This window comes from Mus musculus, chromosome 15, assembly GCF_000001635.26.
Source record: "Mus musculus strain C57BL/6J chromosome 15, GRCm38.p6 C57BL/6J".
Lineage (NCBI taxonomy): Eukaryota > Metazoa > Chordata > Mammalia > Rodentia > Muridae > Mus > Mus musculus.
In genome coordinates this window covers 26411709-26927278 of record NC_000081.6, presented here as the reverse complement: position 1 = coordinate 26927278, position 515570 = coordinate 26411709, and the positions used below count along the sequence as shown (strand labels likewise).

Here is a 515570-nt window from a genome sequence, read left to right as displayed (position 1 = left end):
CCATGGCACATCCTGCACATATCTGAGTGTATTTATCTGTCAGTGCATGCAACTAGTGCAAATGTTCCACTAAGTACATTTATCCAGTAGAATGTGGTTCTCAATATTTCACAGTTTGAAAAGCATAAAACTATGACTCAAGTCTTTAAAAAAAAACAAATCCCAATCTGGTAACATTTCCTAATATTGGCTGCATGTATCAATCATCAGTTTTGCAATTGACCATCCTGTAATCTGAGATGTGGGATAAATACTGACTGAATTAAAGGAAATGTCTGTGCTTTTGTACTCCATCATAAGTAAAAGATTCTGGGTGGTCATTTACCATTTTGTTGTCTATGAGCAGTTTGGCAATTTCCTCTTTTGTACAGTATGGATTTATTAAGTATTTTGATTTGGGGGTTATGTTTAATACAGAATTCAGAGTTGCAGCTCTACCATTTGACCTCTGTTCTCCTTTAAGACACTTGTAGGAGAAGCAGCAATGGCCAGAAAGCTAAAACAACAAACTTCAGGAAAGTCACTGCTAACCCAAGTGCAACATGATTCCAATGCTCCCATCAAATATTTTCTAAATTCAGAGATGTAAAAGTAACTTTTATTCACCAGATGTAACTGTAATCTCTGAGGATTACTGCTGAATAAACTCATCCTTTCTAGGCCAACTCTGAGTTCAACAAGCCATTCAGAGTTCAGAACGAACTGGCTCAAACTCCTCTCCAAACTGATCACTTTCACTCTGGCTTATCTTAACTTCTCGGTGAACTGCTCTGCTTGGCCTCAAACTAACTCTGGCATTATGTTCTAACCTTCTGTCTCCACCTTAATCTCTGGCTCCAACTACCTCTGCTGACCTGCACTGAACTGTACGACCTCATGCTCTCTTCTCTGTCTGTTCTAAAGAGAGAGAGGCTTATTCTAACTCTGACTCATTCTGTCAAATCTTCCTCTGACTCATCACTTTGTCTGCCTCTCAATTAGGAGTCACTTTCAAATATGGATGCTTCTTTGTACAAACTAACTTTACCTTCACTGTTATGGACTAGAGCTGTGTACTAAGGGTGGAAATGTATACCAGTCAGAGCAGTTAAAGGTGCATAGTGTTTCTGTACTCCAGCTATGTCACAGAAACCTCAAAGATCTTTGGATGTGATCCCTTGCCAGAGCAGCCATACTGCTGTATTACAATTCCTCTACACAGGGATTTGACATTTAAAATGGAGTACAGTTTTCATATCTATATTCTTTCTTTGCTTCTAAATCAAGATCAAGAAAGTGTGTGTGTGTGTGTGTGTGTGTGTGTGTGTGTGTGTGTGTGTGTGTCTGTGTGTCTGTCTGTCTGTCTAAATATCTATCTATCTATCTGGTAAGAAAAAGAAATCCATTCTAGTTTGGATCCATTACCTTAAATGCAATCATTATAGCCTCAGTGTATAAGCTTTTAGTTAAGGTGGAAGAGATATTAAATTTATATACATGTATATATGGAAATAAAACAGCATTTATGTAGTTTTGGGTGCAGTAGGAGACATAGAACTGATCCTCATAAACAGAAGGGTATGCCAGTTACTTTCTTACTGTTTTGATGTAAGGCCTTGACCCAGAGCAGTTTATAGGAGGAGCATCTTATTTTATAGTTCCCAAGGGCTAGAGTCTATGTGGGGAGAATGCACGGTATCAGGCAGCTGGATGAGGAAGCTGCATTATCGTATGTTGTTTATATGCAAGAAGCAAAACAAGCAAGCAGGAAATGGAGTGAGGTTTAAACACTCAAACCGTATCAGCAACATCCTTCCTGCATCAAGCCTGCACCGCCTAATGGTTCTATAGCCTCTTCAAACATAACCATGACCTGGTCACCAACAATAGGTTGCACAACTATACAAATGTATAGGTGTAAATTTTTAACTCTGAGCTACTGTTCGAATAATTTCTTTTTAAAGCATACTTTCACTAATTATTTGAAAAATGTATTCTTGCACAAAATATACTCTCTGTTTCTCTTGCATTTCCTTCCTCTCCAATTTATCCCATAGCACCTATCCCAACTTCAGGTGCTATTTTCTTTTAAATAAACAACTGAGTCAAATCTGTGCTGCTTATATACTCAGGAACTTGGAATCATCTGTTGGAGCATGATCTAGATGCCAAGAGCCATACCCTTAGAAAACCCCATCTCTTCCTCTCTCAACATTCCCCAATTGTCAATAGGTACTCAGATAGGAGTGGGAGTTTGTGAACTCATCATTCTTGATGCAGTGTAATCTGATGTGATCACGCAAAGGACTTCTGCAGGCAAACACAGCTTCTTTTGCATTCACAAATTCACAGTCTTCCTGTGTCCAGGAGACATTGTTTCCAAGCATATGGCTCTTATAATCTGCCTTCCTTCTCTTGTGTCATGAACCCTGAGTCTTGGAGAGGGTTGTGAGATATGATAGTTCACTGGTGGATAAGCCCTCCATTGATACTTATACTACACTCTATTTACTCTATGCTATACTATACTCTATACTATGATACTGATACTATACTCTTTTATCATTTGTGAGTTTCTATATTCACCACCATCCATTGCACAAAGAAACTTCTCTGATGAAGTCTGAGAGATGCACTAATCAACAGATACTGATTTTAGAGGATAGTTTGATACTATGCCATTTTACCTAAATAATAGTAGGTTTAGGGCTGATGTGTACCAGTTTCCCAGCCATGATTTCTTGGCCAGATTTACACAAGCAAGCATGCAATACTTCGTGGAATGGGCTTTAAACCAAATGAGAAAGAGAAAGATTACTCCCATGAAATCCATACTATCTCATCTATGAGCATATCTTGCTCCACCAGTTATTATTGTAGCTCACAGGATCAACAGTTGGGTAAGACTGGTGATTTTTTACACCCAGCAGCCTGTATAATACCTTCCAGAACTATGAAAGCTAGTCAGAAAGAGAAAACTTTATTTCCAGTACCAAATTGACTTTTCTGTGGCTTTTGACCAAAGTTTGTCATGTCTTCATCACTAAGTCTTAACATCAAGTTTTGGTAGGTACCCAAAAGCAATAGCAACAGACTATATCACTTGAGTCTTTGGGAGAGCCACTATACTAACAACTAGAGGGAAAGTACACCACATTTGGTAAAGGCAACTTATGGCTTCTGGGAGAGGGAAAAGCATTATTATTCTCCATGTAGGGTAAGTCATATCTCTGCATATATGTATTATGAGCCTCAACATACATATGATTATATATAGTTTCTATTTATAGTACACAAAACTCACTTATGTATGTGCCATATAATAATTATATATATATATATATATAACTATAATATGTATAATACACACACATATTTGACCATTTGACCTAGGAGATATTGTCAAAGTAAAGAATGAAGTGTATAAATGTTACCCAACTAGCAGATCAAGGTTGCTATTTATAAGAGAGTAATGAGATATTCTGAGAAGGATTCTTGAAATATATATCAAAAAAGCTGATGGGTACTGGGTACTGTAATCACCTCCTCTGTTCTGAAGACCTTTGACACTAGAGCAAATAAAGAATACAATTTTATGTTATTTCCACTGATAAAATATGAATTGCTATAGAGCATATCATGGATAACCCCTTTTCATTTTTTCTTCTGTTCACATATTTTCATATAATTTATAAAAAATTAGATGGAGAAGGTGATAACTCTCAGATGTAAGAAATAAGCTGCCAATTCTTTCATAAAAGAAGTCAGTACAAAAATTGTATATTACTCCTCATTAAGACTTCATTATTGTAAAAAAAAGTACAACAAATAAATACATGGTTTTTTCTGATGTCTAGGCAACTGTCTAGCTAAGAGGTGACAAGGTAGTGTGATTGACATCTTTAATTTTTTTGTGTTTTTTTTAATTAGGTATTTTCCTCATTTACATTTCCAATGCTATCACAAAAGTCCCCCATACCCTCCCTCCCACTCCCCTACCCACCCACTCCCACTTTTTGGCCCTGGCGTTCCCCTGTACTGGGGCATATAAAGTTTGCAAGTCCAATGGGCCTCTCTTTCCACTGATGGCCAACTAGGCCATCTTTTGATACATATGCAGCTAGAGTCAAGAGCTCCGGGGTACTGGTTAGTTCATAATGTTGTTGCATCTACAGGGTTGCAGATCCCTTTAGCTCCTTGGGTATTTTCTCTAGCTCCTCCATTGGGGGCCCTGTGATCCATCCAATAGCTGACTGTGAGCATCCACTTATGTGTTTGCTAGGCCCCGGAATAGTCTCACTAGAGACAGCTATATCAGGGTCCTATCAGCACAATCTTGCTAGTGTATGCAATGGTGTCAGTGTTTGTAAACTGATTATGGGATGGATCCCCGGATATGGCAATCTCTAGATGGTCCAACCTTTCGCCACAACTCCAAACTTTGTCTCTGTAACTGCTTCCATGGGTGTTTTGTTCCCAATTCTAAGAAGGGGCAAAGTGTCCACACTTTGGTCTTTGTTCTTCTTGAGTTTCATGTGTTTTGTAAATTGTAACTTATATCTTGGTGATGAATAGCCTTATCAACTTCACTCTGACTTTAGTTTCTTTCTCCTAGAGAACCCTAGAACTATGAGAATCATATACTCACTATAAACTATATTTCATACTATTGCTCCAATACTTTTGAAATTAATTCAAATAATGGATAGTAACATCTGAAACCTAGGCTGAGATTTTCAACTGAAAGTTTGTTTATTACACAAGCATCACTTAAGTTGTAATGTAGATCTTTAGTTTAGCACACACTTGAAGAAAGGCATCGTGCCTTCAGTCTTTCAAGGTGTAAGGATCCACACCTTTGGAGAAAAGCATCCACAGTATCAGATAAGAACAGACTTACATATCGTTGTCATTCAAGATCTTTCTCTGGTTCACACATGGGGTTGATTATTTTTCCAGAGACTTTAAACATCTGCTAATGCCTAAAAACTCTCATTGATTTCTGGATTGCCTGTTAGGTTATGTAATACTTAGACTAAAGACACCAGGCTGCTTTCCAGTTTACTCCCAGATATAATTTAAGGGCTGATGCTAATCTGTAAAAGCATATGGGATTTGGAGCTTTGGCAACCTTAAAGGCAGCCCTCCTCACGACACACTGTCTTGATGGCTGATGTAAGACAATGGGCACTGAATTTTACCTCCTGCAAACTGGCAATTCCTAACTGATTAGTGTCAACTCTGGAGTTGGCTCCTACCCTTGGCATGATGAAACCAATGTCTGCTCTCCTTAAGGTCATGCTCTTGAGCATCCTGACATCATTAAACGGGGTGCTGCGGGAGACGATTTTTGGATGCGACAGTGGAGTCTCCTTGCTACAAAAGCCTGCATTCACCATTATGAAGAAACTGATCTGTTTTTTTAAGGATAATCAAATTGGCAATATAAACTAAGACTTTAGTTAAAGGAAAAGAGTAATAGGTGTGTTCAGAATTTCTTTCATTATCAACGACTGATAAGTGTCTTTGAAACATACAATTGACTTCTTTTGGTGCTCCAAGTGTGGCAAAGGCATTTGATGAAATTTTGTTTGTGTTAAATAGTTTATGCAATTGAACAAACTTCTGGAAAATGTGAAATAATTTCATAATGGATTCAAAGTAATCAAAACACTTTTCTGCTTAAGGGTCATTTAAAATATTCAAAATATCCAAAATTAGTTTCAGTCCTGAACAGCTTTAATACAGATCAAGCATTTTAAAATATTTATGATATAGAAAATGATTCCATCTGGGCAGGGAATTTATTACTAGAACATCATATCAATTTGAATGGAAACCACTGTGAGATTAATTTCTCCTCTATTGTTGGAATATAAATGTGTTCTGACGGCTGATTTCTGTAGCTGAGGTGCCCTTATTTGCATGCAATATATTCTACTCAATGAAATTACGTCTATCAGAGGAAATTTGAATGGATTAAGCAACAAACAAAGATTGATAATCAACGTAAATGCCAGGCATGGATTTACTCTAAGTAACAAAATGTTGGCAAGCACTGTTTTGGAATCAACACTAGTTATTTAGAGCTTCCTGGGAGAGAATGGTGAATTTCAAAAGACCTCAATGATGTTCAAAAAATAAGTAATTATACGAAAGAGAAAGATCACCTCTATTAAATGTCTTTCAGCTTTGTAACTGATTAGCATATTGGTTGTTTGCTTGTGAATTGCATTCTCTTCAACCGTGGCTCAAAGCAGAGAGGAGAACTATTATCACAGTAACATGTCCCGAAGACTGTGTAGCAATGTAGATATTTCTGTGATATAAATATAGACACAGTTATCTGTAATTTAGGGGTTGATGATGAAAGGGAAAGAATTCACAGTTGGGAGCTAATTTGGTGCTTCTTCTTCTTCTTCTTCTTCTTCTTCTTCTTCTACTACTACTACTACTACTTCTTTTTCCTTGTCTTTTTTTTTTTTAAAGTAAATGCTATCTAATGGAGAGGCCCTAAACCAAACCTAACCAGAAAGTTGTAGAAATAAGTGTACCTCAAGGCCAAATTCTCTCAGAAGAGAATAAAGACAAACTCAGTTTAAATGAAAACCAATTCAGAAAATAAATGATTTGTAAGTAAAACGATGCTAAATCAAATACTTACTTTGAGTTTAAAGTTCATTTTATTTTTCTTTTTACTTAAAAATATGTATTTATCTTTATTTTATGTGTACATGTGTGTGCCTGCATGCATGCGGTAAGGGTAAGTGCTCTTAACTGCAGGACCTCCAATTTTCTCTTTTAAGAAGCATTTTACAGTTAGCTGGATTTCACATTAGCTTGCCTTCTATTGCTGATACTAGACACTGACAAAAGGTGTTGAAGGTAGCACAGAGAGTAGTTAATTAGAAACTCCGAGGTTTGCTAGGCCCAGGCATACTCTGACAAGAGACAGCTATATCAGGGTCCTTTCAGCATAATCTTGCTAGTGTATGCAATGGTGTCAGCATTTGGAAGCTGATTATGGGATGGATCCCCGGATATGCTAGTGTCTACATGGTCCATCCTTTTATCTCAGCTCCAAACTTGGGATGGATCACATGGCCCCCAATGAAGGAGCTAGAGAAAGTACCAAAGAAGCTAAAGGGATCTGCAACCCTATAGGTGGAACAACATTATGAACTAACCAGTACCCCGGAGCTCTTGACTCTAGCTGCATATGCATCAAAAGATGGCCTAGTCGGCCATCACTGGAAAGAGAGGCCCATTGGACACGCAAACTTTATATGCCCCAGTACAGGGGAACGCCAGGGCCATAAAAGGGGAGTGGGTGGGTAGGGGAGAGGGGGTGGGTGGCTATGGGGGACTTTTGGTATAGCATTGCAAATGTAAATGAGCGAAATACCTAATAAAAAATGGAAAAAAAAAAAACTATACCTAAAAAAAAAAAGAAACTCCGAGGTTTAGATGTTGTTATCTCTCTGTTAATAATGATCTTCTATGAGCCAAATAGAAAAATTCCTGAAGTGGAGATATCTTTGAAAATTGGAAGGGACCAAAGGAGATTCTTTCTCTCTGGGATCTATATTGTAAATTATTTCAAATCATTTAATTTTGAATGGAAGAAGTGAAACTACCAAGCCATTCTCGGGCAATAGGTGACAATTCCTCAGTGAAAACACTTCAGCAAGAGTTCCTAACTGCTGCCCTTCAAGAGGGACAGGAGTCATTTTATATGCAAGCAGAAAGTACTTTGAATTGCAAGTTAGACTGAGGTTTAGATGAAAAGAGAAAATTTTATTAAAAGATTTTGTTGTTCCACCTATAGGTTTGCAGACCCCTTAGCTCCTTTGGGATAGTATTTGAAATGTAAATGAAGAAAATACCTAATTAAAAAAAAGAAAGCAAAAAAAAATATTATGATAAAAAAAAGATTTTGTTGCTTGAAAGCTAGGATCTTCTCCTCTGGCAACCAGGCAAGACTTACAATGGAGGGATTGGGGTACCACCTGAGCCACAAAATCTTAGACCTACGAGATCTGTCCTTCCTACAAGTTGTGCACGAGTAAAGATGGAGCAGAAATTGAGGGAGTGTCCAACCAATGACTGACCCAGCTTGAGACCCATATCATGAGAAAGAGCCCACCCCTAAGGCTATGCATGATATTCTGCTGTACTTGCCGACAGAAGCCTAGTGTAACTGTCATCTGAGAGGCTTTGTCCAGCAACTGGTGGAAACAGATGCAGAGACCCACATCAGAGGATTAGGCAGAGCTTGAGAATCCTGTGGAAGATGGAGAGGAAGGATGGAAGGAGTGAGAGAGGCTCAGGTCACCACAGGTAAACCTACAGAATCAAGTAACCTGGACCCATAGGGGCTCGTAGAGACTGAGCTGCCAAACAGAGAGCATGCATGGGATGGATCTAGGCCCTCTGCACATATGTAACAGCTGTTCAGCTGTGTCTTTATGTGGGACTCCTAACAGCAGGAGCAGGAGGAGGAGCAGGAGGAGCAGGAGCAGGAGGAGGAGGAGGAGGAGGAGGAGCAGGATCAGGAGGAGCAGGAGCAGGAGCAGGGGCAGGGGCAGGGGCAGAGCAGGAGGAGCAGGAGCAGGAGGAGGAGGAGCAGGAGGAGCAGGAGCAGGAGGAGCAGGAGCAGGAGCAGGAGGAGGAGGAGGAGGAGCAGGAGCAGGAGGAGCAGGAGCAGGGGCAGGGGCAGGGGCAGGGGCAGGAGCAGGAGCAGAAGGAGCAGGAGCAGGAGGAGCAGGAGCAGGAGGAGGAGGAGGAGCAGGAGGAGGAGGAGGAGCAGGAGGAGCAGGAGGAGGAGGAGGAGCAGGAGGAGCAGGAGCAGGAGGAGCAGGAGCAGGAGCAGGAGGAGAAGCAGGAGGAGGAGGAGGAGGAGCAGGAGGAGGAGGAGGAGGAGCAGGAGGAGGAGGAGGAGCAGGAGGAGCAGGAGGAGCAGGAGGAGCAGGAGCAGGAGCATGAGGAGGAGCAGGAGCAGGAGGAGGAGGAGCAGGAGCAGGAGCAGGAGGAGGAGGAACAGGAGCAGGAGGAGGAGGAGGAGGAGCAGGAGGAGGAGCAGGAGGAGCAGGAGGAGCAGGAGCAGGAGCATGAGGAGGAGCAGGAGCAGGAGGAGGAGGAGCAGGAGCAGGAGCAGGAGGAGGAGGAGCAGGAGCAGGAGGAGGAGGAGGAGGAGCAGGAGGAGGAGCAGGAGGAGCAGGAGGAGCAGGAGCAGGAGTGGGAGCAGGAGGAGGAGCAGGAGCAGGAACAGGAGGAGGAGCAGGAGCAGGAGCAGGAGGAGGAGCAGGAGCAGGAGCAGGAGGAGGAGGAGCAGGAGCAGGAGCAGGAGGAGGAGCAGGAGGAGCAGGAGGAGCAGGAGGAGCAGGAGCAGGAGCAGGAGCAGGAGCAGGAGCAGGAGCAGGAGCAGGAGCAGGAGCAGGAGCAGGAGCAGGAGCTGTCTCCGACTACATCACCTGCCTTTGGATTCCCTTCCCTTAACTGTGCTGCCTTGTCTAGCCTCAATAACATAAGGTGTTCCTCCTCTTAGTGGAACAGGATATTCCAAGGCTTGTTGATATCCATGGGAGGCCTCCCTATTCTGAAGACAAAGGGAGGAGAAGAGGGTAGATGGGAGGGAGAAGGAGAGACTGGCAGGAGAGGAAGATGGTGATCAGGATGTAATGTAAATAAAGAAATAAATTTTCTAAGAGGCAGAATATTCTACCTTCACACAGAACTGCTCTGTTCTAAGGTGTATCTGCTATGCAAACATCATGCCTTCTTAATTTGATTCCTTAAGAGAAAAAAATTTAGAAATTATTTTGAAATATTCTATCACCTGGGAATGTGTAAATAATCAAGTGTTTTAAGGTCTGTGATGAAATACTAGAGAAGAAAAAATTAGTTTTTAGCAATGATCAATAGATACTTTTTGTGCTTCTCCTTAGCTTTAACAGATGATATTAAGTGAATAATAAATTGTCTTAAGTAATGTGCAATTTCCTCAAGCAAGAACACTGAGACTACTCCAGAATATTTTGCTGTGTCATGACTAGGATCTATCTGAAAGAGGTTTCCATGATAGCCTCTACAGTAAAGTGTGAGAGATTGTGCAGACTCTAACAAGTGGGGCCTGTAAAGAAGATTCTTGGCCATATATAATATATATAATTTATAAGTATACATATAATTTATTGAACCTTAACTCCAATACAGCTCTCATAAGAACCCTGAATTCTTTTGGCTGAGAGTTATTTTTTGAGTGAGTTCAACTTCCAACTCTGACTTGTTTCAACTTTTCTTCAGGTTACCGTCATTGTGACACCATGTCCAATAGTGACTGAGTCACAGAGTTGCTAGATCATGGCAATAAAATTGTAGGCTAATATACCTTCCTTTTATAAAACTAGCCTACCTCTAGTATTTTGTAATAGTAATGAAAAATGAGTTAATATGGGCACCAGAATCATGGGTAACACAGTTGTGTGAAGTTTGCATGTATCAGCTCTGTGTTCTTCCAGTGTTTCTTTAATTTCAGATTATATAAGAACAAAGAAAAGCGGGAATTTGGTAGGAAACTCAGAGTATGAATGCATAACTTACTGACAAATCAATGATAATGGAATAGGAAGGATAATCTCTGTGGACTCCTCTAACTAAAATGCCATGCTGGGCTACTGGAATGACAAGAGTTTGGGCTATATTCTGGCAGACTCACTGCCTCTTGTATGCCAGTCAGTTATGGGCTGTTTCCTGTCTCTAAACAAGCATTTGCTCTCCTCACTCATTACGTGTAAGGCATATCATGACCCTTCTCTGGACATATGGACCTGTTTGGAAGCTTTTAATGGCTACATCACATCTATCACATGGAAGAACTACCGAGTGAGGTCCTAACTTAACTATTCACTCTACTTGCTTTGAAAGATATCTACACATTTTCTTGTAAATGTCAATCATGGCTCTTAGCTCTGACCATCAATGAAGCAAGTAGAAAAATTGGATGTTTAAGAAATGGGGAGAACAGATTTGGGGGGGAAAAGTGAAGAGGAAAATGATTGAATCATAGATTTGGTGATTTCTTTCTACCCTTTGACTTTATGGGAAAAATTAAACAGAGAGATACCTTTAAATTTATGAGATACTATTTGGGAAGTTATAGGTCCCATTTCATATTGTACTTAAGCAGAGAAAATCAACATTCATTCAGACTAATGCCTATTGGTAGCTTTTCTCTGTCTCCTAAGAACTATGAACACCAGGTTTTGAATACTCCAGAATGAAAGTTCACCTTTATAAATACATTTTGACATTTTAGGGGTGTGGTTTTCTTTATTTTTAGACAAAGTCTCACTATATATCCTAAGCTAGTTTAAAGTCTGTTTCTCCTGCCTTAGTCTTCTGAGAGCTATATGGCATGTTTGTGCCACCCATCAAAGCTGGCTTAATTTTAACCTCTTCTATTAGTCAGCATCATAGTACAAACTTTCTATTTAGAATATCATTTTTAAGTAAAACACACTTAAATATAAATATGATTTACAAGATGAAGACAGTTTTTTTGGTGGAGTGCACATATTAACTCTTTCAAATATTATTAATATTAAATTTCTTTTCAGAAGAAAAGTTAAATCATAAAGTGCAATTAAATTAACATTTTCTCTCAAAAGTTTAGGTACTAAAATTGTTCCACTTCAAAATACATTATCTAGAATAGGGATTTTCAACACTGTTTATACCTAAGTGTCCTTGGAACTGTTCCTAACTTCTGTGGGCATCAGCCTTCCGATTTTGGGGGAAGAAAATGATTGCAAAGATAAACTATCAAATGACTTAGAAATCTGAAAAGTTTATGTTTCTAAGTTTGTCCTGAGAGTGGAGTCCTAAGAAGGAGTTGTTAATAAAGGATTTACAAACTGGTCCAAGTTCTTGAAGTGATTTATGAGGCATGGCAAGTGAAGACACAGAGGTGGTAGGAGAAAACTACTGTAGATCTTTTCTGACCCAAAAGCCAGATGGTCTATCTGCATAGCCTGACTGAGATGACATAAACAAGGGGTCCCTGGACAACTGAATTCTTAAGGTCAGTTTAAAAAGATGATAAAAGTTGGCAATCCTTTATGTGGTTTGTCGAGAAAATGGCCATGCTTCTTGAAGGAAGTCACAAAGTCCTGTTGCTGCTAGCCTACCAATGGGATCACAGTGATGGCAGGTAGCCTGACAAGTTTTCTAGTTTTAAAGTTAGCTACATTGAACTCATTTTCAGGGCTTGGTTGTTAAAGGCATGTGCTGCCAAGCCTGATGACACGAGTTCAAAAACAGGGTTCACAACTCACAAACTCATACAGAATATGAGTTTTGCAGAAAATATGGAAGCTTTTTTATAGAAAATAAAGAAGCTTTTAATTTCATGAAGTCCCACTCATCCTTAGACACCAGAAAAATGTAAATTAAATATATGTTGAGATTTCATCTTACACCTTGTCCATGCACTTTTGGTTAGAGCAATCACCATGGAAATTAGCTTAGTGGTTGCTCAATAAACTAGAAAAAGATCCAGCATATGTCTCAGCTACACCACCCTGAGCAACTATAAAAAGTACTCTATTTCTTAGTGCAGAGATATACATTCATATATGTTCAAAGTTACAGTATTCACATTATCTAGTACATATTACTAGAAAGGGCTCACTGACTGGGAGGGGATATGTGGTCCTAAGAGAGGGAGTGTATGAGAGCACAATGGAGAAGAAGAGAGACTGAGAATAATGAGGAGGGAGGGTGAGGTGGGGAGAGGGAGGCAGGAGTACAGAGGATGGGAGGGAGGAAAGGGACAGGTGAAACTAATATTAAGGAAATGCCAAAAGCCAAATAGAAACCTACCATCTTCTAAGCTTATAAAAGAGTTGAATTCATTCCCCTACATGAGGATAATCTACTCCTAAAAGCCATATATACATCCCAGCACTTGGTGTTGGTCAGTGGTGTCCCCAAACTAATAAAGGCTATTGTCACTGAGCTTAACTTCCTACCAGAACTTGGAGTAAGTACTCATTGCTGAAAATACCACATGCATTGGTCACATGATGAAAGAAATCAAGTTAGTAGTACCTGGGAGGCCTGTCCCCTGCTGGCTAATTTTCATAGTCCCACAAGGTGCTGTCTAGGCTGCTGAGGGGGAAACACCATCAATAGTCATATTTCTCTCCAAGTCCTGTGAACAATAATGACAAGTATGACAAGATGCAACAATGGGTCCAATAGTGGCACATGGAGCTCAGAGGACAAGTTGGGGTGGTCATTTCTCTCCTTCTACAAGCTCATGCTGTTCCTTGGGATTATTCTCAGGTCCTCAGGGTTGGCAGCAAGTGCCTCTACCCACAGTGCCATCTCACCGGCCCACTAAATCATATTAATAGAAGAAAACCAATGCAAAGCCTGTCCTAACAGGACAAGTCTGTCCTAAGATTTCTATGTAGTGATTTGCCTCTATTCTGCATCTTATAAACTCATGAAAGAGACAATAAAAGAAATCCTTTTACAACTTAGAAAAAATCATTTCACTAAAGAATGGGAACAGGCATTTCCCAAAGAGCATGCCAGCATTAACTCTGTGTGACAACTGGTTAGGTCACCAGTGTGGCTCCACTGTCATTGTACAGTCTTGCTGGTTTGGAAAGCTCACAGCTGTACTGGAGCCAAATGGCACTGGAACATTTATTGGAGCATTTGTTTTGTTTACAAAAAGCAAATATTTAGTGTATATTATATTTAAAAGAAGCAACAAATGTTGGTGGGATGGGTGGAACCAAAACTGATGTGGAGATAAAAATGTTTCTGCTGTTTAAAAGCTGGCTGCACTCACTTTTGAGTCCTGTGAATCCTTGAAACTATTAAGAGTTTTTCAGTCAAACTTGCCTTGTATAAGCTATCAGAAACAAGTAAAGAATTACTGTAGGCCAATTGCCAGTGCTTATGAACCTACCCTAGAAGAGCCAAATACAGTCACAGTTGAAATGTGACTTTCAGTGTCTTGCTTTGTACATTGCCATTGATAGGCTAAGTAAATGATTTAACAATGGATCAAAGAAGATTAAAGAAAGTCACTACTGGGCAGGACAATTAAGCTAAGTGCCTAGGTATACATTTTTGGAAACTTGATTTTTTTTTTAGACAGTAGTTTTAATACTTTGGAACCCCAAACTCATTACTCAGAAGAGTTTTCTGGGAAAGATGTCATCCCTTTCGTACTTGTTGATGAGGTAAGGATTCATGAAGTCCTCTACTCTGGAGTCTGCTGGTCTGTAGTAAGTAGGAAGGCTTACCATAAAAATAACTAAATAAAACTACCTTAAAATTTGGGGTTCAGATCTTCAGACGATCAGAGATGGTCAATCAGAGATGAAGTAAGAAGGAAACAGGTCGCAAGTGACAGGAGAACAGGATGATGTCAGGGCACAGTCACACGGAATGGGACTGTCACCTTCTGCATCCCTAGGCACTGGAACAATCTTGGTGATAGCTCATCAAGACCCAAAGAAGGAGGTGGTTCTAGACTAGTGTACTGGCTAGTTTTGTGTCAACTTGACACAGCTGGAGTTACCACAGAGAAAGGAGCTTCAGTTGAGAAAATGCCTCCATGCGATCCAACCGTAAGGCATTTTCTCAATTAGTGATCAAGGGGGAAAGGCCCCTTGTGGGTGGGACCATCTCTGGACTGGCAGTCTTAGTTCTATAAGAGAACAGGCTGAGCAAGGCAGGGGAGGCAAGCTAGTAAGGAACATCCTTCCATGGCCTCTGCATCAGCTCCTGCTTCCTGACCTGCTTGAGTTCCAGACCTGACTTCCTTGGTGATGAACAGCAGTATGGAAGTGTAAGCCAAATAAACCCTTTCCTCTTCAACTTGCTTCTTGGTCATGATGTTTGTGCAGGAATAGAGACCCTGACTAAGACAACTAGGAAGGGTCCAATACTTAGAAGCATTGTCTGTAATCAGGCAGGTATCATGGGGCAAGGGGAACAGGCTAGGCAGAGCACAGGCATCCTGATAAGAGTCTGGAATCAGGCTGAGATCCTGGGACAGAGGGAGGCAAGGAGAATGTATCAGAAGAAAGCAGGAAAGCAATGTCCTGTCAACCATGAGGACTCTAGTTGTTACTCTAAATGCAGCTGGAAGACAGTGAATGAAAAGAGCCCAACTGCCTAAAAAAGAACCACCTTGCAATATGCTGAAAAAAAAAAACAAATCCTGGTGTTAGAAACAGTGGGAAGTGTGGAACAAGTTATAGATTGAATGTACTTTGAAAGAGAAGCTAGCAGAGTTTTCTGACAGATAGCGAGAATAGGAAGGTTGAAGGTGACACCAAGAATTTTGGCCTGAGTGACTATGAAGTTGAAGTTTCTGTATATTAAGGCAAGGAGGGATGACATGAGTTTATTTTGAGATTTGCTAAACTTGGGATATTTATATTTATGATCCAAGTGAACATCCCAGGGCAGAGTGAGAGATATCGATCTACAATTTAAGGGAGAGAGAGTTGAGCTGAAGATGTAAACTTACCAAGGGCTACTTTGTAGGTGATGTAAGGCTGCAACCCTCTGTGTGAGGTTACTATGAGAATTTATTGTAGACAGAGAAGGAGAAAAGCCGTGGCCGAGAGGCCTTGGATTCTTGGACTCATTACTACAGAGCTGGGAAGCAGCGGAGAGATAAGAGAAACACCCAACGAAGGTACAGAATGTGCTCATGGGGGCTAGTGAGAAAGGAAAACGTAGAGCTCTGATCTGGAAAACGGAATCTCAGGAGGAAGGAGTGTATCTTAGTTAGGGTTTCCATTGCTGAGACACCACAACTGGACAACACCTATAAAGGAAAACATTTCATTGGAACTGACTTACATTTTTAGAGGTTTTGTCATGGTAGGAAATATAGTGCCAATCCCTACAGGCTAAGCATTCAAACCCACGAGTCTATGGGGGCCATTCCTGTTCAAGCCACCACAGGATAGATTCACTGAGCTGAATGCAGCTAGCAGAGTGGGTTAAGTGAAAAACTGAGTGAGCCCAGACATCATAGGGATGGAGGATGCTGGCGAGAGCTACTTGGTAGCACAGTGCACAGAACACCCGAGATAGGTCAAAAGGAAGTACGAAGGGAAAAAAAAGGAAAGTAGTCATGCATGCAACTTAACAAAAGAACTCTGGAGTCCTAGCATAGAGAAAAAATATGCAGAGAAAATAAATTTCAGAAAATTATCACAGTATAGAGGTAAGAGAGAGAGAGTAATATCAATGTGTGGTTCTGTAGAAGACCTCAGAACAAGGATTGGAGTTCCAAGTACTTCATGGGTAAGTGTATGAAATACCAAGGACAGTTGGAGTTGAAGAGGGAGCCTATGCCTATGGCCAACTTTGGAAAGCACACCTTACAATCACCCCATTGAACAATATGGGGATGGGGATTGAGACAACAAGTACCATTGGCTTTTGTTTGAGGGATGCTGGATGTGGGAGAGTGCCAACATCCACCTTTTCCAGCCTGGAGAAAGTGAGAGAAAAGTGGCTGGCTGGCTTGTTTTGAAGACAAAATCTTGGGCACAGATACCAGCTTTTGAGTTTTAGCTAGAATACAATAAGACAGTAACCAGGCAGGAAACAGACGGGAACTCATGGCATAGACCATATTTCTAGTGAAGAAGTAGGGGCTCACAATCAGAAAGGATGGTAACTTTTAACCTTGCGCAAAATTGCAAGGGATAACCTCAGATAGCACAGGAAGAATAAGAGGTCCAGACACACATGGCAGAGTGATGGTATAAGCCTGGAAAGATCTTTTATTGTTTCTGTTGTCTGAGTAAAATAAACAAGTTAAGTGGTCAGCTAAGCTGGAGGATAGAGCTTTTCTAGATAGAGGAATAACAGACTGGAGAAACAGAGCAGGCAACCAGGTGCCATTAAGGGTCTATATTGGATCAGTAGGCACACTTTCCCTTATCCCATTCACCTGAAGCCATTGAAATCTAAAGTACATATAGAGCTGGTATTTTTGGTTTAACTGACTCAGTACAATGACGTAAAAGGATTTCAGTGATGGATGGGAACTAAAGGTTTGCTTTTTATTATTAACTAATTAATGTACATCCCTATTGCACCTTCCCCCTCCCCCTCTTCTTCCAACCCTGCTCCTCCCTGTCTCCTCAGAAAATCCTCCAGTGGATATCAACCTCCATTGGCATTTCAAGTTGCAGTAATTCCAGGTGCAACTTCTCCTACAGAGGCTAGATGAGGCAGCCCGTCTAGGGGCAAGGGATCCGAACGCAGGCCAACAGAGTCAGAGATAGCCCATGTTCCTGCTGTTAGGGCTCCCACATGAAGACCAAGCTGCACAGCTGTTGCGTATGTGCAGAGGGCCTAGTGTTGGGAGCCGCGCCCACATTCGCCGTTACAAGATGGCGCTGACAGCTGTGTTCTAAGTGGTAAACAAATAATCTGCGCATATGCCGAGGGTGGTTCTCTACTCCATGTGCTCTGCCTTCCCCGTGACGTCAACTCGGCCGATGGGCTGCAGCCAATCAGGGAGTGACACGTCCTAGGCGAAGGAGAATTCTCCTTAATAGGGACGGGGTTTCGTTTTCGCTCTCTCTTGCTTCTTGCACTCTGGCTCCTGAAGATGTAAGCAATAAAGCTTTGCCGCAGAAGATTCTGGTCTGTGGTGTTCTTCCTGGCCGGGCGTGAGAACGCGTCTAATAACAATTGGTGCCGAATTCCGGGACGAGAAAAAACTCGGGACTGGTGCAAGGAAGATCCCTCATTCCAGAACCAGAACTGCGGGTCGCGGTAATAAAGGTTCCCGTAAAGCAGACTGTTAAGAAGGATTCAACTGTATGAATTCAGAACTTTTCAGCTGGGGAACGAGAGTACCAGTGAGTACAGCTTTACGAGGTAAGTCTGATCTTGAACTTTCTAAGGAAATTCAAGACAGTCTATCAGAAGTAAAGTGGAAAATGTTTGGCCTTGAATTTTTTCTAGTGTTAGAAGCCCTTTTGTTCCTTTTCACATGTTATCAAGTGGTTAAGGCAGGGCGGATTCTAGATGAAATTCAGGACAATCTATCAGAAGTAAAGCGGGGAGAGAGAGTAGGAGCAAAGAGAAAATATGGTACACAAAATAAGTATACAGGCCTTTCCAAGGGTCTTGAACCCGAGGAAAAGTTAAGGTTAGGTAGGAATACCTGGAGAGAGATTAGAAGAAAAAGAGGAAAAAGGGAAAAGAAAAAAGATCAATTAGCGGAGGTCTCTAGGAAAAGGAGCCTGTGCTCATCGCTGGATGGGCTCGGGGAGCCAGCTCTTAGTAGCTCTGAAGCAGATGAAGAATTCTCCTCTGAAGAAACAGACTGGGAGGAAGAAGCAGCTCATTATGAGAAAAAAGGGTACCAGCCAGGTAAAGTGCTAGCTAATCAGTTAAGGAAGCCAAAAGCGGCTGGCGAAGGCCAGTTTGCTGATTGGCCTCAGGGCAGTCGGCTTCAAGGTCCGCCCTATGCGGAGCCCCCGCCCTGCGTAGTGCGTCAGCAATGCGCAGAGAGATGCGCAGAGAGGCAGTGCGCAGAGAGGCAGTGCGCAGACTCATTCATTCCCAGAGAGGAACAAAGGAAAATACAACAGGCATTTCCGGTCTTTGAAGGAGCCGAGGGTGGGCGTGTCCACGCTCCGGTAGAATACTTACAGATTAAAGAGCTTGCCGAGTCGGTCCGTAAATATGGAACCAATGCTAATTTTACCTTGGTGCAGTTAGACAGGCTCGCCGGCATGGCACTAACTCCTGCTGACTGGCAAACGGTTGTAAAAGCCGCTCTCCCTAGTATGGGCAAATATATGGAATGGAGAGCGCTTTGGCACGAAGCTGCACAAGCGCAGGCCCGAGCAAACGCAGCTGCTTTGACTCCAGAGCAGAGAGATTGGACTTTTGACTTGTTAACGGGTCAGGGAGCTTATTCTGCTGATCAAACAAACTACCATTGGGGAGCTTATGCCCAAGTTTCTTCCACGGCTATTAGGGCCTAGAAGGCGCTCTCTCGAGCAGGTGAAACCACTGGGCAGTTAACAAAGATAATCCAGGGACCTCAGGAATCCTTCTCAGATTTTGTGGCCAGAATGACAGAGGCAGCAGAGCGTATTTTTGGAGAGTCAGAGCAAGCTGCGCCTCTGATAGAACAGCTAATCTATGAGCAAGCCACAAAGGAGTGCCGAGCGGCCATAGCCCCAAGAAAGAACAAAGGCTTACAAGACTGGCTCAGGGTCTGTCGAGAGCTTGGGGGACCTCTCACCAATGCAGGCTTAGCGGCCGCCATCCTCCAATCTCAGAACCGCTCCATGAGCAGAAATGATCAGAGGACATGTTTTAATTGCGGAAAGCCTGGGCATTTTAAGAAAGATTGCAGAGCTCCAGATAAACAGGGGGGGACTCTCACTCTTTGCTCTAAGTGTGGCAAGGGTTATCATAGAGCTGACCAGTGTCGCTCTGTGAGGGATATAAAGGGCAGAGTCCTTCCCCCACCTGATAGTCAATCAACTGATGTGCCAAAAAATGGGTCATCGGGCCCTCGGTCCCAGGGCCCTCAAAGATATGGGAACCGGTTTGTCAGGACCCAGGAAGCAGTCAGAGAGGCGACCCAGGAAGACCCACAAGGGTGGACCTGCGTGCCGCCTCCGACTTCCTATTAATGCCTCAAATGAGTATTCAGCCGGTGCCAGTGGAGCCTATACCATCCTTGCCCCTGGGAACCATGGGCCTTATTCTCGGCCGGGGTTCACTCACCTTGCAGGGCTTAGTAGTCCACCCTGGAGTTATGGATTGTCAACATTCCCCTGAAATACAGGTCCTGTGCTCAAGCCCTAAGGGCGTTTTTTCTATTAGTAAAGGAGATAGGATAGCTCAGCTGCTGCTCCTCCCTGATAATACCAGGGAGAAATCTGCAGGACCTGAGATAAAGAAAATGGGCTCCTCAGGAAATGATTCTGCCTATTTGGTTGTATCTTTAAATGATAGACCTAAGCTCCGCCTTAAGATTAACGGAAAAGAGTTTGAAGGCATCCTTGATACCGGAGCAGATAAAAGTATAATCTCTACACATTGGTGGCCCAAAGCATGGCCCACCACAGAGTCATCTCATTCATTACAGGGCCTAGGATATCAATCATGTCCCACTATAAGCTCCATTGCCTTGACGTGGGAATCCTCTGAAGGGCAGCAAGGGAAATTCATACCTTATGTGCTCCCACTCCCGGTTAACCTCTGGGGAAGGGATATTATGCAGCATTTGGGCCTTATTTTGTCCAATGAAAACGCCCCATCAGGAGGGTATTCAGCTAAAGCAAAAAATATCATGGCAAAGATGGGTTATAAAGAAGGAAAAGGGTTAGGACATCAAGAACAGGGAAGGATAGAGCCCATCTCACCTAATGGAAACCAAGACAGACAGGGTCTGGGTTTTCCTTAGCGGCCATTGGGGCAGCACGACCCATACCATGGAAAACAGGGGACCCAGTGTGGGTTCCTCAATGGCACCTATCCTCTGAAAAACTAGAAGCTGTGATTCAACTGGTAGAGGAACAATTAAAATTAGGCCATATTGAACCCTCTACCTCACCTTGGAATACTCCAATTTTTGTAATTAAGAAAAAGTCAGGAAAGTGGAGACTGCTCCATGACCTCAGAGCCATTAATGAGCAAATGAACTTATTTGGCCCAGTACAGAGGGGTCTCCCTGTACTTTCCGCCTTACCACGTGGCTGGAATTTAATTATTATAGATATTAAAGATTGTTTCTTTTCTATACCTTTGTGTCCAAGGGATAGGCCCAGATTTGCCTTTACCATCCCCTCTATTAATCACATGGAACCTGATAAGAGGTATCAATGGAAGGTCTTACCACAGGGAATGTCCAATAGTCCTACTATGTGTCAACTTTATGTACAAGAAGCTCTTTTGCCAGTGAGGGAACAATTCCCCTCTTTAATTTTGCTCCTTTACATAGATGAACAGGCCTCAGCTAATGTCAAGATACAGAGAGGTCTCATGCTGGTTAATCAACTCATAGATCTTGTCCAGATACAACTAGATGTATTATGACAAATAACTCAGCAGGGATGTGAACAAAAGTTTCCGAGATTGTGTGTTACTTCCATTCAGTATGTTAAATTTACTAGGGCAGCTAATTTGTCAAAAAGTCTTTTTCAGTATATGTTACAGAATTGGATGGCTGAATTTGAACAGATCCTTCGGGAATTGAGACTTCAGGTCAACTCCACGCGCTTGGACCTGTCGCTGACCAAAGGATTACCCAATTGGATCTCCTCAGCATTTTCCTTCTTTAAAAAATTGGGTGGGATTAATATTATTTGGAGATACACTTTGCTGTGGATTAGTGTTGCTTCTTTGATTGGTCTGTAAGCTTAAGGCCCAAACTAGGAGAGACAAGGTGGTTATTGCCCAGGCGCTTGCAGGACTAGAACATGGAGCTCCCCCTGATATATGGTTATCTATGCTTAGGCAATAGGTCGCTGGCCACTCAGCTCTTATATCCCATGAGGCTAGTCTCATTGCACGGGATAGAGTGAGTGTGCTTCAGCAGCCCGAGAGAGTTGCACGGCTAAGCACTGCAATGGAAAGGCTCTGCGGCATATATGAGCCTATTCTAGGGAGACATGTCATCTTTCATGAAGGTTCAGTGTCCTAGTTCCCTTCCCCCAGGCAAAACGACACGGGAGCAGGTCAGGGTTGCTCTGGGTAAAAGCCTGTGAGCCTAAGAGCTAATCCTGTACATGGCTCCTTTACCTACACACTGGGGATTTGACCTCTATCTCCACTCTCATTAATATGGGTGGCCTATTTGCTCTTATTAAAAGGAAAGGGGGAGATGTTGGGAGCCGCGCCCACATTCGCCGTTACAAGATGGCGCTGACAGCTGTGTTCTAAGTGGTAAACAAATAATCTGCGCATATGCCGAGGGTGGTTCTCTACTCCATGTGCTCTGCCTTCCCCGTGACGTCAACTTGGCCGATGGGCTGCAGCCAATCAGGGAGTGACACGTCCTAGGCGAAGGAGAATTCTCCTTAATAGGGACGGGGTTTCGTTTTCGCTCTCTCTTGCTTCTTGCACTCTGGCTCCTGAAGATGTAAGCAATAAAGCTTTGCCGCAGAAGATTCTGGTTTGTTGCGTCTTTCCTGGCCGGTCGTGAGAACGCGTCTAATAACAGCCTAGGTTTTTCCCCTGCATGCTCTCTGATTGATGCTTCAGACTCTGTGGGGCCTGAGGGGCCTAGGTTAGTTGATTCTGTGGGTTGTCTTGTGGTGTCCTTGACCCTTCTGGCCCTTCAGTCCTTCCTCCCCCTCTTCACAGGATTCTCCAAGCTCTGCCCAATATTTGGCTTTGGGTTGCTGCATCTGTGGGAACTAAAACCTTGAAGAAAGAAACTAAGCTTAAGAGTCATGTTTGGGACAATGAGATGTTGATTAAGATGACTCAATTACACGAAGCAGGGAGAATCTAATAGACTCATAATAGAAGTGAACCAGAAAGACAGAATGATGTTCCTGCAAATGTGATCTTCGTGTTTTTTATAGTGGGCTTAAGAGATTTGTCTGGGCGATGTAGATGAGTATAAACAGCTGAAATGGGGAAGATAAATCAATAAGGATATCAATATAGATGGAGAGGCTAGGGAATTTAAAGTATTATTGAAATGTGTTGAAATCACTGGTGTTACATACAATCATGAGTTTGGAAAGAGTATACCCACAATGAACTAAGCCCTTAAACTCTTCCATAGACTTTCAGGAGTAACTTCTAGTGCCTACAAGTAACTACCCTCCAGGAAGGGCAGGAGAACTTTCATCTGATGGTATAGAGGCCCTACTGGTACAGAAGAAATTCTCTAAAAGATTTTGCAGAACGGATAGTGTTGGTAATTTTGATATCTATTTCAGTGTAGTGGCTTAAACAGTGACAGTAGCAAAAAACAAGAATTGGGAGGATTAGGAAAAGACATGATTAGTAGAAACACACTCTCAAGGAATTTTTAATGAAAAAAAAAAAAAACCAAAACACCAGAGCAAGAAGCAGAAGAAAATATTTGGCCAAAGTATTTTTGCGAGGATTGACACAGAATACATTTTTCCTTTGAAATTAAAGTTGGACATTTGTTCATCAATGGCTTGTGGGACGACTATCTTGGTAACAAATTAGTAACAATCTACAGTGTGTGCATATTTGCTATAGGGAAGACTGAGAAGCAGGATTGGTGACAAGTTGAACATGATTTATCTCTACTAAGACCCTAAACAAGAGTCCTAAGCTGTGTGGCTGGAATAGTTAGTTCTCTAGGGAGATCTCCTATACTAGGGCAAGAGGATCAGACATTCTCATATACAACTGCATGTAGGCTGTTCCACTGCTCTTTCTGTCCTCCCATCCCACCCCAAGAAGGCAATACCCAGTGATTTCTCATTCTCAGTTTTCCATGGTCTTTCTCCATTGATCAAATAGCTCTACTACCAAATGATTTCATAGACCTCGTAATCGCTCTTCTTCCAACCTAGCAAACAATTGAGGTCTTGCCCAAACCAGGCAATTTCCTCCAACAGTATCCCAAGCCATATCATTGAAATGAATATTTTGTCTGTTTCACTGTTAGTATATGCCACCATCAACCAATGGCAGGATTCAGCCTGCCAATGGATAGATAATCCAACCTGACCAATTTTGTAGGGTCACTTTCAGGGCTGAGTTCTGAGTTGGGGAAACAAGAAGGACATTTCTTTATAGCTAGTTTGGGGGAATTTTCTCAGGAACACTTGCAAGAGATAGAGAACAGAAGGAGGATAGTGAAGAGGGTAGAGTCAACTAGGTCACTTTGACTTAACCCTATGTGACTTAACCCTATCTACAGATGAGAGAGGATGTATAACAGGGGAACTCAAGTATGCCCGTCAGGTGTGCAGGTAATAATTCCATACGAATCATTCTGAAAGGTTTGGAGACATAACTAGGGAGTGGTGCAGTTAGTAGCTAGTGGGGAAAGCCAGAAATGATCTAGAACATTCTCAGGGTTTAAAAAATGTCTCCCATCAAAGAATATTGTAATTGTGAGTGCCAGTGGCTTTGAGGTGAAGAAACTCTAAATTTATAGATGTCGCTAATCAAAGCAAAGGTTCAGAGTCTCTGCAAACCTTTAGATTTGGATTGCCCCAGAAGGTGGCAAAAAGACAAAATTAGCAACTGTTTGCCTGTACTGAAATTCCCATGCAATGTGCTTGTGAATGCACCAGTAACCTGTGCCTCTTGCAGATGGGGGAAGGGGGTGGGCAGCTTTGAAAAGGCAAGCCATGATTCTAATGCAGCAAGCAGTTGTTTATCCACATCTTTCAGCTGCTGAGAAAGCCAGAATGAAAATGAATTCAGGCCTGGGTTGTAGGGCACCAGTGAAGCTGAAGATCGCTAAGCAGCCAAGGAGGTTGCCACTATCCTGCCATTCCTATGATTTGCTCTCCCCCTGGCTGAGAAGTTGGCCAGGGATTCTATGGGAGTTTGCAGAGCTGCTCTGGAACTGCATCACCATGGAAGACAACTCCTGCTGGGATTCTTTTCACCAACCCTTTTTGCTGGACCAACAGCAGCAGCAGCCACTCTGGTTGAGTGGGACAGTGGCAGAGCCAGGCAGAGGTGATCAGTATTCCCTCCCATCCTTGTGCCTTTGGAGCTTGAGCATCTTGGTAGTTGCCCATTTGGGGAGGTAATTAAGGAAGCGCCAAGGGTCTTCTCTTCTCTGGTACTGTCAACTGCCTACATCTGCATCTCTGGATGGAGAGCCTCCTCCTAACTCTGATCCAAGCCATTTCCTTCTTTCTTTTTGCAACTCAGTGATTTTGTTGTTAACCATAATTCTTTCTGTTTTTTTTTCTTTTAATTCCTATCAACATATAAGCTTCACCTAGTAGAGTGAAAACCAAGAATCGCTGCCCCTCCTCCTTTTGACTCTTCCATGCTCCTCTGCCTAAGTGACTTGTTATAGTTTCCCAGACAGCTGACAGTGACCACCTCCTGCCAAACCCAGAGTCTACTGAATAGTCAGCAGCATTTGACACACTGAGCCACTTCCTGCTTCTGGAAGCATTTTTATTTTAGCTTTCCCCATACCCTTCTCCCTTGTATTTTCAATCTACATTATTATTTATTTCTCTGTCTCCTTTGCCAGTTATTTCTGCTCTGTGGGATGAAATGTGGACATATGTCAAATTCTAGCCTCACGCATCTACAATATTTATAGTTTCCTTCCTAATTTCCGCCATCTAGGTCTATGTCATGAATACACCTTGCAGGCTAAAAACTTCCAAGTCGATATGTCCAATGATGTTTTATTCCTTGAAACCAGAGTCATTAACACAAATGATGACGCATGTCTAATTGTTGCCTCAAGTTTAATGTGTATAATATAGATTTCTGCAGGGCAGAATCCCCCACCAGATAGCTATCCCCAAATGTCTCTCTTTCATCCTCCTAACCACCCTCTTGATTCTTGACCAGGCAAAATCCTGGGCACAATTCTCACTGTTTGCCCCTCATAAGCCATAGTCAGGTGATTTTCCCCAAACTACACACTGAGTCTGAGTGTTTTCATTCTTTGAACTCCTCATGTTGTATTGACCGAAGTCAACTTTGACTCATTGGTTTCAGTGCAGAAAGCTATGACTCTGTATTTGCTCTGCTAAGAATCTGTTGGTTTTAGATGCAATGGTATAGTGTAAACCAGCTTAAGTACCAATAATGTGTAATCATATCCCTACTTAAAAATCCCCTTATATCTTACTATAAAAATAATTCAGAGTGGTTATGCTTAGACACCTTATATAATCTGGTCTTTGACCCCTTTGCACTAACCTATGACCCGTATACTCACAAGACATGTACAGTAATTCACTTCTCTTAATGTATCCCTCCCCTTTTGTCATGTCACCATGTAAGGCCAAAGACCTTTGTTCTTAGTGATTGTAGAGGTGTCACGTGTGTTTGTAATGTTTTCTGTGGTTTCTATCAGTCACCCAGGCATCATGAATAATACATGATCTAGGGCAGGCCTCTTAGCCTGGACTGTAGAAAGACTTATAAAGGAAATCTAGACCAAAGCTGAATTCTGCTACTAAAACCTTACTTTTGCATGCTGTATGAATGTATAGTATTTGTATATGTAATAGTAGAAAACATTTATGTGTTCTATCTAGAAACTAAAGAGAGTAATATTATAAATGGCTATCGTTGTGGTAATTTTCTGATCTGTTTAAGTATAATTCCTCTATAACTTTAAATTCCCACTGAAGTGTCAATATATACTAAAATAACTAATAGCTAGTTATTATAGAGTATTATATTATAGAGTATACACATTATAGAGTAGTTAGAGAGATGGCTTAGCCTTTAAGACCACTTGCTGCTTTTGCAGAGCACCAGAGTTTGTTTCCAGTCTCATGTCAAGCAGCTCACAACTGGAGCTCCAGAGTACCTGACAACCTCTTCTGGTCTCCTCTTAAGCCTGCATACAAACTGGCAAACACACCTACACACACACACACACACACACACACACACACACACACACACACACACCCACCCCACACACACATACACATGCATGTCTAAATGCATACAAGTGCAAACACACAAATACAAATATGCACTCATAAACATGCTCTCATGCATACATGGACATACATAGCACACACCCATATACACATGCACCACAAACATATACACATAAACACATGCACAACCAAACATGTGCACATGCATGTACATATACACACATATACAGTACAAAATAAAACTATTTCTTTAGATAAAAGAATAATTTATTATCAGCAGAAAGCTATTATACCACACCTCTTCCTTCTTAAAAGAGCAAAATATTTGCCTTTTAGGTATTCCAGTTGGCTTTGAATAATGAAAATGCTAAGTGTCTAGGCTATACATCATTTTCATGATTCTGTTTTACGAAGCTTGTAGATGAGAGGCTGTAGGCGACTTCAGTAGGCTGTGTTTTGTCTTAGGAGTCTAGATTATGATCTATTCAACTCTTCTGTCCTTTCTCTTCGGGTCAAAAGATGCTCACATTCTTTTAAGCAGCATCAGAGGTAAAGGGCTGAAAACGGGGAGAAACTGGCAGAGCTTCCTCTGAACTTCATGTAAAACATTTTCCATGTACACTAATAAAATTCATTAGGCTATGGAGACCATGTCACTGAATGAGGCAGCCAAAATTGAACACCATGGAGTAGTTATATGCAGTAGCAGTCAGAATTTGACAATAGCAGAAGTAATAATTATTTATATTCTTGTTTTCTATCTGATATAAATATTAATTTAGTAAAGGCTCATTTTTTATAATGAATCAATACTGGTTAAAGTACTGTTTCTTCTTTTAGGTAATATGTACATTTAAACCCAAGCCTCTGAGTTTACTGTTTTCCACCATAGTCATAGTGACAGAATATGTAATATCCTGCTTTTAATTTAAGCAGGTGACTTAGACCCATGAAGGTAAATAAGTAAATTAAAGTGGAAAATATAAGTGGACAGAAGCACATATTATTCAATGGCTGAATTAATTTCTTCCTTTTAAAATAAATTATCATTTTTCAAGAATTTATTTCATTATATCTTATTTTATCCTACTTGAGTGCACAAGTCTCTTTGTAGGGTATGAGCCTGTGTGTAGGTATGGATGTGTGGTTAGAGGTCCATACTGGGATGTCTTTTCCCATAGCCTTCCACTTCATTCTTTATTTCATTTTATGCACTGGAGTGTTTTGCCTGCAAGTATGCATGTGTATCATGTGGGTCTCAGAGCATAACCTGGGTCTTCTGCAAGAGCATCAAATGCTAATGACCACTGAGCTGCCTCTCTAGCCCCTCTATGCTTTGAGACAGAGTCTCTCACTGAACCTGGAGTTCAACAATCCATATGGCTTGGGTATCTGTCTCAGCCCCCTTAGCACAGCACTGGATTTTAGAGGCACTTCTGGGCCAGCTCATGAGACTGTCCTGGAACTAACTCAGGTCCACACACTTGTGCCTCATATACTCTAAAAACTAAGCCATTTCCCCAGCCTCAAAGACTAGTATGTTCTGTGATGACTTCCAGTAGTTATTTATTTATTTTCAACAGAGGTTCTATCTTTGAGTGATTCCAAGTAGCATTTCCAAAGAGCCTCCACATCTGCTTTATTTATAGTGTCCTCAGAAGAACTGTGTTCCTTTGAAGACCTGGAAGCCAAGGACCAGAGGAAGAAAGGAGGCAAACTGTTGAGCACCCGAGAATAGCAGCTGCCTTAACATGGCTCTGACAGCCTATCACCAGTGTCAAGTTCATATTAACCTCAAGCTCTATGGCTTAGGGCATACAAGAACCAACTATGTTAACTATCAAGCTGGCGTCTAACTTCAATAAGACAAATAACACATACTCCTAGAAAAGAAGACATTTGTATTAATAAGAGATTTAATATGTTTATCAAAGTAGCCCAACAAACACTGAGTCTCCAAAAACAAACACTGAAAACAATAAAAAACAGAAATGAAAATAAAAATAGCAAATGATAGCCTGAATGTTTATCTTTTTTTGTATCAGGCTCACTCAGGACAATGTAAATAGGTGCTAGTTAATGCTGCCTATAAGTGTATGAGATAGGACCACTCACAAGAGCATGGGTTGTCTTCCTGGGTTCACATCACAAGAGAAAACTGTCTCTTCATCTCTCAGCAACTATCGGTTGCTAAAGGGTGCTCAGGTAGGGGTGGGAATTCATGAACCTCTTCGGTTGATGTTGGCTTGATCTTGTGAAGGTCTTATGCATGCAGTCACAGCAGCGGGGGTCATGTGTGCAGTGGCCCTATCATGTCTGGCAAACAGTGGTTTTTGCTGAAGATGTTTTGTTCTGCCACCATTGGCTCTTTCTGTCTTTCTGTCTGTATTGTGGCTACCCTGAACCCTGTGGGAAGGAGGTATGATTTAGATGTCCCATTTAGAGCTGAGCCCTCTACCATGTCTTATTCTCTGTATACTGACCACTTGTGGGTCTCTGTACTAGTTGCCATCTCATATACAAAGGAGCTTTTCTGACAAGAGTTGAGAGATGCACTACTATGGGTGTAAATGCTAAGAACTTAGGGGTGATTTAATACTATGTCTATTTAGCAGAAAAATAGTATTTGGTTCCCCTCTAGGGCCTATGACCTATGACCTAACCAGTCTGTTTTTGGTTCCATTGGCAGCAGGAGGTACTCATTCCATCCTGTGGAGCGAGCTTTCTCACTCCATTTCATGGTGACATAGACTGTTCCCTTAAACTCATGTTTCAGTGGGTTGGCACCTTAAAGGGGCATAGACAGAGAAGATGGAATACTGTATAGGCCACTGCTATTTCTTTCCTTGGCTTTCATCCATTCTGCAAGTGATGGATGAGCGATTCCTTGTGTTAGGAGCTAGGCTGGGAAGTCAAGTATGTTGGTGAAATACATATTAGTTCTCAAGAGGCTTGTAAATTGGTGATGAAAATTTGGGGGTTGGTAAGTATGCAAAAAACAAATTTTGGGCCTGCATAAAATCATTTATGCAACATTTTAATTTTGAAAAGTAGTGTGTATACTCAAATATGAATACACCTTGATGTTTAACAAGAATACTAATTTTCTTTCTTTTGATTACTGTTCTCAAACGTTCATGACGAGTAGGCCAACAAATATTTGTGTCAACTTCTATTTTTTTGAGTGATGTTAAGCATTTTTTTTTCCTATTTTGTTTTACAACATGCTTGTCCCAGGCAGCTTTACTTGAATAGTAAAGATCTTGGTAGATGGGCAGATCAAAAGACCAGGTCATTGACTCTGTGTTGAGTAATGGCCAAGTCAAGGCAACCCCTGGACTGGTAGGACGGAAGCTGGGTAGTCTGGAGCTCTCCTCTGAGGACTCTGGGTGGCTGAACTTTTTGAGCCTTGGTTTTGTTTTTCATCATTTCCATACTTTGTAAACCACAAAGAGGGACAGAGAGCATAAGCATAACAAACTGAAAATGCCACACCAAGCCTGAGATGAGCCTCACTTGCTTTCCTGAGTTAGTGCTGTCTATCCTCAGCTAAGCTGCCAAAAGGGTAAAATTCGCACAGTTTCTTAAATGGAGACATGAAACCTCCTGAACCAAGGGCTGTAGATTATCTCGGTGGGTAGACAGTGTTTGCCCTGCATGAATGAAGTCCTGGGTTTGTTCTTTTGCACCATATAAACCCAGGTAGGAGACAGATGCCTGCAACCCTAGCAATTTTGAGGGGGAGTGGAGGCAGATTGCTCAGATTTTCAAAGTCACCCCAAGGACCAGGCAGAATCCATCTTGTGCAGGAAGACAGCCCTGCTGTCTACTCATTTTTAGATTGATTTTGTGTTTTCTAGCAGAATCTTGTAGGGAGCCCATCATAAATTAATTTTAATTTTAATGTTTTTAATTTTATCTCATTAGACAAGTGTTTAGGAATTACACATTACTGTTTAGATATTTTAAAAGACATTAAAACATTCTTTTATGGCTTTGGAGTAGAAGACAAAAAAGGTTCCCAACACAATAATTATTCTGTTCTATCTTTGAACGTTTACACGTTTACTTAAGAATATGGTATCTGCATGGTTAAGGATAGATTTTAAACTTTGAAACATAATGTTTTATCTTTAATGAAGAGCATTGTAGGAACTCATCTAAGGAGAATTTACAAGAAGTCAAATCATCTCATAAGAAGCCATTGTTTACTAACTCCTGGGTTTCTATTCAAGAATTATGTATATATAAAGATAAACATATCACTAAGCTTTAATTTAATTTACAACATCTGTAAGGAGAAACTGCTGCGTGTTCGTTTCACCACCAAAAAAATCTGCGTGAACAACGTTCTGATCTTCAGTGAGACTTTCTAGGCACTTACATAGAAATGGAGTAGGACATTAAGATTCTCTATCTTTTTTTTTTCCCTATTTAATGGAAGGAACACCAAAGGGCGATTTAAAGGAGGAGGGGGCTTTGCAAACGCCACGTAAATCTCCAAACGAAGTAGTAAGTTACTAAATAAAAGATGGCATCAACTACAAGAAGAAAAATAAATAAATAAATGAGGAGGGAAAAAAAAGTCGTGTCTCGGAAGCTTTCAAAACTTCAGAGCCAGGAAACCTCCTTCTCAGGGCGGGGAATGTCTTTGCTCTCCAGAGACCACTCCCTTGCTAAGTTCCTCTCAAGTTTTCCTTACCCCTCCTCCATTCCTCGCGTTAGCCCCGAAACCCAAGGAGCCGCTGGAGATTGCCAGCACAGGTACCAGAAATGTGCCAGAACCGGACACTGACTGCATGTTTCTAGTAAACGTCACAAATGGGCCATTTTTTTTGTAGACAACTCCAGGGGAATTCGAAGAACGTCTTGAAGCCCACAGTCCACAGAAAACACAGCGCGCAGCACGGTCCTTCACGCCGGAGGGTTCGCGAGTGGCACGGAGAGCCAGAGCCCTGGCGGGGACCAGGAGCCGGAGCCCGGAAAAGGCGTGCTGCCCCTTTAAAAGGCCGCGCATCTCCGGGCCGGCCTTCCTCCCGGGGGCTCCAGCTGTGATTGACGCTGGGCGGCGAGAGGAGGCGCCTGGCGCTAACAAAAGTCCGGCCCGCAGGCGAGCAGCGCCGGGCCACAAGTCTCTGCTCACTCGGGGCACCGCAACAAGTGGCCGCCGCGCCCTCCCCGGGGAAGCCGCGGACGCACGGGGGCGCAGGGCGGAGGCGGAGGCCGAGGAGCCGGACAGCCTGGGGCAGGCGCGGCTCGGCTCGCACGGCTGGGGACCGCGGAGGCGCATGGGGACCCCACGGCGGTGGAGCGGCGAGTCTAGGGGCGGCACCCGGGCGCGGGCTGTGCTTCGCGCTGCTCCCACTCGCCCGGAGCGCGGAATCTGAGAGCTCCGGTGGTTGCTCTGGAGCTGGCTCGCCACCCTCGGGGGTGCCAGGAGCGGACCTAGTCCCACCCCTCCGGTCGCAGAGCACTGCGGACCCCCAAGCCCAAATCGGCCCTTGGAAGGGGCATGTGCAGCTAAGGGTCCGGTCCTGCCCGCTTTCCTCTGCCCCGCCGCCTGGGAGGTGCGCCCCAGCTATGCAGTGTCCAGGGAGGAGGCGGGCATGACGGCGACAGGATGGGCGCGAACAATGGCAAACAGTACGGCAGTGAGGGTGAGTGGGCCGAACGTACCCCCTCCCCCGACTCCCGGATCGCGCCCCCTCCCTTTCCTCTCGCACACAGCTCAGGCGCACCCTACTTTGGTGACGTCGGGGTAGCCGGCTTCCCTTTGGGCTCTGCTTGATCCAGTCTCTGGTACCTGGACGTGCCTTTCCACCACTGGGGTCTCTTAAGCAATTTTCCAGGTTGTCTTTAGGACTGCTCAAGTTGCATTTCTGCTGTGTTTCTGAACACGTGTGCCCCAGCTTTTCCTTCTCTGCGCACCTTGGTCTAGGTGATGGTTTGGCAGAGAATTGAAGCAGTCAAAACTTTCCCAGGCCTTTTTGTGCTTTAGTCCTCTGGACTTCCTCCTATCAGGAAAAAAACTTCGGGAAGAAGTTAAGCTTCCATTCTTTGCTAACTGCCCTGGTCTGACAGGTCTGTGAAACTAACCACCTATGGGTCCCGCGAGGCATGGAGTGGCTGGGAGCTTTGTCTGGGCTCTCTCGAGGCTCAAGACAGGCAGAGCACCATCTGTTACTCGGGGCTGGAAATTGCACAGAAATATTGCCTGTCAAGTGAGTACTTGGAAGTTGGGGGAAACTTTAAACTCCGCCTACTCCTAAAGGGATGATGGATGTGTGGGTTGCCTCCTCAGTCCCGCCTTCCCCGCTTTGCATAATACCAGTAGTGTTTTAACCCCTGTGATTAACAGCATGTCCCTGATATGCACAAAGCAAAGACATTTTCTACAGTTCAAGAGTTAAGGTCTGTATCGAGTGAACCTGGTTGAAAGGAGTGAGGAGACTGGGTTGGCTTTCCTGCCTTTCCCCAGAGCACAGGCGGTTACAAAGGAGGGAAGAGCCCTTTCAGACTGGCAGGAATGCAGAATAGCTATTCAGCATCTGGTGTTAAGGAACCGCTTATCAGCCTGTCCAAAACTTGGAGCCATAGTTACAGAATGTAGGGGCGTCTCTCCCTGTTTGTATCTGTGTTTACTTCTGAGCTACTTTGTAAAACTTATACTAAAAGCAAACCCTAGAAAAATCCACTCAATTAAAAAAATCATTCATTTCCAGACTATCATGTTTTGAATTCCATCCATATATTTTTTGTACATATGCAGACATACACATGCATATATAATAGTTTTGTCCTGGGCAAATACATGAGATAAATATTTGAAAGAAATGTTAATCTTTTTAGACAGCAAGTGTTGAAAGTGGGCCAAAAAAAGATTATTGGAGAGTCTTGGCCACTCATTCTCTGAAGGTATTGAAGTTAATGTTTTTAAAATGTGTGGGGAGACAAACAATGAAATGTCCTAAGTTGGAGTTATTCAAAGGGTGTTCGATAACTTTCAGCGTACTTGTCAATCCTGGATTTGATGATGCTGGAGGAGGGAGGAGGGCCTGAGAGGTACAAGATCATCACTGTGACTCACCAACCAAAGCAACTCAGGGATCTCCCAGTCCTCTGTAATGTGCGCTTACACCCCAGCATATTGTATCATACAGTGTGTGGTATATGACAACTTCCTGTCTGAACAGCAGAATTTTCAACCCTCGGGAGAGAAAGGGATAGACAGCAAACTAATACTCTCCAGCTGTTACCCATAAATGCTACCTCTGCATTTTCACTTCAGCTCAACTCAGATCTTACTGGGATCAGATTTAGATACACTGTGGACTTTTTATGGGGGAGGGGGTGAAAAAAATCCCTTGTGCTCAGCTGATCAGGGGAGGCCAATGGGAACGTTTGTGAGTTTTGGCTGGAGAGCCACACTGTGTTTAGTTTTCATCAAGTCCTTTCAGATGAGTCAAGATTCCTCTGTGATCGACGAGAAAGAAAATAGAGAAACCCAAGTAGCATGATCTCAGGTCTCCTTTCTCCTCTTCCTTCCTCTGTTGTACTGTGGTCCCTTTCAATAGGCTTTTATATATAATTGGGCATAGTAAATAAAGCTGTATTATGGTATGATAAAAATCCACACAGATGCCTGTTAGAATATGATGTGCCATCTTTCTTATTCAAAGTATCAAATTCAAAAGAAAGTGAACGCTATCCCTATCAGTTTTATCTATTATCAAAGGAGACTGAGAATCAGGATCATTTTCTAAATTCAGTGCAATTTAGGTGTAGTAGATTTCAAGCATAAAGGGGACCTTGTTAATGAGACATTAATGCACATAGTACATAATGTACATAGACTGTGTTGAACGTGTTCAATTATATGTCAGTGGTGTTTGTGTAGGCTTCAAAGCTACAAGTATCTATTTCTATAGTTCCTGGCAGTTGACAGTGTATGAACAGGCTTTGTATATTGCAAATATTGTTGAATTATTGGAAAGTTTAACTTTCAGTATTTTGTGGATGATATTTCTTTTCCCTGGGGGGAAAAACATTATATGACTTCAAAATGTCATTGTAAGAGGACCTTAGTATGTGCAGTGGGACAACACCTTATACCTTTCTGTCACCCCAGGATGGGGGGGGGTGGGGGAACAGGGTTAACATTGCTTGGAAGACTGTCAGAGTGGAGGTTTTGGATTCTTCCTGGGACTACATACTCATCATACATTGTGTGCATTATAGTCTTTTGATGTTCATGTGATAAAATAGAGCATGCACTTGGGAATTTGCTACTTAATTCAAACTTCACCTCCTAGGGTATTTCTTTTCCAAAGTAAAGAGAAACATCGTCACTAACGGGATTTGCCCTTATCTCTTCCCTAACTGTGTAGCCATTCATTTTGCTTTCTTGATGTCCTTTCATGGACCACTTAGAGAAGATTAGCCTCGTGGAGCCTTGTTATAATTAATAGGCAAGCAAAGACTTAACTGCTAGGAAACCAATAAATACCCCATGCTCTATCTCGTTCAATGTCATTCCCATTTGTCCTGGCAATTCTGGTCCCTAAATCTTTGCTCCTTTTTAGATCACACTTGATCTTAGCCAAAAGGCCTAGAAGCCATCCTTTTTAGATCAAAGATAGCTGTGAATCCATAACGAGTGATTTTTAAAGTGTTTTCTTTCCCTAAGCTCTTAGTGAATATTTAGATTAATACTCTGCCTTTAGGCTGGCCTTGGATTTTGCTCTGGGGGCGGGGGAAGGACTTCCATTCTTAATCTTTAGCTTTCTAGAAACATAAGCCAATGTCTAAATGATTAGTATGTTCTGGTAAATTCTTTCATGAGAGACCATTTTTTTCCTCTTTATCTGGTTTCAGAAAGTATACAGTGTAGTAGAGAAATATGAAGAATGAGTTGGTAGATTCAACGACATTAGAACTATTAGCTTTGACTTTAGTTAAGCCAAAGAAACAAATCTCAGTTCATGTAGGAAGAGGGGAGCTGCTTTCTCTGCCTTTTAAGGTTTCAGTGTTATGTTTATTTTACTTGCACAGGTCAGAGACAGTAGCACTCACCCTATTAACAGCTCCTTTGCAAAGCCCTAGGTCTTGTTGAACTGGAGGTAGAGAGGCCACAGCCATGGGAATTGACCCTTGGTAGCTTTTGGTTCACCATCTTGGAGCTGTGTCTTCAGAAGAGGAGAGCTGGTTGCTTGAGGGCGTAAATTCTCACAAATCCATCACCAACTGGGAAACGAATCTTGAAATAACATAAAGGCAATTAACACTTACCAAAAGTCTGCTGTATCTGTTCATGATTTTAAGCACTTGGCATGTATTGTCTCACTTTATCCATGAGATAATCCTAAGGGGAACAGTCGCCTATGTGCCTCACTTTACCAGCCAACAAAATCAGGACCAAGAGGGCTGGAGAGATGTGTTAGCAGTTAGGAGCACTGACTGCTCTTCTAGAGGTCCTGAGTTCAATTCCCAGCAACCACATTTTGGCTCACAGCCATTGGGAATGGGATCTGATGCCCTCTTCTGATGTGTCTGAAGAGAGCAATGGTGGTGTACTAATATGCATAAAATAATAAATAAATAAACAAATAAATAGTTTTTTAAAAAAATCAGGGCCTTTCTGTAAGATAGATAGTATCTATCTTACAGTAATACTGACCAATCCCAGAGTCACTGATTTTTGTCAGGTAATAGATGTTGGCATTTTCCTCGTTGCCGTGTACTAGAAACTCTTATGACTTCGTAAGTTGCAAAGGATGCAAAAGGGTGCAAAGAGGGACAGGTAGCAGAGAAGCCATGTGGTATGTGCTACGGGGCTAAAGTCTATGCATGAGAAATCTGGCAGGCTGAGATGAGGTGTAGCTTTAGTGAATTGTCATGTGACCTCATCGAAAAGTTGGACTTAATATCAAGACTTTCAGGAAGTTGGGCACTGAGCTTTGAGGAGCCGTGTAGGCTATTGCTCTTTAAAATTGCTGCCCTGTCTCCAGTGTCCCAAGCACCAAGTGTCATACATGTGTGGACTTTAAACTATAGAAAGTTATTTCTCCCAGTTTTTAGGGTCTGAAAGTAAGACAGCAACCAGCATGTCTGCATGCCCAGTTTCTGTTGAGAACCACCTATCCAGGCTACACATCCTAGCTTCTCCTTGTACCCTAGGGAGGTCATTGAGGAAAGAGGTCTTTCAAGGCTATCTCTGCTTTTAAATCTATCTACAGGGTTTTTCCTGCACAGATAGACATTGGCTTCATTTCCTAATACTAACACATTGTAATTAAATTTCAACATGTGTATTTTGGGGGTCTATGGTATCAGAGTCTTTTACTCTGCTGAGAGGGCTTATGTATCAGAATGGTAAATGTTGGCTTAGGAATACTCTAAATGTCACTATAACTCTGAGATAGAAGCCCGGTTTTCATCTTTTGCCTGCAGCAAAGAATTCCATCGTGATGCAAATCAGCAGAGAAGGGATAGTGTTGCAGGGCTTGGGTAAAGTAAAAGCATCTGTGCTGTGCTGCTGACAATACCATGTTTGGTCTACGGTGAGCAGTAGTTGGAGAGAATTGGAGATTTTTTTTTTTTTTTTGCACATTTAAAATACAGATGTAAAAAGAGAGGTGGCTTTCTTTCCACGTTGAGAATCAACTCTTTCGGCTCTGTTTTAACTCTTTGTACTACTGACGAGAACATACCGACAATTGATTTTGAGTACTTAAGATCCCGTATCTCCTGTTATCTCTGGGTTTTGGCTACCTGTTGGAGTAGTAGACACTTCTCAAGGTGGTATATATGTTATAGTACTAGAATAAAGTCTCTGGTCAATGTATTCTCCCAGTGAAAGGTAAGAGCTTCCTTCATGGAGCTTAGAATCCTCCTCACACATTAAATGTCATGCCCAAAGAGGTGCCTTGACGAAATTCAAGTTTCAGTGTACTCATGATGTATGGAAGCTATAGGAAGTTAGGTTTGGCTTCATTTATGGAAGAAGTTCTGTGTCATAGTTGAAGCAGGCCTGCCTGGGAAGCCAGGGATCCACTCTTTGCAAGGTGACCACAGTGAGGGGTGTGGTGTGGAGAGTTTTGAGTCAATCCCCTAGCAAGCCTTCTGCCACATGCTTTCATGTCTGATGGAGCTGGGACAGGGTGAGCTTCTCCCAGAGATGAACCCCTCTTCACACAAACAAAACAACACAGATGGACTTACCACCGTGTGTGTGTGTGTGTGTATGTGTGTGTGTGTGTGTGTGTGTGTGTGTGTGTGTGTGATTATGTATGCAACAATAATAACCAAAGAAGAAAAGACTATGAACCAGGAGGAGGTGTGAGAGAGCTAGCAGGGAGAGTCTGGAGGGAGGAAGGTAAGGGAAAAGCGATATAATTCTATTTCAATTAAGGACATATTTTTAAAAAGCACTCCTTTCACCTCTTCTGGGTTAATTTTATCACCCCCATTATAAAAACCCCATTATATAACACGAGGGTCTCCTAAACATGAGACAGGTCTTTTGATTGTATTCACAGTGAGACTTTAAAGTTATTATCAATTGCTAATATTTAATCAAAAGTTACCAACTAATTAGAAATACACAGAAGGCATGCTTTTCAGGAGGCTGGGAGAAACTTGGGCATCCCAGTGGCTTCTAGGAATCACTAGGGCCACCTTTCTTTCTTCTACGTGGTGGTAAACTCAGCCTCGGTCAAACTTGTTCTGAAGTGCAACATGGTTTCTCTTAGTTTAGTTTAGAAATTCAGACTTCTCCCTGATTGTACTGATCTCTCAGTGGGATGAGACTTGGTGCAAGGAAGTTTGTATTCTATGAGATATATACAAGGCTCATTTTTATTTTAATTTTTGGTTATATTTTGTTATTAAATGAAATACATGTGGCTTGGTGCTTATGAGAAGATGAAGTGTATTGGAGCTCACAGTTGTGGACTAAAGGCTTGTATTTACTGATGACCCTTCTGCAAACTGCCCCATACCAAGAGCTAAGTGGTGTGGTCTGAGAATATGTTCAGGCCTCTCTCATAAAGGCTCCAGGACTGAGGGCTAGAGGACCATCTGTACCAATCTGTTCCTTGTTGCTTTCCAAAGCCTTGACATTTAAGCTTTTCTCTTCTTGATATCCGGTAATGGGTATCAAATTTCAATACCTGAAATCTTCAGGGGACACAATGCATTTTAACTCTCTCTAAACTAGTAGCCAAACAGGACAGCAAGTGTAGATTCACAGAAGGGCCTTCTCTTTCAAATATACTAGATGCGAGTCACTGATAAGTCAGGGGTACACTCTAAATGACGACAGCCTTGGCCTATGTCGCAATGCCTGAAGTGCCTACAAGACATCTATGTCTTCTAAAAATAAATGGTTAAAACAAAGCTTCTTGCTTGGAGGAGTGATACCTTAAGATCTCTAAAGAGAGGTTTTAACAAAGCGCGCGCGCTCTCTCTCCCCCCCACCCCCCACCCCCGCCCCGCCCATGTGTACAGTGCCCCTAGAGGCAAAAGAGGGCATTGGATCTCCTGGAGCCAGAGGTACTGGCAATTTTGAGCCACCTGATATGGATGTTTGGAACTAAACTTGAGTTCTCTGAAAGAGCAATTTGCATTCAATCCTTGTCACTGTTCTAGTCTTCTAGTTCTATTTCTCCAATGGGTTAGTTCATTGTCACTGATTCCTGTGGGTTCCATATAAGAGAGAACCTTGACATGCTTCAGCGAAGGGGCAGAGATGCCTGGACAGGCTGGGAGTTTCTCAAACCCACGTGCAAAAGGGCAAAGGAAAGCCTTAGAGTGGAGACTTTCAGAGCATGCTAGCGAATACCCCAAAGAGGTATAGCTTTAAAACTCTTGACATGAATAATCACTAACCATCTCTGGATTTTCCGCGGTAATGAAATATAAACACATGGTCAACATTTTGTCTGTTCCACGGTTGAAGTATCTCGGACTGTTTCTGGAGCTGTAAATCTCTATTAGGTTGTGCATTTGACGGGCTCATTCTATCAATTCCTATTTAAATTCTTCAACCAGTAACAAATGAAAAACAGTTGCTCACACTGCATGAACTCATAATTGTAACTTTAGAAGCCTTGAGCAATGTGTAGAAATGTTATTAAAACTTTTTTTTTTTGTTTGCTACTCTTTCTGTGGTAAATTCCTGTGCTGCATTTTCCGAGCACACGTAAGAGTGGAAAGACAACCAGAATTTCTAGAAAAACAAAACAAAACTCAGGCATTTCTCTTAGACTTGTGGATTGGCCTTTTTGCTGCACGTAAGCCACATTTTGGCAAGATGGTAAAGTCAGGAAGAGGTAGCTTCCATATGTACTTGAACCTTCTGGGTCAGCTGGATTCTTGGGTCATATCTGGGGAACATCTTAGCCAAGTCCATAATGAAGGGAAAGCTTTGCCCATTCCAACTGTCAGGTGTGTTCACAGTTGATGTTCTGGGAAGAGAAGAAGGTGATGGAGAGAAAGAAAAACCATTTAAGAAGTAAATGAGGACGTCAATAAAACGAGGTTGGCAGAAAACAGAATCTAATGTTGAAAACAGAATTTCTGTTCTATTTACTTTTTTCTTTCTTAGGAAAACTTTGCTTGCGAACCAAAATGATTAACACACATTAGGAAGGTTTGGGGATTGGCAAATCGTTGTATTAAAAGTAGTGAAAGGAAAAACAGGGCATGGAGTTACCTACTTGTCATCCCAGTGCCTCATGAACTAAAACGGAAGGATTGACATGAGTTCAAGGCCAACCTGGGCTGCATGGTGAATTCCAGGCTAGCGATGACTATGGAATGAGCATGATCCTGTCTTAAAAATAAGTAAGCAAGTAAGTAGATAATTAAATAAACCCAATAACAGGTCCTGGGTGCTTACTAGTCACTGGGCATGTCGCACACCCATTCTACAGTTCTTAGGCAGCCAGTGAGGAGACACTTGTATTCCCATTTCATAAACATACAAGTTTGGAAGTTGTTAGGCCCTGGGCTTACAGCAGGTGAGGGACTGGTGGCACTATGCATGGAACCCATGGCTGTCCTGGAGCCCCTGCTTCCTGTCACTGTGCTCATGGTCTTGATACTTCGGTGGCAGCTAAAACCCTTTCGGCCTTTGTATTACTTATTGTTTCAAAGAACCTCGGTGACAGGAGTAGCTGAGTGGGGGGAAGAGTCGTGGTTTTATGGAGTAGCTGGACAAAACATGAAAGACCTATTCTGAAGGAAGCATTTATTCAACGTTGTGTGGCTCAGCAAAGGGCAGATTAACTGCTCATTAGGAGTCAATCTGCTGACAAATTGGCAGACTATCTGGTATCTAATAATGTTAGCATATAAAATAATTAGCACGTTCCTTGGAGTCTGCAGAGTGTAAAGCAGAGAGGTTGTCCCCTAGCTTCCCCAGAGCATGGTTAATTTTAATTGATCTTTGTCCTGAGATAGTCTTTTACTTGGGGTGACCTTTGTAGCCGCTCATAAAACAAGAGCCAATAGAAGGCTGTGAAATGTGCTTAATTTTCTTTCCTCTGTAAATACTGTGGAACTCATATCTTATGTTTCCCTCTGGCCTAAGAGCTACAGACCCTGAGCAGCATTTAATATGGGGATTTATCCTGACATGTATTTGGGAGCTTGCCCTTCTCTTTTGCCAGCCCTGGGAGGCTTCTTCATCATTATGCCTTCGAAATTTCTTTGTAAATAATAAAGGGTTTTAGAAGTTAATATCATTTTATATCAGAGGGACTGAGTCTACTGTGGTCTTTAGTCTAGAAACAAGGAAACTTGGGCCTTAGCAGATTCAATGTTTTCCCTTCACTCAACAATGAAACAATGAAGATGAGATGAGATCTTGCTGATGCTAAATTTAGTGTATTGTCCTTTATACTGTTGCTCTTTTTTAGTTGCTATAAGAACAGCGATGTAACCATACCAGATGGTTACTGCTAGGGACTCTTGGTGCCATTTTTAATTGCTGTCCCATAATTTTGGGAGTGGTGTACACCTCAGCATAGGAATCCTTTAGATTTACAGGTGTCTAGAAGTAGGAAAGTCGCTGCCCTCACAGTCATCTTGGACTGATTATCTTGAGGAGCGAATTGTTGGTAGACGAATGATTGCGACAAAGTGACATTATTCACTAGTGTTACAGAAGTGGATGCTCACAGCCATCAATTAGACTGAGTACAGGGTCCCCAGTGAAGGAGCTAGAGAAAGTATCCAAGAAGCTGAAGGGGTTTGCAGCCCCATAGGAGGAACAACAATATGAACTAGCCAGTAACCCCAGAGCTCCCAGGGACTAAATCACCAACCAAAGAAAACACATGGTGGGACTCATGGCTCCAGCTGCATATGTAGCAGAGGATGGCCTAGTCGGTCATCAATGGGAGGAGATGCCCTTGGTCCTATGAAGGTTCTATGCACCAGTATAGGGGAATGCCAGGGTCAGGAAGTGGGAGTGGGTGGGTTGGTAGTAGGGTGAGGAGGGAGGGATAGGGGATTTCAGAGAGGAAACTAGGAAAGGGGAGAACATTTGAAATGCAAATAAGGAAACTACCTAATAAAAAAATGAAAAAGTAAAGGAGGAAACTCGGTGAGGCTCCCTCTTTGCAAACTGTTAGAGGAAATCCAGAGACAGAGATTATATTGCTGGGAAGATCAGAGAATATGCTCAGGGCATGGGATCCTCAGGATCATTTGAGTTCTAACTCTCTGTGGTCTCCTCATAAGTGACCTCACATAGTCACATTATGTAGAGGCCTTTGAAGGCATTGAGGGTCTTGGTTAGCCTTACAGAGAGACTGTCGATCTCAGAGACATTACAGTTCTTCATTGCTAGGTAGAAATCCATCTCTGTCATTATTTTACTTTCCACTCAACTATCTTATAGCTTAATATGTTTTCATGCTTGTTTTTAGTTCTTTTTTTGTTTGTTTTGGTTTTATTTTTTATTTTTTGGTCTGTTGTGTTTCTCCATTGCTCATGCTACCATGCCTGTGACCACAGGGGAGTATAACCCTACTCACAATCTACGTTTTCTCTATAGTTTGTTCAGTGAATGAGTGAAGATAAATCTAGAGCAATAGTTGACCTGTGTCGGCTCCAAAAACACCAGCAACATACCCTTAAAAAGTAAATTGCACTGCCTATATAGTTCAGTAATATAATATTTGCCTAATATAAACATAGCTCTTAGTTCAATCCCTCTTAGTGCATGTACAAAAGGAGTTTTTTCAACATGGCATTTTCTTTGGTAATATCTTTGAAGATATAGTTTGTAACTGTACCTTTTAAAAATTGAAAATAGATTCTCTAATATAGTATAACCCAGCCATAGTTTCCCCTCCCTCCTTTCCCTTATAACCATCCCCCCTCCATTTCTGATTCATAAAAGAGCAGGCCTCCAAGAGGGGGCACTTGAACAGGACAAAAGAGGGTACCATAAGACAAGGCGAGAACCCTCTTGTGGAGGCTGGATAAGGCAACCCAACAGGAAGAATAGAGTCTCAAGAGCTAGCCAAAGAGTCAGAGATACACTCTCTCCCACCATTAGGAATCCCACAAAACCATTAACCCTGCTAAAACTGTTGCCCTACTAATTAAGGTGAAAGTCTACCATTGTCCAGTTAGCCTTCTGAGCTTGTCACTCTGTGATGATCTCCTTCTCTGCCCTTGTCTGGGCAGCCTGAAAACCCCATGCACCCCTACCAGTGGAATGTCACATAGCCTTGGTTATATTATAGGTTCAGCTTCCTTTTTCCCAATAAGAAACTATTCAGCAAACACTTGAGATTCCTAAAATGCCTCCTGGTGCTAAGGAGGCATCTCAACACCTTAGCCTTCAGCCAATGACTCTTGCCCACTCTGAATATTCCTACCTCTCCCTTCCTGAAAACTATAGAACCTGTGATTCTGTCTCCAAGAAACTATCCCCAAATGTGTCCTTATATCCCTTTGTATTCATGGGCTGTTCAAAACCCTGTTCATCGACTCTGCTCCCTTCCTCCTCATGGGCTGGTGGTCAACCGCCCCGGGGAGAAGGGAGACCCAGAGCCAGAACATATGTGCTGAGGACCTGGTGCAGACCCATGAAGGTTCTGGGTTTGCCATTTCAGTCTCTGTGAGTCTATGTGAGCCCTGCTTAATAGATTCAGTGGGCCATGTTCCCTTGATGCTAAAAAATATTTTAAAAACATATGTACACTACTGTTTCCCTCATCTAGTTCCCCCCAGATATCCTACTCATCAACCTAACACACACTCTCTCTCTCTCTCTCTCTCTTTCTCTCTCTCCCCCTCTCCCTCTCTCTCTTTCTCATTATAAAATGCCTACAAGCAAACACCAATAAATCAACCAACCAAAACAAACAAACAAACAAACACAAAATCTTGGTATTGGGGCCAACCACTCTTGGAAATGGGGCTGCCCTGGCATATGCTTGATACAACCTGTGACACTCCAGTGGAGATAACTGAGTTTTCCTTTTTTTCCAGGAGGTCTCAATTGCAAATAGTTTTCTTGGTTATGGTGGGACTTTGTGTCTTACTCCCCTTCTTCTTGCTTGAATTTTTTTCTGATATGAACTTGTGCAGGTCTTTTGTGCTGTCAGTCTCTGTGAGTTAATATATATTTTATATTATATTGTATTATATTATATACTACATATTACATCTTATATATTGCATATACATCATATAACATATATATATGTATATATATATGTATATGTGTGTATATATATATATATATATATATATATATATATATATATATATACATATACTTGGAGTCATCCACAGTCTTGAGCCTTGAAGGGAGTGGTTTGATGAATGCATCCCATTTAAGGCCTCTGAGTGCTCCTAAGTCTCTCAGTGTATACATTATCCAGTTGTGGCTCACTGTGTAAAGTACTATCTACTGCAAGAAGTTTCTCTGATGAAGTTTGAGCAGTTCTGTGATCTATGAGTATATATGCCTTTAGGCGACATTTTATTGTTATGTTTCTTTAGCAAAACAAGAGTAGAAAGGTTTTCTCTAGGCCCATGACCTAGTCTGGGGCTCTTTATCACTGTCAATTTTGGGTTCCATCTCATGGAGTGAGCCACAAATCTATTAAGAACTTGATGTTTTAATAATGCAATTATACCTTCTTCTGGGAAATATAACCTAAGTATGAGGTTTAAAGGGAAACGTGCTTAAATATGTAATTTAAGCAGCACCACTGAATGCAAATTGATGACTTCAGTCTCACCAATTTGTAGTATCAACAATTACTTTGTGAAGAATGGTATGTGTAAATATTTTTATTGAGTGTTATATAATTTTCTTATATTTGTTTCAGTTGACTTGGGAGTTGAGTTTATATAGTAATCTGAATAAATCATGGAATGTCTTCTGAACTTGATCTTTAATAAACAAGCTATTTCTTTTGAATATTGTCTCTATTTGGATTAAAGGGTCTAACCCCTCTTGGGGCTTTGCATTTTTTTATTTGCTTCTAATTTTTACAAAATATAAAAGATGTGTTTTGCTGCTGTGGCGATGTGAATGATTTCTGATTGCTGTTCACACTGTTAAGTGTCAATCGAGGAGAATTTGGAGATGGTAGTATCTGTGATACGTGTGGACATGCACATATTCGTTAAACCCCGTGTCCACGGTTCTTCTTTCCTATGCATTCTGCAAACATCATTCTTTTGTTTGGAGTGCTGGTATACACATCCATTTATGTTCATATGGGATATTTAATGCTGATTATTGTTCCCATTTAAATCTTTTTTACCTTTTGCAAATGTATGGATATGTATTTGTGTATGTTTGTTTATGTGTGTATAGATGCTCAAGTGTGTGTAGGTTTGTGTGTTTGCAAATGTATGCAGATTAGAAATTAACTTTGGCATTTCCTTCAGTAGCTAGTTCTCTTAAGGCAGGATCTCTTTAATACATGATCTTTGAGCTCAGAGATCATGCATTGGATGGTCTTCTAGCCGGTTGGTTTTCTCTGTGTTTCTGATTACTATGCTCTGTCTATAATTACAGATGGGACATCATGCTTCTCTGGCATTTACATGTGAGCTGGGGAATCAAACTCTGCCCTGTAGACTTCCATAGCAATTACTTTACTCACTAATCCATTGCCCTAGCCCCTCTCAAGTTTTGATTAATTACTTTTTTTTTTTTTTTTACATTTCTTTGCTCATGCGTGTATCCATGTTCATGTGCTGCTGCTGCTACTTTGTATGTGTGGAAGTGAACAACCTGCTAGAGGTGGCTTTCCCTACCTCCCACGTGGGTTCTGGGAATCCAACTCAGGTAGGTTTCAGGCTTGGCAGTGAACACCTTTACCCACTGAGCTTACTCACCCCTTGGGTTTCGATTTTAAAGATTAGCTGCTGTTAAGTTGATCAGAAAAAAAATGACATAGCCCCCTTGGGATAGTGTATATTCTGCATACTATTCTGAAAGGAAATTTCAAGCAATGCCATGTTTTTCTTGAACAGCTTCTATTTCAATTTTTATTTTTCATATACTTTGCTTATTTAATTATGTTTTAATATTTTTCTCTGTTTCCCTCCCTTTGCGAGACTTTTCCTGTTGATTACTCTGAAAGTGTGTTTTGAGAGACTGTATTTCCTTGGGGAGTCTTTTCTCGACTTCTAAAGCTCTAACAATGTGAACCGAGCAATAAAAAAACCAATTCCCTCCTGTTGGTTGTGCTTCAAATAGTCATTTCTTTGATACCAGCTAATAAAAACAGGAAAAGGATAATTTTTAAGTGCTTTGCTCGAGATTGCTTTACTTCCAATAAGGAAAATTACCTCACAAGGGGGAGCATGGGTAATAAAGATACAACTACGTGAATAATCGTACTCATTGTAAATGCCTAAGTCCCCCTGTTGCTGCTTGCAAATCTCATTTAATCATGGGCCTGCTGAGTGCCCTCTGCAGTATAGAGATGGGAATTTTCTGCGGAAATTTTTTTTTCTGTGGGGAAAAAAAAATGGGCCTGCATACTTAATCAGGGTAGATTTCAAATGCCACTGGAGATTTCCTATGTCCTTTGCCTTTATGGTTATATGAAGGCCATGAGATGATGGGAGATGATGGAAGACAATAGTCTCAGGCAATAGTCACCAATGAAATATGGGCAGGCTCCTGGGTGTCTCAGGAGTGACAGTAAGCCGGGAAAGGTTACATGAAGGAACTGCATCCCAAAGACACCGAACAGACATGCCACGCCATGGGCACACAGATGGTCAGACTTCAGCATGCTGAGATAAATGGTCCAAGCCCTGCTGTTTCCATCTCATCTACTTCTCTCTTTCTCACTGTGCTCCCATTTGTTTCTTCTTTTCATTGCTTTTGAGGTTAATGGTGCCTTCCCTAGTTCTTTGTCCATGTCCCTCGGAGCTGGTGTGATTACATGGCCTCATGGGGTGTAGATCTCTAGTAGCTCATAGTCGTATCCGTTTGACTGAGCTACATTTGCGAGGCAATCTTAGGTACATACTTCTCCATAGAAGTGGCCAAACCATACCTTGTGACCGTATCAAATGTTAGCTTCTTCCTTTGTCCCATCTGCATTTTCCTCGAGGCAATCTTAGGTACATACTTCTCCATAGAAGTGGCCAAACCATACCTTGTGACCGTATCAAATGTTAGCTTCTTCCTTTGTCCCATCTGCATTTTCCTCTTGCTTTTCGTAAGTGCCTTTGCCAAGGTACTTTCCAATAAACCATCTGTACTCCACTTACCTGGGAAATTGATTACTGAGAACGTAACACAAGATGTCAAAGACAGTCCCTTAAGCACTCATAAAAGTAGCATTTTACAGAATGAGTATAGAGTCTTTACATATTTAGGAACATATATTTATATACCTGTGCCTGTATCTACACATATACATGCGTAACAGTAATTTAAGAAAAGAGGCCATGGGAGTTTGTGTGTGTGACTTGGGAGGGATTGTAGGAAGGGACTCGAAGGAGGAAATGATGTTATTATTTTATAATCTCAAAAATATATAATTATGAAGAAAATAGAATGTAAAATAGGGTGTTTCTGGGGGCTGGTCTTAACCAGGTGCTAGCGTGGAGTAACTATTTCTGGAAATTCCAGCTTTCCTTAAAGAAGAGTCTTTAACTTATAGTTAAGAGGCATGTGTTGGCTTTTTGCTTGGGTCTGTGACTAATTCTTTCATTTTCTAGATCATCAAGTCAGACTCCATACATTAAGTTGGAACCAGTAGTAACCCTAGCTAACTGGCAAAGGAGCCAAACAAGCCAACACTCTTGCATTTTGAGGAACCTTTTTAGAATCTGTGTAGACTTTTTTGCTGCTGTGTCTCAGAACTTAGAGCAGACAGGACTAGAGGACAGCGTCCGTCTCATCCGTTTGTTCAACATGGGAGCTGAAATCCGACACGTCGGGAACTCCTGTGTGGATCTCTTTCAGTGGCCATGCACTACTACATAGAAGGTTGATCTATGGAGCCCACACCACACTTGGTAGTAGAATTGTCAGGGAAAGTTACTGAAGGAGCAGATGGCCAAGGTTGTTATTGCCTGAAATCAACATTTTACATTCCTGTTCATTGAGAGAATTGGGGATTTATTTATTACTTGTTATTTGAGGGACCAATGGCAAGAACAGATTCAGTAGACTTATGAAACATGCAGGGCTTAAATATTAAGCAAGATGAAATATATTTCTATTGTTTCTAAATTAATATGTATTATTTCTATTTTTTGAAATTAATATGTAAGTCTCATGATCATTCTAGTTCATTAGTCATTTTATTATGCTCAAATAATGCTCCACAGAGATTATCAAATTATTTTGTACCTAGAGTCACTGTGACACAGAGAAATTTAGAATTAATTGAAAAAAGAAATTATTAGCATCTTAGTATTGCTACTACAAAGATCCATTCTTTTTATCATTCCCAAAGCATTAGAGACATTCCTCAACTTCTACAATTTGTAACATAAATTAGTTTTTAACCTTACCCTCAGGGTGTTTGTGTTGTACTCTGTAGCCAGCTTGGTTCTCTGACCTCCTTTTGGGATGCCTTTCTCCCTTCCCTCTTGTTTCCTGGCCAAGCAAGGGAAGTAGTGATCGATAAACACTTGTATTTTTTCCTAGACCCTGCCTCTGTCATGCTGTATTTCCTATGTGATTACCCATTGTGACCTAGTCACATTGGGTTCAGCTAAATGTTTGTTTCTTATGAAATCCTTCTTAACATTCCTTAGCTTTCTGTTCATAAAACTTGATTCCTTACGTTGAAAAAACATTGAGACATGTTGGGTGCCAACCTCTGCATTTTCTGAGTCTGCCCTCTGAACCACCATGGCATTTCATTTGTACAAAATGGGCACAGGCCATGGAAGACTCAAGCCTGCCTGTGAGACCTCAGGCTGTGAATGTTCTCAACAACTTGTTATTTGATGTGGCTGCGAGTTGAGTGGGGGACAGGGTGGGGAGGCAGGAGAGCAATGAACAGTGGTTTTCCAGCATGGCTGAGAAGAGAGTAAGGGTCAGTGTGAGGCACTGTTTTGTTCCATACAATCCATGAGTTCCAACAAGGAGTTAAATGCTAACATGTCCTCTAGGAACCCGTAGCCTGCAGAGGAAGCTTGCAGAATGATGCTGCCACTTTGGCGGGTTAGGAGCCAATGGGCTTGAGTCTGAACTTGAACCCTGCTGACAGGTAACCTCCTCAGGGCTCTAGTTAGTTGGGAGGGAAGTTGAAATCATCATCAAATGCTCCCCTGTGCTTCCTTCACTTCTCTTGACTTGGTTTAGTAAGTCAGTAGGTGGGCTCTGAATACCTTATGCTAGATCCTTGTAAAAGGCAGAGAGGGAACCACAGAGTTGTAGGAATTTGTTCTGTTTGCAGCTTGAAGCTATCAGGAATTCTAGTTTACAGCTAGAAGCTATCGTGTGTGAGCCTTTCTTAGCTCCTGCCTAGGTCTGCCTCTTTGGGAGAACCCCTTCAGGTTCAACCTTTGGTTGAAGGGAAGGAAGAATGTAGTTTGGTTCTATGGGCTTTCCTTTGAAAGCATGAGAAGTCTGAGAAAAGTCCAACCTATCCTTGTGTGCTGGCAAATCTAGATATTCTAAGGAGGCAGAGGGGTGTAGAATCGGTGGGATTTGAACAATCAGTGCGGTGGGATTGCGGCCTCCCAGTAGCTTCCTATGCTCTTTGGAAGGTACATTAATGGAATGTTCACTGCTTTTCATGTTACTAAGGAAAACCCTGTTCTTTTGAGAGTCCTCATGTCAATGGAATATACTACTGTATTTTATCTGTGTGGCATATGTGTTTCTTATTCAGTAGTCATAGGATTGACTTACATGTCAAATGCCCATATTTGCTTAGAGTGACGTTGTTTGTTGAAGCAATAAATGTGTAAACCCCGATGCATAACAAACACTACCAGGTCATGCGTTTTCTCAAACTGAAGCTCCAGTATTGTTGTAGCTACTTATTTTATCATTTATTATTTTAATCTTGCTGTTTAAGGCATTTTTCTTTGTGGGGGAGATCCTCACTATATAGATCAGACTGTCATGATATAGGTCAGGTTGGCTTGAAATCATGGTCTCCTACCTCAGCCTCCTGAGAGTTAAGGATGTGGACATGTGCCTCCACACCCAGTTAATGCTGCTGGTTTCTGGACCTCAGAAGCACGAGCAGATTTGATACAATTATAATGTGTCCCAGTTACTTAAGGATTATACTGATCAGAGATGAAGGTGTTAAAGGGATAAACTCTGTTACATGGGATGCTAACCCCATCACATCCTCTCAGGACCTTAATACAGGGTAGGGAGGCCTGAGTTCAATAGGATACTATTCTCAGTACTGGTGTTGTATAGCTGACTTGTAGCACAATTGAAGGAGACGGTGCAGCTTGGGCTCCAGCCCTTGGTCCATGATGACATACCATGAACCTGAGTGTTGTTTATAAACTGCTGCTTCACTGCAGGAGTTGGCGACACTGTAGGGTGAGGACACCACTTGCTTCTCTCAGGATCGTTATGTTTTGACTCCAAACTTTTCAGACTTTTTTGTTTTTTTCTCTTAGTTCGAAACTTAGAGCCGCAGAACCTAAATGTTTGAAAAGTCTTGAACAGCTCTACGTTTCAAAACTCAGCAAGTTGTGCTGCTTCTCTTAAGTGAAGCATGAGGCTAAAGCAAGTCCAGGTTCTCAGGAAGGATGCATCTCTTCTCTCTGCTCTCTCTGGAAGCGCAGGAAGGCGATGGTGCTGTGCATCTGTCCCTGTCATTGCTGTTGCTTCCTACTGAATGTGAACCATGTCAAGAGTGGAACTTTTTCTATATAACTATCTAGATTCATCTGGAGCTTTGAACAAGACCTAGAAAATAGTGGTTTTATTGCATTAAACATCCTTTCTGGAATGGAGACCACATTGGATACGTTGAGATACTTAATAAACTCAGCTTGGGGTTAAAAACCATGTAAACTTCTTGAATGAGGGCACTTGTGGCCCTTTGTGATGCTGGGCATAGCTTTGTTTCTTCTCTCTCTGTGCTGATGATCTTCCCCCCCATTGTCCTCCTCCTCTGCCCTGCCCTTGTACCTGCCGCCCCACCCCCCACATTCCCATCTCACCTGCCCTCTCTCCCTTCTCATCTCAGCAAGCCTGCCCCTTTATTTTCTGTTTCTCAGTCTTGCTCTGCAGTCAGTCTTGCCCCGCAGTTTGTGGCTGACTATGATTTCTGGGCATTCTGCCAAGCTTGGATTGCTTGCTTCTTAGTTACATCGAGAGCCTCAGTTACATTGTTTCCAGCACTGTTTCAAATCGCATTGCTCTCCTTCCTAACATATGTGTTTTCCTGGAATGTTATAGTGTTTTCACAAATGTCCCCTCCAAAGTGGAATTGATGTGTGCCCACACTGTATGGAAAATACTCCAGATACCCCTGGATTGTGTGTAGAAAATGTTCCTGATACTCCCAATTGGCTCCACATATCCTGGCTCTCTGTCTGGTGGGGTAACTTTTTCTTCGTAAATCAATTGTTCTGCTCATATCATTTTTTATTCTTAACAAAAAAAATCAGCTGAGCTTTACTTTATGAAAGACTATATGTATATGATTATACAAAAGAACTTCAGGCATCCTTGTCAAACAGCAGCTTCTTTTAAAAATTAACTTTTTATTGATTCTTTGTGAATTTTAAGTCATATGCCCCAATCCCACTCATCTCCTCCTTCCCTTCGTATCTGCCCTCTGCTCTTGCAACCTCTCCCGACCCGAAGAAAATAAAAAGTAAAAATAGAAATAAAAGAAAAGAAAAAAAGAAGACAAACATAAAGAACCCAAATGACAATGAAAACATCTCATTGTGGAAGCTGCAGAGTGTGACAGTGTATCCACACGTCCTTACTTGCAGATGTTCGTTGCCCTGAGTTATTGGTCTGTTTCTAGGCCTCTGGCTTCTGCTACACTATCAATACTAGCTGCTCACCTGGACTCTCTGTGGATATGCAGGCCCTGTCTCTTCATATGCCCCGGCAGTTCATAGATCAGGTAGATGTTGAGGTGGGCCAAGTCAAAGCCATGGATCTAGGTCTGGGTCGTAGCTGAGCTGCTCGGCCTGCCAGCTCTCCTATGCCCTGCACCAGAGCAAGCTCTCCAGCGCTGCCACAGCTAGCTTATGTGATGCTACAGGCGGCAAGGGCTAGAGAGATGGTTCAGCCATTAAAGGTTAGCCTCACAATCAAATGGATACTGTTGTCTCCTTTTAAAATCGGCACCTTTGATGCTGGGTTCTGGCTCATCCTTTAAGAGTTCATGTTGCTTTTAAAGAGGGCACTAGCTCAGTTCCTGGAACACACATCATCCACAACTTTTGTTCCAAGTAGATCTAATGCTGTCTTCTGATCCCCCCACACCCCCCAGACAGAAGGCACCCAAGAGGTACACATACATATTGGCAAAACACTCAGACACATAAAATAAAATAACTTAATTAAAAATTAAATAGCATCACATGTCTAAATACTTCCTAGTTTGATCGTACCTTTGTTTTGAGAAAGTTCTAGATTGAGACCTTCAATTATCCTGGAACACGATGACAAAGACTTAAACTTTGAAACATGGGCCAGTCTGTGATGATAATGGGTCTTCCTAATAGTTGTATATTAATCATCTTAGATATCCTAGACACTAAAGTGTTTGATAAAAAAAAATCTAGAAACATGCTGCCTTAAGTTTAAATTAGCTCTAAGTAAATGAAATTAAAATTTGCTTCTCAGACATATTTACACCACAGGGCCTCATCTCCTTAAGTGACTATTCTACTAAGAAGCATATGTATATCACCAGGAAATTATTATTGAAGTTAGAATAAATGACATCAGCCAGAAGCTTTCACATTTATTAATTAGGATAAGACACTGAAAAGACAGAGTCTGGCCAGGAGCAGAGAAAGCACCCAGGTTTCTCAATGTAGGTCAAACAGGGGCTCTGGGTTCCTTCCTGCCTTTTTGGTCCATGTCCCTCATGATGTCACTACACATCTGTGTTCCAGTTTACAAGGACAAACATGATCCAGGCATAGACATAGCTCCCACGTAGATATCCTTTTGCCCCAGAGAGAGTCTTGTGCCCAGCCCCAGCTGTAAGTGGAACTGAGGAGTGTAACATTTTTCATGGTGGTCCTTGTAGTTCATAGTATTCCTGTGAGGGGAGAGACTGGATCTAGGGAAATGCCAGCGAGTTTTATTCCAGAGAAGCAGAAATCAGTGTAGAATAGGCCATTCCAGGTGACAGGTGAGAGGAACGCAGTTAATTTGCATATTTAAGCAGACAATGTGGGGTTAATTTAGATTTGCCTTACACAGCTTTTTTTTTTTAATGGTCATCTAAGCATGCATTCATTGGGCATGCAGCACCAATGAACACTTGGATAATGCTTTATACATCTGGCTTGCTCTTCAGATCACTAAGTAGCCCCTTTGTGTGGAGGGCTTGATCTGGCTCTCCCGTGGGGCCATGGGCTATGACTCCCAATTGCTTTCTGGCATTAGATAGATTTGAGGCTTGAAAGCATTGGCATTCTTGCTACCCTAAGAAGTCATCCTGACAAAGGGAGCCAAACCTACTTAAACAGAGAAGATTTTATGGTCCATTTGTGAGAGCAAATGACACTTTATTCTTGGAAGGCCGAAGGGCTCGTTTTTGTAATGAACGATAAATCTCTCCTTGAGAAACATAGGATGTTCTTTTCAAATTAGCACAATTATATTTAATGCTTCGTTTTCTCTTTCACATCAAGATGCTGTCTCTGGGTATCTACATGGGTGTAATTTCCTGGCTACATACTGCCCCTGCCTCTCTCTCTCTCTCTCTCTCTCTCTCTCTCTCTCTCTCTCTCTCTCTCTCTCAATACAAACCTAGTTGCTGTATTAAGTGTTGGTGTATGCTTGGTGGAGCTAATGATATTATCCCTTGGTGATAGCTTGGAGCAGTATGTCACACAGTTACATTAACTGCTTCGGTCAGTAATTTCCTTCTTTTTCTTATTGTTACTAATAGATTTCATCTCTTTTCAAATGGTTTGTTAGACTATATGCACTTACCATAGGAGATTGAACTATAGTATAGGTAACCAACAACTTGCCTCCGTTTATCTAGCTATCCAAAATATATTTTGCAATATATGTTCTGTCTTCGGCAGAGAAGGTATGAGCAGTCTCAGCCCCATGGAAGGGCCAGGGACTGTACCAGTTCCCAGAGCCTGTAACACATCTGCAAGACTGTGTTCATGTCCAGGGTGTTAAAGAAACTCCTCTCTATAAGTGTGCCCATAATTGCACAGTCTGAATTGTGACTCTAACTTTTATCAACTGGATGATCTGGAGCCAGAAGAACCCCTTTCTGCTTCAATTCCTCCTGTTTTCAAAGTGTTAAAGTATCTGTCGTATGGTCAGATTATAAAAATTTGACTTCTTGATAGTTTCATATGTGAATGTGTGCTTACCCCACCCCCATCCCCCCCATCCCTCCTTCCCTCCTGGGCCCTTTTCAAATTTGTAGTATTTTGCATTTTAATCACAATTGTCATGTATATGTATGTACAAACACTTACTCACACCACCTGGTGTGATCATTCAGGGTTGCTCTCTTGTCTTTAGGGCTGTTTTCATTTCCTAGCTATTGTGAATAGAATGGCAAAGAGCGTGACTGAGCAAGTGTATAGAGTAGGATGCTGAGTCTTTGGGGACTATGCCAAGTAATGGTATAGCTGGGTCAGACACTAGATCTACTAGATACATCCAGTAGACTTTGCAGCACTGATTTCCACAGTGTCTATACCAGCTTACAATCTTACTGACAAAGGGTGAGGGTTCCCCTTCCCTACATCCTCTCCAGAATATCTATCTATCTATCTATCTATCTATCTATCTATCTATCTATCTATCATTTATCATCCACCCACACATCCACCCCTCCGTCTGCCTCTCTGTCTTGATCTTAGCCATTCTAACTGGGAGAAAAAGAACTTACAAAACACTTTTAACTTGAATCGTCTTAGTTGCTAAGGATGTTGAACACGAATCCATTGATATTTATTATTTTGAGAACTCTGTTCAGATCCCTAGGTCATTGTTAATTGGATTTTTTGGTCTTTTGGACAATTTGTTTATGGAGTTTTTTTATATATATTATGGATATTAATCCTTTGTTAGCAATATAACTTGCAATGATCCTCTCCCACTCCCTGTACTTCTGGGCTTCCTCTTCCTTGACTTGTATGCTTCACTCAATTTACAGACTTTTAGTTCTGTGAAGTACTTTTGGTCAACTACTGGTCTTAATTCCTGGGCCATTAGCTTCTTATTCAAAAAGTCCTTTCCTGCGCCAGGCATGGTGGCGCATGCCTTTAATCCCAGTACCCGGGAGGCAGAGGCAGGCGGATTTCTGAGTTCGAGGCCAGCCTGGTCTACAAAGTGAGCTCCAGGACAGCCAGGGCTACACAGAGAAACTCTGTCTCAAAAAACAAAACAAAACAAAACAAAACAAAACAAAACAGTCCGTTCCTATAATCTGTATCTTTTAACATACTATCTATGTCCTGCTGAACGTTTCAGTGTTTTCTTTGTTTTTATTGTTTTTTGTTTGTTTGTTTGTTAGTTTGTTTGATTTTTTGTTTTAGTAGTGTAGAGATTCGTTAAGTGAATCGGAAGTTCTTGGTACTTTATAAGCACTGCGAGTGTGAGCTGTTACTCTGACTCATCTTCTTTGGGAACATTCAGAGAGTAGTAGTGCAGCATCTGTCCTACCTTCTTTTCCGTTTCTGTATGATCGTCCCCCTTTGTCTGCCAGTTCTCCTTAGGATGCTTCAGTTACAAATGTTAAAATATGAGGTGGAAGTACTAATTGAGCAATTCTGTAACTAAACAAGACATAATTTAATGTTTAAATGTGAGATTGGGTGCTGAACCACCAGGACCTAGTATATGCTGGGCAACCAACCTACTGGTGAGATAGATCTTTAGTCCTCATTGTCTGTCTGTCTGTCTGCCTGCCTGCCTGCCTGCCTGCCTGCCTGTCTGACTGTATTTTAGCTTCTGGCAGAAAGTCTCACTGAGTTGTACAGCTAGCTGGGGCTTACTGTGTAGGCTCTAGGTCTGGCCTCGAACTTGCAATCTCTGTCTCAGTTTCATGAGGAGCATTAGAGCAGGAGTCAACTTAGAGGCATCTGCTGTGAGATCTGACAGCTATTCATAGAATTTCAGCTGCGCTGTCTTCTCAGCAGTGCAATGATGGTTTGCACTGCCATGCTCTGCCCTGCTTGGGGTGTGAGTATCTGCTCGCCCGTTATGCCTACTGGTCTTATCCTTAGCAGTTTTCTGTTCATTATTCCTTCCTTCCTTCCTTCCTTCCTTCCTTCCTTCCTTCCTTCCTTCCTTCCTTCCTTCCTTCCTTTTAATGTCTATATTTATTATTTTCATGTGAATGTACTTGACCAAGTTTTTATATATGCATGTAGTTATCCTCAAAGGCTGGAAGAGGGCATCAGATCCCCTGCAGCTGATGTCATAGGCAGTTGTGAGGCTTCATGGAGGTGCTGGGAACCGAATCCTGGTTAACCACTCTTAACCACTGAGCCATCTCCTCAGGCCTGCCATCTCAGTCTTAAAATCACCTTTGGCAGGGGAGATCCCAAGGCCTGACACAGAGGCTATAGAGTGCTCACAAAAAGGGACCTATTATGACTACCCTCCAAAAGACTCAACAAACAGCTGAAAGAGTCAGATGCAGATATTTGTACCCAACCAACGGACAGAAGCAGCTGACCCCTGTGGTTGAATTAGGAAAGACTGAAAGAAGCTGAGGAGAAGGGCGATCCTGTAGGAGGACCAGCAGTCTTAATTAACCTGGACCCCCTAGATCTCTCAAACACTAGACCACCAAACAGGCAGCATACACCAGCTGATATGGGGCCCCCAACACACATACAGTAGAGGACTTCCAGGTCTGTGTTTGTTCAGAGATGATGCACCTAACCCTCAAGAGACTGGAGGCCCCAGGGAGTTTAGAGGTCAGGTGGGGTGGGGGGTGGGGGTATCCTCATTGAGATGGGATGGGGTGGGGGAAGAGGTGTGGGATGTGGAGCAGTCAGAGGGTGGATGGGGGGCAGGGAATAGAATATGGAGTGTAAAAAATAAATTAAAAATAAAAACAGTAAATAAACCACTAAAAAAACAATCACCTTTTGCAGTATTAGCCTGCTTGTATTTTAGTAGCTTTGTTTCACTTAATGATTACCCCAGTGTGTAAGAGTTGTGGTAGTAGCCATTATTACAATATATTGTTATAATTGTCTTTTCATTATGGTTGTCAATCTCTTTATGCTGTTTTGATCATATGTATGTATACATCTATAGGAAAAAATGAAGTATATATTGATCCTGGTTCTATCCTAGGTTTCTCACATCCTGTGGGGTGTGGCTATTGATTAATTTTTATTTTCAGCTTGACATAACATAGTGTCACCTTGGAAGAGGAGACCTCAGTTGAAGAATCGTCTTAATCAAATTGGCCTGTGGCTGTGTCTATAGGGCATTGTCTTCATTGCTAATTGGGGTGACTGTGGGCTGGCAGAGTCACTCCAAGTCAAGTCAGCCTGGGTGGTATAAGAAATCTAGGTAAGGGAGCCAGAGAGCAAGGCAGGGAGGAAGCCAGGGAGCCAGGAAGTGGCGTTCCGCTAGAGTTTCTGCTTTCTGCCTTGAGTTCTTGCTCAGAATTCTCTCATTGGTGGATTCTGGCCAAATAAAACCACAGCAACAGAGTAGAAACTAACTAGAACAGGGGGATCTTAAAAGAGCTAAGCAAAGACTGCTATAGGTACTAATGATGAGTCTTATCTTGTCTGTTTAAAACTCACCAGCAAATGCCTTTATTTCACCATGGTAATCTAGATGACCCTACCCTCTGCAAAGGACCCTAGTCCTGTGCTTGTGTCTCCACATTAGGATGTGACAATGGGAGAGATGCACCCACTTACACTCAGGGCCAGTGTTGCATCATTAAATTGTATGTTAGCCCAGTTCTCTAGCTTCATGGGATGGTGGGTTTCTTTTACATCACTCTGTGTGTGTGTACACCAATATACATGTGCACAGCCCTATACATGCACCAGAGGCCCAAAGCTCTATTGCATAATAGAAGGAAGAGGGAACAATAAAATCATGACACTCAGATGTCAGAGTACACAGAACACCATAGAAGGAAATGTTTGAACTGTGTTAGTTTTGGCAACCTGGATTCTATTTTGGAGGTTCCAGCTTTCTAGCACCCTTGATTTGGCTTGAGAATGAGCAGTCTCTTATTTGCAGAGATGACTCGAAATATCACAGCAGCCTGAGATTATATGTTTTCTGTTGGCTAAGAGCTCACTCTTTTGTGAAGAGGCATAAACATACATGGCGTAGACAAATATGTGACATTGGAACTGAGCTGTAAGATAGCATTCCATGTGCGTGTTGAACACTGTGGAGAAGAGAGTGGGGAGAGGGAATGAGGTCATCTTCAGTGCTGGGGTGAGAGAGAGACTTCTTCTCGGGCATCCTGGTCTTTAAGTTGTGCAGGGTCAAAGGGATTTGCTCAGTAGAGAAGATGGGCAGAGATCCTGGCCAATGGACAGCAGGTGTTGAGAAGGGCAGAACCGACTAAGTGTTTAGGGCAGTGGCAAGGTTGGTGAGCTGTCACTGTTCTCCTGGATGTGGGGTATAAGAGCAGCCCACACAGGGTACCCCATTTAACATGAAAAACTCGTCCTGAAGGTCCCACACTCTGCTCTGTTCACATTCACCTTGTCGGTGGAGAAAAGCAGACTCCTGCTTGTGGGAAAAAACAATTCCAGAGTCCTCTTTTGGTTGCCCCCAAAGTTGTGGTTAGCATCCAGTCATGGGAGGGCTGGACGAGAAGCTCTTCAATCAGTGTGAAACAGCGAGGAGGAACTCATGTCAGGATTTCAGACCAGTTAGAGCCTTTATTCAAAACAGACCTGGACCAGCAAAGGACTGGGCAGGCGCTTGCTTTTCACCAGAGAAAGCCTGTTTAAAAAGTAAAATCCACCAACAGAAGAGGCACATTCCTGAATAAATTCAAACTCCAACCAAATGAAGAGACTGTGAGCAAGCGTCTCATTCCCAGGAATGAGAAGCCTCAGAATCAAATCTAGATGAGAGAACAGGGCATAAAAGTTTACACTCTGTTGCAGATTGCTCACACTACAACCAGTTGCTCTCTGGTGCCTCAGAGGATCGCCCATGCCAAAGATGGATTTTAGCCTTCCTAGAAAGTCCTCTAGGCTATTGTAAACTTCCTGGAGGGCTTAAGCTGCTGAGCTTGCACGGCCTTTCCACCACGTATTTCACAAGGAATGCCCTTCTTTCAAGGTTGTGTGGAGCAAGGCTCAGTCTTGGCAACTCTTTCCATCGCAGTGATCCAGTTGGCGTCTTGACCTTGATCCCTCAGAATTTATACTTTCAGACAGGCCTTAGTTTGAGTAAAGAGGTTATAAAAAAGTTGTTTTTCTCCATTTTCAGTTTTTTTTTTCCTAAATGGCCATGAGCTTAAAGTAAGTGGAAAGCAAGATGAAATTCTTGGAAAATAAGCTATCATCAGTAATATAATATATATTAAGACTATTATGTGTCTTCATTGGTCTACATTTGATTATTATTTTCTAGTATTACAATGTCCAAATTAACTGAAAACTGCTCAATGAATCAAAACAAGGAGAAAATTGAATGTCCATGGTAGTTGGATTTTGTCCTATCATTAAAACAAATGGTAAAATGTTTCCTCTGAGTAAGCAGAAGCCAGAAATTATCATCCAAATGTTATAATGTTATAAAGATTTTAACATTCAATTTATTAGAAATTAAAGCCAATGTGCTTTTTAAAGACAAGAAAATTATCTACTCCCAACTTCTGGAGTATATGTAGAAGAAATTCCTACCTTTACTTTAAAGAGAGTTTGATTTTTGCTCAAGCATTCAAAAATATTCAGTGATGGGGCTGGAAAAAATGGCTTAGTGGCTAAGAGCACTTGCCACTCTTTTAGGGGCCCTGAGTTGGGTTCTGAGCACAACCACCTGTAACTTCAGATCCAGGAGACCCAGTACTCTTTTCTGGCCTCTGTGGGCACCTAGCAATCACACACTAACCTTATATAAAGAAATATAAGTATCACTTTAACAATTACTTTTTAAATGAACATAAACATTTTGGGGCAGGGGCATGGATATGTAAAATGCTAAAATTATAATCTGTATAGTTTCTTCATTCCATGATTGTCATGGTAAACACTTTAATCCACATTCTTCCTATCATATGGTTTATATACATCATGGTGAACACTTTAATCCACGTTCTTCCTATTATATGGTTTATATACATAGGCCCCTGGAGTATAATGTAAAGAAGCCTCCTGTAATTTAATATTGCAAGGAACCAGACCTTGTCATATACAACCTACTATCTCAGAGATCACCCATTCCATCCTAGCTGATACGCACCTATAATCATGGCTCTAGTGTTTCCTGATTCACGTGGGAACACAGATTCATGGCAGACATTGGTAGGAAGGATTAGAGACCAGCCTTTCTCCACATTGCTCACCTATGGGAGAAACTTCTTCTTAGACCCGAGTTTATTCTCTGCTCATTTCCTCAGGGCAGCTTTTCCGTAGACATTCTTCAGTCTCTTTTTAGAGGAATCTGGTAGAACTCTTCTGACCTATGCCTTGTTTTGTTTCTCCTCCTTGTAGATTCGTCCTCCAGTACAAGAGATTGATGTTTCAAGGCTGCAGATTTTTACTCTTTAAAGCTACTCGTTGTATTTAATTGGCCAGTTAAACTGCACATATCAATGGTCTATGCCATGATGTTTTAAACTATGTATATATAATAGAATAACAAAATTGAACTAATCAACATTATCTCAAAGTTTGGGAGCAAGCATTTGAAACTAATCCTCTCATAAAGTGTATAACTCATTGCTATTCACTCTCTAGCCACTGTGCCATACAATATATTTCTTAATATTACCAGTGTTCTATGATCATACGCCCAGGGCCAAGATCTTCATCTCCTCCCCACCTCCCCCTTCCGATGCTGCCCTTCCAGCTTGTTTCTGTGATGTTCACTTCCCTACAGATTCCATATGTAAGTGAGACTCTTGGTGCCCTGGCTGACTGCACCAGGCTCATTTCACTTAGCATACATCATCTGTGCCGACATATAGCAAAACTGACCTCTCAGGATTGAGCACTAGCTCGCTCTCTCTCTCTCTCTCTCTCTCTCTCTCTCTCTCTCTCTCTCCTCCCTTCCTCTCTTCATCCCTCTCCCCTCTCTCTTTCTCACCTCTCATACCCACTTACACCCTCCCCCCAACAAACACAGAGGAACACACACACCTTAGGAGACAAAGGTCTTTTAAAATTCACCATTAAAGAATCGAAGAATTAATTGGAGAACATTTCATTTGATTCTATATCTTGGCTCTTATGAGTAGTAAAAGTGTCTGATTGTTTTTACTTGATTATTTTTTAAATATATATTTTAGGGAATATTGCCTTTGTCCATGTTTCATGTTTCTTTTCTTTTCTAGCCTCAGTTTCCCTTCCTTGTTTGCGTCAGTGTTGAATTATATTCATTTCACAGATGGGATTACTGATGTTATCAGATGCCTGTGTCAGCCATCTCTCGATAGAAACTCTCGATGAGAAACTCAAACCAGTGCGGTGAGCTGCCAAGCAAAACAGTTTGCCAGACTCCTCTGTCTGCCCTGGTGGGGAAATTGCATATTGATATCTCTTGGGGTTCTGACAAAACTGACTTTCTGGACTTTGGATACTGGAGTCAAAGCTGACATCTTGCATTATATAATGTCCCTTTGATGAAAATCAACACACTGGAGAAGGTGAACTAAGACAAAATAACCTTGAATAGCTGAACAAATGTCAGCAAGTCCTAGCTTCACTCTTATGGCAGGAAATTAATATGTATCAGTTGAAGCCACTTTCACTGAAGCTTTTCTGTGTATTCCAGCAGATATAGGGGGCTTATGAAACCATCACCTCTCATTTACCTTCATCTACATAAACTATATTGTTAACATTTTTTCTTTGTATGTGAAGATAAATAAGACACTATGAAATTGTAGGATCTCTTCTTCCTTGGCATCCACTGAGAATAAATAGTTGCTGAAGAGATTAATAAGGAAATCTTACATGCCCATTAATGGATATAGGATTTCATTCACTGAACATTTTTTAAAATTTAGTCTTAGTTGATATTACATCTTCCTTGATTAGTGCTTCCAGATTTCCCAGGTAAATAGAGGTGTTGGACGTCTGTAAGACCATGCCCAGGTGTGGCGTTTCAGAAGAACTTGCAGGTCTTGGGAAAGGTATTGTCCTCATGGTCATGATTCTCTCTAAAGGAAGGTTGCAGACTGCAAATGAGGAAGTGTACAAAACAAGCTATGAGCTTTTGGTGTGGGTTCTTCCTGTAGTGTTGCAGGGGATGTTACAGTTTTCCCCAGTGCCATATGATGACATGGGTGGAATGCAGACAACCAGGGAAAGCCACCAAGGTTGGATAGGCCAACAGATCTCCCCTAAGCCTGCTGAAGGAGTCACTCATAAAGAAGCGTAACGTTCACGTCATTAATGTCAGGTATTAGATCTACCAAAATAAGTCAAACATGAATCCTAAATCTGATTATGACAGTGAACTTCCCTGGTGATATTGGCGCGGCAAAGTGGAAGCTCTCAAGCCTCCCTTGTACATGTTACAGGAATAGTCTCCCACAGTGGGTTTCCATGATGTGGAGTGATCTCTCAGTTGAAGCCAGAGCTCACCAGTGCTGCTAGTCAGGCTGGCCAAGTTTCAGTGGCAATCCTCTGTCCACTCCTATGTAGTTAGGGAATTATAGGTAAGATACTCTGGCCCCTGGGATTTATGTGGGCTCTGGGAATCTGAAGTCTTACCTTTACAGTTACTACTTGCATGGAAAGGATGTAACCACTGAGTCATCTTCCCAGTCCTGGATAATGCCTTGCTTATCAGGTAGACCATTCTGAATGCGTCGAGTTTCTTTTAGCAGCCAATCAGAAAGGCAGGCAAAGTTTATAATAAATACAATATGGTAAGTACCTAGAGAATAAGAATTAAAAAAATAAATTAAAAAAAAATCTATTGGGTGCGATCTCTAATTTTGGAGGAATGAAACAGATATTTTGCCAGTTTCATTTTCTTTAAATGAAAATTTTTATTTGACATTTGTAAGCATGTACACATCAAATTGTGGGTGTTCTCACCCTTCACCCCCTTTGCCTCCTTCCTGCTCCCATCAGCCCTTCTGCCTGCCCTCCCCATAAGTCTAATTTCCATATTCATCTATTTTTGTTTTGTTTTCAGTCTTAATGAGTTTAACCAGGGCCATCTGCATGATGAGTTTCAATTACAGTTTTTATAATTCATAAAAAAATCATGAAAGTAAACAATGATAAAAATATTCTTTTAGGGTAATAATGAGACTTTACATTGACATGAAATGCAACTCAAACATTTGTTGATGGAACCCTGATGGGGCAAGCTGGCTGTTTTGGGGGAGGACCTGTTTGGAGCTGTGGTATGGGATGATTAGCTGGGATGAGGAGGATTGTATAGGGCCAGATGAGGGATTGTGGGAAGCCTAAGTGGTCATGTCTGAATAAATCTTATTTATTCTGAGTGTTTTCTTGTAATTTTCATCTCAGTTTTGTAAATATTGCACTCAAGATTTTACCTCATTTAACACAATTTTCTTCGATTATACATTCAATTTCGTCATAGTTTAACTGAGCCTGCTGTGTACCTAGCACTAAATTAGCCATTATAAATGATCATTTCCCTCTCCCTCCCCTTCTGTGGTTTTCCAGAACATCAGCCATATCAGATTTAATTCACATGAATCTTTATGCAGTTACTCTACGGAGGTGTTACTTTGAAAGAAAGTACTGTGGACACAGGTTAAAACTTTGATCTCTGGTTACACTAAACTTTAATGCCTTTAAGTATAAAATGGAGATGAATTCAGCAAAAATAATATAGACATTCTTGATGATATGATATTCTGGGTATAAAACATTAACACAGTGCTTGGTCCATACTCAGTGCCGGATGAGCTATTTCTTGTTGCTACTGAGGTGAAACCATGTACAGCCGTGTTTACTTGCTTTACTTTCTATGTTCAGCATGATGTAGTTGGATACATCTTTGTAGTAATCGTTTTCTGTTACTATAATGAACTACCCAATGGATGGCCGTTTGTCAAGGAAAGAAGTTATTTTTTGTGTTATTAAGTGATTCAGGAGTATTGTACCTGTGGGACTTGGCTTGGGTAAGGGTCCTTACAATATGCTAGATAATATAGTATGAAATATTAGAGGGAAGACTCAAGTGGCAATCCCACAGGCAGAAGAGATTTAGGGGCTAGGCTTGTTCCTTTGATACTAGCTCACCTTCATGGGAACTAGTCAGAATCTTAAGAGAACTGCTCTGGTCTTTGTCAAGGGCAACAGCCACAATAACTTAACCACACTTCACTAGCACCCATATTTTTTTTAACTCTGCTACTGAGCTATATCTGATCCAGTCCTTTAAACTTTTTAGCATGTTTACACAACACAGTGCAGGCTAGGCTTCTAGCCTTCTAGGAGAAAGGAGATCATGTCAGATTCTCTCAGAGTGCTAGAGAAAGCACCTCATCACTGCAGGATGGCGGTTGCTCCAGGCTTTGGAAATCTTCCTTGATCTGATATTATAGCAACTAGGAGGAACCAGAGGTCAAGAGTTTCATTGTGCAGCATGGCGGAATTCACATGGAATTACTTCCTTGTGTGCATAATTGTGAGATGATAAAGAATGCAGAAAGAGTAGGGGGTTATTTCCAAACTTGGGCTACTTCTTGAGCTAGAAAATTCACTGTCTTGTAATTCATAGACAAAGAAGCAAGGAAGACTCTTCTCGGGAGTTAATCAAAATATGCCTCGCCACTTAAAGAAACAATAGCACGGTTTCTTTTGTTCCCCTTTTCCCCTTAAATATACTCTATTTTTATGCCAATTTTAAGCCTATAGCAAAAATGAACATAAAGTGCTTTCTACTTCCCAAACACTGTCTATCCACCTGCCTTTCCCAGCTGTTACCAGAGTGGAACATTTCTTAAAGCTAATGTGCACACACGGACACAGTGTCACCCTGGAGTCCATGGTTTAGACGAGGAGTCATTCCTGCTGTGGAACATTGTGTGAATTTGGAAATGGCACAATGATATATGTATATATATATATACATATATATATATATATATATATATCCACCTTTGTAGAATCACACAGAGACTTTCACTGTTGCACAAACCTGTGGACTGCACAGTCATTTCTTCCTCTTTTCTAGCCTTGACAGCTTCTGATTGTTTTACTGTCTCCACATCATTTTGCTTGTCCCAGATTAGCATCTGATTGGAATCAGCTCATTCAGATAGATTTCCTTCACTTAGTAATGGGTATTTGTTTCCTCCAAGTTTATCATTCTTGCTAGATTCTATTCTTCTAGCTTTCAATTGTGTAAAATTCTAGTATCTGGGTGTATATTTGTTTGTTTTCTAATCACCTGCTGAATGCTGAAGTGCATCTTGCTTGCCTCTACTTGTAAAATCACTTTAAAGTCCGTGTACATATTTTTAGTGCGTATAAGTCTGCAAGTCCAAGGAACACAATTGCTGCATTGCCTTGTAAGGGTGGTTAGCCTTGGCAGAAGCTCCACACTGTTTTTCAGGTACACATAATGTTACACATGCTCTGGCACACACACTCACATATGCCCACACAATTCACACATGCACACACTGATCATCACACTCTCACACACAGACTCACAGACACACAAGTTCACACATACCATGTCATGTTCTCTAATAATTTAAGTTTTTGTTTGTTTGTTTGTTTGTTTGTGGATCTATGTTCATGCCAGCATTTGTCAGTGTCAATTTTCTGACTTTTTTGATGATTCTAATGGGTTTGTATTGCCTGGTGGTGGCAAACTTTCCATGTAGATTCCATATAATCTTCCATTCAAATATCTTCTTCTTAGAAGCAACAGTTTTTTAATATTTTTTAACAAGATGTTAAGCTGCAAGTTTTGACTAATACACAAAAGTATGGCAGTGAGGACACCCCCAGTGACTACACACTAATTGCAAACCCAGAAATGGGTTTTAAAACTTTTAAGGCATTCATTGCATTGAAACCAAACACCCTTCAGGTCATTACAACTGAAAGCAGAAGATGTGGAGATGGATATCTGCAGCTGGTGGTGTGGGACGGACCATTTCTCAGTTCATAGACCTGGGAAAGTCTGCAGCATGACAAACCAATGCACTTCCTGAAGTAGAAGGGTGACAGGGATATAGTTTTTTTTTTTCCTACATTAAAGAGATCATGTGAAAAGGAGAGAGTTTTCAGAGAAAGGCATAGGCTTATATTTTTCAAAACCTATTGTAATAGGAGTTCTTAAATAAATGCTTCTACCTCCCTTCTAGCCCAACAACCAGAGGTAGGGGAAAAGGAAGGTTAGTAGGAAATAGGGTATGTAGACCTGTATAGAAGTAGTTCTTTGAGGCAATTTGATTCATTGACAAGGTATCAGCATTCCAGTACAAAACATCAGATATGAGTCAGTAGCAGCAGTCCAGCCCAATCAGCAAACACCAAACATGAATCTGTAACAGTAGCTCAATCCAGAGGAAACCTAAAGGCTCCGCCAAATCTGCATGAGTCCATGGAAACAGAAAGAAGCAGCTGGAATGCTACCAGAAGTTCTCTGGCATATTTCTCTCTATGAAGTTATGACAAGTGAAGATCAGCAAAGACCAGCAAAGCCTTGCAAGGAGAACCAATCCAAGAGCATCCTCTCATTGTCTGTCAGCTTTGTATTCTTTCTAAACATCACATGCCCTCTGATGCGTCTGCTCCAGCAAAATATCACATGCCCTTTTACAAGACAGTCCGTTAAAAATCACACAAACCAACAAAAACCTATGTGTCTGTCCCAGCAAAACGTTCATATGTCAACTTCAGCGAAGCCTCCTCACATAAGATAGCTTCTTGAAAAATATAACATGACACAGAGAAACACAAATTTTCCTCCTTTTAGAAAGGGATGTCTTGGAATTTTCCAAGGTCTGTGCGTGGCACTTCATGGAAAGGAGGCAGAGATAGATAGTTGGTCCTAGACATTGTCCAGCAGTGTCACTGGGATTAGACACCTCTCAACAGTAAAAACCGGAATGTATTACTGGGTGCTTGGATTGAGTATGTATGGTTGCTTGGGTTGTGGTAGTTACCAGGTAGACAGAGGCCTTCTTCTGAATTGAAGGAGCTGGTCCTTAATTGTAGCACATCCAGATATCCCATAGAACTCGGATAGGTGCATCAACCATTAGCCAGAGCTAGATTTTATCAGCAGCATCTACACAAGTGCTCCTTTGTTCATCCTCATAGCATGAACTGCTTGATTTGTGTCCAGGAGCAGGAACATTTCCCTTCTGTTGAATGCATTTGAAAATAGCTGAAGACTAGAATAACGTATTCCCTACAACTCCTCATTTATTGAATCTGCCAGCTACACATGGAGAGGGTGGATCCATAACAAAAGAGTTGGAAGGTTGAAACCACCCACAGGTAATATTCTTGATCCCATTTAATCCAAAAAGCATGATTTCTTATAAAACACAAGTCACTGCTTTCCTCCTCATAATATTGAACAGAATCAACCCAGACTGTACTTAGACAATAGAGTGAAGAATAGGGGGTTATTAGAAGATGCCAGTCAATCCTCTCGCCTTGTGCTTTGTACCATGTAATTGTTTTTGTAGGGTTGGAGAGACTAGGATCGTTTTCCCGTGCCCATTTTCTTTTCTGCTTTTTTTCTTTCCCCTTAAATTATTGGACAGAAATCAGCAGATTCAAGTTGACATTCAATGTCAAGTTCTCAAGAAATTACTGGCATTCATATGCTCGGAATATTAATGGCAAATGTGCCTTGGGAACCTGATACTCTCTCTTCATGCATCCTGGCAGAACCTTATATTTAAATTTATTTAAATGTATCTACTCTGATTCTAAAGGCCTCAAACAGACCAGTGCACTTTGAGAAACTGGTCAGGAACAGTGGGTCAGTGGGACTGACTTGATTTAGTTCCAGTGCAAATATAGGAGCACACTCAGTTAGTTTGCTCGTTCCAGGACATACACAAACTCGGAAATCATGCCTGGTGATTTGTGTGTACAGCTTTAGAGATGGTGTGTGTTAGAAAAAAGCCAGTGGGAAAACATTGGTTGAGGAGAAACATTTAAAAAAAAATGTATTCTTGTAAGTGGTAGACAGCAGAGAAACTTCTAGAGGATAAACAGGAGGAATAGGCACACACACACTTTTTATTAGCTTACAGAACTAAAATGATTTGCAGATGGTTGGCTGGCTGGAGGATTCACATAAAACATACTTATATACCTGGGCTTTTCCCCCTCACTTATTTTAATGGCCGAAGCATCCTTCTTTAGTGAACAATTTATTCTAAGGGCAGTAAAAAAATTAAAAAAAATAAAAAAAGGCAACAGAGCCACCTCATTAAGCCCAACAGCAAATGGCTTCTGTGACATCTCAGCCTGGTGTATAGAACTGAAGTCTGGTGGCTGATGGCAGCTGTGTTTGACTAGCTTCTGCCTTGGTAGGAACTAATGGAAACAGAATACATAAAAAACAAAAAACAAAAAACAAAAAAAAAACCAAGTATTTTGAAGAATTTCAAAGATTTTGAACTTTGGACTCCTCCTTTGCACACACGAGGTCTGCTGGCTGAGTAATCCCTGTTGGTTGCAGTAATTCCCATTGGTTGCAGTAATTCTCGTGGGTTCAAATAATTCCCGTTGGTTGGGAACAATCTATGAGTTATGTGGTGGCATTGTGTGGCTCCTCTAAAAAAGTGGTTTTGTGACAGGAGCCGTTTTCAACAGACATTCCTAGACTTCCTTTCATTAATTAAAGAATATGGTGAAAAGAATATTTGAATTATTTTGTAAAGCGGTGTCATTCTTCCTGTAACCATGGCCATTCTCTTTTAAAAACAAATTTATAAAAAAGATAATAAATCTTAGGCAGTTTTCTTACATTTGTGTTTACCAGCAATACCAAGCTGGGAGGGAACCCCATCTTCAGTTGTACTGATGATGTTTTAAAATCCCGAGGTAGCCTTTTCAGGATCTTGCCCTGGATCTGTCAAATGCCGACATGGAAATGATCAACTCTGCTTGATTCAGCAGGAATCCACCATAGAGGCTTCCAGGGTTTGGGGAGAGAAGGTTAGAGTAGAAATATTTACTTTAATTGACAAAAATTGACCAAATGACTCCTGAATCAGAGTCAATGCTAAATTTCATTTTTTGTTTTTTATTTTTTGAGACAGGGTTGCTCTGTAGCCCTGGCTGTCTTGGAACTCACTCTGTAGACCAGGCTGGCCTCGAACTCAGAAATCCACCTGCCTCTGCCTCCCAAGTGCTGGGATTAAAGGCATGCACCACCATGCTCAGCTGTTAAATTTCTCTTTTGCCTGCACATTCAAGTGTTTGTTTACACAGAAGAAAGAAAATATTTAAAAATAAAATGCCAAGGGAACATTTTACTCATCCAGTGTGTAATATTTGCTGCGAGACTACTTGGTGTTGTTGATCTTAATTTTATTTTTGCATACTTTTTAAAATTATTTTCTTTGTAAGATTTTTTTGTTTGAAAAATTTACATATCATATGTGTTGAATATATTCTTTTCTTTCCCCTGACTTTTCCTAAGCCATTTTAGTAGGTGTTAGATCTGCATTAAACCATGGCACTGGCCGCATATGTGGCAGAGGATGGCCTTATTGGACATCAGTGGGAGGAGAGACCCTTGGGCCTGAAGGTGTTCGATGCCCGAGTATAGGGGAATGCTAGGGCAGGAAGACAGGTTGGGGTGGGTGGTTGGGGGAGCACCCTCATAGAGGCAGGGGGAGGGGGATGGAGAGAGGGTTCCCTAAGGGGAGAGCTGGAAAGGGGATAACATTTGAAATGTAAAAAAAAAATCCAAATAAAAAATTCTTTTAAACTGATTTTTCAGCTTTATGTGACTAAGTTTTTATGCTTCTTTCTACTTGACGTTCCTACTATCCAGTTCTGTCACCCATTTACCTTAGGACCGTACACGTACATTCCCATTGCTGCCCAAATTGGCCAGCCAGTCCCTGGAGCTCTTCCAGGTTCAGGATTAAAGCAGAGGAAGACTAGGAACAAAGAAAGCTTTTCTGTAACCTTCACCTGCTACCTTAACACCCGCAGTTTGCTATAATGAAGCTCCTCTGACCAGTAACTGATGAACAAGGGAAACTTGTCTTGTCTTTCTGGAGACTGGAAATCTAAGATCAGCTGCCTGTGGCAGAAGCGTGGGTAGAGGATTGTCTTTGGAGCTGCAGATTGACATTGTCTCCTTGTTTCTTTGTATATGGGAAGAGGGCAGGGAGATTCTCTAGGGCCCCTTTTATATAAGACTTGTAATCTCATTCACAAGATTTCTGCACTTACTGCCAAACCTTCTCACACTTCCTGATATCAGCACTTGAAAGTCAACAGAATGTCAATGAATATATTTCAGGAAAGGGGTGGGGAGATGTTCAGTTCATCATACCTGACTCGATCAAAGTTGAAGATTTGCATTTCAATCACTTTGTCTCACCTTTCCCTTCTCTCCATATATGTGTACTAGTGTTGGTGTGTTGGGCATGCACAGGGAACACATACACACACACACATACACACACACACACTCACACAATTGTAAGTTGCTACTATAATCATTTCTAACTCATCACATCTGCCTTTTTTCACTTCTTTTTTATTAGATATTTTATTCATTTACATTTCAAATGTTATCCCCAAAGTCCCCTATACCTCCCCCCTCATCCTGCTTGTCAACGCACCCACTCCCACTTCCTGGCCCTGGCATTCCCTTCTATTGGGGCATATGATCTTCGCAAGACCAAGGGCCTCTCCTCCCATTGATGGCCAACTAGGCCATCCTCTGCTACATATGCAACTAGAGACACAGCTCTGGGGGGTACTGATTAGTTCATATTGTTGATCCTCCTATAGGGTTGCCAAACCCCTTCAGCTCCTTGAGTGCTTTTTCTAGCTCCTCCATTGGGGGCCCTGTGTTCCATCCAATAGATGACTGTGAGCATCCACTTCTGTATTTGCCAGGCACTGGCATAGCCTCACAAGAGAGAGCTATATCAGGGTCCTGTTAGCAAAATCTTACTGGCATATGCAATATTGTCTGGGTTTGGTGGTTGTATATAGGATGGATCACCAGGTGGGGCAGTCTCTGGATGGTCCTTTCTACTGTCTCAGCTCTGAACTTTGTCTCTGTAACTTCTTCCATGGGTATTTTGTTTCCCATTCTAAGAAGGAATGAAGTATCCACATTTTAGTCTTCCTTCTTCTTGAGTTTCATGTGTTTTGTAAATTGTATCTTGGGTAGTCTAAGTTTCTGGGCTACTACTTATCAGTGAGTGCATATCATGTTTGTTCTTTTGTGATTGGGTTACCTTACTCAGAATGATATCTCCAGAAAATTGGACATAGTACTACCAGAAGATCCAGCAATACTTCTCCTGGGCATATACCCAGAAGATGTTCCAACCTGTAATAAGGACACGTGCTCCACTATGTTCATAGCAGCCTTATTTATAATAGCCACATATGTCTTAAGAACCAAGACATTTTCGTACAAAATCAAACTCGTGTATGTACTCAGTACTACTTGAGACCCAGTACTGCTTGAGACCCAGTACTGCTTGAGACCCAGGACTGCTTGATACATTAAAGAAGACTTGTTTTCATCCCATATGTAGCCACTTTTATCAGTCTCTGAATTACTTTTTTTTCTTTGTTCCTTTTTCCCATTCTTTTCTTCATTGTTTTCTCTGCTTCCTAAATTGAAACCCGAGTGTGGTCTTTTCTTTCTTAAACAGAAGGCAGAATGTTACTGCCACCCTTTAAGAGCAGGGTTGCCCTCTGTCCTTTGTTTAACACTGTGTTCTAGAAGTCACCCTTAGCTTTTAGAGTTATCTTCCGAAATGAGGACTGCTCTGATAATGTTCTTTCAAGAAATCATATATTTGAATCAAACACTTAAATCGACACTCTACTATAGTTGTGCCAATAATCCAAAATCAGTGAAAAAGTTAGGAAGAAAATATATATCCATTGAAATACCTCTCTTCTGCTAATGATGTTTAGCAAAGTTCCAAATAACACTTAAGATTGTTTTACAGTTCAATTTTTAAAATTTATACAAATATTTAAATTAAACTATAGTAGCTATTTATAACCCAATCTGTTTTTTTTCTTTTAGATTCTTTTTTTCTTTTCATTTATTTATTTTAAACTCCAGATTTTATTCCCCTCCAGGTCCACCCCCATACCTCCTCCCCAAGCCCTGTCTCCATGAAGATGTCCCCACACCCGCCCCACCAGACCTCAAACCATGCTGGGGCCTCCAGTCTCTTAGGGGTTAGGTGCATCTTCTCTGACTAAACCCAGACCTGGCAGTCCTCTGCTGTATATGTGTTGGGGGCCTCATATCAGCTGGTATGTGCTGCCTGGTTGGTGGTCCAGTGTCTGAGAGATCTAGGAGGTCCAGGTTAAATGAGACTGCTGGTCCTCCTACAGGATCGCTCTCCTCCTCATTTTTTTCCAGAGTTTCCCTAATTCAACCACAGGGGTCAGCAACTTCTGTCCATTGATTTGGTGCAAATATCTGCCTTTGACTCTTTCAGCTGCTTGTTGGGTCTTTTGGAGGGTAGTCCTGCTAGGTCCCTTTTTGTGAGTACTCCATAGCCTCAGTAATAGTGTCAGGTCTTTTAGGAATGAATATATAAAACATAGGTACTGCAAATGAGAGAAGATATGATATTCGTCTTAATGAGCATGACTAGTTGGCTTGCAACTTTTTACTTTTTGTACAGCTCCATGTATGATGTATGTGAGCATATGCAAACCACCTTGGCACATAAGAAAAGTAGAGGAAATTTTCAGCCATTATCCATACAATCTTTCTATGCACATTCTTCTACGGTCCTGCAGTGATAGGTGAGTTTTGGTCACAGATGGTTACATACTCCATCATTTAATATTTTTCCAATATGACCAGTGTATGTCTTCTGTGGGGCATACGATCATATATCTTGCCCGCTTGAAACTGTGATGATCATTGTTTTCCACTGGCACGAGTTCAGCCGTGTAGAGTAACTTTTTACTTCCCAAATCACAATCAACCCTTTGTGAACACGGAAGAGAGTGATAAACTTCAGAGTCCACTGGGCACTTTGAATATTTTGGTTGAGACTAATATAAAACTTTCCAAGGTACCATTTTCCCTCCTGCTTTTTAAATCATAAGATGCACTAAAGCACACCAAGGTTATTCTGTTCTGTGTTAACATCCCTGTGATCTTTATGCGCCCTTTCCAAACAGGAGTTGTATTCTCTTTTCTGAGCAAATCAAGCTAGCTTTCTGAGCCAGAAACAGTGTAAGGATCGGGTAGGGTTGGGTACTCCACCAGCTTTGCCTCCTTACAGAAAGCAATTTTCTGTTTTCAGAGCACTGACATCTAGATGAAGGTTCGGAGGATGTCTGTTTGTGAATAATACAGAGGAGAGTTGCCCTTGAAAAAGAGTCATTTGCTTCTAGTCCTTCCAAAAGAAAATCAGCAGTCCTAATGTCATTCAGTATCATTTGCACTGTTTTTAATATATGACAGGCTTCTGTCTGAGCTCTGGGGATAGTGTAAATCACACTCCCTCCTGTTGTGAAGAAGTCAGAAGAGTTAAATCATCGGGAGTTGTATTTTAATGAAACCGGAAACACAGAGTAAGCTGGCTGGTGGATGACTAGAATTTGTCAACTCTGAGTCGTGTTCTCCAATCATATACACAGTAGAGACCAAGCAAAGAATCAAGCTGATTTCATTAGGAAGGTCATGTCAGGAGAAAGGTCATGGTGATCTTCATGGTTCTGCCTTGAACTGTAAATGCGCTAGGGATGTCTTTTAAAATCTTCTAATTGCTTCGAAATCATTCTTGTTGTTAGTAGGCCCAGGAAATGAATGACTGGCATTTTCAAGTTTGCATTTGCTCTGGGTGCTGCTCATAGCCAGTCTGTCCTCATGTGCCCATCCATCCATCTATCCATCTATCCATCCATCCATCCATCCATCCATCTATCCATCCATCCTTCAATCCATCCATCCATCCATCCATCCATCCATCCATCAATCCATCCATCCTTCAATCCATCCATCCATCCATCCATCCATCCATCCATCCTGTGTTGCAAGGTCAAGGGATCCTCAAGTCATCTCTTACTGACTATGCACTCACATTGTTTTAGGTGACTTACATTAGTAGAGGTCATAATGATAGGTGACTTCCAAACATATCCTTTAAATTACTAAAATAAATTACTAAAAGTAATTTACCATGGCCCCTCTAGGGATCCCATAAGGCTATCTTGACAAGTATTGGTTTTTATTCTCCAGTTGCTTCTGATGTCATTCAGAAATATGTAAATTCTAATTAAAAAATTTTCCATGCCTTACGTACAATGTATAAATGTACATCTTAAAAGGATTCACTGCATTCACACATTTCAAGCTTTCAACTCAAATACTTGATCATAATTCATCCATCAGTTGGATGTAGATACAATTTTCTCATGGGAATGGAGATTAAGGGGACCACGCACGAGAAGACACTCTAGCCTCGCAGTAGTCATTGTGTCTCTTCACTACTTAAGAGCATACTGTAATATTATATGATCAACAGACTTTGGTTTCCTCTGGAAATCATGTAACCCGTTTTCTTTAAACCTTTCTTATTTGTTGAGTTTTTTTTTTGGGGGGGGGGCATCATTGTATGTCTCCTTCAGTGTGCTAACCTAAGGTAGCCCAACATTTACTACAAAGGATTGTTGTAATTGTTTACTTACAGAGAAAGAAAAAGTCCTTCCTGGTGATGTAGGTGTTCTGCTCCGCACAGCCTTCAGAGTTCAAGGTGGTGTTCCCTGCTTCGTACTTCTGACATGTGGACAGACCTGAGCTTGCTTTGCTGATGGTGTTCACACTGGTTCTCATTCTGTGGGCTCACAGGCCAGCCATTCTGTTCTCAGTACTACAGTTCATGCGCCACTCTCTGACACTCCATTGGCCCTTCTTGGTCTGAGTTAACACAAGATTGTCTAATAACACGGTCTAACATTTCAATGTTTGATTTATTCATTCATAAGTTAAGATGCTATGGAGTAATACAGTTCAATATGCTGAAGATACCACAGTTTAGTGGAGTAACTTTATCAAGTCACCAAGGAACCATTAAACACTGGGATTCAGGCTTGATGAATGATTCCTATTTTGTTATAATAGTGAGTTTTCCACTAGAGGTTTCTTTTTTGTTTGTTTCTTTGTTTGTTTTTTGTTACAGATAGTTTTTAAAATATGCCAGCATTTATAACATATATATGTATATTAAATTGATTAGTAGTATCGACAGGGTAACAACTATTAACATATTTTTATATTTTAAAGTGTATTTTAATTTTAAGTTTGTTTTATATTTTCACTCATTTTTTTATATTTGTAACTTTTATATTTTGTCATTTCTTCACCTAAATGCCAATAAACTGCTTGAGTCAGTTATTAATGATTTCACCCTTACTCTCTGCTTCTTTTAGATATACTTTATTAGTCTGTAGAGATATTGATTGAATATTATGTCTGGGATCATACACATATACTGTATCGGCAGCCATATTTTTATTCTTGGTGCATGGTTATTGTACTGGCTAGTTTTGTGTCAACTTGACACAGCTGGAGTTATCACAGAGAAAGGAGCTTCAGTTGAGGAAATGCCTCCATGAGATCCAGCTGTAAAGCATTTTCTCAATTAGTGATCAAGGGGGAAAGGCCCCTTGTGGGTGGGACCATCTCTGGGCTGGTAGTCTTGGTTCTATGAGAGAGCTGGCTGAGCAAGCCAGGGGAAGCAAGCCAGTAAGAATATTCCTCCATGGCTTCTGCATCGGCTCCTGGTTTCTGACCTGCTTGAGTTCCAGTCCTGACTTCCTTCAGTGATGAACAGCAATGTGGAAGTGTAAGCTGAATAAACCCTTTTCTCTCCACCTTGCTTCTTGGTCATGATGTTTGTGCAGGAATAGAAACCCTGACTAAGCCAGTTATAAAGATAAATTTACAGCGGGGAAATGTTTGAAAGTTGGCTGGAGGTTCAAATGTATGGGAGGGCAATCAAAAAGAGGAAAATCTATGAGGGCTAAAGACACTGGAAGGGTCTTCCTTCACAGTGGAGGAGTTGAGCCTATCTCTGAGTGTCGGGTAGATTTCGGGTTACCCAGTTTGCCAGCTGCTATCCATGTGTGGCTATTGAACACTTGAAATACGGCCATTTATTCACTACTTAAAAATGGAACCCAGAGCTCCTTATGTGGTAAATGAGTGTACTACCTCTGAGCTCCTCAGCCAAACACTGTTCCTTTAAATCAAGATGGACTGAGTATCCAAACTGCATTTTTAAAAACTTAGCACCAAAAGGTAACCTAAGCTATTGCTGTGATAGGTTAGCTTGATTATATCTCTTGATTATGACATAAAAGCAATATTACATTCAATAAAATCTACCAAAATTTGTTTTGCTTTCTAAAGTCTTAAAATATGGTTTTTAGAAACCATTATTTGGAGTTACACATGATGCTTTTTTGGTTTGTGACAGTATTCCAGAATACACTATGAGCTGTTTCCCTAAAGTTCAGAAAGTTTTTCTGGGTTGGATAGTCTAATCCCATTGACCTTGTTGTTTAGGGAACCCAAAAAGCCAACTATCTTCGGTTTACATCATGTCATTGAACTAAAATATGGGCTATCATCCGATGTTTAAAAGACACTGAGACAGAAACAGGGACATCTGGCTTGCCCCTTCTTATTTCAGGATGCCATATCCCCACTACATCCTACAGCTGTTCACAGATAATAAAGGCAAGAACCTGGAAGAACACAGGGCAGTGCATGTCTTCTTGGAGAACTGTCTTGAACCTGGAGTCCTGAAGGGAAACTGTGAGCTGATCCCACCTGGAGTGCCAGTTGGCTCCCATCCAGCCATGGCTGCCCAGGGCTGCAAACTGATGGGAGAAGCTGCAGTTCTAGCTTAAGAGGCCAGGGGAGCAATTCTGGAGGACTGGGAAGTTTCTTTCACAAGTATTTTAGTTTCCTGTCTACCGTGAAAGGATGCAAGGGACTCTTTGTGTTTTAAGTCAAGAACAGACTGCTTTAGGAGATGACCTAATACTGAATTAACTGATGTATCAGTCATAACTTAGAGAGAAAACTAGGAGCAGCGGAGTAAGGAGAAAGCAAGCCTGTCATGGAGTTAGTAAATTCTGGTTTTCAAGGACCTTTAGCACAGTGTTGCAGTGCTTGGAGCATCCATGCCTCCTGAGGTGAAATTGTCTAAAGGACAAAACTCAATTTGTTGCCTGTGCTCTGAATCACATGGAAAATCCATCTTAATTGCTCCTGGGACATATCTTTTTAGGAACAGTAAAAGCAGAAACAGGCAGCATCTATTACATGCAATACATAGGTAAGGGATAGGAAGGGGCTGCTTCTGGCTGTGTACTTCTTTCTGTATCTTAACATGAAACCATGGGTGATTTCTTCTGCCTGTGTACTTGTCTCATGACACGAGTCAGGAAACGGCACCTATTCCGTGAGAATTCTTTGATCATCAAGTGAGAAAATATACGTGGTTCACAAACTGCAAAATCCCAGCATATAGCAGGGGGTTTATTTCCATTTGTGGATGAAACTGTCATAAAAAGGAGGGAAAATTCACACAAAAGCAAAACCAGAGGGTTGGTTGTAGAATTGGGCTTTAATCCATATCAGCAGAGTCTCAGCTCATGAGAATTTCGAATTATTCTATGTTAGTAAATATTTGCCTGCAGGCCAACTTCTTCCCCTGGTTTCCTTTTGTGAAACTTAATGTCTAAGAATATTTGGGAGAGATGCACATTGCTATATTCAAAATTAATGCCTGCAATCAGGAACTTTCAACTGCAGTTAAGGAAAAGTTACACACACACACACACACACACACACACACACACACATACCACAGAGGACACTCTGCATATCACTATATTTTGATTATAAACATTTATAGTCAGTTCTTATTATATTTTGGGGTTCATGAATGACAATTGTGAATCTTTCTCTTTCTTGTGGTTGTATCAACATGGCATAAGGATTCTGACTCTGTCAGAGGGACCCTGCATCCCAAGTCTCGAAGCCTTTTCTGGCCCTTTATAGATGATACATACTCCTCATATCCATTAGATGTTGGTGAGGTTCCACTGAGGGGAAAACCAGGAATGCTGCAGTCACTGTGCACTATGTGCAAAGGATGTAAACAGTCTACCTGGGCGATGCTTACAGAGGCAGGGTTGCAGGTAGCCTGGGGCCACTGCTGAAGAGGGAGTGCTTGACAAGAGCTGGGGCTCAGACATTTCTGTGCAAAAGGCCTCTGAGAGTAGGTTTGCTCTTTTAGACAAGATTGGCTAAATTTGTCAAAATAAGATCCTGTGAGATTGTACGTTTCTTTCCACCTCCTGGGTGGAAATAAAAATGTCCTCCAACATGTAAGCCTAGAAGCCTGGCTGGACTTCCCAAAGGCAGCTTAAAAAAGATTTTATTTCTCCTTCAAGGAAGCTTGGAAAACCCATTGACATCACTGTGCTATTGGAGGATGGTGTGAAGATCTTGTTAGTGCACGGCTTCTGGTGTTTAATGGATGCTGATAGCTGAGATGTTGGGGTTGGAGAATGGAGCCATGGTGATGATGAGTTTTTTTAAAAGGAAAATGGACCACATAAGGGATGTCTGCAAGGTGATGTCATGGCGCTTGGTGTTCTGGCCTAAGGGATCCAGAAGAACTTTAGGTTCTGACAATCACATTTGTCACTCACTCGATTCCAGCAAATCCAGCCAGTTGAGCACTCAGTGACAGGGTCTTTCCAAATGTGCTTATTTGTTTTGTCTTTGTTTAATTTTTGTTATACACACACACACACACACACTTGCATTTGCATGTGTGTGCATATGAGGGCCATAAGTCAATGCCAGTTAACCTTCGGTTGCTTGTCAGCTTAGTTTCGAGACAGGGTCTCCCACTGGAACTGATCTGGACAGAGTGTGTAGCAGGCAGTGAGCCCTAGAGACCTTCCTGCTTCAGCTTCCCTGGTGCTAGGGCTGCAGGCACAGGGCATGCAGAGCTTTCCCAGATGGCTCCAGGGAACCAAACCTGTCCTGATGCTTATTCAGCAAGCACTGTACTCACTGAGTCCCCTCCCTAATCCCTCCATGTACTGTGAAACAGGATTTCTCAGTAGCTTGGGAGTTACCAAAAAAATAAAAAACTCAGTATTATCCATTTGTTTGTTTATCTATGTAGTCGGGTTTTGTTTGTTTGTTTGTTTGTTTTTTGTTTTTTGTTTTTTGTTTTTGTTTGTTTATCCTCACATAGTCATTTAAAATATTTCATTTGAAATAGAATTATATCACTTTTTTCCTTCCCTTTCTCCTCTTCCGTTCCTCCCAGGTAGCCTCCCTCCATCCCTCTCATGTCCCCTTATTGTTTGTCTGATCTAAAACCTAGTACTTAACACAAGTTCAAATCTCTTCGGGGTGATGCGAATTCCCTTGAGATCGTTGTAGAAAACATCTGGCTGTTAGACAGAGCCCAGAGTTCACTGGGACCGCCTTTGTCTTGCCTCTTACCTTATCCTGAATCAGGACTCACCAATCTAGATATCACCTCCCACTCCACCCCTATTCAACTACTCATCCAAAATCTAGATTGCTCCTTTCGAGCAGCTGAAACAGTTCAAGTGATCCCTTAAACAGTAGCATATGAACAAATGTTATAATTTAAATCTGGGCTTTGGGCCACATAAAACAGGGTGGGACATATATATATATATATATATATATATATATATAATTTCAGATTTTAGGACTGAGAGCATCATAAAGGAAAGTCTTCCTGAGAAGATCCTCTGTCTTACCCCACAGTGTTTGTGTTATGCTGAGCACTGCTGTGACTTTACTGCCTTATCAAAGGATAAGGGCTTGATTACAGTAAACACTGTCAGCTTAGGCAATGGGACAGGCCGTTGTACTCATTTGCATGTGGCTTGCTTTTTTAGAGCATGTACTTGACCCAGAGCATCTATGTTGCCATGGAAGCCTTTAACTTGAGCTGTTATTGGGCACCAAATTTGAATAGTGTCCTTTGGAGGCAGGAAAGTCTTAGCTCCTTACAAAGCTTTCTGGGCAAAGGATGGAAACAACAGTATATTACCGTTGAATATCAGACTGGAGTTCATACTAGGAGTCCATTCATGCTGAATGTCATTGAAAGCAGAAATTATTCATTCGGACTTGGAAAGGAAATTTAGCCAGACTAAGAGGAGGCTAGTGCCTACAGTAGTTAAGCCAGTTCTGTGATCTCCTAGTACGTGTTTGTACCAGGATGGGAATTGAGGTTCCTAAATAGGTTACCATGCTTATTTACATATTTCTGATTTATTTTTGGCATGGGCAAGAATAGTAGCCATTAGTCAAAACGAAAGAAATTTCCCATTTCCATTTCTGTAAGGATCTCTGCTGAGGATTTTCAGCTGTGGATTGTTTAGCTTGGTGCCCACAACAATCTGTGTGCTTCTAATACTTCTTACCATTGTGTTCTCAGGGCGAGCTATGCTATGCCTTCTCTTGTCTCAGAGGCTTGTCTGATGTTTAGGTGAATCTCTTTAGCGACTGACTCTCTCAGTTGATGAATGTCATTGGTCCCTTTCCTCTGTTGCCACACTGCCCTCTTCTTGCCTCCTTCATCCTCCTGAGGCACCCACTCGCCTTGGGATTCCCTGCTGCCACTCTCCTTCTCATGGTCTTCTTGCTGTGGCCAAACACACCTGTAAGTGTGTCCTCTGTGAAGACGTCAACGTGGTCTCATCGGACCACAGATTTATATCCCTAGTCTGGATTTCTCTGGCAGCCTGTGAGCACCCTGTGAGGTGGCTTAGCAGTGCTGCCCTGCCTTTCCCTTCATCCTTGTCTGTGAGCTTTCAGTATGAGACTGTCCCTTTTGAGTCTCTGTTTTCATCCTTGCCAGCCCATTTGAGCGAAATGGCCATAGGGCATACACTGCTATCACTGATCAAGTAAATCACGGAGTGTAGTGTGGGGCAGATTTGTTTGAATTGCATTTCTGAGAGTTGGCTTGGTCTTAATCTGCAAATTGTTTCCGCCTATTAGGTGTCTCCAAAGACTCCCTCTGTGTTTGCTTGGCTTTAGGTGGGCCAGAGTCTCCTGGTTCCTATCCTGAACACTCTGGCAGAGAGAGAGATGTGCTGAATACTTAGCTCTATGGTCTCATGTAACTTAAAGTGGGAAAGTAATTTGATAATTTATTTTTATTTTATGTGTGTGTGTTTGCCTGCATGTATTTAGGTGTACTTCATACATGTCCTCCTCAATTCATGCTGGATTTACCTTGTCCAAGTTACATTCATTCAGTCACAGGTTCTGTGAGTTAGTTTGTACAAAGGTTCTGTCGTGTACAGCAAATGTTTTTATATAACAATATTTCTGCCCTCTCTTCTGTAATGATCCCTGAGACTTAAGGAGACGGGTATGATGTAGAGCTGAATACTCCACAGTGTTGTATTTTCTGCATATTGATGACTTGTGGGTCTCAGTATTAATTGTTACTGGAACAGGTAGTTCTGGAATTTTCATATGAAATCTATTTAAATTTACTTATTGTAAACTTTCTACCAGTTTTCTTGAAGACACACACACACACACACACACACACACTCTCTCTCTCTCTTCCTTTTACACACACAGACACACACACACAAAGAGAGAGAGAGACAGAGGCAGAGACAGAGAGACAGAGACAGACAGAGGGATAGAGACAGACAAAGAGAGAGAGACAGAGACAGAGAGAGTGCCAGAGAGAGAGCCTACAAAAATCCAGTTAATGTAGGAAAACAAAATGCTCACTTCTGGTACCAAAGACTCCTGTGTTTCTTAGAAATTAAAGACCCTTGTTGGTCTGGTTATACGCAAGGGGCAGTTGTCCAGTGATGTGAGCTGTATGGGAAGCAGTTGTTCTAACAACATCTGTGTGACAGCTGAAATCAGTTGATAACTTTGCACTGGGAAGCTTACCAGGCATGCCCAAGCCAGTGATTGTTGAAAATAGTAAGGAGCACAGGAATGGGCTCAGTGAAGAAAATTTTTCCAAAGACTTCTTAGGATTCCCCACTATAGATACAGTTGGATTCCCACAATTTCTTCACAAGGAAGATCCAAGAAAAGAAATTTGTTTCTGTGCATCTTCTTTTAGGAAGGAACTATTATTCTACTCCCTTCATTATAGTCCATCTCTCAGGATTAGCCATTGCTCTCAGTTCCCAGGATCTTTGAGTTGTGTGGAGAGCTGTGAGCAATTGCCATCACGAGCTCCGCTGTGCCTAACTGGTAAACAAGTAATGTGCGCAGGTGCAAGAGTAAATTCGTGCCAAGTCACTGCCCATCCCGGGGCGTAGTAGTGGGGTGATGAGTGAGCAGCTAATCAGGAGCTGACACGTCACATGGAGGGGTATATAAGCAGCATCATTTTCCTTGTTCGGGGTTCTTCTTTCGCCTATGCAATCAATGCTCTCCCAATAAACGTGTGCAGAAGGATCCTGTTGCAGCATCGTTACTGCTGGCCAGTCCGGTGCGGGCAAGAGAGTTGTTCAACAAATGAAGGCTTGGATAGCTGAGAAGAGTGGGTTGATGGGCAGCCAATGCACCTGATATGACATAAAATAAGTCACACTATCAAGATGCACTCATTGGGAGTCTCCTAAGAAACAGAGCCAACTAGTGCATAAGAATCTGATACATGATGAGGAATTGCCCATGTTACTCTGGAGGCTGAGGCTATTCCTACAGTCAACGTCTGCAAACTGGAGACCCTGAGAAGCTTGTGGTCTAAGGTTCAGAGTCTGAGCGCCACAAGGCCCGCTGATGTAGTTCTCATCCAGAGTCAGCGTTGCACATATTCAGGGAAAGAGCTAAGAAAACTCAGTCTTCTCCCAACTGCTTATTCTGTTCAGGTCCTCGGCAACTTGTTATAAAGATGCCCATTCACTTTTACTAAATGCTTCTGGAAACATCTTTAGAGATCACGCTGAAATAATTTTAACAAGCTGATCCGGGCAACTGTAACCCACTTATATTCACATATAAAATTTACCATCACTCAAGATTTGGGTTAACTCAGAAATAGAATAAATGACAATGCATGTTCCCCTTATTTTTATTATACACAGGAATACTGAGAACACTGTTATTTTATACATAATTTATACTTGTACTACCTTGGACTCGTCAGCTGGGGAGATTCTGTTTATGACAAAGAAGGTGAAGGTTTTAGAGGTAAGTGAAGAAAATTTCCCAGAGAACTTTGTCTTTCAGCCAGTGAATTAGGCTTGAGAGACTGATTTCTTGTTTGGTGAATTTAAATCCGGGACTCTTGGAAGTGAGATTACATCCTGGATAGCGCTGGGGACCCAGGGGAAGACCTAGCTCCTCTGCTCCATGGTCATCCACTGTGTATACAGTGTGTGAGGTTAGCTGTACCTCAAAGAGACCCACTTAAAACCTTACAACTGCAACACAAAGAACAAAGAAAGTGTATAGTATAAGCGTGTGTATGAGTCTAGAGAACAGACACACTCCTAGAGGCCCAGGCTAAAGGTTCCAGCAGGAGGACTGAAAGGGAGACTGACAGTTAATACTCTTCGAACACAGAGCTCTTAGGGGCTGATGGTGCACTGAGTATGGATACTGGTGTTGTTTGTGTGACATTGTAAAGATAATTAATGGCTTTAGATGGTTAAACTGGCAAAGTTTATTGGGCTGTGAATGCAACACAGTGGTAGAGTATGTGCCTAGCATGTGCAATGACCTTGGTTCACTTATTTATTTAAAAATAAAAGGAAATGAATACAATAAAAAGCCTCAGCAAACTATACACACATAAAGTTTTTATGTGTTCTGCATCTGTATATATATATATATATATATATATACACACACACACACACACACACACACATATATGTACAAAATATATCTGCATAAAACAAGAAAGCTACAGAGATAAATTCCTTGATGTAGTAATGTTATTATTCTCATCTCTCTGTCTCAAGGCTTCAGGTCTTCTCTGTTGAGGATGGAAGGAAGGATTTCAGTCTCTGTTTTCCAGGAGACTAAATCTCCACTGCCATTTCTGCAACACAGAGAGAATCATCGCTTAAGCCCAATTACTCTCTCAAATCTTAGAATGCAGAGCACGAATTCTGGCTTTTGCCCTGTTATTTATTGCTACCAGGCCAAGGGGAGCCAGCCAAGGGAATCACACAGGTGCCAGGCCGGATTTCACTCTAAGTGGCACGTGTGGTTATGAGTACTCTCAGCTTGCTGTTCCCCCGGGATTTAATGTGGAAATAGCCAGTTCTCTACCTCTGGTTTCCAAAAATAACCTCAAGGTTCCTGAATCAACAAGAGCGGGTGTGTCAAGATCCAGGAGATGCTATGCCCTTATGGGTAAGGCCACCTAAGTACTCATTTGGGTGTCTGGAATTAAACCCACATTAAATAGTGTCCAAACTTGGATTTCTTTTAGGAATCACATACCGAGATTGCTATTTATTTATTATTTATTTATTTACTTATTTATTTCTGGGCTGTAGATCCTCAGAGATAAATCAGTTTGGTGTATGTAGATGGAAGCATGTAGAGTTATGGCTATTGTGGAGTTGAGTGGAGAGCTTGGTCCCCAGTGGGTATGAAGAGGGACGTTTTGATAGTTCTGCATGGAAGTCATGCAGTGTTCACGAGGCCACTGAGTTCTCTGAGTTTGTCTGGGAGTTGGGTAAGTTCCTGAGGACTCCTGTCCGTCCTTGGCAGAGGACAAGTGCGCAGCGGATGGAGACGTTGTGCTCCTCACTGCTGGCCTTGTGTTGGCTTGGGTAGACGCTGCATAGGAAGCTCTGCTTATTTTGGAGAAGGAGGATACACAGGATGATTAAGTCTGGGAATTAGGAGGTGTAAGAAGATGAAACAGGTTTTCCAGAATCCCAAGAGAGGAGGCGCTTGTGGAACAACTGAAGTCCACCCACCAATTACTATGGAACTTAATTTAAAGAGGTGTTTGACAGGGCTGTAGTTTTATATAGACACCGTAACTATGTGAAGACAAAGGGGCCACACTATTAAGAATGCAAACCAGAGTGTGACTGAGGATACACGGATACATAGGTTTCATTTAATGGCTTCTCTGGGCATGTATTCTTTCTTAATTTGCTCAGACTTTATGAGACATTACTGTTTGCTTAAAGTCATACAAAATATCTTATTGAAGATCACTTTTATTATTATGTTTTCTCCTGTTTTTTTTGTTCTGTTACTCAAGCTTTCAAGTAAGTTTCTTCCTCCCTTCCTCCCTCCCTCCTGCTTTCTTCCCTTTTTCCTGTCTCTCCCTCCTTCTCTCATTATTTTATTCTATTCTTTCTTACCTTCACATTTATTGAATACTTTTTATACCCCCTACCCACCCAGGTCAAGATACTGGATAGCCAAATCAGTGAATAAAATATAATCTCGTGGAGCTGAAGTTCCATCTTTAGATGTTGAATAATGTAACGTGTTCTAATGTTCATAGGTTAGTTGTTACTAGTTGTTATATAGGAAAGCCAACATAGAAGGAGCTGGGGGCTTGGCTCACAGGGCTGCTTTCTATTTCTAATGAGGATGGTAAGAGAACTGAGGCCACTCACTTATTCTTCTACTGATGGACACTTTGTCTCAACCCCATGTACACTCATTTGCATCTTACATTGAGCTGCATAAGAACCACTGAGGGCTAGAAATACTTTGTTTCTGGAAAAAAATCCCTGAATTTCCCAATGATAATGACTTGCTTATCTTTGCATCTTCAGTACTTAGCCTAGTGCTTGCAACAGGGCTGGGCTGGAGCAAGTAGAACTTCACCACAGAAATAAAAACAGCAGGGGCCAGTGTTCCAGACCTACTCCATCCTTGGCTGTGCTTTGAGATTTATGCAGTGGCCATGTATGCCAATCCCAACCCAGGCTTCCATCTATTCTCTCTACTAAATTACTCTCAGGGATTACCAATGGACAGAAGCTGGTGACCCCTGTTGTTGAATAAGGGAAGGCTGAAAGAAGCTGAGGAGGAGGGCAACCCTGTAGGAGGACCAGCAGTCTCAATTAATATGGACCCTTGAGATCTCTCAAACACTGGACCACCAAACAGGCAGTACACACCCGCTGATATGAGGCTACCAACATGCATAACAGCAGAGGACTGTTGGGTCTGTGTTCATTCATAGATGACGTACCCAACCCTCAAGAGACTGGAGGCCCCAGGGTGTTTAGAGGTCAGGTAGGGTGGGGTGTGGGAACATCCACATGAAGACAGGGGCGCACGCCTTTAATCCCAGCCTGGTCTACAAATTGAGTTCCAGGACAGACAGGACTACACAGAGAAACCCTGTCTCAAAAAACCAAAAAAAAAAAAAAAAAAAAAAGAAAAAAAAAAAAAATTAAAAAAGAAAAAACAGTTCGTTCCTTCTGAAGCCCTGTGAAAAGCATTTCCTCAGTCCGGCCTCCTTCCTGTCCAGCACGTTCAGCAAATGCAAAGGCTTTTCTTCTGACCCCCAGTCTTTTGGGGCATATATTGGGCTATTTAGTTACCTCAGAAAAAACTCATGAGTAATACACTATTCTCCTTTCAAGGTTTTTGGATACAAGATTTCTGCCTCCTTCCTCCTCTCCTTCATCATAAAAACTCACAATATCCATTACAGTATTGTTAGTGCAGAAGCAATATGGTTTTTTTCTAAATATTTGTTTTCTAAATTTAGTATTAAACAATCATTCTTTTAAAATAACTTTTTCTTCTCCCATATATTATATCCAGACTGCAGTTACCCCTCACTTCACTCTTCTCAGCCCCACTCCCAACTCCTCTCAGATGCACTCTTCCTTCATTTCTCTTCAAAAAAAAGCAGGAGATGTCAACCAAACATGGCATAACAAGTTGTAATTAGACTAGGCATAAACCCTCATGTCCAGACTGGATGATGAGGCAACCCAGTAGGAGGAGAGGATCCCAAGAACAGGCAAAAGGGTCAGAGATACCACCACTCTCACTGTTAGGAGTCCACAAGAACACCAAGACAACTATAATGATATGCAGAGGACCCAGCTCAGATCCACACAGGGTCTGTGATTGTCACTTCGGTTTCTGTGAGCCCATATGAGCCCTGCTTAGATGATTCTGTGGACCAAGTTCTTATTCCTAACCCCTCTGGGTCCTACAGTCCTTCCCGCCCCTCAGATCCCGGGGAGGGGAAATAGAAAAGATTTCGTGAGCTGAATAGGGGCAAGTGGGAATGGGGACTGGAATGGGAACCTTGATACCATCAACTCTATGGCAAGGACATGTGTGTGTGTGTGTGTGTGTGTGTGTGTGTGTGTGTGTGTATGTGTATGTACATGTGTGTATAAATGTGTGTGAATGCCTGAGTATATGTGTGTATGTGTATATGTGTGTGTGTATGTGTGTGTATGTGTATATATATGTGTATGTACATGTGTGTATAAATATGTGTGAATGCATGAGTATATGTGTGTGTATGTATATATGTGTGTATGTGTATATGTGTATATGTGCATGCATGTGTGTGTATGTATGAGTGTATGTGTGAGTTTGCATGCATGTGTATATATGTGTATGTGTGTGTACATATGTGTATGTGTGTGTACATGTGTGTATATGTATAAGTGCATGTGTGTGTATATGTGTGTATGTGTATGTACATGTGTGCATGTGTGTATGTGTGTTTATGTATGTATGTGTGTGTGTATGTACATGTGCGTGTGTGTGTGTGTGATATTTGGTGAACCTCACTATGCATTTTCTAAGAGTGAGGAGAAAAGGAAATGCCAATGCGAATACGATTATTTAGTAAACACAAATCAAACCCATGCATACATCTACAATTAGCTAAAGAAATAAAAGAACAAATTAAAACCCTGAACTACATGTTAGCAAAGAAAACTAACCCTCTTTGTTATCATTTAAACTAGTTGCTCTGTGAGCTGTGCTCTCTTTCTCTTTCTGTAGTTTGACTGTGGTCCAGTATGCCAGATGCCAAATGGCTTTCAGAAGCATTTCCGACACTCAACCCACACAAATCTGTTTAGGTGGAGTTATATGGATGGATATGCCATTTGGTGAACAATATAACTGAAATGCATTTAAAACATTAGGAAGCATGATATTTCAGATTCTGTGATTCTGGGCTATTGTTCTATGGTACTGTTATGAAAAGGCTCAGTAATACCATACATACTTTAGAAATATATGAAAAAAATGAAGACCTCTCAACATACAAACTAGTCCTGTGTATTAGTATCCACCCCGTCTCTCTCTCTCAATGTATGGGTGTATGCATGTGTACAGGTGCATGCATGTGTACAGGCACACACAGCTATTTCTAGACATACCAAGGCCAGATATTGAAATGCAGAGTTACTGGGCTATCTCTGCTATTGCTGTTCACTGTAGTTGTTTATCTCACTCACCAAGCCTGGAACTTGCCATTTCCATTAGAGTGGCTGTTCATGAACTCTTAGGACTTGCCTGTCCCCTCCCCACAAGCTAGGGTTATGAGCACAGACAAGTCTGCCCAGCTTTATATATGGTGTTGGGAAATTGAACTCAGGTCCTCATGCTTGAAGACAACTAAAGCATTTCCCCCATCTTTCCCTGCAGTCCCCTCTCTTCTATTTAAAAATAAAGATAAAGCTTTGGAATGGTAAACAATTAAATGCTTATAGATGTTTGTAATATTGAGATTATTAATACTATTAAGATAAACACAGTAGAATATATTTTCCTATGTTATAGCAAAAAGACATGCGATATTTCTCATTAAATTGAATAATCGTTGGCTTTGGATTCCTGTTTTTCTGATATAATATTTCCATGCCATAAAAATGTGATTAACCTGTTTTTTTTTAAAGTTTTGTCATGTGTCCATAAAAAAATGTTCAGTGAAATTTAGACTGTTTCTAACACAGTCTTGTGTGAGGCTGAGAAAGGAAGTACTCAAAAGGAAGGAAGTCCATCCAGTCACACTAGCTCATGGTTTGGTTATAAGGATTTATAAATGGAGAGAAAGAAAAATATGGTCTTTGTTAGAGCCCCTCCGTGTCATGTTGTATTAGTCAGGGTTCTCCAGAGAAAGAGAACCAACAAGACTCTTTTTTTTTCTCTTTGTAGAGACACACAAAGAGATTTATTATAAGAAATTGGCTCACATAATTATGGAAGCTGACAAGTCTCTAGCTCTGTAGTTGGCAAACTGGAGACCCGGGAGAGCCAATGGTTTTGTTCCAGTATGAAGGCTGGCAGACTCAAGACCTCACAGTTCAGTTCAAGCTCAAGGGCATCAAAGAACTGATCTCCAACTCCAATCAGGCCGGCAGAAGGAAAGTCAGCTCATTAATTGGAGTCTCACTCTTTTGTTATACTAAACTCTAATGGCTTGGGTGTGGCTCAACCATCTCAGGAAAGACAATTAGCCTTACCATTCTATGTTCAAATATTAGCTTATCCAGATATAACCAGTCTCTGGGTCTTGAAGATTCATGTGCCCATTTATAAAGACTGGCCCTTAAAGTAAACATTAATCTAATTAATCAATAGTGTCCCTCCCTTCCCCAGCATATCTGACTTTCCTAGTCATGTTTCTGTGATCAGGTTACAAAACCCAACAGGAATGGGTTTTCTCCTGTGGAACAGGCTTGAGATCCGGTCAGGGGTTATTGGTCAGTCTCATAATGGGTGTGGCACTATTGTAGCACAGAGATTTTGTCCAGAAGATTGTATTGGATTTCATAGGGTTTAGAGTTGAATAAGATCCTTGATCCATTTTCCTTCTAGAAACCTCCACTGTACCTCCTGGTATTATGAAACTTTGCCAGCAGGGAGGAAGTTTCTAACACAGTTTCAGTTTAGTTTCTCTGTATCTTTTAACAAGGTGTAGACTACCTTCAATGACAGGTTTTCATCGTCCAGTTCTGGTGGGGAACCAAGGAAAAATAGCAAGAGCCTGTGGTTTTTTTGGGCTGGGCTGGGGGCTCTGAAACCTTTCTGTCTAACACTTATGGAAGTATGTCAGACCTGATACTGTGATTTTTGTTTAGTAGCCTAGTGGCTTCTAAGCAACATTACCCAGCCACTTAGGGTTCTTCTCTCTCTCTCTCTCTCTCTCTCTCTCTCTCTCTCTCTCTCTCTCTCTCTCTCTCTCTCCATTTTTATTTTTTGTAACAAGGTTTCTCTGTAGCCTTCACAGTCTTAAAACTCACTCTTTAGCCCTCAAACCCACAGAGATCCCCCTGCCTCTGTCTCCCTAGTGCACCACTACTTCCCCTTAGTTGTACTCTTAATCCAGTTGCAAGACTGGAGTAAGCTTTCATGTAGTGGTGGACTTTTCATGTCCTGTTAGTTCTGGGTCACCCTTACCCTTACCCCCTCATCTGTCCCCAACTCTACTTAAAACTTTCTACCCCCATCAGTTTCCCCCTGTATGTTCACTTTACCTACTATGTTCTGATATTCCCCCTCCCTTAGGACTCCTCCCAAATTCCCTTTTTAAAGGTATAAACACACACACACACACACACACACACACACACACACACATATATACACAAATACACAAATGCATACATGTACAAATGCACACATGCACACACACAAACACACACACACACACACACACACTCACACGTACACACGTACACATGCACAAATGCACACAAGCACACACAATCACATATACACATACCCCTAAACAGCTGAGTAACATGTGGAGAAACATATAGAAGAATAAAACCACGTCCTTCTTTCATTACCTTTTCTTTATTTTTTCCTTTGTTCTGTGAACTCTTTTTTTAAACACATTTTAACTAAAATATAATTATAACCCTCTATTCTTTTTCCTTCCTCCAGCCCTTCCCAGGTTGCCTTTTCTACCCTTTCCCACACATCCTCCATCCAAAACTTCCCATACTACCCACGGTTATAATGATAGCCTCTTTTTCCTTGACTCTCCTTTTCTCTGTGTCTGTGATTCTCTCTCTCTCTCTCTCTCTCTCTCTCTCTCTCTCTCTCTCTCTCACACACACACACACACACATGTAACACACACACATAACACAGAGAGAAATGTGCATATATGCACAAGTATATTACTAAAACTTGCTCAATGCATGTTTGTGGTTTGTGTGTATATGGTTTCAGGACGGACAATGTTGTGTTGCATAACCTACTAGGGGATTCATGCATGGTGGTAGGCTAAGTCCCTTCTCTCAGCAATCACTAGCTGCCATGGTTCTTTGCTTAGGAATGGAACCCTGAGAGACTGTTTCCCTTCTACATTAGCAGGTCTAATGTTATTGCCATTTCTTAGGCCTTGTTTATGCAGCCATTTCTATGAGAGACAGTCTGAGAACAGACTCCCTGGCATTCTGGCTTCTGTGGTGTTCCCTGAACCATACTTACCGGAACTGTGCCGTCGATATATTTTTGGGAGCTGGGCAAACCACAGTCCATTGATCTCTGTATTGTGTCCAGTTGTGTGGGTTTTTTTTTTTTTTGTAATATCCTCCATATGCTGAAAAGAGAATTTTATAGTTTTATAAGGTGTACTTATAAGGATAACCTTTAGATTTTAGATGGGAATGATACAAGTTTAGCAGAGAGATTGTATGAGATTCTCTTCTATGGACCTCAGTAGCCCCCAGTAGCTTGATAGGTTTCTAGTACAAGGCATGCGTTTCCTCTTTTTTAAATGGCCTTAGGTCCAAATAGACAGCTGTTGGTTGCCACCAACATGTGAGTGCCATTATTGTGCCTTTAAAGCTCTTATTCTGCTGGTCATTGTGGCTCATGAGTGTTACAGTTTGGTAGGCCCACTAATTGTTTCTCACCATTAGCTAGCATCTTGCACATAGCACTTTCTAGAATTACGGCAGCTAGATTGCAGCGATAAGTCTTTCAGCTTAGATCCAGCTTGAACCATCTGAGTCTGGTGACCGAATGTGTGCAGGAAGTCAGCAGGAGGAATTTATCTTCAGCCTCTTGAGAGGCAGCCAAGGGCAACAGAAATAGCCTCTGTTTTTTCTTTGAGTCACTTGTACTACCCTGACTGTTCACTTGAAGGGAGGTTGGTTGGAATATGAACTGGAACTGACCTCCTGGACATCAGTATGGAAAATAGTCAAAAAATGAAAAGTAAATATACCGTATGATCCAGCAATACCGCACTTTGGCATATGCCCACAGGCCTCAAAATCCTCCTCCATGGATTCTTGTTTCAGAAATGTTTATACAAACATATATACACATATATTGTTTTTCATACATTTGTATATGTGTATATGTATGCATATATGTTTATATCTCTCTATATATCTTATTGATTACTATTCAGCTCTAAAAAAAAGTGAAGTCATGAAATTTGAAGATAAATTGCTTCTCTTGGGAAAAAAGACACAAAGGAAACTGCCAACCTAGTGAAAGCTCATAGAATGTGAGAAAATCTTCATCAGCTCTACTTCTGAAAGAGAGTGTCTACAAATTGAAAAGTGAAAACCCTACCCTCAAACAAAACCAAACCCAAACATTAATAAACAGGCAACCCAACTACACGTGGTTCCATGGAACTGAACAGAGAACTCCCAAAGGAAGTCATAAGACTGACTAAGAACTACTTTTTATAAACAGAAATGTTAAGCATTCTTAGCTATCAGAGCACTAGAAGATTCCTTCTACATGAGACTGGCCAGTGCGAATTCAAATAACAATTACTGCTGGTGTGTATGTGGGGAAGGGAGACCCCTAAACACTCTTGGTGGAAATGTAAACTTTGAAAAGTAGTTTGCAGGGATTTTTCCTAAATCTAGTTATATAACTACCACATAACCAGGCTATACCATTCCTGAGCATATAACCAAAAGACTCGATACACTATTGTAAAGGTACTTGCATATCATATTCATTGCTATAATAGACACAATACCTCTGAAATGTCATTAACTGAGATGCCCATAAACTTATGAATAGGTAAAGAAAATGTGATTCATATACCATGCAACATTTTATTCTGCTGTCAATACGAATTTGCAGATAAATATAGAACTGGAATAATTATACCTAGTGAGGTAGCCCAGGCCTAAAAAGACAAGTGTCACATGTACTCTATAATATGTGGATGCTATCTTTATAGTTATTTTATGGTTTTAGAATGGTTGTATGAGTTGCATGCTCACTATTGACTCAACAGAAAATCTGCATGGGAAATTGACCTAATAGCGTAGAGCTTTCTGGCATCTATGTTCTAATTCCTTTTGTAGGAGCCTTTGCACTCAAAGTGACCACCACTTTAATGGTAAGTGAGCTGGATTCTCATTTTATGTAGATAAGTGACTTCGGAATACCAAGCACGCATTGACTAGCTTCTCCTAAGGATATCCATGGGAACTTAATTCTGTTTGGTTGACTTGACAAATTGTCATGTGTGCTACTCTGAGCTGGTAAGCTTACAAGGCTGGAGTGGGACCCAGAGCAAACATTTTGGGTTGGAAAGTCCTCCTTTTCTACAGGGAAGCATGTATTTTGGGAGCTAGACATTCCTTATTGTAAGTTTTATAGAATGGAGCAAGGGTTTAAGAAACATTACAGTGACTATGATAGTCATTAGAAAAGTAAGTGGCTACTTTCCTGTAGTCTTCAGAGGGGATTGTGTAGGCATCTTACCCTGGATCCGGTGAAATGCAAAGTCCTGTGTTCTATTTTCTCTCTTCTCTCTGGTGCCGTTTTTGTCCTGGAGCCTTGAGGCTCACTTTGGAGAACTACGTTTTTGTTATACGTGCAGAGAAGTTCTCACTGAGTTTATCACAAAATCATTTGTTTTCTTGAAGTTAGGTAGGGATTGCATGGGGTCTGTCCCATGTAGACTCTGATATAATAATGACTTTTATCAAAAAATAGCATCTACCCATGGCCTGCCTTCTAGGACATGGCTACACTCAAAGCCTTTGCCAGTAGCACTGGCAGGACACCAGCACACTTAATTTTGACTACTCTAGCAGTTCATCTGCTGCGTATGGGGGCATACTTTCCTACAGTCCGAGAGAGACATTTCTAGACGTATTTCATTTATATTTGGGCAAGCCACCTAATTTTCCTGGCTCCGGTTTCTTGGTTTGCTAAGATGAACGAGTTTAATTCAATACTCACCAGCTTCCCTTCCAATCCAATTTTATGATTTTTGTGGATTATTAATGACTGTCTTACTTCTACATTTCTTTTTATTAATAAGATTTAATAATATAAAGTAGATTTGTCCCTCCAAACTATATGGTGGGATATTGAGTGTTTTTGAAGATTTGTATGCTCCTGCCTTTATTCTCCTTTACAACAAGACTGTATGAGTTGGCCTGACTTAGTAATTAGAAGGCATTGATGTTTTGCAGGCCAGCATGCATTGCCTGTTACTTAGAGAACCCAGATGATTTCCTGAGAGCCTTTGCCCTTGCCTTAAGTCTCTCTGTTGTTGTCACTGAAATTACGCTCTTCTGCTGAGCGTGCAGTATGTAAATCCAGATGACAGAGGGAGCAGAAGTACAGCTGTACAGCTCTGCTGATGCTACCAACCTCAACTACAACCTTCTTAGCATCACTGGCTTGTGCTAACTCAAAAACATACCTCTATGCTCCAGTAATTCTATGGATAACACAAATAGGACTTGGTATTGTTTTTTTTTTTTTCTTTTGCTTTCTTCTTTTGGGGGCAGGGTGGACCTGGGAAGACTGGGAGTGAATGTGATCAGTTTGCACTATGAGAAACTCCCAAATAATCAATAGGAATATTACATTGGGGGGAAAATTCCTCCAGTGTCATTGCCTGCTGCCCACCAAACACCTTGGCCCATAATTGAGTCACTAGTTGCCCAAATCAACATCTGATTTTTTTATTTGGCTACTTGCACATACCTGACTAAAACTCCAACATCCAACTATCAAAATACCAAGGTCCAGCAATCAAAATTCATTATTTGGATACACTGGCTTACATGCTCAATCAGGGCTTAGCAACTCCTGCTAGCACAGACTTCCCCGTTTCTCCTTAAAAACCCACTTCTGCAGAGACACCTGCTCTTGTCTTTGTCTGACCCAGAGGCAGACCCCCCGCCACCCCCAGTTGTCCCTCTTGGGTAGTAAATCTCCTTTGTGGTGAGAATTTGGTGTCTGGGTGTGTTCTGTGCTGACTCCAAGGCCCTTTCACCACTTGTAGATTTGTGCTCACTTCTGTTGTAAATTGACAAATGGCATGGTGCCAGGGAAGATGCCCAGAAGAGAAGTTAAATGAGTAGATCCTTTGGGAGAGCCACGGTCAGACCATGGCAAATCAGCCTTCAAATGCTGCACTCTCTTGCCCCAGTTATAATTGTATGGATGAAACTTGAATTCTGTATAACATATGCAAGTTTTAAATATTTAACTTTTTATATGATCTTTGTAACGCGTTTGCATGTGTGCTCACATGCAGGTGGACACAAATGTTTGGAAGCACGTGGCTATGGATGCATATGGAGCTCCAAAGTTGACATTGTTTTTCTCAATTGCTGTCCACTTGAGCGAGACAGAGTCTCTTTCTGAGCCCAGAGCTCTCCTACTCAGATTGTCTGGCTGGGCAACTTGCTTCAGCCTCCTAAATCATTAATTATTTAAAATGACCCAGTGAGCTACTCTAACATAGTCTGCCCTGTTCCTTTTGTTTTTTTCTCTGAGATATCAGAGGTACTGGGGACACCTGGATGTTTTGAGGCATGCCTATTTCAGTAAATTTGGGCCTAATCCCTTAGTCTTGCTGAATGCATTTTTACCTGTTTGTTCTGTTGGTATTTATCTTTGAAAGCTTAAATGATCATGCTTATTTACCAGTGAGGAAGGCCACAGATGTAAAATGTAAATGCTTTATAGTTGGAAAGTCTCTTGGTGCCTTCAGATATGACACGCAAAGATGTCGAGTTGCAGCCTTGACAAGCTTCACCAGGTCTGCACACAGTGGCCCCTGTGGTGGCAGCTTGAAATTACTTCCTGAAACCCGAATCCCAGATGACAGCAAGTTAGTCTGTCTGTTGTAGTCGTCAGTGTTGCCTTTGACACTGGACAAGAAGATTTCTAAACTGTAGCTGTTCAAAGGGTGGGTGAGTCACAGGGATATAGGGACCTGGTGCTACTGCTCCAGTCTTGGCCCTTGGGAAGTCTCATTCTGGTTGTGTATTGCTACACATTGGCTCACAAAGCAGGTGGTTTAAAAGTGGCCTAAGTGCTTCGAAGACATGGGCTCTGACACCTGTAACAATACACACTCCCTTGATGCCGTTGATGCACATCACAAAATACTGAGAACTAACCTGTATCCTACTAACTTCAATACTCCTGTGTCCTTTCCCAGTGTTTTGTGATATTTCCCATCACTGACAGAGTACCTTTCCCTATTTTGTATTAACTCAAATTTACCCTTGCAAACACAGAATTCTTGTCTGTTTGTTTGTTTGGTAAGGATCAGGAAGTGATGTAGAGAATTTGTCTCCTTGGGTTTAGAGAAAGCCCCACAACCTAAATTCATGAAGAAAACTTAATTGTCGTCTCTTCCCCCAGCCTGTGTCCCTGTGCACACCTCTTGTCATTTCACTTTGGCATTTACAGCAGATGTTTGTCTTCTGGTAATTGATCGTGAAGTCTTTGAAGAGAAACAGCTCAATGTTATTTGTTTTTAATTCTAAGGCTCAGGGAGCAATCTAGCTAAGTGTTTGCTCAATTGCATTGAGCGTCCCTGAGCCCTTCATGTGCTGGAGTCTCTAGAGAATATGAAGCACTTATGGAAGGACCTGTATTCCCATTGACTCTTGAGCGGCAGAGGGAGTAGGCAGTGTGGAGCCTGGCAGCAGAAAGTTTCAAATAAGGGTCCTGATATCCACCAATCAGTTGGTTAAGTTAGCTCAGAGAAGGAAGCCTTACTTGTGTGTTTGTCTGTGAGTGACAATGTACGCATGAGTGAAGTGACGGCTTTGATTTTGTCAGTAGGAGGGAACAACTGTAAGAAGACTTTACGTAAGGTGATGTCGGCGGAGGACAGATTTCATAAAGATGTCTTATAAACGGGACCTGGAAATCATTGTGACTGTCGTATCCTGGAGCCTTTTGTTTTTACTTTTGTCCTTCTATTCTCACAAAACAAATTGTTTTGTGCAGGCAGTGACTTCTTCCCAATAAGAATAAGGCAGTGCTTTCGTTTGGTGACCTCTTGCTCACTTCCTCAGATAGCCTGCTTTATCTGCCAGTCCTTAGAGAGTAAGCCCTGGGTCTCTAAACCATGAGAGTACAGCCCACAGTGCAGATTAATAGTTGTGCCCATGTTCCTTGATGCACATTCTTATAAATGTAGATCAATATTAACAACTGCCCCTGCTACTCTCCTAATTTGTCCTTCCATGCCCACTGAAAGTTGCATAGTAGAAAATCATTGGGTAGTACAAACATACCACAACATTCATCTATAGACCTGGGCATTGATCCTACATTGCATGTCTTGGCCACCATTTCTTGACTTCTAGGAATATATTTAAGACTTCTAAAGTTTATGTTTTCCAGAAATCCTAAGGTAGCTTTTTATTGTCTATGTATGTTATTGTTTTATTTTATTTATAAATATTTGGCAACTCTTCTAGATATAGTAACTCTATAATAAATCTTTAAAAAATCAGAGACACTTTGTAAACATATAGGGTATGTAATCACTACAATGGGTCATACAAATTTTCTTCTTGATAACACTAAATGGTTCTATTCTATAAGTACACTGGGATTAAATAGACTTCCACAACAGCAGTACTTATTGGGTGAGATCTTACTCATAAAATAAATTCCATCAAATAATTCAGGTTCTATTCAATATTTACTGGTATTAGATAAAAATACCTTTTAGAGTTGAACAAAATTGAGTCTTAGCTTGCTTTGCATATATACATCATCATTTTATATAGAAATGTATTCTGTGGACCGCGGTTCCTGAGCTCCTGGTTTATATATCTTAGTCACATAGACTGATTGTCTTTCTAGTCCATTTGATTCTTTCCATTCCTTTTAAACTCAGCACATCTGTACCAGTCATCTTGTTAATCTATTTCTTATTTCTTTCTCAATGTTTCCTTTTATTATTTCTTGTTTCTTCTGACCCTGAGCTGAAAGAATGCAGTGGTAGGGCTAATAAAGGAAAGTTTTAAGTCTAAATACTTTGATCAATTTTAAGTCAATCAAATCTGCAATTATATCCAACTTAAAAGATTTAAAGGAAACGTGTTTGTACTGCAAGAGCCATAGAAGATAGAAGATCAGAGAAGGATCTTAAGGATGAGAACTCATCAGAGGAGGGAGTGGGTCAAGTTCCAGGCAGATGGGCCTGTGATGAGAACAGGGATGTGGTTGTTGGTGACTTTTTGAGATGATAGGCCTTGCTAATGAATTCTGTATCTGACATCAAAGGGAATCCTTAGATGAATTTCCAGTTAAGTGGATGCATTGAGAGTGGGGGAGGCTGGGGCAGTGACACTGAATGTTTTATAAGGGCCATGTGTTGAAATCTTAGTCCCCAAGGTGGTAAGGAGAGACATGGTAGGTAAGGCCTCATGAGATCTACCTAGGTCTTTGGTGGTATGCCTCAATATGGATTGTGGAATCTATATTCTTTAACTACCTGGTCATATAAGGAGTGGTTTTGCTCTACCACATTCATGCATCGTAACATGTTTCCTTGCCAAAGGCTCAAGGTAATGGTGCCCACCAAGGATAAACTGGGACCTGCAAAACTATGAGCCAGAACATTTTCACTCTAGAAGTCACATGTCTAATTTGCCTTGTCATTGTATGGGGAAAATAAGACAGATACTTGGTTTCGAAAAGTAAAACTATTGATTATGCCTATGTGGAGAAAGGTTTTAGATTTGAGTATTAAAAGTTTAAAAAGTTTAGAGGCACAAACTAGAGAGAGCCTAGGATTCTCTTAAGTGCCACAGCTTAGTGGGCGGTCTTGGTGGGTGCTTAGAAGTTCATAATCCTGAAAGCAATGTAGACAATAAAGCAATGTTGACTACATTTCTGATGGAAAGGAAGACTTGAAGGTACACTTTTGTTACAACATAACCTAGAATTTGGATGCATTTCCCCAAGTCTTGATAATTTGGAAATAGTCTATATTGTGTGGGTGAGTCTTTTGGATATCCTTGACCAGTAAGTCAAAGAATCTTTCCCATGCCTGGCACTGTGTAGTGTTTGTTTGTTTGTTTGTTTGTTTAGAGTTCTTGGAGTGAGCACTATTGTCCAGTCTCATGTAACTCCATTTAAACACCCTATCATCTATATCCTTATCCACATCACTAAGGATATCATGTTTATCTCTAAGGATTATTTATCTTTTCAAAGAATACCATCAGTGATATTAAAATCATGGTGGACTTGCAGGTACCTCAGGACATCGAATGGGAAGTTAGTCAGTTAGTAAAAGCGGTGTGAAGAAAAAGGTCTCAAATGATAGAGAATTGCCAGACCAGGCACAGACGCATGTATATGGAAATAGTCAATTCTGACGTCATGTGTGGCAAAAAACTGTACAAACTACTACTGGGTCTATGTCCTTATACTTGAGGTTATCCTGAAGTATCCATCAAGGGTGTGTCCATAGAGGTCAAAGGAAGCTGAGACAGCAGTGGGACTATATTAAAAGAAATGACACTAAATTGCATGCCTTCACCTCTTTTCCTAAACTCTTAATGGATTTGGGGCTGTTCTACCCTGACTCTTACATGGCTGTAAGCTCTCACTTCTCCAGCTCTCAAACCCAATCTTTGTGCTTCCCTGTCATGGAGATTCTAAAATCTCCTCCTTCCAGTCATTCCCAAGAAATCCAAAGTCCCACCTCTGTCTCTCTGCCCAGTCATTGGCTGCTGGCAACTTTTATTCACCAATCAAAGCCAACTGAGGGTAGGGACCCTCTGCATCTTACAGGTGTATGTGTGGGTTCCTGTGTAATTTGGGGAGCTTAATTAATACAAATAGCATAGAACCAACCCACAACAGGTCGTCTACTTATTCTCCTAGGTTTTGGTCTTGTATTGGTCCCATAGGTCTTCATTCTGCCCACATTCCTGCCCTTAGGAATGCAAAAGGACATTGTCCTTTTGAAGCACATACTTTGATATTTATTTTGCAAGGGTTCACAGAGTCAAGGCTTCTTTGAATCTGAGAAGTGACTTTGGACTGTTAAAGCCTATGGGATCTTTGGAAATGGAATGATTTGTATATTGCATTATGATCATCATGCTATGGCCATGAGCCTACAAAGGATGAGAACTCAATGCTGTGGGTCGAATGACAAACTTCCATTATAGGTTTGTGTATTTGAACACTTGGTTCCCAGGAGGTGGTGTTGTTTGGGAAGAGTTTGGAACCTTTGAGATATGGAACCTGGCTAAAGGAAGAGTGCTATTGGGGGTGGGCTTGTGGGTTACCTCATTTTAGTTTCCTCTCTGCTTGCTGTTTGTGGTTGAGATGTGACCTCTCACTTCCCTGCCTGCTGCCATGCTCCCCTTGCCCATCTAGCCCTCAGGAGCTTGAAGGGTTTAAACTCTTCTTTAAGTAGTTTCTGGTCATGGAATTTTATCAACAACAATAGAAAACTAATTCATACAGTAACCAACTTGCCTGAGCCCAGTGAAACTGAATTTACTCATATGCAGCAAGTTATGAAACAGTCAACATATGAATATTTATGACTTGTCATTAGGTGGCAAAGGATGAAGGAGGTATAGAACTTGTTACAAGCCTGTCCCTAAAGATGCAAGACAGCAGAGAGAGTCCCAACAAACTAGTTACCCTTGTGTCATGCTCAACTAAAGTATTGGTGGTCATTGTCTTTCTAGAGGACACTAGAATGGACCCAGAACCTTCTGTCCAGGCTCATAACATATCAGGATTTTTATATCCTTAGTATTTTTTATAGTTATTCTTGAGAACTACAAATGAAAAAGAGAGCATTGCTGAGTTGATCCAGGGGGTCTGGAAAGGTAATCTGTGTTTTGCTCTTGCACTGTGTGTTGCCTCTTCAGCAGGGAACACACTGGGTTGAGTTGAGCACTTCAGGGTTTTTGCAGTTATAAGCAGCCACCTGGCTTTGGTTTCCCAAGGGGAAGGACTCACTTTGTCATTGCATAGAATAGTAGATGCCAAGCAGAGCTAGTTTGTCCCAAAGGGGGTGCTTAGTTATCTACAATCATAGTTTTGAAAAGTAAGCATATGTTATCAATGTCTAGATGGGGGAATGTGGAGATTCTGCCAACCATTCAAGATAACCCTTCACAGTAGCAAATGATCTAGCTCCAAATGTAATCATGGTAAAATTGAGAAACATTGCTTTAGAAAGAGCTAGACTCTTGAAACTGTGCTTGCAGCATCTCTTAGTCTGAATTATGGAGTAGTTCAGCACTGCCTCAGACATGTTGACACAATATAAACATACCTCCCTTTACACATTCATTATCTTCATTATCTGCTTGCATTACCTTTTACTCAAAATAGGAAACAAATCTGGAATTTGATTGTTGGGTGACCCCAATAAAGCTTTAAAAATCACGAGAATATATGTACTTCTTGTGTCTTTTCTTCTATAATAGCTAACTGCTAGTATTGATTGATTACAAAAGACATATTAGTCTGGATCTTTGTGTCACAGGCATGTGTGGCTGGCTCTGTTTTTTAAGACTAGACTTATTTTTTTTTTGGTCTGGCAGCTTAGTATTTTAAGCCTATGGTAATAAAAGTGTAATTCTTTACTTGAAAAGTGTTTTTGTTTCTTTGTCCTTTGTTTCTAGACTGCTTAGCAGAACATTTCATTTCCTGTGAAGCATGGCTGGTAACTCTAGACTTTTCTTATATCTTACTTCAACTATTTTAATGTTGGCATGTAATATTATAAGTAGAATACAATGTATTAATGTTTGCTTATGTCCTTGGGGAAATACAGTGTAATCTGTAGCTACTTTTTACTTTTTTATTTTAATGTACCATTGTAAGGATTTTAGTTTACAGAGAACAACAAGAGACCTATAAATGCAGCTAAATTATAGGCAGTGGATGTTTTCGACCCTCAACGATGTGTTCTGTGTTCCCTAATTTGGTGTGTGTGTTCTGCATGTCTGTGTTTAATTTCTGATTTATAGTGAAGGCTACTGAATGATAAGTCATTATATGTCAGAAATACAATTATATTTCTTTTAAAGAGTCTTTTTTTAAATTTATATTTATGTGTGTATCTGCAAGTATGTGTGTGTGTATGTAGAGGCTCACTGAGGGCAGAATAGGGAGTCAGGTCTCCTGGAGGTGGAGTTAGAGGCAGTTGTAAGCTGCCTGATGTGCGTACTGGGAATCTAACTCCAGGCCTTTTCGAGAGCAGTGAGTGCTCATAACTTCTGGACCATCTCTGTAGTCCCAAGGCATACAACTGTTAATCTTATCTCCTTGTCTTATTGAATTATATTGGTCGATGCCTTTCACAGAATATGAGACTTGTTGATATATGAACATAACAGCTCACCTTTCAGAGTAGAATGATAACATTTAAATAGCTGGACTTCAATCTAGAATAAGCTGTGTCTTTGGAAGTCAGGATGCTTTGAATGGTGTAAGTACTCGCCTGTGGCAGCATTCACCAGCCAAACATAGAGTTGACTTGAGAATTCTATTTAACTCCATGGCTGGTTTGGGTCACTGATGTTTAAGATACCTTGGAAAGATTGACTTCTCCTTTATCTCTGATAACTTGATGCAACCATGAACTTCAGATGAAGTACTTGTCTGGTTAGAAGTCTGTCTCATCATTTTGAACTATGATTCCCAAGTGTTTTTCTGGCTCCTAACAGTAGTCAGCACAACAGGTCTGACATGCTGATGAGCTGTTTATCTGTCTGTCTTTCCAGATCCACCTTTGCAGTTCTTCGGTAGCTTCCCAAAGGGCAGAAGACATCTATTGCTTTTCTTTGTATTTGGGGAATTCTTGATCAAAGCAATATGAATATAGCAAACATTACAATAGGGTTTTGTTTTGTTTTTGTTTTTGTTTTTGTTTTTGTTTTTGAGTACAAACTGAGCTTAACTGAAAACAAACAGTCTCAGTGATTTTTTTCCTTTTTCTTTTTTTGCTATGAAGATTTTCTTAAACATAAGACTCTAAATCGTAAGACTATGAAAAATATTTTGAGCAACAACCTAGATGACAGTCTCCTGTGAGACTTGCTTCATTTTACTCCATCTACCATGAAACTCTGTATGACAGGCATGGCTCAAGGGCTCGTTTTCTAATCTAGTAACTCTCTTCTTCCCATCCCAGACCCCTTAGCTACATTTGGTCTTTGTTGATGTCATTCACTTGGCATTTATTATCTGCAGGGCAGTGTGTGGGTTCTTCAGAGACTGGCTTCCCTTGTCCCAGTCTTATGGGCTCTCGATGGGCTCTCTTGAGATCCCGTGTGCCTCACTTGTTGTATGGGGAAAGCCAGGAAATAGAGCAATGTCCTTGTGGCAAACCTTGCACAAGGACGTTGCTTCTGCGTGCAGCTGGTTCTCTTACATTTTCACTTCATGAAGACTTCTTGACGGTTCTGTGCCATGACCATTTTCAAATGAATCAAAGTGGCTAGTTCTTTTTTGTATGCCCTTATACTTATAAGGAAACTGCTATACTATTAGCCTAGTACTATACTATGCTAATACTATTATACTAGAACTTTCTCCACCCCATGTGTGTCTCTCTGTATGTGTATCTATGTCGGTGTCTGTGCCTATTTATTTTTATTTATAGACTCGAGGATATATTAGTTTAGGGCCCTTGAGTCTAAAGAGTCTTTTGGTAAAATTTTGTTCTGCAGTTGTTCAGAAAATAGAAACCAGAGTCTTGCTCAATGTGTTCCTCTGAACCTGTCAAGTGCTATCTGTCTTCTGAGAACTTTGTTTTCGAGCCTAGTTACAGCTCTGTACCTTATAAAATAGTTACATCTTATTAGGGTTGATTTTTATGTTTCTTAGCTATACTTACACATAGATAGTCTTGCTTGCTTTGAAAGATTGCTGCACATTGCAGATTTACAGGGAGGTATTTTCCATAGCACCTGTGTTTTTCCCCCATTGGATTCGAATTCCATGTTTATGGGATGTGTGGTCATGGATATAGTGGAGAAAAACAGAGCTATGCAGGTGTTTCCCTTGGCTGATAGTGCTGTAGTTCATCCAGAAAAACATAGATGTTAACTGGCCATCACCCATAACATAAGACACTTCTTTCTTATACTAAGAAAGTGCCTAGAAATATTCTTGTGGGAATAGAGACATTTCTGGAATGTCCTGCCTTTCCTCCAGTTCTATAGGAAGTAGTCAGGTAGAAAATAGTGCAAAGGGAATGTTTTGATAATTTCTTGACATGAAGGACAAAAATAGCCTGGGAGAAATTCCCCTTGAGTAATAACTAAGATGCGTTTCCCAGTAGGAAGAGACTTCATCTCAATGGAAAGCAGTTTTTCTCCTGGCCTGGAACCAAATAATAATGGACATCAGTGCATCTCACTGCTGGCCTTCTCAGTACTGTGTGTCAGCCCGATATATCCTTGGGCTAGTCCAAAGAAGTGAGCTCTTAGCTGCAGCTTCTGATGAAGTTCCAAAGGTCCAAAGAATACTGTCTCCCTTAGCCAGGGTTTTCAGTGATCCACTCTCATCAAAGAGTCACGATGTTGGTACAAGAGATCCAAAATATGTCCAATACTTAAGTTGGCAGCAACATGCTTGCTATATGTTTAAAAAGAAAAAAAATGACATAAGTTTAGCCCCATCTGAAATAAACACAGATATTCTCATTCTATAAAGCAAACTATTAACCTTTTCTTGTTTGTTTCTCATGTGAGAGAGGGGTATGGGGGTTACATTTATTAAAAAGAGAATGTTTTTAGATCATTTGTCCAGAAGTCTTCGTGAAATGATAATACAAGATAGCCAGCTGCACTGGGAACCTAGTCCCCTTTTCCGTACTGCCTGACTTTAAGACAAATTTTCGTATTGTCACCTAGGACAAGTGAGACATACACATATGATGTCAAGATCAGGATGGAGATAAGTGTTTGCACATGACTTTGTCATCACAACATGGAACATCTATCAGATTAGTTGGATGTTTTAGTCATTTATAGTTCCCCTGTTTATCCTGCATGCTTGTCATCAAGTAAATATGTATAGGTATATATGTTGTCAGAATTCATGGCTTTTGAGTGGGAATTGATGCCTCACTCTGGTGAGATTTAACAGTGTCCTGCCCTTTGGTATTTTCAGAGCTTCAGATCCTTTGGTTTCTATACCATTAGATTTACAGGTTCCTCGCTGCGCATGGGAAATTGATGGTATGAGAAAGGGCAGCAGCGATGGTTCTGTCATTTATAAGTACATGTGGGAGGAGGTCTTATGCCTTGTGTGGTGGCTTGAATGAGAATGATACCTATAGGCTCATATAACTGAACACTTGGTCCCCAATTGATGGAACTGTTTCGAAAGGATTAAGAGATGTGGCCTTATTGGAGTTGGACTTTAAAGTTTTAAACGACTCAGGCCCTCCTCAGTTTTCCCTCTCTGTCTTCTACCTGTGAATGTAGATATGAGCTGCCAGCTGTTCCTGCCACCATGCCTTTTCTTGGCCATTATAGACTCTGAAACAATAGGGCCAATTAAGCACTTGCTTCTATAAGTTGGCTTGGTCATGTTTCGTTACAACAGTAGGCAAGGAACTCATACGCAGTGTCTGTTTTCGCAGTAACTACATTTAAGTTCAGAGTTTGTTTATAGACAGAGTGGACAGTGGACTCGGGAGGGGGATTCGGGTATACTGCTGTTGGCTCTGTGAACAGTTGGCATGCAGAAAGGACACAGGATCCTAGGATCCTGCTTCTCTTACATGCCATAATTTGCCCAGTGGAATGTGGTTTTGGAACACACTCCATAATTCTTTATCCAGAAAACCAGCATGTCTGAAGGTAAATCATGAATGTTGTAAAACACAATTTCCTCTCCCAGCCAAACAAAATGGCTTTACAAAAGTGCACCTCCATATTTCATAATAAAGCAGTTCTGCTGCCTTATTATTGTGTGGCTGTAGGTTCTAGTTTCTGTGGCTGCATATAAAATGTCTTAAAACTTAATGCCATTAGGAAGACTTACTGTATATAGTCTTCTGTTGACTGTGAAGCAGAGCATTTGCAAAAGTCTTAGTTGGATGATCCTGGGTCTAGTTAGTGTCTGAAATGGAACTGATGCAAGAGAGCTGGGCACTTGGGACAGGTTAGACCAATATTCTCTCCCTCCCTTTCCATGGGGCCATAGGAACACATAGGGTCTTCCTGGTGGAATGGGAGACTCAGGACACTTTGCTACTCAGCAGGAGAACATCTCAGGAGCTGCTTATCCCATTGATTCAGCCAAAGCCTCATTGGTTTTTATGATGACCATAAAGCCATCTGTTGTCTTCTGGATGCTCTGTTCAATAACAGTGTAGACTCTTCTGATTTCCTCTGTTTCATTCATCAAAACAAAACTTGCTTGCCTTTTTTTTCCCCAAAATTTTAAATTTGGCATATTTATTATACATAGTGGCATTCCATATAAGCAGTTTCTTCCCAGCATGCACTGTGACTGAATTTTATTCACCTCCATACTGCATATATTCTCCTTCCCTCTTGTCACCTTACCATTGTCTCCTCTTGTTCCAGACAGTCTCACTTCTCCTTTCATGCTGTACAGAGTCATAATTCCTGTTATGATATTGGTGTATCACCTCTTTTAGGTGTGACTATGTTTGGAAGAGTTCGTGCCTGTTGTTGAAATCGCCCCGCCTGTGGAATTTTGTTATAGCCAAGTCTTTGGTCAAAAGTGAATCCAAAGATTATGTTAAGTCCAAAAGGAAGAGAATCAGATTCCATTTCTTGTTAAAACTATGACAAGGGTAGGTGCCTTGTGGAGTCACTTTTAAAAAATGCAATGTGTTTCCTGTAGATTTACAGTTACTTAAAGAGGTTTTATCTTGGTTCTTGGATAAGCTCACAGAGAAGGTATCTTTGCAAAGTGTTCAAATAGGTCTTTGGCTATTCCTTCCTTTTCCTTGGTAAGTGGTGGGTGTAAATGTATATTTTATTCACCTGACATAATTGTTGTCTTAGAGGCTTATGGTCTCTGTCTTCTAACCTAGGCCTACACCTGGAAGATTCTATCCTCTATACAATCTAATATAGGCCTAAAATGTTTTCAGCCTCTGAGGCTTACTGCTGAGTAAGCATACACCTTCCTCGTTCCTTCTGATCTCTGGTTGGCTGGTCTTATCAGCTGTTCTGATTCAAAACTCTCCTCCACACTGATTCAATTAGGCTTCTCTCTAGGCCTCTGACTTTATGCCCTGCTTGACCTCATTCTAACTTTGGCAGTTCTGATCTGCTGGCTCCTTCTCATTCTCTAGCTTGTTCTGTCTTCAACCTGTCTCTCTAAAATTTTCCTGTAAAAATGTCTCCTTTTGTTTTTTTCATTTTCTTTTTTTTCTCTCTACGCTACTCTCTTAGTCTCTCTTTCCTATCTCTTCTTGTGAGAGTTGGGCATACCCTGTTCTGTCAAGTCTTTCTGTGATTCATCACTTTGTCTGCCACACAATTGGATATCACTTTCTTTTTTTAAGATTTATTTATTTATTTTATGTATGTAAGTACACCATTGCTCTCTTCAGACAAAGCAGAAGAGGGCATCAGATCCCATTTATATTGTTGTGAGCCACCATGTGGTTGCTGGGAATTGAACTCAGGACCTCTAGAAGAGTAGTCAGTGCTCTTAACCACTGAGTCATCTCTCCAACCCCGTAGATATCACTTTCAAACATAAATGCTTCCTCTATAAACTAACTTTACCTTCATTGTTTGGGATTAAAGTTGTGTACTAAGGGCATTCCAGCGTAATTAAAGATGTGAGATAAGGCTGAGCCACACCACACCTAGAAACAGCTTTGTTTGTTTGTTTGTTTGTTTCTTTTCTCTCTCTCTCTCTCTCTCTCTCTCTCTCTCTCTCTCTCTTCTTTTTCAGTAAATAACACAATCTCAGAATTCACAGTGTGCTCAAATATCCTGCAACAGGTTCTCAGGCAATACTTTTTTAGGGAAAAGTACCAAAGGCTATGTGAAAAGGAGCCTCAAGGCCAGGGAGTGCTAGAGGCATTGGAACAGGAATGGGCTGTGATGGCCATGAAGAGTCTCATCTCCCATGTAAGCTGAGGTTTTCAGGGTGGATTATGATACGTTTCATTGTCCGAATGAGCAGTCTTTGATGTAGAGAATGCCACAGCTACCTTCATGGATGTAGCCATGTTTTTGGAAAGAGGACATCAAGGCAGATATGAAGCACAAGCACTGTGGCACTCCATTCAGAGTTGACAAGACCAAGACTGACAGAGGCGTCACTCAGATCCAGGCTTTCAAATCAAAACAACCATTAATCACAGTGAATAGTTCCAGTCCCAGGTTCAGCTCTGCCACTGGTTTTTGGGCAGAGCTCACTTACTCTCTTGTAGTATCATCAGAACTGTACTTGAATGATCATTTTATTTGCCACATGTGGAAAAGTCATGTTGGAGGTCCATTGAATGTGTGGATCCATTTTAGTTCCAAGTCTTCATTCCCATCTCTACCCCTCACTCCACAATACTGGGCCTGTCAACATTTCATCCTGGATAGCAGAGGCATCCATGAGGTCTAATTCCTCTTTGAGGGACTATTGATGATTGATGGTTGTTAAGAGGTGGGAGTCATGGTCTTTGGAGCTGTGGCCACTACTAACTTTCCCTTGCTCTAATAAATAGCCTCATGCTTATGTTCTGGCAAGACATGGGTGCGGTGGCTATGTTGTGTCCAGAAGACATCTGTCCGCTATATGCCTATCTGTCTTCTAGTTCTTAGAATTCTCACTGTTCTCCTTTCTGTGTTGTTCCTTGAGCCTTGGATGGGGTGACATTGTCTCATTTAGGGAAGCACATTCTACTTGCCGTTATTCTCAGCACTTTGACAAGTTGTGGTGTCAGCATTCCACTGACCAGTGCAATGAGAAACTTACTTGGTGAAGGTCGAGCACAGCACTACTCTATCTATATAAATTGGAGTGTTTACAAAGCCATTTGACCAGAATGACAGTCAGTATCCCCCAAAGCTCAGAGTGTTAGCTATTCCTGTAATGCTTATAAAACATTACTTCTAATGAGCCATTTATCGTCTTTGAAATTTTTATTCTATTTTATTTTATTATATGTATGAGTGTTTGGCCTGCATGAATGTCTGTTCCACATGTGTGCCTGATACCCATAGGGATCAGAAGAAGCCAGATCCCCTGCAAATGGAGTTACAGATGCTTGTAAGCCACCATGTAGGTTCTGGGAGTTGACCCTTGGTCCTTTGGATGAATTCCCAGTGTTCTTAAGTGCTGAGCCATCTCTCCATTAGCTTCCCTGCTGTCTTTGACAATGTTAGAGAGATGTAATTCAAACAAGTATTTGCTAATCCAACCCATTGCCCTCCAACTTTAGCTGCTACTCCAAGTCCTTACCAGGCTAGTTTTGCCCAGGTTCTGGGATATTAAAGAATAGTGGACTTAATATTGATATGGTTGAGGCCTTCAGGAATCTTCTCTGTTGGATCTAATATGCTTCATTTGGAACAGAAAACAATCACCAGGACTCTGCTCAAAGGCTGGGAATGGGCATAAAAATGTAGATATTTTGACAGCTTCCAGGCCCCTTCTGTTCTTGTGCAAATTTCTTGATGAAACACTTAAGGCTATTTACTCAACAGCTGGTCCTGCTGTGACCTAGACTTTCAGATCTAGTTTTGTTAGGTTAGAATCTCTTTTGCCTGGGTATCTGCCTGTCTTTCTCCTTCTCAAGTTCCCTCTGTTTGCTTATGGGCTTTGTGAGGTTTGTGAGAATTTCTGAGTCAGGGGACAGAAAAGCAAGCTCCCTCCTCCAGGCCCCTTCTCAAAGTCCAGGCAGAAGCCAGACTTGCTCTTCCCTCTTATTCTACACTGAAATATATTCCAGAAACAAAGGATTAACATTCACATGGCGAAAATCACAAGGGCATGAGCAGGATATTCTATTCTGCATTATGGAACTCCATGGAATACGAATAGAATATGCTGAGGCCACGCAGGAAGAAGTGAGTAGATTTGACCTTCTGTGTTCTCCTCTGTAGGCAAAGACCAGAGAGAAGTCTTCTGAATTTTCCTGCCAAGAGAAAAGTGTGTGTGGCAGTTTCCACTTGCAAGCCTTTCTGCATATCCTTCTCTAGCCTCCTTTCGTTCAACAGAGTCACAGAGACACTACCCTGCCAATAAATGTACCAATTGCTTGTTTCTATATTGTTTTTTTTTCCCCTCTCAAAACATCCTAATTTCTTCATGTAAAGTGACAGGGAAATGACCATAGCTTGCACACCATTAGAACGCGGATAGTTCTTGGGCTCAGTTCTTAGAATTCTTGTTGAGTTAAACTTCCAGTTTACTTAAATTGGATATAGGTTGCCAGATTGTCTTCCCCTCTGCAGACGAATTTCTGTGGATGGCTGCAAGGTGCCGTGATTCCTCACTCTGCCTCTAGAAGTTCCATCATATGAAATATTTAGGTTTTTCGTGGTCTCATGTTTTCATTGTTACCATGGAGATTTTCCCCTACTTGTTGACCACATTCGTGTTCTCTCCCATGGTTGATGTTGCGTTTTTCTAATTTATAAATTGGGGTTATTATTATTCTATAGAATCAAGTAATAACCAGTCTTTGCTCATAGGATGTGTCACTAATAATTAATATTCTATTTTTATGTATTTAGTGTTTTTTCTCCATGAGGTCATTTTGGGCGATTTTCTTTCCCTGTACCCCATCATTGCTATGCAGGTTTTATGCGATTCCTGCTATGGCTGAAAGATTTCTCTTGTTCAGATTATCAAACAAGTGCTTATAGCTTCTAATTATGTTTCATAACCACTTTATACTGTTTAATCATTCATTTATCTAAAGTATATTTAATGCAAAGTAATATGTAAGATCTATCCTTACTACCATTTTTGAAGTTCTTTACTAGCTGTCTCTACATACATTTTCTTTTATTGTATAGTTGCATCCTCTTAATAGATTATTAGAGTTAGCTTTTAAATACTTGGGTATTTGAAGAAAGACCTCTGTTCTTCATTAACTCTATGACTGCCGTGTCTTCCCCCTGCCTATGCTCTCTCACTGTCTTCTATGACCCAGCTCATGAACCTTCTTTAATATTATGATCCCTTTAGCTTGGGGCTTTTGCATGGACTGTTCCCGCTGCCTGTCTCTGTTTCCCAAAGTCCTTGCCACTCTGTCTACTACTTCACCAGCCGGGGCTGCCTTCCCTGATTTCTAATCTGTACATTACTCCCTCTCTTCCTGTCTTCTTACCACAAACCCTCTCTCCTTTTCCCCTTCACTTTCTTTCTTTTTCCTCCCCTCCCCCCCTCTCTTCCTCCTTCCTTCCCTCTCTTCCTATCCTTCCTTCCTTCTTTCCTTCCTTCCTTCCCTCTCTTCTTCATTCCTTCCTTCCATCCTTCCTTCCTTCCTTCCTTCCTTCCTTCCTTCCTTCCTTCCTTCCTTCTTTCCATTATCCTCACAGAAAGCAACATTTGCTTTTAAAAATCCTTACTGTATTTATACATTTATTAGTGTGATCATTTGGCTAATCCACCTATTTCTCAGTAAATTCGATATTATACTCTATCACAGACTCCAGTTTTGCTTATAGTGATCTTCCTGTCACTAACTTTGTGTCGGAATTTCAGTGGATATATTTAATTATCCACTGAATAAATGAATGGACGGATAGTCTTTCCACTGCACTTGTTTGATTAGTAGATACTGTTGCTTATGTATGTGTTGAGACATGCTGATGTGAGCTGGTGTGAGATAACTAGGATGTCTATGAAGAAGAAATCTGAGACAAATATTCCCTGGGTGTTTTTTGTCTCCAATTCTGGGTCAAGTTCAGCTTGTTCTGCATGTAGGAGCAGCCATTTTTCTAAAGTACCTGTGATACATGTGGCTGGGGTTGATTGGCTATGGAATATGAGGATCACCAGTGTCAGCTCAGCACAGCTCAGCTCATCTTACTTGATGCGCTGAGATCTACAGGCTCTGTCCTGTCTTATGCCACATGTGTTGGCATTAGTATTCGCTCGTCTGGATTTCACCCGACTTAGTGAGCTTCCTAGTCCTTTGGTTTTCTTGGGAAATTGTAGAGGGTGAGCGATCATTAGAGTATCTGGTTCTTATCCAGGAATGAAGCTGCAATGGACTGGAACCCTCCTACTGTAAAATATAGAATGAAAGCCATACGACTGGGAGCATATTTAATACCCACAGGAAGGATACGTTTTTTTGGAAAGATGCAAGATTTTTGTTTCTCAGGTACTTTAGACAAACAAAATCCTGTTGTGGTGTCTCTTAGAGAGGTGCAACAGAGCTTTCTTTGGAATCCTATTCAGGAATTCTGTGATGGAGTTCTGAAGATAATCAAGTATGTCTCCTAAAGGATTCCATGACTTTCGATTAGCTACTTTTGTCATTATTGCCTTCTCTCAAACTGACGGTGCATATGTCTGTGTTTAACAGTGTGTATAGAGAGAAGGAGGGCTACAATGTGTGATACTTGAGAACTTCTAGGGCATTCTGAAAGGAAGGACAGATATTATCATAATATGTGTATGATAACAAGAAATGTGGAAGATCATGTCAAAAGCAATCCATTTATTAATTCCCTATCTGTACTTATAGAGAGGCATGGAATCACTTAGGAGAGTCAAAGCAAGGCAAGTCATAGAAACAAAGAAAACATAGACACAGAGAAAAAAAAAAAAAAACAACAAACTCCGAGAAAAATAATAAAACACTAAACGTTAAAATTGTTAAAAAAAATACCAGTTGTTGTTGTTATCTAATTCACCATACTGTATATAAACTAGATTTCCAATCCTACTTCTCTTTGGAATGTTAGTAGTGGAGAAGAATGTGATTGTATGCCTAAGGTTAGTTGATAGGTGGAGAAAAATTTATAATCATTTTCTCCCATCAAAGGCTCAGATATAACTCCACCAAGTTTCTTATGGTTAATAAACCCTGATGAGTAGCTAAAGCTGATTTAGTTTTATATTAGAGTTGTATCATATTAAATATTTCTTTTCAGCCTCATTGGTATGCGCGGCACATGAGCATGTATCGTATTAAATTTAAATCACTTTCTCATTTCGTCCTCTTCCCAAAAATGTGATCTAGTTTTTAACTGTGAGAAGCCAATGAGTTGCTATTCCTGAAGGAAGCTTCCCTTTGGCTTATTTTAAGGCAGATGATTTAAAAATGATTAATTTAGGAATCAAGAAAACATGTGAAACTGCACGGCTTGGAGCCAGCCTCCTTAGTTAGATCCCAATAAGCCTTTAAAATATGTGCTGTCATTGTGAAGCTCAGTTTTCCAAGCTGGACTCCAGCATTTGGCTAAGAACTTTCTTCTCTTTCCATGGTTGCTCTACACAGAATCTGGGGGGCATTAAGATTGATGAGCGAGTCTGGGTTTGAGGTTTTGGAGCCAGCATTAGCACTTCTGGGTGATGACAAATTGTAACCCCCTCCCCTTCTCCCATTTTTTTTCTTTTTTGCTCTTTCTCTGCCCTTGCTTTCCACTATCTCTCTTCTTCTAAGTATTTTCAGTGAGATCTTTCTCAGTTTTATACATATTATTTTTATTATTCCCCCATTTCTTTAGCTTAGTCCTGTCAGACACTTTCTTTCCCACAAATCTTTTCCCCACATTCCTTTCCTTCTCTTGTTTTGTGACCCACTGTGCTGGAGACTTTTATGTGAACTTAGCACAAGCTCCCAAGTTAGGATCTTCCCAGAGGGGGAAACATCAGTTGAGAGAAGCCTCTATTAGATTGGGCTGTAGACAAAACAGATGGGCATTTTCTTAATTGGTGATGGATGTGGGAAGGCCCAGCCCCAGTTTAGGTAGTGACATGCCTCAGCTGGTGGTCCTAGGTTCTCTTAAAAGGTAGCCTCAGCAAGCCAAAGGGGAAAGCCAGGAAGCAACACCCTTCCATGGCTTCTGCATCATCTCCTGTCTGTTTGAGTTCCTGGCCTGACATCCTTCAATGGTGAACAGCAATGTGGAAGCATAAGCCCAGTAAACTCCTCCCCAAGTTCCTCTGGCCATGGTGTTTCATCCTAGCAATAATTTAACCAGGACACCCACTGAGTTTAACTAGGTCCATTTGTGTCACCTTAGGTTTGGCCTAACCTTTTTTTATTTTTTAGTTCTTTCAACATAATTATTTAGTTATTCATTCATTCATTCATTCATTCATTCACTTTACATTTCACACACTGCCCCACCCCACCCCTGCTGTACAGGTTACCCTTCTCCTACAACCCTTCTCCCATCCTGTTCCCCTTCTCCATGCCCCATTGGTATTCCCCAACCATGGCATATCAGGTCTCTGCTGGACTAGGTACATCCTCTCCAATGGAGGCCAGATGCAGTTGGCTAAACATTTTAGTCTGGTGAGCACACTTGTGGGGTCACAGCTGAAGATAATGACTCCCTGTCTGCCAGAATCTTCTAGCAGCCATTAATTCAGCAGGAAGAAATGAGGCCCCATGAGCCCTCCCTAACCTAACTCTGTCATTGTTGACAGTGCTGGTTACTGTAGCTGCCTACGATAGATGTGTCCTGCTAGAAGGTGGCAGGTAGCCACACTGACCACCTTCTTGTCTTGGTGCTCTTTCCCTCGACCTGCTTACTTCCTTTACTCTCCAATCCCTTACTTCTTCCTGCCATCTTGGGAGCCAGGAGTCACTGCCACTTGCTGCAGAGAAAGGCTTCTCTCATTAAGGGTGAGAGTAGCCTCTGTCTATCAGCACAAACAGTTATTTAGAATGCCATTTGATGCTGTGTCAATTTAGCTAAAGAACAATTTCCCTTTTTATGCCTGTGACCTCCCCAAGAATGGTTGTCGCCTGAGTTTACAATATCAGATATGATTCCATCCCATGGAAAGAGCCTACAGTTCAGAGTGCCTTTGGCCAATCCCATAACATGTCACTAATCCAGGTAGTCATATCTTACCTGGCAGGTTCATAGCTTCACAAGGTTCATGGCTGGGCAAGACCACTAATGGTTTTCCTTTCTCAGCAGCCTGCACAGTACCGTCTAGCACTTGGAAAACTAGCCATCACGGATCAAGTTCCTATCTCAGTTCCAGCTTGATTTCTTTATATCTCACAATCATGTGACAGATGTAAATGGAAGCAAATGAAATGTTCTTTTTTTTTTTTTTTAATTGTGGGTGAGCCTGCATGTATGTATGTGAACCACATGCTATCTAAGAGAGTGTCAGGTCTTCTGGAACTGTATAAACAGTGATGAGTTGCCACATGGCAGCTGGGGACCAATCCCAGGTCCTCTGCAAGAACAGCAACTGCTAGTAGCTCCTGAATCCTGTCCCTAGCCCCTAGTATCACCCATCCTAACATCTGTGTGTAAAGTGGAAAGTGGAATTATTCCTTCTGGATGCTTTAGCAGGGATCTGCAGAAGAGAATCATCTTAATAGTTCAGTGTTGAGCTTAGGTTCCAAAAACCTGTTCTTTATGTATAGCTTAGTTCATCTCACAGGCTTCAGCTCAGTGGTCTCCAGTGCTGCGCAGCCATTCCCGAATCCTTCCTCTAGGGATGCCCACTTTTATTGAGTAGGGCCCTCTACTTTCTCTCTAGTTCCTCTACAGATGATGAAGTGTATTTTCATTTTCTAGTTGTGTCCCGCTGAAAAACGCAAGATCTTGCTTGCTTTGCTCACTAAAGTAAACCTTCAAAGTCAGCATGCTGTGTGGTATTGAGTATGAACGGTGTATTAGTTAGGGTTTTACTGCTGTGAACAGACTCCATGACCAAGGCAAGTCTTATAAAAAACATTTAATTGGGGCTGGCTTACAGGTTCAAAGGTTCAGTCCATTATCATCAAGGTGGGAGCATGGCAGTATCCAGGCAGGCATGGTGCAGGCAGAGACCTGAGAGTTCTACATCTTCATCCAAAGGCTGCTAGTGAAAGACTGACTTCCAGGCAACTAGAGTGAGGGTCTTAAGCCCACACCCACATTTCAACCAGGTCACACCTATTCCAACAAGGCCACACTTCCAAATGGTGTCACTCTCTGGTCCAAGAATATACAAACCATCACAAATGGGTATGGTTATAGTGTCCTGTGGGTTATGTGCAAAGGCCATTCCGATCTCAATGATTCAGAAGTTGAGCTATAGCAAACTTAAATAATTTTCAGCGGCCCAGAGACAGTAAGAGATAAGTCATTCATTGATTTTTGTTAATTGGATAGATGAAAGAGTAAATGTATCATCTTTCACCCAATGAGTGTGTGTGTGTGTCTGTGTGTGTGTATGTATACCTTGAAGATAAGTTCAAAGAATAAAAACCAAGGCTTTAAAATGGATTAAGTCAAAGAAGTGGCCAAAGTGTTCTCCCAACCAAGGTGAAAGCTCTTCCCTTTAATTTCCCCATCCCCAGCTGTGTAGCATATGTTTTTGTTTTCAGGCTCTTTTTTTTCGTTGTTGTTCTTAAAAATTCTAAATTCTGGGATCCTTGACAAGGCCTCGGTGCAATGCCAGATTGAAACTCAGCCACCCATATTTGCTCATTTTTGCATCAGATTTACTGTCCAGCAGAGGCAAGACTGAGGTCACCAAGTTAAAACTAGACCTTCATTTTACAGCATTATGCCTGGTGTAGGGCTGAATTCAAAAGATTTATTGCTCAGTGTTAGTAGTTTGTGCAGAGACTGTTGCATGATTTATTTGCTGTCAGAAATGAATGGCTACGTTTTAAAACTGAATGTTGTTATTCCCCCAAATAAGTCATCACTTTAAAAAGTGCTTTAGGTTGATGTTACTAGACATTTAAGGTATTGATGTGTAAATCAGCGACTGGTCATTGCACAGAAGAACACTGGCGAGAGGCAGAAGTCATGTTGTTTTCTCAATAAGGGGCTGTGTGCACCTGGGACTTACTCTTCTTCCTATTTGGGATGTTGCCTCTCACCTTTGTCCACAACAAGCTTTAATACTAGTAATGGAATGATGACTAAAATATGAATATTTGAAGAACAGCTTTAGAACTTTGCTTTGTGTGGCAGTTTGAGTAAGGATGACACTCCTCCCGACCCCCGTAGGCTCATATATTGAGTGCTTAGTTACCAGGGAGTGGAACTCTTTGTAAGGATTAGAAGGTTATGAGGTGTGGCCTTGTTGGAGGAAGTGTGTCACTGGGGGTGGACTTGGAGGTTTCAAAAGGCCATGCCAAGCTCCCTCTCTCCCTTCTTCCCTCCCCTCTCGACTTTTGGACCATGATGTAGTATTCTCAGTTATTGCCACAATGCTGACCTGTGTGTCACCGTGCCCCCACCATGATACCAAACACGATCTCCCTCTGTTGAGTGGTTCTTAAGCCAAATTAGACAGCTGTTGGTTCCCACTACCATGTCCCACTCACTGCACTTTTACACATACCTTGCATTGCTGGTCATTGTTCGTTGTTCTTGCTGGAATTCTCTGAGTTTGTTGTCCTAAGTATATGGCACCCTCAGTAATAGGGGTCCTCAACCCCTGAGAGGGAACACAGGACATCATAAAGAATTCAGATTGTTTTGGCTATTCACTTGACCTACCCTGACTAACCATTAAAAAGGGTGTTTTCGTGACTGGCACTGGAGATTTTGTTAGTCTCTGGGTCTTGAGGGGTGTGTTATTAGCCTGTGATTCTTGTGGGGTGCATTATTAGCCCATGAGGCTTAATTATCTATCTATCTATCTATCTATCTATCTATCTATCTATCATCTACCTACCTATCTATCTACCTATCTCCCACTCATCCCTTGCAGCTAGCTTCTCCCATTAGTGAAATAGTTTGAATCATAAAAGCCCTTTTCTAATTTTATTATAATAATTAATAAAATTACCTGAACAGTATCTTCATTGACAAATAAGATAAAGATACAAGGACAAAGAGACTCCACAACTTTGATTAGAGCTAACTTGGAAATCAGTACGCATCTGAAGAGACATTAGTGTGCACAGTGAGGCATACACCATGACTTATATTTAGAAGTAATGGTCTGCTTAACATACATGAGACCCTGGGCTCAATCCCCATACTGCAACAAGCAAGTAAGCAAGCAAACAAACCAACAGTCTGAGTAAATGGTATTATTTGTTTTCCAGTTCTTTAAACAGGAAACTCTCCTTTGAGGGGACAGAAAGAGTTGACATTTAGTGAGGACAGTTAGACGACATGTGGCCTAAGAGGCTCCATTCATGCTCTTTTGGGGTTTCAGACCAGCTGTGGGCTCAGCCGGGAAGTCTGAAATGTCATCATCAGAGGTGATGATGTGCAAAGGAGAGGCAGACAGTGACAGCAGCTATGGACACTGTGGAGGCACCCGTGCCAATGGCCTCTCCCTCTGTTGTCTCTAGAGTCAACGAGTCTTCCTGTGATCTATGGTGTTTTAGAACATGCTGGAGATTGCTACTTTATACCAACCTCTTGTGCACATTGTGGATTTTCTTAGTAGAGTGAGCTCTTTAAAATTTTTAGCTATCATTGACATTGAAAGACAACTGTGATAAGTAGATAGGTGTTGAAACAGGACAATGATGGGAAGAGGGCTACCGAGTTATAGGGGTGCTTTGAACATATTTTTCATAGTCTTGCTGCTTCTAGTTTGACACTCTGGCCTCTAATCTTATCCCTCTGCAATCTGACATGAATGCCCTCCAGATTTTCCTTAGAGCTCTCTAGAGATAGCCTAGGAGGTTCTTTTTGCTATCTGTAAGCCTTCACTTGAAGTTCCATGAGTCACTCCTAGTGCCTTCCCTCCATTCATCTGCATTCTCTACTGAGTGTTCAGTGTTTCCTTAGTTGCTTTGCCCAACAACTTGTTGCGATATGCACTGAAATATGTCCCATATTCCAGGACACCTTATGGCTGCCTGTCACATCGAAGCTAGCTAGACCTGTTGGGAGCACATAACCTTCACTCATAGGACTTAAAAAGGTGATTGACATTACCAGATTAGTCCTGTCCTAGCTGCATATAACTTGGGGGAAGAAGTGATGCTACTGTTAGCTTTCTGGCTCTTCATCTCTCATCATGTTATCAGGAACCAGATCAATTCTCAATGATTAAATTAGAGTCATATATCTTTGGGAAAGTACTTCCAATGAGTTAACCTTATGTGGTTTTATTGTCCATTTTCATTTCTAACTTTGTAGAAATAAGGATTCTGCATTAAGAACCTTGATTTTTTTTCTGTATGTAACAGGCCTCAGACTCTTATTCCCTTAGTCCCTTAGTCTTTAAAGAACTCAGTTGTGCATTCCTTAGAGCTTGGGGTCTCCCTGGACATGGATAGTTGCAGCATCGTCTTTACCTGAGAGTAATGGCAGATAGTTGCAGCTCTCTATGAAGACAGGGATATTTCCAGGGGACAGAGCTGAGAGTATCCATGTAAGAAATCCCACCTTGTAAGATGAAAAAATAATTCTTATTATAGACTAGAACAAGGAGGAAGGCTGAGGGAAAGAATGCAGGGCTTACGCATAGACCAAAGCTTGATTCCACAGCGCTAGCTAATGTTTCTCTTTTAGTTCAGAGGGGCATGAGTTCAGTGAGTTCTGTAACATCAGCCCAGATATTATGTTGCATATCTGTTTTGACTCTTCTGAGGGATAGGGCTGGGCCTGTATGCCTATCCACTTAGTGTGGTAGGTGTGGTACTTTGAAGACTGTTTTCTTTCAGGCATATTACAGATAGATGGAAATCTTTGGTCTTCATAAGCGCTCACTGAACAGCTTGTGTTATGAGTACATTCATGCTCATATTATTTATGTTACTTAGCTTGAAAATCCTAGAGCTGAAGATTAGGTCTTCTTTCTGCTGATTTTCTGCTCCAATGTGGTACTCTCTATCCCCAAACTGGACAGCTGTCTGTCCACTTTGTAAAGGAGGAGACAGTTAGGTGAGCAATTCTGCTGTGGCCTACCTTCATCCAGTGACCGTAGAGAAGCAAAACCTCCATCCTAGCTCTCTCACCTTGAGCATTGAGGTAACAAGGCTTTACCCCATAGGTTGTTAGGCCCATTAGATGAGAGTGTGCATATCCAGTGTCATACACCCTGCTTTACACGGTCCCAGGCATGCTTTCCATCTATGTGTGAAAAGCTTAAAGCCCACATTCTTTCGTCCCGTAGGAGTGTGCCATGTAAAATGTAGATTTCCACAAAAGTTGAAGGGGGCATTACTAAATCTTCAGCCCCTTTGTGTTTGGTAGAAAATGAATACAAGACCTTTGTCATCAGAACGAGGAGGCATTTATCTGTGCATCTAGTCTAAGGTTTTATTTATTTATTTATTTATTTATTTATTTATTTATTTATTTATTTATTTATGATAACAAGAGAAAAAATTTACCCTTGAGATTTGTCTCAGCATATTTATGTGGAGAACAGAGGAGTTATTAGTAAGAGTGTCCTTTCACGATCAGGATCGTTTACAGATGATGTTAGGCCATCCTTAGGTTTCAGTATAGAGAGGAAATTTTGTTTGTGTTTGGAAATGCAAAACAGAGTGAACAAGGGATCTATTCCAGGAGAAGATGTGCCTATTCAAGCAGGAGGAAAGTGTGGTCCTATATGGCTCTATGCATTTGCTTGTACTAGTAAATATATTTAAGAGGAAGAAGTAAACTCATTCTCATGGTAGGGTGACCTCCCTTTGTAAACATTTGACCATTTAAAGCCTTGAAAATGAAGGCTTGCATCCGGAGAGTAGGGAGTCACATGAACACTGGCGGCAAGCATTTACTCTCCTTTCCTCTGCCTTTCTCTTGCTTCCTTGGGTCTGTTTTTTCCACTTGCCTCTTCTTTAGAAATGAGTAGCCCCTAGAGAAAGTACCCAAGGAGCTAAAGGTGTCTGCAACCCTACAGGAGGATCAACAATATTAACTAACCAGTACCCCTCAGAGCTGTGTCTCTAGTTGCATATGTAGCTGAGGATGGCCTAGTCGGCCATCAATGGGAGGAGAGGCCCTTGGTATTGCAAAAATCACATGCCCCAGTAGAGGGGAATGCCAGAACCAGGAAGTGGGAGTGGGTGGGTTGGGGAGCAGGGCGGGGGGAGGGTATAGGGGTCTTTTGGGATAATATTTGAAATATAAATGAAGAAAATATCTAATAAAAAAAAAGAAATGAGCAGTCCTTCATTTTCCCTGGCTCAGTGGGATTCTCAAGAAGTATTTGGAGGCAAAGATTTAAGTTGGAAATTAATAAACTGATTTTCCCATGGACTTTGTAAGAAGTTAAATAATGTAAGAGATAGACATAAAAACAAGCAGGTTTCATTTCCATTATTATTGTTTATTTGCTTAATTACTATGATGGATATTTTCCTGGAAGATGGCAAATTTTCTCTCAATATTGAAGGCATATCATTTCTCTAAATAGGTTCATTAGCAACTCATTCGGATACCATACATTGAGAAGAGTTTATGGCTCTATCTAATGAGTTGTCTTTATTTTCATGCTAATCAACAACTATAGAGTTTCACCCCCAAAAGAAATGTTTAAAATAGATTGGGCTTTGTAATGGTATGGATCCTGGCCCATTTTTTGCCCACAAAAAAGGGCAAATTCACATGGTTTTACATAATATTAAAGACTAATTTTATTTTTTTTCCTTTTTTCAGCAAATAACTCACTTTAATGCCAGGAATATGTTGTATAGATACTAGGCATTAAATATTTATTTGCCAGTGCACTGTGATTTGATGTGAATGATGCTAATTAGGGAGTTTTTTGAAGCGTTTGCCTTTGCTTTGGAACCCTACAATGAAAGTAAAATATTTTTCTTTCAAATGAGTCTGAGAAGGTAAACAGGAGCTTTAATGTCTTGGTTGTCTAGGAGTTTCATAGCATGTAGAGGGAGGACATATGTAGGGCCGGAGAGGTCAAGAATTTGGTAAGGTATTTGGAAAGTAAACAATTGAAAAGGTTAAAAGTGTATCTGCCCCGATCCTGGGTGGTCCAGGCCAATAAACTTCACTACTCTTTGTACTGGCATTTCTATTCCTTACTTGGTAGTGGAGGACTTGCATTTTGCAGGAGTGATGGGGACACTCCTTTGCCATGGACAGGCTAAACTCCTGATTCAGGAAGTGCAGGGGCAGGGACGGGGCCATGGGCTGAGTCATCAAGTTATACTGGAGACAGAAGTGAGCCACTTTGAGAGTCGATGAGCTTTGGCTTAGAGAACAGCGCTGACTATGTTTCCTAGGGATTTGATCTGGTGGATGCTAGAGAGGAGGTATAGGTCCAAAATTGAGACTTTAAAAATGTCTCAAAATTTCTGCTTACAAACCTTTGTGCTGATAACCCGGGTCTGTGACATGGCATCCCAGCTGCTGTTGACAAAGATGCCAGGATGGGTCTCTGTTACACACTCTCAATATTCTTGGTCACGGTAGAGCTGATGGTTCTTCCTCCTGCAGATGCTTCTCTGTCCAGGTGTGTACAATGCTGGACATTTGCCCAGTCTTTCCCATGTAAAACCCTACCTGTCGGGAGGATGACTAAGTCTCTCTTGTTTTTATCTCCAAATATTTAGAGACTGGTAATCATCAGCAATAATTTCTTTCCAAGAGCTCTATGCTACAGTGTTGTTAACAGCAGCAGTGCCTGTGATCCCAGGACATGTAAGAAGATAGGAATGCAGTGTAGTGAGAAAATATACATAACAACACACTGGTGTATCCCCAAGTGTTCTGTAAAAGGTCAGCTGTGGTGTTTTGATTTTTTTTTTTTTACAATAGTAAGTGCCAAAATGACTGTAAGTGGTACCAACATTCCAAGTGAGGAAGGGTTTCTAAAACCAAAGTGGGTTTATTTTGAGAGAGTTGAAGGTGAGATGGAGTTTTGTTTATAAAAACCACTATTATAGCATAACAAGATTTCAATCAGAAATGTGAGGCAGTGCTGTACATGTTGAGTTGTGGGAATTTCAAGAATTGACTGGCTGATACACAAGGTTGAAAGAACAGCCCAGAGATCAGGCCTGAATTCGTCAATCTAATTATTAAGATTACAAATCTTAAGGGTAAAGTCCTGTGTTTGAGTTAAACTACCTCCAATTGCCTGAATTCGTCAATCTAATTATTAAGATTACAAATCTTAAGGGTAAAGTCCTGTGTTTGAGTTAAACTACCTCCAATTTTAATTGTGCGGTAATATATGTCTGTGCTCCGCTGCAGTCTGAGGGCTGGGGGAAGAGATCACACAGGAAAGCACCTGCCTCTGAAGTGTGAGGACCAGAGTTTTGATTTACAGAACCCAACTGAAAAGCTGAGTGTGATGTATCTGCCAGCCCAGCATCTGGGACGCTGAGACAAAACCCAGCCAGCTACCATAGCCAAATCAAGTCTCTGATTCAAAGCATCAGGTATGGAGAGATTGAGCAAAACACCCAACTTCAACTCTAACGACCAGGAACATGTGCATATACATCCAAAGTAACACACACACACACACACACACACACACACACACACACACACACACATTCACAGACCCCCACACACACACATTCACAGACACACAGATACACACACACACACACTCACAGACACACACACATTCACAGACACACACACACATTCACAGACACACAGATAAACACACACACACACACACACACACACTCACCAATCAATCAACCAGTCAATCAACCAATAAGTAAATAAACAGAATTCAAGTTCTGGAAGAACATTGCCAGGTGACATTGGCTGTGGGCTAGCCATTAAAGTCATGCATTGCCTGAGGCAATTAAAGGAAAACCCAACCACTCTTGGACTGCATAATACTAGCTAAGTAGTAACCCTGAGTCGGAGAATTAAGCCTCCTCCAGTATAGCAGCTGGAGGACAAAGCTGTCACCTGAGCTCTGCTACAGGTACAATGGTAAGAATAAAGGGTGACAACAGGGGGAAGCCTTAAAAGCTGAAGGGAGGTGACACTGTCAATACTTTAGCTTCTCTAGGAAAGACAGCGAGGTAGAAACCCAGTCCCTGTCTGCTGAGGTTTGGCAAAGCTAAGAGGTTACAAAACCTGCTGAGTAGTAGCCATGGCCTGTTGTCAGAGTTGAAGGGAAACCTCAGCTCTAATTCTCTCATGTGGCAAAATGAGAATATGTTGGCCGGGAATCATCAGATGGATTGATTAATTAGAGTAGAGATTAAAATAAAGCCCTCTTGTCTGTAAGAATTTTTCTGTGTTTACAGGAGGCAGTAAGATAATTCATACCAGAATTGGCCTGAGGTTTGTTTTGGGAAAAACAATTTAAAAAATCATTTTAAGAAATGTCACTGGGCTGGAGGGATGGCTCGGCCATTAAAGGCTAGGCTCACAACCAAAAATATAAGAAATGTCATCAAAAAACTGCATGGTAGAATTCATTTTTGAATGATACAGAGTCTGGATATCTATCTTATCTTCAGCAGACAGGTAATGATTGAGAACTCAGCTACTACTGCCAGCTGTGCACCACTTTCTACTTCTGACTGTGATGTCATTGCCTTAACAATTCACTGATTGTTCTGACTTAGTTCATTACCTTCAGAATCCAGTACTTCCTATATGTCCATCAACGGGAACCAACCCTCTAACATATGAATCTGTAGGAGACATTCTTTAAAAAAGATGTCTTTCTTTATGTATGTGAGGCATAGCAGTACATTGTAGTGGGCATTGGATCCCATTACAAATGGTTGTGAGCCACGATGTGGTTGCTGGGAATTGAACTCAGGACTTTTGGAAGAGCAGTCAGTGCTCCTAACTGCTGAGCCATCATCCCAACTCCTACAGAAGACATTTCATATTCCAATGGTACAAGACAGAGACTATGTTTAATTGGTAACTATTACTCAATTCATTCACTGTTTTCCCACACTTGTAAGTACCTTGTACTGTGTCTGACATATTATCCAGATAGTAGGAGCCCACTTCTGGGGACATTCAAGTGAGATTTGGAATAGCTGCTTACTGGTCAATATAGAGGTTCAAGTTTAATCCAAAATCCAGCAGGAAAATTTTAGCAGTTTCATACACAGCTAGAGTCATGAAAAAGATACTGGGTTTATGGCATTTTAAAAACATAGGATGAAGGGAATGATGCTATGAAATAATCATTTACCCTGCATCTAGTTTTTTGATATATTTAGCTTCTAAAATCTGTCACTATTCAGAGCCATAAGCATGCCTTTTCCATGCTAATGAGATGAGTGATTTTGATAGCCCCAGAGTTGTGATAGGGAAGGGTTCAGTTGCCTGAGGAACCAGTCATAGGATGATGGAAGTTTCAGTTTTGCACATCCATCAACATACAGAGAGGAAAGGGCCTTAACCTTGAGCATCAATGTTTGCATCAATGCATCATTGCATCAGTGTTCATGGGTAGAAATATTTGCTATGAAATGAAGCTTTCATAAAGTCTGAAATGGACAGTGTTTGGAGAGATTCTCACTAAGTGAGCACGTGGAAGATTCCAGAAGGTACTGCCGAATCCATTGTCTAATAACCTTTACCCTATATTTCTTCAGCTCTATTGTTTCATTATACTTTTGAATATGCCAATTTGCAGGTCTTCCCTGAGTTGTAAGTAATGCCAGCAAATTCATCAAGCCCAAGAGGGGGATCATGAGGTCTGTAGACTGTAGATGGTTTCTCAGAAAAGTGAACGGGATCTAATTGTGTGTGAAATCAACCATATTGCGTAACCAGTGTTCCAATCATATAATTGTGTACTTGATTCCTCATGCAGCCGGACCCTTCCCTTCCTATTCAGAAGGAATGAGCCCTCTCCTTACCTTGTGGGAGGTTGAAACTAGGGATACCCAAGTGAATCTGCTGCACGATTGAGGGCTTGCTTTCTGGTTAGTTGGGAGAAAGCCTGTATTCCACACAGGTGGGTTACCAGGGGTCACAGGAATGCTGTCCTATATTTGGAGTAGAAAACTGGTTACAAAGAGTGAGAAGGGCAGGATGGAGATCCAGCCAAAGTATTTATTTTTATATTTGATTTCATCTCATATCTATGACATTATAAATCTTTATGACAGCAAGATTATTCTGCCTGTCTCACACTACATATTTAAAAACATCTCCCTAGATACTATCAGATAGAGGAAAAAAAATACCATCTCAGATGCCTGACATTCTTGCTTTATATTCAAATAAGTCAAAGGCCTATTCATTACATTCCACTCAAGCCTTTATGAACATATGTATAACATAAACATACTCTGAAATTTCTACCTCAATTCTTCAGCTTACTTATCAAATGCAACTTGCTTTTCAGTTTGAGAATATTCAATTTGACAAGGAGATGAAGAGGAAGGCCTAGAGTGGACGAACATTTTAACATATATTAAGCTTCAATCCCTGGTTTCTTCTTCCTGTTTGGATGTGAGGGTAGTCCACATGTCCCTGACCTTTCTGGATGAAGTGTTGCCTTTGTGCCGGAAGAGTGCGAGGCAAAAATGCATGGGGAATTCTATGATGCTTAATCAAGACTCAGTACATCATAGAAGGGAAACAACAGCTCTCTCTGGGGAATTTGGTCTATTCTGGCCAGAAGGAAAACTAGCATATTTTCAAGAGAGAACAGATTAGTTTCAAGTGCTATGTTCAAGAACAATTCCAGCTTTGGGCAAGATTTATTTCACTTGATGTAGCCCCTGTACAGAAGAGAACCCTTTCCCTCTAGTGGCCCTTAAAAACCCTCACTTAGGTTATGACCACAATTTATATGATAAAAGGGCTATAAATGCAAAATTTAAGGAGAATGATATTTTTTTAATGTATAAAGCTTTGAAAATACAACATAGGTTATAATGGAAGTTGAATTGAAGTTTTTAGGAGAAGAATGACCTATCAAGTCATGTAGTCCTTGCACAGAGAAAATTAGATGCTTTGTCAGGGTCTAGAAGTCATACTGGATTTATCATTTGGCTAAGCACACTGCTTTTTGTTTTTACTTGGTTGTGCTAAAGACATTAAAATTCATCATTATTCCCACTATTTATATTTTTTCTGCCTTTTGTAGTGCCAGCATCTGAAGTTAGAAATATATGAATATATATTTATGGTATACATTTTTCTTCCTCAATTCAAGCTACAGTTTTCTTTATCATAAAGAAATTTTACCTCCAATACCTACCACCTTGTAGAGCAAACAGGCTCCTGTCTCCATTGCTTCACCCCACTGAGAAGTCTAGGAGTAGCAGCTTCAACTGATAACGTGTCAGTGATACCTTTGCTCAACTGCACTCTGCCTTTCTGGTTTTGCCTCATGTATCTTCATTAGACTTGACGAGATTACCTGGGAGACAGTTGTAGAGACATACCTGTGGTAGGTTATTTTAATTAGGTTAATTGAGGTGGAAGACCTACTCTCACCCTATGGGTGAGCTTGATTCATAGTCTGGGCCCCAGGCTATATCAAAGGAAGAAATTGAGCTGAACTCAAGCATCCATTGCTTCCTACTTACTGACTGTAGATGCATATGGTCAGCTGCCACAGACTGAGTCAAAAAAACCAAACAAGCCCTTTCTCCCTTAAGTTTTTTTTTCCCCCCTGGGGGACATTTTATCATGGCAATGGAAAAGGAAATAAGATACCCCTCCTTTTCTCTTGCTCCATTTGCTGTTGCTACAAATCCCAGACTGAATAATTCATCTAAAAAGTTTCTTTTGCTGATGATGTTGGAGAGTCCAGCAGCATAGCCTTGCTACCATGTGGTCAAGGCCTCTGTGATGCACCATGGCGTGACAAAGCGTGAAAGGACCCAGGAGCCCATACTAAAGAAAAACAGGAGGGACAACCTTAGGCTTTTTTTTTTTTTAATTTGCTTATTTAAGTATTGCTTTCTTCAGACACACCAGAAAAGGGCATCAGATCCCATTTCAGATGGTTGTGAACCACCATGTGGTTGCTGGGAATTGAACTCAGGACCTCTGGAAGAGCAACCAGTGCTCTTTACTGCTAAGCCATCTCTCCAGCCCAAGCCTCAGTTTTTAACAACTACTCTCGTGATCACTAGCGGTGCCCATCTGATCCTGTCATCTCTCATTAGGCCTGTCTCCAATACCCATGCACTGGACGTCAAGGTTTCACCTTTGAGTCAATCAAGCTACAGTTCCTTTTGATATAGTATGGGTAATACTGAAGCTTGCTGCTGTTGCTATCTATCTATCTATCTATCTATCTATCTATCTATCTATCTATCTATCTATCTATGAAAGAGTGAAAGAAGAGGGAAATCTATCCTTTAGCAGTGAATGACTTTGGTCCTTTCTCTCTCTCTCTGCCCTTCCTTCTTGGGACAGGGAGGATGGGTCTGCATTGATCACTTATGACAGGGTTCCATTACCTGTTGATACTTGAGGTGAGATCAGACTCAGCCAATCAGGTGGCAGCTACGGTATTAGATGACAGAGCAGACTTCCAAGGGACAGCCATTCTTGACAGCTTGCTTCTGTTGCCCTTTCTCTTTTGAGCCTTCAGTAGTGGAAAGGCTCTGGTCATTTGGGGGTGTCCCCTTTTGCCATTCATAGGATGATTCTCAGAGATACCTCTACTCCAGTGGAATGGGATTACAGTTTCCCTGTCGTGATCTAAAGAGACTACCTCCCACTCCAAGGAAAGGGAAAGGATGAGAGATGAGTAAGAATGACCTTAAGAGGCAGTGAAATGTGGAGTCTTATTTGAGGACCAAAAAGATCCAATAGATTGACAGCTTCAAAAGTTAGAGGCTCAAAAACACACCATTGAAATATTCTACCTGTGCTTTTGAAAATTAATACACGTGTATGTTATTATTTGGATGTGAAGTTTCCCACTCTAGCTTGGTCCTTAGCTGATGGTATTATTTAGAGATGCTGATAGGAGGTGGAAACTAGCTGCAGAAGGTAGGTAATACTAATGAGTGCCTTTGAATCTTAGATCAGGCCTAGCTCCATTGTCCCTCTGAACTATCTATCTGCTATGAGATAGACAGCATCTTTCTCTACATGTTCCGGTTACCACATTGCTTTGCCCAAGTGTTTGTTGGTAAAACTCTTTAGACCGAACTCTTTGAAACAGTGTACCAGATCTAATTCTTTCCTCTTTCATTCTTTAATTGTTATAAAATCACGGGGAATAGCAATTAACATGTATGTGTACGGTTATCTGTGCAGGTATAATTATATATGTGTAAATATATATATATATATTTGTAGGTGTGTGTGCACACATGTGTATGTGCATGTGTGTACATGCATGCACATTGTTATCATAGGGAGCAGGGTATTCCCTTACCTTTTAGGAGTTCTGGAGCTTGTCTCCTACTGGCCAAATAGTTTATAATTTCGTTAAAGAGTGGATACAGTATAAAGAGGAGCCTTGTAAGGAAATGTAAGGAGAAATGTGAGAAGAGCTCAAAGCCATTTCCTTCAGCTTCACCCTCACCCTTTGGAGATGAGGGGTGAATGTCAGAAGCACTGAGCAGCTCTCTTAGGCTTCCTGATTGCCAGGGACAACGTGTGGGTGTAAGCTGGGGATTCCCATGTGTGTATTTAGTTCCCACATCTCTGTGGTAGGAAACTATGTCAGCTGTAAGCTTCTTATAACAAATCAAGACTGAGATTTGTTTTTTTGGATTCCCTATATAGAAGTTTGACAATTTTTTGCCTGTTTATATTATTATTATTATTATTATTATTATAATTATTATTATTAGTAGTAGTAGTAGTAGTATTTCTTGAAACCAGCCCGTGCATAGTCGGAAATGAGATGCTGTTTGCCTTGCATTTGATGTAAATATGAAGACTGTGGTCCCCCTTTTATTTTCCCTCTTCATTATTGCTATGTGTGAAGGAGGGTGCAACAAGGTAACTGGAAGTCACGTAAAGAATTTTCATGGTTTAGATTGATCTTCAAAGATTTTTAAGGAAAATTCACGGGAAGGTGCTTTGTGAAAACTCTGGAGTCAGCAAGCAGCCCTAATTTCCAACTGTCTGTGACTGCCTCCCTGTATGTAGTCCAGGACTAGTCTACAGAGAGCTGCAGACTCAGAGGTCCATACTCTTTGTCCTTTTACACTGATAGAAGGCCAGGGCAGCTTTTCTCTGCTGTTTCCCAGTTCTCAAAACCCTGCAGAAGAAAAGGTCAGGGCTATCATGATTCATGGAACTGTGTGCCACAGGATATTGAAGGGATAAAATGAACAAGCGTATCAGAAGGGCTCATCAAGGACTTATCCACCCTTAGGCTCAATGCCAGGAAGGAGCACGTGGCTTTGAAGGTGTTCTCAGGTCACACAGAAATGGAGGTGACCCCCAGGAACAGTGTACTATCCCCTTGTACACTGATTTTTTTTTTTAATGGTCCATGAGCACAGTAGCTGTTCGGAACTTGGATGTGTTTGAAGAAATTAATTACCAGTATAAATCGTAGTGATGCTATTGGCATAAAGGAGGACTTTGCAGTGACTTACATTACAATGCAAGTTCTGTGTTGGTGTGTGACGCCTTCAGCCTGTCCATGTTTCAGATCTGCTCATTACTTGGTTCAGAACACCGGCTGTGAGACACCATCTGTCAGTGGTGGAGGCAGCGGCAGCAGCAGCAGCAGCAGTAGCAGTGTCAGCAGCAGCATCTGTCTTTCTGTCAGCTGACATCTGTGTTAACTCTCACTGAATCGCCTGAAGGCCAGTAGGTGGTATGTGGCTCAGGGGCGTGGCCTCTGTCCTGAAGTCATTAGTAGGAAGGTGCCCACCTTTTCACCATGGAACAGTCCAGCCTGTGTGCTAAGTGCTGCCTTTCCTCAAGCTGGACAATCCAAACTTCTTCAATTCTATGATGCTCTAAATCTTAATGGTTCATCTTGATTTTCCTTCCTAATAATGCTGGCACACAGTGAGTGTTGAGTGAGTACCCATACAGCAGGTCAGGATGGGATTTTCTGTTTAGTGATGCTTAAGGTAACACTGGAGCGAACTGTGTTCTTTTTCTTCTCCAGTTTATGTCCTCTGCAGAACCTACCAATAGGACCGTTCTTTGAGAATGAGGTATTGCAGATGCAGTTTGCTGTATTGAAGGCTCCAAGAGTAGAGTGGCCTCTGATCCGTGTGACTGGTGTTCTTATAAAAGACACAGACCACAGAGAGAAGGAAGTTATGCACTGTCTAGACAGAGGAGAATTAGGCTTGCTGCAACCAAGGAACTTCAAGGATTACTGGCAACCTGCTGAAGCTAAGAAAGAAGCCTGCATCAGATTGCCCATGGAGTGCATCAGGGGGACATGGTCTTGTCAACACCTTGCTTTCAAACTCACAGCTTTCATAACTTTGAAATAATACATTTTTTTTGTTATTTTAAGTCATCTAGCTAGAAGTGATTTATTATGATGGCTCCAGGAAACTAATACAGACTACTCCATGTCCCCACTGGGAATCAGTACGTGTTTTGGAAGTTACGTTCGCAAGCTCTAAGCACAATGGCCATCTAGAGTTTGTTGAGCAAGCATGGGTTTGGATGTTGCTTCTTAGAAAATGTCATGGGGCCGGGGATAAAGGAATAGGATAAATCTCTATCCCAGTTGCCAGCCACTTATGTAAACTGTTTAACACATGTCCTGAGTGCTCATAGTGTAGCTCTAGCAAGCCCAGGGATACAGTAGTGAAAGAAACATATGCAGAGCCTGCCCACCTGCAGTTGGTAATCAAGGGAAAATGATAGTGTGAAGGGAGGCATGTGGTTGTACTGACATCCCTGAGTTGAGAGTGTGTCTGAATTGATCCACCCATTGGCTTATTTATGGTGAGGATTATAATTATCTGAGCACTTATTAATGTAGCTATAGATAACATTTATCAATTTCAATGGGATGGATCTTTCATCTTTGATATCATTTAATACCTAATTTTTTATTCTGTTCTCACCTATCCTGCCATCCCTGTCTTTCTCTTCTTGAATTCACTGGGAACTGGTTTTGATGAGAACACCATGGCAGTATCTATAACATGAACCCAAATATACTAAGAAATTTGGTTATTTCTGAGCTGCTTTTATCATCCCTACAAATATATCTCAGTTATTTTTTAATGATGACAGTAGCTGTGGAATGCAGTTATTGATCTTCATACGATGGGCAGGGTTCAGTTGTTTCCCCAAGCCTAGGAAGTGGCAATGACAGGGTCAACATAAGGCTTGTTCACTCTGGATCCTTCATGCCACCCATTCGCGTCATCACAGAATCTGGCTACAAGATGCAGAAACACATGTAAGACAGAACAGTGAATAGTCAGCTTTCACATTGACAGCTACTGTATTCTCAAATTTATCCCCTTGCAACTACCCAAATAAATACCTAAGTCACATTTGATCATCCACAGCTTTGCTCACAGACGTGACATCTTTGTCTTCCTCAGAAGCACTCATCCGAGTATGTTCTCATGAGTTTAGGAAGGGGGCACTCTGCCAATCTATCTCATGCTATTTGTCACAATTCTTTTCTTGTGTTGTTATTTGGCTTCATTGTTTTTTTTTTGTTTTTTGTTTTTTTTCAGTACTGGGGTCAAATACAGGGTTTTGTACAGGCTAGGGAAGTGAAGCATACCTTCAGCTATCACCAGTATTCCTTACTGGTCTGTCTATTGTAACATAATTTATTACTGCTGTCTCTTGGTAACTTTACCATTGAAAAGATCCCAGGTATCATTCTAAAAGGCTTTCTAAGTTTCCTAAAAGCAGATGTCCCATTCTGATGTCCCATAAATAGTGTTGCTGGCCTTGAGTTGAAGGTAAATAACCAAAAGCACACCAGATGTGATGACTCTGAAGAGAAACACATAAGACCAGGTTTGCAATGAACTGGTGATGAAAATACCGAGAAGGGTGTCACACGATGTTCTGGAGCAATGCTTTTGTGTTTGTAGTGACATTATAAAATAGAACCACTTTAGACAGTGAAACCAGCTGTAGTTGGGTTCCTAATGATCTTACATTTCTTAGTTAATGCATTAAATATTGGTGTGTTTTTAAAATGTTTATTTTTGGAAGGATGTACAACATCAGTAGAAGCAGTCTCACCTTCAAGGGGATTAAAAAGTGGTTCTCTAGGGGTAAGAAATCCATGCTGCTTTGTGCCTAAAGTAGATATATCCTCTTAGAATTTAATAGCAGTCCACCATAACCATGGTGTTGTGCTGGTACTGGTGGGGATAATTAGGAAATGGAGAAACCTAACCTTTTCCTTGAGAAGCAATAAAGAGATTTGGAAGCACGATTGAGAGCATGTTGAGCGTATGGAGGGAATATTTAATAAGGTGAAGCATCTAAAGTATGAGGGTGTACGACCATACCCAGGCGCCCATTGCCAGCTCCACACAGACCCAATCATAATATTGTTCTCTCACCTTTATTCCTTCTCCTCACTCACTAGCACAAGGATGGTATATGTTTCCAATTGTGATCGAGAATATCCGCGGGCACGTGTTATCCCTCGGTTTTCAATGTGTTGACAACTTATAAATGAATGCTACCATCACAAAGGAAGGGTCATTTAAGGTGATGGATTCTCTGGGTATCCTCCTCTAGTCATTAGTCCTAGTGTGCTAGTATTCAGGCAACTGGTCCATTGAATGATTACTGTATGTGGTGAAACTCTTAAAACACAGTATCTTGGTTTCACAGCATAAGAGCCCCACTGTACGACATCATTGTCTCCTAAGGGAGGGCTCTTCTACAATGATTTTGGACTAAGAGTGTAGAGAAAACAAAAGATCCAAAGATGAGAATGAAGAAATCAGACCAAATGGAGCTCTGCCCAGGGTCTACTTTGTTGTAAGAGGGGATTCCCTGCCTGGTGTGGTGACACACAATTTAATCTCAGCACATGGGAAGGAACGGCAGCTCTGTGAGTTCAAAGATAGCTTGATCTCCATAAAAAGTTCTAGGCCAGCTAGAGCTACATTGTAAGACACTGTCTCCTAAAACCAAAATTCCCTGTGTTTATCTCAAGGAGTGGTGGGCAGGTAGAGTTAATTCTCACACAACCCAGGGTAGCAGAGATGTCCTCAAAACAAGCATACATACATAGGCTTTAGATGCCAGTGTGTAATATTTTTAAGTTAAGAAATGCAAGTTAATTCCAGCAAAAACCATACCATCAGCTATCATGTTAAATTAATGTTATTACACTTGAATGATATGTATTTTATTATTTTGTGCTTAATTTGTTATTTTGTTTGGCTTTTCTTGTTGAATCAGAGGTAGAGCATATGGTGTTTATTTTATGTTTTTCATTTACATATCACCAAGCAATAACATAATTAAAATAATTTAAGTCTATGTATTAGGTGGTGTAGAATAACATTTTTGCCCTGCTAAAAGGAGTGTTTATATTATTTGGCTTTGAGGAATAATCTAATGGACTCAGAGTCATTAACAATTTTAGCCAGCAGAAATCTCAAAGTTTAGGAACCTCCCTGTCTGATACAGATGCTGAAGTTGCAGCGCAGAGGGAGGTAGGAGGTGTGAATGTTCAAGGTTACAAAGCAAAGGAGATGTGTTCTGAAGACAGGGAGCAAGTTCACGAACTTCTGAGTTGGTAAGAGACTCTCTATGCCAATCGATCTCTAAAGGCTCCATCCAGTCCGAAAAGTTAGTTAGACCCAAACAAATGGTGATGATACCATGTCACTTAATGTGCAGGGAGACCTTTGTAAAATGCAATCTAAGTAGCAGATTGGTTTGGAGCACCAACAGTGAGTTAGGGCTAATGGCAAGGAGAAGCAAATCTATTTGTCTTCCTAGCTCAGGTGATATTATTACTCATGAACTTGGATTTTTTCCATGACTTCCAACATAGGAGACAGAATCCTGAAGCTCCTTACATAAGAGACTTTGCACTGTTCTGTGCTGTGAAGTTAGATTATCAGCTTTACTCAACTAACCTTGGCTTAGTCTATATGATGAAATACTCAAGACTGGGTGGTTAATATCTATTAGAAACCTAATCCTTACACTTTGAAAGCTAATAGTTTAGGATTAGGATGCCTGTATAGTTGGTGTTTGCTAAAGACCTGCTCCGTGTTTCATATACTGCTGTTGACTTATACCCTTATGTGGCAGATGAGGGCTGAGACCTCTTTGTCAAGGGCACAGTCTTTATTCATGAGGATTGCATGCTCGTAATCTAATTGCCTTTCAAGTGCTTCATTCTTTAATGTTATGTCCTTGGGGCTTAAGATTTTAACAATTTGGTTGAAAGTAAATATCCAATTCATCGCATATCACCCCAGGAAGACTATTAGATGTCAGTGCTTCTCTGTTACTATAAACTTTTGATCATAACTTCTGTGGAATGAAACAGTTGTGTCTTTAGTTAACAGTTCGTGGAGTTTCTATTGCTGCACAATCACTGTGACATAAAAGAATATAACACAAGGAAGGTGTAGCTATTATTTCACAGTTGGATTAAGATTCTGGGCGTGAATTGAATGAGTCCTTTGGACAGGGAAATACAAAGCAGCAGCTAAAGTATTAGCCAGAATCAAGCTCTCCTTTAATATCTGTGGTCTTCTTCTCATCTCAAATGATGTTGACCAACCTCATACCACTGTAGTGAAAGATCAGCCTAACTCTAACCTTAGCATTTGCTGCTGGTAACTCAAGGACCACAAGGGGTCCTCTCTTTGATAACTCTTTCATAGTACTTACCTCATTCTGTCAGGTCTATACAGAGATAGTCTTCCTTTTGCTTAATTAAGTAATTATTAACTTATGATTTTCAGTCACATTGGCCAAACTTCCATTTTGCTCTATTGTGCTAATTAAAGTTATGGAGGAGGAGGTGATACAAGGACCTGGGTAACGTGAAACATTTTGAAATCTGCCATCATAGCTCTCAGGGACTCCCCTCTGTGGACTAGTGTGGTTTGCATTTATAGTCTTTATTCTTTCTTTTAGAGAGTGTTTATTCATGTGTTTGTATAAGGTGAGAGGTGTAGAAACTCAGCCCTGGATGTAGGTACAATCAGGAAGACCAGGACATCTCAACCTAAGAGTGCTTGGATTTTATGCTATAAAATTCTTTCTTGTGGGGGGCTGTCTTGTCCATTCTAAAACATTTAAGAGCAAGCCTGGCCACTGTTGTTGACATACCAGTGGTACTTCTGTCTTGCTTATGACAACCAAAGGTTATGCTAAGCATTCGCATGAATAGAAAACCCTTCCTCCATCGAGGACCACTGTATTGGGTATGCACTTGGTGTTCTGTTACTTCCTATGGATTTGTGTTCTTAATGTGATATAGCCTTGTGGAGCCTACAAGCCCTTGCTCCTCTGATAATTCTTGTTTCATTCTGAGAGTTCCTTATTTACGAGCTATGAGATGCGAAGTGTATAGTGGTGTTAATGCAGTGGGTGTGCTCCCAACACATTCTTACTTATTCATGTTTATGCCAAGACAAGATTATATTAGCTCATTGCCCATGCTTTATGTTCTTGTTTGAGTTCATATGTTCTAAGAGCGTTTTGGTTCTGCTGTGATGTGTGTCAAATATTTCCCTAAAGATATTGAATGCAAAAGTCAAAGCCCTTTAATAAACTCCACTTTTTGTGTTCTAGCCTCTTACTTGGAAATGAGTGGTTTAGTGTGTGACTGAATACAAGCCATGGTCCAATTCTGAAATTACACAACTCAGAAGCAACCTTTTTTCCCCTTGTTTTGCCCTAGGCAAAGGCAGCTCAAGCGTCTCATCCGACGTGAGTTCAAGCACAGATCATACACCAACCAAAGCCCAGAGGAATGTGGCCACCAGCGAAGGTAGGCAGCCCTGCTCTTCCTCTCTCCTCTTCCCTTCCCCAGAGCTGGCTGTTTGAAAGGCAGAGAATGTGGGAGATTTACTCCTAGTTTACTGCATGGGAGTCTATCAGATTGTTTAAAAGGAGAAGGCAACGATGTCCCAAGGTTTGCTTTCTTCACTGTTGGTATTGCCATTGAATTTGGCTTGGTGGGATTTAAGTGTCTTAACATGAAGGCACATGGCATTATTTTGCCAACACATGATAGGCTGACTCAAGCAAAGCCACTATGACATCATATACCCATATTCCAATATGGCAAAATGGTATGATCCAAGTTGTAAGTTTCTGCAAGAATGTGCAAGATAGTTGTTCCTTAAATTCAGACTGTGCCGATAGGAGGGTCACAATCCTGACATACGTAGGACTTGATTAATCATGGAAGCTTGGGATATGCAAAAAAAAAAAAAAAAAGCTTCATTTCATTATTTAAATAATATGTGGTAATACATCACTATTAAACATGACCATTTTTGCATACATGATTGATGGGGGGTTTTGCTGTTGTATCTGTGGAAGTACATGTTGGGATTCAATTGCTTCCCAGGAAACTCTGAGCTAATACTTGATTGAGGAATTTTTTCCTATGGTATTTAGTAGAAAGTTGACCCAATTTTTTTTTTTTTACCCTTACTGTAAAACACAATAGATAATTTCCTTTCTGAATAAGAGTTCCCTCTGAATTAATTATCCAACAAAGGTTGTTTTTGTGCCGTTGATGCTAGAAGGTGTTTTAAATAGGGTCAGCTTGCTTGCGTATTTTATGCATCCAGGTTTTCTCAGGTATACAGGGTGCTAAGGCAACTTGTGTGCAGTTTTGTTTTGGAGGCTGCTCCTAAGATCAGGAGTCGCACTCCCAGGCTGACATTGGCCCATTGCTTTCTTACGTTCCGTTTTTCTGTACTGGGATTCATGTATCTGATGCTGCTGCTTCTTCTCCACTGGTTTCTCTTCGCTTCTCATCTCATATTCTCTGTCTGGGGTCAGGGAGCACAGAATGCCCTTCTCGGGGCTCATTATTCTCAGACCAGTGTATAGGTGGCTTGGATGGCTGGATTATACTCATTTGTGTTTAGAGCTTTGCATTATTTCTTGTGTATCAGCAGCTTCTAAGGCAGATGGATTGGTGTGTTCTATGTAGCACAGCAAAGGGCCAGGTAGCAATCCAATTTTAATTTTCCGCTAGCTAAGGGGCATTTGATCATTCTTGAAATTCAGTGAAGGCAGTGAGCAATCCTCACTGTTTGCTTGTCACCACTTGCTTTTGGGATCTCTGTTACAAGGAAACAGACTGAAAATTGCTCCCGTTTATTCAGAGTGGTTCTCTTCAGCTAAGAGACCTTTTATGAGATTCTCAACGCTTCACACTAGTTCAACGCTTTACTCCTGCCACATCTGTGTGTCTATTATGAAAATGGTTAAATTTTTAAATAAGTTGTGTCTGCCAGTGTTGATGTTTTCTCATTATTCTCTTTTCATAGAACATGCTGGTGTTTTCTTGAAAGAATTGGGAAAAGATATTCTAGGATCCTTTGCACTTAAAAATGTTGTTCTCCATGTTTAAAAATAAAATAAAGGAAGCCTAGGGGCCTCATGTTTCCTTTGCTTTTCTCTCCCCACACACCAGGGAGAGGTACTGGTTTCCATAATAATGTTTTATACAGTTTGTCACGATTGTATTTTCTGGCATTATGAAAATAATACCAGTGTAAAAGACTACAAAAATTTGATATTCTTATGAAACCGGATTTTTACTAATGGGCTACATTAGTGTGGGGTCCCTTTCCAGATCTCAGATGGAAAAGCCCCATCTATGTGGAAGATGTTGTTTAGTTGGAGAGCTGAAAATAGTAAAAAAAAAAAATTAAAATAAAATAAAAAAAGAATGTGCTACCCTGTGCTATCTGAGTTGGGAGGGGTAAAGAATGAACATCCAGTTTTCTCTACATGTGTTTGATTGATGAAATTTTAAAATATTAAACTCTAAGTGCATCGTGGGCATTTACTTCAGGGAAGTGTGTTTGATGGCTGCCTAGCCTGGTGCACAGCTGCTTCCGTGAGAGGCTGGTGAGTAGCCAGGGCTCATTTTCTCCCCACGCAGATGACAGGGCCTCCGGCTGCCTCTCAGGATGAATGATTATGGTGGCACATTCGGCTGACCTCCACAAGTGGATTTACCTGGTGGTATGTGAGTTCCTTCCTTCTGGAAAATACCAGGCGATTCTTATTGGCAATGCTCTCATAGATTAACAGAAGGCCAGTGTCAGCTTCCTGCCAAGAGTATGGAGGGACTCCTTTAAAACTGATCTTTTAACTATTTACCTAGCATTGACAAGGATTATGTTTAACCTTATATTTAAAAAAAAGCTCTGCCGTGTGTGTGTGTGTGTGTGTGTGTGTGTACAAAATCACAAGCATGTGCAGTTGCCCTTGGTGGCCAAAGGACATTGGATTCCCTGGAGCTGGTGATAGAGCAGTCGTGAGCTACCAGATTTGGGTGTTGGGAACTGAACCCAAAAGAGCAGAGTGTACTTTTCATTGAGCTATCTCTCCATCCACAGTGTTTAACATTTGGTGATAAGAAAACTGGTAAAAGTAGACTTGGCTCTTTACAGTGATTATCTTCAGTTTGTTGGCTCTCTCCTGATGTCTTTCACCCCTGACTTCATCAGCGTGGCCTTCTAGGAGCATAGGCTGACTTTCAGTTTAAAGGTCTAGACTGATAAGCAACTAGGCAATAATAATCTAGAAAATAAACAAATAATGTATATTACTTAGTTCCCTGAGCTCTTGAGAACCATAGCAATGGGGTTGCAAACACCATTCAGTAGGTGTGGGTTATCTCTAGGTGGGATGGGGAGAAAAAAGAAGGTACTGTATTGGTCCCCATGTTTTGTTATTGTTTGTGGTATTGTGTGACTATATTAGTATGAACTGGAGTCTGACCAGTGTCATGTAGCTAGGGGTACAGGCTATGCCCCCCCCCATTAGAGAACATGGATTTCACTATACAATGTGCAGTGCTATAAATTGAGGACATCTTGTACAGTGAAGAGAAGGACATTCATATCAGCTTTAACTTGGATGGAGGATGCTAGTGGTGGTTTAACTGTCAGTAGACACATCAAGGTTGTCCTTGCTTTTTAACTGGACAGTGGTGAAGGCTGTAGAGTAAGCTGACACTTATGCAAACTCATGTGTAAACCATAGTAACAGCACCTTGAAACTGGTGCCTCTGAGGTTTGGAAGGGAAGCAGGACATAGCAAGACCAGCTCTGTGGCTATGGCCTGACATGTGTGTGGTCTTGGGTTCCTAGGCAATGTTCAGTGCCTGCTTCATGGAGGCTCATTTGGAGATGTGTTTCATGTTTTCATGAAATACGTTCATAACATTTATTAAACCCATGAGAAAAAAAGATACTTCTTAATCTGATATAGAGGTTTTCTATGTAGATTAGGCTACCCTTGAATTTGCTGTCTCTCTGCCTTGGCTTCCCAAGTGCTAGTATTACAGTGTACATTATAACACTTAGCTGAGAATGGTATTATAGTCCCACAAGGAATGTTCTCTTGCAAACATTGTGTGTATCTAAGGTATATGCTAGAGACATGGAGTTCTCCCTGACAACTGATACAGGCTCTCTTTATAGCCCATTATATTCCTTGTAATACTTTAAGCTCCTGGTTTCCTGACACTATAGGGGGGTTAGGTCGAAGTATAGAAAGCTGGGTATTTTCTAGTTTCCCAGCGTCATCTGCATGCCAATCTTGCAAGTCCCAACATAATTACTTCCAGTCATGTTGCTTGTCTTCCTCTAGTCTTTGAAGTCGTTCCTACCCATCATCCATTCAAGTATCCCATCCTAAAAATTATGTCCTCTGACCACAAACAGTGTAAATCACATCTTATGGAGATTGAATGGGGGCACACGCCAACCAGCCTTGAGTGGGGTCAATGAACTGGTCTGGGTTGTGATGTCTCCTAGAACGCAATCTGAATTTTGACTTTCATAGAGCACATAGCATGAGGATGTAGCTTTAAAGGTGCCATCTCAACAGAGCAGCCTTCATCTTCCTCTGGAGGAAAATGAAGTTATTAGTTCAGCTAGCCATTCTTTAAACATGGCCAGGTCAGCTGTTCCTCTCAGGGATTGCTCCAGTGAGATGGTTGTTTTGTAAATGTTGCTTATCAGGCTAGATACCTGCACAGTCTTAGGAGCTTGAAATTTAAGGAATGGCCAGTTTGTGTGTTTGTTCATTTTTGTTTATCCTTCCTTCCTCCCTTCCTTCTTTCCTCCCTTCCTTCTTTCCTCCCTTCCTTCCTCCCTCCCTCCCTCCCTTCCTTCCTTTCTTTCTTCCTTTCTCCCTTCTTCCATAGCACAGGAAGCTCTTTGATTTCCTGGTTAGCAATTTAGACTACCAGTCAGAGAGAGCTGAGCTCACAGAGAGCTGTGGAGTTGAGGAACAGCTTTGATATTTAGAAATATCAGCGTGTGCATGATATCCTGATTAGCCGTGCTCCATTAGTGGTATCTCTCTATTGGGGAGACTTCTGCCTCCTGGTACCTGGGTATGCACAAACGCTTCTTCTTGAAGTAAGCTTCAGTCAGGTCTTTGGGAATTTTAACCTCGTCAGTAGCAACTTTCAAAGAGGTGGCAATAACAAACTTTTGGTGTGGTCTACACAGAGGAGCTCAGTTGAGGTCAAGAGGTTCAGGGACAAGTAGCAGCCATAGCCCAGATGCTCGAGGAAAACCACTCTCTCACTGGGGTGGCGCCTGGTGAGGGTGGTCAGATGGTACTGGGGATGGTGCTGGCATATAGCTTATTCGTGTGCAGGCTGATGCACATCTCCCCATGACTCAGTGGCTTCCGTGGCTTGTCTCCAGCAGGATATTGCCTAGGCCTTTTGCAAAGTGGAACTACACTGGTCACCACCATTCTTGTTGCTGCGGGATGGTTTTATAACAGTAGCAGCGGTCGGCTTCTTTTTCTTCTTTTCACTTTGTAGCTGAGTATTTTCTTTTACACAAGGCCTTTCTGGAGTGCTTAGCAAATCAGGAGTACCTACGATTTCCTCTCCCCAGGACAGAGTTCTGCCCTTGCATTGGGATTTTAATCTTAGGCCTTCCTTTCTGGCCACACCAGCTGAGGCACCAGCTGAGACACCCACCAGCTGAGGCACCACTTCTTGGCTGCAGGTTGCTTTTCCTTTGTTTCAGGCTTCTCAGCTTTTTCACCTGCTGTCTTGCAAGACTGGAAAAGGGTATTTACAAAGAAATGCCTGGGGTGGTGGAGCACACCTTTAATCCCAGCACTTGGGAGGCAGAGGCAAGCGGATTTCTGAGTTCAAGGCCAGCCTGGTCTACAGAGTGAGTTCCAGGACAGTCAAGGCTACACAGAGAAACCCTGTCTCGAAAAACAAAACAAAACAAAAAAGAAATAACTGGGACAATGGGAATGAAAAATTTTTTAAAAAGATTATGCACCTCTAATAATTTGCCAAGCAGGAGTTGGATGCTGCACTGTTGGAATGAACAAACTAGGGGAAAAAAACCAACAGAACTAAAAACATAAAAAGAAAAAAAAAATTTCTGTACTAGCAAAAACCAGTCAAAGATGCTATTGTTTTCTACAGGTGGACGTGTTTGATTTTTGTTCCCTCCCCCTCTGTTTCTGTGTCTATTATGAGCTTGCTGCAAGACCAAGGGAAGCTGTGTGGAAATGTTGAAGACAGGTTGTTGGACCCAGGTGGGCCCTGATTTCTACTACAGTCTTATCTAGAAGGCCAGAGGACCTTAGCATAACTAATGATTCCATGAAGGAGGACCTTAAGCAATCTAGTTACTCACAGTGGAGGACCTTAACCCACCTAGTTAGTGACTTTTCTGTTCATCTTTGAGTTCCTTGATACTGCTCTGTAGAATTGCCTCTTTAGGTGACTCCTTTAAAGAAAGTTATTTTTTAAAAAATCTTTCATTTGAGGCATGTGGCATGAGCACAAGAAATTCATAGTGATATTCTCCTGGGCCTAAATGCACCCACTTATTTATATAGCCAGTGCTTTCTTACATTTTCAATGCCCAGATTAAGCCAGGATAGAGTAGAGTTGACTTGAGTGTGCTGAGGCATATGTCTCTGTTTATTTGCTCTGGTGGATGTTGGGTTCTGTCTGCTTCTTGTAGGATATATTCTTAAACCAAGTTAATGTGATTCACCGAGGAAGGGAAAGATCATGCTTTTAACTCAAGGTGGTGTCTCTCGCCCTCGAGGCTCTGTTTTACTATCCAGTGAATTTTGTGTTTGTGTGTGTGTGTGGTAGAGGTGTGTACCTGTATGTAGGTGTACATGTATGTAAACGTATGTGTGTGGAGGTCAGAAGTCAATGCTGCATGTCTTCCTTAGTTGCTTTGCACCATTTATTTTGGCACAGGCTCTCTTCCTGAGCCTGGAGCTCACTGATTCAGGAAGGCTGGCTGGCTAATAAGCTTTAGGTGTTGTGTCTTGGTCACCCCTTCAACATCTATGAGGTTACAGATGTAACTCTGCACCCGGCTTTTCCATCGGTACTGGGCATCTGAGCTCAGTTTCTTTTTTTTTTTTTAAATTTTATTTTTTTTAATTAGGTATTTTCCTCGTTTACATTTTCAATGCTATCCCAAAGGTCCCCCATACCCATCGCCCCAATCCCCTACCCACCCACTCCCCCTTTTTGGCCCTGGCGTTCCCCTGTACTGGGGCATATAAAGTTTGCAAGTCCAATGGGCCTCTCTTTGCAGTGATGGCCGACTAGGCCATATTTTGATACATATGCAGCTAAAGACAAGAGCTCCTGGGTACTGGTTAGTTCATATTGTTGTTCCACCTATAGGGTTGCAGATCCCTTTAGCTCCTTGGGTAATTTCTCTAGCTCCTCCATTGGGGGCCGTGTGACCCATCCAATAGCTGACTGTGATCATCCACTTTTGTGTTTGCTAGGCCCCGGCATAGTCTCACAAGAGAGAGCTATATCTGGGTCCTTTCAGCAAAATCTTGCTAGTGTAGGCAATGGTGTCAGCATTTGGATGCTGATTATGGGATGGATCCCTGCATATGGCAATCACTAGATGGTCCATCCTTTCGTCACAGCTGAGCTCAGTTTCTTAGACTTGGGTGGGAACACTTTACCAGCTGGCCCACTGGCCCAGCTTCGTGTAACAAACAGTATCTTTGCTGAGGGCCCCTCTCAGGTGTACACCAGTGCTTTCATGAGCATGGCTGGCTGCATTGATACTGGCTCTGTCATCATCCTTGTCTTGCCAAACATCACTGATGCGATTTGAAAAGGTGAGCAGGGGACCTCAAAAGGCAGTGCAGCTTGAAATCATAGAAACCAGTGAGTGATAAAGATATGCGTTTGTTTTGTAATTGTCGAAATTTTCTCTGTACTCGGTTTTTAACTTGTGATAATTGTACATAGCAGCTGATATCACTGTGACCCTTTCATAATTTGCATATTGTGCTTGGAGTACCTTCCCTACAGATCACTTTTTCTTACCGTCTCTCCACTTAACTTCTCTTGCAGGTCCCCTTACTCACTTCCACAGTAGTCTGTGAAAATTTTTGACAACCATTTATTCAGTTTTATCAAAACGTAATTTGAAATTTTTTGTGAGAAGTTATCTTATCTAATATGAATTCATAATTTGTTTCAGAGCCAAATATAATACACAGTAACTCTTTCATGAGCCATATGTCTGGAAGATAAGATTTGATATTCCAAGTTGTTTTTATACTAAGCACTTGAGAGTAAGTTTGCAGGTGACAATTACTACATCCTGAACAGATTGTACCAGAGCTTATAACACTATTACACCCTTAGCAGATTGTACCAGACAGTCTTAATATTGGGAATTGATATTGCAGTTATCTATGATATGCAATTGTAAACTATGTTGATAGTTTGATATATATACCCCACCGTGTGTTCACAGGTGGTGGTCAGAGGAAGACAGTGTCTTCTCTATTCCTCACTGCCTTATTGCCCTAAGACAAGGTGATGTGATATCCCTCTGAATCAGAAGATTGCTGACTGGGCTAGGCTCATGGCTAGTGAGCTCCGAGAATCCACAAGTCTACTTTCCCCATTGCTAGGGTTACAGGCAAACACCACTATGCCCAGTGTTTCACACATCGCTTCAGACACACCAAACGCTCCTGTTCTCCATGCCATCTGCCAGAGTTACTCATTTTCTACCTGGAAATTTTCTGAGTTTTCAAGAGTACAAACTCAGGGACTGTTCAGAATTGAATATAACTCAGCCTATAAAACAAGAGAAATTAGAGCAGAAGTCTGTAACACCAATTATACAACATAGAAAGATGAACCAAACATGGAGATCCAGAGGAAGAGAATGGCAGTTAATGTCCTTAAAGGATCAATAGTTCAAATGTGACATTGGTTCAAGTATGAAGGTTGGGGGCGGGAGGGCGGGGGCTTTGGAGGTTCTGAAATCTGGATTCAGTCTTTGGAAATTCCATTAGATGTAAAAGGAGGTGATGGCTGATTGTTACATAGATTTGTTTTGCCTTTAAAATTAAAATTTAAACTTAACCATCACTGAAAGTGTCACGACTGCATAGGAAATCTCTTTGCAAAGCTTAGCTGATGAGACTTAATGTGTTTCGCTAATTTAATTAGCAGTTCGCTGCCACATGACAGAGCTTCTCTGATAGCTTTAGCTGCTGTCTAATTATAACTTTAGGTAGAACTGAAACACTTCACAATTTACCTCTGGGGATTTGAGCTTGTAATAGAGTCAGTGTGTTCAATTTAATAAAGACAAGATGTCCAATTTGCATTTAAGGATTAGTCTAAGCTGGGTGAAACTCATCAATTTGTGATCTACAAAATTGGTATGTAAGTTTAGAAATAAAATCAAACTAGCTGTAATTTCATCAAGGAATTATCTTCAAAAATAGATAATCTGTAATGGCTACTGTAAACCACTCTCCAAGACAATTAGTTCTCCCTCACTCCTCCCCTTCTTTCCATTTTAAAGTAATATTTAATAGAGACATCTATCATCCCTCCAAATCATATATCTATGTAGTCTTCAGAGAGGGAATATTTTTAATCTTTGATATGCTAATACCACTTCTAAAATAATCTTATGTTTATTTCTTCTTAGTTTACCCTTTACTGTAAAAGAGAACACTTAATAAGCAGTGTGTTTCAGATATAAACATTTGGATTCATTTAAATACAATTAAACATGTTTGTAATGAAGGCTTTGCTCATTCTTAAGACATCTTAGTAGTTTCTGCTTAATTAAATGGGGATTTATTAAAGAGTGTGATGTAAATTTAAATACCTTTGATTGGCACTTGTGCTGGCAGAAGTAGATGGTAGCCATAGTTTACCACATGGTTGTAACACAGTGGGCAATCTTCCCTAAAATGCATCTCATTCTCCCTGAAGAATCTTTAAAAATCATTTTGGATTTGACGTACTCATTTAGACAGAGCATGTACCCTGTAGCATCTCAGAATTCCCTCCTTTTCCTTAAGTCTTAAGGAATGATCTGTCTTGATATGTTAATTTATTTCTCTCTCGGAGGAATCTAATCTTATGGGAAGACCACAAACTGGGAAACACTGATGGAACAGTTAAGTAGTAATTGCAGTAGAGCCCGAGTGTGTCTCATCAGGTGGTCTCAGTACGAGGTACACAGGAAAGGAGAGGGGAGACATCCTAGGAGACTGGGACTTAGATTTTGCTGGTTGGAAGAAGGTGCAATATTGAATGGAAGATTTTGCAAGCTGTATCAGGGTGTTTATAACTTAGAGAAATCCAACTGGGCCCATCAAGTTGGAAGAAGAAAACGTCAGGATAGAACCTTCTCCTGATAAGATCCAGTGGGCACACAGCAGCTACCTGCTCTTTGCACAAGGTTTTCAGTGGAATTCATGTAACTGGTGAGTTGAGTGACTGATAGCAGGAGCACTGCTTTAGTCTCCTCTCACCTTTCCATCTTTCTGTATGTTTCAACACTAAAGAGTCAACGTCGACAGAAAAGAGGAGACACAGAAAGGGTTGTTGGGGAGGGCGTCATTATCTCAGTATCAAGAACTGGCTTTTGAAAATACATGACCTTTACAGCTGTGCACTCTGTGACCTTAAGAATCAGATGAACAGGCCTGTTTACTTCCCGTGCCTGGAGATAGCTTCCCCAGGATATACTCACTTCCTTGGGAAGTTTGTAACATCCCATGCTGTCAGACAATCAAGTAAGCAATTAATAAGCACTTCAGTTGTAAAAGGTGTTCTTTTACATCCAAGACACTTATAGACTTAAAATGTGCAATGCATAGAGAGAATCACTTATGTATAGTTAAGGGGTTATTTGTAATTTGGCAGTTACTGAAGAGTCAGTTGTAAGGACTGTAGGCTGTGGCAAGTAGGCAATTGGAAGATCAATGATTAGAAACACAACCAAGATTGTTCTGCTGTGTGTACCTTATGTGGCCTCCCCAGATGGATTTTTCTGATGCGTTGAGGGACATTTGTTGTCTCAGTTACTGTGTTAAGTATGTGACTTGTTACAACTGGGCTGAAGCAATCTTCATTTGTCTACACAGAGGGATTTTTGTACTATAAATGACAGAGTTATTGAGTCAGGGAGAGAAGTAATTAATCTAGAAGAAGATACATTGATGGAGCCAAGGATTTTTTCCCTCAAAGTTATCACTATAGTGTTTGCTAGAGATGATTTCCTATATCTCTGAAAATCTTTAGTCAAGCCTATTAAATTCACAGAACCTCTGGAGTGGATTTCCTGTAGCAATCGGGGAGGGGCACATTTCGAGGCTGCTTGCTCTTCTTGGTCATCACTGAAGTTCCCGGATAAAGCTAAAGCTGTTCTAGATAATCCATCAGCCAGCACTCCAGTTCCAGCTCCTTTTACAGACAGCTAATCCTTCTGGTCGGATGATCCTCTCCTGTGCCCTTGTGTGGCAGCATCTCTGATCACGTATGATACTTTGTGAGATTTACATAAAGACTGTGAAGCTTATATTGACTTTTTTCTTTGAATATAATTTTGGACTAATGTTATTTGGATTATTAGCTACTGTTCTCATTATAATTCCGTTTTAGAACTGCAATGGGAAACCTTTAGCTCTTCTCTTCTGTCATTGTTTTTTCCTGCTTTAACACTGCCCTTATATTCTAGGCCCTCACTCACCTCTCCTTGAACTCTTCCTTCCTCTTCCTCGGTCTCCTCCTCCTCCCTACTACTCTCCCTCCTCAACCTTTCTCTTCCCTCCTCCTTCCCTTCCATCTCTCTCCTTCCCTTCTTCTTACCTCCTCCTCATTCCTCCTCCTCCAATCACCACTCTCCTCCCTCTTCCTCCTATCTAAGATGCAGTCATGTCCAGAGGTATTTGGTTCCTTATAGTAGAGAAATATATTTGCACCATAAGCCAAGAACCAAGTATGGGGTACTTACTGCTGTGAGCATATTTCTAACAGCATTATACCTGAAAATATATGTTTTACAAGGTATCCAGTACATACTTATTTTATCAGTTTATAATGTTTGATATTACAAAACCTTTGAGGCTCTTATATTCTTATAACAAGTGGTTTCATTGGACACAAAGCTGTACTGTTGATCCATTAAATATGTGATTTCTATGTGGGTGTGATCTCTCAGTTTAGTGTCCAGGAATGTCCAGATATGACCATGCATGGTTGTGACAGCAATAGGGTACTGCATAAAGCAGACATCCACTGCTAGGTGTCATGGAAGATTATAATTGGCTTCTTTACATTCTTTCTGTGGTTTGTTGATTTTTTTTTCTGTGAAAGAAGTAAGGCTTATTCAGATTTGTAGACCCAGCCCAGAAGCTCCCACGGAATATCAAAACTTTATTTGATGTGTTCTTATTTTTGACTTCAGTAGAAATGGCCTTGCTAAGTGACATTATAAAATATTATCATAAAAACTATAGCTCTGAAAGCTATGAAGAAATTAAGATAACATTTTACTTAGCAGAATTGATTCTCTGAAAAAGGATTGATGCTCCTGCTTAGCTAAGGTTGAGCTCTATTTTGGAGACAACTGCAAATGATTTTTTAGTTGACTTCATGTGAAGAAAAGAAGCATGCTCTTTAAGCAGAACAAACATGCTGTGAGGAAGACAGAGAGAAGATATTTCCAATTTCTGAATGTATTAATTTCACAAAGTGCAGTTAGGGCACTGGGCACACTATTTTCCCAATAGCTGGTTACTATCAGGTCACAAGAAGAGACTTAGACTCTTGGATTCTAAGTTGGTTCAGCCCTCTTCCCCTCCTACTTTTAAGGCCAGAGGAGATATGTTTTTCACCCTCACCACATTAAATTTACTAAATCTTTAAAAATATATTTTAATCTAAGAATATTGAATTTTTTATTTAGTCATATTTCAGAGTACCAGATAAAGCCTTGAAGCATCTTACTCATGAAATTAGGAAGATACAAAATGTGGGTAACTTGACTACTAAGCAAACAGACTTGGAGTATTTAAATTCACTATTGATTATGAATAAAATTTTCCCAAAAGAAAAACTGTGTGTGTGTGTCTTTGCTTGTGTTTTTTTCAAATTAAGAATTATCCTACAACTCAATATGAACTCAGATTATCTTTGCTAAACTATGTTCTATTTTCTAGAAAATGGGATAAAATCTGAAGTCTATATGTTAGATTTTATTTATTTGTTTTTGTTCTATTATTTATTTATTTATTTATTTATGCATTAAAATTGGACAGGACAGAGATTGCATAAAGGGATTCATTCAATCTTGAGATTTACAAAGCTCTAACTTCTCTTTAGTAGATGCATTTGGAAAACAAAAATAGTTTGGATCCTTTTGTTTAATAAAAAACAAAAAGAAAAAGAACTGTGAAACAAAAATGTTGTGGGTGCCTGCTTTCCTCCCACTTAAGTGTGATTCGCCTTTCTTTTCACAACAGGTCCATGCTGTACAGGTAGGACACAGGTCCTACCCGTCCAATGTTGGAGCTTTAGCATTCCAGTATATTTGAAACTAGGTTCAATTCCACAGCCACTGGTGCCACGACTCAATCTCCTACACCAGAATTCTCATCAACTGAATTGTTATTTATGATCTGGGATGGGCATTCTTTATTCCCTTGCTCTTTAGTGAAGAAGCCTTTGCAGTGCTAGTGTGTGACTGTTCCTGTCTCCCTGGGCCATGTAGGACTGTGATTGTCATGAACTAGGAATCAACATTCAAGGCCTAAGTCACCATCATAATTGAAGCATTCGAAGCATGCTGGAGCCAAATCTTCAGAATCTTGACTCTTAGGGTTTAGACCCTAGAAGTTCTTAGCAAAATAATTAAGAAAAGAATCTGCTTCAAAAGGGATTAGAGCCTCAGGGTGTGTGTGTGTGGGTTCTCCTGGCAACTCCACTTTTTTTGTGTGTTAGACTTTGTATGGAAAGGCTGTTGCATGCTCTGAGACCTGAATTACATCATAGTCCTGTTCCTTCTCCACCCTGTAAGTGAGCTATGCTTCCCTTCCAGCAGCAGCATCCTTGTAGCTGCTGGTCCAGTTGAGCTGCTGAGGACTATATTACTCATCATCTCTGGAAGGTCAGCTTCTTCATTGTCAAGGTCTTTAATGTCAAATAGTTAAAATTCCTTCCTCTGAGCTCCTACCAAGTGAACTTTCTGGATGATCCATCATGAGTTGGAAGCAGTTCTTTGTTGCTTCTGCTCTTTCCTTGTACTGAGCAGAACCTTCCATCAGTCTTCCAGCAATCATCCCTTTTCTGACTTTCATGAAGCTGCCCAAAGTGATGAAGTAGTAACAAAGGATTTCCTAGAATCAGAAAAATGTGGGCTACATTTGAAGCACAAATTATCTAGTCCATGAGCCAATTTCAAACCCAGGTTCATAGGGTTGGTCCTGGGCATATGATGGAGGTGGCAGCCCGTATCTACTCTGCTAGTCTGCCATATATCTTTCTAGTATAAGTTGCACACACAGACATTTAGTGAATGTGACAGATGCTATTATTCATGTTTCAGGGTAAAGAGCATCTTGAGAATGGGAGATACCTATAGATAGAAGACCTGGACTGCTGCATATGCCAGTCAAGGTCATTGTTTTAGAACAGCCTCAATTCCAACTGGGAGCAGTGTGCTTGATGAAGAGAAGCTGCCGTTGTTTTTGTTGGTTTGTTTATTTGTTTTGGTTTTTTTCTGGGTACACTCTGATATATCTGTTTGCAGCAGCATGTACAAATTCTGAAGCTACCAGTTCTGGGTGTGCTAATGTTGGACTCAAAGCTTGTTGAATTCTTGGGAGGTTAATGAGTGACCGGAACATTCTTTCATGTTTCCTTGCTATGAGAATAATGCACAAGTTCCCACATAAGTGTCTCTCTTAAATACCAGTAAAGAAGCCTGCTTTGCCAGTAGATATGGCTACTAATCCAGTGACCCACAACTGGTCAAAGTGCTGAGAAAAACAGATATCAGGTTGCTCAGCCATAGTGGTACATCTATATCACAGCACTCTACCCAAGGCTCAGAGGCCATTGTGAAAGAATAGGAAGAAGGACTGTCAGAGCCAGAGGTGGTGGGTGACTAAAACAAAGCTCTGTTTCTGTACACAACAGAGCAGTTGCTCATATGAATTCATAGTTCAAGTTAGACAAATCCCAGCCCAGAGACGGGAGGTGGTCACCAAATCCAAATCCTAGCTGCAGAACTATTGCAAATTGAGAGCTGCCAAAAGGAAAGTCAGGGTTTTGTTTTGTTTTGCTTTGCTTTGCATTGTTTTTTAATGTGTGACCTCTGTTAGGTTGATCTTATTCCCGTGGGTGGCCAGAGACTTAAGAATATATAGTCAGCTGATTATGGGATCGATTCCAGGGTGGGGTAGTCTCCTTTAGTCTTAGCTCCAAACTTTGTCTCTGTAACTCCTTCCATGGGTGTTTTGTTCTCTATTCTAAGGAGGAATGAAGTATCCACACTTTGGTCTTCCTTCTTCTTGATTTTCTTGTGTTTTGCAAATTGTATCTTGGGTATTCTAAGTTTCTGGGCTAATATCCACTTATCAGTGAGTGCATATCAAGTGAATTCTTTTGTGATTGGGTTACCTCACTCAGGATGATATCCTCCAGATACATCCATTTGCCCAAGAATTTAATAAATTCATTGTTTTTGATAGCTGCGTAGTACTCCATTGTATAAATGTACCACATTTTCTGTAACCATTCCTCTGTTGAGGGATATCTAGGTTCTTTCCAGCTTCTGGCTATTATAAATAGGGCTATCATTGGGAAAAGAGGCCCCTTGGTCTTGCAAACTTTATATGCCCCAGTACAGGGAAACGCCAGGGCCAAGAAGTAGGAGTGAGTGGGTAGGGGAGTAGGGTGGGGGGGGGTGGGTATAGGGAACTTTTGGGATAGCATTTGAAATGTAAATAAAGAAAATATCTAAAAAAAAAAAGAATATATAGTCAGAGTCACAGACCTAATCAAAGTGGAGAAGTGGAGGGGGTCGCCAACTCCATCGCTTCGTGATCAGTGGTTATCTATTTGGATCTGTCTCTAGTAGGTTTCGTGAGAGTGTGCTTCTGGTTGCCATGAAAGGGGACCTACATGAGAGTTGTTCTTGAGCTGCAAGCTTTTCTGAGAAATTCTCATGTTTGGACACAGAAACAGGAAAGAGAAGATAAACTTGAAGGTCAGGGAAGTCAACATAGGGCCTTCAGAGCACTGTAAAGGCTCAAGGATTTTTTTCTTATAAGAACAGTGAAGAGACACTGAGGACTTTGAAGTGGGAAGACCTTCTCCTTTTTAAGTTGGGTGTAAGTGGACAGTGAGAGGAGCTTCCATCTCATCCAGAGATATCTTTGAATCACGTCAGAGTTAACTGTGTGTTGTCCTCCTGTGATTCTGACCCATGGTTTGCTGGTTTGTTATTTAGTGGCTTTCCATAGAGTGATCTCAGTGTAGTCAGTGATAGCCTATGGTCTATGGTTTGTAGTAACACAAATACAGAGATTAAAAGGATTTTTAGGAAATGCTTATTTCGTCTGCTAGGTGGAGAAGCTTTCCTTCTAGAATGGTCTGTCATTTTTAGCAGATATCTCTCTCTTCTCCAGCATGTCCTGGTCTCTCTTGTAGAAGAGGCAAACTCATAACTCTATGTGCTGAGCACTTTATATTGAGCTGCAGAACTGATTCAATGTATTTTCTCATTTACTTTGTAGCAGTGAGGATGTGGATGTAATAATTGTCTTCAGTGGTCTGTTAATTCCCTTAAGATGACTACAATTTTACAAAATTATTCTTTTCCTTTTTGAGACAAGGGTTCATATGACCAGAATTGAGTTAACAGTGCAGAATCTTTTACACTGACAGGGACCAATTAATGATTGACTAATTTTGGAAAGCAATTGAGCAGGGCGTCATTGAAAAACTTGTAAGTGTAATACAAACATGTTCTTTAATTTGAAACATATCACTGTATCCACTCTGCTGTAATTTAAAGTCATGTTAAATCATTTTCGTTGATTATGTAACTAGTGACTGATGGGCGTTCTAAGTTGTTTATTTCTTGCATTAATCTTGCATTAGCCTCTCATTATAATTATCAGTACTGGTGTCTTTGAAATTGTATTTTCCTTTTTTTCAAAAGTGACATGTCTAGTGGAAAGGCTTTCAGGAATATAGAAAAAAAAACCCAAAAACAAAACAATGCAATACATAGTTAGTCTGAAGCCTACATGGTTGAAATCAAACATAGTATAACTTAACAGTTATATAAGACAGGGAGATTGAAATGTTCTTTGTTGAAGTGTTTAATCTGTGGATGAGAATGGCCCTGTGTCTTGCTTGAGAGAGGAGCTACAAATGGAATGGGTGGCTCAGCTCCTCCAGCTGAACCTCTCTTTCTGTTGAGAGAAAGAACCTGACATTTGGTGTGGATCATTTCACCTCTGAGAAGTCGGAAAAGGTAATGATGTGGAAGGCTACAAAATAAGTGAATAAAAATGGAATTACTATCCTGTAATAAAGACAGGTTGCAGTGGTCAGACATTGGAGTCAGTGTGAATGGTTTCCTTATGAGCCCTTATAAAGGGGAGGGGTGAGAGCACAGAGAAGGGAGGGAAATGGCCATTACATTTTTGGGCAGCATCACAGAAGGCACATCATGGATGAGTGAGACAGGGAAGAATGCAAAAGAAAACACATAGAAAAGCATACTGCTGTGTGCAGGATACTAAGGAAGTGTGGCCGTGGAGCACGAGAGCCTGATGAGAAGCAGAGAAGCTTGGTCAAGTGTCTGTAGTTCTTGTCTGGGAGGGAGCATGCCAGTAAATTCTACTCTACCATAGCCAACAGCCACAGGCAGCATCCAGTAATTCTTACCTTATGCCCAGCACGATCCCTACACTGTTTCTTATATTATCTTTCTTAACTCCAGAAGAAGTAGGAAGGTATTAGTGTAGCTCTTTTCAAAGCAAGAAGCCAAGAGAGTAGTGATTTGCTCAAAACACTACAGCTTCTAAGGACCTCCAAGTAAGGCATCCCTTTCTGGGTTCTCTTCTTCTCAGGAGAGGTCTGCAATTTCAAATGGCATCCATAAAAAAGTGAGGGTGTGTTGTAAGAGAAACTTGAGAGTGAGTAAGACTCAATATGCTGAACCAACCACAATATAACAGGCAGAAAGAATAAGAGATAAACCAGTTTATCTTCAAAGGATAAATTTAAATTCTGACACCCCAGCCCAAGTCTGGTTAATCCATTTAGCTAACCTTCACTGACATCTATTACCAATCAGCTGTCCTACTAGATGTCAAGGATAAAGGGAACATGAAACGTGCCAGTCCTGCCCACCAGGGATAAAAGCTGCCATGGAGACAAAATTAAGTCTATACCTAGAAGTAATATAATGCACAGAAGCCAAAAAAGACCTAAAGAAAGCAGTAGATGTGCCTAGGGAAGTGGAGATCTTGCAGAAGGTTCACAAAGGAGATAATGTGTGACTTAGGCTCAGTATATGAGGAGAATTGTTCAGTGGGAACCAGAAGACAGCATCATTCCTACATATATGGAAAGGTTTAGTGGAAATCCCAAGGGCTTTGCGACGCTGGTCATCTGACAACTGAGAGGTTCAAGTGACATCAAGGATAAGATGGATTTCATTTGGGGAACTGAATCACATACTCCATGTTAGACCTATGGAATCAGAAATGACATTTAAAATGCATCTCCAGGACATATATTCACATTAAAGTTTAAGAAGTCAGATTTAAATGAGTGAACCTGCAAAAACACTTGCAGGTAGTGGTGGTGACACAGGGAGACCATGAATCTGATGTACATGGCTAACTTCACCTTTAATTCTGAGGGCAACAATGCCTATCACAAAATCTGATTTTAGAGCAGAAAGCTAATTTGCCCTCTAGACCAACCTACTTACAGATTCTAGAAAAAAAGTGATATTTGCTTAAAATTTACAGTGCACTGAGTGAATATCAGTGATGCCAGCAAATGCTTATAGAAAACAGTCTTTTATAGTTTGTTGAGAGTAGAAAGTAGATGAAGAGAATGATCAGTCATCTGGGATTATCTTTATTTTATGGATAGCGCATTGTTCCCTGGCAGAAGCCAGAGATTGGACAGGTTTGCTTTTTCTCAGTAGGGAGGTTTGTTCTGTGTTAAGTTCATGAAGAAATTGTCACCTTAAGACATGGGACACTCTGAGGAATATTTCCGGGTAAGAGTTGGGATTCCTTTTGGGTCACTGGCATTGTAGTTTATTCATATCTTTCCAAATTGTGGATTCCATCTTTTCCTTTTGGTTTTAAAGTATCAAATCTAGGATTGCACTGCAGCATTGAGTTCATAGCATCGGGGTCTCCTAGTCAGAATGTACTCAACGGGTACATGCAGTGCTCAGCTGCCCATTCCATCATCCAATGAAGAGATTTTCTGTCTTCCATGATAGCTGAAGTGCCCCAATATCACACATACCAAGGTGACTTAAGGGTGGTGGGTGGAAGATGTTTGGTGAATGTTACCCTCACTGATTACAGAATCAGGTCTGTTAAAGTGTGCTATGTCAGAAGGACAGGGATCCAGAGGCTGGATGGAGATGGAACAAAATGAGTGCTTGCTAGGTGAGTTCTGATGTTTCTGTGGAGTCTGCCAGCTTCTGTTTCTATTTTTTTTTTAATCTATTCATGTGTTTACTATAGAGACACCATTTTCCTCTGTGAGGAAGGAACAGATAAACTGGAATGTTTAGAAACAATTCCTTGGATTAATGACTCTCCAACTGTGTTTATATGGAGGTATATAAATTGATGTCATGTTAGATACTGTTAGTGACATAGGACCTCTGTGATAGAGAACCACAGGCTAGATGGCTCATGTTTCTGGCACCTCGGCATCTGAAGTAGGCTGACAGTGGCCATTTCTCCTTGGGAAGCAGAAGAGTTCTTCCTCTTTTAGCGTGGTGCTGTTCTTCCCCTTGTAGATGTGTTTTTCAGGTCTCTGCCTTTCTCCATATGGGTCTTACATAGCTGGTCTTACTGGATTTCAGGCCCATCCAGTGGGACCTCATTTTAACTATGTTAATCAAAGCAGCCAGAATTCTGTCTCCAAATAACTCATATTCTGAGATATTGAGAAGTAGAATTTAGATTATAATTTGGATTGGCCTGACTTAACCCATAGCAGACTCTTAGGGGACCACTTTCTTCCTAATCTTTAGTGTTTCCTGTATTATCAGAGGAAATGGAGCCCATATAGCTTAAGAACCAACTACAGCCTCCTCATATACCCAGGGAGCAGTGCAGCCATGGTTACTAAGCCTCACAGAGCTGGCCTTGACTGAGCTCCCATGACTGAAGGTTAATGGTATATCTGGAGTTAGAATACCCAACATAAGCTTCCTTTAGAATCTCTGGTCTGTGGTTACCTACGCTTTCCAAATCTGTTTCTTTAGGATCTTAGTGGAACTGAGAAGTGAAGGTGAATCTTGACCACTCTATCAGCAGGCTTATCCTTGGGACCAAGACAGAATGGATCCCTGAATGTTTAGTTCTTCTTCCAAACTTTACTATCAATTAATTGGCTTCCTTCCTGGTTGGGTATAAGAGACATCACAGACCACTGAAGAATCTAGTTGCATGACAGTTGTTCCATTTAGAAGCAGGAACCATCAATGAGAAACAGTTGTATTTAAATGTTATTATTGTCATAGACTTTGAATGATTCATAAAATGCTCAGACAATTGGTTCACTGTCATTTCTAGGTAAATCTATGTGGTTGTTTACTGATGAAAGTAACATTTGAATTTGGTAGGCTGATCTAAAGTAATAATTTGCTTTAATGTGGGAAGGCATCAGCCTTTCTGTTGAAGGGCTATGTAGGATCAAAGGATGCAAAGACAGAGTTCTTCCTGTTTGCCTTTGAGCCTGAAATTTGTTTTCCTTCCTTTGGACTTGGACTGAAGATTTCTGACTGCAGAGATTGGGATACTCCATCTTTAAAATAATGAACCAGGTCCTTGTAATAATGATCCCATCATAAAGTGTAACCTCTCTCATGTATGTTGATGACATTTTGAAGGAATATTCTGACACATAACTTAAACAAGATTAGTAATAAAAAATTGACATTTTGTGGCTTAGAAGAGTGGATAGGGACATCCTTACACAGCTCTGATTTAGTGATATATTTACAGCCCTGGTTCTGTTTATATGACCTTCTGGAAAATATTAAATGAGAGAATGACATGTTATAGAATTTTATGGTGTTTTCTTCCTGATGTATAAATTTAAAGAAAAGAAAGAAATGGACTCAAATTTACTTAGGAAATGAACAGGGATTTGGGACATCCATAGATACACGTACTGTCAAATTTAACCAGATCCTTCAGCACTCACAGGTTTCAGGACTCCTGCATTCATCCATGCCATGCATAGTCTAAAACAGGTAATTGTGCCTAGTAATATCTGTGTGTGTGTGTGTGTGTGTGTGTGTGTGTGTGTGTGTGTGTGTGTGAATGACTGAGGCCAGAGAAGGGAAGTCACCATAGGAACAGATGGGGGGAGGGGAAAAAGAGAGAAGGGTGCACGCATGAGCAGAGAGAGTGAAGAGCCTGACAATTTTTAATAGTTCAGAGTATTCACCATGACAAACAATTTGGGGCTGCCTAGAAAATCAAAAGTTTATAATCCATGGAATCTGCCATTTACATCTAAGCCAGAGCTTGCTATGAAGCATGAGAACAAGTTTAGCCTTCTGGATCGTTTTGAATGAATGTAAAGAGATTTGGCATGTTCTAGAACCAGTTTGGTGGCATACAACAATGCAGGTTAGCCTTGCTCCCTTATGGAAGGGCAGATACCTCTGAGGCTCTTGGAAGAGGCTGGAGATGGATGCAGTAGGGAGCTGTGATCAGTGTCAGCATTCATGTCTACATGTCTAGCTTTCTCCTTTGTGCTTGTCTCCTTCATGTCTCACATCCTGTGACAAGTGACTCACTGAGCAACCGATTTTGTGATTTTATTTAAGAAAGAAAGTGCAGTTGCATTTTTCTTTCATCAATTGAGTACGAACCTTGTGCTGTTTTCGAACTTATTTATTTATTTATTTATTTATTTATTTATTTATTTATTTTTGAGTCCTGAGTATCGTCTGACTCATCCACATTATAATTTGTTTTGAGTTTCATTCACTTTTTACACATAATATACAGAACTTACGTGCTTAGCAGTTTATACCAGAGGGTCTACAATGAACACTTCTCATGAGCACTGTAAGAAGAAACATTTTTTCCCGTTATATTTTTTATGGTAAATAAAAATAGAAACATCTCAAGTTGCATAAATGTAAATGTTCTCTTTAGCAGCAAGAGTTCCACTCCCCGGGCTCCATCACAGAGCCATTTCTCCCCTAATGGGTTTGAATTATTAGTCTAGCCAAGTTCTTCTCCCTATGACAGTTTTAGGAAGAGGGAACTAGCTATTTTAACACAAGAGCTGCAATCATTTTGGGTCTTTTGGGGGTAAGGATGGTAAAGATAAATCTAAAATATTACATGTACCAGATTATCACTCTGCCATTGCGCTACATCCCCAGCCTAAAATTTGAATTTCTGAGAGCGAGCAAATTGTAGCCTACAATCACATTGGTCCCCATGGCATTGCTTCTGGTATGTGTGTGTGTGTGTGTAAATCTGTGTGTGTATGTCTGTGTGTACATGTCTGCCAGCATGCATGAGTGTTTTTGTGTGTGTCTGTGTATGATATGATTGCAGGCGCATGTGGAATCCAAAGTCATTAGATTACCTGGGGGTAAAGTGGTTGTGAACTGTACTCAAGTACATTCTAGAAACTGAATGGAAATTTTTTTTGTGGTAGGCAATATACTATTTTAAACACCAAGTCATATTCTCTCAAGAGACCAAGTTGTGTCTCTTTGTTTCGGGCTCTGCTTACTTGACTGCATTTTCTACCACGGTCAGGCTCTTCAGATTTCATCTGAGACTCTTGTCAAGGCCTAGGAAGTATGAGGAGGAAATGTGTCCACATTTGTGCTCTCCTGTACCGACTCAGTGTTTGCCTCTCCTGAAAGCCCAAATAATTGATTTCTGGATTAGAGCTTCTTTAGCTGGTTTCTAGATTTAGTCATTGAAAGAGACAATGCTGGGATTTTCTTTTCCCAGTATTACCTAGCTGAGGGTTTGCTGGTTGGGCTGATATTGGCTAGAGGAACTTGTTAAAATGCTAATGAGTCTCTCATTGCCACATCAAAGGAGTAGAGAGAAAAGAGAGAAAAGTTTCAAGACTGATTTATTCATTACTTTTTTGACTTGAGAATTGCTTCATGTCTGAGGAGTCTTTTTCTTTTTGTCTGATGATGGTTTCAATTTGATTTTGTTGCATTTAAGAATCTAAAATGTCCCTTTCTTTCTTTCCTTTGCCCCCATCCCTCCCTGGCTCCCTCCCTCCTTCTCTTCCTCCTTCTTTTCCTTCTTCCTTTCCTCTCTCTTCTCTTCTCTCCTCTCCTGTCCCTCCCTCCTCCCTTCGCTCCCTTTTGCTTTGATGGGGCTTCATGTAGCCTGGGATTGGCTCCCACTTCTGATTCTCTGCTTCTCCATCCTGATGTTGGGTTGCAGATATGAGCCACCAGGCCTGGCTCAGGTACCAGGGATGGCTTCCAAGTCTGAATGTATACTAGGCAAGTAGTCTAGCACCTGAAGTGCATCTCTAGCCCAGGAGATGAAACTTTATCAACTCAGAGGCTTACAGGAAGCTTGACGTCTCCAGGTGCCAGACAGTTTCTTTTGCACTTAGATGCTGTCCCTGAGGTAGTCCTTGGTACATAGTTTAAGATATAGAAGGCATCACATGCTCATGAGTTAGGAAACCCTGTGGACTGAGTTCATCTTGAATGAGGGAACACCAAGTCATGATCTCTCCTCTTTGGACCCATCCAGCACAGCAGCAAAGAAGATAGTGACCAGCAAAATGTTTTCTGGTCCTTATGTGGCACTCCCGAGGCTTATTTTATCTCTTCTTCCCTTGGTGACTCACCATAGTGCTAGGCGGTTTTCTTGGGCAAAGTTGTACTCAAGGCTAGTTTAGGTAAGGCAGTCCTCATGACCACCTAAACACATTTTTGGTTTTGGTTTTGTTCTTTTAAATGTGAATGTTTAATTTTGGAAAGTTTTTTTTTTCATTTTAATTAATCCAGAGAGTCTATCTGCAATTACACCCTTAATAGATGAATTCCTTTCATGATGGGAAAGCTATTTTGTATTTTCTTATATCGTCTTAAAAAATATCTTCTTCACCCTTTGTCTTCTTCACACTAGTCTTACTTGGTTGTATTCTATAAGAAGCTCTACAGAGAGAGCCTTCTGCCAATAATACAATGAATTAGTCATGCTGTTTCCTTGAAAATAACAAGGTAACTGCTGAACCTTTCTTTCCAGCATGGAATTTTGGCTTATTTAGAGCTTTCTCCCTCCTACCAACCATGGACCGGTAATTGCTTTATTGGTATTTCTGAGAAAATTTTGGAGGGAATGAGGCTTAATGGGGTTGGTAACTGTGAAAGGAAGGCACCACATCACAGATCATAATCTATCAGTATGGCTGGCTGACCCTAGCACTTCTATTTAAAGTGAGGATGATAGAGTCAGCTTTAAGTCTCAGATAAATTAAAGGTATGATGTTTGTCACAATATAAAGCAAACATACAGTTATTTAATTTTGAATATTCATATACCATTTGGTATCATGCTAAAAAGAGCCAATATGTAATTGGGGACTTGCTTGCCTGTGAAATTCTTTTGCTATTACCTCCAAGTTAACCTACCAGCTCCCCTAATGAGGGGTTGCTGTTATTTATTACATTCACAGGTGATGGAAGAGAGACAAAAGGGCCTTGCCTAAACATATACATCTAGTAATTGGTCACCTAAGAACCGAACTCAGACAGTATGGCTCCGAAATGAAGGACTTGAGGCAATGCCAGGGAACAATTTTCAGCACATTTAGCTGGACTCAGCCTTGAAGACTGTCTCAACTGCTGTCTGTGTGGCTATGGCAAGGCCTGGATAGACCTTCCTACATTAGTGGAAATTAGACATTCTCCTGGGCTGGGCCCAGCCCTCAAATTGTTTTCAGATGTTCAGAACCGTGGGGTTGCTGGAAATGTTTAACCACCATGTTGATGATTTCGGTTATTCTGTTGTCCTGTGATCTACAACTCTCAATTTAGTGTCAACAGTGCACTACCAGGTGATAATGACTGGGAGGCCTTAACTCCCACAGCTTAAAACATGTGGACTAGAACTCTCTAGATATCCTGATGTGTCACCTCAGATATGGCTAACTCGTACCCCAGAAAATGCAGATGTTAGCAGTTCTCTGGTCAATTCTAGGCTTTATGAGAGTTCAGATTGCTTTTGGAGGAGCAGACCTGGTGGGGATGTTGTTGAGTGTCCACTATGTTTGCTGGGTCACACCACAGGAAAGGATCCAGTTTAGTCTGGTCTTCAGGTGTGAAGTAGCCCTGCCTAACATTCCCTGATGCTATTTTTGAGCGTCTTGAATGTGTAGAAGTTTTATATTAAACATTATTGTTGCATCTTCATAACGATAACATGAGCCCAGGATGAAGTCCGTAACCACAGTGTATGTCTTTAGTTTAAAGTAGAAGGTCATTAAAAGTTATCTGGCATTTGTAAGAAAATTTATCCAACAGTCTCATTTGGTTTTTATAAATTCTGATGGCTTAGAGTATAAGCATTGTGTCTAGATTTTCAATGTGGGGAAATACATGCCAGTCCAAAGCTAGCAGTAAGCATCCTACAATGGACTTAAATACAGACCCCAGACAGCAAGACAATGGTTCTTAGTCTCTGTGCTGTTTATCTTATTTCTTATTCTCATCTCTCAGAGGTCATTAGAAATTGTCCATGCTGTCTCCTGTAGTATGTCACCTATTCAATCTGAATGACAATAGCTGAGTCTAAAGTCTAGCAAGCAAAAAAGGTTAAATGACTACCAAAATGGAGTGTTGAAAAAAGTATTCTGGAAGGATCCAGTTTGTGTTAATAGTATGGGATTCATATAGAGGTACATTAATATAGTAGTGTATTAATATAGTTTATCTTTCTATTCTCCTTCCTTTCCATGGCGCTTGGAAGATAACTATGAGTCCGGGGGGAGGGGGGGGTGGGGGGAAAGAACATTGTGAAGTCTTTACTTTGGGTTAATGACATGGGAAAAGAAGATGGTGGAACATTAATGCTTATAGCAATTTTTGGTATCTCATTGATGGTATGGAAAGGCTGCATTTTCCAATCACCACAATTAATATAACTAAAGGAGGTAATGGCATCTCTATTTCTATCCAGGAATAAACTTAAGAGAAGAGAGGGACACACTTTACCTAAGGTCATGCAACTGAGTTTCGAGCCAGAATTTTGAGGCCAGAATGCCTGCTGCTTCCTCTTTCTCAGGCTGACTCTCTCTGAAGCCTAGAGGTGAGAGCGAGGCTACAATGTTACCCTAGAATGGTAGCGTGCCAGTATACTACCTAATAAAAAGTTGCTATCCAAATGTGCTTTAATGCAGCAACAATCAAAGTGTTATTCAAACAAAGAGAGTGAACACTAAGGTAATTCCAAAAAGTGTGCTTTAATTTTTCTACTACCATCTGCTGCTAAAAAACATTTTTCCATTAACGTTGAAGTCATTTGTAAACAGAATGTCAGGTGTGGAACTGCTTAGTTTTATTGGATATTTATGGTGTCTTCTTTTTTAAAATTAACATATGAATGAGAAATAAATCCACCTGACAGTTGCTGATTTCCATGTATTTACAGTATAGGTAAAACAATCAATGTGTGTAAAACATACTTAGATGCAAAAAGCAGAAGTGATCCATAAGTTGTCAAATAGGATGTGACTCAGAACTCTAGCACAAGGCAGTCCATGAAAGAATTGCTTTTCTAATAATATGGCCACTTCTATATTTTAATATTTCTGGAACACTCTGGTGGTAATTTTGTGTGTGTGTGTGTGCATGTGTATCCTGTCTGAAATAGATTTGTCTAACTGCTGAGTATTCAATGAGCTAAGTGGGTCAGACCCCACTATGGCTTCAACTTGGCCAAAGTTGCTGCAAGATAGTCTCTGACCACTTCCCTATGCATTTGTATGGAACGTATTTTTCTATCCAGGCTGTCCTGGCCACAGTCATTTTCCATGCCTCCAATCCTCTCGTCTTATGCCCTGTTGAAGACATCCAATGAACATCCTCCAACTAAAATGAGCTTTCCCTCAAACTATGGAGAAATGACCACTTGAAGTCCCAGTCTATAACTTTTATTGCCTCCGACTGTGCTCATCAGAATCTTAGCCAAGTCAATTTCAGCACTTTGGAGCCAGAATTGTACTTATGCTTTTAGGAAAGTGGCCATATTTTCATTTCCTTTTGTGATGTATTCATTTTCTTCTTAACGTAGTAAGCATACATTTTAACATTGTAAATCTATGGAGCGCTCCTCATTGGCTGCTTTGATAGTACATTATTGGTTTGGTATTTTGACAAGGACAGGTCCTGCATTATAAAAGCTCCTGCCAATCTAGGGAACAGTCGAGCAGATGGGGGAAACTCGTGGAGATTGGCCTTGGTGATGATGAACCCCCGAGATGGAACGCGATGGGGAAAGGTATCATATTTTTGGCAGAATAATCCTGAGCTACCCAGTTACTCTGTCTCAGCCACCTTATTTGTGTATTTAGGCAAGTAGATTTGTTTCTGGCAGTATGTAGGTATCTAAAGGTGTTCTTGTGGTTTTAGTTTTTGGAACATGAATCATGCAAGTGTATAGCCACAGCTTCGTGCTCATAAGTCATCTCAGTGGGAGCATCAGGGAAAGATGCTGAGGTGATTGTCTCCATGCCGTTTCAGTCCCTGTCTGAGAGTCTGAGTTACACATTAACAGGTCTCTCTGTCTGTGCTTCTGCCTGTGGTTGGGGTTGTGCCAGCCGTCCTTTGTTGCATCAGCTTTCCAGAGGCATCAGGGACAAAGCCTGATTATAGCTGGACAGCTGCAAGGAGTTCCCGCAACATCCTCTGGGCATTTTCACCAAGTAACACCTGTTTTTATCTGATTCTGACCTCCAGTCCTTGGAAGAAGATTTCTGCCTGATTCCAAGATGTACTGTAATGTTTCAGGAAACCAGGCAGTGTGGGCTTGATGCCAAGGTAGGAAATAGATCAGTTGAAGAGAGCAACATCCAGAAATAAGCCTATACAATTGATTTCTTTTTTTTTTTTTTTTTTTTTTTTTTTTAGTCAGTATGAAAAAGTAATCCATTGGGAGAAAGGATAATCTTTAAAACAATCAGGGTAATAACAAGTGGGAAGCCACATTGCAGCAAAATTAACTGTAAGACCCAGATAACTCAAAATGGACTGCAAATGGAACAGAAGAGCTGACCATAAAACCAATAAAAACAAACACGATATTATTTCTAAGGCTGGAGAAGTGATTCGATAGGCAAAAGAAGTTGCCATGCTAATGTGAGGACATAAGCTTGGAAACCCACAACTCATATGAAAATCAGATATAGTAATGTATGCCTTGGTCCGAGCTCTATACAAAGAAGCTGGAGGTAGAGTTATGTGAGTTCCTAGAAGCCATGGGCCAGATATCCTGTCCTATGCTGCCAAAAAGCAAGAGGGATTCCCTCTCAAACAAGTGAGAACCAATGAACAACATCTGAGGTTGTCACTTGAGGTCTGACCCTGCACGGTAGCACACATAAGAAAAGGAATATATGTAGAAGGAAACTTTTTTCATAGCTAGTTTGCCAACGTTTCTAAAATATGACAAAAATGTGAAATCAAGAAAAATGAATCTCTCTTAATTTATAACATTTTAGTTCTGAAAAGCATTCTGAAAGGGACTTCAATATTTATGAAAATCCTACTCAGGAAAAAAAATCAAATGAATATGCTGTCTAGCATATATCTGACAGAGGATAAAGACCTGGAAGAAGTTAAGAATTCACAAATCTAAATATAAAAAAAATCCAAATGTCAAAAAAATGGACTAATCAAGTGATCACATCATTTCCAAAAGATGAATTTCAAATAGCAGATAAACAAGAAAACATGTTACACATCCTTAGCCATCAAAGAAATGCAAAGTAATGTTACATTGAGACCCTACCTCACATCAGTCAGATTGGCTATCTTTGAGAAATCAAATAAAAACTGCTGGAAAATATTTGTGTGGGGGAAGGAAGGCATTGTACACATTGCCAGTGAGATTGTAAATCAATCCAGCTATCAGGGAAATCAGTCTGGAGCTCACTCAAAATAATTAAAATAGAAATACTGCCTGACCCAGCTATGCCACTATTGGGTATACAAGCGAAGGATTTTACATTGGCATCCCTCATACACATAGCCATTCTTATTACTGGCTACAGTATTCAAGGTATAATGAGGCTGGATGTCTTTCAGTCCTTGAATGGATAAAGAATACATTCATATCCACACAATTGAGGGTTTTTAAAATATCCAACCATGAAAAACAAAATGATATCCTTTATTATAAATACATATGCAAATATAGATCATCATATTATGGAAGCTGCATGTTTATTACAATATATAGATTAGTGGATAGAAAGGAAAGGGTATGAGTGTGCATATGGTCAAAATGCACAAAATATTTAGTTAGGAATATCTATAGAAAACATAATTTTGTATATTAATATATGACAATGAGATTTTTATAATGGAAAGACATCACTTTTAAAAGGTCAAGAATGCTACGAGCTTGAAGACAACATCTGTAAAATGTTGAAGAACACCAGTGCAGAAAAAGATGAGCAATTATTTTTCTGGATCCTTCCTCAGAAAGGGAGATCAATGACAAATAGGTGCATAAAATAAATACCAATATCAGCAGTAACTAGGGAATTGTGGGTTACACATTACCCTGAGACATCACCTATTAGAATAGTTAAAGTTAATGAGATTTAAAAGGTGCACTGTGACCTGTCAGTCTGGATCTGGACCATTAGAACACTCAACCACCACATACAGAAGGCAAATAGCTCTGAAAAAAATTATTTTCTGAAAGCTAAAAATTCACACACCTTACAGTCTATCCTTATACTGTGAACTCTTCATCCAAGGCATAAAATCATATGTACATAGAAAGACTTCCGCTGAAATATGTATCATATGTATAATGATTAAAAGAAACCCCTTTCAAATCACATGCTCTCTGGAATAAAAGAGTTTATTGATCCTTTATAGAAGGTAGTAAGAAAAGAATCTTGGGATTTGTTGATAGGGCAGTGATGGTAATTAAGAGTTGCAGATGTGTCTACAGAGCCTAAGACACAAGTGCATATACAGTAAAAAAAATAAATGAGGAATAATGGCATAATGTTTCCACTTAATTTTCACTGCATATAGATAGGAAGGGCAGTCTATATAGAGTGATCAAGGTTTGGGATAGTACAGAAGTCTATAACAAGAAATACTGTTTTCCTGTATTATTCAGTTTTCATAGCCTAGAAAGACTCTATGTAAACAGGAGCATTGGTGAGCACACATTGGTGGCCAGTGGTTTTACATAAGGTCTACAGTTAATAAAACAAAGGCTTACCTATATGATTGCAATATATACCATTAAATATGTTTCAATGACAATAAGTAAGCCTGTATTCATCAATGATCCTGCTGCATTCTTTTCTTGATCTTTAGCTTAAGTAACTTGACTTTCCCCCTTTTCACCCCGTACCCCTTTATATTTGAATTCAAGAAAATTTGGAAGTTTTACTTTATTGACAGAAATGGATCTAAATGTAAATCAAAATTCGGGGAACAGATGTTTTGTGAAATCACACTGCCTGGACATCCTCCACAGCAATCCCAGCTAATAATCAATGAGGAAGAATTGATGTGCATGCTACCATGACGAGATCTCAACAAAATTATACTGAGAAGAACAGCCAAAGAGTGTGCACTGCGTGATTCCAAAGAAGGCAGACTGCTGGTTAGTGATGAACATTGGATCAGTGATTACTTGGAGACATGGGATAGGAGAGAAGCATTCTAGAAGGGCACAGTGAGCTTTCATGTGGTTACTTAGTAAGCTATCATAGTATATAGATATTAAACCTCATAGATCCTGTACATCTTTAATATGTTCATGTACTGTTGGGTGAATTGTACCACTATCAAGCCAACATTGATAGATATTATTAACACCTGTATAATATGTATGTGGTTAATATACACATTAACCACAGTGGATACTAATATACCCTACTAATGAATGTTGAAGTTGGCCATTACTGCCCTTGCTAGCTGGTGACTGTATTGTTAGGGTTTCTTTTAAGTGTGCTCTCATGTCTGATCCTTTGGTGTTTTGGTTTTTTAACATTGACAACTCCATGTTCTGGTTCAGGCTGACTCCTGTGTGAATCAGATGGTCTAGTTTTACACATCTGGCTTTCACATGTCCATCAGTTTGCCAAGTATATTTCCCTATTGGCCACTTGGAATTATGCTGCTATGTCCTGCTCTCCCCGGCTGTAGCAGGGCCCCTGGGTGGCAGCCCTCTGCCTTCATCCAAGTTTGTGGAGGTCAAGACTCCTGCTACTCATGTGACCTCATCCCCAAATTTGCTCTTCACTTTGCAGTCAGTTGCTAACTGTGTTCTACATTCTGGGCCGCCACTCCTAACTGATTGGTTCTTACCTATGCTGGTGGCTGTACTAAGAATTTAGAGCAGGGATAATGTTGTACCCTTTTGTTACTTTGTGATGGAATGGTATAGAACCAAAAATAGTCTTTAAATTGGGAAGATGAAAGTCACTACAATTTAAATTTATTTTGCAGTTTGATTGTTGAAATATGAAATAGACCTAGGAACTCCTTTTGTTATTTACTAGGAATGGGGATTTCTTTCCCTTAAAAAAATTGCCTCCTTTTTTCTTCATTTGCATATATTTTTCTTTGCTGTCTTAAATGAAACTCAACCAAAATGCCAAAGATTCTTTTTTTCTTTTCTGAGCCATGTGATCAACTTTCTGTTCTTTTTTCTACCTCGCTTTCTCTGTATGCACAGCCAAGTTTCTCCCTGTTTTTCTGTATTCATCTGTTTATTTCTTGGGTACCAGCCACTGTCCTCTTCACTCAAGACTGTCTCTTTGCAAAGGTAGAAATAGCTTCAGCTTTCCTCTAACACAGTGGTTTTCAACTTTAGGGTCATGACATCTTGGGTCCATATCAGATATCCTGTATATCAAATATTTACATTGCTTCATCACAGTTGCAAAATTACAACATGGGGAACTCTATTAAAGTGTCACAGTGTTAGGAAGGTTGGGAACCACTTCCCTTAATACTCACAGGTTGGTAATAGTGAAGTTATATAAGCTTGGCATATTTTTCCCTGTGCATTGGTAATATTGGAATACCTCTCTGCATGGATTACAGCCTGTGTCACTGTAGTCAGAAGTGAGTCAAGTACATATGGCCATGTTCTGAGGCATCTTCATCACATCTTTTCAAAGCTCATATTGCCCCATTTTCTATGTAATGTCCTGAAATATAAAATATTCCCTTCCTGTCACAGGCCATACCTCAGTCTGAGATCTTACACGCTTACTTAAGCCTGCGTTTAGAAGAGTGTACTGTAGCTTGGCTGTGTCTTGCCAAGTTCCGTGGTCTAAAAATATTTTGGAATCTATAATTTACTTCAGATTTGAGAATATTTACATGTACATAATGGGATACCTTGGCGATCCTTTAGGATCCTAAGTTTAAATACAAAATTCATTTGTTTGTGTTCACTTAAAACTAATAGCCTATGAGTAATTTCATGCACTGCTTTATTTCTGTATTTTGTCCTCACATTTCATGTGTGTGTGTGTGTGTGTGTGTGTGTGTGTGTGTGTGTGTGTGTGTGTGTGTGAAATGTACACTTTGGTGTCCCTTGTCTTGTGGGTGGTTTTGTGGGTGGTTTGAATTTTAACTTTTCCCACTGGAAATACTAGACCTGTATCACCAACAAGGAAACCAGGGTTTTATTTCAGAGCACCTGGGGATGCTTGTGACTGATGCTCAGGTCCCTATGCCAAAGAGCTTAATCACAACCTTGACTCACCTGGTAGAGCGTCACCTTCCTAGTGGAAAGGCCATTAAAACGCTCACTTAATTTTGCTTTTCAGTCATGTGGTATGACTATTAAGTATTATTAAGAGTGGTATCAAGTGTTATTAAGAGTGTTGATTGAAACATTAAACTTTTTTTTCAGAAATTAATTTTATCAACTCTTTGAGAATTTCATAGATGTATACAAAGCATTTTAATCAGCTCCAAAATCTAGACCTCAGTAAACTCCTTCAGTTCCCCTCGTGTCCCCTCCCATCTCCTCTTTCTTTATGATCTACTTATTACAGTTACTGCTATCTTTATTCACATACACGCACCTTTTAGGAGAAAGCTTGAGACATGTGAAAGTCATTAGTTAGCTAAAAGATAAAATGTAAAGCCTCTATAAGATCCTCAAGTGTGTGATAGTTAATGGAAAAAAAAAAAACCACAGGTCTGAGAACACTTCTTTTATCCACTGAGTCCTCATGCGGTTGTCTGCAATGGTACTGCTGTTTTCACTGTGTGGTTCTGTGCAGAAGAAGCCACCACCAATGACAGGCACCTCCAGCTTCTTTTAACTGTGCATGCCCAAACTGATTTCACTTTTCTTCAAAGTAGTATTCCTTTACTAAAAATGTTAATGACTTTGACTCAAACTTAGAGAACTAATAAACATCATTTAAAAGCAATGGACCTGTCACCACGAGGAAATCTGGTTTATGGTCATGCAAATGTCCATTTAATTTCAAGTGGAGCAAATAAAGCAAACAGTGAACTAATTAGATACAACTAAACTGACTTAACCTCCCATCGCCAGTGGAACCAATTATTTCTCAGAGGAAGGTTTGTTTCTTTTCAGTCTAGGGCAAGGGTGGGTAACTCCTTGGCCCACTCCTAAATGGGTCCCAAATCAGGCCAGAAGAAATTGGCAATTCCCAGTTACTTACCTTGACATGGAAGTAGTAGGGTCTTTAATGAGCTCATTTGCATCACTGGGGGAGCAGCTGGGTATCCACTTGTGTAGAAATCAATGTAAAAGAGAATGCCCTGCTTCTTAATGGTGTAAAGAAATGCGACTTAAAAAATAAAATGTAATACAAAACAGACTTCAAGCAAACTGTTCACTGTCAGCTGTAGACTCCTTACAATTTCAAGTATTAAGTGATAAGTATTCGGAAGCAATCTCTCTATTTTAATATTCTTGATGTCTATTGCTTATGGCTCTTTTTCATCCTGAATTTACTTTCTGAAGGATTCAAGGTTATTTGGAGTATTCAAAACCCCTAACTATTCCCCAAAGCTTACTCTCTGAACAGAGTCACTTCCTGATTAGGAAAACAGCCGCCTGGTCTGGCCCCTTGAAATACTGAACTATGAGAGATACTATCCAACATTTTTGGTGGTTTTCTCTGTGCGTGTTGGATAAACTTTGGATCGGTGAGGGTGAAATTTCATTTTAGAAGGAAAACATCATGTAATAGGATTCTTCCATCAGCCCTCCTCTATTCAGATATACACTGTGGGCTCTGTGTTTATAAATCTCTAGAATGTAAAACTACATGTTAAAAATTTTTATAACCATTTTTACCTTTCATACTATGCACATACTGGGAAATTTCAAATGGATGCTTGGATGGCCACTGATGCTAACTGGAATGTGTTGTCTGCAATGGTGTCTGTAGAATGCTGGTTTGGAGAAACTGGTGTAGCCCTATTACTGAAGCTTCCCACGTCAGAATATGTGCTGGTCCATGCACTGGACACTCTATATTGGCTAGTGAAGTGGGGACATAAACAAGGGCTATGCCTCTCTTAGTCACAAGACAGTTGACTTACAAATACAACTTTTAGCTAAATTAATCATCATTTCATGTGTGTGTTGTGTTGCAATGGGCCAAGACCCAGACAATAGTTGAATGTCTTAATCCACATGCCTGCAATTATGGTTTCAATGAACCTAAAATAGTTCTGTTTCTGTGAGTTCAGACATATTATCCACTTCCCATGGTCTTAGCTAACTCATTTACCCTTTTGAAATGTAGATTCTTGGTTCAGGAAAATGGAGAGCAACTAAAATGCTCATTAGATTAAGTCACTCACTTCAGGGAAATTGTGCACTGAGAAGGTAAGGGGCTCACAGAGCCTAGCATCTCACATTGTGTCATCTCAGAGTGGCAACACTGTTCTGACTGGTTGATGTCCTCAGCCTTTAGGACTGTGGCCTCAAGGACTCTTTTGTCCTCTGTTCTTCTTGTCATTACGTTTTCATCTTTCAAATGTAGCATCACATGATTTTTGTGTACAATTGTGCTTATCCTTATTATTTTGTTTAATATACTATTACAATTTTACATAAGTAGATTGTTTTCGTTGTGTGCTTTCTGGTGAGTTCATAATCAACCAACATTTTTAGTTTGTTGTTGTTGTTGTTGTTGTTGTTTGTTTTTTGTTTTTTTGAGACAGGGTTTCTCTATGTAGCCCTGGCTGTCCTGGAACTCACTCTGTAGACCAGGCTGGCTTCGAACTCAGAAATTCGCCTGCCTCTGCCCCCCCAAGTGCTGAGATTAAAGCGTTCGCCACCATGCCTGACTCTTGATGTACAACAGAAATTAAAACTATTTGTTCTTTGAAGAATAGGCTAATTTCACAGTGCTTGCTAAAGACAGGTTTTTAGGTCTACTTATAAATGAACTTTGGGAAGCTGTATGTGGTTTTCTGTTAGTCATTGTCATATTTTAAGCATGTCAGTTGTGAGTTGCTGGTGTTTATAGGTGGCAAAAATGTGTACATACATGTAGTTCCTATAGTACAGACAAAGAGGACCAAAACCTCTGGAGAGTGAATTTTTAATGGACATGTCACTCTGAAAACATGACATGTGTAATAAAAGGTAAACACTGTCACTTTGACAGTGCTTCTATCCTATATTATACTTGTCAAACTGTATTATATAAAACAATTAAATTATAAATAGCAATCACTCTACCAGTTGCTTACATGGTACATAGGTCATATAGTTGATGTATTGTAGAATCAAATACAAGTAGAAAAATAGACTGAAGTAGAAAATTGTAATGATTCTATTCATATTCATATGTGGGAAACACCCCATAGATTATCCAGGAATGAGCTTCATAAGAAGATTATAAATTTATGATAGATATAGACATATAGAAACAGACTATGTTCATAAGTGGGAAGAGCTAATGTCATCCCAATCTCACTATTTTTGATATTAACATATAATGTTAATGCAACCTCGATCACAGTTCAATGCCCCTTTTCTCTAGAATGTATAAAGTGATTATAAACTTTCTCTTTATTTTTTTTCAAGCATGTACACAATATCTGGTTACTCTATTTTTCAATATTCTAGTATCTTCCTGTCTTTCTGGATCCCTTATGAAGTATTTATTGAGGAATGAACGTGAAAATGTCTAAGAAAATATTGAGCTGAAATAATAAGATAGTTTGCCTTGCCTTGATATACACTAAAATTTGGATTTAAGTTTTCTTGAAACTGTACATACTGACCTGTAGTAAACAAGTATCTTATAGAAAAAAAAATTAGAGATCTTTTAACACATAATTGGGCATGGTGTTAAAGTTAGTAGCTAAGTAAAATATTATTTCTTTGATGCACATGAGGAATCTAACTGGACCTTTTAAAAATATTAAAATTTTGTTCCTATTTCATTATACAACATTTTAGAAATAAATGAGAATATTCTGAATGTTCAAACATTGGTCATTATCAGTCTTGAAATATAATAAAGGAGAATATTATATGGCTAGCATTTAGATTGGTGCTTTTAGCCTCATGACCCAATCCATAAAAATATAAAGAAAAATTGCGTTCTTGATTCCATGAAATTTAAAAATCCATATGAGGCAGTCTCCAGGTAGTAGGTGTTTCAGATGCTTGCTGGTTGGTGACTTTGAATGGATTCCTGTTCTTGGAGAACTTTGCCTCCTAAACATGATCACAGAGGTGAGCTGGCCCAGTCCCTCCTGCAGCTGGCCTTGAGGCTCTAATCTCTCATTTAGAGTACTCTTATTCTAAACCCTGATGCTAAGAAATTGTCACTTTCTGACATCTATTATGCTGAGTGACAGTCAGTCAGAGCACTGACCAGAGAGCTTGGGGTAAGCAGACAGGGTGTGTAGAGGAACGAGGAGCTGCCTAACATGGAGGCTGACCATCGTGCTACATCATGAAGCATCAACTCCTTGTTTCTCCTTGGACCTTTTGTGATCTCTCAGTGCTGCCCATGAGTGAATCTGATTCTGTTTAAACTGGTAGGAGCAAATTGTGTTTGCAACCAGGAATTCTGAGTCACCCCCTGAAAAGTCCAATGACAGATGATAGGCTTTGAGGAGATAATTACAGTCCAAATAACAAAGGGTCAAAACAACCAGAGGAAAGTATGTGAATGGTGTAATGAGTAGTGTACTGGAGGAAAAATGCAAACAAAGAGAGCACAGCCTCCTAGACAATTAGGAAAACAATAAAATGGAAAGGTTTATCTGTCACATTTGTTCAACCTAAAAATACCCTGACACTGGAGGCCTTCTGAGAATGGCAGAAAGGAACTGCTCTTCCACCCTTGCCAATGAGAATTCTTGGGAAGAAGCTGAGATGACAACTACAGAGGCTGATATGGAGACGTTTGAATGTTGCCAATTGTCTTGGGCCATCTTTAGCCTCCTGAACAACCATTGGCCTCCTCTGCATGCAACCAAAGGACCATTATAAGGATTCATGGAGTGTACAGACTCCCTGGTCCCACCAACTGAAAATCTGAGAATACTAACAACATCTGAGGCCTGTAGCTGAGGCTTGTTTGTTTGTTTGCACCAATGTCATTGGAAGTCTTGATTTATGGTTTTCTTTGTTCTGTTACTAAGACTTTCTGAAGCTGTTAACCACAGTGCTACATGGAATGTGGGATAATCTGACTCTGTGCTTCTGAGCCATAGGCAAATTTCTTTCCATAATAGACTTTCTCTTTTCCCCTAGGAAATAATAATTCTGGGTTTGTTTGTTTATTTGTGTTTTGTGGACACCATGTTGATGGGATGTGTAAAGCTTTGGGAAACTGTGACCTAGCAATGCTTTTTATTATTAAAATGTATTATTAAAATGTCCACACATCTTTATTTCACTCATAGGAATCTGTCCAAAGACAAAATCCATGGATTTAAAACAGGTGATCAGGGCTGGGAAATGTTGAGACGATGTTAAGTAGGAGTTCTTGTTCTTGCACAGGACCTGGGTTTGGTTCCCATCACTATGGTGACTCACAACTGTCTGTCACTCCAGCTACATTGGACCTAGTGCCTGCTTCTGATCTCTGCAGGCACCACACACATATGTGGTATATAAATATACATGCAGACAAACTCACACACATATATTTTTAATTGAAATATACATGGCATAAATAAATGTCTCTACCATGCTGTTTTATTTTGAGCTTTAACTAGAATGTGAAACATCTGGAAATGACTCAGATGGCTTGCAGAGGGAGAACCGAGGTGTAAGGATGGTTCCCAGAGGCCAGACTTCTATCACTGTTAAAGCAGGTTTGTTCTTAGACAAATGAAGACCACAAATGAGAATATTTTTCTTTTAAAAAAGACCATAGAACATATATCAGCTTACTTTTAGAAACAGATGTAATATTATAGAAGACACATACCAAATTTTTAATGGTGCTTACATTATAAAGAAGATATTAGATGTGGAGGGGAGAAAGAATAAACTTGACTTCAGATATTTCAGTATAGTTTACATTTGGCACAGTTACTCTTGTAGACCGAATGACTGTAGAAAAACACTCAGTAGTCAATTCAGTACCCCCCGTGCATCTTTGACTCAGGCAGCTGCCCTTGATGAAGTGGAACATTGCGTATCCCATTGTATTTTCTCTGGTCTGACTAGTTGAGGAATAGCCTCATATTTATTAACAAGAATATCCCTAGAGATCAAATTATGAAAGAAAGACGATGCCTGTCTTCTTCTCGTTCCCATGTACTCCTTAGAGAAAACCCCCTCCTCTTTACTCTTCCACTTTCTGATTTTATTTTCAAAGAAATTGGATAATTATCAATATTATTATTCCTTGAAGCAAATCCAGATTCTGCAGAAAGTGTCTGTATAAAAAATTTGCGAAGGACAAATTCTTTGAGTGGGCAAAATGCATCTGTCAAGTTTCTTTAAAGATTTTCCAAAGTAAAAATCTGTCTTACTTCTTCAGCCTACCAGAAAAATTATAAGAAAGAAACAAATCCATTGTTAATAGAATGATAATTACTACCCACTTATTAATATAACACTAACTACTGGCAAACAAATTTGGATATTAAGAAGTGTGAGGATCGGCGTTGTACATTAAGATCCTCCCTGTAAGCCAGGTGTGGTGGCGCACACCTTTAATCCCAGCACTTGGGAGGCAGAGGCAGGCAGATTTCTGAGTTTGAGGTCAGCCTGGTCTACAAAGTGAGTTCCAGGACAGCCAGGGCTATACAGAGAAACCCTGTCTAAAACAAACAAACAACAAAAAAAAGATCCTTCCTGTAATCTACATTAAGACTCTGCTTGGTAGAACCTGGGGTATAAGAAATAATTTCTAAATGACTGTAAGTAAATTCTCTCTTTCTTTTCTATTTTCTTCTCTGACATTTTCATTCTTTATATATTGAGATTTAGTAGTTTTTAATCCCTCATTACAGTCTCCCATCCTCCTTCCCTCAATTTCAAGCTCCTCCCACTGACATCTTTCTTCTCCACCAGGAACTTTGCTACACTTATGTTCCCTCCCTCTTTTAACTTGAGTTACTTACCTGAGCATAGAAGGTAAGTTATTCAGTGAAGTCAGGACAACTTATTCATGGCTATACCACTGATACCCACTCCACTGAATTCTCTCCTCTCCTTACCTCCCCTCTTCTCTCCTTCCCTCTCCTCTCCTTCCTTTTCCTCTCTCCCTCCCCACCATTGCCATCATTACCCTCCCTTACCCCCTCTTTTTTTCCTCTTTCCTTCTCTTATCCCCTCCTCTTTTCTTGCTGATGCAGCTGCTTCTCCTTCTCCTGCTGTTGTTTTCCCCCTCCTCCTCCCCTCCCACTCTCCTCCTCCTCCTTCTTTATTCTTTTTATTCTTATCTCTCCTTCTCCTCTCCTTCCACTTGTGACTCCTCTTACTCTTCACCTCCTCCTCCTCCTCCTTTCCCTCCTCCCCTGTCTCTCTCCTTGAGGCTAGATCTCATGTAGCAAAGTCAGATCTTGTACCATGCTCCCAGGAGTCCCCCAGAAGTCTCGATCCTTTGGTATCTGCTACATAAACCCGGTGACTACTGGCATGACACATGATGCCTATCTACATCGCTCCCTGTTTATTCTTGCAGCATTCCCTATGATGAAGTGTAACTTGATCCTCTATTGACAACCTTACTTCTCTCACTTCAAATCCAATGAAGTTGATACTGTTTCTAAGATGGAACAGCTATAATGTCCTCAAGTTGCTAGACAGTTCTTCCATATGTCAGTGTTAGGAAGTGATGTTTAAGCATGGTACTCCTTTCTGCCTTTAGTCTGCTATCCATTCAGTGATCCACATTCAAGTTTAAGTTACAAATGTTCTGGGAAAACGTTCATTCAAATAAGAAAGTAGCTCTCCTAAAAGAAACTTACATTGTTGAAAATTGTTCTACTGTTCACAAACTTTTTTTTTTTTTTTTTACCGTTCCTCGGGGACAGTTGTATACCTGTATTCCATTGAGGGACAGATGTATACCTGAATTCCATTGCAGTCAGGTTTGTCATGTCCCTTCTGCCAATGTGTAGTGATGGATGGAGGCTATGTGTCACTTCCTGAGGATGCCTGAAGTCACATTGGTCTAACTTAGCCTGGTCTCCCTCTGCCATGGGGGCCCAGTAGAACCCAACAGAAAATGCAAGCAATGTGGGCAGTACGGCATGGGTGAAGGAATAGCCTGGTGGTTTTTGAAGACTGCTGCTTGAGTAGGTTGAACATGCGATGCATTTTAATTATGCTGTAATTTTTGCTGTAGCAGAAAACCAGTCTACGTCAGAGCCATAAGTGAGACTTTCTATTTGAATCATGCTAAGGCATTTCAGGTGGAAATAAAAATAACTAACACAACTTCTGACTTAGTCATTGCCTGTATGAATGAGTCTTTATATTCTTCATTTCATTTCTCCTATTTACAGTCCAAAGTCTTGGGGCCAGAGAGGGTTCACAGTTAAAACTACTGCTGCTCTTCCCAAGGGTCTGATGTCATTCCCAGAATCCATGTCAGGTACCTGGCAACTGCCTATAACTCCAGCGTTAGAGGATCTTGTGGGTGCCTGCACTCATATACACGAACAGACACACATGCAGAACTAAAAGTAGAAAAATATGTTTAGAATCGAGGTCACAGCCTGGAGATGTTGCTCAATGGCAAAGTACTTCAACAGCATGTGTGAGTCCCTAGGTTTCAGCACTGCAAATGAATAGTAGACAGACAGATAGACATAAAGACAGACAGACATAACTGCAAGCTCCCTTCATGCGGTAACTGTTGCATCCCTGTTGGATGTTGTGTCATCATCCTGCTTCCTCCCACTTTTCCTTCAGCACAGCCAAGATTTTCTCCTCGTCAAAAGACATGACATATGACGCAGACCTCCAATTTGTTGCTTCCTCTAACAAAATCAGAATCAGTCCAGTGAATACACTGTTCCTGAACTGATCTTCAGTCCTCACTTCAAGATAGAGCTTCATGGGCTTTGGTTAGCTTTGCCTTCTCCTTGAGTAATACTCCTATGCCAATTGTTACATCTTGTTCCATTGTGGTCAAGGGCAAGTGTGGCCTGGAGTCCAGGGGCGAAGGTTCTGCTGCTCTCTGTGATGATTTACTACCAGGTCTTATGGGCTTCTATATTCACTCTTAAACTCCACAGTTAAGTTCCTTTACTCTCAGAAATCTCATTTGAAACTAATTAAATGATCATTCCCATTTTCAATATAATTTCATTCTTGACTTGTATTTTTGGAGCACTTCGCCAAAAACTGTTGCCAGGTTTCTTCATTTAATCCTCTCCTTTATTGGAAGCAGTAGGCATATTAAGAAGCTGGGTGTTCTCATTTAGAAAGTAGGCATCAGTGGGGATTAACCAATATTCTTCACTTCTGTGTCTTCTAATTAATGCTTTCTGACCTGACTTTGTGTTTTCCATGTTCTAGTTCCTCTTTGCCCCTGGAGGAATCCTTATTGTTTTTAAAACCCTCAATGTCAAGTAACACGATGGCCTCTGGTGTCAGAAAAGACCAGACCTTTGAGGATTATGGCAGCCATGGGGCAAATTAGAAGGCCAAAGATGAACAGAAACAGCAAGAAAAATACCTAAGGATTTGTTTGTTCCAAAACTAAGAAGATCCAGCTGTGATTCTAGGACCAGAATGAAAGCAGGTCTGATATATTCATGGAGGCATGGGCGGGAGGAAATGCATAGCCTTTTAAAAAATACTTGAGGTTCTTTGGGCTAAAGAAGCATCTTTCCAACAAGAGAATCTCAAATAATGAGGTGTCGAGAGCCGATCTGAAACTCTCCGATGTGGGATAGGGGGACAATGTTAAGTAAATAAATGTAAAAATCCTCTTTGTATTAGTGACCAAGCATTGCCACTTTATGCCATGACTGCACTCTGGATTATCTCAAAGAGAAATGTCTTCTGTAATCTGCCTCTCTTTTAGGGAAAGAGAAAACATTGGGAATCATTATGTCTTCATGTGTATTGGTTTGATCATATAAAAATGGAACTACCAGGGACTTTATTGAGACATGTTAATGTCTCTAAAAGGGTTCCTTCCAGAAACTTAAGCAATGACTGTCTTTAACGGACTTGGAAAAACTAGCAGTTTGAAGATCTTAACTCTTCAAAATGTCCACAGTGTTTGTTTTTATGTGGCTGAAACACTTTGCCCAGTATTGGCTCTCCTTTCCCTCCTGTTTAAAATTAGATATGCCAACACTGTTTCCATTTCATTTCTAAAGATAATTCTCTTATAGGAATTTTTTATGCTGGAAAGGACAACCTATTACATCTTTTAAAATATGAAGTTGTAAAGTTAATAACAAGCTTTAATTTATTTTTTCTAAATTTAGTTTTTGTTCCTTGTCCATGTCTCTTACTTTATATACTTTGTAAAAATATTCTCGATGGCCATTTTTAGTCCCATTTGATGGTGACTCTACATTTTCATGAAAATTAAAAGTATGATTTGAGGGAAATTTGAGTGTCCTTGAACCTTCAAAGGCATTTGAGTTTGGAATAACTGGTAAATAATCACACTGAAAGATGTCTTTCTTATCTCCATTGTGTAGTTTATTTATCACTGGGTCAAAATACCTGAGCAGACAACAGAAAGGTGAGAATTTTTTTTACTTTCATTTTGGAATGTTCAGCTCATGCTTGCGTGGACAGAGCTTGCACCATGGCAAGCAGAGCTTGGGGCAGATGAATTTTTCCCTCCTGACAGACAGAGTGGGAAGAACCAGGATTCAGGCATAACATTGCAAAGATGCTAACCAATGGCTTTTTTCTTCCAACAATGACCAACCTCTTTTTTTGTTTTTTTGTTTTTTTTGAGGCAGTGTTTCCCTGTGTATCCCTGGCTGTCCTGGAGCTCACTCTGTAGACTAGGCTGGCCTTGAACTCAGAAATCTGCCTGCCTCTGCCTCCCAAGTGCTGGGATTAAAGGCGTGCGCCACCACTACCTCGCTAATGCCCAACCTTAAGTTTCTACTTAAACTCCGAAAACAGTGCTACACTCTAGGGACCTAAACTTCAACACCTGAGCTGGAAGGGACATTTAATAATGGAATCATAACAGTACCATGTGGGATTCATTTCAGAACCCCAGAGTATACCAAAATCCAACAATAATTTCTCTATTGCAAAGCCTTTACAACTTCAAGGAATGTAAATTTTCTCTAATTTACTTATAATCTAAAATATTTGTGCCATGTAAAATGTATTACACTGTACTTTTGTAATATTTACAAAAAAAAAATCTGTGTACATTCAATATAGGGTCTTCCTTCCTTCCTTCCTTCCTTCCATACATCCTTTTTCTGTTCCTCCCTCTCCTTTTCATTAATCCTTTCCTTACTTGTTTTTATTTTTTTCAAATAATTATTTCATTTTGTAATAGTTTTCATTGAGATAGAATATTCACATGTCCCTCCTCTTTCCTTCTTCCAGTCCTTCCTCTCTATTAAATCACTCTCATGTACCCCACATCTCAAGTTGATAGCCTCTTTATCTTTGATTATTATTGTAAACTGTGTGTGTGTGTACGTGTGTGCACGTGTGTGTGTGTGTGTGTGTGTGTGTGTGTGTATGTGAATGTAAGTATGTATGTATATGGACAAACACACATACATATACATGCATACAGAGAGAGAGAGAGAGAGAGAGAGAGAGAGAGAGAGAGAGAGACATACATGCGTATGTGTGTATGTATGAATACACAACATGCTGAGTCCATATTTGGTGATGGTATGTATTTGGTTTCAATAGTGACCATTCTGCATATTCTTTCTTTTGAATTTTCAGTTAGGTTTGGGGCAGGATTACTCTGAATATAAGAGCTGGCCTTGAATTCACTATGGAGTCCAGACATACCTTGAATTTCAGATTCTCCTGTCTCTGCCTCCTGAATATCTGGGATTATATGTATAATATGATTATTTTTAATAAGAACTATTATTTTTTATCCATATTTGGTTGACTCTTGGTAAAGAACCTCTAAATGTGTAGCTGACTGTAGATCCATCTGTTCTGATGGCACATGGCACTTTGAGAATATCAAATCTATTGTAAATTTCACCAGAGCTCAAGATTAGACAGGAATTTTAATAGATTCACTGTTGTTTAACATAGGTGTATTAGTCAGGGTTCTCTAGAGTCACAGAACTTATGGAATGTCTCTTTATATTATGGGAATTTGTTGTGATGAGTTACAGTCTGTAGTCCAACTTACCCAACAATGGTCAGCTGTGAATAGGAAATCCAAGAATCTAGCAGTTGCTCAGTCCCATGAGGCTGGGTGTTTCAGCTGGTCTTCTGTAGAAGTAGGTTCCAACAAATGTGCTGGCAAGTAAGTGCAAGCAGGCAAAGAAAAGCAAATCTTCCTTCTTCAGATGTACTTACATAGGTCTCCAGCAGAGGGTGTGGCCCAGATTAAAGGTGTATACCACCACACCTGGATCTGGGGCTTGTTTTGTCCTAGACTGATCTTGAACTCAGAGATCTCCTTGCCTTAGCCACCTGGGATTAAAGGCATGTACTACCTTGCCTGGGCCTAAGCTTTTCATAGCCACCATTGCCTCAAGATCTGGATCACAGGTGAGCCTTCCAATTCTGGATTGTAGTTCATTCCAGATATAGTCAAGGTGACAACCAGGAATAGCCATTACAATTAGTCAGGTTGTAAAGCAGAGGAACACATCTAAAGCTGACGGTATTCTTTAAGTGGATTTTGTCCATTGGGATGGTCATAGGATAAGTCTATACTGATTCCAACAGCATCATTGGTGCTTAAATAATTATGGGTCTCTTAGGAAATGCTGACATGGTGCAGAGCCATAGAAGGTTAGTCTCATGCTCTTTGTTATACCAAAGTCTATCTCTAAGGTTTACTGCCCATCAACTTATATGTCTTCATTCTTATTTTTTTATATTTAACTGACACATTTTTGCTGTTTTAAACCTCAAAAGTTAATTCCTTAAAGAAAAAAAAATCCAACATCAACAACAAAACATGTGGCTCTTGATAGCACAGCAGAGCTGTGCAAAGCATGTGCTTCCCTTAGCAGATTTGTTTGCTATAGAAAATCCGTTTGGGTGTAAAACTGGGTCCAATTTCTGTCTTAGTAGTCTATAGGAGAAGAACTAAATCTAGACTTTAGTCTTTGTCAGTCTCTTCAAAAGGAACTCTATTGTTTACTATGTGTCATTGGGTTCTGAACTATCTACCTCTCAGCTTTGAAGTGATAATGTGGAAAGTGCCAGTCAGATGAGGGAAAGAGTGGTTGCAACTTATTGCCATTCTGAGCTCATTCAGATGATGTCATACATCATGCTACTGTTGTCAGGGTGACTTTACAGTTCCTGGTGACACAACTCAACTGTAGAACACCTTCCATGGAGACATAAAGTCCCCAGAGTCCAGTCATCAGCAACACATGTTTTGTGTGTGAATGTATGTGTACATATGTGTATACATAATTGGAACCTTATTTAGATCGTTGATATAACTAATACAGGGATATTAACTTTTATCAAATAGAAGCAAACAGGTATATAGTGACTTTTCCTGACATTTTAAAAAAATAAAGTGAACAGTCTTCACTGTTAGTGACTAGTCAAAAAGGGGTTTCAAGGTCAGGCAAAGTACATAAAGAAGAAATAAAGAAAAAAAGGAAGAAAAGAGAAAGAACAAAAGGAAAAAAGAAGAAAGAAGGAAAAGAAATGATTCAATAAGACTAAAAGTATCCATGCAAACCCCCCAAAACAAAAACAAAACAAAACAAACAAAGAAACAAATGCCCACAAATAAACAAGCAAACAAAAACATGGAGACCATTTTGTGTTGACCAGCAAACCTTGGCATGGTGCCTGCCCTAGAATGTGGTTTATATACCCAGTGATCTGTCATTGCAAAATGAAAAACAAAAGAAAACAAACAAACAAACAAACAAAACCAGGGTTTCCATTTGCCACAGGTATAAGTTGCAAATAGAGTCTTGGGTTGGGGTTGGACTTCACATTCTGAGAGAAGAGAGAAAGATCATGAAGTTGGGGTGGTGGGGATGTTGGGGAGGATCTGAAAGGAGTGGGAGGGAAAATATACTGTATGGGAGAAATTTAAATAATAAGTTTCAAAAAAGATGTTGCAAGAACATCAGGATCGTTAAACAAAGACACTGACAACAATCGCTGTTTGCAAAACAATTTTTATATGGTTCAGTTCTACATGGCTAATCTAATCCAGTTGGGTGTATGGTTTCCGTTCATAAATCATACTCACAATTCGAACTACCCTCTTACTTATGGGAAGAGTTCCAATCCACAAAGTTCATTATCATAACTCTCAAGGTTTGGAATTTCACTGTTTATGTTAGAAGTTTTGGGTTTTAACCATAGAGGGGGCCGATGGCTGATTGTTTCATTTCAATGCTATAACGCAACCCTCTTCCAAACTTACCATTGTGTTAGCATTCAGCCCAATATCTCCCAGCCACAAAAATGTAACTGATAATTATCTCAGGTGGTTCAGATGTGTTGTCGTTTGTTGGAGGTTTTACTGTTGCCTTTTGTTAACAAAAAACCTAAATTTCCTGAATTTTTTCCATACAGAGCTTTAAGATTCCAGGATTAACTTCCAGAGAGACCCTGAGTGTTACATATACACCAGTGGTCAGCCTGCTATCCCAGCAAACCTGAGAGTACAGAATTTCTCATTTGCCTTCTTCTATTGCAGTAAGCTGGTCTGTCACAACTCACTTGGAACACAAGGTAGATCAATAGTCAGGCGAATAATGCATCAACTGCAGAGCCTGCAATGAAATCATGCATTAAATCTCTAAGAAGGAAACTGAGTCAAAGTGGGATTTACCTTTGAAAGGTTCTTATATTTTACTTATGTAAATTTGGAGTACATTAGATATGGATGAGTTCCAAGAATCAGATTTTTTGTGTATTGGCTAAACAGTGCTTTCCCTAAACTGGGCACTATCTGAAATTAGTAGTGAGTTGAATATGGCTTACCATCTCAGAATCAACAACAATAACAAAATAATAAATGGTCTTGTGTCATCTCCATTATTCTTGATTTCTTTGTTTTTGTTTTTACTTTAAAAATCCATCTTCATAGAGGTCTGGGAAATCCATTTAATTGTTTCTGTTTGTCAAGTTCATATAACTTATCACATAATTTTATTGGCAGACTTGAAATATTCGATGTGGTTTTCTTCTGACTCTCCATTTTTAGGGTTTGGGCAACATGAAACTATAACTTCAGCTATGTGGTTGTGTACTAGTACATACTCCTCCCCTTGTTTAGGAAGGCTCCTCTCCTCACTATTGCTCATGCACTGTTGGATTAGAGAACTGCTACCATGCATCCTATAGTGTTTCTATTGGAACTCAGTAGATGTACAAAGGGTACCACCTCGACTATTCTAAGTGTTGTTCTGATTACTTTAAGTAGGGCCGTTATTTTCATCATATGAATACCCAGTGCTGGTTTGGATTGATTTCCTTTTGAACCAAGAAGAACGAACATGTGACTGTTTTATTCCTTGGTTATTTTTCATTCCTTCTGAGTGATAGAACTTGGCCGCACTGATGGAGTCTAGTGGTAGCTTCTCATGAGTGAGAACTCAAAAGCACATGAACTAAATCAGATTCTCCCTATTGTTAATCATCTCTAAATTGCACTCCCTGGTTCCTGGATCTTCTATCCCCATCTGGAGTTAAGCTGATCCACATGGGCCTTGTTTGTCTACTTGGTCGTCACTGCTGTGATGTTTTGAAGGCAAGTCAGACGGAATACTTCTCAGAAAACCTTGTGATGATTCTAATCTGTGTTCCTTTTCTGTTCTAATGCTCTAATACTCTGTTCTATTTCATATTTGTTTAGCATGTAGATATTGCTTAAATCATTCTTTGTCTAGTTTTCTAAGGTAAAAACAAAAGTTGTGTATCTTTGGCTTTTTTTACTGTATACCACAGGGTATCAATAAAATGGCAATAGTTGTAATTTTTGTGTTTTGATCACATGTAGCATTTCTTTTTTGTTTGTTTGTTTGTTTGTTTGCTTTTTTGTTTTTTGTTTTTGTTTTTCGAGACAGAGCTTCTCTGTATAGCTGTGGCTGTCCTGGAACTCATTTTGTAGACCAGGCTGGCCTTGAACTCAGAAATCTGCCTGCTTTTGCCTCCTGAGTGCTGGGATTAAAGGCATGTGCCACCACACCCGGCAGCATTTCTTAACAAATATGAATAAAGAAGTCTTCAAAAACAAACAAAAAAGAAGAAGGCAAACTGGAGTGCTTCTTTGTCCTTGTATTTCATGCCATACCTTTTCTGGGTTGTAAGATACAACTGTGATTCATTTGCCTACCATATAAAGTTACTCCGTACATACTGGAGTTCTCTTTCTACAGTTCCTTCTTTGCTACAATGCCTGGTAGTCATGCTGTTCCCCTAAGCACTTCTCCACACACCCGACAGCTAATTGACCATACTGTGTTCCCTTCTTCAAGGATTCTACGTCCTCTCTTTAAGCCCCAAATGAACTTCTACTCACCCATTGGCACCAAGTGTAAGAAGGCTGTGCCTCTGAGAAGTTTTATCTAGTGATCTTAGACAGCACACTACCCTTCTTCTCTGCTGTGTGGAGCATAGGCTCTTTTAAGAATTGTGAGTTTGGGCCGGGCGGTGGTGGTGCACGCCTTTAATCCCAGCACTTGGGAGGCAGAGACAGGCAGTTTTCTGAGTTCAAGGCCAGCCTGGTCTACAAAGTGAGTTCCAGGACAGCCAAGACTATACAGAGAAACCCTGTCTCGAAAAACTAAAAAAAAAAAAAAAAAAAAAAAAAAAATACACAGAAGTGGATGCTCACAGTCAGCTATTGGATGGGTCACATTGCCCCCAATGGAGGAGCTAGAGAAAGTACCCAAGGAGCTAAAGGGATCTGCATCCCTATAGGTGGAACAACATTATGAACTAACCAGTACCCCGGAGCTCTTGACTCTAGCTGCATATGTATCAAAAGATGGCCTAGTCGGCCATCACTGCAAAGAGAGGTCCATTGGACTTGCAAACTTTATATGCCCCAGTACAGGAGAACGCCAGGGCCAAAAAGGGGGAGTGGGTGGGTAGGGGATTGTGGGGGTGGGTATGGGGGACTTTTGGTATAGCATTGGAAATGTAAATGAGAAAATACCTAATTAAAAAAAAAGTAAAAAAAAAAGAATTATAAGTTTGGGCAACAGTTGATTCTATGGGTTGGTCATCTTTGATATGATATTTCCCTTTGTAACCATAACTCTTACCCCTTAATGTTTTTATTCCTGATGCTGATCTCATAGGTTCACTCACAGGAAGTCAGTCCGTGTTGCCAAAGTGTATCAACAGCATATCAATGATATCTTGTGTTTTACTCTCTAGTGCTTAGGTGGCGTTCCTCTTCTGAGCACTGTTTTGGCGTGGGAGAATACTGTAGTAGGATGTCTGAAGCTGTCCATTTCTCTGCTTAGTCTTGAACATGTCCTCCAACATGTGCACTGTGTGTCACTTTGTTTATCTACAAAATGGTAACTGAGTCATGTCAGAGGACATCTTTTTATATCTAAGATCCTATGTCTAAGGCACATTTTGTGGATTCATAAAGCAACAAGTTAGTCTGGAATTTATCTCCAGATGACATATGGGAGATTTTTCTTTTTTTGCTTTTCTGCTGTCCTATCTAATTGGTCTAAGTCCCCTATTGACCTCACTTTTGGTACTTCAACTGCAGTGGGTGTTGATGCCACAGCTGATGGACTGTAACGTAAGAGGCATGAAATATGGTTATTTCCTAAAACTCATTTTTCTGCTTTTATATTTTTAAAAAATCTTATAGCTGTCTCCTGAGAGCCTCTGTCAGTGCCTGGCAAATAGAGAAGTTGATGCTCATAATCATCCATTGGACAGAGTACAAGGTCCCCAATGAAGAATTTAGAGAAATACCCAGGGAGCTGAAGGGGTCTGAAGCCCCATAGGAGGAACATCAATATGAACCAACCAGTACCCCCAGAGCTCCTTGGAACTAAACCATCAATCAAAGAAAACACATGGTGGGACATGTGGCTCTAGCTGTATGTGTAGCTGAGGACTACCTAGTCAGTCATCAATGGGAGGAGAGGTCCTAGGTCCTGTGAAGATTTTATGCCCCAGTATAGGGAAATGCCAAGACTGGGAATGGGAGTGGGTGGGCTGGGGAGTAGGGGAAGGGGGGAGGCGATAGGGGATTTTCAGAGGGGAAACTAGGAAAGGGGATAACATTTGAAATGTAAATAAAGAAAATATCTAATAAAAAATCTTACTTGGATATCTCAAAACAAAATTTCTAGCATCATAGTTACGGTTTCATACAATATTTCTGAAAATATTTCTTTTAGGGACTGAAAAGACCCAGTTAAATATTAGATTTTTTTTGTGATTTAGCCTACACAGAGTTCATGTGTGCAAGACCTTAGGTCTCTTCATTCCATGATACTCTTGCTGGTAATGGATTGGCCAAGGAGACCAGTACCTCAAACTCTGTTAAATAGCTCATGATCCAAACCTAACAAATGGCCTCATGGTGAATTCTGGCTACAGTGACAGCAGGTCATCATTAAATAAACCCCATACATGCATTTTTTTAAATTATTACAAAGACCTATATTAGATATGGCTCCCAACTTTAAAAGCTCCCTTCTATAATATGCATATTAAATTGTTGTGGTAGAAATATAAATGCAAATTATCTTCCATTGTGGAAGGATTTATACCTCATCAATATCAGGCTGTTGTTGCTTTTAAAGTAGAGAGACAGGTAGAAATAGAATCACTGTCAGCTATTAAAAAGAATGAATTTATGAAATTCCTAGGCAAATGGATGGACCTGGAGGGCATCATCCTGAACGAGGTAACCCAATCACAAAGGAACTCACACAATATGTACTCACTGATAAGTGGATATTAGCCCAAAACCTAGGATACCCAAGATATAAGATACAATTTGCCAAATGCATGAAACTCTAGAAGAATGAAGACTAAAGTGTGGACACTGTGCCCCTTCTTAGAATTGGGAACAAAACACCCATGGAAGGAGTTACATGGACCTTCTAGAGACTGCCATATCTAGGGATCCACCCCATAATCAGCTTCCAAACGCTGACACCATTGCATACACTAGCAAGATTTTGCTGAAAGGACCCAGATATAGCTGTCTCCTGAGAGACTGACTATGCCAGGACCTAGCAAACACAGAAGTGGATACTCACAGTCAGCTATTGGATAGATCACAGGGCTCCCAATGGAGGAGCTAGAGAAAGTACCCAAGGAGCTAAAGGGATCTACAACCCTATAGATGGAACAACATAATGAACTAACCAGTACCCCGGAGCTCTTGACTCTAGCTACATATGTATCAAAAGATGGCCTAGTCGGCCATCACTGGAAAGAGAGGCCCATTGGACACACAAACTTTATATGCCCCAGTAAAGGGGAACGCCAGGGCCAAAAAAATGGGAATGGGTGGGTAGGGAAGTGGGGGGGAGGAGGGTATGGGGGACTTTTGGGATAGCATTGGAAATGTAATTGAGGAAAATACGTAAAGAAAAAAAAAAAAAAAGAAATGCCTCACGAGCTGCGATTAGGGTGCAGTCAGTAATGTTGCCCTGCATGCAGGAGGCTTCCATTTATTCCCCACACTACATACAAATACAGACAAGGGTATCACCTGCCTATAATTCTTCTAGCCCCTGGAGAACAAAGGCATGGCGATTAGGATTTACAGGAAATCCTTGACTACATAGCAATTTCAATGACAGCTGAGGCTACAAAGTACCCTATCTCAAAAATACACAAAGAAACAATCGAACAAACAAAACAAAAAAGAGCAGAAGGTTCTAATAGAGTAGGTCTTGAGTATTTCAGTTTAAGTTTCAATAACATTAGATTTCTTTTTCTTATTACACTGGCGATAACTTTAAGAAGCATTTGATTATATTTTGGCAATGGCATTCTTTGGAATATGTGTCTCAGGTGACTGGGTCATTATTTCTTAACTACTGTCACAACCAGTCATTTAAAAGAAAATAACTGCAGTAGTGGCAAAAGCAAAGAGGGGAGGCAAATCATCCCCAGTGGGCTGTGACCCGAGTGCTTGTTTTACTGTGCTTCGTCTAAGGAAGATGAGTATGGGAAGACCTCTTTCCATGCGGAGCACCAAGAGTGCAGCCCTCACTAGAACATGCTGACACTTCTCCTTACCTGGACCTGTGCCTCCTGTGTGATAGACGCAGCCGTGCTCAATGCTCCACCCAGCACCTAAGTCCCAGCTGGGCTAAGGAAAATGACGACCCATCACAGCACAATGAAATGACTTCTTCAAATGGCCTCTGTGAGTCCTGTAAAAAATAAAAATAAAAAAAGAGCTGCTGTGTCCCGAAAAAGGAGGATGCAGGTTCTTTAAATGGCACTGTTTTTAAAGGACATAGAGCTGGGGCATATATATTTCCATCTTGAGATCTATGTTCCTAATATTTCTGAATTAAAATTGAGGCAAATGGGTAACTCAGGTTTCATTCAGAATATTATTAATATCATATATCTAGTAATTCAGCCATTACTTTCACTTACCTTCTTATTTTGTAAACTTCTGCGTCTGTGTGCATCTATGTCAGGGTACCTACACATGAATGCTTTTTCTCACAGAGACCAAAAGGAGGCAGGGCCTTCCTGTGAACAGGAGTTACAGGTGGTTTGGAGCAGTCCAATGTGCTGGGAACTAAATAGAAGTTCCCCGGAAGTATAGTTCATACTTATAATAGCTGGTCCACTTCTCTGTGAGCATTTTCTTCAGTTGACATGACTTTTGATTACCTTCATGGCTCCAGTTTCCTCATGATATGTAACAGGGAGCTAGGAATCAACTAAGGCTCCCCACAGTCAGCTTGGAGAAGCTGCCGATTTTGACTAAGTTTACTTGAAGAGCATGGGTATTTGGGTAATTTCTCATATGAAGACCATGGGTATTTGGGTACTTTCTCATAACCCTGTGGATAAACAAGTCAAAATAAAGACCTGTTTTCTAAGCTCAATGATAATAAAATATTCTCATAGGGCTCACTGTACATGGAAAAGAACTCACAGTAGCTTTAAGCTCAAGCATAAGATGGAGACTGCTGGAAGACAATTTGTGGGCATTGTTCTGGGCATAAATGCAGTGAGGAGAATCCAAAAGCGTAAGTTAAAGATCACAAAAATAAACCAAGATGATTAGTTAAGACCGAAAGCTACAGCATGGTAATAGCATGACCTAACAAAGCAGAGAGAAAGGCCAGAAAAGGTACAGTATGTCAAGAAAGTATAAAAACTCAAAAATAGTAAGAAAGAGAGAAGGAAGGAGGAAGGAAGGAAGGAAGTAAGGAAGGAAGGAAGGACCAATAAACCCAAGCAGTGCAGTTTGGAACTAGGACAATAATCTGAATAGACATTTCTATAAAAGACATACACATTGTAAATAGGGATATAGAATGCTCACCATCACTGCTCATCATGAAAATACAGATCAAAATTTCAATAGCAAATTAGGTCACCTGGGTTAGGTTGGATACCATCAGAAAAAAAAAACAACTAGAAAACTGAAGTAAGCCTATGGAAAAGGGGGGGGGGGTGCATTCTATACACACCTGGAATATAAATTAGGACAGCCATATGCGAAGCAGTACAGCAATCCGTCCAAAATCTAAATAAAGAGATATTTGACCTAGAAGTCATGCTATTTGGTGTATGTCCAAAGGAAAGGAAATAAGTGTATTAAAGATCTCTGAGTTCTTCCACGCTCATTAAGTGCTGTTCCTAAAAGCCATGTGTATTGATGGGTGAATGGATAAAGAAATTGTGGTATGTATACAAAATGTAATGTTACTCAGCCATAAAAGCAGTGAAACTCCTGTCATTTGCAGTAATGCAGACATTCATAGAGAACATTATGCAGAAAGAAGTAGGCCTAGAAGAGAAAGATAAATACTAGTTGTTCTTCTTTATGCATTTATGCCAAGAGTGTGAGTCTCTTATAAGTGAAAGGAACATCATGATTACTTGATGTTTAGAAAAGTTGAGGAATAGAAAGATGTTTCTTAATGCGTGGAAACCCTAGGAAGACCTGAGGAATGAACCTAGGTGCTCTATAGTATGGGAGGGTGACTGGGTTCTAATGATTTACTGAATTCCAAAGACCTCCCAGAGAAGATTTCATAAACAGTAGATGTTTGAGATTGAGAGATGGGAATTACTGTCATCTAATCCTTACATGTTGAAGATTATTTTGAATTGTCACTTTATAACTAATCAAAAATTACACTCAATGTGTATCAATTAGAAATTACCCTTCCCCCAGTATAATGCACAGACAAATGCATAGCACTTGAGCTAGTTAGGATGGCGCTTCTTCTTTTTTGTGTGTGATGTTTGTTGGTATGTAAGTTGCTTTCCCTTCTGGTTACTTGGCTGGCAGAGAATGCCTCTATATCACTTTAAGCTTGGACAGTCTAACATCCAAAAGACATTTTGTTGACCTTGGAATCGTTTTCTCAGGATCTCTTTCATACTCAAACACAAATGACAACACGTTCTCATGAGTTAACTGTAGAAAACTGTATTTTCTGGAAAAAAAAATAAAACAAATAAAAACTGGCATACCTGAAGGACACATATTCAATTCCTGAAGCATCTAATGGCATCTATCTATCTATCTATCTATCTATCTATCTATCTATCTATCTATCTATCTGAGTGGGGACAATTTGATGCTGTCTGGCTGGGTAACCTCTGGAAATACTATGTGCTTTTTAGATAGATTAGCAATTGTGGATCTTCTCTAGCCATTAAGTCACAAAGGTCAAAGGGAGATGGTGATAACAGAATATAGGTACAAAGACATTTACAGCATCCCCGACTTTTTCAAGTAAAGGAGGTAGATTTGATTTTGTATAATAAATGCATAGATGAGTTGGACTCAATATACATTAGCTGAAGATGTATAGAGAGCTTTAGTATGAGCTAGCTTTAACTTAGAACAGTGATATTGATCAAACTTTATGGATTTCTGGAATTGATTAACAAGTATATCAGTGTAATTTTGCTAAATTTTACTAGTTAATAATGAGGTCTTGTGACTGTGTGCTGATGGCCTTTGTATTGTTTTGGCAAATGGACACAATAATTCCATGAGGGTGATTGTCTGAGTTACTTTCACTGTCTAAATGAGGATATTGAAACTTATATTTGAGTGAAAACTCTGTCTCAAAACTGACCCATGGGATACTTATTTGATTGGGATGTAAATTTTAAAATGACTGTAGCATATCCATTTTCATCAAGAACCATGTTGTGAGGTAGGGAGAGCTGGAGAGATGGTTCAGAGGTTAAGACTCAGTAGTGTTTTCACAGAGGACACAAGTTCAGTTCCTAGCACCAACAACAGGAAGCTCACAACCGTTTGGTATTCCATTTCTAGGAGGTCTAACATCTGTGGGCTACTGCACTCACATGCAAGTCCCCTACCCCAATCTGCATCAATGTTTATCAATGGACACATTGAAGGGAAAGCAGTGCAAATCCATATGTGGCCTTGAAAGTGACATCACAAAAGAAGCATTTGTAAATTTTGTATAATTAAATGTTGTTTATATATACTCACAGTGTGACTAGAATATTTTATATAAAACTATGAATCATAGTTAAAAAAAGAATTGTGAAAATGCCTATTTTTGATGTTTTATTCTTATTTTATGTTTTTTCTATTTTCTGTAATAAAACTATGAGCTTTATGATCAGTAAAGCTCACTATGATCACTGAAATCTGCACTAAATATAATTATTTATCTCATGATTAGAATTAAACTCTACAGAAAAGAGGGTTAATGTTGATTTTACATTTTCCTTCGTCTTAAAAAGACTGAACATTTAGAGAGAACATGAGCAAAAGGGATTTATTTATTTATCATTTGGATAATGGGTAGATTAATTTTCTTGGGTGATAAGAATTTCCTGGCTTGTTCTCTCTTAGACCACATCAACTAAACTATAGCATGTCAGTCAATCATCTGGGTGATACAGGTCTGTGCCCTAATCAGAGGATGCTGTTGAGACCACCACCACCTGAAACACACACAGGCACCCAGCAGGAAGCTTTGCTGATTGATGCTATCGTAAACTGGTATGCTCTGGAGGCAGATGAGGCCATGGGGCTACATAGTTCACTGTGACACTGATGCTTTTGGGAATCCAGCCTGTTTGTAATGAGCAACATACTGTCAGCAGAATTGCCAGATGTTAGAGTGATGTCGGAGGCCTTGCATGGGAATGATTGCCAGATGTGAGGTGGTATTTGCCACCTCTGCCCACATTCTATTGGCTAGGCTACAATAACATGGACTTACTTAAACTAAACATCAAGGAAAACTGGGAAATATATGAAAGCATACAGGTTGGGTGGTCATACAACATGGGTATTCATGCAACAGGGGTCATGCTACTTTCACCTCCTAGGCCATCTTTCTTTGACCTTTGCTTACTTATTTTTGCATGTATGTATTTGTGTGGCATGCACCTGCATGTATGCATACTTGTGTGCATTTGTAAATTGTCCTTTTTGTTTACTGACTCAGGGTCTCTCACCTGAGAGCTCCCATTCTGGTCTGTCAGAGCATAACCTTGTTCTGGGCCTCTTGTGTTTATACATCTTAAGTCCTCAGATGGCCTGCAGCTGATATGATCACCAGGTGTTGACTTGGGTGCTAGGGATCTGATCTTGGTTTTTCACATTTGCACAGTAAGCCCTCGATCCACTGAGCCATCTTCTCAACTCTGACCTTGCCATAAAAGGAATGATATGTCAGTATTCAGTATCATCATAGAAGCGATGTACTGCTTTAACATTATGTTTTCATGACTTACCAATGTCTTCTTTTTATAACACATTGATCTAAATGCTTATGTGCAGCTGCAAAAGTACAATCCTCTTCATCAGTAAGTAACTGATGACCCAAAACATATCTCTGAGAGCTCTGAAAGGGTACTGGGTCGGAGGAGAGCTACTGTTGCATGCTTTACCATGGTTAAAGCTCAGTTGGTAGACATTATCTCCTATTCCATGCTTTTAGACACTGGAGAAACATGTTTCTGTCCGAGGTTCCCTACGTGTTGAAAACACGTGTGAGCATAGAGGCTCACTTGGTTTCATTATGTGCATCTAGAGCTTCAGACACTGTTTAGTCATAACAAATAGACTGTAACGCTTATTATTGCTCCTGTAGTGCTTCCAAAAGCCAAGAAGCAGTGCTACTTAATTTATGATGGAGAGGAGGGCAAAAGGGGTGTTGCATATTCATGTAATGTTTGCTTCAAGTGCACAATTACTCAGTTACCCTAGTGGTGCAGGGGTGACTGGGCATAGTCTCTGGCAACCTGAAACTCAACTTTTCTTGTTTTTGAAACCCTCTACTCACTGAATCATTTACTGTTGTTTTTAACGAATCAGCTTAGTGTCTGCAGGATGCCATGATGTGACTGTACCGAGGCACTTCTAGGTTCTGTGACCTTGTTTTTGGAATGTCATGTAGGAGAGAGGCTGGGCTTTGTCAGCATAGAGCAGCAACCAAGGTCACCTTCAGGGAACTTCTCCACTCTGTGGAGGTCTGACTTGTGTTTCCTGTAGACAAGTCTCAAAAAGGATTGCTGAATGAGGCCTCCCAGTATACTCTAGTTGACTCAGCTCTTATCAGTTGTGCTTTAAAATGTAAACCATGTTTGAGGGCAGATTATAGCGAAGGGGGGAAGTCTTAGTGTGTAAGTGGGGTCAGGGGTGGGTGTTTGTTTCACATCTGAAATCCTCTTTAGAGGATATCTGAAAAGGCTGCCATATTGTCACACAGCCCCTTGGGGTACACCTGTTCCCGAGAAGGGGAGCAGATGGTAAGTGTAGGAGATTGAGGCTGGGCCTGATGACTCATCTCCTCTGTCCTCCAAATTTTACCATAAACTGTTCAGCAAACAATTTTTCTGAAATGCTCTAATTTACTGAATTTTTTTCCACTTCAAAGATCAGAAGTTATAATCTTTTTTTTTTCCTATCAACTTTCAAATATATTTGTCTCCCTTTAACCTTCTTAAGCTCTAGTCTTTGTATATGGAAAGGGAGAAATGGTAATGTCTGCCAAAGGCTCTTAGACAATGAAACTTCAGATTATAAAAGCCTGTTAAGTTTCGAGTGCGATTATTGTTTAGATAATGTTCAACATATTGTGAGATATAATGGCAAACATGCCCTGGCAGCCCACACCACCTGCCCACCCATTCACCACTTCTGTCAATCATGTGCTCACATCCAGCTTTCTTTTGCAGCGTCCTCATAAACCATTTTGCAAAATTATAGTGGTACATGCACAAATAAACCTAGGTGCCTGCTCTTAAGAAACATAGGAGCTGAGAAAAGCTGGAGAAACTTAACCTGATACACTGCGTTAGTATATTTCCTATTAGTGTAACAGAATGCCAAGAGATGGAGCGGTTGATAAAGAGAAGATTCTTCAGCTCAGTTCTGAGCATGGCATCGGCAAGAGATTAGTCTAGATCTTCTCACATATCATGGAGAGGCAGAGAGCTTCGTCTGGGAGAGGACACGCTTACATAATAAGCTAGAGTCAAGGGAAGATCCGAGGAGTGCTCCTTGCTATCTACCCTCTGCAGAAAACTAACCTGGATCTCGTAGGAGAAGGCCCTCAGTGCTACACCACTAACTAGGTAGATGTCCTTAAAGAGCCCCCAGCTAAGTGACATCACTGCCAACACAGAACATTGGAGAACATGTTCAAATAGTAGCAATCGAGAATGCTCCCTAGCTTTAGCCCCTTCCCAGGTCTCACATTCTGCCACGTGTTAGGTTCACAGCAATCCAATAGTGCCTGCATTTAAAACTGACTGTGCGAGCATACTTACTTCCTTTTGCTTTCAATGTGCTGCCTGGAACGTCACAGGAGCAGCCTGAGCAAATGCCTCTACCAGATTAGCCTGGAAGTAAGCCTGTAGTAAATTTTCTTGATCAGTGATTGATATTGGAGGGACCACCCTATAGGCAGTGGTACCACCCTGGACAGATAGTCATAGATGGTATAAGAAAGGAGGCCGATCCTGTGGCTGCTCTTCTGGAGCCAGATGAGGTGCTCAAGGAGTCTGTCCTGCCTTTCTTGATGTTGGACATGGAGGAGGTAGGCCTGAGTCTGAAGCTCTTCATCCAGACCCTCGAAGCCAATGCAGGCCTGGAAGAGTATTGGCTGCAGAGCTGCTCCCCATTCCCTCTGCTCTTCAGCTTGTGCCAGCTCCTGGACAGCTTCAGCAAGTTCTGGCAGCTCCCCCGGGAGAAGCGCTACCTCACGCTGGACAGCAAGGATCTTGTGACCCACATTCTGGAACTCCTCTGTGAGATCGTGCTAGCCAACACAGAAACCTTCTCCCCAGACACCTGGGCCAAGTCCCTGTCCTGGCTCCACCGCAAATTAGACCAGCTAGATTGGACTGTGGGCCTGAGACTGAAGAACTTCTTTGAAGGCCACTTCAAGTGTGAGGTGCCAGCTACCCTTTTTGAGATCTGTAAACTCTCTGAGGCCCAGTGGACCTCACAGGTCCACGAAGGGTATGGGCCTGGCACGGGCCTTCTCGCCTGGATGGAGTGCTGTTCAGTCTCCAGCAGTATCTCTGACCAGATGCTTTCCCTTCTGCTGATGGATGTGGGCAATCCCGAGGAGGTCAGACTGTTTAGCAAGGGCTTTCTGGTGGCCCTGGTACAAGTCATGCCTTGGTGTAGCCCCCAGGAATGGCAGTACCTTCAGCAGCTGACCAGGAAGCTATTGGAGAAAGAGCTTCTTCATGTCCCTTACAGTCTAGAGTATATTCAGTTTGTTCCCCTGCTCAACCTGAAGCCTTTTGCTTCAGCTCTCTGTTCTTTCTTTGAGAGTGTTCCAGTTTCTCTGCAGCCAGAGCTGTTGTAACTGGCTTCCTTTGGACAGTTGGAGCCATGTGGTCACACTCCTCTGTAACAGTCTGACCAGTGTCCTGGATGCAGTCAGGTTGATGCAGTCAGTGGGTCCCTGGGCCCAAGGACAAGAAGGGGATCTTACTCAGGAAACCCTGTTTGTCTATACCCAGATGTTCTTTCATGTTCTGCATATCATGGCCATGCTCCCTCAGGAGGTCTGTGAACCCCTCTATGTGCTGGCCTTGGAAATCCTTACTGCTACGAGACTCTAAGCAAAAGCAACCCTTCGGTCAGCTCCTTGCTCCAGAAGGTAGACGAGCAGCACTTCTTAAAGTCTATCACCAAGAACATTAGCCCTGAGGAGCGGCGCCAAACCCTGCTACATAAGATCAACAACTTCTGACCTGTCGAGGGCAGAACAAAGCTATGCCTCCATCCACCATGGTGTTTCTGCAGGGCCCAGAGCTAAGAACAAACAAAGTTATGAGAACGTACACAGTGAAAGGAGTACAAGAGCAGTGTAAAGAAATAGTTTTCTTAGTTATTTGTCACATACTACTTAAATAAAATTCTCTTGGGTTTAAAAAAAAAAAGAAAGAAAGGAGGCTGAGTAAGCCATAGAGAGCAAGCCAGTAAGCAGCACTACTTCATGGTCTCGACATCAAATCCTGTCCCCTGGTTCTTCCTTGAATTCCTCCTCTGAACTCAATGAAGAGCTGTGATGTGGACCTGTAAACTAAAATAAACCCTTTCCTTCCCAAGTTGCTCTTGGTAAACACGTTTTATTGCAGCAATCGAAGTATCCTAACCAAGACAGTATTGCGCATTGAGGGCATCTTACCCTGCTTCTCTGATTGTTTCAGTTCTTGTGTGTCTATCAGCCAGGAAGCTATCTTTGATTATGTTATTGCATGTGTAAACTGTAAGAAATGTATACAACGTATATAAATGAAGATAGTCTCTAGAGTATAGGAGGGAGAAAAAAAAATGGCCTGAAATCCAAAGTACACAGAGGAAAGCTCTTTCCCTGAAAGGCATTTTAAGACTAAATGAAAGGCACCTGTATAATGCAGATATCTGATTGGAATGGGAGGAGGAAGGGAGATATGTAAGAGAATATTCCAGCTATATCCTCAATTCAGCCACATTAAAAGCTGAATTAGAGGTTGTAGAGAAAACTTCAGGCAGATCTAGGTTTGAATTTGACCATAGCCTTTTAGTAAATGTACAGTATTGTCTGGTTACTTTGCATAACAGCTCTCTAACTTTGAGTCTTCATTGGTAACGTGTCTGACATTATTATTACTTGAATTTAATGAGAGACCCTGTTTGGGGGCTTAGCAATAAGCCTGAATCCTCAGCATACAGACTTTTATTAGTATGGATACACACCACATTGCACCTTGAAAGTCTGAGCATGATGCAATAATATCATAATGTAATAGTGTCAACTCTGCAGTTACCAATCTAAGCTTGGTCAGATGAAAACAGAGCAAACCCACATGCCTACAGCATAGGGACAAAGATGGTTTTAACAACAGCTCTGTTGCTGTAGCTCCCAGAACTTGGTGATTGACTGCTTCAGTTTCTGAGGAATATGTTTATGAAGAGCCTATGGACCTTGTGGACCCTAGCCTGTATTGAGTACTGGCTCCAGATGAAATGGATCCACTTAGCTCTCTGGGTGCATTAGCTTGCATCTGCCCCTCCTCCATCCCCTTACCTTCACTCCTTTAGAACTTTGTTGCTCTGCCCTTGGTGTCTAGGTGGGACCACCTCATCACAGTGACCTATCAAGACCTTAAAGAACAATGTTATTTATTTTTATGTTACCCATCCCAAACTTAGATTTCAACAGTCATATTTTGCTAAAAAAGAAACAACAATAAACCATGACTTTTCCCTGTTTTGGAGTTGAGGACTTTGTTTCTTCTCTGTTCTTTCTCCTCACTGAATTTGTCTGTACAGCAACGAACAAAATATATTGATCTCTGGGGATATTATTTTTACAACTGAATTTTATCCAAGACTTAAGCATTCAGAATTAGGGCAGAAAATCCTCAATTCATATAATTTTCAATGTAACTTAGAAGGTGAAATTGATGTTTTTGGACTGGGCCCCTTCTCCTGGCTCACTTTTAATAGCTTCAGAGTGTGGTGGTGCTTGACAGAGAACTTTGAAGGAGGAAGAAGCACTCAAAGTGGTGACCTACTTAAAAGTGTCAGTGGATTGGAGCACTAGGCAAAAATACATAGTGACCAATACTGAGGACACAAACATGTCACTGAGATTGTCAGACACTTGCCCTGAGAATGAAATGATGACAGTGTATTTGAGTCAACGTAATCCTAGAACCAGTCATATGGGATTCGCCTTTCCCCACTGTTCCAAGTTGACTTGTCCTCATGTCCTTGGTGAAAGGCCTCGCAGGTTCTCAGTCCTACGTGTTTGCGAAATTAATTAGGATACCAAACTGTCTTTGCCCATATAAAAAAATTATCCCTTTCCCATTGGAAACATTATAACTGAAAATGTTACAGGGAATTGCAGTCCAGAGTCACCCTGCATTAGAACTGGTGGTACAGTGGTAACAAAACCCCTTACAGGGAAAGCCTGTAGTAGGAGATTCTTTAGAAATCCACATGACTGGCCATAACTCAAAAGCTCTGGGTATAACTGCTGTGTTTTTCCTTTCAGACATTTGAACTTAACTCCTGGCATCCTGATGAGAGTTTTTGTGAATCTAAATTATAGTAGCAGGGGAAGACTTCTGGACTTAGGATCCTGGATATTAGGTCTCTTCTATTTGGTATGCCCCAATTTTCCTTCTCATAACACCCTATCTTTATTATACTCATTCTTGTTGGATTCTATTTTACCAACTAGTGCTAATTCTAAGTGCAGTTACCATAGTGCGGAAGGGGCTGGGTGATGGTCATTTCACAGAGCTTCAACTTGTGCTGGAGTCCTAGCAGCCATGTTGGGCATGACATGAACCACTCTCAGGGAGTACTTAGATCAAATTCATAAATCATGCCTTTAATTATCACACTGACTGGAATTCAGTGGATGGTGAATGGAGGTGCATACAAGACGATTGCACAGTGAAGACGTCCTTGCTGCTCCATGACAGTGGAGTTCACTAGATAGCAGTGATAATTAGAAAATAGGTCAGTGATACAGTTATTTGAGTTTATATTCTAATTCCCATTTCTGTATAAACATTGGGGATTTTCTTGGTGTGGTTGAATATATATTCAATTTCTACTTATCTTCATGCTCATCTACGTAAGGATGATGGTGCCCAGAATAAGAACTTCCCCAGGATTTTCTCACTCTCATGTCACAGTGGCTTTGATCCCCGTAGTTGTATCTACACCTGTGGCTGGTGTATCCAGCACAAACCTTGCAGCTTAGTGTCTGTGGCTTAGTAGGAGATTTACATCCACAGTATTTTACTGCTTTTCCTAAGTAAGTTTATTCTTAAATGTAGTTAAGAATTTTGTTTTCTTTTAAAAATCATGACAGTAGATTAAAATATGGCCACAGTTTTGCTATATAGGAGTGTTCTGTTCCATTAGGAGTGGGAATTAGAGATCAAAGATCAGAGTCTGCCGGGCTGTGATGTAGATGCAGTGACTCATCCTTAGCCCTGAAGGCTGGGCATTACAATCTCAATTTCTACTGTGAAAGACTGAAGCTTGCTTAGTGAGAGCCAGAAATGTTTTTGGGGTTGGGAAATGACCTCTCTCATTTATGTCTGAGACCACAAGTCATGCTCTAAGCATTTTATTCTGTCAGAGTTGTGAGCTCTGCTCCTACCTTGCCACCAGGAAAAGTAGGACCATATTTTTTTTCCATGCTCTATGCCTTCTTGGTAGCCAGTCACTCCCCAGATCAATTAGGCAGCATCTACTTATAAATGTTTTGCTTGAAGAAACGTGGCAATGGGTCTTGTGCCAAAGAACAATGTTTTTTGCCACTAGCTTGAGCACAACTTGCTTAGTTTTCTCTTCTGACATCATTCCTCCAGATAGGACTCAGGTGAACTCCCACTGAAGATGTGACTTCTGGTTGCATGAGTATTTTGCTGGGTAAAACAGTCATGGTCCTGGCAATGCTCTGGGAAACCACTCCAACAGAGGCTCTGAAAGGGATGTTCTGGAATTTTTAGTAGGAAATTTCTCAGAAAGGAAGAAGTTCTGTATCCCCTGCTTCCAAAAGGACAGTGCCAGTGGATCAGACTTCATCATCCATTTCCTAGCTCTAGAAAGGCTATGTAGAGAACGTGACCACGGCCCTCTCCCAACAGCAGTAGGTGGGAACTCTGATGGACCACATGGTACCAATAGCTGCTTGCTATACTGTCATATACAATAGGGATATCAGGGACTTTGCTTTCTCTTTGTTCCCACCCTTTTCTCCATTCTTCTTCAGTCTTTCCATGCCCATTTTCTGTTATTAGTATCACTTCTTTTCTTTACATCAATATTTTTAAATTATTTTTGCAATCAGCACTGATTATAAAAAATCCCCTACCCACCCACTCCCCCTTTTTGGCCCTGGCGTTCCCCTGTACTGGGGCATATAAAGTTTGCGTGTCCAATGGGCCTCTATTTCCAGTGATGGCCGACTAGGCCATCTTTTGATACATATGCAGCTAGAGTCAAGAGCTCCGGGGTACTGGTTAGTTCATAATGTTGTTCCACCTATAGGGTTGCAGATCCTTTTAGCTCCTTGGCTACTTTCTCTAGCTCCTCCATTGGGAGCCCTGTGATCCATCCATTAGCTGACTGTGAGCATCCACTTCTGTGTTTGCTAGGGCCCCGGCATAGTCTCACAAGAGACAGCTACATCTGGGTCCTTTCAATAAAATCTTGCTAGTAGCCAAAAGGGGGAGTGGGTGGGTAGGGGAGTGGGGGTGGGTGGGTATGGGGGACTTTTGGTATAGCATTGGAACTGTAAATGAGCTAAATACCTAATAAAAAATGGAAAAAAAATCCATAAGGCCATTTTTAACCTAACAGGAAAATGCAACATACACACATATATGTTTACATGGATGGATGAATGATTTCTGATTCTCTTGATCATACAACAAGATCTTGGTATAGATTCTGGAATTTCTTTCTTCACTGTATTTTTAGAAGTGTCTCAGAGCAATAGTAACAACAGGAACCCTGACAGTGGGCACTTCCTGTACTGTAGTATACTATAGCTTTCAGGCTCTGAATTCTTATTAGCTTGGGAAAAGAAAGAAATTCTGTGTCTCACTTTCCCATCATTGAAATATCTTTATACTATTTTATAAGCTAGTTGTAGTGTGATCATAGGTAAACAAACAAACAAACAAACAAACAAAAAACCGTAATGCCTAGCCCACTCTAAGTAAACACACATATGACACAGCTGTAAATTCATATGTATTGTGATTGTTCAGAACAATACTTTTTCCCTGTTTTGAAGAGAGGAGAACATGTCTAAGAGTACAAGTGCTTAACTAGTCTTAGACTTGGTGCTATATCTAAGTCAGTCTTTATCCACCCTGGAATAACTGACATTTTGTTCTGCTTGCTTCCTATGGAAGGCAGCTAACCTCTGCATTATAGGACTTTTGTGAATATCCACATCCTTCAATCTCAGATGTTACTCTCATCCCATGACAATCAACCCCACCCCCAGAGGCAGGAAAACTGTCAGTGGGTAAAGAAGTTGCCACCAAGCCTGCTGACTTGAGTTTGATCCATCAGATGCACATGGTGGAAGGAGAAAACCAGCACATGGTCTTCTGATATCCACATTGTACCAGGCACTATCATGTGCAGATACACATGCACAACATAAATAAGTCAATGTAAAATATTGCCTGCACATAATACCATATCTCCTTAGGAACTGGAGCTCTGTGCTCCCTGCTATGCATGAGCTCTCATGCTGAAATCTAGTCTTGTTTCTACTCTGTTCAGTGTTCTTGTGATGTAGGAAATTATTTTACACACACACACACACACACACACACACACACACACACACACACACACAGATGAGCTAAGTGGTGAGGTATTCTTTCACATTAAAAAAGAACCTTTTTCTTTCCAACTTTCAAAGCTATATAATTACTTTAAATAATCAGCTTTGTGGGTGTAACCAAAACTCAACTCAATTAAAATAAATAATGGTACATAGCTAGGGCACTGTCCCTTTGCTCAGTGATTAAAACAAATATACATTGCTCTTCAGAATTTGCTCCTGAGCTTCATGGAAGCAGAGGAGGTAGGGCAGGCTGAGGGACATGACCTGGGTTCTTTCAAAGGTGAGCAGTAGCGGCTTCTCACTGAAACTGCTACATGACTAGGGTTGGGACACAAAGGGGAAAGGGTAGAGGGTGCTGTGAATGGACTGTTACTGTCTGAGGCTGTGGTCCTCTCAGGATTAGTAGAGAACTCTCTTTTCTGTTAATATATATATATATATATATATATATATATATATATTTTGTCTATATTCATGGGACCCATAACTGAGCTCCAATCTAACCAATACTAAAATGTTTGCATATGCTCTGTGTGCACCGTACCTTTAATCCAAGCACTTGGGAGGCAAGACAGAAGAAAAGGCAGAGACAGAGGCAGAGGCAGAAGGCAGGTAGAGAGGCAGAGAGGCAGAAAGAGAGAGAATGAGAGGAGCCAAAGGAGGCAGAGGCAGAGGCAGGGGCAGGGGCAGGGGCAGGGGCAGGGGCAGGGGCAGGGGCAGGGGCAGGGGCAGGGGCACGGGCACTGGCACGGGCATGGGCATGGGCAGAGGCAGACAGGCAGATTCCTGAGTTCAGTGCCAACCTAGTCTACAAAGGCAGGAGAACTACACAGAGAAACCTTTTCTAGAAAAACAAAACAAAACAAAACAAAACAAAACCCCAACCAAACAAAGGAACAACAACAAAGTTTATAGAACAGTAGTGTAGGAGGTTATATGCAAATACTGTGGCATTTTATTACTACAGATTATTCATATTAAATTATTTCATTGGGAATTTGATAAATATATGTATTTATAAATGAAACTTTGATCGTATTTACTTCACATTTATACTAAGTAGTTTCATTATATATATGTTCACAAATATATGCTATAGGCTACTTATAGAGAGAATTTTGACAATATTTACTCCTACAATCCATACTATATCATTTTATATGAGCAACTTGAACAGCTACTGATTTGGCAATCAAGAGCTTCCAGAATGAAGCTCTTACACATACTGAGGATTTACAAGACTTAAGGCTTGTTTTCAAAAGTAGAACAATTCCCATGGGAGGCACGACCTCCATAACTTTCCTTCTTGAACTGGTAGCATCCCCTCATCCTGTCACTGTTGGTCACTCCTGCCATCAGTGTGGAGCCGCTGTATGTGCACCATCCTTCTTGGGCAGGTCTCCTGTTGCCCTTCCTTTAAGTCATGATACAGCAATTGTTTGCCCATGCAGGGATCATCATACCTAACTTGATGAAACTGCTCATGTAGGTAGAATATTTTCTACAGTGTGCCCTTTACCACCAAGACTCTAAATATCTCATCCTTGCTGCTTCTGCAAGGCCTTTCCTCAAGTGGTGGCTGTCTGCTCGTCTCCATTTGCCTCTTCTTCTGTGAGGTATGGCGATGGAGGAGAAGGCTTATCTGCAGCCTTTCCTACTCATGTGGAGGTTGCTTCAAACCGGGGTGACCCAAGGCTATGTTCTCTGTGATAGTTGCCTCCCCCACCTGCTTTCTTCTTTGAAGTATTCTTATGTTCTAAAGGCTGCTGCAAGCCAGGATGAGGTCTTGGAGACTCTGTTATTATTTATCCTTGACTCTGAAGATTATGGATGCATGTTTCTTTGGCCAGTTCTCCTAGAATCATATAGTAACATCTAAGGAATCCCTTAACATTATATTATCATCTGGGATGAAGTTCATAGACGAGGGAAGCCTGGGAAGTCAAGGCCAACCTAAGGAAAGATACAGATCAATGTCGCTTGTGTCCCCAAATGAAGTTGTAAACTGGAACTCCAGACACAATGTTCAGTTTAGGTTTCTGGTAAATGCTCATATAAGGTAGATGCTAGATTCGATTTGGCTTAGGTTCCTGGAGTTTTTCTTAGCTTGTTTTGTTGCCATTTCCCAGAAGTGCAGACTTTACAATTCATTAAGAGTAGATGTTTTTAATTATATGATAAGTGTTGAATCAACATACACCGAATGTCTGCACACTAGAATAAGTCTTCTGCATTATTTATACATACTGCAAGCATACAAGTTACATTATGAGAATTAATTCCTCCAACTGCTATACATAGTGAATTCTATCAGTCTTTTTTTTTAAAAGGAGAATTAACAAATATATAAAACTAAAACAAAAACAAACTGGGTTTTAATTCATCCTAAAATAACCACAATTTATTCAATATTCTTAAACATTTAAAAAATCTTATACAACTCTTAGTCTGTAAGAAATGAAATGATTTTACTATGAAAATCATTTTCTTTATATCGTGTGGAGAAAATCAGATGAAGTGACAGTAATCCATGTGCTGGATTGAATGGATATGCCCCCCATAGACTTGATGTGCCAGGGTGAGGGGATACCTAGGAGGTCTCCTCCCTCTCAGAAGAGAAGGGAAGGGGAGATGGGTAGGAACTCTGTGGGGGAAAGACTGGGAGTGGGAGTCAGTTACCAGGGGAGGTAAAGTGAATTAAAAAATAAATGAATTGGAAAAAAGAATGAATTATTAAGAATTTAAAAAATAGGATAGATATTTTTGACTCATTGTTTATAGACTGGGAATTAAATGTCATGGGGCGCTGGCATGTGGTAAACAGTTTACAGCAGTGTGCCCCAGCAGAGGAAATAGAGTGGCAGAGAAAGCATCAATAGCTCTGGCCTTTCTTCGTCTTCATATGAAGCCACTAATGCCATCCTGAGCAGAACTATCTTCCTAATCCCATCTTAACTTCCTCCCCCAAAGTGCCCTCTTCAAATACCATATAACTTCTTAACATATATGGGCCTCCGTTTTCTCCCGTGTGAAGCATGGATAATAGTGGATTCTCTTCCATTGAAGTGTACAATTATTGCATTTAAATTACTTTAGGTGGTGCTAATAACACTAGGTGTAAACTCTTGTTACTAGACTTTTTTGAGATGTAAGGACTGACCCTGTCTAAGCACATTGGGAATCCATTCTCTCTACTTTAGAGACATGCAAAGGCTGTAAGTCATCCTTGTAATACTCTCATTCCTTCTCAGTCTCTTTCTTCTAAATACCACAGGGCTCGTAAGCCTGCTCTTGCACAGAAGTAACAGTTAACTCTCTCATCCTTTTTTTCTAAAGACAGACTTGTACTCTCAGCCATGAAAATGGATACGTGGCCAAGACTTGACATACCTAACCATCTGCTTCAAAGTTAGATGTCCCGAGGGTCCTTATGTGATGTCAGCGATCATGGCTCTTCTTGCAGGTGCTACATGCAATCATGGTGAAACACTCTCCCTTTTTCTCCTTCCTCCTGGGGCTGAGAATTGAGCACAGAGCTTTAAATATGCTGAATACAGTCTTTACCATTGGTCTATATTCCAGCCTATCCTTTTGTCTTACTCTTAACATAGCTAGGAGAACATGGAACATTTTTTTAAAGCACTAGTATAAACTCTAGAAGTGTACCCTATGTCCAGATCCCTTCAGCCAGGAAAAGGGTGCAGGCCACAGACTCCCTTTGTTCTTTCCTGCCACAGACATGTGGTCATGGGGATGCCCAGACGAAAATAGTCTAAGAAGACACAGCTTCTTTAAGTGTCCTGTGTTCTTTATAAATATAGCTCACTAAAAAGGTGCACTAATATTTCAAATAGACTCTGGAGGTCAGTTTCCAGAAGCTGAGCAGATCATGTTTTTTTCAACCAACAGCAGTCTGCCCTCGAGGAATAGATCTGCGACAGAGGAATGCAGGCCAAGCGTCCTCTGTCTTGTTGACACCTTTATTAATGTTCCGTGGTAAGAAATGAAATAATCTATTCATACAGGTCTCAGCTCAGCCTGGAATATACATCTGAAGGCCAGAGGAAGGGAGGGGGCTGAGTGGGGAAAAACATTAAAAGAAACAAAAAGAAAAAAAAAAGAAAAGAAAAGAAAAAAAAAAAGTCTGGTTGGTCTTTACAACCATAAATGGTAAAATTCACCCTGTTCCCCTGCCAGCCAGAAGAACAGTCAGGCAAGGTTTTGATTTACAGGAAAAGCTCAGCAAGGGCCTTGTGGAGAGAGCTTCATGCCTGCTATAAAAATGTGATTAGCTATAAAACAGAGAGATTTAACAAGAACATTTAAGCATAGGCAACAGACCTGTACGAAAATAAACAAAAACAGAAATTGCTGTCTGAGCCTTTAACCCCTTACTTTAGAGGCTGGGATTAGAATTGCTGTTTAGACTTGTGACTAATAACAGTTTCGCGCTTAGAACCAAAAGCCAAAGGGGAGATGACCTTGAAGTTTGCACTATGCTCATTCTGCTCACCCTCAGCGACTTTTCCTTTGGGCCTTGCATGAAGAGGAATTATCCACACCCCCTGAAACTGCTTCCCATGGCAGATTCTCCCTGGACGCCTAGGTTGGAAAGCAAGGGAAGCCAGTGGTGGTGGATCCCTCGAGGGAAGAACATTTAAAGACAACAGTGTCAGAGTGCACTGCTTTTATCTGCACTCCCCAGCTTGCTCTGTGTCAAGGCTGAAACAGCCGCAGCTTGGGAAGGACCTTGGCTGAATATACTCTGACTGGGCAGCTCTTTCAGACAAAGTAGCCCTCCCGAGACAGGCTGCAAAGGCTGGCGGCCCATCGCTGACTGTAGAAGAGTAGGAGAATACCTGTCCATTTTTCACCCACCACAGACAGGGTGATTTCTCACCAGTCGTCCCCCTCCTCCTCAACAAGACCGTCTCCTACTTTCATGTCTTCTTCGTGTGTGACCTGCTGAGCTCACTTAGAGTTTCCTGCCAAAGTGTGGATGGATTATTTACTACAACATAGACCACATGTCAGTGGCTACACCACTCGACTACAAGGAAACCCTTTCCACCATTAAGTAGTAACTGTCCTTTAGGGAGGGGTGCACATTTCATGTGGTCCTCTCTCATCCATGATGCAATTTTTAGTGGCCAAATTGTATGCAGAACGAAGACAATTTCTTAACAACTAATGAGAAAGACATGTCTGTAGGATTTCTTCACTGTGTGTCCATCGCTATGTCGAGTACGGTCTCAGTCCCTGCCATCACCTTTAGGGAGATTATCCCACAGCACTTAAGAGGCAGAACTGGAATTCAACGCTGGCCTTTTAGGCTCTTTTGCTTTGTGGAAGGCAGTGGAAGTTCTCTCAGGGAACAGGATGTGCACATAACCACTGTGTCTGACAGCAGACGATTTCTTTAACTATTAGTATGCCAGGTTTGAGCCTGAGACTGATTTCCTTGCGATACAGACACCCTGCAAAGTTTTGTTTCCTGTGGAAGAGACATGCCTCCCTAGAGCTGGGGCCATCTTGCAGACTTTTCTGGCATCCCTGGGCTTATCTTGCTTCTCCTTGCCTTCCTGAATACATTCCACTCAAGGCTCCTTTCATCCTGGGATGGATGATGCTCTTCTGAGATGGAGACACAGCCACTCGGCTGCACTTTCCTTGCGCTCCACCACTTATGAGAGGCCTGGGATCCATCACTACTACCAACAATAGATAACTGCAATTAAATGTTTCTGAAACATCAAATGAGATTATCATGCTTTTAAGTTGCCCTTTGAATTACAATTCTTCCTCCCACCAAATCCTATGCATGCATCGATTTGAGAGGATACAAGGGGATTATTGTGAATTAGAAGGGTTTCCAGATACAACCTAGAATCTTAAATACTATGTTTACTTACTTTTACCTGGATATAAAACCTCGTTTATCCTGTGTATCTCTTTGTTTTATTGATATTTCCCATACTCAGTGGCATTTCTCGGGTGCTTTAACGCATTGCTTATGACATTTTTTTAAAAATCACTGTTAGATTTCTAATAGAAAATGTTCATTAAATGAGTGTTGATGCCCTTTTGTTTGTGGTATTTTATGAGCTCCAGTTTTTGAGAATGTTGGCAGTGATGACTTCTACCATGATAAGATCTTAGTTTATTCCGAGGTGCACATGAAAACCTGAGGGACAGATCCACCTTCCTGGAATCCCATGCTCCCTGCAAGTGAGTCTTGGAGAGACGCCCATCCATTCACTGTCTATAATTCTTTGGTGTAAGCCTCCCTTCACCTGTTTGGTGGCTGCAGTCCCCTTGCTAACTCTGTACTACAGTATCTGCATGCTGGTTATAACAACTTCATCCTCCACACTAAAGCTGTAGTGTCAGCAGCTTTATGTTAGCACAACAGTAGGTGACCAACAACGCCTTCTGTGGAAGGCATAAATGAACAGGCTGTTACAGAGCAATATGACAGGGAAGAGAAGCGCATGGATAATGCAGCAACACACAGATGATGGGAATTTCTGGGGATTCAGTAGCCAGATCTTTATGTTCACAAAATTGTGAGATCATATCCCTTTGGGGACAAGAGTCAGTTTCAAGAGAGTTTGGTTTATCTGTTCAGTTTCAAGATATGTATATGCACATGTGTGAGGAGAGAGAGAGAGAGAGAGAGAGAGGGAGAGAGAGAGAGAGAGAGAGAGAATATCTGTGTGTTTAAAAGAGACAGACACATTTTGGCGACATGTTTGGAAGGATTGTAAATGCATGACCAAGGAATTACATTTAATTTGAAGCCAATCAGAGGAAATCTATGGTTCTGAGCCAACGAATGGTAGGATTTAATAACTCCTATAAGACTAAAATGATCTTAGCCTGTAGAAAGCAGTAAGACAGGCAGAGGGGTTTCTGCACACACTATTTCCACATTCTAAGCTCCAGGTAGGGTGACAGACGTGGAGGGAAAGGAGTGAAGACAGAATGTTGGAGGTGAAACAGACATTTTTTTAAAAAGAGTTGACAGACCATCTAGGCACACAGGCTTAATTAAACTATCAAAGGAAAGAATTTGCCTCTCTTTTGCATATTTTAAAACTTGCCTGAAAAAAAGCAAGTAATGAGATTCTGTCGTTTTCCCTAGATGTGCTTAAACATACGTTAAAAAGAAAAAAAAAGAAAAGTGACTGAATTTTAACGCCAATGTTATTTTGGACTTTGCCCAAGTTAATCAGCATCCCAGAACAAAGAACTAAAAAAATATTCCGCCTTTTTAAAATTGCCAAATGCTTCAAATATGCTCTCAGGATAAGAATATTCATGGTACAACCAGTTTACTTACTGATAATTTAGAGGAAATTTGATGTTGATTTACAACTTTGTTAATAACATAAAAAGTTGCAACATTAAAACAAAGTATTATGGTTTTCATAATGCAAGTTTCAGAAGTTGGGGCCTAGGGAACAAATCAGGGGGAAAATTAGAGAATAGGGATCCTTTAAAAAACAGGCAGACACACAAGCACAAATACACAAAAATAGACACACAGAGAGACACACATATATAGACACACACAAAGATGCACAACACAGACACACACAGATGCATGTACATATAGATACACACACAAAGATACATAATACAGACACACACACTTACAGACACACAGATGCACACACATATAGACACATGCAGACACACACAAAGACACACAACACAAACACACACAGATGTACACACATACAGACATACATGAAAAAAGATACACAATAAAGACACACAGATTCATACAGACACACAGATACACACACATATAGACATACACGCAGATACACATTACAGACACACAGCTGTACAGATATATAGACACATACACAAAAATGATACACAATAAACATACACACAGATGCATACATATATAGACACACAAAGATACACAATACAGACACACACAGATGCACACACATATAGACACACACAGAGACCCACACACACAGATACACACATAGGCACACACATTATCTAAAAGACTCTTTGTAAAACTGGCTGATGTTCTCATGGAATGCTATGAAGACCTAACAGCTTGTAGAACGTGACCGAGCCAGTCACACAGTCTAACACAGCAAACATCTCATAAAAATAAATCATGAGCTTGTGGATTTCCACAGGAGCTCTGTGTGTGCATGGAGTAGCAGAGGGACATGTTAGTGAAGTATTCTGAAGCTTAAAGTGTGAAGAATTACCTGCATATTGTAGTTATGTTTTATTCCAAGTACTTGGGATATTGAGGCAGGCGAATTACTGTGAGTTCAAGTCCAGCCAGGCCTGCATATTACTGGTAAGACCCTATCTCAATATATTAATTAGATAAATATAAGTTTATGGACCATGAGGATTTTGATGTGACTTTATAAATAAATCTAGTAACCTTTACATTTTACAGTCAATAGTGAGTTGAACAAAATAAGGCTACTACAATAAACGTATTTCTTATAATATAGAAGGCTTTGTCCTATTAAAGCTCTCCTTGAAATATTGGTAAATATAGTTGACCATAGCCCCACCCCAGCCTCCTCAGGTAAAAGTAATTTTCTTTCTCTCTTCCTATCTCTATAGGACACACAAAAATCAGTTTTATTAACTCACAATTAGCATAATTGAATTCAGCTGTTCAAAGAATTCGGGGAAGGGTGGGTGGTGGAGGAGGGATGGATCAGTGGTTAAGAGCACTGACTGTTCTTCCAGAGGTCCTGAGTTCAATTCCCAGCAACCACATGGTGGCTTACAGCCATCTGTAATGGGATTTGATACCCTCTTCTGGTGTGTCTGAAGACAGCTATAGTGTACTCATATGTATAAAATCAATAAATAAATCTTAAAAAAAATTAATTTGGACTGTGAGTGTAGATAGTTTTTCTATAACAAAAACTAACATTAAATGGTTGCTTAAGCAATACTTAATTAACTTTAATCAAATTAATCAGCAATTTGTATTTCTTTAGACACTGTTTACAAAACTAATTAAAATGTTGTGATAGCATAGTCATCTCTTATTTTGTTATTTTTTTATACCTCTGTGTAGGTAAAGCAGTCATCCTAGGTCATAAATGAAACTAGTAATGTGCATTTTGCTTGTTTTAGTAAGCACTCCCTCCTGGTTTTGAAGAGGTTACCCTCAGAGTATATTTTGATCTGTCACTGGACAAGGAGGGCATTTAGTAGTCTAGGTGAGAAGATAGTAGTGACCCTGCTTTTTAATGTGTGGGAAGGAATCCTTTTATTAAGGTCCACAAGAAAGGTTCTGGCTGTATTGTCTGGTTGGCACAAATTCATACCAGGGAATAGGTAGACAGGATTAGAGCAATGGTTCAAAAACTGTGGGTCGTGACCCCCTTGGGAATCATCCTATGTTTTCCAGGGGTCACCTAAGACTACCAGAAAATACAGATTTATTACAATTCATAACAGTAGCAAAATTACTTATGAAGTATCAACAGAAATAATTTTATGGTTGGTCACCACAACATGAGGAACTGTATTAAAGGGTTACTGCATTAGGAAGGTTGAAAACCAATGGACTAGTGTATACAGATCAAGGGTTAGTAAATCTAAGTCAGCAACTGGTCATTAGATGAATAGTATCTTGAGAAACAGTATCTTTGAATCTGGGCTATAGATACCTTAGAACATGTGCTATGTTTCTGGGAAACTGCCCAAGACATCCTCTAACTGATATTTTGATGAATGTGCTAATTATATAAATTATTGTGACACAAAAACATAGGTAGTAGCCAGTTTAATCTGTGAATATTGTCTCCCCAACACAGTTTCCCTAAGACATGATCTGGACAGGGACGAGGAAGAAGTGCTCTTAGCTTTCACCCGCCCACCTGATTGCCCATACTTTTAAGGAAAATCAAAACCCATCTTCAGAGCTAAGTTTAAAATTAAACATATTATTGATATCTTTCCAGTATTCGTATTATCAAATGGATGATGGAAATAGAACTCTGTGCCCTGTAAGGTCTGTTTTCTTTCTCATTAGTAATGGCAAGAACCCTTCTTGAAGTGGAACTAAAACCTTTATAGTGAGTTCACCCAAGCCTCCAAAGGACTTGAAGAGGCCACACATTTGATCAAAATGACATGTTTAAAAATCCTCCTTTCAAGATACGGTACAGATAAAATGTAGATGGACTGAAGCCAAAAGTGCTCTTTGTGGAAGATACACTCAATAATGTGTTCATTGTTAATCTCTGCTGGTTTCCAAGCAATTTTAGGCTTCTGCATGGAACCAATTTTCTGATTTTGGAGACTAAGATAATTCGAATTGCATGTCCTAAACTATGATAATAAGGGGTGTCTGCCAGCGGTGGCTGCTACAAGCTGGTCACACTGCAAGGAAGAGCCAGGCCTTCGTGTGACTCACAAATGATCCTCTGGTAGTCAGTCTCTTTCTTTGCGAATGGAACTGCGCCAATTCAAGTATTATTAAGTGTGTCTGGGAATCACTGATTTGCATGCGGAATGGAAGTTAAGATTTTTATTATGTAGTTTGGTGTTTCAAATAACCTGTCTTGAAGAAGCAAGCTTAGTTGATACTTAAACAATTCATAGTAAGTTTATGGTTTTCTTAGAGCATCTTTCGTTATATTTCTATTCTAAGGAGATGTTTTTATACAGTACATTTGGTAGTGATTTGCACTGAGTTTGTACAATGCCCTCTGGTGTACTCAGCTTCCTGGCAGTGTAGCCTGTGCAGTGAGCTCTGGAGTTCTGACGACTCCTTTTGTATGTCTATTCCACAAAGTGCACTATCTCAAAAATTATATGGCAGAGGCTTTTAAAAATAGCCAAATTAGGCAACTGCTCATTCAGTTATTAGACTATGTGTCTGTTGGATTTTAGGAAGACCACAACTCAGTGCTGCTCATGTCTCTGAACTTGTCTCAGGTATAGGAGAACAAATTAGAGGAAAGATTTCCATTAGTAAGGCACTGGATTCATTTATCTAGTCTCCTCTGGGGGGCGGGCGGGGGGTGAGAATCCTAAATTCCAGATTATCAGGACTCACATAGCTCTAGACAAGTCTGCTACATTCTACATTTCTAGGCCAACGGGTATCAAAGAAAACCAGAAAAAGAATACATGCTGAAGTAGTCCAAAGAGCTGTGTGTTGATCATAAAATTACATTTTCTTTGGAAAATAATAGATTTATACAGAGGTTTATACTGAGGTGAATGGTGTGATGTGTGTGTGTGTGTGTGTGTGTGTGTGTGTGTGTGTGTGTAGCAGAGAGTGTATGTGTGTTTGTGTGTATATGTCGTACACATATGTGTGTCTACATGGGGGAGGTTTGTGTGTGTGTGTGTGTGTGTGTGTGTGTGTGTGTGTGTGTGTGTAAGAGAGAAAGTGTATGAGTCTCTGTGTAAAAAAGAGAGTTTATGTTTGTGTGTGTGTGTGTGTAAGAGAGAGAGTATATGTGTGTTTGTGATTGTATGTGTGTGGTGCATTTGTGTCTACATGAAGAGAGTTGTGTGTGTGTACGTGTGTGTATGTATGTGTAAGAGAGAGAGTGTATGTGTGTTTGTGTGTCTCTCTGTGTATATGTAAGAAAGAGTATATTTATGTGTGTGTGAGGGTGAGTCCCCTGTACACTTTGATAGACCTCCATTCTTTTCAGTTTTGCTCCATCTGTGTACTAATAAATGTTACGATGTTATTAAATATTTACTGATATAACCTTAAGAATTCCTCTCTGCTTAACTGAGAAGGTATATGAAGCAATTCTTTCAGCTCTGAATATGACACATAATATAATATAATAATGTAATACAAAAATTAAGTGCAGTAAAAATGAGGGAGGAATGTGACATTAAATTCATGGTAGTTACTCATCACAATAGGATAGTCATCTGAAATTTTACATGTAAAAGGATTAACATAGGTGGGAAATTATGCTCACAGCAGCTGGGGCACAGTATGAGCCTTGAGGCCTGAGGTTGAGAGGAAAGCAGCTATTCACGTGGAGAACCCCTGCACAGTGAGGGTGTGGTCTCCCAAGGGAGGAGCCCTAGGAAAAAGAGGCTTCGACAGAAGCAAAGTCTAGATGGTCTCCTTCTCAATAGAGCTGCTCATCAGACCCCACACTTCCTGTCTCACTGCGAGGCTAAACGAACACTCAATCTTCTGTATAGACTTTCTCCATGTGAAGTCTTTTATTTTTCTCTTATTTTCAATAGGTTTGTTTTTAATCATCATTTTAATCTCCACGATTGCACTTTGTTGCTAATAAATTAAAATTTTTTGACATTCAAAATGATCGATCAAAACATTTACAATTGAGAAAACATTCTCTGTAGATTTCTTAGACACATGCTAATTTGAGTCAATTCTATTAAATGAAGGTTAGGTTTAGTTTTAAATTTAGTATTAAATTATGTAACTATTTCCATGTGAATATTCCACCATTGCTTTTATGATTTTTTTTACTATTTTAAACCAAGTTTATAGTGAACATTTATTTACACCGAGGTTAAGGGTTTGGGGGTTTTTGGTTTTTTGTTTTGTTTTGTTTTGTTTTGTTTTGTTTTTGTTTTTGTTTTTTGTTTTGTTTTGTACCTTCAGAAAAATGAATTTGCAAAGTTTGGTTTGGGGTCTTAAGAAATATGTGGATAAAACCAAATTTTTATTGGTTTTGTTTTTTTCTAGGGCAAGTAGAATGGCTTAGTAGGTAAATGATATACTCCTCAAAACTGACAAGTGGACAAAGTGGGTTTTAAATACAGAGTGCATGGGGTTTGGGGAGGCAGTGTATGGGGTGGGTAGGAGAAGGATTGGGGGAGGAAATAGGGAAGGATTTGACCTAAGCACATTATATATATGTATGAAATTCTAAAAGAGTGGGATGTTTAGTACCTGTTTCTTGTTGAGTGGGATGTTTAGTACCTGTCTTTTATTGAGTGGGACGTTTAGTACCTGTCTCTTGTTGAGTGGGACGTTTAGTACCTGTGTCTTGTTGAGTGGGACGTTTAGTACCTGTCTCTTGTTGAGTGGGACGTTGAGTACCTGTCTCTTGGTGAGTGGGACGTTTAGTGCCTGTCTCTTGTTGAGTGGGACGTTTAGTACCTGTCTCTTGTTGAGTGGGACGTTTAGTACCTGTCTCTTGTTGAGTGGGACGTTGAGTACCTGTCTCTTGTTGAGTGGGACGTTTAGTGCCTGTCTCTTGTTGAGTGGGACGTTTAGTACCTGTCTCTTGTTGAGTGGGACGTTTAGTACCTGTCTCTTGTTGAGTGGGACGTTTAGTACCTGTCTCTTGTTGAGTGGGACGTTTAGTGCCTGTCTCTTGTTGAGTGGGACGTTTAGTACCTGTCTCTTGTTGAGTGGGACGTTTAGTACCTGTCTCTTGTTGAGTGGGACGTTGAGTACCTGTCTCTTGGTGAGTGGGACGTTTAGTACCTGTCTCTTGTTGAGTGGGATGTTTAGTACCTGTCTCTTGTTGAGTGGGATGTTTAGTACTTGTCTCTTGTTACCTCACTTCTTGCTTTCAATCCACCAATGCTTTTGTGATTCCTTAAAAGTATGTTATTGTCATATTATCTGGTAAAGATTTAGGAATGGCCATTATCAAAAGTTATATAATTTTATAAAGATTAACATAAATCTGACAAGGTAATATGACATTAGGAAAGGTGACTTTAACTAGTGAGCCATGAATTACGGTTTTGTTTTGCTCAGTGCTTTTTGAGATCAGCTTGCTTATTTTGAGTTTCTGGGTGTTTTACATTTGTCCTAAAACGAAGGGATAGCAGTCATTGTATTGGCCACATCAGCAAAATCTGTTCCCAAAGCTGCTTAATGTCAATTTTTTGCCAATATATCAGTCATTTTAAGTGGGAAATATTTTAAATACTTTTCATTATTGCATTCTTTATTTATTGTGGGATATGTGAATGTGTGGGCATATATGACTGAGGATCAGATGACAACTTGAAGGAGTCCGTTGACCATGTGGGTTCTGGGCACTAAACACAGGTTGTCACATTAGTCCTAATGGTTAAACACAACACAGTGACACAGCCACCAGTAGACCTTCTAAGATTCTGAGTTTCTGACGTGAGCAAAAGGCTGGCATCCCACGAAGGCTCTTACTCCCCACACCCTCTTCTCTTTGGTGGCCTCCACTTCTGATCCTTTCACTCTTACAGTTGATTAACAAGGTGTGAGGAAACCAGGAAGAGGCCGCAAGCAGGAGAGGGGGACTGTCTGTAAGAACAGAGAAGTCCCTCTGCAATTTGTCCACAAATCTTCTTTCTAATGCTTCTCACATGGTGGCCATGGAAAATCCTTCACTGAGGACCATGATTCCCCAATATAGGAGTAAAAAGGGGTAACCTAAAAGGTTCTGGGCACAATTAAATCAAGCGGAGTATCACTTCACTTTAAAGGAAACAACTTTTTTAAGTGTCAATTACTGAAACCATGGCCTACTTATATTTTTTCTAAGATAATTCAAGTGGAAACTGACCATTCAGTACCAGTGTCTAAAAGATTATTACAGAAACATAACACAGTGTGAACTCCAGGTGGTGACATCACAGCCAAGAATTAGATCCACATTTTGTGACATTTTCCATCTCCCAATGGCCATGACTAAAGCAGCACACACTGGATGTTTTCTGCTTTCTCACTACATGGATTTCAATCCTACGAGAGACAAGGGCACATGGCTTTATTTATTTATTTATTTACTTACTTATTTATTTATTTTACAATCTGGAATGTTTTAAGCCATGTGAGAGAGCACCATATTAAACTACTTAAAATGCTTTATGAGTGAACTCACAAAGTGTCTGAGAGGTAGTATAAGTTACTAGAGCTCGGGCAGGGCAGAGCTAGGGTTTAGTTGGTTTCTTCTCCTACCTCCTTTCTTCTCCAGGCGTCTATCTCTCTCATTCTTGAATCTCAATCATTATTTAAGCATAAATATGATTCCTCTGCATAGACAATACATTTGTGTTGGGCAGGTGGACATGGTTAGAAGTGATGTAGTTAACGTTTACCTGGTTTAAATGGGCCAAAAGGAATCTAGTCCTCAGAGCTCCAGGGGTGCCCTGGCTTTTGCCTTAGCATTCTCACAACTCTCTGTAATCTAAGAAGGCATTGAGATGAATTTTCATAAGCATACAACTTCCTACCTTTGCATGTTAATATGCTCCAAAACAAAATTTATAAATATGTAATAGCTTCGTTGTCAGGGGCTAAGTACTATTCTATATAAACTTAGATTTATGCAAGAATGTAGTCACAAGGACAAATGATTACTTATGTTATGTTTCTTTGCCAGCAATAGAACTTGCCACATAGTTTTAAAAATTATTTTTGTTTTATGTGTATGAGTCTTTTGCCTGCATGTGAGTATGTGTATCATATGCCTTGTGAGGTTAAAAAAGAAAAAACAAAAAACAAATAACAAATAACAAAAAACAACAACAACAAAAACCCAAAAAAGAACACTAGCTCCCTTTGAGTTGGAATATAGATTCTGGGAACTCCATTTGGATCCTCTGCAAGAGCTAGAACATCTATCCAGCCCACATCAGACATTGTCAAAAATAATTATAAAAATCAATACCCTATATGTTTAATATGAATTTATAATCCAATTCATCTCCCCAATAGATTTTGACATTTTGGGTATTGAGTGATGGATGAATGGATTGATTGCATTGATTCTGGAAAGGAAAGCCGGTTTCAGGGAATATATTAGATAAAGGGGTCTTAAAGGTAAGTAAGCTATGCATGTCTGTCCCTCAACCAGTCTTGCGATGAATGGCGTCAGTTAATTACAAAGAGAAGGAAGTGAGTGCATTCTAATGCTTTGGAGGGTTTAGAATACTCAGCTCAGTTAGTGGGTCACATAAGGCCAGGCATAGGAATCAGATATGGTATCACTAAAGGTGTAGGGTTAAGGTCTGTGATTTCAATAATGATGGATACTGAGGAATTTCACCAAGACAGAAAATGTGGTTTTTAAGGAACAGTGTGTGGTAGAGTAAAAATGAGAGTCCACTCATAAGCAGGTTAAACCTAAGACATCAGACAGATTTGATGGCCTTTACTATGTTAATAATAATACTCCAAGTTCCAAGTCTGACAAATAGGCTGAGGGAACTGCTTTTCTGTTAGTTCAGGAGAAATGTAGCATTCCTTAAAAGAAGCAAGACAGAGATAAAAAGAGGCCTGTCATGGATCCTAGAGATTTTTAGCATGATATTAATATTAACACGTGAATCATCCAATAAAATCGTGTTTTATGAGAAATTTCTCTCTCTTTTTTTTATTTTTTTATTTTTTTTACATTTTTGAACTAATACCATAAATTAGAAGTATCTTCCATTAGTAAGGTAAGGTGTCATAGAAATTATTTATTCTCTACCCAGGGTTTCTACCTTGCCTTTATCTTTCAGTTCCTGGAAAAGACATACATAATGTTTATATTGACAATAAGCCTTAATCAACACTAGAGATGGGCAGATATGTACCCTCTATGCTATTAGAATCTACTTTCCTATTGATAACCCCATGTTATTTTTTACTTACTCTGTTTCATATGGGCTGCTCTTAACTCCAATTGGCCAGCCCTCAGGGTCACGTTTTCATGTACCACCTAACCCATGGTGGCTTTTCCCTCCTCCTCCTCTCCCCACCTTCTTGACTCTGCTCTGAACCCCCTAAGCCTAGGAACCCTCAACCCTGCCTTGTCTTGTCTACCAAGCTATTGACTGTCTGTTGGCATCTTTGTTCACCAATCAAAAATAACTTGGGGACAAGGTCACATAACATCAGTCACTTGGGTCTATGTGTAGACTCTTTCACTTCTGGGACAACCCAATCTTGAAAAACCACTGTTAACATTAAAATACAAACAACGTCAGGCCAACCCACATTTCTCTTACTGCATGAACTCCTTACTCAGTACTTCAAACACTTGTAGTATTATAGTGTTATATGTGCTGTAAGGCTTCACCTGGAGGTCATTGAGTCAATGAAATTAGTTTTTTTTTTTTTTTTTTTTTTTTTAGGAGCTCTACCTCATATGCCATCAACTCCCCGCTCACTGTTTCTGGACACACACACCCATCCCCCATTTATTCACCATCCCTCCCATTCTCATTGGCTTCAAATGAGCAACTGTGCTATAGTCGGTTCATTTACAGAAACAGTTCGAGGCTTCTGTAGATATGGAAGCCTTCAGGTCATTAAAGATTCAGTGAGGAAAGTAAAATTAGCTCTAGCAATCTCATTCAGATATTTTTCCAACCTCGAATCAGTCAGCATGTGCACATTGTGCAAACATTCTCAGGGTCTGTCTAGTCTCAAGCATGGGCTCTCTGGAAGCACATATGTAGCGGTAGAAGAATTCTTCTCTTTAATATTATTACATTAAAATGATATCAAGATGGGTTTCCTGGACTACCTGGATACATAATTATCTCTGCACACATGTTACTGCACAGTTTAGCATGCCCTTATTTACATTATAGAAAGAATACAGTCATTTGAAAAGCCTAAGGAATAAATATCTTTTGTTTTTAAACTGGATGCATGTAGGACCCACACTATACAATCTTGGGATTCCTTGGTGTTTGCAGGAATGTGGATTTGGCTACATGCCTGCACAGATGCCTCCAAGTTCGAAGGGATGATGGACATGCTGCAGGCTGAGGCAGAGGACTTATAGGGAATGTGTCACCAGAAGGATCTTTAGAATCTAATGAATAGCAGAGCCCTTGAAAACTGAAATGTAGACTTTATAAATCGTGTTTCAAACACCAAACAACCAGGAGAAGTCAGGCTGACTCTGAATTGTCTATATCTCCATCCCTAAGCCTACTATTTAGATCTTTAGAAAGTGTTCTTCCTACAGGCTAGAGGCATCTCTCAGTGAGAGGCTATTTGCTGACCATGAGAAAGGCCCTTTCTGTCCTGCCCTCATAGATCTGGATTGTATTTCCTTCTGATACAGGATTCCCAAAGGTCAAATTAGAGTCTACCTTGCTTTAAAGTACTCCATTAAAATAGTAACTCTTACAGTCACCTTCATCGAGTACTGCAAAGAGCAGCCAAGAAGAATATAGTCCATTATGGGGGTATGATCTTATGACCTCATTTGGAATCACCCACCAAGATGGACTCTTCACCTTACACCCCCAAATCACCTCACAGCTTCTGAAGCACTGAGATGTGCTCCCTGCATTGTAAATCTTGATTTGGTCCTTTTAGGGAGCATGGGAGAGCCAAGCACAGAGTGGGACTTCATTCATGTGTGTCCCCAGCCTCTCCTTCCTTGCCATCATCTCCTCTCCCATTAGCCGTCACTTCTGTTCTATCTATCTATTGTCATCTACTTTCTTCCCTTCTTAGTGCTTCATCTTAGTGTCTTCATTAAGTGACTGACAGATAATTTTTTTTGTACTTCTATGCCCAAAAATTAAAATGGATTTCCTATGAGTCTTACAATGCGACTCTCCTCACCATTTCTCCCTGGGTTTTATTCTCATGCCAAGAGGGTAGGGTTGGTGCTGAATCACAGACCATGGGGTATGGCATCATGTTGTCCATTTGAAGGCATAGTAATTTGGCTACAGGAGATGAAACCCGGGACTGTCCATTCTTTCCCACAATTCTCTGATCCTTGCAGTAGCTATTGCAGGAGTCCCAGCTTTAGAGATCGAAAGGACTCATACCTCTCACTCGCTTCCCATTTCTCTGCAAATGGGGCAGAGGCATACAAATGTAACACATGGTCTGCATCTGAATGAAAACCAGATAGGCTGAGTCTTAGCAGGTGCAGAAGGGAACTCTGACCTAATGTTCCCAACTCAGTTACTCCCAAACTCTTTACCTGGAGAAGCTGGCAATCGCAGTGAGCTCTCAGTGACTTCAGGAAGAAATCACAGTATCTGCTGGGAAGGATCTGAATCTAAATGAGGATGCTTGTCTGCAAACCAAGGGACACATTGCTGGACACCAGCATGACACAGAATCTCTTTGCTGTTCTCTTTGAGGAATGAGCAATCAGTTATCACATCCCCCAAACATTTGAAAATCTCTGACCTATTATCATGAGAACAAAAGAATTGTAGACTCCTCCATTTTTTTTTTTTAAATGAAACCAGAGCCAAAATTCCAATGTGCTTTTACTCCCTCTTTTATTTTCATGATTCTCCAAGTTACGTCTTTGTCTTTGGGGTTTTGTTTATTTGCATCCAAACGAAAAGAGCATGTTAAGTAAAGTTTATGGAATAAAAAAATTACTCAGTGCTTAATAACACACTCTTGGAATATTTGAATACAGCTAATGTTACAGCAGTAAAACGATGTGCTAGAGGGCTTTTGGCAAGTGGTGGAGATTGGGACTTGTCCCAGAGCATGTTTTGTCACATAGTTGGTCATGGATACAAATGGAAAGAGTTCTGGATTCAGTCGCAAGGCTTCAGTTGGTCTCTGGATGCTGCTCAGTTGTTTTGTGTCCAGCGATCGAGAACTTGATCCAAAGAGAGTACTGGTTCTCTCTAAGGCCCAGGGTTCAACTAGAGCAAGTCCCCAGGGGCTCATAAGAGACAAACTCTCCTCACTTGGAAGCTTTACTTTAGTTGAGAAATGAAGACATTCTACTGTGGCCCTGAAGCCATCCTAAAGCTTACAAGCCCCGCAGGTCCTACCTTAAGTACGTATTTATCCTCAGGCCCCTTGTTTTCTCTGTTGCTAACACTGTGGAATCATCTCTCAGCTAGATTATTATCACAACTTCTTAGTCTATTTTTCTGTGAGAACAAAATTTTGAGATAAAAATATATGTACACATATTTTTATTCATGCACATTAATAAAAAGAGAAAGCATGGCAGGGAGGGTAAACAGAGCCTACAAAGTTTGAGCACTTAACCTAAGAGACAGAGACTGTCTCTCTTATTAGTCTCACTCAGATTATCAGGTCCCAGTATATGTATGGGAGATACTTTGAAGTATAGCCACTCCCAGGTGGAATACCTGAGGCTTCTGCGTTTTTCCATTTATGAAAATAGATTTATGAAAATCTCCAGGTTCTCCCCAACTCAAGAGGAAATCCTGGTCTTTGCCATACTAGGCCAGATTGTCAATGTGACTATTTCATGCACACACCCTCCTTGGACATAGCTCCCCTGCACACACCCTCCCTGCTCAAACCCTCCCTACTTATACCCTCCCTGCACACACCCCATCTGCACACATCCATGGACACTCCTTCCCTGCCCAGACCCTCCCTGCACACACATTCCCTGCACACACCCTTGGACACTCCCTCCCTGAACACAGCCTACCTGCACATACCCTCCCTGAACACACCTCCCTGCACACACACTCCCTGCACACATACTCCCTGGCACTCTGCTCTATTAAGTTCTCATTCTCAGCTTATCGCACCTCTCAGGGTACAGTGGAGATGTTACTTCCTCCAGACCTTTGCACCTGCAGATCTCTTTGCTTGGAACACAGCTCTTTCCTTGACTCATTTCCTCTTTGATTCAAGTCTTCACCCAGGAGGAGGCTGTCTTAAATCAGCAGGCACTTGTGTGTACACATGCGCTCTTGTTAGATGTTCCATATGGATATTACCATATGAAACCTTAGGACTTTCCTTTAATGTCGCTCTCTCCGCCTTTAGGAGACAAGGTCCAGCATGACCAGCTGCTTTGTTGGGTTTGTTTACTTTATTTTGTCGCAGTCATTGCCTGCCCTGGAGCTGTGAGGTCATGCATTGGTAGCTATAGAAAATAAAACTAGAAAACAAGAGCAAAAGAAGAGTGGGCTGTCTGAGATTGCTGTCCCTGTGTGCAGATAAGTGTAGAGAACAGATAACATGCCAGAGTAACATTCTCCCTGCAAAGTTTCACCTCAGCATCTCCTCAGATCAAAACCCCCCAGTGTGTGTAAATTGTCTAAATTCCCTGATCTAGAATTTGAGGGTTTTTGTCTCATCACTTTTGTCATGTAACAAAATGCATCTAACCTGTGTGTTCTCCCAACTGAATCTGTACACATAGTTCCCATCTTATGCTTTTCACAAAAACCCTTGACAAATGTAGCCACTTCATTAAGCTTCCCTGGAGCTTTCTTCATGGAACCACTAATATAACCATATTCTACCATATTGATTGCATTTCTTTTTTCTACCTATTTATAGGTACACATAAGGGAAACTCTTTCTCATATATACTAGAATGAGTAACATACCAACATACTATTATTTATTGACAGTGTTTTTCATGGTATCATACTCAAAGGTTTAAGGTTTTGAATGAAGAAACATGAAAGTCAAAGTCAAGGCTCTACTGTGTCTCTGTTGTCTTCTGAGATAGCAGCACACATTAGTGCAAAGGGGTTATTTACAGAGAAACACTAGAGAAGGAATAACTAAGAAACTGGAGAATGTCTGTTGAATGATAAGAGTATATTATCTTAGATTACACTTACTGATCATAGTGACACTGTTCTTAATCCTATTTCTTAGAAAATGTACTGTTTGATCTCTTGTGGCCTATCTAATGATCCCTTCTGAAGACACATCCATGCTTGTTTCTAGAACTAGTGATTATGTTAAGGTACATTGAAGGGCTTTGTTGATGGGACTAAGGAGATTCCTTAGACATGTGGAGATTATTCTCAATCATGGCAAAGATAAAAACCAAAAACATTGTAAAGGGTGGTTCTGAGGAGAGAGAAGGTGCCATAATGCAAGGTTCCCATGTGAACTCAACTCTATAGAGCTTTCTGGGGAGAAACACTCTCTCTCTCTCTCTCTCTCTCTCTCTCTCTCTCTCTCTAGGACTTCTAGCCTCCACATCTGTAAATTAATTCATGTTTGTTATTTTCAATCTTTCATCTTGTGGTAATTTGTTATAGTGGTAATAGTACACCAGTAAAATAAATGAAGGCTCTGACAATTAAAACAGACAAAGTTACCATCTTTGCTAAGTTTTGTGGAACAATGTAGTCTGACAGTTGCTCAACTCTGCTGTGGATCAGGAAACTATCCATATACAATGTTTAATTGAATAGTGTGTGTGTGTGTGTGTGTGTGTGTGTGTGTTTAGGTATGGTAACTTTGTGTCTATTAAACTATTTATAGAAATAGATAATAAAATGAGCATATCTATGGGATATTGTTGGTGATATACCATATAAGTTATATATTGCTTCACATCCGTATATTAAGTGTACCATGTCTACTACTGACCTTGACCTAGACATTGGATATTCGGCAATGGTCCTTGGTAGAATCTCCAGCAAAAACTATTTAAGGATTTTACTATAAACATCCACTCACTATTGATACACTGTAGGCATCTTCAAAGCATCAGATTTTGATGTGAGCAATGTGTGTGTGTCCAGAGTTGTCAACAGTAGTCCTTGATGATCGTGGCTTTGCCTCTTCTTCTGACAAGATCACACTGTGCTTTAAGAAGGTGACCCCTTTTTATTGCTATGATTATGTAACTTCACAAAAAAAGAAGTTTTCTCCTATCTGTCTCTACAAGGGCTTAAGTTTAGCTAGACAAACATGCCCCATGTTTTCAGGATTGCCAATTCTCTTTTGTTTATAATTGACTTCTGGTATGACTCTATGGAGCTGAGACTTCACTCCTCCCAGAAATCTCATGCCGACAGTGTAGCAGTTAACCAAAGAGATTGCTGAATACCAGGACTCTTACTTTGTGGCACATAAGCTCTGCTCTGTGCACATGAACGCAGCATTTGTCTGAAGGAAGGAAGTTGATGCAGTCTGTTAGAGCCTGGCTACCACACAATACCACCATGGTCATATTTCATATCAGGATGAAGGGACATGTCTGCCCATATGTCTGCTCTAGTAACAGTCCCCGCTGACTGCTTTGTTACTGGACTTGTTGGCCTGTCTACTTCCTTGCAGACTTAGCAGCTCAGACTCAATTTCCCTCACTCCACATCAAGCCTCTTTCACTATGTTGTTCTTTTCTGTTTCCCCTAATCCCTTGCACTATATTTGCAGTTTCACTAATGGTCCATAAAGTCTTGATATTTAGAAGACTTTACATATATCCTCAATCATAGTCCTCCATATTCACAAACTAAGATATAGTTTGTTTAGAGCTTATCATACTCATGTATGATATTTGATAACTATTTTCTAGCTTATCTCTCTCCTTCTCTCTCTCCTTCTCTCTCTCTCTCTCTCTCTCTCTCTCTCTCTCTCTCTCTCTCTCTCTGCCTCTCTCTCTCTCTCTCTCTGATGTGTGTGTGCACACACATCATCTACTTATCTCCCACTTGTCTGGAACTGACTAATTAGCTTTGGTTAGCCAGATAGTGAGATGAGTAAATATTTATTACTTTCAAAGTCTTACACAGAATATAGGTACAGAATCTTCTTACATGAAATAATTCAGTCTCAAAAAAAAAATCTGCTGCAGAGGACTGCATACATTTTAATACCCTGGTAAACATATAAGTGTTTCCCAAGAGTTGTGATTTTGTAGGTAATGTTTGCCTCTTGGGATGCTCCAGTTGCTTGCCTGGGTGATGTATGCCTTGACTCACCAAGCAGGTATGGAAGAGGAATTCCATGGACATACCATCACTGAGGGGCTTCATTTCAGTGCGCAGAGAATAAAGCCTAAGGCTCTTGTGTACTACATAGTCCCTCTGAGTCCACTTCACAGGAAAAGCTGTCATGATTTATCAATGAAGTTGGTTCTTCTCAGACCCAGAAGTATTTCAGAGCACTGATAGTGGAGTAAGAATAAGACGCTGACCATAAACTGGTCACCTGCTCTCTTGCACGTTGCACTGTTAGGATGAAAACCAGGCTACTCCAGTCATCAGGCTTAGCAGCCAGTACCTTGACCCTGTAAGCCATCACTCTGACACAAAGGAGTCTTTCACATCTGGGCATCCTAATTGTTGTCATTCTCTGATCGGTGTAGTGCAACAGTGACATAGAGCATTTGCATCATATTGGGAATTATAAATACTTGAGTGACAATTTAGAGTATATGGGAAATTGGGCCTGAGTCATATGCAAGAACACAGCAGTTTGTAAAAGGAAATTGGTCAACTGTACACATTTCGTGTTCCGCAGATTCAGGTTCTTGCCTTGAATTCCCCATAGATATCTAGGGATGACTTTATGTATGAATGGCATTTCTCTTTATAGACAGGATACAGAACAATGACACTAACTGTTGAATGTCGGTATGCATGTGTCCATGAACGCTTCTTGTAATTGCCTTGCAGGCTTCACACTTCAGAATAGAAGCTAGAGGGGGAATGGGTAACAAATGGAAAAGGGTCATGGGCCTTGTCTTTTGTTTTGATATATTTTTAGTCTTCTCACACACTGATATGGAAGATCTCCAAGCTACTAAATCACGTGATACATTTTAAATGTTGATAAGATTAGGACGTTTTGATATTGTAGTGAAGGCTGCTGAAGACTTGCTAAAATAGCCATGCCTTCAGTTATGTTGACCTTTGAAGGGATGCTGGGCCATATGGTATGAAAAAAAAAAAAAAAGAATAGGATAGTCAGGCATCCTGGCCACACAATCATCACAAGTTTTTGATTTGGAAATATTTCCCAGTTTGGAAGTTATGGCTTTCAGCTGTAACAATAGCAGGCTGTTCCACAGTGGGAAACACATGCAGTGTTCAAAATAAATATGGTCATAGCAGTCTTGTAGCATTGAGGAAATACAAATGACCCTTTTCTCCTACCAATATTAAGATGTTCTGAAGGTTTCAGGAATGGTAAGTTAGGAAGACAGGGTTTGAATTGGCAAAGAGTGCAAGGCTGTGAGGATCAGGGAAAGAGTGGCTACAGAAGCAGTAGCATTGTATGTGTTAAAACCCTTTTCATTTGTAGCCTTCACTCAATGATAAGATGTAGCTTCTAACCAAGCACACCTGTCACTTTCCCATGGTGGAGCAGATTTTATGCATGGAAATCTGTTCTGAGTGGAAGGGCGCAGCACCGCCTGTAGTTACTAATGTCCCATGCAGCATCTCCAGGGCTGTGCAATTTTCTCATGGCCCTAAGAAGCTCAGGATTAAAAGCACAGTTTGTCCAAAGGACTACAGAAGGTCAGCAGATGAATTTTAGGTGGCCTTTCACATGCTCATTTTTTTCTTTTTCATGGAAATAATAACCAGTTCAGTCTTCCTGTTAGAATCTCTTAGTCGTATATGACATTTTTTTTCCTCAGAAAAAGTAAATAATTATTCTCTTGCCATTTTACATTGTAATTCTATATTAATTTCCTTCTAACTGCAAAATTGATCAAGAGACATAATGAATATGATTTACTGAACACAGAAGATACTTCAGCTAACATGCTGTGATTATCTGATATGATGGATGATAAGGATGTTAAAGTGAGAACTAAATTATATTTTACAGACAAGTAAATGTTGAAAACCAAGTGGGCAGTCTGACAATAGAGAGTTGTCTCCACTCCTGAACTGCGCTGCATCCTGAAACTTATGAACCCTCCTGCACATAAATAAAAATAAAACTCATTAAAAAAAAAAGGAAGTGTGGCAGGTGGCACACAGAACACAACCAATGAGGTAGAAATGAATGTATTCCTTCCAAAATGGCAATTCTATTGCATTTTCTAAATAGCCAACCAGTTTCATCTTTATGATCAAATTTATATTCTAAAGTCTTGGGAAGATTGGCTAAGGGTCTTTAAAAGCCCTTAAAGGTTGTTTGTTTGTTTGTTTGTTTAGCTCTCTAAAATATTTTTAGAGTAATTTGTCAGGTGGAACCTGTACCATTCACAAGTGAAATAGTCTCTACATTCTGTAGGGCTGAGGAAGGGCAGCACAGCTTGCTTTCCTTCAGGCTTCAGATCAAGGAAGAATTCAGTAGACTTCTCAGAGATCTTCCATGGGAGGGCTATGGGGGAAGAAGCAGGTGGAGACTCTGAAGATCACAGATTCTAACAGGTTCACTCCGGCCTGCAGAGATCCTATTGCAAGTGTTTGTGGTCTACTCAGCTTCTTACCTGCTGCCTCATCTGTGTTCAAGCAAGATCACCAGTTCCTTCCAGGCTTTGGGCTGTTTTTTGAATTTGTTAATAGGAATAGGCAAAATTGCCTACAAGTTTGCATTTGCAATCTTGGTTGAATTACTGTGTCTAAAATGGGATATTTGCAAAGACCACAAGACAGACACCAAACCTGTCATTTATTAGCAGTCATGACTATTAACGTTATCTTTCAAGTGTATCCATGATGTGGAGCCCTAGGGACATTTTCCTGTGATACAACATCAGTCTTCTCTCTGAAAATATTATTCATAGACTTACATTGGAGATGGCAGTAAAAAAAAAAAAAAAAAAAAAAAAAAAAAAAACTGAAGGCAAATCAGATAACCTACTAGAAACTTCTACCTTTGGGTGATTATAGCTACCTTGAATGGCTGAATAAATTATTTTTCATTCTTTTATTTGTAAAACAACCTTACAAGTCATATCATGCCTGGTTAAATTGCTTATTTCTCAGGGTTAGATAATGACTTTCTTCCATTGTAGCTTCAGGTGCTGTATAAACACATGTCACTAATGTTTAGAGCAGTTCTTTATTTCTGTTTGTGAATTTTTTAAACTAGGGAATAATTCAGTAGTAGGAAGTAATTCAATATGGGAAAAAGCCCATATGGAGATTTCAAACTGAGACTCACTTATTAAGAGATAGCTCCTTTTCCTTTGTGTCATATTTAGCATTTTTTCCCCCTTGAGCTCCCTAAATGCAACTGCTACAACATGACAGGCCAGGTTTGAATTTAGAAATCTCTTTTTCTTGGCATCCCATTGTTTCCTCCCCTGCTCCTGGCCCTGTCTTATACCATCAGCAGACTCATACCCATCAAAGCCAGGGTTCCATTCTCCACACCCGCAAGCACTTGCCCTTACATTAGACTTAGAGAGGTCCACAAGTAGTATCATGGTTGGCCATGTGGAAGATAGACCTATGAGACGATATTCACTCTGGAGTTTAACCTAGCAACCATCAAATGGACAAGACATCCCATGATTGGAGATGTGAGGCCCAGTATAAAGTACAAGGCTCAGATGGACCTTCACTTCATGCTCATATGCACTAAAGGAAACATATGGAAATATTTATAACATTGTGTAAAAACAATCAATCTTAAAACAACAGAGTTGTTGATTGACAAAGGGAGTGACAAAATATGTTACATGATGGAAAACAATAAATAGAAGTAAAATGGATGATGATGTTATATATTTAATATTTTATGTTATGTATAATAAATGGCAACTATTTATTTTATGTAACTGATGATCACAGACTACTTTGTTTGGCTTTTGCTGAATCTTGGGATGGAAGCCAATGTCTGGTTGCAACTGATGAATGAACATATTAGTAATATTGGGTAGTAATTTTCCTTGTGAGCCCAGTGAAACAGAAGTCAGAGGACACCGACATGTTTTGGAAATGCATCATTTGTCAGCCTTCTTAGGGACGCCATTGTTGAGTCAGATAGTCAAATGTTTAATACAGGTAGACCACATTCTCGATTCTTCCATACGGTCCACCACAGAATGTTTATAGATGTGTAAGTATGAAATATTTTTAAGCTCTGTAGTGTTAACATCTTCTCAATGATTCTGTTATATTTACAAAGTCTGTAAAGCAATTGACAGAGCCCTCTGGTTTAGCCAGTCTCTGTGAAGTAAACACTGCCATAGCCGCCAGTTGGTGGTGGCTGATATGGTTGTGTGAACTCGGAGCTGAAGAGAGATGTGGAGTACCACACCCTATGCGCCATTCCACTGGAGTTCAAAGAGCATATGTAACATCAAGAACATGTGACCACAGTGACTGGGGTTCAATTCCAGGACCCACCGACTTTGGAGAATCATCTATGTACAGTTTATTAATTGAGGTAGTATTGACAAACAACTAGTTACCAGATGTCACTTCAGTCTTCTTCAGAAACACCCTGTTTTTCAGTGTTGAGGTGGGCAGTTCTTATGAACTTTGTAGCTATTTTGCAAATGCCACAATAGCTCCTCCTCGAATTTTAAATGGAATTTCATCTAATTCTTGGTTTGTGGTGTGGATTTTTCCCATGAATTTTATGTTTCTTTAACTAGGCTCTTTTGTGATTACAATAATGTTACACTATATAAAACATTTTAGATATTTAAAAATTATTTTTAGTTGCAAAAATAGAACCTTTTATATCTTGCTTTTATTCTATTTTAAAGTTAATTTAATCAAGGTATAATTGACAGGCAGTGGACTATGGATTTTTAACAAATGTATACATATCTATAACCACCACCACACTCAAAACAGAGGCTTTGTATCACCCCCCCAAATATGCCTTACTGTCCCTGTTTCAACATAATTCCATGTTTCAAGCTCCAAGAAACCACCAACTCACTGCCAGTCACCATACACTGATTTGCAGTCCTCAGATTCCATACAGTGAGTGATGGATGCAGTGTTTTGGGTTCTGGCTTATTTCAGTGAAGAAAAAAAAATTTAAACAAAAGATTTTAAGAATTATTAGTGTTTGGAAAGGGTATTTGTGTTGTTTTATGAAGTTTGGTCTTACTGTTATTCACCATGCTTCTATTCATCTCAGAGACATTTTTGCTTTTATTCTGGTCAGAATATCCAATATTTGTGTTAAAATAATAGATCCCATTATATTTGTAGCTTCTTTTTATGGGAATGCTTATGAATATGCATATACATGAATTCATAAGTGAGCATTATTCATAATCAGAGCAGGGATTGACATATTTTGCCTCAAAAGTGAGTTCAGAGATGTCTCAGTTGTAAAGATGCTGGACTTCAAGGCTGAGGACATGTGCAATCCCTGGAACCCACATAGTAGAAAGGAAAAAAAATCTACTCCTGAAAGTTGTCTTCTGACCTTTGTACATGCACCATGGCATGTTGATATATCCTCATGCATGCATGCATATATATGTACATACATACATACATATATGCACACAAACATACACACAAAATGAATAAATGCAAAAATCCTTTAAAAATTTATCTTCAAGAATCAATCAGTCCTCTGTCCTTCTTCCTTCCTTCTTTCCTTCTTTCCTTTCTTTCTTCCCTTCTTTCCTTGCTTCCTTCCTTTTAATTCCTTTTTAGTTATAGTTCCAAAGTACCTGTCTTCTTGTATCTAAATGAAGGTCAACCATGAAATGCAATTCTGCTTCTATTTGACATTTTCAATTCGAAGTCATCTATAAACATCACATGTTATCCTTAGAATGTGTTCCTAAACTAGGGATAATTTGTTTTTCTTTTTTACAATTAGGCAAATGCAGGATACATTATTTAAATCCTTGGGCCAAAATCCTACTCTCTGACTTTTCCTGCCAGTCCCTTTTCACTACAGCGTGGACCAGGCGTGCCTTGAATCCCTCCCTGATGGAGCTCAGTGCTTTGCCTCTTACATCATTGATTTGTTTTTAACTTTCCTAATTAGGGATGGGATGATGGATGACCTGCTAGTGTCTTGAAGGACTATACAGTGACATGTGCATGAATAGAATTTAAACCTCTGGAGTAACTCCAGAAAAATTCCCTGAAATGCTAATTAGAATATGCACAGTTAAAGGATCTTTTTGCTCCTGGGAAATAACAAGCAAGGGAGGATGGCAAACTCTTTCGAGTTTTCCTCTTTGTAGACTATTTCCACATGAAGTATGTCTGCTGTTGTGTTGGGTCAAATTTTGCGTGTTTATTTTTATGTTTCTGAAATTAATGTTACCAGGAAAGTAGCAACCCCCCTTTCTTTTAACAGCAGCAGAAAAATTGTGCTGTGGTAGCTGTGCCCAAGAGCCTTTTGTTCTTGCTACTTCCCAGAGACCCATCAACACAGTGACTTTTCCTTTTTATGACTAATGGTTAAAAATAACAGTGTAAAACTACTGCTACTAGCCTTTGTTCCAGACTCCACCTACCATATAAGGACAAAGAAAAAGTAATGTACTATAAAGCAGCATTAAATTTATTCTAAACACATAAATTTTAATGGGTAAAAGTGATGTTGTTTAGGTGACATTTCTGAGTATCTACATTTTAAGGCAGAGTTGGTGTTATGATCGTAGAATGTTGTGCTATATATGACATATACATTCTTAGTTAACTGGTAATAGTTATGTGTGATTATGGAATAATTATAGATAACAAATGATAATGATGGTTTTAATCACAAGAACCGTTCAGTAATTATTTGCTTTGGGCAGCATATTAGTTTATTTGATGCTTACAAGTTGTCCAGACAGTTGGGATGAGTGCTGGGCCCCTTTTACCCAAAGGAATGACAGTACACAATACAGGAAAGGACATTAGTCAGTTCACCCCACCACCCACATTTGTGTTATACATTCACTTTCTCTTTTTAAAAAGATTTTAAAAATTCCTTTCATTTCTATTTCTTGTGTGAGATTATGCGTATGATCATTTTTGTGGTTTTACATATATGAACACTGGTAGATGCCAGAAGAGGGCATCTGTCTCCCTGGAATTGTAATTACTGAGTTGTAGGCCACAGTGTGGGGACTGAGACCTGAACTAGGTTCACCTGGAATAGCAGTCAGTACTCTCTCCTAATTGCATCATCAAGCAACTGAAGCCCATCCAGATCTTGAGCTGGCAATACCTTGGATTCACATGCTCACAGGCCAGTGGAAGAGAAGCATACCAAGCTCTCCCGAACCACGGGTATTGGAACATAATCATTCTAAAAGACACTCGTCCTGTTTCACAGCTTCTACTTTATGAGTAGAGAGAAATGTCAATGTTTCATGGATCTTTCCTTTTGAAAGATTCTTTGGATCTCATACTTGGCTCCGTTGGCTTATTCTCTTTGGGATAGTTAGAAATTCTTACTCAGGTAATCTGTGTCATCATTCAGGGAACTTTGCTACCTTGATCTTGTGCAGATTTCCACAGCTTCTGGGAGTTTAAAGAGCAATAGCCAAGTCATGTCTAGAAGACAGTGTTTCAAAGCACTCCTTCCAAAACTCAAATCTCTCTCCCAAGAGTCTTGAGTTCCCTGAGCCCTGGCAGGGTGTAAAGGGATCTCCAGTCCCCTTAACCCCCAAGCATTGTCAAGGAGACATTTCCAACATTTTCTAGAATAGGGAGACTCATTCTTCTTTGAGAGTACTGTCATTGGTATGTTTCCCATGACCTAGTGGATGGCCCCACTGCCATCAATATATGGGCATAAAGTAGTATGGGCAATACTAATTTAACTTGGTAATTAAAAGAAAAGTTTTTGATGTCAGGGTGGTGGGGGATGGGTGCTTAAGATTGTATTTAATTGTATATATGTATGAAATTTGCAAGGAATTTTTAAAACTGAAACCCCCAAAAAAGGATACCTTTATGAAAACAATGGAATCCAACTGCCTTCATTAATAATAAACCAGACCTGAAAACATTGCCAACTAGGGGTACCACAGCTCAGAAGTTGAACAAACTAACACATCTTTTAGGAATCTGTCTTAAAACTACTCTGTAATGCCGAAATTGACTTCAGTTTTCTAGAGGCTTTCTGTGTTTAATAATTTCAGTATTCTTTATAATACTAATACAAACTAATTTTTTAACAATTTAACAGAAAAAGGAAACCATCTATGATAAATGCTAAAATTCCATGTATGTGTTATAAAATTGGCACCACACAACATGCCCCTTTCTTCATCATTTTTTATTGAAAATATTTTTTTACACAATACACTCTGGTCACACTTTTCCCACCCCAGTTACTCCCAGATATTCCCAAATCCTCCCAACCTCCACACCCTTCGAGCACCACACCCTCGTTCTCTCTCCTTAGGAAAAAAGCAGGCAAATAAAAAACAGACAGCAAACCTGAATTTAAAAATATAAAGAAAATGCATGAGAAACATATACACACAAAAAATCCATAGCATATATATGTGTGTGTGTATATATATATATATATATATATGTGTGTGTGTGTGTGTGTGTGTGTGTATATATATATATAAAATCTTTGAAAACACCATTGAGTTCATTTTTCACTGGCCTACTCTTAAGATTGGTTTGTATGCTCATTGAGACTCCATTGGAGAAAACTAACTTTTCTTTGCAAGTGGCTATCAATTAAAGATAGCCTCTTGCTTAGAAATGGGAACTCATGTGCACTTCTCTCCTCAACCCTGGACCTCTTCTAGCCAGACCTGTGCATGCGCTGTAGGTGCTGCCACCATTCCTGTGCACTCACATGTGTGTCATCCCTGTTGTGTGTGGAAGACACTGTTTCCTTGATGTCAGCCATCCGCTCTAGCACACTCTTTCTGCCTCCTCTTCCACAGCATTGTCTGAGCCCAGAGGGGAGGAATTTGAATACATTCCATTTAGGACTGAGTGTTCTGAGGGTTTCTCACTCTCTGCACATTGATCATTGTGAGTTTCTGTGTTAGATCCCATGTAGGGCAAGAGGAAGCTTTCCTGAGCAAGTCGCTGATCTATGCATGTATCAGAAAGTCTTTGGACTGAACAACATGGTTTGGTTGTCCCCAAGGCCCATAGCCCATCTAATCTCACCGTTTAGTCATCACATATGTGCCATCTCATAGAGTGGGCCTTAAATCCAATCAGATAGCAGGTGATTACTCAAAGCCATGTTTGCGCCATTAATGTACCAGTATGTCATTTAGGCTGGTGAACACTGTCGATCACAGCTTTTGTAACTAGGTTGATTAATAAAGAATTTCTTAATGAAAGTAATAACCTGAATCCAATAATTACATAGAAATGTAGTTTGTCTATATAAAAATCATATCTTGGCTTAACACTCATTTTTACCTAATTTCTACCTGTTTGTGTTTTATCATGTTTGAAAACAAAATCTCAAGGCACTCCATCATCTTACCTCAAAAGTGATACAGATAAGATAAAAGGGTTAATTATTACTTTATTTGGTAGTTGTGATCAATATGGATGGACTACTGGGATTCTTTTTCTATTTCCATTACGCATGAGGCTCATTTTGATATAGTTTTAGGACAAGAACGCATACATGATTTGCTATTACATAATTGTGGCCTCATACAGTCTAGTATGAAAATAAGCTTTGTTTTATTTTCCAAAAGCCATTTTTTACACCATATATTTTTCATGAAAAATTTGTTGTGTAACACAAAGGGGTAATTTTCTGCTGGCTGTTAACTGTATTAAAGGGAATTTTGCCCATTTATTCTCTGGAACATGTAAAATACTGTTACTGTGGATGGCCTGGCAGCAATCATAGTCTTGAGAACATTTGATGAGCTTGGAATTGATTATTTTATAACTCTGCTGCCTCTTAGTCAAAAGTCCCATGCTTGCTCTGAAGGAGAGTATGAAGGCTTACCTCGCTTACTTCATTAATAACCAGTGCCTGGCTGCAGTTTCCCAAATATAAACCCCTGGGCGTGACTTCTTCCTGGGTCAGCCTGAGAGGGGCCGGTCACCAAGTTCATTCTTATGTGCAAGAAGAAAAGTGACTTATAATAAAGAAGACATTCAATAGTGTTCTGAAGTGTCTGAGTGGTTAGCGATGAAAAAGGGTGAGGTGTGAGGTCAGGTGAGGGTGGGGATGAGTGGGGGCAGGGACGGGTGAGGGGCAGAATGGGTGAGGGGTGGAGTTTGGAGGCACATACTAGGGATGAAAAATATAGACACTTCATTATTGCTGTCGTTCAGAAAAACAAATATCTGTAGGACATATATGCCTTAAATAAGTCATTGTGTAGCGTGGTCTTCCTGACAGCCCCTATTTAATCATTCTTGCAGCGTGCGACTTGTGACAGCACACACAGATTACCTTTGGATGCTGAGAGTGAGGCTGTTAACAATCCATATGATTAATTTTCTTGATGAATTGGATTCCTGAGTGTGTTTAGCAGGGAGAAGCAGAGGAGAATGTGATTAGGGCTTCAATTCCCTCTCTGCAGCCAGCGTTCTTCCTGGGCCTGGCCAGCTTCTTACCTTTAGTGGAATCTCCACCATGCTGATGGTTGCCAGAAACAATAGCCACGTAGCATTGCACTTGAGGACGGAAGGACGTTATCTATGCTCAGCACGTTTCCAGGTGCACTGAGTAAGGGAGTATGAACAGATCAAAGCATTCACTTGTCCCGTTTCCTCAGTGACTCCAAGGAGCTCTTTTGCCTGTAATGTTTGTTTTACATACTTTTAATTTTCCCCCAGACATAAAATTCAGTATTTGAAAGTTGGTTCTGGCAAAGGTAACCAAATCGCTCTTACGTTAATTCCACAGATGTGTTTATTTGTTCGTGTCCGGTACACTTTCTTTCCTCAGCTTTCTGTAATGGGACATGGTGATAATTAGCTGTTCTTTCGGGGTTTAAAGTCAGCCTGTTTAGTTTGAAACAAAGAAGAGAAGTCCAAAACACAGTATGATTAAACAATAGTGGGATTAGTGTTTTGTAATTTTCACTAAATGATGTACCAAATAACCTCTTCCTTTGCGTATGTAGAGCTTTTTGTATGAAAGCACTCTGGCATGTCAGATGCTCCACCCCTGTATTCTTGCACATGTGTGAGACTGATTTGTGGAATTCTAATACCAAGGTTGGACTGCTTTCAGATGGGAATCACCACATTGTTCTCTGACTATGATCCTTAAAGAGCAAAGAAACTATGGACCTTCAAAATCATCCTCTCCTCTGGGACCAAGCAATGCTAGCCTGATTTTCCTATTAGTATTACAATATGCTCTAATAGAAAGCTATTATACTTAAGGAGGCACCGTTGCTCAGGCATCGCAGAGAAAGGTACATTCTGCCAAGCATGATCGCTCAGATTGAGCAAAAAGCAGTATTGCCTCGGGCCAAACATGTAAATTACGAGTCACGTTGAGGAGTACACTGATAAGAAAATCAAATTAGCATATTTTGCTCCAAACTGGCTGATGGAGGTAATAAAAAGTTGTGAATTCAATGAGTGTTTCACGAGTGCTTTCCAAGTCAAGAGCCCTGCCCTGGCAGGGCTGAGTGTGGAGAGAGGACTCAATCTAACTGTCCTTAAGCAACCTCGTGTCAGCAAGTAAGGCAGGCAGGTTCCAGAATCTGGTGTTTCAGATAAGACACAATATGCTAGAATGGGTGTGGCAAGTTTGGACGCCGTGGAATCATTGGAAGGTGTAGGCAATTAGTGAGTTAGTTAAAACATTTTGTTATATATATATATATATATATATATACACACACACACACACACACACACACACACACACACATATATGTATGTATATATATATATATATATATATACATATATGTATGTATATATATATATATATGTGTGTGTGTGTGTGTGTGTGTGTGTGTACACATATATAAATGATATGGTATATTAATTTAAATAATATTCCACATCTCATAAAGCAACACTGGCATTCCCTTGCTGCATCGCAGTCCCAGGTCTGCTACCCAAGCCCTGCTGAGCAGAGCATGTGTAACCTCTGTGATGGTGGCTGTCAACCATGGGTTAGCAGCCGTGGGTCATGACCCCTCTGGTGACCACATAGCAGATATCCTGTGTATCAGATATTTGCAGTTCATAAGAGCAGCAAAATTATAGTTATGAAGTAGCAGTGAAGTAATTTTATAATTGGGGGCCACCACACCATGAGGAACTGTATGAAAGCATCGCAGCACTAGGAAGGTTGAGAAGCCCTGGGCGAGAGGACCTCTTCCCAGCTCCCCCCCCCCCCAATGTCTTGCAGCCATTTCACAGTCACATCCAGATAATTCTTCATTCCTTTGCTCCATTTTTATTACATTTTTCCCGATATGGCACTTTTCTTCCCTTTGGATAAAATAACCATGAAGAAAGGACCTATAATTTGTTCTAAAGATAGATTTACTTGAATCAAAGGCATAGGGAACAGCAAGGCCTGGTAGCAGAATCCTCAGCCAGGAAGCTAATCTGGGCTGCAGAGAGTTCAAGATCATCCTAAGTTGGTAAAAACCATTTCTTTAAAAAAAAAATGTTTTTTATAGTAAGGGAGGGAAAACCGTAGCGTAGGGTAACACATTCTGAGTTTGATTACCCCCAAATAAGTAAAAGTATGGGGGGAGATTTAAGGAGATCACCTGGTGTAGGTTGGAAAGTGAATTTTTAAGTATACTTGAGAAGAATGAGAGTTGATTCAAAGTGATAGACGGACGTTTAGAAGCATGGTCCAGGCCTTTTCTCTCTGGGTAAAAATGTTTATATTCCACTATTCTATATAGGGATGCTTTGAATATCTTTTCAGAAATTTTGCCATAAATATGGGGGGTGTTAAAAGTAGTATTTTCACTTAGGTGAGTTAAGAAAATTTCGGAAAAATTTTAAATGAGCATTGATACAGGGAATGCAAAGGGTTGATGAGGAAGGGATCTGGAAGAGTTGAACCAGATGTGTGTGTATAGGAAGGGAGAAAGGCGAACTTTAAGTCAGGGCACTAGTGGCAGTCCAATTTTCATGACTTAAAGAGGAAGCAGAGGGGAGTTTGACTAGGAGGCTGATGAAGAAGGACACGTTTGAGGTGACAGAAACTCAGAAAGTCACATGGGGAGATGTCTTAAGGGAAAGAGCCATTTAGAAAATGTTAGGAAACACTGACTCTAAGTCCGCAGCCATGCAAGCCACATTCACAGGGATTTTAGAAATCCTTATGTTATGTGTAAGAGCTAGGACGCATATGAGAAGAATGCCTGTCTTAAGGGAAAGGACTATTTCTTTTGTGAATGGTGACTGGCATCTGAACTGTGTCTGAGACAGCATGCATAGAATATGTGAGTGCTGTGTTTGCACATCTCCTAGGCACTGAACTGCAGTAAAAGGCAGGCTAAAGGCTGCTGGACTGGGCATGTGAGGTCACTGCAGACTTTTGGGAAACAGTTCTGTAGAATGATAATTGGCAAGGGCAGACAGGAATGAGAAGAGCCTAGTGCACTGTGGAAGCTATGGCGTTGGATTGGCTGGCTTCAGTTGCAGGCTTGTGTAGTGCTCAATATCTTTAAGACGGGATTTGTTGTCTTGCTGAGAATTTCATGGAAGAAACAATCGTTTGCACATCCTTTTATCGCTATAACTAAAACGGATACACTCACAGCCATTTGCAGTGTATTCCAATACCCTGTTTTCCTCAAAGCTCACACATTTAAATACAATATATTCCATTTATAAATAAGATACAGCCAATAGGCCAGTTACAAGGGACCTTTAAACCTTGGAGAACTACCAAGGTTAAAGACACCACCCTAATAAAAAATAAATTTCTAAGTGTGGGACCATTCAGATCTCATAAAAAATGGCCTGTTTTGTTTGTTTGTTTGTTTGTTTGTTTGTTTGTTTTGGTTTTTCGAGACAGGGTTTCTCTGTGTAGCTTTGGCTGTCCTGGAACTCACTCTGTAGACCAGGCTGGCCTCGAACTCAGAAATATGCCTGCCTCTGCCTCGGCCTGTTGCTTTTTATACATGTAAGTCCCTCTTCTTATAAAATTAGAAGTCTTATAGGCAGTATCTTTATGTGACTTAGCCAGTGTTCTCTTGCTTTGACGAAACACTGTGACCATGGCAATTCATATAAAAGAGAAAGCATTTAATTGGGGCTTGCTTACAGTTTCAAAGATTGAGACAGTTTTCATCATGGCAGGGATCATGGTGATGTGCACGCAGAGTGGTTCTGGAGAAGTATCTGAGAGTTCTATATCCAGATCCACAGACAGCAGGAAGAGAGGGGGAGCCACTGGGGCTGGCTTTGAACTTCAAAGCTCACTCTCAAGTGGCACACTTCTTCCACTAAGGCCCTACTTCCTAATCTGTCCCAAATAGTGCTACTCCTGATGACTAAAGATTCAAGTATATGAGCCTATGGGATCTATTCTTAATGAACCAACTACACTATGCCTATCCCTGGTACCCTGAGATAGGCACCCATGATCTTGTCCAGAACATGACATAGAACACCTGACTTCAAAGAGTAGGTGCCCTGACATAGTGTGTACTCTATAAAGTCAGAGGACCTGAGTCAAGTCTTACTCTATTTAAGTTGTAGGGTTTTACTGATAGCCCAGACCTGCAAATTTCATTTTCTGGACATGTTAACTTGGGGTATTTGTAATAATAAATAAAATATTATAATAAAGTAGTTTTTGACCCCGCAGTACCATCAAAATGTGAATCACTATGTTCAGGAATGAGAATCAAGATCATACTGTATGTAATTCAGGCCCTGATAATTCAGAATATTTTCTCAAGATTGTAACTTTGTATTAGTTGTATTGGAAGCGTCTTGTGGAAGATCTTGGAACTTCCTTCATGTAAAACAAGTTTACTTGGAGGAAACCTTTGTAAACACCGCTCTTCTCCTGCTCCAGAAAACCCACACCTCCTAAGAGAAAATACCCCTTCCCTTTTATTTTCTATTCTGAAGAAATCAGGTTTTTGTTTGTTTGTTTGTATGTGTGTTTCATTTTGCATTATTATTATCCGTAGTGCCAAAGATCAATAAAATCTCAACACTGACCCCCAGTGACATATATCCTCCAGCAAGCCTCCACCTGCTAAAGGTTCCATATCTTTCCCAAATTGTACCACCACCTGGGGACCAAGACTTTAAACATATGAGCATATTGTGGATATTTCACATCTAAACTACACTCCTTGTTTTTATATATAATATGCATTTGACTGGTGAAGCAAGATCCATGACAGAATAAGACAAAACCAAGAGAAGTCTGGAAAAATGGAAAGTAAGTAAAGAAAAATAAAACCCAACAAAGGAAAAATAGCATTCATAAATGCATACTATTAGCATGGCTGTTTGGGTAGTTATAGAACTTCTCTGGGATCTTTAAACCTTCAAACAACAAGAAAAGGAATTCAGTTTCATATGACATAAGGACTATATTTGATACATAAAATAAATAATTTCCTCCAAACAGTATTAAATGTCTTCCATGCATTTCTGCAACGGGAATATTTTATGCAAATATAGAAGGAACATAGGACATTACAAATAAACAACTCTTAAAGAGGTGTTCTTTTCAAACATATTGAAATACAAAGAAGAAGCATTAAATGACATTTCACTAATAATCCTACTTAGGGAGTTGTTTTATAGACAAAAGCACAATATGAATTGATACTTTTGTTTCAGATTAGTCCAATATTGGGTCTTCACAGTGACACACTCAAACTACTGGTGTATATTTTTAATTCCAGGGATAATTTTGCTTGATAGTGAGTAAAAGGTTGCAGCTAGTGATTCACTGATGCTGTCGAAGAGTGGCTTTGTGTTTGTTTGCAGCTTCTTTCTCGTGGGAATTTTGAATTAAAAATGTTTTCTTTTAAATTTGTGGATTGATGGCTGACATGAAATTATATATGTGGGAAGCCACTTTTTAGAGTTTACTGTACATTGTGGTGGATCAGAAGTTTCTTCCTCTTTCTTTGTTTCGCTTCATTCATTTCTAGGAAATGAAAAAGTCGGATATAAAAATATTTGAAGGTTACAAATTGCTAGAGGACATCTGGTTTATGTGTGCCCAGAGGTGGCTTTCTGAACATAAAGTAAGATGGGAGGCCAAAAAGGGGAGGAAAATATCATGCAGTCTAGTTAACTCGGGTTTTATGAGGAGAATGAGAATATTCTTAGAAGCTCTAGCAACACTTAACCAAAGAGAAAGACATGAAGGAAAGAACACCGTTTTGCTGAAAACACCAACCACCCAGCTACAAGAGCGCCTCACATGTGGAAAGCCAATGCGCCGTGTGCTGAGCAGATCAGGAGTGATGGACAAGGGAAGGGAGGTCCCAAGCCTCTGGTTAGTTATGGGTAGGATTGAACCGAATTCACAGCTACTCTTCTTCCTGGACTGAATGGATTTCTGCTGCCACCCCAGCAGGGAGGAACAAATGCTGAATGTGCTCACAGATCACTTAAATCCATCGCTGCTTAATGGACACTCTCTACTGTTTCCAGAGATATTTTTTTGTCTACAATTACTTAGTGAGAAGGTATTTATGTATAAACATTCCGTGGCGAGAACTACAAATGACTTTGTCTTTAATAAATCAAAATCTGAGATGCACTCCCTAAATGTTTTCTCCTTGTGCTGGTGGCGGAGAATAACATATCTTAATTCTGGAGCTGTACAGATATTTTAAGACGTGGGTTCTGGGAAAATATGCAAGCTGACGTGTAACAAGGAGAAAAGAAGCGCTTGTCAGATCCTGTGAATCGTAGATGGTGCGTGGGGAAAACTTTCACTGTTGTCAGAACAGATGCTTGCCATGGTAGCCCAAGGAGGCAGTAATCTGTCTACATTGTTGATTCTTGCTTTGCTCAATTTCAACTTCCAAATGTAGTGCCCAGCACTTAATAGGTATGTAAGCGATGCCTGTAACATGAGTGAATGGGCAAGACTACATGTTACCTAAGGCAGCTTCCCATGCTAGACAATAGAGGGGTCTTTGTTGTAATTACCTCTGAAAAATCTGTATGGAATGTAACCTTCCTTTTCTTATTTTTTTAAAGTGACAGAATCTTTTTTTTTCCAAAGCATTTTTTTTTGTCAGTGTTATATACTTGATCTTGATGAATTTACCATGAAGTTTTCTCAACAGAGTTTACACAGTTGCATGAAATAAGAACCAAGTGAGCCAAAATTAGCACATTTCTCTTTAGTAAATATGTCTATTTAAATAGCTATAACTTCTTTAATGCTTTAGAAACCATGGCTATGAGAACACAGGGTGACAGTGATCATATCACTGAATGTATGATAAATGTAAATACCAGAGCAGCGGTCGCCATCTTGGTCCGAGACCCGCCGAACTTAGGAAATTAGTCTGAACAGGTGAGAGGGTGCGCCAGAGAACCTGACAGCTTCTGGAACAGGCGGAAGCACAGAGGCACTGAGGCAGCACCCTTTGTAGGCCGGGGACAGCCAGCCACCGTCTGGACCGGAGGACAGGTGCCCGCCCGGCTGGGGAGGCGGCCTAAGCCACAGCAGCAGCGGTCGCCATCTTGGTCCGGGACCTGCCGAACTCAGGAAATTAGTCTGAACAGGTGAGAGGGTGCGCCAGAGAACCTGACAGCCTCTGGAACAGGCAGAAGCACAGAGGGGCTGAGGCAGCACCCTGTGTGGGCTGGGGACAGCCGGCCACCTTCCGGACCAGAGGACAGGTGCCTACCCGGCTGGGGAGGCGGCCTAAGCCACAGCAGCAGCGGTCGCCATCTTGGTCCGGGACCCGCCGAACTTAGGAAATTAGTCTGAACAGGTGAGAGGGTGCGCCAGAGAACCTGACAGCTTCTGGAACAGGCAGAAGCACAGAGGCGCTGAGGCAGCACCCTGTGTGGGCCGGGGACAGCCGGCCACCTTCCGGACCAGAGGACAGGTGCCCGCCCGGCTGGGGAGGCGACCTAAGCCACAGCAGCAGCGGTCGCCATCTTGGTCCGGGACCCGCCGAACTTAGGGAATTAGTCTGAACAGGTGAGAGGGTGCGCCAGAGAACCTGACAGCCTCTGGAACAGGCAGAAGCACAGAGGGGCTGAGGCAGCACCCTTTGTGGGCCGGGGACAGCCAGCCACCGTCCGGACTGGAGGACAGGTGCCCGTCCGGCTGGGGAGGCGGCCTAAGCCACAGCAGCAGCGGTCGCCATCTTGGTCCGAGACCCGCCGAACTTAGGAAATTAGTCTGAACAGGTGAGAGGGTGCGCCAGAGAACCTGACAGCTTCTGGAACAGGCAGAAGCACAGAGGCGCTGAGGCAGCACCCTGTGTGGGCCGGGGACAGCCGGCCACCTTCCGGACCAGAGGACAGGTGCCTACCCGGCAGGGGAGGCGGCCTAAGCCACAGCAGCAGCGGTCGCCATCTTGGTCCCGGGACTCCAAGGAACTTAGGAATTTAGTCTGCTTAGGTGAGAGTCTGTACCACCTGGGAACTGCCAAAGCAACACAGTGTCTGAGAAAGGTCCTGTTTTGGGCCTTCTTCTTCGGCCAGGAGGAGGTCCAAATACAAGATATCTGCGCACCTTCCCTGTAAGAGAGCTTGCCAGCAGAGAGTGCTCTGAGCACTGAAACTCAGAGGAGAGAATCTGTCTCCCAGGTCTGCTGATAGACGGTAACAGAATCACCAGAAGAACAATCTCTAAACAGAGTCAACTATAACTACTAACTCCAGAGATTACCAGATGGCGAAAGGTAAACGGAGGAATCTTACTAACAGGAACCAAGACCACTCACCATCACCAGAACCCAGCACACCCACTTCGCCCAGTCCAGGGAACCCCAACACACCTGAGAACCTAGACCTAGATTTAAAAGCATATCTCATGATGATGGTAGAGGACATCAAGAAGGACTTTAATAAATCACTTAAAGAAATACAGGAGAACACTGCTAAAGAGTTACAAGTCCTTAAAGAAAAACAGGAAAACACAATCAAACAGGTAGAAGTCCTTACAGAAAAAGAGGAAAAAACATACAAACAGGTGATGGAAATGAACAAAACCATACTAGACCTAAAAAGGGAAGTAGACACAATAAAGAAAACTCAAAGCGAGGCAACACTAGAGATAGAAACCCTAGGAAAGAAATCTGGAACCATAGATTTGAGCATCAGCAACAGAATAAAAGAGATGGAAGAGAGAATCTCAGGTGCAGAAGATTCCATAGAGAACATCGGCACAACAATCAAAGAAAATGGAAAATGCAAAAAGATCCTAACTCAAAATATCCAGGAAATCCAGGACACAATAAGAAGACCAAACGTACGGATAATAGGAATGGATGAGAATGAAGATTTTCAACTCAAAGGTCCAGCAAACATCTTCAACAAAATTATTGAAGAAAACTTCCCAAATCTAAAGAATGAGATGCATATGAACATACAAGAAGCCTACAGAACTCCAAATAGACTGGACCAGAAAAGAAATTCCTCCCGACACATAATAATCAGAACATCAAATGCACTAAATAAAGATAGAATACTAAAAGCAGTAAGGGAAAAAGGTCAAGTAACATATAAAGGCAAGCCTATCAGAATCACACCAGATTTTTCACCAGAGACTATGAAAGCCAGAAGAGCCTGGACAGATGTTATACAGACACTAAGAGAACACAAACTGCAGCCCAGGCTACTATACCCAGCCAAACTCTCAATTATCATAGAGGGAGAAACCAAAGTATTCCACGACAAAACCAAATTCACGCATTATCTCTCCACGAATCCAGCCCTTCAAAGGATAATAACAGAAAAAAACCAATACAAGAACGGGAACAACGCCCTAGAAAAAACAAGAAGGTAATCCCTCAACAAACCTAAAAGAAGACAGCCACAAGAACAGAATGCCACCTTTAACAACTAAAATAACAGGAAGCAACAATTACTTTTCCTTAATATCTCTTAACATCAATGGTCTCAACTCGCCAATAAAAAGACATAGACTAACAAACTGGCTACACAAACAAGACCCAACATTTTGCTGCTTACAGGAAACTCATCTCAGAGAAAAAGATAGACACTACCTCAGAATGAAAGGCTGGAAAACAATTTTCCAAGCAAATGGTATGAAGAAACAAGCAGGAGTAGCCATCCTAATATCTGATAAGATTGACTTCCAACCCAAAGTCATCAAAAAAGACAAGGAGGGACACTTCATTCTCATCAAAGGTAAAATCCTCCAAGAGGAACTCTCAATTCTGAATATCTATGCTCCAAATACAAGAGCAGCCACATTCACTAAAGAAACTTTAGTAAAGCTCAAAGCACACATTGCGCCTCACACAATAATAGTGGGAGACTTCAACACACCACTTTCACCAATGGACAGATCATGGAAACAGAAACTAAACAGGGACACACTGAAACTAACAGAAGTGATGAAACAAATGGATCTGACAGATATCTACAGAACATTTTACCCTAAAACAAAAGGATATACCTTCTTCTCAGCACCTCATGGTACCTTCTCCAAAATTGACCACATAATAGGTCACAAATCAGGCCTCAACAGATTCAAAAATATTGAAATTGTCCCATGTATCCTATCAGATCACCATGCACTAAGGCTGATCTTCAATAACAAAATAAATAACAGAAAGCCAACATTCACATGGAAACTGAACAACACTCTTCTCAATGATACCTTGGTCAAGGAAGGAATAAAGAAAGAAATTAAAGACTTTTTAGAGTTTAATGAAAATGAAGCCACAACGTACCCAAACCTTTGGGACACAATGAAAGCATTTCTAAGAGGGAAACTCATAGCTATGAGTGCCTTCAAGAAAAAAAGGGAGAGAGCACATACTAGCAGCTTGACAACACATCTAAAAGCTCTAGAAAAAAAGGAAGCAAATTCACCCAAGAGGAGTAGACGGCAGGAAATAATCAAACTCAGGGGTGAAATCAACCAAGTGGAAACAAGAAGAACTATTCAAAGAATTAACCAAACGAGGAGTTGGTTCTTTGAGAAAATCAACAAGATAGATAAACCCTTAGCTAGACTCACTAAAGGGCACAGGGACAAAATCCTAATTAACAAAATCAGAAATGAAAAGGGAGACATAACAACAGATCCTGAAGAAATCCAAAACACCATCAGATCCTTCTACAAAAGGCTATACTCAACAAAACTGGAAAACCTGGACGAAATGGACAAATTTCTGGACAGATACCAGGTACCAAAGTTGAATCAGGATCAAGTTGACCTTCTAAACAGTCCCATATCCCCTAAAGAAATAGAAGCAGTTATTAATAGTCTCCCAGCCAAAAAAAGCCCAGGACCAGACGGGTTTAGTGCAGAGTTCTATCAGACCTTCAAAGAAGATCTAACTCCAGTTCTGCACAAACTTTTTCACAAGATAGAAGTAGAAGGTATTCTACCCAACTCATTTTATGAAGCCACTATTACTCTGATACCTAAACCACAGAAAGATCCAACAAAGATAGAGAACTTCAGACCAATTTCTCTTATGAACATCGATGCAAAAATCCTTAATAAAATTCTCGCTAACCGAATCCAAGAACACATTAAAACAATCATCCATCCTGACCAAGTAGGTTTTATTCCAGGGATGCAGGGATGGTTTAATATACGAAAATCCATCAATGTAATCCATTATATAAACAAACTCAAAGACAAAAACCACATGATCATCTCGTTAGATGCAGAAAAAGCATTTGACAAGATCCAACACCCATTCATGATAAAAGTTCTGGAAAGATCAGGAATTCAAGGCCAATACCTAAACATGATAAAAGCAATCTACAGCAAACCAGTAGCCAACATCAAAGTAAATGGAGAGAAGCTGGAAGCAATCCCACTAAAATCAGGGACTAGACAAGGCTGCCCACTTTCTCCCTACCTTTTCAACATAGTACTTGAAGTATTAGCCAGAGCAATTCGACAACAAAAGGAGATCAAGGGGATACAAATTGGAAAAGAGGAAGTCAAAATATCACTTTTTGCAGATGATATGATAGTATATATAAGTGACCCTAAAAATTCCAACAGAGAACTCCTAAACCTGATAAACAGCTTCGGTGAAGTAGCTGGATATAAAATTAACTCAAACAAGTCAATGGCCTTTCTCTACACAAAGAATAAACAGGCTGAGAAAGAAATTAGGGAAACAACACCCTTCTCAATAGCCACAAATAATATAAAATATCTCGGCGTGACTCTAACGAAGGAAGTGAAAGATCTGTATGATAAAAACTTCAAGTCCCTGAAGAAAGAAATTAAAGAAGATCTCAGAAGATGGAAAGATCTCCCATGCTCATGGATTGGCAGGACCAACATTGTAAAAATGGCTATCTTGCCAAAAGCAATCTACAGATTCAATGCAATCCCCATTAAAATTCCAACTCAATTCTTCAACGAATTAGAAGGAGCAATTTGCAAATTCATCTGGAATAACAAAAAACCGAGGATAGCAAAAACTCTTCTCAAGGATAAAAGAACCTCTGGTGGAATCACCATGCCTGACCTAAAGCTTTACTACAGAGCAATTGTGATAAAAACTGCATGGTACTGGTATAGAGACAGACAAGTGGACCAATGGAATAGAATTGAAGACCCAGAAATGAACCCACACACCTATGGTCACTTGATCTTCGACAAGGGAGCCAAAACCATCCAGTGGAAGAAAGACAGCATTTTCAACAATTGGTGCTGGCACAACTGGTTGTTATCATGTAGAAGAATGCGAATCGATCCATACTTATCTCCTTGTACTAAGGTCAAATCTAAGTGGATCAAGGAACTTCACATAAAACCAGAGACACTGAAACTTATAGAGGAGAAAGTGGGGAAAAGCCTTGAAGATATGGGCACAGGGGAAAAATTCCTGAACAGAACAGCAATGGCTTGTGCTGTAAGATCGAGAATTGACAAATGGGACCTAATGAAACTCCAAAGTTTCTGCAAGGCAAAAGACACTGTCTATAAGACAAAAAGACCACCAACAGACTGGGAAAGGATCTTTACCTATCCTAAATCAGATAGGGGACTAATATCCAACATATATAAAGAACTCAAGAAGGTGGACCTCAGAAAATCAAATAACCCCCTTAAAAAATGGGGCTCAGAACTGAACAAAGAATTCTCACCTGAGGAATACCGAATGGCAGAGAAGCACCTGAAAAAATGTTCAACATCCTTAATCATCAGGGAAATGCAAATCAAAACAACCCTGAGATTCCACCTCACACCAGTCAGAATGGCTAAGATCAAAAATTCAGGTGACAGCAGATGCTGGCGAGGATGTGGAGAAAGAGGAACACTCCTCCATTGTTGGTGGGATTGCAGGCTTGTACAACCACTCTTGAAATCAGTCTGGCGGTTCCTCAGAAAATTGGACATAGTACTACCGGAGGATCCAGCAATACCTCTCCTGGGCATATATCCAGAAGAAGCCCCAACTGGTAAGAAGGACACATGCTCCACTATGTTCATAGCAGCCTTATTTATAATAGCCAGAAACTGGAAAGAACCCAGATGCCCCTCAACAGAGGAATGGATACAGAAAATGTGGTACATCTACACAATGGAGTACTACTCAGCTATTAAAAAGAATGAATTTATGAAATTCCTAGCCAAATGGATGGACCTGGAGAGCATCATCCTGAGTGAGGTAACACAATCACAAAGGAACTCACACAATATGTACTCACTGATAAGTGGATACTAGCCCAAAACCTAGGATACCCACGATATAAGATACAATTTCCTAAACACATGAAACTCAAGAAAAATGAAGACTGAAGTGTGGACACTATGCCCCTCCTTAGAAGTGGGAACAAAACACCCATGGAAGGAGTTACAGAAACAAAGTTTGGAGCTGAGATGAAAGGATGGACCATGTAGAGACTGCCATATCCAGGGATCCACCCCATAATCAGCATCCAAACGCTGACACCATTGCATATACTAGCAAGATTTTATCGAAAGGACCCAGATGTAGCTGTCTCTTGTGAGACTATCCCGGGGCCTAGCAAACACAGAAGTGGATGCTCACAGTCAGCTAATGGATGGATCACAGGGCTCCCAATGGAGGAGCTAGAGAAAGTATCCAAGGAGCTAAAGGGATCTTCAACCCTATAGGTGGAAAAACATTATGAACTAACCAGTACCCCTGAGCTCTTGACTCTAGCTGCATATGTATCAAAAGATGGCCTAGTCGGCCATCACTGGAAAGAGAGGCCCATTGGACACGCAGACTTTGTGTGCCCCAGAACAGGGGAACGCCAGGGCCAAAGGGGGGGAGTGGGTGGGTAGGGGAGTGGGGGTGGGTGGGTAAGGGGGACTTTTGGTATAGCATTGGAAATGTAAATGAGCTAAATACCTAATAAAAAATGGAAAAAAAAAATGTAAATACCAAAACTTGTGTATGAGCCGATTCAATACTTTTATTTACTGTTTTATGTTTACATAAAAACCATAGAAATAAAGAAGTTTGTTGACATACATGCACACATATTTTAGTAGTCTGCTCTGGGCTAGATATTCTTTAGTTATAGGAGGGAAACTAGTAATGTATTAAGGATCTTGTCTTCGTGGTACTCATATACTAAGGACGCAATCAACTCAACAATATTATAATTGTATTAAACTGTTAGTCCCCAGAGTAGATAGGGTGATTAAGGAAGTGAGGCACTGGGGATGGTGACAGGTTCTCACAAAGGTTCTCCGGGAAGCTGGGAATAACCACAAAATCCAGGAACTATGCATTTCCAGTAGTACCAAGAAAGGAGGAATATGGTTTTAAAAAAAAAGTATTTGAGGCCGGAGTATGCTCAAACTGTTTTCCAAACAGGTTGTGGATGCTGTATTTGCTACGGAGTGAGCTGACAGAAATGTGGTCTCATGCAAAGACATAAGACAGAAATGACAGAGTTTGTAAAGTCTCAGAACATATCCCTCTGGTATCGTGTGGGGGTGGGGGAAAGAGGGGGAACCCTAGTTTCATCCCTGTGAAAGAAAATGAAGAGGGGAGTAGGAAATCACAGGTACAGTCTGTAGTACATAGATGCAATATGGATTTCAAGTAGATGGGCCCTTACATGGTGATATGCAGACAACGTTCCTCTGAGCACAGGCTCCCATTGATCAAATGCCAAGGCAATTGTTCTGTGATCCCACCAACCCCCAGGCTGCCAAGAGGACCCAGCTTTGTCAGTTCCAACCTTTACTTATGATTTATACTAAGGTGATTTGGGGACAAGCCTGAAACCATGAGCCCAGCAGAGAACAGTGGGATTGTGAAGATCAGTGTGAGGCCAGGCTTTTATGATGTTTCTACCTGAACCTAAAGGCAGGCAGAAGCCAAGTGGGTTGACTGGTAGATAAGAGCCTGCACTGGCGCAATTAAGCAATAAAAGCCATGAACAGATTGGCTGTTACTGTTTTCATTTTGTCCTTTATGATTGATAATGGATATTTTCTCAGCTGATACTTTATCAAAATATGGGTAACAGCCTGTGTTGTCTGTGACCTCCCAGTAGAGACTGTTCAGGCAAAGGAAATGGAGAGGCTCTAGTCAGCTGCGATGTAACTAAGGATGCAACACCAGATCAATTGATGTCTAGCCAAAAGTAAACAGTGTTATCTAGAGTTTTCATCTGTTACTTACTCTTCCATCCATAAATATTGTCCTACAGTTTTGTTTATCCATGTGCTTGTGTCTGCTTCTCACCCCATCTCCTCACCTCTTTCTGTTTCGCCAACTGGGGCAGCTGAACTTGGCCTCTTGCCCGGCTCATTGTAAGGAATTAAGCTGGCCTGTTCTAGTATTTGGCTGGTAATTCTTTTCATTAACCCTAAATGTTTAAACATCTTCTGGCTCCATCCCAATCTCAGTCTGGCAATGTTACCTCTTCCCGTGGTACTCAATCAGGAGTAATTTTGTACTCCAGGGAGTTTTTGGAAAAGCCTGGAGACCTTTAGCTTGGCATGCTGTAAGTTGAAATGAGCAGGGTTGCATAGCATTATACTTCGAGTAGGAGAGCCCTGGTAACAATGAACCACATGACCCCAGGTTCCTGAATTGACAGAGGTAAAGAACTGTGACCTATATTCCACAATTAATTCATGTAGATGTTTGATCCTACAGATGAGTTATAGATGGTTTCTGATGGGAAATATATTAGTATAATCTAGCAAAAGAAATGTAAACATGACAAGGAAGGGGACCAGGAAAAGAAAGAGGAAACAAATAGAGGAAGAAAGAGGAAAGAGAAGAGGGAAGAGAAGAGAAGAGAAGAGAAGAGAAGAGAAGAGAAGAGAAGAGAAGAGAAGAGAAGAGAAGGGAAAAGGGAAAAGGGAAAAGGGGGAAAAGGGGGAAAAGGGGGAAAAGGGGGAAAAAGAGGGAAAAAAAGAGGGAAAAAAAGAGGGAAAAAAAGAGGGAAAAAAGAGGGAAAAAAGAGGGAAAAAAAGAGGGAAAAAAAGAGGGAAAAGAGGGAAAAGAGGGAAAAGAGGGAAAAGAGGGAAAAGAGGGAAAAGAGGGAAAAGAGGGAAAAGAGGGAAAAGAGGGAAAAGGGGAAGGGGAAGGGAAAGGGAAAGGGAAAGGGAAAGGGAAAGGGAAAGGGAAAGGGAAAGGGAAGTTAAAGAATGAGCCTATACCCAGAACGTGTGTTATCCATTACTATGAAGAGTGGTGTGAGGTGCTCTTTAAAATTTTATAGCTACCAACTGAGCTTGTGGGCAATGGTGTTAAGAACTTTGGACCAAACCTGTTCAAGGTGCTCATCTCCAGTTATTCTAGTGTTGTTGATTCATGAAAACCTCATAATGAAGACAGCTGAATAGACATTCATACTAGTTATAGAATTATTTTGAAAGAATGTGTCCCTCCTAGGTCTGAATTCCTAATTATTTTTTGAATACAAAGTGGTGAGCCATGAAATCATATACAGACATGGAAGAATTACTGACTCAGGGGGTTATTTATGTGTTTGTATGTATGTGTGTGTGTGTAAAAATTTTAATCAACGAAAAAGATGCTATTAGTTTGCTAGGGTATGAGGGGCAAACATGGGAGTGGTTGGAGGGAATAAAGGGAATGGAAAAGTTAGATAGATAGATAGATAGATAGATAGATAGATAGATAGATAGATAGATATCACATACATTATATTTTAGATGAGAATTCTATTGGCTTTATTTACTGAATAGAAATATTTAAGAGCCGACCATGTGTCTATCTTCAAGGTTTTAGTACACCAGACAACAAAATAGATAGAAATTAGTGCCCTTAATGAATTAATATCATAGTGCATGTACTTTGTTTATTTGAAGCACAGATCATTAAAGGCAACAATGAATGTCAGACATCTGGAGTGAATTACCTTGAGCTTTCTTACTACCACAGGATGTTCTTCTAGCTACAGCCTGAGGTCCTGTGCACCACCCCCCCCTTTGCATGACTTTGTCAAACAGTCTGTCTACACTTCCTGGAATATCTCTGATGAATAATTTGATTTGATTGGTCCATTCTCAATCTATGAAATACTTTCCAGTTTTTGTGGGCTTTAGATTTTGCTGTTCTCAAAAGATTCTTTCCATTTCATTTTTAGTCTCAAGCTGTTGGCTTTTTTTCTGACCTACTAAGACCAGACCAATAATGAGAGTTATTAACTGATGTTAGTTTACAAAAAGAAGGAATGGGAGATGTAACATCTTGCCACATATCAAGGATTTGCCAACACACCAGAGAACTGTTAGTGACCTCTTATTATATATATTATAGCTTTATTTTATTTATTTTACATGACATGTTTTTATGCAGATGTGGGTATGTTCCTCCCTAAAATTAATCAACCACAAATTATTCTTCTAGAACATCCTCAGGAGCTTTGAGCAACTTCAAACAGAACACAGTTCTTAACTACAGTCTTAGAAAAATGCACCCAGGGATTTGTCCTTTCTTTGCAGCAAAATATTGGCTTAGGGAAAAATTATAATGCAGCTGTGTTAAGATTTTTCCTAATTTTGTCCCTGAAATTTCGCTCTTCAGCAGCAGCAGACTCTTGGACCAGAAGCAATAAGCTGGGGAGAGGCTGGACAGTCAGCTAGTCATGTGATGCTTCGATTAACTGCAATGAGAAAATCTATAGTCAATGATAAAGTCTCAGTGATGGATTTTCTTTTATTATATATCTTAGTTAAATTAATTGAAGGAGGAAGACATGACCACTGTGGGTGGCATCCTTCTTTGGAAAAGATTCTGAACTGTATAAAGGTAGGGAAAGGAAAACAAGTATTAGAATATATACATTCATTCAGACTGTGGACTTGATGTGGCCCATTGTTTCAAGGTCCCATTGTCTTGGCTTCCATGCTCTGATGGACAGTTACCTACAGTTGTGAATCAAATAAGTTGGTTCTCCTTTAAGTTGCATTGTCAGAGTGTTTTATCATAGTAATCAGAAAAAGAAACTAAAATACTCCTCTACTCTTTGCCTTTCTTTCTCCTCCAATACTATGCTTCTGACTGATGAATCCAATAAACATTTTAATGTCTGAGTTCCCTACATTGTTCTTTCAGCAGATCATTTATTTCCTTGAGAGCTGATTTTGGCAAGTGAATAATCAGGTTTCTGAATAAGCTTAAAAATGATCAGGGGCAATGTTTAACCTCACTGTCAAGTGATGCATAGCCTCAATGTGAGTTGTGTGATGCAGCAGAGCAGTTGATCACAATTGCCTTGTATTCGCCCTGATCTGTGGACAAATATGACAAGGTTGGGAGTTCACTTACAATGCAACATTAAAACTCTCAGTGATTGGGGAAATTCTGCATGATTTTTTTTTAATTGGCTACAAGAACAAACAGACACAAAGTTCTGGTGGCCTTCTGTTAGAAAGATTACGTTCATAGACCTATAATCTTACTCTTTCCTCAGAAATTCAGAATGGATTCATTAGTCATCTTGGTATTGAGCACTGTTACCCAGACCCAGTTAAGGACTGAGTTTTTCTAGTGGCTGTTTATTATTCCTAGAAGCAGTAGTTCTTTCCATAAAAATAATGGAAAGGAGTAGTTGGTCATGCCTTTACAATATATTTCAGTTTCCACTACCTCCAACCCTTGACCAAGATTGTATTTTTTTTTTTTTTGTATTCTTAATTTACAACAAGCACCTGGAAACTCTGTTAAGATGACTTAAAGAAGTCTGGACGGGGTGAGAGCTGGAGTTCCCAGCCTTGACTATACTGCCAGCTCAGTGTAGGGCCAGGGATTACCCACTATACCCACTAAATCCATGCATTTCTGAGTTCCCAGTGGCATAATAAGTAAAATAGGTGATACCTGGCTACTTTTCTTGATTGCTGTCCCATTTCCTTATATAGTACACACATGTGTACAAACACATGTGTGGGTCAGAGGAAAACATCGGTGAGCCCTTTTTCTGCTTCCGCCAAATGGGATGGAACTCAGGTCTTCAAGTTTGTTGCAAGTGCCTTTATTCACAGAGCCATCTCATGCCACAGGGCCCGTGCTTCTCAGTGAAAATGAAAGGAAGGAAGGGAAGAAGGGAGGGAGGGAGGGAGGGAGGGAAGGAAGGAAGGAAGGAAGGAAAAGAAAGCTTGTCACTAATGCTAATAATGCTAATAATAACTCTTAGAAGTCCCCTTTCTCACAAAGCCTCCGTGATATTAACACCAAGGATGCAGTCTCATACAAATAATCACTGGACTTCATGATATCTCTGACAACCGCCAATAATAAGTTAGGAAAATAGTTTCATAGTTACTGGACACAGTGGTCTTTGGAGGACTTTCAATCCATTCGCCATAAGAGGAAAATTGGGAAAAAATTCTACCAGTAGATTTTAATAAGAACGGGCATTTGGGTGAATAGAATCAGATGATCTAGATATTAGTGGTAGCTCTGAAATAGTAGAGAAAGACTACTCCCCTACACACACACACACACACACACACACACACACACACACACATTGGTGTTTGAATACAAGGGGCAAGGTTATAGCTGGAAAGAGTTTTTATTTGGACTGATGCACTCAAGGTAACTGATTTGTTATAATTTATCACACATACTAGTACCATGGAAACACAGAAATAAGGACTTGATTAACTTCACAAGGTAGGAGTTTAGAATATTAAATTATGCAGAAGAAATATGAAGGCCTAGATTTCTGTTTTTTTTTTTTAATTTCCTTTTCATGAAGTTGAGAAGAATTTTATTCATCAGGAATTGCCACAGAGTATGGAGTAAGCAGTATTACTATGAGCCCCACCCCCAGAGTATAGAGTGAATGGAATCACTATGAGCTCCACAGAGTAAGCCAGATTGCACACCACCACCTGTGACTTCAAGCTCTGTGTCTCTTGTGTCTCCTGTTTAGAACTCTTTCCTAAAAGAATATGCTCTTTTTTCTTCTTCCTTCAAAGAGAAGTTTTATGCCCCAGAAAAGCTATGGGAAACGATGACAGAATAGACAAAACCAGAGAGGCCAATGCCAATGCGCTGCCTCACAGAGGCCATGTGGCACACATTGGCTGATGCTGCATGCATTCAATGGACCAATAGCACTTTCACTTTTCTGAAAGAAAAACGCTTTGATATTTTGTTCCACTTCTAGGAAGCTCAGAGGGGCTTTACATACTGATCTCAAGGAGTCTCAACTTTCCAAAGACCTCAAGTCCTGGTGACACACAGAATGCTAAATGTTTGCCAAAGCTGATAACAAAAATGTACTCAAAAATATTCTATGACCAGACGTCTTGTGCTACTGTCACAGAGACATGGATGTCAGAAAAGTCGGCTAGCATTTTCCTTTTTATCTGCGAGAGAGCTAGTGACTACTGGTGCCAATGTCTTCTCATTCATAAATGAAAGTTATTTATGTTTCCATGTGTGTTTCTGTGAGATAGAGAGTACCTATGTGTGCAGGAAATCTTTGTGCACTCATGGGACTCCACAAGCCCCAAAGGCTGAAGGCTGGGGACAGAGGGAAGTGAGACTTGGTTAGTACCCACATCAACCATTCTTTCTCCACTCTATAATGTTTCACTTTCTCACCAAACTCAACGATTCCCGTTTCCAAGATAACAGATAAGTCAAAATGGCCTATTTCCCTCCTTTGTTCTCTGACACTGTTTGTCTTGGTTGGCATGTATTCCATAATTAAATTATGGCTATGATGAAAGAAGCAACCGGTGGAAACACTGAATCCAACAGCCAAGAGGAATAGGAAGAAAACCCATCAGAATGACAAAGTCAAAGTTGCCATGTGTGCCCAATGATGGAGCTCTTTTTGATACAACCTAAAATGCTGCAAAAGTTATCTCTCAAATTACCACCAAGTAAATGAGTGTTAAATGTTTATACCACATAACTTTAAAGAGCCATCATTCATTATTTTTGAGCCACAATCTTTTGTTTCTCTCAAATGAGTAAAGAAAAACCTAGAGAGATACAAATATACTTCAAGTAAAGCTGGGGGATATCCTGTTCTCTGAATTGTCTGGGATATATTCTATTATGCAAAGCACCCACATGCCACAGAAAATTATCCTGCTGTTCAATATCTCAGAGAAATCAAATTACTATCCCTTACATGTACATGGTCATGAAGACGTCTTTTAAACACACAGCTCAATGATGACATGTTAACCTCAGGCACACGTGCACTATATATTACACAAAACCCTTTGACATTAGCTCTGATGCAAAGAAGCATGAAACTAAGTCATCAATGAAATAGCACCAAGTAAGTAGTCAGGGCTGCTGTTTTCCTCCTGTATCTCTGCTGAGGTTTTCATGGTCTCTTCACTGGCCAGTAGGCTGGACCTTACAGAGATACAGATGGACCCCATATTTAGATTTTTGCAGCTTTATGAGAGTGCACAACTGACATACATATAACAGAAACAATACTTTGTGTGTGTGTGTTTAATGTAGACATCTTCCTAGAGTCTATGTAGAGTAATATGTAGTATGAACATGATCTTGTCTGGAGGCTCAGTGACAGCAGCCAGCTACAGCTTAGAGACAGCTCTCCATTCACAAGCATAATCACCAGGGTCGCCAGTGTGCTGAGATGCTAGCCTATGATGGTTAACAAGCCAGGTTCCAGGTTCCAGGTTCCACTATTTTCAGCTCACCTGAGACTTTATGGGAACAGAGTGCTGCTATAATCAATGAAATTTTGTGAGTCCTTTGAGACTTTTGTTGGAGTTTTACAGAATAACAAGGTGTATTAAAAAAAAAAAGAACAAGGCACCCTGGACCCCAAAATTTAATATGTTATAGTATATAGTGCAAATATCTCATCTTCAATAACTCTGCATTGAACCAAGAAGTCAGAGACCTTTGTCTAGGCACTTGCTATAGAACAGTGCAGAAGATGGTGAGACAGAAAGATAATGAGGATAATTTTAATTTTCAAGGTGTATGTTGTCTGGATCACTGAGTTTACTGAAGCAAATGATTGCCTCTCAGCAAAAAATAAAATAAAATAAAATAAAATAAAATAAAATAAAATAAGATAAAATAAAATAAAATAAAATAAAAACTGTAAACATTTGAACTCTGATGTAAGCCAGTGATGTCCAGATAGAGAATTAGAAAATTCTGAGTCATTTCCTTTTAAGTGATCATAAATACCAGACATTTAAAAGTATATATCATGAATGGGAAGGGAAAAGAGGAGAAAATGTGAGCTTATTTTCTTCCAGGACAGCCATTGCCTTTCAGTCCCCTGTGTGCATGTTAACAGAAGTGGCTTCTCTTTGAGTTGTACAACAGCCTGCTTTTCTCATTTTCTTTCAACCACTTCATGTTGCTGTTTTCTGAGTTAGTTAACTTTAAGTACATCATTTCCCTTTCCTTCTCTTCCTATCTAATGGATTATGTCTCTTTGGGTACTATAAATATCATAGTGTAGTGTGCAGGAAAGAGAATAGGCTGGCAAGGACTCTGAAATCTAAAGATGCCTTGGGTCTGAGCTTCCTGATTCTTTGCCACCTTGAAATGGATGACATATAGAACTAAAAAGATTTTTTTCTTCCAGTTCATGGGGTCTCTTTTCTCCTGGAACTGGAACTGCCACGTCACATGTTTAATTTTTTTTTCCATGTAAGTCATCATTCAAGTGAATGTTACATGGAAGTAAGGTGTTTGGATTATTTTATTGTGCAGCAATGTGCTTTGATATGTTCCCAGCACTGAAACAGAGCATATGGACTTATTAATTACTATATAACGAGTGACCCTGAAGCTTGATGGCATACATAATACATCACATGTTTTTTATCATATGAATTTTTCTATGGGGCAAGAATCCATAGAATCTGGATCTGGCTTGGGTGGAGCCTCAGCTGCTGATCCTGAAGGTGTCAGGTTTACTGAAAAACAATCTTTCTCTAACTGCATCGTTGGCAGTATTCACTCACCCACAGGCAGTTACAGGAAGAGTTGAAGTTCTCTGGCTGTTCGCCAAAGATGATCTTCAGTTCCTTGTGGTGGGATCTGTACAACATGGAAGCTTACTCCATCAAAAGCACCTTTGAGAAAGCCTTTTGTTAAAGTATAAAGGACATCATTTCACCTTTTGACAGATTTTGTTGCTGAGAAGCACAGCTGTAAGAGAATCCACAAGAGCATGCATAGTGTGGAGTGGGCATCAGGATGAGCGATCTTAAAATATTGCTATCACAATCACTTTAACTTTTAAAATGGTTCATTTTATTTTATGTGCATTGCTGTTTGCCTGAATGCAGAGAGATGGATTTGAGCCTGTTGAGCTTGTAGGTCAGAGCTGAGCATCAGATCCCTTAAAACTGGGATCAGGGATGATTGCGAGATACAATGTGATGCTGGGAACTCAACCCATATCTTCCTCTAGAGCAGCAATTATTCTTCACTGCCAAGGTATCTCTTTAATGCCACAAATACTTTCCTCCTCCTCCTGCTCCTCCTCCTCCTTCTCCTCCTCCTCCTCCTGCTCCTCCTCCTCTTCCTCCTCCTCCTCCTTCTCCTCCTCCTCCTCCTGCTCCTCCTCCTGCTCCTCCTCCTGCTCCTGCTCCTGCTCCTCCTCCTGCTCCTGCTCCTGCTCCTGCTCCTCCTCCTCCTGCTCCTCCTCCTCCTCCTGCTCCTCCTCCTCCTGCTGCTGCTCTTCCTCCTCCTCCTTCTCCTCCTCTTCCTCTTTCTCCTTACAGTAGGAGGAAAAGAGCCCCAAAAGCAAGCAACAAAGCCAGAGACAGCCCTACTCCCACTGTCTGGAGTCCCCCAGGAAGAGTAAGCTACACAACTCTAACATATTTTTGCAGAGTGCCTAGCACAGTCCCTGAGGTTGTTGGTTCAGTCTCTGTGGGCACAATCACTTTATTAAAGAACCGTCCCAGGCTGGGTATTGACTTTAATCTAAACAGGTTTCTGTTTTAAGGTTCATATTTCATCTAATATTTGGGAATTATTAGTTCTATTAGCCAGAGTGAATGATTTAAGCTACATCATTCTCATTATCTGTAAATATAAAGTTCTAAAATTAAGATTAAGATTAAAGGAATACTACCTTCTTATAATTGTTTGGAAAATTAATTGAAATAATTCCTGGAAAGCATTTATCAAGCTAATCAAAGAATGAAATACATGACTTGTGATTTTTTTTTTTAATGCGAAAAGGCTAATAAAATGTTTCTACCTAGCTTTAATTTAACATTCTGGTTGAGATATTTTTAAAATGCATTACAATTCTTTTTTTTTTTTTTCTGAACAGCTTATTCTGAATAGAATTGAGTCTGTAACCAATGGCCTTCACATGAAATCTAATTGTCACCCTGTGCTGACATACAGTTGGGCTCTAAGGAACTTTGGCCTTGTTCCAAGCTATGTTTTCTTCAGTGTTTGTCCCACACTGCTTTTGAGAGTCGGTGTCTGTTGTCTATATGCTGCTGCTGTTGTTACTGTTGTTTACTCTCTTACCAACACTGGAACGTTGTCACTTATCTTTGAACTATATGTATCAAACTTTCCATCTTTTAAATATTTTATTTCTGAACCTTTTTGCCTTGCTACTGTGAAAATTAATATGCATTCTGCTTAAGAAAAGAAGATAATGTCTAAATCCATTCTATTTGCCTCTCCCTGATAGTACTTACTTAGCTAAGTATTTGATTACAAATCTGTAATACTTTATAGTTTGGATATTATTGACATAGGGTATTAAATGTTTCATTAGCAGTAAATTCAATCATACATATATGCTGAACATCTGTTAAATAATTCATCTATTATGTAACAATTGATGTAAATAAGTATCTTAGAAATAATTTAAGTATGAGAACATACAAGCTGCAAATTTGAAAAAAATTCTTTTGAAATATAAAATGTGAAATCTTCTTTTGGAAAAAATATCTTATCATCTGTAAAAATTGAGATAAGCACTAGATCATTAAATGGTGTGGAGTTGTTTCTGTCATAAACTATGTCTAATTCAACAGGAATCACTAAGATGGAAGAAAATCGTGCTAATCCTTTCATATCAGCACAAGGGTGACCTGAGTTTTTTCCCTTATATCAAAGCATTTTTCCATCTTGGACTCATACTTTTTTGTATACCAAGAAAAAAGCTTGAACTCTTTGGAGTTGAAAATAAATTATGGGACACACAGTTTATTTCTCACTGATAACTGTAATCAACTAGATAGGAGAGGGTTTTCCAGAGAGGGGAAAAGCATATGTTTATACACGCATGTGTTTATGGAAGTACAGATGGATGGGTGGGTGGATGATGGATGGATGGATGGATGGATGGATGGATGGATGGATGGATGATGGATGGACGGATGGATGAATGAGTGGATAGATGGATGGGTGGATGGGTGATGGATGGATGGATTGGTGGAGAGATGGATGTTGATGGATGCATGGATGGATGCATGGATGCATGGATACATGGATGGAATAAGTTTGAGAATTGACTCAAATGTTATGAAGGCTAAATTCCATGACACACTATATGATAGCTAGAGCTACGAGGATGCCAGTAAGGAAGTATGCTCAATGTTGAAGGCCTCAGAATATGGGCTGGAGGGCCCAGTCTAAGTCCTGGAGTCTAAAGACAGTAGAAACTGGAATTAAAAAAAAATGCAATTGGTGATGTGTGGTCTATTCCTAGATGCATAGGTAGAAGATTGAATCTTTTTTATCCCTTCTGTCCTACCTGGACTCTCAGTGGCTTAAAAGGTGGTCAGCTACATTTCTTGATGGCAGAGCATACAGTCTCAGGCAACAGATCTAAATGCTGATCTTTTCCAGAATCACCATAAACAGACATGCACATGATCTACCTGCTATCTGGGCATGACTGTGACCCCAAAGTTAAATAACACATAGAAACACTAACAAACCAAAGAGTAAGTAATAGCTATTGAGTGACATCATGTCTCACACTATACAGGTAGAACCATGACAGCAGGGTACAGGGATAGGAACAACTCTCAACCATGATCACAGGACGCTATTATCATTTCATGTTTCAATCAGAGCTAGTGTAAATGTATGTACAGAGATGTATGTTCAGATTTCCTCATACCTGAAGCTGGGAGACACCTTTTGGTGTGAAGAAAATCATGGTGCAAATAATGGAGACATTCGTATAGAAAACATTAGGAAAGGAAGGGAAATTAGCAAAAGCACAGATCTACGTGAGCCACAATGACATAAGTATATCACACTGGTGAAGAGAGATAGGGGCAGCACCCCAGGCTCACAAAAGAGAGAGGTGTGAGCTTACCTATAAAAGCTCACACCTGTTAAATACCTGATGTCTTCCACTTTTATATAACTCTCCTTACCCTCAGCCAAAGGCAGAATCTGGCCATATGTCTCTGTTTTCTAAACAATATTCTAGGTGTGAATTACACATGTTCTGTTGAAATTTGAATGTCTCTGCACACATCTGTGACCCCTCTGCACAGTGAGGCACATGTTTAATTCTGTCCTCCTGCAGAGTGGTAATAAGGAAGTATTCAATAAATGGTTGTTAATTTAGTTAGTGCCACAAAACTGGCACACAGGCACTGTCTGTTCTGGTTTCACGGCTAAGGATGAAAGTGACGAATGAATATGTAAAGCCAGGGACCTAAAAACTGCACATCTTCTTCTGAGCTCTTGCTTTGCTGTCATGAATACATCTCTGAGTACTTTGAAATACAATTGCCTCCATTTTAACCATGAATTCCGTTATCCCTGGTGTATATTTTCTTAGAATATATTCACTCCTGGATAGAAAGAGGAATCACTTTGCAATATGCCTACTTTGTTTCAGGCTTGGCCTTGGTTTTACCTAGCCTCATTAAACCTGAAAAATAGCCGAGACAAGAGATAATCTAATTTTCTAACTCATAAACACCAGTGAAGAAATCAGTCTGCCTTCCACATGCCACATTTTATTCCGATGGACAGAACTCTCTGAGAAGGCAGCTATCTATCCCCTAAGTTAGTTAGATCTTTTCTTTTCACCGTGATATAAAATATTTCTGTTTTAAAAACTGATAGTCTTCCAAGGTATGCTGACATACACCTATTCTTCCAAGACTTGAGAGGCAGATGCTGTGAGCTAGAAACCAGTCTGCAGGTTCCATGGTGGATTCCATGGAGATTCTGATTCAAACAGTAGATACAGGATTACCGAATGAGATTCTGATAGAAACAGAGATAAAATTACATTTTTTAAAAAAATCTAGAATTCTTATTCAAAAGAGGGCATGCCTTAAATGACTGAATGAACATTCTTTCATTCCATGGTACATTAGTAAACAATTAAGAGTGGGCTTTGATCTGCTAGTTCAGGTTTGATCATCTGCCAGGAAGCTGTTTGAGAGATTCCTATACTGGGAAGGCACTGTCTCAGTGGATCAGCCTCCCCATTCCCAGAACACAAGTGGGCATCTAGTGTCTGTTTCTGTACACCATAGCCTCAAATGAACAACTCTGTTTTAGGAATATTGTACAACTAGCAAGCACATATGGAAACACAAGATGAAAATTTAGAGGTGCCTCATTAGAGTAGAAATAAATGTAAGCAATTTCCTGAAGAAGTTGCATTTCCATCCCAGGCTGCTCGCCTTGCTCGCTAAGTTGCTGTTGTTTTCAACACAATTCTATTAGTCATATCTGCACTAATGAGTGCCCAATGACATGCATCAGCCAATGATTTCAGATACTATGCATGCTAAAGTCAGCAACACATCTTAGTCTGCAGAGTAACATTGTGCAGTTTGTTAACTCTTAAGCACGTAAGGAGAGGTTTAATAAACAGCCAATAACATAAGACAAAGAAGACAGCCAGCATCAGAATTTTGAATGATGGGAGAGTGTGCTTTTCTGAGCTCAGTTGGCAAGCCACGGCAGTTACATCTGTGGTATGGCACAGAACTGTGTCAAATTCTCCATTGGTGTGAGGCCAGGCATGGTCCACCTAGGCCTGAATCTGGTGCAATGTAGTGCTGGTGGTGACTGGCACAAACTGGATATTGGTTGCACTGAGCAGTAGATGTGCATATATATATGTATGTATCAGAGGATGTGCATGGCTTCATTCATTTGACTCGCATCTCTGAGCATGCATGACTCAATTAGTCAAAAGAGTATCCACTGAAAGAGTATGAAGCATCATATAGGGAAACACTCCCAGATAGTGAGCGATGGTATGTAAATGCTATTTCAACCCATTTGCCAAAATCATAGATCATTCTCCTTCCCTGGAGAGACAAGCAGCAGAATATAGAGGAAAGGAGAGTGTTCAAGTAACACTTATTGTATCGTGTTCTGCCTTGCCACATGGCCTTTGGCATTTACTATTTGCACTGCCAGCTGCTTTCTCGTGGGGAAGGCACAAGGTCCCAATTAGGATTCCTGAGCACTCTCCATTGGAATTCTCTAATAAGTGATACTGACTCTATTTAACTAATTATCAGTGTGTATGTATATATCTTGAATGAATCAATGTGGAACCGTTAAAACTGACCCAATAGTATAGATAAATTCATATTGAGTAGGGAGAAAATTCTCTGAGGGAAAAATTAATCATTGTACAGAGTGAGATATAGAAATATTTGATAAATCCATATTCCATCCATCCATTTTTATCCTGGCATTAAATCGTTTTTTGTAAATGACCATTAAGCAAATTAACAATCTAATCCCTCAGACATCATAGCAATGTGATTTTAAAATTCAACATAGAACACGCAAAAGACTTTGAAACAAGTGACTAATGTAACTATATCAAGACAGTAAAAATGCTTAACTTCAAAATATGTCACACCCCAGTCCATAAGTCAGTCTTGTAAAAAATCCAAAAACAGTAGCCACTGAAGACAGAAGAGTAGTGGGAAAAAAAGAGGAAGAAGCCCAGAGTGAAGTGATATCTGTGTCTTTATTGATTATGTAAATGTAGTCCGTTATCTTTGGTGCCATTTCTAGTGGCCAGAAGAGTACAAAATCCCCACACATAACAAAGAGCAATGCTTGAAGATACAGGAAATACAGAACCCTCATCTCATTACCCTGAGAGTGGGCAAATTACGTCCCCAAGCATGTGCAGCTCTTACGGTTTTATTAGATAATTTCTTGTTTTGTGGCAAAAATAACGTCTACTCAGGATGGGTAGGGCAAATAAACATGAAATAGATACAGGGAAGTCCAGAAGTGGTTCTTGTCCAATAAAAAGCAATTAGAGACTGATAACATTTTTATAAATATTTAAAAGTTAATCAACTAAGCTAAGTCAATGTCATTTCCCTGGCTGTGACACTTTTGCTAACACCTTGCAATATTATATCATTTTGGGATAGCAGGGTGGGGGGATTTCAGGACACAGCATCAGTACCCTGAGATTTCTAATGATGTTTGGGAAATGGATATACTTCAAGGTGTTTTAAATGAAAGAAGCTCTGTATGTGAATGAGAAAATTTGATTTCAGGCCCGACCTGTTTCTAAGGAGATAGGGCTAAACAATGAGTTGCCACTGAAAAGACCTTTGAATGACAGGCACAATGTTGTTCAAAGAATCTGCTTGTCCATTCCAATCAGAGACCCCTAGTTCTAAGACAATAGTGATCTCTAGCTAAAGAAGCTAAAATGATAATCCAATGCTCACAAAATGCTATCAATAGTTGAATTAAGCAAATAATTGATAAGGAATACATAAAAATTGCTGAGGTTTGGGGCAATATCCCCTACACACACACATACACACATACACACACAATTGAAATTTGGGCTATGGAGGTGTATAGGATCCAGGATCAGTTCCCAGCACTCATGTGGCAGTTCAAAATTGTCTTTAGCTTCGGTCCCAAGAGATATGAAACCGTCTGCTCATCTCGATGGGCGACGGGCACCATATGGAACAACATTAACATGGGCAAAACATTCATACACATAAAATAATAAAATCTAAAACACATTTTATAAAAATTAAAAATATTCTTTTGAAAACTCCTGGACTAACACATGCACACATTTTTAGCTCCTTCTTTTAGTGCCATCTTCTACATCCTGTCATGTTTCAGAACTGTACAATCTCGACGAGACTAGAGGAGGCTAGCAAGATGGAACACCATTCTTTCTTCCAGGGGAGAACAGTGGTATACTTAACTTATCAATGAGACCGAGTCTGACAGCATGGGAGGCTTCTGAATCACTGTCTGATTTCATTAAAAAACTCCCGTTCCCATGGGGAGGAAATAGAATTCTGTCTGGAAGACAAAGAGTTAAAGAAAAGGTTTTGTGTACTCATCTCCAAGAAACATGATGAGAAAAGCAATGCTTTGGGGTCAGATACCTTTACACTACTGCTGCTGGCTCAGCCACAGACACTCCGTCAGTTTGGGCCACTTACAGAGGTCTGTAGGTCTATTAAAGTGAGGGGAATAATACCTTCTGCTTGTTGTGATTGTGGGGATTTAAGGGAAGCATGTTGGCACAGGTCACAGTGTAAACCTGGCCAAGTTTTATATGTTAGTGGAGGAAAGAGCTGGGTCACCGTAGTCTTCCATCCTCCTCCTACAAAGGAGCCCTTGTTATTCTCCTCATTCTCCTGTTGTTGCTTTATGTCTCTGCTTCCACAGTTCCTTAAGTCTGGGTGAGTTCTCCAAAGGCATCAACAGTTATCCGGATCTGTGAACATGCATGGTCATTCTTCTCCATGTATAAAATTCCAGTGTTTAACTATAAAGGAAGCAACAGTTCCACAAATAACAACCTGATATTTGCTTTATATCAACTCCCTTCTCCAAATCCGATTGAATTTGCCTTCCTGTTAAATATTATATTTAATAGTTCATCCCTAATCTTAAAGATATTTTAAGACTACAAATGTCTAGTGAACTGTATTGTATTTTACTGAGTTCTGTACTCGTTGCTGTTGATTTTTTAATATGTCAAAGTGAGAGAAGATAAAATTTTAAAATATGGCATTTTATATGTGTGTTGTGTATATATGTGTGTACATGTCTATATGTATGTGATTCTCTATGGTTTATTCTACCTTGACAAAAGAGATGAATAAAGAATGATGTATTCTCTGGATGCTTTAGTCAATTTATCAAAACAGAAGAAAGCAAATCGTGCAAAGCCCTGCTTTTCAAATATCTGCTGGGACCTTATTGTCCTTGACTCTTTCCTTCAGTGAACATGTGAACTCTGTGTACATGTTTTATCAATTCTTATTGCTGCTGTAGTAACTAACTACAACCAAATAACTGAAAATTTACAGGTAACTCTTAACAACTGTGAATCAGAAGTCTAATTTGTTTGTTTGCTATTTAACAATCATTTTATCTTTAATTAAGTGCCTGTATGTATGTGTGGATATGAACACCTGGGTACAGGTGCCTAAGGAGGACAGAAAGGGATTGGGAACCTGTGTAACTGGAGTTGTAGATGCCTGCCAAATATGGGTGCTGGGAACTAAATCCAGATATTCTGCACCAACAGCAAGCACTTTTAACAGATCTCTTCAGTTCCAGTGAAGTTAATTTAATCTACACATTTCATTATACCTTGGAAAGAAACAGTAAGAAACTTGAGGGATAGAACATAAATATCTTTGAAGGGATTATAATTTATCCTAATATATATGTTGTGCGTATATGTCATGTATATCTGGTTGTATATGCATGTGTGTGTTTGTATATGTATATGGTTCATATTTCATTTTCCTTATTCCTCTATGGATTACTTTTCCCCAGCTCATCTGGCTATGGCCCTGGGATTCCCATCATTGTCAATTACCTTCCAACCTTGGCATGTGCCTCTGGTAGTGCAGAATCTATATTTCTGATTTGGAAAGTAGTCAGTTCACTATTTTGCCAAGAGTTGGACAACTGAATAAATCACGCTCACCTGATTACAGGGAGCATGTAGGAAAACCTTACAAATAGAGAACAATAGGAACTTAACAAGAAACATGGCTGAAAGCAATAAAGGCAGTTTAGTTTAGTTTAGTTTAGTTTTTGATTCTTACTTTCGAACTTGGAGGTGGAGGCAGGTGAGGTTCTGGTTGTTGTCCATGGTCCTGAATCCTTCACAAGGCACTTGAATTCTGTGACTCCTTCACCCCTGGGAATACAGGGACTCCTCTCCAATTTTTCTAAGGCTTCCAAATATTGTGATCCTCATGAGTAAAGATCTATTTTAGCTGAGAATAGAGTTGACAAGAGTATACCACAGACATGTTGAGTCAGGCCAACCTTTTACAGATTGAAAAGCACAGAATAGGAATTCTCTTTTCATACATTTTAAAAGTTAACACCACCACACACACACACGCACGTACACACACACACACACACACACACACACACACACACACACACACGACTTTTGCTTACTCAGTAATACTGGGAGAGAGAGAGAATAAGTGTCATAAGTTGAATGGAACCCATTTTACAATTCATGATGTTTTGCTTATACTTTGATGGCATTTGTGTAATTGAGACATGTACATTCTAGAATGTTCAATCATGGAAATTACTTTCTATATCTACCTGCCCTCCCCCTACATACTCAGTAGAAAGTTACCTAGGAATGTGATAGCTCATGACCTTCTTCTCAACCCCAACTCTGGCGCCATCAAGTACAAACTACATCTTTATTTACTTGACATTTAGTTCGATATTCTCCACACCTCAGATTCCTTCCAGATTTAACACTCACCAGGAATGATAATGAATGGGAATCAGAAACTGATTTTGTGAGCTTGATATTGATTTTCATGGGATTTACAGGAAAAACTTGCAAGTTTCACAGAACTAGTGCCCTTTTGATTTGTTTCAGCTAATTCAGAATTTCAGCATGGCGTAAGACTTACCTAGTAAGTTAAGTCAATACAGTCCCCTGCCAATTCTACTGTCAGATGTATTCTCCAACTCCACCACCATTGCGGTCTTTGCTGGGACATACCAGACATTCAAGTGCTTATCCAAGTTTTCACTTGAATTTACTGAGATTTTAAAATCTAAGGCATGAAGAACAGCCAATCTTTCTTTTTTTTTTCTTTTTTCTTTTTCTTTTTTTTTTTTTGGTCAGGATTAAAGACAGAAAACTGCACCATGTCATGGGTTCTTCCACGCCAAATGGAAGCCCTTCGTAACAGGGTTCCCCAGGTGACAAGAATAAGGATGAACTTGTTCAAAAAGTAAGCACATCCGAGTCCGTAGATTCTGTTAGTGATCATTATGAAAATTAGTGAGCAATAGATGCTACTCTGTATGTGGATGAATATAATAAGCATGAGACTGCAAGTCACACTTGTGGAATAGCCAAGATATGTACAATAGTTTTGTTGTTATCCCCCACCCCTGCCCCAAATCCCATTCTGCTCAGGGAACACCTCCATTTTAAAGCTGGTTAATACAGAAGATGATGGATTTAGACCCATGTTCCCATGGAAACAACCAATTATAAATGCAATCTGAAGAGATGGAATGCAGCTGCCAAAACTCGCAGGGAAAAACTGATCCGGGTTGGCAACCTTCTAGAAACCTCTGCTAACGGCTTTTGCCAGTTTTCCTTAGCCCTGGCCGGCAAGCTTCTCTCCGAGCAAACATCTTGCACCCATTTACTAAGTGCTGCATCTGCAATACATTCGAAAGGGTAATTGTGTCTGGATCGCAGCATATATGATGTCGAGGCAAGAAAAAAATTCTCACATTTTTTTGGGTAATTTCTCTCAGATGTTTCTTGTAACTTCATGGCATCAGCATCAGCACAGGAGAGAGAAAGAAATCTCTCATAATCTATCTTTATATTCATAAGACTCGCTTTAAATATTCCTGTGTTCACATGTATAACAATGCATTTTGTTTAAATCATCATAAAACTGGAAGAAAATGCATGAACTACCAATCAATAGTTCTAGTATTTAACCCATGTACCACTCCATAGCTCTGCATATCTGCATTGCTCATGCCTTACTAATCTGCATATTCTTGTGTTTTATTTTCAGGGAAAAGCAGTATGACAATATAGCAATTTACAAAATAGATGAATTAAAATAGAAGATCATTTTTTCCATAAATCTGAGCCTGTAGAGCTTTCTTAAAATTTTATTACCAAAAGAAATCAGCATAGATGCAGCTTGGCATGTGGATGAATGTGCTTGCCCACCCCTCCTCTTACTTGCATCAGAAGAAGACATCGCTCCTTTGTATATCAAAAAAAAAAAAAAAAAAAAAAAAAAAAAAAAAAAAAAAAAAAAAAAAAAAAACCGAGGAAGGCAAATGTCAAAGGAAACAGATCAGAAGTCCCCTTTTACAGTTACTCGTGCAACTCGGGACAAATCCTCTCCTTATCCCTTGAGATGCTGGAGCATTTTTATACCATGCTCTTCTTCTAGCTTAAAATTAAATGCACCTGGATATCAACTCATATTATAGTGAATAATAAGGCTTTGGAATCTTAACTTTAAAATTTGCTTATGCTTAGAAATCTCCGATTTAAAATATGCGAATAGCATGTCCTCTCGCATCTACCTGTGCCTCTTGGAGGCTAAAGAATGTAACGGGTAATGCTGAAAAGCATATTTAATTAGCATGAAATGATAAACAGCTGCTGTGTTCAACTCTTGGTATAAGACTTTGAGACTGACACAATTACTGTACACATGGTACAGTTTTGAAAAGTGAAAGAAAAGTTGAATTAAAATGTAAACGTATGATACGTAGAACTTCTGAGTCCTAGGAGACATGCAGGGATTTTCCTTTTAAGGAAACTGGCCATATATAGTTTGAAAACCCCTACTACATTTTTTTTTTAAGTAAATTCCAATTCCAAGGTTGGAATGGTACTCATTTGTTCAAGGGGATTACAGTTAATCTAGGACAATGCTAATTTATCTTCTATTTGGCAAGGTTGGAAGAAAGGGAAGATAAATCACCTGGTCTCCCTCTTTGACACGAACAAAGAGCCCATCCAAACGAGCCCCTGGAGAGTGTTTGCATCCTACAACTGGGAGATTCCCCAATGTACGCAGTCTGAGAAAAGAAGTGTATTTTGTTTATACTATTATTTAAATTCAGCCAAGATTCAATAGGCAAACCAACAAGTAACTGAAATGTGTACTTCGTGAATGTGAGGACATTTGCAGTATAAAGTAAATACGTGGGAATCTAATATACTTAGAAACTTAGGTTATCTTTTCTCCACAATAGAGTCATCAAAGGGTATTGCAGATTAGTAGCTTGTTGCAGTTTCATCTTTCCCTTTAAAATATTCCCTCTACTTCCCAGGACTTCAGTTAGATATTGCTCTCTCTCTTTTTTTCTGACATGCATACTGCCCTTTTTTGGCCCTGACTCAAATTTTCTACTTCTCAAAATATCAGTTTTTAGGCATTATTTCTCTTTGTTTTGAACTTAGTACTTTTAAACCCTGGATAGATATTACGAACTAAGCCCCAAGAACTTTCACCATAATAACATTGCTTAGGCCCACTCTAGAAGTATTGGTGAAGAACTATCCTATAAACCAGAGATCTAAGACTCTTCTCCTCAGGGCGTGCTCCCTTCGCTTTCTAACCCAGGACCTTCTGTGGTCAGTCATGCATCCTCCTTCTCTAGAACACTGAGTCCTCAATGACTTCTTTCCCATTCCTACCCCTTTTGTTTTCTAAGTGCTTTCCTGCAGCCAATAAGCTGAATCTTTCCCATCTTTCAAAGGTGAGCTCAAGGAGAGTCTTTAATAAAAATGATGAATAACCCCCAACCACAGAGCAGAAAGGGACCAGCAGACACCATATTCAGCTTTCTAATGTAAATGAAATGGCTTGGGATGGCTGTTGTTCAAGCCAGAGGCAGACAGAAAATGATGCTTTATTGGAATTTATGGATATGACTACAGAAATCTCCTTTACATAAACAGCAAACTACTTCATACTAGATTAGTATGGTCCAAAATTCAGCTAACAGATACATTTAGTTGATTGGGTTTTGTCTTTTTTTTTTCCTTTGTTAGTGAGTAGAACCATTATTGTCTGAATATTATCAGTAGACTCAATGAGCCACATCCATGTGCTAGGTCTCATCGTGTGTCTTTAGCTGAATGCACACACGTCTTATTATAAAAGAATAGAATGATGCTGGAATTGCTAAGTTACTCTTCTATATTCTCTCTCTCAAGAGTCCCTCTGTAGCAGCACGGCTTCCCTTGGTGGGCTTGGTTTCTACTGTTGATTCTAAGGAATTCTCTTCTATAGCTCACACACACACACACACACACACACACACACACACACACACACAGAGAGAGAGAGAGAGAGAGAGAGAGAGAGAGAGATTGAGAGAGAGAATGCTTCTTATCTCTTAGATAAGACCTTTATATAAGATAAAATAATTTTGAGTCTATTTAGGAGCATTTTCAATTCCTTCTGACACAGAATTAAGTCTAATTAATAAGAATTAAGACTAATTTTGACAAATCAGTGATCCAGCTCAACCCTTTTGTCTGGTGATCGTATTTGCTTCTGCCCTTTGATACTCAGATATTCAGAAAAGCTATGCTCTTTGGTGTCAAAGCTTCCCATGATTGCAAAGATGCGAACACCTTGATTCTTGAAACTACTGCTATGCTTTTTTTTTTCCATTTTTTACTAGGTATTTAGCTCATTTACATTTCCAATGCTATACCAAAAGTCCCCCATACCCACCCCCCCACTCCCCTACTCACCCACTCCCCCTTTTTGGCCCTGGCGTTCCCCTGTACTGAGGCATATAAAGTTTGCAAGTCCAATGGGCCTCTCTTTGCAGTGATGGCCGACTAGGCCATCTTTTGATACATATGCATCTAGAGACAAGAGCTCCGGGGTACTGCTTAGTTCATATTGTTGTTCCACCTATAGGGTTGCAGTTCCCTTTAGTTCCTTGGGTGCTTTCTCTAGTTCCTCCATTGGGGGCCCTGTGGGCCATTCAATAGCTTACTGTGAGCATCCACTTCTGTGTTTGCTAGGCCCTGGCATAGTCTCACAAGAGACAGCTATATCTGGGTCCTTTCAGCAAAATCTTGCTAGTGTATGCAATGGTGTCAGCGTTTGGAAACTGATCATGGGATGGATCTCTGGATATGGCAATCACTAGATGGTCCATCCTTTCGTCACACTTCCAAATTTTGTCTCTGTAACTCCTTCCATGGGTGTTTTGTTGACTATTCTAAGAAGGGGCAAAGTGTCCACACTTTGGTCTTCGTTCTCTTGAGTTTAATGTGTTTAGCAAATTGTATCTTATATCTTCGGTATCCTAAGTTTCTGGGCTAATATCCATTTATCAGTGAGTATATATTGTGAGAGTTTCTTTGTGATTGGGTTACATCACTCAGGATGATGCCCTCCAGGTCCATCCATTTGCCTAGGAATTTCATAAATTCATTCTTTTTAATAGCTGAGTAGTACTCCATTGTGTAAATGTACCACATTTTCTGTATCCATTCCTCTGTTGAGGGGCATCTGGGTTCTTTCCAGCTTCTGGCTATTATAAATAAGGCTGCTATGAACATAGTGGAGCATGTGTCCTTCTTACCGGTTGGGGCATCTTCTGGATATATGCCCAGAAGAGGTATTGCTGGATCTTCCGGTAGTACTATGTCCAATTTTCTGAGGAACCGCCAGACTGATTTCCTTAAATAGCTCCTTGTTGCATTCCGCTTCGCAGCCAGGTATGGAGTTAACACAGGCAGCAAGTGCCTTCTGTCCTTACACTTTCCTCTCTTGCAATTAGAGATTAGTGTGAATAAGAAGAGAGAGTTTATATTAGAGAGTTTATATTTGAGTGCATCTAGAGGAATTTTAGTGGTCTATTAGATACAATATTTTGATAAATATTAAAATTATTAGAAGTTTTAAAGTTTATAGTCATAAAAAATAAAGTGTTCAGATGATTAAATGTGGCCATGAAATATGAAAATCTTATGGAAGAATAGAATTTTGAAAAAGTAACATATGATCTATATAAATATCTTGAAAATTATTTTCTGTAACATTACAAAAGCAATAATTCCATGATTGGAATTTATTTGCCTGAAGGAATATTGAAGAAAAGTGTGTGTGTGTGTGTGTGTGTGTGTGTGTGTGTGTGTGTGTGTGAAACTAAAAAGGTGTATTCAGTCATTTGAAACAGGTGTCAATATTCAGTATTAAGAATAAAGACAAACTTTTGTGAGTACTTTCTTTATGTTTTAATCACTTGTCATTTCCTTAAAACACTTTTAAATGATTGCCTCTAGAAGAAAGAGAATTGGGATTTAAAAATATGTAACTATCTTACCAGAGTAATAAAAACTTCTTTTTAATGTTATAAATGTACACAAGGAACCAGACATTGGAAGCAAGATGTGGCAGGCAAGGACATGAACATAGGGGAAAGTTTAAAGAGATTAAGTGAAGGGAAGATATTTTCCCTTAAGTGGAGAGATGGGTGAGAGCCTGTCCTCCTGTGCTGGGTTGTAAAGCTGAAAGGGAGCCTTTGGTGACACAGCATAAGCAGGAAGAACTTAAAGGTGGAACGTTCCTGAAAGAGTAGGAGTGAAATCTGCAGTTTAATAACAGCATCCCCCCACCCCCCATGAAACGAAAATCGGTGTTTTCTCTATTCAAAGAGCAGAAATTGGGAATGGAAAGGTGATTGAGAGTTTAGAAGAGAAAGATTACATAAGAGAGTAGGTTTATTCAGGAAAGGGTGGAGGGGCTCCTCTATCTCTGAGATGAAGGGAAGGGATCAATGGAGGAAGGAATTTGTTAGGGTGAGACTGGGAGGAGAAGAGGGAAGGGGGCTGTGATTGAGATGTAAAAAAAAAAAAATGAAATAAAAATAAATTATTGAAAAATGTGGGTTTACGAAAGACATATTGAGACGTCACTCTTGCAACAATAAATCTAAAACAAATACAAACATCTGCAGAGTGTTCTTCAGCAATCTAAATCAGCAGGCACTGGGACAGAAGGAGGGTAGGCAGGTATGGCAATAAGCCTGGATTTTGGCAGGGAAACCCACAGCAGAAGATCAAGCAAAGAAGGTTGAAGGTGTTTTGATGGGGGTGTTGCAGCTATTTGGGATTTAGGCTGGATAAAGGGGAAAAAAAGGGAAAAAAAAGGTGATTGACACATCTTGAGAATAACTGATAGCATTGCATGAGTGAATGATCATTGAAGATAAGAATTGGAGTCCTGAAACTGCCATCATTTTGGTAACTGAGTCATTGACATTGCTTAATGTCTGTGTAAATGGTGTGACAATGGGAGATGTCTTATGAGCACAGGGTCCCCAATGGAGGAGTTAGAGAAAGGACCCAAGGAGCTAAAGGTGTTTGCATTCCTATAGGAGGAACAACAATATGAACTAACCAAGTACACCCAGAGTTCCCAGGGACTAAAACACCAACCAAAAAGTTTACATGGAGGGACCCATGGCTCCAGCTACATATGTAGCAGAGGATGGCCTTGTCAGTCATCAATGGGAGGAGAGGCCCTTGATGCTGAGAAGGCTCGATGCCCCATTGTAGGGGAATGCAAGGACAGGGAAGAGGGAGTGGGTGGGTTGGTGAGCAGGGAGAGGGAGGATGGGATTTTAGGCTTTTTTGGGGGGGTACTGGGAAAGGGGATAACATTTGAAATGTAAATAAGGAAAATAATAATAATAATAATAATAATAATAATAATAATAAAAAGTATATCAAGGATATCAGGGGGTTCGTAGGACACAGGAAAAACTGAAGAAGAAATGTGTCGAGGCCAGGTCAGGTCTTATTTATACTGTATAGCATGAAGAGAGTGTTCAGCAAAGTAACAGAAAGTATGGTAAATTGATTGGAATTCCAAGAAGCATAATGAGAAGGCCTAGCAGTGAACAGAAGACAAGACTGGATGTGTAATATGGGAGGCAAGTATCCATTGGAATGGGGTGAGTGTTTTTAAAGCTTTTGGTGGAAATCTGAACTCTTTCCAATGTCCAACGTCAATAAGGGTGTGGAGAAATTAATGTTTATCATTACCCGATGGATGGTCAGTTCTAGCGTAGTGACCTCAAATATTTATCTTGGTAATAGGGACTGTTCCCTGAAATGTCTGTGTTGCTGTACCAATGCTGGTTGATTGTAGTCTTCGTCTCTTAATAGTCATTGTCATTACATTGGCAAAAGTTGCTGTAAAGAAAGGACAGTACAGTACTTAGTTGACACAAGACAAAGAGTAGAGTGTGCCAGGACTCTGTCACCAACCTTGCTGGGAATGTGAAACAACTCTGCCAGCTTCTCTGCAGTTTAAGTTTCACCTCAGAGGAAAATAAGATCCTTTGTGGCTTGAATCCTTGTTATTGTAATATACATGTATAAGATATATTTGTAGCATTTTCAAATATTATTTATTTATTTATTATACTTATATGACTGTTTAGAGTTATGTTATCTTGAGTGCAGGCACCCTCGGGAGGCAGAAGGGGATTTGGATCTTCTACAGCTGGGCTTTCAGGCAGTTGTATGCTACTAAACTCAGGTGCTGGGAAATGAACTCAGTCCTCTGCAAAAGCAGCAGGTGATCTTAAAGCTGTACTTTCTTCCCAGCTCTGTTTGTAGCATTTTGGGGGGTGAGGTACACACCACTCAAAAGGGCAGGCCCCACATGCAGCAGTAGATGGCCAACACTAAGCAAACTCAATGATATCTTTGTGGGTTCTTTGTCTAAGAATGTATCAGGACATACTTCCTTAAACCTTATAGGTTCCTTGCATATATATTATGGCTTCCTGTTTGGTGTTTTTATGGGATTCCTGAGTATAAAAGTATGTTTGTCCTTGCATATGTATGTGTTTCTCCTGCTCTCTATTTGGCTTTTTTCTTCTGTTTGTCTGTTTTACACTCATAAAGTTTGTTTGGTTTTATCTTATTACATTGTATTCCTTAGATATCTGTTTTGTTTTGTTTTATGAGAAATGGAAATGTTATGGATTTGGATGGGAGGGAAGATGGGAAGGATCCTGAAGGAGTTGGTGAATGAGAAACAATAATCAGAACAGAATCAAAAAGTCTATTCTTTGATAAAAAAAAATGAAGTATTTGTGGCTTCATAATCAGAGGGAAATGGTCAATGATAATGGGCAAACTCTGGGCTTCCTTTTCAGCCTAATGTATTATGCTGGTATTTGTGATTATGAGACAATATAAAAATATACATTTTTGTTTGTGTCTATCTGTGTGTGTCACTGCTGTTGTCTTAAGATACCCTTTCCCCTTTTCTCATCCACTCATTTGAGGGATGGCATATCTAGTCCCAGGAATCAATTTCGTGCCATATTCTTGGACATGTTGACCCAAATCTTTGTCTTTAGTAGCACAAGATTCTGTTAAATTATCATCACATAAACAAAACAAAAACAGCTGACAGGATCCAGGTATAGCTGTCCTCTGAGAGGCTCTGCCACTGCCTGACCAATACAGATGTGATGCTCACAGCCAACCATCAGACTAGACCCAGGGACCCCAATGGAGGAGTTGGGGGAAGGCCTGGAGGAACTGATAGGTTCGCAACCCCATAGGAAGAACAACAAAACAAACCAATCAGAACCCCCAGAGTTCCTAGGGACTAAACTACCAACCAAAGAGTATACATGGCTCCAGCTACATATGTAGCAGAGAATGGCCATATCTGGAATCAATGGGAGGGGAGGCTGAAGCCGTTGGTCCTGTGGAGGCTCTATGCCCCAGCTTAGGGGAATATTTGGATGGAGAGGTGGAGTGGATGAGTGGGTGATTGGAGGAGCATCCTCAAAGAAGCAGGGGGAAAGGAGGGAAACAGAATGATCTTCTTACATGCTTTCAGGAATGATACTCACATAGGTAAAAAGAGACATGAGGGATCTCAGTGTGGTAGACATTGCATGTACATACCTACAAATGTTCTTCCCATGCGCACACACATGCACAGGTACACACACTGAGAGACACACACAAGCACACACATGTAGCCATCTCAGTGTGAGACAGGCTTCCAGCATCGACTAGAGTGCCTTTTCATGTAACCACTATCACGTTCATCTCTAATGCCTTTTCTACAAGGAGTGGGAGCAAAGTGAGGAAAACTTGTCTCCATCCTTTAGGTGTTTGCACAGGTATAAGCCAACCACCATTCTTGTATTCCCAATGAAAGGAAAGAAGAAAGCACATACTTGGATGCTGGACCCCTCCATAGTAAGAAAGATGAAAAGCATCCTGGATTCACACATTGGAAATAGAGATGAACTAGCAGCTGGCTGAATTACCATATCAAAGGGCCTACTGTCTGAGTGATTATTCTTGGGCAGAGTAGGTTCAGGACATTTCACATCACAAGGCACATCACAGTTCCCCAGCATCTGGTACGCATTGCAGCCTATTGTCTGTTCTAGCTCCACCACTGCAGAATCATCCATCAGCTCTGGTTGGAGCACTTTGTTGCTCTGGGTGGCATCTGTAAAGCAATGACACGTCTTAATTTTCATATCAAGCAGAAAATGCTTTATAAAAACAGTATTCAATATTGGAATGACTCCATTCATCTGACTAATTGGTTGAGACTGTCATCATGAAATAAGTTGCCAAGCAAAAACAAAACAAAGCAAAATAAAGCAAAATGCAAAACTAGCTTCTACTAGTGACCTAATTTGGTGAAGTATGACATCTTTCTAGCAAACAGGTTTCTAGTTATATAGTCATCCCCTCTGAGCCCTCTGATCTCCACAGGTGAGTCTCCAGTGAGCACTGTGATGCAAGGGATTTTAAACGGAGATGGCATTTGTGTAAGCTAGCTTTCCATCACCATAATGAGATACCTGAGCAATGTGTGGAGAAGAAATGCTTGGCTTGATTTATAATTGTAGAGGTTTCTGTCTGTGATTGATTGGCCACAGTTCTTTGGACCATGATGGAAATGGGTGACTGTTCTGTGAATTGAGGGACTCTACTCAGTCCCACCTAGGAAAGGCTCCACCACCTCCCAATACTGAGCACCAGTAGTCATTGACACAAGAGTTTCATCCAAATAAAGCAATGATGGAGAATTTGTAGAAGACTGTTGATTCCTTCTTCCTCCCTATATTGAGGAAGGAAATATGTAGCTGGTACAAAACTGTGATATGTGGTGGTATGTAGATGCTGCATCCAGTGTGCAGATATTGTATTCAGTTCAGTTTAATGGAGAAATTAATCACAGCATAAGTGATATATATATATATATATATATATATATATATATATATATACATACACATATATATGGAATTTATAGCAATGGGTAAATACAAAAAAGAATGGTGAGCTAAATGATATATTCTACACACACACAAAGAGAAAGAGAGAAAGAGGAAACACATGCACACACATACACACACACACAGGAAAAACAGAAGAAAATCTGTGTAGAGGTCAGGTCTGGTCTTATTTATACTGTATAGCTGAAGAGAGTGTTCAGCAAAGTAACAGAAAATATGGTAAATTGATTGGAACTCCAAGAAGCATAATGAGAAGGCCTAGCAGTGAACAGAAGACAAGACTGGATGTGTAATATGGGAGGCAAGTATCCATTGGAATGGGGTGAGCGTTGTTAAAGCTTTTGCTGGAAATCTGAACTCTTTCCAATGTCCAATGTCAATAAAGATGTGGAGAAAATAATGTTTATCATTACCCGATGGATGGTCATTCTAGCGTAATGACCTCAAATAAAGTCTGTGTTGCTGTACCAATGCTGGTTGATTGCAGTCTTCTTCCTCAGTCACTTAGGAAGAGGTGCAGGTCTGTAGACAGCTGAATCTTTGGCTTGATGTCCACTGAAATTTAAGAGAGTAACCCTCCCTTACTTGGAACTTTGCTACAGTTTGTTATTGCAGCACTAGAAAACTAGTAGAATAAGTACAAATCTGTCTCACTGAGAGTGCTTCTAAGATGCAGTGCATAAAGACGTGTGAACAGTTAATATGGAGACACAAGGGGATTGTTTTCAAGTAAAGCTACCTGGAAAAGCTTTTGATGAAGTCAGTTTTGGTCAAAGTTTTAAAGAACATGGATTCGTACTAGGAGGAACAGGAACAAAAAGGGTGTAAGCATCACTAAGAATCAATGTACCAAAACAGATGGTATAGACAAGACAAAGTAATGCAAGCGTAGTTTAGTTGTGGTTTTGGGGAGGAGGAGGGGGAGGGGGAGGAGGAGGGGGGGAGGAGGAGGAGGAAGAGGAGGAGGAGGAGGAGGAGGAGGAGGAGGAGGAGGAGGAGGAGGAGGAGGGGAGAGTTTGCTTTATTGAAAGATACTTTCTTGGTAGGTTTAGATCATGAGAAAATATGCTCTTTCCATTTTCTTTCATCTAAAGCAAATGTACTTAAACAAATTACTGAGGAATAACTAGTGAGAAAATAAATTTAGGGAGGTAAGACACAATATTAGAGATGGTCTAATGCCTTTGAGGTCTTTAATGGATGTCTAACATTGTATCTAACATAGACTATAACCTGACTCTCTCTATTGGCCAATCTGGTCAAGATATTATAACCTCACTCGTTTTCCTGAGTGTGATACAATACACCACCACTAAATTGTCATTTATAAACATGAAATTGTCTTTTCCATACTCAAGAGACTTTCAGTATGATTGCTCTTTTCCTTACCATTAAATGGCAGTCCATTCTGCAGTCTTCTTTATGGCATGTTCTACAAACAATAGAGTGGCTTTGGACCTCCAATGCACCTGATTGTTGACTTTCTGAAATGTACTCACTGGTCCTGAGAGGAATGTTAGGCATATGACTCAGATCTGAACAATGAAAGGATGCAGAAACAAAGAAGTGAGTCTCTCACTTTACAAACTTTAAATTATGGACAAAGATGTTGATGCCCTGTATGAGCGTGGTTCTCTGGGGACATCTGTTTGGAAGATGATAATAAAGGAAGTTAAGTAATTATGTTGTGAGGTCTATGCTTTTAAAGTCCTCTTAAACATGGAAATCTGTGTATGCCCAGGGCTTCTCTGGACTGGATGCTTTGGTAAGTGTATAAGGCAAGAACTATGTATCCAGGTAAATTTGCTTTAAATGTCTTGACTAGGTCATAGCTCATTGAATAGCTCACAGCCATCCATTGGACAGAGCACAGGGTCCCGAATGAAGGAGCTAGAGAAAGGACCCAAGGAGCTAACAGGATTAGCAGCCCCATAGGAGGAACAACAATAGGAACTAACCAGTACCCCCAGAGCTGCCTGGGACTAAACCACCAACCAAAGAAAACACATAGTGGGACTCATGGCTCTAGCTACATAGGTAGCAGAGGATGGCCTAGTCAGTCATCAATGGGAGGAGAGGCTCTTGGTCCTGTGAAGGTTCTATGCCCCAGTATAGGGGAATGACAGGAAGCAGGAGTGGGTAGGTTGGTGAGCAGGGGGAGGGGGAAAGGGAAACCAGGAAAGGGTATAACATTTGAAATGTAAATAAAGAAAAAAAATCTAATGATAAAAAGTTAAAAAAAAACCAAGATGATAACATCCCCCCAAAAAAAGGGAAGGAAAAGTAAATTATCATATTTTCAGTTTGTTTCTTCAGTCTCCATTTGAAGCTTGTCAGATTCTCATATAGATTAAAGATGACTACTGCTTAAGTTTTGAGTGCAATGTGATCTTAATAGGAGTTTATTATGTGGTAGCCACACTCAAACTGCAATCAGGTTCTCAGATCAACTTTTGATTCTGTCTACAAAGTTCAGTTCTGCAGGTCTCTGGATCACATTTTCTGTTGTAATTATGGATCATTCTTCCTCTAAGAAGAATATGATTTTGATCACTCAGATACCAATTTCACTCCTGAGCTAAGACAGTAACACACGATGCATAACTTACCGTGCATCTAAACAGTAAGTACTGCATTTTCCCCCCAAGTGGTGCGTACTTTATGGTTCGAGTGCCACCTACAGCCCAGAAATCATGTGCTTACAGTGAGCATCCTAACAGGGTAACTGAAAAGTTTTCATTAGGATGAAGTTTACAGAGTTAAGGACATATTCAGATAGATCCTCAGACATGAAAAGTCAACTGTGTATTTCCTAAGTCTGGCAAAATGAGGGGTGCCATACTCCCAAGTCCTTTGTAGGAGTGTGGGTGGGCAACAATGGTGTCTACTTGGCAGGGAGGTATGGCTCACTCTTTGAAGGTAACTAGATGTTTAAAACCACTATCACTCCCTTCTTCAGTCTCCTTTTTGTTGTTGTTGTTGGCTTCTCTGTTTCTGAGAACAAAAGACACTCATATAAATGAATCACTTTATTCTGGCTCCTGCACATAGAACTGGTACTGAAGTTGATTTGATGGAGTAAATACAGAACAGAATGCCAAAGGGCTCCATGAAAAAATGTCCAGCCAGTACCTTACTCTTAAAGCACAGTATCTAAATTTTATTAACAATTACAAAGAGTATGCCATCTGCAGCATCCCTGAAACTAATCATTGTAGAATGGCAGTGATAAATTAAGATTCCACTTGTTTTTGTACAAGCATAAAGGGAACATAATGGAGAAATGAAATTACAGTGTGTATTCCTGATTAATTGTCAAATATCATTTTAAAGCCATGATGACCTTGACCCCATGACTAAATGATGCCAGATACCCTGAAGACTCTTCTCAGGGTCTTGGGAAGAAGCAATTAACCTAGGCATTTTCATTTTTTTTTTTGTTTTGGTTTGATGTAGACTTATTCACTGCTGCACACCAAGCCTGCCTTGTGCTGGTGACATGCAACCACAGTGGAGTCTTCCTTATCATAGTCCATAGTTGTAGCCCATTGTGTTCATAATGTATCCTAGGAAACAGTTGAAAGTGAAAAGTTTTGGTCAAGAAATAGGTTGGCTTATTTTATGTGATACATCAAGAGAAAGCATGATGCTTCCAAGACCCAAAGAAGTATAATACAGAAATCTGCCATCACTGTGATGTTGGACTCACCTTTCTGAAAGGGGAGCTTTGGCAGCATCCAGGTATGACTGGACGCAAGACCATTAACTTCTGGGGGATGAATAAGGTCTTCGCTTCTGTGCTTCTCTGTAGTAACTCCTTTAGAGTCCCTTTACAGTTACAGAAACTGGAGCACAGACTTCCACAGGACTGCATCCTTTTTTGCATAAAGAGACATAGGGGGATAAGGGGCATTTCCTGTCATTACCACACATAACTGGGAAATCGCTTGATTGAGGGCTACACTGTAGTTCATACCAGAGATACCTTCAAGTCTGGAAGCTTCTTCTACAACCTTAGAGTCAACTTGGTTAAAAGAGAGAACAAGAAAGGAAGGTGTGAAGGAAAGTCCCCTTGTGGTGAGAAATTCCTGTGCAGTTTTCATTTAATCATAAAGTCAATGACTATAAATGGCACTTGACAGTTAAGTCAGCATGCGCCTTATAATCCAGTTTCTCTGTTGTGCCTCCTCTGTGTATGTATAAAATCAAGTGGGCACTTACAATTTATTATTATGTTTCACAGTGATCACCTAGGTGCAGAACCAGAGCGGGATCCTTTCTCTGGGGCATTTTGAGTCCCTGCCACATTCTCCCACATGGGGCTCAGGGCCATCTGAGTATGGTGCAATTCCTGAAGGTTGTTGTGGTAGTTACCAACAATCTGGTGGTTTGAAACGTTGAGCCTTTAGTCTGTCATAGTCCTGGAAGGCAGACATCTGAAACTCAGTTACCAACACTGGTAACAGATAATACAAATTCAAGAGACACATGAGAATGAAATCGTTTTTAATATACAATTCTACAAACATGAACCCCAACATGAGTGTAAGGCAGCAATGAATGCCATTCCCTTTGGAGCAGTATAGTGGGTTTTAAAGTCCCTTGATGGTGAAAAGTTCCTGTCCTGTCTTTCCATAGGCCATGACTCTCCCCCTTCCCAAATTTCTTTTCCTGTTGGTTAAAGGCACAGAGTTATCTGATAACTAATTTGGGCACTGAGATGGCAGCTGTCCATGACCCCGGGCTCAGTGCTGCAGCAGACAACCTGTAACTCTGCAGCTCTCAGAGTTCCGAGATATGTGGTGCCAGCCCCCAGCTAGGGTATAAAGAGACCTCGTGCCTCCCACTTTTCTAACCCTATCCCCTTCCTAGGTTTTGTTCTCAGGTCAATCATGTTGTTCTGTACATGTGGTCATTTGTTCAACAAATATTTGAGTACCTCTCTTAAGCAAGATTATAAGGCATACTGGGTGGAGGACAGGTACTAGCATGAACTTGATCTTTGACTTGGGATATCAATTAGAGTTTAAAGCATTGTCCTAGATAAAACCCAGCAACAGCAACACGAGTCCATCATGAACACTGAGCAACCAGCTGTGTTGAGCATAGTCTGTTCCCTTATCCACCTGCATTGTGCTCACTGTGGCTCTCATTTCCACACGCATGTGCACACATTTTTATAATGCCCAGAGCCCTCAAAGGCTTTCTTTAAGCAGTTGAGTCACCCACTAAACCCATCACACTGCCCGTTCAAGGGAAGTTGATCTAAGGAGCCAATGGAAGGAGGGATAATCATCGGTGTCCTTTTCATCCAGGATGTAACAGAAATCGTGTCTCTATTTACTAAAAAGCAAAATTGGGCAGCCAGTTTGCTTGTGGTATAAAATCCTTTCCCATGTAGTTGTAACCGTTTCATGGAAAGTTCACCATGTTCTTAGAGAATAACCGATTCCTCTGTTAATCATTGAATCCCACTACAGTGACATCTCCTGGCCGATGTGAGAGATGACAGGTAGACCTCTGAGGGATTTGAAATTCTTGAGATCAAAAAGCAATGAGAGAAAATTTGGTTTATCGGATGCCTGCTTTCCAACCTCCAGCATTGTATAATATTCGATTCCTATTCTGATTATCCCTACCTTCAGAGCAAAGACGGTTTGAGAAACCTAAAATAATAGTAGCTCTGTTTACTAAGGAGAAATCAATAAAGTGAAGTCGAAGAAAAAGACACAACATGGTTCTAGTGAGAAGACCCCGTGGGAAATGACGGCAGGGACTTGTAACGTTAGATAGTCAGGCTTTCTGCTCAGAGACTCTCAACCCTCTCCTTATCTTTGCATACAAGTTGGAAGACAGGCTATAAAAAAACTATCTTTTTTTTTTTTTTTTTTTTTTTTTTTTTTTTTTTGCTTTGGGATTCAAGGCTGACCAGTGATCACACAATTGTGTGCTGACTTTCGGCTCCTTTATTCACGTTTTACAACAAAACAGCCATTGTTTACAGCCTAATAATAATATAATTGCAGACAGGCAGGAATAAAAACACAAAAGGTCTTTCCTCCACAGATAGAAAGTTGGCTTTGATACAGGCCAGGGAGAGCAAACTGGGTGCATTTCCTGTGAAAATGTTTTTTTCATGATGTCGTAATGCAAATTGCTCATGGAGCTTTTAAAGACTTAGAACTTCTAAGATGTACCCTGCATGCTACTCTGCTGTGCTTCCTTGATGGTCTGCCTCACATCCAGCCTGGTTTCCCCCCTCCACCCCCACCCACATCTCTGTCTTTCTGTCTCTGTTTCTTTCTCTCTCAGTGTCTGTCTTTTTCTCTGTCTCTATCTCTCTCTCTGTCTCTGTCTCTGTCTCTCTCTGTCTCTCTCTCTCTCTCTCTCTCTGTGTGTGTGTGTGTGTGTGTGTGTGTGTGTGTGTGTAGTGTCTCTGGAGCTGTCTATTCATCTCTGTTTTCTTCCATAGCAAATGAGGAAGGTAGAAACTCTGTGGTTGTCACAGAAATGTATCCAAGGCACCTTGGTAATGTGAGATAAAACTGGAGTAGCTCCTACAGTACTAGAAACCCCTTCTTCTAAGGGGACCTTGATGTTTTGTTGTTCTAAGTATGTAAGATTGCTGTCCAGATAGGATATAGCTTAACCTTGATTCACTTTTTCACATTTGAGCTATAAAATGCAATTTTAGAAGCTAACATGTTTGAGAGGTCTGTAGGTCTTAAAAAGTAAAGAGTTCTAATATCAATACTCATAAGTGACAAATAATGTAATTGTCCTCAATATACCATTGTATTATGTCAACCAAAAATATTTATGTCCTAAACACACTATTAATTTAGTCTTTTAAAAGTCTACAGTAGGGACACAGTTCCAGAATCATTTGTGAACAGTTGATGTGTTTGGTCACTAAAATCAGCCCAACATGTACATCGTGTTCATTTTTTAAGAGAAGTGTTTTGTTTTGTTATAGAAGAGAACAGTGGTCTTTAGGTGAAAGACGAAATAGAACATAGAGAATTTTCTTACAAGGAAATTCAAATGTTTCTTTAAAAATTCTGCCTAATTAGAGATGAAGGGGCACAGAGCATTCTGTTGGCTTCAAGGCATCCTCACAGAATACTCCACAGAAGAGTACAGAACCCAGAGGAATGGGAGACAAGTCTCAAAAACACAATAGCACCGAAGCAAAAACTACCATTTTGCTTACTGCTGAATGTTTTTATGGCAATCTGTCATCTATTTTCCAAGTTTGCGACCTACCAGGCATTTCTCCTAGGTAAGCTAAAGTGTGTATTTTCTCACTAAAGTGGCATGTCATTTGAAATCAAGGCTTTGTATTGATCCACACTGTCTCTGCTTGAGCTGATTGCCCAAAGAATCATTCGTTCAGTGATGAATAAATCTAGAAGCGTGACAGGACTCTCAAAATCAACCCCATCTAGGTGATTTTCTGACAGAGGAAAAAAATAGAGTGCTTTCTTATAAGAAAAGATCAATTGGGGACATAGCTATGAATCTCAATGACAATAAGGGCATATTTTTGGATAAGTGCAAGACCAGTGGGCAAGTCAGTGCTTTTTGTTTTAGATGATGCTAAACTGTAGCCTCCAGCCAACCTGGCTTGCAACTTGATGCTCTAGGTAGAGCCCCATTCATTCATCCATGTTTCATCCACAACTGTGTTCACCATGTGATGATGGACTTGAGTGGATGCAGAAGAGATGACATTGTCTGCAAAGCTTAAAAGGTTCACTGCCTGTTCCTTTACTGAAGAATGTGGACAACCTTTGCTTTCTGGTCTCATATATTTATAACATTTATTAGTTCCTGTACCCAAGTGGCCATAATGAAACCAAAGAGTTCTGGATAGAGACCCAAATCATTTCATGAAAGAGAAGCATCAAAACCAGGCAGGCTTTTAGCAAGACTGAAGCATGTACTCTGAACAAAATAATATTGTTACTAGATTATTTGCACTACCAAGTATACTTTTTCATAAGTGAATCATTTAAATGTGTGCATGTGTCTGTGCGTGCGTGCGTGTGTGTGTGTGTGTGTGTGTGTACCAAAGTATATATGTTAATGCCAAAATTTGGGGGATATTTTCTCCTTGTTCCTTTACACAGTGTGCTGGGTGTTTTTTGTCTCCTGGACTCAAGTCCTATTCTGGGACTAGAGAATTAACTAAGATACCACATCTATAAAATTGGCCTCAGGCAAGTTTTTAGGGTATTATCTTTTTAAAATAATGATTGATGTGGGAGGGCATACCTATAGGTGGTGTCCCTCTCATGTATCTGGTATTGGATGGTATATGTGAATGGGCTTATGCCATGAGGAGCGAGCCAGTAAGGACAAAGTAGTGTCCCTTCCACAATTAAAGTGGTCCAATGTAATGGGCCTGCTACCAGGTTGGTGGTTGATCACCTAGGAGTGATCAACTGCTATTCAGAGGCTCAGTGCTGGTCTCTCCTGCTGGCAGGTTTGTCATTGAACAGCAGCTGTAGCCTTAGTTAGGGGAGTGAGTGTTGTCAAGCCCACATATCATGTCCACTTCAGTCACTAGGACACGGATTCTGAGCGTGGAACACAGAACTTCATGCTTTCCTAAAAAGTACCATTATTTGTTGGCCTACAAAGTATATTTCAAAAAGAAATGCAGCATACCAAAGTAGTAATCCCAGATACTCCCAAGTGTGTAGCTTGAAAAGTGATTTCATTTTTTTATTTCCAGTAGCTCTTGAAAGGTAAACAGAGTTTGAATAGAGTATCGAAAAATAAAATGATAGTTTTAGCATGTGATAGCAGTAACCAATACAGGAAATCACATGTCCATACACACTGAAAGGAATGAACATGTTAAGAATAGGCCACCAGGCATAGTGTAAGGCTGTCTTGGATTAACCTGATATCTGTTCTTGCAAAATACACATGGCTCTTGAAAATACTTGATGTCCCAGTGGTTTTTGGTAGCCACCGAGGGTGTTGTAAGAAGATATTACTGGCTACAGAACAGCTTGCAGTAGGAGCCTCCTACTTGAATGTTGCTCTGTAGGGCATCACTGAGTGGCACACTGGGCCCTGCAGTTAGACCATGTCGTCCAAGCATCTCACCAGGCATAACCTCTGTGGATGGTGATCATGGCAGCAGGCAATGGTAATGGTAATGAGAATGGGTTTATGTGGATATATGTAGTTTCATATATTTAACATATCAACCCCATAGTTGGGTCCTTATATTTTAGATAGCTAAAAAAGAATAAGTTTGAATAAAGAGCAGTTAAAGTATCTCCCAATAATAGACCACAATTTAGAAGAGAAGCCTGTACTGCCTGTGCTCTTGAAAATGTAACTTTTATACTGCTGAAAGAAATTATATGTTCTGAAAACTTGAAATCATCTCAATCATAGGAAATACTGGCTTTTACATTTTCCCAGACCATTCAGGAGAAGGTAATTTGGGTGTTTTTTTTTTTTTTTTCACTTAATTTTCCAAATAATTGCGGTGGTTCCTCCCCATTTCTCCATTAATATAGGCCAGATGGCTGAAGAGAGGTAGCGAAGAAAAATGTGAACTTAGGGATGGAGACATAAAACAAGCTGGCCATGGAACTGAGAACACTGGTGTAATTTCATGTAATTTTTCTAACCGCAAGCTGTAACAAGCCGTCCAGGCTGCTATTGTTCTTCATGGTCCTGGCAGGCCCTGAAGGTTTTATTTGGAGAGATGGATGGCCAAACAGTGCCGCACTGAACCACACACTGTCCAAAGGCTTGCCAAGCTGCTGAGGGACAGGACTGCTCCTCTTCCCTTGGTACAAGGGTGGTGGGAAAGCAAATAAACTCCCCTTAATCTCTTCCTGCTTCTCTTTTCAGCCCTTTCTCTCTTTCGTTTGAATTCATTTAATGCCTCACTTGCATTAATCTGCCTATATTTTTCTCAAACCTATGGTGTTCCTTCTATATTTAGGATTTAATATTTGTATAATTAAGCATTTACAAAAGCAAGGATTAATTGGTTCCATTTTTTTTAAAGTATACTATGTACAGACTCTATTAGATTCAGCTCAGTGAAGTCTGATAAGAGTGGACAGAGATTTGGAATTAGAGTCATTGAACATCTGTGGTCTCAACTTATGATGTATATGAGTTAATAAAAAACCAAACAGGACTCACCTAAACCATTGCTCCATTAATACCCTCTACAGTAGTGGAACCTGGAAGGTTGGCACATCACCTCTTTGCTCAGAGAATGTGCTTGGCATTGTACTATGGGGTGCTCTTCTGCACTTCCAATTGTCTGTGTTGCCTTTGGAGAAGACGAAATGTTCTTCCTGCAAATTACTATTCTAAGTAAATGGAAGTTCTGTATGATAATATGCAGCAGACCTCATATAACTCGATGCATCCATGCAATCCCATTGGCCAGAGTTTGTGTCAGATAATCATACATTTCCCCATGCACTGACAAGCAAATATATTTAGGACTCATTTTTAAAGTCACCATGGAATAAGAAAGATTACCACTGGGCTAAATGAATGATGAATAAGACCTTCCCCTTGTCCAGCAAATTTCTCAGTGTATTTTGCGATATAGCAATTTAAATACATAGTCTATGCAGAAATATATAATGTACTACAAGAGACAGCTAGGTGTAGAATTCTATAGTAAAATGAGGGAAAGATGGGCAGCCTAACTGAGGCACATCAAGAAAGAATTTAAGTCCACATCTCATTCCCACAAGGACTGACTTCTACAAATATTTTCGGTTATTTCCCAACACTCTTACAAGAAATAAAAGGACAATTTTTATGTTGAATGTCCCTCAAACACAAATACTTGAGGAAAAGTTAATCACATAATTCATCACAAAGCTCTACACAGATAAACTTCATGTCCTCATTCGTCCTTCATTACCCTTGCCATAAACGCTTTTGGGGGTTCCATTGCTAGGTTACAAGAAGGATAGATGATCTATTCAACTAAGAGTATATATGCCCTCCAGTATCACTCTCAGCAAAAAGTGAGCACCCCTTTGACTCCGTTAAGAAACCAGGATTGTAGGAGTTCTGCCTAGCAACCAGAAAAGAAAGAAGAATTGTAACAATAATATTGTAACCATGTTGGTAGATTTATTGAAATGGAATGAACAACAACAAAAACAACAAAAACCCAAAACAAAGCAAAACAAAACAAATCAATAGCAACAACAAACAAACAAGCATGGCATGAAAGTCACAAGTCTATTTGCCTTAGCAGTAACTGCCTCTAAATCCAAGCACAATTTGGAGAAACAAGCCTTATTAGAATGCATTCATGAAGATAAAATCCTCAGTTACTGAAGTTTGTACCAAGGCTACACAGAGAAACCCTGTATCATAAAAACAAAAACAAAAAACAAAAAAGAAAAAAAAAAAGAAAAAATCAGGTTCTGTGTGTATCACATACAACAAAACATCACTCTATGAGAGTTGCAGGCTCCAATTCAGCAGGAGTTGATGCTGTTGATGCTCTGTCCTGTTAAACCTGGGCTTCTGTTTTGCTATGAAGACCTTTGACTGAGGCAGGCTTGTGTCCTTGAGAACGGCCTCCTGCCGCAGTTTAGCCGGCTATACATGTTAACTCTATTTACCTTCAGAGGAATGCCTAGAGAAGTATTTGGTAAGTAACTGGACCCTACCACCTAGCCCAGTTGACCCACAAAGCTAAACATCAATAAATGAAAAGAAATTTGAAACATCAGCACTTACAGAAAAAAAAAGCATAGTAATAAATTATAACAGAGAAGCTATAGATTAGCATTTTATAAGGAATTGTAAATGTAGATCATGTATAGATGCAGCTTTGAAGGATTTTGCTCTTTGAAAATGTCATGCCTATGCACAAGGAATTTCTGGCCATTTTTCTTGCATCAACTCTCCCTCCTGCTAAAGCCCTTTGCTGTCTTCTTAAGAAGGCCCCTGTTATTTTGACACCCGTTTTTCATTTTTTTTGACTCTGAGTTTAGTTATTATTGCTTGCATGAATGTGAGTGTGAGTTATAAATGGGACATATGTACTGTAGCAGTGAGTCCAACACTGAAACAAAGAACACCCTCTCCCCCAGAATCCTTTAGCTGTACACAGTCCCACATGAAAGGTTGGGGAGCCTCATTCTCCCATCCCACTTCATAATGAAGTAGTAGAGGACCCATCCTGTTCAGATCCTGTACAAAGGACAATATTTCCCACACTCCTTCCCAATCCATGCGTTCTCTCTCTCCTTCCTCATCTTATTTTATATACAAGCACTGCTGTCTCTCACCATTTCTAAGTCATGCTTTACCAAATCACCTTATATTGTGGTCTTCATTTTTTAACAGACTTCATGTCTGTCAATCACTGGGAAACAATGAAGCCAATGAACACAGGGCATCTGTCCGAGCCTCAGTGTTTACAGCTGTATGTAACCCACAGTAGACTTGAGATGACTATTTGTGCACCAGAAGATTGATTTCTAGCTGTTTTAGGCTTCAAGTTGGGGAATCTGCCACAAAGCCATTTGATCATTTTCTCCTGAAATAGACAAGTATAACCCTGACTTCCTACTCTCAGATCCTCACCTATGGAGAATCTGAGCGTTTGTTGGTATTGTCCTATATTCTCCACAAAAACTTTGTTTTCTTGAACACATCTTTTTTTCCACATATCTAAGAGAAACAATAGGAAAGAAAAGCAAATCTTCAGCAAGTGAGTGGCTGAGGTAAACAGAGTCAATTTGAATATATCAAAACATGAATTCTATATTGAATTTCACAATTGATATTATATTCATTACAAATAATTCATTCTTCTTGTCCTGTCTCAGTAATTTCTTTTAGCATCTCTCCCCTCTCCTCAGTTTTTAGATATTTCACAACCTCTGAGAGAAATGTGCTAGGCAATCTCTTCTTCAAAATTCTCATCAGTTTGCTTAGTAATAAAATATATGGCCTGGTGTAGTGCTGTCCACCTTTAATCCCAGTACTTGGGAGGCAGAGGCAGGCAGACGTCTATGAGTTCAAGGCTCCTCTATTCTACATAGTGTGTTCCATTTCAGCCAGAGCTACATAGTGAAACCCTGTCTTGATAGAGAGAAAGAAAGGAAGAAATGAAGGAAGGAAAGAAGGAAGAAATGGAGGAACAAACAAAGGAAGGAGTGAAGGAAGGAAAGAAGGAACAGAAAAAAACATATGTAATGATGTCAGGAGCCTGTGTTTGTTCCCTGCACTCACCTGTGCCTGTTATACACCTTGTACATGAGCAAGTCAGATTCTCCAGGACATGGAGAGGAAGCTCGCACATGGGTCAGCCACCATATTTGAAGACAGAGACCAGAATTCTCCCGAGCAACATGGCTACCTAGATCAGCTATATTGCCAAACTCTGGCTTTGACTGAGAGTCAAATGTTGCCTCAAAGAATAAGATAGAGAAGCAATTGGCTCTGATTTTTGTTATCAACTACCACCCACCTCATGCCTAGGTAGACAAGTGCATGCTCACACACATGTGTACACCTACACACAGGCAAAAAAAAAAAAAAAAAAATCTTGCACATCCATACCAAAAAAAAAAAAAAAGGACACAAACACACAAAGATGTTAGGAAAGGAAAACATGGTGTGTCTTTACTTCCAATGAATTTTTGATACAATTTAATTCTCTTTAGGCATTGATTTCCATTTTTCAGATTAAGAATGAAAAGGAGAAAATTAAAATCATCCTGCTCTTTGTTTTTCTCTGGTTAAATGGCTTAAACAGTCTCATAGTTGGAGCTGTGGGGATGACTCTATAGAATGGTTGAGAAGACATGCAATGCTGACCACTGATGTTGATATTCACAGACATGAGCATGCACGCTCACAACCTGACTTGGGAACATATATGCATGTGTGTTGTGATGCTATGCGCAGTTCAAAGAATAACTTAAAGGAGTCAGGTCTCTCCTATCTTGTCTGTCCCAGGAATTCACACCAGCTTGTCAGTTTAGGGGACAAGCACCTTTACCTGCTGAGCCATCTCCCCAGCCTCTAAAAGTTCACTCTAATGCATGTGTCTATGGACAATTCACTCTGAAACAAATGAAAAACCAAATGGGGTTTCCTATATTATCTGCTTCTATTAGCTTTGGTAGATATAAGACCAAAAACCAAATGAAAGTTCTAGGATGAACTTAAAACCCAGTATCAAACTTCAAAACATAAAGTACTTAAAATACTTTGCAAAACTATGGAGTTGGGAGAATGTGGAAGGCATTTGAATGTAGATATATCCTTCACAGTGGGATACATTTGAGAATGTTGATGTCCTGATAATCATTAGATCATATGTAAAATAGGACATGAACATATGTTTCCCCTGTTGTATGTGGGTTTAACACAGAGAGAGCTATATGGGCAGACTGGACCAGTCATGAATTGATTAATGCCCCAGCTCACTAGAGGTGGCTTCACTCACAGCTGGAAGCAGCTTTTGCTTGGTTAAGAAGCACCTTAGAGACAGATTGATAGCTAAACATTCATTCTCTTCTCCCTCCGGTTTATAATGTGCCTTAATAGGGTTACCTGCCTGGGCTACAGTTGACTTTTTGTCAAATTTGCTCTGTCTTCTGAAGTCTCTTGTATTTCTATATATCATTTCCTATTTCTACAGTTGTTAGGCGAAGCTTGAAGTTACAGCCACACTTAAGTTTCCCCCCTGAAGGAAGAACTGTGACCTAATGTAATGATAAACTGTAAACAATTCTTTTTTTTTTCCATTTTTTATTAGGTATTTAACTCATTTACATTTCCAATGCTATACCAAAGTAAACAATTCTTATAATCACAAATGGACAACAATTCAAATCACGCTCAAGTAGACAGGCATGAGCTGCATCCAGTCAGACTGTCCATTCTGAACTGTTTCCTATGCTCACTTCCTTTTCTCTGCTCTTTAAAGTAGTCTACTCATGTGGCAGGGTGGATATGGGGAACCAGTTCTCTTCCAGAGGTTTGTTCGTTCTAAAATGACCGAGCCACTCAAGATCTGCACATGTGAGATTATTGTATCTGTCTCTTTTTATTTTTAAACACATTTAAAATTGAATATTATATTGAGAAACAGGAAACTGAAGATTTGGGCATGAAGAGAGCTACCAAATGGGACAAGGACTTAGGCCACGTTGCCTCTTAGCAATCCCAACAAGTAAAGAGGATGTCCATACTAGTGATGAAGATCTATAGGTCAGGATTTTATCAACTGCAGTGTGTGTGCTGTTGATAGAGCTCTGAATCTGCTGCTCTTGAAGCCACCTTTAGATTTGTTCCATTGTCTTTATGTACATAGTCTTTGAAGATTTTGACTAGGCTCTATGTTCACAATATCCATCCATATATGTCCTCCAGCAGTTGTGAGTGTACCTTTATTCTTTGGGTGACAAGTGAAAATGAGTGTATAAAAATGTGAACATTAATTCAATTTTATAATTTTATAATTCTCATAATATATAATCCACTATTGGGAAGTCTCCACCACAGCACCCTTGCATATTTTATGGGATGCTCACTCTCACTTGTTTCAGTGATGGTGATTAAAAATACAGGGTCTAGAATTTTATGGATCTCGATTAGAATCCAGTGTGTACACTCTCAAAATCCATGTCCTCTTTTCAAAAATAAAAAGGCAAAAGGATGTGCCTAAAAATAGGAATGACTACCTAGGACTGTTAGGTCAATCAAATTCAATAGTGAATATAATTATTGCAGTGTACAGCCTAATAGAAAGTAACGACTCAATACTTCTCAGCCATCAGTATATCGCTGCAATTTCAAATAGATAATCATTGATTATACAAATCATTCATCCATACCAATGCTTTGTATTCTAGGAGGTATAAATCATTTTAAAGAAAAATAAGCTTTAGACATTTTTCTAGAAGAGTGGGATTATATGGGATGTGAAAATGGGTTTAAGGCAAACTGTATTGAGGGAGGTGTAGTGCTAAGACAGAGGGGGGAGATGAGGGAAAAGTGACCTGAAAAGAATTACATGTTTAATAACTGAGAAGTATGCTCCTGGAATTGGATGTGTAATGGAGTGTTCAGGTATTTTATCGGCTAGCAGTGGGTGACATACACATGTATAGCTAGAGTTTCAGAATTTCTTTGGGTTTGCAAAATATTTGGTTTAGCAACTTGAACAGCTTAGAAAATAGAACTCTAGATATTTTAATGTATTATCAGATATATAAGTGGGGTGTAGACATAGATGCAGACAAAGAACCCATGCACATTAACTAAGTACTACATTTTCTAAAAGAAGTAAAATAATAAACCAATGTCACTGAATAATTATCTACAAACCTTGTATGATGTCTAAAAGAATAAATATGGACAATTGGCATATTTATATGCACCCAACTATGAAAAACTTCGATTCTGTTATTTTATCTACCTTAACTTTGTTCACTGAAAGTATCTATATAGTAATAATATGGTTACATTAAGTTTATCTGTCTCTGTATTTTCTCAAATCTCACTTAGGAAACTTAAGTAAAAACAGATTATAACAGTTTGTTTAATATTTTTCTCTTCTTGTGCTTATTCTATATTTTCATTATTGAGCACATATTTTGGGACCTAGTAGTTTTAAGCATTCTTGAAATATACAATCAAATGTAATGGAGCTATTCCTATTTTTATATCTGCATTTTTACCCTTTGTGTGTTTCCTAATAAAAGAAAAAAAAAACAGAAGTTGGTGTGGAGGCAAAAAATAAAAGATATCATCTCCCAGCTCTGACATTCAAGTTACCACAGCTAAGGCCTTAAACTACAGAAGCAAGTTTTTTCACTTCTTTTAGAATCAATGTTCAAGCTCAAGGTAGGGCTGTCTTCTTGCAGGGCCTATTTCTTGGCTGCTAGATAGTTTTCCACCAACCTTTCCAGTCTGGGAGGTGCTGCCGTACTCCTGTTAGGAGACATTTGATCATGGTTTTTGCAACTAATTATTTCATTGAAGAGAATAAAGAGAAGGGGGAATGCAGCGAGATGCTGTTTGGATGCAGAGAAACATAAATGAACAACTTTTGAATAGAATTCCAGTGCAGAATAGTTATCCAGCCTCCATGGAAACAGAATTCTTTACTGGACCCATTGCAGAGGCAAACTTGCTAAGCTTTATAGAATGTTAGTGCTTTCATGATGATGTTAACCTCATTCTCTGAACTACTGCATATTTATAGTGGGTTTTTACCAGAGTGAGGCCTTGAGATTAATCCTCATTTTTATGAGACATATTGAGAGGTGATGAGACTCATGTACCAGTTTTGAGAAGCCTTGATTTAATAAATTATTTTGGAGCATTGGACATTTACCTCAGTCTACATACCTGACCACTTAGGACAGGAGGGTTCTGTGAGAAATTGAAGTAAAATATAGGATTTATGAGTAATAATTTTCAGCACCTATAAAGTGTTCTGTATTTGCTTTAAGGGGTTTAAAATTTCACACTTTTCTGCTTTCATCAAAACTCAGTAGGCTGCACTAAATCAAATGGCTAGATATTGAGTTTTAGCTGAAGGGTGTTTTTAGGAAGGTGACAGCCAATGGCTGTGTTTGAGAAAATGTAATTTCTTTTAGATTAAAGTGTAATATATGTTTCATTTTGAACTGTCTGGAGAATTCTATGAATACATATTTATGTGTGAAAAGTACTGTTGGATTCTCACTAGTGAGATGCAAATTTTCTGCATCTATGCCAAGGCTTTGATATAAAAGCACGATTAAAATAAGTTTGGGTACCAAGCAATGTTTGCATCTTCAAACGTGCTGTTGTAATAGAAAACGTGACCCACCCATTATATTTTATCTCATTGTTAGAAAGCATTCCAAATTTAATTGGTGGGAATAAATGACCAGAATAAGTTGCTTTGTAATTTGTCTAATCCTATAGTACGTTCTGACCTTGGGTGTAGGAGACATGACCATCCCCCACCCATAAGGACCTTGAGTTTTCAAATCCAGTGAACACACAGCTAATTTGATAGTTTTAGCTTTGTGTGGTAAGCACTAAATTAGGCTGAGCTAACAATAAACTGTTGCATATGATAGTACTTGGTGATGTTAGGCTGTGGTCCTTTCTTGGATTTAGTATCCTCATCTATAAAAGAAGCTGTTTTTCAATTTTTTTATTGCTATTGCATTGGCAAATACCCAAGTATTTCTAAAAATTCATTGGATTCTTTATAATATTGATGCACATTTTATATGCTGCCTTAATCTCAAAGTTGATTCAATTTTTTTGTAGTGCTATGATTCATGTTTTTTATGTAAAGACACTAAAGTTGACAATCTCTACAAAAGCTCCTATTTTGACAGTCATATTGAGAATTTCATCAGAAAGAAAAAGGCAGCTCTTAATCAAGTCTTTGTTTAAAAAAAAAATCTAAAAGAACAATCATATCCTAGTGTCTTCAAAAGGTGTAACTGCTTCTTAGAGACCATGAAATGTATGTGATCAAAAGGAAAGTGCCTATGGTTTTTGGATCTACAATGAGAAAGCACCACATCTCCTGTTAGGGAGGTTTAGGAAGGTAAACTCCACCCTTTGTGGCAAGACTGATGGGAGAAAGTACTGGAGACTTACTAATGGTAGATGGATGAGTCCCACGTAGCAGAAAGGTAAGTCTTCAAAGGCAAATAATACTATAGGGATCTTTCCTAATAAATCTGTTAAGGTTTTTTTAAACTATGTTTTCTCTTGTATCTGAATTCGTCATGCACAACAAGCTCAAACATTTTTTTTTCCAGCTCAGTAATAAGAATCTGGGCAAAAAAATGAAAAAGCTAATGCAACTTAAAATTACAAGATTAGAAATTTTAAACCTACATTTTAGATCTAAAATACTCCCCCAAAAATTACGTGCTAAAGGCCTGACCAGAATATAGAACACAGTGGGGAGAGCAGAGGCACTGGGAGCAGGCCTTGATTGACATCCAGAGGCCTTAGCCCTTCTTTTTTCTTCTCCTCATGGTATGGACATCCTATCCCTCACCACACTGTGCCACCTCAGATCAGTCCAAAGTATAGAGTCCAAGTGAACATGGGCAGAAGTCTGTGACGCCATAAGACCAACCATCTTGTCATAAACTCTTTTCATCTTTTCATGGATGTTAATAACTAACATTTTTAAAGACTGGATACCAGCCCAATTAACCCAATGAATAAATGCTACATATTGTATGTGTTTGTGCTCTCCACTTCCCAGTAGTCCTTTAGATTCCCATGTCGTATAGGACATAGGGTCTGCTGGCATTCAGAGAGGTAGGGCAGGGCGTGAGCATGTGAAGAGAGCTGGGCCACAGCTTTGCTGTCTATCACTCGTCATGTTTGTTCAATGCAAGATGCATCTCCATCTCTCTATAAATGACTAACATCGCATTAATCCAGGAAACGGTGAAGAATCCTGTCCATGACAGTGGGGACCAGCAGAGCTATTTACTCCTGATTTTCAAATCTGTAAAAAAGCAAGGATCTTTTTTGAACTCTTTTTCAGAGCTAAGTATTAAGGGGTAGAAAGTTTTCTCATCTAGCAAAGGAAGGTCATTTCTTTGTCTATGGGCAGAAGTGATTCAAATTTGCTGAGATGACATGAGCTAAATTAATCATTGCTTATGATGGGCTCTGGGCTCAAATGAGAGATGCTGCCTTAATATAAAAGGCAGAGAACCATGGAGAAAAATGCCCCCAAGATCAGCCTTAGGCCTCCATATGCATGCATATCTCACTAACATATACACAAAAAATGCTATGTTTCTAAAGGTAAATTTATTAAAACCTGAATTTTTTTAATGTTTCAGTTAAATAATAATTTGTAAAATATGTTACTTCCTCCTTAGCTAACTCTACTCAATGCTCATTTAAACATGTTCGTCACTCAAATGTATTAGGTATTGGAAAGTGGATTGGTGATTGGTAGTGCTTTGCACCATATCTGATGACCATGGTCCAATCCTGGAGACTTACATGGTGGAAGGAGAGAACTAGCTCCAGAAATGTGTCCCCTGGCTTCCATAGACATGCTATAACAGACAGACAGACAAACAAACACATAAATATAAAAAGCACAACGTTTTTATGTAAGCATATTAGCAATAATTGTTTCATAATAAAATGAAACAGGACTTAAGCCTTTACATTGGAAGAAATTTGAATGTTACCGTTTCTTATAGCTACGTGCATCTGTCTCATTAAAAAGTTTCCAGGACATTATTATAGCAATGAAAAACTCAAAGAGCAGGTAAATAGGCAATCTATGAATTGACCTGAAATTGCCTACTGGGTAAAAATTTACAAGGGAATAGATGGGAAAGAATGGTCTGCAAAGCCTGAAACTGCCCTCTGAGCCACAGCCACAGTCCTTGCTCCAATCTAGGACACTGTTTATTATTAATTCCTATGTACAACCCCAGAACGATAACCTCAGTGAAGCTGATCAGCCAAGGGGAGGAGACTAGCAACTAGATATTTGGGCTCAGGGGCAAATGACCACATTTTCAGCAGTGCAGGTCATGGGGCTTGGTCATAGTTACTAATGTCTGTCTGGAGGTATAAAAGCAGCCAGGAACTAGCTAGGGCTGGAAAAGGCCTGCAAGCCTTAGTTTGCTCCCCAGGGCCGTCTGTGATAGGAGACTAATTTTGTTTTCTAATTATACTGCTGCAAATGAAAGGCTTGAGGCTCCAGAAGGTCCCACAGCTGTATGAGAACTGCATAAATGCAATCGCTCATCGGGACACTCTCAGCAGAGTTCAAACATCTGGATGCTTGGAAATCTAAGCTCACAAGTGAAAAACACCTATTACGTTATCATTATGATTACTGCTAAACATCCGTGGACTTCACTCCAACAGTGATCTCAGCGTGTTTAAAAGACTGGAGACAGAAAAAAAAAAGCAAAACAGTACACTTTCCCCTTCTCTCTTTGAATCCAGTATTGTAAGACAGATCTGATAGGGGAGAGGCCTTTCTGCTACATTTTGTGTTTCTTAATATTGCATAGCCTTTTAAAATCACTACACAGGCCAGTAAAAGGGGGATGAACCCAGGGCTCGAATGGGGAAAAGTCAGCTTTCTTTCTTTATCCTGGCTCTACATAAGAAGACTTGAGAAAATGCTTGTCTCCTCACCCATCGCTCTACCAACATGATAGCCCAATGTCATTACTGTGTAGGGGTAAGTGAGTCGTTGTCCTGTTGGAATATCGTCTCCCAGATAAGAAGGGCGCCTCATCTTCAACTTCCCCACTTACTGAATGGGGCCTGACACATGGTAGGTCCTCAATAAATGCTTCCGTGATTCAAAAGCATCATTGTGAATAAATTTCCAAGAGAGAAACCATTTGTAACTTCATTAATGAAGTTAATAATTTTACTGACATCACTGACTAAAAACAGCTTTCCCTAAAATACCTCTGTGATTATTAGCTTTCATCTTTCTGTTGTGAAGATTTCTTCTTAACTTCCTAATTATGTGTGAATTACATCTTGTATAATCCTAAGAAACACTAATCTCAAATTGGTTTAACATGACAGCTCTTAAGAAAGTGAGGTGGCAGCCTGGAGAGCTGGTGTAGTCTCATAAGTGCTTGTCTTGCAAGGAGCAGACATGATATGGACCCCTAGAGCCCACGTGAAGAAAAATGCAAGGAGTGACGGGGTGTTCTTCCAATCCCATGTTGGGGAGACAGAGAGAAGTGGGTCTCTGGGGTTCACTAGCCTGCCAGCCTAGCCTACTCACTGAGCTCCAGGTATGGCTTTTAAAGTGTTTATAGCAGCTGATAATGACAACATTACAACGTTGTCCTCTGACCTCCAATGCATGCTCACACATGTGTAGCAACACACACACACACACATGCAGGCACATGCACGCGCAGGCACAGGCACACGCACACACACATACACACACACACACACACACACACACACACACACACACAGGCACATGCACACACACAGGCAGGCGCAGGCACAGGCACACACACGCAGGCACAGGCACACACACGCAGGCACAGGCACGCGCACGCCCACGCGAGTGTGCGCGCGCGCACACACACACATACACACAGGCACACACACACATGCAGGCACGCACACTTATGCACATAGAGAAAGCATGATGCAGGATGGAGCAGGATGGAGAGCATTCAGTGCAGTCAGGCATTTCAGGCTGTATCCTAACCTGCCATTCCTTGCTGTAGTACATGTAGTTTACTTGATCCATTGAGACATCATTTTTCTTAGCTAAAATAGTTAATACAGCAGCAGAGGCTGGAGAAATGGCTCATTGTTTAAGAGAAGATGCTGCTCTTCCAGAGGACCTGGGCTTGATTCCCCACATGCCAGTTCACAACTATTTCTAACTCCAGTCTCACTGGATCTGACACTATGTCTCAGTTAGAGTTTTACTGCGGTGAACATATACCAATACCAAGGCAACTCTTATAAGGACAACATTTAATTGGGGCTGGCTTACAGGTTCAGAGGTCCAGTCCACTATCATCAAGGCAGAAGCATGGCAGTGTTCCAGCACACATGGTGTAGGAGATGCTGAGAACATCTTGTTCTGAAGGCAAACAGGAGAAAACTGGCTTCCATTCCAGGCTAGGATGAGGGTCTTAAAGACTATGCCCATAGCAACACACTTTCTCTAACAAGGTCACAGCTCTTAATAGTGCCACGCCCTGGGCCGAGCATATTCAAACCATCACACAGCATCTTCTGGCCCTCTAGAGCACTGTGTGCATGTGGTGAACAGGACTACATGCCGGCAAGACAGACAGATCGGCAGGCAGGCAGACAGACAGACAGATAGATGTTACAAAAGCCAACAGCAATTAGGCATTGGCTAAGTGATGGCCATGTCTTTCTCTCCTCTGAGCCTCACGTCTTTGCATAACATGAAGCCTCATCATCACCACCTCTCCCATGCCTGTCTGACACATTTAGAAGACTAGTGTGGAAGACGTTCTGTGCTTGACGAGTGGAGCAAACATCTTCCACAGCCATTTTTATATCCATTTTATGTGTTCTGTTGCCTCTTCAAGGAGAAGGCAGGACTGACTTTCCAAAGCTGTCAGGAGGGAAGTTGATCACACTGCTGGCAAACACGTCTCTTCCCCTTACCTCAGTGTCTGAAGTCACTCCTTTCTGATCTCTCACTTTCAAAGTCCTGCAGAGACCCAGCTACTTCTACTCCGGAGGGTGAAGAGGGGGCTGCCTTTGGCTATCAAGTGCCTTAACTGCCAGCCTTTAACAAAGCAATAAATACCCTCTAGAAGGTAGAGCACTGGCCCAGGCAATGAGGATGGCATGTTTGCTTTGTGAAGGCAGCTTAACTGGGTTTTGCTCACTAGGAACTCCTGGAGGTCCTGGCTTCAGAATTCCAGTTATCTTTCCATTCCATTCTCCAGTGGGATCTGGCATGTTAGTTATTGCACATAGCAAAATCAGCATTTCATCTTTTTTATTACTAAATAACATCCTTACTCTGGTTAATAATGCTCTTATATATAACGCTCAGTACAGTGTTAATAGACACTGCATATATAGAAACATCAGACTAACATGTACACAGTGCATGCCAGGCACCACTGAGGCTCCATGTTCTGACCATTGTGCATGTGCGTGAACTCACGTGTCTGTCACAACAACCCTAATTTGCTCTAATTTTATAGATGAGGAAAGTAAACTCAGAGACAGAACATGGCTTCCCAAATGTACGTGTTTAGTAATTAATGCAGTGAATTTGTTAACATCAACTCTAGGTCCCACCATCCATTTCTGATACAGGAGAAAGGTGCCAAAAGCAAGTTTCCTGCTGATTTACTGCTGCAGAGACCACATAGGGTATCTGATGAAAAAGTTTCCCAGGGCTGCAAAGCTGATAAATGAGAGACTCTAATCAAACAGGAGATTCAGCCTCAGGACTTTCCCTTGCTTCGTGTAATCATAACTAGACAAGTCTCTGAAGAAATGCTAGTTCGCATCTAAGCCATTTTCCTACTTTTGGAGCATGCCAGTGGGTGTCTTTGTCCATGTCCAGATGAACGGACACGTGTAGGTTGTAGCTCCACACTCCACTGAGTCCAAGATGTGTCAACAGGAAAGAGTCATTAGTGAATTCTTTCATCATCCTTGTACTTACTTGTACAATTATGATCATTAGTTTCTCTCAATCACAGACCTCTGAGCTCATCATGGTCTCTGCAACCTTTCATTTGAAAATAATGGGCCTGTGTTTCAAGAGCGTATGTAATCTCGTACTTACTTCCTGGTAGGAGACTAGTACTCGCTGCAATTTGACATAACGGCAGGTGTAGTCAATGCGCTAGAATGGGAGGTTCTTCGTCATCATCTCCAGCCTTTCACTACATTCAGAAACCTAACTCTGGTGAAGCTCGGGTGCTGCTGCTTGAAGACTTCTCCAGGTATCTCACTCATGTGAGGAGTGTTCTATTGGCTTTCATAACTTTTCTCACAGTTGGCCCAGACTTTCCTTCCCTCTGTCGGAGCCCTGTGCTCTCGGGTAATGTACATGTCTCTTTGGAGAGCATCACAAGTGATCAAAGTCTACACACCCAGGCATCTGATGCCCTACCACTTATCATCAATGTTTCCTATTATATCAGAAAAATGTCTTCCTTCTCCCCGAAGCACCTATTCTGCATATGGTCCAGGCCAGCATTCTCCCCATCTCCTAGACTCTCCAAGTGAATGAAATGTTCTAATAAAAGCCAAAGGATGAGGATTCATTGCCTTGGTGTGAAAACAGCACTGAAAATAAGCATAAACCATTTTCATTCCCCCAAATGTATTTTGAAAATATGTAATTCTTACCCAGCTGCGGCTCCTTCTCCAGAATGCTTCCCGGGGACGGCCTGACCCTGAGTTGGATGCCAAGGTTTGCCTTTGTTTGTTTGCTTGGGATGTTGGTGCCCTCTGCTGTTCTGAGCAACTGTATGGCATGTGCGTTTCCACAGAAAACTCAGGATGGAAAACATAAGGCTTTGTCCTTTGTAAGAAGGTAAAATAGTTTCTGTGACTGAGATCCGCCATTTAAAAGCTAAGTAAATCTCAAAGAAGAACACTCTATGCAATGAAATAAACGTCCTCAGATTTCGGAAGCACCGCTCTGGGGCCTCAGTAACCAAGCCTCACCCACTGACTGGTGAAGGGGAAAAAAAAGATACTTTTTTTTCACAGGGAATAATATTGAATACTTTCGGGATTTTCTCAGTATTTTGTGGAGATTTCTTCCCTGAGTCATAAATATCCATAAACTTAAAGACAGTTTAAAAATTGCCAGAAGAGTCTTTTCACAAACATGACAGCAAAATTTTGAGACGCTAAAAGAGTTTCCAGCCCAGTCTGTGAAGTTCAGATTTGAACCTAATTCATTATTATATGTTTTTATGTGAGTAAATCAAATATATTAATTTGGGGAATATGAGATAGCATAAACTTTCTGTTTTTTTTTATTTTAAGCCAAAATAAATAATAAACAGTCAGATTTTAGAAGTAACTTAATTATCTTGGCATTTATTTAAGAAAACCTATAAGCTATGTTGGGTGACTTAAAAGTCCAGCTTTCAAAATTTATTTTCTTGTTATGCTTGTTAATGCGGCCTCTGAACAAGTAATTATATTCATAGAACTATTGTAGTTACTCTTATTTCTGTGTGATTACTAGACACCAAAAAAGCTTGGAATTCCTCCATAAATATATTTCTTGAGTTTAGCCCAGCAAAGTCATGTTTATTAGTTGAAAAAAAAAATAAGACTTTATAGGAGATATAAAGTCTCAATCCATTAAAAACCACCACCTATTTTGTTTTAAAATACCAAACAGACCCTACAGCTCATCACACGGGCAGCTTTGCAGTTTATTTATTTAGGACTGTCTGAGGCTTCCACTGGCTTCGCGCCAACAGACGGAGGCCATGTGCTTCTCGGGGAAGAAGACTGGCCAGTTAGCATAGAAATGCAAAGGCTTTTCAATTCCCCGTGTAGAACCTGGAGCTGTGAAATTTTACTGTGGATGGTGCCATTTCTGAATCTGAATGCATCCAGCTCCACAGGGGACGCTTTCACCCACACTCTCTCATTTTCTACTAAGGTGTCCTGGATCTTTTATCTAAACTATTAAAGATGTGAAGTGCAAATATACAAAAGCCATTCCGTCTAACAACGTACGCTATACAATTAGAATCTATGAGAGGTGCCTTTGCTGCTTATCATTGCCTCTTGCAATAGACCTGGGGGGGGGGGGGTAAAGGCTCAGCAGCTATCAACTATCATGTTGGAAGTGAGGTCAAATATATGCTTAGCTCCTGCATATTCCTGAGCCAGTGCTGACTGCACTCTGCCTGAAGTTCATTGTGGGGTTTCCTGCAAAAGCCACGGCTGGCAGGGTAACAATCTGCATGAGGCTAGAAGGAAATCCAGTTCAACGTGACATAGTTAGCTGGTGTTGGTTCCAACTTCTAGATTCAGAGCCAAGGCAGTATATTTTAGACATATTTAAACACATGCAACTTTGGAAAAAAGTTTCCTGGTGACAGTTATTATAATAAAGCTTAAGGCATGATGACACACAAAGTATATGTCTCCTGTGCAAAGTACATACATGTCTTTTTCAAAATGCATGCCACCTCTTCCATAAGGATGGGTTCTCCTGACTAAGAGACAGAGCTCATTATAAAGATGTAGGGAGGTGGGAAGGTTTGGTATCCGCATAATAGTAAACTCTTTGGCAAAGTACACGGGATCCTTTTTCTAAGAATGTGTTCTGTTGACTGAGTCTGGCAAGAGTCTGGAATAAAGATAATAGTTTTGGGGGTTGGAGTGAAGTCTGACCCTCCAGATAGCAAAGATCGCTAGGTTATTAACTACATCCACTCCCAAATTTCCAGGTGAAAACAGGTCTAAATTCCTTCTGTTGAAGAGACAATCCCAACCGTTTATGCTTCCTGATTTTTCTAGTGCTGTGTGAGCGTGAGGGCTGTGAGACCTCTATAGTTCATAATGTAAGCCTCCCTGGGGAGCATCTTGAAATTATACTACAAGTCAGCATCTTGAAGACATGAACTACATTCAGAGGCACGAGGCCTAAAGAAGGAGGCATCTCTGGAGGACAATACAGGATGATTTGTAATCAGTGTTCTTGCAGTCTCTAAGGGAACGTTTGGCCAGCATCAGCACCCAAACTTGGTAACATCTCTTAATCCTTTCTGTCCTTGCCACCTGCCTTAACATACTCAAGAATAGTGTAGAGACAGTTTTTATGTCTCAGTATTTGAATTCCTTCTTATCTACTACTGAATGTCTAAGGATAACATTCTCTTACAGGGAAAAACATTAGTTTTTTAAATTGTGACTATCAGGAAGTCTTCGGAGTGGGGGACTGTCATCTGTGAACTTCTCTTTGCTTAGGTCATCACAGACCCTGAGACCTTTAACATGTGCCCATGCTGCATGGGTACCAAGAATAATACTATTAAAGAGAGCTGAGACCTGAAATCACATTTTCTACCCATCCTCGGATCTGTGCCGACTGGTTCTTTTTCTTTCATAGGTATATGTTTGGAGGAAATCAGATCCAGCTGTCTCATAAGAACTAGAGGCTAGGTCTGCTCCATCATTGTCTGTCCATTTCACCCATAAGAGCAAGTCCTGCTTGATGAATACGTTTGCTCTCTCTATGGTTTAGCTCGCCTGTCATCTAAAAGAACACTCTTGGGCCTCCCTAATCCTGAAGTGGAGAGCCCAACTCTACTCTGCATTTTTAAATTACCTTGCCTATTTCCATCTCAATAATCAGTGTATTGCATTTGAATTACTTTCTTATTTAGATTTTCCTATTTATGTCTTATATAACTTCATATCATATATATCCTACATACACACATTAATTAAAATTGTGGTCAAATACAAATCTTTATTCTGGTAATTAGTTGGCTGTTATTTAAATAGCTGATGGCTATTGTCATGGAATATTTTTTACACTTCTATGACAGAGTCCTTGAGATGGAATAATGTATAATGAAAAGTGCTAGAGGCTAGGAAGCTCACAGCCAATGTGTCAGCATCTGGTGAGGTCCTTCTGTGGTGTCATTACATGGTGGCACACAGGAGGGTGACAGACATGGAGAAGTGCATAGGACAAGGGTGTGAGTTCCTGATTTCATAGCCATCCATCCTTATAAGAACTCTATTAATGTTTTCATGAGACTTGAGCTCACAAAGCCTAACTCATGTCATCAACCCCCCATCCCTCTAATACTGTTTCATTACCAATCAAATGTTACCATGTGGTCTGTAGGGATCAAACAACCAATTCATAGCACCTACTAATGGCATGCACTGTAGCCAATTTGTCTTGGAAGAATCACTCAGAATTTCATTTTAAAAAAGATCCAATATTCGTAGAGTAGAGTTGGTAACACCTGTAGTAATTATTTTCCATCCTAAAATTTTAAGACAATAACCCAATGCCAAAATGGTTAAGAACGTTGGTCAAGTGTTTATTTTAATGATGTAAGAGCTCAGAGTGAGAAATGTTATCCCTGCCCTTCTCTGAAGAAGAGGTGTCCATCTAAGCTTCAACACCCAGGATTAAAACACAACTTCTTAAGACACTGTCTTCAGAACATTTGCATTAATTTCTTTGTAGTTCCAATTTAGCACCCAAATAAAAGAATAATAACTGCCGGCCGTGGTGGCACACGCCTTTAATCCCAGCACTCGGGAGGCAGAGGCAGGCAGATTTCTGAGTTCGAGGCCAGCCTGGTCTACAAAGTGAGTTCCAGGACAACCAGAGCTAAAAGAGAAACCCTGTCTCGAAAAACCAAAAAAAAAAAAAAAAAAAAAAAAAGAATAATAACTTCTTCTAAACTCCCTGCAAGAGATAAAACACATACATTTTGTACCTGGAATTTTTGTGTAGCTTATGACATTTCTCTTTCTGAAGAGTATTCTTTTCTTTGAGTTCTGGACATTTTAAATTAAATAATGGGAGTATGAAAAAAAAAGATATCTTTATTAGTAATAAATCCCCTGGCTTAGATTACTAGGGCTGAGACACAGCTGGCTTTCTTAAGGTGCCCTATCAGCAAGGTGAAATCCATATCTATATTTAACAGTGATCTTAGCTCATCCTTCTATCATCAGCACTATCTTAAGACTTGCACCTCTCTTGTCACCTGGAGACATCATTGGAAGTTTAAAGGCAGCCCACTGTCGACAGCTAATTTTACCCTTATTTTCTGTTTGTTTCTTAAATTACCATTCCCTGGACACACATACGTGTTCATTTTACTGAGTTTTATAGAATGTTTTTTTAAAGGAATGTGTTATACAATATGGAACTGTTTGCTTGCATTTAAAGCTGTATTTCAACACCACCTCAGAAAATAAAGGATTGAAAATGAATCATGATATTTTCCATTCCCAACTTAATTCATAACTACATTCTTAACTACAAATTTGTCTCTCCATCCTTACCACCTTTTACTCTTTTACTACTTCATCCAAAGCGCTGCATCTCCAGAATCACAAGCAGCGAGGACTCAGTCCTAGAATCTGCTTCCTTCTCACCATCTTAGGACAAAGTGACAAACCCAACAACACCTCCTCTATCCTATATATGAAAATTATTGCACGTGTGTAGTGAACTGGAATCAGTCGTGCAATGCTGGCACTACCATTGTACCTCACAAGTATAGTCCCTTTGTTCACTCACTCCTTGAAAATGGTCAGTAACCTCCATGCTTGTCTGACGGAGTGGCAGATGGAATGCAATTGCTGCATCAACCACTGCCTCCTGCACATTGGAGGACAGATGCCCTTGCCTTTTCTTTCAGTTTTCCTCTTGAAGATCTAGAAAAATGAACACACACATGATGCCAGTGGCTCCTAATATTTTCGTCAAGGAGGACCTACCCTCACAGTTGGGTACCCTCGGTAGAGATCTGAGTCCAGGATCTTCCCAGCCAAACATAAAACTCTTAGCCACAAAATGACTCTGGATGGCATGGTACTGTCCACATAGGCCAGAGCTGTTTGTTTGTTTGTTTGTTTGTTTGTTTGTTTTGATCTGTTCTGACTTTGCTATGTTGTTGTTTTCTTGCTTATGTGAGACAGAGAGATAGAACATGGCATTGGGTCTATAGGGAAGTAGGAAGGATCTGGGAACTGTGGGAGGAGAAAAGATGTGATCAAAATAAATTATATGAAAAAACAAAAAGGTTTTCATAGGCAAATGTTCAGGCAGATGAGAGTCTAATTTCACAGACCATGGCATTCATTCTGAGAAACATTGTTTTGACACCACATTAGGGTACTCCCATTAAAGATAGAAAAAAAAATCCCCTTTGTAGAAGTGGGGTAGTGTGCAGAGTGAGGAGGCATGATGCAGAATAGTCAGAAAGGCATGAACAACACAACTTCTTTACATAAGATAGAAGTCAACAGACGACATCTGCGTGAATAGTATCCCAATGTTGTCAGTCTCCTGAGACCTGCAGCCTTTATTCTGCCAGGTCATGGGTCTCTTGACAGGATAGACAACCCTTTAGCACCTACCACTCTCCCTTGCACCTGAGCCTTAGGCCTTCAGAGGAAAGAGGCAGCTGCAATTCTGAAAGTACCCTCCTAGTCCAAGATTTATAGTAAAAATCTGTAAATACTCCAGGATCTGCTTAATGGAATGGACATATCTCTTTTTCTTCCTGGGAATGCTCAATCACTTCTTATGAATTTACATTAGTCTGTCTTTGAAGACTGTTGTCTCTGCTATGAATTTCAAAAGCCCATTTTGAAACTCTCCTTGTATCACTCTTTCCCTGAGGGCAGTACACAGAGGAAGCTGTCTATGCTACTTCAACAGTGGAGAAAAACCTAATAAAAAGTAGTAACCACTGAGAATAGCAGCCTTGTAACATCATGAAATATCATCATGTTACATCTGTTTAAAGCTCGCCTGAACAAACCTAGAAATCATTCTTACTAGGGAATAAACCAAGCAAGGAAGTTACTTGTTTCTTAATAAATACCAGTTTGCCATGCCCCAGATGAAGCTATATATTCAAAAATAAAAGAGTTCTGAATAATTTTCATAAGTATACCCAAAGAATTTCCACTATACTGAGTAGTCTATTTTCAGTTTCTGGTAATATAGTTGCTAGGAGTTAAGTTTACCAAAATTTGGAAATAAAGCAAAGCGAGAGAACACATCAGTCCACGTCACTGGTTAACAAGAGCACCCAAGAACTGCACACCTAGGCTGGAAGTGTAACTTGGACTTATCAAATACTATTGACTCAAAGCCTAGTTCTATGATGGTACATACTGACACGTAGACTTTGGTCTAAAAGGATTGTCTTCCTAGTGGGACATTAACTGGAGCTTTTGTAGCTGATCCAGAAACCTTGTTCTAAAAGTTTTTCTTCACTCTGTCCAACGCCATCTCGCTTGCTCTTGAACTTGTGCATCTGTATCACCACCCCCCTCAACACAGGTGATCTTTCCACTTGCCCCTTCTATATTTATGATGACTCATGCTCTTGAGTTTTTGAAGACTATACTTCATTTTGAATAGATTTTTCGCCTTTTAAAATTATATCACTGCCACCCGTGAGAAACAAAATATGCATAAAGCAAGTGGAAGCACTGGTACCTGGAGAAGGATGGAGAGCAAGCATCCAATATAATCTAAAATATGTCCTTAGAGCTGGACAGATGGCTCAGTGGTTAAGAGCATCTTCAACTCTTTCAAAGGACCTGAATGTTGTTCCCAATTCTCATTAGAACAGTTCAAAATGCCTGCGGCTCCAGTTTCCCCACTGCACACATGTGACAGACCTCTACATGAACATAATTTAAAATAAAAGAAATCATAAAACATAAATGCAAAAATGAATAACTGTCCTTAATCCACTCCTCTGTGGGAGTTCCAATGACAGCTAGGTCACAGAGAAGTGCTAAGGACCTGAGGATGCTCTCCATCCCTCACTGGGCCAATCCTCTCTCCTCAATGTGCAGGTCTTATAGGCTGAAACTAGTTCTGAGGGTGCAGAATACGTAACTTCTCGTTAACATTTATATCTTGCACATTGTACTTGTGAAGACCTAAATAGACAACAGAGGAGTCAGGGTGTGGGGGGAGATTTGTTTATTTAGCAAAGGATTTGTTTATTCTTTAAGTCCAGAAACCAAATTTTACTCCCTCATCAGTAAGAAATACTTTCATATAAGAGATCTTGGCTCCTCGCTGTAAACTGCAGATTTCATATTTTAATGGTCACTCCTGCTGTTTGATAATCAAGTCGTGATGGCTTACTAGGGATAAATATACACTACTATTATGTCCCTAATGTAAATGGTGAGTGATTTACGAATCCTTACTTTACCCCCTTTAGTAAATATTCTCATGCAAGTTATAACTTTTAAGGAACTCAGTATTAATAACCACTTATGGCTATCAGCAGCTAGATTAGCATTACAGAGAAAAGTTGAGTGGCCAGTCCTTTAAATCAACTTTTGTAGCATTTTCTACACACTGTATGAATGCAATATGCAAAAAGAAACTAAAGTTGGGAAATAGTTTAATACACCTTAAATCAGAAAACAAGGATTTCATTTAGAATTATAACATTCAATTACATATTTTATTTAATTTTAATATGCAGTAGAACTAATAGAATTGGTATTAGAGTAGATGTATTAGAAAATGCATACAGAGTATAAAGGGATTAGTGATATTTTATGTCTGTCTGCTAACCATTTTACAGGACACATCATTTTCAGCCTCACAGGTAATGGGGCTTAGGGCCTTGCAAAGGTTGTTTCTTGACTCACAAAGCCTGTGGTGTGGTTTAGGAGCATCTGCTCCAGTTAGGACCTGGGAAAATAGAAATGGACACAAACATGTCATAACATAGTGGAATCCTGTACATTTCCGCCATTCAATAAATCATTCTTATATCCTATATTCTGTGTGTAAAAAAGTATTGACACCTTTGATAGAATTTCTTTTATATTGTGGATCTTTGGAGATCACCAATCACTAAAATGAATTCTCTTTGTTGCAACACCAGAGATGATTTCATCAGGTAAAAGCAGCTGAAGTCCTGAGGGAATTGGGGACATTGACTTACCAATCCTGGTCAGAGTGACTTCCTGCTAACAGATACTGTAGTCCTTCTTATCCTTTGGGGGCACCATCTCAGGTCACTGAGTATATGAGTAAACACACAGATTTAACTATAGCCTCAATATGCTATGTTCTGCCAATAAATGTACTGTTATAGCAAAGTTTAATTATAAATTACACACAATTAAAAATAACTTATCAAGAAAGAACACTTTCAGCAGTATGCTGTATTCTAACCATAACATATAGTTTTGAATTTGTGCATTGTTTATTTATGGAATTTTCTATTTAAATCTTTTAGACAGTGGTTGACAGTGGGGCACAATGGGCAACAGAAATTTCATAGACTGGGGGAGATGAATGAATGACTTATGTAAATGATGAGTTCTCTCGTAAGAGTGTGAAGTATATTCTCTCTTATGAGGTATGCTCATTCACTTATTTTCCTTATTCCTCAAATTGGCTTTGTGAACATGGCTTAGATCCTGAAGACATCACAGTAAACAAAATCCAGATGGTCTTTTCCTTTTGTGGGCTTTGTTTCTTATGATTCTGTTGTATTCTGCAAAGGCCATTCATTCATGCACCCAATATTTGTCACACAATGACTCTCCTCCAGGAATTGTTTTCAGAACTTTGAGTTATACTAATAGAGAAAATAGAAGTTCCCATTCTCTTGAACCATATGCTGCAGAAGAAGAGTATAAATCAAGAGATTAATGTGGAAAAAATAATTTCAAAAAATATATTTTACCTTGGAAAGACAAAACATCTAGCCTACTCCTTTCTTAGTACAGGGATGTCCTCAGGGGAATGTTGCAGAATATGTTATATACTCAATATGTTTTTCTATCTAATTGGGAGGTTTTTTAATGAATCTTATAAGGCTAGGGAGATAGCTCAGTGGGCATAGCTCTTGCTGTGCAAGCATGATGACAAGAGTTAGGATCGCCAGATGCACACACACGTTGTGTCAACATGGTGGCCCTCTTGTTATCTATTGCATGAAAGGTATTGTCAAGATGTCCTTGGAGCAAACCTGCTAGCTAGACTGGCAGGGATATCAAGATTTGGGTTCAATGAGAGACCCTAACTCAATACACAAAGTGAAAAACAGTCAGGATATCAGCTGCCAACCTCAGTCTTCACATACGAATGTACTCATGTGCAAATAAATACACATGTGAACACATATATATAGATCACATTCACACATGAATACATTTTTCAAGTAAATAAATAAAATTAAAGTTCATTTCATGAACCAGTCCTTTGCATTAGGACTATTAACGCATTTAATTTGGGCCTTATTGTAGTACTGGAAATAAAAACACTTCTATTTTCCCTACAAAGACAAAGTCATATACAATACTGAACATATTTCTAATAAAGAAATATTTTGTATGAGCTTCATTTAGTATGATCTTTCTTGATCATCTCCTCTGTATACGTGTGTGTGTGTGTGTGTGTGTGTGTGTGTGTGTGTGTGTGTGTGTGTTATTTTATTTTAACTGTTTGGCAAAAAATAAGCTCCCACATTATTTGTTGCACTTTATATTCTTCATAACATTTTAATCACAGCAATCACACATGTTAGTTGGCTGGCTTATTCTCTTTTTCTTGTACAAATAGAAGTTCTATATATTAAAAGATGGCATCTTCTGTTTCCTGCTGTATGTCCCCACATAATATGAGCTCAGCAAATTCTTGAATCAATAAAAAGGCCATGAATATAGCCTACAATGTGTTTGATTTGTTAAATATTTGAGAATATGAAAAAACCCTTAATAATGAAAAGAAGGAGCTGGAGTGATGGCCACTTTTTCAGAGGTCCTGAGTTCAATTCACAGCAACCACATGGCAGTTCCCAACCACCTATAATGAGATTTGATGCCCTCTCTTGGCATGCAGGGATACATGCAGACAGAACACTGTATACATAATAAATAAGTAAATCTTTTAAAAATTCCACTCAACAACAACAAAGAATTAGAAGAAAGCAGTCTTCAGGAAGCAAATCAATTTCTATAATGTCATTGTTTCAAATCACTGCATGTAGTGAATAAATAAAAGTGGGATTGTCAAATTTCATAGTTTTCTGGAATTCTAAAGCATTATACATTTCTGAATGATTGGCATTATTTTATTTTTGGCTGAGTCTCAAAAAATCTTACAGTCAATAAACTAATTTATGAAATAAAAAATGTTCTAAAATCTCAAGAAGACATCAGTCAATTTATACACAGGATGAGCATACACATACACACACACACATACATGTAAATAATTTTCAAATATTAGGATCCAAACATTAGTAAACCCTGCCCTGGAGAAAGGCCATCGTATAGTTTAAAAATTAAAAACTAAAATGAAACACTGTATTCCTTTGATAGATCTAATTTTGCCAGTGGTTGCCCAAGACACTGTCCCCAGTGGTGGCAGTTTAACCCAGGAAGTGGGACACGCTTAGTAAGTGAGTAAATGATCCAGAAGCTTGGATCTCTGCTGTTTTAACAGAAGGAGAAAAGGCAATTACTGGAGAAGCTTTTAATTGCATGCAGATTGGCCTTTTGTTTTGCTTTGGGACTTCCTGTTCAAGTGCTAGGAAAAATGAAGTATTACCGTTATTATTCACTCTTCAGTCTGTTTCCACTTAACTTCCAGGGCATCCTGCCCTCTCTCCAGAGCCATCACCCTGCAGAACCCCTAGGAGAGGAAGTGGTATTAAATGGCTCTAAATGGGCAGCAGTACCATTCTGATGTGTGCCGTGTGCTGCCCTTTGTGACAGCACTTGGTACTGTGAGGGCAGCCTCCGGAGTTTCTTTCCACATCCACAGAGCAAGGAGAGAAAACCCACAGGGTGGTCCAGGTTTCTCTCAGTCTTGGTAAAGCAGAGCTTGGGAGAAATGATCAGAATCCAGGAAGGGAAGTGTCTACTCCCCAGCTCCATTGCATCTATCCCTCAAAACATCACTCGTCAGAATCCAAGGGAGACCGGCAAGCTGGGGTAAGAAAAGTCCCAGTGCTGTGAAAGGGGACTCTTCAATGGTTGTCTGAGAGCATCCACCTCTGCATTTGTCAGACCGTGGTAGAACCTCTCAGGAGACAGCCATATCCTGCTCCTGTCAGCAAGCACTTGTTGGCATCCACAATGGTGTCTGGGTTTTGTGGCAGTTTATGGGATGGATCCCCAGGTGGCGAAGTCTCTGGATGACCTTTCCTTTAGCCTCTGCTGCACACTCTGTTTCTGTATCTCCACCCATGGGTATTTTGTTCCCCCTAGAACAGGGAAGCGGGAGTGGGTGGGATGGTGAGCAGGGGCAGAGGGGATGAGATATGGGGATTTTGGAGGGGAAACCAAGAAAGGGGATATCATTTGAAATGTAAATAAAGAAAATATCTAATAAAAATATATTTTAAAAAAGAGAAAGAAAGGGGGCTTTCATTAGGATACACGAATCACTCCCTCGGGGAAAAGAATGCTTAGCAAATCTGACGAATGAAAATGCTTCTGTGCAGATAAAGCTCAGAATCCACCCTCTTTTCAAAAGACCAGAAATAACTCGATCATGACACGGAAAGCCCTTGTAGGAAGGCATTGTGCTTGAATCTACGTCAACATCAGAATCCATCTTCTTTATCCAGGACACCCAGAGCTTTTCACTTAGCCATCCGCCTTCTGTGCCACGTTCGCAGATGCACAGCCATCCTGCAGGTGGTGACTGTCCGGCTTTGTCTTATGCTCTACACAATTTGGTTCCTTATTGTGCTGATCCCTCTGATTTCCTGGTGTGTGAAAATTGTACCTTCCAAGAAATGGTTTCCGTCAACATAAGGAGAAACATATTCCAGTGATTTCCTTTTGGCTGCTAGCAACCTCTCCGTGGTCTTCTCTGATGCAGTTATCTGATCAAGTGCTTCTAATTAGTAGGTTTGCACTTACCAGCCCAAATCAACATAGACCCATAACATGTTACCACTTGTGGGTATAGTTTAACTATTCTACTGGGATTTTGACCATCTAGGTTACAGCACCCTTTCTCTTCTAATCATCCTCTTGACTGCAAGCCAAGTAGGGGAAAAGTGGGAACAGCATGAAGAATCAGAAGGAGCTCATGTTGCCAAAAGAATGTCCCTCCAGTATAAGACATGACAATTATATTCAGTTAACTGAGATGCAATGAAATACAGTGATTCCTGTTGAAATTGGACTGAACACCATTATGTCATGACTAATCTTCCTTTAAACTATAAAATAATAAAAAAAAATTACATCTTGCCAAATCCAGTGAAAGGACATGGGGATGATTAAAGTAAAAAACCAAAGCCCGCTGTCTATCCCTTTCTTCTTTAAAGTTTTTATTTTTTTATTTTACTTTACCAGTATGGGTGTATTGTCTGTGCATCATATACATTCCTAGAGCCCACGAAGGCCAGAAGAGGGTGTCAGATGATACATAACTGGAACTATAGATACTTAGGAGCTGCCATGCTGGTGCTGGAAATCAGACCTAGGCCCTTGGAAAGGTAGCCAGTGCTCTTAACTATTGATCCACCTTTTTGGCTCTGTGACCCAGTTCCTAATGTGATAAGATATAGTATGTGGACTACTTTACTTACATCATTTCAGCACCTTTCTATGAATATACATGAATAAGCATGTATAATCAATTAAATATACATAGTCTCTCTGTGTATATAGTATAAACTTACCTCACTTTTCTACTTCATGTAAATGTACTTTAATTTACTCAGTAAGCAAGTAAAACATTCATTTGTTTTAAATTTCCACTGTTATATATTTGGTTTTAAAATATCTCCCTCGTTCTGAAGATAAACAAAGATAAATCAATAGAATCTGTTAGAAAACAAGACTTGAGATAAAGTGAAAATTTTAAAGTTTATTTCAGAAAATAAACACTCATGAGACAGGTAGGTGCAAACCTGAAATGCCCAAGAGTGCCACTGAGAGAAACAGAAAAAAAGCAAAGATGTTTGATGGGTTGCAATGAGGAAGGGGCCTTATTTGATCTTTCCCCTTGTGAAGTCCCAGTTCCAAGATTATAAACTTATTGGCTCCTTCTCATTCATTGATCATAAGTTGTTTTTTTTTAAAATAAGCATTTTCAAAAAGAGCTCATTTTTTCCACATTTCCAAATCAAGTGAGGTCAAAGTCATGTGGCCCTAATTTCCTTACACACACACACACACACACACACACTGAAAGAAAGAAAGAAAGAAAGAAAGAAAGAAAGAAAGAAAGAAAGAAAGAAAGAGAAGAAAGAGAAAGAGAGAGGAAAGGAGAAAGAGAGAGTGAGGGATAGAGGGAAAGAGAGAGGGAGGGAGGAAGAAAGGGAGGGAGAAAGGAAGGAAAGAAGAGAAAAAACAGAAAATGTTTAATTGACAATTCTTCAAAAATCTATACAGGTAAATATGAAAAATAAACAATTTGTTTCTAGTGAGAAATGAATTTAGACAAAGGATATAAAAAGTCATGTAGAGAGCATCCATGAACACATGAGATGAGGGTCCATCCATATCCCAGAATAGGTGTAAGCTACAAGATGTTTGCCCTAGAAGATTGGAAGGCAACTGTGCCTATCAGTATACCAACTCAGTACCCTATTTGATCAGAAAGTAAAGGACAAACAATGACAAATTTTGATTAAAAAATGGCTTCTACATACATACTTATGTGGCCAATATTCACATTGTAAATGTTTTTATCCAATGAATGTGTTAGGTAGAATTCTGATACAGTCCCTCGAGTTATCATCTTCTGTAAGATTCGCTTCTTTTAGGATGAGCAAGACCTCTGAGTGATGGTGTGAATACTTTGGACTATCTTTCTCCCTCTCTTCCTCTCTTTCTTTCTTTCTTTCTTTCTTTCTTTCTTTCTTTCTTTCTCTCTTTCTCTCTTTCTCTCTTTCTCTCTTTCTCTCTTTCTCTCTTTCTCTCTTTCTCTCTTTCTCTCTCTCTCTCTCTCTCTCTCTCTCTCTCTCTCTCTTTCTCTCTTTCTCTCTTTCTCTCTCTCTTTCTTCCTTCCTTCCTTCCTTCATTTCTTTCTTTCCTTCTTTCTCTATCTCTGTCTCATGTATGTGTATATATGTGAAGAGAAAGATACACAGACATACAGAGACAGACACAGACAGACAGATAAGAGTTGAAGATCTGGAGCTGTACTCTTGTTGCCCTGGGCCCTGAGACTCGCCAGTTATTTCAGGTTGTCTTGCCAGTGATGCCCAAGAATCTTCCTGCATCTTTCCCTTTTTTGCACTAGCATTGCCAGTGTATGCCACTATGCATAGCTTTTTAGCTAGGTGGAGAACATGGAGAGCATTTTACAAACTGAGTCATCTCACCAGCCCCATATTCTACTCCCTGATTAGGCATCTCATAGCAAAGATGCACAGAGTTTGTGTTTGCACAGAAGCCCCACCTAGTTATTTAGAAAGTGAATTGTCCTCATGAATCAGAGGTGATGTCTAAGAATGAAGACAGAGAACTTATAGAGAGATCTCCCAGGTGTACTTAGAGAAATTGAACTGTGCATTATGGAGAAGCCCATAAAGGGGTGGACCATGGAAAAAGTATCCAGGGAACCCCTAGAAGCTGAGTCAATGGAGGTGCCTGTAAGAAAGTAGGGACCTTACTTCTACTGACAGAAAGTCAGAATCCTCCTGTCAATCACATGTGCTGAAAGGAGGACACAACCTCCAGAAAGAAAAACTCTCCTTAATATTTCCATTGAGACATTTTGTGACTCCCTGTTCTGAGATGAGAATAAAACACCTGCTGACAAAAACTGTGAGGGTTTTTTTTTTATTGGATATTTCCTTTATTTACATTTCGAATGTTATCCCTTTTCCTGGTTTCCCCTCCAAAAAAAACCCCAATGCCCACCCTGCTCACCAACCCATCCACCTACTCCCGCTTCCTGGCCCTGGCATTCCCCCAACACTGGGCCATAGAGCCTTCACAGGACCAAGGGTCTCTCCTCCCATTGATGATTGACCAGGCCATCCTCTGCTACATATGCAGCTGGAAGCATGAGTCCCACCATGTGTAGTCTTTGGTTGGTGGTTTAGTCCCTGGGAGCTCTGGGGGTACTGGTTAGTTCATAGGGCTGCAAACCCTTCAGCTCCTTGGGTCCTTTCTCTAGCTCCTTCATTGAGGACCCTGTGCTCAGTCCAATGGATGGCTGTGAGTGTCCATTCTGTATTTGTCAGGCACTAGCAGAGCCTCTCAGGAGGCAGCTATATCAGGCTCCTGTCAGCAAGCTCTTGTTGGCATCCTGAACAGTGTCTGATTCTGGTGATTGTATATGAGATGTATTTTAAAAAAAAACAGCAGTGATTAAATCATTGTTTGTAATTATGAGTCACAGAGTAATTAGTGATTAATCCACCCAGCAAATATGCTGGAGACATGTATTAGCCAGAAATCAAGTGACAGATGTAGTATGTCACATATGCAATTACTTCTTAAAGTCTCTTTATAGTGGTCTGATATTAGCTTTTCTCATTTTTAAATGTAATTCTTTAAATTTTACTGGATTTTTACTCAGTGTATAGAGAGAAAGGGGACAGCTTGTGGGAGTCAGTTTTCTCCTTACACCCTGAAGTTTCCAGAGATCAAATTCAGAGTGCCTGACTTGGCAATAGACACCTTTACCTGCTGAGCTATCTCTTTAGCCTTAATCTGATAATTCATTTGGAAACACAGATGGCTTGTCTGTCTTTGTATCTTAACAGTGTTTCCACAAAGACCACATCCCTCCTTCCTTAAAGGAAATCCAGTTTAGTATGCGTAACATTGGACGTAAAATGTCTCCGTGTTTGTCAGCATTCCTGCTTTGGTGGATACTAAAGGGAAGACAAACACCAACCTTTTCAAATGCTCTGCCACCATGGCCGAGAGCCTCCTGCTTGTTTCATGAATTAAAGGAGCCCAGTTCTCCTGAAAGAACTCATAGGGGCTTCACTGTTATTTCACAGAGACCTTTTTTTAGAGGAAAAGTGAACCCTTGAACTGTTCAAACGGAAACAAAGCCAAGGACTAATGTTTTCAAATGTGGTTCCTTGAAATTATTCTCTGTCTAGAAGACTAAATTCTAGATGGTAGCTGCTGAGTTAGAATGTGCTTTTTGAGGTTCCTTGTGGCTGAAAGTATAAGGTATTGCTCGCATGGTGTTCAGTGTATGAGCACTACTCATTTGTGGTTTGTGCGGGCCATTTTCTCATGCTCTAGAGAAACCCTTGATATCCTTCATCTACATCTCCTTTTCATCCTTTACTTTGTGCTTTGAATATCTTGCAAATGTAAAGCCTATTTTCACTGTACATACCACAAGATACCTCCCAGGATCTCAGTGGATACAGGAAACCAAAGAGCATAAGGATAGTGATGCTATAATAGACCCACTGGTAACTGAGGAAGCTTCTGAGTGATTGATACGTTAGGTAGCACACAATGTGTGACACGGCATGCAAGGGTGTGGTCTACATCTGGGCAGGGTGGAGCTCTGTGGCTAAGACTCCATGGCAGCTCTCAGAATTGTGTACTATTTGAGTCATGAATTGTTTTGTGGAAAGTTTCCTATTTGGGGGCTTTATTAAAATCCAGGGAGCTCAATCTGCAGAAAGAGAAATTAAGGATAAAGAGAATTACTGCGTAGCTAGCTATACAATGCTCTCTTGATCCGTCTACCATACTTTTAAATAAGCTCTTTTGTTGTACCTGAGAGAAACCTTGGATTGCAAGCTAATAAGTGCTTATTAATGAATTATTACAAGAAGCAATGAATTAGAAATGAATCGCTATTATTTCAAAATACAAACTTCCATATATTACTTTCTGTTTTAATCTCACAAAATGGAAGTAGGACACCATGACAACAGTTTATCTGAATCTAATTTACATAGTTGAGCTCGAAAAACATTACAGGCTTCCTGTGCCTGCTTCACTTGCTCTTGAAAAGTTGTGTATATTAAAACTCATTCGTTTTTCCATAGTCTATAATTGGTTCCTATGAGATAACTGGGATGCAACATCATCATCAATAAGCTTGCTGACTTCACAGTAGGGAGGAACTGGGATTTGAACTAGGCAGGCTAGTTCCAAGACCCACCTTTCTAAATTCCACCCGCTTCTTTGCTGCAACAAAACACAAGTTTCACCACAAATGGGATAAGAGATAGTTTAATCTAAATATGAGTGACCATGCCCTAGAAACAGATGTTTAAGCTACACCAAATTACATAATCCAGTGTGATAAGTACTTGGTGAGATTTTATTGTAACAGAACAGTGGTTATTAATGCAAGGTAATAAACTACTTTTCAAATGCACTGGTGGAAACATTAGATATGTGGGTTAAAGCAAAGTAGAGAAATCTCTGCTATAGCTCTCAGATGCTATCTAGGGATTTAGACTTTTGGTAGATGGAAGCTGGTGGTCTGTTAAGTTAAAACAATCTAAAGGAGCTGGAGAGATGGCTTAATCAGTATTGCTCTTTCAGAGGTCCTGAGTTCAATTCCCAGCAGCCATATGGTGGCTCACAGCCATCTGTAATAGGATCCAATGCCCTCTTCTGGTGTGTCTGAAGACAGCTACAGTTTATATGTATGCAATAAATAAATAAATAAATAAATAAATAAATAAATATTTTAAACAATCTAAAAGGTTTTAGCTGTTAGTCACAAATGGTGAAAAATCAGACTTAGAGGTTGGGAAGGAATGGGTGTTAAGGGGCTAAAGATAGCCTGTAATTAGACTCTGGACCTGCAACATTCCAGCTTCCCCACAATCACTAAAGTTATTCTTGAATCACCACCCTTCCAGGAGATACATTGAAAGGTACCTTTTCTTTCCAGGACCATTCGTATCCATACACCATCCATTCAAGGAAGCACACGGCCATTGATTAAGACAAAAAGGAGCTGAAACTTCCACACAATGATCTGTGCTTTTGTTTTTTGATTTTTTTCTCATATTTTCTTGTAAATACTCTGGGGCTTAAGAGTCAACTTGAACTTCCCTATGCCATGTGTGCTGTGTTCTCTGTTCATGTTCCTCTCCTCCCCCAGGACTCTCCTAAGCCACAAGGACTTCTAAATCCTCCTTTCCTGAGACCACTTTGCCTCTTTGCAGAGGAGCTCTGTTCGGGTGCACTTGCGTTTCCTTTTGGAAACACAGCCCTGAAACAGCTTTTCTTGACACAGCACTTCTTGTGAAGCTATTATGTGTGCAGTCAGCAAGGATACACATCCCTTGCCGTTTCCTGGAGAAATGCTGCCAGAGCGGTTCACAGTCCTTCCTTTTGTTTGGCTTCCATGTGTCCATTTGGAAAGTCTCACCACAGTTCAGAAAAGTCTTTGTCCATCAAGGTCTTTCTGGAAGTTTGATGCATAAATGGCCTCTCTTCAAGCTCTGACCTATTTGCAAAAATGGAGTCCAAGTTGAAAGTGTGCGTGCTTCAGTAGACATCCGTCACGCAGTAGCTTGTACTTTAGATACTAACAAAACGTGGATGCTGCCCATTCAAAGCTTTGTCGTTCTTTTCCTGTCCGGCAGTGGTTTGCAACTCACATTCTCAGTAACAGACCTGCTTGAATTAGTGAACTAAGCGAGACGATTATTCTGCTCATTTAAAATATGACCTGCTGCATAAGAAACTCCCCACCTCTTTTGCGTAAGTGAGAGCTGTCATGTGTGTCTAATACCCAGTAATTCTCAAAGTCAATCTGGCCTGAATAGTTTTCCATTCATCTTGCCTTATAGCTTCAGTTTCCTAATAATTCTTTCTGAAGGGCCACAGATATCAAAGAATAAATCTTAACCTATACACATCACAGAACGCCAAATTGCAATGGATTGTAAATAAACCTAAGAAGCTTTGTGCAAGTACCCAGCAGCCTCTCTTCAAAGTTCTTTATCCCTAAAAACTGACTTAACTAGTTGTCTTTTTTTATTTGGGGAAGAATTTTAGAATTTTAATATGGTAATATGTCTAGGATTGGACCCACAAATCAGGAAAAACTCACTCACCTTTACAAGTCCTGCCAACTTCGACAACATCAAAGCTGGCCAGACCTGTGGCCATGCAGGGAGATAAATGAGAGTGGGGAGCTAGCCAGTCCACGAGAGGTGGTAACTCACTTGGCACTATCCTTGTAGACTCTGGAATCTCTCTCTGGTACAGAATTGGTTGCAGCAGAAATGGCGAACATCTATGCACAGGAAATAAAGATTTTCGTCCCTGACCTTTCCCTATTGGACCTGTCATCTTTCATCACTGAGATGATCAAGGGAAATCACATACATTTTTTTATGTGAACCATCAAGAGAAGGAGTGTGGAGTGTGGGAAATTAATTTCTGACTTGCTCCCAGCCCCTCCCCACAGGGTATGTAAGTGATCAGCACAGGCAAATTAGTTTTTCCATCCTCTTTGACTCCAATCTACCCACATGAGTGAAGAGAGAGGGAGTTGTTTGATAAGGTTTGGGAATCAGCATCTGCTTTTCTTAGCACTTCTCGATGGATTTATCAGGCATCCTGTAACTTACACTTCCTGTTGGGAACAATAAGAGAACACCGTACACAGACACACGGCATCTGGATAGGAGTTGGGCCCACTGCTGCGGCTGGGCATTTGGAAGAGCCTGTGTATGCAGGAGAGTCATCTTCATGCTTAATCATTTCTTCCCTGGAAAAAAGTGGCCCTGTCTACAAACATTAATGCTTCCTTACAAGTTCCGTGAGCTTGGAGCTATGGAGTGGTATTTAGACACTTTGAGTTCTAGGCATTTTTTTTTATGCCTCCGAGGTTATTCTTATTGTACAACTTCATTTTGGCCTATGTTGTAAGTGAAACTGAGTGCATCTCAAGCCATGTCAAGATTGAAGGACCTGTAGCTATATAAGGCATCTTTATGGAGAAAATTAAATCTATTTCTGAAAAATTAAAAATGAATATAAGCAGTGACTAGCTTATACCAGGTTCATCCAAACTAACTTGGGAGAGTTAGTTTATTTGATCTTACTCTCTGTGAGCTAGGTCTGTCTCAATATTTGCTTTACAGTGAATGAAACAAAGGCAAGTTACTCACCTACTGTGAGCCTCTCTGAAAGTAAAGTCCTGTGGTTTGGTCCTAGGGACAATGATGCTGGGGTAGGTTTTTTAGAGCTTGTATGGCATGATATTACACTGGTGACAATGTACAGGGGTATGTACTGTGGTTTGGAGAATTCTTTTCGGTTTTTTTTTAATTTACTTTTTTGCATGTGAATATGTGTGTGTGTGCATTATGTGTATATGTGCTATGGTGTGTGCTTAATATTAATTTGCAGATACTGATTCTCTCATTCCATTATTTAGGTTCATGGGGTAGAACATGGGTCATCAGACTTGGCTGGGCAGCAGGCACTTTTGCCTAGTGACCCTGAATACTGTGTTCACCCCTATTGCCACTGTGTCCTGGGATGAAGCACAGGCATTTGGGGGCTGTGAGTGCTTTCTAGCTATGCTGCTGAGCTTGGGGAGGAGTTGAAAGAGGACATGAAGAACCTACCAAGGAGAGGATGCAGTTCAGCCAGGGCTTCTAGTTAAGAAATGGTGCCTGCAGAAGGCTGGAGAGGATTATGGGAAGCCTAAGAGAAGCATCTCTTCCTGGAACCAGAGTGAGGAGACAGCCCTGGCTAATGGTCATGAAAATGGACATGATTACTGTGAGGTAACTTGGACATAGGGACCTTGTGAGGATTGTGTCACACTACTTCTATAACTCAGGCCTAATCATTCAGGTTGCACTATCCACTGACTTGAAAACCTAGCCATTCATAGGGAAGGGTTCTTAAGTGAAAGATGGGAAGGAGGATGGGAAGTCAAGGTGATGGGTTTGATGCAATCAAAAGGGTCTCATTTTTTAAAGTCAATTTCCTGTAGAGACTGGCATTAGACAATCACTGCAACAGCACCGTGGAGCTTGCATTTGTTAGGCACAGCAATCTTCATTTCCCATGTATCCTTTTGGCTGTTTTCTTGAATGACAATGTGGATGTTCTATCTCTGCAAGTCTCCTGCCGAACAGACACGGAGACAGAGCAGATTGCTTTCATCAACATTTAGAAAGTTTCTTTCTGCCAAGTGATTGGACCAAATATTCAATAAAATAAAGTGGACCACTTGGGAGTTTCTTTACTCTGATTTCATCTCTTTCTCTGGAGAGATACTTCTGGAACCAGAATATGCAGCACATATAAGAAGCAAAAGAGCTGTGATATCCATACCGTAAATAAGCATCTGTTAATAATTCATGCAGCAAATATTTATCTAAGGCCTAGACTTGTGGGTTCATCTGGACATGCAACACTAACAAGTGTTTTTTAACCACAAAATTATGCATATAATAGTCGCTTATTGTTAGTAGGCTGCCTAAAGGTAAAACAAGTCAAATTCCACAAACCATATTATTTTACATTTTTGATGTCTGTCTGAACCTTGGCATGTGTGTCCATGACCTTACTTGACGATTGATTACATTAGCATGCCTTAGTGGACAGGAAAGAAGGCAGACATTGGAGGAAGCAGATCCTCTGGGTTCTAGGAGTGACTCCAGTTTAAATTAAATGCTTTTCTACAAAAAGGAAAAATTAAATGCTAAGATTTCTTAATCCGCTTCAAATCTGAACATGTGAAGAAAGTTAAACTCCATGTGTTTCTCCCATGTTTCCCACCTGTTACAAATTTGTGCTTCACCTTGGAATAAATCATTCTGCTTGAAAGCAGCCACAAACAGCCCTACATCGGACATCAACTTCTCATTATATTAACTTACCCACCTTTTTCACTTTTCCAATTAAGTCGTATTTGAAACAGGGCATTGTGAAGGCGTTTCCCTGCTCACAAATGACTAATAAAACTAAATGACTCCATCATGACAAACTCATACCAATTGCAGATAGCACACGCTATTCTCAAAATAATACCCATCGACGGTTTGACTAATGTCTCATTGAATTGTTTACAATGAAGCAAGGGTACTGAGTCCATTGATGTGATGATAAGACCAGTGTATTTCCTACTGCTAGGAATAAGACCACATCCATTGTTCTGCCTTTGCAAAGTTCATGTGACCCCATCCAATTAAGGAAAACACAAGGCTAATGCTGGTAATTTTGACAAAAGTAAAAAAAAGGGTCCTTCATCATTTAACTCTTTACATAAGTAAAAAATTTGCAACATCCACTGTGAATCTTATTTGACCAGCTCATAAACTATATACACGTTTGTGTAATTTTGTACATTAAAGGCAGTCATTATTGGTGCTGAAGGGAGCATGCCCTTCCTGATGCTTTCCTGCGCATGGATGTCTTTATCAAGAAGCAACTTTCCCTCTCAGTTATACAAAGCTCTGCTGACTGTAGATGGTGAGGACCCAAGAGTTTGTGCATATGCATGTGTCTTAGTCAGGGTTTCTATTCCTGCACAAAACATCACGACCAAGAAGCAAGTTGGGGAGGAAAGGGTTTATTCACCTTACACTTCCACACTGCTGTTCATCACCAAAGGAAGTCAGAACTGGAACTCACACAGGGTAGAAACTCGGAGGCAAGAGCTGATGCAGAAGCCATGGAGGGATGCTGCTTACTGGCTTGCTTCCCCTGGCTTGCTCAGGTTGCTTTCTTATAGAACCCAGGAGTTACAGCCCCGGGATGGCACCATCCAAATTGAACCCTCCCACCCTTGATCACTAGTTGAGAAAATGCCTTACAGCTGGATCTTGTGGAGGTCTTTCCTCAAGGGAGGCTCCTTTCTCTGTGATAACTCTAGCTTGTGACAAATTGACACACAAAACCAGCCAGTACAACGTGTATTCTCGAATCACTGTAATCCAGTCCTCATTCTTACCGTAGCCATTCATGCCTTCCTCGGGTGATGTTTTCCTGTATGCTCTAAAATATAATGATCCCAGGAAAGTTGATATCTTGAAGGAAGAGTATAGCTAAATTTGCGAAACATCTCATCCATAGAGCAAAATTAAAACTATTTGTCAAGAAATTTGCTTTTATTCTTAAAAAACAAAACAAAATAAAACTAGGCTTGCTATGCAAACACTTTATAATGAACAGGAAATCAGGGGAGATGGCTGTGGTTCCAGGAAATCTGCAGTATGCTAGGCTTTGTAACAGGAAGTTGTGATTAGCTTCGTAAGTCAATCCTTACTGTGAAAGAACTCAGGACTACCCATTGCAGAGTGAAGAAGGCTAAGATCAGAGACCCAATATTTTCCCTACAGTCACACTGAGAAAAGCTACAAAGAGAATTTGACCTTGTGCTTATTTCAGGTTGTTGCTTTAAAGGGATATTTTAAAATAAACTGTTTTCCTGACTACCAAAGTAAAGTTTACTCATGTTAATATACTGAGAGACTGAAAAAATGTCAGATATAAAAACTCTATCTGTAAAATAACTGTTAGGAACTGCCAAATATGATGTATTATATGTATTAAATGTATACATGCCTATATGTAGATATGTACATATACCTGTGTACAGGGCATGTTGGATGTGTGTATATATGTACATAAATCCATGTTAGGTTTTCATTCCTTCCTCATTTACATCTTTAATGGATCCTGATACAGAACCTGCCTTTAAGTTATGCCGTATTCAGCCCTATTGGCTGTCTTCTTCAGTGTGTTCCAAGCTCCTTGCAAACTGGTAGAGGTTAACATAGAGTTTATACAATCTTAATCCTAAAATGTATGTGATTCATGCCATCACAAAAATATCCGAATGCAGAGTTAGTGTGCTGTCTACTATATTTATCTTCATACATATACATTAGCATGTTGTAAAGCTAAAAACATCTGAAACTGAAAACATTAGCACAGTACATTCGAATGATATTTTAAGGCTGCCTTTTGGAGCAATATTTTAAGTCTGACCAACCTGTACACTGTAGAATTGTCTTCACCCTCTCCATTCAGAGAAATTAATAAACCCTAAACTCGCCAGAAGCAGAGCAGATCTTTCAGCTTTCTGCTTCGCCATCTACAACACCAAAATTAAACCTGTAATGCTTTGCTTAGCTCAGTCATATTATTAACTATGTAAGCAACAAGAATAATTGTCATTATTATTAACACTTCAAAACTCCAGCTACTGAGGTATGCAATTATAAACTCATTTAATCCTCAGTCAGTGGTTTACCTAACAATTTTATTATAAACCCAAACGAGAAACCAAGGCACTAAGGGAGTCCCGATGACTTTATCCATGCAGTAAGAAACCATGCAGCCATTACAATCTCGCAACATACCACATGAGTCCTAGCTCCCTCCACTCTAACTTCTTAGTTATCTTATGTCCCCAATAGCAAGCTGTCCCCAAGAAATTCACCAAAAACACTTCCAATCAGCATTCTCAGAAATGTCATATGTGTAAGAAATCCATATATACCATCGAAGGTGAAGAAAGAGCTGGGTTGAAGATTTTCACTGAGAAACATGCAGAGAATAAAGAAAGAGAAAATTTTGAAGACATTGTAGATTTGAAAGCAAGCAGAGGAGACTAAAACATCAAGTACCACTTGTTATGGAAGATAGGATATGCCCATCTCTTCATTAACCCACCTTGAACGGCGCTTGGATTAGCACACACTCAGACAAGGAAGTCACTTTCCCAACCTTCTTTGAACATCAGATGAATCGAGTACCGCTTCTGACTGATTAAATATAATTGACGTTTCTTGGGAGTCTGTAGACCATAGGCCACTGTTTTCTGCAAACAAGAAATCTAGGAGGTCAGAGAGGCTTTAAAGTCACTACGAGATAGAGACACCAACTGAGCCCAATATATTTCTCAATGAAAGTCACTGAAATGTGAGATATAGTGATTCATGAAAAGAGTAAAGTCGGTTACAGTTACTGAGGAAAACTGGTCTGTTTACACCTCCATGAGTTCAGATTCTCGATTCCAATGGGTTGCTCTCTCAATTTAGGCTCCATAGAAGAAACTATCTGTATATGGGACCTCATTCTTTCAGACTTTCTTGGGTACAGTAGGTCTTTGGTAATTTTGACACACATTATCTGCTTCAAGCCTCTTGCTTTCCTTGTTTCTGTCAGCAGAAAGTGTTCCCCTCTGGACCCCAGTTCTGTCTGTCTGCCATCATCTCCATTGTGGAGTCCAGATCATTGCTGTCATGCTCACCCTGTCCCTTTGCAACACTGAAAATTGTACCAGCTTCCTCCATTGCTTTGTTTCATGGGGACCATTTGTCTGGAATATTCCATGTCCTGTCACTTCTTCTGTCCTGGTGCTCTGAAAACTTCATCTGTGGGTTCTCCACCAGCCCTTATTTACCCCCTTTCTTTAAATACAGAACCCTGTGTAGAACTCCTTTCTTTCCTCCACCTAGGCTGTCCCCTCCAGTAAAAGCAGGCTAAGACTGACCCCAAACTGAAGATCTTAATTAGAGAGTGAACTCTGCTGAGGATAGAGAGATGACCCAGAGATTAAGGGCATTGTCTGCACTTCCAGAGGACCTAAATTCAGTTCCCAGCACCCACCTGGCAGCTCCCAGATGTCTTTCACTTGAGTCCCAGGAGGTCCAATTTGGTCTTCCAATCTATGTGGACACTGCATGCACGTGGTAGTGTTCAGACATACATGGAGGCAAGACATTCATACATACCAGATAAAATAGATAAAATATACTTTAAAAAATAGTCCCTCACTCCTTTTCCACTATACTTGGAAGGCTCACAATAGCTTTTGGCTTCCATTAATTATTGCCCTCTTTAAAGAATATCCATATTCCATATTTGGCACAGACTGAATTGAGTCTGTGCTTAAAAGGGTTGAGAGGAAAACAAAGCCCTTTCACCATTCCACACAACCACGAGTGTTAGAACTTACCTCCCTTCCACAGAACCATCCCATGTGTTAGAGACTGCTTCTTATATCGGTCTTGCAGAACTCTAGAGACTTTAAGAAAACAGCCTGAAAATACCCAGTGGTCTTTATACACAGAAATACACAGAAATATTTTTGAGTGCCTTGGTAAAGGGAGCAAATTATTTCTTATGTTCCAGGGCAAAGTGAGAAGTGAAATCTATTGGATTGAGATCAAGAATATTGTTAAGCTTAGCTTAATGATAGAGAAAGAGATGATGGTCTTACTATTGCATAAGGCTATGAATCTTATAACTGCTAACAGACATGTGCAAGCATATTTTGCAAGGAGTGGTTTTCATTGTTCAACATATAGCTTCTGATATACGTGTGTGTGTGTGTGCAAAATTATTTGGCACATCTGTATGAAATGCTTCTGGTTTGAGTACTAGCAACTATAAATAGAGGAAATAGAAACAGACAAGTCCAACAATTGTTACATGCTGGCACACTGGCTCAAGATAATGCAGTTCTCATCAATACGGCAATTTGGGATTCTTTCCAAGTTTGTTGTGTAGTATTCCACTCTGATTCCATTTCTTTTTTTCACATTAAAATTCTGCAGCACTCTAAGAGAACTAGATTACATTGCATTCTTTGCAGCTATTAAAGAACAGAGAAATGGAATAGGGAAATACACATACACAAATCTTGTATATATAAAGCATCTCAGATGTGTCAGGCATTCAAATATTTCATCTGTGTGACAAATAGCCATAAACGACATGTCATCATCTGTAGCAGTGATAAAGGATTGTTCTGCATTAAACCATTCTGCCAGCATTTTAGTCTGGGAAAAAAAATGCTTTTGCTAATCACTTGATGAAGGAAAGGTTCCAATAGCCAGCTAATGGTCATGCCAGGCCCATGGTTCAGTTTTCATCTACAGAGTTTGTTACTAAATATCTCTGTTCTGCTCTTATTTATAACAAAAAATAAGAATTAAAAATAGAAAGGAGAAAGAAAGGAAGGAAGGAAGGAAGGAAGGAAGGAAGGAAGGAAGGAAGGAAGAAAGAAAGAAAGAAAGAAAGAAAGAAAGAAAGAAAGAAAGAAAGAAAGAAAGAAAGAAAGAAAGAAAGAAAGAAGGGGAAGGAAAGAACGATGGCTGGTTTTGTGTGTCAACTTGACACAAGCTAGAGTTATCACAGAGAAGGGAGCCTTATTTGAGGAAATGCCTCCATGAGATCCAGCTGTAAGGCATTTTCTCAATTAGTGATCAAGGGTGGGAGGGCCCATTGTGGATGGTGCCATCCCTGGGCTGGTAGTCCTGGGTTCTATAAGAAAGCAAGCTGAGCAAGCCATTAAGCAGTAGTGAAAAAACAGAATGCAAAGTTATAAAAGGTCCAAAAACGTCCCTAAGAATTAGAGATTTCCAGTATCCATCGTTTTCACCTGCATTCACTTTCTGATAATCTTCTCATGAGCTCAGTTATCTTAAATAAGGAATTATGATTTTTTTTCTCACAGAATATAAGGTCTTGTTCATATAATTAAGGTAGAAGCTTTGCAAGTTGCAAGGCTAGCTTGAGCTATGTGAACTAAATTTTTAAAATATCTACATGAGCTCCTTGAAAATGGTGGGTGTGACCGCATGTTGATGGCCCAAAACCTTGCTGTGCTCTGTCTCTGTTTCAGTGCCGTTGTCTGGCAACTCTGTCATTGCTGTTCCAAGGTTAAAGCTACGGTAGAGGCCCTTCTATAGCTTGGATATGATTTTCTTGCTCTCTGTAGCTTCATATGTACAAGTATCACCCACCGTGAACTGATAAAAAGATGGAAATCACAGCTGGAGTTTAGCTGAGTGGTTAAAAGCACTTGCTGTTTGTCCAGATTTCCTAGTACCCATACCAGGGAGCTCAGAACTACCTGTAACTCTAGTTCCAGAAACACTTATGCCATTTCCTGGCGCCTCACAGATGTGCCCACACACAAACACAGACAGATATAGACACAAACGCACACACAGAGTCAGGTAGACTGACATGTACTAACAGAATTAAAATATAGATTTTTTTAGAGAACTTGGAAGCCCATTTGACTATGGTGTGTAGAAATGGGCCTTTGAGTTAGTTCAATGAGATAAATCCTCCATGATTGAATCCTAATACCCTCATAGAGATGTAGAAACCAGAAGAGACCACATGCATGCTCTGTTTCTTGTCCTATGACGGTCTTCCAGCAAGATGGACATTTGCCAGATAAGACCCCTAGACTGTGTATCTGCAGAGTCAAGACAAACTTTTCTTATTCTTTATAAAGTAGCCTGCCTCAGATATTTCATTATCAGAACAAGTAACGATGTAGTAAGTTCCCTCATACTGATAATCTGCTAGATGGTTGCTGAGGAATGAGAGGTGGAAAAAAGATCAAATGGGAGGATTTGTCTTCTGTTCTCCCAGAGAAAAGAATAGACCTTGGCAGAAATAATATAATGCAAGTGTCATACAGAAGAATGGAAAAACTTAATGGAAGAAGCCAGAAAAGCAGTCTAGATTTGTTAATGCTGAAACAGCTCAAACTCATGGTTGCCATTTCAGTACATTCTGATTTCTGTCAGCATAAGAAAAATATTAAAGAAATACTCTATTGTATTTAAAAATAGAGGGAGTAAAAAGCAAGCTTAAATTATCCTCAAGATAAAACCAGGACCTATTGTAGGTGGGAAAAAAAAAGTTGCAGTGTTTTCTGCTTCCAGCTGTCTAAGATGAGCTGATCTATGTAAGTCTGCGAGCACATTATTCTGCTAGGACTAACCTCTGCATTCTGCTACTGTCATTAAATGAAGATTTCTCTTCGTGTTGTTGGAAGTATTGCTTTTTAAACTTGAAATTCAAAATATTGCAAACCATCCCTGGTTTCAAGAATCTACACTAGCTGTGGGTAGGCCTGCTGTGGGAGAAGGTAATGTGTAGAGTTTACACAATGGCAGGGAGGCACTGATGTATACTTGCATCCACATCCTTGAAGACATATACCAGGTCCCTAAGGAAAGCCTCCAAGGGAGCCACATGGAAACCAGGGAAAAAGATCCCAGGAACTCATGGGAACCTGGTCCAATAGTGAAGGGGCGGCAGCTTCTTGAACAAACTAAAGCTAAGGTAGATGTAGGAAGACAGACCACATTTATTGGGGGTGTATGCTCCTCCATGAACCCAAAGATAAAATCTGAATTGAGAATATGTTTTTTTCTAAGAATCCCAAGCAGAGGAGCTCCTGTGACTTTGACTTTACCCTAGCACAGCATAAACTAATCCATCAGCACTTCACAAAGTCATCGAGGAATCCATGAGTCTATCTATGCCAGCCTCTACCTCCTTCTAAGCTCCTCTCTCCTCAGCCCTTCATGCCCTCATCCAGTATTTTGCTCCCTTTTCTCTCTTCTCTATCACTCTGCCTCTTTTCCTAATGTTCCACTCTTCAAGTCCTCTCCCTGTCCCTTCTCCTCATCACCTCTCTCTGTCTCCCTTTCTCCTTCTTCATCTCCTCTTTCCTATCCTTATTCCCTTCTCTCCTTTTAAAATAGCTCTTTGAGAACAGTATCCAATAGAAGCACTCGGTGAGGACAGTTACTTTCTATTTATGTGTCCCCAGAACTGTCTTCACCATAATTGCTGCTGAGATTAAGTGATAGCCTTTCTGCGTTGAGGAAATCAAAATTGTTTCAAAGGTCATAGAAAACAATCCCCTACATTCTAGCTGCAGGGAAAATACCCACATAAAGTCACTGCTCCCTTCCTGACACAGAATATACAATTGTCAAGTTTTTTTTTTTTTCCCAGAGAATAGGTCTCCTATCCTTTCTCATTATCTTCAAAGACGCAAACAGTGGGGCTGCCCAGCCCAGAAGGCCTACCACGGCCAAGCAATTCTTACAAACAAACAATGGTGTGAATTTCCCCTCGTAGGACAAAACCCACATGACTACATCAGACACTGGAGGAAATATCACCGTCCCCACAAAGGGTGTACAAATGTGACAGTCGTACGTTTGTCTTTTAATTAAGCAGAGCGTGGCTGTACAGGTCTGCTTTGCACAGGTTGGTTCAACTCTGAGCTGTGAAATGAGCAATCACTAAGTGAGTGGAGTTTTTCTGTAAAGTCTATGAATGAAAAACACCCTAAAGTCCATGGTTACTAGTAGAAGAGTAAACAGGTGTATGTATACCATGCAGGTAGTTATATGTAATCAAAGACTCTAGACATGACTTCTGAGGAATTGATCCAGTACTGTCTAGTTTTATATCAACTTGACATAAGCTAATGTCATCAGAGAGGAAGACTGAGAAAATGTCTCTATAAGATCAGGCTGAGCACAAGCATGAAGCATATTTTATTAATTAGCTATCGATGTGGGAGGGCCCATGCCTTGTGGGCCGAGCCATCCCTGGGTTGGTGGTCCTGGCTTCTATAGGAAAGCAGGCTGAGGAAGCCACGGGGAGCAAGCCAGTGAGTAGCACTCCTCCATTAGCCTCAGCTTCTGGCTTCACCTTCCTATTCTGCTTGATTCTCTCTGTTTACTGCCTTTAATTGATTGCCACATGGAACTGTGAGTTATAAACCCTTTCCTTCCCAAAGTGCTTTTGGTCATGGTGTTTCATTATAGCAATAGTAACCCTAACTAAGAGAGTTTCTATAGATTATACTTTGATTTTATCTGTGACTGTGTCCATTACACAGAATGGGGTTAAAATCATCAGATTTTCTCCATTCCTAACATAAAGCATAGAAATATTGGAGAACCACATTATAGTAGGCAATAAATTTTGCTTGTGTTAATCCATAAAGAAGCACATAGTTCCCATGTGTAAGAAAATCATGCTATTTAAGCTGTTGTTTGTTATAAGACCTTGTGAACATACGGCCATATGGATAGGATCCCATCCCTAAGCTAGCTGGCCTGCATTGACTCACACCCTCTGTTTCCCTAAACCATGTGCTATGCGCGAGTTAGCAGACCAGTTCTTTAAACCAGGCTTGATGTCGGTCAGCTCTGACTTTGCTGAGAGCCTTCTCTTCTGCAAATATTTTCTATAAACTCTGCATGTCTCCTACGAAGCCATGACTCACTTCAAGCCTATTTCCTGCAGAAGTCTTGATCGACAGTTGACAATCCTGAGAGGATATTTGATCACAAGGAAAGCATCTAGCACATGGATCAGTCACAGCAGTAATTAGCTTGCCTTTTAGTTGATCAGAGGATTACCTCTATCCAGTATTTTTGAAGCTCTTTCCTCAAAGTGCTATTCTATGGAATGTTGTGTAATAGTCCCCCAAATTCCTAAGATTTAGGCCTAGGTGTTGTATTGTGGCACAAGTGCGCCTGTGAGTGAAATGATAATTATAAAACAAATTTAAAGAGGTTAGCCTGGATTTTCGAATTAGCCAAAACCTAACATGGTGGAAGAAGGAAATCAAAAAGCATGACAAATAAGATACAAAAGAAACTGGAATCATAAATGTGTCTTAACCAGCTATGGGGTTTGAAGCGTAGAGGAAGAAGACAAGAGGCCATGGAATGTAAGTGTTCTCTAGAATATTTTAACATCCTTTTTGTAGTATCCAATGAGTGATAGGAATCTATGCCCTGCCAATCAAAGCCTACATATGCAAAAGATCTTATAGCTCATGAGTTAATAAGCACATATATTTGCCCAGAAGCTCAGAAGAACATTCCTTTAGAAATTTTTTTCTTGCAAATATTAACGTTTTCTTTGGCAAATTAAAATTGTATCATGTCTTCGTGCCACAGTTTCATTATCTCTTCATCTACTGGTTGCTCTGTATGCAGCCCACATTACCTGGCTGCTGTGAATAGAAAAAAACATTCAGCATCCTAACCTGGTGATGCGATTTGGAAGAACCGAAGTTGATTGCATTGGCCTTTGAGTCGATGTTGTCAGATAGCTGTCTTAGGCATGTGGGCTTGTATCTGAGAAAATGTAGGTAATCATCCAGAGAATAGTTTTCACAGGAAAACTGTTAATTGTGGGTATCACAAATCTATGCTGTTAGCCTAGAAATCGTCTCTTTAGAAGCATCTTCTGTTAGATTTCCAGTCAGTGGAGCTGTCTCTGTGAGGCCTTTAGAGACTTTTTATTTAAAATCACAAGTGTCCTTTACTCTCATCTCCAGCACTTTGGTTCTCTTTCCTGCTTTCCCCCCTCCCCTCTATAGAATTTTCCAATGTAATGATCATTATTTATTGGCTATCTATTGCTGGATAATAACTTATTCCAAAGCTTAGCAACTCAAACAATACGCATTCATCTTCTCTCTGCTTTTGTGGTCAGTAGTCCAAGCGCAGGATAGCTAGCTGGCTGTGGTCATATGTCTCAAAGCTCAGGCGAATTATAAGCTTCCCACTATACATGAGTGACTTTCATTCAGAGTTCACAGTGTGCTGTTAGACCTACGGGTTTACATTCAGGGTTAGCTGTCGGTTGAACTCACTTACAGAACACGTGAGCATCTCCAACGTTGACAAGCCCATAAATAGGAGAAAGTGCTAACCAGACAAGAGTTACAGGCCTTTGCAGTCCAGGGTTAGAAGTATTATGTCATCACTCTCCCTGGCTTCTCTTTGATGCAGGGAAGTCACTTAGTCTAGCCTGTTATTACAGGGACATGATATGTAAGCATGTGAGTAACAGTAGCAAGCATCCGGGATGATCTCTGAAAACGTTTCTACTACAGCACATGATTCAGACTATGAGGGGAATTATTAAAGACTTCACTTTGGCAGGCATACTAATTTTGGTATTAATGTAGTCTAAGGTATAAGAATGCAAAGTTCTAATGCACTACTGTAACTATTAGTTAAACTTTCTGTTTACAGCTTTTTCCTTGGCATACACACATGCGCATGTATACACACAAGCACACAGACATGTATATATACATGCATGTGCACTTGTGTGTGTGTGTGTGTGTGTGTGTGTGTGTGTGAATTACATACATATGATTCTTGTCTGGTTATCACTTTCTCACAACAAAACTCTGATTCTCTGGTTCTTAAAATCGTCCTGTTTCTTCTTCCTTAATGTCTTGTGAGCTCTAGATGATGGTGTTGGTTTTATAGATGTATGGATTGGGACTGGGCTCCACAACTCTGCATTCTTTTATTTTAGACTACATTTACACTATATTATATTTTAATTAGTATGCCTGCAACTGTGAGGTTGGTGACAGGTTTCTTTCTAGGAATATATAGCCCTTTTCATAAGTATTTAAATATTTCCCTACTTATTTATGATTATAGTATTTGGTTATAGGATGAAATTGAAAAGCATGGTTGATAATTTGAGTGGAAGACTTTTTTTACTCAATCATGTTGCATATTCCCTGTTGATTTGTAATGCAATACCTGAACAAAAGTTAGACTAATATAAACAGTGACAGAGATAGTAATCCCATTTATGTTGCTGGTTAATTTATGTGGAAGTTCCATTTAATCATATTTCTACTCTATGGAGATAAAAGAGATGCAATTAGGAAAATGCAAGCAATCTATCCATGTCATGGTAATGCTTTGCTGTTCAGAGCTGTGCAATAGCAAAGTAAATAACTCTGAATAATGAATTTAAAACTAATATTTGGAGCCATCTCTCAGTATGTAGGGAAGACCTATTCTGTAAAACAGGAAATTAACAACCCGAACAAAGGAAATTAGTAATAACATTAATTCCTCCCATCCTCTCTTATGTCTGCACCGATGAGCCTCTCCCTGGTGCTGATTCCCTTTAAAATGATTTGCCATACTTTCTAATCATCTACTGCTATGGTCATTGAGTTGCTAAAGGGTTTGCTACTGTTCATTTCTATTTCCACAAAGGGTATGATGCTTGTGAGTGGGTTTCCTCTGGGAAAATGTCAGTCCTCCACTCCTGTCTGTGTCTGTATTTCAAGGTTCATCCTCCTGCATGGAACAACATCTAGTTTTGGGGGTGATCTCTAGTCCTCCTTGACTTTCTGATCTCGTCTAAAGAGCTCATGGTTGTAGACCTCATGTGCATGTTACTTAGGTCCATAGCTACTGTGTCAGTAAGAGATTTATAGCCATAAAGGAACATCTGACATGGGTTAAAAGAAGCATGTTAGTTCACAATTCCGGGGACTTAGGGCTGTGGCACTTGCATCAGTTTAATTCCTGTTAAGCCAATGGACAGTATGGATGGCAGTGGTAGCAACACATGTGGTGGTGACATCTTGAGCCATGAAGCAGATAGAGTTGGGTGAGGCCAAACTTGTGCTGTTATACCTGTCTCCTGAAAATTTCCATGTAACCACAGAACTCCCCTCATACTATCCACTATGAAGGACTTCCTACAAGGCTCCACGAAACCTTTCAATCTTTCCACACTAGAGATCAAATCTTTTATCTAATGAACCTTTGGGGGTTATAGTTAGGCTATAGCCAAACTACAGCAGCTGCAGACCAACTCACAGGCTAATGTTCTCCCAAAAGTATCTGACCTAGAATGTCAATAGTGTGAAAGAAAACCCTGCAGTTGTCTGGCAGACCATTCACAGAATTTCCTACCCTCAAGAGCAACTCCATGTTTGGATAAAGAGTAATACAGAAGCTCTATGGTATTTGTATTATGTTTAAAGGAAGAGGAAATGATTCACTTGTAGTTGAAGTTGGATGGACGCTAGGTGCATAGGTAGATAGAAGATAGATAGATAGATAGATAGATAGATAGATAGATAGATGATAGATAGATAGATAGATAGATAGATAGATGATACATAGATATATAGATAGGTAGATAGATACATAGATACATAAATAGACACATAAGTACATAGATGAAAAGAACCCACTAATATTCTTTTTCAAAATTCCACCAGCTACTCTGCCCTTGGGTTAGATCAGCTCCAAGAATACATAGCATAGGAAAATCAATTGGAAGAAGAAGAAAATGGGTCTGGACTGTATCCTCACATTCAAATCACCTGGGTAGCCTCTTAAAATATTGATGTCCTCACTTCACCTACAGCAGTTCTTTCACCTTCTTTGGAAGTAGGACTATGCGTAAGTCATTTTGATATACTTGGCTGACAGTTTCACTTGCTACCTCTTGCAACAATTGTCTTCATCCATGCTGAAAACTATACATCCAACAAACCTGATTCAGTACTTGTTATTTCTAGTAGTTCATTACATTCTTACCTGTTCCTCCCTGCAGAATTTATGCAAATGTGTCAGCATATCAAACAGGACACTCATAGCTTATAATAGCCAGAAGTGGATTCTCAAGACAGGAACCTGTTTCTAGAGAATTTGGAGAGGAAAAGAATCCTTAGTCTTGCCATCCCTTTGCTAGATCTGAAGCCGCCTTAAAAGATGGTCCTGTACTACTGATAGTAGTTGCCCAGCCCTGGAATGTGTGTATCAGGCCCCGCTAATACCACCCTTATCCTCTATGGAGGTTAGAGATACCATTAGCAATTGAGCAGAAAATTACCACTGTCACCCATTAAATGACAGGAGACTACAGCTTGAGCAGCCTCCTACATGGGTAATCAGCCGTGGAGAATGAAATCTTTACTTAATATCACAAAAGAATGACTTTCCCTTGTAAATCTACCTAGTACAAAAGTATAACCTGGGAAACCAATTTCCTTCATAATTGTGACAGATGGCTTCCCTCTTAGCCCATGTCACCTAAGCTTTTAGGCAGAAATAAAGTATAATCTCCAGCTTGAATTTTTGAGCTAAAGTTAATCATGTCTTTGGGTATATCGTAGAGAAGGAGACTAGAAAGCAGTTCAGATGTAGAGCTATTAAACAAGTGTATGTATAGGTATGTAAAATGGCCAGGTGTGATGAAATGCCTCATAGTAATTTAGGATGTCTCTATGAGTTTGATTTCAAGTCCATGCAAATATCAATCATGCCTCTTAGTTTCAAGAAATACAAACTAGTGGATAAATTAATCAAAACCAATTTTATAATATCTGCCATGAAAGATGTCTAATGTTAACTCCCCAGAATTATATGAAACCAGAAAGACGCTGTCTCAGCAACAGCAGACCCTAAATTCACAGGACACTGAAGGGACATACACCCAGGGTACTTCTAGGGACCCCTCGATTCTTGCCTGTGATCATAGAAAGCACTGCTCTGGCTATTGCCACTTCTTCTCATGCTTTCTAAACCTTACAAATCTCTAGGTATCTGAGTGGTCTGAGGAGTCTAGGGGCTGGCGCTACCTATTCAAGTAGCTGAGGATGAAAGCATTTTCAGCACTCATACTCAGAGGTATGCTCCATTTTCAGAAAGCTGGAAGTTTGCCTTGTAGGAAAAGGCATAATAGGAGTGCCACAGTCTGAAGACAGTTGCCAAGTGTGTAGCCTCAAGTGGTGTGTGTGTTTCTTTTATTTCAATTTTTCATAATTAATTTTGGTTACTATTCATAAAGAGTGAAGTCATTTGACACTCTGCAGTAGTAGAACCACGTTAAGCTTATCCCTGACTTGTTTACACATAAATGAGACTCGAACTGTTATTTTATTTGGCTTTGACAATTACTGGGGGTGGGGGCTAAGTCTTATTCTACATTTCTAACTTCTGGCCTGGCTACCTCCCCAGCACTGTACCCCAAATACTTGCTGTTTTTCCTGCCCATGTGCTATAGGTTCACCTCCCCTCATGACAGCTTCCTCTCTTCCCACTCTTCTTCCTGGTGGAGAAGGAGGAAGAACCAGAAGACAGGAGGAAGCCACCAGGAGGGGAAATGAATGATGAGCTAAACCAGGTATTTTCATTGGAAAAGCCTTATAGAGCAGGTCAACAATGTAGTCCTACTGCTTAATAAATTAGGGATTCATTTTTATAATAAAATAATCTTTCCCTTTATGTAATGAAGGACTCTTTTCTTCAACTACATACATTTATTCATGGCAATCTGTCCTTTGGTATAAAAAGAATAAAAATACTATTATGTAGCATTTATGTAAATAATATTATGTAGCAGAAGTGCAAATTGATCTTCATGCAGGCCCCCCAACAAGTGAAGCAGGGGCTGTCCCTGAATCTGTGGCCTGCTTGTAGACCCCATTTCCCTAGCTGGGCCACTTTGTCTGGCCTCAGTGTGAGAGAATTTACCTAGACCTGTAATGACCTGCAGGGGAGGGGACCCGGAAGGGCTTCCCCTTCTCAGAGAAGACCAGGATGGGAAAGGGAGAGGATCTGTTTGAAGGGGTGCTGGCATGAGTTGGGGGGCTAGTATTGGGAGTTAACATGAATAAATAAATTAAATAATAAAAATAAAAATTAACTATAATATGAGCAAATATTAGTCAGCTTTATCACTTATAATAAAATGCTGACTGGGTGGTTTAAATGAAATATATTGGTCAGAGTTGCTGAGGCTGAGGAGTCCAGTATCAGGTTTCCACTGAGGTAGCCTTTGTTCATAGCCTCATCTTCTGGCTTTCATGAAGTACCATCTCTGTGCACTGGCATTGCTTAACCATGTACCCTCAGGGATACAGAGTTCTCTGATGTCTCTTCCTCTAAGGGCACTAGTCCAGTTGGATCATAGCCCCATCCTATGACCTAATTCAATCTAAATTGTGTCCTTAAGACATAATCTGCAAATGTAACCTTACTGGGGTTTATAAAATTTTGCATATACACACAAAGAACCTTCAGTAAACAGTAGATAACAATGCAGTTTATGTACAGTGTAGCTCCAGAGACCACCTTGACCATGGCCTTTCCAGAAGAGAAAAACCAGAGAGCTGGTGCTGAAGCTGTGGTAATTGCTAGGTTTCACAGACTGTAGATTGACAGTGCTTTAGTCAAGAATATTTTAAAATGGAAGCCCCTTACTGTAAAAGCTTTCTAAAATATTCTCATATAGGAATATAAAAGGAGGTTTCATGTAGTTAGCTCATAATAGGAGGACAACATCTCTCCCAGATACCAAAGGCTATCAAATAAAAATCCCAGTGCCATCTCCAGCTTATCTCTTTTTCAAGTTGTTGTTCAGTGGGGTCCCATAGCCTCCTCTCAGAACATCATAGGCTATTATCATTGTTCTTTCTGTAATTATAATTATCATTATATATTCTAGAACTTGATGTTAACACACTACTGCTGCAAACATCACATACTTTAATAATAGGACACGGGAAAAATCATGCTGGTACCAGTTTGTATGCTTCATTCCTACTGGCCAGCTTTCATGCAGGAGGAAGGTTCTATGCATGCCACTAGGGAGAAGAGTCATCATAGTCTTAGCCATCAGTAAACCTTGGAAGCTACAAGAACACCTGCCTGGCAAGGTATGCCCATGGGCTCAATGATGGCAAAGATTTGACAGAAATAGGCAACCACTTTCAGATTGTTTTTAAATCTTGATCCATAAGACAGAACTCAATACCCAAAAAGTAGGAGGCAAAATGGGAGCTAAGTTAATGTTCAAGTTGCAAGCCTCAGAATCTACAAAATGATATTAGTTTAATATAGATGCATATAAATATATGTATCTATATGACATTGTTGTTCTGATACCTGGCTTCATTTCTGTGCTAACATATAATATACAAAATCACATGGCACAAATTAAAACTTCTAGTATCACCATATTTTTCAAAAGGGCATTTTCCCATTTGATGTTTGTATGAGAGTAAATTACCAAAGAAGCACAAGAAGAAAGAAAGGCTATCAGCTTGAACTATTGGAATGTTCTGTGCTAAATATAGCCTGGATATATTATGTACTAGTTTCAATTCCTAAAATTGTGCTGAAATAATTCCCAAGGCATAACTATTTGTACACACACACTTGTGTGTAAGTTTGTGTGGGGGGGTGTGTGTGTGCGTGTGCCTATGTGTGTGTGGCCATGTGTATTTTTACAGTGAGAACACACACAGGGCAATGGATCTATGCCCCAGTGGGTGGCCTTGTGTATTTACCTTGCTCCTTTCTCACTGTGACTATAAACCAGGGCATGGGGACTTTTAAAGCTGGAGAGGCCTATGTTAGTCCTGTCTCCATAAGGCATTTCCTTTCTCACAAATACATTATTTCCTTTTGTATAAGCAGCAACCCCAGTCCATGTTTGCTACATCTTCAAAGTTATATTTTATATTCAATTAGGGTCTAATTTTAGTGATCCCTACGATGCCCTTTCATTACTCTGGTTTATAGATGACCATCCTGCCAACAGGAGCTTTTCACCCCATAAACCAAGGGTATTCCACTTTGTTTAATTAGCCTTGCTACAGACAGTGGATACAGAGCCAAGGGGGAAAATCCTTTTCTAATAAAGTCTGACGAGACCTTGGGAATTTCATATGGGTTTGCATGAGTGTCTGCCTCACCTCCAGAGTATTTATTTTCTGTGCACAGCAGCTCACAAAGCAACACCACTGATCTCACAACTACAGGACCCTAAAAGATGATTCAAGGTGCGGTGAAGACTTCTTGATATTCAGCAATTTCATCATGAGTCACATGCAATTCAAGGACTAAATGTCACTTGGCTTTGCTTTGGGCTGTAAGGGCAGAGAGGAAAAGCTTTACCAATTCAAGAGATGGTTAAGTCGTCTTTTCTAAACAAAGACTCACTGCACTTTTAAATGTGGGGCTCCCATAATTTTTTAAAAGATAGTTTATGTATGGGGATGAGCCTTATAAACAATGGAGTGTAGACAAGGCTATGGTTTTGTCCAATGAAAGGACTGGACTTGACAAGACCACCAATTGTTCTGTTGTGTTTTGGAAGCTTGATCCAAGTTTACATTTCCAGCCAATGTTTCACTCCTGTGTTTATGATAGCACAAAAGAGCTCTGGGAACTTCTCTAGGGAGAATCGTAGCTGTGTGGACTGTCACTAAAAAGGCGAGCAGGGAAGAGACTGGAAAGAGAGAGAGAGAGAGAGAGAGGGAGAGAGAGAGAGAGAGAGAGAGACCATGGATAATACATGATCTCTCTTGGGTTAACTTCTAAATCCCAAATTGGATTCTGCCACATATCAAAAATGAACATATTTTCAGTGTTTGCACATAACTAGGAATTGCCAAATGGATATTTAAGTCTGGAAAGTACCACAACATGAACCGTTTGCACAGCTGTCGTTAGACATGGCTCCACACCATCTCAATGTGTCTCATAAGCATAAATATTGACGGTATTCATTTCCAGACTTTGTTAAGGGATGTCTCTCGTGACTGAGAATCAATAAGTGCCTTAGTAAACACACTTCTTCCAGTACTTGTTCCACCACCCATGATGGCTGTCTGTCTGTAATCTTTGAGTAGTCACAGATGAACTCTAGTCGGGGATCTCACAAGTATCCCATGTGGCTATTTTGGAAAATTCAAGGTTTGCATTGTGTGAATATCCATGAAGCCATTTTAAATAGATTACTTTGCCAACAGAAAGGAAGAATTGCGATGTTTTAATATGTCTATGTGTATGCAATTTGCAAAGAATAAATTTTAAAATACATATTTAAAAATGGTTAACCTTGTCTGGGAATTTTTGCTCTTCCATTTCTTCCTTGTGTACACACGTTCTCGCTCTCACTATGCTGAGCCTCCAGAACATGACATCTCATAGTGTCATAAACTCCTTGTCAGTTTTTTCTCAACACTTCTTCCTCAGCCAAGAAGTCTGAGAAATCATGTGAAAATGTAGGGCAGTGTTTCTCAACCTTCCTAATGTTATGACCCCTTAATACAGTTCCTCCTATTGTGGTAACCCCCAACCATAAAGTTACTTTCATTGCTACTTCATAACTGTAATTTTGCTACTGTTATGAATAGTAAAATACATACCTGTGTTTTTTTTCAAATTTCACACAAGTTCTTTTTTTATTAGATATTTTCCTTATTTAAATTTCAAATATTATCTCCTTTCCTGGTTTTCCCTCCCCAAATTCCCATCCTCTCCCCCTGCTCACCAACCCACCCACTCCCAATTCCTGGTCCTGGCATTCCTGTACACTGGAGCATTGAGCCTTCACAGGACCAAGGGTCTCTCCTCCCATTGATGTCCAACAAGGCCATCTTCCGCTAAATATGCAACTGGAGACATGGGTACAAAGGACCATCCGGAGACTACCCCTCCTGGGATCCATCCCATAAACAAGACACTATTGCATATGCCAACAGATTTTGCTGACCCCTGATATAGCTGTCTCAAGTATCTGTGTTTACTAATGGTCTTAGATGACCCGTATGAAAGTGTTGCTCAACCTCCAAAGGAGTCTTGACTCACAGGTTGAGAATGACCGTGGTGGGGCATCCCTAAAGTGCTTAACCAAAACAAAAGGCAATTTATTTTAGGAAAGTGTCAGTGATAATATTCATAAATTATCCAGTTCTGCTGATCTGGGTACTTTATTCTTCTACAAGCCACTTAAGTCTATGCTCCTTTATTTAATCTTCATTCAAAGCATTAGTCAGCTTTCTCCTTGCTGTGACTAAGTACTCGATAGCAACCTAAGGCAGGTAGATTTGTTTGACATGGAGTTTCAGAGGATCCCATTCATGGTTGTCTGTGACCTTGTGCAAGAAAGAAGGCCTGTTATTTGGAAGGATTGCCTAATTGCTCCTTCCTCTTTCTATTGGGCCCCAGCCTGTGGGACATTGCTACACACATTAGGGTGAACCATCTCTCATTACTGAATCTTCTCAGAAAATAAGGTCTTAAAGAAATCAGTGATTAGAACATTGCTAATCTAATATGTTCCTGCTAACTAAACTGATAATGAAAATTGACTACCACAACCAGTGGAAAATATACATGCATACACATATACACATATATTATATGTAATATAATTACATTTATAGTATAATATAAGCATAATATATTACATATAATATAAATATATTACATGGTAATATAGAATATTACAGTGTAAAGTCCTTAAAGAACCATTTGATCTGGCTTGGAAAAATATCTGGTAAGAAAACTAAATCTAAGACAAGCAAACTATAACACAACACCATCTCTGAAGCATCCTCTGTCTCTCAAGGCTAAATTTTTCTCTCCTTTATGGAAAATGGTAATATTTTCTTTCTCTTCCTGAACTGACAGTGCATCAGTCAGTACCAAATCCTATGTATAATTTATTTCTTCATGACTTTGGAATTATTTAGACTTTGGTTTCTCCACATTACCAATACTCAGAGTTAGTCCAACTAGACAAAGACACACACACACACACACACACACACACACACACACACACACACACACACACACTGAAAGAAAGAAAGCATTAGTAAGGCTGAAGATATGACTCAGCGATAAAGGACTGCCTTGCATGCAGGCCCTCTGATTCTAGGGCATGTCACAAGCTGAGTTTATTCTTCATTGGCATCCTTCCCCAAGAAGGTTTACCTGGGACTATGATAAGGTTTCCCCATATGTAATTTAACACAGTGGTGCTTACATGAAGTTTCAGAATGTATTCCTCTTATGAAAAGCATACACTCTCATTTCTTAGACGAAGACTGAGCTACAGAGAGAAATGAACCAAAGTGGAGAACTACAGAAGATGGTGTTCTTATAATTAAGACAGAAGATGCCACTGGTGCCTAGACCAGCTGAGACCTCCAGGAAAGGCATTCCAGGACATTCCAGGATGCTCAGATCCCAGGAATCAGCTGTTCTCCACCTCTTTTCCATGTAAAAATTCCCTGGAAGTGTGAAACACAAAACAAACAAACGAACAAAAAAACCTATGGTACTTGTGCACCTTATATACCATCAAATCAAGGTCTCAGGGATAGCATCCAGGCATCAGTGTTGTTTTAAACCTTCCTGTTAATGTCAGCACACAGCCACGTCTGGAAATGGTCCATTTGTAAGTGTCTTCAGGTGCACAGCACAGCGCTTTGTAAATTTCTGCCTCCAGGGTCCATTGATTCTTTCCTTTCACAAGCATGATTATTTAGCAGCTATTCCCAGCTGAAAAATAGGACTAAGACATAAAATCAATCAACAAACAACCAACTCCAAACTGAAGGAAATGCCATAACCCAGGCTTACCTGGGAAGTGCTGTGGGAGACAGCCGGACAGTCTATAACCAGTAGATTTCGCTTAGAGCTGACTTTAGAATGAGTACAATATTCTGGGGAATAGCAAGTTTCATTCTGTCTTTTCAAGCAAAGATGATAACATTGGTGGACCTTTCCTTTGTTGTTCTTCAAAGAGGGGATGGGAATCTACAGGCCAGCCCAAAAAGAATGTGCACTTATCAACCCTGCCTTTGATTCTGTACTTTTTACACACTACAAACAGATTCTGACTGAGGCAAAGTGTTCACAAACTAGTTCATAGTAATAAATTTGAAGATAATATTTTAAGATAAAATTTTTCAAGTAATGATATATTTTAAAAACTAATTGACAAACCTTGAAATTCGAGACTATGTAACGCTTGCTATAATCTGTCATATGTGCAGGAAAAACTCCACCTTCATTATAATTGTTCCTTGTGTTACTATTAATATTTTCTTTGCTTAATTTGACTTTGAATAATGCTGCAGACATAGATATTAGTATGTGTATAACCAAGGCAAGGAATAGAGATTTACATGTTTTGTGAAAGACTTCCGAACCAGCTTCAGTTTCTAATTCTACCATGAACACTGAAATATGTCAGAACAATAGAATTCTCAATTCCTTCTCTTCCTTTCCCCATTATTGTAACAAAATACTGCAACAAAAAACAATTCAGCGAAGGGTTTATTTAGTCCCAGAGTTTAAGAACACTCTCTGTCAGTTTAAGGCGCCCACAGTGTGAAGCCACTAATGCACGCTTCAACCACAATCAGAAAGCAGGGAGTGGTGAATGTTTGTGCTGGGCCAGTGTTTACAACTGTACAATAAGCATAACCTAGGTGATATAACAACAAGACTAATCAGAACTCAACAGAAATCAATGATTTGTTATGATAGTTTCATTTCCGTACTCCTTCAGTTCCAGTCTGCAGAGTCTCTGCCCATGTTAAGATACAAACCTTTCCATGTAAAATTGTGGAGAGAAAAGTAGAATTTTCTTCTTGTCTCTAAGATTATAGCTACTTAACCACCATTTTCTAACCACATATTTTATAGAACCTAGAAAGTGGAAACATGAGAAGAATAGAGACAAAGAAGACGAGAGGCAGAGGGAGAATGTAGTGGCTACTTGGAAGGCATAGCTTGGGGGAACTAGAAGGGAGACAGATGGCTCCAGTAGCCCAGACATGATAACAAAATTTCAGAATTGACCTTAGAGTGCGTGTAAAAAGTGAGCCCAAGAATTAGAAACATTGTCGAGGAGCGGATCCCACTGTTTTCTGTGCTTGTGATTATATTACATCTGAAAACGTATCATAGCGTTACTATTCAGATCAGACCTTTAACAAACAACTATGAACAAGGAAGATAAGGATATTTATTAATTAGTATGTGACAAAAATCTTTGGTATTTAAACTGAAATTTTCCACTTTGTTTTTTGCAATGATATTTCAAGTAGATAATAGTTCCTGGTTTTGCAGATTCATACATTAAGCCTTAAAGACTTTAAAGTGATTCAGGAGTGGGCACTCTGTTAGGGGCACATGGGGTGGAAATCAGTTTAACTCCAAATCTACACTCTTGTGCTAACCACAGTGACCCCAGTAGGAAAGTCTAGAAAGAGGTTGATTATCTTGTAACATCTGATAATTGCTCTACCAGTGTCTCTTTCAAAAGGTGGAAGGAAGTTATGAAAAAAAAATGATCAAAGTTAATTTGTATCCATTTCAATAGCAAGAAATGAGCAATATGTGTTCCAAATCAGTATTGAGTTTATAAGCACAAATGAGCACCATGAGACCTACAAACTCACCACCTCAACAATTCATTTTAATTGAAGAATCAGCATAAATCAGAAAGGTGGCCAAAGTGAGTTAAGTACCTATTCAATTTGAGTGAACCTAGCAGATGACCTGATTATCATGGTTTCCAGTTTAATTCTGAATGAGCTATTGTCTACAGGATCCAATTGGAAAGTAATGATATAACACTTTCTTTGTACATTTCTAATTCAACATTAAACAAGCTTGTTTAGATGGAGGTAAGTCAAGTACCTCATACACAAATTACTTTTGAGCACATAGCAGTTTAGAGTGAATTGAACTGGGCTTCTTTGTTATGTCTTGTAATGAGGAGTAAGGAGGCAAAGTCAGGCTCAACTAAAACACCCAAACAAGAGCAGCATCGAACCATGATCACTTTCGAAGTTAAGCAATGGTGTGTTCAACTGGGAAACGTCACCAACATATAAAGAAGCAAGGAGAATGGGGTTCGTATGATATCTGTCACAGAAATAGATGTGTCAAAAGAACTTATCAAATTTTTTGTCCCACAGTTATCTCAAAGAGAATGTTCTAATAGCAAGATAACATTTTTATTCTGGGCCATGTTAAAATACAAGACTTGTCTGTTTAGCTCTTGATGGGGACCTCAGACAGTAACCATCAGCCCCATAAGGCATGAATACCATCAGAGCTGAGGGAAGTTTGTTGAATGATAGCAAAGATATATTTCTTCACACATACAGACATTTCCATAGTACTTACCATTCACAATGTAGGTAAAGTCTCACCTGAAGAATTAATGCCATGATTTATTTCAAAGAAAAGATTCTGCCATGTGCCCAGCAGACATGCAATGAGTATGCCATATTTTTGGAGTACTGGTGAGTAGAGACTTTATGTTGTTAACTCTTATGAAAAGGTAGATTTAAGAAGGAAATATGAACACTGTTCAACAACTGTGCACCAACTGTACACTAGTGCCATCAGGGTAATGAGATGTTTCTTAAGGACATTTTGTTATTAGATTTGATAGGGCAAATATAATCTTTAGAAGGCTGAGGCAAGCTGCTTCACAAAATAAGGTAAAATAAAATAAAATAAAATAAGTCTTCAAAACAATCCAGAAGTAAATCATGAAGTTTCAGAAACAATGAGCTATTCCCTTTTATAAGATAAATTATCAAATTGAAAGTCAAAACATCTGTTTCTGAAATAGTTCAAAGCTATTAACATGCCAGTGTCAACTTGCCCTGTGTGTTCTGTTTATTTATCTGCCATTCTGCCTGGCCATGACTACAAAGATGCCTTTCTGAGTGTTAAAGTCACTGAGGACATTATATATAATTACCCTTATCATCATGATAATCAACATTTTAATGTTTGTACTAGACATACATTATTTATTTAATTGGTATCACATAAGCAATTTCGGAACTTTTAAATCTAGTTAATTCCAATGACAAGGAAAGCAAGTATCATGTATATTCCTAAACCATGAGATATGAGGGATGAGGTATAACTGAAGCTCTGTAGGAGCCGTAAACATAACTGAACATCTATCCAGGAAAATACGTGAAATTAAAACACAATGAAGAAAGACATTGCTGGAGAGTGGAACCATTGCATATAGTGAGTGTTTTGCTTGAAAACATTACAACCTTCACCTATCTGAACCTTCTGTTTACTATGCCTAGAGAGGACTTTTGAAGCTTTCCCATTCATACCTGCCTTGGTCTAAGAAATTCAGAAGTGACACTGGGTGTACAGATACAGAAATCAAATATTTATCTAGAGTAAAACATGAGGTTTTAAAAATAATTCTTTTTTATCTATAACCAAAGTATGAAAGTAATTTTGCACACTAACAAGATAGATGTGTTTGTCTATTTTTCATAAGGTACCATATCCTGGCTGAAGTTTGGTACAGCGGGGCACAAAGCAATGGCATTATTCCCAGTTGATTGACATGTTGATTTTATTGTAATGATAAGATGGGTTGGCAGAACATTTTTTTAAATATATTTTTATACCTAAATTTAGGGTCAAAGGTATCAGACAGGGAAGGGGACAAGGTACAAGGCAGAAGGTCACCTGATTGTAAAGTTGTTGGTCTGACACCTATTCCTCACTTCTGACGCCTACTACAAGTGGATCAGCTATGGAGCACTACCCATCTTAGTTCCTGCCTTAGGTTGAAAAGTTGGCACTTCCTGTGGTGATGGCAATATTTAGTCAATCTGTACTTCAGAGACTAAGCATGGTATGCCTCATGGTTCTCTGCCTGTTGTGTTCATACCACAGGCAAAAGAAAATAGCTTTGACTGGTTTCTTCCTTCTCTTCCCTTTAAAATGCAGTACCAGGTAGCCCATGGAGGCACATCCAAAGTTGCTACCCACCCACCCTTTCTATCCATTACTCACTCCATCTGAAAGTAAAAATAAACAATTGTACAGACAAACCTAAACAAAATGTGTGAGGAAAGGTAATGTTTCTAATGATTGTTTATGAATTATGGTGACAAGTATAAATTTTCCTGAATTAATAATGTTTTGTAGGGTCCTCTCAATGTAACAAATATTTATCTGATCTATGTAATCATTCGGCTTCATACCATAGGAGACAAAAAGAAAAACTTAAATTTCACATTTGTTTGTTTCTTTGTTTGTGTGTATGTGTGTGTACATATGCATATGTGTGTATACACATTTACATGCACATGTCACGGTGTGTATGGAAGTTGAGCGTGTTGAGGTGGAAGTGGAAGATGTTAAGAGACTCAGGCCCCTTCTTCCACCATGCATTAGTGATGGAACTCTCGTCATCATCTGACTTGACAGCAAACGTCTTTACCTGTAGAGTCATCTCAGGAGCCCTACAAGAAGAAACTTCACAAACTTAAATCTGTTTCTTTTATACTGTTTCTCTATTCTTACCCATGTATTTGTCTCTGAGGTATGTGGTGCTTTTATAGGTGCTGCAAAATAGCTTCAGATCCCACAATCAGAGCATGCATTGTCATGGAGTTCAAAGTCTACTGTGTAGGATGACAAGTGCCTGTCTTCATTGAAATACAAAATGCTTTGATGATTTAAATAAGACACATATCTGTGTTGAAAGAATCAGAGAAAAATGGCATAGCATCTTAGTCAGACATAAAAATTTCTCATAACCTTACAAGTTCTCAAAAAAAAAAAAAAAAGAACTGAGAAATAAAAGAGGAGATCACATGAGCATCATAGGGGCAGGGGAACTGAGCTTGACTCTGGTCATCCTACAAGGTCAGGCCCCTGAGTAAGTAAAGGGGTGGCTGGATGGCAGGTGTGTTTTGAAATGATGGATCTGGGAAGACTGGATTGTGGTTGGAAGTCAGAACAAAAGGCACAAAACTCACTGAGAAGCCACCACAGCCCAACAGTATCTTTCTGTCATATGGAGAATAGGACCATGGGTCGTGAACATTCTAGGCAAGCACTTTACCTCTGAACTACCAACCTCACCCAGTACCTCTCTTATGATGAAAGGTATTCATAATACCTTCTGTATTATAGTAGTAGCAGGACACATTGCAAAGTCCTCATGGAAAGTTAATACATTTGATAGGCAAGCATAAAATGAAAATATGAAGGTCAACACTACAATGCTCTCTTCATAACCACCTTTATTCATATGAACTGCAATTCCGTTCAGTGACATGAGATCAGTACCAGCTAGAAATTTCATGACCTAGAACATTTATTCAGGTTGAAGCTAGCTTTTCATGTATGACTCATTCTTGGTGGAGCAAGAATGACACTGCCTGTTTCTTCCCCGAATCATAAATGTATGACTTTGACAGTGATTTCTAGTGGAAGTGCAATGCCAGCCAGGAGCTTGATTTATTCAGAGTCCCGTTACACATACACACACACACACGCACATGCACACACACACTCACACACACACCCACACATGCACAGGCACTCATGCACAAAAGAGAAATGAAGTTTGACATGAACATTCATTCTCAAGGACATTTGTGCATTGATTCCAACAAAGTAGTCCTTAGGCATAGCCATATGAAAAGTATTTATATGGTACAATTATAGCCTCAAACTAAGAATGCATATCAGGTACAACTCTGTATCTAAAATAGTCTCCATAGGCATGTGAATAAAACTGAATGTGACTGTAGCTCTGTAATCCGGGAAAAGCTACAGCGTGTAGCTGAAATCTGCACCATTGCAGATCACACACATTCTCAATGTCATTTCCCAGTTTATTTCCCTGCTAGACTAGAAAGTCCCTTTGTTGCATCCACTTGTCTCCTGCAAAGTATTTATACTTCTCCCAGAAATTTCTGTCTCTCATAGGGATATTTTCTTTTCCTTTATAAAAACAACGCAGATAAACATCATATACATATACTTTGTATATATAAAACTAAGAATGTATGTGTCATGTATATGCACATAGATACATATAGTATAGTAGGAATTTTATACTATATTTCTATATGCAGTTGTCCACAGTGGGTGAGTATCCTTCCTGGATACTAAGTTCCAGCATTCTCAACTGCTGTATACATATTTACATAGAAAATACACATGTGTTCCTATACACTTTCAAACATATTTATATGACTTATAATACATAGTAAAATGAAAATTCTATGTAAGTAGTTGTTACTCAGTATTATTCAGGGAATAATGGCCAGGAAATATATGTACATATCCAATACACTTTCCCTTTAATAATCTTAATATCAGTATTTTTTTAAACAAGCCAGAAGTAGAGAGAGTTGGCCACATATAACATACATGCAAGCACATGCTACCAGTTATCACACTGGTTTTGACTCTTCTGTTTTCTGGGACATTGTTCTGCTTCGTGGGTTCTACTGAGTGAATCATACCCACGAGATTGTTGACGTAGAGGAGGGCTTGCCACTGAAATAAATGAATTTCAAAGAACTTTTCATAGGCTTTACTTCTGGTCTGAATACTTGAGAAAAACCAATTTAAGGACCATTAAAATAATAGCCTTCCCCACCCCCCAAAAAATCAAGATTCTTCTTTCTCCCACAGTTCTTAAGACATACGGAGCAACAACATGCAAGAAAACCAGAAGGCCAAGGCCAGGTATTCTGATCCAACCAAGAGCTATTCAGAGACTTGATCAAATTTGAACAGGTAACACCCACGAGAGAATTCACTCATGCAGAGGGGAGGTGGTCAGAAATGGTGAGGGTCTTCCTGCAAAGAAAAACCAAGAAGGGAAGATTCTCTTAAGAGGCTTGGTGCAAGATCACTAACAGGGATGATCAGAGACAGGAGCTAATCTGAATGCTGACGCATAGATGCGTGCTCACGAATGGCAAAGTGTGTCTTTAGAATCATTCAGAAAATTGCCTCAGTACCCAGACCAATGGCAGCTAGGAGGCCTATCTGGGAAGTCCAGCGGGTATGCTCACTGTGGCCTGTCTTGCATTCTCAGATTCTTGGCCTGATCTGCTTTAGTTCTTAATTTTTTTTCTCAAAATACAAAGAAAGATACTGTCAAGAGTGGTTTATTGATAAGGTGGAACCAGTGACTGTTATTACTCTGTAGTCCTCTGGATCCTTAGGTGTCCACCTATGAACCTGGGAATGCAGCGGGATGTTGGAAGTCACCCTGTCACCTCCCCCACACCACACCACCCCCTTCCTGAATACTTTATGTGGTTCTTTCTCACACATCGAATCTCCACCACCTAGGACTAGCAATGTGTACCTAATACACCGAAATAAAGAAAAACATCACTTCTTTTGGTTCTTGGGTTTGTAGACATTATTCCTCCCTCTGGCAAACAAGCCAGCTAGGATGACAAGTGGGGACATTAAAAGAGAATCACTTTGTTTGGACAAGAACTGGTTTTTAAACCTTCTGAATTAAGTACATTCCATTCCCAAAAAGTGTTTCACTGTACATTTGTTATAAAACCCAAGACAACACATGAAAACAAACCACCTGGAAAAAAGCAACCCTCTGTCATCCTCAGAGGGGACACTGAAGTACCCCATGAATATTCCAACAATATAAATGAAAGAATAATGCTAAAGACTCCGGTAGTCTTGATTGGTTGAAAAGGAAAGGATTTGATTTGAGGATAAAGAGAACTTACTGTAACTGCTGGTGGTATTTATAAACACAGGCACCTGTTTGCCTGATTTATAGATCTCTGATTTTTCTGAAAGCCAATTTTACTTCATATTCTGAAGATAAATTTGATGAATAACTTGGGACAACTGTCAAACTGGAAATACGAATCTTTAGAGACAGAAAATTTTGGATTCTTGCTGAAACGCAAATTCTTAAAAAAGAAAAAGAAACCTATTTGGCTTCCATAACTCATATAGAGAATTTTGTTTATTTCTACTTTTCTTTTTGAGATTATAATTTCATCATTTCTTCCTTCCCTTTACTTCTTCCAAATCCCCTCATTTGCCCTCTTTCTCTTTCATATCTTTATTGACATGACCTCTTTAATTGTTGCTGTTTTTTATTTATATTTGTGTATTACAGATATATATTGATATATAACATAATATATATTCTTAAATACACAAATACATGCTGTTCAATCCATATTACTTTATGTACGTGTTTTCCGGACTGACCATTTCATTTGGATAAACCAGTTGATGTCTCTTCCCTAGGGAAGACTGTTTCTCCTGCTCTCACCTTCCCTTAGTTGCATGTGGTCATTTTTCTAGACTTGAGGCTTTGTCCTCTTATCCATGAGACTTCATAGGTGTAGCTTCTGACACTTCTAGAGGACACAATCTCCCAGCAAACATCCTGTTTTTCAGGCTGTTATATTCATTCTACTTCCTCTTGCCCAGTGTTCGCTGAGCCTTAGGCTCAGGAGTTGTGCAGTAGATGTATCAGTTGGGTCTGGGCTTGACAACTCGGCATCTTAGTTCACTGTGGTTCTGCTGCAAAAGAAGTTTCCTTGGTGAGTGGTGAAGACAACTCTTACCTGTGGCTGTAAGGACAAATATTTAGAATATAAAGTTAGGAAATACAGTGGTTTAGTAAAGTGGTAGTTGTGTGTTCTCCTCCAAGATCCATGATTTCATTGGTGGCACACATACTTTGATGTAAACATAGGTTCTCCAATTGGACTTAGGACCTATCCAACAGAAGAAAACTGATTTCTAGTATTGAAAACCAAGCCAACTACCTAGCACTATAGAGTTAAAAATATTAAAACAGTAGATTGTTTCAGTGACTACTCTAGGATCAGATTCTTCATTGTTTACTTCAGTTTTATTGTTGCTGAATGTATCAGTCTATGCATGCTGCTGTAACACAGATACTATGGATGGGAAGTCAATGTATAACACACATTAGTGCTTGAAGTCCTAGTAGATAAGAAGTGCTAGCTCAAAGATCGTCAGTGTCTAATGAAGACACATTGTCTGGTTCAGGGATGTCTGTCTTCTCACAAATGTTCACGTGGTAGAAGGAGGAAAAGCATCATCTTCTTTTAGAAGATCAATACCTTCATATCTGATGACTCTACTCTCCTGAAGATGCCATATCTAAGCATATCGTTCCGGCATTAGGTTTGAACATCTCAATGCATTGAACTTAAGAATTCTAAAGGAGTTAAATAATCTCTTGTTATTGTTTTAAGATTAATAAGCCATAATTTATTTACTTACTATTATGTTTCCTGTGAAACACAACACATTAGAGTAAATAAAAATGGCATAAATCTATAGATATATATCTCCAAAATATATGAGACTTTCCATACCTCCACTTGGGATTTGGGCCTCTACGTCAAAAGGACTTGGAAGTATACCCAGTACAAAACATTTAGTGTTCACATGTGGATATAAAATGATTTGATTTTAATGTTTTAACTAATTTTAATCTGTCTATGAATTTGTTTGGGTGCAAATTGCACAAGCCTGTTTTTTTAAAAGCTAATATGCATTTTAAAATGCAAATGCCCACCCAAAGAATTTAACTATATCTTTCAGTAATTCACTTGCTCTGTTCAGGTTACCTAAAGCAATGAGGTGAAAGTGGAGACAGAAACTGTGTTTGAATAGAATACATAAACTTCACTCTAATAACTCACCACTCCACATCTGTGGTAGTTTGAATAAGAATGGGCCCGCATAGACATATGCGTTTGAATACTTGGCTCATAAAAAGTGGCACTTGTTGGAGTAGATGTGGTCTTGTTAGAGGAAGTGTGTCACTATGGTGGCAAGTTTGAGATCTTATATGCTCAAGCTATACCCAGTGTGGTACACAGTGTCCTTCTGCTGCTTGGGGATAAAGATGTAGAACTCTCGGTTCCTTCAACAGCACCATGTCTGCATGCATGCTGCCATGTTTACCACAATAACAATAATGGACTAAACCTCTGAAACTATAAGCCAGCCCCAAATTAAATGTTTTTCTTTAGAATAGTTGCTGTGGTCATGGTGTCTCTTTGAAGGCATAGAAGCCCTAACCAAGACAACCTCCTATGGAATTTTTCTAAAGAAGAAAGGCCCCTTATGGCTGGCTACCTTTCAACTTGTTTCTATCCATCTTTTTATACCTTCCAAGTGCACAGTAACAATTTTATATTGGCTGTATCGTTTCCCTGTGGCTATGCTCTCTCTTTTTGCGTGACAGATGTTTAGTATTTGGGACAGCACATGTTGTCTAAAGCTATGGAGTTCTCATTTTATTTTCCTTGCCATACATAGTGCCCCAACACATGAAACCCAAGAGCTTTGAACACCTACCTGAGATAAAGAGCCCAGTATCACATCTGTATCACACAGCTATTCCCTAAATAAGCTGAGGCTGTGAGCCAGCACAATTTTAAACTGATTGCCACTATACTTACAGAAGGCAACTTATTTATATGCAAAGAAGTACTGAGTTGCTTTGGTTAAATAAATTATGAAAATCTGAACACAAATAAAATGTCATAGTAAAACTCATTATTTTGTGTAGTTAATATATACTCATAAAAAGTAGTAAGTAAAATAGAATGGTTTTGGCTCATCTCTTAGCTTGTTAATATAGACAAAATGTCATGTGGGTAGGGGATACCTTAAGGCAGAATGCAGAAAAGGCATGGCTAGATCAGGAATCACCTACAAGTTCATTTCCATGCCCAGATTGCTACTCACAGCGTGACATGGCTTAGTACCAAACCACAACCTCTTAGAAGGAACTATAAATATAGCCAGCCAAAGGAAAACATCCAAGGTCATAAAATGTCTATACTAATGATGGGCCAGAATTTACCAGTTCTATTTGTTTTATAACTAGTATAAATCTTAACATGTTTAAACGATAAAAAAAGAGGTTTTCCAGAAATGTGAATGTAAATAGAACCTGTCTCTACCACATCAAATGTGTAGCATTTCATCCCTCATAGCCTGTGCCTGAAGCATTTTAAAGATAATATTGTGACTAAGTGATAAGATTTAATCACTGGATACCACCCCCTGTATAATTAGGAACTTACATTTTTAGTAAGTTTGATACAAACGTTGTAGCTATATGAATAATAATAAATATAAGCTTTAAAATCTCTTCCTATGGAGAAAAGTGGTACACAAACTATAGACCACTGGGAAGTGGACTCTTTGAATGGTTGATAAAACATCCCTGTCACACACATATAAGGAGACTGCAGTTGCTACAGAAGAAAATTCCTGGAATATTTCTGTTTGCTTGATTTTTACTCTCTAAGTCTTCGTATGAGTTTTCCAAACTTACTGTTATCACCTTAATCCTTTTTTAAAAAGAAAAAGAAAATATACATTTTGAATATACAACTAGGATGGTCAACCAGAAACTGGGCCCAAGTTCAGCCTGCATAAAGTTCTGACATGCCCCCCCCCATACCCCAAAGACAAAGATGCATTGCAAAGATAGTCCTAGTTTTGGTAAGCACTGAGTTCATTCTTAGGGAAAGACCAGACTTAGCTGGTGCTCTGGGATCTGTCAAAAGCTACATTCACCTCCCCAGGCAACGTGTATCCTGGGCCAGTATAAGATGATGCCCTTTCTCACCACAGCCAGAATCCAAAAGCTGGAGAGAGAGATGCACAGTAGGGAGATAAAACAGTACATAAATGTACAAAGTCCCTTTATTTGTTCCTTTCTTTGTTTGATAATATAGAAGAAATAAACTATTTTTCTATCTTATTAGGTCATTGGGTTTCCTAAGCATTTAAAAATATTAATATGAATATTCATCATATGTATTTACATGTCTATGACACATAGAAGAATGATTACTTATGTAATAAATGCTTTCCTATTAAAATTTAATTAAAAGAATGTCCAGATGTCTAAGGAAATAAAGGCATTTTCTGATATTTGGACAAGTTCCCATTAAATATTGATCTTTTCCATGGTTATACGTTGAGTGGTGGTTTATCTTTTGCTTGCTCCAACGTTAAATGTGTGAATTGCTCTTGCTCCCCGAGGTGCATTGGTTTTCTGTTGTGAACTGAAGAGTTCTAAGATCCTCTTCCCTGCATGGAAATTCAAAGTGCCCCATCCTTTGCTCTTTAAAGATAGAGATGGCAGAGTGTCTGCAGTCTTCACAGGGGTAGTGAGAGACAAAGCCTTACCTGGAAATCAAAGATGGTAAAGCAAAGCTGGCCTGTGAAAAATAGAATTCTAAGTCTTTGCATGAGAGTCTTTGTGCCACTTCCCTTGTCAAGACAAGTGGTGGCTGCTTTAGCAAGCTTTGCAAAGCTACCTATAAGCTCTAGAGCACAGGCAGATAGAAACATCTCTCCTACTATCAAAGAAAAGTCTATTCAGATTATTGCTCTTGATACATAAATCAGTTGGAAAAAGAAAGTCCTCATCCCCTCTAAGGTAACTGACCAACTAGAGAATAGCCTTAAAGCTCTAAGCCAATGCAAAAGGGCCACACTTCTTAACATTTTTGTGAGTTTTTGTGCATTGTTTTTATGAGAAGTGTCAGTGTGGTTGATAACAGACTTCAGGAAGAAAAAAAAATCACTAAGCACTTTGACTCTGATAGTTCCTGTGGGAATTCCTGTTGGAGATCATTTCCATGTGTGTTTGTTGCCTTTATAGAAAATTCTAAGCAGAATGATAATACTAACCTTGGTGTGAGCACATCAGCCTAAATTAAGTGAGGAAGCAAAGAGAAAAGGTGCACAGATGAAATGTTAATGAATCCCAGAGATGTGTCAGCTTCTTAGGTCTGCAGCCTTTAGTTCCTGCTGGTAGTCCCTGTCAATATTTCCAACTTCAGCCAGCAGGGAACTACAAGGGATTTGTCTCAGAGCAAGAGACACAGCAGATTTTCTTTAATGTGTTAATTGAGCAACTTTTGAGTGATTGAATCCAGGTAAGACTGGACAGCTCAGAGGTGATAAAGAGAGTTCCTGGCTTCGCGGTACTCACTGTACCTCACAGGAGAGGCACTGTCTGAAGAGGACAGGATGGAAGAGAGATGCGTTTGAGCTCAAAGGAAACATTAAATGTAGCTAAATTATTTAACTTGAAAGTTCAACAGAATATCTGATGATATTACAGAATAACATTACAAATTCAACAGAATACCTGACAGTATTACATAATCATATTACAGTGGTGTAATAGTAGAGATCTGAGTTTTAGCTGAGAATTACTAGTTAATTTTGGAGAATAGGCCTCAGCTCAGAGAACATCAGCCTGTGCTTAGAGATGGGACCATCATAGAAGGACTCCATACACACTATAAAAACTCGACTGTTTTCCTTGAGTAGTGCCTACTATTATTTCATTCCTACATATGGCAGCCATTCAATAACAGCAGTGAAGACGGGGTTGTATGTGTTTCCGGTGCCTTGTATGCATTGGAAAGGTTCTGCCTTGCTTCCACCTGTTCTTCATTTGTCATCAGGTTACAATATAATCGTCTGCATCATCATGCATACTACCATAGTTATTCCATCTATGTCATGCAGCCATCTTAATTGACTCATGTCTATACAGAACTCACTTCCAAATAAGGTCTCATTCCCTAACACCCGAGTTAAGACTTCAACATGTCTTGACTCCGTTAAGGGAAAGAAACATAGCTTAGCCTATAACAGAAAGAAGGGGCCATTTAGGATTTGGGTATTGGAAAATATGCCAGTGTTTTAGAATGCTAACTCTAAAGGTAGAATGGATGATCTGTTGGAGAACTGCTGTGGGGTGGGGGTTGGGGGGACCAGAATCAGGAGTATCATTTAGCAAATTATTGAAATTATGAGAAAGGAGAGCTTGAACCAATATAGAATCATAGAGACAGAATGAAATGAAAGCTAAGATCAATAGATATTTAAATTTAAAGAACTTGGCATCCAGTCTAATACTGGTGGGTGAGGATGAGATAATTCAAAGGGATACTGATGAGATGAGTCATGTTACCATTAATAACAAAACAGAATGTAGACCGACGAAGATGCTTTTCCAATGAAATTGTTGAGTTCACCCCTGTACATGTTGAACTGTACATAGATCAAATATCTTGTGTACAGGAGACCAAAGGACTTTAAAAAGCATTGTTCATGCAGGTCTCTCAAGGAGTACTCTCAAGCTACATGACTACTGAACTCATAAAATGTGTCCAAGGAGCTGAGTTTTCAGTTCAAGATGATACATTCAATGTTTAATAGCTATGAGTGCCAGATGGTTGTCATATTAGATAGCAGTGCTTAAGCAGGTACTGGGGCAAGTGTACTTAGTATTTTACAGATGGGGGAAGTACCAACTAGGCACTGACTTGGAGGGCTTATGGGCAACAGGAGAGACTATGGAAAGTACCCAGGGGCAGAGGAACTAGTGCCAAGGCTGTAGCTTTTAGGGGCATCAGTGTTTAAATGATCCACAATAGAAGAGGGCCTGGAAATGGTTGCTAAGAAGAAAGGAGAAGTAAAAGCTGAAATAAATGTTGCACAAACATGGGAAAATTCTCGAAAACAAAATGCACCATATCACAGACAAACAAATCTCATTAAATAAACCATGGGAAAGAGCTTATACAAATTCAGATTTGTTAAGTAAGAGAAAGGTCATGGTGCTCTTGCCAAAGGCAGTGGTTTTTCACTCCTTTCACCTCCACACATGAAAGGCATTGCAAGTTTATGGAGGCAAGGCTAGGGAATTTCCAAAGAAGTAAGAACTCCATGGAACCCAAACTGTGTCCCTATAAACTGACCCATACCAGAAGGGCCCAGAACTGCTTTCCCATGACATCACCAGTAGAGGTTCCATAACATTTAATGTCTCTGCTAACAAATGATGCTACTTTCAGAAGCGTTGCCTAACTGTGCAGAGAAATAGGTGGAATTGTTTCCAGCTTTCAAAGGGGTAATTTACAGAACATGAAGTTTCCGTGATTTTCACTGATCTTACAAACTTCCTGTGGCAGAAAACATGTGGGAGTTCAATTAACTATCTTCTCATAACAAGTTTCCCCTAAAGTTAAGACATTGACGTTCTGCGGTAATAATTGTTTTCGTATCTGCCTACCACTTCAAGCATTATTCAATTAATGGGTTTTAACATAAAATTAGATTATTAAAGTAATGTGGGATTGCATTATCATATATGGAAATTTAAGTCATTTTCCATAAATAGGGAATGGATTTCTTAAAAAAGAGAAGCGAATTCTAATGACTACAACTACGTTGTTACTTTTACCTGAGAGACGTGAACAAACGTCTGTTCATCTTGGATGGGGCACAAAGGAGAGAACAAAAAAAAAGGGGGGGGGATTCCACTGAAGCCCGGCTGCCTGGCTTGTGGAGCTCTTTTTTTATTTTTTTAGATTTATTTATGAGTACACTGTCTCTGTCTTCTGTCTTCAGACGCACCAGAAGAGGGCATCAGATCCCATTACAGATGGTTGTGAGCCACCATGTGGTTGCTGGGACTTGAACTCAGGACCACTGGAAGAGAAATCAGTGCCAAATTGAGCTCGTGGAGCTTTTAATTGAAATAGTGGTTACTTACATGCGTGTATTGTGTGGGATTACTTACAAGAGTGTGAGCGATGTAATGGCAGCTATACCGTTGGACCAGAAGCTCTCACCCTCCGGAGAAATAGTTAATGAATTTTCGGCACCATTAGGGATGAGGGGAGCTTCCTGTGTCTCATGCTCTCTCCACTTCCATGAGGGAGTGGTAGTGAGCTCCTTTCGGAAGGGTCACATGCAGGTAATCACAACGGCTTTAATAACATGACAGCAGAGCCATGTAATGCCTGAAAGACTGAGATTGCCGATCCTCCACCCCTCTGTCAGCTCTTACATTCATCATGCTCCTGTTGTCCCTCGCTCTCTGTTCTCTCTCTCTCTCTCTCTCTCTCTCCCTCTCTCTCTCTCTCTCTCTCTCTCTCTCTCTCTCTCTCTCTCTGTGTGTGTGTGTGTGTGATAAATATATGACTGTTTTCTCTCATTTAGGAGAAAAGTGAACCAGTATGCCACAGCAGCAACTTATAACAGATTGGCCACTTATATGTACTGATAGAAACTTCCATCTACTGCAAAAACAAGCTTCCCTAACCAATAGCTGTTGTGTAAGTTTTCCTGGAGAGACATGATTGAGGATGCTACCCTCATGTCTCCTTAACATTCTACTTTACATGAGAAACTTTCTTCCAGACAGACTTGTGCCTTTTCATAAATTCTACGGGCAACATAACTGCTGCCATATTGCATATATGCTTACATTTGGGGACTGGGATAGAGTGTAGCTTCTCAGTCATGTGTGAAGCATCTCCATACTCATGTGTCAAACCTCATCTATTTCAGTGAGGTGCCTCATCCACACTAAATAGCTCTTTCACCATGACTTTTTCTATTGGAGACATTCCAGGCTTATTTGTTTACTTGCTGAAGTAGCAGTGGTACTTATAATATAATCTTCTTTGGTTCTGTAATGTCCCAATTTGGGCACCAAATATTACAATATTTCTCCTGGGGAAATATGAACAAATATCTATTCATGAAGTATAGTACCAGTGACAGACCAGAGAGATGAGTCTGTGCAAGTCTACCTTGGTGAACTAATGAGTTTAATCAGACTCCGTACAGTAGGATGGGGGAGTGGTTATTTATAGGACCATGGAAAGCCTATGGACAGGTAAGCAAAAGAAAAACCCAGGCACACGTGCCAGTTAACTGAATATGTGTCCTCAGAAATGTACATGACCTCATACACTTCTTGACACTTAGGGCCCAACCTTGTAAGGGTCTCATATACATGATCACAACTCTTCTGATCTCCAGGTGACAATATCCATGTCTTCCCCAGAAGAGCAAACTCCATTGCAACTACAAAAAAAAAAAATTGAGTAAAATTTTTATGAAACCTACCTAAATATTTCTGCATATTCAAGACTTTGAAACTGAACCTTGATTTCTTTTGGTGAACTGGGGAAATCAGCAGTCTAATGATATTGTATAACCATCATAGACTATGTGTGCTTAGATAGATTATTGAGGTTTGAAAGGAATGCCCCTTCCCTGTGTTTGAATACTTGAGTTCTAGATGATGGCGCTGTTTTGAAACGTAGAAGCATAAGGAGGTGGAACCTCTAGAGGAAACCAGTCACTGGAGATGCACCTTGAGGTCATACAGCCCAATTCCATTTCCTGGTCACACTGCTTCGTCTTCCAAGGTGTGAGGGATCTGAACTATCTATACCTGCCACTCTGGAGCCTGAGCATAGACATGCCGTGACAGACTGTTTCCCCTCAAAATGTAAGCCAAAGTAAATGCTTCCTCTATGAATTCTTACTTAGGTTGTTTCCTGTCAGCTCTTTGATCATGGCAAATGGAAAAGTTAAGTAACAAATCTTGTCAGAAGGGAAGCTTCTAACAGCATTGGCACTGTCTCAGGAAGGATGCCTACATTCTTCCCATTAAGGAATAATTGAAAGCCGTACCACTGCGACATTTTACATACAAGAAAGAGATGCAGATGCTAGAAGTCAACATTGAAAAAAAAATTCAAGCCAACGCAAATCTGTGAATTATGATTAGATTTGGTTTTTAAGCCATCTGATCTTCTTTTGGACATGTTGCAAGCAAGGTCCAAAGAAGTGAATCTGTACATTTCACTGATTTTATTTATGAGTTACAGAGCAGAGAGACTTACCTACTTCCATGGCAATGTGACTATTTTCTTCTGGAAGAGCAGAAGGCAAATCAGAATGAATCAAAGTCACAGGCTACATAGCTTTGGGGAAGCTAAGTTCAAACATAAATGAAGAGTTGTATATCAGAATAGGCCTTACACACTAGCATGAGAAAAGTCACATTATTTTCATTGAAATTTTACAAGCCAGTTACCAGGGAGAAACCCATATGGGGATGGCCCATGTGGCTGGCAAAGCAGGTATTTTCTTCTCAACAAGACTTTAAATCAGCATTTATTTGATTCTGGAGGCATCACCTTGTGATAGCAGTCCCAATAAGAACCCTTAAATCCCCAAATCAACTCCCTCCACATGAAATGCAAGTTTAACCTTCCCTGTATAAATTTCCACTTTATAGCAGCCAGTGCCTTAAGTGGCTCCTAGATAGTTTATATGATCTGAACCAATTTTAAGAAAATATTTTTTAATAAAACTAAGAGATAAATGATAGCTTGGAGTCTATTAGTTTTTCCCTAGCTAGGTTTTATAGATCTATTTTCTTAAAGCTCAAGTTTAAGATAAGAAAGGAACCCTTCCTTTTATTGCAGTAGTTCTTGAGAAGAAAACTGAATTGTAATAGAAGCATGTTACAACAAAGCTTCGGTCCTCCATCCATCCATCCATCCATCCATCCATCCATCGGGGGTCAGGGGTGGGGAAAAGGGTAGGCTTGTAAATTTTGACTTTGAAAATCCAGAGTCATGTAAATAGAATTTCTAGAGTGTATACAGCCGTGGTTTGAAAATAAAAACTACAAAACTAGACAGTCAGCTAGTTAGAAGAACATGCTACTAAAAAGCATGTGCATAAGAGGCACCATGAATATTTCAATATTGTACTGATTACTCGGGATATAAAATTGAGTTTTGGAACTATAAAAAAAAAAGATCCTCCCCAGAAAAAATTAAGTTCTTTTTTATATTTATAAATTCAGAGTAACTCAAGAATTTCTTTAAAAGACATTTTCCTATACCAATCAAGTACTTGAAAGTAATTTACGAAATCAATAAAGCCAGGAAGCTTTTAAAGAATCTACAAACTTTTACTTTATTCCACAGATGACTATATCTATATTCATAAAGTACTATTATTTTTATTTTGGTTAAACATAACCATTGTGTCAAGATTTGCATTTTTTTACAAAATTATAAAAACACTTACTAAAATACTGTTTAACACTATTTTTCACTGTTAGTAGCTTCTACATTCATTGTTCTTATGCTGTATGATTGCTCCATTTCTTTTTTAAGACTTAAAAAACCTTATCTGTCCTATACCACACCACACTGTCTGTTGTGGGACTTGGGGGCATCTTCATTATAGTCATTTGTCTGTCTCCCTAGAGGACTACAAGGAATTGAAGACAACTAAGGGTGTGCTGTGGAGACTCTGAAATGGTGCCAAGGGAGAGCCAGGAGGGGGGTTGGGATGTATGGGTTATAATCCAGTAAGAGACCCTTGCTGGACCTCAAGGAAGCATGAGGAACAGTATAAAACTGAAATGCCTACCCCTTCCCCTGCCCTAGTCAGCCTATTTCTTGTAATCCATCCTGTGTCCCAATGATACCAATGTATTTTTCCCATCCTTCGGCTCCATACCTTCCCAGGGTCCTCAGGAGACTGGTCACAAAATCCACATTTTATTCTAAGACTATGCCATTTCTCATTTTTATCTCCTGTTCAACTTTCATGACCCTTGAACTATTCTAATTTCTATCTTTCCTCTGCTCTTACATATTTATAATTGACAATATATTCTCTGTATTTTTTAAATGTGTGTGTGTGTGTTTATGTGTATGTATATGTGAGTATAAATTATGTGAGTGTATATGAGTATGTGCCTATGTGAATGCAGACATGTTTGTACTATGATTCATGTGAAGAGATCATAGGAAAGCTTAGGTGTTGTTTTATAGCATTTCACCGTGTTTGTGATAGGGTCTCTTGCTACCATGGTTGTATTGCTGGATTGTTTGGCTGGAAAGCTTCCAAAAACTCTCCTGTCTCTGCTCCCCATTTCACCACGAGAGTGCCACAGCCGTCAAAGTGTGCTGCTGAGCTTGGCTCTACATGGTTTCTGCATCTCCAAACTCAGGTCATCTATCCATTTACCACCAGTTATTGTATCTGCTGAGCTCTGTCTCAGCCCATCATTCCAGCTCTGATATTTGATTCTAACCAAGTGTGTCCTTTTGCAGTCTTTATCAGCTTTTCTGGTAGATTTCTGTCTACCTACTCTATTGCAAAGTTCATCCTCACTCACAGGCCACTTACCAGCAGATCCTCACGCTGCAGGGCACATCCTTAGACAGTTTCACTGCTGTGAGAACAGCATATACAGAAGTCAGGCAGCCCGAAGGCTACAATTAATAAACCGACATAATGTAATATGGATAATGTCAGACATGGCATCTATATATGACCCAAATGTGATTATGTGGTACTTAATTTGCCCTTAACAGATTCTATTACCATTTTATGCACTTGTTTATGTATAAACAAAATAGGTTCAAAGAGTGTCTTCTGGTTGAGCAGTAGCCTTGGTGGAGTTTAAATTATCACCAGCCTTTATACAAGCTTTGGAAAATACTTTAGTACGTTGTGAAAAGTCTTCCTCCTTTAGGATTTGTTGTGTTTTCCCTTACTGACACTTTCCTTCAAATGCTGATCAAGAGTCATTTGGTTATAACAGAATTCTAAAATATGTATTATTTTGTGTACTAAAGGGATTTTGTCGGCATGTATATCTGTGTGTTGTGTGCGTATCAGGTAATTGCCAAAACCAGGAGAGGGCATCAGATCTTCTGAGACTGGAGTTACAGACTGTCGTGAGCCACTGTGTGGGTGCCAGGAATTGAACCCGGTTCCTTTAGAAGAGCAACAAGTGCTTAACCACTGAACCATCCCTTTCAACTCCCATAAACTGGAATCTGATAACAACTGGTGCTACTAATGACTGACTGGACACTTAATAGAAGCATTTGGTCCAGTATCTTTGGTTTGATACTTTTCTTTACAAAGCTCATATTCCTGTTTCAAAACACCCCCTGAGAGTGTGTGGCTGCTTCCTCATACCTTTTAGAAATGTCCTCATCTCATTGAAGAGAAAGACAAAGAAAAATAAGGTTTGATAGCCAATTTTTATGTAAATAAACACAAAAGCCTATCCAGTATTAAGATGGCCACTAATGGCCTCTTCAGGTTGGGGTTAAATTGTATTTTAGTTCAGTATTTTACATAGCACTTTCCTGCTGAAATAAACCATGAGCTTTGTATTCAAGGTGGCAAGTAGGTAGATTTTACTAAGAAGAGCTATTTAAGACTGAAAACAAGTTGATGTCCTCACAGTCTCAGTTCACACGTAGTTGGCCATTTTCAACTTGCTGTATCCTAGTGTTGGAAGACAGAAGAGGGTTGTCTTCATGTTGATGTATCCTCGAGCTACTCTTCCAAGTGCTTTTGCAGTGTTGGCATAGAGGTCCGTCCTTCTTTCTAAGCTTACTTGAAAAAGTCAGCAGCTAATACCAGTGCCATTTAGCTGCTTAGCCGGAAAGGATGGGTGGGAAGAAGAATTATGTATAAAGGGTGGATTGGTGTTTCTGCATTTGCTGGTGCACATGATATCTGCTACCTGAGACATAGGTGGTTCCTGTGTGAAGTGGAAGCTATATTCTGTCTTTTCAGTGTACCAACATGATGTGGTATCTTGATAGCTCCATGAGTCATCTGTTTCTATAAGCCATATCTTGTGTCAGCAAATAGCTCCTTGACTTATTGTCTAGCAACTGTTCTATTTATAATCAAATATAATCAAGTGCATGTCTAAATGGAAATGTATATACATGTATTATTCACCTTTTAAGCTTAAAATTTGGATTTCATATGTTTAAGACAATATCAAGAAAGGTATTTTGTGACAACTTCTAGGTATGCTTATCTCAAGATTAGACCATCATTTTATTGTTTTGTAAATATCAGGTGTTATTTATTCAGTTATGATTATAGCCTTCTGAAAGCTCTCAAAGAATTCTGTACCTTTTGGAAAGTCAGCCTGAGGAACCCAACAAATCTTGTATGTGCTCCTGGTAAAACAGATATCAACTTTCTTGGAACAAATCCTCTATCCTCTATCCTCTATCCTACACACACACACACACACACACACACACATAGTGTGAACAATAAAGAACTGTTAAATTCCTTCTAGAGTTCCCATGGATAAACTCTAGGTGGGCTGGCAAGAGGAGCTATCAAAGAAAGAGGTGCCTAACTTTCCCAACCCAGAATCCTCCTCAAAGTTGTAGAAGCTGCTGTCTCATTCTGAGTATGAAGTCCTGTAACACCCAGGTATGTTTACAGAGAGAGAGAGAAAAAAAAATGACTAAAATAGTCATCACAGGCACAGCTGTGCTAAGCACTCTGGATGTATTTGTACTGTCCCCCTCAGGGCTGAGGCATGAGAGTGAGGAAAAGTAAAGCCAGGGGAGAGTCCTGTTGTAAAAGTTATCTCTTCCCCTCTAGTAAACATAGCGTGAGTCTAACTTACACGTCAGGGCCTTACTGCAGTGTCCCACAGACAAGCTTACACATCTCTCCAAGATGAATGAAACCTAAGCCATCGAGACAGAGGATTTCAGAGCCTTCATAGCTCCTTAAGCATCAGGGTTGAGAGCCTCAAATTGTCTCTCCTTCTGGGAAGTAATTCCTTGGGGATGTACAATGGTATGAATTGGTGTGATGATAAGTGAGAGGTTATTTTGGGATTCCTAATTTCCTCTTATGTTCAAGGTTTTCTTTCCTTAAAGACTTACTGTCTTTGTCCCTGGATACACAAAAGAATTAAACCTTTAGACCTGTACTGAAAGGCAAATATGACTGAGTCACAATTTAGTAAAGTATTGTATTCTCCAGGTAAAAGAATATATTTTTTAAATATATGTTCTGCCTCTATCTCTTCCCACATAAACACATATGGGTGTGTGAGTTTATAAGTGCATATTTAAATAAAATATGTTGAGTTCATTATTTCCTAAATAATCTTTATATAAAATTTATACTAAGTTTGTTTGTAAAGAGAGAGACTAAATTCTTGTACATAGATAAAGGGAAATGATCTGGAGGGTTCTCTTTGAGTAATATGAAGATTTCTTTCTTTTAGATTTATTTTTAATTATGTGTATATGTCTGGGAACCAGTTTGTGTCTGTGAGCGAATGGTACTCACAGAAACATCACATGCCCCTGCAGTTAAGAGTTACAGACCCTTGTGAGCCACCGAAAATCGCGAAATGAAATGCGGGACCTCTGAAAGAACAGCATATGCTCTTAATGGATGTGCTCTCTCTAAGCTTCTGAGGAATCCTTAATCCCTCCAAAACTTTGAAACTACTTAGGTCCTCACCACCGGGAGCTCAGGGAACTCACTGTGTTCAAGGAACAGAGTGGGGCTTTCATTGTTCGAATGCATAAAGTTAGTTAGAAGGAAGAATGAATTTCTGAGGACTGGGGCCTGACCTGATTACAGAAAGCCTGGTGGCTCCCCTACTCCGGGGAACAGTCGTCAGAACGCAAGGGTCAACATGGCAGAGCAAGTGAATACACCGGGGCCAGTGGGTTCTTCACGCATGCCAGAGACTCTCTTCGGAAACACCGTGCCCACTTCACTTGTAAAATGCAGGACAATCAACTACCTCTTCAGTATATGTTAGGGAAAAAAATCCCATCCTGGTAAGGTTTCGCCCTAGAAACAGTGCAACTTTGGAGTTGTGCCTTTTACATGCTCAGCACTGAGGGAGATGGGAGAACGGGAACATGCGGTGAATTTGCCCCTGGTCTGCACAGCGGCCTCTCTAGCCTGGTCTATTTATGTGAGACAAGGTTGTGGTGGCCATGCCTGCACCATCTCTGTTGTTCACAACTGCTTGTGTACGCTTAGCAGGGCTGAGCCACTGAAGTGAAAAGAAAGCCCAGGCCTCACCGGTGAATGCTGCCGCTTGCTTGCCCTGGTGTGGAGCTCCACTGTGAGAAGCTTCACAGAAGGGTGGGGCATGCTGCTTATGCTCTGAAGGAGCACAGGAGTGAAGGCCATCAGGGAGTGTTACTGTTGCCCCCGTGTGTCTTTTCCTTCCAGCTCACTGTTCTATAAACCCCTCATTCTTACCTGTTTGGTCTCTTTCCTTTGGCAGATTCTGACTTGAGCATGCGCACACTGAGCACGCCCAGCCCAGCCTTGATATGCCCACCGACTTTGCCAGGATTTCAGAATGGAAGGGGTTCGTCCACATCTTCATCCTCCATCACCGGGGAGACAGTGGCTATGGTTCACTCCCCGCCCCCGACCCGCCTCACTCACCCACTCATTCGGCTCGCCTCCAGACCCCAGAAAGAGCAAGCCAGCATAGACAGGCTCCCGGACCACTCCATGGTGCAGATCTTCTCCTTCCTGCCCACCAACCAGCTATGTCGCTGTGCACGTGTGTGCCGCCGCTGGTACAACCTGGCCTGGGACCCGCGCCTCTGGAGGACTATCCGTCTCACTGGAGAGACCATCAATGTGGACCGTGCCCTGAAAGTACTGACCCGCAGGCTTTGCCAGGACACCCCCAATGTGTGTCTCATGCTGGAGACTGTCATTGTCAGTGGCTGCCGGCGGCTCACAGACCGGGGGCTTTATACCATTGCACAGTGCTGTCCAGAACTGAGGCGCCTGGAAGTCTCAGGATGTTACAATATCTCGAACGAGGCTGTCTTTGATGTGGTGTCACTCTGTCCCAACCTGGAGCATCTGGATGTGTCAGGTAAATGGAAACTGACCTCAAAATCTGGATATTCCTAACGTACCACTTCAGAGTAGTATGGATATTACTACTCCATACAGGGTCCCCTTCTTTTATTAGTATTTTATTTATGTTTTATTTAATTATGTGTATATGTTTATCTGTGTGTGGGTATGTGCATGTGAGTGCCGATGCTCACGAAGTCCACAAGAGGGCATTGTGTACCCTGAAGCTGGAGTTAAGGCAACTGGGGGCTGCCCATCATGGATGCTGAGATCTAACCTCAAGTCCTCTGGAAGAGCAGGGTGCACTCTTAACCACAGAACCATGTCTCCAGCCCCCAGGGTCTCCTTACCAGGGATATACAGTGAATGGTCGATAGGCTAACCGGTCAGAAAATATCTCACTATGGAGCCATATCCCTGAAAACCAGAAGTAGCCCTTGCATTTTAATATCTGCTTCCTGAAGGAACTGGGGGCACCTTGGTCCTGATAGTTTTCATCAGTACACCTTAATTGTATCCTTATACTCCAGAACAACTATGCATAATGGAAAAAAATCTAATTAAGCTAAAGAGCTCATTTAAACAGGTAGTTCAGTACCTCACCTTTGTATTTATTAAGTCAGTAGAGCCTGTGAGAGCCATAGTAAAAGCCACAGTGATGCCCCTGAATGCAAATCCTGAACTGAATGGTCAGCCACAGAGAGTAAAACCCAGGCCTGGGAGCTGTGCTCACAATAGCTTGCTTTTCCCTAACCACTGGGGAAGCCTGTCATGGTCAGATGACGCCCCCTTTTGTCTTTCCTTTGGGTTATTTTTACAGCTCTTTTAAAGCATGTTCTCAGTTACACATTACAAGGGCAGGGTCCATTGAATCTGACTTTTCATTCTTTGGAAAATGGAAGGAAATCCCAGTATAATTGCTTCACTTAAAAGTCTCTCTTAGGCAGGAAGAATTAAAGCCCAGAGTCAAACTTTGGTGCCAGACGGGACCCATCCCGAATAGCAGTATAGCACACACACACCCTATTATTTTTATCTCGTCTGCCATACAGTCAAAAGATGAACATTCAAGAGGTTGGAATATGTCAGATTTGTCAGAGAGGTTTAAAAAAATCAGAAGCATGAGCTGTGTCCTCAGGAATGGTCAGGCAAGGGTCAAGAAGTAAAAACCCACTGTGTTAGGCAAGTAAAGAGAATTTGGGATTTACAAGAATCTGGGGTAAATGATGCCCTTCAAAAAAAAAAATTGGAGGTAGAACAGCCTTCAGCTTGTTCTGTCTTTCAGAAGCCGACATCTGAAAATATTTCAGCTGACAGCCCATTATTTTTGCAGATTCTTTCTCTGGCTGGAAAGCTGCTTACTGCTCTTCTACTAGAACTGGCTTCAGGACAAAGCCATCATTACTGAGTGTTCGATTAGTCATGAGCAGCCATTGGCAGACAGAAGTGGGGAACAAGGAGGCTTTCTTAAATTCTCCATCCAAGGAACTCTGGAGAGCATGGAGCATGTGATGTGGTGGAGGATGACTCGTTTCTAAACCAAGATGGGGGACAGTTCGCTCAGCTCTGAGAGCTATAACCTGATGTGTTTTCTCTTTAGCTAAGAAGCAAAATTGACAAACTCTTCATCATTCTTGTCATGGGAACACTCGGTTGTGTTTTTCTCAGAATAGAACATGACTTGTTGGGAATCCCCAGATTTATCACAGCAGGCTCCAGGGTACCCTTCACAGAGAATGCAAGTAACTGTGGTCTCTTTTTGAGGTCCTTTTGAATTTTTTTTTACTTTTTCCAATTTTTGATTAGGTATTTTCTTCATTTACATTTCCAATGCTATCCTGAAAGTCCCCTATACCCTCCCCCCTCCCTGTTCCCCTACCCACCCACTCCCACTTTTTCACCCTGGTGTTACCCTGTACTGGGGCATATAAAGTTTGCAAGACCAAGGGGCCTCTCTTCCCAATGATGGCTGACTAGGCCATCTTCTGCTACATATGCAGCTAAAGACACGAGCTCTTGGGGTTACTGGTTAGTTCATATTGTTGTTCCTCCTATAGGGTTGCAGACCCCTTAGGCTCCTTGGGTACTTTCTCTAGCTCCTCCATTGGGGGACCTGTGATCCATCCAATAGCTGACTGTGAGCATCCACTTTTGTGTTTGCCAGGCACTGGCATATCCTCACAAGAGACAGCTATATCAGGGTCCTTTCAGCAAAATCTTGTTGGCGTATGCAATAGTGTCTGCATTTGGTGGCTGATTATGGGATGGACTTTTGAAATTCTTAAATGGCTGAAACAGCCACTTTGGCTATTTAGGAATAACATTTTTGAGATTTCTGGCCTGAGTGGGCTTGCTGCATGACCTGACTATCAGCGTTACTAAGTCTTGCTAGTTGTCCTCTACCTCGATGTCATTTTCTAGCTTATACATGTTTGTATAGCTACCTGACAGGTTGCCTATAACACCACAGATCTATACATCTATGCAGAAGAACAAAAGGGGGCCAGTAAAAGGCACAACTCCAAAGTTGTACTATTTCTAGGAAGAAATCTTACCCAGATTTGATTTTTCCTAACATATCTTGAAGAGGTAGTTGATTGCACTGCATTTTATGGCTTATGATGGAGTTTCACATATGGCTGAGTGGAGATGGACTTGAAAAGTTTAGCAAGTTGGATTTAAGGATGGGTTTTTCCTCAATACTTGCTGAAAGTTTCTCCCAATATGGCAGTGTGATTGCGCCAAAATAGACACAGGCATCAGAAGGTTGCCAAAGCTGTCCTTACCTGACACCACACCTTGGTTTTAAGCTGGCTTCAGATAGTGGCTCTTAGATAACAGTAAACTTGAGTTTGAAAGTCTCACTTTCTCTTGTGAGACTATGCCGGGGCCTAGCAAACACAGAAGTGGATGCTCACAGTCAGCTAATGGATGGATCATAGGGCTCCCAATGGAGGAGCTCGAGAAAGTAGCCAAGGAGCTAAAGGGATCTGCAACCCTATAGGTGGAACAACATTATGAACTAACCAGTGCCCCGGAGCTCTTGACTCTAGCTGCATATATATCAAAAGATGGCCTAGTCGGCCATCACTGGAAAGAGAGGCCCATTGGACTTGCAAACTTTATATGCCCCAGTACAGGGGAACACCAGGGCCAAAAAGGGGGAGTGGGTGGGCAGGGGAGTGGGGGTGGGTGGATATGGGGGACTTTTGGTATAGCATTGGAAATGTAAATGAGCTAAATACCTAATAAAAATGGAAAAAAAAAGTCTCACTTTCTTTTCTAGATTTCAAATCCTCTAGATGACATGAAGTTACCTGGCCCAAATTTAGCCAGGCAGAAAAGGCTCGTGTTTATTATTACTATATTTTCAAATCACTGATAATTACTATAGCTGGGTATGGTATCCTGTTATCATCACAAATTACCTCTTATTGATATTTTAGAAATAACTAGGATGTATTAAAATCAACTCATTTTCAAAACATAAAATGTAATTGTTGCCAGTAAAGTTCCTTCAAAGTTGTCTCCAACAGGACACCCGAGGCCCACCCCTTTTTTCCCCCTAATCTTTTCCTTCCAATCAGCAGAATCCTATACAGGCGTGTAATTTCCTAGAACCTTGGGACCACAACCTCTCCTCTGCCTGCCTGCCTGCCTGCCTGCCTGCCTGCCTGCCTGCCTGCCTGCCTGCCTGCCTGCCTGCCTGCCTGCTGCAACATTAACTACATCAGCTGCTCATTTTTACACCTCGTTCCACACTCCACATGTCCAACTTCTGGACACTTTTTCAAGTTGTAAGCCTAAATTTTCATACATAAAACCTCCTACTGCTCTCCATCTAAGACTTCACTGAGATTCATGTTTTTCCCTAACTCAGGTAAGGCCCCCCAAAAGTTGCCCTTCTGTGATCCAAATCCTCATTCTTCTACAAGAAATAATCTGCAGATCCCAAACACAAAATGCCCGTGGTGCATCCGGTCATGAGCGTTGACCTATCTGGGTTCCATGCTAGCCTCATTTCTGCTCCCGCCCCAGTCCTTCTCAACAACTCACTTAAAAGACTTGGCCATTTCTCAGGTAGAACCTCACCCGGGCACAGTCTTCCGCACCTTATGTCTAGTGAGCTAAAATTTGCTCTAGGTGTCTACATTTTCATCATAAGCAGGTAGAACAACACCTTTGGATTTACATTCTGGGACATGCATATTTTGAAGCCCCCCCCCCCAACTTTTTTTCAAGTCATGAGCTTTTTTTTTTTTTTTATAGACAGAGAGGAGAGATTTTTGTGTTGTGTTTTAGGATCTCTTAGTTAGGTGACAATGGAAGTGCAGATGCCTGAGATGCTAATTTTGAAAGAGCGCAAGTCTCCTTGGTCAATGCACCACTCAGAATTGTTAATGCTGGAGAAGAGCTTCAAGGGTTAGGATGCCTTGCACTTAACATGAGTTCATTGTGTTGACATTGCTCCTGCTTTTCTGAGAAATGTGAAACACTCCATGAACAGCAATGATGGCTGTTTTATTATTGTATTGTTATGAACAGGCTTAGAAGTTAGCCATCGACCGATGGATCAGACTGCCTGGCATTCTTGAGAAAGGGCAGATGCATACCCACACACATACATGCACAAATGAGAGTAAATCCTGATTAGGGAAAATTCATGACAGCTGCAATTAAGCCTTGTTAAACTGTTGTTGTTCATCTTAGTGGAATACTGTTCATTTGCAACCCTTTTTCTTGGACTTTAAGGAACCTGTCCCCTGCCCACCTCCCACCCTGTTCTGGCCCCAGCCAGTCATTCCTTATTTTTCCTTAAATCCTTCCTGAAAACCTAATGTACTCTCCATAAACATTCCTCACTCCTGAAGGCACTCACTAATTTCTTGTCTCTCATGTCTGTCTTCCTCTTTTTCAGCATCTGGACTTAACATCTGTGTATCCAAGTTATTCCTCTTTGATGATCTCCTTAAATATAGCTGCTTTGAAGAGCTCACTCACCTAGTATCTTCGTGTTTGCTTCTTGATGGCACATCTACTGCTAATCTCTGTGTGACCCACAGTTCTGTACACATCATAGTCATGTCTTACCTCACTCTTGTCACTGAAACTGTGCACAGTTATCAAGCTTGCTCCAGACTGGGTGTAGGAAAGAGGAGGCAGTTTTCATCTTGTAAAACTGGTTTAAATGAATGGTTTCTGAAACTCCCTTCATGTCTGTAAAGTAGGAATGCAAGAACTATCCATTAGTATTACTGAACCATGAAAAAATTTATGTTCTTTCCAATACAAACTCAACAAACCCATAAGAATTAGAGCTAGCCATAACATTAAAATTTATTAATAGACAGCAATACAGGCATATCAAAATCATTTACTGCAACTGTACTAGACTAATATTTTCTTAAATTTGAGACTCTTTTTTAAGACATATTTTCGTCTAAATATTTTGTCTTTCCTGGCACATGACATTTTCTAGATATTAAGAATGTAGAAAGGAAACTAGAACCAAAATAGAAGAATAGAATTTATTATGTAGTAGAATAAAAGAAAAATGCCTTCACGGGCAACACAACAGGAAAAAAAGTTCAAGATATTCCAGATTGTCTTCATCTCAAAGAAAGAAACAAAAGGAAAGGTCAACTTTCAACGCTAACTGCCTCCCAGAAGCCACGTTGCCCCCATCCCCCCCCCCCCCAGAGCATCTGTTTTCTGTGCTTGGTTGTATGCTTCAAACCTTACACTTCTTGTCTTGGAGCACACGACATTTGATCCCTATTATTCCCAGGACCTCCGCTATATCAGAGTTTCCTGGAAATTTTGCCAGAAAGTGAGAGAAAAGTCAGGAAAGTCCACAGCAGCATTGTTGCTCTGCCACAAACAAGCATTAGATATTGAGTTGAGTTGCTAAAACTTGGGGAGGGATCTGGAGTGAAGTACCTGGCCTTGCACCTGCAACAAGGATCTGATAAGAACAGAGAGAAAATGAGGAGGAAATATATATAGTAGAATAGGAGAGGCTCAAATATATATTTCTACAGTATATATTAATGGATATTGACTATTAATATAACATAAATTGGCCTTATAAGCTTATAAAGTAAGATTTGATGAATATTTCACTATAATATGCAATCTTATGATTAAACGGCACAATATGAATGTATAGAGATAGATAATTTTACACAGTTTTATGGGATTAAGAATGATGTCTAGTAATTATCCAAAAATAACTTCTTGGGCATTACCATCCAGGCCTTTAATAGTATTAAGAATAGGATAAAAATATTCATCAAAGTATTTTGTAAATTTCATAAGTCAACACAAATAAAAGGAATTTCTATTAACTATGAAATAAACTATCTTCTGGTGCAGATACACTTGAGCTCATGCCAGAGTCTGAAGACATGTAAATGTTGGGAGTTCAATTCTCCCGTCTGGTCTACTATGGAGAATGTTCCTCTGCAGATCATTTCTTCCCTCCTTCATTCATTCAACAAATACCTATTGTGTGCCAGCTATAAACTAAATACACAAGGTCTGGAGATCAACTTGCCTGAGTCCTTGCCCTGAGGACTGTGCATTCCAGTGTAAGGACACAGCAAGTAAATAACCAGACAGATGAACATGCAGTGCTGCCAACCGAGAGATTAAAATTAAGAGGAAAGTCCAGGGGTGCTAGTTATACAGAGAAGTCCAGGAAAACTCATCCCATAAACGAACATTATCTTGGGGACCTAAGAAAGTTGCAGGTAGCTCCTGGAGCCATCTGAGGAAAACTCCTTCCATAGTGCAGGCCCAGAGGCTGCAGGGCAGGGACAGAGGCAGCAGCGAGGGCTGGGAAATGTCAGGGCCACAGTAGGGCTAGCAGTAAGAGCACAGGGAGACCCTCAGGGGAACTGTTACACCTGAATTTAAATTTGATAGAGAATGGGTACTGTCTCAGTTCAGGTTATACTGTTGTGAACAGATACCATGACCAAGGCAATTCTCATAAGGACAACATTTAACTGGGGCTGGCTTACAGGTGCAGAGTTTCAGTCCATTATCATCAAGGTGGGAACATGGCAGCATCCAGGCAGGCATGGCGCAGGAGGAGCTGAGAGTCCTACATCTTCATCTGAAGGCTGCTAGCAGAATACTGACTTCCAGGCAGCTAGGGTTAGGGTCTTAAAGCCCACACCCACAGTGACACACCTATTCAATCAGGGCCACACCACCTAATAGTACCATTGCCTGGACCAAATATATACAAACTGTCACAGGTACCATCTAAGGGCTATAAGCAATGTTAGGGGGCCATTTCTATGCCTCCAATTACAACTGTATGGAAATCCTGGGGATACAGGCAAAGAAAAAGGACAGGTAGACAGGTTAGAACAATTTAGATGACACTGTTCTCTTCTTCTATCAATGCCTGTTGTGTCAAATCCCAGACATTAACTTCAGCAGATTAGTAGTAACACAAATATCCCATGACTTTGAAAGTCTTTCCTTTTTTGAAAATTTATTTTATTTTTTATTAGATATTTTCTTTATTTGCATTTCAAATGTTCTCCCCTTTCCTAGTTTCCTCTCTGAAATCCCCTATCCCTCCCTCCTCACCCTACTACCAACCCACCCACTCCCACTTCCTGACCTGTCATTCCCCTATACTGGGGCATAGAACCTTCACAGGACCAAGGGCCTCTCTTCCCATTGATGACCGAGTAGGCCATCCTCTGCTACATATGCAGCTCGAGCCATGAGTTCCACCATGTGTTTTCTTTGGTTGGCAGTTTAGTCCCAGGGAGCTGTGCGGGGTACTGGCTAGTTCATATTGTTGTTCCTCCTATGGGGCTGTAAACCCCTTCAGCTTCTTGGGTGCTTTCTCTAGCTCCTTCATTGGGGACCCTGTACTCCGTCCAATGGATGGCTGAAACAACCAACAAAACTAGACACTATTGTGGATGCCAACAAGAGCTTGCTGATAGAAGCCTGATATAGTTGTCTCCTGAAAGTATTTTCTTACATGTTAATTCACTGCATGTCATTCTATTCTTTGAGCACAGAATTGCCAACCACTCACACCAATCATCTCACTGAGATGCAGCAAGGTTGACTTTGTGACTAAGGAAAGATTCCTAAACTAACTGTAAACTCTCAGCCTAGGGAACCCAAAAGGGTCTTCTCAACTGAGTTCCAGTGATCCTCCCATCTCTTCCTTTCATTTCCTTGAATCAAGAAACTACTAGATCACCGCAGCACTTCTAGGGACTTGTAGGGTCATAGCAAGATATTTAGGCACATGGCCTCAGTTCATTACAGCTCCCTTGCAGATAAGGGGCTGTGACCATTTTAAAACAAAGGAAATAAAGTGTGACTTACCCCCCAAACACCCCAAGACAAGTAGCTAATCTTGATTTTTATAACTCTGAAGCCTGCAAATCTCTTAAACTCAAAATTCAGCTAAATTGACAAATAACCCTACAAGTAGAAAACCATTCTGAAAATGTTTCTCTATAGAGATCAAGACCGGAAGTGTTAACCCCTGTGTTTTAGCTAGAGAGAAGGCTGAGAATCGGTTATGGCTCTCTGGAACCAAGTGCCCTTTCTGGCAAGTCTATCTGAGCATGTGTTCTGTATCTTTATTGCAGGGTGCTCCAAAGTGACCTGCATCAGCTTGACCCGGGAGGCCTCCATTAAACTGTCCCCCTTACATGGCAAACAGATTTCCATCCGATACCTTGATATGACGGACTGCTTCGTGCTGGAGGACGAAGGCTTACACACCATCGCAGCTCACTGCACGCAGCTCACTCACCTCTATCTGCGCCGCTGCGTCCGCCTCACAGATGAGGGTCTCCGCTACCTGGTGATCTACTGCACTTCCATCAAGGAGCTGAGTGTCAGCGACTGCCGCTTTGTCAGTGACTTTGGCCTGCGGGAGATTGCTAAACTGGAGTCCCGCTTGAGGTACCTCAGCATCGCCCACTGCGGCCGCATCACGGATGTGGGCATTCGTTATGTGGCTAAATACTGCAGCAAATTACGCTACCTCAATGCGAGGGGCTGCGAGGGCATCACGGACCATGGTGTGGAGTACCTCGCCAAGAACTGTACAAAACTTAAGTCGCTGGACATTGGTAAATGTCCCCTGGTCTCCGACACGGGCCTGGAATCCCTGGCTTTGAACTGCTTCAATCTCAAGAGGCTAAGCCTCAAGTCCTGTGAGAGCATCACCGGCCAGGGCCTGCAGATCGTGGCTGCCAACTGCTTCGACCTGCAGATGTTAAATGTCCAGGACTGTGAAGTTTCCGTGGAGGCCCTGCGGTTTGTGAAGCGCCATTGCAAGCGCTGTGTCATTGAGCATACCAACCCCGCTTTCTTCTGAAGGGACAGCTCCCACGGCGCAATGAGAACCAAACAGTGCTTTGTAAAAGTGTCCCATGTAAGCACCCATACCCATTCACAGCAGCTATTTTTCTTTCTGTAAGGTTCTTAGGAGTCTGGCTTTTATTTTATTATTTTTAATTTCTCATGAGCAAAAGAGGTCAAATAATGAAGGGGAGCCCCAAATTTCTACCATGGTAAACTCTTCCTAGTCAGTTAATTTTTAGATAAATGTCACCAAGGCTGCACCTCAGCAGGCTGGTTATTGTGTCTCAGAAATGCACCTTACCCCCCTTTCCCTCTCCCCTCCTGTCCCCAAGCTACACCCCAGCGTTCCATACTCTCTTCTTCCAACCCTGAAGCAGCTGCAACATTAAGCGTTGAAGAAGGCTCTCTAAAGCTCCTCCTTAAACTATCTGATGGGCGTAAGCCCCACGCCTAAATCCCACACCAAGCAAATTATGGTTAAAGTCCTATTAACACTTCGTATCAGTGTGCAAAGAGCTTCCCTATGTTAATACGTTACGGCAAACCATATGGAGTAAGAGGAGTCATGTTTTCTCCCCTAGCTCTGCCAGTAACTAGCCTTGTCACCTTGGTCAAAACCCCTCACCTTTCTGAGATTGCCACCACCAGAGCCCAGAGGTGAGGGATTAGCCTTCGGCCCATTTTCAAACTGAGAGATGCTCTGCTCAGAGATGCTGCTGAGCAGAAGAGCTCTGTATAAGTCACACACAGGTGGCACTTGTGAGAGAACTGGATATGTAAATGAGTTGTGCGTTCAGGAGTTTCCATGGGCGCTCGGTAAGTCCACACTGGGTTCTGCTCAGGTCTCCCTTTGCTCTCATCCGAGAACCAGCACAACTGTAATGGTGGGCTGGGCTTCTGAACGTTCTTTGCCTTGTTGGATGCTCAGACTCACATCCACACGTGCTCTCGCATTCCCTCGCCCTTCCACGCCCGACTCAGACAGGAGGGCGCCTCATCACAGGAAGCCTCTATCTCTGTCAACTTGCATCCTCTGAGCATTTTCAAACCCAAGTAAGAACCCTTATAAATTTTAATTAACAAGTGAGGCCCAAGGGAACACATGTCCTTAAAGGTTTTCCTAAACCTTCTCAGTGCACATCTGCTATGCTTTAGGCACATCTGTCCTGCAGCCATCGGGGACAGGTGCCGTGGTTCTTTGTTATCCACGTTTCATTGTGACTTCTCTCTTCTATTTATTTCTCCATCACACAAAGCCTCCTGGGGTTAAGTTTGTAAGTGTTTAATTGTACGAATGCCGCCCAGCCCGCTGTCTTCATGTTTTCTACTAAGGGATGTGAAACAGATGTCCAGGTGTTTCAATATTGTTCATTCAAGATGCCAGGCACAGAGAAGAGGCGACACACTGGTGAGACAGAAGCTGATCCACCCACCACAGTCTTGGAACAGAATATTACAATCATTTCAAATTTTGAATTTTTAAGTTGATGGGCTCTTAAGTGGTCCGTTCTGAATAGAAACCAATTTGCTAGTTTCGGTTTTGTTTTGTTTTGTTTTGTTTTGTTTTGTTTTGTTTTTTTAAGGAATCAGATAGCCAGAAAAAAAAATGCTATTGCTTGTTTTCATGAACTTCAGTTGTCTCTTTTTAGTAAACCCAGTACTTTCCACAAAGTCTTCTCTGACCTTCCCCATCACTGGACGGTTCACCCATCTTCTTCTCCAAGTGTTTATCCCCCAGCCCAAGCCTTTCCTGCTGCAAGCCAAGCCTGCTACATTTGTTACAGACCAAGCTTATACACAGCTCGACAACTGCACTCCCACTGTAGGCTCCGGTGTGTACTCTTGTCTTGTGTTGGGAAGGGGAAGTGAAGTGATAAGCCAGAATTTTTTTCAGGAGGTTTCTGTCATTGATCCTGTGAGTCACAGTTTACTCTTCAGTTCACACCATCATCAGGACAGATGGCTGTTCACAGGTATCAGAAAAGAAAGTGAAAAGTTTTGGCTGGGGGCAGAATCTAGGGACAGCCACCAAGATTAGAATCATAAAAGATATTGAAAGTAGCACCCCTCTGCTCTCTGGCCTTGGCTTTACCTAAATCTTGTGATTTGGAGAGTCACAATAGCTTATCTGTAACCCTTGACACTGGGACTTGCCAAATGATCTGGTTCAATACTCCCAGAATGAGCAGAGGGTCCAAAGTGGATCCCTGAGCCATTTTGAATAATTTTATCACCACTGACAGAGTACATCACCTGAGCTGTCTGTCATGTGAGACCCAAGGGACATTTCCAACTTGCTGCCTGCCCAGCACATATGTCTTTCCCAGTTTCTTCCTTCCCCATCTTCTTCGTGCTCTCTGCTCTCCACCAGGGTGGAGGTATGGATCTGTGACAGAGGTTCTTGGGAACAGCTCAGCAGATTTTTGAGACCAATCAAATGGCCTCATTAAGAACTTTATCTGTTTGGAAACATGGCTTCCTTCCTGGCTCTGCTAAACTGAAAGCTCATTTGTTGTTGCTGTTGTTGTTGTTTGTTTGTCCATTTCTCTTTAATTCTAATGTTCACATCATGTCGTGCTGTATGACTCTAGAAAGCCTTAATTTACTTCCACCAAGAAATAAAGCAATATGTTGGTAATCTGACTCAGTTCCATTTTTTAACACTATTACCTGAGGAGGGTGCTGTTCAGATTAGGGCACTGAAAAGCAAGCAAACAGGTAAGCTATAAATAAATAGTTTCTGTTGAAGACAAGACACAGAGCTCACTGCTGCTATTGTCTCTTTAAAGTTGAATCCAAGGTTCTTTTGTCTCCATGGACCATAGAATGTTGCCTTTAAATTGGCAGGTAAGTGAATAATATTACAAGTTGACCCAGGACTTCAGTTCCTTGTCCAGACTCTTCTCCTGAGATTGTGGAATTCGTAGCTTTGCATTTTAAAAGAAGTTACATTAGATGGACATTGTAATGCCACAGAGAATCTGGGCCAGTACCCTTAATTAAATATATTAGCATTCTGTACCAGTGGATACAGCTCAGTGCAATTAAGATTATTAAAGATGATAGATACCCTTGTATTAATCCATGTCTGTGTTAACATGGCAATTCCTAGAATGAATAATGAAAATATTCCCTCCCCTCAGAAATCTATGGATTTCAGAATTATGGATTAATAACCATGAATTTGCATACATCCTGATTCTAGCTACAAATTGTTGAGGGAACCGTCAACATTTTGTTATCTATTAGTGACTCAGAGTATTAAGATGTAGGAGAAGATATGGTTACCAGATGCAGAAGAAAATACTAGAAGTTAAATGTCAAATTGCTTTCTACCTTACCTGAACCATTAGAGTTAAATTAATATGGATGAAGGGAAGCCATCATAAGGGCTTCACCCTACGCATCTAGAAAGAGTTTAGGGGCATCAACTTATCTATTGTGAGTGTATTTGTCTTCAAACAACTTTTCAACCTGTATTACTTTGTCAGCTGTCACTTAAACTCATACAACTGTTAACTGCCTTGGAACATTAATTTCGGTGGCTCAGTGCAATTCTTGTCAAGGTTTTAGGGTATTAGTGAGTGAAATCTATTCACTCTGAGACTCCTTGACTTCTTAAACTTTCAGCATTTGTTCACAATAACACAATGCTTTCCAGATAACTAATGCTTTCCAGTCTCTAAGTCTGAGTTTCATTGCTGTTAAGAGACATCATAACCAAGGCAACTCTTATAAAAGAAAACATTTCATTGGGCCTGGCTTATAATTGCAGAGGTTCAGTCCATTATTATCATGGCAAGAAGCATGTAACAGTGGCACACTTCCTACAACAAGGCCAAGCCTCCTAATAGTGCCACTCCCTATGAGCCAAGCATTGGAACACATGAGTCTCTGAGGGCCATAGAAACACTAACTAAGATGAGTTGGTACCACTGTAGTGGGGTATTGCTCTGACAGACCTGACCATGTGTTTGTGTATGTGTGTGTTTTACAAATTATTATTTTCTTTTATTAGATATTTTCTTTATTTACATTTCAAATGTTATCCCCTTTCCTAGTTTCACCTCCGAAAACCCTATCCCCTCCCCACTCCCCCTGCTCACCAACCCACCCACTCTGCTTCCTGGCCCTGGCAGTCCCCTATACTGGCAAAGAACCTTCACAGGACCAAGACCTTCTTCTCCCATTGGTGGTCGACTAGGCCATCCTCTGCTACATATGCAGCTAGAGCCATGAGTCCCACCATGTGTTTTCTTTGGTTGGTGGTTTAGTCCTAGGGAGCTCTGGGGGTACTGGTTGGTTCATATTGTTGTTCTTTCTATGGGGCTGCAAACCCCTTCAGCTTCTTGGGTACTTTCTCTAGCTCCTTCATTGGGGACCCTGTGCTCCGTCCAATGGATGGCTGTGAGCATCCACTTCTGTGTTTGTCAGGCACTGGCAAAGCCACTCAGGAGACAGCTATATCAGGCTCCTGTCAGCAAGCTCTTGGCAACCACAATAGTGTCTGGGTTTGGTGGTTGTTTATGGGATGGATCCCCAGGTGGGGCAGCCTCTGGATGGTCATTCCTTCAGTCTCTGTTTCACACTTTGTCTCTGTAACTCCTTCCATGGGTATTTTGTTCCCCCTTCTAAGAAGGAACAAAGTATCCACACTTTGGTCTTCCTTCTTTGGACCATGTGTTTTGGAGAGGATTGTAGAAGGACTTTGGAACTCTGAGTACTGATGTCCTGTAGGAGTTTCAAAGATAAGGATGTTGAGAGCAGTGCAGAAGATTAAGGCCTGGCTTGTGATATTTCAGAGGGAAGATTAAAGATTCTATTAGGGCTGTTTGCTGTTTTGATATTAGCATCTGTAGTTTCCATTAGCTGTAGCTGAAGAATCAGCTGTGTTTAACAAGATACCAGAACTACTAAAGTGAAACTTTTGTGTTACTGGGGCAATTGGTACTGGTCGACTGGATCTATAAATTTGGTAGCAATTAAGAAGAGAATGGCATCACTGAGGTGAAATCTTCTGGGAAGTGTTTTCAGATAGCACAGAGAAGCTCTGTTCCAGAGATAGCCATGGTTGTACCTTGTGTTGGCAGCCAGATTTGACAAAGTAAAAGAGTTAGTCAAGAGATACTGGTTTTGAAGGCATGAAGGCGTCATGGGGAGTATTTGAGATTTGGCACTCTGAGTTTAGAGGAGGGGTCATTGATGAAGAGGAAACCTCAGTGGCAGTTGAAGGCCCAGGACTGAAGGGGTCATATAATGAATTTGAGGCTTGGTACCATGAAGAAAGTCTACGAGAGAATATTGGTGAAAGTGTAGCCTGGTCCCAGCAATGGACCAATTTTGGAGATGCCACACCATGGGATGTGAATGCCCATAGTCTTAGGATAACCACCAAGGACAGCAGCAATGGAGTAGATCCATCTGGATCCTAGACCATAGTTGTGTGTGCTACAGAGGGCAGAGCTAGAGAAGTGACCCAAGCTCTTTGGAGGAGCCCAGAAGGTCATGGGTGATTCCCAAACACTGGACAGTTGGAGTTTGATTTTGAGTTGATTGTGGCTGTGCCCTGATTTTTCCCTCTTAAAATATCTGCCCCCCCTTACTGGACCCCACAGTGGAAATACTGAATTTTAGAGACTTTGGATTTTAAAAGAGATCAGATATTTTAAAGGGACTGGAGTCTTAATGTGTTTGAATTAGTAAAGACTGGGATTTTTTTAAGTTATTTGTGTTTTTAATGTGAGCTCTTGGGGATGAGTAAGAAAAGAAGGGTGTGGCTTAATAGTGATTATGTTTGTGTGTCAACAAGGAGTCAGTTGTACTGGCTGGTTTTGTGTGTAAAGGTGACACAAGCTAGAGTCTTCAAAGAGGAAGGAGCCTCGCTTTAGGAAATGATTCCAGGAGATCCAGCTGTAAGGCATTTTCTCAACTAGGGATCAATGGTTAAGTGGTGCCATCCCTGGGCTGGTAGTCCTGGGTTCTATAAGAAAGCAAGCTGAGCAAGCCATGGGAAGCAAGCCAGTAAGTAGCACCCCTCCATGTCCTCTGCGTCAGCTCCTGCTTCCAGATTCCTGGTCCATTTGAGTTCCTGTCCTGACTTCCTTCAGTGAGGAAGAGCAATGTGGAAGTGGAGCCTGAAAGAACTCCCCAACTTGCTTTCAAATCATGGTGTGTTGTTGCAACATAAAAAGCCAACTAAGACACCGGGCAAGTTCAAGAGCATTCAAATTAAAAGACTGAGTAATTTAAGATGGAAAGTATTTTAATGAAACTTTTTATCATCTCGATGATGTCAAAGAGAAGTTACCAAATGTACCAATCCCTGGTCATCATGATCACTTTAGGTAGTGGTAAAAAGGGGGGAAAAAAGTTAAATCCTAGAAGGAGAAGAATCGAAAGAATTAGGTAAATACTGCAATGAAAATACACTAGAAGTCTGTTTTCCTATTTTGCATGCTATCAGTCTATTCTATTTTAGGGTGAGACATATATGTAGGAGATTTTTCTTCAGTGGAGAGAAATGCTGTAAGCAGGGAGCATTTGTCACTTGTACAGTAAGGGCTGATTGGCAATATCATCACTAAGTCCTTCTACCTAAAGAGCAACTTGGGCTTGCCTCACTAATAGAGCCATCAGAAAAGCCCAGTATATCTGCTCCTTTTTTCTCTTTAGTGAAGCATCATTTCCTTGGGCCACAGGCTCATCATCTTGGGACCCCTTTCTCATCTCCAGTTAACAGACTAGGTTGCATTCTAGCTACAAGAGATGAAATAACTTGGAAGTTATGCAGGTTTCAAGAGAAAAAAAACAGATAAGAATCTGCCTTGAAAGTCCAGGAAATACATGTTTCTTAGTTGCCAATCTCATTGACTATTCAGAAAACCTAGTTTTCTGCTTTGACTGGTGTTCGAAGGTTTAGGACTGAATGCCATTCAGTATCTGAGGATAACTATGAAAGGTTATATTGTCCTACATTCCTGACCCAAATATTCTAAACAAGTAATTTTTGTGTTGTGAAATATTTTTCTTTGCAGCAGCTCAGGTCCTGAACTTTATACTGATGAAATAGGTACAGGCAAATTCTATCCTAGAATACATGCTAATTAATATGTGTTAATGGACACTGGAGATTTCAGTTATCTTTTCTCAGGAGCCAAAAAGTGCTCATGATAAAAGGAATGAATTAACCATTTATTGATCACCTGCCATATATCAGATACTATTACCATCCATGGGAGAATGAGTACAACACAAACATTTTAAAGTTCCCAGATCAAATGACAACAGTGCAGAATAATAACAACAATATGGACTGCCATGCTGACCTGCCTGGCAGTGTGTGTCCAACGCAGCAATAATGGCATACCTGTTTGGGGAGTTAACCACCTTTTTCTGTCTAGATGTGATGCCTGCTTCCCAGAAGGGAATTGATAGTACTGTAAGCCTGGTAAAAAATTTAAAGCTAAGAAAGAGGAGGGAATTAGAGACTCCATGAGTAAACATATTACTGTAGCCAAGCTGTTTCCTATATGTTTATGTTCATATTCATAGACTAGCATGACTCTCAGCTGAGGTCAGAAAAACTTCATTTTGTGGAAGATAATGATTACTGCAAAGACAAATTATTAAAGTGCTAAGAATAAATGACAATTGAGTAGTCAGTTCCAAATAAGCTGTGTGCATTAGCCCTTCTAAGACCTAGGGAACAGCACATAAAAGCAGACAGAAAGATGTGAAGACCAAGCAGACACACACTAGCAGTGGAAACGCTGTCTGCTGCATATGGCGTGTCCAATCACAATCATGAACACACAGCAGGTGTGGCTACCTGTACAAGACCTGTGCACATGTGCTTCTGCATGCACACATGGAGATGCACACACACAGACACACACAGACAGACATGCACATGAACATGCACGATGAACACACTCAAGTGGATGCACACATGCACACATGTGTTTGGGTGATTTTAATATGTCATAGGGATAAATTAACGCTTTCAAATATTTCCCCTCTCAGTCGGCTCCATGAATGTTATTTTAGACCTTCAATATTTTCCCATTTGCTACTTGTAACACCCAGAATGGCCAACACACCCCAAAAGTCTATTTCTCTAATAGGTTGCTAATAATTCTATGTCTTCCTAACATTGTTTTAGTAAATTCCATAAATGCCAGACTCTCGGTGGCAGAGCATAAGCATCTCTCAATAAACTTTCGTTGGATTAATGAATGGATATTGTCATGAGTTTCCATTTAACTCTGTAACCCTAAGTTGTTAAATGTTTAAAATTTCTACTAGTTTTTCCCACATATAGGGCATATTGTGATCATGTTTAGACTCCTGTAATACAATGTTATCCCTCTTCCTCCCCTGCTCCCATCATGTACACTTCTCTCTCTCTCTCTCTCTCTCTCTCTCTCTCTCTCTCTGTGTGTGTGTGTGTGTGTGTTGTGGGGTAGATAAATTCAATGTGAGAGAAAAATCCCAGAAATATAATTTCTTTGGAAATCTAAGACACGTAGAACTAGCCTGTCCCTGTTCTTTTTAAACAGCATTATGTACTAATGGTACAGTCATGGGTGGCCCATATGCCTAAAAGCCTGCAATCAAGATTTCTAATAAGCTAGCTATTCCCTCTCTCAATTATCCCTGAAATATTCCAAAACAGGGTAATGTTTGGTGTTATTGTAGTAGCATAAACCTGTAATGAGGATGATTCAAATAACTGAGGTTTCTCAGTTCACTATGTCCCTCACTGGGAAATGGACTGTTAGTAATCTTAAACAGTGGGTGGCCCAAGAATGGCTGATGAAACTCGCTTTAACACTGACTTTAATGTCATTAAGGATGAGTTCTTGGAAATCTCATGTGTCATTAGGGTGGCAAATGTGAACTTATTTGTTCCGAGCAATAATGAATTAAATAGGGAAAGCCACTACTAGTGCAAAAGCAACAAGGGGGCTTTTGAATCCTGTCTCTAGGCAGAGTGATGGTTGTCATGGTTTCACAGTTTTGAGTGTCTCCCAGAATCTGCAGGCCTAATTAAGATCATTCCCAGATAGTCATGCAAAAGATATAGGAGAGAGGATTTCTAGTTACAAAGATTAGCCTGTAATTGCTACCCCATTACCTCCATTACACTTTCAAACACTGAAGCACACAAAGACATTCTCATCAATGAGATGAAGGCAGCAACAGCAAAGTATTAGGATTAACATCATGTGTTTTTCATGATATTTACATTTACAATTTGAACAAACTTCTCATGGCCCTTTTCACTTATGAGAAGGTAGATAAAGGCATACAACTGTCAGAACTGACCCCCAGCCTGCTGCCTTTTTATCTGAGAGTCAGTGGTAGGGTTTTTGTCTTGTTTTGTTTTGTTTTGTTTTAAGATATAAAGGCCAAAGTAGAAATAACTATTCTTTACAATCTTATATTTCTCACTTGTTGAGAATAACAATTGTTCTGAATTTCAACTCTACATTTTCATAGTTTGCAAGTGTATACCGAGATAATCAAGATATGTTGAGTTTCCATATTCTACTGCCACTTAGTAAAGTGGCAAAAGAGATTATTCACCCAACAAATCCCCAGCATCAAACGGAGAGAGAGAGCTCAGATCTTCCCTCTTCTACTCTCTGCGAGCATGTGGCTAAACGTGTGGCTTATGATTGATCTATATGAATGGCAGCTGTGTAGCAAACTCTTTCCATTAGCTTGTTGGGTCTGTGGGACTCTCCTCTGTGTTTATAATTTTGGAATACCCAAGGAATAATGAATGACCACAGACATGCTGCAAACCTGGAGATCAAGAGACTGTGGATTTCAAGAAATGGAAAGAGCTTCAAATAATAGCCTCTCACTCATATAATTAAAACCAGTCTCCTTCCAGATTTCCAAGCTGGCACGGTTTTACCAGCACCATTGCCTTGAGGCTCCTGTGTGCATGTGTGTGGTGTTCCTCTCTGAAACAGCACACAGAGGAAAGACAAAGAGGTCCATGGGAGAAGCCTTTTAAAAATCTATACAAGGTGCAAGTTGATCACACAGGTGATCATCAGACATCATGGCTGCGCACCTTTGTTTCTTTAACTTTCTCAGCCTCACTGTAGAGAGCTTCTGTCTCTGATGGAAAATCCTTCACAGCCCATAGCTTGTTCTGAACAGGAGAGGATTGACTCTTCAGTGCCAGGTGTTCTGAATGGTGCAAAAGTGCCATATCAACAGAGCCGCTTCTGCCTCACCATGTGGACTGGGAGCCAATGCCAAGCTCTAGAAGTATTGGAGACATAAGCAAGGCTTACAAATAATAGGGCTAAGAATGTCTTTTGGCCGAAATTGAGAGACAGTCATTGTCAAGGGAATAATAAATGAAAAACTTAATGGTTTAAAGGTAGTATTTCTTAGTTTGGGTGAGATAAAATTTCAGGAACCTCTTTCCATTTCTCCAATGATCAAATTTCTTGCCATTGCTATAACAAGGAAATATAAATTCGAATTTGGATCCAAGGTTTCCAGATCTTATAATTTTTGTGGGGATGGTCTTATTCGTTTTGGCCCTTCCTTTTCCTATCTGGAATTGGTCTCTTGTATATGTGTTGTGTGCCATTTTCGGAAGAAACTCATGTTCTGGTTTGAACTTCTAATATCCCACGACGGTTAATATTTTGAATCTTTGGACTGCACAACCCAACTTATGAACAGCCTCTCAATATTCTCTTTTTGATGGAGTAGTTAGATCTGGCTATGGAAAGACATGATAAAAGGGGTATAGACACGAAAAAAAATGCTCAAAGATATGAGCATACCACAAGGTCTTATATTGTTACTATTTCATAGCAAATACTTTCAAAAAGTCAAGATCTTTCTGGAACTGTGAACTAATGATCAAATGGGGAAGAGACCATTCATGGATTATTCAGATTAGCAAACGCACAAAATAATGTACCATACAATTTGATTTCCACCAATGAGTTGAATATTTATTGTTGTTGATGTTGCTTAGAGTCTGAGATACAGCAACCCCTAAGCCGCCATGACTGACCTATTATTGGGGTAAGCCCTTGAAAGACAAACTCCCCTGTTTGCTGGTACCTGAAGTCCTGACATCCCATTGCTGTGGGCAGAGCTGCATCTGTTGCTATGCTCTCCTCACCATGACAGACTAAAACCTCTCTAAACTCACAATCCCAAATAAACCTTTCCTCTCTTAATTTCTTTCTGCCAGGTATATTTGTCATAGCAATACAAGCTTATCTAACATAGAAAACTGGTGCTAGAAATGGGGTCACTGCTGTGATAAGGTTAAGTGCATAATTAATTCTTAGTCATTTATAACTGGGTTTCGGGAGAAGTTTGAAACAATTTGGAAATGTGTGCAGAGAAACCATAAAATTCTACAAAGCAGGACTCAGGTGTAATTCTGCAGAGAATTTAGGAGGCCAGTATTCTGATAAAACAAGGCCAGGAAAGACTGGGGTCATGAGTCTTTGTATCAGAACAAAGCTCTCTTCAGACTTGGACTAGAGATCATTCTTTTGAAAATGGCAAGGAACCTGGCTATCTTTTATCAGTGTCCTGTAAATTTAAGGTAATCCGAAAAAAGACCCTAAGTTGTACAAATGCAAACTCAGTTGGAAAACCATCACATTTGAGAAGGGAAGGGGAGAATCGAAGGAAGAGCTGTGTGAGGGGGGAGACTGGGATGACAGGGGTTGCAGATATTGGGATGAAAAGTAAATAAATAAACTAATCAATGGAGAAAATTTAAAGAGAAATCAGATACGGTAGCACTCACCTGTAACCACAGTACTAAAATCACCGAGGAAAATGATTGGCAAAAGTCTGAGTTCAGCCTGAGCTACATAACAAGTTCCAAGCACACCCAGTAGCCAAATAAGACACTATCTCAAAAAAAAAAAAAAATTCTGGTTGGGAATGGGGTGTTTGTATGGAGTGGGGCTGTATGGGGATGAAAATGTGAATCTGAGAAACTTTTAGAAGAGACACCTCAGTAAATGTTTTCCTAGATTTAACCATCAAGCTATAGACAGCACAGTTGCCAAAATGGTTCAAAGGGGGTTGATGGTTACTCGCAGGTCATTTTGCTTCTTATATTGCACTTAGATATATGGAGACCAGTTCTGTTTGGGAGGGTTATAACTGTACTTCAGTTCACCTGTGTCAAAGAAAGTCTTGCTTTGACTTATCATAACAAGATCAGGTCTGGTCATGTTCATTAATCATAAAATTAGGACAGAACCGTCTAGAAGTTGCTTTTAGGTTCTGCTATTGATATTGTGTCAACATTTGGAAAATTTTCTAAATTATTGCATGTAAAATCAACAGTGGCTTAAGGAGGCATTTTATAAGTATTTCCTTTGTTAACATTTCCATGATAGATAGGCCTTTATATAAAAGTAAGAAATGAGCACATACACACACACACACACACACACACACATGCTTAGTTGATAAGTGCTCAGCATTGATAACCATCACAATGAAGCTGATGTCCTTCGGATATTTGCTTCTGTAGTATTTAATTTATCCTTAGGAAACATAATCATTTCAAGACTCAAAACAATACAAAAATCGAGCCACATTTATAAAACTATGTTGAGCATTGCGTCTGCCATTCTGTCTTTATCTGCATCGTTTTAAGTCTTCTCTCTCTATTCTGCTAGAAAGAATGAAAGAATGAGACACACTACTGATGCTGGAAGAAAGACAAAAAAGATGCTTGACCCAGCCAATAAAATTGAACTGCCATAAGAGAGAGCCAAAAGAATAAATAATTATCTGAAAAGGATGCAGACAGGGCTCTGTGGCCCAGATATTTTTCTCAGTTCTAGTTACAGTGAGTGGAGATGAGTGTATTTATCAACGGTATTTAAAAGTTCCCCTTTTGCCAAATACAATGTTTGTTTGGTGCTTTTTGGCAGTGTGGTAGTATTCAAATGTGTCCTTTGTACTGACTTTTCAAATCTGCTAGCCAAAAATTACAGCAGAATGCATGCTGTTGATAACCAGAAGTAGCCATCATCCCAGAGAATTAATTTCCAAAGTATCCAACCAAACTTTTATGTGCAACCTCTAAGTATTCTCTATTTGATGGAGTACTTAGATATGACTGTGGAGAGAGTGAAAGCAGCACTTCATCTTATATTATTTCTATTTCATAGCAAATACTTTCAGTCAATGTCTGTCTGGAACTGTGAAGTAGTGTTCAAATCAGAAGAGACTGTTAATAAGTAGTTTGTTCAGAGTAAAAAGACTGCAGGAAGAGAAGTAACATAAAATTTGGTTTTAATCCCTTATGCCTGTAACACACACACACACACACACACACACACACACACACACACACAAACTCACACACACAAACTTGCTTAGGGTCTAAGAAACAGTAACCCCTAAGCCTATCATGTTCACCAAAAGGAAAACTGAGCCACAACTGAGAAAAAAATTCCAGTGCACTTACCAGATTTTCAACTAACACACAAAAATCCTTTAGGAACCTATAAAGCCAACAGTGATCTGAGCATTTAAACTCTGGCTGCAGTATTGTTAACTGAGCACTGCAGTCAGTTTCATTTTGATTAAGTTTCAACAAACACCCATGGCAGGTGAATCCTATGTGTTAGATTTTCTCCCCTGGACCAGATGCATAAGCAACACTGAGAATGTCAAAACCTGAGACCCTGAACTGAGGCTGCTGCTCAGTAGTAGACAGCTTATGAGTGGATATAATCCCCAGTTTCATACCAGCACCCACAGCGTGAAGAGTCAGGGAAGGGAAAGAATCACACCTCTAAATTAACAGAATTCTCAGATTTAAGTTTGAGAATCATTTTTTTTATTAAAGGCAGAGAATAAACAAAAAATAGTTGTACATAACAATGTGTATACAGAAAAAAAGAATGTGTATATGTTTGGGAATATACATGTATACATGTTTACAAGGGATAGTAAATTCTACAATGCAAAACACAAAGGAAGACGGCTGGATATAGAGTAGAGAAGCTGTGTTGTGCTTTGTTTTGTTTTCTTTTGTTTTGTTTTGTTTTAATGACAGGTTAGAAAGTATCTTCTGAAAATTAGCAACTAGAAAAGATGTGAAAACTGAGGCCAGCTGATTGCATTAGGAAGACGAGTCTGAATTCAAGAACTGAATACAGAGCAAAGGCCTTCTTTCAGAATTCTAGAAACTCGGAGATGAGCTTCAAAGAAGAGCAGAGGAGGGAAAGAAGAGGAGAGGGAAGGTGGGGTAAAGAGGGAGAGGGCACAGGAGCAGGTCAGGCAAAGTAGAAGGAGACTGTAGGATCTTAGAAGTATTATTTTTTTATTAGATATTGTCTTCATTTACATTTAAAATGCTATCCTGAAAGTCCCCTATACCCTCCCCCTACCCTGCTCCTCTACCCACCCACTCCCACTTCTTGGCCCTGGTGTTCCCCTGTACTGGGGCATATAAAGTTTGCATGACCAATGGGCCTCTCTTTCCACTGATAGCTGACTAGGCCATCTTCTGATATATATGCAGCTGGAGACACGAGCTCTGGGGGGTACTGGTTAGTTCATATTGTTGTTCCACCTATAGGGTTGCAGACCCCTTCAGCTCCTTGGGTACGTTCTCTAGCTCCTCCATTGGGGGCCCTGTGATCCATCCAATAGCTGACTGAGAGCATCCACTTCTGTGTTTGCCAGGCTCTGGCATAGCCTCACAAGAGACAGTTATATCAGGGTCCTTTCAGCAAAATCTTGCTGGCATATGCAATAGTGTCTGCGTAGAAGTATTATTATAACTTGTATATTTAAAAGATCTAAGGGTTATATCAGTTCTCATTCCAAGGAAGATTCTGGAAACCAACCCAATGGAGCATCTGTCCTCCTAGATCCTTATTGACTGCATTTCTCAGACCCCTGACCTTATTGCACGTTTGTAGTTCTCTTTGCCCTAGGATTCATTTATTGTGACCCAGTCCTCATTAAGGATTTAATTAACCCTTCAACCATTATAACTAAAGTTTACTGAGACCAACTACATTCCAAATGCTCTTTCATTCCGAAATCTAAACAAAGGAGACAACATCTTATCTTGGAGAAATTTTCTTTGCTGAAAAGGGCGATCAGTGAACAAATACATGAAATTGAGTAGTGATAAACACTAGTAAGAGGACATTGTAGTTTAAGGGAAGGCTCCAAGGCTATGTTCTAAAGGAATGCTTGAGAAGTTTTCTCTGAGAGGATCTATTGGAGGGAAGGAGGAGAGAGAGAGAGAGAGAGAGAGAGAGAGAGAGAGAGAGAGAGAGAGAGACTATGTTTGCTTTTGTGGAACTCAAAGCTCAGCACAGTTTCCTCATTACCTCCAAATGAAGTTAATTAAAGCAGCATTGATCCGCATACAGTTTCCGTGGTCAGGAAACTGTGGCGAGTTTTAGCTGACTGTTCTGATTCGGGATCTTCCAGTGAGGACAGTAGTCCGCACTGTTGTTGTTTTTGTTGGACACTTTTGTAGGCAGAAAAACCCAATCCCAACCTCACTCCGTGGCCGCTGGCTTGAGGCCTTGGTTCATGCTTAATGGCACCATCCACATGGCAACTTAGGACACAGCATCTGGCTTTCCATGAGACGTGTAATTCAAGAAAGAGGGCGGAGGAAGCAAGCAAGATAGCTTATGTCTTATTTAACTTGTTTTAAACTAACATTCTGTTACTTAAGTTATATCCTACTGGTCATAGAGCATGCATGAGGGACGCCAGGAAGGTGTGAAGTCCAGGAAGGATGAGTATTGCCAGCTGCAATGGAGGCTAAGGGCATTCAACACACAGCCTGTCATGCTTGAAAACTACTCCATTGTTTGTTGTGCAGTCCTGCCACCAAGCTGATGTTGTCCCCTCTCCCCTCTCAGAGGCCAGAGAACAAGAGAATGACAGGAGGAGGACGTAGAGAAATCAAGGAGAAAGTAAGGAACTAGGGAGGAAAGAACAGAAGATGGAAATGTATAGAGAAGTTTCTGGTTTCTCTGGAAATCCATTTAGGTACAGGGTCCTAAGCACAGATCTGAGGCAGATTTCAAGTCCAAAAAGGCACTAATGGGCTCTGTTGCAATATAGCTTCCTCCGTGTCTCAAGGTTCGTTTCTTCCACTCACTGTCACCACAGTTATCACAAGGAGGGAGTTTTGAAAAGATTCTATTTCCTCAGGGGTAAGAATTACACCAAGATTTCCTTTTATAAGGCTAAAGCTAGCTATAAGACAGTTTTCATTATAAATAATTGCTTTCATTAAATCTATTTGAGGACATTGGATATTTTATGATCTGCTATCACTTGTTCAACATCTGACATTCTTAATTCACTTAAGTTTCTGTAAAGTGTCTCACACAATAAATTTCTCCTTGGCTTTAGTTTCAGGAAAAAGATTTACTCTGCAGACAAGTTTGCCTGAATTTTTTAGCAAGGGAAAATGGCATATCTCAGTGAGTGTCTTTGTCTTCCTTTGTTTTGGGAAAATAAAAACATTATAGGCTAAGGCATCATTTTAGCTCTTTCCAGGTAATATCTCTTCCTTCCAAAGATTTTTATGTGATTACCAGTCTTTTGTGTTTCATTGCTGAAAGTTATATACTGTCTTGAACCCTTTTGTAAGCAAGATTTATATTCTAATAAATGGTATATTATGAGAGCTTTAGCCAAAAGAATGTGATTTTCATTTCTGACTTGAATGCTTAGGTCTGTTGCAAAAAATTATCTTGATATGCTGAAGTACTAGGAAATTTGTTGCTTTAGATTTTATTGTTGTTGTTGATGTTGTTATTCGTCATCTTCTTCATCATCTTCATCATTATCACCATCACTATCATTGGTGGACTGATGAAGATTAAGAATTTTTAGCTGAACTACCTATTATCTCAAGACTGCTGTTTTTATCTGTGTTCTTTCTGAAAACCAGCTACTTTTATTAACTGAAAAATCTACTAAAATGTAATACCTCCTCAGAAAATGTACTGAACCTGGATGCTGTTTATTAATGAAAAATTGCCTCCATCATTACTATAAATTCAGATAGATAGATAGATAGATAGATACAGACAGACAGACAGACAGACAGATGGTCAGGCTGAGACAAATAGAGAGTGGAGGAGAGGGAGTTGGAGAAAGATTGAACACCTGCTGTGTCCATTTTTGTTGCTTGTGTGGATATAGTTTCAGTGCTGACCACACTAAGTTGGACAACCAATAAGAGAGTTGTCCGTCCGCGTAGAGGCTGACCCTTCTTCTCCAGTGCTCATTAGTTACTTGCAGTTCTGTGAAGAACATTCTGCTTTCCACGGTAGCACGCCCATTGAACCTGCCATTGTTCTCATCTTGATTATGTGACATTCTTAGAAGAGACTGTTTCACAGCAGACTTCCTGGTATTGACTCTTAAAATCTTTCTGCCCTCACTTTTGTTATTATTCCCTGAGCCATAGATGCAGAAAAAGCCATCAGGATTCAGTCATGGCAGTTTTACACTGATATCATTTGTGTGTGTGTGTGTGTGTGTGTGTGTGTGTGTGTTCGTGTGTTTTATTCATGCCAGTTTATGTGTGTTCACATCTACATGAACAAATACATCTGCCTGTAACTCTGGGATCATGCTCACATATGTGCATATGAATGTGAAGGCCAAAGGTTGATGTCAGCTGCCTTCAACAATCTCTCTTCACATTATTTACTGAAGTCAGGTTGTTCTACTGAATTTGCTTGCTCTAGGGAACATCTGTCTCTGCTTCCTGATTGCTAGAAGTACAGGTAGGCCACCAGATTTATGTAACTTTATTGGTGTGTTGGGGATCCAAACTCCAGTGCTTATGCCTGGGTGTCAAGTACTTTATCCACTGAGCAATCTCTTTAGCTCCCAACATTAATCAATTCCCTATTTCCTTACCTCTGAACACCAGAGTTTGATTGGCATCCCACACTCTTAACAAATCACAACTGAGACTATATTTCAACATGTGAACTTCAAGGGCAGAGTATGAGAGCACTCAAGCTAGACTCAAACCTTATAGTCAGGTATCAGTTACATCCCAACTTAAGTTCCAGAAATGTCATAACTGTGATAGAAGAGGTGAAACTGGGTTATTTATGAATGAATAGAGATGATTTGGTTGCTGGCTTTAAAGTTCAGGAGCAGGGCACTGACATCTGCTTGGTTCTTGGTGAGGGCTCTGTTGGAAAGCAGAGAAGTAGTGTGTCAGGAAGAGATCATATAGGAAAAGAGGAAACAGGAAGCCAAGGAATCTTGATGTACTTTATAGATTCAGTCTGACTTTGTAGCAACTAATCCATTCTGCCAAACTGAGAGCTTTGAACAAAGCAATGATTTGTTTTCTTAACAATCTAATTGATTTTTTTAAATACCTCTGCACTGTTACACAGGGAACTGGGACCCAGGATGAATTTCTGTGGGAACAAACCATATCAAACCACAATAGTGTCAATGTCCTTCTCAGCCTATCACCAACTTGGTCCCCTTTAAACCTCATTGGTTTAGGTCATGTAAAGAAGAGGACAGGATGGGTGCCTAGGAAACAGAAGTGTCTTATTCCTCTATATGGTTGTAAAGTAACATGGCTCAAGACCATGCTTCACCAAAATAATCATGGTTCATCAAAAGCACCAACTATCATATTCTAGACTTCTGTTACATGGATTTTAAATCTCTGTGTATGTAAAACCACTTTCCTAAGCCTATATCTCGGTGAAGCCCTGGAGTTGTCAGTAGAAGGGGATAAAGAATCATGGGCATCACCAATCAGTGTTGACATTAAAAATGGTTGACATGTCCTTCCTGTTTCCCAAAGCAGACAAGAGTAATTCTGACCCAGGAAATTTCAACGAAATGTGTGGCTGCTAAAATTGTGTCTGAGTAACCTTTCCAGCAATGTTCTAATACTGTAAATAAAAGGAAATTATTGCAAAGAGAAGATGGCTGAGCATGGATGGTAGCAGGAAGTGATGGGAAAAGGTTTACAGCCAGGAAAATGTTGTTGCCTATAGATAAGTTAAAGATATGCGGCATTTCCTTTATCCTATTATTGTTTAAAACACACACACATACAACTACAGTAGTTGTTTCCTGTTATTAACAAGGATGTAAATATTCATGCATCCAGAGGTGGAAGTGCTGTTGAGACTTAGATTATTTTATCTTCTGTGCAATGTGATAGACACACAGATGTTTCAAATATTTCCATGCTGGTATGTGCCGAAGAACATGCTTCTCTTCTGATCTCATCAGTTGAAGCCATCGATGCAGAGATGCAAGCCTTTCCATGAGGGAAAGTAAGTTTGTGCATGCTGACACAGATGCCAGAGAGACACATCTTAAGCCTTGATGACTCCAGACAATTGTTTGCCAGTTGTCATGAATGAAGAACTCAACAATGGAATCACTGGATGCTAATTTTTAACTGAAGGATGAAGGAAGTGCATGGTGGCTGTTAAGAGCCTTTCCCCTGTCATCCATATCTCTTATGCTAGGAGTAGCTGCTCTCAGTAACTGCTTGCTTTCTCATTTATTGGGATAAAGAAGCTGTGGTCACAGTGTGGTAGTCACTGCTGTCTCCTAACATGACAGCTACCATGGCAACATCAATAGGCTTAGAAATGAATGCACTAGCTCTATGTCTTTCTAGCTATCTGACCTCTTCCTATTCCCAGTGGCTGTAAGATGACCCCAGATATGCGCCCCCCCCCCATGTACCTAAGGATGAGTTTACACTCATGACATGCAAGTTTCAAAAATCTCTGCCACTTAAAAGTAATGGCTCGCAAAACAGCTCAGCTGTTACAAATTCCTTTGTTGGGCTGTGTTACTCACCTTTCACAGAGAAGAGAAGTTAATTCCATATCCAGACTGAAACTATCACAGGCATTCGTATCTCCTACATATTCTAAAAATGATGAGTTTATCTCTTCCAAACTCCATAGGCATTTCTCTCTCCTAATTTCTCATAGAGTATACAGATTTCAAAATCTAACCACTTCTTATTTCTCTTTGACTGCTCCCATGTGAGTGCAACATGAACATGTTGGTAGACTTCTGTTTGAACTCTTCTTGTAATTTGCAATGCTCCTGGCCAGTGAACTTAGGGGAGAAGCAAAATGTTTGCCCTTGCTTCCATATTCCTCACTTGTGAGAACTTGACCCAGATTCCTTCCTTAGGTAATAGGGTAAGATGCAAAAGACGGTTAAAAAAGTGTTTTGTTAAGTTCAAATCTTGTTCATCCAGCATCCATGGTTATCACCAGAAAGACCCTGATGGTTTTTTTTAATTTCTATACTGTCCTAGCTCCTTAATCATACGTCATAATTGTGAGTATTAACAGATGACATGCACAAGCTAAAAAAATTCTAACTTTAACTCAAAAGTAAAAAGGCATTAAAATATTGGTGTGTATTATATCTACTTCACAACTATGAAAATGCTTTTGGTGCATTTTCACCCACAAAATACAGTTCCTTAGCTCAATATAGATCATTCTTGAAAATAACACAATAACATGTCTTTGGCTTCGGTGATAATCTTCAAGGGAAAAGAAGTATACCTTCAAACCTCATAAAATTGCTTTCAATTGCCTTTTTTAATTCTAAAACAATGAAAATTTGGTATCTATAAAATCCAAGATACCTCTCATGTATCATTGTAACATGCTTGTGGTTTTGAAATGAGCCTTGCTGCTTAATTCAGAGCAATCAGTTAGCCAGGTTTAATTTAATTTAGAAAATATTCCATTAACATGCTCTTTTGAGATGGAGTTTTAAACAGTGTTAAATTGTTTTAGATTTGTTCTTGCTGTATCCCGTTGTTGGTACTATGTGATGCTCTGACCTAAAGCACCTGGCTTCAGAGTGTAACCATAATGCTACCTGTAGGACAGAAAGTTCAACAATCTGGTTGTAGAGACCATGAAGACAGTGTGAAGTGTTTTATTCTCAGCTCTGAGAAAATGTACTGAAAAAGCTGCTCTGTTTAGAGAGAAGGCACTGACTTGGCTGTGACTGAGAGGACCTCCTCAACTCTTACAGAGGATCTGATAACTTCACATGGCTCTGGTCATATTCAATGCTCTGTGCAGAAGTGACCTCATCCAAGGCTTTCTGTGAGCTGTGTTCCTTCAGCAGTACTGAGCATTTGAACAAACTCTGCAACTGTGAATAAATGAGGAGGGTAGACCACAGCAAGCTGAGGCATTTGTGTCCAAAAATTGACTACGGCTTATAGAAGAAATGAGGGATTCTAAAATAAAAACAAGCCAAGGCTCCTGAGCTCTGATACCCTATCTTAGAAAGGACAAGAAGTAAATTAAATAAATAACTAATAAAAAAAAGAAGAAGAAGAAAGGATAAGAAGGATATCCATGCTATTGGCTCAACAATTTAATTAGCAGGAAGTAACTATTTCAAACTCATAGATGAAAAGGAAGAGTTGACTTCCATTATGTTATAACTCTACCCTTTGCCCCACTGACCCTTTCCTGAAATTGTTCTAAAGTCACAGGTACCCAAAATAGTACAATAACAGATTCTCTCATGCTCTCCACTATGTAAAATGGCCTGTTGCCTTCTACTGAAATTGTGGGAGGAATTTTGAATTTCAATCTGCTTTCATTTAAGATTAATGAAAACTTGTTATTTTATATAGGATAAATCCACTAGAGACCACTATGTGTCCACTCTTAAAGTCCCAAAGGAAGTCTTTATTGTCAGCCAGCAGTTACATCAGAAACTTGCCCGAATCGTATGCCCTGAGTCTTTGTCCTTTATGAATAAAACCATTTCCTAATTGTCACACTTTAGTTAATAAGAATGGCATAAGCAAAGAAGAAGCAAGGTCAGTACATTTAGGGACTTTCCTAGAACAATGGACCAGGTATTTGATGGAGTAGGACTCTGCTCTTGTTTGGGGTTTTGAGCCTACATGCTGGGTTTTCAGGTCAAAATGCTGCCTCTAACATGGGGCCAGTTGTGTAGCCAAACTCTACTCAAAGAGTCTATAAAGGATTAGCCAAAGCACTTGGAAAAAAAATCCCTGAAAACCCCTTTTATTGGGAGCTGTGTTCAAGACCAAGAAGTACACAGAACTTTTTAAACACCAATAACAAGCTGGACAATTGAAGCTTATGGAAAAATATTTTACTAGGAATAAAAAAAAACAAAAGAACAAGAAGTACCTGCAAATGCCATGCTCAGTTGTAATGTTCAAATTTCACACACATATACATATAGCATAAATTCTTAGCCACATGCTTTACATTTTGGCCTATCTGCTCTCCTGAGACACTTTCTTATCTCATATTTTAGGAACAGACCTGGCCCCGCATCCTCCTTCAGGGGCACCGCTGGATTCCTTTTGAAAAATGTCTGTATTTTTCTGCAGGACTCTGCAAGTCCCGATAAGAATCCCCATGACTATGTTGGACTGAGTTGGACTGTATTCAGCTGATGAAGCCGTGTGACCTTAGCAATGTCCTCCGCCTTAATTACTTCATTTTGAATATAAGAATGGCCGTACTTACCACCTGGGTTGTTGTAATAGTAACTCATTACTTGAAGGCAGGTAACACAGATGTCTCAAGAGTGCATACAGAAAGTGTGCTGTCTTCCAAGTCTCTGTGGCAAGGTCTGAGAGAGCACCCTGTACACGTGTTGATTTCCTTTCTGAATCTAAGCCACTAGTTTTCTTTTAAAGAACAGATGTTCTTGAATTTTAGCAGAGTCATTTGGAAGTCCTGTTAACATGCACACAAATGGGTCTGAGCCCAGATCTTTTTGGTCGTTGTTATTTGCTCAAATAATCCCCATCACCACTAATTTTTAAGGAATGCCGATATTGCTTGAGGACCACACACTGAGAATCGTGGTTACAGGATATTCACTTTACAACTATAGAAGGACTTTCTTTTGGTAAAGCAAACACTTTTTGTTGACAATGGGACAATGATCTTGTTGATTAAGCAAAAGAGATGTCTCTGTGGTATATTTCAAATAACTTATCAGAATTTACATAGCAATAATGTATGATGTAGCATATCATCTTCGGTGTAAGGAAACAAACAGAATTAAAATGGGGAACAATATGACACAGACCTGATTTTAATCTTTGAATTCAGGTAACACTCTTTTGTTCTTCAACATTGGGTATCAATTTTGGCTTGTTTTATAGTTATCACTTCTATTTACAAAGCCAAGTTGAAAAGCTGAGAGTGTCTTGGGAACTGTGAGGTTGTAGGAACACATGGATGGATCCAGAGTCTAGTGGACTTTTCTACACTTCTCTCAAAGTATATCATCTGCAAGGACTTCTGAGATCACAGAGAGAAAGAAAATCTTGTCCTCTTAATGGAAAATGAAAATCCTTGTAGCATTTATGAGACTTGGAAAGGAAGTGGCTGTTCACTTCATGATATGGAGAAGTACACGAGGCAGGCACCCAAAACTCAGAGCCTGCTTTCCATCACGTTACACACAGAGGAGGGACACAGACAGGCCAGATAGTCTGTATTGGATACAGATGTCCTAAAATGAGCATGCTTACTCTGTTTAACTGCCATGGTAACACCAGCTGCTTATGAAATCATGCGAGAGAGTGAGGGGGGCTACATGTTCAGACATATATTTACAGTGATTTTTACAAACCTCATTATTTCCAAAGAAGAGCAAGATGAAAGCAGCCTGCTTATAAAACCAGACTCTCCAATTAGGCCTACCATCCCCCACTCCCTCAAACACCATTTCTGTAATATTTGAACTCGCTGGAGAATTGAAGCAATTACCAGAGCGTCCAAGAAAAGCGTCCTTTGATTCAATCAAGAGTCTGTTTCAGTAGACAGACATAATTTACCCAAATGGAATTGAATCATCCCCTTATCACCAATGATGGGCTCAGACTTCTGGTTTTCAAATGACATCTGGCTAGCAGTTACAGAGACAACCTCTCTTAAAAGACCTGAGTTTTACCTCACTTCTGGTAAAATTCTGGCTAAATATTGATGAATTAACTAAGTGAGCAAATAATAAAGATGCACAATAGCGCTGAAAATCAGATTTATTTAGAATATTTTTGTAATTTGAAGGAAAATGAAATAATGCATAAAACTTATGAAAAGGGGTATAGTGTCTGCTTGAGTCAGAGAAAGGGAGAGGAAAGATAAATCAGAATATTGGCAAAGAGTTTCTCTTTTGCCTGGACATGCCAACTTGAGCCACTAAACATAATTTGGAGATTTGGTAGCATATGCACACTCAATTCACTGGATGCTGAAAATCTTCGTATTTTCAGTGTATTTTGCGTACAATGAGAGGGAGTATTGAAGAATGTAAGTACTGAAGAAAAGAAGAGATCAGTATAAACATAAAGTCAATGAACCCTGTTTTCACTAAGTGATGGTTAATTTTATGTTGCCTGGTCTGATTTATAAGATTTCAGATAGCTAGGAAGTCATTATTTCTGGGTGTGCCATATAAAGACTTTAGTATATGGTTGGAAGAGTAAGCAAAGGTAAGAGAACTTGGCATTGTGGGTGGGCATCATGTTCAGTAGGGACATCTCTGCCAATGGACAAAGAGTTGTTGTTTCTTGGGTGTTGAGGTTCCAGTATTGTTCATTTATTGTTCTCAGGCCCCTGACATTAGACTTGGATTTTTACCCTTAGTTTTCTTGGGTCTTGTGACTTCAAGTACAGACTAAATTCTATCACCTATCTTTCTAATTCTCCCACTTGTAGGAAGTATCTGCTGGATTTCAAGGCCTGTATATGATGGAAGCAAGTTTTATAATGAATACCTCTTCTACATTATGTATATTTTACTGTCCTGACTAGATTTTGGTCAGTTTGACACAAGCTAGAATTATTTTTCTAAAAATAATGATGACTACACCAAAACAAAGCAAAACAAAACAAGCAAACAAAAACCAAAAATACCTCTGAATTGAGAAAATGTTCCCACCAGATTGGCCAATGGGAAATCCTGTAGTAAATTTTCTCAATTGGTGATTGATATAGGAGGGTGGATCTTACCAGGGATGGTGACACCCTGGAAAGGTAGTCCTATGGTATATAGAAAATCAGGACATAAAAAGCCATTCAGGCCGGGCGGTGGTGGCACATGCCTTTAATCCCAGAACTTGGGAGGCAGAGGCAGGTGGATTTCTGAGTTCGAGGCCAGCCTGGTCTACCGAGTCAGTTCCAGGACAACCAGGGCTATACAGAGAAACCCTGTCTCGAAGAAACAATAACAACAACAACAACAACAACGACGACGACGACGACGACAACAACAAAACAAAACAAAACAAAAACCAAAAACAACAAAAAAAGCCATTCAGTAAGCATCACTCCCCTGTGGCCTCTGTATCAACTCCTGCCTCCAAGTTCCTACCCTTTTTGAATTCTTGTCCTCACCACCCTCAGTGATGAGCTGTGATCAGGGTATGTAAGATTAAATAAACCCTTTTCTACTCAAGGTACTTTTGGTCATGACATTTTATCACAGCAATCGAAACCTTAACTAGGGTACCTGGTGATTCTGTCTCTCTGGAAAACACTGGCCGATCCACACAAAACGTTGTGTTGTGGAGAAGTTCCTTCTAGCTACATAAGTGATCTCACTCACCTGAGCTCCCAGCCTGGAACTCTGTTCATCCAGGTCAGAGAAAAGGTCAACACTCTTCTTAACACACCAGAGTTGTCTTCACTACATTTCATTACTTTGTATTTTCAGAGTTCCTAGGAGTTTGAGAATTCCCAAGAGTTAAGTACAGTGTCTCCCTAGATTGCAATCCCCAGAAGTTTAAGTGAGTAATACTGTGTCCTGGTAAAGACCCCTTATTTGTAGCTATCAAAGGTTTTATAAAAGCCAGGTCCTGTTCAGTAGAAGAGTGAGAGCAACAGAGATTGACTAAGACATTGACTAATAAAATAAAATTATTTCATTTGGGAAACCTCAAGTTTTCCCCTTATATATTCAATTGATTGGATAAAGCCAAGCCATATTACTTAAGGTCATCTGACTTATGTAAAGACAACAAACTGTTAATAGTAATGAGATCCATAATATGTCTTCCAAGCCATAGTACATCTAGACTAATATTTGACCAAAAGAATCGACACCTCGACACAATAGCCATTGTAGAAGGATTAATAAATTTCTATTTGCATAAGCATAGGTAGAGTATAGGAAATGAAAGTTGGTAGTCATAGATGGTCAACAAAGTAGGGAAGGGTAAGGGAACTGTGAGTGGATTCTAAGGTTTGGGTAGAACTGAGTAGATGAGGGACACAAGGAAGCTATGACCTTGAACCGGAAGCCCAGAAGCCCTGAGAAGGGATCCAGAAGAAGCAGTGTCCCAGGTCTACTCTCTAGAGATTTCTGTGATCTTAGCCTAAGAGAACCAAGAGCAAGAGAATTGCTGAGACTGGGCATAGTGGAACCTGTCTCCAATTCCAGCATTTAGGAGGCAGAGACAGGCAGAGTTTGAGACCAGTCTGCTCTAAATAATGGATTCCAGCCTATCCAGAATTACACAGTTGAGACTTTGTTTTAAAAATTAAAACTAAAACCAATAATAGTAATTAGAGAGATGGCTAAGTGACTAAGAGTACTTTTTGCTCTTGCAGAGGACTTGGGTTCAGTTCCTAACTCCTACATTGGAAGGTTCACTGAATCCCTCTTCAGAACTTCATCTGCACCAGACACACATGAGGTCAATATAAAAACATGTAGGAAAACATTCAGATTAAATATTTAAATTTTATAAAATCGGAATCCTGGGAATTTCACATGCAGAAACAGAAGCAATCATTAAGGCCTTCACCAACAGCCTGATTATGCTGCACAAGTGTTTAAGTTGTGATTAAATACTTTTAAGCATCATCCTAAGCTCTCAAAGGAACAGCAAAGTTTCTTTAAAAATTATTCACTATTATAGTTGTAGAGAATGTGAAATTAATAGAGAATACAAATTAGATGGGATGACAGAAGAGAAAACACTGAGCACAATGGCATGAATAGCAAATAAATGGAATAGGTAAACAATCCAAAGAGGTTAGCAGTATAATCAGTAAAAAACTCAACTTTCTGCTGGGGGAAATAAATGACAGAATTTGATCAAGTGCAATTATGAAGTGCTGAGGAAGGGAACCTGGAAGGAACTCCTTCACAAAAGCAATAATCAAAGCTGTGCTTGAAACATATACTTTTGTGTTTATAACTCTGACGAACTTGAGTTTTAAAATGTGAGGTACAAATCTAAAAAGGTTACTCTATTCTGGGGGACAAAAAGCAAGACAGAATACACCCATTCTCTGCCAGAGCTTTGAGTTTCAGAGATAAAGAAAAATTTATAACCCTCTAGGATATGTTGAGTAAAATTTGTCCTTGGCAACTATGAATAATTTTCTCCTCTGTAACTCCAAGTACATGAGAACCTTGGCTTCACACAAAGGTAGAAATATGCAGTTTACAAGGTCAAGTCTTCAAGGATATGGCTGCAAAACCCACCTGCTCAGAAAATTGTACTTTCACTTGGATTAGCATGAATTGGATCAGAGATGAGTTAAACTTTACATCTAAGTTAAAGTTCGCCTATAATGCTGTCAATAAAGTGCCCCATTACACCAATATGGCATTACACCAATTTGGAATGAAGAAGAGCTGGGAAGTATATAGCATAGAATAGCGCAAGAATATGATAGATAAATGCATATATATATATATATATATATATATATATATATATATATATTAGATAGATGATAGATAGAGAGATAGATAGAGAGATAGATAGAGACAGAGATATTAGATAGAAGATAGATAGGTAGGTAGATAGATAGACAGCCAGACAGGCCCATTTCCTGAAAACCTGGCTGAGTTTCGATTCTAAGTTGCTCAGTGAAGGAAACTCAGGATAAGAGGACATTCAGACAGTAGCCTGGTTATGTTGTTGTTGTTGTTTGTTGTTATTGCTATAAGTCAATGTGTGTGTGTGTGAGAGAGAAAGACAGAGACAGACAGACAGAGAGACTTCAATAAGTACACTTTGGCAAAGAAAGGAATGTGGAAATGTTCAAAGTTGCAGATAAGGTAGGTAAGAAGGAAACAGCTGCAGTTGCTATAGAGTCCAGCAAATTTGAATAAACCCCTCCCTTGCATTGGGACAGTAGGAAGGATTTCCCTGAAGCACCAGATTCTTTCAAAGGAGAGTGACTGAACTGAGTGAGGACTTTGCTTACTCTAAAACTTATTCTAACTCTAAAACAATGCCTTCCTAATGCTTACTAAAGCTCCCCATACTGTGGTGACCCCCAATGATAGAAGCAACTGGTTACTACTTCATAACTATAATTCTGCTACTGTTATGGAACATAATGTAAATATCTGATATGCAAGATCCAAAGGGGTTACGACTTATAGGTTGAGGATTGCTGCCCTAAAACAACAGTCTAGGGATGCATTGTCTCAGGTTTAGTCACCAAGACACACAGATTTTATTGTAGCTGTTCTAGGAGACCAGGATACATCTGTCCAGAGAATGTGATAGCATCATTCAGGTGCTTGTTTACAGGCATGGAAACGTGAGTGATGGGGTTGTGGAGGCTTGCAGCAAGCTAGAAAGTAACTCAGTGAATGCAAGGTGAGGCACAGCCAGACAGCCTGTAAGGTTATACTGAAAGGTCATGTTAAATGCATGGAGGTGAAGCTTTAGTTATGATGGAGACCTTAAGAATTTAGAGATGCCAGGACCAGGGCATATCCACCAAGGAAAGCTACTGGCACAATGTGGAACTCACTCTTGGATGAGACTTTATGCTCTGTAGGTTTCAGAGCTACAGGGATGAATCCACTTAAGGTGATTGGAGCCCAGACCAGTTCTTAATAGGATCCAGGTTTCACATGGGGAGCTGCAGGGTTTGGTATTTTCCCTGGTGACTTTCACTATTGCTCTGAATTGACTTGACGGTGAAAAGGTTCTAGAATCCGCTAGGGAACAAACTTCTGGTCATATCTCTGAAGGATGTCCCAGAATAGGTTAACTGAGGTTGGGATACCCACTCTGATTATGGATGGCATTATTACAGGGGCTGTGGTCCCAGACTCCATATAAACGACAAAACAGGATGTGCACAGCATTCAAATTTTCTGTTTCCATTCAAATTTCTGCATGCTGGTGCCACTAAGTCTTCCCCATCAGAATAGACTATAACCTCAAGCTAGGAGCCAAATCAAAGCCTTCCTTACCTAGGTTGTTTTGTTATGTATTTTAGCACAGCAACAAGGAACTTAAATAATGTGCATGTCCTCATCCAGTGTTCCCAGATTGGAAATGTCCTTCTGAGATCCTTAAGAGATTGTCTGAGGTTCAATAATGCTCTGAATGTAGACTTCTGAACAGTGGTAGAACTTTTCAAGCTTTGGAGAATTGGGGAAATTGATTTCATCATTTCACATTATGAGACTAATGTAAAACTTACAGGTTCTGGTGAAATGTTATGATTTAAAAGTGATATGTTTGGGTGGCAAAGGCAAGAATGAAGTTGCCAAGTATCAAGCTGGCAAGAAGTGGGCTTGGGATAATTGCTCTTCAATGTCTGGACTCATCTCTGGGGTATGCTCCCATGGAGGTTCACCTTAAGAAGGAAAATCCACAATGAGTGTTGATGGTAGTATCCCATAGGCACAGATATTAAACTAAATATAAATGGAGGAGAGGATATATCAATGCATACTTTCTGCTTCCTTATATCACACACAATGTTACCAACTGATTCTTGCATTATTAATTGTCTTGCCTTCTCTGCCATAATTGATGATTCACCTCAAACCATGAGCAAAAATAAATGTTTCCTCCCTCAAGGTGCTTATTCTTAGGTATTTGGTCACATCAAAAAGAAATATAACTAATATGCCAAGTATGTCTACTCTTGGTTACGTAAGACATTGATTCAACAAAGTACTAGAAATGTGTTTCTTTTATTTATAAAAGCAAAGATATATTCATAGTGTAATAGCTAATTGCACTTCAAGTTATTTGAATAACAATTTCAATAGAATCTCTTAAAATATAATATGAGCATTAGGATACCCAAGATATAAGATACAATTTGCTAAACGCATGAAACTCAAGAAGAACGAAGACCAAAGTGTGGACACTTTGCCCCTTCTTAGAATTGGGAACAAAACACCCATGGAAGGAGTTACAGAGACAAAGTTTGGAGCTGTGACGAAAGGATGGACCATCTAGAGACTGCCATATCCGGGGATCCATCCCATAATCAGCTTCCAAACTCTGACACCATTGCATACACTAGCAAGATTTTGCTGAAAGGACCCAGATAGAGCAGTCTCTTGTGAGACTATGCTGGGGCCTAGCAAACACAGAATTGGATGCTCTTGGATGGACCACAGGGCCCCCAGTGGAGGAGCTAGAGAAAGTACCCAAGGAGCTAAAGGGATCTGCAATCCTATAGGTGGAACAACAATATGAACTAACCAGTACCCCCCTGGAGCTCGTGTCTCTAGCTGCATATGAATCAGAAAATGGCCTAGTCGGTCATCAGTGGAAAGAGAGGCCCATTGGTCGTGCAAACTTTATATGCCTCAGTACAGGGGAATGACAGGGCCAAGAAGTGGGAGTGGGTGGGTGGGGGAGCGTGTGGAGGACTTTTGGGATAGCATTGGAAATGTAAATGAAATAAATACCCAATAAAAAATATATAATACGAAGATAACAGTGTCTATTAACTAGAAAAAACTAACAATTGTTATCAGAATTTGATATTATCTCTCAGTAAATTATAGTTTTTTGAGGCCACCCACTCATCTCCAAATCTTTATCCCAGAATTGTTCCTACCTAAAGAAAATGTGGGAACAAAGTGTGGAGCAGAGACTGAAGGAAAGGCCATCCAGAGACTTCCCTACCTGGAGATCCATCCCATATTCAGACACCAAACCCAGACACTATGCTGGATGGCAAGAAGTGCCTGCAGACAGGAGTCTGATATAGGTGTTTCCTGAGAGGCTCTGCCAGAGCCTGACCAATACAGATGCAAATGCTTGCAGCCAACCATTGTGCTGAGCATGGGGACCTCAATAGAGGAGTTAGGGGAAGGACTGAAGGAGCTGAAGGGGTTTGCAACCCCATAGGAAGAACAAGAATATCAACTAACCAGACCCACCCCCCCCACCCCCCACCCCGCCCAGAGCTTCCAGTGACTTAACCACCAACCAAAGAGTACACAGAGAGGGACCCATAGCTCCAGCTGCATATGTAGCAGAGGATGGCCTTATTTAGCATCAGTGGGAGGAGAGGCCCTTGATCCTGTGAAGGATGGATGCCCCAGTGAAGGGGAATGGTAGGGCAATGAGGAGGGAATGGGTGGGTGAGCAGGGGAGCACCCTCATAGAAGCAAGGGAGGGGGGATAGGATAGAGGGTTTTTGGAGAGGAAACCAGGAAAGGAGATAGTAGCATTAAAATGTAAAAAAATTAAATATCCAATGAAAATGTAATTTCTCATATAGGATCATAAATTTATTCTGTTGTTCAAGATTAATTTATTAGATATTGTATCCTTTGAACTATTTTTTAAAGCATGGAAATAGGTTTTACAAAACCATATGAATTATTATGAGCTATATATTCTTAATGCTGAGAGATATATTTTATAAGTAGTTCTACATTTTCTACAATATTCTACAATGAAAACACAAATTTTATTTATTTTACTTGCACTTGATCATAATAAAATCTAATTTAAAAATCAAGCATATAGAGCATGTTACACAATGTCAGCATAACCATGTAAAACTCACAGTAAAACATGGAAAATATGCATCAACAGGTTAGTAGTGGTTATTAGATGGGGAAGCAGGTATTGTCTTCATTACTGCAATGTTTTAGACATGTTGACAATAATCGTGTTTTAGATTTATAAGGCCATATAAGAAGAAAATTTGGAAGCAATTTAACAATGATGTGCCTGTGCTTTGCACTGAGAAGTAGATGAAAGAATAGTCCACATGTTTCATTGAGGAGTTTTATGACCCAATAATAATAAAAATCATACTCATAATAGCAACAGTTACATGAGGTAATTTTTATGTGAAGGATATTATGTGTTTGGGACTGTCTGAAGTTTTATAGTCTTACTCTTATTTTACTTTGGAAAAACAACTTCCTGAGGCAAGGTGTATTAAGATGATGACAACCAGCTTACACAGGACAATCAAGGTTAAAGGACATATTTGAGAATAAATAACATGTCTGTCAGCTAGTGAAAGGGTAGGTCAATGATAATGATAAAATTTTTGGTTTCAAACCAAACAGAAACAGGTAGAAAAAAAAAAACCAAACCCAACACCAGCAGCAGCAGGCAATGCTCATTCATATGATATCTAATTCAGCACCTCTGCATCTGCCCAAGAGTTGCTCTCAAGGATAAGGTCCATCCTGCAAAACAGACGTCTTTTGGCACTAGAAAATGATATTGTGCCTGCTCACTCACTCTTTGTAAGTGACCCTAGCCAGCTCCTACCCTGTCAGCATTGGTGTAAAAACCATATGGAATACAGACACAGAGTGAGAAAGGGAAGGCAATGGACTGGAGGAGAGAGAGACGACAGAGAGAGACAGAGAGACAAAGAGAGATGATGATGACGATGATAATGATGATGATGATGATTAGGAGGAGGAAGAAGAGGAAGGTGGTGATGGTGGTCATGATGGATGGTCATGATGATGACAGCAAGGATGATGACAACTAGGGCAATGACAACAATGACAAGGAGGTTCAGAGAAAGAGGTGGGGATGGATAGAAAGGGAGAGAATTGAGAAAGAGGGTAAAAGGAAGGGCCAGAAATGACAAAGAAAAGGGGGAGGGAAAGAAGGTGAGAGAGAGCAAGAGATTGGTATTCCACAACGTTGAATGGGCCAACTGCTCTTTAATGTGTCATCTGAGATCTATCAGCTGAATCTTCTCAGCCGATCTTATCCTGGCTAGTTCACTTTTTTTTTTTTTTTTTTAATGACATTAGCTTCTAATTCTCTGTAATGGCTGTAAGCTCCACATGAGGGGCAGACAAGAACCAGAATTTGTTTAGGTGAACCCTGGTTTCTCTAGCATGACTTCACAATCTTCATGCTTCTTACCATTTTCCCTTGCAGACTGAGACAGATCTGCTTAAAATAGTGAGTTATATGGTAAGGTTAGTTCAGCCTAATTATGTCTTCCAAACACAGGTCACCTGGTTCATCTTCAGAGCCTTTAAAATAAGTACTAAATAAAGTGATTAATGAATGCCGAACTCTCTCTGCCAGATGAATTTGTAGGAATTTAAGTTTTAATTCTCATTTTACCAAACGCAACTCAAAAGTTTTTTCCTAACAGGATTTTTTTTTTTTTAGTTTTAAATATTTAAAGTCAGGCTCTCATTACACATGCCAGGCAAGCCCAACCTCACAGTCCTCCCATGCTTACCCCTAGAGGCTGAGACTACAGATGGGCACAACCAGGTCCAGCTCTAAATAGTGTTGGATGAATATTTCTCAAGAAAGGAATTAACTATGAAATATATATTTCACTTGTCACACCCTCTATGTGTCAGGACTCAGCTGGGAGGTTAAACATTTGAATTACAGAATTGTGAATTAATAATAGAAGCCTAGATGTAAAGGTAAAGGTGAAAACCCGTTGATTAAGGAAGAAACTGTGGAGGAGGGCAACCACTTAGGAAGACCAGCAGTCTCAACTAATCCTGACTCCCTGAGATCTCTCAGACACTGAGCCACCAACCAGGCAGCATACACTAGCTGATACAAGGCCCGAAACACATATATGGCAGAGCATGGCCTGGTCTGGCCTCAGTGAGAGAAGATGCACCTAACCCTTGAGAGACTTGAGGCCCCAGAGAATAGGGAGGCCTGACGGGGTGTGGAGGTGTATGGGGGTGGTGGGGATATCATCTTGGAGACAGTGGTGGGGGAGGAGGAATGGGATGAGGAACTGTTGGAAGGCAGAACAGGGATAATGACTGGACTGTAAAACAAAAAAAAAAAGATTAAAGATATTTTTTTTAGAAAGGGAGTCACCTTATCATATCATAGTTAACCAAGCTACAAAGACACATGACTAGCTTCAAAAGGACAGCATAATGGGGAAACATATAGCAAGCTTGTGGAACCATGGCAGCCTCAAAACCTATGCTTGTGTCCAACCCCTAACTTCCAATGCACATAGCAAATCATTTTTTGTTAAATGTCTGGGAAATGACTTTTATCTGACCACATCAACACAGCCCATAGCATAATGCTTTTCCTCTGACCCACGACCTGTGAATATACACTTTCTGTTTTTCTCTGTATCCTCCACCACCATCAATAACACATGAACTTTTCAAGTTGCACTATGCTGTTCTGGAGAAAGGTATTCTCAGTGGCATATCATGTCTGCACTTTCCTACAGAAGGCAAAGAACTACTGCTTCCTGTCTTGATATATTATCTGTTGATATCCTCTTCTGTCTGCAGGGCACATTACTATGTTTGGCCTCCCTTATTGTAGACAATACAGTTTTGTTGTCTCTGCTTATGTGTCAGTGTCTCTAGTCTAGGAAAGAAAAAGATATAGTCATTTAAGTGCTGATGCTAACATCATAGAACTAAATGTTATTCAAAGAATTGAAATCATACTGTGGATTAGCAAATTTACAAAATCTACAAGCAAGCAACCTATTTTAAGTGACATTAGCTAGGCACAAAAAGATAAATACTTCATGAGCCCACAATAGCATCTACAAATGTTGAGTTCATAGAAGTGCATAGTGGAATAAAGGTTAGCAGGGGCTGTGAAAGTCAGGACAGCAATAGACTAGAGCCAGGTTGAATAATTGAGACACTTGGATATAAAACATAAATTATGGTGTCCTGGTTCATAGCAGGGTGACTACTGTCAATGATAATGGTTTATATATTTCAAAGTTGGTTGAAAAGATAATTTAAGTGATCTTACCACAAGGAAATGATAATGTTAAAGATGATGGGCAAAATGCACTATTATGTGTTATTTTAAAATGACATCTGAAAAATAAATGTAAACTATCCACTTGAGGAGGCTCTCTGTTGTCAGGCAATTGATGATACTTCTGTTTTTTTTCTGCTGCGTTCCTGGTCATCAGTGTGACTGTGTAACCTCTCATACAGATATGAATGGGCTGAAATTCAGAACGCCTGAACTTTCAAATATGGAAATTTCCAAAAGCAGAACATAGAATGTAATTGTGTCTATGGGAAGAAAAGTGTTGCGAATTCTATGAATCTCTACTTCCAGAGTTACCAAGCTTTGTCTGCTCTTTCTTGATCAAACTGTCATATTTCATGATAGTCTATGACATATCTACACTCAAGAGTTTATATCATATGCATGTTTTTGTCATCGTATGTATCTAGCTTAAGTTGTCTATAGCAATCAAACAGCAAATGGTCGGGTCTTTCCACTGTTGGACATGCAGTGTCATTACTGATCTAGACGTTTATGTTTGTGCTAAGAGTTGTTTGTTTGTTTGTTTGTTTGATACCAATTTTTAGCAACGGAGTAATTGAAGATTGCAGTTTTCCTATAAATTTGTAAGAGAACATCATTGACATGAATATACAAGACTGTGCTACAACCATCAAGCTTCAAGCAAAGGCTCATTTGTGAAATGGTTTATAAAACTTTCTCCTTAGTTCTGACAGACATAGATTCAAAACCTGACTTTGCCATTCATTTCCTAAAACCCAGACTTAGCAACTTTTCATTTGCGAAGATTAGATTGTAATGTTCATTTCTTGGAATGTCTATAGAGAAAGGAAATGAATATAAAAGCACTATACAATTCATTTTTAATACAACATAGCTTTAGGCCCTTTATTTTCTAAATTTCACATTCAAGAAAGTTTGCCTCAGAGTCCTGCCCACCTGCCCCTGCATGCCTGGCTGGTGGAAGATTCCCAGAGGCCTGACCACTATGTGCCATGCCCACAGAAGCCATGATGATAAGCAAGTGTGGAGAGATGGGAGAGAAAGAGAAGCAGGATGTCTTGAGTACTATGAAGAAAGGTGGAACTGGAAAGATGTGAGGGTAGAGGGGAATAACCTGAAGTGAGTAGCCTGCCCTGTCACCTGAGGCTATGGAGAAGTCCTGGTCTGTGCTGCCATTGAGGGCCACATTTGGTCTGTGGCCATGCAGCAGCAAGGGTCTGTGTTGATGTTCATAGCTCATATCACCAACAAAGACCATGCAGACATCCCTGGTCTGGACTGCCACCTGACGACAATGTTGATGTTCAAGGACTTTTCAGAGCTGACTCTGCCCATAGATGGCTGCACCACTTGGGAGAGTGGACCCTGCACCATTACTAAATACCACAGTAGAAATAGCTCTAGTGGCAGTGGCAGGGGTGATCTGGCACTGAGGGCATGAAATGAGGAGAACTGGCCCTGGCCCTCATTTGCCATGTAGACCCCCTTTACCCTAGCCACCTGTGGCAGGTGGAGGAGCTGCCCCTGGGGATCATGAGATCAAGAGAGGCAGCCCTGCCCCTTGTGGGCTGCGGCATTGGGTGAGCTAGCTGGGGGAGTGCTGGAGAGTTTGTTCTGGAGGTGTAGGTGCTGAAAAGCTGACAGACTGACCAACTCAACTACCACACATGCCCAGATTCAAGGCTTTGAGTTGGCCCAACCCAATAATTATCCCATCTATGAATGGCTGGAAAGTATGAAGGGACCAGTTCTGCATATTCAAAGTTGTGGGATCTCTATGACATAGGCCAATAACAGGATATCCAAGAGAAGTCCCTGTGAAGATCCAGTAAAGATAGTGTAACAGAAGCCAGAGGCCCCCAAACAGACTAATGACTCATTGCAATGAACATTGCAAATAAAGAAGTGTAGACAAAAGGGTGTGTTGTGGGGTGTGTACTGCTGCTCACCAAAGTTTCCAAGAGATGCTTTTTATGTTGTTGTTGTTGAATTTGGGGGAGGAGGTTGCAAGGGAGGACAGATATGAAGGAACTGGGTGAGGAATAAAACTGGGGTGCATGATGGAAGTTTATAAATAATTAATAAAAGAATTTTTAAAAAGAAACTAACTTTAACAATCAGTAAAAGAAAGATGAAGAGATGGCTCCGCATTTAACTGCTTCCTGTGAAAGTGTAAAGACCAGAGTTTAGATCCCCAACATCCATGTAAAAATTCCAGCTTGTAACCCTAGTGCTAGGGAATGAAGATAGGCAGATATTGGAACTAATTGGTCAACCAGTCTCACTGAAATGGCCAGCTTCAAGCTCAGTGAGAGATATCTTGTCTGAAAATATAGTGCAGAAAACAGTAGAAATAGTTCCATGTCAGTCTCTGGTCTTTCCACACACCTGCATACACGGGCACTTGCAATGCTTATGCCACGAATACATACATACACATAAATCACAAAACCACAAAATGTGGAGGGAAGACATGAAGATGCATCATCTCCAAATGCAAGGTGTTAAATTGTATGCATTCCAGAAAGCAGTGAATGCTTGGGAGAGATACACTTCTAAATTTCCAACGATGAATGTGTAAAACTGAACAGCAGGAGGCACAGCTGCCTCGGAAGGTCTATAAATAGCTCTTATAGTAAAGTGAGCCAGTGGCTTTACATCTGCATCACCCCAACCCCTGTTTTCCATCCCACATATGCTCAGTTTCCTGTGTGCATATCCTAGAGACATGAGCAGACGCCATTTTCAGGGAGAATCCAAGAAGCCAAGAGGTGTGAATGTTACTACCAAGCAATAAAATCTAACAGGAAAAATACAAGCCTTGGTGTCACCTACCAGTTTCATGTACTCATTGCCTCATCGTGACTCCTGGAGACATGTGGTCTAATTACCACAGACTAAAATAGAGGAGACATTTTAGAGACTGATAGATCTTGAAATGGGTGGCTCTTATCCCCTTCAATCAAAGACTGTAAAGTGATGGAAGTCTGTCCACTGTGTAGCTCTGTATCTCACATGCTAGCCTGACTCCCCAGAGCTTATTTCAATGCTTCTAACCCCATATATCCTTCACTCCTCCCTTCCTGCTATAGCTTTATGATGTGTCAACTTACTTGGCTAGCTAACATGGAGTCTGGAATTCTCTCCCTGTAATGTGTCTGGGTGAGAAATTCTTCTATGAGAGTCAAAGGAAGGGATAAAGGAAGCAGCCTGGTAGTTCACATACTTCTCCCAATTGCTTGGCCTAGGAAGTTCTGTTGAAAGGAACTTTTTGGATGCAATTAAAGACCTTAATCAGTTGACTTATGGTAGTTAAGAACCAGTCTACCCTTGGGAAGGCATGACCTAATCACCTGGAACCCTTTCACAGAAAACCTAGAGACCTCAAAGAGCAACAGAGTCTGGAGGCATCATCCCTCTGATTGTCCAACTGTGGGCAACAGCATGGCTGTGTCCCAGTATACTACAAATTGGGTGCAAGGAACTAAACTCAAGTCTTGTATAAGAGCAGTACATACTCTTAGCGACTGAGTGATCTCTCTAGCCCCTTGGTTATTAGCTTTGAAATGGTGAAATAATTTATATAAATAATAAATAACTTTGTTTCTAAAAATCAACAAGTGTGATATTTAAAAACCCCTACATATAACTTATGTGGATTCACTCATTTTGACATTTTGACATGTTTCTCTCTGCAGATGTGTATGAATAACTGAGTGAATGTATTTACCATTGAAAGAAAATTCTACCATAAAATGTTAAAAGAATATTGCAGAATAGATCCAATCCCACATATTCAATGACATTATTCTGTGGTTCTTTCCTTTTCCTTGTTTTAGCATGGACAGGTGACGACTTCATGAGACAACTTCACTATTCATAGATCAGCGTGTAGAAGATGCGGCCTCAGTGCTGTTACTTTTGCATGCATGTGTTTGTTTTAGAAACCTTAACTCTCTAGCTCATTTTGGAGGTCATTCCTCAGTGTTCAGTTCTTCTTGAGGCATGATGTTTATGGTATTTCCCACATTTCTATATCTTCTACCTGTCCTGCTAGAGTCACAAACCATGGACTCAGCAGCCACAGCCTCTTCTCAAGACAGAACAAAGCACAGAGTACGCACTAGGTGTCTATTGATAGGGAAAGAATTGGTACAGTACCGCAGAATATAGACTATAAAGCTTATTTTTAAACTGTAATCATAGTACCCTAAAATGAAAATGTCAAACCCAAGAGATCACACACAAAAATTGGGGCTGTTTTCAAGATTCATATCTATCTATATCTATATCTATATCTATATCTATATCTATATCTATATCTATATCTATATCTATATATCTAAATATATCTGTATCTATATAGTTTTGTATACTGTATAAAACAATAGTGTTTTAAAATTATTAACCTAAAATGTGGTATTTTATATGTGTGCTTGGTAACTTCTCATTTTGCTTTTATATAACTAAAAATGGGAACAGCTATGTCTTTGTACACATTGTATAAAGGTATAGTTTGTAACATTAATGTAAAGGGATGTGGAGTCACAAAGGAGTTTTCCGAATGTTTTCGAATGGTATAGATTAGCATGCTATGATTTTATTCATAATTAGACTGCCAATACAACCTCCCCTTGTTAAGAAGCAGGGAGCTAAACCCAGGTACACCACTCCCCAATGTATACTCAATTTTGCCTATATTCTACAGTGATACCTCCATGTATATTATTATTGTTACACTCATAATAGCAAGGAAGAGAAGCCAACTTACATGCCCATCAACAGATGGACAGACAATGAAAATGTATAAAGAATGAAATTTTATTCAGCATGAAGAATGATAAAATTACAAAATTGGCATTAAAAAGAAATTAGAAAGTATTGTACTGTGTGAGCTGAGCCAAAATTAGAACATATAAATAATAATCCACTGTAGAACTTCTAAATATATATATATTTAATATAGATATATTCTTTATACTATGCAAAGCCTAATTTGTAATGTATACACAAATGTAAACAAGTGGGGTAAATGTGGGTAAAGCTTCAGGAAAGTGGAGATGAGAACAAGGGAAGGTAAGAGGAGACACTGGTAAAGGGAAGTACCAAAGGACACATTTGACATGGAGATTGGGGAGAGGATACAAGAGGTGATGGCATGAAACGAGTAGAGAGGAGAACCAACTGAAGCAAATCTTACCTGAAGATGCCATAATTATTCCTAATACTTTGTGTGCCTTTAAAAATTTACTCTTCCTTCCTTCCTTCCTTCCTTCCTTCCTTCCTTCCTTCCCTCTCTCCCCTTTCCCTCCCTCCCTCTTTCTGTCCTTTCTTCTTCCTCTCTCTCTCTCTCTCTCTCTCTCTCTCTCTCTCTCTCTTTCTCTCTCTTTTCTCCCTCCCTCCCTCCCTCCCTCCTTCCTTCCTTCCTTCCTTCCTTCCTCCCTCTCTCTCTTTCTTTCGGAGAATTGTGGATAGAGGGAGGAGAGTGCCTAGAGTTATCCTTGAGATAACACAGAGGAGCTGTCCCTAGCAGGTAGTCAGCATGAAAAGCAGGTTGCTCTAAAACCTGAGTTGGTTCTGTAGACTCTCACCAGCTGCCTATTTGAAGATGAGTGCCTGTACAGTCCCACCGTCTATCCTCACCTGGAATTGCTCCAAGTTGCTTCTAAGTGTTTGCCTGTCTGAGAGACTTCATTGTAACAACATAAGGTAGACTCATAGCATGGTTGCCATACTGTTTTAGTGAAATGTACATCAAGGAATGAGTATCCTCCGAGGACACATACCTCTCTACCACATTTTCTGTGTGCAAAATGTCACCTGAAATCTATTACACAGATTAGAATGCATTAGTGATTAACTCTGACTTACCAATAATGCATTAATGTCACATTAAGGAAACAAATAAAACCACTTTCCCTTGGAATTGTTTAACTGAGAGTGAGTCTGGGTTTGGATGCTCTACAACATGCTTCCTGTGCCTTCTGTCCTCTGTCATCTCTTGCATGAGCCCGGATTTGTGCCTGACTGAAGGCTGTCTTGTGATCCTGTTATCCCCTGTATCTGGGGGTGTGTGTCCCTATGTCTATCTGTTTATGAGCTCTGTGTGTCTGGCATCTATATGTGTTCTATGTACCTATGTCTGTGAGTGATTTGTATTTGTATTTGTATTAGTCATCACTAGCAAAGAGTTACACTCCTTATTGAACAGCATACAAAGCATCACGTGGGGAAAGACATTTTAAGAGAGTTTTACAAGGGCTTAATTCATTGCCTCTGATCGACCCCAATTGGCCCGGAATAAACATCTTTTTTTTTTTTTTAATCAAACAATGTCCATAAATTTACTTTCAACATTTATGGTAGATTTTAGAAACCTGCATTCAATTCCTGTGTTTACAAGTGTCTACACATGCATTATCTGGGTCAGGAGCAAGGAAGTGTAAATAATTAAGATAGCAGCCATACACTTGCTTAGGTTGTAAAAACTGATTACCTGGGAAATCCAAGGTAAGTAAGATTGATTGCTGTTGCCTTGTTCTCACCAAGGCAGGTTAAACAGGAGTGTGAGTATACAATAGGCCCTCAGTCTGAAGTGACTTCAAGATGCAGTATTAACTCTGACTGTGAGGTTTGCAAAAAGCTTCTTAAAATGTAAGAGATATTTTCATACTATTGCATAGCCAACATCCACAGCATTTCCTTTGCCGTGGCCTCTGCCACTGAGCTCCCAGTTATTGCTCTATTCTCCAGATGCTGGTTCTGCAGCTCAGGGTGGGGCAATCGATCTCAGACTATTCACAGTCACGTAGGCCTGGAGTCTGTTCACTTTCCCCATCTTTGGCATTTACTCCCACCAGGGGCCAGATGTAAGCAGACTGGAGAGTAAAGTATAGAATGATCCAAAGGAGCTAAACTGAGTCTTTGGGAAGTGCTTTATCTGATTTCACTTATTGAACGTAGACTCCATTCTTTATCTCTGGGGTCCTTTCTGCTCAGACTCTCAGAGCTACGTTACAGGAAATTCAGCTTAAGAAGTTTGTAGCAGGAAATTGCAAAGAAAAAGAAAACCATCTCTATGCCCCTATATCAGAATTAGGATGAAAGTCAGCTTCAGCCTAATTTTGAGTTTTGCTGAAGAATATAAGTTGGCCAGCTAGGGAAATCCCTCTTCCCTTTCTATCATGGGCTATCTCAACACTCACCACAGTCTATTACATTGAAAACCTAGGCACTACAGAAGAAAATGTGACAGGATCTGTTTAACTCTCTTTTTCAAAGAGAGTTTATGTTGTTCTATAAAAAAGAACAGTGGTATATTGAAATTGCTTGCATTTTGGCTGGCCAGCTATGCTAGTTTCACTGTAGGAAAATTATGGAACAAGAAGGGGAACCCTGGATCAGCATGTGTTGTTAAATGGTAAAAGCTCACCGGCCAGTGGTGACGCACGCCTTTGATCCCAGCATGTGGGAGGCAGTGGCAGGCGGATTTCTGAGTTTGAGGCCAGCCTGGTTTACTGAGTGAGTTCCAGGACAGCCAGGGCTACACAGAGAAACCCTGTCTGGGGGGCGGGGGGAGAGAGAAGGTAAACACTCTATGTGCTGTTGAGTTTTTAATTTTCTATTTTAAGGGATCTTAATGAAAACGCATTTTGACAACATCTTGCTGGATGAACATCTAAGATTTTTCCAGAGAGAGGAAAGCACCTTTTACCAAGAGCCAGTTTGCTGCACACATGACACATAAATTAAAGACTTAAAAAGAACATTTGCCTCCGTGCAGCTTCAGGTTTTTATTGTAAAAGACATAAATTTGCAAGATGGCTCAGCAGGCAAATGGGCTTGTCTCAAAGCCTGCTGACCTGAATTTCATCCCGCAAACCCATATTGAAAGGAAAGGATCAACTTCTGCAAGCAGTCCTTCAGTTCTCCATATGTACCCTGGTATTGAACACACAAACACAAATAAAATAAAATAGAAGACAAAAACAAAACAAAACAGAACAAAACAAAACAAAACAAAAACAACAAAAAAATCCAAAAAACAAAACACATTAAAGGCTTTCGGTAGAGAAGCTATGAAATTTGACATACAATTTGTTTGCAAAATATACTTTGTTTACAAAATATATCAATTTGTTTACAAAATATATCAATTCTGTGTGATATACGAACATGCTGTGGACACATAAGAGTCAGGGGAAAGGCAAAACAAACAAACAAACAAAAAAAACCACCCCAAAACCAAAAACCAACCAAACCAAACCAAACCAAACCAAACAACAACAACAACAACAAACGGATGAGAAGAATGGGCAAAACAGAAGTATATAAAGCATGAATCAGATTTCTATAGATTAGGATGAACAGAAAATTAGATGTGGTGTGGTCTTCCCTGGCTGAGTTGTGAGTTCAGAGCAGCTTCTGTGGTATTAATTTGTTAGCAGCTGCTCAAACATTTTAATGCATCCTTAGAGCAATGAGTAGTCACAGCAGGCTTCCATGAAGCATCTCCTTTCATCTATGTTATGGAAGCAGAAAGGATTTATCAAAGATAACCTATGTTGGTATTATGTTCCTGTACTTCAGACTCAGTAGATCTCATTAGTCTGCCCTTATCTCCCAGATCCAGGAGCTGGGATTCTCTGTTGTATAGTGTATCTGAATCTCCATATTTGTTTTTCTCTCTCTGACTCTCTCCTTATTTACTAGGGATTAGAAGAAGAGTGGATACCTATTTTGAAGAATACTCTGAAGTGTGGACTTTCCTAATGCTTTTTCATCAGTAGACCACATGTTTGGCATGTGAATTACATTCATAAGCCCCTCTCATGGCAGTGACTCAGGAGGACCATAGGGCTGAGGTATCTCACATGGTGGGGGAGGAATACACTAATCCATGTGTATAGAAAAATTATTTAGAATGGAGTTAGAGTTTATGCTGCTAAGATGGATGGGGGAAAGGATCATGGGGTGTAAACCCTAAAGAAAAAACTATAGGCAACCAAGGAATTCTGAAAGTGAGAGAAATAGTCTTTTCAAAAATGATAACACTGATTGTTTATCCAAAACCTAATGGCCAGCCCTTAAAAGAAATATAAATACATTACACAGATTTGTTACATTGTACTTAGGAATATATATGTGTTCATACATCGATGTAACAGCAATTAATGAAAAAAAAACTGTCATTCATCTGAAAGAAAGCAAGGTGATAAGATAATTGAGAGGGCATAAAAGGAGGTAAGGGCAGGTGGAAATGATGTAATTATATTATCATCTCAAAAATTTTAAAAAATTAATTGAAAAGCTGATTGCATCTCCCGGATCTTTATTCTTAGATGTTGCTGTTTTATTTTCAATAGATAATTTGGGGGAAATCTTTTCTCAATGCAAATTTTGTGTTTCTCCTCCATGTTTTGTGTAAGTAAACATTCATTGGAAGATTTTGCCTGCAATAGATACTGCTATGGTATTCTAATGGTGAATCAGTATTTCTAGGATCTTTTTTATATTCATGAATTTTTGTTTTGTTTTTAAAATTAATGTGTTTGAATAAAGTTTTGGATTTTTTTAGATTATAATATATAATTCCCCATCTTTTTACTCTCTCCAAATAATCCTATGTAACCTTCATCTAGATCTTCTTAATATTCATAGCTTCCTTTTTTCTTTAATTGTTTACATGTACGTATATATATATATATATACACACACACACACACAAACTTTTCAGTCTGCTTGTTAATTATATGTACATGTTTTCAGAAATAATTAATTGGTGTGTCCATCTCTGGCAAAGAGAACAGGAACTAGAGATGTAAGCATCACCAACAGAAGAGATGGAATAGAGAATCTCATGTATAGAAGATATGAAAGAAGAAATCAATATATTAATCAAAGAAAATGCAAAATCTAAAAAGTTCATGACAGAAATCATCCAGGAAATTTGGAACACTATGAAAAGATCAAATCTAAGAATAATAGGAATAGAAGAGTCCCAGATTAAAGGTCCAGAAAAGATCTTCAACAGAATCATAGAAGAAAATCTACCTAACCTAAAGAGAGAGATGCCTATAAAGGTACAGAATATCAAAAAGATTGAACCAGGAAAGAAAACCCTCCCACCACATAATATTCAAAACATTAAATAAATAGAACAAAGAAAGAATTTTAAAAGCAGCAAGGGGAAAAGGCCAAGTAACACATAAAGGCAGCCTTATCACAATTACACTAGATTTCTCATCTGATATTCTGAAAGGTGGAAGGGCCTGGGAAGAGGTTTAGCAAACCCTAAGAAACAAAGGAGCCAGTCCAGAGTACCATTTCCCGCAAAACTTTCAATCACCATAGATGGAGTAACCAAGATATTCCATGACATAATGAAATTCAAACAGTACCTCTTCACTCATCTAGCCATACAGAGGATACTAGGGAAAAAACCTCCAACCCAATGAGATTAACTATACCCAAGGAAACACAAGAAATAAATACTTTCACACCATTAAAACCAACAGAAATGAAATACACACGCACACATGCACGCACACACACACACACACACACACACACAAAACACCCAGCAACATTACAATGACAGAAAGTAACAATAATTGGGCATAAATATCTCTCAACATCAATGAACTCAATTCCACAGTAAAAAGATACAGGTTAACAGAATGGATGCCTAAACGGAATCCATAATTCTGTTGTATACAAGAAACACATCTCAGCAACAAAGTTAGTCAGCATCTCAGTATAAAGAGCTGGAAAAAAGGTTTGCCAAGCAAATGGACACAAGCTGGAGTAGCCACTCTTATATATAATAAAATTGAATTTCAATGGAAAGTAATCAAAAGAGTCAGAAAAGAATATTTCATACTCATAAAGGAAAAATCCACCAAGAGGACATTTCAATTCTGAACATCTATGTCCCAGATGCAAGAGTACCCACATTCATAGAAGAAACATTGCTAAAGCTTAAATCACACATCAAACCCCACACATCAATAATGGGAGACATCAACATCCCACTTTCCCCAGTGGACAGGACATCAAGACAGAAACTAAACAGAGAAATAAGGGAACTAGCAGAGGTTATAATTCAAATGGACCTAACATGTCTATAGAACATTTCACGAAAACACAAAAGCATATACCTTCTTCTTAGCACCTCCAGAACCTTCTCCAAAATTTCCCATATAATTAATCACAAAGCAAAGCTCAACATATACAAGAAGATTGAAATAACCTCATATATCTTATCAGATCATCATGGATTAAAGCTGTATTTCAACAAGAACAGCTAGACTTCAACAACAGAAACAGCAGAAATCATATATACTCATGAAAATGAACAACTCTCTACTCAATGATCACTGGGACAGGGAAGATATAAAGAAAGAATTTAAAGATGTTCTAGAATTTAAATAAAGTGAGGACACAACATACCCAACTGTATGGGACACTATGAAAGCAGTGCTAAGAAAAGTTCACAACACTAAATGCCCTCATAAAGAAATTGGAGAGGTCTCATACTAACGAATCAAAAGCAAATCTGAAGATTCCAGGAAAAACAGAAGCAAACACATTCAGGAGGAGTAGACAGCAAGAAGTAATCAAACTCAGTGCTGAAATCAATCAATAAGAAATAAAGAGGCAAAGGGATGGGGGATGAGATAAGGGGTTTCTAAAGGGGAGACCTGGAAAGGGGAAAACATTTGAAATGTAAATAAAGAAAATATACAAAAAAAGAAAGAAACAGCATGCACAATACAAAGGATCAATGGCATCAATAGCTGATTCTTCGAAAAAAATCAACAAGATAAACAATACCTTAGCCAAACTAACTAAAAGGTAGAGAGACAGTACCCAAATAAACAAGATCAGAAATGAAAAGGAAGATATAACAATAGATACTGGGGAAATTCAAAGAATAATTAGGTCTTACTTCAAAAGCCTGTACTCCACAAATTGGAAAATCCAATGAAGTGGATGATTTTCTAGACAGATACTAGTTACTAATGCTAAATCAAGATCATGTAAACTATCTGAATAATCCTATAAACCCTAAGGAAATAGACACAGTCATTAAAAGCCTCCCAACCAAAAAAAGTCCTGGGCCAGATGGTTTTGGTGCAGAATTCTACCAGATTTTCTTTTTTTTTTTAATTTAATTTTATTTATAACTCATTTTTTGCACTCCATAAACCATTCCCTGTCCCTCCCCATCTACCCTCTTACTGTTCCACATCCCACACCTCGTCCACCCCATCAACACATGGAAGCCCCCATCCCACCTGTCCTCTAAACTCCCTGGGGCCTCCAGTCTCTTAAGGGTTAGGTACTTCATCTCTGAATGAACACAGACCTGGAAGTCCTACACTGTACGTGTGTTGGGGGCCTCATATCAGCTGGTATATGCTGCCTGTTTGGTGTTCCAGTGTTTAAAAGTTCTCGGGGGTCCAGATTAATTAAGACTAATGGTCCTCCTACAGGATCTCTCTTCTCTCAGCTTCTTTCAGCCTTCCCTAATTCAACAACAGGGGTCAACTGCTTCTGTCCATTGGTTGGGTACAAATAACTGCATCTGACTGTCAGCTGCTTGTTGGGTCTTTCAGAGGGTAGTCATGATAGATCCCGTTTTGTGCACATTCCATAGCCTCAATGATAGTGTCAGGCCTTGGGACTGCCCCTTTAGCTGGATCCCACTTTGGGCTTGTCACTGGACCATCTTTTCCTCAGGCTCCTCTCCATTTCCATCCCTGTAATTCTTTCAGACAGAAACAATTATGGGTCAGAGGTGTGACTGTGGGATGGCAACCTCATCCCTCACTTGATGTCCTGTCTTCTTGCTGGAGTTAGGCTCTATAAGTTCCCTCTCCCTACTGTTAGGCATTTGATCAAGGAAATAGAAGAAGTCATAAACCTCCCAACCAAAAAATCTCAGGGCCAGATAGATTTAGTGCAGAATTCTACCAAACATTCAAACAAGACCTGATACCCATTTTCCTCAAACTATTCCATAAAATAGAAACAAAAGGAACACTACCTAACTCATTCTATGAAGCCACAATTACTGTGATATCTAAACCACACAAGGACTCAACCAAAAAAGCAAATTTCAGACCAATCTCACTTATGAATATCGATGCAAAAATACTCAGTAAAATTCTTGCAAACAGAATCCAAGAACATATCAAAACCATCATTTACCACAATCAAGTAGGCTTCATCCCAGGGATGCAAGGTTGATTTAATATATAAAAATCCATTAATGTAATCCACTATATAAACAAACTCAAAGAAAAAAATCACATGATCATCTCCTTAGATGCTGAAAAAGCACTTGACAAAATACAACACCCCTTCATTTTAAAAGTATTGGACAGATCAGGAATTCAAGGCCCATACCTAAACATAATAAAAGCAATTTACTGCAAACCAATAGCCAATATCAAATTAAATGGAGACATACTTGAAGCAATCCCACTGAAATCGGGGACAAGACAAGGATGCCCACTCTCCTTCAATATAGTACTCAAAGTGTTTGCTAGAACAGTAAGACAACAAAAAGAGATCAAGGGGATTCAAATTGGTATAGAAGAATTCTATCAGATTTTCAAAGGAGAGCTAATTCCAATACTCCTCGAACTATTCCACAAAATAGAAACAGCAGGAACACTACCAAACTTATTCTATGAAGCCACAGTCGACATGGTAACTAAACCACACAAAGACTCAATAAAGAAAGAGAATTTCAGACAAATTTCCTACATAAACATTGGTGCAAAAATACTAAAGAAAATACTTGAAAACAAGATCCAAGAACACATCAAAGACATCCCCCACCACGACCAAGTTGGCTTCATGTCAGGAATACAGGGATGGTTCAGTATATGAAAATCCATCAATGTAATCCACCATTTAAACAAAATGAAAGAAAAAACCCAAATGATCATCTCACTAGATGCAGAAAAAAATTGAGAAAAATCTATTACCCTTTCATTTTAAAAGTCTTGGAGAGAGCATGGACACAAGGGGCATATCTAAAGATAATCAAAGCAATATACAGAAAGCCAATAGCCACACCCTCAAATTAAATGGACAGAAACGTAAAGGTAAAATCAGGGACAAGACAAGGCTCTCCACACTCCCCATATCTCTTCAATAAAATACTTGAAGTTCTAGCTAGAGCAATAAGATAACTAAAGATTAAAGGGATACAATTTGGAAAGGAAGAAGTCAAAGTATCACTATTCACAGATGATGAGATAGGATACATGAGTAAGCCCAATAATTCGACCAGAGAACTCCTACAGCTAATAAACAACTTCAGCAAAATTTCTCCATACAAAATTAACTCAAAGAAATCAGTTAACCCTTCTGTACTGAATGGTTTTATGTATCAACTTGACACAGGCTAGGGTTATCACAGAGAAAGGAGCTTCAGTTGGGAAGTACCTCCATGAGATCCAGCTGTGGGTTATTTTCTCAATTAGTGATCAAGGGGGAAAGGCCCCTTGTGGGTGGGACCATCTCTGGGCTGGCAGTCTTGGGTTCTATAAGAGAGCAGGCTGAGCAAGCCAGGGGAAGCAAGGTAGTAAAGAATATCCCTCCATGGCTTCTGCATCGGCTCCTGCTTTCTGATCTGCTTGAGTTCCAGTCCTGACTTCCTTTGGTGATGAACAGCAGTATGAAAATGTAAGCTGAATAAACCCTTTCCTCCCCAACTTGCTTCTTGGTCATGATGTTTGTGCAGGAATAAAAATCCTGACTAAGACACCTTCTCTACACAACTGATAAACTGACTGAGAAAGAAGTTATGGAAATAGTACTTATCATAATAGCCACAAGCAACATAAAATACCTTGGTGTATGTAACTCAAACCAAGCAAGTAAAAGACCTGTATGACAAGAACTTCAAGTCTCTGAAGAAACAAATGAAGAAAGATATCAGAAGACAGAAAGGTCTTCCTTGATTCATAGATCAGTAGGATTAACATAGTGAAAATGGTCATTTTATCAAAAGCAATCTAAAGATTCAATGCAATTCCCATGAAAATTGCAACTCAATTCTTCACAGATCTTGAAAGAACAATTCTCAACTTTATATGGAAAAATAAATACCACACAATAGCTAAAACGATCCTGAACAATAAGAGAACTTCTAGAGGTATCACTATCCCTGACTTCAAGCTGTAATAGTAATAAATAGTATATATATATATATATATGAAACACCCACATGGTATTGAAACAGACAGGTAGTTCAGTGGAATCAAATAGAAGACCCAGAAATAAACCCATACACCTATGGAGACTTGATTTTGACAAAGAAGCCAAAACCATACAATGAAAAAGGGAGTGAATCTTCCATACATGGTGCTGGTCTAAATGGATGTCTTCATGTAGAATGCAAATAGATCAATATCTATCACCATGCACAAAAATCAAGTCCAAATGGATCAACAACTTCAACATAAAACAAGATACACTTAATCTAACAGAACAGAGAGTGGGGAAGAGCCTTCAACTCAACAGTACACGAGACAACTTACTGAACAGAACACCAATGGTCAGGCACTAAGGTCAAGAATTAATACATGGTACTTCATGAAACTGAATGGCTTCTGTAAGTCAAAGGGCACTGTCATCAGGACAAAATGACAGCCTAAAGATTGGGAAAAGTTATTTACTAACTCTACACCCAACAGTGGGCTATTATCCAAAATACATAAATAACTCAAGAAGCTAGACACTGATAATCCAAATAATCTACTTTAAAAATGTACGCAGCTAAACAGAAAATTCTCAACAGAGGAATCATGAATGGCTGAGAAGTACCTAGAGAAATATTTAACATCCTTAGTCATCAGGGAAATGAAAATTAACATGTCTGTGAAATTATACCCTTATAACCCACAGAATATGTTAGGTGGGAATTGGGGGAGGGCTAGGGTGAGGGGGTACTGGGGTGAAACTGAAATGTAAAGGGGATAAATAAATTTAATAAAACAAATAAATAAACAAAAAATTGTAATTGCTTACTTATATAACACACATATATTGTTAATATAAAACATTTATGGCCTCCTTTTTAAAAAATTGTATATATATACATATGCATATACATATGCATATACATATACACATACATACACATACACATACACATACACATACATATACATGCAAACATACTTTGCATACAGATGTATGTATACATATATACAAATGTATGCAAGATACATACATACACACACACACACACACACACACACACACACACACACACACACACACATGAACTTCCCAGTCTGCATGTTAATTGTAGGTATATGGTTTCAGGAGTAATGAATTGATGTGTCCATCCCTGAGGAAGGTTATTTTTCCTTGTCTCAACCTTGCTTGATTGCCTGTAATTCTTATGCATGGTGTGGCTTCCTGGGCTTTCTTTTTTTTTTGTATTTCTATGTCTCTTTATCCACATTTTTCAATTTTGAAATTTTCTGAGCCATATAAAGCTCTTTAAATTACTTTTCTTTTTTTTTCCCATTTTTTATTAGGTATTTAGCTCATTTACATTTCCAATGCTATACCAAAAGTCCCCCATATCCACCCACCCCCACTCCCCTGCCCACCCACTCCCCCTTTTTGGCCCTGGTGTTCCCCTGTACTGGGGCATATAAAGTTTGCAAGTCCAATGGGCCTCTCTTTCCAGTGATGGCCGACTAGGCCATCTTTTGATATATATGCAGCTAGAGTCAAGAGCTCCGGGGTACTGGTTAGTTCATAATGTTGTTCCACCTATAGGGTTGCAGATCCCTTTAGCTCCTTGGCTACTTTCTCTAGCTCCTCCATTGGGAGTCCTATGATCCATCCATTAGCTGACTGTGAGCATCCACTTCTATGTTTGCTAGGCCCCGGCATAGTCTCACAAGAGACAGCTACATCTGGGTCCTTTCAATAAAATCTTGCTAGTGTATGCAATGGTGTCAGCGTTTGGATGCTGATTATGGGGTGGATCCCTGGATATGGCAGTCTCTACATGGTCCATCCTTTCATCTCAGCTCCAAACTTTGTCTCTGTAACTCCTTCCATGGGTGTTTTGTTCCCAAATCTGAGGAGGGGCATAGTGTCCACACTTCAGTCTTCATTCTTCTTGAGTTTCATGTGTTTAGCAAATTATATCTTATATCTTGGGTATCCTAGGTTTGGGGCTAATATCCACTTATCAGTGAGTACATATTGTGTGAGTTTCTTTGTGAATGTGTTACCTCACTCAGGATGATGCCCTCCAGGTCCATCCATTTGGCTAGGAATTTCATGAATTCATTCTTTTTAATAGCTGAGTAGTACTCCATTGTGTAGATGTACCACATTTTCTGTATCCATTCCTCTGTTGAGGGGCATCTGGATTCTTTCCAGCTTCTGGCTATTATAAATAAGGCTGCTATGAACATAGTGGAGCATGTGTCCTTCTTACCAGTTGGGGCATCTTCTGGATATATGCCCCTTCCTGGGCTTTCTTATGCACGTCTACTGATGACATCTTTATTCAGGTCATGTATTACCTCTCAAGTTGATTAGACTTCATGGATGTAGCTCCTGACATTGCAATCTTTCTGCTCCATCCTCCCTAATGACCCCTAAAGCTAGGGCACAGGCATTGTTTTGTAGAAACATCCTTTCGAACTAGGCACCAGAACTCTTTCTCTCTGAATCTTTATCAGTTACGGCTTTTTGTATCTATATCTACATACTAAAGTATTTTTCTTTATATTTGTATATAACTGTAGTTCCCCCCTTCATTGGGGAAACTTCTTTTTGCAATGTTGATGAATTTTAAGAGCTGATCTCTCTTAGTTGTTTATCTACTTGGTTATTTTTAAACCACTGGTTTATCAATATTATCATAGTGCCCCTGGTTATGGTTATTATCCATAATACAGTATCACGAACTGACCCATGAATTAGACTTTACGACTCCTTGACTTGTGCGATTTGAAATGTGCTCAATTTAGTAATTCCTCACCTGCTGGACTACAGGGTGCTCTATCTTAGCCCCATCAGGGTGCTCCAGTTTCATCTTAGGCTGCCTGCTCTTCCCCATTGCTGACTGCTTCTGTCATGTTAGGAGATTTGGAAAGTAGCTTTTAGGTGTTTGGGCTGTAAGGTTTTTTTTTTCCTTATTTGCTGGGATGTCACTGACTCTGAACCCCATTGATATTTATATTTTCATCAATAGTTTGATCTTTCCTCTAATGTGCCTTTATATTATTTTAAAATTCTATATCATGAGAGTCTGAACTTGATTCTTGTTTCAAATCATCTTTGTCTCTTACATTATGCTCAGCTTGTCATTTTATCATCTACACGATGATCTGATGAACGTTTCCTAGAGTTTGCATGGAAGCTGTGGATTATGTTGTCATAACTGACCTCAATGTCCCTGAATCTCTTAGATTCTTACTTTAATTTTTCTGATTATGTGAGCTTTTGCTCAGGTCATGCACTGTTCTTTGGCTCTCAAAGTTATATGTGTTAAATAATTAATTGCCAACCTTAGTAAGGAAACTACAATTAGCTAATGTAGGTGATAGAACCCTTAGGTGGATGGGCCTGGTGGAAGGAAGTCGGGTTACTGGGAAAGTGCTTTTTAAGGGATCATGCAGCCGAGGCCTGTACAATTTCTCTTTGCTGCCCCAAGTGCCATGAAACAAACAGACCAGTCCTATCCTGTCTTCTCCCATGTTGCTCTGCACTGCCACGGAAGCCGCAGGGTAGAGATAAAAAACCATAGATTGATATCACTGAAGCTGTCAGGCAAAACAAACCTTGCTTCTTCCTAAATTGATTTATTGCAAGTATTTGCCACATTGACACAAAACAAACACAGTTCTAACTTCCTAAAAGTTCTCTCTTTTTTTAATCAAATCGAAGCCAGTGTGCTAAAATCCCATTTAAGGAATCTGATTGCAGAAATTGATTCTTTGAATTGAAAAAGGGGACCACTTTGAAGTCCAAAAAACTAGCTCAGTGAATAAAGGTGCCTGCCACCATGCCTAACAACACAAGTGTCCCTGGACACATGGAAGCAGACAAAGACAAATTTTACAAATTATTCTCTGACCTCCACACTTGCTTTGTGGACTCAGCATCCCCCCCCCCATAAATAAAATATAATAAAAGCAATAGATCATGATATTAGGTAACCTAACCTTTGGGTGAACAGCATTTCAGGTAGTCCTTTTTAGTTTGATTTTTGTCTCTCTCTCATCAACAGTAGACAGACTGAGAGAACAGGAGAAAGGAAAAAAATCTCTATATGGTAGAAAAGTAGAAAAGTGGTAAGAGGATGTCAGTCTTTGCTTTTATGCCTGTCTTACTCAGGGTTTCTATTCCTGCACAAACATCATGATCAAGAAGCAATTTGGGGAGGAAAGGGTTTATTCAGCTTACACTTCCACATTGCTGTTCATCACCAAAGGAAGTCAGGACTGGAAGTCAAACAGGTCAGGAAGCAGGAGCTGATTCAGAGGCCATGGAGGGATATTCTTTACTGGCTTGCTTCCCCTGGCTTTCTCAGCCTGCTCTCTTATAGAACCCAGGACTACCATCCCAGAGATGGTCCCACACACAAGGGGCCTTTCCCCCTTGATCACTAATTGAGAAAATGCCTTACATTTGGATCTCATGGAGGCATTTCCTCAACTGAAGCTCCTTTCTCTGTGATAACTCCAGCTGTGTTAAGTTGACACAAAACTAGCCAGTACAATGCCCAAACTGAGATGCTGTCAAAATACTCAGTGCTCTCAGAACTGTAACATCTTTATGCCGGGCGATGGTGGCGCACACCTTTAATCCCAGCACTTGGGAGGCAAAGGCAGGCGGATTTCTGAGTTCGAGGCCAGCCTGGTCTACAGAGTGAGTTCCAGGACAGCCAGGGCTACACAGAGAAACCCTGTCTCGAAAAAACAAAATGAAAAAAAAAAAAGAACTGTAACATCTTTATTTGTAAATATTATAAGTACCCCTCCTCCATGTTTCCTTTTGTATGGTGAATGTCTGCGGCATTTTGGTTTGGAGATGTGGAAAAGCATACCCACCTTGGATAAGATAGCAAATATGTGGAATTATTTTTTCACCAGGAATTCATTATTCTATGGAAATACCTTAGATTTCATTTATTGCAGGAGCTTAGGATAATCATTCCCAGTCCATCTATTGTGGTTTGGAAGCCCAAAGAAGACATGCATGTGGTCTTTTACAGACCATTGAGTTTTGAAGATTTTCAAGAATTAATGTGTTCGCTGACATTCTTTTTTCAACTTCATCCAATTCCACACAAGTTGCCCAGTTGGGAGAATGTAATTAGGCCTCTGCCGTAGCTTAGAAATTAGCTATGCAAGGCGAGGATGGCTCAGAACAGTCTGAAGAGAAAGCCCAAGAGGAGGCTCAAATGACATACTTCACTTCTAGCAGTGTGTATTCCCATTGCTGGCTTTGTGGACATTTTTCTGATTAAGCAAACTGCGTTGTGATGTGGTACACTATATGCTCTGCGGTTTCAGCTGATGGCTACCTTGGTATAGAAATCACAAAGAGGATGGGATTATCTTTTTGAAGGAAGGCCACCAGTGGATAATTTACTATTGATTTTATTTTATAATAAGACTGTGCTGAAATACACATAGTATAAAATTTACCATCCTGGTCATGCATTAAGTGCATCCATGTTCCTGGGAAACCTACAGCACTATCCATCTGCAGAACTCATTTCATCTCACACAACTGAAACTCTATACCCATTAAACAATAACTCTCCATTTTCCTCTCTCTCCAGACCCTGGCAGCCACCATTGTACTTTTCAGTTTTATGATTTTTGACTACTCTAAGTACCTCATACAAAAGAAATTATATAGCATTTGTCATTTCGTAGCTGCCTTATTTCACATATCCTAAGTTCCTTAAAGTTCTTTCATTTGTGCATTCACAATGCACAGCTAAGCACTGTGTTTCATCGCAAGGCTGAATAGTATTCCACTGTAGATGTGTGCTACACTTCAGGTGCTCATTCACCTGTTGATGGACCTTTGGGTTGCTTCCATGTTTCAGCTATTAGGAATAACATGGCTATAAACATGGGTGTGTATGGATCTCATTAATACTCTACTCTCAGTTCTGTGTGGGTGAGTTCCAGAAGTGAAATTGCTGGATCTTACAGTCATCTCATTTTATTTTTTTTGAATATCCATCATTCTGGATTTTTTTTTTTTTTTTGCAGCAGCAGCTATACCACTTACCATTCCCTCCAACACTGTGCAAGGTTCAAGTTTCTTTCAGAAATAGTCTAAGTACATTTATGAATAACCAGTGTGCTGTTGCTGGTGTAATGGTGCTCTGTCTATTTAATCTAGCTGGACTGCTGTCATCTGAGCTCTCCGTTTCTTTCCCTGTCCTTTCCTGTCTGGTTGTTCTATAACTAATGGTTGGATGTTAAAACCTCCAGCTGTTATTTCAGATTTATCGATTTTTCTCCTTAATTTTTAAAATTATGTTTAATATATTTAGGTGTCTTACGTATATAAAGGCTTTTAGAGTTTATATCTTCTGCTGTATTGGCATTTGTAATAATAGAATGTCTTTTTGGAGTCCTGTAAAGTTTACAATTCCAATGTCCTGGTTGCTTACCTGTTCTTGATATTATCTTTTCCTTCCATTTTCAAATTTTATCTTTGTACTGGAAATGAATTTCTTATAGACAAAACATAGTTGGATTATTTTTAAAGTCCATTCTACAGATCCCCATTTTTTAATTTCTAAGTTTAAACTGTTCTTATGTAAGCAATCACTGGTCAAAAGGGACTCACTTACTCCTGTTGCCAGGAACTCGGGGTTTTGTTCCCTCACTTCTGCTGCTCTTGTTTTTTCTTGTGTTAGGTTGAAGACTCACCATGGGTTGCTTAAATTTCCTGTTCCCTTTGTGTTACGGTGAGCCATCATTTTGTTTTTAGGTTTTGGAGAAACCTCCATAGTGATTTCCATAATGGCTATACTACATGCTCGCCTACCAGCAATGAATAAGGCCTGTGTCCTCTACCACTTCTGTTGTCCTTCGTCTTGATGAAAGCCACCCTGAGTGGGATAAGATAAAATCTCAAAGTTGGTTTAATCTTCATGTCCTTAATGACCAAGGATACTGACCATTTTTGTAGTTATCAATTCAATACTTAATTAAATTGTCCTTAAATATTCCCTTAGTTCTTCTTGCTAATCAAAGCTCTAATACATGAGACTTATGAGCACTCTTAAATTATATTCAGCTATAGCAGGCAGGACGGCAGGGGAAAGTTATAAAAGAACAAAAAGAACCAAACACAAGGCAGACAACGATGTTGCATGATCTGAGGGCATTGTGAAAGATGAGACACGGGTTGTTCTCCCCTCTTCTATTGCCCAATAGCTTGAAGCACTGGGCACAAACAACTACTATCTGATGATATTAAACACAGCCAAAAATGCAAAATCTGATTTCCAATACAGATTAATTAGGAAATGGTTATTAAAACTAAACAGAACGAGATCTTTTAAATTTTGACTCTGTCTATGCATCTGGGAACGGATTCTTACAGTAATGCTGCAGTAATGAGCAGGCAGAAGAACAGGGGACTGTCTGCTTGAGGAGATTCACTAATGAAAACATTAACATAGTTATAGAATCCCTGTGTGAGGAAGGATGACCAGCATTTGAGAAAGTTCATCATGCCATTGTTTATGCTAACCGAAAAAGTAGCCATGAAAACAATATGAAATGCTCAAATAAATGGATATATCTATATGATAATGTACATGGTGGAACCCAAGCGTTCTTCTGATTTCTGAGTCCTTTTATAGTTTGAATTTTGCATTTCAAGTTGGCTGACCCAATGTCCCAGCGAAGTTCAACAAGGACACTGGAAACTACTTACAGCACTCAGGAGAGGTGTAGGCAATTAGTGTGCCCAAGTCTGTTGGGTATGGCCTGCCAATCTGGGAGCAAGTGACTAGTTTGGTCCTGTGAACTTTTTTTTTTTTGATTTATTTATTATATGTAAGTACTTTAAAATATTTGAAAAAATAAATTTTAAAAATGGGAAATATTCACAATATTGTTTAAGTTAATACACTATGTAAGACAAAATTTTCTTTTTTCTTTGAATGTAGAAAATTATAAAATTTATATTTTAACTTCAGAAACATTTTTTTAAAAACATAACAAAATAACATAAAATACAAGATAAAACAGAAACTCTCACATCAAGTTTGGACAAGACAAACCAACAGAAGGGAAAGAGTCCCAAGAGAAGGCACAAGAACCAGCAATCTACTCATTCACACACTCCAGGGTCCCATTAAAACACAAAACTGAAGGGTGTAATATATACAGAGAGAACTTGGTGCAGAACCATGTAACCTTTCTATCTGTTTCAGTCTCTCTCAGTTCATATGAGATTCTCTCAGGTGAACTGGCGACCTTGTTCTCCTGATATTCACCATCTCCCCAATCTCCCATGCTCCTCTTCTTGCTGCCTCTCTATGGGGTTCCCTGAACTCTGAGGAGAGCTATTTAATGGGGACATTCCAACAGAGCTGAGTGTTCCAAAGTTTCTCTCTGTGCATGCAGTGTCTGCCTCTGGGTCTCTGTACTTATGTGGTACAACATGTTATTAAATTAGTGAGAGACAACCGGCCACCTTCCTGGTGAGAGCACAGGGGTCCGCCCGGCCCGAGAGGTTTCTGCCTCAGGCTCTGGCAGGAGCCATCTTGGTTCCGGGACTCCACGGAGGGCAGGCTGCACGGGAGAGGGTGTGGAATACAGAGGCCAGCAGTATCTGGGACAGGCAAGAGCCAGAGAGCTTCTGAGGCGGCACCATCTTCGGCTCCAGACAACCGGCCACCTTCCTGGCCAAAGCAACAGAGCTTCTGGGAAAGATCCTGTTTAGGGCCTTCATCTTCAGCCAGGAGGAGGTCCAAACACCAGATAACTGTGCACCTTCCCTGAAAGAGGAGAGCTTGCCTGCAGAGACTGCTCTGACCACTGAAACTCAGAGGAGAGAGCTAGTCTCCCACGTCTGCTGCTAGAGGGTAACAAAATCACCAGAGGAACAATCTCTAAACAAAGACAACTATAACAACTAACTCCAGAGATTGCCAGATGACGAAAGGTAAACGTAAGAATCCTACTAACAGAAACCAGGACCACTCACCATCATCAGAACCCAGAATGCCCACTTCGCCCAGTCCAGGGCACCCTAACACACCTGAAAAGGTAGGCCTGGATTTAAAAGCTTATCTCATGATGATGGTAGAGGACATAAAGAAGGAATTTAATAACTCACTTAAAGAAATACAGGAGAACACTGCTAAAGAGTTACAAGTCCTTAAAGAAAAACAGGAAAACACAACCAAACAGGTAGAAGTCCTTATAGAAAAACAGGAAAACACATCCAAACAGGTGATGGAAATGAACAAAACCATACTAGACCTAAAAAGGGAAGTAGACACAGTAAAGAAAACCCAAAGTGAGGCAACGCTGGAGATAGAAACCCTAGGAAAGAAATCTGGAACCATAGATGCCAGCATCAGCAACAGAATACAAGAGATGGAAGAGAGAATCTCAGGTGCAGAAGATTCCATAGAGAACATCGGCACAACAATCAAAGAAAATGGAAAATGCAAAAAGATCCTAACTAAAAACATCCAGGAAATCCAGGACACAATGAGAAGACCAAACCTACGGATAATAGAAGTGGATGAGAAGGAAGATTTTCAACTCAAAGGACCAGCAAACATCTTCAACAAAATTATTGAAGAAAACTTCCCAAATCTAAAGAAAGAGATGCCCATGAACATACAAGAAGCCTACAGAACTCCAAATAGACTGGACCAGAAAAGAAATTCCTCCTGACACATAATAATCAGAACATCAAATGGACTAAATAAAGATAGAATACTAAAAGCAGTAAGGGAAAAAGGTCAAGTAACATATAAAGGCAAGCCTATCAGAATTACACCAGATTTTTCACCAGAGACTATGAAAGCCAGAAGAGCCTGGACAGATGTTATACAGACACTAAGAGAACACAAATTCCAGCCCAGGCTACTATACCCAGCCAAACTCTCAATTACCATAGATGGAGAAACCAAAGTATTCCACGACAAAACTAAATTCACCCATTATCTCTCCACGAATCCAGCCCTTCAAAGGATAATAACAGAAAAAAAACAATACAAGGATGGGAACCACACCCTAGAAAAAACAAGAAGATAATCCCTCAACGAAACTAAAAGAAGACAGCCACAAGAACAGAATGCCAACTTTAACAACAAAAATAACAGGAAGCAACAATTACTTCTCCTTAATATCTCTTAATATCAATGGTCTCAACTCCCCAATAAAAAGACATAGACTAACAAACTGGCTACACAAACAAGACCCAACATTTTGCTGCTTACAGGAAACTCATCTCAGAGAAAAAGATAGACACTACCTCAGAATGAAAGGCTGGAAAACAAATTTCCAAGCAAATGGTATGAAGAAACAAGCTGGAGTAGCCATCCTAATATCTGATAAGATTGACTTCCAACCCAAAGTCATCAAAAAAGACAAGGAGGGGCACTTCATTCTCATCAAAGGTAAAATCCTCCAAGAGGAACTCTCAATTCTGAATATCTATGCTCCAAATACAAGGGCAGCCACATTCATTAAAGAAACTTTAGTAAAGCTCAAAGCACACATTGCACCTCACACAATAATAGTGGGAGACTTCAACACACCACTTTCACCAATGGACAGATCATGGAAACAGAAACTAAACAGGGACACAGTGAAACTAACAGAAGTGATGAAACAAATGGACTTAACGGATATCTACAGAACATTTTATCCTAAAACAAAAGGATATACCTTCTTCTCAGCACCTCATGGAACCTTCTCTAAAATGGACCACATAATTGGTCACAAAACAAGCCTCAACATATACAAAAATATTGAAATTGCCCCATGCATCCTATCAGATCACCATGGACTAAGGCTGATCTTCAATAACAAAATAAATAATAGAAAGCCAACATTCACGTGGAAACTGAACAACACTCTTCTCAATGATACCTTGGTCAGGGAAGGAATAAAGAAAGAAATTAAGGACTTTTTGGAGTTTAATGAAAATGAAGCCACAACATACCCAAACTTATGGGACACAATGAAAGCATTCCTAAGAGGAAAACTCATAGCTCTGAGTGCCTCCAAAAAGAAACTAGAGAGAGCACACATTAGCAGCTTGACAACACACCTAAAAGCTCTAGAAGAAAAGGAAGCAAATTCACCCAAGAGGAGTAGAAGGCAGGAAATAATCAAACTCAGGGGTGAAATCTACCAAGTGGAAACAAGAAGAACTATTCAAAGAATCAACCAATCAAGGAGCTGGTTCTTTGAGAAAATCAACAAGATAGATAAACCCTTAGTCAGACTCACTAGAGGGCACAGGGGAAGCTCCCTAATTAACAAAATCAGAAATGAAAAGGGAGACATAACAACAGATCCTGAAGAAATCCAAAACACCATCGATCCTTCTACAAAAGGCTATACTCAACAAAACTGGAAAACCTGGATGAAATGGACAAGTTTCTATACAGATACCAGGTACCAAAGCTAAATCAAGATCAGGTTAATGATCTCAACAGTCCTATATCCCCTAAAGAAATAGAAGCAGTCATTAATAGTCTCCCAGCCAAAAAGAGCCCAGGACCAGACGGGTTTAGTGCAGAGTTCTATCAGACCTTCAAAGAAGACCTAATTCCAGTTCTTCACAAACTATTCCACAAAACAGAAACGGAAGGTACTCTACCCAACTCATTCTATGAAGCCATAATTACTCTGATACCTAAACCACAAAAAGACCCAACAAAGATAGAGAACTTCAGACCAATTTCCCTTATGAATATCGATGCAAAAATCCTCAATAAAGTTCTTGCTAACCGAATCCAAGAACACATCAAAACAATCATCCATCCTGACCAAGTAGGTTTCATCCCAGGGATGCAGGGATGGTTCAATATATGGAAATCCATCAATGTAATCCAGTATATAAACAAACTCAAAGACAAAAACCACATGATCATCTCGTTAGATGCTGAGAAAGCATTTGACAAAATCCAACACCCATTCATGATAAAAGTCTTGGAAAGATCAGGAATTCAAGGCCCATACCTAAACATGATAAAGGCAATCTACAGTAAACCAATAGCCAACATCAAAGTAAATGTTGAGAAGCTGGAAGCAATCCCGCTAAAATCAGGGACTAGACAAGGCTGTCCACTCTCGCCCTACCTATTCAACATTGTACTTGAAGTCCTAGCCAGAGCAATTAGACAACAAAAGGAGATCAAGGGGATACAAATTGGAAAAGAAGAAGTCAAAATATCACTTTTTGCAGATGATATGATTGTATATATAAGTGACCCTAAAAATTCCACCAGAGAACTCCTAAGCCTGTTAAACAGCTTCAATGAAGTAGCTGGATATAAAATTAACTCAAACAAGTCAATAGCCTTTCTGTACACAAAGGATAAACAGGCTGAGAAAGAAATTAGGGAAACAACACCCTTCTCAATAGTCACAAATAATATAAAATACCTTGGCGTGACTCTAACTAAGGAAGTGAAAGATTTGTATGATAAGAACTTCAAGTCTCTAAAGAAAGAAATTAAAGAAGATCTCAGAAGATAGAAAGATCTCCCATGCTCATGGATTGGCAGGATCAACATTGTAAAAATGGCTATCTTGCCAAAAGTAATCTACAGATTCAATGCAATCCCCATCAAAATTCCAACTCAATTCTTCAACAAATTAGAAAGGGCAATCGGCAGATTCATCTGGAATAACAAAAAACCGAGGATAGCAAAAACTCTTCTCAAGGATAAAAGAACCTCTGGTGGAATCACCATGCCGGACCTAAAACTGTACTACAGAGCAATTGTGATCAAAACTGCATGGTACTGGTATAGTGACAGACAAGTATACCAATGGAACAGAATTGAAGACCCAGAGATGAATCCACACACCTATGGTCACTTGATCTTTGACAAGGGAGCTAAAACCATCCAGTGGAAAAAAGACAGCATTTTCAACAAATGGTGCTGGCACAACTGGCAGTTATCATGTAGAAGAATGCGAATTGATCCATTTCTATCTCCTTGTACTAAGGTCAAATCTAAGTGGATTAAGGAACTCCAACATAAAACCAGAGACACTGAAACTTATAGAGGAGAAAGTAGGGAAAAGCCTCGAAGATATGGGTACAGGGGAAAAATTCCTGAATAGAACAGCAATGGCTTGTGCTGTAAAATCAAGAATCGATAAATGGGACCTCATAAAATTGCAAAGCTTCTGCAAAGCAAAAGACACCGTCAATAAGACAAAAAGGCCACCAACAGATTGGGAAAGGATCTTTACCTATCCCAAATTGGATAGGGGTCTAATATCCAATATATATAAAGAACTCAAGAAGGTGGACTCCAGAAAATCAAACAACCCCATTAAAAAATGGGGCTCAGAGCTGAACAAAAAATTCTCACCTGAGGAATACCGAATGACAGAGAAGCACCTGAAAAAATGTTCAACATCCTTAATCATCAGGGAAATGCAAATCAAAACAACACTGAGATTCCACTTCACTCCAGTCAGAATGGCTAAGATCAAAAACTCAGGTGACAGCAGATGCTGGCGAGGATGTGGAGAAAGAGGAACACTCCTCCATTGTTGGTGGGATTGCAGGCTTGTACAACCACTCTGGAAATCAGTCTGGCGGTTCCTCAGAAAATTGGACATAGTACTACCGGAGGATCCAGCAATACCTCTCCTGGGCATATATCCAGAAGATGTCCCAACCGGTAAGAAGAACACATGCTCCACTATGTTCATAGCAGCCTTGTTTATAATAGCCAGAAGCTGGAAAGAACCCAGATGCCCCTCAACAGAGGAATGGATACAGAAAATGTGGTACATTTACACAATGGAATACTACTCAGCTATTAATTATAGTATTACTCAGCTAGTACTACAATGGATTTATGAAATTCTTGGGCAAATAGATGTATCTGGAGGATATCATCCTCAGTGGGGTAACTCAATCACAAAAGGAGTCATTTGATATGCACTCACTGATAAGTGGATATTAGCCCAGAAACATAGAACACCAAGATACAATTTGCAAAGCAAAAGAAAATCAAGATGATTGAAGACCAATGGGTGGATACTTCATTCCTCCTTAGAAAAGGGAACAAAATACCCATGAGAGGAGTTACAGAGACAATGTTTGGAGCTAAGACGAAAGGATGGATTATCCAGAGACTACCCCACCTTGGATCAGTCCCATAATCAGCCACCAAACCCAGACATTATTGCATATGCCAGAAAGATTTTGCTGAAAGGACCCTGATATAGCTGTCTTGTATGAGGCTATGACAGTGCCTGGCAAATACAGAAGTGGATGCTCCCAGTTATCTATGAGATGGAACACAGGGCCCCCAAAGGAGAAGCTAGAGAAAGCACCCAAGGAGCTGAAAGTGTCTGCAACCCTATAGGTGGAACAACAATATGAACTAACCGGTACTCCCAGAGCTCGTGTCTCTAGCTGCGTATGTAGCAGAAGATGACCTAGACTGCCATTACCGGGAAGAGAGGCCCCTTGGTATTGCAAACTTTATATGCCCCAGTACAGGGGAATGCCAGGGCCAAGAAGTGGGAGTGGGTGGGGAAGGAAGCAGGGCAGGGGGAGGGTTTAGGGGACTTTCTTGATAGCATTTGAATTGTATATAAAGAAAATATCTAATCAAAAATCAAAAATAAATAATTAAAACAAAAAACTGTACTGAGAGAATAAATCTTCTATTGTTAAGAGTGGTGTGTGTGTGAAAGGGGTTAGTAAAAAGTGATATAAAGAGGGAACAGAGGAAGGGATGAAACAGTCTGGTGTCACGCTAAAAAAAAATTAGTGATAACTTAGACTAGTATAACAAAATAGCAAACTGTCAATTCTCACAATTCAGGAGACAGGAAGGTCAAGGTGAAAGCGACTGCAGATCAGGATCCAGAGAAGTGTCCTCTTCCTTACCTGTTATCACAAAGAAGTGACAAACATTTGAGTAGATAAATATGTTTAGCCCAATATTTGAATGTTGTATAATCATTAGATGGGAAAAATGCACATAGTAGTTCAAAATTGTATATAATTTTATGTATCAGAAAAGAAATTATATGTAGTTCATTTTCAAAAAACTTGAGTGTAAAATTTTGAATTTCTGTGACTTAAAATGTCAAAGTTAAAATTTTTCCCACTTCAAACAGTCCCCTGTACACTTTATGACTAGCTAACTGAGATATCTGAATTTTGGGCACATGTGAATCTTTTGAAAATTTCATAATATTTATTTAATAAATTTCTCATGAAAATTCACTTATACATCCACAGACTTAGAGAAGAGGCAATCTCAGCCTGAATTTATACAGAATTCTGAATGAATTTTAATTTACACAATCACTCCGGCACCACAGATACATTGAACAAATCCTGGTGACCTTTGGGAACATTAGCGCAGCTCTTATATATCACCTCATGTGAGAGAGTTCATCAGACAAAACAAATGCTGAAGAACTGGTTCAGATCCAAATTTAACTTTCCCATGTTTCTGAAATTGTGTTCCAACGTCCTTTGAGCATAGGGAGGGGGTAGCCTAAAGCTTTTGCAAGGAGGAAATGAGGCAATTAGCTTCTCTTCTGCCACTCAACCTTCCATTCAGTCTGCCACTCTCTGGGGTAGAGGGAGCCAAAGAGCAGCTCAAAATTGGTGCCAAAAGGCAGACCAATAAAAACATAAAATTCATTCTAATTGTCATATTTGTATATTACCTTCGACAATAAGGCCATAAAATACTGCTGAATAGTAACTACAAAGAATTAAAGCACTGATGATGCATACCGAAAGACCAACGGGGATCTCAGAATTTCCTCCCACATGTCTCTACCATACCTTTGTTGTGACATATACTGGGCTACAGCAATGTGGCAATCTTTTCTGCACTGCTTTGCATAGTTTGCCCTACACTAAGCTCAGTCATAAATTTTCTTTCCTTAGGTAGATATTTGACATAGACAAAAATGTGATGTATGGAACCTGTGTGTGATGTCTGGAACCTGTGGTGAGTTGAGGGTTGGGCTGTCTTGTCAATCATCAGGAGAACTTACATTCTCAGGAACTGTCTGTCAGTGTTCCTTCTTCTCCAACAATTTTACAGCAGTTGTTAAGATTTTGTCCTTTCAATAATAACCATTCTCACTAGAGTGCAGTGGCATCTCGTCGTAGTTTTGACTTCCATTCCCTTACTGCTTTGTCACCTTTTATCTTTTTCTTTTATCAGAAGCTGTGTGCGTGCATGCGTGTGTGTGTGTGTGTGTGTGTGTGTGTGTGTGTGTGTTCTTTTGAGAAATGTCTATTCAGATTTCATTGCGATTAAAAATTTGGTAGTTTGATTATTTTGAACCCCCGTGTTTTCTAGATACTAATCTCTTGTCATATGTATAATTTGCAAATATTTTCTACCATTAACTGGCTTCTCTGCTCAGTTGTTTCCTTTGAATGAGAATCTTTTTGAGTTAAATATCGTCCTAAGAATTAAACTTTTATTTTCTTTATCAATCCATATAGAGCTCATGTTTCCATGCTTTATCCAATGCTCTGAAGCTTATCTTCTATGCTTTCCTCTAGAAGTTCCATAGTTTGTGATATAAGGCTGACTGTTTTAACCAATTCCCAGTTGATAGTTGTAAACCATAAAATATGGGAGTCTAGCTCATATGTCTGCATTGAAAATGTCTCAGGACTATGTATAAAAGATTGTTCTTTCTTCATTGTGTGTTCTTAGATCCTTTTACAAAAATGTCAATTTGTGATAGACAGGGCTTGTTCTGTGTTCTCTATTCTATTCCTCTGTTCAGTGTGAGTTGTAAAAGTGGCGGTTTTAATGACTTAATCTTTGTCATATATTTTTAGGTAGGTAATGACATCAGCTTTGTATTTTGCTCAAGATGCCATTTGGCTACCAAAGAGTATAAATCAGTTCTTCTGCTATGGAGACCAATTGGAGTTTCTTTAAGAACTGAAAACTGAAATGAAATTCCATATGACCCAGAAACCTTACTGTTGGATATACAGCCCAAAGACATGAAATTATTTCATTAGAAAAAAAAATTATGTACTTTCATGTTTAATACATCATCATTTACTATCAGGCTATATCTAGCAACAGAGAAATAGATAAATAAAACATGACATAAGTACAGTGTTTTCTATTTAGCTATAGGAAACATAGAATGCTGTCATTTGCAACAAGCTGTATAGATCTGATTGAAATTAGGTGACATGAGGCCAAATTCATGAAAACTAACATGGCACAGTCTCATGAGTGAGATCTAAACAGGTGGATCTCCCAGAGTAGAGTGCCGTGGTAGTGATCACAGAGTGGAGAGAATATGAGCTGCATTGGGAACAGCTTGCTCCATGGTCACGTGCCACTAATTGAGAGGAAGAATAAGATCTGGAATCCTATGAACAGCGAAGTGTTCATAAATGATATTGGTGCAGTGCAAATATTTCATAATAGTGAAAAGAAAGGAATATGAATATACTCACCAAAGAGAAATAATTAAAATTTGAGGATAATTGCAATGAATTTACCATGGCCCAACCAACCACATAAACTGAAACAAAACATTGTACCTCGCAAATGAATATAAATGCTCATCAAAAATTAACATACAAATGAGAAAAAGATATAGTCAGTGTCATCTCCTTTTAAGACGTTTAAGCTTTGTGTTGTCTCCTGAGTAGTTGAGGACATTGACAGAGTGTAACTTCATAACCAAAGAATCAAAGAGTGCATACATCTTGCTGATTTAAGGAAGTTTATGATTTTGAAGTTATTCCTAGACTTGTTAACTTGAATGCACTCCCTCACTATACTGGCTTTTTTTTTGCATATGAATGTCTCTAACAGTTCTTTTGTAGATGTCTTTACTTACCTTTATTCCTTGCTGCTGCTGATTTCTCTATGTTCCCAGAGGTTTTTGGTTTGGTTTGGTTTGGTTTGGTTTGGTTTGGTTTGGGTTGGGTTGGGTTGGGTTTGGTTTGTTGGTTGGTTGGTTTCTTGGTGGGGGGTGTTGGTTTTTTTCTCATATGTGGTTTTCTCTTGGCTTTCTTTCATGACCTTTTAAAATCTCTAAAGTGTTTGTGTCTGGAGAGATGGCTTAGTGGATAAGAGCACCAGGCAAGCATGAGGAATTGAGTTCATATCTTCATCTCTGATGCAAAAGCCAAGAAGAGCCCACCAATAGTTATTCAATACCTAATAGCCAGTCCTACATATGAACAACTTTATACAGACTGAACTGTGTGTGTGTTTGTGTGTGTGTGTTTGTGTGTGTGTGTTTGTGTGTCCATCCCTGTATGCCCATGTGTGATCTCTCTAAGGATGGGGGAAAGGAACCCATGAGATCAAAAGGCCTATGTGGTAGGGTTTGAGGTGAGAAAAGGGAGAGGAAAAATAATGCAATTGTATTACAATCTCTAAAAGAAGCCGGACATGGGCAAGCCTGCAACTCCAGCACTGATGTCTCAAATGAGGTGAACAGACAGGTTGATTGCTGGCTATCCTAGCCAAAATGGCATGCCCCAAGTTCAGGAAGAGACCTGTCTTAAAAGACTAAAGAACAAAGTGATACTCAATGCCCTTCTCTGGCTTCCATGTACACATCTGTGTGCGCCCATACATGTATATGTACACATATACCTCTCTCCTAGATACAAAACCTCACAGGTGGCAAAATATAAAATAAGGAAGGGAGGAGAGTGGGAGAAATTTTTATCCTGTCTCTCCTTAGTTGTCTCAGCATCTAAAATAATCCTAATATCTTAAATCTGGTATAGCTAATCCTCACACTTGTATTTATGAAGCCAAAAGTTCATCTATCTAAAGAAAAAAAAAGTTCAAATCCATTCCACAGAGGATGTCTTAGCATGTAACAGTGGTGTAATTATAACTGATGGGAGAGCTAAATGCTTTGATGACCTCAGGCATCTTTGTGTAAAATACACTCACTTCAATTGCAGTTTAGAGATCCAGCTGCTCCAATCACCAATTCCTGCCCATCGTTATTAAGTTATAATTAACGCATTAGCATTGTGGATTGGAGTATATGCCAGTATTAGAATGCTTGCCTAACATGAAGACTTCGATCACTTACATCTCCAGTACCATTGTTGTGTGTGTTATGTAAAACTTAACATATTAAAATATGAATACATTATAAAATAGTCACCACAGTAAAGTCAATTAAAATAACAATTACTGAATATGCCTAACATCCTCTCTTCTTTCTTCTTTCCTTAGAGGGGTGTGTGTGTGTGTGTGTGTGTGTGTGTGTGTGTGTGTGTGTGTGAAGGAGCTTATGATCTGTCCTCTTAACACATTTCAAGTATAGATATTAACTATATTTACTTAGTAGCATCACACAGGATTCAGAATGTTTTTATCTCGTGTAATAAACACTTCATATTTTATCTCCCCTCCCTTCAGGTATAGCTAACTATATTCCCTCCCTGCTTCTGTGGGCTTGATTATTGTAGATTCTATCTATAAGTGAGATTCTGCAGCACTTGTCTGTTGGTATCTGGGTTATTTCATGCATCCCAAGTCCTGAGCTCTTTCCCTTTCATATGTGTGGTCATGCTGGAAGATTTCCATCTTTGAATAATATGCACCCCTCAGTGCAGGGGGGAAAGAGAGAGGGAGGGTGACTTTGGTTGTTCATATATCTTGGATACAGGGAATACTATCCCAATACATATGGAAGTGCAGAGATCTCTTTGATATTCTGATTTCATTTCTGTAGCACACGGTCTCCGAGGTGGGACACTGGGCCATGTGGAGGCCCTATTTTAACACTTTGGAAAATTTCCACGCTGTCTCCCAGTGTCTCTACAGGATCCACGATCTTACATATGAAATTAGATGAGCATTCTGATTAGTTATCTATTAATTTAATAGAAAGACATCTATCACTACTTGTTTTTAGAAATACTGTTACCTTCACAGAACATCTTGGTGTCTGTTTAACTGTTTAAAAAAAAAAACAAATTCTATGAAGATTAATTACTGTTTGCAAAGGAGTAAAATCTTGGAGTTTTAACTCTTACCCTTTTCAATGTTAACAGTTCCCAGAATAAAGAAAGAGGATATGGTCCTTCTCTGCAGCAGGAAGGTAGCCACAAGATGAAGGGATCTTAAGTAGAACAAGCAGCTGTTCACTTTGGGGGTTAGTTGAGAGTCACCTCAGAGAGTTCCCACAGACTCTTCAGTTTCTATGTGGAGATACACTTTCTGTACATTTTTCTTACAATCATTTATTCTTGAAAAGAAAGATGATTTTGTAATCATTTGTCACTGGTCTAGTCACCTCTAAATCATGAATTGTATCTGAAGACTTTAGAAGACAAGGTAGAAAATAGGACATATATTGGGGCAAGAGATTTAGGAAAGACAGGAGGGAGATTCATTTATAGACCCAGACCTTATGCCAGGAGTGAATACAGAGTAGATAGGATGGACACTATAAAGCTATTCCAAGGAAAAGGAAATTACAGGTGAGGTAGGATACACAAGAACAACTCCAGCTACCCTCAACTGCCAAGCACCTGATGAAAGGTATAAACTTTTAAAGGTCACATAATCTATATATTTAGAGACATGAGCCAAAATCTAGGTCTTCACTTTTGCTTCTCAATGCTAATTTGCTAAGCATATTAATTCTGCTAAAGTGATCTTTTCTTTTAGAACTGTAAAATTCTGGAATCATGAAAACTGGAATTTTACTCATCTCATTTTCTTAGATAACATTATGCATGCATGAGTTGTTAAGAGATGTTTGAGATGCCAAGTTTATTTTTCTTAGTTGTGAACTTCCTTTCCATGTTCATATAGCTCTTTAAAGCCTGCCTTGCCAACGATTGCATAATGCATATTTAAATGGATAGGTAGATACATGTATAGAACACACACACACACACACACACACACACACACGTTCCTTCTCATGGGTTCTGGAAGAAAGGTCTAGGCCTTGATTCTTATTACAGAAAGGCCCAAGCCAGTGTTTGTTACATTGGTTTGTCTTCGTGATTGCCAGTGTGGTTGCTACCACATTAAAAGAGCAGAAATTCCACTAGTGGGCCCCACATACTTATGCTCAGACACTGAGAAATGTTCAAATGGGGTGGCTGCTGGGTACTTCTGCAGAGATTCAAGGACTGAGATGGGTTTCAGAAATTAAGATACCGAGTCCCCAGTTTATTTCAACATATAGCAAGAATTGAGAAATACAGGTAAAGAACTGAATATACGTCCACAGAGAAGATTCTACGTCAAAGTAATAAAATCAGAATCTCTTGGGCAGGGATCGTCAGTAGACTTTCCTTCATGTTTGTTTTTAGATTGTATCTGGTCTCTATTCATTGTGCAAAGCACTGGGGTTGGTAAGGACATTTTTATATAAATACATAAAGTACTTTGAGTATGAATATACTCAGAAATCTTAATTTATATCCTTCTCACCTCTCAGCATCCCAGTTAGTTCCCTGCTCTTCCCTAGACGTTTTGCCTGCAGTTTCATGCAATGTATACACACGTTATTCCACGTAACGGCATAAAATATTAGGTCTAGAAAGTATGAACATTGAGAAACAGCCTTCCACAGATGGTTTCCTGCAAATAGGTTCATGTGCTTTTAGGGGGTGCCTTGTGCCCCTGCCTGGGAATAACCGCCTTGCCTAAAATGGAGCAACATTTACATGGTAGATCTTTAAGAGTATGTTCTGAACTAATGAATTCCCTGGTGATGTGAACCTCTGGCCTCAGGGGTGTTTATTTGAACAACACAAGTCTTTTTAGAAGTTGTGAGAAAGTTTATGGATAATAACCAGGCTAGGCTGACAATTCCCAGGGCTGAGGCATCTATCTCATCCCACTCCTGCTGCTAATGGCAACAGGAGAGAATGTTGCCTGCCCCACTCTCTCCAGTAAATATCAGTCGCTCATTTTACACGTGGAAGAGATAAAACATGAGGCCTGCAGTGTAGTCTACGACGGGAGTACGTTTTTGATTTGAAATACCAAAACCTGACCCCAAGTTGAAAAATGAGAACCAGAACTTGCCATAGGGGTTTCTGAGCCACATTTTTAGGTGTTCAGGGTACACACCTTCTTCTGGATAATAAGGCATCCTATTGGAAGAAGTTATATACTTCTTAATCAAGGCCTATGTGTTTGAAGCCCCACAACTCTGCTTCCTAAGTTGACTCATTGGCCAAAATAATACTAGGAACTTCTGGTAAATGAGCTAGCTACTGGCAACATTAAGGCTACAGGCATGAAGAAATGAGGTGAGTACCACAGACCACATCAAACAATGGAAGCAAATTTAAAACAAAATGTGGAGGGCAGCAAGAATCCCTGTTGCAGCACTGCATGCATGTGAGTGGTCTGCTGAGTGGACAATGCTCTGCAGACTTTGGCATTCACCAGGGTCTCCTGGTAGCCCCTCAGGATGAGAGCTCTTGTCAAAGCCAGAACCTTCCACACTTGAAACTAGCCTTTCTAGCCAGCCCAGAGAAGATCAAGGCAGCATCGCCAAGCCCAGTGCTGTTCAACTCCCAGTGATTTGGAAGGAAACAGAACCAAGGGCTGATTTGCAGTTGATTTAAGGACCGCTGAGCTAGCACTGTAATTCCTTCCACTTAGATGTGTGCACCTTTCGCCTGTCAGAGAAGCCTGTTCCTGAACAAGAGCGCCATCTATGGGATAAATCGATTATATAGTTTTCTACCCTCGTGTCTGTAATGAACACTACACCTTGAGTTCTCAATGAAGGGAAGACTCAATCCACCAGGGAATTGTTGGCAACGTCTGGAGAAACCGTAACTAGAGCTGAAGTGTGCTGGTTTCCATTGGTACAGGGTACTGATGCAGCCTAACACCTACATCACACACGACAGTGCCTCCAACAGTTCTCCATGCAGATGATAACTGCTTGGAAACAAAAAGTGGTAAAATGTATGCTTAATGACAGGCTGTGATGAGAAAAGATTTATTTAAAGCTTCTCATCCTTACCCACCACGTCATTCAATTTCATCTCATCCTTTAATATTTTGATATTTGAAAAATTTCACCTTCATTTGCTAATGATTATAGATATGCATTATGAGTATAGACAATATTTTTGTATTGTAGAAATTAAAATTAACAGAGACGGAGGAAATTATTACAGCAAAATAAATTTTAATGGGAGAATTTTAGTTACTGGACCCTGAGCTAGAGAACTACTTAGGGTCCATATGATTTGCTTGTCATTTTTCAATAAGCTGGACCCACTCTCATGGATGTTTATGTAGATTTTAAGATGCAGTGTTTAAGCCATTGTGATTGGCATCATAATCATGGAGATATTTATGATAAACACATGACTCGACCCTGAGAACATTTTTATCTGTCTTAGACTTCTCACACAGCACACACATTTAGCAAGCCATCACTCAGTGCAAACAGTGGTTCACTGAATAGGATTCTGCAAGAAGATAGGCCAAAGTTTTGTTCCAAAGCAGGTCCAATTTCTATCCAAAGAGAAATGCATGCTCACAGCTGGCCTTTAAATTTTGTTGTTTATTTGTTTGTTTGCTTTTAGACTAGGCCTCTCTGTGCAGTTCTGACTGTCCTGGAACTTGCTATGTAGATCAGCATGGCCTCAAACTCACAGAAATCCTCCTGAATACTTGGCTTAAAGATGTGCATCACCATACATGGCAAAACTTTGAAGTCTAAGATAGTCAACTTCTGTTGACCAAATTGTGCTCTTTGGAAAAAGAATCAGTGTTCTAGTCACAGAGCCTGTTAGACCCCACTACAGGGAACTCCACTCCAAAGATGTCACCTACAAGAAAGCAAAGGATCTGCCCATTGGCCTGTCAGAATATCTATCTCTTTACAGTTACATAGTGCACCTCTCCTCTAATAAATAAGTAAGCATTGATCTTTCTCATCAAACTATAGCTTGTTGCAGGCTCACGTTTCTGTAATGTGAGCTATGGGAGTGCAGAGATGAATCAAGGAGTTCTACTCAATGAGATTTCCAATGAGGCTTTCTTAGCTGTCTTCTCTAAGTGCAGAGAATTTTTTTCCTTCATGTCATGACATCAAACCCCACGAGTGTGCAGTTAAGGGAAATAGGAATTCCTGAAAGCTATCTACCCATCTATTTTAATATTTTAATATAGCAATTTTGTTAATGAACAATAGCAATTACACCTTGAAAGTCAATGACATCCAACCTAGCTCTTCCGTACAATATCTAAATTTCTATACTATGACCAGAGTAGACAAGTATGTAGAAAGATGTAATTGAGCATCCTAACGTTCATATTAAATGAGTGATGATTTAATAACTTTCTTCTTGAAGTGCCATCAGCAAGAAACCATACGGTTTTATGGAACACTTGATTTATTGGTACTGAAGATTGCCTCAGTGCAGCCAGTTTGCCTCATAATTTGTGGGAAAGAAATAAGATTTAAAATAAATTAGAAAGGAAAAAAATGAGCTGAGGAAAAACTGGCAACCAGCCTTGCAAGAGGGAGAGTCATCACTGAACCCAAAGTACTTTTATGTACTGTGGAGCTGATATATCTGTTTTGAAAAACCTAGCAGATATGTGATTTAATACAGTCCAAGATGTATAAGCACAATAATCTGGGGAAATATTGCGTTGTTCTTTTCCCAAGTAGGACTTGGTAAGATGGCTATAGGAGAATAAGATGAAGGAAAAATACACATAGCAATAGGATAGGATGGGATGGGATAGGATAGAATAGAATATACATAGCAATAGGATAGAATGGGATGGGATAGGATAGGATGGGATGGGATGGGATGGGATGGGATGGGATGGGATGGGATGGGATGGGATGGGATGGGATGGGACTGGATGGGATGGGATGGCATGGGATGGCATAGGATTAGATAGAATAGAATAGAATAGAATAGAATAGAATAGAATAGAATAGAATAGAATAGAATAGAATAGAATAAGCACTATATTCATTCCAAGGTCAGACTTTCCAGCATGTTCAAACACTCATTCTATTCCTGAAGCACAGTGAACACACCTGTGAACCAAGACAACTGGCCAGGTTTGCATCAATTCCTAGATCAGTGCACAACAATTCAATCAAAAATTGAGGAGTTTGATAAAGATTCAAAGACTGAGTTATACACACAAAGTCTTATAAGAATACTATTTGTTAATCAAAATGATGCAGGATTTTGATTTGTTAGAAAAATAGCTCACTTATTCCTGGAAAATGTTTTAATAAATATTAATACTGTGTCTAGATAGTGGTTATAATGCCATGAATATGTAATTGCTTTTGTTACCAATAAATCAAGGTTAGCAGCTAAGCAGTTTGGGCCAATTGCTCAGATTTTTCATGTTCCTTTTGAAAGAGTTGTGTTTATTAAATCATAAGCCATTTGTTAGGAGTTTATAAAGCACCACTGTTTCAGTGGAAAAAGCCCATGCACTTCAAACAGAAAGGCTAGAATATCTGCTCAGCACTTTTCCTTTTCCAGAAAGGAACAGATGACTGAAGTTCTAGAAAATAACAGGTTTTGTAATTCTGTTTTCCAGTAGAATTTTGGAGTCAGAAAAGCTGAAGGGGATTACATGAGGCCATCCAGGTTAAAGCAGCTATGACTAGAACCTTCCAGGGAGTGACATGTCCTGCTGTACACATCCCTGGAATGGATTTAACTATTGAAAACAATGTGGTCTATAGTTAGTATAGAATTTCTAGCACTTGAAATTGTCTACCTTGGCCATAGACTATTGCAAAGCCAGCTCAGATTGTGTGTGTGTGCTCATGTGTGCATATGTGTGTGTGTATGTGTACACACACATGCACATGAATGTGTATGTATGCACATGCACACATTAGTTTATATATATGTGTGTGTGTGTGTCCTCACAGGCACATGCACACACAAGTAGGTTAGTTTATATGTGATTGTGTGTTCACATGTGTATGTCAATTTGCTCATCCTCAGGGAGAATACATAAGATATCATAAGGAGCCATGCTGGTTGTCATCATAAAATGTCTTTTTTTCCATCTTAATACTTTTCTCAATAGGTCTTTAAATAAATATATTTATTAATTTAACTTAAATGTAAATAGCTTTTAATGGATTGGTTCATCTCTTCTCAGCACACGTTTATCTATGGGCAGTGAAAGTCTGACCTTCCAAAGGACATTAGTATCTGAGTGGTCTCATCATATTGTAAGAGGAAACAATGTTTCCTCTTTCATTCATATAAAATTTACTTAAGCAACTGCTTTGTGTTTATATAAAAATGAGCTATTTGAATTTATCTTTATCTCATTCAAGTGTTCGATATTCAACAAATATCACAGAGTTCTTGTGGATACATATATATGTTTTGAGCCTATATGGTAATCCTCAAATAAGACTATGTTCCCTGGGAGGTGTGTGTGGCCTAATGAAATCCCAGCTTCTGACTTTAAGTTAAAATCAACGTGCAGGCAAGTAAGGCTGGAGAACATGTGGTACCTCAAATCATCCATTTAAGTCTTTGCAGGAATTGTGCCCAAGACAGGAGCTAATCATGCTAGCTGCTGGTTGTTAAAATCCACCTTATCAGTCTTGTTGAAAATTGTATTACCATTCGCCCTCCTTAAGCTTGTGGCATTCACTCACTCCATCATTGATCGACTCCATTTTTCTTTTCAAACCTTTAGAGCACACTGCACTTCGGAGTAAATTAGAATGGTCCTATGAGGAAGGTAGAGAAGAGGTGCCCACTGGGTGCACCCTTCAGATAGAGGAACGCCTCAACTGATGTGTCATAGCCCTCTGTCTAGCTGTCACCTCAGGGTGATAACCTGTCACATTTCATCCCTCACCACACTCTTCCTTTGCCACCTGTGTGCTCTGGTCTATCCTTGGCAGCACCACTCCTTTTCTTCTCAGCCCTTCCCATAGATCATGGCACATGATTTATTACTTTCATTTAAAATACTTCCTGCAAAGCAGTCTGGAACATTAGGTTTTAATCTGAACTTTGTTTTTCTCCTCCCCTGCCCCAACCCCACAACAGGACATTTGACCTCTTCAGCTAAATTTTTATCATATATAATATGAGGATATAAATGAACATCTACTCTCAAAGAACTTCAGTGAAGATCACATGAAATAAGTCAAAGTACTTAGTGCACTGCCTGGAACTTTGCAAGGAACCCATAAATCACAGCTATTATCGCCACTGGTCTTTGGAAGACCATAGTCGGACCCAAGAGAGTAAAGCAGCACAAGTTTCATTTTTATTTCTCCATACATATTATATTTTAATCTACAAATGAGGGAGGTATCTCTGTTAAAGTGATAAATAGAACTGAAAAAAAACAGTGCAGGATGTGATCTCATATGTTGTTCAACATATAGCATAATTATCCTATATGTATTCAAATCATGAGTTACTCTCTGATCTTCTCTCCGATAGCATGTAGGAAGCACTTCATCTTCAGGGTTTTAGTCTCATTGAAGTCTTCTTAAATGGGCTTGACTTCTCTCCATCTCTTTGTGTGGTTGGGGTATGTACTCGGAATTTGAGTTTTGAGTATTGATCAACCATAAAGCTCTTTCTTCATTCAATTCTTCCAAGCTATACTTAAGCACCTGCTACACCCATTAAGCCCTATCGTTCATCTATCAAAAATTTCCAAAGCACTATAACTATTTCATTAAAAGATTTTTAAAACTGTATCCACTACAATTAAACTCTCCTTGCTCATCAGACTCAGAGCTAAAGGAGCAATATTTCTGTGTGTTCCTTTTGCAGTCAGGAAGATCATCTTGGAAGAAAGGCTGGTCAAAACTTAATAGGTATACCAAAATTTTGTTTTTGGTTTAAACACATTTTTTTTCATAATTCTAAAGAACAAGAAATTAAAAATCAAAGTTGTGGCAGGATTTGTTTCCTGGTACAATCTCTCTCATTGGCTAGTTTCATATCATCTACTCACATGGTGGTGAGAGAGACATTGTGACTTAAAAGGTAAATGATACTGTAAGGTTTTAAAGCATGTAACATTGTATTCTGACAAGTGCAGACACAGTTAAATGTTGCCTTCATCAAACAAATTATCATATTTATCATCTCACATCTACTTTTGTGTGTGTGTCAAGGAATGATCATTGAGCCAGCAATCCTGAGTACAATATATTATTAATTATACTCATCCTGTTATATACCTTTATTTAGATTGACTCATTTTCCACATCTGTGTCTCAGTATCATTTGACCTATGTAGGTCATTCCATCCCCCTCTTACCACCTCTAGTAACCAACAGTTTTCTTAACCTTTTTATGTTTTATAGTTTACTTCTTTTTTTTTTTCTGTATGAGAATCCATATAGAAAGTAGGTCAATGGGGAATTCTTGTCTATGCTTGGCTAAAAGACCAAGCCTTTACTGTGACATTTATAGTTGACTAGCTATGATGGCCATGAAGAGTCATCATAAACTTGAGGTGAGTATTTCTTTTTTACTTCTGATGATTTTCAAAGACAGCATTTTGGGGGCATCTAGAGAGATATGTGTTTTATCTTATTAAAAATAGTTTTCTACATACAATATATTCTGAACAGTTTTTCCTCCCCCAACTCCTCCCAGTTCTTCATCATCTCCACTTCCACCCAGACCTACCTCTTTTAGGTCTCTCATTAGAAAATAATTCTCTTGTGCATGTCTAAGGAATTATTTGAGGAAGAGTAATAAAATAAGATTAAAGAAAATTAAATACATTGGAATTGGACAAAACAAACACACAGAAGAAATATAGACAAAAATAAAATGCATGAGAAATACATATGCACACCCTCAGGAATCCCATAGAAATATAAAACTGGAAACCATAATATATATACATGAAGGCCCTCTATGGTTAAAAAGAAAATGTCCTTATAGAACATTATGAGACAAAGAACCTCAAAAGATGCTAGTGAATTGATTTTGTGCTGGCCATCTACTGTTGAACATCAGCTCTTGAGCTCTACCTTTAAGAGTAGTTTGTTTCCCCAGTGAGACTTGCTAGTAGAAAGCTATTTGTTTTTTCATTTGCGAGTGTTTATCATTAGCTAACATTGCTTCCGTGTCAGGCAGGGGAATGTGTGTCCTCTTTTTGCCTCAGCTCTTGGACTGTAACTGGTATAGACCCGTTCTGGCCCTGTACCTGCTGCCAAGGTCTCTATGAGTTATTCTGTGCATTGGAACTAATGTGTTTAGAAAGCTTTGTTTCCATAATGTCCTCTACTCTCTCAGGCTCTTAAAGTCTTTCCAACTTCTTTTATGGGTTCCCCAGGCCATGAGGACAGGGATTTGATAGAGACTTTCTACTTAGAGCTGTGTTTCAAGGTTTCTCACTCTTTACATATTGTCTATCTATGGGTCTCTGCATCTGTTCCCATCTGCTTCAGAAGGAAGCTTCTCTGATGATGGCTGAGCAAAGCACTGATCTGTGAGTGTAGAAGAATGTCATTAGGAGCCATTTTATTTCTGCAGATCAGTAGCATTCAATTTTGTCCTTGATGCCTGCCATATATGTAGTCTCAGGTTCTTGGCCACCCCAAGCAGTGTCAGGTATGGTTTCCAGCTCAGGAACTGGGCTTCAAATCCAATCAAAGATTGGTTACTCCTACCAGCTTTGTGTCACTATTGCAGTAGCATATCTTGCAGGCGCTCAGCATTATAGATGGAGGGCTTTGTAGCCATGTTGGTGTTTGTCTTTCTTCTTTGGTAGCATGCAGAGACCCTTACAGCACCATGAACACTAGTCTATAAGCCTGATGGCTCTAGGAAGGCACCAGCTCAACTTCCCCATGACCACTGAGGTACGTACGTCTCAGAATTCACCACAGAAACTCAGCACAACTTAAAAAGCTTGAAGGACTGAAATGTGAAGAGCAGCTGTACCCACAAGTTGCCCAGTGCTGGGTCCTGCCCCCTTTCCCTTTTCTTTGATAACTGTATCTCCCTGGAAGCTTTTCCAAACCCTCACAGCTTACAGTAAATCTAAGCATCTACTTCCCAAGAAGCAAAATTGTCAGTTTCTCCTTTCCATCCTTGACAGCTATGAAGAAATGAATATCTGTTTTCCAGCTCTGCCTGCAACAAATCCAAAAACCAACTCTTGCTGTCCTTTGGCACTATGCCATATGTGTCCCAACTACCCGAGAAGCTTAATCCCACCATATTGGACCACACAAGTCTGAGGAAGCCATTGTCACCAGACATGAAATACTACTGCTCAGTTCTGAGGTGGGTGTCTATTCTTACACCATTGTCTTTGAGCACTGAGGTATGCTAGTGTATTACCCATTCAATTCATACATACAGTCAGGATTGAAGGACTTCCTCAGACTCACCAGAAGTATTAAATATAACACAGAGGCTACTAATAAAGTTTAAAGCTTAGGCCTCTTGCTGGGGCAATCTCCCAGCTAGTGTTTAAACTTAACCCGATTATTCTAGCCTACAACCTTCCACATGGCTAGCTCCATGCATTTGCTTGCTCCACTCTGGTCCTGTTCCTTAGTGCTTCGGCTTTTTTTTTTCTCTCTGCTGAACATCAGCTCTTGAGCTCTACCCTTAAGAGTAGTTTGTTTCCCCAGTGAGACTTGCTAGTAGAAAGCTATTTGTTTTTTCATTTGCAAGTGTTTATCATTAGCTATCATCCTCCTCTGCCTGGAAGTTCTCAGGCAGAACTTGCTGTAGAGCTACTGGCCAGCCCTCAGATCTTTACTACAACCATTCAGCTGCAACACAACCTCTGATAGATGTCTAGATTGCCTTTAGGCAGGTAAGGAAGTATGAATATTTACAAAAACCCAGTGATGGGCCATAGAAATGGCAATACCAAAGTCTTGCCTCCATTTTGCTCTCTGCCAGTGCAATATTAACTGAAAATACAGAGACACAGCCTCACACAATATGAAGAAAGGTTATCCCAAAATCTCAGGAAAAAAAAAATTCCCTAAAGCACGTGATGGTAACGGCACAGAAGTGGCACAGGATAGCCCTTTGCTTGACTTATCCTCTTGTTCTCTTCAACACTGCCCCATCCACTCCCACACTCCAGTCTTGAGTCCTTTCCTTGCAGAGTAGAGGTGACCACATCCTTGTTTTCTTAAAGACTTGCTGCTTCTGACTGTGGGCGTTCAAGTTTATTGGTTTTTCTTCAAAATGTAGAAAAGTTTATTTTTGACATATTACTCTAGTACAACAATATTTTATTTTTCTCTTTTGTTCAGAAGTGTCTTGTCCCTCACCCCTGACTTACTTCACAGACCTGCCATGGATCCAGTCCATGAGTGTTTATTTGAATAGTAGCGTAAATGTACCCATTAGTTGTGATGTTCAGCCCAGATTAAGAATACTGTTGTTAACCTTCTGGTCTTCTTTGGCTGTTTGTTATTTTAAATTCTGACCTGCCCCTTCCAGTTTAGCTGAATTATAACCAAAAATATACTCAAATAAATATGTACAAGAGCCAAGCATATTCTTCTAACCGCAAGTGAGAGAAAAGCTATAAAAACAGATTGGAGAGTCCCATTGCATACTGAAAGTGAGTGATGTACCAAGGGAATCATCAGAGGACAGAAGGGAGTCTAAGGTCTAAGCTGGCCCTGGTGCTCCTTGAGCATTTAGTTCTCAATGTATTGACTTCGCCTGTCTAAATTAAAGGAGTTCACAGCACTGAGAGGGTTCCAGATTAGCCCAAACACAGATTCACAGGAAGTGGAATTGCTTCTGAGTGCCCTACCCAGGATGCAGTTCTGTTGACTCATCAATATACTGATAAGCCACCATGTCAGTCTGCTCTGTTCAATCCCTCCCATTTCTTATAAATTACCTAAATTTGCCTTGATGGATCAAAAAGGTGTAGTAAGGAAGAATGTATCTTGAGTCTTAAAAATATGGGCATTAAAAAACAAAACAAAACAAACAAAAAAAAAAACCTTCCTTGGAAAAAGAACAGAAGGAAAGAAAACATCTCCACTCATGTTACATCCTCACACTATCTGGTTCTGATAGCCCAATTTTTTCAATAAGGAAAATAAAAACATGGAAGAATTAATATGTAAAGACTCTGTACTATCATTTAATAATAGTAGGGAAGACTTACCATCTATTATTGCATTTATTTAAAGCCTGACAGACAGAAACATTTTTTAATTCCATTCTGCATAGAAAAACTCACTATGTTCTCTAGGTCTTGCAACCCCAGTTACTTAACACTGGGTACAAGAATTAAACCTGACTCGGAACAGGAGTCCCAATCGCCACCTGGGACTTCCTTTTGCTTGACCAGGGAACATGGTTGTTAGCAAACCTTTCAAGGGCCATTTATTAAAGGAGCATTTTAAAATATGTTTGGAAGACTTTCAGATCTATTGGTGTAATAACTTGTTTATTAGAGTGTAGCAGTGTGGTGGACCACACTTCGTGACGCAAGGAAACAGCAAGTTTCTTTCAATGGGCAGCTGTTTGCAAAGTGGTTCACAGTTATGCTGACTGGACCATGTAAACTAAAGGGAAAGAAAGAATGCTTTCAGACTCTCTTTCCTTCTCCCTTATGTTTATTGATTTAACCCTCCAATGACAACAGATACTTAAGCCATAACTTTAAGCTCTCGAGGTTAAATTTCCTTGGGGCGTTTGATAAAAACGTAAAAATATTCTCTGTAGTCATATGTTCACAGTGCCCCTTACATTTTCCAAGACTCAGAGAAGTCCTAATGAAGTATGTCTCCAAATTTTCTGTACTCAAGAGAAGAGCAAAAGTAAAAGAATGACAGTAGCAGGGAGTATCCTCAGCATTCTACATTGCATTGGCCTCTCAGAGAACTTCAGCCCCATGATTGAGGCCAGTCCTCTCAAGTATCAGAGTTGAGTCCTGCTGCAAGTGTGGCTTCCAGAAAGATTTGTGGGGACTACAGCACAGCTGTGCTGCACTGGACAAATGATGTACCCCAGTACTGCACTGCGCTTTATCTGCGAAGATAGGCTCCTCCTTCTAATTTGCATGTGCAGGATCATAGATGTGCTCTGTGATACCTGATCCCTAGATTATGTTGCAATCAGAAATGGCAGGTCTATGTAAACAGGTCCCTCAGTCACGAGGATAACAAGGCCTAGCTCAGCTCATACTACACCCTCCCAGCCTTGGGAGGCTCAGAACCATTAGACATCCTAAGTATAGATCAATCTATGTCAAAGCGTTTCCTTCTGTCCCCTCTTCCTTCTGCAGTTAGGCAGTCCCTGAGACAGTTGAGAGGTGTTTCTTGCTATTAACCATAAGTTCAGTTTTCTTGTGATTATTTTTCAGAACATACACTTGATACAACCAAGAAACAGTTTCTCCTTTCCTTCACAGTTTCTTACTTGCTCTATGCAAATGCATGCGGTATCTTTAACATAATAACTATATTTCCTTCTAATAATAAAGGTAAGACTGGTTTACCCTTTCCAGGAGTGGATAGCATGCGCTGAAGCTTGTTATTATAACTTATATCGCTGCTTTGAATTCAGTGCTAAATAAACTATGGATTTAGTGAATGGAAACACATTTTAAGAATATTTCTGGAGCAGTGGTTATTTCTAATGCAGTAGTTCACATCCTATGGGATGATACCACCTATGAGTCATATGTCAGATATTTGGCATATCAGATATGACCATTGCAGTTCATATCAGCAGCAAAATTAGTTATGAAGTAGCAATGAAATAATTTTATGATTGGGAGTCACTACAACACGAGGAACTGTATTAAAGGGTCACAGCATTAGGAAGGTTGAGAACCACTGACCAAAGACAGAAAGGGGTGATGTCTGCTCTGGACTGGCAAGCTGCTCCTAAGGAAGAGATGGGCACCTGATTACTGTTGGGATTTGGGATTATCTGACTTGACTCATCTGACTCCAGCTTCTCATTAACAAGCAAACTGTCCTGAGGAGTCAAGAGAGATGAGCATCAATGCAAAATCACAATCCACAACGGATTTCAATATCTTTTAATCAATACCCTACACATTAACACACATGCAAAGCCTTGGATGTTTTAGATCTGGCGGTGGGGGAGTGAAGAAATTCAATTTTCTGACCTTAAGAAGTAGGATGTAAGGTGAACAAGGTTTTACCTACCAATAATCTCAGCACCTGGGAGGCTGAGACAGAAAGATTATCATGAGTTTGGGCCCAGCATGGGTTATACAGTGTGTTCTAGGTCAGCCTGTGTCCTTATTGCATGTGTCATGTGCCATGCTCTTCAGGGATAATTTCCATTATTATACTGTTCTGGGATGCCTCATAGCCAGAAGACAGCATCTTTCTTTCCCAGAATATGTCACATCATTTCTATATTTTTAGGCCAAGAGTTGCATGCTATATTCTGCCATGTGACAGCTGAAAAGACACACCCAGACATTTCTAGATCAGTAACCCTTTTTCCAGACAGCATAAACAGGGCTCTATGTGCACTGTCTATGTTGGTTCTATAATTTTAGAAGGAAGAACTTTAACACACCTCAGAAGCCCTAATGGTAGGTCTTAGGCAGGTTTGATGTATCCTTGAGGCATGTTTTGATATTGTTAGTCTGTCCATTTGGGCACCCTAGTGAATTGTTTCCAAAGAATTCAAATTCAGCACACCTAGGTTTTTTTGTTTTGTTTTGTTTTTTACTTTATTGGACAACATAACAAAAATAAAATGTGTCTTGGTCCAGGAGAATAATAGGAAGCAAAAGAAAAGAATTCAGGAGAGCAGACCAGTGGCCTCAATGAACACGAAGAGCATTACTGTGCAGAGGGCTCTTCTGTCAATAATGACCATGTCTAGAAAAGACAGCTGCTACTGAGGACCACAGCATTTATGGAAATGTCGCCATCCTGATGGCAAAATGCATAGTTAGATGGTTTCTATGAGTGTAGCAACAAATGTTGTCAGATCCCTTCTATTATAATGTTTTATTTGGAATCATATGTAACACATTTTGTTGGTGAGACTTGGTACTTTGACATTAGAAAATCAATGTGCATTTTTATTGTTGAGGAAAATAAATAATATAATTTTGAATGGATCTAAATGTAGATAATCCCTCTCAACTAAGAAGTCCCTCAACTTGCCTGAAGTGCTTCATAAATGTCATTCTTCTTGAAGTCAAATACTTCCTCCTCCACGCAGGTGAACATTATGAGAGAATATATTCCTCATACACGTTGCTGGAAACACTCAGCTGGCTGTCTATCTTCAAGTCAGACATACAAAAGGATTTGGAAAAAATATTAAAAGTAATGAGAAAGTAGGATGCAAGAGAAGTTAAATTTTATAATAATTCAATGGTTGATTGACAAGCTAGAAGAAAATAAGATTATGTAAAAGCAGCTCATACCAACTGGGAACAAGAGAAGGAAGAGGAGGAGGAGAGGACAGGAGAGGAGGAGAGGTGATCTTAGTTTATAGATTACTTTAAACACTTATAAAAGGTTTTCCTTACTAGTAATGTGTCTTACTTATCTTTGATGGCTTCATTTTAGCACAGTGTTCAATCTGTGTAACTTGTTATTTACTTCATGAGTGAATCCATTCTTTTGCTTATCTCTTAATTCCAGTCCTCTGAATTTGGACTTATTAGTAATATAATGAATATCATGAAACTCACAGTAAGTAGATTATACAGTGATTTCTAAGCGGCATTATCTAATCTCATGCATGATAGACACAGAATGTTTACTCCAATATTGTATAAAGAGAAAATGCCAGAGGATACCCATGTAAAACATTAATAGAATTCACACGCATACACATGCCCCATTATGATAAGGAGCTGAATGAAAAGCTGGAATGAAATGTAGCTTTAATCAAAGCTTGCCCAAAGGGGCAAAGCTTCAGGGATAGAGGTCTCCATCTTAAAATTAAAATGAGCTGAATTCTGGCAAGATTTTGAGTGAGGTAAAAAAATGGATTTAGTCTTAGAATCTAAATACAAGTTAAGTTGCACAAATTTAGGCATTTTAGATCTCAAAGAAGAAGATCCAGTGTAGGTCCTGTGAAATTGCAAGATATTAGTTAAAATTGTTTCAAACCTGTAGCTTTGTGGTAATTTGCTATATGTTATTACAGTCGAAGCACAGCCTCACACAGGGTGTATGGGGGTCCTTCTGCCTATTGCCGGCCATGGCCAATCTCTTCATTACAGAGCAGTGAAAAAATTTGTTCCAGTATTCCAAACTTTTCCAGTGGAGCAAAATGGAAGAACACCAGCTGTCACAGTAGAAATTTAATTAGAATAATTGGAGTTGGGAAGATCAGCACAAACTTATTCTGAGATAAAACAGCCACGGGCAAGGCTTAACTAAGTTTTCAAATCTACATAGTCTCCAAGTGATTCCTTGAAAAACATTGTGTAAATCTGAAACTAAGGTATAGGATGAGTTATGGGATTCTGTAAATTCTCCCAAGTTTCTACCAGAAAACAAGGAATTATAAGGTAGTGGAAGGGGTTACTGTTAGCCTCATAAAATTTCTGTTAATCAGAATTCAAAATTGATTAGTGGTCACTCAGCTGTAGACTACAGTTTGCAGTTTGAGGTTGGTTTTTTTCTCTCTCAATTTCTTTCAACAATTTGGGAATGCATGCTATATTTGCATTTAGTGTAAGGGACTCTACATTTGCAGGGAAGAAGAAAAGTAGGGCTTATACAGAGCACATGACTGATTTCATAATTTAAAGTTGATGACTTTCTCTGTTCGCTTGGTTGATGGTGCCATAAGCTATTATGGTAGTGTGTCTCAGGGGCCCAAAGATGTGGAGAAGATGGGTCCTGTATGACTTTCCATTGAGAAACATTTTTTAAACATTCATCTTATATTCTGCTGTGCATCGGTAATTCTAGCTGATGGATACAGCAAGTCACCAAGCAACCAATACATAGGAGCCCAAACTGCCTACTTCCAAGGACATGAAATTAGGAAAACTTTGTAAAGATGACAATTCCCTGTGGACATGTGATATATCTCCTATGAGCAGCGCTGTGTTGAGAACGTCATATTTACTGGGCTTCAGAGACCTGGGGGAGTTCAGGACAGAGGAACCTATTCTAGGTGCTTTCTTGGTATTTCAGAGAAATCTGCTAATTTCTTGTTCAAGGAAATAAGCTCTTGTTTCTGAGAAGCCAATATACCTTGTAAGGATCTGACAGCAGTAATTAAGGGTCTCAGAATCTTAGTGGGTAGGAATGTCAGCTCTTCTCACTACCAAATCAATGACTTGGCAAGAAGTATCTAATGGCACTGAACCAGTTGCTATCAATTTGCAGCAATCCTTGTACTTACAGGCTTACTCTAACTTCATGCACCTTGAGAGAAGCAGAAACGTTAGTACGTACCTACCTTATAAGACATCCTGTCTGCCTCATGAGCGCTTCATAGTTGAAGTTCATGAAGTAGCTATTATCCTAACTAGGAAACAAACAAACAAACAAACAAACAAGTTACCATCTTAAAAACTTGCACACACCCCCATACCCCTTCAAATGATACTCTTTAGTACAGTATTACTTAGATGTCTTCCACAGAAGGTAGTATATGCACAGCATCTCTTTAGGGAAATTAGCTAGCATCTTTGCAGGGACAATATGACTTTCATAAATAGCTAAATTGTTTAGTCCCAAAGAGCAAAAGTAAACTAAACAGAAAAAAGTACTTAATGTGTCTCATACACTTGCATTGGCATCTGAATTTATGAGTTCTAGATAATACGAATTTATAAAATTAAAATTATAAAATAATAAAAAATTTTCTTCAAGTATTCCAGATGATATCTGTGGTGTGACTGCATTATAACCAGTCTTTTATTTCTTGCCCATCATTATCTTGGTCTCAGTCCTTTGTATGAATCTAAAACAATTAATAGTAAAAAAAAAGTATCTTTAAAGTATATCTTTTATTTAAAAACAATATTAGAAATCTAACTTCCCAGAGAATTACCTCTTTTCAACTTCTTTTAGACCTTCACAATTTCATTTCCCTGTCCTTGTGATTTGGCCACAGCTAGTCTACTTAATGTTAATTTTAAAAACTATCTTAATATATAAGTTATTTTATGGCATGTCAAATAACAAGTGCAAGTGATTAAAATCTCTGTTTTCTTTGCAGGATGCTTTACATTTTCAAACAAATGCCACAGACAAAGTTCACATATCTAGTGAGTATTTAGGTAAATCCATCTGAATAAGGAGTGTGTGTGGGTGGGGTAGGGGGGTGGGTATGGGTGTGTGTGCGCATTCACCCCCCACCTAAAATTCTGGGTGCCTACAATTCCAGTGAACTGAATTTGGCTACTCTAGAATGTCCAACACAGACATGGGTTAGGCTCATGGATTGAAAGGGAATACAGAATTTACCAAGAGGAAAGGATTTTTGTTGTGCTTATAGTAGTAGTAGTTGTCGTTGTCATAGTCATAATTGTTGTTGTTGTTGTAGACAGCCTTCAGAATTTTTATGGACCAAAAATTTTGTTTCCCTGGTTCTACTCCTCTATCATCCCTCTATAAATCTGGAGAAGGCATGGAGTCAGGTCCTAAGCTCTATGTAAAGAGCCTTTCTATGTAAAGAGCCTTCTAGACTCATGGAAAGTTATCTTTAAATGTTACATCACATTCCCCTAGAATGTATTGTAAAGCCTCTTGTGGCCATAGGATTGGGGTATGCATTAGGCTCTACACTGGTGACTGATAACCATAAAAGTCCTGGCTGAATTACTGCAAAACAACCAATGCTGCTCAGCACTTGGCCCAGGATCTCAGCTGGGATTTTTCCCAACTACTTTTAATCTAAAGATCACACTCTTGTAGCTCTTTGGTGAAGAAGGTCCTCAAAAGAGGCTTTGGCCATGAGTATTCTGAATTTAGGCTAGAATTTGTAGACAGATGTTATCAGCCATGTTTCCATTACTCTAGCAAAATGTAGGATAATGAATTTGAAAAGAGGAAAGGTCTATTTGGACTCACAATTTTAAATGTCTAAGTTATGGCCAGTTGAATCTCTTCTTCGGAGCCTCACTAAAGTGAAACATCCTATGCACCCGATCTTTTAAAGATTCTACTATATCCCAACAAGTGTCACAAGCCAAGGAGCAAGTCTTTAATTATAGGTGTTTAGGAAACACTTTCTCAAAGCATGGGAATCAGTTACACAATGCAGCTTACCTCACTCCTTTACCTGTGTGGAAGTGTGTTCTAATTGAGTCACTAAGTTCTTTCTAATATGTGTCGCTATGGCCATATGACACATAATCTAGGAACTGGTAGATTCGTATCATTTTTATCCAACTTTCAAAAGTAATTCCCAACTCTGTTTCCTGATAAGTAAGGGTTGTTGTTTAAGTTACATTTTTGCATAAGCATTTTGCGTGAAACCAAACAATAGGAGTTAGCATGCATGATGAAATTTATCTGCCATGAAAACAGCCAGCATGAAACAACGTGCCGGGCTCTCGTTGCTCAGAAAGCAGACGGTATCTGTGTTGATTCCTCCCATCTTTTTCAAATGACAAGAAAAGACTTATAATTATTCATAGGAATCTAGGTATTGCTGTTTGAAAATAACATTTTGAAAAGTCAAAGCAATTCTGTGATCATTTAACCCAACCTGTTTGTTTTGCAGGTAAGAAATTATTGTAGATTTTTCTTCTTTTGCAGTGTGTCTGTCTCTCTGTGTTGCTCTTTCTCTGTCTGTGTGTCTTTCATGTTCTTTGTCTCTTTCTTTCTCTACCTATTTCTTTATTTCTCTTTCCTATCTAACAATCACATATACCCAAACTCCACTGTGCACCTTACACTCTCTTAAAGAACATTTGTGGGCATGTAACCAAAGACAGATCAATACAATGTACTTGTCCAACTTCTGAATTGGTGATGTAAAGAAACAGGGTTTGAAGTGGTTAATACTAATTGACAGCTTGCAAGAATCCAGAACTATGTAACAGACAAGTATTTGGGCATATCTAAGAGGGAGTTTCTCGAGGAGTTATGTTGAGGTAGGATGATCCACCTTAAATGTAGATGGCACCATTTTAAGGGATGGGGGTCCTAAACTAAAAATGCAAGCACACAAAACAAAACAAAACAAACAAACAAGCAAACAAAACTGCCCAGAAATCTAGTTGATCACAAGAATCTATTGCTTTCTGCTTCTAACTGCTGATGAAATAAGAACTGCTTCTTTCTCTATGGTTTCCTTGCTATTATGACCCTGAGAACCAAAATAAACTCTTTCTTCCTTGGATTGCACTGTTTTTTGCAACAAGAAAATGACTGCTACAGAAAATTAGTACTCAGAAATGGAGCCATCACAGTTATAAACCCAGCCACACAGTTCTCAGTAAGGTTTTGTGGGAGGAATGGGGAAGAGTTTAGAACTATGAGCTTTAAAGAACTTAGAATAACTCATTGCTGGTGGAACAGCAAACTTCTAGGGCCATTATGAATACAAGTGCTATGGTTTCTCAGTATGATGGTTTAAATAAAATGAACTCTATATATTCATAGGGTATGGCACTATTAAGAGGTATGGCCTTGTTGGAGAAGGTGTGATCTTGTTGGAAAAGTTATTTTTCGGTCACTTCTGCTGCCTGAAGATCAAGAGCTAGAAGTCTCAGCTCCTTCTCCAGTACCATGTCTGCTTACATGCCATCATGGTTTCCACCATGGTGATCATGGACTAAACCTCTGAAACTGTAAGCCAGTCCCAATTATAAGAGTTGACATGGTCATGATGTCTCTTCACTATAATAGAAACCCAAACTAAAACACTCAGAAAGCTGGGAATCTCAAGATCCAGATCTGCCAGGTCTTGGATACATACCCAAAGGATGTTCATTCTACTGCAGAGACACTTGCTCATCCATGATCACCCACTGCTGCTCTATTCATAATAGCCAGAAGTTGAAAACTGCCTAAGATGTCCACCAACAGATAGATAGATAATGAAAATGTGGTACATTTCTACAATGCAATATTATCCAGTTGTTAAAAAAACATAAATCATGAAATTCACAGGTGAATAGATGTATCTAGAAAATATCATACTAAGTGAGGTAATCCACACCCAAAAAAGACAAATATGGTATATATTCTCTTATGTTTGGTTGTTACCTTTTAAGCCTTTGATGGGAACGCTGCAATCCCTGTAACCACAAAAGTTAGGTATAGAGTAAGGGACTGGGGGAGGGTATCTCAAGGAAGGGGAAACAGAATATATAATTGTGGAGAGGTAGTGAGAGATTTGAATGGAGGACCAAAAGGAGAGGATGAGGGAAGACAGTAGTAAAAGAGGAAGTACGGGGAGGAACAAGTAACATCAAGGGTCACTTGAGGAGTCATTGGAAACCTACTGACATGAAGCTTCTAGTTTATGAAAGAAACCTGAGGGAACTCATCAAATAATAGAGGATACATGGCCACACAACACAAATTTAGCCATCAAGTGAAACTCCGAGTTCCAGTATCTGATTGCATCTAATCCAGTTGTTGGCCAAAGGAACCATAGGGAAATCTCTGAACAACTTGACATAGCCAAAGCTGTGAGTTGCTCTAAGCAGAGTAATGGCAAGGCTCTACTGCTGAAGACAATACTTACATATCTCATTGAACACAAAGAAGTTGAGCTGGTGCCTAAATAGATGCTCCACTGCTACTGACTGCTGTTTGTGGTACTGTACATAGCATAGGAAGAAGGTAACACCAACTCAGCTACAAGCCCTTCAATCTATAATGGGGATCTATCTGATGATACTTCTGCCCCCTCTTGCAAGATGTAGGTGCAATCGTGGCATAAACATTGTGGTAATAAGTAGGGCTGTCTGATTGTGTTTATGGCCCATTCCATGAGATGAAAACCCACAACTGACACTGCTCAGGTGATCAGGAACCCGACATTAGATAGGCTATGGGCCTAGGGTAAAACAAAATGTTATTGTTCTACTAAAGAAATAAAGCAATAGAATAAATTACTCTAATTATATTCTTCTGTATCCCTGGGTCAGTGTCTTGCTCAGCCATCATAAGAGACACTTCCTTCTAGAGTGGATAAGAACTAATAAAAAGACCTACAACTGAACAATGTGCAGAAAGTGAGAGACCTTGGAACACTCAGTTCTAAATAGGAAGTTGTCATCAAATCCCTCTGCTCAGAACTCAGGGAACTGTGAGGAAGAGGAGGTAGAAATATTGTAAGAGCCAGAGGGAATATATGACACCAAAGAAATAGTGTGTTTTCCAGACATGATAGGGCTAATTTATATATGAACTTACAAAGTGAGGTAATATACACAGAGCACCAAAAAAATGTGCCAATGCTGTGAGGGAAAAGTAGACTTAGAATTCCATGTTATAAGCATAACGTAGGGGGCCAAAGTGAGCAGGAGGAAAACCACCATGCAGTGGGATATGTAGATAGTGGAGGTTTAGCCCATGAGGTTTTAGAGGGAAACAAGGCATCTATTGGAGACTTAGCTAAAGGTCATTCATGTTATATTCTGATTAAGAATCGACTCCGTGCTACTCAGCTCCTAGGAACTTAAAGAAGGCCGAATAAAAATGATGGATTAACTCATTTGATGGAGTAGTTTCGAGACAAGTTGGCATTCATGCTGTGGGGTGACTTCTTATCCTATTCAGATGTACAATGAGCAGCAGAGAAGGATATGAAAAACTCTGAAGCTTGGCAGAGAAAGGCATGCGAGCAAGTTCACAACTGGAAAAGGAACACACAGATAAAGCATTGGGAAGGGTTCCCCAAGGGAAGGCTTATCCCACATAGTTAAAAGCTTATCAATTTGTAAATCCACTTGAAAGGAAAAAGCCTGAACAGGAAATGTACTAAAGGCATTTCCTGATTAAAAAGGAAACTGTCCAGGAAAACATTTCCTTGAGGTCAGTAGACACTGGGCAAAGTACCTGTGACCCAAGGAGGCCAAACTCAATTTGGGGCTGGCAGCAGAACTTTAGTATAGTGCCTATGGTACTTGTTTTCCAAGAGTGAAAAGTCCAAGATTAAGAGAGCCATGAAATCTTTTATCATCATTCTAGAGAGGCAATGAGGACAAACAATATGTGGCAGGGTCAGAGTTCCTGCGATGAGGCCTGGAGAGATCATGTGTGAAGTGTTGGAAGTGAAGCCTAAATTCCCTTGGAGACCTGGGATGGTGGACATGATAGGGACATGAGATGCCTGCGAGGAAAGATGCAGAGGTGAAGCAGAGCTGGGTCAAGAGAGAGACTATGTGTGCTCCAAGCACCAGGGATAGAATAATGCACGGGCCCCTCCCTTTGGAGAGCAGATGATTCCATCAGGTAGCTTCAAGGTTTGCTATTGTCTCTGCTGGGTTTTGGTCTTGCTTTGGTGTGATCATTTCCCTCCATGCCTTTTAGTATGAGAATGTTCACTAAGTGTCATTATATGTTGGGAGTATGCAATATTCATCATCTTCTTCTTCTTCTTCTTCTTCTTCTTCTTCTTCTTCTTCTTCTTCTTCTTCTTCTTCTTCTTCTTCTTCTTCTTCATCCAGGAGCTCAAATTTCAGGGATTGTCTAAGCCTAAGAAGAAAATCTGCACTTAGACTTTTGAACAGTTTGTTGAAATGGTTAAAGTCTACGGAGACTTTAAAAGTTAGGTGGAATACATTTTGCATTATGAGATAGATATTATCCCATGGGGATAAGAACTGGAAAGTTGAGGCTTAGAAATCATACCCCTGGTTGTAACATGAACAATGAGTGGATTTGTGAGAGATAGTGCTTATTGATGAGTTGATACTGTCTGTAAGAGAGTTTTTAAATTGTGTGAACAGGGCTGGGATGAGCCACCTTAAATGTGTGCAGAATCATCTCAGGATGTGGCTCAAGGTTGAACTAAAAGAAGAAGAAGAGACAGCTATATCAGGAGCCTGATATGGATGTCTCCTGAGAGACTCTGCCAGTGCCTGGCAAATACAGATGTGGATGCTCACAGTCATGCATTGGACAGAGCACAGGGTCCCCAATGAAGGAGCTAGAGAAAGTACCCAGGGAGCTGAAGGGGTTTGCAGCCCCATAGGAGGAACATCAATATGAAATAACCAGTACCCAGAGCTCCTTGGGACTAAACCACCAATCAAAGAAAACACATGGTAGGACTTGTGGCTCTAGCTGCATATGTAGCAGAGGATGACCTAGTCAGTCATCAATGGGAGGAGAGGCCCTTGGTCCTGTGAAGGCTCTATGCACCAGTATAGGGGAATGCCAGGGCCAGGAATGGTAGGTTGGAGAGCAGTGGGAGCGGGGAGGGGATAAAGAAAAAAAAAACAGAAGAAAGAGATCTGAGTACCATCATTCATTTCTCTGTCTGCTTCCTGACTGTATATGCAAAGAGACCAGATGCCTCCATCCCCTCCTGCCACCATGTCTTCCTTCCCTGACTGGATGGATTATACCCTCAAACTATGAGCCACAATAAATCCTTCTTCCTTCTGTGTTGGTAAGGGTCCAAGATTGTATCCTATTAAATTTCCCTCACTTTGGCATTTGTGTACACATTGTGTGTGTATACATATATATGCATTTATACACACACATATATGTATGTGTGTGTGTGTGTGTGTATGTATGTATGTATGTTGCAGATAGTGGCCCACAGAGTCTCAAATGTTTATCATTCAGACTATTTGATTTTCAGAAGCATAACAACCCATGGTAAAATTCTATCCCACTCCAATGTGCATACCATCTTAGGATTTTTGAGACTCTGATTGGGGTCTGTAGGAGAAAAGAGTCAATAAGGCAGAGCATTTGATTGTTGGTCTTCAACAGCACTGACAGTGGCACAAACAATGGGAACACCATTTGGAGAGGTCAAGTTCAGTGGTGTGAATGTGTCCTCACAAAATGCACGCATGGGAAACTTAATCTTTAATGCCACATTTTCAAGAGAAGAGAACTAATAAAAGATGCTTAAGAGGTGGAAGAATGTGGTTCCCTCAGAAATGAATCTGCTATTCTGAAAGTGGGTCATGATACAAGCCAGCCCAGATGCTCATCCTGTCTGAATCTCAAGCCAAGGCCACCTTTAGCCATAACACAGCTGTCTCTTCCAAGGTAGACACTAGGCACAGATGCCACAGTGACAGGAGACAGGTCTGTTTAACTTGAACTGTTTACAGCCATGCTTAATACCATTTAAAATGTTTGCATCAAAACTTGCAAGTGGAAGGAAGATTAATTCTTGATGGGTCAACCTTCTCGTGATATATTGAGAAACCATTATGTAATCAAATGATTACAAAACAAAGCATTTTCCAGAAAATAAAGAATCCCATCTAAAGAAGAGAAACATTACCAGCGTCCCTCCAAGCCAAAGCTTTAATCTCAACTCTGCTTGTTTCCAGACAGCAATTCAAGGAAAAAGAGGCAGCCACAGTTGTGACAATGAGAATTTTATAACAGCATATATAGTCTTCCCTTACTCTCAAATGTATACATATATATTAAAAAGTTAGCCTTTCCTAAACAGGTTTATTACTGATGCTATCCTGTAACAAGATCAGGCATTCTAACCTTTAATCATCTTCTCCTTTAGATTCTGAAACGCCTCTTGTAAACTATGGAGTCTGTCATAATATCTCTCATTTTAAGGAGTATCTCCCACCTCCTTGAATGCAGAAAGAGTATTTACTTTCCTTCAAGGTTATTTAGTTAAAAGTGACCAGTACGAGTTTACACTGACTTCACATTTCACTAATTGAAGCTTCCTCCACGTATGGAAGGAGTTATGAATAGTCATAGTGATAGCCACAGATGTAACAATAGCTATTTGCAAAGCATTTTTGACAATTACCAAGTATTCTTAGAGAAACTAAACACACACACACACACACACACACACACACACACACACACCAAAAATCTTGCTTAAATCCTCTAGCATGTATCAAGTTGCTTCATTTAGCCATGATGCCAACTAACCCAGAGCAAATAGTGATTATTATATTGCTTTTCTTTAACACACAAAAAATAATACAGTGGTTTCAGTAAATGTTGAGTAACTATTCCCAAAGGAAAATAGGTAATCTAGCTTGAGGCTTGTTTAAGAGAAACAAAACAGCCTCAAGTGAGCAGGCAGAATGTCTCACTGAGGATGCTATGAAAATTGAAAGCATTGGTTTTGTTCAGGCAGAGCCCAGGTTCCTGATGCTGAGAATAGAGCACCTCATAGGGAGCACCTTATAGGGAGCACCTCATAGGGAGGAAACTCAAGATAAAGCTTGGCAGCAGCTGAAAAGCCATGAAGCTTTCCGTTACTATCTGAGTGAACATTTATAGGGAGACTGAGTGGCAACTCAGCTCCCTTAGGAAAAGCAAGGCAACTCCTCTCACATGCTCCACATGGCTTCCCAGAGCATCTCAACTGGTTTTAGAATTCTGACACAGAGTTACTACTGTTCAGTACAGCGCTGAGTTCTGAGCTTAGCTTACCTTGTACTCCCGAGAGGCTTGTTTTATGATATTTTTGTGGCAGGTCCTTCCTGCAGAAAGGAAACTGAGGGACAAATAGATCAGTAAATTGGTATGAACTTCCTTACTGTCCTGTTGGCATCATGGAGAGTTGTCTCCCTCTTCTGCTAAGCTAGCATGCAGACCTGGTCCTTTCCACACATCAGAAGAGTAGGGAAAAGTAAAACATTAAAGAGTATACATGTTATTCATCATTCCTCCCTTCCTTCCTCCCTCCCTCCCTCCCTCCCTCCCTCACTCCTTTCCTTCATCCTCATCCCACCACTTCTTGTTCCCTCCCTCCCTCCCTTCCCCCTTCACCTTTTAAAATATATATATAGTTTGTTAAACTACAAATGAAAATCATAAGATCAGGCTGAGAGTAGAAAGTCATTCTTTGGCTCTCCCTGGATACCACAGTAAAATTTTTCTAGCCAGTCAGTAGAGGACACCATATGTCAAATAATAACAGGGTAGGGGTACGATGAAGATCGCCAAAGGAAACTAAGCCTTTTCTGAGTTTGACCTTTCTGTGCCCTAAGCTTGATGTTGCCTATGAATTTCACCAGGAGCCCTCAAAGCAGGAAAACCAAAGAAAGAAAGATACGAGAGAAAAAGCCTCTGCCATGCGTCAGTTACCTCGAATGACCCACACTGACATGCGTGCCAAGACGGGCTCTGCCTTGTTCAATTATTGATGGGAATATTACCAGAAGAGGCAACGTTTTATTCAGCAGAGACAGAATTAGTGGTGACTAGACATAACATGGAATTTGGAAGCAGACAAGCTCAATTGAAATGTCATTTCCATCGCTTACTAGTTACATTACCTTAGACAAGTTTGTTTAAACTTTCTTTATCCTCAGTTTTCTTGACTATGAAATGAGGTTGCAAATGTCTACAGCCCAGTTTTTATTATTATTATTATTATTATTATTATTATTATTATTATTATTTTATTATTATTTGGTGTACATTAAAATGAAATAAACCACGTCAGGACCCCTGGAAGAGAGTGGACAGTCCACACACACTAACTTACACGTGTGCTTCCCTCCTACCACCAATAAAAGCTCTCTGGTTGAATCCAGGAGTCCTTGGAGGACATCCACCATTCTTCCACAAAGCAGAGGTTCCAATTGACCTGCACAATTGATGGATATCCTACTGGCTTATTTCCTGTCAACACAAAACGCACAGGATGTCTTCCTAGCTCAAGAGGGTGTTCTCCTCACTTCATCTCGAAGATAAAAAGTCTTAAGAAATTTTGTAATAAAGCTTCTAAGCTCTGTAAAATATGGGCTTCCATGCACGGCTCCTCTCCATGTTTGCTTACAAGTGCAAATGTGCCTGAAAATACTTTTAAAAGACAGGAAACTCCTCACATGGAAGCAATATGTGTGTGTGTGTGTGTGTGTGTGTGTGAGAGAGAGAGAGAGAGAGAGAGAGAGAGAGAGAGAGAGAGAGAGCATGTGTGCATTGTTATATAAATTTTTAAACAAAAATTGACAATATATTTTGAACACATTCTCTTCTCTCCACCAGCTCCTTCCAAGTGCTCCCTGCAGCATGAATCTGCTCTGCTGGTGTGCTATTAGTCAGTGATGAACAAACGTGTGTGTGTGTGTGTGTGTGTGTGTGTGTGTGTGTGTGTGTGTGATATGTAGAGATATAAGAGTGAAGCACTGTTGCATTTGTGAGGGAGGGTAAACAGGGAGTGCTTTCTAATTCTTTCGTTGGAATTATATTTTTTATTATTTTATTTATTTATTTATTTATTTTAATATTCTTTTTATTATTATTATTATTAGGTATTTTCCTCGTTTACATTTTCAATGCTATCCCAAAGGTCCCTCATACTTACCCCCCAATCCCCTACCCCCCCACTCCCCCTTTTTGGCCCTGGCGTTCCCCTGTACTGGGGCATATAAAGTTTGCAAGTCCAATGGGCCTCATCTTGTTATTGGATTATGAGGCTCACAATTGTCTGGAAGTTAAACACTTTTCCCTGGGGTTGGGGAATAATGCCTTTACTCTAGTGCTATTATACCTTCTATATGTAAACCACTGCCCTGTAATTGCACTTACTTGAAATCTCTTGAGGAAGGGGTGAATCTGATGGCACACGTTGGTCACTATTGGATTCCTGGTAGAATGATATCTACTTGTCTCACATCCAGAAAATATTCAGCAGTCTACCAAGAATGAAGGTAACTCTTTCTGTTCTCAAGCTAGACCCATTAGATTGTCTGAGGTTTTTGAGGAAGGAAAGAGAAAATTGACAATACAGAAGAAAATAGTGTCGACAAGAAAAATGATGTCTTTCAAATAAGATTAGTAGTCAGATGTGGCAGCAGCCAAGGCAGAAGTAATAAGGACACGCAAAGTCTAATCTACAAGGTGGGATCTTGAAAGCTTAATAATAGAAGAAGGGGCAACTAAGGCAACCTGTGCAGAGTCCAGGTTCCTGAGCTGGAGACGGCTCAGTGGGTAAAATGCTTGTGCAAACATGAGGCTCTGAGTTCATGTCAGTAGAACCCACATTAAAAATAGCCTGGAAACCCAGTGCTGAGGCCCAGAACTGACACAAGTGGGTCACAGGAGCCCACTGGCCAGCCGCTCTAGCGAAAACCATGAACTGTGGACTCTATAAGAAACCTTATCTTGGAAAACTGAAGTGCAAAGTAACAGGGAAAGACATTAAATATCATCACCTGGCATTCACGTATGCATGCATGGGTGAATGTTTCATCATAAGTACACACATACATGTACATACCACATACATACACACACACACCAAAGGAGAAAGAGGGAGAGAGAATAAGGTATGGATTAAGAGAAGGAGAAGGGAAGGAGAGGGGCAGAGAGGTGGACAGAGATAGAGAAGCTAGGGTTATTTTCTTTTTCTTTTTTTTTTTTGAACATTTTTATTATATATTTCTTTATATACATTTCAAATTTCAAATGCTATCCCAAAAGTTCCCTATACACACCCTCTGCCCTGCTCCCCTACCCACACACTCCCACTTCTTGGCCCTGGTGTTCCCCTGTACTGGGGCATATAAAGTTTGCAATACCAAGGGGCCTCTCTTCCCAGTGATGGCCAACTAGGCCATCTTCTGCTACATATGCAGCTAGAGACACGAGCTCTGGGGGTACTGGTTAGTTCATATTGTTGTTCCTCCTATACGGTTGCAGACCCCTTCAGCTCCTTGGGTGCTTTCTCTACCTTCTCCATTGGGGGCCCTGTGTTCCGTCTTATACATGATAGTGAGCATCCACTTTTGTATTTGCCAGGCACTGGCATAGCCTCATATAGCTATACCAGGGTCCCTTCATCAAAAACTTGCTGGCATATGCAATAGTGTCTGGGTTTGGTGGCTGATTATGGGATGTATCCCTGGGTGGGGTAGTCTCTGGATAGTCCATCCTTTTGTCTTAGGTCCAAACTTTGTCTCTGTAACTCCTTTCATGGGTATTTTAAGGAGGAACGAAGTATCCACCCATTGGTCTTCCCTCTTCTTGATTTTCTTGTGTTTTGCAAATTGTATCTTGGGTGTTCTATGTTTGTGGGCTAATATCCACTTATCAGTGATTGCATATCTAATGACTTCTTTTGTGATTGGGTTACCTCACTAAGGATGATATCCTTCAGATACATCCATTTGTCCAAGAATTTCATAAATTCATTGTTTTTAATAGCTGAGTAGTACTCAAAAGAACATCTTGAGAATTTAAAACTTGAAATTTAAAACTTGGGGATTAAAGCCTTTTATTTTTGTAACATGAGAAATTTTATAAGATTTTGAGTTAGACTGTCTCCCATTTTTCTCTCAAGTATAGGATTCTCTGTGACATGCAATTGAGATATGCAGTGACAAGACATGTATTTTTTGAACAGTGCTGAAACTGTCTAGTGCCATGCCCCATTTCTCTCTATTACTAAGCTTAAAATTTAAGCTAATAGACTGTGAGAATTACATTCACACTTGTACATATAGACACACCAAGTCCCACAGTCACACTCAAGTATATGCTTTGTTGAAATACCCAGTGAACAAAAGTAAGGGAGAGTTAAATGAGGAGCCACTGGCTGATCTGTTGCTAAACATGGCCTTTGTGTATGTGGCATTTGTGTATGGATAAGGTGACTAAACCTTAAAATAAATTGTCACTCATCAGACAAGTGCACTCAGAGAAAATGATTACAGAAATGACAACCAGTTAGTATAATGCGTGGTCTTTGAGCAACAGAAGCATGTCCCCAGTTCTGTGTTATCTCAGAGTACAGTGTCAAGACCATGATGTCACTTGACCAATGTTCTGTGCTTCTCTGACTTCTTTTCTTGGTGGAATTTTCATAATGTGGGAACTTGAGGGGTTCTTTGTTCAAGAAGAAGTTCTAAAGTAAGCATAGAAGTGGACCAAACTCAAGATTAGACAGGAGAAGTGAAGAAACGATATGGTTTTCAAGTGTAGTTAGGAAACTGGTCTGCACACCGCATGAATCTAACAGAACACATTATGCAAAATGTCCACATCATAGAAGCATTCAATTTTGTGCTAGTCTGGTGTTTCCAGATAAGGAGAACTAGCAGAAGATAGGTAGAAATCATACGTAGCATAAGACATTTGCGCTAATCATTATGGAAGCTGCAAACGTCCAGTGAGCTTCCCTCTGGAGGCTAGAGACCTGTATGTGTGCTGCTACAGTGTGGATCCCTGAGAATATACCTGGAGGTTTCTGCTCCAGCATAGGCTGAAAGTCTGAGAGCAAAGTCAGCACTCGTCCGTACACTTATTCCAAGCACCCACTGTGGTGCCTTCCTCCCACGGTGGGAAAGGATGCCTCTTTTACTCAACCTACCAATATCAAACTAATCTTTCCACAAACACCTTGACACCCACACCAAGGAATGAGACTAATGAGACTAATGAGCCCTCCCAGTATTCAGTGGCTTTGTCAAGCTGACATGTAAAATTAGCATAACACCTTTATTAAAGCATTGTTATTTTTAATGTGCTGAATTCAGATGTGGAACTTTTTAGAGTTTGGAGTAAGGTGATAAATCTGAATATGAAAAGTTAGTATGGAAGTTGTCTTTGGGGGGGGGCTCTGTATCTTTGATGAAAAAAATCATTATAGAAACCTTAATAAAATAAGCTACTGGGCTCTAACCCAGAAACACTGATGCAGAGTCTCTATGTTCTCTGGCATCTGTCTGTAGACCAGGATGAACCAACTCAGTCTCTCAAATGTGCTGTTAAAGTTTTTATGCCATCAAAGCAAAATTGCTGCATGATTCTCTCCTTCCTCCAGGAAATCCCTTTGTAGAGGACGCGTGCTGAGCATGTCATCGTTTGCATACACAGGAAGGAGGCTTACTTTGAGCACATGTTCTGTTGCTGTCAAACTGGTTTTCTTGGTCTGGCTACCCAATGAGCAGAGCAGTTGGCAGTCCCTACTCAAGGTGGGTACTGTCCAAAGATGGGGGTCACCTAAAAGGAAGGGTAAAAATGACTGAAAGGAAGCCATCACATAGTACTCCAAATGTAGCATTTTTAGTCTCAAATAAAGCTTTTCACCTTTGAGAGTAAAACTAGAGTCTATTCTATTATCTCCAGAATTGTATTGTGTTGTTCTTCAATTCCTTCCTATATCAAAACATTAGCTTTTGCATTAGAAAGTCATTACTAGTGCTGGCTGGACGTCTCCATAGGTAAAGACACTTACTACACAACTCTGACGACCTTACTTTGACCCCTGAAACTCCTGTAAAGGTATAAAGAGAGAACTGATTTCACAAACTAATATAACTTATACACACAAACACATGTGCAAACAGACATGAATACATACACATACACACATTCATGTGCGTGTATATGCACCCATATACACATACATGAATACATGCACCTATACACATGCATACACATACACATAAACATGCACACACATTACATATGTGCATACACACTAATCCTTCTAATAATAACAAATAAAGTTTAATAAGAGGAAACTATTACTAGATCCAGAAATGGCCATACTGAACCTGTGATCCCAACAATGGTAAGGTTGAGACAGAAGGATAGAAAATTGAAGATAAGTCTATAATATAACTGAGAGTGTGACACTACCTCAAGTGTAATCACTAGTTAAATTCAAATTATTTTCTAAATTTTAATCGGTAATGACATATACACATGAAGTTTTATTTATTCAGTTTTGACATATAAAAGAAATTGAAAGCATAAACTTTAACTATGTAGCCATGGTTTAAATCATTGTCAGTTGTTATGACCCTAGATGTAACTCTCTCCTCTATAACATCTACTTCATAGAACTGTTGTGAGAGGCAAATGTTTTATTTGGGTGGGGCATTTCGTGTGTGAGTGGATACTAGATTTATGCTATTTCCACCTACTCTTTCCTCCCATGTTCTCGCATTCCTCAAGTTCATAAACTCGTCTTTAATCATACATGTGTGTGTGTGTGTGTGTATATATATATATATATATATATATATATATATATGCTTGTGTATGTATTCTATGTGTGTGTTACTGAAATCCATTTAGTGTTGATCTAATGTATATGTGTTTGTGACTCACTTGGGAGTGGGCAAACTCTCAGGGGGCTTATCCATGCAAAAAACAAACGCTCACTCTCTTAGCATTCACTGAATCCATGCAAAAAACAAACTCTCACTCTCTTAGCATTCACTGATTTTCTATAGCTCTTCATTTATGTACGGGATTTTTTGTGACATCCCCTCATGCACACTGGCACGTCAATTGACATTGTCATTTTTTATGTCTTATTTAGGAAACTTTCATATTGAGAATTCATGAGCGCGGAAACAGAAAACACCGTCTCACAGCTTGGTCCTCTGGCTCCTGCCATCTCCCCTCCCACTTTTGCATAATGTTCCCTGAGCCTAAGGCATACCAGTTGCGTTGTAGAAGCACCAACTGTGGCTGGACACCTCACAGTCAGTTGATTCCTGTATTTGGCCAGCTGTGGATTTGTGTATAGTCTCCATATGCCCATTGCATGTGGAATGAAACTCCTTTTACTACAGTTTTGCTAGATAATCTACGGCTCTTGGGGGAGCCTTGTCACCCTGTTTGACATAGCTCCATTTTACACACACACACACACAGTTTTACTTTTTAAATAAGATTTTTACCCCTAAATTTTCCTCTTGTTTTCTTATTTTAGAACTTTTAGGCATTTTATGTGTGAGCCTAGCATTCCACATTTGTCCATTTACTGAGGTGAGTAAGTGAGCCAGACTAGGACCATCATAGAACCAATATATGGAAACTACTGAAGCAGAGAACATGATGACTGTGTTGTAAGCTTTGGTTGCTCTGACTATAATTGTTACAATTTTAAGTCATAGTGACCCTCTTTCCTTAAGCAGCAAGCCCACTCAGTGGGGGTGACTGTCTTATCCAAAGACCAGTATGATAACTTAACAAGGCATTATCCTAGTTACCAAGAGTTTATGTTTAGTTCTGTTTATTGATTTCCCCTGGATTATTGAGACCAGAGACATGTCATAACTCAGGAATAATACATTCTAAATTTAGAGGAAAACAATGATTGTCATTGCCCTACCTCACAATTACATACTTTAATATGACATAGGTATGTGGGCTAGAAGAGTGTTCAGGACTCACTACCCTTAGACATATCCTCATATTTAATTCTGGGCATGTAGGCCACAAAGGTGTATTCTGCTTAGAGGTACCCCAAAGCTCTCTGTGTTCTTCAGACAGATAGATGTGGGTGTTTTCCCGCAGAGTTTTCAGCATAATTCGAGCAGAGAAAGAGAGAGCGCGCGCTGTTTCTTCAGAGAGATCAGACAAATGCCTTCAAGGAAAATAAGATTTGAAGAAGCTATCTACCTTCCATCAAAACCAAAGAAGGAGCATAAATTAGAACCCAACTGCTAGATAAAACTGCTGTTTCACAGAGGCAGAAATTAGAGGTTTATGGGGAAATGCATATAGTATTTCTTTCTAAAACTAAACATATGTCATTATCACAGAGGTTTTTTTTTTTTTAACAAAGAGCCACAGTTGTATACAATACATAAATATGTGTCTCAACTCAAAACACACATTAAAATGGAGTTAGCAGCCTGTGTTCCACCCATTTAACTTTCAGTAATGTCAAGGTTATGACAAGTCTCCTAGCAGCACATGGGTTTCTTTACAGTGAGTCGTCAGACCACTGGTCACTTTTAGGATATCTACAAGGTAGAGGCTGGACTTTGTTCTCTCTTTTCATCCTCTGAGGTCAGGTCTCAGCTGGGGAGACCCAACATTGGTTGCCCTTTGCATTATTTGCTTTAGCAATGAGTGAAAACAAGGACTATGGAAATGTGAGGAAAAAGAAAGGTCATTTCTATCTTGGTACCTTGTGGGGATTAAGAGGAGGAAAACCAGATCACAGCAAAGAAAATTCAAGGAAATGCAGTATAAAACCCCTATGTTGGAACTTTGATGATGGGAAACAAAGATAAGCCTTCGGTTGTGCCTTAAGCAACCTTCCCTGACCATGGTTAAGGAAGAGAAAATATTACGCTTTGGGCTTCTGTAAAACACAGATTACGTCACTAGTAGAGTGGGCTGTATTTATTACACACCCAATCACAGCGAGAAAAGTGCCTTGAAATGTTTGTCTGGGCACTCAGATCTCACCCATCACAGTGGGGAATGGTGGGGAAGGTACAATGGAGTTTATGGTGGTAAGTTTGACATGTAGCAGAAAGGTTCCATACCTCAAAGTGGATGAAGAAGCAGGAAAGTCATGTTTGCACACAGGCTGACAAGTACTTCATGACTCACACCCTCTGCAAGCTAGGTCACGTGCCCAGCAACTGAATCCCCAGTCCCCTAAAGAATGCCACCAAGTGGAGATCGAGTGCCTAAATACAGGGGCCTCTGGGAGAGCATTCACATTCAAACCATAGGAGGGTGGCTTCAAATCTGGATGCATACATTATCTAAACAAATAAAAAAGTGATTAAATACTGATTATGTAACTATTCTCCATCTGCATCCAGCTTGTTCTTTTCCATATAGATTACGTATATGTAGGCAGATAACAAGAAGCATCCTCTATCCTGACAGGTCTTGTAATTGGAGGAAAGTGACCTCATAAGAAATTCAAAGACTGGAACCTAAATCCCGCTGGATGGAAATTACTTTAAAATGTGTCTTCTTATTATGCTGTGCTGGAGACTGACACTGCGTCTCTCTCATTTCTGGTGTGTGACCTTGGAGAATAGCTTTGCTCCTGTACTCTATCTATCTCTTCTAGCCAATATAGACATGAAGACATCGAGACACAGAGGATGTTCATGTGGATGTGGCCAGAGATGGTCTTTGCAAGCCAGGGAGAGATGTCTGGACCAGATCCTTCTCTCAGACCTTCAAAGGAACCACCACGAGGGCATGCTGGGTTTTGGCCTCCAGACTAAAGAGAACTGTGTTTAAGCCATCCAGTCTGTGATCTTTTTCTAGTCCTGCTGAAGGAAAGTGATACAAGTTCCCACAAAGATTCATCACAAAGAGAAAGAAAGGGGAACCAGTTCGGGGGACACTGGACTTGAACTGCACGGGGCTGCTGCTTTTCCTTTGGATTGTCTGGGGCAGCTACATCCTTCCTGTATCACAGCAGAGCCTTTCGTCAGTAATAACATGCTGGGAAGATGTGAGCTTACCACAGACAGAAGAGGAGGGCATCCCGGCTGCATCTGTTTACAGATTTATTTTGGAAGGGGATTATGTCTCCAAAGTCACTGTCCTTCTGCAGACAGGAGTCAATACTGTTTTCAGAATAGTATTTCATTTTATAAAAGTCTTGACTCTTCCAGGCAAAGAAATGTAGAGTCTGAAGTGAAGTGCATCATCTCTGGACAGCCTGTATCAGCATGTAGTCATAAAGAACTAATCAGGGTAACCACTAACCACTGCACTCTCTGCAAGGCTCTGACAATGGGTAACATATGCAAAGGGTAAATGTAGTTCCTTACCACAGGCCCAAGGTGCTAAGGTGCCAATGCAGAATGAGAGGCTCACAGCGTGCTCAAAGCTCTGTATCCTCGCAATGTCATCTCAACCACAACAACATCAAAAAATTCCACAGCGATCTAATAGTGTATTGCTGCCAACAGCTCGATCTTTTTGTTGCTAAATGTTCTCTTTCTCCTTTTCTTGCGGCATAGTTTTAAAATCACGTAGTGCAGCTTATGTTTGGGAGAGACCAGATGATATCTCTATATCCTGAGGTCAGACCCCAACAGCCCATCAGTTAGCACTTGCCTGCCATGGACTGTGTATGTGGCATTTTAAGGACTTCATTTGTCTGAGGCCATGCTCCCCAGGGCTTCCATATAAGAAAGGGTATTATGGGTGCTTTCCACGTGTTTGGTTGGTTATAAATCATTATTATTAAAATGTAAGAGGCTATGTAAGAAATAGAATCCTGGGATTTTAGATGGTGCTTTGGAAATCCTCCAGTCCAGGGGATGGTAAGTAGATTTTACCCCAGTAGTTAACTCACAACAGTTGCTGGTGGCTACCTAAAGCAAGCTAGTAGTTACTTCTCTCGTACTCAACAAAAGTCAACTTGAGAAAGAAAGGGTTTATTTTTGTCCTATAGTCTGAGGGTACACCCATCATGGCAGGGAAGTCTTAGTAGCCAGAATGGTACTAGACAAAGCAGCAGGATTATGAGGTAGCTGGTCCCATTGAATCCACAGTCCAGAGGGAGAGAAGGTGGACTCTCACTTTACTTTCTCCCTTTTCACTTTGTATTCAGTCCAGGGATGATGCTGGCAGCATTCAGGCTCCATCTTCCATCCCAGACTAAACCTCTTTAGAAGCCAGCTTTGATCTGCCCCAAAGGGTCTGTCCTAAGTGAATCTAAATCCTGTTAAACCGACGATGAAAGAGAGCAAGCACGATACTAAAAAATGTGCTAGTGCCAACCGTGAGCATGGCAAATATCAATACTGAGATTCAGGCTAGTGTCTTGTGTGCACACAGCACAATCATTATGACATCTCCAGAGCTATATCCAAAGATGACAATGCTGAGCTCAAAGAGCATTAAATGACAGACGCAAGGTCACATGAGTAGACTATAATTCTGTCTGACAGAGGGGGACACTAGACTTCCTTCTCAAATGAGACTGTAATCTAGAAAATACCACCATCAGTCTTCTCAGCCTAACAGAAACATGGCTTTTTACTTTAGAGTGAGCATGGGTACCCCAATGGAGGAATTAGAGGAAGGACTGAAGGAGCTGAAGGGATTTGCAACCCCATAGGAAGAAAAACAATATCAACCAACCAGAACCCCCAGAGCTCCCAGGGGCTAAACCATCAATGGGAGGGGAGCCCTTGGTCTTGTGGAGACTCAATGCCCCAACATAGGGAAATGCTGTGGAGGTGAGGTGGGAGTAGGTGGGTGAGTGGGGGAGCTCCATCATAGAAGAAGGGGGAAATAGAAGAAACTGGATAGGGAGTTTGCAGAGGGGAAACTGGGAAGGGGGATAACATTTGAAATGTAAATAAATAAAATAGCCAATAAAAATGCATTTTGAAAAAGACTCTTGATTTGCATTTGTGCAGGATCCTCTTCATCTGAGTAGCTTTTTGTGAGTGATTCTGAAACTGGGGACCCATTTATACACTGTCCCCCAGCTATAACTTTGGAAGAAGCACAAAGTCTGCATTCTGGATGCTCAACTCAAACCTCTGAATCTCTCTGAGTTCTTTGGGGAAAATGGTACAATGAAATCTAAGTTTATTTTGTTAGCAGTAGGCCAAATACAGGTAAAATATTAATGAACATAAAAATATAAAATATCCTGCAGTTAAATTGGACAAAACATGGGGGGGGGACCTAAAAAGTGACAGAAAATGTTTGTGAAGTAATAAGAGCAAGGAGTTAAATTTTAATTCCTTGTAGCAATTATTTTCTCCCCTGGGGAAAGGACATTAAGAACTTTGTGTGGCAGTGACATCTATTTTTTATTACGCCCATGAACTAGTACATCTTTCCAAACTGCTGCTATTCATTGCTTTTAAATCAGAATGGATGAGTTTGAAAAGATATGAAGATTCATTAATCCCAGCTCTAAATATTGCTGGTGAAATTGTTCTCATCTACTGCAGCCTGCTAAGGACTCAAAGGACAGTCTAGCACTACCCTTGATCCAAAGAATGTGTCCTTCAGAGGCAGCAAGACACAGTCCCTCGTGCCCACTAACCCAAACAATCATGTGCTCTATCCAACAATGAACATCAGAGCTTCACAGGAAGGGCCATGTGTGTGTGTGTATGTATGTGTGTGTGTGTGTGTGTGTGTGTGTGTGTGTGTGTGTGTGTGTGGTGTGTGTGTTGAGAAAATTCAAAATGCCGGGAAAGAGGAAGTTTGATTTTGATGTAGCACTTTAGATAACATTATGTAGTCTGTAGAAAAGTGTTATTAAAATCTCATGACAATCAAATTATAACCTCTAGAAGACAGTAACTGGCATGGTATCAGCTCTCTGCTGAAAGCTACCATGAAGAGCCATGTGTTATCCTCAACACTGGGTTGGTTCTTCTATTATCACCATGTCAATTAGCACACAATTCTAACATGGTTGATATCACGATTCATATTTTATAAATGAGATATTGAAACTCAAAATTGAAAAATGAAATATTAGGACCACATGTGGATTAATTAGAGTGATCAGGTAATTTAGATGAGCAGACAAAAAAATAGACTCAAAATCATAACATGACGTCGACTAATATGAAAGATGTTCTAGACCATATTTAGTAACCAACTAGAATTCATGATCTTCTTCATGAACAACTAGACATGTACAACACAGATGAGTATCTGCTTCACAGCCTCACACAACCTCCCTGGAGATGAAACATCCAACTCTTCCCAAATACTGAGAAGACTGGCCCTACAGACTTCCCTGAGGTTCAGTAAACACAGACATTAAGATACATGTAGGGACCGATTGCCACTCCTCACTTATGACATTCGTTTAGCCTGGCTTTTTATTAGATTTTGTTATTTCTTTGATAAGGACAAGAATTACGTCATAGAACTCAAATCACCCACAGCATTTTTTTTTTCCTTGCACAGAGTGGGTGTTGAAAGCTGGCAAGGCTTCCTGAGTGAGTGAATGATCCATCCACATTGATACTGACGGGCTGTCCTTAGCTGTCAAAAAAATTCCCTTTCTTCATTCATCTGCTACACCTGAGTAATTTTCCAGACATAAAAACAACCCCACCTCATCCCTTTCTTCTGTAGCTCACCTGGCATGCCTTACTGCCTGTCACCTTCAAAGGCCTACCCAAATGTCACGAGGCTCAAGGAGAATGACTCAGCATCCAGATTTTCCATGGCTTTTTTTTTTCCTTGTTCCCCATTTGCTTCATTGCCAGTCTCAGTGACTCAGTGCTTAGCTTAATGGAAACAGTGTTTGTTTATAGAATATGTAATACTCCTTGTACATAATGCATTTTCAAAACTCTTCCACAGCTACTATTTCATTTGGTGACATAGCTTTCTGAGGTCACCAGGATGGGGTTTTATGCCATGGAAAGAACAGAAAGTCAGGAAGATAATTTGGTCAAGGTCATAGAGTGAAACCAACTAGTGGCAGGCCTTCTTCTTCTTCTTTTTCTCTTCTATTCTTTTTGCATTTTGCTTCCTGTGCCTTGTGACACTGTTTCCATCCCCAGGACAATGGTGTCCCCCCATTGACTCAGCTGTACCTTAGCACATTGAAAGCTAGCCACCATGACTATAACTTCTGAAAGTTCAGTCCTGCTTCTTGCTGTTGTCACTGCTTTCAGGGCTGAAAGTAGTTCTAGGGGTATCTATTTTGTTATGAACATAAAACGTTCAGAAATATTTGATATTTTAAAATGATATCTCACTGAAATCTTACAAAAGTAGACATTTTCTGTTCTTTTGTTTTTATTAGATATTTTCTTTATTTACATTTCAAACGTTATCCCTTTTCCTGGTTTCACTTCCGAAAATCCCCTATCCCCTCCCCATCCCCCTGCTCACCAACCCACCCACTCCTGCTTCCTGGCCTGGCATTCCCCTATACTGGGGCATAGAACCTTCACATGACCAAGGGACTCTCCTCCCATTGATGAAGGACTAGGCCATCCTCTGCTACATATGCAGCTGGAGCCATGAGTCCCACCATGTGTACTCTTTTGTTGGTGGTTTAGTCCCTATGGACCGGTCATAAGAACTATCTTTCAGGAACTTCTGGGAGTCTTGTGTCCCAGAGGGGCATTCCAGAGACAAAGTTATACAGGTAGGATTGGTAGATCACAGAAACCATGAATGGGTGGATGTGCAAGGGGTTCTCTCTTTAGAGAGAAGGAAGCTTGTCTAGGAGGAAGTAGTGGGTGGGGGGATTCTTGCAGAAAAAGAGGATCTGTACTTCAGACTGAGATATGTGGAATTCCTGGGCTAAGGGCTTGATTTTGGCATGCATCTGTGGGAACCATGCATGATTACATGCATCCATAGCTGCCTCTTTATGTCTCTTATGATTGGTTAAACATATTTTTACCTGGAAGAATTTCATCATTTGTTAGGTAGCTATACTAGGACCAATGTACAGCTACTTAGCTGTGTGTGCTGAGGTAATTTCTCTGAGCCTCATCTTTCTGCCTCTGAAATAGTGATGACCTGGCTTAAGGTGTGGGCAAAGTTAAGTGAAATAATCTGCCTGGTATAAAGTCCTTGCTCAGGAATATATTTCTGGGTGGATTTTCTTATGTTTCTCTTTCCCCATACTAAGAGTATATGGTTTCCAAACTGTCTTGGTTCCCAAAGTCAAGATCCCTTTAAATCATCCTTTCTTCAGTCTGGAGATACATTGCTTTGATTGGTAGGTATAAAATGCATAGATAGAGGCAATCATAGAGATGGAAGAATGCAGGGAGGAAAATTGAGCTCCATAGAAAATGGGAACTCAAGTACTTTTCTCGACCCACACACACTCTATGAGACATTACCATTTGATCTTGCTGGAACCAAGGCCTGAGTAACTGCAGTGATGTTTAGACTTAGGAGGCTGTACTGAAGGTCCTGGTTATTTATATGTTTTCTTGTTACTGAATAATGAGACACCACAGGGGAAAAGGAACTAGCAGAGAAGAAAAAAGAAATTAAACCTACTCAGATACTAAAATTGGGATCAAATACAAGCTGGAAAATACAGACTCTATATTTTTCCTATTCTGATTGCATATTTTCAAGTCCCCAAACTCTGTCATGATTTCAATGAAGCCTACACCCCTCACCCCCATACCTCCTCTCCTCTGCCAAAAGTATCCATGACCTCAACTATTACCGTGTAGCTGGGAGGTAACTAAAATTACTGTTTGTGTGGAGCTCAAGAATGCTAAAATTTAATCTGATTGAATAGGAGTAGAGGCTGGAATCAGGAGAATTCCCAGAGGAGGCCTAAGAGGCAAGACTTGTCAAGACCGATTATTTTGGCATAGTATGCCCAAATTTTATACTCCTGGACCAGGAACATTCCCCAGGTGCCAGCATTTTATGTGTTTAGAGAGTGTTATAGTTTGGATCTGGAATGCATCTCAAAGATCATGTGTTGAAGGCTTGGTCTTTGCTATAGCACGTTCCAGAGTTGGAGATTGTTTTTCGGTGGTTAACAACTTTATGGATGGTTTAATCAAAGGGTAGTTTTATATTAACAGACAATTTAGAGATGGCAGAAAAATAGAGATGAGTAAGTAAGCAAGGAGGAAGGAAGAAGGAAGAAGGGAAAAGGAAGAAGGAAGGAAGTATATCAATGAGGTCATATCTTGAAGAAAATATTTTGTTCTTTGGCACTGACCACCCTAGTGGTAATTCATTTTCTGTCTCCCTGTCTCCCTGTCTCCCTGTCTCCCTGTCTCCCTGTCTCCCTGTCTCTCTGTCTCTATCTCTGTCTCTGTTCCTTTCTCTGACTTTGTCTCCTTCTGCCTCTATGTCTCTGTCTGCCTCTGTCTGTCTCTTTCTCTGTCTCTCTGTATCTATCTGTCTGTCTGTCTGTCTGTCTGTCTGTCTGTCTGTCTCTCTCTCTCTCTCTCTCTCTCTCTCTCTCTGTATGCATGTCTGTCTCCCATCATCCCACTCTCCCTCCCTCCCACTGCTACCCTTTCTCCTACACATCCAGCCTGAGATGAGAGGCTTAACTCTACCATTCACTCTCCATTGCCACAGGCTGAAGAATGGTAGAAACAAGTGCCTGGACTCATGGACCAGATCTGCTGAAGCTGGGAAAGCTAATGTTCTCATATGTACTTTGTAATTTAATTTTATTTGTAGTTCTTTTTTTACACTCCATATTCCATTCCCCGCCTCTCACTATCTACCCTCCGACTGCTCCACATCACACACCTCCTCCCAACTCCACCCCATCTCCACGTGGATGCCCTCACCCCCATTCCACCTGACCTCTACAACTCCCTGGGGCCTCCAGTCTCTTGGGGGTTAGGTGCTTCATCTCTGAATGGACACAGACCAGGCAGTCCTCTACTGTGTGTGTCTTAGGGGCCTCATATCAGCTGGTGTATGCTGCCTGGCTGGTGGTCCAGTATCTGAGAGATCTTGAAGGTCCAGGTTAATTGAGACTGCTGGTTCTCCTACAGGATTGCCCTCCTCCTCAGCTTCTTCCAGCTTTCCTCTAATTCAACAACAGGGGTCCGCTACTTCTGTCCATTGTTTGGGTGCAAATAACTGCATCTGGCTCTTTCAGCTGCTTGTTGGGTCTTTAGGAGGGCAGACATGATAAATCCCTTTTTGTGAGCATTCCATAGCCTCAGTAATAGTGAGGCCTTGGGACCTCCCCTTGAGCTGGATCCCACTTTGGTCCTGTCACTAGACCTTCTTTTCCTCAGGATTCTCTCCATTTCCATCCCTGTAATCCTTTCAGACAGAAACAATTATGGGTCAGAGGTGTGACTGTGGGATGGCAACCCCATCCCTCACTTGATGTCTTCCTGCTGGAGGTAAGGAATCTCGAATATCTGGGAAACACCTAAAGAAATGTTCAAAGTCCTTAGTGATCAGAGAAATGCAAATCAAAACGACCCTGAGATTCCACCTTACCCAGTCAGAATGGCTAAGATCAAAACTTGAGGTGACAACACATGTTGGAGACCATGTGGAGAAAGTGGAACACTCCTCCATTTTTGCTGGTGAGATTGCAAACTGGTACAACCACTCTGGAAATTAATCTGGAGGTTCCTCAGAAAATTAGAAATAGATCTACCTGAAGACCTAGCTATACCACTCCTGGGAATATACCCAAAAGATGCCCCACCATGCCACAGGGGCACCTGTTCCACTATGTTCATAGAGGCCTTATTTGTGATAGCCAGAAGCTGGAAACAACCTAGATGTCCCACGACAGAAGAATGGATACAGAAAATGTGGTTCATTTACACAATGGAGTATTACTCAGCTATTAAGAACGAGGACATCCTGGGTTTTGCAGGCAAATGGATCGAACTAGAAAAGATCATTCTTAGTAAGGTAACTCATACCCAAAAGGGCATGTAGGCAGGTATGCACTCACTAATAAGTGGATATTAGCCAAAAAAAAGGAGAAGAAGAAGAAGAAGGAGGAGGAGGAGGAGGAGGAGGAGGAGGAGGAGGAGGAGGAGGAGGAGGAGAAGGAGAAGGAGAAGGAGAAGGAGAAGGAGAAGGAGAAGGAGAAGGAGAAGGAGAAGGAGAAGGAGAAGGAGAAGGAGAAGGAGAAGGAGAAGGAGAAGGAGAAGAAGAAGAAGAAGAAGAAGAAGAAGAAGAAGAAGAAGAAGAAGAAGAAGAAGAAAGAAAGAAAGAAAGAAAGAAAGAAAGAAAGAAAGAAAGAAAGAAAGAGAAGAGAAGAGAAGAGAAGAGAAGAGAAGAGAAGAGAAGAGAAGAGAAGAGAAGAGAAGAGAAGAGAAGAGAAGAGAAGAGAAGAGAAGAGAAGAGAGGAAAAGAAAAGAAAAACCCATACAGAATACCCAAGATACAGTCCACAGAATTCAAAAGGCTCAACAAGCTGAAGTGCCCAAGTGAGGATGCATCAGTCCCACTTGGGAAATAGAAGAAAGCAATCACAAGAGGAGAGTGAGAGAGAGACTTGGGAGGGAACGTGGACAGGGTGGGGGGTGGCAGTGAGAGGTAGAAGGGAACCTGATTTGATATTGGGTGGGGGGAAAGGGCTGAAGCCCTGAGGACCAGCAGAAAGAATGTAAACAGGCAACCTCAGGAAATAGGAGGTTGGGGGATCCCCCCAGAGTGCACCAGAAACCTGGGAGGTGAGAGACTCCCAGGATTCATAGGAAGGGACCTTTGATGAAATGCCTGACAGTAGGGAGAGGGAACTTATAGAGCCCACCTCCAGCAGAAAGACAGGACCTCATATATTTTTTACAGTGAAAAAGGTTGACAGGGAACATCAGGAAAGAATGAACACTTGTCTGAGTAGAGCAAGCCCATGCATTAACTGCTCTGCATCTAAAGTCCATAACATCTAGGATTTACACCTACCAGTGCAAGTGGCTCAGCTCTTCCCAGGCAGACTCCTAGAAAAAGTTTTGCAACCAAACCTTCCATAGTTCCAAACCCATTGTTTGCCAGAAAGTGTTTTATATGTGCCTCCATGTTGTTATAATGGGAGCTAACATTTTTGAAGGCTTAGCATATTCCAGGCACTGTGTAAATGATTTCTAGTGTATTGATTTTGTTAATATCCATTCCATCCCAATGATGTAAATGATAATATGTCAACTTAAAGATAAAAATAAAATCTCTCAAGTCACAGTGAAGTAACTCACACAAAGTCACACAGCCAACACGAAGGCTCTAGACAAGGACCAGGCAGGCTGACTCAGCTGTCCCTGTTCCTTCCAGGTATACTGTGCCTCCTCCTGATATAAGGTGTGTTTTCTCTAAAGAATGAGTCACCGGAGGACAAAACTACATTGAGAGACTTTAAGTTAACTTTAATATAATATCAGATTGATATAAAAAAAAAAAAACAGCATGCCTGCTGCATGAGTTTTTCACAACCCATGATGCATCATTGGATATGAAGGTCCTCTTTATGTCCTGCTTACCCTGCTAATGCTTGGCCAGTTCCCATCTACTAAGTGCCCCAAATTCCCTATTGTTATATTTCAAGGCCAAATCTACTCTTTTGAATAGTAGCTAAACCCCTGAGTTCCCAATGTCTTCATTATTGTCATTTATGTATCTGTCTTGTGTAGATCCATAATAGGTGTTCACTACATACATTTTAGGATAAGTAAATGAAACATAGTTCTAAGTTTCACTCATACTTCACTCAGCAAAGATTTTTCCAAGACAGGTAGGTGATCTAGAGAAACTAGCTAAGACTGTACAATTAATGCTAATTCTTGATACTTTGACAGAGAGATATCAAAAGATCTTGGATTTCACTGTTCACACTCTAGAGAAACCAATAGAAAAACACAGTCATAGGATCTGTTCCAGGAGCATTTTCTGTGGCATCTGACTTAGCAGCTTTTATAGGATAGTTAGGAATGCTATGGTCAGTGGGAACAAATGACCAATGTCAGGAACACCTTCTGTGAAGATGACAAGATCTTGGCTAGGGCAAGATTGCTCCAGACCATGGCTTTCATGTGAAACCTGAGACAGAGTAAGAAGCACTTCACTGCAGTCCTTACAATCACCATAGCTGCCAGAAAGATGAAGCAGATGGATTTGGGAGTGGGGGTTGGTGGGGGATAGTGGGTGGGCAATCTGCCTGGCTGCTTAGTCCAAATGACTGTATAATGGGAGTTAGTTTCTTCAGGTCAGATTCTGGACTTGCCACAGAAGATCTCTCAGCTTGCAACTCTTTCCAAGAGCATCACCCTGAAAGGGATGTGTTGCTGTTACTTAAGCAAGCAAACAAACAACAAAGGAGACAAGGGCACCACCTGAAGCTTCGCATTTAGAAAATAAAATTGGGAATTGCTGAACAACGAATGTTGCTGCCTCAAGGGTTCAGGGTTGCCTACTATCCATGAATCTTGTATTTACCACAGGAATAATGGTGGGGGGCTTTAAAGTGGTGTCCTCGTTATCTAAAGAAGTCTTTGGTGTTGCTCAGTCTAAAACCAGAATGGCATAAATAAGAAAACCAAAAGTAGTAAAGCAACCATCTGTGATATTATGATGACCATTCAGAAATTGGTATTATGTCACTAATCTGGAGAGAGGTTTTGGAGTTGAATTAACATGGGGAGCATGTCAATTTCTGTCTATAAAAGCAGTTATGACTCAATTCTCACATCTACCTGAGGTAATGGAGAAGGGAAGAGGCAGATAATGGTCTCAAATACCTTTATGCTACTAACTTATGATACAGGAGAACCATGTTTGACTCTGGCTTAAAATGAGCATTCTGAGTTAGCAACCAGGGGAATGGAAACATTCTTGTCCTCCCTTTGTGAGCAGATCTTTCTACGATCCTCTGTGATATTTGGAAGCTATTCCTTAAAAACAGATCCTCTTGTCCACACCATACAAGGGCACAGCATTGAACTAAAGCATAGATAATCCATAGCAAGTCAAAACATTACATGTCTCAAAAATGAAAAACGGAAGAAGAACCAGGTAGGCATTGTCAGACTCAGTTTTTCCACTTGTGTGGTGGATTAAAAAAAAACAGTCAAACACACTACTTGCCCATGGGAGTGGGCCCATGAGGGGCTAGTAAGAGCAGGTCACATCATCGGAAGCACACAGGAAATCTAATTGCAGTTTGGCCAGGCAGAGAATAACACTGGATCTAGTTGTTTCCAATTAGGTTGAATAGAAAGAAACTTGAGGGGATGTGAACTTGCGAGTTGCAAATAGGAACAGCTACTTGACAATAGGAAGTGTATTTTTCTTGGTGCCTTGAAAAATCACGTCCTGGCCCATTGTTAACACCCTAAAGTTTGTACCCAATGGAACTCAAAGATGGTCGTGACAAACCACTTCTGGAAATTCAATCTACAGGAGCCTTATGGGCCCAATCTGTGAAGAAAAAGAATGCATCTGATTTATTTTCTTTTATCTATAGTGAATGATTGATTTTAGACTCTCATACAGGAGTGCTGTATTATATCATTCTCTTTCTTTCAATCCTAAACTCCTCCCATGCCCTCCAAAAAGAATGGCTCTTTTGGTCTAATTTTTTCATTTTCCTTGTGTTACATAAAGCACCAGGCTGAGGCGGAGGCGGAGGCTGAGGCTGAGGCGACACTGAGATGCCCACCTGATGACCGATTATTCCATTTGTGCCCCTGGTGCTGTCTGTTCTCTCTGAGGATAAACATTACATAAATATTACTCTATTTAAAAAAGAAATGAACTGCTAATTCCATCCAAGGTAGGGACCACTTTACAAAAAATTAAAAAAAAATGGTACAAGGGTAGAAAGAACCACATGGACAAACCACCTAATATGCAAGAATATTTTGCAGAAATTCTTTATGCTGGAACATCCTTTCCCCTTACTTTGCAGCCAACAGATATTGGAGAGTTATTTTAATCTTAATTCTATTTATGGGGCTGGAACATTCCAAAGAGAAGGAGGGTTTTGTTGAACATTTTAAACAATTGATTCCAGATGGAGTCTCTCTGCATCATTCTTGGAATGCTCTACCTGTGATCTAAAGGCAGAGTGTCCATAGTCACTAAAGACTGAAGAGTGCTGAAGTTTTAAGCAACACAGAAAGCAAAGCTTCCTGCATTTTTGGTCTTACTTGGTCAAATGGTTTTAATTCTGATGCTTTTTAGTTTGGGGGTTGGGGGCACTCTCACACGTGTACATATGTGTGTTTGTGAAGCATCTGATACATCAACCCCCGCAGGAACAGGACTACAAGATGAGTGCAGAGGTCCACTGTCCACAGCTCCGCTCCACTCAGTTGAGTGCTCTGAGAACATCTTATGATGATGATGACGCATGACTTCTCTTTTGAATTAATTTTGAAGTGGTTAGACAGAGAAGTGTGTGTGTGTGTATGAGGGTATGTGTATGTGAGTGTGTGTGCATGGAAATGTGAGATGTACACATGTGACTCTGTGTGTGCATGGATATGTGAGTGTGTGTGCATGTAAATATGAATGTAAGTGCATGTAAATGTGTGAGTGCATGTAAATGTGTGTATGCATATAAATGTGTGTGCACATAAATATGAGTATGTGTGTGCATGTAAATGTGTGTGATTGTAAATGTGTGTATGCATGTGAGTGTGAGTGTGTATGCATGTAAATATGAGTGTGTATGAATGTAAGTGTGTGTGTGCATGTAAATGTGAGTGTGTGCATATAAATGTGTGTGTGCATGTAAATGTGAGCATATGTGCATGTCAATGTGAGTGTATGTGCATGTAAATGTGTGTTCATGTAAATGTGTGTCCATATATATGTGAGTGTATATGTGCATATATGCGAGTATATGAGTGCATGTGTGTGTGTGTGCATATATATATGAGTGAGTATATGAGAGGGAGATGGAGAGGAAGAGACTCACTCCATATAGCCCATTACTACTCATATTGTATTACATGATACTCCTCTTCTATTTGGCCTCTTCCCAGTAATATTCATTAAAGGGTGATTATGAAGACCATTGGTGGGGTCCTGAAACCAATCAAATGGCATGGACATCATTCATGAGCTTCCAGCTAAGTGTTACTATGCAGCAAGCTGAGTGCCAGCCATGCCCTGATGCCCCCAGAGCTCCCCACACTCACAATGGAAGTGAACTGCAATCCTAGTTTGTGTCAGGAAACAAACACCTATACAATGGATTGAACCAGACCTCTGCTTCCCAGCTAAAACCCCAGCTTTGAAAGGTGGCTTAATGCAAAATAAGAATGCTTTGCTTAGATTTGACCTTAGTACAAGGAGATAGGTATGGATTGCTTCGCATTCTTCTACATGATAACAACCAGTTGTGCCAGCACCATTTGTTGAAAATGCTGTCTTTCTTCCACTGGATGGTTTTAGCTCCCTTGTCAAAGATCAAGTGACCATAGGTATGTGGGTTCATTTCTGGGTCTTCAATTATATTCCATTGGTCTACTTGTCTGTCAGTATACCAGTACCATGCAGTTTTTATCACAATTGAAATTTATAGAAGAGAAAGTGGGGAAAAGCCTTGAAGATATGGGCACAGGGGAAAAATTCCTGAATAGAACAGCAATGGCTTGTGCTGTAAGATCGAGAATTGACAAATGGGACCTCATGAAACTCCAAAGATTCTGCAAGGCAAAAGGCACCGTCAATAAGACAAAAAGACCACCAAAAGATTGGGAAAGGATCTTTACCTATCCTAAATCAGATAGGGGACTAATATCCAACATATATAAAGAACTCAAGAAGGTGGACTTCAGAAAATCAAATAACCCCATTAAAAAATGGGGCTCAGAACTGAACAAAGAATTATCACCTGAGGAATACCAAATGGCAGAGAAGCACCTGAAAAAATGTTCAGCATCCTTAATCATCAGGGAAATGCAAATCAAAACAACCCTGAGATTCCACCTCACACCAGTCAGAATGGCTAAGATCAAAAATTCAGGTGACAGCGGATGCTGGCGAGGATGTGGAGAAAGAGGAACACTCCCCCCATTGTTGGTGGGATTGCAGGCTTGTACAACCACTCTGGAAATCAGTCTGGCAGTTCCTCAGAAAAGTGGACATAGTACTACCGGAGGATCCCACAATACCTCTCCTGGGCATATATCCAGAAGATGTCCCAACCGGTAAGAAGGACACATGCTCCACTATGTTCATAGCAGCCTTATTTATAATAGCCAGAAGCTGGAAAGAACCCAGATGCCCCTCAACAGAGGAATGGATACAGAAAATGTGGTACATTTACACAATGGAGTACTACTCAGCTATTAAAAAGAATGAATTTATGAAATTCCTAGCCAAATGGATGGACCTGGAGGGCATCATCCTGAGTGAGGTAACACATTCACAAAGGAACTCACACAATATGTACTCACTGATAAGTGGATATTAGCCCAAAACCTAGGATACTCAAGATATAAGATACAATTTGCTAAACACATGAAACTCAAGAAGAATGAAGACTGAAGTGTGGACACTATGCCCCTCCTTAGAATTGGGAACAAAACACCCATGGAAGGAGTTACAGAGACAAAGTTTGGAGCTGAGACGAAAGGATGGACCATCTAGAGACTGCCATATCCAGGGATCCACCCCATAATCAGCATCCAAACGCTGACACCATTGCATACACTAGCAAGATTTTATCGAAAGGACCCAGATGTAGCTGTCTCTTGTGAGACTATGCCGGGGCCTAGCAAACACAGAAGTGGATGCTCACAGTCAGCTATTGGATGGATCACAGGGCTCCCAATGTAGGAGCTAGAGAAAGTACCCAAGGAGCTAAAGGGATCTGTAACCCTATAGGTGGAACAAAATTATGAACTAACCAGTACCCTGGAGCTCTTGACTCCAGCTGCATATGTATCAAAAGATGGCCTAGTCGGCCATCACTGGAAAGAGAGGCCCATTGGACACGCAAACTGTATATGCCCCAGTACAGGGGAACGCCAGGGCCAAAAAAAAAAAAAAAAATGGGAATGGGTGGGTAGGGAAGTGGGGGGGAGGTTATGGGGGACTTTTGGGATAGCATTGGAAATGCAATTGAGGAAAATATGTAATAAAATATTTAAAAAAAATGAATGCTTTGCTTTGTGATGAAGAATGGCTGACCTAGCAAGAGGCTTGTCTGGTGAAGTGAAAGAGTGATTTAGGATGCAGGAAAAAGAAATTGAGACAGGAAATCCTTCCAAAGAATCAGAAAAAAGAGGTAAAGGAAGTTAGCTTTTGAGACTGAATCATAGTTTGTGTAGTTAACAGAGAGGACAGAAGGGTTCCAAGCAGGTGATGATCTTCAGAGATGTTCAAAGTCTTTTGTCTCCTCACTGTGGGGAAAGTGAGGTCATTTCCTGGCCATGTGTGTATCTCCAAGTGATACTTGAAATCCCTATTGCTCCAACTGTCACAAGCCTCCCTCATCCATGTATCACAAGTGCTACTACTAATAACTGCAACGTAGTGCATACTATATACTACATATGTAAATCAGTTCTTTTAGTGATTTTAAAAACTATGAAGTTTGTAATTATGATCTCCATTGTACAATAAGAAAATAGAAGAGATGGATCAAATACATTGAAAGCTTTCTTTTTTAATAAATAGTTTAAATATAACTTTAATTTTCACAGAATTACATCACTTCCCCCTCCATTTCTCTCCTCTAGCCCTTCCTAACAACCCAATTTTAACTCCTCCTGTGTCCACTGTACTGTTAAATTGATACACTCTTTTTACTTGATTATTGTTGTTATATACATGTATATATGTATATGTTATATAGCATATATATGTATATATATACACACACACATATCACAGTCCCACTTTAACATGTATATGTATATATTACATAACACACACATATCCTATATGCTATTGGGTCCATTTTTCCTAATGATGTGTTTGTAGTTTCCAGACTGACCACTCTGTATTGGAAATCCAATAAGGAGACTCATCCCTGGGAGAGGATAAGTCTCCTTCCAGAGTCATTAGTTGCCTATAGTTCTTTGTCTATGGGTGGTACCCCCTTGAAATTCCTGCCTGTCATGTTAACATGTCCATTGATAAGCTATTGTTCTAGTCCCGTTTGTGCAGCCATTTCTAGGAGAGACCAACGTACATGTGCAGGGAGGAAGGTTATTCGCTGCTAGTGGGAGTATAAACTGGTGCAGCCACTTTGGAAGTCAGTGTGAAGATTCCACAAAAAGCCAAAAAATATGTCTACCATATAACCCAGATGTATCCCTCTTGGACAGATACTTCAAAGACTATGTACTACTACAGAGATTCCTGTTCATGCATTTCATTACTCATCTATTGAAAATATCGAAGAAATGGACATAGCTCACATGTTCAACTGATGAATGGACAGTGAAATTGTAGGCTATTCATACAATGGAATATTAATCAGCTATTGAAAAGAGAATTGTTAAATTGACAGATACATAGGTCAAGTTAGGAATAATCATTCTGAGTGAGGTAACCCATATCCAGCAAGACACATGTCAGATCTTTCCTCTCATTTGGGGGACATTATTTCAATCTGTAGATTCATGTAGTTAATTTGAAATATTCTTGGATGTCAGGAAATGACGACAGGGTCTTTGTGGTTGGCTTTAAAGGGCAGGAAGATTAAAAAACCAGTAGTTAACAGGGTTAATAGGTGAGCTGGTCTGAGATTGGAAAGAGAGAAGGACAGGTATAAGAGGGAATACAAAGGAGAAATAAATGACTCATAACACCCTCAAAAGCTCGTATGGAAACTTACCTTCTACTAAATATATTTCCTAAAATATGTGTGTATCTATTGCAATATCAACAATATGGCTACCCAAATAAGACCTGAACAATAACAATTCGACTTACTTGATGTGCCAGTATGGATGGGAGGCATATGATGGGATACCACCCCAAGATGACAAGCCATGGGTAATTAATGACTACTAAGAGAAAAATAGTCTTCGTCATGAGTGACCCCCCCCCCCAAATTGGCTATCCAATAACAAATGGCCAGACCTAAAATCATATGAGCAACACATCAACACTAAACTGACCTAGTAGTATCTATGGACAATACACACACACACACACACACACACACACACACACACACACACACACACACATGTCTTAGTCAGGGTTTCTATTCCTGCACAAACATGACCAAGAAGATAGCTGTGGAGGAAAGCGTTTATTCAGCTTCCACACTGCTGTTCATCACCAAAGGAAATCAGGACTGGAAGCAGGTCACGAAGCAGGGGTTGATGCAGAGGCCATGGAGAGATTTTACTTACTGGCTTGCTCACCTTGCTTTCTTATAGAACCCAGGACTACCAGCCTTGGTCCCTCCACTACTACCCACAGTGGACCCTCCCACTCTTGATTACTAATTGATAAAATGCCTTACAGCTGGATCTCACAGAGGCATTTCCTCAAGGGAGGCTCCTTTCTTTGTGATAACTCCAGCTTGTGTCACGTTGGCACACACACACACACAACCAGTCAGTTTACACACACATGTACACACACACATACACACACACACACACACACACACACACACACACACACACACACACGGTTTATATATGTATACATATATATATATGGATATCAATGTGTGTGTTAATGCAACAACCGTACAACCGTAATTAAAGTAAAAGAAACCATTAATTTTCAAAGGGACCTGGGGTGGGGCATGAGACAATTTAGAGAGAGGAGAAAAAAAAGGGAAAATATGCAATTATATTTGTAGTTCAAATAAAATTAAAAATGAAAGAATGAAGTCATACTATTTGTGGCTACATGGATTTCACTGGAGAAATCTGTGTTTTAAAGTAATGAGTCACAGAAGAGTGTGGATGAGCCAGCCCTGAGGGTGTGAATGTGGGAGAGCTGACCCTGCCTCCTCCTGATGGCAGCACCCCATCAGGTGGCATCCCCAGAGCAGTGCTGGAGAGCTCACCCTGAGGGAGCAGATAAGGGAAGAGCTAGTGCACTGACCAGTTCTGCTAACACCAAGGCCCAGATCCCGGGCTCTAAATTGGCCCACCCTAAAATCTGTATCATCTGCAAATTGTTGGGACTCATGAACGTGCCAGTCAGGCTGTTCCAAAGCTGTGGAATCTCCATGACACAGGGCAAGAACAGGATAACCAGAAGGAGTCTAGATGAGGATCTAATATTGATGGGATCACAGAAGCCAGAGATCTCAAACCAGATTAATGACTCGTTGTAGGGAACATGGGCAAGTGAAGATGTGTGAACAGTGGGATTTATTGTGAGACATATTGTGACATACTACAGCTTCCATGGTGAGATGTTTTCTGTTTTGCTGTTGTTGTTATTGTTTGCATATGTGTTATATTTTAGGGTGAGATTGCAAGGGCAAAGGGTGTATGCAAAGGGATTGGGAGGTAACCAGGACTGGGGTACATGATGTGGAATGCACAGAAAATTGGTAAAAAGTTAAAAAAGAAATGATCCACACAGAAAATCAACTTTGGCCCATCCTCAATTATATGTGAAATTAAGGTGGACCTCATAGAAATATTGAGTAGAATAATCATAATATTTATAACATGGTGGAAGAGGAAGATAGAGGGGGGACTTGAGTAATGAGTCCCAAAGTACACTTTGATGGGAAGACTAAGTCTAATAGTCTAATATTCTACAACATAAGAGGCCAACACTATTTGACAACAGTTTATTACACCATCTATAAAGTACTAAAAGAGACAAGTTTGAAATTTTCCCCCAAATATGAGAAATGTTTGTGGAACTAGAAATAATCAAATTCATCAGTGCGTACTATATGCATACATCAAACTGTTGCCCTACACCTCACAAACATGTAAAATCACTGTGTTAGTTATAAAATTCATAAAGATAGTAGTAACAGTTTTTTCAGTCTTGAGGACTGATGGATTTAATACTGTCAGCTTGGACTGAGTTCACAAAGCTGGGATAGAATCCAGACTTTCTGCACACCTCTAAAGAGATCCAGAATTGACTCAAGGCGGCTCTAAAGGGTAAGGAGGATGGATGAGAATTAGATTGGGCTCAATGACTAGAAGCACAAAGCAGACACCAGACATTTGGAGAATAAAACTTTGAGCACAATTCCAATCTTTTACTCTGATGGTGACATTTCTGCAGATAGTGACAAATAGCTATGATCTTTCCTCTTCCCCCTAAGAACCTCTATTCTTCTGGCTGAGACCATCTATAAAAGTGAACATGATTAGAGATGATGGTTGCTTTTCTATCCTATAGAACATTGTAATCTCACACTTCGGAGATTCATTGTAAAAGAACTAGTCCTTGATTATATCTTGGGAGCAGTGTCTGAGGATCCACAGAACCTTCAAGTCCAGCCCCACTGACAGTTGCCATTACTCACCAGTCTTCCCAGCAAGACACAGACCTATTTGCTTAAGTTCTAGGTATGTGCTTTCAAGCACATCCATACATGAGTCCTTAAAGTCATTTTATATGAAAGAAGCACCTCTAACTATAATTGAAAATAAGTGTTCTAATACTAATTTTCTCAAACACAAAGGACTTGTGTCATAAGGTCTAAGAGAAAATTTTAACTTAACATCTTGATTGAACTTAGATCTTCCAGTGACAGAATGAGATGGATCTAAATGATATTTTTGAGTGGTTTTTTTTTTTTTTGTGAAAGAATAGACTATAAGGACATTTTTAACTTGAACTTCTGTCTGTAAATTTAATTTGCTTTTATTTGGAAGGACATTGATGCAAAGTGTTCATGTGCCTGACGATCTCTGGTGGAACAGATGTTGCTGAAGTATAATTGTCCTGGTGAGAATCAAAAACTACAGTTAGAATTCCATTCCCCTTAATTCTCTCAGATGCAAGTAAACAACAAAGTCTGACTCGGTGAGTAAGGATGCTGCACTTTCTCCCAGGTCATCCTTCTTCCACTTAGCATCTCTCTTGTCTCCAAGGATGGCTGTCTCTTCCTAAATGGGTAAAGGGTGCTCTGCACTTAGATGCTGAGGAGGAACTTCGGACTTCGATGTTGAAATTGTTGAAATACTTTAAGAAAATTTTTGCAACTTTCAAGGGGAATAACCTATAACTTTGAAAAATAATTTATTGAACTACTAAATAATGATTTTCCCCATTTCTAATTTCCATGGGAAGATATAAAGCATAATAAAACATCTCTTTCCCGTTCTTCAAGGATATTTGTAAAGTTTCTGTTGTAGGCAATATTTTGTTTGGTTTTGAACCTATTTTATAACTATACTCTTATTTCCCTTGGGATTGACTATGCTGGAGTCTATAAGGTATTGGAAATTCAGTCAGTTGTGGGATAAGAATAGCTAATCAAGTGCATAAAATTCCTTGGCAGCTGAGTTACTTAATAGGGCAAAGGAATACTTAAAAGAACAACTTATTAAACTGAAACTGAGAAGCGAGACCCAAATCTATCTCTCTCTCTCTCTGTCTCTGTCTCTGTCTCTCTCTCTCCTCTCTCTGTCTCTGTCTCTCTGTCTCTCTCTCTCTCTCTCTGTCTCTGTCTCTCTCTGCACACACACACTTTGGAATAGATAAACATTAAATATAAAAATATAGGGATAAAATAATTTAATTCTTTGAGGATATCATCCTTACATATAGTATTTTTTATCATTAACTAGGAGCTTGTAGACAGACTTATCGTAATGTATTCCTAAAGGCCATGACTTTATTTTAGTTCCTGAGAGTATTTATAACATCCTATACATATTTTTCCTTGTTTCTGAAATTAGGGCAGTCAGAAAGACTTTGTGGAGGTAACCAAGGAATTGTGATTTGTGTGTGCTTGCAATGGTGGTGCTGGTGTTGAAGAAAGGGAAGGGGTGGAGAAAGGGGAGAGGAAGAGAAGGAAATGAAGATAACACAAGTGTGGAAGTGAAGGGATGGTGTAACGAAGATGATTCAGCCTGGCCAGTGGTAGATGCCTGTTCTTCAGTCTCCTAGTGAGTAGATTATGTTGGTTTATTTTGATTTAGTTGTCCACATAACTTCATTATTTTTAAGGATATGTGTTTAATGATATAATCAGGCCAATCAGGGACATTTTATTATATATTTCATAACCTATTCTATGTAAGAGTTTATGCGTAATCCAAAGCATAGACATATACATTTTGATCCCCTCATGAATCCTTAGTCCATGATATTAACTCTCACCTTGACTCTAGGCAATACTTTATTTCACAGTCTCCTGCATTTTCTCTTCTTCAATTTATGTTTGAACTTCTGATAATCCCTCTGATCTCTACGTGCCATGCACTTTTTACTAACAGGTTCAATCATTAAGCACCCCACCACCACCAACACCGCCAGTTTAATCAGAAGTTAAATCCATCTCATACCTTTTCTTCTTCTAGGCATCTTGGGAGCCGCAGTAAATGAAATACAGCCCCGGCTCATGGAATTTGTGCTTTTGCAAAAGAACAGTAGCAAGAAACAGACAGATAGATTATACTCACCGGCTAGTATTCTCCGAGGAAATGAAAGCAGAGAGAGGGGGGGAAGAAGGGAGGGAGAGAGAGAGAGAGAGAGAGAGAGAGGGAAAGAGAGAGAGGGAGGGAGGGAAAGGGTGAGAGAGAGAGAGGGAGGGAGAGAGGGAGAGAGGGAGAAAGGGAAAGAGAGAGAGGGAGAGAGGGAGGGAGAGGGAGAGAGAGACAGAAAGAAGGAGGTAGAGGGAGAGAGAGAGGGGAGAGAGACAGACAGACAGACAGAGAGAGAGAGAGGCAGAGGCATGGTGCCATTTTTACAGAGGTCTGAGAGGAATTCATGACAAGATGCAACAATATGATTGATACTCTAGGGACACATGGGAAAGAGTATACTGGGCTTCATCTACACAGCACAGAATCCTAAAGCAGAGATGCTCTTGACAGGTTTGAAATCCAGAAAAACCAGGTGGAGCAAAGAGAAAGGATAGTGCAGATGAGGGGGAAGTTACCAGCAGGAGCAGGTCCTCATGGGATTTTGTAAAGACAGTGACTACCTCCTCAATGGGATGGGCCCACAATAGAGAAATTTGTGCGACAGAGTAGTGTGCGCCATTTCCATTCTGAAATGATGTCTCTGCTGCTCAGTTTACTAGGAAGCTGGGGAGAAAGGAGAGTGTATTGGTTTCCTGAAGCTGTTTTAAGAAAGTAGCAAAACCTGTGGGACTTAAAACCTTACAAATTCACTGTCTCAATGCTGGAGGACACGAGTCCTAGTCAGGGAGTTACTGGGGCCTCATTTGATCTGAATCACTCAGAGAGCATCCCTCCTTGACTCTTTCTGGTATGAGCTGTTAATAGTGCAAATGTTCTCTGGTTTGGAGGAACATCATTCCAGACTATGTCTCCGTAATTACATGGAGTAATTCTGTGTATGTCTGCAACTCTGCATGGCTTCATGTGACCTGATGAAGATGTGGGCTGTGGCATTGAGGGATTTCGTTGTGAATTATGTCTTCATTTTTAACTGATAAGCTGTATTAAACACTATTTTGAAGACCAGTCACATTTAGATGTCCTTTGTGATTATTAATTTTTGGAGGAAGTAAGTCAACCTGGTCCAATTGGCCTTTGGGAGCTCTTGTTAACAGTCTACATTAGAGATGATGGAAGCCTAGACCAGCAAGGGAGGTGCTCTTCAGTGATTAGATCTGAGGAGAACATTAAAGAATAAGCTGAGTGTTTGAATGTGGCTATAAAGAAATGGAGCAACAAGAAATGGCATCCAACCTTTGAGGTCTAAACATAGGGGCACTGGGAGCGGGGTGTCGGAGGTCCAAAGAGGAAGGGGTTTGGTTTGACTAGAGTGTCAGGTGCCTTGCCTCTTACTGCAGGCAAGAAATTTGTGCAAGATCAAGCCAAACAAACTCCAGCCTGGATGATGTAAGGAGTCATGAAGTTCCACCCCTATCTGAGACACTGCTGGCATCTGATGCCTCCTGGGAGAGGCAGAGTCAGTTCTTTCCAGGGATGCAGCCCCTAGGAGGCTACCCATGTTCTAGAGATGGGCCTGCATATATGCACATCCAGATAGCATGAAGCAGAATCCGTGGGTTTTTAAAACAAAGACCATATGAAGTTGGGATGAATTAGTGGTATGAGGATTAGGGGAGAGATTAAATGTAAAACCAAAGGTAGAGTTAACCAAAACATAAGCATACATAAAACACTTAAGGAATTTTATAACAGACTAGGAAAAGAGAAAAGGAAATGGAAAGCATCGGGTAAAGGAAACTGATTTGCTTTCAGGAAGCTACATTTTAATTGTCTCTTCTTTTGTTTCCTATTGGAACTGAAGCTTAAGTGCACACAGGAGGTCCTTTCCTCCTGGCTCTCTGCAGGAAGCCTATATATAAAGAGCATCTCCCGAAGGGTCTGAAATCTTCATTTCTCAGTCCCTCTAGGCATTCTGGCTCCTTTCCTAAACTGCTTACACAAGCTTAGAGATCTCTTCTGAAGTGAAGAAATAGGCGAAAGGAACTTGTAGGAAGTCTCAACAGGAGAAGGAGATGGTAGCCCAGCCTTGTTAAAACCTCTGCCTTCTGTTTAGCACAGTCTTTCACGATTAGTCTGTAGGCTTTTCTTTCACCTGAAATTTTACTGGAATCTCTTTTTGCTCAAAGCACCAAGGCTCTGCTTACTGCTCACCTCTGCGGATGCCTTGCTGGCCTCCATCTTACTTTCTAGTCGTGTTTGGAAACTCTCCAGGTCTTCCACTCAGAAGCAGCTCCGTCCACCCTTCGCCTTTAAACAGTTTTATCCTCAGTTTTTCTCCTGAACTCTACTGGTTCCTTCTTCCCTCCCTTCCCTTCCTCCATCATCTCCTTCCCCTTCCACTTACTACCCCAAACCCTATCTGCCTTCCAGTGTGTGTTACTAATGAGATAACACAAGACTTGTGTGAGACAAAAACTTTACCAATGAATTATAGTCTGATCCCTATTCTGGCACATATTTAGTTGGTGCAATAGGGAGAGTAAAAAAAATAAATTTTATATTAAAGAAATATTGGATGACAAAATATAACTACTCTGAAGTTTTTGAGGAGCTCTTAATAATGAAGAAGCTCTCTTCTATTTCACGAAACTGTGAGCTGCTTTTCTTCCTTGAATTTTGGTTCTGATGTCTCCTGGGGAGAGAGGAAGGAAACATGGCTGGCCTATATGGTGCTCTGTCATCTCTGTTGACTTATATCCCTTACTCTGACAGATGCAGAGAGGACACTAGTGCCCCAGAATTAGTCTTGCCAAGTTTTATGTCTCATTAATCCTTGTGGCATTCAGTCCCATACTCTTAGTCACCTGTGTACGGAGAGACCATGTCTTGGCAGGCACCCTGCATTCCCCTACAGACAGCACACCTGCTTTTGTAACATGTCCTCTTCCTCCTAGAGCACTCCCTGAACCTTCCTTCTGATTTTCAGATGTCCACTGAGGCTTCAGGAGCCGGGTTCTACAATATCCCAGTGACAACCTCTACTAGTACCTCATGGGCAACTCTCCCACTTTCCTGCCCCTCAGGGATGCCACCTGTCCCCTGGAACTACCAAGTGTGACCCATGGCCAAAGGGCTTCATCTCTCATGTCCAGCTGCCCCAGTGCATGCTGCTAACAGTGTCCGGTACTTACAAACACACTTAAAGAAGTTCATGCTACAAATTAGACATTCAAAAGAGACAATTTGCTTACAGGCTCTGGGCTTTTATCATTCAGCAAGTGATTTTGAAAATAAT

At 40.2% G+C, this 515570-nt stretch overlaps 1 protein-coding gene, 3 long non-coding RNA genes and 3 pseudogenes across 5 annotated transcripts; 2 read left to right on the top strand and 5 right to left on the bottom strand.

Annotated features, from left to right (window-relative positions):
* Window positions 1-31714: 31714 nt before the first annotated feature.
* Fbxl7 (F-box and leucine-rich repeat protein 7) lies at window positions 31715-386825 on the top strand. 2 transcript variants are annotated; one of them, NM_176959.3, is made up of 4 exons: window positions 31715-32266; window positions 137677-137766; window positions 374227-374838; window positions 383459-386820. In NM_176959.3, the coding sequence occupies exons 1-4, from the start codon at window positions 32230-32232 to the stop codon at window positions 384193-384195; spliced, it is 1476 nt and encodes a 491-aa protein (NP_795933.2). In that variant the 5' UTR covers window positions 31715-32229; the 3' UTR covers window positions 384196-386820. The 2 variants fall into 2 exon arrangements, with proteins under 2 accessions (NP_795933.2, XP_006520169.1); XM_006520106.4 differs by lacking the exons at window positions 31715-32266; window positions 137677-137766 and adding an exon at window positions 356477-357008 and having other exon boundaries at window positions 383459-386825.
* On the bottom strand, window positions 142220-143048 carry Gm18093 (predicted gene, 18093; annotated as a pseudogene).
* Window positions 150807-152228, bottom strand: Gm18684 (predicted gene, 18684; annotated as a pseudogene).
* Window positions 197563-198992, top strand: Gm6330 (predicted gene 6330; annotated as a pseudogene).
* Gm52205 lies at window positions 254930-262071 on the bottom strand. Its single transcript, XR_003951617.1, has 3 exons — window positions 261498-262071; window positions 257386-257575; window positions 254930-256168 (listed from the first exon to the last, which is right to left on the bottom strand). It is a non-coding gene; the product is annotated as a predicted gene, 52205 (long non-coding RNA).
* Gm52206 lies at window positions 367058-380139 on the bottom strand. Its single transcript, XR_003951618.1, has 3 exons — window positions 379914-380139; window positions 368003-368094; window positions 367058-367175 (listed from the first exon to the last, which is right to left on the bottom strand). It is a non-coding gene; the product is annotated as a predicted gene, 52206 (long non-coding RNA).
* A 74959-nt stretch (window positions 386826-461784) lies between the features above and the next one.
* On the bottom strand, window positions 461785-481288 carry Gm36790. Its single transcript, XR_001781703.2, has 2 exons — window positions 475698-481288; window positions 461785-472002 (listed from the first exon to the last, which is right to left on the bottom strand). It is a non-coding gene; the product is annotated as a predicted gene, 36790 (long non-coding RNA).
* Window positions 481289-515570: the final 34282 nt, after the last annotated feature.

Bases quoted from the DNA above. Each gene is read 5' to 3' on its own strand.
- Fbxl7 (NM_176959.3), top strand. From the start codon at position 32,230: ATGGGCGCGAACAATGGCAAACAGTACGGCAGTGAGG. The intron at 32,267-137,676 runs GTGAGTGGGCCG...GTTTTGCCCTAG, and splicing joins CAAACAGTACGGCAGTGAGG to GCAAAGGCAGCTCAAGCGTC. The intron at 374,839-383,458 runs GTAAATGGAAAC...TCTTTATTGCAG, and splicing joins GGAGCATCTGGATGTGTCAG to GGTGCTCCAAAGTGACCTGC.